The 496,024-nt window shown below is 42.7% G+C and overlaps 7 protein-coding genes, 1 long non-coding RNA gene and 1 other non-coding gene across 15 annotated transcripts; 4 read left to right on the top strand and 5 right to left on the bottom strand.

Moving 5' to 3' along the window:
* Window positions 1-16,577: 16,577 nt before the first annotated feature.
* LOC120901466 (discoidin domain-containing receptor tyrosine kinase B) lies at window positions 16,578-262,130 on the bottom strand. Of its 3 annotated transcripts, none has more exons than XM_040309438.1 (19): window positions 261,895-262,130; window positions 259,079-259,656; window positions 156,311-156,868; window positions 125,922-126,027; window positions 98,935-99,166; window positions 96,922-97,069; window positions 82,318-82,497; window positions 67,800-67,939; window positions 62,242-62,449; window positions 53,642-53,782; window positions 51,520-51,737; window positions 50,550-50,688; window positions 45,588-45,966; window positions 42,788-43,033; window positions 40,188-40,280; window positions 26,608-26,767; window positions 26,358-26,507; window positions 19,547-19,677; window positions 16,578-18,527 (listed from the first exon to the last, which is right to left on the bottom strand). In XM_040309438.1, exons 3-19 carry the CDS (start codon window positions 156,429-156,431, stop codon window positions 18,506-18,508), a joined length of 2,814 nt encoding a protein of 937 aa, XP_040165372.1. In that variant the 5' UTR covers window positions 156,432-156,868; window positions 259,079-259,656; window positions 261,895-262,130; the 3' UTR covers window positions 16,578-18,505. The 3 variants fall into 3 exon arrangements, with proteins under 3 accessions (XP_040165372.1, XP_040165370.1, XP_040165371.1); XM_040309436.1 differs by having other exon boundaries at window positions 16,578-18,326; window positions 19,548-19,677; XM_040309437.1 differs by having other exon boundaries at window positions 16,578-18,326; window positions 19,548-19,677; window positions 262,014-262,128.
* Window positions 262,131-328,017: 65,887 nt separating this feature from the next.
* On the top strand, window positions 328,018-328,535 carry LOC120902427. The gene is made up of 2 exons (XR_005739412.1): window positions 328,018-328,172; window positions 328,248-328,535. It is a non-coding gene; the product is annotated as an uncharacterized LOC120902427 (long non-coding RNA).
* Window positions 328,536-386,201: 57,666 nt separating this feature from the next.
* Window positions 386,202-388,228, bottom strand: LOC120904460 (BTB/POZ domain-containing protein 9-like). The gene is made up of 2 exons (XM_040314466.1): window positions 387,268-388,228; window positions 386,202-387,207 (listed from the first exon to the last, which is right to left on the bottom strand). Exons 1-2 carry the CDS (start codon window positions 388,064-388,066, stop codon window positions 386,828-386,830), a joined length of 1,179 nt encoding a protein of 392 aa, XP_040170400.1. The 5' UTR covers window positions 388,067-388,228; the 3' UTR covers window positions 386,202-386,827.
* A 2,513-nt stretch (window positions 388,229-390,741) lies between these two features.
* LOC120905274 lies at window positions 390,742-390,907 on the top strand. The gene has a single exon (XR_005739908.1). It is a non-coding gene; the product is annotated as a U1 spliceosomal RNA (small nuclear RNA).
* Window positions 390,908-398,912: 8,005 nt separating this feature from the next.
* Window positions 398,913-402,893, bottom strand: LOC120903523 (protein cup-like). Its single transcript, XM_040313004.1, has 3 exons — window positions 402,014-402,893; window positions 401,186-401,636; window positions 398,913-401,117 (listed from the first exon to the last, which is right to left on the bottom strand). The coding sequence occupies exons 1-3, from the start codon at window positions 402,102-402,104 to the stop codon at window positions 399,665-399,667; spliced, it is 1,995 nt and encodes a 664-aa protein (XP_040168938.1). The 5' UTR covers window positions 402,105-402,893; the 3' UTR covers window positions 398,913-399,664.
* Window positions 402,894-404,056: 1,163 nt separating this feature from the next.
* Window positions 404,057-465,465, bottom strand: LOC120904434 (cytohesin-1). 4 transcript variants are annotated; one of them, XM_040314399.1, is made up of 11 exons: window positions 464,998-465,465; window positions 461,769-461,842; window positions 419,406-419,538; window positions 416,871-416,969; window positions 412,860-412,959; window positions 412,597-412,771; window positions 411,018-411,104; window positions 410,808-410,926; window positions 410,619-410,730; window positions 410,271-410,520; window positions 404,057-404,279 (listed from the first exon to the last, which is right to left on the bottom strand). In XM_040314399.1, exons 1-11 carry the CDS (start codon window positions 465,071-465,073, stop codon window positions 404,167-404,169), a joined length of 1,338 nt encoding a protein of 445 aa, XP_040170333.1. In that variant the 5' UTR covers window positions 465,074-465,465; the 3' UTR covers window positions 404,057-404,166. The 4 variants fall into 4 exon arrangements, with proteins under 4 accessions (XP_040170333.1, XP_040170330.1, XP_040170331.1 ...); XM_040314396.1 differs by lacking the exons at window positions 461,769-461,842; window positions 464,998-465,465 and adding exons at window positions 419,689-421,285; window positions 451,581-451,882; XM_040314397.1 differs by lacking the exons at window positions 461,769-461,842; window positions 464,998-465,465 and adding exons at window positions 419,689-421,285; window positions 451,699-451,882.
* Window positions 465,466-465,584: 119 nt separating this feature from the next.
* LOC120904435 (SUN domain-containing protein 3) lies at window positions 465,585-467,580 on the bottom strand. Its single transcript, XM_040314400.1, has 5 exons — window positions 467,351-467,580; window positions 466,992-467,279; window positions 466,767-466,928; window positions 466,124-466,302; window positions 465,585-466,060 (listed from the first exon to the last, which is right to left on the bottom strand). The coding sequence occupies exons 1-5, from the start codon at window positions 467,483-467,485 to the stop codon at window positions 466,030-466,032; spliced, it is 795 nt and encodes a 264-aa protein (XP_040170334.1). The 5' UTR covers window positions 467,486-467,580; the 3' UTR covers window positions 465,585-466,029.
* A 108-nt stretch (window positions 467,581-467,688) lies between these two features.
* Window positions 467,689-471,574, top strand: LOC120904433. Its single transcript, XM_040314395.1, has 6 exons — window positions 467,689-468,715; window positions 468,839-470,535; window positions 470,610-470,678; window positions 470,748-470,942; window positions 471,014-471,149; window positions 471,231-471,574. Exons 1-6 carry the CDS (start codon window positions 468,421-468,423, stop codon window positions 471,353-471,355), a joined length of 2,517 nt encoding a protein of 838 aa, XP_040170329.1. The 5' UTR covers window positions 467,689-468,420; the 3' UTR covers window positions 471,356-471,574.
* Window positions 471,575-474,567: 2,993 nt separating this feature from the next.
* On the top strand, window positions 474,568-476,135 carry LOC120904317 (testis-specific serine/threonine-protein kinase 3-like). Of its 2 annotated transcripts, none has more exons than XM_040314231.1 (4): window positions 474,568-474,999; window positions 475,073-475,242; window positions 475,312-475,714; window positions 475,870-476,135. In XM_040314231.1, exons 1-4 carry the CDS (start codon window positions 474,865-474,867, stop codon window positions 476,113-476,115), a joined length of 954 nt encoding a protein of 317 aa, XP_040170165.1. In that variant the 5' UTR covers window positions 474,568-474,864; the 3' UTR covers window positions 476,116-476,135. The 2 variants fall into 2 exon arrangements, with proteins under 2 accessions (XP_040170165.1, XP_040170164.1); XM_040314230.1 differs by having other exon boundaries at window positions 474,569-474,999; window positions 475,312-475,732.
* Window positions 476,136-496,024: the final 19,889 nt, after the last annotated feature.

Below are 496,024 nucleotides of genomic sequence, written 5' to 3'. Positions count from 1 at the left end.
GTGTTGGTGGCGATGGCGGCCAAAATCCTTGCAAGAAATCCCGGCCAAAGGTAGCGCAAGATCAAGCTTCGGCCCCGCAACCACGCAAAAGCCGGTCTCCGGTACCGGTTTTGGCTGTAATCAATTTCAATTTGGTGGTTGGTTCATCTTTGTGGTGTGGTCGCCGTTCCGCATCTGGAAAAATCTTACTTGCGGTGGAATGTGGAAAGGAATCGCGTCGAAAGGGAATGGCGAAGATCATCGCAAATCCTCCCAAGATTTACTCGACATCTTGGCCCGGGTGCTTTGGGGCGGGTGAAATGTGGCCCGGGGGCTTCTTGATGTGATGGCGATTCATCATCGCCATCGGGTCCGGGTGTGCTTGCTGTGTGTGTGAGTGGCCGTAAATGGGGGAAATTTTTACGTTGGCAAACATAAACGCGTCCAGGTATCACACTCCGGAAGGAAATGAAAAATAACCGTCCGAAAATTCACTAACCGAGGGTTGTGGCCAATGTTTTGAGACTTTGTTTTGCATTGCTTTTGCGTTGGTTTATGGTTTTCTTTGGCCCGTTTTTTGGGCATTTTTAATGCTTCCAAGATTCGGTCGGTCGGTGTGCTTTTTTAATCTTTTACCAACGGTAACACATTTTCATGGAATCGAGGGGGAAAAAAATCCTGCCAACGAAACAATAGCGACAATAGAAGGGAAACCGGTGCGATCGGGAGGAAAGCCCAGAAAGAAGGCCGGAAATAATTATTCGCTTTCCTTACTGTTTTGATGAAGATTAACTGCTTATCGATCATTGTCGACCGGTCCGGGGGAAAGATGGCGTAGTGCGAACAAAGCGAACGTTGAAGGTGAAGAAGGTGGAGCGATGGTGGAGCTGTCGGCAGTGGTGCGATGAGAAGTGGGGAACCAAAGTTTCCTCTTCATTTCCTGTCCCATCATTACGAGGAGGATATTCATCTGTAAAAGGATTCGAGTTTCGAGCTCTTTGCCTTTTGGCTTGATTCGATCCACATCCGGACATGAGAGTAGCGGTGGATTGATCACTCGGTTCGATGATTTGTTTTATCTTGGGAACAAATTAGGAGAGGGTAAGAAAGCATTTCTTCTTTTGTAATCAAATGGCATTGATAATGTTTTGATATTACTCTAGATAAGAGTGATACTGAAACAGTATAATGTTTATTTGCTTGAAAGTGATGTGTAAAATGACTTATTGGAATGAATTGAACTAAAGGAATGAACAAAACTGTAGCATATATTGAACTATCAGAACAATTAATCAGCTCCAGTTTGAGTAGTCAAAAGCCTTCATCTGTTTATCATGAACATCATGACACTTGAGCGGACATTTTATAGGGAGGATAGGAATTAACCCTAGCTTGCTGTAGAGAGTGTATTTTAATAGCTAAGAGGGGGGGGGGTTGACGGCCATCGGAGGTCTCTCTACGGGGAAGTCCCTAAAGTGACAGGGCCTCAGGCGACCACCGTTAGATTCGGCGCTGGCAGAATCTAAAGCATTATTGAAATATCGGGCAGCTAAAGCTGTTTCCTGCTTATTGAAGAACCGTTTAGGACTTCTCTTTAGGAAATTACTCCAATCCACAACCACAGCAAGTTAGGTTAGGCCATTTTTCACCTAGTCAAAATTCAAATTTTTTATCTTTGTGATTCGATAAAATCTGCTACATATTCCTGATTGATGTCGTATCAATGCCCCTTCTTATTGTTGATAAAATTAGTCCAAGTCGTGGAAAGATATTGGATTTCGTGAAGTGCATCACATCAGCGTGGTGCGTCAAACAGCATAATGTTTAGCTTCTGTTATGCCAAAAATCATCTCAAATGTGATGTTTTATTTTCAGTGTGGATGCTGCATTGATGAACTATTCGGATATTACTTTTATCATCTATTTATGAGCAGTGACCCGCAGTGTCTGTTTTTACCTACCTGCTCCATATTATTTAAGATATTTAAAAAAAAAACAGAAAAACCTTTGGCCAGATTTAATTTGTGAACTGAACGCTGTTTACAACGTTCCAGTTTAGTTGCTAAAGTTGTGTAAGGTCTTTACCACATGCGCTATCCTGCAATGATAACCATCCAGTAGACATCCTCACGATTTACTACATCAAAGTAAACATGGCTGGTCGCAAAGCTAGGAGCCATTGCCTTCTCACTATCAGAAGAAAACACATCTAAAGGTACATTGCAGTAAACGGGAAGGTATGGGGGGAAGAAACCCACCGTTCCCCTCAGTAATCCGACCAAAGTTTCGACCAAAAACAACAAAACCAATAGCAAATGCTGCACACAGACATCCCTTTACTATCATTTATTCGGTCACCGGCTTTTATCTTCATTCAATGGGATTTGAAACCCGACCGAAGAGGCGGCCTGCCATATTGACGTGTGGGCCCACACTTTCCAAACCCCTCCGTATGCAAGAGGAAGTAAACTCCAGAACAGCACAGCTGATAACAAATCGGTGGAACGTGAAAATTCCTTTATCTCGATGTTTGTATCTGGTAGGAAAACAAACGACAAAGAAACGTGAAGGTGTGAGTGGTGAGGTGGGTGGAACGCAGGGTGGAAATAAATCCCAGCAAATTCCCGTTTTCGCCTTTTGCGCTCGCGTCGCAGCAGGCTGTATGCAGCTCGCCGGAAGCACCGAACACAAGCGCACAAGAGTAGGCGGTGGGTTTTCGTCTTCATCTTCGATCTTCCGGAACGCTGCGTGCAGCAGCGTGAGTTTTGGTGTTGTAAGAAATTAATCGCGATGGATAACGTGGAAGCACTCGCCCTGAAGTGAAAATGGGGCGGGAGGGACCGTTTCCGGGAGGGTTGTGCAAGACGCACGGGAAAGATAAACTTCGTGCAAGATATTCTTAAGCAATCGGGCGCACGTTTGTCACATGGCCATGGATGGATGGGTCGATGGAAGCACGAAGGAGCAAGATGGAAGATTTCACTTCACACTTTGAGGTAATCCTTCGAGTGGAACGATTTCCACGTAGCGGGCTCCGATCATCCAAAAGGACAGTATGGTGGATTTTCTCGCGGGAGGGAAGACACCGAACACGGAGTTTAGCTGTTCCTCTGTCTTCCGGATTGCTTGCTGCCTTACACGGAGGGAAAGGAACGCGTGGAAAGAAGAAAAAAAAGCTTAGCTACCAGCTTAGCTATCCAACACCGCCGGGCGGACTGTGATTGTTGTCAAAGCATTTCGGGATTAAAATTTTAATCATCCCTGCAAGGGAGCGTGATGCATGAAGCTGGCAAAATGCTCCTTGGGTGATTAAAATCATGTTTTGCAGACGATTTTTGCTGGGTGCTACTGTCGGTGAAGTACAAAATATGAGAGATTAAGCTTCGAGTCATCGGTGCACTGTAGGCATCAGGTTATAGTAAATTTTAAGCTTTTTCAATAATTGTAAAAATGTACCTAAACTTGATTCAAAATAATGATTATTTCAAACATTTGATTGATTTCATATGAAAGTGCACGGAAGAAAATAAGTAAAATTAATGAAAGTAATAAAGATCAATATATATAGTCAGATCTTTACAAATAATGGAATATTAAGAAAACTGTTTTAATTTATGTGCCAAATGCTCTTCAAATTAATAGCTAATGAAATGGCGTATTTTATAGATTGATTGCTCTGATATGGATTCTAGAACTTATCTCGATCTCAAACCAGTTATGAAGCTACTTAACCAATACCGACCCTACATGTCGTCCAAAAGCTATACTGAACCTGCAAGTGATGCTGAACTTATGCTGATTTTACTAATAATCACCATGTATTGGTACTGGGGTAGGTCCTCAACTCACTCCAATCATTCCAGAATTAAAAGTAATTCTGTATTGGTGCTCAAACAACTCACTTTTTTAATGCGGTCTAAAACTTGCATCTGTTAAGTCTAAGTGGATTTTCCGATATAGTGTCTGCCTCTAAAAATGTTGAACGAACCATTTCCGGTAAAAGTTTCTTGAAACATTCAGTTAAGATATTATGATGCCACAACGTGTAACTGCTCCTTTAGACGCGTTACGTATATAACACACATAACGCATCGTGAGTAACACTTATACACAATAAAACTAATGTTTAGAAATGATTGCATTACTACTAGCAGTGAGGATTACATTAAATGTTAAAATAAATTATCATTATTCGAGTCCATCAAGCCAACAACAACAAGCTTTCAGAGACAGTTCATTGCGCATACCCGAAAGTATCCATATGTAGCGAGAGTTAACCGCATCATAGTAACAAGAACAACAAGTGTATTATCCAGTTTTGTTTTTTATTCATTTATTACTGCCCCAAGGGCGTTAACACTGAATTAAACTTAAATTTTCCATTTCATGTGAATCTAGCAACTACGTGCTGCTCTAGCGATCGCTAAGTTCTGCACTGATCATTGACATTTGTTGTTGTTATTGCTGGTGGTGTTGCTGGTTGCATACCTTTTGGCGCAGGCTAGTCATCCCAATCGCCGACAACAAGTGGAGAGCAGTAACAAAACTGAACATTTATCTAGACTAAAGTTTGTATAGCGGAAGGATGCATTTTGTACTTACCGTTTCATGTCCTTCTACTTGTCACCACGTGATATAATACGAATAGTAATGATACACACGATCTGTTATATTAATTCAATAGTATTTCTTTTTGGTTTTTATTTTTTCAATAGAAGCTTACACAGGGTTCGGTTTACCTTTTCTCCCGCCTCTTGAGCCCTCGTCCATCGCCCCATTTCTCCCACATTGGCTACCGTGTACGCCGCCTTACCAATACATCTCTTCCTACCTTACACCAGGGAAAATGAGTAGCGGGGAAAACAACAACCGAAACAAAAGAAAGTATGGATACATTTGTTTTGTTTTCAGCTGGTTTTGCTTTCGTTTTTTACGGTTCATAATGTATTTTGAACATTTTCATTTGTTTCTTTTTTTCTTTTGCTTTCTCTTTCTGTGGGAGTTTCATAGTTGCTCTTGATTTTTCCTTCTATAGTGATTTTGTTCATTTTTCACATTTGTAACCATGTAAAGTCTTCTTTTCGCTAGTACCGTTTAACAAGTAATGGTTCATTCTTTCTTTTGCGGTGCGTTTTGTCGAACTTTGTGAAAGATGTATGAGCACTTAAACGTATGTATGCTTTTGTATGTGTGGTTGGGTGTTACTTGACTCTTATCGGATAGTGTGAAATCTTAGCTAGGGAGGAGGGTTGTACGATAATCCTTCGTGTCGGTAATGTTTGTTTTTGTATAAGTTTCAAATGTGCTTCCAGTCGAGCTCCAGTATCAGTGTTAGTGGAGAAGAAAATTGCTTTTCTATTGATTTGTTTTCATTCTCTGTCTCTGTTCATGTATTCTTGTACGTTTTATTACTCTATACCGTGGGTGAATGTATTTTTATCGGTTTTCTTTGTGTTTTCTTTTTTTGTAACGAATTGTGCATGAGATAATGGCATTGGTTGTCTTTTTTGTAGTTATAATAACCATTTTTCCATGTGAACATCATATTTTCTGTTTTTTTCATATCTTGCCTGCTTCCTTATTGATTATTGTATCGGGTTTTAAAACATAAATGCAAATATGTTACACTGATGGCTAGCTCTTTCTTCCAGCAGCCTGCTGGCACTAGAACACATGCACCACACTGTACACTGTATGCTTGTTGCAATAACCTCTATAGCGAGAAATAATGTTCCATTGTGTTTTCCGGTTTGTTGTCTTTGTGAAACGCACATGATAGTTTTTTCCCTCTGTATTTGTATGTTTCTTACCTCACACACACACACAGCTTCTCTCCTACGATAGTGTGTAATTTATTTGTTCTTCTAAAATGATATTATTTAATTTATTATACGCTTCTAAAATTGATTTCCATAGCCATCACTTCTTAGCCCTTAACTCACGCATTCGTTGCTTCATTGCTCACGCACTCGTCGTGAGGCGTGAAACAGGTTGCTCACCCTTTGCTCATGCAGTGAGCCTTCCGCTTTTCGCTTCCCATTTTCATTCTACAGCTATGTTTATGCTACCTTTAATCAGATTTGTCATCATCGCTCTTCCTCGCACAAAACCGGGGTTACACCCAGCCCGCTGCACCCCCGGTACGGTTTGACAGTTGGCTCGCGAGGAACGAACAATTGAATGGGTTGGTCCTTTTAACAGCGTGTTAGCGTTGTGTGTTTGTGTGAATGTGTGTTGAGAGTTGATTTGTTTGTGTCCGTTTTTTCGAGCTTTCATTTCGAGATTAGACAGTGTTTTTTTCTGTTTTTTCCTTTTTCAGTTTCCTTTTGTCAATAGTTTCAATTCTACCGTAGCTTTAATTAGGGTTTTAAACATTTCCTTTTTTACTTTATGCCGATTTATTTAATAACTTTTACTTACTTACTTCCTTACTGCATCCAGTTGGATTTTAATAATATGCCTACTCGTGAGGGAGATATGAATACCATCTTGTATCAGTGTGTGTGTTTATTCTTTTTTTTGTTGCTTTACTTTCTTCACTCTTTTCGTTTCGTTCATTTCTCTTAGCTTTATACTATTTATGTATGTTTTTTTTGTTTATTTTCTCTCTCTCTCTCTTTCTCCTTTGTAAATTTTCAATAGCTTTCCTTTAACTTCATGCTCTACCTTTGTGTTGGTTTTTGTATAAGTTACGACATAGTAACAACAGTTTCCCTTATCGAACTGGACAGTTTTGTTTCGTAGATTTTTGCGTTTCGATTTTCCTCTATCCAAAGGGATTTGAAAGCGTAGGATATAGGGCGGCCGGTTAGAGTATTGGTATTAACAAGGCTCCGAATCCTTTCCAACACCCAACACTGTTCAATTTGGTAAGAGAGGTCCGTTCGACTGCTTCTAAAGGATGTCTATACTATGTGTGAGCGTGTGTGTGTGTATGTGTATATATCGAACTACAAGCTAAGGTTCATCTACAGTAGATGCGAGCTCACTCTCACTGAGTGCTTTGTGTGTGTGTGTGTGTGTTTTATATAAAAATTGATTATCAAGTCGGGGTTTAGAGCGCGGCTCTAAGGTTGGGTTTTCCTCGCTTAGGATGTATCTTTACTTATTTCTAACAGCTACCGTGAGGCTACGGAGCGATTTTTTACATTAGCGTTTTATTTAATCGTTTTGCCTTTTTTAACATATCGCTTAGCGGTGAAGCTTTCGTTTGAACAACACAAAATATAATTTTTTTTACTATATCATGAATTTAACATTTAAATGATTGAAATTAGAATAAAATTAATCAATAGTTTTTCTGTTTTACACATTTTTTGAAATTAGATATGGTTTTCTAAATCAGTTTATATTTAAAAAATCAAATCAAACTAAAACTGCGGTAATTATATCCAGCCTAAATGGACAAACTTTAACCTTTTGTAATCATCAATGAGCTTGTGATTTTTTTGTTAAAAAAAAATAACCCAAAAACAGTTCAAAAGCATTTTATACATTGATTTCTAATTATACATAATACACAGTATCTTACACTTTGCGGATTGTAGTTTCGCGATTGTATTTTTTTTCTCCATTCCCTCATCTCTTGTGTGCAACATGCAACCATGTGCAGTGCACACGCAGGGAATGATTTTTCTTACATAGCTCATTAATTTCACTATCTATTGCATGTACACAATCATCATCGGCCTTTCTCAGCTTAGTGAGCGCTCTTCATTCTTTATAAAAAAAATGGTCTCCCCCTTGTCAGCCCGCCCCTGTAGCTAGGTTCCGCACTAAAGTAAACTAATTCCCTCAATCGGCAAGCATAATGCGGTTTGAAGCTCTACTTGATTTCTAGATTGTTTTTTTCTCATTAATTTGTTTTGGTTTTACACAGACACAACGCAGCCGGCATGGTGAGAGCGATCGCGATCGTGTATCGATCGTGAAGCCCTTCGCCGACCGGTTGTGCCTTTTAGCTCGTCAATTCTCGGGTCCTTTTTCTTTGCTTCGGTGCGTACTTTAGTACGCACTCCTTTTCTCTCTATCTCCTTCACATTGTTTTTATTATTTCTATCTCTTTCTCTGTACAAGGGAACGTGCTTGATCATTTAAAGGGCGTTTCAGAGGGGTAGGGTGGGGTCTATCAATGCGTTGCTTACTAAAACCTACTTAATCCTACCTTAATCAGCCTTCCGCCGTCGCCGCCGCACTCCGTGCACGTTCGTGATCGGTGTTGTTCGGGTTTTTGTGTGATCGCATTAACTGCCTTCATCGTCCGAACACCGATCCGCACGGTTCACTGTGGCGTCACGGTGCGTCAATGAGTGTCATTTTGCTTCCAATACACATTTATTTTATTTACAGAGATACGCTACTACTACTACTACGTCTCCAACCCGCTGCTCGATCGAACGCTCCAACACCTCCCAACTGTTGCATTCGCGAGACAATAGGTGAGGAGGGGTTTAGATGCGGTGAATTGTGCTCACTTTTCTTAACATTACGTTAACAATTTGTACAAAACGAGACAGAAAAACCATGAAAGTGGAAGATGGGATAGATGGGGATTTAGTTTCTGTCCTTTCCTGACCACCCAGCTGACACATTGTTGCCACATAGAAGGTTGAAGGGCATGGTGATGCAAGGGCATTGGCAAGTGTGTTTTTGAGGGGGAAAGGTATTATTGTGGCGATATCGGTCGCCAAGTGTCGGTGAAGAGTGTGATTAAAAAGGCACGAGGAAATTTCTTGTTAAGTGTAGTTTTAGTGATTTGTCGATGGTGGTAGCGTGTTATGTTGGAGTAAAGTCAATGTGAGGAACGTTCTAGAAGCTCTACGCGTGGTTGTGTTGCCCGTAGTGTTTAGTTTTTGTTGTTGTGAGCTCTTTCGAACTAATAATTTCTAATCAGCAGCGTTAAGTAAGCAATTGTTACGATCAAGCCAATCTAGAGAGTTAAAACAGGAATAAATAGAAAATTCACATAAATTAAGTATTAAAAGGAACAATGTTTTACTCTTAATGGGTATAATTTGGATGAATATTGAAAAGCATGCCCAGGAAATCGCTTGTTATAATGATTGACCCACTAAGGGGTATGAAGTACTCAAAAAAAAAAAAATGAATGATGGCCACAAAATAAAATAGAAATGCCAACAGGTCCAGTCTTAGCTGCTTAAAGGAACACTATTTCTCAAAATGAACCCACAAACTTTGAATTTACACAGGCACTACTATCTCAAGGGCCGAAACAATAGTAACCTCCTCGTTCCTGTAAACTAGCACATTTCTCTTAATCGGCAAAATCAATTCTATGCGATTTGATTTTTCCTCTAAAAGCTAAAAAACATTACAGAGCACGTAAAGAAGCGCTTGCTTTCGATGCCGATCGATACAGATCCACCACCGGGGGGCATCTGTTGCGCTGCTTATTAGCTTTCGCACATCATTATGCTTTCCCGCGAACACGGGGCGGTGAGTTTGAGCCTGCTCGAGGCGCTTTTCTTTTCACGAATGGTGGGGAACGTACCTTTTGTCCTGCGGTGACACAGCTGTTCGATCGTGTCGAAGGTTCATTAATAATGCTTGCCGTGTCAGCAAGTGGATTGATTTTTAGTAGTCTTATCCGGTGGTGGCTATTTGAAATGTGAGGCTTTTGTGCTTTTTTTTTCAATTGATTTTGCAATTTTTAAAATCGTTCAATTTAACGGTTTTGTCATTCGATGTACAATCTCTGCAATACAGAATGCACTTGCTGAGCGCCTGTGTGTATGCAATGCTTTAAGGTTACGAATAGAGAAAGAACATATCATTTGCATACATTTAGGCGTTTTTATTTCGAAATTCAACTGAGCCCGCATTTTCACGTGAAAAGATGCTCTGATTAACATACGAAATACAAATTGAAGCTATAGTAATGGATATTACACTCTTGAAGGGATCTCTTTAAACTATGTAGTTATATTTAATGAATCATTTGACGAACAGTATAAAACATTACCCCACAAATTCTGCACAATCTGCAGAATGAGCTTTGAAATAAAAATCCAGCTCTGAATCAATGCATCAACAAGCTCATGTATTGATGCATTGTGCACGGGAAGCAAGTTATGAGCCAACATAATTACTAGCATACCGATACAATCTTAAAGTGAAACAGCTCCTCCTCGGAAGCTGTCCAAGCACCGAACGCAACTGGCCGACCGATGGCGTGGTAAATTAAATTATCTTAAGACCCGGAGAGAGTGTGTGTGTGTGCCTTGGTCGCGCGAACACTCAGTCGGTCCTTTATCGATGTATCGATTTGAAAGCCCCCGGTGTGCTCACCGACACTTAGCTTAGCTTCACAGCAGAAGCAACTCGCCAACTAATCCCCACCTCAGCAGCACCAGCAGGGGCAAAATTGAGTGGTCTGCGTGTTTGTGTCTGTGCGTGCGTTTCAGGAAAATGGAGAACATTACCCACCCCGGACACCGACGTTGCTCGTTGATATGGAGCGATGGCTCTAAAATGATTACGATGTGATTATTCGCTGCGTTGCGCTGGACAGCATCCTGGCGGAGGCCTGGGTGCATGGGTGCAAAAGTTCATAATTGAATTCTTGATTACTATTGACGCTCGTTCGCTGGCTTCATTTAGGAAGAGGGTGAGACCAAACGCATCAAAATCATCATCAGCAACACTGGACTATCGATCAGCGGCAGGGTTCCGTCATAAGCGAGCGGGTATACTTTGGCGAACATAGGCGCGTGGTTTGAAAAATGATCACCAACAAATCCTGTCCATCCTTCGGGAATCAAATTATTAAATCTTCCATCAACATCGCCATTTTGCAGCTTCCCGACCCGAAGTGCCGGGTCAAGGTTTACTCATTCACGGGGATGAGAATAGTGCATCAAACTGTGGGGTTTCCTTCACACGCGAACCCGTGGGAATATACGTGGGTAAAAGCCCATCGTGCTGTATGAGTTTATGTGTTAATTGGTTGACCCGATTGTGCTGGGTCACTCTCTAGCAGCGATGGCTCCTGGGTGGCTGGAAATCAATTACCCGTTCGTGTATGAAGTGGATGGAATCAGATGTAGTGCAGTTTTTTTCCTCATGTTGTTTTCACACCAGCAATAGCGATGGCATTGTATTGCAGCACAGTGTAGGGTGCATTCTGATGAATCAATCTTGTTACATGGCAAAAATATTGCAAAACACAACTGAGATAAGTGTGTATAGTTGATTGCAGCATAATTACTGAACACTAGGTTTAATATCTTGGACATGATTTCAACGTTGCTGCTGCTTAAGATCAAACGGCATCTTCTCCGCGTTGTCGTCAAAGAAAAGTTGAAAAGATTCTCTTAAGCTGCTTACAATCAGCTGTAGAAATGGTAATTTTTTTGTTGTTGCTATCATTGAGCATTGTGATTAAGCACTAGTGGAAGCGGATGGGAATATTGCGAACGAAGAAAATATTATCACAATTTCCTTTCACGAGAGAGAAGTCTTTCGTCTTTCATTTGGATGAAACTTTAAGCTTTAAGTAATAAAAAAAGACCTGGTACTTATGTTGCTTCTTACAAATCCTGCACCTTTACTAAGTATAACAAATTAAGAGTAAAATAACATATTGCATACCTTTAGGCGCTAAGGAAGACCATATCAGTAATAATGTTATGAGCTTCGCTTTTTAAAAATTTTTTAGCTATAAAAATAAAGAATAAATTTGAAAATGTCTTCAAATGCAGTTTTTAAACGTGATGTTTCTTTTTTAAAGTAACCGTTATATTGATTTTTTGTCTACATGTATACAAAATTAGTAAGTTATTTGTTGAATGTGGAGCGCCTAAATGCACACACTACATGTTTTATTTGATGGTGAACAATGTTTTATTTTTTGTTATCAAAATGTTTATATTTCAAATACAAATATACATTTATATTTCAAATGATTTGATGACTTTTTTTCAGTAGAATTTAATATTTGACGTAGAGCCAAAATTCGGCAATGCTGTTTGTCAAACCAAATTCTTGCCTCTTCTTAGATAGCATCGCTTCAAAAGGCATCCCAGAGAAAATACAAAAGAGATAAAATAATCACCACAAAATGGTCTAAATATTAAATTAAACAAAATTAGAATATCTTATGCCATTTCCGCATTTTCAGAAGAAAACTCAGAAAAGCCTTCAAGGTCCCCTTCTTTTTGGCATCACAAACCATTTCATCGTTCCCTTCACCGCCCTGTGCAAGCGTTCTTACTCTGGAGTGTTTTTTTGCTGTGGTTAATTCCTCTCGTCCAAATGTTCTTATCATTGTGGTGTAGTAAAAAAAAATGGTGAAAATATTCGGTTTCGCTTTCCTAATTCTGCCACGTCAAAGTCTTTCACCGCCGTGCACGCGCGTACACAAATGGAGAACAAACAAAACTGATGTGCGGGAAATGGACGGAAGCTAGCTTAATGCTAAAATAAAGCTAGCTCAAAGATCTGTCCACGTCAGCAGAAAAGCAGAAGCGCAAAAGAAAAATGGAAATAAAAGCAGCTCTGGGCAAGCAAGGAAAGCAACTCACCACCACCACCGGGCACTTCCCTTTCTCAGGGGAACTATCGTGGCAGCAGCGAAACCACGGTTTGTCCACTTTGAGGGGAGAGTTTGCTTGGGCAGCTAAGCAGCTAGAGCAACAGGAAGGAGCTCGAAAAAAAAATAACGAATATGAAAGCACGGGCCCTGATGTCTTTATCTTGGAATTAGGGCATGGAATTAAATTACAACTCCACCCCCTCCATGCGGTGTGATCTTTTCTTGGCGCGAGTACGTTGATTTGGTGTGCGGAGCTGCGAGTGATAAGATTAAAAGCGCGTCCCGATGAATTTTCACTTTTCTGTTTCCCATCGGGCCGAGGAGGATTGTATTGTCCCAGTGCCGTTATCATTATTACTGCTTAAAGCATGGTAAGAAAATGCTTTAATTCAGAATAAGGTAGATGGAATGAAAAACAGGTGTATTTCTGATTGAAAATTTCAAATGAATAAGTTTTATTTTACTTTGTAGAGCGAATTAATTGACATGTTCAAATGACCATTTTTGAAATAAAAATAGCAAAAAATGTATATTTTCAATAACCAAAATCAAACAAATTTCTAGCCTACATTTAGGCGTATATTACTGTTACTGGTCTGAAAGCGCCCGAAGATATGCAAAAAACAATCATTCTTTCATTGTTGAACAAATTTAGCTTAAAAGCTGCATATTTATAAAAAATAGTTTGATAAACGAAAATGTGCTGATATTGTACGAAATAACTAAAGGAAAATGATTAAAATAAATCGTTTGAAGTGTTTCATTTCCGGGGCTGTATCTTCAACTGAACAAGAGGAATGGTTTAATTCATCCTGAGCTTTAAAATACAATCATTTTCTAGCGAAGAAATACCTCTTTTTCCTGTTAATTTGTTTTGGCGAATAACAATCAACCACATAATTTTCCATCGAATTTTTGAAGCCAACTAAGTCTAACTCCACTAAATTCGGAATTAAACAGTAATCTGAAACTCTTTTGGAATTGAAACCTGCAATTAAATAGATATACCCCTTCATTTTCCGTGCACACTTCCACCCCAAAACACATTACCAATTATTTTTCCAGTGTTACGGTTCAGTTGGTAGTAGGAAAATAGTTACAAACATTGTACCAGCTCGCACTAGTAAGAAACCGGTTTGCTTCGGGGCAAAACAACTCACTGCGAGGACTTTTCAATAACAAGCTAAATTGATGCAACAGCAGTTGTGGACGGGCCCGAGGGTTGGAACGCACGCAGCAAGTGAAAACTTTAACGAAAAATAGCAAAGTGGATGGTGCGACGGGAAAGGAGCGGGTAGTTCGCGTGCTCCATCATTGAATTGCCACGGGTGCCTGATGCCATTAATTAAAAAGTTTATTTTATAATTCCGCATTTATGCTACTCCACCGTCGGTGGAGCGTGGCCACAGTCACAATGATGGATAGGCGAATGGTTCCAGCGAAAAACGGGATCGCTCGGACGGGTATGTATAAAATGTATCACGAACGATCTGGAGCAACTGCTACACCCTGACACAGCGAGGGGACCGGCGCACTGCAGCACTGAGCTAACAGAAAGGATTGCGTTTCTTTTGCAATTGGAATCGCTTCTTTGCTTTCATTCAAAAGTTGGTCGGGTGAGGCACGTCTTGCACGTTGCATGCTGCTCCAGCTCAACAATATCTCATCAGTATTTCTGTGCCGGCGTCCGCTGCGTTCGGGTTTAGCATAAAGGGAGGAATTATTTTTCCGTCTTTCCTGCCCGAGCTTAGTTTGGTTGTTATGTGTTTCCAAGGTTGCCCACGCCGGACCACCGTTTCAAGGGTTGTATCGCTGTATCGCACCATGTTTGCCGTCCATTGAACCGTTAAGCGTAATGCCAAATCGGGCATGATCGTGGGAAAGAACCAAAAACAATCTCAAAATCAATGCAAATCATACCGGTGCACCGATACTTGGCGTGGCTGGCTGGCGCTGGTGGAACCAACGTTTGTTGAAGGATTGAAAAATGTTGTGAAAATTCCAAAAAAATGGAAATATTAAAAAATGCAACCACTAAAGTGCTGTTTGTGTTGGGCTATTATTGTTCCTTCCTGCTTCTCAAATGTCCGAGCTTGAAGGGCATACCGGCCTAGCAGTTTCGAAACCCCTTAGCGCTACTTGCTCATGCATGAGGCAAACGTTTCGGTGAATATTTTTCCGGTGAAATGGAAAAACCGAAAAATGCAGATCAAATTTCCACCACACTACTGGACCGTTTTGGGCTGAAGTAGTGGCGTGAATCGAGCAAAGCTAAGAGGTGTAGGATGCTTTTTTTTTGACTCGGTGTGGAGTGCGCACATACCAGGAAGGATGGTGTATCCCGCCCAACTTTAGGCTCACATGCTCACATAGAAGTAGCTCATACTGTTCCGCCCATACATTATTAGTTCCTCTTCGATGAGCAAACAATATTGTTCGCCCACTAAGGGCTTTCTATCATGCGCGAAAAATCATAAACGGTAAAAGAAATTCATAATTTGGCTTTTCCAGCTCTTGTTGAATATTTGAGTGGAAAGAAAGAGCATATATTGGATTTTTTTTCTTCTTTGCGTAACTCTTTTGGCTTGATCGTACATTAGCGGTTTAATCAAAAGAATGTTTAAGTGTTATAAACTATAAGATTGTTACAAAGTAAAAACAGTCCAATACTTCCTCACTTCCAGCCAGTTACATACTTTCTACTACTGACCTTGCATTTTCTATTCCACCAATCTTAAAGCTGATTAACACGTCCATTACTGCTGCGGACTTAGTAGAGCACGGGTTTTCATCGCAAGGGTAGGCAAAAATATACACAATTTGTTGTGAGAAGACAGTGGCTTAAAGGTCGAGAGATACTCGTGTGCTTCGATTGTATGGGACAGGTCTCACTTCAAGTACGCAACTTCAAAGTATAAACATTCACTTCTCGCTTTTCGCTCCTTCTTTTTTGTCCTTTCACCGTTTCAGTTCATTGCGCTTCTCTTAGAATGAAATCTTGATAGAGTAGTCATAAGAAAAATATAGACTTTTTAATAGTTCACTTTCTGTTTCCTTGCGGTATTCCATCTGCTTTCATTTTCCGTTTTGTGTTTGCCACTTTCAAATACTCTGTTTTTACTTTACTTGTTCTGTTGTCCCTGCTGTTTCCGGGTCCGGCTAATAATGGATCTAGCACCGTGAGCGCGGATCTCTCACGGCAATTCATTCGTATCGTATGTTATACTTATTGTCACGAAAGTGTCGCCACGAAGAAATAGAAACAGAAGATAGCACCGTTTTGTTTTGTTTAGTTTTCGCGTGAAATTGTTAGAGGAAATGTGATTCAAACATGAGAGTGAATAGTTGGTAGTAGAATTTTTAACTCGTTTCGCTTGAACAAACCGTCTAGAAACAGAAAAGAAAGGCTATAAAGTTATGTGTAAAAGCTGCCAATTGCTAACCAATGTACATTCGTTTATTTGTTTTCTCCTAAAAATTTTAGCTTTTTTTGTCTAATGCAAAATGTTACAAACAAAACTCTCTCTACACTACATTCGGATTGGTTAAGCGATCTAATCTGTTTGCTTTGCTTTGTTTTAAATCTGTTTTTAAATGTACATTGTTTTTCGTTTTTTTTTGTTCAGCGGGAAGACAAGGTTCACTTATACATATAATCGTAGGTGCGATCGTAGTTCGATAGGTTACTTTCTCACCTGCGTACTCACTCCAATGTTTTGTGGGTTTTTTTTTGTGTTGTTGTTGCTTGTTTTGGTTTCTTTCCCATTTAATGCTAATGCTTTAATGATGTTTGCCTAATTTCCTTCGAAAGTTTCTTAAAGCATGCTTGATAGAGAAGATAAGAACGAAAGAAAATAAAGTAAATCATGTTATACTTACGCATCACGAAATACAAACAAAATGAATAAATAATACAAATAAATGAACAAAACAGTAAATCTAACAAAAATTAGCAAAAATTTGAAAACATAAGAAGAAAAACGAAATTAAAGCGAACAAAACAACAGATTTCGGCATAAAAAAAACAAACAATTCTTTAACGGAGTTTTGTGTTTTATGTGTTTATTTGTATGCAAACTTTTTCTCCCTTTATTTTACGAGACCTTAGTTTTTGCCTTTCCTTTTCACTTGTATAATAATAATAATAATAAGAGAAAAAGAGAAAAGTGTTCCTTATGGGGTTTTAGTAATCGCGTTCGATCCACTTACCTACAGCGTTGACCTTACTTAATGATTTCGTTAAATAATGATTTAATTCAAATGACTTCTGGCCTTCCTTTTGCTCCTATCCGATGAAATGATTCGAATGATGATATAGAATACTTTAAACTCGCTATCAATTTGTGACTAATTTTGCTTGTAGTTATTTTTGTTTAGCAAATAGCAAACTGAGCTTGATTGTACAATGTAAAAGGGGAAAAACAACCAAGAGATGATACAAATTTTGCGGAAAAGATTTAAAAGAAATTACAATACGGCATTGCCTACCTTTAGGGGCATTTCATGATGTCGTTACAAAGACACGGCCTAACTTTAGGGGCAAACTGATGTCCTTGCGATTGAATGTGTATGTTTATACTTGTGTTTGTGTATGTATAGATAAACAATACAGTTGGAAACATCTTGGAAACATAAGAACAAAAAATAAAAACAGTTTAAAGGAACACAGTAGAAGGTTTTCCTGTCACGGGCGTCTCTGCGCGGCGTCTCCTCTCAATTCCTATTCGCTCTTCAATATACACAAGGAATAATGTTTCTTTACAGTGCTACTTACATTTCGTTAGTGTGTATTGTGTGTGTTCTTACTGATAATACCTACTCTACATGAATGTGTAGATGTATCTCTGGGGGTGTGTGTTTTTATGAGTTTCAATTCACTTCATTACTACACATGGCATTTGTTTCATTTGGTTTTTCTCCTTTTCCGTTCCGGCCCTAGTGAAAGCAATTATACTGCTTGCGCAGCATTTCTCTAATCGTGTTGTGTATGTTTCGAGTTTTAAACTAAAACTTGTTCAATAAAGTAACCGATAAAGCAATGAATAATACCGAATAATCCAGTTCGTTTGCAATTTCTTATGCGATTAATAGAAACGAATGTACTAAACGCACATACCTTCATGCAGGATGCTCGATCAGCCGAGGGGAATCGTCCACGTTTTTGTCGTGCGAATTTCGTGTGCTCCCAATTTCAAATTTACGTTTTAGGTGGGATCAATAGTTGTTCCTCCTGGCACCCTTAAAACATATTCACAATGTTCCCGCGCTTGCTACTACCACCTTGCTACCTCCACCACTTGCACGCTTCTTCGAGTTCGAGTGTGCCGCGCGTTGCGTTCGATATGATTTGTTTCCCTGTTCGACATTATTATTATGCTCGATGTGATTTCAGCCTAAAGCACACAACACTACTACAGCAGATTATCACTAGTGTTGAGCCATCCATCGTTTACCGTATGCTTTTGCTTCCTCTGGCCCACACACTGGCCACGCGTGGTCGTATCAAAATCACATTTCTTCGTCGTTTGAATCCGTTCGTGTGTGTGTGTGTTTGTGTCTTGAGTGTTGTTACACCGTGTACACCGTGTGTCTGTGTGAGCATCGCGACTTTGCACCAGGTAGCTGGCCCCTTGCTTGCCGACCCCGGGGGAACGGGGGTTAAAGATTTTGAAAGACTTTCACTCAAACAGCTGGGGCTTTATTCCGAACCGGTTGCACTAATTTCGGCTCAGCGTTTTCGTTCGCTTGGCCGTCATCAGCCGGACTGGATCAGCTAGAACGGTGTGCGGTTGGGCTGCGTGGATTTCGTGGAATTGTTTGTGTGTTTTGGAATTTGGAAGGTGCAATGTATGGTATGGTGCAGTGAGTCGAGGGGGTAGTGTCATTTCGTGTTCATCACGAAAGGAATAGAAAAAAAGAGCATTGTTTTACTTTCGATTGCTCGATCGCAATTTTTTGTTTCAAAATCCAATTTTACAGGTGGTGAAAGTACTCACTGCAAATGAAAGGGAAGAGAGAAAGAGAAGAGAGAAAGTATGTTAGCAATAGAAATGGCGGCTGATTGATTCTCTTTTTAATTATCAAAGTGTTTCGGGAGATGTATTTGAAAGTGCTTGTTTTGTGTTACCTCAAATGCACCGAGCAAACAGGAATGAAACAGTCCAAAGCAAACAAATAAACAAATTGAAAAAGGTGTAAAATGTTGTACAAAAAAGGGAGGAAACAATGGGAAAACAAAACAAAAATAATTACGAAAATACTAATTGAATGTGTTTCCGATGAAATAAAAAATTGGAAACACTGTAAAAAAGAAAAATAAAGAATGTAAAATAACACCCATAACTATTCAATACAACAAAAGAAAAAATGGTGCCAAAATCAACACACACACACACAGACAAACACTCGATAGACAAAAATGGTAAAACAAACACACGAACGAATTAAGGTGATGAAAAAATGTAGTGTAGGAACGAAGAACACTTTTGAAAGAGGTGCACAACTAAATTAAATGATAGAAAAGTGAAAGTAATAACATAGTACACTAACGAAGTGAAGTTTCAGCTATGCAAAATGGGGACCAAAATTGCACATGCGTCAATTTGGTGGGAATGCAAAACGAAAGGTAACAAAAAACAAAACAATCAAGCTCCATGCTTTGTGCAACTTCCATCGTTCGTTTCTCTTCTGTGTGTTGGCGGTTTCGTTTTTTTTTTGTTTTTTTTTATCACTTGTTTTTAAACATTCTCGTACGGTGGTCGGTTCGTTAGTTCATTCATTTCTGTTTTCACTAGTTGCTTTGTCTTGTTCAAATTGTTTTACGTCAAACTAACAAAACGGATACGTGCGAGGTGTGTTAACGTTATTCGTTGTAGGTTTTGTTTGTTGTTGCGTTGTTGAGTGTATTATGGTTGCTGTTCTGTTCTTTTCATATCGATCTTCGTATGAGAAAGTGTTTGTTTTGAAGGTGTAAAATAAAGGGGCTGAGTTTAAAGAGAAGCATTCGGTTTGTACCCTAGATTTTTCCGCTGCAGGAACAGATGAATTTCGCGGAAGTTTGGCCGGCTCGCCTCGTTACGCTGCCAGCATTCGCACATCAGATCGAAGATTTCTCGCGGGCAGCCGACAGGAATTGGAAGCAGAATCTGGAATAAAAGGAGAAGATAGCAAATAGAGAATTAATTATGCGTTGAATGTATTATTTTAATACAAGATTGCGCTATTATATTTTGAAATTAATCTCTTCCGCAAGACATAAAAACTCCTCCCGCAATCAAAGGCAACTCTCAAGCGCCATAGAAAAAAAGTGTAGTTAAAACTCTTCAAAAACGTTACTGCGCTGACCGCTAACTACTGAGGTAGCAGGGGTTGTTAAAACATTCCTAAACTCTGCTCAAGCACTGAAACTTCCACTCGAGACAGCTTGAGCTTGAGGTGGTGACTACTTGAGATGCCAGTTTTTTTCCTCCCTTCTGTTTGGGAGTTTGAACGGGTTCCTTTTTCTTTTTTTTTAGTCGCCCATCTCTTCAGAAAACTCCTGTTCCGGGGGACAGAAGCGTACAACCGTGGAGCACTTCATCGTTTTAATTTAGCAAAAAACTGACTACCCGCTGGCCTGGTCAGGGAATGTGTGTCGGAAAGGTGGCAAAAGGTGGAGAAACGTGCTGCTGCTGTTAGGTTGTGTTACTGTAAAGTGACATTTAACAATTGTTGTAATGTTCATTAGAGTTGAAGAGTTGGTGATGAAGTGGTTTGTTGAGATGTTGATGAACGTATTTTCCGAAGCGTGATGATTTTAAAAATATACGTGGAATGAAAAATGGGATAAAAGAAGGGACTCAAAACGAGAAGGATATTTGTATACCATCCATTTCATGCTTGAAAGGAATGAATTTCAATTTTTTACCATTAACAAGGAGAAAAAAAGAACCAACACATTGTAAAAAATGATTTTTTTACTTCCCACACACACATAACACGTGTATTCGTTGCAGGAATCTAATCTTGCAATAACGCTTAAGTGCCGCCGGAAGCGATTGGAAACGAAAGTTACACTTGCCTTCATTTCAATGCATGACGGAAGCTCGTTTTGTTTTTCCTCGTCGGTCTAGGAAAGTGGGCAAAAGCACCTGTTTTTTTGTTTTTCTTCAAAATCTGCCACTATTTTCAATCGACACAGCGGCAGCGCATGGAATGACGCATAACAAGCACACCTTAGCAACCGGCGTCTGTCTCCAAACCGAACGAAGACCTGGACCATGGTTGTTGGGTAAGGATGGAGAGCGGTTTTTTTCTCCTTTCCCGGTAAAATTCAAGAGCCTCTTGTAAAACGAAGCAATGTGAACTTCACTTGCTTTCGGCGTCAATCAAATGGAATTCGATTCGACACACACTCACGGACGGACGGTGGCTAAGTACAGAGCGAGAGAGAGAGAGAGTGTGTGTGCGTTACTGCACTTTTGCACATCATTCATGTTAAGACCGGAAACTCGGGAAACGGGTCCTATCCAGCCGGAGGTAGATGGAACACGTCCTTATTGACGGTTGAGTGACTGGTTGACTGGAAAGCTTGATGGTTTGGGGGAAGTTGTTTTCATGCCTTGTTTCGCCTTTTTTTACATTCTTTTCGTTCCTGCAATTTCCCACACCCGAAGCTTGCGTAGCGGAGGCCATCAATTTGAATTATCACTGATGAAGAAAGACACTTTCGATGGGTTTTCCAGGCGAATAGGTGTGGTTTTGCGTTGCGTTGGAATCATTTAAAATGGAGCAATCGTAGCGATGCTGCTACATGCGAACTGTATAAATTTAATAACTAGGAAGCAATTCTGCTGTTTATATTCGATTCAGAATCTGTTCGTAGAGATCTATTATTTAATGGAATTTTATTATTTGGTGGTACATTTCTTGTTTTTTCTTTGATATCAATCGATTTAAATTGAAGGCGACTTGAAGGATATTTGGTTCTTAGTTATGTACTAAACTTGGGAAAAATCAGAATTAAAATATACGGTAAAAAGATGAATGTAATTGTGAGGTTTTAAGAAATTGACCAGCTGTTTAATATGAAGTTTGGTACTTGATTGCAGAAAAAAAGTCAACACTCAATACAAAACTACACGCCAAACTTAGATTCTCAGCTTACAATATATCAACCAAAAATATTATGATGAACAAAGATCATAAGCCAACAAAGATCATACGTTGCGAGCACGATCAGATTAGCTCAGGATTGATTTATTTTTAAAATTAAATATTTTGCCAAGAAAGGTAAGAAACAATTTGAAACAATGTGAAGTTAATTTTGTTCGATATGTCACGTCGGTTTGTCGGTGGTTAAGCTCTCGTTAAAACATAAAAAAATATAAACTCCGACTAAAACGCTTTGGAGCGATCAGTACATAGCGATACTGATGCAATGCTTGTAACTATCATTTGCCAAAGCTGCCAATACTCTATAAGGTATTGATCGATAATTCATCTTCTATAGCCCTATCATCATCATTTGATTTCTAAAATATACGATTTTACAAACCACCTCTTACTAACCATAACTGTATCGTTAATCTACATCCAATAAAGGACTCCATCAAGTTAAAACATCATTTCAATGTTTTACAGCGACTTCATTGTCAGCTTGCCATAACGCTCGAACAACCTATATAACATAATAAAAATCCCTTCAATGGTACATATCCTCTCCCTGCGCTTCAAATGACTGGAAAATTGATCCCTAACGTAGAATCCCCCTGCAAAAAAGGATCACATCCAATGATGTGACGCTTGAGCACAAACTCTCATCAGCTAAGTGCAACAGAGCGGCACCTAATGCGCATGCATAATTAACCCCGTGTGCCCCGTGTGTATGTGTGCTTATTGGAGCAAATTAATAAGTTCACTTTTTCGCCTACAACAGCCTCCATCGATTCGGAGAACGTCACCGACTGCGGCGTCCCGCAGCAAGTGTTAAAGGTGACTTTACATTAAACATGCATCGTTTGCTTGCATGTAAAGGACGTGTGTTTACAGTGAGAATAATTGATGGGTAAACCCAACGGAAGAATTCCACGGAATTTGGTGATTGAAGCAAGCAAACATATGCAAGGTTTAATTTGTACTTGGCTTTGTACAGTACAGATGAAATTCTCGACCGTGGTGGGCATGTGTTTCCCACCCAAGACGCTTTTGCCGGTGTGAATTGCAGCCCAGGGAATTTCGGTATGCAATCGGGTACAAGTAATTAAGATCGAACGGTTTTGGTGCGTTTGGTGCCTAAGAAAGCCACCGGAAGTTGTGCAAAAGCCTCTTACACCTAATCACCCAGCCAGCTGGTAGCGAAATCGTGCCCGACCTCCTGGCTAAGACGACGACACGGCGGCTAATCATTATTCATAGTGTAATTTAATATTTATTACAAACGCCAGATTGTGCGTACGAGCCCCGCGGCCTGTCCTCGCCGTGCAGCTGAAGGAACGGGGGGGTGGAAAATTACACACACATGCACACGTTCGCGGTACGCTTATAAAATCGCTTATCCCTTCTCCGAAGCGAAGGAATTAAACTAAAACCTCAGCTCAGCTGTCACGGCCATCGTCGCTCCAGAAAGCAACACTCCGGAAAGCGAAAACGCCCCAGCTCAGTTGAACGGGCGATGGAAAAGCCCGGCATCGGTGGGGCATTAATGTGTGGCACATATATGTATATGATTGACGTGACTAGAGCCGGCTGGCTTCATGGGGAAGACATCACCATTGATCCTTGTGTGGAAGGGAAGCATTTGAATTTTAAGTCACCACATCCTGGCAGCTGGCAGCTGCCCTGAATGCCTTCACGGCGAGCACTGACGTGACATGGGACGCGACATTAGTCATTAATATTAATTACCTGATTAAAGTTTCAAACGGTTCCGGGTGTGTGGCGAAGACGGTGCACAGGAAATGCTTTCAGCCCCGATTTTCACCCACACGGTGAAAAAAGGTGAATGAAATTCGGACAAGATTCACTAAGCAATTAAACGCTGACACCGGTGACGGCAGTCTGTGCCACCGTGCTGCCAGCTGATGATACCCAGATTGGCATTCTTTTATCGCGAAGAAAGTAATGCCTCACATTTAGACAATTTTTGGCAACGCGTCAATCATGGCCACAACGTCTCGTTTTCACCGGTTTTAATTCCCTACCGTTGCGCCATAAATATGACGCCATTAGCAAAGGAATGGCATCGTTTTAATGGGCACAGTAACGAACACAAACATGCCTATGGGAAAAAAAGGGAAAGTAAGGGCAGATTCCCCGCCGCATGAATTTCATTAGAGTCAGCAACCTAATAAACGTGATTATTTCACACTCCTTTCTTGGGATGCACAGAGGGAGGACGGTGTTTGAACAAATGATGAATTTAATTATTTTTACACTTGCAAACCCACACACACACGCGCAGGGTTAAAATACGTCACACAGAAACACCCCCCCAAGCCATCTGACACAATTGGAGACTGGTGCGGTCTCTGTTGATTCCCGTTTTTCATTAGGCGCCCCTTTTTCATGCTTAGCTTGGTCCCTGCTACCTACACCGGGAGCTGTTTTTGATTCAGAAAAAGGGTTCTACGTTGCCCCGTGTTGTTACACTTCCCGGTGGCATTTTACAGAGCCGGGCGGCTTTTGTGTCTTGGCAACAGAGCGCAGGACTTCATGGATTATGCAAAGGTTCATCATTCATGCAGTGGCAGCGTAAGAAGCCACAAACCCTAAGGGCGCTCATTTCAAAATAGAACCTAAATTACACACATTTGACTGATGGGTGGGTGGTAGTCGCCGTCTGTATCGTCGTCTGTATCTGCATGGTGGCCGGCGAGTGAAAGGGGAGCGATTATTTGTACATTTGAAACACCTAAATACAGCCCGCCTGGGTTGCCGTTACTGCCGTATGATGTCGGAGCACGGGATGGCTTATGAATTATATATATGTGTATGGTGAAATTATAAATAGCTCATAGAGGAGGATGCTTTCGGGTTTTGTTGGATATAATGTCCCAATGGAGCAGTGTTTAACACGGGTAGGCTACCATTGACACTTTAGGGTAGGTCCCAAAACGGGTCAAAATTTGGTTGATAAACAATAATTAAATCAGCGGTGTGATGATGTCCATCATTTTGATCGTAATTTTAGAGAAAGGCTAAGCTAAAAAATCAAAGCCCAGCGGTCAATTAAATAGTCTATTCGGCTCATATTAGTCAAATAATGCGGAATAAAGCAGAAAATTTGCAAAATTTTTGGCTAGCTATTCAAGGTTGAAACGTTATCATATCTCATACATTTTTCTTCTTCTTCTTCTTCTTCTTCTTCTATTTGGCGTAACGTCCTACGCGGATATGCCCGGCCTGTACACAGGCTGGCTTTCAAGACTTAATGCATTACCACGCACAGCCTGATAGTCAAATCCTTGCTACGGGGGGACGGCCCATTCTGGGCTTGAACCCATGACGGGCATGTTATTGAGTCGTTCGAGTTGACAACTGTACCACAGGACCGCCCAATATTTCATACAATATCTGCAAATAACATTTGCACAACAAAAAGTTAACCTGTTTTGCTGCATGTCAATCCTATTGCCAAGTGATGGTAAGATTTTTATAAATTATTAGTCTCTACAATGCTTTAAAAATCAACACAACTCCGCCTCAGATTTTGAAGCTATTCTGATGTTGTTGTTTGCTGTATGTTATTCTTTTTTCTTTGCCGTCTGTTTTACCAAAAGTTGAAACTGTCAAAAAAATAAAAAATCTACATTTTGAATTCACTCAAAGCCTGGGAGCTTTAAGTTTGAAAGTGATTGAAGCTTGTGCACATTACCATAAAGAAGTGTAACTTCGCTCATAAGTAGAATGATAACTCTGGCACGCTACAGCACATTGTCAACGACGTGGCCAAGGATTTCGACGTGCTTGAGTAAGTTTTACGCTTACCATTTTCCATTACCACCGATTCATACTGTGCACCAGGGGGAAAATGGCTTTGAAATAAAATAAAATACACACATCGTTGTGAAGCATTACAGCGCAAAAAAAAGAAATAGCAGCGAAAGCGAATCATTCAACGCAGGATATTGCCAGCTGCCAGTGACAATATTCGTTCAAGTGCGCTTCACCAAAACCATGCAGTAAGAAGAACCCTGTGTGCGAACTAATGCACCAACAAAAAAAGAAAGAAAGAAGGGACGATGAAACAAAGAAAGCAAAGCTTTACAGACAGACAGACACTGTTCTGAAATGTATCTCCTGAAGCCATTATTCGATCGCACGAAGCAGGGAAACACATTTTGCACCAGTTTCGAGACGTGTTTCAAATGAAATGATAGGGATCACGGTCGGTAAAATGGTTGATGCATTGTTGCTGCTCCCACTTTGCTCTTCCCGGTTCGGGGGAGATTTCTTTGCTTTTTTCTTTGTTTTTCATCCTTTATCTTGGTACATTACAGCTACAGTTCCATTCAATTTGTCATGAATGTGTACATTAGGGCTAGTAAAAACTGTTCAACTGTTATTTTCCACGAGCGGAACATGGTGTTGTAAGATTTGCAAGGTTTGCAAACTGAAACAAGAAATTTAATTTAAAATACAGAAAATGTAACAAGAAATGAGAACGAAATTTTAAGACATAAAAATATCGTAGCTCACAAAAGAAAGGAACAAACCAGACTTGGAAAGAGAGTGCACCAAAACTTGCTTCTACTCCAGCCACATAACTAAACACAGCTTTTGGCCTGCACGATCCATCTTCGTGATTTATCTCACCCTTATCTAATCAATTTATTACACCACTTACGTGTTTCTTGTTGTCCTGGTACATGTGACCGATGTTCTCGATCACCTTGTCGTCGCTCAGATTCTCGAACGGTTGCTCCCGGGCGAAGGTCAAAATTTCCCACAGCGTTACAGCGAACGACCAAACGTCCGACTTGGAGGTGAACTTGCCCTGTTAATGGGGTGTAAAGCGAAAAGTAACAGTAAGCAAACGAATAATATGGAAGAAGAATTGTCTTGCCGGGACACAGTGTTATTCTGCCGCTACCTACCATCAGTACGCTTTCCCAGGCCATCCACCGAATCGGCATTGGTTGTGATTGTCTTCCGGCACCTTCGAGGTGGCAGTAGTCAGCAGGATATGCTATGCGATTTATCACAGTTCCTAGTGTGCAGATTTTGATCTCCAGCTGTGGTCCAACTAAGCAACTCCTGTTGAATGAAAAGGTGTGGAAGAAAAAACAAAACATAGAAGTTAGTAAGTTAACTAAGAGCGCACTGCAATAAGCCCAATTAGAAGTCATCTCCATTCAATTTAAATATTGCATGATAGTGCTCAGTGTGGTTTGGTAAAATATTTGATTGCTTTTCAATCGGCCCTGACTCTCCAGCGTAAGAGGGTTCATTTTAGCATGGAACCACTTTTCCCCATCCCATTCTAAATCCACAAAACCGACTGCAGCTTATGCATGCAATGTATGAGCGCGCGCGAATGCGCTCTAATCGGAATTTTTACGGCTCAATCGTAAATACTTTGTGGCTGTGGCCTGCCAATTGCAACTTGTATGGTTGGGCATTTTTCACCTGCCTTCTTCGAGCTAGCCCGATCGATCGAAACGCACAACTCCAGTCGCGAAATACGAATGACCAGCAGATACCAGTGAATCCCTTTCCCCGTTTTGCAAATGCCCAAGCCTGCTTATAAATCAACTGCACTCGAGATTAATTATTCAACGCTGCCGACCACCATACCACATAACTCATTCCCAAGGAAGTGTAAGCGTATCAATTTCCGTACGTCCATACTCATCCTGAGAATGGACCTGTTCTGTGCCGGTACTGTAACCGACACGAGTACGATGAGCTTTGCAAAGCAGTCCAGCGTTAAAGGCCCCCCCCCCCTCTCACCATTCGTTCATTTGCTTCCAGGCCAGAATCTGGCTCCGGGCTCGATTACGTTCCGAAAATGGTACAAATTTTATGCCCCTATCAGGCCGGTATCGTTCATCACCTACCCCAAATCGATTCCGTGTATCGCTTGCCGTGCTCATCATCATTCACACGCGTGAACCATTTTGTGGAGTTTAGCAGACACACACACACACACACACACACACGTGAAGATGCCTGTGCTCGCTTTTACAATTTGCCCAAAACTCACCTAATAACCACTCGAGCAGAACGACGAGCGAGCGACCAATGAACAGACCGTTTATATAATAAATTAAATCCTAAATAAATAAACGCACTTATTTCGAGTTACCTCTACTCCCCCCCCATCCCAAACACACACACACCCGGGCTTTTCGGTTTGCCAATGCCAATGTGAAGTGACCGTTACCCTGAGAGCATAAGTGTAATGGTACGGTAAATATGAACGAAATTACTGAAACCCTTTTACGAACGGGTAGAAAAGGCTTCATCCAGATCGTGTGTGTGAAGCAAAGGGAAGCATGTGGGGGAGAGGCTTAATTTTAACCCAAAAATGCAACATCGTACAGTACAACTTGGAGGAGAGGCTGGCCGGTGGATGGAACGGTTTACATTTATAAATTATTGACCACTTCGGTTCGAGATCTCCGTTCCACTGCGGATCGAGCTGGGCGACTCCACCGATGCCGTGACCAGGATGCTCATTCCAATATACATATTGTACCTGGTTTGTGTGCACACACGTTACTGCAGAGGTACTGGTATAAGTGATCGGCCAAAGTTGCACTTATTGAATGTGTGCAAATGGGCGCGGAAATATAATTTCCGACAATCCGACGGTTCTGCTGCTTCCATGGGAAGAGCAGACGCTCTCTTCTCTCCCTCGTTACCGGGTGCGACGAGTGGATGCGTTATTTAATTTAGCCACGGTAAGTATGATGTATGACGCAGCAGCCGATGGTCGTTGCCGTGATCGGTTGCTGTGCTACGATTTTGGGCTTTTGGTACGGTATGGAGGGTTTGATAAAGTGAACGGGTCAAGATAATTCTACTGCTTATGGAGCAGCAGGATATGCAACATTGCATATGAAGTGCGTGGTTATTCCAGCTCGGTGTGGGGCGTAAAATTTCTTTTTTTTTAGTTTACAGAATGATATTGTGCAAACTTTTCAAAACTGAAATGTTTCTCAAACGTTGTGAACAATTCATTTCATTCATTTTAAAGCCAGAGCGCCAAAGGTATGTAACATGCGATGGTTGTTATATTATATGATATTTTTTTTATTTGTAAAAAAGTTTAAATCTTGTGCAAGCTAGGTTAATGTCTCATGGAATGCAATATTGTATCGTAGTATATTGTATTTTGTCTGCTTGTCAAAAAAAAAAAATTAATTCGATGAGTCATTGCACCTCAATAAAATTGCATAATCGCCAGAAAGTATGCAATATCGATACTATTTTACCTTTTAAATAGCTTCGCGAAACTAATTGAATCGAAAATGTAAAAATATCATATTTAAAAGAAGATACAAGATCATTTAGAAAAGAAAAACACTACAGTTAATGGTATTTTGGCCATTACTGAGCCAGATGTAAGTAAAATGTTCACTCTTTAGCATTTATTTCCACAACACTTCATAACTGGTTCTTCCAGTTGCAAATACACATTAAAGAATTGTCAACAAGTTCGCTAAAATGGGATGAAGATATCTATTTTCAAACTAAGAAATAAATTATAAACAAATCGGCAATTGGTACAATTTATTCCCTTGGCTAAAGTGTGTCCATACACAAACCCAAAAAAACCCAAACCATGCCGATGCTATGCTCCCCACCGACCACAACACGATTGCACTGTGGCGCAGGCCATTTCGGGTCTTTTTAATGGTCAAATGCATCATCACCCCCTGGAACGGACATTCCCTTTTTCCTCAAACAAAACCGTCCATCTGTCCATCCATCCAGCTTCGGTCGGACTAAAAGAAACGACTGGTCCATATACCCTCTCTCTCTCTCTCTCTCTCTCTCTCTCTCTCTCTCTCTCTCTCTCTCTATCTCTCTCTCTCTCTCCCTCTCTCTCTCTCTGTGTCGGCTCATTCTGTTTGCATTTAATTTCGCCACTAACGATGGGTTTGGCGTGATGGCACGTCCCTTTCCGCGTGCTGCATTCTGCTTAACTGCACCGTGCAGTAAAAGCGTCGACCCCGGGGGTGACCAGAAACCGTTCCGGCGATGGTGCAATATTCTTGATTGGATATTTTATTATGGCAATCTACAAGCCCCGGACAGAGCGGGAGCACACGGCACGCGCTGTGGTGGTGATGGGGGGGGGGGGGGAGTGGCTTGAGATGATCCCCAAACAACGTGGAATTTCGTGTTTTTTTCCCTCTCCTTTCATTCCTAGCCCCTGCCACACCACTTGATTGTTGCTGCACATCGTCGTACCATCTTTCGATCTCAACTTCCCGATGATAATGTGTCCATATGGCTTCGACCCGATTATCGATCCGGAATGGGGGGGATGAATTCAAATAAATGGGAAGAAATGGGATACACATAAAAGTGGCCCGGCTCCGGTCCCGGCCTGGGCGCTATTATTCGCCTTGGCAAATTAAACCTCGCCCGCTTTGCCTTGCCGCGGGCCAATTTGTTGCCGTAGCGCGGTGTGTGTGTGTGTGTGTGTGTGTGTGCCCTTGTTGGCTGGATTGTGCCTTCGGCATGAATTATTAAAATAAATTATCGTAAGGTTTACGCGCGCGCGCGTACAATGTAGATTATTGAAAGTAATCAAAACAAATGATGCAAATGGTGTGTGGACGTGTGATAGGACCTGTTTTTTGTTGTTGTTGCGCTGCTGTGGGATTTTTGGAGCGTTTCGATATTGATGGTTCATTGTTTAGCCTCTGACCTTTGAAATTAAGCGCTGTGGGACCGTAAATTAATTCCACAAATAAAGGAATTTATGGTACATTCATCCCAAATAAAACATAAAATGAAGTAAATAAAAATATGATAAATTAAACAAATATTTAAAGGTAGTTACATTTACTGCAAAAAATAAAATTGTACTAGTAACTTAATAAGCAAAACAGTAAGTAATGTAAAATGGTACTTCCAATTGGAATTGAACATAATAAAACTGGCATAATCCAAGCAGAAAAAGGAAACGTTTCAACACACTTTTTTCCTTTTTTTTTTTTTGGTGACTGTGGCAGGATGCAATAAAATTACAAGCTACATTGCATTCATAATCACAAGTTCCGCTGTCATGCGAACGGACATACTGAAGCTCTGGCCCCGTGGTGTTGGTGGTTAATTGTCTGTGTGTTCGCGCAGAATTGTCACACGTCAGTCAGTGGTGTGCTGGACCACTTCCTCTCTTCCCACTTGCAGCCAAAACCATGCCGGAAGCAGCAGGTTGAAAAAACGGAGCAAAAGAGAGGACACCAACGCCGCCCTGTAAATCCTTCACAAATAAAACAGTAAAGTAAATTTTCGAACGGCGCGAAATGACATTTGTCAAAATTACGTTGCAAAAAAACAACAACAATCAAACGAGGTAAAAAGCTACCGTGTGGAAGGAAATTGTAGTATACAATTGAGGGCTAAAAAGGAAAAGCAAATGGAGTCACATTTGCACCCATCCATCGCCCGGGACGGCCCGATTCGACGAGAAAAAGCCTTTGTCATGTTGCAAATAAATAAATTATTCAAAACCATCACTCGCTGGTGCTGGGGGAGTGTGCAGCGGTGTGGTGTCTGGTGACATGGTGGCCAGTTTGAACAACATGCAGGTTTTCCACAAAAGAAAGCAGTAAAAAAAGAGTTTTTCCTCTTTTCCTCATACGGACACACACATACAAAGAGGAAAAGCTCCGACAAGTGGAACAGGGACAATGTGAGCAAGCGGCGTTTGGCGATTGGAAAGTGAGCGCGATAGGATATGGACGGCGGTGTGTTGAAAGGCGACCAAGTAGTGTCCGTCACCCGGGCTTGCCTGTTGGACTGTTTTTTTCTCTCTCTTCTATCCTTGCAGCTTTAGTGCCATAGGATTCAGCGCGTGTATGAATGTGTGGTTTGAATAATGGATGAAATTGTGTAACCCGTTCAAGCGCTGCAACGAAGGCAACAGAAGAGTGTGTGGCATTTCCTACATGTCTGGAGGTGGGAAGGAACCTTGCACAAAACCACCAAGTGTGATGCACCGGGGAGGGTGTGGCAGGTTGCATGATTTACTGATCAGGTTGCCGTGTAGCAGAGCGGAATTCTCATCGGTAGCATTGGGTAGACCGTATTCTAACGTTGTGTAAGCTCGTTCGAATGTTATGCAATAGCGTAATAGGCCAAATGCTACTTTCAATCATTGTTTGGAATGTGTTTGCAATTATGAGGAGCTTTGTGTGTGTTTTCTTTTCCATTTTCCACTAGTTGTCGAGAAAAGTGGCTTGCTTATGAGAAGCCAATTTGATTTTACATAATGACGAGTTGATCCAAATCTAATTGCTTATTTAACCAAACTGTTCTGGTAAAAATGATTAAAAATGCAAGAACAAACGTTTGCATCCTTTAAAAATGTTTTGATTCAAACTCATTCTCCTGATCGAGCTGCTTTAAGCAACATGCATTCCAAAATAGCTTTTCAAAACAAAACAAACTAGATTTTACTACAATAAAGTAACTTTTTCTTAACAGAATTTGGTACGATTTTCTATCAAGTTTATATTGCTCATACCCATTTGAAGACTATCTGGAAAAGTTTTTAGAATAAAGTTACTCAGAATGAATCATTGCACTCAAATAATACTTAATTTATTCTTAATCATGTCAACCACAAGAGCCTTAAAGCTACCATGATATTATGTATTTCAATGTATTTCAGAGACATGTTGTAATATATCAAAATGAAAATATAATCATATTAAAAATCCAACGTTTATAGTAATTAAAAATAGCAAACAAAGTTTTGCAGAATGATGATTTTTTTCTGGTTTTTTGTTTGAAACAGTTCCTATTGAGCCATTTAATATTATGGTGATGTTTAAAATACTGTCAGTGAGAAAATTAAAATGTTTGGCCTGCTCCTGTAACACGTTCATCAAACATTCAAAACTGGAATGTGTTGTCCGTCACTAATTGACGAATGTTTTTCAGTGTTTTTAGTTTTATTTTTACTGCTGAATGGGAGGTCAACAGACATTTAAATATGGAAATATAGAAAAAGCTATCATGTGTGTCATATTTGAGTGTGCAATGCTGATGTAATTAAACTCAATTTTCACAAAACTAATTCGGAAAAAATGTAACTTACCATGCATATATCAACAAACGAATCATAATTCACCTGAGAATACACAAATACAAGCTATTGACGTGACAATAGTATAAATGCAAGTTTAAAACAAAACAATAACATTGTTTTAAGCTGAAATATCGTGACCGAAACACACATTTTCCACTAACAAAGCCCTCAACAAATAACGACAAAACCATCATTCATCTATCGCCATCGCATCAACAGGTAGAGTAGCACAATATACACACACAGTTCAAGAGTGGAATTAAAAAAAAAATGCATTTTTCATACGAAATTCAACCCCGCTCAAGTGGTGTGGTGCGCTTGCACCATATTCGGTTGCTGGAGAGCTACCACAGCAGCAGCAACAACAACAGCCACTCTCTCTCCCCTTTCGCGCAACAATGTACCACACTTCAAACAAAACTGTCCGGGAAAATGGAACAAGGGGGAACCTGTTGCATAATTTAACCATTAATTTGTGCAACTTTTCAAGAGTAGCCCGATAGGATTACTACCAGCCAGCGGACGGTTTGATGAGAATCGAACGGTTTTATTATTTCACCGTCGAGTAGTCGACTCCGGGGGCGGTTGGACCGGCGATGAAGGTAAATATTCACCAATCACTCACAGTCACACCGCCCCAGCGATTGGGAGGGGGCGACCCCGCAGGCGACCAAATTAGCTCCATACGGTAGAATGGAACGCGAAGCGTAAATTAAATATAAAAGCCGATAGCTAAATAATAACGACACGGAGTGTGAGTGTGGAAAGCGTTTCCCAAATGTGGCGAACTGATTGATCAGTGCGTGTGGATTGGACTTCCAAGGGGGACAGGATTTTTCGGTAAACAGGTTTCTCACTTTCCACTCTTCGGTCCACTCGGACGGACAGCGGAAAATTGAGTTACGTGAAAATCGCTGGCAATCCAGCGCAACTTGATCGTGTGTGTGTTCGCTGGATGTGTTAAACTGTCCCTGACAGGGCAGTGACACATAAACGCACACAAACTCTCGCACTGCCTGACAGTGATGGATGAAGTGGGCGAATGATGCTGCCTTGTGCGAATGCCGTTTCGCAGCACTTTTAATTCGCACTTGCAGGCCACTACCACTACCGCTTGTGGAAGCGTTTGGGAGGCTGGTGTAATTGATCGGAAAATGGCATATACTGACCGACTGATGCCCCAGAGTGCTGCCGGATGCTGTCAGTGGCAACACCTGAGCTTACGCTCACAAACGCTGTTGTGCTCGGGTAGCTTAATTTATGGACAACATAAAACCATCCCTTCCCGCATCCATTCCATCCTTGTGCAATCCCTGTGCACGGCTTTGTACTATTTGTTGCGTTTCTTTATCTCCGTGTGAGTACAACACCGATTGGCAAGAAGATGGCACATGGAAGATGGCTCGCGGGGAGCACAAAACCACGAGTTGCCCCAGCCGGACACGGTGTCATAAATTTGAGGCTTTACGTCTTCGCAACTAATCTGCGCCGTACAAAGCCTGGTACACACATTGGCGAAGGATTTGTCAAGGGCATCGCCGTTAAGCCGTGTTGTTGTTGGTGGTGGTGGTCGTGGTGGGTAGCAAAGAATTATCGCAAAGCATTATCGTAAGCAGAGGCGCATTATGGTTGGTCACTTATGGGCATTAAAGGTGCGATTTGCTATCGATACTAACCGACAGGCGCGCGTAATCGCTTGCTTGTGTAGGCCGGAGCAGAGGAAGAGCAGTGAACATGCTTTTTTAACGATTGTGCGGGGCATAGGTGAGTGGTCATTGTGTGGAATTATTAACGCGAATTTAGCTTATTGCTCGTTTAAAGGAACGGTACAGCGCACTGTGCTTCAATTGATGTTTGAATTATTTACATAAAAAAATGAAATATACAATCCCCCAAAATCCTTAAATTATTGCACATAAATAAATTTAATACTCTTTTATAGGGTTTTTCACAAAAAAAGCCAAACTCAGCCCTGCCCAGAATCGCTTCTCGTACGACCGTTTTACAAAAGCATACCGCGCGTGCATGCGTAATAGTGATTACACCCGATCAAACTTACCAAAAAACCCACCAACCCACACTTGGTTATTTACACCCGTCATTACAACCTTCATGACCGTGTGTGCGTCCCCTTGAAATGGTCATCTCGTGAGCACTTCAACTCAATTATTCTATTGCAATGGAACAGTGGAGCAACCGAAAAGAATACTGTTATTAGCTATCGTTTATTGTGTAGTGGTGCCTTTCCCCCAGGAAAGGGATAAAACGAATAGAGGGAAACACCTACCACAGGTAAGCTGGGGGGAACGAGGACGCTTGAAATATTCATCTCGGAAGTTGGTAGGTTTGTTGGACCCATTAATGAGTTCCCCGGGGTTGGGGGTATGGTTTAGGATTTAATTTATACACGCCGTTTGCCGTACGCAAGACAATTCGTAGGAATGTTAAATTTCATGTAATTGTGTTGAATTGTGCAACGATATGGCGAACGTTTTCTGCACACGTTTGAGCTGCCTAAAATGTAATCTCTTTCGTGGGGTTTGGTATGGGGTAAATCAGAATTATGTATATTATCGACCCTCCCTAGCAGTATTAAACACCACCCTTGGACCCTGCGTGGAGGTAAAATGGGCGTCAAATTTGAATTTTATTGCAACGAACCATGGCAAACGGATCAAAACGGTGGCAGAGGGCTAAATATGTAGCGTATTTTTATGTGTTGGAGGTGGTTGAATTTTGCTGAATCGCGGTGAAATCAGAAACAGTTTTCATCCAACTCTGGGTCGTTTTTGGCGCAGGGCAAAGGGGGCACTGGGCCCAAGGATAAACCATTTCGTTGGCTGGATGATTTTTATTTGTTTAAGGATTTATGAACGCTTGACACGAAATGTTACACGATCGACCCACGAACCCCTCCTCTTCGCAAACCCTCTACTGCAGGTAGAGTTGGTTGGTTTGCTTTCAGTGAGCGATAGCGAGTGGAAGATAAAACTATGTGGTATGACGAAAAATGTATGCACGGAGAGAGCGGCGCGGAGGGACGATTAGGCCGCAGCAGCTAGACGAGCCGGTTAATGAATAATGCCCGTCTAGCTGTGGCTGACAGCACTTGGCGCAGAAACTGTCAACAATTATGCTTTGTGGTTTATTTCTAGTCTCGAGTGCAGAGAATGTGCTAAATTACCCCGGTTTTGATTGTACGCCGAACTCTGTTGATGAGCTGCGGAGTGGGTTGGTTTAGGCGGGTTTGGTAGTTTATTTGGTGGATTTACAAAACAGTCACCCATTATTCAATTGTCAAATGAGTTGAAAAGTTTTGCATAATAAACAGCCTTGGAATTTAGTTCCAACGACAGTGCAGGTTTAGTTAAATGTAATACTTGACATCAGTGCCAATTAATTGGATTGCTCAATGTAATGGGAAAATACGTTGGACACGCAGTAATTAGTATATTGAATATTAAGTTTACTTACATCATACAACAGATCCAATTAGATTCGTCGAAAAATACGGATTGAATTATTAACGGATTAGAATAAACTTGAGGTCTTATTATACGGTTATTGGACCTCAAGTTCAAACAAGTTTGAAAGTTAGCTCTTTTGATCAACTCTGTCTATGGTAAAAAAGTGTATTTAACTGCATTGCTACAATCTATCTATCCACCGAGTACCTTACACTATTTTAGTGCTCTAATCAACTAAACGAAAATAACACAAAATATCTAAAGCCATTTCTTCAGATTTAAACTATTTATATAAAGAACATTACAGGGGTTTCCAGGAGCTCTCATAGCTGTGGGACACTTTATTGACTCTTTGTTGCGTGAAATGAACTTAATGTAATGGGAATTGGACTCTATAGCACTCTTGCTGGACAAATCCAATAGGAATTTCCAAGCAGCCTGTACAAAAAGGGTGCCAAAAGTCCAATTTCCATAAAAATATCATTTCCAATAAGATAGAGTCAAGGAAATGTCCCGCAACTATGAGAACTCCTGGAAAACCCTGTTAATAAGTATCAATCATTTTCCCAAACTCGATCGAAATGGGAACGATTGAAGCGATTGATAAAAAATATTAAATGGTGGTGTCCTTGGATGTTTGTAGGACAATTGTTCGTATTAATCAGCAGGAAGTTTTAAATTAAAATTAAGGAATTTAAGTAAATTAATGCAACTGTGGTATCTAGGCAACTGCAACTGTCGGTCCTCCTCGATCGAGTTTGGGAAAGTGACTGAAAGACTTGAAATGCTGAATCCTTGGAGGAGAAACAAAAGACGCTTTAATCATAACTTTTATTTTTTGTGCTGAAAGTAATTTTTGAGGCGTTATTGCTGCACTTTTGACAAGATAACACACGTGACCAAAAAGGATTTAATATTTTAAATCGAATTAAAACGTGGAAGCTTCAAATTAAGGTTTATCGTAAACTTCGTGGTTTCTTATTTGAAATTTAAAACTAATGTTTTTCAAATGTTCTGCATCTTTCGAATGAAAGTTTTGGTGTCAGGTGTAAATGTTTTTTTTCCAAACAGAACAGATTCAATTAAATAAAGATAATTTTTTTTGAATTATCTACTTTAACAAAGTAAAATATTCTCTTATTGTTAGGAAACGCAATTTCTTGCTTTACGCCAGTTCCCTATGCTCTTAAAACTTCTTCCATCAAATGCATAAAAAAATGATTCAATGATTTTCACTTTCAATCCTACCTGCTAACATATTCACTTTCAAATGCTATTGAAACATTTTTCTACATTTCCTAACACGCCCACCACCCTCACGAACAATGGCTGAGGGTGTTTTCTCTGTTTCCATCGTTATTTCCCTTTAACTTTTTTATCCCTTTTTTTTGGTCTACATCTCACTTTTGATTTATCACGCCACTGAAAGCAACATTCATTTCGTCTGTCGGCGGAAGTTTTTTCTGCTTCCCCCTCCCCCCGCCCCGGACTATGCCACAGCCACCCCCGCCGAGAATTATGATTATTTTCCGACTGTCACCCAGGGCGGGCGCTGTAAAACTCGCTACGCTACGGGATCTTTCTACCGGGCCACTTGGCGGGATTTTATTCTTTTTTCGGGCGTTGTTTTTTTGCACCCTCCGCCCATCCCGCTAAGAGCCGTGCCAAGGTGTTGTCAGGTGACGAGATGAATGGACCTCATTATGTGAGCATCCATTTCCTTTTTTTTTACGTCGGGGTGCGAGGTGCTTGGCCATCATTATGCAATCTGTTGACTTGGTGTGCGAGAAGAATGGCGAAGAAGTGAAGCGGAAAAAAGGCAAACCATCCCTTGAAATCCTTTGCAGTGATGGGGTCCACCAGCGTTCTGGGTGGATGGTTTTAGTTGATTCTGTTTTTTTCTTACACTTTTGTTTGCTGCCATTTCGTCCATTTACACGAGGTGTTGGAATGGATATTCGTTTTGGAGGGGGGTTTCAGCGCGTTTTTTGTGTGTTTGTGTGTACGACCCACTCTAGATGGAAAGCGCTTTCCACACCTGTTCTGCGATGGGAACGGGAGGACGGCTAAAGTCACTAGCTTGGAGCGTTGGCAAAAGTAGATAATATTTGCTTTATTTTTACCGCCACAGCCACCAGCGCCACGCCACAGTCCACAATGGGTGGCTTCATCATTCCGAGAAGAGAGCTTTTACCGCCGACGGTAATGATTATGATAGTGATTTATTTCCGTGACTCAGTTTCAGCCACCGCTGTCGCTAGCTCTTTCGCCCTCTCTCTCTCTGTTGTCCATACGCTTCCCTCCGCCGGTTGTTCATTTATCAGCGCCGGTAGGTGGTAAATAAAATTGGAAAATTTTCCTCCCTACTCCGGTGCTAAATCCGTGATGATCATCTTGCCACTTTACCCATGGAAAGTCTATCGTACTATCTTCTTTTCTCTCCCTGTATCTCTCCTTCTCTCGATCTGTGTAGACGCTTTTCCCTGTGGGGAACCGTATCGGAAAAAGCTGGCCACCGTGGCCGCTTCTTTGCAAGAAGCCGCGATTGATAACCGGTAGTGTGGCACCGAACCAGAAGCTCTGCTCGCACCAAGCACGCTATGCTCGCTATCTCGCTGGTCTCGGGGTGTGAAAAGTGCATTAGCAAATCATTTGAATAAATAATAGAGTTTGTGCAAAGCGGAATCCATTAGCTCCCGGGCGGGGCGGGATGGATGATGGGGGAGAAGCTTACGAGCGAGTGTTTGATGCAAAACGCCCAAACATCGAGAAGATTACTCGACCCAGACACCTTCCAATCCTGCTCGCACTCCTGCTTCCGGAAGCACGGACCATTCCAACCTTTTGCGGCCCTTTTAAGTTGATTTCCATGGAACGGGGAGAAGTGTTCCGAGTCAGGGAGGATGGACGCGCGGAAACAGTTTAGTAAATCGACACGGAACGCAAAGAGTATGCAAAAGACACAGAAAAACGGTTGGTTTGAAGGCGGAAGCTTGCCGAATCCTTTTTTCCGAGTCCCAAAGCGATGTGTTTGTTCTTTTGGCGAGTCGAAAGCAAGCCAATCAAGGAAAGGGAGGAAACAACACACAGATCCCGTCCTCCTTAACGGCGCCCTAAATGAATGCCACTTAGTAGTGGGAAAGCTGTACGCGATTTGTGCATTATAACTCGTTGCGCAAGAAGCTATAGTTCTGGTGCACTTCGTCGAAGGTTGACGCTTTCGCTCGTGGAGAACGCGATACGATTCCAATTAGACGTAATTCAATCCCGAGATAAACAATCACTGTCGTTTTCTCGTTGGAGAGTTACTCTCTTGCAGAGCAGCTATTAGTCCGAGACGGATTTTGCCAGCATGCGTTTGCACCGGTTGGGATTCCGAAGAATCGCTAAGAGATATCGAGACGCCTGAAGGTATGCAAAGTGCTCTTCAAAATAACTTGCTTAGTGAATTAAAGTTAAAAATGTATGTGTGACCTTCACACTCACTTGACCAGTTCAATGTCATTTACCCAATTCATCACAGTTTTATTTAAAATTCCTTGTTTTCCCATTCAGGCTTTAAAAACGGTTGATTATCCATCATTTGATTCACAGCCTGTTGTAGCAATGATTTTTTGTACAGACGGACGGGCCACATGCGAACATAATTCAGTTTAACAAATTATGAATCTTTTGAATGAAAAATGTCAGTAAAACTATCTCTTGTATCATTAAACTATTGAATCGACTAATTATTACATGGAAAATAATAATTAGATTGCATACCTGTAGGCGTAAAACGCTCTGGGCAGTTTTATTTTCTTAAAAGTCTACAAATCAACTTCAATTTGACATTTTGCTAGGATATCAATCAAACGTTAATGATATTTCCGGTTAAACATTAAAACATTAAGCCCCCAACTGTAATATGAAAATAATATACAATCTAACTTACCTTGTTGCTAAGTCACGGTGCACTACATTCATCTGTTCTAGGTATTTCATTCCGGAGGCTATCTGAGTGGCAATGTAAATTAAACACCCGTAGCTAGAAAATCGAAAGAAATGAAAAATAATTAGTTAAGCTTTGACATTTGCATACTTTTCGGCGTATACTGTTAAATAAATAAACAAATGTACGAAAATAGCATATGTTTAGGCGTAAAATACAATTGAAGGTAATGAAGGAGTTTTTTTAATTGCATTAATTGAATTAACCTTCATAATAGAAATACGTCTAAACAAAAACCTTGTGAAGTCTAATTCAGCTAAAATTATCCCGTTGTCCCATTCAAACAAGCAATGGAACAAATAATTCGTGCGAGCAAAAGCTACTATTGCTCGGCGTATCGCTTGTTCGGCGAACCGTGTGGCTTATATTGTGTTAATGCCATTGAGAAGCCATTTTAAACTACTTTATCACACGTTGAACATTACCAACAAGCGTGTTGAAAAAGCGAAAAAAAGAAGGTGAAAAAACATAAACATATCTCACAGTTTTGCTCAAAGCCGTTCTCCCGCTGCCCCGCGGGAACTATCCATTGTCATAACAACTTCGGCCGCCACCCGATGGAAGGCTGCCGGTTGGGTGGCAGAACGGAAAAAGTGGCATTGTAAATTACTTAAAGCAGTTAGCTTTCCACGAGCGCTGTGGTGCACGAATGCATATAAAAAAAAACACACACACATATATATAAACAGCAAAAGCCATTCTCGACATAGTTTTCCTCTCGCTCGCTCCCTGAAGTGGCCATTAAGCTGGTCGCGGTTGCAGTTTGCAGCATGGCACCACACACACCGTGGTACGAAAATCCTTAAATTTATAAACTTAATTTCTCTCGCCTGGTTGTACAGGAAGCGCTCTTGCGAGGGGAGGTGAAAAAGTGGAGCAAAAGCTGGCAATAGTGCTTCGAAATGTTTCACTCGACGTTGAGCTTATCGAACGTGTGTGGGGCAGTGGGTGTGGCGCTTACTGCTCGCCGTGCCTGTTGGAAGGCAACACAACAACCGTGGCCTAAAGAAATCGCTTCCATTCGAATGCACCAGAGAGTGGTCGTCCTGAAACGCTGTCCGGGCGTTTTGGAGAGCGCTGGTGTTGAAGCGAAGCCGTGAGCCCGGTCACGGACAAACAAACTCACACAGCTCGCAACCAGGCGAAGGTATCGTGCACATGTATCGGGTACGGTGGACCTTGAAACGGGTCACTATGCTCGTATCGTCGTGCAACACACCATTCCTAGGGGTAGGTCACTCCCGCCAGCTCGGTTGCAGCGTGGATAAGCCTGGCTCCAGGGGGAATCGGAAAGTCAGCAACGTGTTGGGAGCGCGCGGCAGCGGAGATGGGATAAAATTTTGTGTCAACCCAGCATCGTTGCCTCGTGTAATATTATAATACCACCACCCCACCCGCCTTGCTCTCGGGCGCTCTCGTTCGGTTGCAATCAAATTCCCAACCACCGCCCGAAGAATGCGGTTTGGTAGCATATTCTTCCTTATCTGCTGACGAATCCCAAAACGGAATGGCAGTTAAAAAGCGGTGAAATGGGGGGGGAAAGGAGAGTTTGTACAAGGATCAACACAACCATACTGCACCGGACAGGTCCGCTGTCTGACCGCGCTGTACATCTGTAGCCGCCTGACTGCACTGTTGCACTGCTGCTGCTGCTGCTGCCGCTGTTCGCCTTTGCGGTGTAGCTATCAATTATTAATCTTACAAAGATAATGCACAATGCCACCAGCTACGACAACGATGATGATGATGATGATGATGCTACTGATGCTGGTGACGGGGTTTTGTCTCGACTCAAGCGATGCCATGCACACAGTTTTATAACGAAATAAGTCACGCAGCCAGTGCTGGGGAAGAATGAAGCGGCCTGAGAGTGTCACCAGGGCGATAAGACGTGACAAACAGACGGTCGGAAGGGGGTGGACACACGGTTACATCCAGAAGGTTTGAGATGGAGCTTTCGCGTTTGCGGTTTGCCAGAGGCTTGCCCCGTCAACGTGGAGCGACGTGCAACGAGATCAGGACGTTACCGTGGACATGTCTATCAGGTTTGTACCGTGCTGGACCGAGATCCCAGGCGGACCGACTCGGACGGACGGTGGTTGAGGCGGATCAGCGATAATAACCCCAGCTCCTATCGCATAGAAATTGCACCGAAAGCAATCGGTTTGATTAAGTAACCGAGCGAGAGAGACACACAGTAAATGTCGTTCGATGACCACACAAGGCAGTGAACGGTGGTTTTGATGCTGGTGGTCGGAATATTCCGGATATTCGCTTTGAGATGGTCGGGCAAAGGTGGATAACGGGCCATTGTCTTTGATTTTCCCTAATCGAGCACGAAGGAGGATACATATTCAAGTGAATTGGAATACACAATCAAGACAAATATGGATGCAATGTGTTTGTTTGCTTAAGGTGAATGTAGAAATCAGTAAAGGGACTAAAGAAGCTGTGGTGTTTCTGCAGCTAAGTTATAATGCAGTATATTGTTATCCTCAAATAAACGGAAATAATCGAAACAATACTGCAAAGTGTGGACTCACCTCAAGGAATTGTGCTGCACCAGCGAGCCCGTTTCCGCCGTGTGCTCCTGCAGGAACTGGTTCAGATCGGTGCTGAACTTGTAGTCGAGCACGATGCAGATCGGTTCGTCCTTCAGGCAGGCCCCGAGCAGCTTCACAATGTTCGGATCGTTCAGTCGGCTGAGCTGCTTCGCCTTCGAGCGGAACTCCTTCTTCATGTGATCGGATGCACCTGGCCGCAGCGTCGAGACGGCCACCAGATTCGTGCTGCAGTTGGGTGATACGAGCAGAAGGAGAAATTCAATATATTTGTGGTTGAAATAGGTAGGGTAAAAGGAATAGGTAAATTTGAAGATAAATGTTCCTGTTAACAGTATTTTCTGCTCAAGAGATGTTTCTAACAAATGAATAAATCTCCATTTTGCTCAAAACTCTGCGAAAAAAGCTCCAATAAAAAGAACGAAAAGCTATCACAAAAAACACAAAACTACACAAAACTTTCTACTTGTGTCCCTCCAGACGTGTAGTGGCGATTTTACAGCCAAGTGAATCTTCCAAACCCTTCTCTTCCAACCGGAACTGTTCCAATATTCAACTCGATTTGACCGACGCCAACGGCGCTCGGGACTCGCGACAGCTAAAGTTCAGTTTATTCCGTCCGGTGGTACGCCAAAAGCAACGACACAGCAACGACAAAACACAGCCAAGTAAAAAACTTGGTCAGCCCCGCCAAACGGTTTCGATTTGAATTCTTAAGCTTACTTCCGGGCAAAACGAAAATTCTCGTTGTGTCGTGCTGAACTGGAGGCTATCAAAAAGTTGGCGCCTGTACCGTTTGCGCACAACCGTTTGGCTCAGTGTGCCGTTGGTAAAACAGAGCTCATAATTGTTGGAGGAGTTCCGGTACATACACACACACCAACACAGCCCAACCAGAAGCTTCAAGTGCCCCAGACCCCGTCCACAGCAAAACGCAGGATGAGAAATTGAACACCATAAGCTGGAGGACAGTTGTATTCCTTTTTTTTGCCGGCTCATGGGTGCTTTTCGTATGCTCCAAAGCTTCACCAATATGGCAAAGACACAAAGGGCAGAAGCAAGAATATGGTGCATGTCAACATGCGGGATGCAACGCCCCAGAAATAAAATGTAACAATTTGCCCTATCCACCGTCTGCGGTCGAAGCTTATCCTTCTAATCTCGATTTAAATATTTTAATAACAAGTAGAAGAAGAAGAGGAAAAAAAAGTAATCATCGCACAAGCAATGAAATTTAAATGACATACTGTGTGGGTGTGTGTGTGTGTGTGTGTGTGTAAAACCCGGAGCCAACGAAACCAGCTGGTGAATATTCCTTTTTCACCGTCCAAAGACCGCACCGAAGTTGTCGCAGAATGCACTCCGGGTGGGAGAGAGGAGTTTTGTTTGGAGGACACCCATCACCCACCACCCAAACGGACGGGCCACGGGCTCATTGTGGTACTCCGTTCGAGGTCGATCTGCCCAGAACCGTTGTAAACAAGTCGAGAGTTGATATTTAAAATGCAGAACTCGGTCCTTCCCCTACGGCCCAGTTGCTTCTTCTTCTAGCTCCGTTGGGGTACTCGGTAAGCTCGAGTAGTTCATGTCCGGTTTTAACCCTACCACTTCCCTCAATGTCCGACAAAGCACAGGCACGGTGAGTCCGTGAGGTACGGTGAGAGTGAACGGTGCCAAATCCTTCCAATGCAGGACATTCATTCCAACCCAGGAAGAACCCAGCCACAGCAAACCGGAGGTCCAGCTCGTGGCGTTGTTTTCGTGCAGAGCCGGCACACTCCAGCAAGCCGGAGTCAGTCCCGGACGGACGTTCGGCAAAGTTTCGTGCAGCTCTTTTATTCATCAGCGCTGGAGTAGTGCATTGTACGCGGGGACAAGAATGTTCCCCCGAAGCAGCTCGAAAGGGATGGTGTATGCCGTGTAGTTGCCCTCGCCCGATTTGCGCACCGAGTTTGACGCTCCACTGTGTCTCCCGCAAGGACACACGCAGTACAGTGCCGGGATATCGTTCCGTACCCGGTTTGGCACACCACTGCAAAATGCAAACGACCAACTTCACTCGGCTGCAACCTAGAAGTTCTCTTAGAAGGGTGTTGGAGGAGATTTAGGAGAAGAAAAAAAACACGTCACATGGATAACTTCCACTAGGAGAAAGTTTCACTCGAGCGCACGGTTCACTCGGCTCTACCTCTCTTGCTCTGCCACGTCTGTACGTACTGCTGTAGTTGAATGGTTTTAAATATTTATTTAATTTACTTGTTATAACGACGAAACGCAACCCGGCCCAGAATGTTTGCGCTTCGTTTTGGCGCGTGAATCTCTTCCGCCATGGAACTCCGTTCCCGAAGCGCTGGATTCGATTTCGAGACTGGGGAGGGCACAAGATTGAGCTTATTTTAATGCAAGCTCCACTCAAAACACCCGGCCAAAGTTTGCGTACAGCTCGGTTTAGTTAATTCCCCTCCAATGGCTCGCACTGCACTATGTGGCATACATCGATGACGGGACGTGCAGTTTTGAATTACACATGTACACTCGTACGGAAGCGGGCCCGGGATAATCGAGCAATAATTTGCAACAAAACCGCGAGCAAAGCACAAACCCTCCAGGATCCTTTGTTTCGTGCGAGCACACACTAACACAACCTCACTGTAGTGTGCGTTGCGGAATGGAGCAAAACTTTCCAATTAATCGCCTCCAATTCGGCGCTGAGAAAAGCGCCTAAAGTTAGACTAGCCGGTTTATGATGCGAAGCGCGCACAATGCGTTGCAAGACACTCACCTGTATCCTTTCGTTTCGCAAAGGTGCAGCTCGCCGAACGCACCGCAGCCGAGCTTCTCCACTATCACCAGCTTGTCGCGCGGGTACTCGCTCAGCTGCAGATCGTCATCGGACACGCCAAGATCGAGGTCGCTGTAGGCGTTCAGTTGCTGCTGCTGCTGCTGCTGGTTCGACGGTGTCGTTGGGGTGGTGGACGATTTGCAGATGGCCGTCGCGGCGTAGTACTTCTCGGGCGGGGGCGGCACGGGCGGCGGCTTCGGGAAGATGTTGTTCAGCGTCGGTGGCGTCAGCCGTACGCTCACGTACCCGCCGGGTATCTTCGGTATGAGGTCCTGCATGTGCGGCACGGCATACTCCTGGCACACGATGTCGGGAACGTCTGTGGTGAAAAGAGTGGTGCGGGGCATGAGTGAGGGTGTGTGTAAAATATGTTTCACTCGAAAGTGCATCCTTCCCGTCGGGACACCGGCTGGTGTAAGGATAAACATTAATCTGGCTCACTGCTCTTCTCTCTCTCTGTCTCGTGCTTTCTCTCTCGCTGCTGCACCTGGTTATTAGACACAATTTTACATCCCATCCCTAATAGGCTGGTGCAACTTTCCACGACAGGGTGAACACTTCCGATCCAGTGCGGTGCTTCTGCACGTGGCCCACAGTGGGCTTGCCTTGTAGCTGTCCCCGCAGCTGTCGGTGTGGATAAGCATTACCGAACGCAAGGACAGCACAGCAATCGAGCGTGCTGGTCAGCTTAAACTAGTTTTCGCTCCAAAAGCCACATGATGCCTGACCATTAGGCGGCAGCAGGCAAGGGTGGCACTGCTGGGTTTAAAAACAAAAAAAAAAAAAACAACGAGAGCTTCTGTTCGTAGTGCAGGCAGCCCATGCGGAACCGTTCGGTAAATAGAAACGTTAAAATATTAAATGGTATTATCATAAATTTCTATTAATATCATTCTTTTCCTTTTCCCTCCCTTGCTGGTCAGCGGCCATTTCGATGGCCATTTGTGGTTCACACTTTGTCTTTCCCCCAGCTTAATGGTGGACGCATGGATAAAAAAGACTCTTTCCTTATTGCTTTCCCCCATCGAGGACACATCGAAGACGCTCCACACTGCAACCCAAGCGATGGGGTTGAGGTGTGTTGTGGAATTCAATTTTCCTCAAGAAGAAAAATATGTTTGTGTGTTTTAAAAAGAACGAAAGGACAAACCAATCAGTTTGCTTCCCCCATCTGAGGTGTGTTTCCAACTGTGAGCCGGGTGGATTAAAATTGAAAAAAGAAAAATTGAACCAATTGGCCTTCGCAGTGGTTAGGTTTTGCTTGAGAAGTAACCAACGAAGAGCTTCAGGTATTTGTGGGTTTGCGGGAAAATAAACGTCAGATAGGTGGGGAAAACTTCCATCGTTGTAAGAGTAACGCAAGCACACACATACACACACCACGTCACGATGGAAGCAAAACAGTTTGTACCATTATTGCGCGCAATTGCAATAAAATTTTATGTGCATGTTGTCATTTCCAATTTCTGCATCAGGAGTGGCTTCAGGGGGACAGGCCTTCCCGAGGTGCCTTCCTTTTCGAAGGGATGGTGTAGGTGTGTGAAAAGGAGAGCGCATAAGCGATGTGTTTCGCGGAAGCACAACGAAAGAGCGTTCAGACATGAAAGGGTTAATGCAAACTCAGCAGCAGCAGTAGCAGAAGCATGTTGCAGTGGGTTTGTTTTCCCATCATCTATACGCTTTCCATGTAAGCTGCACACACACCCACACACATACACACGAAGAGACACATTGATGTGGAACAAACAGTCTTCGCGGTTCACCTGGGAAACGGGAAGCGCGTGACCGCGACGCGATCAGCAAGGACTTCAGCAAGGAGATGGAAATGCAATCGATCGGAAAGTACATAACGTGTAGGGTCGCTTGATTTGGATTTGCTTTGTCGAGCGAGCAAAGTGAGTACGGGTTTTGCGTGCGCTATTCAATCGGATTCCCTTCGGTGGCCCTGTGATGTATTGCGGTGCGCTTCGGTGGGCGCGAACGGTTGCATGCAAAACAGCACGGAGATAAGGGAAATGTTGCTGCGGTTTGATGCTATAGTTGGTTCCTGCGTTCTGTGTGGTTGAAATGTAATACTTGGATTATTTCAATATGACCTACGTAAGTGTGACAACCAAGATAGTGCAGGGAAATATTATTAAAGGGGATGTAAAACCATTTAGCATAAGAAAATAAAACTAAAAAAGAAACGATTTTCGGTTTGGAAAGAGTCTGAAAATTTCTACTCTTAGATAGTTATTAGAATTGACACGTTTTGTTTACGTACGTAGGAAGATACTTGATAAGATTGAAAAATAATTGATTTTGTCAAATGAATGCTAAACTTTAATCATTTATTAATATTGTTTAAATCTGTAGCAATCATGACTATTTTGCATTAAATTGTTGTTTCATTTGATTTTTACTGTGTTTTTTTTACACCTTGATTTTACTAATTATAGTATTTGCTTCTTGCAATACTTTTTCACATTGTTTGAGACATTTTAAAAACACTAAATAATTATTTCATGTTTATTTTAACAATTCCATATTCTTTCTTCGTTGAATTTTAGTAAAATTATAGTATAGGAACATATAATACAAAATTTCTAAGTAATAATATTCCCTTGCGATGGTTTTGACTATTTGCCAATTAAGTTACAATTATGACTCATTGAACATTGTTATCTTAAACGGCAAATGACTACTAACAGGAAATAAAACAATGGCAAATGTCATACAAAGACTATAAAACATCAAACGCAATTGCATCAATTTGTGCAAAACACCTTTACCATTCTTCGCTCTGCCATCTGCTCCCCTCAAACGGAACCATATCCCAACAATATTGCATCCTGCAGACGCCGCCATAAAAGAAAACCACCCTACTGCGTCCTCATCCTGTCAGAACGCAAAAGCTCCTAGGCCGGACATCATGTTTGACCCCGCTTGAACGCCCTCTTTTGGCCCAATTTGTTCCACTTCTCTCCGTACGGGGGTCAGAAATATTCAGCCGCAGAAAACATCGGAAATAAATGTTCCCTCAATTGACACACCGGCACACGGACACACACGTGCTAAGTGGTTCTAAATGATTTCAGCCGTAAAGCGGCGGGAAAATGGGACCAAAAAACACGCCGCACACCGACACGGCCCGACTGTCGACGAAGTGTCGATTTCGGGTGGGTGGTGTTAGTGGCTCTTTTTTTATCGCTCCGGATAACAACATCTTTATGATGCAGTTTTTCTTCCGGAGGTGTGTGTGTGTGCGTTCCCACTCCGGCACCGCATCATTGGTCGATTATGTGGGTGAGAGTGTGTGGGTCGGTTTCATCATCACACGGTCATGGCCTGCTAGCCATTTTCTCAGCCACTGGAGAGAGGTGAGTGAAAGGGAATTACATGGTTTTTTTTACGCTCTCTTCCCTTCCAGATAGGTGGAGCTTCAGTAAGCCAAACTGGTTCACTTTAAGCATTCCAGGCACAAGGATGACTTTGGGCGGCCTGTTGTTCACTTCTCTTTCAGTTTTGGGTGTGTGTGTTTTTTTTATTGACGAATCAATTTTCCATCCTTTTTCTGTCTGCCGGAGGGCGGGTGAGTCTTTCAGAAAGCGATAAAGACTTTGAGGTCGGATGTGTCCTTTTCTCAAGGACTTTAACACAAGGCACAAGGCGGCGAAGCAGAGAGCGGGAAATGTAAGTATACCTCAACCCCCGGCAAAAAGGTGGGCGACAGATATTCCGTCATAAATATGCATAAGGGGTGAAAACAATTTATCGACCACCCGTCCTCTCCGCCTGTCTGTCGGAACCCGTTGAAAGCGTGGCAAAAGACGATGTCGATAATGTCGACGACTTTTGATCCGCTACTGAAGGTTCATAAATTCGGGTGAGCTGCACACTGCTCAGCTTCCTTCTTCGTTCTCTGTGCTCGATGGTCGTTTTTTTTACTGCTGCTCACGATGTAACATTTATCTTTTTATGCTACTTGTAGGTAATGGCCTCGGGAGATGATCGGCGCGACGAGCTGGTGGCACTTTGTCGCGGATCGATAAGAGATAAGAGATGTGCAGAAGGCAGAGGACGATGTCGTTGTTACTGCTGCTGCTGATGATGATGATGATGATGATGATGGCGATGATGTAGCACGATAGCACAAGTATACGATCGTCGACAGGCAATGAATAAATTAGTTCTGCACGTCGTCTTTCTTGCAGCGGATACGGACAGGAAACGATGTAAGCAAGTCCACAAACCAAGCGTATACAGGGGGATCTGTCCTGTTGACGGTCATGTGTTGTAGACGCTTTTTCATTAATTTTATCATCGCGAACAAAGTATTTACGAGCAATCGAGCAGATTATCGACGCGCTTGTAACAGCACTTTGCACCCCTGTTGCATTGCGATCGCGGGGGGAGAGCCAAATCATAACGAGATGATGCTCCCCTGCTACAGAAATCAAAACGCAACGCATGGAAACGTGTTGAAGATGGCGTGTAATTAAACACGCACGCACGCATTCCGTACTGTTTTGTGGGGATCAGAAGGCGGGTCGGCAAATTAAGCGCAGCCCATTTGCCCCACGCCCAGCTCCACGCACGGTGACCGTTGTGACGCGTGGAACGTGCCTTACTTTGTAGCTTAATTTAATTTAAGCTTCCCTGGTTACCACCCCACTTCAGCACGGTAGTATGCCGTCCAGCAGCTTCATTGGTGCAAGCATTTGCTAGCACTTTGCAAGTGTTTTGCTGCATATCAAGTGTAATTATGGAAAGCACTGAAGGGACTGCAGCGATGCACAGAGAGTGAGAGAGAGCTAGAGATTGGAAGAGATCCAGTAAACCGCAGGGACTAATTCCCTGCTGCCAATCCTGCCGACGGTATCGAGACCGACGGGTGACTACGGATAGAGCGAACCTTACCTGTATAGTCCGGTGTGATGTGATGGCGCTGCATGTCGCTCATCGAGCATCCGCTGGCGGCACTGGTGTACATATTTACATTGAACGGTTCGTGGTAGAGGCTGCTCTTATCAATCGATTCATTATCGTCTATCGATACCTGCAACGTAGAGCGGGAAAGAGAACGGGGAAAAGAACGGGTTAGCATCGGGGCTTGTTCTGTGTGCCGCATTTCGAACGGGAAAGTTTTAAACTCCCTCCCCCGGGGGGATTTCGCCCCACACTGGCGTCGGTGCACTTGAAGTAAATGTGCAGAGCTTCGATCAAGCTTCGATCGAGTGTCCCAATGGATGTAGAGGAAGGGAGGGAGAGTACGCATCCCAATCAGCTCCAACCAAAAAGGCACAACTTTGCCAAGAACTACGAGAGCGAGGACGAGTGGTGAAGGTTGCTATTGGAAAAGTTGGAAGACGACGCACACACGTTGATGCTCCTGGCAAATTTAGCTCAATCAACTACTCACACACACCAGACCAATGATTGTTTGGAGCAGTTAGGGTCGGTGCAAATCGAGCAAACGTTGATGCGGAATCCGGAACGCATGGGAAAGTCGTATCGCGTAATTTGGCGCTGATAAGCAGATTGGATCCAGGATGATGGATTGATTGATGGAACTGTTTCTCGCTATTTAGACACCGATGAGTGTTAAATGATGCTTCAATGTGTTGGCTGATTTTGCATGAATTGGTGTTGAAAGATCATATTATTACTGTTTGCAAACTGATTTTAATAGTTATGGAAGCAAATAAATGATTTAAATTTAATTTGAGCTACTTCAGAAGACACTAATGGTAACAAATGATACCAGATACTTCGTGTCCATTTTGCTCCTCAAATGCTCACCACCTCATTATCATTAGCGTACCACTTAGCCGAGCCATTAACAACTCTTCACCTGTTCGACATAGCAAAAAAAGCCACCGATAATTACCTTAAAATTGCTGTTCAGACGCTTATCGATGCCCAAACTGTCCGTATGCAAATTGTGCTGCAGCGCGTCGAGCACGGCCGCGGTCCGGGTGCGCTTGTTCTTCGCCACGATGAACATGATGATGACGATCAGCAGCAGGATGATGGTGGTCAGGGCCGCTATCACCACACCGACAAAGTGTGGCTCCGGTTCCTGATCGATCGGTTTCGGTGAGATAACTGTGGAGTTGATGCAAAAAAGGAATGAAGAAAGTGTTGTAAGTTGTAAGATGGAAATGAAAAGTCTTTGCAGAAAACTGGACCTGTCAGGGGAGCTAATGGACGAATCAATTCCACCGTTATTTGCATCCCGCGCGTTGCCATTGGCAATTGACTGTCTTTCTGGTGGTTCTAGCCCTTCAGAGCCCAAGCCGAGTCTTCTACAAGCGATTGGGAACGAGCGGCCGACGACGGACGGTCCAGTGCGTGCTGGCAGTCGGTGAGCCATTTAACGGTTGGAAATTAATTTAAATTGTAAATGTCTCCTTCTTATTTTTATTTAATCGCCAGTAAGAGCCGATCGTGCCTCATTTTGCGACAGGTAAGTGGTAAGTATTACAAGTGGGCCGTAATGAGAGAACACGCGCGGCAAGCACTAATCGATGACAACTGGGCTGACAGGACTGGTTTCTTTTTGGTGACCCCCCTTAAACTGGCGCTTGTTGTCACGAATAGGGATTACATCTTAAGTTAAGGAGGGCGCTGGTGCAACGAGACGCCGCTTAAGTCATCCCCGGCACGAGCTGTGGACGTGCAAGAAGCAATGCAGGAGAAATCCCACACCCAACACGGTGTGCAGGCCCGATCAAACAGGTGTTCGATTTTTGCATGCATAACGAACTGTGGAGAGGTTGTAAAGTTCGTACATTAAATCGATCGATCGAAGGCGATGGAGGCAGGTGATAAATAAATCAAGCGTACAAAATATGTGCACGAACATCCAACCTGCAATGTGTCCTCTGTAGTACATATCTCCAGGCCAGTACCAGCCGTGCGTTCACAATCGTTTGATTCGCTGATGGCTTGCATTTGCTGTGATAAAACCCGGTTATGTGTCCCGGGTACGGGGGCGAGCTGCAGGACCGGTAGAGATAAATTCATTCTTCACTCTTGGCCGACCCACTCACCGCCGCCGCCGCCGCCGAGCAGGGAGAGTGGGCGAACGCAGGAAGCGCAGCCGGCCGTTTATCATCGCTCATCTTTTCATCATGGGCCGGGGCAATGAATACTACAAACAGCGGCAGGCCAGCATGAGAAGACATTATGCCGCCGCAGGACACTCGCAATGACCGGCGAGCCAAGCCGAATAACGCCGCAGCCGCACAACGATGCAGATGAGGCCCGATGATGAAGCCACTGCAGCGCTGCTCGTTGTGTCATCAAAGGGAATTGATCGGACTGGACTGGCTGCCGCTCCGGACGGCTGCTTGCTGTCTCCGGGGCGCATCATCGCATGCACAGCGGAAGATCAAACTGTGCCGGGGCCCGGCCAGCACGCACGGCCCAACAAACAACTAGTTCACGCCGGGGCAAAGTATGTGATAATTTGAATAATTGATGAGTCACATTAGCAATGCAAATTGGTGGAAGATATTTGATCGCACTGGTAATGTTGAACGAGCGAGCCACCATCCCTCGAGGGGAGGAGTGGGATAGAATTAAACGCCGGACGATGACGGCAAACGCAAGGTAAGTCTCTTATCCCGTCCAAAGACATTGCTTCCGTTCTGGTTCTGGAGCTAATGGTAGCCTTATTTCTTGATTCGTGGAGTGCCCGCATCAAGCACAAGCTGCCCGGGCCCGGCCAACGCTTGATTGTAGTTAATTTGCAATTATTTTATGCTAAATATTAAGTAATTTCTATGATGAATATTTGATTTGATATTGATTGGACTGCACCGTGCAAAATGGGCACAAACAATGCGGGCCCTACTGCTTTGCGGTGGCGTTCTACGGCCGCTAGCCCGATGCGCGGGGTAATAAGCACTGGAAAGCAAATTGGCCTGAGAATCTGGCTAGCTGTCCGTCACCTGGTTGGCGTTTTGTTATTTGCTGCGGTTGTTGAACGGGGGTGGTACACTTACTTTGCGTCACGTGGTTCCGTTCGCCCTTGTTGACGATGTTTATGCCGGATTCGTCGCGCTGCAGCGGATACTCGATGGAGTTTTCCTGCGAGATCGAGTTCCCGTTGACTTCTTCGTCGGAGAAGTTGCCCGTCACTGGTGCTGGGGGGAGAAAGGAAAAGAAAAAACATCGGTAGTTTTGTTAGTGAGCGGTTGTGGTAATGAATGGTTTATGATTTTGCTGAGCGTAATGGTAAGCATAATAGCTTCATTTGGATGTAATATATGTACCATTTGTTACTGATAACAAACTTACAGAAAAAATTGCACCAAGAACATACTAGTTTGAATAAAGAAGATAAAATTTAAATCAAATCCTTCTAATAATGAACAGGTGCCCTTTAAATTCTAGTCCTTTTCGAGCCAATAATGGGCTCGACGAACAATAACTTGACGGACATTCATTCCAAATTGAACCCGATAAGCCTGACTTGATGACAGTATCAATGAGACACCTGAATTCGTCTAATCCATTTATTATTCCATAAAATATTTGTGATTCATTGGTGCAAATGATAGATAGGAACAGGTTCATTCATTATTGATACACTGAAATCGCCATAAGAAGGATTGTAAGGGGTCCTGCAATATTATCGATTATGAAGTTCCTCTCATGATGTTGTTATACTATTCAGGTTTTAGAGAATTCAAACAGTCATCCTAACTTAAAAATTAATGGGCCCCTTTCGGTTTCTAGATCGTAGACTGAAATTTTAGCCTATAAGCTGTTTTATATCAGTTGATCAGAATTGTATATCAGTTTTAGAGCAGCTATCAAAGTGGGTATAATATACAGGTGGGTTTAGCGCAAGGTGTATGTTTATCGCTTCTGCTTCTGAATCAAGATTTTAAGAATGTTTTGTATATTCGTCAAGCTACCAGAAAGCCTGTTTGAGCAAGCCTGGATTAAATACACTTTGATTCTAGGTTCCATAACCTGATCTCTTTAATGCATCTTGGGATAAGTGAAAACATCACCTTGTTTTGTCATTTTTCGAGCAGATACTCGAACCTAATTCTAGCTTTGAGGGTAGAATAATCTAGACTGAATATTGCAGGCTAATTTTGTGTGTGGTTTTGTATGTAGTGTTTACGAGATTTCAGCCTTCAACTGTCAAATTCTCTATAAAAAGCTGATTAGAATCGTGAAGGGCCCCGATTTCAGAAAATGAGGTTCTGCATTGATTCACGGTCATATAGCTGCTCAAGTGAGAATAATTACCAGTTAAAGAGGTGCAAAAATCTTTAATACAGTTTTCTTTAACATATTGATTTGAACTAGCTTAATCATAATATACTTTATTGAAGAGTTGCTCTTATCCATCATCGAGTTCTTGATTGCACAATGATTGTGACATTGGTAAGGAGATCATGTTCTTGTTCATAAAAGAGCACAAACTCCTGCAATCATCTCACATTCCAAAATCACTTCTTGATAATGTAAACAACAGTTCGTTTTCGCTCTTTATCATCTAATTTTACGTCGCATGAAGAATCTGTCGCATCCCCCAACAAGATCATGCCCCAAATCGTTCGAGGTCAAGCTCCTCCAACCGTCCCGCTTCTTAAGCAAAACTTTCCACTCATGAGTGCGGGCATGGCATGTGACAGGGCAGCCAAACATTCCAGAAATGGAATGGAAAACAAAATCAACGCTTCACTCATTCACACGACAGTGCGTTGCCCGCTCGCGCAAGAAAGAGGAGGCAATTAATTGCCCTCCAGCGACGTGTGTGTCGCACTCGTCAACGATCCACCAAACGCACCACCACGGCCGCGCGCAGCACAAAAAGTATAAAACGGAAAGCCATAAAAGCCAAACACGCAAATTAGCAGAAATGTGCGCTGAAATACAAACCTCGCCCCGCCGCTCTCGTCGAGCGGGAGGCTGTGAAGAGTGCATTTGGCATATCCCGCACCGGCGGTCCTTTGAAGACGCACGGAGGCGAACGTTTTCGAAGCTCGGGTAATGAAGATTGGCTCAATAATCATTCCACATGTGGGGCTGATGTTGGTCTGCAAAAATCTTGCCATTAATGTGCATGTGTCTAATGCAGCGGCAAACGCTGGCAATGGGGGGTTCGTACTTAACCCCTCTAGTTCTCAGCTAGCCTCATTGGGGAGAGGGCCTTTGGCATCTTTTAAGCAGGATTAAATTTATTATCTTCCGCAAGCCGATGCCGCGGCGGACCGTGGTGGTCAACTGGGGCCATTGCTTTCATCCGTGTCCTGCTGCCGATTGGCGAGGAGGCACTGGAAATTAATCAAAAATACAGTTGCATCGGAAGCAAACGCCCGGCGCACGGTCCTGCCGGGCCGAAGAACGCCGGCTGGAATTAATAACATAATTTGATATCAAAGCCACGGGAAAATAAACATAAATTAGCTTCAAATCCGTATAATACATGTGCGTGGCAGCCGTTGACTCGCCCGCTCGGTAGGGGCGATGCTCCCGAAGGGCGGAGGAGTTGGGAGCGGGTTAAGGGTTTCGGATTTTGATAAATTACCCTCGCTCCAGGTCGGGCGGGTGTGTTGGGATGCGGTGGCCCACGGAAGGATTGATGTAAGAGGATGCAGGAATGATTAACTGCTTCACGAACCACTGGCAGTACCTTGGACTGAGGGTGAAACCGGGGACGCGTGTGTGACGTCTTTAACCGACCATGCATTTCTTTGCGCCCACCACACACCTCGTTAGGAAAGGGTCGCGGGAGTGAGATCGGGTTGTTTGATTTATTAAATTTAATGACTTGCTGCTTTTGCTGAGCGGATCAGGGAGCGCGCGCGCGCCACCGAGCTAACTGCTGGCCGCTGGTGACATTTAGTGGCGTGAAGACGCATGTTTTCTTCCGAAAGTAAAAGTGCATCACGGCGTTCTGGCGCACCAATTACCTAGTAATGTTGAAGGCGTTGGAGATTTCTTTTCACTTTGAAGAGTTTTGCTAAACCGCCGTTCTTGAAATGTTTGCCCACCTCCCATTATCGTCTCTCCCCTTTTCTGCACATCTTTGTGATGAGAGAGGCGGTAGTTGGGTAGCCGGAAATTAGGCAAGATCCCTTGCTAAATGGGGTTTGAGTGCTAAATTTAGCATTCCATGAACGTTTGCCGGGACCGCTTCTGCTGCCGTTGACAGCAATTTATGATAGCGCTCGATTGGAATGGGACAAAGTAGAGCAGAGGGGGCGCTCGGGTCGAATGGCATGCGGAGTTGCTGTGCGAAATCGGGCTACGGGTTAATAGGGATGCATTTTCTTTCCCAGCGGCACATTGGGGAGGAGACTCTGTTTACTCTGTTCTGAACCATTTGCTGCTAAACAGAAGGCATGCATGACGTGATTTGGAAAAGGAAACAATTGAAATTGGAAGTAAGGCAGAACAGGCAGTTCTTAACATTATTCCGTTAGAGGAATGTGGTGGTTTTCTAGTCGTGGAGCTATACTTTTTTATAGGACAACTAATTGTTTTTGATTGTGCATCGTTAGCATCACATTTTTCATTAATTTGCAAACACTAAAACCCATATCTTTGAAGTAATTTACCGCGGACCCCTTGGTGTAGTGGATGTTAATCATGTTGTGGAACTTAACAAAGAGCTGGATAATAGCTTGAGTCCATCAATTGCCTATGATAGTCCTCGACAGGTAACTGCGCCAGAAAAGAAGTTTTATTAACACTTTATAGTACAAAATTACAAACTTTTGAAAAAGGTAATGTTTCAATACCTTTCAAAATAAAGGTTTCAGTACTAGTCCAGGAACCTATCATGAACCCATATTGTGGCTGGAACCTATCATGAACTCATACCAGTCCTGAGACTTATCATGAACTCGTTCCGGTCCTGGAACCGATCATGAACCCATACCGGCCCTGGAACTTATCATGAACCCATACTGGATCTGGAACTGATACTGAACCCATACTGGTCCTGGAACTGATCATGAGTCCATACCGGTCCTAGAACCTATCATGAACTTATACCGGTCCTGCAACTGGTACTGATTCCTTACCGGACTGTAAACTGAAACTGAACCCATACCGGTGCTGGAACTACCCATGAATTCATATAAGTCCTAAAACTGAAAGTAAACCCATAAAGGATTCGGAACTGATACTGAACCCATCCCAGTCCTGGAATCGATCATGAACCCATACTCAACCAGAAATAGCTTCCGATTTCATTTATTTTCAAGAACTATACCTGTAACCGTCCCTGAATCGGATTCGGAACGTTGCTTGGACCTGGTTTTGGTATGTACCCGATACAATTCCACTTCTAGTTGACAAGCCATATCCGGTAGTAAATGTGTAGCGGAGGAATTAGCGTAAGAAAGAGAGTAGGAATTCAGCTTAGGAATTAGCTTAGTAAATTTGGTAGAATTTGTACAGTGATAAAATCGATGTTAATTTGTTCCTTACACTGTATCTTACACAGGATTGAAGAAAATCAGCTTTACATCGGTAAGAATGTAGTGCATAATCTATTCAGATTGGATGTATCTCAAATACTTTTAAATCCTCTTTTAATAATCACACACATTTATAGATCTACCATCAGGCATTCAATTAAGCATACGTACTGCTTCATACTTAAGCAATGAGGCAGAGAAAACATATTACCAAATCAAAACCATGAATCAAACGTGCTTAATCCCACCGCTAATGCTTCGATCAATAACAATCTACGGCGCTGCTACGGGCCTTATAAACGAGCAATAAAAAATAATAAATAATTGCTCGTTTAGCATACATTTTTCATCCCGATACGTTATTATCTAATTAATTTGCACACATACGTTGCCCTGCACGCTGGCAAAGCTCTCTCACGGGCAGCAAGAACGGCGAAACACCTTTCGAACAACTTCAACACTGCAAGGGCAAACACACACACATTTCAAACCGAATGGAAAAAGAAAAATAGTTTCCACTTTTCGTGCTTTGTGCCGGTACGTGAAGAGGCACAACTTGCAATAACTTATCCACCGTTGGTGATAAACGGCTCTCTCTCTCAAAAGCGTTCGCTCGTGTGTGTGTGTGTGTGTGTGTGTGTGTGTGTGTGTGTGTGTGTGTGTGTGTGTGTGTGTGTGTGTGTGTGTGTTTATTGGTGCGCAAGTATGAGCATGAATCTTAGCACATTTTTACACAGCTTTGAAGGTAGAGTTAAACCATCAACACGACCACCTTACACCCGCGGTACACAATTTACACCACCAGACCGCATGCTGCTACTACCACTGTACTTGTCCGCCAGCCAGCTGTAATGGGTCACAAACCGTCTTGACCGTCTTGGCTAGGACCCAGGGGGGGTGGGGGGGGGGCGGTGGGCTGATTGTATTTCTTCACGCGTTCAAGATGGTTTGCTTCATCACGCGCGCAGAAAGAACTGGCTGGCGCTGCGTAAACAGTGGTAAGAAAGTGTTCGCTGCATCTGGATGCACGCGGAAGGTATCGGGTACGGGGGGGTTTGCCCAACACAAACAGCGTCTTCAACAAATGGCCACCGATTCACACTCGAGATTGACCATCATAAATATCCGCTTTGTTATAGATCAGTTACTTAAACAACTTGGCACCACCGGTTTTACCCCCACCTGCACCGTTGCAACGGGCGCAAGCACAAATGGCGCAGCAATGACCACAGACGTACAATTCGCGAAATGCATTCCGTCGCACGGCTGGATCCCAGAGCCATGGTGCCATGGTGGTAAATGGTTGCCACAAACAAAACAGCTCCAGAGCGGAACGGAACGGGTTCATCGTCATCCTCATGAAGCGGGACACTCTCGCTGGGGTGCGGTTTTGCGTAAAACTGGCACACGGCAGCGCCCGGACAAACTACCAGGTTTGTGTGTTTGTGTCGCAGTTGGGACTGGCAACAAGACACGAGCGCAACCATCAACCGGAGTATGACAAACAGTCGAGGATCAAACACAAATAAATAGCCGGGCCGAGTGTTATTTATGCGATCTTTTGAATAATTTCACCCTATTTATTACCATCCCGGCCCAGTGAACGGAGGCCGGAGATCGTTGCAATGGTTGTCGGTGCGCTCTATTGCTGCGTTTGCTGAGGTTAGGATACGCCTGGGTAATAGATTCCGCAAAAGACTGTTTCTATCAACTCTTCGAGAGCGCGCGCGGGCTCAAACTGGTTGCGAAATCATTCACCGAAAGGACAAACATTTCCCCTCCTGTGTGCCGCGCTGCTGCATTGTTACAGAAATAAAACCTGCATCCTCCTCTTCAAACACACACAAACAATGCGCAATAGAAAAAGAGAGAGTGAAAGGGAGCGCTAAATTTATCACTGCAACCGAGTGAACGGAGGTTTGCAAAGATCGCTCGCGCAACGGCAACCAGACCGCGGAAGAAACATAACTTCCGTTCATTAAAATCTTGTTAAACCAACAGCACATCATTCATAGTTGGAGCCCCGTTGGGGATGGGATGGTCCTTTTTTCTCCCCTCTCCCCTCCGTGCACTGAAATGCACTCGCACACGCCGGTTGCCTACGCGCGGTTGCATGGGGCGCGTAATGTTTGCGCAAATGCGTTCGGTACCGCGCTAACGATGTGGGAAAACATTACCAGCGCGCCCGGGAGGTGAAATTGGTTTCGTTAGGTTTGTTTTCACAACGACGCAGGGGGAGGGTTTCAGCAAGAACGGCACGAGAGAGAGAGATTGCTTTTGTTGCATCTTTTTCTATTCTTTTTGGGTTGCAAGATTGCACACGCAGTAGTTAAAAGTGTATTTATGCTGTCGCACTTATGCTTGTTGAGCTGTGTGATTGAGTTAGTTAGTGCAAGTTGGAAGGAATTGCTAGCGTAAAATTCCCCTCTGGTGGAATACAGTATTGTTTTTATTGACTTTTTGATAGAAATATGTGTCCAAATTGTGTCCAAAATTCATAGCTTTTTACTTTCATTTTAGCTAACTTGATTGTTAATCACATCAATAAAGTTGTGTAAGAAATAAGTAATAAGCATATTACAATCTTAAACATCTGATTATCCTTTATTTGTTGAATTTCATTTTTTTCTATTGAGCCTAGAATGTAATTCATGAAAAGACTCATACTTTTTTTGCCCTTGTTTGGCTATTTATATATTTTATTTTTAAGTTTTCAATTGATTATTTTAGTTGAAGATGCTTTATGTCGAAGGATTCAATTAAATTTTTCAATAAGTTTCAAATTGGTTTTCAATTATTCCATTTTTTCTTCAGTTATTTTGGTTGGAGCTCAATTTGGATTGATAGCAGATGTTTTTCTGATTGGAAAAACAAAAACTTTTTGCCATATCTATGTGTTATCTGTGTAGTTTGAGCGATGTTTTTAGTAGCCTTCAAAGGCTACCAAAACATGTTTTTGTAATACGCTCGATTTATCAAAATAATGATGTTCAATATCTTAAACAAATAGTTTTAAAATTTACTATTTCAACCAGAAACAAGCCATAATGTATTTGAAGAAAACTCTGTATTTAAAGGTACATTGAACGATAAAAATGTATTTCCTAATACTTAAATCTTCTTCTTTGGAACAACAACCATTGAAGGTCAAAAACCAGCCTGAACCAGCCAAGTTGCTTTGGTTTTCAGTGAATTATTTATTACAATATTAGTATTGTCAGTTCTATGCATGTGGCCACGGCCTTTTCGGGGCTTGAACCCATGACGAGTATGTTGTATGAGTCGTTCGATTTGACTACTGTATCACAAGAATGGCCTCAATGCTTGATTATTATTTTAAATTGCACTTTTGAAAAGATACTCTAACAAATTTCATTTTTAACACTCATATTCAACAAATGATAAACAAACTGTAAACGATCTATGCCAACCGTGGTAGTATTGTCTATCAAAAATCTTCCTTAGCACCAGTGACTCTTGCACGCAGCATGCGACTGCCTCTCTTTCGCATTTGCTATGACAACATTGTTGGCTGAATACGCCCCAGTATGCGGTAGGATTTGCTGCACCGTACAGTTAATTTGATTATTTCGCTACAAATTGGTCACCAGCGTCGTCGTGTGCATGCGACCGAATCGGTGTCAGTTCTGTGGTGCAAGTTGCAACAACAAAAAAACACTTGTTAAAAAAGAAACAAATTGCAAACAGCTCTTTAAGGACGCACAGCCAGCAACAACACCACCTCGTTAGTTGGTAGCTGCGACGCATCGCACGAATGAACACATTCACGCTTTCGTGCATCTTTCGCGTCTCGCCAATCGTGTCCGTCAAGGCGTACTGGAAATGATGAGCTGAGTTGGGCGAGTTTTGATTTGCTTATCAACTGCACTGCCCAGTGTATAGTGCATTAAATTCTAATAAAAAGATAACGATAACGACGTTCCAATAAGTTTGACGAGCAGAGTAGCGGAAAGCAAAAAACGGCAGCATGTTCAGATTCTAATTAGAGTGTAGAATTGTTGATGCGGAAAGGGCAATAAACATGTTTTTTTTTAAATAACAACACTGTTATCTGCTTGACTTTTAGACAGTGTTGCAAATGGCTTGAAGTGCCTCATAAAATCATAAAATATATATTTTTTTAATACACTTACCAGAGTTGAACGATATTTCACTCAGCATGATCCAGCGCAGCGCGAAGTAGAGATGGATCTGCACGTACCGACCTACCCGGTGGTGTAGCTTGATCGTGACGTCACGTGCATTTTCCATGACCGTGTCCGGCATGTAGGAAAACTGGACCGGCTCACCGGTAAAGTGCTGTCCACCGATGCTGAAGAACACTTTCGCGTGCACAAAAACCTGTCAAAGAGAGAGAGAGAGATAGAGTAAAAAATAGAATTAGAATTAAGTGTTTTAAGCAGCAACAATCTTAAAAAAGATGTTCTTGATATAATGCAACAACTAAAGACTTAAGCAACGAGTTTTTTTTGTACTTTTGCAGGAAACGTCTCATTAAAACAGCTCCGTAATGTCAATTAATCGTAAAGTGAAAGTAATTTCACGCCATGCCCTTTTAATGATGGATTTGCAGACGTCCCTATCTGGGCAAGGTGGTAATGCGAAACAGCTATCGGATTGTTTCGATCGCACAGAAGAACACACACACACACACAAACCTCAACACTGAGAAGCTACTTCTTTGCAACGATTGCTCGCTAAAAACTAATTAGTGTGCACTTGTTCGTCTTGCAGTCGGGGCGATTTAAACTTCGCTCATGACATGGATGCTTTGGGAGGAGGGTGGGAATTTATTAAAAAGAAACAGAACATTGAGAGCAAAAAAAAGAAATCAACAGCTTCTCTAGTATTGCCAGAGCCCCCCGTTTCAGCCATTTCCGCCTTACGCGCGCACGGATGACGTATCGATGGCAATAAGCAGCTTATGAAACTGGAGCCGGCGTGTCATTTTCCTTAATGGCACCGGACCCGGGTCTCGGGAAATAGGGGTTCTCGGGCGTCTCGGGGCAATAAAATGGTGGCAGAAAACGCAGCACTCCAATTGGCAGGAGCGGTGGAAGCGGAGAGCAGGAGATGGTGGAGAGAAAAAATCCTCGACGATCCTTTTAATTCCAATCGCTTCTCGAGCGACGTTTATTAGCACAATAAGCGTCAGCCGCGACTGAGGGAAGGAGCGAAAGAGAGAGAGAGAGCAAGTGGACGATAAAAACCTAACGTTGCCAATCGAATCGGAGCACTCCGATAAGGCTCCGAGCGAGGGGGGTGGGCACCGTGACGTCCTGTCAGGAGGATATAAAATTGACAGAATCCAGCAGGAGCACTGATGGCGACAGTGTTGGAGGAAAAAAAAAACACACACACAGAGGGAAAATCTAGCATTGAGGGGATGAAAATTCCTCGTTGAAAATTAGCACATCCAGTGTTAGATTGTGTGCCGTTCCCTTTACTCTGCGAGTGGCCCAGCGGAGCAGCTATTTAACGACTTTTTCTAGGAAGTCGCCGGCAGATGGAAGATGGAAATGTCATTGCCGTTGCTGTTGCTGTTGGCACTATTGCTTGCAGCAAGTATCGTTCGCTGTGCATGAGAGCTCTGGATGCAGGGACATTTTTATTTTATTAGTTTGCGACATAAAGTGGAGAATCTGTTAGAGTGTGCGCCTTTTTATTTACATTGTCACTTCATTAGCTGGAATGAAACGATCGCGCATGAGTTGGGTTTGGGGAGAAGCAATTGGGTTCACGATGGGATGATGGGGTGGGCAAGTTTGATTGAAAAGCGATTTACGGATGAAGATACCAACCAAGCCAAGCTGATGAAGGTTTCAACGAATCTACGATGCAATTAACTTACACAAAGCTCTTATTCGGTATCGATAGTTTATTGGATCTTTTATGGAGAGAATGGATTCGTCACAGGACCTTCTCCCCACAATAAGCTAAAAAAACTAAAACTAAAATAATGTTTGTGACATCAGCGAAGCAAGTGTAAAAAAAGGTCTCCTGGTAGACCTCCAATTCTGACCCTTGTTATTGTTAGTCCTATTCCGATTCCAACTAAAACGGGACTACTAGTTCCACCCAGAATCGGAGTCGTCGGGAGTAGAAGTTGTACAGAGCCCAAGTCAGATTCAGAGTTGTCCAGAGTTGGAGTCGTCCAGAGTTGGAAAGCAGGAGTCTTCCAGTGCCAGAGAGTCGGCCGGAGTCAACCGGAATCAAAGTCATACTAGTGTTCGAGGTGGCTGGATTTACCCGGAGTCGGTCAGTGTTGGGTCGGCATTTAATTCCGTTTTTTTTTGCCTTTTGCTTTGTGAGTGTACTTTGTAAATAGTGCTTTATTTGACTCCGTCTGTTGACGAATCCGCACGACTCCAGACGGCTCCAAATAATGCTGGTTACACCTACTTTCCTAAGTTGGTTCCAAAATTTACGGATTTGGGTCGGAGTCTACCCCGAATTTTGCACAAAAAACATCTAAAAAAACGTGCCACATAGTCCAGACTCAAATTGTCAATGGATGTAACAAACAATTTTTACGATGAGCAGCAAACATTAAACCGAAAATCATCAACCATTAACTAGGGGGATGTTACGAACTCCAATAACCATATCATTCTTTCATTCGGTTTGAGTATTTTCATCCCCTTTTTGAGGACGTTTTGTCTTCACCTAATTAAATTGACTTTCGCTCTTTTTTCAACCTCATTGAGCATGATTCAAACGACGGTAACGGTGGTTTTGCTTTCAATTGCAACCCAGTTTTGGGGATCTGTTATAAGCTGCTTGGTGATGGGTTTTGGTGCACAGAAAGGAGTAGATATTTATTTTCCGTACAACTCCCAAAAAACATTGCAATTTAAGCACCCTTTGAAATGAGCCCTTTAAAGCCATTCGACCTTTTCTTCCTGACCGCTTGAAAGGATTAGTTTTTCCTCCACTTTAAACATCTTTTATGCCCGCGCGTTTGCGTTTCAATCCGTACTAAAAATAATGCTTTTCGTGTCTTGTGTGTATTTTTCAAACGCGAATGCAGGACTAGGACTTGTGCTTTTCGTCCCGCAAGCGACCGCGCCCGTGTCTCCTGTACGCCCGTTTCGTTAATTATATTTTGCCGAAAATTTATTTTAACGTCTCGAACAATTAACGAGGAACTAAGTTTTATCATGAATTTTCGGCGTACCTCACAGGACGAAGGACACGAACCCGGCACTGCGCCCGGCGAGCTGCAGGAAACTTTGCCATACTTTTTTGGCGTTTGTGTTTGCGACTCTTGAGAAGCGACCTCCAAAGCGATGTGTATGTGTTAGTTTGGGGTATGCGTTTCTTTTTCTTTTTGTAGCTCTCCTCTGTTCCATTCGACCAGGTTGCAGGTTGATTTCTTGCTTGATTTTTTGCCTTCCGGCAGGGCAAATCTTCGAGCCAACCAGCGCGCACACAAAAGTCATGAATTGGGAAGTGAACGAAAAATGGTAGTACGGTGGTGGTTTTTCTTGGAAAACAACTTTTTAACAGGCTACTGGGAAACTGGAACTGCAGCAGGCATAATGAAAACAACCAACAACGCAAACTGGAAGAAAAAGAGGTGAAAACCCTCGAAAATGGTACGCGAGGGCAAGGAAACGTGGGCAAAAATTTACGAGCCGAGTCCAATTATTGATACTTAGCATGTTGGCGCTAACCGGGAAAAGGTCGGTGGTTGGTTGAATGGGTGAAAACAGGACGTCCACAGTAAGCGGGAAAATGGTGCGCACGCTCTCGCTTCTGTTTCGGCACTGATAGTCGTCCCGGGACGGGTTTCTGCCATTGAAAAGAACAACCAACCAACCAACCTCCATCAACAACAAAAATAAGTAAACAAAGAAAAAGAAAAACCCCTCCAGAGCACCAAAATTTCAGTTAAGAAGATTTACCCTTCATTAGGCTGACTGCTTTATGCTCGTCCTCGCTTCGCCGCTCAGTGCGCCATGGGTAATGAGCAATCGAAAATGATGTTGGGACCAAAAGGCGACTCTTCTAACGAGCCGTGTGGGAAAGGTGCAGCAGCAGCAGCAGCAGCCGGCGATAAGAGGTTTTGCGCCAGCAGTTATGCGTTTTGATAATTGTTTATTGATATTTCGACTGCAAAAACGGTGCTGTGCTGTGATTGCTCCGTTGGAAGCGGCTGGGGCTCATTACTTTTGCGGGTTGCCGCGGTTTTGTGGAAATAAATCATACCCAAAAATGGGGCAGAATCACGCTCACGACTGCAAATGTTTTCCTTATCAAAATGCCATCAAAGCGATATGGGACAAGGGCAGGCGGCTAGGGAAAAGGAGGTGAGGTTTGACGACAGCCAGGCCGGGAAAAATAATGACTGCTAAGGGTGGTTGAGTTCGGGCGGGTGGTTTATTTTCTCGCATTAAAATTGCTCGATTTTTTGTAAGGAAAAGATGGAAAATTCAGCGTCAATTTGAAGAAGGAGTGCGTCTGTTTCCCGCCCTCCCATGTCGATTGGGACAATTTGTTTGATTTGATGTGGTGCGTTTAATGTTTCGCTTTGTAAGGGCAGGACATTCGCAGGACTTAAAAACCGTCATTAGAACTGCCATCGGAAGGATTTTCTATTGATAGTAAATTTTAAGAAAATGGGACCCATTTTCATATTTTCCCTTCATTAATTTTGGGAACAGATGCTTAATGTATGATAAAAAAGAGTAAAAAATAATTGATAGGACATTCATGAGAACTGTACGAGATGCTAAAATGCTAAGCCATACAGGGTTTTTCATAATTGCGAGACACTTTATAGATTCTTTCTTAACGGAAGTGAACTTTATATAACGAGTATTGGACGGGTATTGTAAATTTCTATTGGATTCTAAATAAGGTTTTCCACAATGGGTGCCGTAGAGTCCAATTCCCATAACTACTTTACTTTCCTTAAAAAAGAGTCGAGGAAGAGACCCGAGGAAGTGTGAAAATCTGTTTTGGGAACAACTATCAAAGTATCACAATGATTATCAATTGCATGTAATTAATTTTTATTAATCAGGTTCAATTTATTGGAGGATTTGATTCTACTTTTTTTTTATTTTATAGATTTCTCTCTGTTAAAAAGCAACGACTAGGATGTCAATAACAGTTGAACTACTATTAAAACAGTTCAATACAATCAATCATTCAAGAAAATATGAATGACTATTTGTAAGCAACATGTCACGGCAGCAATCTGAATCAAAAGAAGAATTAAAAAAAAACTTTTCTTTGTTTTTTTTTTTAGAAAGAATGACAATTTAAACCCGTTTCAAAACGTTTTATTGATAAACAGCCTGCTTACCGTAAGGAGTAAGGACCACATTTATTTGAAAACTTTCAGTAATATTGAAATGATTTGAAACGACACACCAAGACATTCTAATGCAAAATGAATTATTTCACCTTATTTTTACCCATCTCAAGGATTGTAAAACATGCCTGTGCACCGGGTGTACTGCGTGCCATAGCAACAGCCATACCCAGCAGCAGCAATACATGTTAGACGCTGGAATTTAACCACACCTGGGCGACAAACGGGCCCGAACCGAACACTTAATGCGATCCTTCAATATACCACACCCGGGATGGCCGGGCACAAACCAGCAGTGGAAGCAGCAAAGCATTAGAAAACTGTAGAAACACACACACACAGACACAGACTCAAACGCTTTCACCTTACCTGTACATCCTTGCTGAACATGTTGTTGGTGTGCAGCACCATGGAGCTAAAGTTACGGACCGAGTCAAACTCGAACACCATCTCGACCGGTTTGCCGGCCCAGCCGAGTGAATCATTACGCCAACCGACCCAGTCGTATCCTGCAAGTGAAGAAATGGGAAAACAGAGAAGGGGGGGTTAGTGGAATCTACATAAAAAAGGGTTTGTGGGAGGGAGGAAGTAGAGAGAGAGGAACACAGAGAGAGAGAGAGAGAGAGAGAGAGAGAGAGAGAGAGAGAGAGTCAGCGGAGGGTTTCTGGTGAGCATATTAAAATTTATGTTCCTACAACATGTGATACTTTCCAGGTATTTGCCGGCTGCCAGGGTGGAAGTAAGCGAAGAATAAGAGACACAAACAAAAAAAAACCTCCACCCTTTTGGCAAAAGAATTCCACAGCGGGGTGGCGAATGAAAACGAATAAAATCTTCAACCGGAACAAGCGGGCTTTCGTGCTGGGGTAGGGTTAGAACCGTAATGTTCCTTGGAGCATTCCCGGAATGCTAACCGTGTTGGAAGCGACACACACGCTGCTGCTGGCTCGAGAGGTGCAACACTCTTTACTGCACTTGCACGAATGCAATTGGATGCTTTACTGTGTATGTGTTTTCCCATCTTCCCCCCAAACAGGCAAATACACACACATAGACACAAGGGAAAGCATCAAATCTAGTAAGCACTTCGCTCGGTTCTTCGGGAAAGCGGGGACTGGAAAACATCCGGGGTCGCTGTGTCAGACACCGACAATCGGATCCGGTCCCAACGATTGCTGCCGGAGTCAAGTGGGCTGCAGGGTTTGCTGCACCAGAGTGGGGGGAGAAAAAAAACTGCATCATGCACTCAAGAGAAGAACAAAGGTCGGTGAGAATTGCTGTAGGTATTCTGATACCTTCCCGTGCACCGAAGCGCTTTTGATAACAATCATCCCGCACGGCGGCAAAGCGATGGATGATAATGGTGATAATGATGATGGAGTTGACGGTGATGGTCATGAATTTACATCCGCTTTCCGCTCACAATCTAATACACTGTCAGCAGGAGGAAGTGTTCAGTTTGCTTTACAGCGACTGAAACAAAGAAAAAACCGTAGCCACTCTTTCTGTGCCGCTGATGCTGACAGACGGTGTGCGCACCAAGTGTGGTCAAGTGAAGTAAACACGTTTGATCGATTGCAATTTGACTGCACTTTGGAGAGCGGGGAATGGCAAAGGATACTTTCCTAACGATTGCAATACCCAATTCCCAATTCCCATGTAGTGCAGGAGAGCTTGTTTCCAATGTCGGAAAATCTCACCAACCTCAACGCCGTCCTGAAGCAACCGGCGACCGGCGGGAAAGGATCATCGTCCCGACACAAGGGAAAGCCATTCTTGTAACCAGCATCAGAAGTATCGGTACCCGGACAGCATGGCAAACCGGCTTTATTTTGTCATTTTTCATCTCGGGGAAACCTTTGGGATCTTTGACCTTTTCCCCCCTCCTCTTGCTGCTTGCGATCCGAACGGATCAGCTCTCGACCGATGACCTCGGAAGTCGGAAGGGGACTTAGCTTCCACAGTGCCTTGAGACGCCACAAGGACTTAACGCTGACCATACGCTTGAAACCCCGGAACCCCATGTGCACTCGATGGAATGTGGCCCAAGTTTTTTTTTAATCATGCTTTCTTCCCTTCTTTCACTGTTCAATAGCCCGTGTTTTTTATCCCTTTTTTGGAGGGCGAACAGAACGAATCCTTTCCGGTGTGCACTTTGTAGCGAACGAGCGAGAAAGAGCAGAAAAGTTGCTCCTATAGCTCGTGAAGTGAAGGTTGAAAACCGGGACCCGGACGAACGAAAGCGTACGAAATTCTTTACCAAATACCAAATCCCTCATGCTGTACAGCTGCAACAGCTCCGTTTGGCTTAATGCAGGAACCCGAACTTGATGGTGAAATAGCAGCCCGGTGAGTTTGAGGTGAGAATTAAAGCAATGGTCCGCAAAAGGAAACAGAAGCTTTTGAAGCTGAAATCTAAATGTTTGAGAGGATTGGAGTTAAAGGTGAGGTGTTGGAGCTTGGGAACTAAGACACTTTAAGGTTTTGTGTCTGGAGGGAGAGTTCAGTTTTTTGTTAAATGGAACCATACATTCAACATCTTCTTTTGGATGGAAAGCTTTCGAATGTTTTTTTTTCGCTCAAGCGCCTCCAAAAGTTACAATAAATGAAAACCAAACTAATTACGGTGAAACAATAAACAGCCGCCATATTAAAACGGGAGCTCTCAACCGTTGTACTGCGCACTCCCCTCAAACGGAGCTGGATAGGTTGTATACTCCAATGTAAAAGCGCGTGCTTGAATAATCATTTGTTTTTACAGTAGCTCCAATCTGCCATACATTGTTTCGCGGGACCATAACGAGACCTTCATTCACGAGCCGACACGATTTCTAATGCACGGTTTTTGTACCCACTCACACAGTTGTTTTTATTTCATTTTCCATGCTCACAGCAATACACACACATTTGTCACAACACAACGCAGAACAGAACGTTGGGTAGAGCGCAAGGAAACCTCGCGCACCGTACTCGGGAAGCACGACTGCGGATCATCCTCAATTTCATGTGCCGAAATTTCCCACGGGAGGGAGCATGTGTGTGTGTGCGAATCAAAAGCCCATACCAGCGCTGGGTGGCTTTGGTAAGCGGGCCGGTTGCCAGCAACCTCGCACGTGCGATGATGCGTGCGTTGCTATGGTGTGTTTGGTTAAGATCACAGACACGCGCTTTGCGCCAGCGAATGTATGGCGACCATTGCAGCTACCCCGTCTAGGAGGCGGTGAGTGTGTGTGCGTGCGTGAGTAAATTATGTTAGGATAGGCTTTGGCGGTAAAAATGTGCCCGAAATCACGGCATTTTCTATTGCGCAGCAAATATTTACCTTTCTTTCGAGATGAGATTTTATGTGTATGTTTCTTCTGGCAAGTGTTTTTACTATGGTTTTATGTTTTTTTTTGTGGTTGGTGCCGGGCTATTACTGACCTTAGATTAGAAATAATATTATCTCAAGCATTGGAAGATAAATACCTCTCATGTTGTTTATTTGGAATTTGTAATTGATTTTTAAACGATTCGTTTTTGGAGGAAAAACACGAAAGATGATTTAATGATTTGGCAAAAAGTGTTCCATTTTCGCACAAAAAATTGCTTCCATTTAATTCCACCTTGAAAAAACACCACTTTTTTCAAGAAGAATGCAAGAAAGATAATGTGGGCAAACGTTATAAAAAATGCGCTCCTTACCGCGTGCCATCGAAATTAGAGCAATGTAAGAAAGCGCACGTGAAGATCTCCACCCGACAAGAAAACACTCCTTAACCAGAAATAACTCAAGCGAACGTACACGGTGTGCACACGACGTTCGAATACCTCCCTCTCGAGTGGTAGGGAAACCGGGAGAGGCAGAGAGAGAGAACGAGCCAACAGAGTTTAGTGATGCGGAAGGTACGGTGTGTTTGTTTTTCATTAAATTTATCTCCGGGAAATATTTTTAATTCAGTGCAAACATAAGTGGGTTAGCAGTGTGGCTTGGAGCTTGGAGCAAATGGTGTAAGCGCTTTGGCTGGCGAAGGCTAACACGGTGGTACGAGGGAGAGAGAGAGAGAGGAAACGAGCACAAAGAATGGCACATTTTCCTTTTGTCATTTCCATCGCGGGGAATGTTGAAAAAACGATGGAAAGCTTGTACCTCATCCCTGTAGTCTTGTTGGAATTGTGTTGGAAAGCTGTGGCCGTAGATATGGGTGAGTGCTGGATTTAAAGGTATTTTTTCGCGTGCTTTCTTTGTAAATATGCAAAACACTTCAATAAGAATAATGTGCAAAAAATCGTTTATTATTTTGTGGGAAGTTGAACTATGTTAAGTAATTGTTGAATCATTTATCGATGAATTAAGGATTTTTTTAAACAAAATAGTCAAATTAGAATCTCGCTAGACTAGGCTCGCTGCAATAAGAAAATGGCTAATAGTTTCATGTGTAGCTTAAACGCATAGTAAAACAACCATAACAACAATACCCTTTATTACGAAATATTCTAAAAAGCATAAAGCAGTAGTACAAGATTGATCATTTTCGAAGTAGACTCATAAAAGTATCCGTCACTTTTTTCGCTAGCACCACTTTCTGCCTAATGAACGGTACTGTTTGCAGTGCTTTTCATCAAACATTGCGCTGTTGGTTCACCATCTTTCAACCGGTCCTACCACTTTGAAGCCAAAAAAACATGGTCGCTATATACCTTCCCAACACATCGCGGAAAGTTTCGCAAATCGAATGGAAAACTGTACCCAGCACTTTCATAAAAAAAGATAATTTCATTTCCCTTCTATCGCTCGACGGCTACAAAACAGTTGCAATGATTCAAACTATCTCGCTTTCCTAGCGAAAGACAACAGGAACTCAAAGTGCCTAAGCGCGTACGGACGTTGAACGAGTTGATATTGGTGTGTGTGTGTGTGTTTTTTTTTGTTACCTAGAGCAATCAGAAATGGTTCGGAAGTGAGTAATGGTACCAAACGGTAGTATCGATGGCCGAGCGATGATACTGTAGAGCAATCTTGTGCCAAATGACGTAGAGGCTTTTGGAAAAGATTGAAAAGGCCCAGCAGTACTGAACGCTAAAAACCAAAACGCATTTACTGCAGAGGAATTGATTTTTATTTAAAATTTTGAAAATTCGATAGTTTATTTTTCATTTTTTATTCTTATGACATGTGACAGATTTTAATTATAATTTCACAAATCTAAAATGATTTAAATATTTTAAAACATTCAAAATACTTTATTTACGTCAGTGCAAAAGTACGATAACATTTAATAAATTTAAATGGTAAATGTAAAACCTTCAAATTCATCTAACTTGAGCCCTGCTGAACGAAACGGTCAAGCCTCACTTTGAATCGAATGCAAAAAAAAGGACACACGAAACAACATTTTCCAACAAATACCGGAAGCATCGCTAGTGCCGATGAAATGATCATCCATCCCCGGGTTCCGAAATTCTCCCCGAGCAACCGTGGTGTGTCCGTTGCGTTTGGAAAAGCATTTCCGCGTGTGCTTTTATTTGTTGGCCCCCGTGTGCGTGTAGAATGTGTTCCGGAAAATATCCTGCGGCCAAGCATATGCGTACATCCATACACACAAATACACACACTCACGGTGTGTCCATCCGTGACATAGACCGCGACATACGATGACACACCGCGAGCGCGCACACCGAACGTGCCGGAGATCCGTTCCGGCGGAAATGTTCAACAGATTTTCCAAGCCCAGCGTAGTAGTGCCCAGTGCCGGCACATGAACCGATGTTGCCGGTTGAACGGGTTTTTGGGCCAGCAACCAGGCGTTACACGGCAATGTTGTAACGTTGTTGCGAGCGAAGTGTGTAGTGTGTGTCTATGTGTGTAGGGTAGAGTTGATCCTGCCCGGCAGCAGCACCACCGTTGTGTGTTGCACTTTATGCAACGCGATTAGGTGCATCGATCCGGAACTATTCATTCATGATCTGTAGTTTGGAGATTCGGCGTTTGGGGCGAAAGCAAAGGGGGAAATGGGACGCTTAGAAATGGGATTGGCTGCCGTTGCTTCGACCGGAAATGGTGCGACTGCAATCGAGTGAATTGAATCCAGACCCGAGTGGGGCCAGTGGAACTTTGGAGGTTTTGTTGAACGATTTTCGGAAATTGAAATTCGTACCCACTGTAGTGTGCATGTGTTATCGGCACACGCGAGTGGCCACTTGCGGAGGCTTTACATTTGCTTCAACATAATGGAAAAGAAAGGTACAAAAAACTGTGATACGAAAGGAGGCAAAATCGATTTTACTGCTCCGAATGTGGGGACACTTTAAAATGCCACTCTCTTTAAGGATAATAACTTACACTCGTCCTGGGGCACGGTAAGAGGCTAGTGGGGTAAACTGTCCACAGGATGCTCCACACGGAACCGCAGCACCAGCACCGGATTGGCTAGATTAGAAGTCGCTCTGTTGGCTCAATATAATGATGTCCTTCGGGCCGTGTGTCGTCCAACAGCAGCTTCCCTTGCCGCCCGCAGCCGATTGAGTATTCGCTTCTCTTCCCTACACTACTTTTATTTATTTTATGTACATGGACTAGGACACCGGAGGCGAAAAAAAAGAAAGCAGATAAGGACATCGAAACCACATCCGCAGATTGTTACATGATAAGGCAAACGACCAGCGCCCTCCGCTTCTCGTTAATGGCCGGTTCCATCTTCCGGTTCCGTTTCCGGCGCGTCACAGAAATCGTTTGCACCCTTTTGTGTTCCGTGGCTTCGAAGTTGCTTCGGGGGGAGTGTTTCTCTCTCTCTCTTCTTTTATGTTTTTTTTTGGTTTGGCCCTCTCGCTATCTCTCTCCCACTCTCTCTATTCAAATTCAAAACTACCTTCGTTGGCATGCTAACGAGCCATCCTACAACAAAGGGAAAGCCACTGAGTGTGTGTAGGAGAGCCATGAAAAACGGACACCAATTTAAAGGAGCTCCACACAATCCGTACATCCGTCACTATTTATTTCTTTTCCATGTGTAAGGGAAGGAATAAAAAAAAGAAAAATACACTATATCCTTTTGTGGCTCAAGTGGGCTGAATGGGTCACACAGTCCGCCCCCTCCTTTTACGGGTTGCCATCGCCGTGGATACAAAAACGTGGAAACCACCTGCACACACAGACGCGTGGGGCTTATTGCTAAGGTGGAATAAATTTCCCAGAAATTCCCCCAAGAACGTGTCCCTATTTTCTTGAAGCAATCAACTAAACGGCACCAGCCCGGAATGGTTTTTAACATTTTTGCCACCGCACGGTACATTATGGAAACACGTTTTTCAATCAGTTTCGGGTTCGTTTGCAGCAACACAGACGTGCAGCAATGTTCAATGCGGAAGTAGAAGAAAGATAACGATTTGTACCGCAACTAAAGCACTTCTTCCTCCCGCTGCTGCTAGAAGAAAAAAGCGAAAGCGTTCCGGTTTTACGGCGCACCGCTCAAGATGCGATGTTTTGATATAATATTTTAATTCGTTACCTTCCTTACCAGCTGGGAGCGCGAGCGTCGACAAAACGACGCGTCGCAACATTGCCGCATTGTCTGAACCTCCCCCCCTCCCCCTCCCACAATTTTCTTGGGGCAAGTTTTCAACGACTTTGAATTACAAACGACGTTGCGGTACGGGATGGAAAATCGTTCTTTGATAGGTTTTAAAATGGCTTTTTCGTCTGTTGATGGTGGTGGTGCTGTTGAAAGGGAAACCTTACGACAAACTAACGAGCATTCCATGTTCTGGTGGTTTTTTGAGCGTGATAGGGAGTGCGGGAGGAAGGAAAACTCTTCCTCTGTGGAGTATTTCTTCGATCCTTTCCGGTAGATAGTATCGATTGTGTAGAAGGGATAAGATATCGATGGTGCTTTAAGGTGACGTTGAAGAATAGAAACACATTTCTTGGGCGGGGGTTCTGCGACTTACAGTGGTGGAAGGATATTTAATGGTATAAGCAAGTTTTCCTGTCCATGAATTTTGATGCAATGATTTGGAATAAAATAAATTGAATTTAAATTGTTTTCTTATAATTCAATGTATGGGAAAATAGATAAAATCCATAAAAAGCTAGGGATAAAACATTGCTTGAAAATGACACTCAAGAGTTTATAATCAGAAGAAACCGTAGTTTTCCTCAAATATGGTATAATATTTATTTGACAAGCCTTTTCTATATTCAATTCATGTTTCATTCTAAGTGTTAATCGTTTTTGGATTAAAGTTACATAAGAAAATTAGAAAATTGTTTGGAAATATAATAATTTTTCACGTTATTGATAATTTTCGTTATTAAATCTGTCTTAAATATTACAAGGAGAGAGGGATTGTGAGTGAAAGTTTGTTAATTATTTGTAACTTTCATATGATTTAAAATCAAAACAAAAACGCATCCATTTTTACATGATCGGACGACAATAATTTCCCATTCTTTAAATTCCCCTAAATGCAAAAACTGTCCTTCCACGAAGGCAAAGACTACAGTATTTGGTATAACTAGAGCCACACTCTGTTATCACACATCCACATTGCAGATTAGTTGCATATGCAGATTGCTCCTACCGAACCCACTAGCTCGCACACATTATATCACAACACCCGGTAAACGGTGATCTCATTTTAAATTCATTTAAGCAACCAGTTTGCCCGGCCCTTCCCCCGTTCGATCCGGTTTAACTCCTTCTCTGCACACAAACCATGAGCCATGACACGATAAAACGGTGCGGGAAAATCAATAAATTTGCTTACCAAAATAAATTTTCCAACCAGCCCAAACCCTCCTATCCCAACTCCGTTCAAGCCAAACGCGTCCTCAACGCCTTAAGGGTTCGCACGCTCGCTCGTGCAATGTCTTAGCGGTGTGTCCTTAGCCTTCCTCCTACCAAGCCTGCACCATGTACCATCCATTCCCACCGCACTGCTAGAAACCGATCATCTTTTCACGGTAATTGTGAGGGATTAAAACGGCACCGACACCCGAAAACGGTTTAACGGAGGCAGCAAACGTTCCTCGAAACCGTTTTCGGGGTTGAAGCTGGGGACACGCGTCCCCAGTGCTCAAAGTCGCTTCTTTATGGCTTTGTCACCATGGTTCAAGGTTTAGCGTGATGCAGAAAGGAATGGGAGAATGAGAGTGAGGAAACGGAGACGCTTCCGTAGGGAAAATGAATGCAAAAGAAGATGGGGAAGGAGTCCTTTTGCGCGCAAATTTGTTACCGAACGGCAAAACTGGGACCGAAGATGAAGACGATGAACGGTTTTGCTACCACAATTCATACCTCCGCACCCGTTCGGAACAAGCGAACTCCTTTCAGTAAGCCTTGAGGCGTTTTCGCACAAGCACAAGGGCAGAGGGAGTTGCTCTTTGACATCGTCGTTTGTCCCGAAAGTCTCGTCTTCATACTAGCTCCCCCACAGCCGGTCGATACGACACGAGTAATGATTTCCATTATTAGATTTTTCCGCCCGTCTTCTGGTTCTGCGGGTTCACACACTGTTCAATAGCGCCCTGCCAGCCGTTGCGAAGGTTTTCGAGCAAGTTTTCGACTTTGGAGATTTTGAAAAAGAAACTCCACCATTTCACCAACTCCTGCAGGGTTGTACACACGTTTCCGTTCAGTCGGGAAAATCGTAGATTCTAATGCACGTATCCATCGAAACGCTTATGATAGACGACAAAGCAAAGGCAGGCAAGCATCGCCATTCATCGCCACAGCTCGTTATCGGTGGCTGGGTTGGGAAAGAAGCGTTGCAAAGGCAGTCGTTCGCAGTCACCGAAATTCGGTGAAGACGCCTGGTGGTGGTGGTGATGGCAGCCGGAAAAACATTCAAGCACTGCAAGCGGCAAAACGTGCGCTGAAGTTTATTGATTTAGATGATGGTATTGATTTCATTTTTGTTGATTTCGGAACGACTGCCGAAGCACAAATCGGGGATGAATAATATCGTCTCGGTTTATATCGATATCGGTGTGCTAGGGGTAGGGGATAAAGAGGCGGAGGGAGGAAAAGGGAATTAATTATCCCTGCATAGCCATGCTGGCAGCTTGACGGTGGTGCGGTTCAGTTTCGCACAAATATTTGCGGGTTCATTGGTGCCGTTCTTTTGGATGCAGAATGGGGTAGACGAAGTTTGCGAGTTTGAACTGGTAAAGGGAAATTATGATTATCGAAAACAGAACTTGTTTGCTTTAAGTTGTTGGGCAAAGTGGTGGAGCCCTTTTTTGATTTCAGAACGCACGGAGGAATAATTAAGAGTTTTATTTTTTCCGCAGAGTAGATTGGCTGCGATTTGTTTATGTTTTTCATTTGTTCTTTTCCGGGCAAAGTCGATAGAATTGAATGTGTAATGTACAATTTCAGAAAATGTTGCAAAACTCAGTTTTTATACAACTTATAGACTGAATTCATTCAATGTTTCATATAAATAAATCAAAATCAAATTTAATAATTTTGGACATATCACTCAGGGTGACTTATTCGTTGCACTTAGCCGCGATTGAAAAGTTATGAACATCACGAGATATTCACCAACGAAAACAATGAACATATCCGAGGTAGCTTGTTGCTCATTGCTGATACTCAATGAAAGTGCGTCATAACATGCTTAACACGACATCCGCGTGCTTTGGTTAACGCGATACTTAGACTGACAAGATGAGCTTATCGCTGGTGCAAGCATAATTATGATTTTTTTTCTGGCTGTAAACATATTTTGGATATTTTGCAGCACTGGTAACAAGTTCCTAAATCTAAATCCAAACATGTAATTGGGCCCGTCAATGGCTACGGAAAAGTGGTACGGATGAGAGTCTAACTCATCAAACCTTATAGGGATTAGTGCAGAAAGTTTCTTTCAAGAAACCTTTCAAGTCTTTACTTGTTAAATCCAACGTTGCCAATGGATGACATAAAAATATATTATGTTATGTTATATTATGTTTTGTTGGAAATCAAAGAACATTTTTGAACAAATTTAATGCATTTTAACATGAAAATAGTCCATAAATCGTTAGCCGATACTAAAAATTTGTAAAAAAAAACTGCCAAAAATCGTATTAAAAACGTAAGAAATAAAAAAAAACATTCAATTCGCCTTTGAATGGGATATATAATACAAAATAGTGCAATTTGATCTTACTTCGATCTTTTCGAAAACCCTATAAAAAGTTAATATGCATGTCGTAGGTTTTTTATCCTCATTCTGGACCTTTGTACGCTTGAAGGAAAAAGCCTCTTTAACACATTTTTAACGAATGCACTACTTCATGCAGTAAGTTAAAAGTGTATGCATTAGTTTAATCTAAAAACACTTGACCCACCTTTTGCCGCTGCAGGTAAGAGAGTCGAGCAATTTATCCAAACCCCTGGTCGAACAACACATGTGGCAAAAAACCACAGGCAAAGCAACGCAGCAAGTCCGAACGACAAGGCCAACTGCCACCCCAAAACCGAATGCCCGATAGCGATGATAGAAAATGGAAAATATGGTTTTGAATTGCAGATCACACCGGTCATTTTATATTCATTTAATCGAAAATTATTGTCACAATGGTTTTAAATGTTACTGCGGGCCGGGTGCAGGAGTCGACATTCTGGTCTCCTGCACTCTGCGTCGCTAGTGGCCCTGGCGATGGTGATGGTGGTGGTCAGGGCATTTCGTCTTTTGCGTGTTTCGAACAGCTTGTCCGTCCCCTGGAGGGACCGGAGACAGATTAAGAGCAAAGGATAAACCACAAAGCAAGAGAACGCCCGGCGATCGGGGTCATATATGTGTGGCCTGTGGGTGGGTTGGGGTTCGGGGGTGGAGAAAGCATCGAGAAAGTAACCACACATGCAGATTCTCACTGCACAGAGGGAAGAGAGCGGGAAGGGAGAGCAGGTGAAAGCGGATTTGAGAAAGCCGGACAACCAACCTGAGCGGTTTTTCTATTTTACCGACAGCGTTAGGCAATGGCATTAGTGATGATGCATTCTTACAGACCGGTGTGGTAGACGATCACACACACACATACAGTCACAAGCAGGACAGGTTGTGTTTTCCCGGGCAACCGTACTGCTACTCGATTTCGATTCCACAAAACCTCAATCATCCTGGAGCCGGGAACGCCAGAAAGCAGGAAGCGCTTCCTGCTTTGCATGTGGATTGTGGAACGCTTGCACACATACGGTTTGAGTGTGTGTGTGTGTATGTGTCTGTGTGCTTGTGTTGCTGGTCGATAGTGTCCCCTTCTCTATATCTTTTGCTCTGGCGAGGCGAAAATTATGTATAGCACACACATGCACCCTCCCCACATGGTGTCCTCCGCCCGTGTTGTGGTGAAGCCGGATTATTAAGCTTTATTGATTATGTAGATTGTAGTTGACGGCTGTCTTTCACGTTCACGTCGATGTAAAATGCAATTCCAATTCGTGTTGAGTTATACACCGTGTGTCTTGCCACACCACCTTTTGCACCTTGGTGGAAGCTTTCCGAATGAAAATTGAACTCAATATTTCCCGGCCTGAAAGCTCTTCTGCTAAATCTAGTGCAAAAGACCTTTACCAGCAGCAGAGCAAGCGGAGGCGCACAGTCTGCTTTTTGCGTAGAGAAAAGCAATCATAAGTTTAATCTGTTCCAGTGACCATTACGAAGAAAGGGACGATGGAATTGAGCGAGAGAAAGGGGCAGCTTCTGGGCGCTGATTAAAACCAGCTTTCTCCGACCCATGCCACGGGACATGCTGTGGGCTTGAGAAATGACGCTTTCGAACGGCCAGACGGTTCGAACTCGGCACAATATTGCACAGAAATAATATGTTTCCTTCCTTATTTTTTTTACAAAGAACCAACACACACAGAAGGACCCGGTTGTTGTGAATCGTACTCACCCGTAGGCTCCTTCCCGAGGTGATCGCTCACACTGCAAGGTAAAGCGCGCGCGCGCCGGGGCGAATGCTGCAAGCATCATTAAGCAAAATGGTGGAAATTACTTGGAAAACTTTTTCCCACTACTTGCTCCCCCAGACCACACTTCTCCGTGAAGGCGATGTGGCTTCGTAAAGCACGAAGGAGCAGTAGCAAGTCGGCAGAGCACCCTAACCACCACCAGAAGTTGTTGTAAAATTTATCAACTAGAAGGTAATTAATAGGAACAACATTTCAACACCAGTGGCTGACAGAGCCAGTTGGTATTTCTCTTAGTGCACCCACACACCCACACACACACACCCCTAGAGCAGAGTGTCGACTGACGTGACCGGATGGTCTTTGACCCTTTGTTGCTTCCTCCCGGTGCTATTTACTTCCCGGTACAATCCACACAGCAAGTCATCGTGTGGACGGTTTGATCGAGAAAGCAGTTCTCGAACTCAAACTTTCCGAAGCTCGCCTCACTCCCTCCCCCCATTCCTGGTTGGGAGGGGGTATTTTATGGTTTTCATAAACAATTCTGCATTCGTTCCGTACGTTTCCAAGGGCGGGCTAGTTGCAGCCCGGGCAGGGTTGCCGGGGTAAAACAAAACTGCAAACTCACATACTTGAGCGTGTCAGTTGCAGAAGACGCCACCATTCTTCCGTCCTGCTACCGGGTTCGCCTTCGGGCAGGAATGTTGCCATCCATGAAACAATTAACTTTGCGAAACAAATAGAGCCAAACATGCGTTGCGTTTTGCCCGTACAAAGGTTGGGAACGTGGGGGGTTCGGTAGCGCAAAGGCGCCAGAGTCAAGCGAGCTTGTGTTATGTGACTCTGGGAGAGGACTTGGGCTGCTTTCTTCTTCGCACACAATTATTTGCATAAACTTGCACCCTGTATGTGTGTGTGTGTGTGTGTGTGTGTGTGTGTGTGTGTGTGTGTGTGTGTGTGTGTGTGTGTGTGTGTGTGTGTGTGTGTTTGTGTGTGTGTGCTTTTGAGAGGTGGAAAAACCAATCGTTTGTTGCTCCGAACGGCAACCGTTAGAACGGCAAACCCATTAGCCAAACAGGTTCCACTCGAACGGGCATCGAAGGTGTCGTGGGGGAGAAGAAAAATTAAACGCCTAGCGCCATAGCTCATTTCCAAGAATTTGCTAAACGATCTTGAACGGAACCGTATGCTACATTTTTTTACTGCATTCTTGGTAGTGTGTATTTTTTGTGTGTTTATGCATACAAACAATCATGCACACCACCTTCTGATCTTATTATTTGCTGATGAGGAGAAACAAAAAGCAGATACCCCAGATACTCGACAAGCAAAAGCCGGAACGTGATATGTTTGCACATAGTTCCGGAGAAAAAGCTCTCCGGTTTCTTCAGTGCGGGATGGGTTGTAGCTTTTGAAACAGCCACTCACTCTCTCTCACACACATACACAATCGAAAGTATTTAATGCGAACGCAAATACTTCTGGCGCTGCAAAAACACGCCGAAGCGTTCTCGAAGCTTGAAGTGTTTGAGCATTTGCTGAAGCATTATTTGCCCGATTGCCCGTTCGATAATATGCTTCCACACCGGGGGTGAAGAAGGAGACTGGTACACACACTCCTGCTTCTGCCCTGCTGCGGATCAAAGGCACGATTTTCTTTTTAGCCTACACACACACAAACACACTTACATAAAACGATTGGGTGTCATTTGGATTTGAATTATTGCAACTTCGAGCAGGCTGTTCTTTGGAATGGCCCTACTCTTTGCTCTCTCAAACAACGAACACTGAGCATGGCTGCAAGGGGCTTTTCAAGGAATGACAAAAGTAAGAATTTCGATTGGGTTCCTGAAAGATGTTCACTTCCATTCATGTTTCCAATGAAAACACGCAAACAAAAATAGAAGCGCTCAAATCGATTGGAATTCCTGGAAGATTCCTTTGCCTTAAAGCTTAAATTAAGATCGAATTTAATAGGGTTGCTGTTGCACCTTTCCGTAACTCACCTTTACCGAAGCCGTGGATATCGATGCGAAAGTTGTCCGCACCTTTCTGACCGTCCACCAGCTGGCCGAGCCCGTGGACAAGCCGATCGCCTTCGCCCTCGCCGTCGTACGTGCGGTCGGAGAGGTCCACCTCCACGCCTCGAATGACACCTTTCGGGATGCTGTACGAGATGAGACCCTCTGGAAAGAAAGAAGAGGCCACAATTGTTTGTTAATCTATTTCCAATTAGAAAGTAGAATCGATCCATCTATATTAAAAACTACAGTTTATGTTTTTTTTTCTGATATCAGTTCAAAAGGTTATGTTGATTATTAACTATGCTGCTTCAAAATCTACAAAAAAACAGTGTTCCTTCTTGATGCAACGAAACGCTATGCTCATCTAAACCGTAATTGTGACAAACATAAAAGCAAGGTTTTCTCTCTCGATCACCACGCGATGTCCAGCTGATCGTACGGCCATCAGCAAACCGCCAATCGACTGCGCCATATTAACAACTTTTCCTGATGACTTTATTGAAGCAAAATTACAAACAAATACCGTAATGGCGAACTTGTTCAATGGCGAGCGAATTGGCGCTGCAATCAACTCTCGGGCGAGCTTGAACCTTCGAGCCAGCGCCCGGAGAGAAAGAAGGAGAGATGGTGAGCTGCCAGAAGCGCCAATCTAATTTGCCACAGCAATAAGCCGCCTGGGTGGTAGGGCGAACGTAGAAGCACAATTTCCCGTCAACTCACACCCTCCCATACCCCTCAGCTGACTGCTGGAAAGTGTTCATGGGAAGAGTGTAGTTTGCACCGCTGACACCGAGTAAGTCTTCGTGTGCGCGTCTTCTTCGAGTGTGCCCGGGAGGCAACTGGCGTCCCATCGATCCCAGGAGTCATTATCAACTTTTATTGTATTTTCTCCCGAGCAGTGACAATTTCCACTCAACCGCTCGGACAGCTCGGACAGCCCGGGACGTTGTCTTGCCGGCTGGGTGCGATCGCGCGTCACCACGGTGGACAGGGTTTCATTGCCTATTTGCGCCATCCCCAGCTAGCGGGCTGGGTAAGCGTTGGGAATTGTAATTTCACCATTAGAGCCAGCCGGACGGACACACACGCCACGCCATCATCACTTCCGTCAGCCGCGAAGCTCAACATATTGTTGTTCTCATAAGAATCGCACAGCAACAACCTCGAGCTCTGTGAGTCGAAATGTTGCAAGCATTAAAAAAAAAAACAGTCCACTTGCTAGGTGACAAATGTGCAGCCAGTACTGGACTGGAAGGATCTTTCCACTCGCTCTCTCGGGGGACGCAACACCCGAGATTAGTTTTGAAATGACATACGAGGGGAACAGCTAGCCGACAACAGGAGCGCAAAGCCAATCGGTGAAAGGGAGCAGCAGCTGAAGATGAGCACTGGCTACAGGATACACACACACACACAAACTCACACACAGCTCACATGATTGAAAGCTACTCAGCTGGCGAGACAGTCGTATAATGTGTGTTTGCGTATGTCTGGGTCGGCCGTTGGGGTTTGAAATTGCTCCACCGTCTCTAATAATCCGAGCATTGTTCTGCTTGCCAGTGCGGCCCAGGCGACGGATGATGCGCAACCACACAAAAGAAGCGCGTCATATTAGGCTTCATTTTGTCCCAAGTGGAATTATGTTGGGTCAGTGAATGGATCGGACAGTGAGCGACAAAATGGAACGAGATTTTTGTATGATAAATATGGTATTTTGAGACAGTTTTTGGAGCAAATTACTGCAAAAGAAAGGTAATGGCAGAGCATTTCTAGAGATTTCTGGATTTCATCTTTGCGTCTATATTGTTGAAATCCGTTTTTTTAGATTCGCGTTGTTTCCACTTAGTACGAATTCCCATTCGTTTCTCATTGTAAATTATCCCATTACCATTGTAAATTTCTCAAATCTCAAATCAATTCATCCCATTCCCATTGTAAATTTACACGGTTTTCCCGTTGAACCTTTAATCATAGACCAATGTTCCAGCTTTAAATATTTATTCATATTTATTTAATATTTCAATATTTATTCAAAGTAAGTTTAAACTGAAAAATAAGTGTCAAAATGAACTGCTTACGCACAAACTCGTTGTTAATGCTGATTCTTGCAATTCAATTGCCCGACAAAAAATCTCAAATATTAAAATTGTATGACAATTGCAAACGCCAAAAGGTCAATGATTCATATTTGAAAAAATGCGATTACTTTACATTACATTACTCCCGGCAACATCAAAGGAAGTCTCGCACTCAAATACTACAGCTCACAAATGATATGCAGCTTCTTTCGCCCACCCCTCCCTTCCTTTCTGCTTTGATGTGCCGTAGGAAATAAAAGATGACCCCTCCCCTCCCGATTAAAACATCCATATCCAGACTACCTTAAAGACAGTGAGAAAAAAAAGAAAGGAAAACCAACCCACTGCTAAAGCCGTCCAGTCCAATGAACTTTGTCTGGTACTCTCCTTTTCCTGGAATCTTGCATCTTAAGCGACGCAAAAGAAGCAGAATTTAATTACGTCTCGTTTTCCACCCGGCAGGGCTAGTTGCTGCACACTGACACAACTCTTCAAAGATTTCCTGCAGGCAGTGAATTTAAATTATTCGTACAGCACTCATAACCATTGCCGGAGAGGTGGAAGCCCTTCGAGCGTTTGTATACACGAAGGAGAAGCGCTTGCAATCGCTTGCCTAGGGATTGAATTGTTTGTCAATAAGGAAATCATTCGTTAAGCTCGCAGCAACACTGCTGCATTTGCGCTCCACCACCCCACCCCACCGCTACAGCAATGAGGTGTGAATAGAGAAATGGTTTGGCGGTGGAAAGAAACCTAATCCAACATCAAAGGCTATCAGAAGTAATAAGCAAACGGAATGCCGACACACGCTATGCTAAAGGGGGCACGAGCGGGAAGGCTGTTAATAAAGTTGTCAACGAACCCGACGCTGGAGCGCAGTGAATGGCGCCAACCCGTTTTGGTCCGGACGTTATTGAGTCGGATCGCATGGAAAATTGGGCGGCAAATATGAGCTCGGCGAACGTGTGCACGATACAGCACATACAGGACACACTGGTGCTTCGTGCTACCCGAAACGCCACCGGACATCACAGGCACACACACGCACATAATCAGGCAGTTGAGCTCCATCAATTGTTGAATTAAACACAAAAAATAACTGAACATAAAAGCAAAGCGCAGATACTGAACAAATGGTTTATCGCACGAATGGGTCGTGCAGTGTTGCTGGCTGTCTTGTAGGAGAAATCCTACGCAGCGCAAGCAGCGTTGCGTGTCTTTATCGAATAGCGAGGGGTAGGGGGAGAACGTATGAATAAAGTATGTCGGCTCGGTATGGTAAAACGTTAATGTCAATTGCGTGCAATCATTAGTATTATTTCGTTAATGCACCGGCCATCATTACGGTCGTCGGTGGTAATTATTGATTTCGTTTTCGACCGTCGTACAGTCCCACACAAACACACACACAGAATGGCTATTAATGGGCACTATTAGTTCGATTCATATGATCGTCAAGGTGATGCGACCAAGACCCATCCATTAGGAGACTACTAGGTGGGCGATGGAACGGTTAGTTGTCGCGCTAAGTGAATCAATAGGCAGTAATTGCTTAGGGAAGATGTATGGAAATGGTGTAATGACCGCAAGAAATGGTTTCTAGCATTGTATGGTTGTAGGATGAGAGGGCTACCCCCCGAAAACGTCAAAAAATGACAGCTAGGTAGCGAGGGCATGACAGCAGGCGATGAGCGACACAATCTTACCGCGAGCGTCACCGTGAACAGAAGCAAGAATATACGAATTTCCTTTAATCACCTACACCGCTCGTTTCCTTATTTCTTACATGGGGGCTCGTCCGGGAACGGGCTAAGTACGGTGATAAAGTGAAACGACGAAAAACCAAGAGTGAATAATGACGACAATCGAAGAGCTGTGCGAAAACCTTACGAAGATCGGCCTCGCACGCAAGTGCCAGCAGCTTGGTTTGGCGACGTCCGGCGGTAAGCAGGAGATGGCCAAAAGGATTATTAACCATACGACGATGGCCACAAACGACGAGAACGACGGTGATCATCAGAATCGTGAAATTCGTGAAGCCGTGAACGCTAGAGAGCAGAACGCCGTGCTGCAAAACGACGACGGTGTGAGTGAGAACGACGACTTACACACACACAACGACGACAACGACGATCGAGAAGATGGCGGCGCGCGTGCAAAATGTTCACGCAACGACGACGACGAACGATACGAGGATGATGGTGTTGGTGACAACGACGACGGCGGCAACGATGATTACAACGATGATGACGACGATGAAGACAACGATGATGACGATGATGACGACGCACTATTGTTCCAAACGGCGATCAGAACTTCGACCCCAGCGGCAAGGAAGGAACGGAAATTTCATGGAACATCGATGGTTTATTCTTTCCGCGACATGGAAGAAAGCATCGACACTTTTGGTGCTGATGAAGGTGAGGACGTACGATTATGGCTAAAACAACTTGAAATGATTTCTAGGTCGGCACGATGGAATAATGAGCAAATGCTGATTATGTGTAGAAAAAAACTGACAGGTACGGCGAGACGTTTTGTGTTTTCCTTACGCGATGCTAGCAGTTATAGTGTTGTGAAGAAAGCGCTAATCAAAGAGTTCGCTCCTTTTGTTCGAGCAACTGACGTGCATAGGGCATTAGCTAATCGGAAGAAGAAGCCAACGGAGACGATGCGTGATTACGTGTATGAAATGCAGCGCATTGCTTTACCTATTGAGTTAGATGAACCTAGTTTATGTGAGTATATTGTGGATGGCGTTACTGACGACGAATTTTATCGCTCCACATTATATGAAGCCAATACGGTACAAAGGCTGAAAGAGAAACTAAGCATTTTTCAGAAGGCAACCAAGAATACCAAGGTAGCTAAGAAGAATCGACACGATGACAATGCTGACGTTAAGAAAGAAAGGCAACGCTTTGAAGGGAAGTGTAAAGGTGAAGTGAAACGTAAATGTTTCAATTGCGGCGGTACCACACATGTTGCTTCAGAGTGTCCGAAGAAAAACGATGGTCCGAAGTGCTTTAGATGCAACGATTTTGGACATCTTTCCAAAGAGTGTCCCAAAACACAAAAGACGAACAAGAAAGACAATGACGCACGAATCAATGTAGTGAAAGCGGCTGTTAATGAAAAACTCAGCGTATCAGTGGAATTGTTTGGACAGAAAATCAAAGCAGTTGTGGATACAGGTAGCGATATTTCTCTAATGAGATTTGATCTTTTTGAAGAATTGAAAAGTAACCACATTCAGATGCATGAATCGAACTTGAAGTTACGAGGATACGGTGGCGGCGTAAGCTCAGTACGTGGTAAAACGACGATATCTGCAACAATCGACGAAGAGATTTTTGATATTCAATTCTATGTCGTTCCATGTGAAGCTATTGATTCACCGATGTTGATCGGAATGGAATTTCTTAGTTCAGTTGACTATTCTATCACTCCAGAAGGAGTAACGATAAAGAAATATCGAACAGACGAGACAGTTGGTATAGAGACGAAATGGATTCGGCGTATTGCAGGATACATTGATGAAAATGAATTATTGGTTCCAACCAAGTATCGCGAAGAAGTAATGACGCTAATTGAAGACTATAAGCCACAAAAGAATATGACTGATAGAAATCAGCTGACGATTACTTTATCAGATTTGAATGTTGTTTGTGAGAACCCTCGACGATTGGCTCTGTTGGAGAAAGAGGTAGTTAGAAAGCAAATCGATGAATGGCTTGACGAAGGAATCATACAACCATCGCAAAGTGAATATGCAAGTCCTATTGTCGTTGTGCCAAAGAAGGATGGTTCATACCGCGTTTGTGTTGACTACCGTGAATTAAATAAGAAGATTGAGCGTGACAAATTTCCGATGCCAAATGTTGAAGAGCAAGTCGATCAGCTCGCTGAAGCTCGAGTTTACACCACTCTCGACTTAAAGAATTCCTATTTTCACGTACCAGTTGATGAAAGTAGCAGGAAATATACGGCATTCGTGGCGGATATTGGTCAGTATGAATTTTTAAGAGCACCATTTGGACTGTGCATTAGTGGAAGCGGTTTTGGTAGATTTATTAACGATGTGCTTCGAGAATTTATTCGAGATGGAACAGTTTTGGCGTTCGTTGACGACATAATCATTCCTTCCAAAACTGAAGAAGATGGGCTGAACGCGATGAAACGAGTATTTGAAGTAGCAGCGAAGGCTGGATTGACATTTAACTGGAAAAAATGCGTATTTCTACAACGACGGGTAGAGTACTTGGGGTACACAATTTACGATGGAAAAATAGAACCAGCACCCGCGAAGATCGAAAAGTTGAAGCAGTTTCCACAACCGACGACCGTGAAGCAACTGCAACGATTCTATGGGTTAGCAAGCTATTTTCGAAAGTTTGTCCCATCATTTGCTGGTATCGCACGACCGTTATCGGAATTATTGAAGAAAGATCGTTTTACTGAATTGAACGACGAAGCAATGAATTCTTTCCTATGTTTAAAGGATATACTTGCAGCTTATCCAGTACTACGCATTTTTAGAGCTGACGGAGATGTAGAATTGCATACAGATGCTAGTAAAACAACGATAGCAGGCATTTTAATGCAACGAGCAGAAGACGATGGTAAATTTCATCCGTGTTATTACTTTAGTCGACTCACAAGTAGCGCTGAGAAGAATTATCATTCGTTCGAGTTGGAGGCATTAGCTGTAGTAGAGTCAGTACGGAAGTTCAGATGCTATTTGCTTGGACGTACATTTAAGATCGTGACTGATTGCATGGCATTCAAGGACTCAGTTAAGAAGAAGAAGTTGAACGCAAGAATTGCCAAGTGCGTATTAGCTCTTTCTGAATTCGATTACGTGATGGAACATCGACCAGGAGAAAAGATGCCGCACGTTGACGCATTGTCAAGAGCTAATGTGATGATCATTTCAACAACCATCTTATCGAAGATACGAATGGCTCAGAATAAGGATGACCGAGCTAAGGCTATTATAGCAACATTGGAACGAGGAGATACGGTTGACAAATTTATTTTGAACAATGGTGTTATTTACGAAAACGATGGCGATAAACGACGACTTTACGTTCCAAAATCAATGGATATAGACATCATAAGGTCTGCTCATGAACAAGGACATTTTGGCGTACGCAAAACAAAAGAACGCATTAACGCAGATTATTTTATTGTTAGATTAGACGAAAAAATTAAGAGTTGCATTGACACGTGTGTTCCATGTATCATCGGCGAAAAGAAAAGAGGTAAACCAGAAGGTGAACTACAACCGATACCTAAAGGAGACGTACCATTGGATACGTTACACGTTGACCACTTAGGACCGATGCCGTCGACGAAGAAGTCATATGGATATATTCTTACAGTCATAGACGCTTTCACAAAGTTTGTCTGGTTGTTTACGACTAAATCAACAACTGCAGAAGAGGTCGTAAAGAAGCTTCAGGTGATCACGAGTACGTTTGGCAACCCACGACGAATTATCAGTGATCGAGGTTCTGCCTTCACGTCAGGACATTTCACCAGGTTTTGTGAAAACGAAGGCATTGAGCATCACACGATAGCAACAGGAGTTCCGCGAGGAAATGGACAAGTTGAGCGTGTCCATCGTATCATCATCCCAATGCTTACGAAGTTGTCCATGGAGAAACCGGAGGAATGGTTTAAGCACGTAGCGCGAGTTCAAAAGTGTTTGAACAATAGCTGGCAGAGAACAATCAACATGACACCATTTGAGCTAATGACCGGTATCAAGATGCGTACGAAGGAAGATGCTGTACTACATGAACTACTATCACGCGAGATACAGAATGATTTCACTGAAGGAAGAGATGAGTTGCGCAGGACAGCGAAGCTTAATATTGAAAAAATGCAAGAGGAGAATTGTAAGTACTACAATCTGCGTAGAAGACCCTCACGACAGTTTAAGATCGGAGATCTTGTGGCTATACCGAAGACGCAGTATGGAGTAGGGCAAAAGTTTAAACCGCGCTTTTATGGTCCGTATGAAATCACGCGTATTTTAGATAACGATCGATATGAAGTAAAGAAGTTAGATGAGGAGACAGAAGGGCCTAAGAAAACATTAACAGCAGGAAGTTGTATTAAGACGTGGATACTTCCGGGGCGGAAGTAATGTCAGGAAAGGCCGTGTAGGATGAGAGGGCTACCCCCCGAAAACGTCAAAAAATGACAGCTAGGTAGCGAGGGCATGACAGCAGGCGATGAGCGACACAATCTTACCGCGAGCGTCACCGTGAACAGAAGCAAGAATATACGAATTTCCTTTAATCACCTACACCGCTCGTTTCCTTATTTCTTACATGGTGCTCATACTGTTTTGTGGATTTAGGTTCATATAATGTCGGAGCATTTGAAATTTCAACGATTTTTTTCAACGATCGCGGCTTTACATTAAACATAAGAATACTTTCTTTCAGTTTACTTTCCTTATTCCATGTTATACATTAAAGAGAAAATAAAAAATAATATTTTTTACAAATCCATTTGGAACAATTCTCGAAATATTAATTTTTGGTTTGAAATTAACACATAAATATGATAAAAGGTTTATTTAAAATAATCAGAAATATCTAATGTTGTTACGAGCATAACATATTTAAAAATGTTCAAATTAATCATATTTTATTATTCAAGTGGTGAATACATTCTAATAAGTATTTTTCCCTTGATGTCTTCCAATACGTTTAATCTAATCGGTCGTATAATCTAATAAGCAATTGAACTATGAAAGAGACTTTCATTAACCGCTGAAACAGAATTGACAATAAAAATTGTATTTCCATAAAATATTTATCTACACAAAATGCCATTTTCAAGATGAGCAAATAACCAATCGGCGACATTTATGCGTCCACATATTTTTACGACCCAATCCTATACCTTTCCCGCATGCCGACCGCGTATGTATCAATACTTCTTTTTACGACCAGCAGTAAACAGAAATTTGCATTACCATGAGAAAAACTATCCCGCTCGTCTATTACCGTCCATCGATTGGCGCACCAATTGGCAGCCCGTCAATTTATTGAAGCTTTACGATGGGTTCAAAACTGGCCCAGTCATTTCCCCCCACCGTGTCTCCCACTATTCGTCTCGAACGTGTCACTCAATCTTCTCCAGCTGTGACCATTAAAATAATTATCAACTACGGCGCGACGATGCCCCGATGCTAGCACCCGAGTCGGGCAAATAAAATAAGAAAATCAATTCGCAATCGTAAAAACGCAACCGACTGCCGTTTTCTCTCCATTTGACACAGCTGCACCGCCATCTGGATGCAATCTGCAAAGACCGCGTCCGCGTTTTGTATGAGACCGAGGGCCAATTAGACGAAATCGGTCGTTAGCTCGAACGGACGGGTTCTGAAGAAGACTGCTCGCGCGCACGGGGCAAAAAATGCTACACCATCACCGTGATGGTGCCAGTTGGCTGTAACGTTGTAGCGAGAAGAGGAAATATGGAACATAAAAACGGAGACGATGCTAGGCATAAAGCACAAGAAGCTGAACAGAAGAGCATTTAACAGCGCGTTGGCTGCTGTTGATACGTTTCGATGGCCAATTTCAAATCTGTTAGAGTGCGATATTAAACAGATTATTAATTGGAATAATGTGCGTGTGTCTCGTGAGCGCCCTATGTAAACACACCAACCGACTAACACCCGGACGGTGCGTCTGCATGCAACTGGTGCCGCTGAGAAAGAACAAACCAAGCGCCGTGTAAAAAAGTCATTCCATAGAAAAAAGGGTCAACCCCATCGCGCCTTCCACGAACCATATGCTACTGCTGCTTCCGAGGGATAATCTCGCTCTTTAGCAACTCGAAACAACAGACACTTCTGAGACGAAGAACGCCCAAAAGCAATAGCAGTCACAACACAGCAGAAAAGGCAAGAGCACACACACACACACACTTCAGCATTAGTGTAAACAAACACTCAAATAACAAACAAGCCTCTTCCGATCCACGCGATTGGGAGGGAATTCTTTTTTTTCTGTTTGGTCTGGCTAGACATGGGAAAAATCTGTTCCCTGCTTTTGGCCCATGTTTGAACATATTTCGAATCGTTTTCTCCCCTCACCCTTCTTGTCTGGGGCTCACCGTAGGAGTCTTTTCGGGTGTTTTCCAGGGCGTATCCTCTCAAATTCCACATGATCTATCTTGTTGTAGGGCCTTTTTTCTTGTGTCTCTAGCAAAATGATATCAAAAACAAAGCGCACGTGGGTGTCTTACAGCATTGTTTTATGCTTGTTGCGCCTTACGGAAACCCGTGTGTGTGTGAGAAGATGAATGTTTTATCGGTTTTTTAAAACACGAAAGAGGGTCAAATGCTAAAATAAGGAGAAACACTTTTTCGGCTTTTCTCCTCGGCCCCTGCTGCCACGGACTCACGATTACGAATGATCGACCTGGAGGTAATAAATCACTTATGAAAACATAAAATATGGTACCGGCCCCGCTCGGTAGTCTATATCGTGCTGTATTTGATGGTAAGGCAAAGGGAACCGACGGCGGGAGCTAAGCTCCACACACCAAAAAAAAGAAAGACACACACGAAGAACATATTCCACAATAATTGGGTGCCATTAATCAATCGAAACAGGCAGCGTTGGTGGGTGGCTTGCCATATTATGTGGAATAATATTATGCCGTGGAATGGAGAACTACAATGTTATCCTTTATGTGTAAACAATCAAACAGGGGGAGGAGGAAGGCTTTTCTACGAACAATTGCTTCTCTATTAGGGCAACAAAGCATTTTTATATAATCTGATTATCGCATCAAAAATGTTCCGCTGAACCAACAAGCCACTATCAAAAAAGGCTTAAATAATCATGCCGGGAAAAGTTTAACAAGTTCCGGTTTGGGTTTCTCTGTCGCAACAAACAAACACATTAACAACTAATTGTGGGTGACATGGGGATGAATGAAAAGCGCACTTTATAGCTTGCCATTTGTTAAAATTCACCCACTACCCACCGCCTCAAGCTTGCGTCAGATAATATCGATCCAACCTGTCAAACGATTCGATGTACAGCGAGAGCATCGAGACTAATAATAAACCCATCGATCAAAGCGTGATGGATTGGAGCTGACTCGAACAAACAGTGGAAGGATTTTAGGCTGTTAAGAAAATGAAAAAAAAAATTACAATACGTTTAATAATTATTTAAAGAATTTATTTTCTGTTATTTTGTTAGAGATTTGAGTTTCATTAAATTTGACATAATTTGATAAAAAAAAACTAAATAAATTTCAGCACCAATTTCCATCACATTTTCGCGCCAGGAGAAAAAGGGTAACAACATCAACAGACCACACACACACACAAGAATACAAAAAAAGCACATTTTCCACATTGTACACCCCCCGGGACAGGTGTCAAACGGGTGGGGAAGGCACAACGAACATCCAATAATGTTTGTGCAAAATCTCACCTCACTCGGTCCACCCTTTACCTGTAGGCGCTTGTGGAATAATCCTCCACCCGGTGTGCACTTTCGCTGCTAGTTTTCGTTTCATTTCATCATTTCAATGCTCCCCCTCGTCAACAATACCTTTTTATCCGTGTCAACCGAGCCAAAACAAAACCACAGACAGGCAGACGGCCATCAAACAGCAACAACAGCACCCCGAGCGCCACGGCGGTTTAAGTTCCAACAGCGGACTGGAATAATGTGTTGCCATTTATCCGCTCCCGGTCTCACCGGTATTGCATCCTTTCCCCCTTCGTTGCAGGCGAGAGGACAATCAAATTTGCATTCGATGCGGTTTGGCCCGGATTGTGTGTGTGTCTGGATTGTGTGTCTGGTCGGTTAGTTTTAGGCAGTCGGCAGCCGAACAATTGAAAGTGAAAAATTATGAGACAGACGGTACACCGTGTGCCACGCCGAGGCCAGTCAGCAGGCGGCTTGATTCACTGACGTTCGATAAATGAATTTGCATATTACAATGCGACGTGAGGGGTGATTTTCATTTTTTCTATCGTGTACATCCCTTGCAGGCAATTCGCAAGGAGACTACTATTTTGCATTCAATTGCACATTCACTGTAAAGGGGTGGGAAAATACATCTTACCCACTGGCTGTCTGTCTGTCTGTCAGGTTTTTAAGTGCAGAAGCTTGAAGGCATTTTCCCGCGAAGTGGATCGATTTGTTTGATAACGATAGCCTTTCCCCACATCTTATCGCATCGGTCTGAGCTACCCTTTTCCTCTCTATCTCTATCTGTCTCTTTCAAGCACAGCGGATGAGGTACACCAGTGAACGTAATTTGTTTAATGCAATTTTAAATAAATTACCAATCAGCTGCTCTTTTTTTTCTATTTTCAACTCGTACCATGTCTTCCATGCTGATACTTTTTTATTTGTTTTTTCCTCCATTTTTTTATAAATAAAAGTTACCTTTTTTGCTTTCTCGATGAACTATCACTAATGGGGTCACCTCCATCGCACCCAAACCTTCTGTCCGACGCGAGCAGACACGCTCGCAAGCAAAGGCAGGAAAAGGGCGGCAGACTACCGCTTCGCCTCGAGGGTTGGCCAAGCCTTTCGACATGAAATGATGGATGGCTGGATGGAGATGTTGATGGGTAATTTATTATCCTTTCCGGTGCGCGGGGACGCAACAGCAGCCGGTCCGGCGCTCGTCATCGGTTTATAGCCGAGAACCTCAACGACGGCCACATCGGACATCGCGGGGACTGGCACAGACGGTTCGGTTGACGGTCGATGGACACACAGCACTCGGAACGGAAATATTTTAATGGCTAATTTACAACCCATCAGAAAGCTTGCGACAGAAAAAAGCGTTTACTCGCCTCGATGAAGCATCCTCGCGTTGGCGATTCGTTTTTGCCCGGTAGATCCCTGCAGCCAATCAACTGGTAGCCTGGTTTGTGTGCTTCAAAGCGGCACTTTGGCTTGCTTGATGGTTCGTCGTCGCCTGTGGTGGTGTACTGATCCTGGTACACAGTTTCAGTGAATTACTTAATTGAATCGCAGTCAAAACCCGACAGCAACAAGATTAGGAAAGGCCGGTTTAAACGGCCCCGTATTGATTGAGCTATGAAATTTCATAGAAATTATGCTCGGATGGTTAGAAAGAAGGTTTTGTGGTGCTGATTAGCAAAGCTCGGCTAAATCTGGCTCTCCCGGCTGAACAGTTGATTGCGCATTCAGGTCTTACGGTTCGGCTACGGCTTGCTTCTACTTTAATTGCCAAAACCCTTTCGCAAACAACAATCAACCGATTGAGGAGAACCTGATTGTGGGAAGCGAATCTTTGATGCTTCCATTCGATTGCACGGATTGCAGTTAATGAACCGTACCAGGAAGGAAAGCTGCAGATTTGGGTGGTTATTGCTGGGGGATTTGCGATGGTGCATTTATCTCACGTGAACATTATTTGGGAAGTTGTTTTTAAATTATGAACCTTTGGATTGAATTATTAAATTAATTCATCTCCAATGAACTTTTACGGAAAAGTAAAGTATGTAAGAAACGTACAAAATTTAATTTCAATACCAAGTCAAACGAGAACTCAACCAATTCTTATTTTTTTATATTCAATTTTTTTTTAAATTAACACAAATGCAACAATAAAAAGAGGTTTTGATTCAGTTTTCATAACGTTAGGCGTCAATGCATTTTGTGATGCAAGTTGCATAACTTTAGGAGTATATAGACGAAAAGAACGTCCCAAATGATGTCGTACTCAATCGATATTGTATGAATTCATTCCTTTTCTCTATGTGAACACTAAATCCCAAAGATTTGATGCGTCTTTTTCATGTTTGGTACATTTTTCCTAAACATATTCTTAAACATGGTCTTGTACCGCACATTTGCACACACAGACACGCCTCAACACTTTGGTATGCATTTTAACCCCTGCTTTTCCATGTCAGACAAAGAAACATAAGTCACGATTGATGTACAAATACACGAAACAAACGAACGTTGGACGAAAGCTTACTGAACCTCAAGCATTGTGTCATTGTAGACGATTTGAAAACGGCGGGTCCTTGACGCAAAACTCGCAACAGCAAAATGGGGGAAGCCATTCACTTCTACGAACTTCGGGAGTGCCTGTGTTGGTGTGTTGGTGTAAGGTTATTTCACCATTTCGAGTCACCGAACGACACCCAAAGGTGAACGACTTGCAGAAAGGATATGTTTCTCTGTCATTTTCCACACCACCTCTCTCGCTCTGCTCTCATCTCCATCACGGCATCATCATCGTCATCCGTGCCGTAACGTGACATCACTCGGTGTGGAAAGAAACAACAAAAACCTCACCAAACATCATGCCTGCCGTAAGGGGTTAGGGTTTGACTTTCCTTCCTTCTTTTCATTTTGTAACTCGTTGCTCGCCCTTTCCACGCAAGCTCGCCACTTTTGCACGGGGACATCACACTTCAAGCCGACAGGATAATACGGCTCGTTAGGCGGAATTCACTACTCACCTTCCCACTCGCATCCGATGATTTCGGCGCGCAGACAAACCGTCCGATCGTACTGGCTGTACGGGTAGATGCGAATTTTCGAGGCGAATATAATTGGTTGCAGCGCCTGCTCGACCTCGCTGTAGGTGTTGATGTTGCCCGAAAGGATCTGCAAAGAGAGAGAGAGAGAGGAGGTGACACGCATGAGACGCCGGTTTTGAATACAACAATTATGGCTGATTGGTAGGAAATATGTAAAGCACGCAGTTTGGGCTGTAACGCTGCAAATGATAGAAATTACAATCACTAAGGCTTTTTGACTGTTGATTGTTCCTGGCATTTATTGGGGTGTTTTCAACTCGTTTCTATTTGTAAAAGTAGACAAAATATTCCAACGAAAACGTAGCTTGGTAATGTAAAAATGTTATAATATTAAATGCTCATAGTGGTGGCTTAAAGTAACTCAAAACATTGCCAACCAAAACCAAAAGGAAATCGAAAGCCCATTCCCTTTGCAGCTAACGAATAAAAACCATCTCTTTAAAAGAAAACTTTATCCCCCTAAACAAAGGAAAACTGAGTGCCCGTCAAAAACATCTACTAATTAAATTCAGGTAATTTGAATTTCACTTGTTAATTTATGACAAATTCACCGCTTCCTGCTCCAACCGCCCCGGGCAGTCCGCCAACTTCCGCCCAGGGAGATGTTTTCTTTGTGCATGTTAGCTAGATGCCGTAGTGCTTCGGCAACGGGGCAATCCCCCCGGAAAATGCCAGGGCAGGAAGCACAACAAACGAATGAAACTGTGCCGTAGGCTTAAAGGACAATTTTCCTCTGTTTACTTTCAGTTTTTTGGTGTGTGAGTGTGCTTTGTTTTCCAACTTCCTATTCATTAACTACGCCACCACCGCCTAGGTGGGGTATGACTTTTTCTTCCTGCAGCGTTTGCTTATCGTTTGCAGGATGCTTTTCGTAAGTTTTTGCACTTTGGTGAGCTTTGTGTATGTTTTTTTGGGGTTTCACTTTCTTTCGCTGCAAGCTATTGAAGGACGGGGAGTGGGTTTGGTTTGGAAAACACCTGTTTTGTGCTGTTTTTACGCTTGTTTTTGTAGCACCTTATCCCGTAAATCCATTAATATTTTATCTGTCTTTGTGCACCTACAAACAAAGGTTTGCAATTGCTTTTTAGGGGAAAGAGAAAACAAGACAGTAATTAAGTTATTCTAATTTTAATTTTGCTGTTAGCTGAAAGTTTGCGTCCCAAAATATCTCAAATTACGTATTATGAAAACGTTTTTAAATGTAAGAGTGCCACTGTAGGTAAAGCTTTCAATGCTAAAGTAAAATCCAATTCAGTAAAATTGTCTGTTGTTTTAATAAATTGAAGTTTTTACTTATAAAGATCATGCTTAAAACTCGAATAAAATCAATTTTAAATCTAATAGCAAACCAAATTTTTTTCTCTTTTTCTTTGAAAATTATTTCCCTATTTAGCTCTCTCAACGTTTCCGTACAACTGCAACGTTCGCCAGCTTTGCGCCGGTAGCAGAGCGAACCGTACGAATGCATGCCCTTTAAAAGTTTGCTAAAGCAGATTTGAATGCCACAGAGAACTGGGTCAATGCTTTGAAGTGGTTGCATCCAGGTTAGCAGTATACAATTTCAAATGAGTTGCCCTGCACAGCACCAGATGCACAACGGATGCCGACCAAAACGCAGCCAACCCTTGCGGCCCTTATCGTCGAGGGGAAAAATTCTGCTTTTTTATATGCTTCATGCTCATTCATTGCATATATTCATTGCGGAATGATTGTGCACCACAGTTTTGTGGTTTGAAAATGCAAGCTAAGGGAGTTTTATTTTGAAAAGAAAGACTTCTGCCCCGATTGAAGAAAAAGGGTTGATAGTAATAAAAGTAAAATGAGATGATGCTTTTTAAATAAAATTATAAAACTGTTTACAACCACTGAATACGTTGCATTCGTGAGTAAAGTTTAAAGTTCAAAAGGGAAAGGCTCAAAACAACATCTTACCTCATTGTCGCGCGTGTTTTTCCACCGCTTCCACTTGGTGAAGCCCGGTCGCCAGTACTCGAGCGCGTACGCTTCCGTGTACTCTCGGCCCTGACCCTTCCCGAACCGGCCCTGCGTTTTGATCGCCGTGATGACGTGCATTTTCAGCAGATCAATCTGCAGATACTCCTTCAGGCCGCGGGACACCATGTGCTTTGGACACCAGGCGCCTCCATTGTTGTCCACTTTTAATCTGCGAAGAAAATGGGTAGCAAAAAGGAAGACGAATGTTATAAATAGACCGTGAGTAAAAGAGAGATTACAAAGATGAAGAGGACCATTTTAGTCGGTATCTGTGTGACAAGCGTTGTAAGTAAATTAATAAAACAATCATAGACATTTTGTTGCTTTTTCAATTTCATGGAAACTGAAAGAAAAGCTTCAAATTTTACATATTTCCCGAATTTTTCATAAAGTGACACTCTTCTATCGTAACTCAGTATGATTTCTTCTTCAACAGAAGCAAAACAATTTTATATTATCTGGAGCCTATCGAGAAGGAATTTATCGTGAAGCTTTTTAGCATCTGAAAAAAGTAAAACGATTTTCCTCCCTATTTGTTTTTACGTTTCATTAATTTTAAAAACAAACTTATTGAGCACTGCTTACATAGTACTTTGAGCAGAAGAACAATACAGAACAATGGACAGAAAATGGAGTATGAACATAATGTATCGTTCCGTCATTGGCTATTGTTCATCCACCTGTTTCGTTCTGTTTCGTTCACTTTATATTCTGCCGAGTAAAAGTTGCTTGTTATTGTAACGAAAACTTTTACACGAACGAGTTTTGGATGTGAAAGTAAAATAAAGCAGAGCAAAAGTTAATATAGCCACTAACGGATGTGAATTAAACGACGATGAGAGTTCAAAATAAGGTATGAATACTTTAAATTAAAATGTCTCAAAATTGATTTCATGCTTTTAAATATAATTAATATTCCAAATCAATCAACACAAAAGCTCAATTTGCTAAACACAACCAATCAGAATGAATTGACAACCACATTGACACCTCATCGATGTACAGCGTAGCCATTTATTTGCAGAAAACATCGTCGTTATCATTTGTCACGATAAGCAAAAACGGACACAGCACTGCAGAGCAACAATATATTATGATTGCGATTATTTTTCAAGTTCATAAAACTGCCTCTCCCGGTTTGACATTCAACAGCGTGAGCACAAATTGTTCTGTCTACCGCTGAGTTCCGTTGCGTCGGAGCATGTCGGTAGAGACACCCCGCTGATGGCCGCCCGTCGTACACAAAGCTTAATTCGTAATCGAAAACAGTTGAAAAAGTGTGTCTAAGAGTGGGTGAATGTGTGTGTGTGTGCGCGCACCATCTAAAGCAATGGCAAAGCAATATCATGTCGTCAATTGTGTGGGAATGTCTCCCGCTGCTGCTGCTGCTTCAAGGGAATGTGTTTTTCTTCGACGAGACTTTGAGCGCGAGCCTCTCACCGGGGTGGCAGCCTTATGGTTCGATCCACTTTCTCACAATCATGCCCAAAATTGATCGTCCTTTTTCCCGGGAAAAACTTCCACTTGCTTTTTTGCACTTTAAGCCTGCCACCACTTTTTCCCTTCGTTCGGTAGGCTTTTCCAGTCACGGTGTGGTGTGATTTAAGGAAGCAGAAACAAAATGAAAGCCAAACCGGGGGGAGGAAAAAGTTATCGCACCTGAAAATCGAATGCCGCAAGCGGTGGCAGGCAGGATAGAGCCAGGACAAACCGCGCCTAGTGAGAAGTAGGGAAGAAAATCCCTACAACCCTGTTCGTGGTGCAGCTGATAAGGAAAACAGACGACACGCGTTCGACGGGAAAATTTGTTTGCCACACTCTGCCACACACAAGCAGCGTTGAGAGTTGATCTCGCTCTGCCGTGTGCTTTAATGTGCACAAATTTATATGCCCGATGCTTACAACAATAATTACTTTCCCGCCAGGTAAAACAAAGTTGGCAACAAGTTTGCTGCCTACCGAAAGTTTGTGGCACTTTCCGATTAATACTGGGGCGTGGTGTGTGTGTTTTTTGCGCGCAAAGGAATTGGTAGAAAGACACGGCCAGCAATGCAAAAACAAAAGCCCCGTAAGGCACGTCGTTGTGAGTGAATTGTCTCGCTGGAAAAGTTGTGGCGGTGTGGCTGAGGGAACGCTTTTACCTGTTCACTTGCTTTCTTGGCCTTGCGCGCTCAGCCACCCCGGGCGGCGTGCTATACGCTATTATGCGAAACAAACTTTTGCAGTGTCGTGGCGACAGTCATGGTGGCTTGATTGAACGCACAAAGGCCGCAGAGAAGAACACAACAGAGAGCGAGAGAGAGCGAGAGGGGCCATATACATGTATTTTCATCATCACCGCCCGTGCCCAAGCCTCGCGCGGGCCCATTCGTGGGAAATGTTTATTGAAACCATTTTTCCGTTTCGGCTTTTCTATAATGCACGACCGGCAGCGGCAACACTCCGTAAAAATCGGGAAAACTCATGGAAAAGTGGCAACATTGGCAGGGCCTGCCGGGTACCGGTTTGCAGGGAGAGCTTGATAATACCGGAAAATGGAAAAACACACGCTCAAACGGCTCCCCCGCGCAACCGTTTCTTCTTACGGGCGTGACTCCCGGAATGAGAACACATACAAAAGCACACACAATCATACTCACAAGATGGCAAAAGTTTGCGCACAATTTATGCACGTTGGTTTTGCCGTCGCCAGCATAACCAGGTAAAGCAACGGGAGGCGAGTGTACACAGGGAAGGAAAACATCGTGACAGACGGAACAGCGAAAAACCAACGCATACACAAAACATTGTTCCTCAACCGATTTTACACCTTGTGCCTTTTTGTTTAAAAGTTACCAAAAACAAAAACCCCCCCGAAAAAGAAAACAAAATTTTCAACGAAATGGGAAAAATCGTTCGGTCACCCCATACCTTGTGGGGGCTGTGAAAAGGGAAATCAGCCCTTTTCCCATCGGCATGTGGGTACTACTGGGCCGGGTGGTTCAACGATTTACGCGACTTTTGAAAATGGTTGGTGGTTGTTTGTGAAGAAAAACGGAGCAAACTTTCTTTTCGCCGAATAGCTGTTTGTTTCCTCGCCGGGTGGGAGGTTTGCTGGTGCAACCTTTTACGGTTCAATAATTTTTCAATTATTCATAACGTATACAGTAAGGCCGTTGACGGGACAGGGACTTATGCACGCACACGTACACACGTCTTCCGCAGGCTATACGGGTGTATGATTTTAATTTATCATCATTCTCAGGTATCAACGGTGTTATTAAAAGTTGTTTTTTTGGTTTATTGGCAACAGAAACAACCTTTGAAAGGGCTGAAAACTTTTGGGGTCTTAATCAGAATGATTTGCATAATTAAACTAATCAATTAATTACATTTTCTTTTATGCAGTGCGTTGGAAAACATATTTTTTTTGAAAGAAAACCCCACAAATTGTATCAAGAAAAATGATAAAATACGATTTGTTTTAACCATACTTTATTTTTTCACTTTTCTGCCATTCAAACCTATAAAAATATAAGAAATTGAAATTTTTATTTAAATAATAAAATTACTTAAACTAAAAGAAACTAAACTGAATTACTAAAACTTAAACAAATAATATAAAAAAAACAACCAAGAAAAGAGCTTAATATCTCATTAGTCTGTATTTCTTATTTCTGTAGGTACTTATAATTAAATTTTAAAAAATGACAAAAATTAGTTTGAATATCACTTTTAAATTAATTCATAACAGCTTAATTGAACTAAATTTTACATTGAAAATGGAGTTTCTGCTGCTTAATTTCATCTTTAAATAAATAATACATAAACCAACATATCGGACAAAAAACAAAATCTAGCAGTCACTAAACAACCGCCTACTACTTCCACTTAATATGAAATAAAAGACATTAAACAAAACTTATCGCTGGCTAAAGGAAACTGTTTGTATGCTTATGAAAACCCCTGTAATCGAAAGAATTGCTCAAAGAAGCCAACATTACTCCAGCAGCTAAATGCCCGTAAGCAAAGAACGCTTTTCCATCAATCGAGCGCATTAAAAGATACAACCCAACAGTGAGCCAAACCCTGGCGCGTCCTGATCAAAGACATTCCAATCGCAGATGTTTTCGTTTTCTCCCCCATTTGCTGCCGCTCTAATGTAAAAGAAATTCCTCTTTATCGCACATACCCAACGAAATTTGCCAACATTCCAGCTAATGGATTTTCGCACTGCAACGTGTGCGTGTGTGTGTGGGTTTGTTGAGAAGCGGAGAAAACCCCGTCGATTGAAACGTGCGATAAACGTCTTCGTAGAATATGTGTGTAAGGATCTGCTGTACTATCTGCCACATAACGTGCGAAAGTGAAGCTGAAAATCGAATGTCTCAAAAAACGACATCACAATAATGCTAGCAGCACACGTTTGCATTGTTTAGCAAGCGCCAGTTCGGGCAAGTAAGCGGAACAAGCGGAGCGAGCTTTGTGCCGTCAGAAAACGGCCAATCGCGCTCTGTTTGTCGTTCACAGCACATTTCCCGAGCGTGCTTCCAATTGGAAAAGAAACTGGATCAATGCACACTGGACGCTATTGATAGTGGTGATAGTGTGTCGTGGGTGCTGTGTTTGCCACCAACCCCGGGAGCTCTTTTATGGCATCACATCACATAATACGCGCGCGTGCAATGTTGCAGAATCGCGATTGCAATCTTTATGCTGCAAGTGGTGGGCATGATGGTGAGGGAAGGTATTCTTTTATGTTTTAATTTGTCGCCATTCAGTCCGGTGCGATTTCGTGCTACCGAACGTGCCCGATCAGCATTTTTGCGTTTATCTTTCAAACGTTTGTTTTTGTCGTGTCCTTTTTTCCCTTGGTGCTTCGGTGTTCCACACCGGGAGATGCATGAAATCGTAATGAGGTGCACACGCGAGCAAAGGCTCTGCATGGGGATATGATATGGAAGAGCATAAAAATGAATATGCTGCCGAATGAGGCAGAATTGTCGGATGATCATGGTGGTTTTTGTGCAATTGACGGCTTTCGATGCCGTTTGACACGCGACAGCGGCCAGATTATGGCTCATAGAGATTGCTGATGATTGCTGATGCTGATGTAAGCCAACACACAAACACATATGTGGGCGCCAAAAATGTGGAAAATAATGTTGAAGCTTATTTTCTTTTTCCGTCGTATATTTACATCCGTTTAGAAACAAAGTAAAATGAAACGAAACTGTACTCCAAAGTTCATGGTTAGAAGTTTTGTTTCCGTTTCTTGTCCCTCTTCCTTAATCGCGAAAATTCATCGCACCGTAAAAGAAACCGATCGGAACGATTAATTTTCTGTGACTGAGCCACGGCGACGCTTACAACTTCCGATGCTCCTCGCTTTGCTTACAATCCAAAATGCACGCTTTCCAGACGGCGGCACTAACCAACCAACCAACCGCTCAGCCGGGCAATGTTTTTCCCTTCACACCGCACCCGAAAGCGGAAGAAAAACTACTTCCTGCCAGCGACATCGCCAGCCGACAAAAAACTTGAACCCACCGGCCTCGGCTCAACACAAACAAATATGTCGCCTTTTCGATGGCGATGGTGGAAAAATCGTCATCACCATCCCTGCTCTCCTCCACTTCCGCCTGGTAGTGAAGTTGGAGATGCGAAATGCGGCAGAACTTTTGATTATTTTCTGATTACTTTCCTCAATAAATCAGCAAGTGAACCGTGATTTTTGCCATTACCATGGTTCGTTTGTTTAACGAGCGGGGTACAGTTAGCTCGGGGGTTTTCGCTGGGTCTTGGAAATTCCTTGACCAGTGTTTGTAACGATTTGATTTAAGATGGAACATTACGTCGCTTTTTTTTAAACATTAAACCGTTGGATTAGTTTTGTGTTAAAACACACTGGTAGTGTCTGGAACAAGTATCAATAATTTGTTAAATTATGTTTGCTTAACATTTGTTTGGCACAACGTATAGCATGGTTGGATGTCTTGAATCAAACTGAAACGACGAGCAACGGTTAAAGCAGTCGTTTGATAAACACAAATAACAATAGCATTGAAATCACTGCTTCTACTTTTCTTTAAAACACCTTCACTATTTGTTAATTTGTAGCTGTAAAACGCGACAGCGGTTCAAAAATGAAGATTTGGGAAGAATGTATTGTACAGTTCTTTTTTACCGCAAAACAAATATGTAAGCATCATTGGGTTAATAATATTGTTTTGATTGGTCGTATGATCACCGCTAGTCTTTTTGGATGCTTTATCTATTATCTTAAATAGATCTTAAGAGGTGTCTCAAGTTGGCAAAGCCGTTTTCGCAACATTATGCAACGAATTGGTGATAGGAAGCAGCAGCTCTTAGCATGTTTTCTTGAAGCACAGATTTTGCAACCTGTTCAGCTTATTTTGGATTTTAAAGGTAGTTTTTGCACTGCAGATAATCGTTTTATGAACCTTATGTTTGAAGTAAATGCTGATGAAAAGCCAAAATGTTCCTCTCGGTTTCATAAAGCTAATTTACATTGATATTAAATTGACATTGACATTGACGGGTTAACAGCAAGATAAAACGTTTTATTGATTAGCATAACATTGAATAACATATCACAACATTTAAGACCTAATAGTACTCAGGAATGGAAGCGAATGAAACCACAAATTGCTAATAAATGTGTCATTAAATGTTTACTTTTATTTAAGTTATTTATTATTTTAATAGTAAAAGCTACAGTGGAGTACCATTTATCCGGGCTCATCTGGAATGGTCCTTGCCTAGATACTCGAGAAACACGGATGAGTCGAAGGATATATTTTATCAAAAATCCATGATTTTTTTTAATTTATATAATATTTTGGTAGACCGTATTCAGTTTTTTATGAAATTCATGTTTTCCAATGAGAATATTTAAAATGTGCCATGAATTATAGATTTTTTTTTCTTACGACAATATGCTCTACGATAACCGTTATTTCAAATTTCCTCCTCTGCACGCAATGTCATCTTTGTTTTGAACTGTCATTGGAATGAAATGGAATGGAATGGAATGAATGAAACTAGGAAAACAATTATTTCAATTTAACATACAACAAATTTCCAAACTATAAATGTATCAAAAGTTTTTTGATTGTATCTAATGCGACTTATTTAATCCAGTCTATCAACTTGGTGCGTCTTCCTTCTCAAAAATGCAGTTCAGTAGCTTACATTACATAGGTATTGGTATTGGTACATAAACGTAACCAACAAACGAAATCCCATCACATTGATACCAAAAACTCACACCCACAAACAAAAACGAACCATTTGCAGCTTAAAGCTGGAGCTAGCAGCACCGATAAACAATTTTTATAGATCACATTTAGCAGCCTCACCCTCCCTCCCCAACGACATTGATGCGAATCGATTTTCACGACTATCGTTTCCCGTTAATGCACGAACGGGCATTCGCACAAACTGACTGGCTATTAAAATTTGAACTTTATAGACACACACAGCACCGGGAACCCCCTGGCTGGTCCCCTTGCCATCTGCCGCGAGATATCGCAGAGCGTTCACGCTTTCCCACTACAGATGTGCGGATGGCATTTTGGGGAAAATCTGTACCAAGTTAAATGAGCCCGAAATTATGACGCCATTCCAGACCGGGCGAGAGCACTGGGGGAATTGGGAAATTTATTCGAATCGCGTTCGAACTTTTCTCTTAATGTATTTCCGCCCGATTTTTCTTCTTCTTTCACCGCCGCCACCGTCGTCTTGCGATGACTGTTGCTTGTTTGGGGCGCTGGGACGAAGAAGTTCGATTTTACGCACAGCGTTCATAGGGCACCCGATCGAGTGGCATTTTCTCCTTCTGGCCAGCCGTTTGCCGTTTTAACGACACACAATCCAGCCAAAAAGCTGAAGAAGAAAATAGATTCCATGGACCGTCGGTGTGTTTTTCGCTTTCTTTTTCCATCCTCCTTCTCTGCCGTTGTTGCTCTTTTCCACTCCGCTACTAATTCCAATTGGACGGAATAAAATCCCTTCGCCGCGGCGAACTGGATTACCTTAAAGAGGGAGATTTGTTTTTCCGCCGAACCCACGGTGGAGCCTGCGAGGGAAAGCCCGAAGGATTCCGCTTTTCACCGGAAGCAGCTTAGCGCAAATTCAGGGCAAGCAACGAACTCGACCAAAAATCTGGACTCGCCTTTTTGTTTAGCTTTTGCTTTGATTTGGCACACGTAGCAGGAGCAGGATTTGTTCTCCCTTGCCCATCTGGTTTTGCTTCCCCCAGGTGGTGATGGTGGACACGATTCGTGTGTGTGTGTGTGTGTGTGTGTGTGTGAGGAGGGAAGAGGAAAGAGGAAATCTCGCTACATTACGTCCCACGGCGGATGATTAAGAGAAACAGTATTACGCTAATCTTTCGCCATATTTCCGTGCCTTTCTTCCGACCCTCCCAGCGCCCGCGATTACCCAGAAGTTTCATGCGACCGAGGCGAGTGTGCGTGGCTAATTTTTGGAGGAGGAGAAGGGCATCTCATTCCACCCGTTTGGTGTTGTCGAGCAGAACAGTTGCCTGGTAGTGAAAGCAAGAGTGCCGAATTGCTGTGCTGGTTGCATACATTCACGTAGTCGGTTGCCTTATCGGTGTTGTGGAGGCCGGACTGGAGGTTCTAGGACTAGCCGATGGTCGTTTCTGCTCATTCGAATATTACTCATTGCCGAGGGCCACACACACAGGAGTACGAAACACTCCCAAAATGGATGTCGTTTAATTTCCTTTCCTTCGTCATGGCAGCCGCGTCGCTCCCTTTTTCGGCCATTTATGGCACTGACTATTTGTGTGTTTGTGTGTTGGAATGGGTACATTCCCGTAAAACTATTATAGCTCACAACACATACAGCTAGTTCTCTAATGTCCCGTGAGCGTCCCTTTCATTTGATAACTGTATAAATATGTATGAAGAAGTAGCGCCGCGACCACGCCGAGCTGAGTGGGTCCATCCAGTCTGGCCACCGGCCAGATCGGTAAGCGGAAAACACTGACCGGATGTCCGTTCATTCTGCTTACGGGCAGGGGGAGTTTCACTGCCCGTTGAATCGCTCGCTTTCTCCCCCTTCTCTCAACTAGTCCTTTCCATGCTGACTCGCCTGCCTACTCGAGCAGGGAAGGGGGGAGTAAACATTGCGACAAAGTGATTTGTTTCCTTGATCTTTTACCATTTTTGTTTCATTCTTCGGGGGCGATGGTGCGAGTGAGGGTCGTGCTTTTTTTCGTCGACACGGGTAGATGGGGAATAAAAAGAAGATGTATTGGCCAGCGTTGCCATTCCGAACCGTGCCGTGCAAGGGGAGGTGGGAAATCATTCGCAGGCACGCACTCGCGCAGCCCATGCTTCGTTTTGGTTGGGGCGGAAGTATCGCTTCTAATAAAAATGTTGACTTATTGTTGTATGGTCCTTTGGTACCGCAGCAAAAGTACGTAGCTGATAGTGAGAGTGTAATTTATGTGTGTGTGTGTGCAGAGTTTGGAAGGTTTGGTGCGTCCTTTCAGTAAAAGTATCGCAGTTCTGTATTTTGTTTCCTTAAATAATTATATCTGTAGCCAAATCAAGGATCAACGTTATAGAATACAAGACTAAATTGAAGAATGAATTTACAGTATTACATTTTTTACTTGTCATTGTGTGTTTTCTGTTAACATTCATCGGACTGAATGTGAAATTTACAATTACATTTACTAGGAAAAACGTTTACTTATCGATTATGTATATAATAAATCAGGAACAATTTGAACAAGTAAGTTCATCTTTCCATTTACTTGTTATATTATCTTTTAGTTGTTTTTCCCCTTCTGTGTTTGATCCTTTCTTTTTTCATGTTTCTTGTTTGTCTTTAACACTTGTTCTTTCATTCCTAATTTCTTACATTCTGTAACACTTTAGACCATTTTCCAATAAATTTTCCTACAACGGACCAACATAACGTTCTACTCATTTAGGCCAAAATGGTTTTTTTTTTCAAATAGTTGTCCAAAAATCTATAGTTAAAAATCAATTTCTTCTACAATTTGCTTTACGGCATTCCTCAATTGTTTCATAGCCTAAGTGTTCTTCTACGAGGAAACTAAATGGTCATCTTGACCTTAAAAAGATTATCTTATTGTTACCGAACTAGCCAACTCGAACTCTATAGCTGATCTCTATCTTGAGGCTGTTTAACAAATAATCGATCCGATGTAGTACTTTGTGACTGATTAAGAGATAGACGGTACTATGTGGTTTTAATGCATGAAATCGGTACAAGGTGGCTCTTGTCAAAGTGTCAAAGACTGGTGCCGTCAAACATCTCATTGCTGCTGTACAAGTTAGATAAGTTATTATTATTATTATTATTATTATTATTATTATTATTATTATTGTTATTATTATTATGTAAAAATCGTAATAATCACATAAAAACACACATCGTTTTGTTGATTTCATTGATGATTCCTTGCTTGAAATTAAAACGCAAAGCAAATAAATCTCTGGTAACCTGGCATAAGGAAGCTGCTTAAGGGCTATTTGAAAGACCCACCTGGAACTATGATGCTGTTTATCTACTGCAAAAGGCGAATTCAAGCATCAAAATTAGCTGCTTGAGCAATTTTGGCTGTTTGGATAGACTCTGCTAATAAAAGACTGTCAAAATAGCAATTGATTCTCTTTGGTAACCAACGCGCCTACAATTTGATCACATGAGTTCGTCATTAATGATTCAGCCATAAATGCTTCAAATTTAAAGACATAACTTTATAGTAACTGTTTCCAATCCTTATCGCATTGCATTGTCTTCCAAATTCTCTAACATAAAAGCATACCTTCTGCAAGCTACCATGTTCGCCAACTCAAAAACAAAATTCTTTAAGCTAAGTTAAGCATCCCTTCCTTTTCCGATTCAACCGTTGCTGCCAAATGCTTCCGCTTTCTAATTAAAGAACTGTCTATGCAAATCGAACAAAGAAAGCGTAAACTATCCGAAAGCTACTGCGGGGATTTAAAAATAGATTCGAATAAAAACAAACCCCAACCCACTCCCGGTGCGTGCCAACGCTGCCAACACTAAAAGCTTTCTCGCAAAAACCAAAAAAAAAAAAACAAAAAAAAAAGAACTCATAGAACGTGTCGGGATGGCACGGCTTTGGCAGCCCGAAACGCAAATCGATTGTTGAGTTCTTCAAATGGGCAGCTAATGGGTTGGAAGGCACCAATTGTACCACCGTAAGGGGCAAAGAACGGACTAAGTACACAAACATCACAATGGTGCCGTGTGCGGGCTAAAGGAATCGCAGTGGCAATGGGAAGAAACTAATGCACCCTGCAATTGAATATTCATAAGCCCCCGAGCCGCCGTAGCGGGGAGTTTGGTTCGGTGTTCGCGACGTCCAACAGTGGCAAAACGCATCAAGGGGAAGTGCTGTGAGGCTTCGGTGCTGTCACCCAGAAATCAATTACTAAAGTTGTGCGTACGTGAAGCGTTTGGGACGTAGCCTGGGCTACGGTTTGCCCTCGAGCCACTGCAACTGTAATGGAAGCAAAAAGTTCAGCCTCGAACCGTCCCGTAACGACTACACTCCCCCTTTTGGGCAAAGTTCACGTAACGAAGTTCGAATAAATGACAGCATAATCAGTGCAATAAAATTAAATCGTTGAACTTTGCACCCCGGCTAGACGAGAGCTTCGGGGCAGAAGGCAAAACAAAAAACAAACGTCTCGCAAACACATCATCATGCGGGGGGAGGTTGTATGTTGCAGATGACCTCTTCAACACCCTGAAGCTAGAGGGCCGTTGCTAGAGGATGAGGAAATGAAGTATGGCAATGCTTGCCGGTTGGAATGAAGCTCTCTCCCTCGACTTGTGAGAAACATTTGTTTCTGTAGTTGTCCAAAAGCCTGGCCAATCGAAATGGGAAGATAAGACGAACGCTTCATCTTCCTGCGCTCTGAAAACGGGTGTTATTGGGGGGTGGGTGGAAGCCAAAGACGACTTCTTGAACCATTAGACATGCAGTGGTCACACAATACGCTATCCCACCACACTATACTGTCCCATACTTTAGCCCCCTCCAACTCGGATGACACTTGTCTTTCTGACACTAGCATTCTGCACAAACATCCCCAAACGGCGAAGGAGCCAGGGAGGTGGCTCAACGCTGAGTAGCATCAATTTGTAGACAGCCTTCGCCGGGAGATCTTTTGAATTGGGTTGAAAGCTCACAAGCTCTCTCTCTCTCTCTGCCGCCACGCCCGGGGGGCAACTCATCTTGCTTTTGCCGTGGTCGCTTTTGCCTTCCAAGGCACTTAAAGGTGCTGACGCTGGTGAGTGATCTGGGTTGTCTGGGTCTGGGCCGGTGTCCGGGGTGACCCCGGTCACCGTGTGCCGAAAAGAATGCTCGCAGGCAGGGACACGGGTTCCCGCAGACGGATAGACACCACACCACCACAGAGCATTATGCTACACGATTACAATAAATTCCAGGTCCAGGGAACGATTTTGGAGTGCAGCCAAAGGGCAACAAACGCACACACACACCGACTGCTGCTCACGACAGAGAAGGATCCGTTTTTCTTAAGGTTTTGTCGCGTACCAGGGACGCACACAAAAAGGACGCACGAGGGCAGACTCTGGTGGATTCTTCTAGCGAACCGTAAACGCCCCGAAGGGGCATGGATGTCGTGACGGCACGTTTGTTTTCTGTGCCATTCGTGGTCGTCGGGCTTTTGGATGGATGGCTTTTGTGTGTGTGTTTTTTTTTACAGTTTTTGGTTTTGTTTTTCGTCACCACGATGGTGGCAGGATCGTTTGTTGACGTTTGCGTTTGCATAATGGCGGTAATGAGGTGTGGAAAGAATAATTGTACAACCATGACGACGTGGTGGCGCAGGACACGAATTTAATTTACAGCTTGAAGCCCGTGGACAATCAAGCTGTGCTTGCCGGGGTGTTGGGCATAACGTTACGAAAATGTGATTGTAAGATGTATTGGGCATGGTTAGGGAAAAGTGTAAATATTAACATAATGAAATGTTTTCTTCTTTTATTAATTTCTGACAAAACAGCTTGCATTCACTGTTACCTAAGACTTAAGATATTTGTTTTATAGGGAAATAAGAGTTATGTTTATATTTGTATTGATGTACAAATAATATTGTTCATCGTATATCTTGTATCTCCTATTGTTAGTGTACTTTACTTCATTCTGATTCGTTTTGAATATGAATTGATCATTAAGTTTAGAGTTAGTAGTGCCAAATATACAACTGACTTAAATATAAAATTCAATTTTCAATATCATCATTCGTATAATCATCATTCAGAGAGAACGAAAGGCAGCAGGACATGTATACAAGATGGTACACACACACTTAACTCATAAATTATAACTAAAAATTCAAATGAATTCTAATTTTGCGGTCCCATGGTACAGTCGTCAACTAGTACGACTCAATAACATGCCCGTCATGGGTTCAAATCTAGAATGGACGTCTCTCCGTAGCAAGGATTGACTATCCGACTACGTGGTAATGAATTAAGTCTCCAAAGCCTGTATAGGCCAGCATGTCCGCGTAGTACATTACGCCAAAGAGAAGAAGAATTCGAATGAAATCAAACCGGTATGCGTACATGAAACATTGGTAAGATTATTCCATATTTTTTATATCATCAACAGCGTCAATCATTAGTTAAACCAACAAAATCAACATTTGAAAGGTTTCAATTGCATACAATTAAAGCAACTGATACAACATTTTACAGGAATACGAAAGGATCAAAAACGTCCAATTGACAAGTTTCAACTTTTGCCACAAGGTCCTGGGAAAACCCTAGAACATCTTGATGACAAATTAATAATTTCGGTTATAATTTGCGCATGTATGCAATGCACGTTGCACAAACATTGCGCCTGATATACCGTCATAGCAGACACAATATAAAAATCAACACAACTCCCACAAAGTTTATTAAAAAAGCACAATAACAGTACGTGACTGTACGGCACCTGCCGATGTATGTCGATCAACACTATCAACCCACAGCCGTACGTGCTGCATGCGTGGAGGCATATGCTATGTTGAGCTCGAAGGGGAAAAATTTGCATCCTAACGAACCACCACCATCACCATCAACACATACAAATCAGTCTATTTATAAATCCCACATAAAGCAGTGCGCCTGTTTTATGATGACGGTGACACGTGACCTTCCGCTGATAGTGCGCGTCATTATCACCGACTGCGGTGACTTGGCTGGAGAAAAAAAAGGTGCCAAGTGGCAAGATAAACACACGGCTTTACCTCCATCCGTTTTCGTTCGATTTTTCATACCCCTCGCCTACCCACGGACAGACAGAGACAGATTGAATTGGGATGAAAAATCGAAAACCAAAAAAACACACACAGGTTTTATGCCCTATCGAACGGGAGCAGCCACCTGAAGTCGGCGCGGAGACGAATCAGCCTCGATGGTTTATCGTACAAATTTCCCACTCAATGTCACAATTTATTCAACCTTTTTTTTGAGGGGAGAACAAGAACGAAAAGAAGAAAGTTCAAGCGACGGAGGGTTAGAGGGGTATCCATTGGCTTTCTCCAAGGAATTCGCTGGATGTATGGTAGGAAGGTGAAGCGATAGAGAGAGGTAAATATCAACTCCCAGTCCACTCCAGCAAGAAGTTCGTTTTCGTACAAAATAGTCAATATTGAATATTCTCACTCTTATCAGCAGACTCGTGCGCCCCGTAGCAAAAGACCGGTGCGGTGTCTCGCCACCCAGTTTATGATCCCTGTTAACGGGGAGGGATGTTTCATCTTCAACCCCTCGACACGACACGAGGGAAAGCTAAAGAACTTTCATGCCCTGATAAATAAATGATCTCATCTCCTTATAGCTGGCAAACCACTCCAGCCGGGAAGGAACATGTCGAAGGATGTAAATATAACCACTACGGGGCACACACATTTGCACAAACTAGCTCTGATCCTTTCACGCTTCAGTGTGCGGCGATGTAGCCATGTGAGGGAATGTGTCATCCTGTCGCATTATAGTTTCCCTATTTTGCTGCTGCATACACACAGGCGCATCGTAAACTAGGGGCTGGGCGGGGTTTTTTCCTCCTTCTGCAGGCTCCTTCTCGAACAGAGCGTGAAAGAAAAACGCACGGTGAATGCACAGGAAGTTCAGGACTGAGCACACACACAAACACACAAAAACGGGACAGGAAGTGGTCCGGGCCCGGCCTTTTTTCCCAGCCTCCGGAGCACAGTGACGGCGGGCACGGTCGTCTGACGGACGACCCATCCTTGATGCTTCCTTTCCTTTTGCTCCTCTACTTAGCTGTATCTCTATTCTCCTTTCAGCCCATTCACTTTCATCCGGCGAAGCGAAACTCTCGGGGGGGAAATTGGCCAACGGCACGGCAAATACACGGAGTGCACGTGGGTGCAGTGGGCCAAACCCCCGGGGAGGGAAGGAAAAGCGGAAGATGCACAAGAGCGGGCAGCGTTTCCTTCTTATCGTGAATGGCTTTTATTAGCTCAGGCGCCCACGTGCACTCTCGAAAGCGAGCTGAGTTTAGCGGCGGTGAGTGGGTGGGGAGGGGGCAACGAGAGGCACATTTTTCATCGGAACTTATTGACATTTTTAACTTAAAAAGGCATTTTGAAACTCTCGAACGAATTTCGTCACTCCCGACACCGGGGAGGGGTGCCGTGTGATGGGAAACGGAAGTTGCTTGAAAGACTGAATGGAGAAAAAACGCGACGTATCATCCCTTTTTGAAACTTGAGCATCACCCGGCTAGACGCCAACAAGGCTGGCAACAAGCAAAAGAAAAAAAATGGCCTCAAAAGTACACGCAAATTTGGCCCATTGGGGGAATGTTAATAATGGTGAGGGCAGCATGTCTGGCAGCAGCAGCAGCTTAAAATGTGTAAAACGACACCAGACAATGTGTCGGCAATTTATGGTTCTGAGGTGGGGATGGGAAGGGGAGGGGAAAGGAAAATTCCATACCTTGTTACGTTGGTCGGCGACACAATCGGGACAACACACGACTCGCGGGACTCGGTGTGTAAGGTATTTAAAGAAAGGGAACGGTTAGCGATAAAATAAAGTGCTCTTTTTAAAGTCACGTGCGCGTGTGTTTTACCGCTTGAGGGAGGAATCAATATGCGCCAAGGATAATGTCTCATCGGGGAGAGTTTTCGTTGCTTTTCGATGCCTTCTTTTCACAGAAAATCCAAATATTTTTGAAGAATTTTACATGCATTAGGAATATGTTGTGTTCTTGACATGTTTCTACTTCTCTCAGTATCAAATTCACCCCAAAAAGTCATGTTTTTGCAATGCTCTTATTCCCTTTAAAACGTGCCCGGCTCAGCATTTTCCGCAAAATATTTGTCTTTTCCTCTCAAAAAAGCACCCCCCTGCCAAAACCGCCGGCCCCGAAAGGTAAACAGACATTTGCTCTAATTTATTACAAATTCTTTTTCACTTATCACAACCACATGCGTTCCACCCGTCGGCCCTCGGCCGGAGCGCTGTCATAATGTCGGTGCCATCTCGGCAATTTTATGAACACACCTTGGCCTCTGCCTGGCAGGAAAAACTTGGCTGGCAATCGGCCTTGGGGTAGAACCGCTCCGCTCCGAACCGCTCAACATCCCTTAAGCACATCCCATAGCATAATGTGGTGTGCGCTCTTATACGGTATAACGGTTATTGCCGCTGAAAAAGGCGCCCAAATGTCCGTTGGGAAGTTTTTTTTAAGGGAAGCCAAAAGAAGAAGCCGAAGAGTGAACAAAAAAAAAGAAGAAGTAATGTGTCTCAGCTCATCATGCCGCTGGCAAAGATAACGCACACAAACTTCTTTAGGGAAAATGGGTGGAAAAACACACACTCCCGCCGACCGTGAGCGTGTGTGTGTGTGTTTGCCAAAGAGCTAAGCTAACATCTTACCAACTTCCGGTGCTGGTTGGCAGTGGCCACCGCCTAAGGCCACCACCGATAAACGCAGTTCTTTTCGCTTTCGCTGCTATCGCCCACCATCCACAGCCCCGAACGTGTGCCACCGAACGCATATTCAATGATGCAATTTAGAGCAGCTCTTGTCATCTTGTCGGGGGCCACTCCCGCTCTCCCCCCCCCCCTTCCTTGCCAGAGTTTGAAGCGTTACACTTCCTGGATTCATTTTTAACTTGGCTGCTACACCGCCCTGGAATGGCCATTTTTGTTTTCAATGGCTCCGTTGAGGAAGGAAGTTTCAACTTCGAGATGGGGTGGTGCTTGGTTGCCTCTTTCCCTGATGATGGACACTTTGCAGACACAGCTCAACAGGAAGGCGAGTCCCATCACGGCATCCCTTTGATAAGGCACAAACACACACTTTCCGTGCATGTTTGTGTCCGTGTTTGTGTGTCTGTGTTTGTTAGCAATGGAGATTGAAGGTCCTTTTTTGCAACTTCCGTTTTGATGACCCACGATTTTCTCGTCCTAAGGTGGGTGCTGTTGGTCTTGCAATGTAAAAAGGTGAGACTGCCAAATGACAAACACCGTTGACAAAGTGGTCTATACAAAAGGAGCACATGCATAGACACACGTACACATGTGTTGCCATTCTGACGCTTCCACTCATGGTGGGTGGAACCGTATTAACAGTCCTAGAGCGCACCCTTTGGCTAAACGGCACTGTCATCACCATCAACAGCAGGAATCACTCGCCATCGCGCAGACAGCGCAGAGAGCAAAGAAATGGGAAAATGAAAGGTAAATGTATGTAAAAAAACCTTTCCTAGTAATTTTGTATGTGATTTCTTTCTTTTTTATCTTGTTTAACTTATCCATTATACACTCTTTCCTGCTTTCACGGTGGATTTACAACGTTGTGTTTGCAGTAAAAGGCATTAGTACTTTTCTTTAGTTTTCCTTTCTACCGCTTTCTACAAACTGTGCGGTTTACCTTTAGGTTTTGTTTCACTATTTTCACTCTTCGTTTTACTGCTTATGTGAATTCATTTTCACTTTTTGCTTTTTTGGTTCATGTTTATGTTAAGCTTCAAAATACTTCAAAGCTAAGAAATAGCTAAAATAAAAGCTTTATGTGCACTTTAGGACACATTTCTTGCTTAAAAGGATGGATATGAAATGATTAAAAATATGGAGAGGTAAGAAAGTTTGGTAAGAATTGTTGATTGTAAAACAAAAAAAAAAGCATTTAATAAAATATAATAGCCTGAAGTAACTACAATATCCCCAAAACCAGGTAATTCTGAAAAAAACCAATATGAATTGTTTTGTAACAAACAAAAAAACCCATTCAGTTTCATTCCCAATTTCGAAGAAGGACGCACACCCACAAAAGAACAACTAATTATGTGCCATTTTTCCACAGAATCACAGCTACAATTGAGTTAAAAACAGAAGAACTTCAAAATAAAAGCACACCCCCGATTTGACCAACGACGCGCAAAGCTTCCGCTACCTTCAGCTACGTTGCTGCTGGCCCAGGGTTTGCTCTCTGGGCTGCTGGTCCAGCAACGGAGCAACAAAGGCAATGGCGAACAAAAAATAACCGACGACCAACCAGCGTCAACACAGTGACTAATGGCGTTCCAGTGAAAATGGCGGTCGGCCGCGAACAGGAAACGGAGAACGAAAGGTTAACCACAATGTCGCCTCTCCCGGAACGGAGTTTTCGCCGAATGATCCCTGCGACAACAATAACGATGATGGGAGGTCATTACTGAAAATGAAAATGTAATATTAATGTAGCGCTGGCGGACCAGCCGGAAATGATGCACGGGATTGAAACCGCGTCCACAAGCCCGAGGACGGAAAGCCCCGAACGGAGTGGGGAGCGAACAACAACAGAGCACAGTGCGGAAAGCAAAAACAAAACCCTCCTGTGGTACCAGCTTTATCCAACGGCTACGGTCAAGGATGTTGGTCTTTGGCAGGTGAATGGTGCGTTACAGTGCGTTGGTATTCCGGGTGGGTGGTGGGTCTCACATCGCACAACAACAACAACAAAACCAAAAAAAGAAATGCACAGCGGTGGAAGGGTGCAGGGGAAGAGCAAACAAGCCAAACGGCAAATGATGGAGCATTAATTCCGGAAAAGAGCATATTTCTTCCATTAGTCCTTGGCGGCATGGAAATAAAAGTGACCAGCCCGGAGTTGTTTATCATTTTCCGAGGAATTTTACCATTCAGGTTGGTCAATCGGCTGATGGGGGGTGGTGATTTGTGCGAATGTATTGCTTGATGCAATGTGTATGCCGGTTTGGTGACGAGCATCAGGTATGATGATGCCCAGCACAATGGTTAATGTGGGTTTAATGCAATGATCTTTATAATAGAGTTCTGAAATATGAAAATTGCTTATGCATTTTAAGTATTTAATAGAAAATACAAAAGTGAATCATAAATTGAACATTTCATTTATGTAACTTCCGGAAAGGTTATATAAATATGAAAACAAGAAAATTAACAAATGAAATGAAAAACAATTAAAAATAAAGAATCTGAAGTAACTATTTAATCAATAAACAGAGAAAAACAACAAACTAAAAACACAATAATATTATTTATATTCTGAAAAAGTAGTCAAATGAAAACAGATAACAGTTTCGCATAAGAATAAATATTGTCTGGATTGAAATTTTGTCAATTTAAATTCATCGCACATAATTAATCAACAGCTAGCATAAAAATCAAAGAAATAATTCTTAAAGTGAAATAAAGCGAATGAAATTCTATAGTATATCAAATAAACCTATAATAAATCTATAAAAAATAAAGAATAACAAATTTAAAAGAAAAACCGTGTAATTACTAATGATAATAATAAGTAAAATAATATGAGAAAATATTCTTTTCTGTTATACAAGTTGATCGATAACTACAACATCAGAGCTAACAATTTATTGTCTTGAGATACTTGAAACTTTCAGTTATCGAACTCAAGTAAACGTTGGTCGTCTGATAAATCTATTTTAAAAATGTTTCAAATCTTTCGTGCGAAAGCGATGAATCTTTTAACACGTTTTGAACAACATTATCAAACCATACAATATGTTTCATTTACCGATTTAATCATTCTTAGCTCTTCTGTATTACCCCTGCTCGGCTTCATTTAATATTCAACCACACCCAAAAACATCCCACCAACCATTCCCTTGAAGGACTTAAATCGCTACCATCTCGACCCACATTGATAAGAAAGGTTCAATGTGTCCATATTTTACCACTCTTTATTTTTCCGGCAGTTACCTGTTCAGCTAGCCCACATCATCACCATCATTATCATCGTCGTCACCATCCAGCTCCAACCAACAGCGGGTTCCCCGCTCCATGGAAATGGGGCTTATCCGGGACCACCGACCATTACATCATTTCGCTTCATTTCCCTCGCCTCACTGCGTGCGAAGGGTAGCAAAACAATGACTCTAAATGTTTTTAATGGCGGCTAGGATTTGAAATATTAGATTTTATTAGAACGGCTATCGCACAAAACCGCAAAAGGATCTCCCCGAAGGAGGCACACCAGTGGACGCGAAGCCGGCAGCCACTCAGGGGCGCTCTTTGTCCGTCTAACTTTAGCTCGCCATTGTCGCCGGGTGTCATTAGAAAAATCAACATCAGGTTCAGAGCTCGACCCGCATCACCTCGGCTGCCTGTCGGTGTAAACGTCAGTTCAAACAGGGAGTGTCCCTTTTGTGATTTCCAGGGCAGCAGCACCCCGAAAGCAACACCCGAGATTGAAGGGACTCAAGTGGCAGGCTTTGGCCGAACCAGGGTAACGGCGAGCGAGGGGCAGATGGTGGTGTTAATTTACGACGACGGATTTTTCTTTTTATTGTTTTTAATTATATTTAATGGCAAGTGGCGGTGGGTTCTGCGCTGCGGTACGCTGAAGGAGCAGAAACGCTCGTCTTTCGAAACGTTCCCGCTTCAAAAGCTTCAACCCAGTGAAAACAGGAACGCAAGGGCAGGGAAGGGTAAAACATCATTTTTTGGTGGCAGGAAGGAAGGAGCAGTGCGGGAAGTTCTGTGTATGGGATGGAGATTAATTTTCGCTTTTTACGACGAACACGGTGAACCATAAAGTTATGAGTTCCGCCGTCGCCGCCACCGCCATTGCGATCCGCGCGGTGAATGGGGGTTAATGACGGCTCGCTATGCCAACGCTGCCACCAGCAACAACAACAATGGTGGTCGACAGGCGAGTTATGGCGAGGCCCATTCATAGCTATGGGAAGATTTATTGAAGAACGGTTTCACACACAGAGCCTCGGGGACAACGCACGAGAGAACACCTTCTTCCCGTCCGACCGTGCTGGGAAGATGTTTGAGATCGCTAAATTAACATGTCAAACGTTCCCGACCGCACAACGCTGACTGGTTATTTGCACATTCCCAATGCAGTCACAATGCAGTGCATTGATTTGTGCAAAGTGCAGTTTTTAATGCTCTCGAGCAACTCCATTCTTGCATTCCTCATTTCCGGCAATTATTCTTACAGCAATTGTAAACTTCAGTCCGAAAAGTGCGGCGCAAAATTCGCACCCTTCCTTCGAATGCAGGAATGTTTCAAAGGGAGCCTTGCCCTAACCTCCCACACATTAATCATCAACACCGAACACCGAATAAAAGCTTCCGAAAATGCTAACGATGCATGAAATGCAAACGATCGGTCGATGGAATATTCCACCTTCAAGTGGTTTTGAGGCAGCAAATTATGAGCACTCCGGTGCTGTGCCGATTCGCCGAAAGACAGCTTGTGAAGGTGAATCGGAACGTCCGGAATAGACAGATGGGTCAAGAGACTCTCTCTCTCTCTCTCTCTTTAATGTTCTCTCCGCTTCGTACCTTTCGAGCACCAGCCAACTTGCATGAAGTGTGCGGGCGCAGCCTCGGACCGGTACTATTTCACTGTCTGCCTCATAATGAAGTCATTCCACCAGTCGAGCGCGGTAGAATCTTCACCTCAATGAGGCCCTTTAGGGAAATATTGCTTCCACTGTCGCTCAACGCCTTCGCCTTCACCACGCGCACCAAGTGGCCCCACAGTTGAACCCGAAAGCCCCCCGGACAGACACCGAACAGCGTTTTGCAAGCGCAAAGTTGCATTAAAATAAAGTCAAAAGCTATGACCAACGAGCAGCGCCAACCAAAAAAAAAAGGGGTATTGGGGGTAAAAAGCTGAGAGAAAACCCCCCTGGCCGCTTGTAGATGATTGAACCGACGCTGACCTAAGCTATCGATCGAGACTTATGGCGCTTGGTAGTACGGTGGGATTTGGGACGTGTGCTACTCGTTGTTGGTGATGCAGCAGCAACAGCAGCATAAAACAAAAAATCCCAACCGTCCGGACGATGGTTTCCAACATTGATCAGCGTCGTGTGTGCCAATCTTCATAGAATGTGCACACATACACACTCAAAAAAGTGAGCTTCGTTCCTTCGTGCAAACAAATTACGACATGGCAAGTCCGCTGCACACAAACGGATGTGGACGTACATGCACAGAAAGAAAGAGAGACCATATTGATTTATGAAGTACGTCGCCAGTCAGCTGCGCGTCGTTGGAAAGAAATTGACTGGTCTCTGGTCTGGTACCTCTTGAACGGAGTTTCCCTATCTCTCCCTCTCACTCTCTTTCCCCTTTTCCTCGGTTGATGTGGGACTCCGTTTTTGCATGCTCACGTCCCCGTGATCGCTTTTTGCCATTCCGTCCACGAGCGGTGTACCTCCTCCTCGTTGCAATCATCGTGAACGTCAATCTGTTGCTAGTTTTATGACCCACTCCAACAACTAGCATCACACACAGAGTGACACAGTGTGTAGCGTTTGTTGCGAAGCGTATTTCTGCATGCCGTGAGTCGTGAGTGAGTTTTAAATATTTCAACTTGAACGTCAAGATGTGTCCTAGTGATATTAGCCTGTTTTTAATCAATTTTATGTTCGGAACTTGTGCCTTTTTTTTTTCAACACAAAGATTTACCTCGAACACTTGCTTTCAATGGCTGAAACAAAGCAAGCAAGAAGCACAGCAACACAGTTTTGCTCCCATTAAACAGCGAAGTCGTTACAGTACAGTTCAATCATGCAAACGTCGATTAGAAAGCCAACGAAATAAAGACATAAACGTCAAAGCTGACACAGTGAGCGGGGGGAAAAACAGCAAGCACTGGACTGCCAGTCTGCGTGAGCGTGTTTGTACAGCGTCAATAGTACTGGAAATGGAGCTGAAATTGGCCACCCTCGGCGTCTCGTGTACCGCAAAACAGGACTCTCCATCTTTTGATTTCTCTTCCAGTCATGCAACACAAACCGAATGTCCTTCGTGTCGGACCGAGTAAGGGGAGAGGGGGGGGGTAAAGAAGAATTGCTTTATAGCTTCAATTCCCTCTGCCCAGTTACCAAGGACACTCTCTCTCCACACACACACACCGAGCTGATTGGAAAAACTGAAGCGATAACCGGACGACTTACTACCACCGGCTACACAACACGGTGCAATCATAAATGGTTGATGAAAAGGAAAACAACAGTGACGGATCACTGGGTTCTAGGGCCGGTAAGGAAGGAAAAACAACAATAAACCTTCAACCTAGCAGCCACGTATCGTCCAACCGAAGCCAACACCGTAACGAACTGGGGCTATGGGGCCACAACATAGCAAACACACACACACACTGCGAGTCGCTTTGGAGAGACGTAAGGAGAGACGTATGGAATGGAAGTAACAAAAAACGGAAACAAAAACAAAAGCCCCAACATAAATCCTTCATATCACGACAAAATGGAAAATGCTCGTTCTTGGGAGCTGCCTGCGTGTTCGTGTGTTTCTCCCAAGATGCCCCAGCCGTCCCTGTGCCGTTATAGCGCACTAAAAATCGACCAACATTTATTGATTATGCATTGGGCAGAGCGTGATTGGTTAGGCAGGAAGGCAGGCAGGTGACGTTTTATGATTTCATGATTTTCCTCCTCGCTCCCTTTGCAAAAAAAAAAACAAGAAATAATGCCATTGTACGACGTAGTGTTGCACACAATCGCAGGGCCAAAAGAACAAAGAACGTTTCACGCCATTTCAATTGCGATGCGGTTAAAGACTTTAACCCGAGGTCGTTAATATTTGAATGCTCGTTTAGGGAGATATTTTACGGTAAAACTGGATTCCATTTTATTTAACATGACCATTCCCGCGATGATCGATCCTGTCGTTATTGATAAATGGAGAGGTTAAAAAACGAAGGGATGGCGAAAATCAATAAGGGGTGAATTTTGTATGCGCATGTAAGGTTATTGAATGGGTTTCCCTCAAACTTGTGGTTCCTGTACAATGTCGATGATAAGGCTCTTCTCTTAAAAATGTTTCTTTACTGCTGTTAGATTTATTTGTTGATTCAGGTTGCTTTTGTAAGCCAAACATACTAATAATTCAAATTCTCTTCGACAAACGGTTTTAACTGAACCAAAGCCTTGATAACATACTCTCTCTCTCTCTCGCTCTCTCTCTCTTTTGGCTCAACATTTGTTGTCAACAATTGGCTCAACAAGGCCTGCCTCTGTAACACTACTTGTGGGCTTGGCTTTCAGTCACTTATTGATTCCTCCCATAGCAAGATAGTCCGGTCCTACGTATGACAGCACGGTCCTTTAGTGGCTTGAACCTACGACGAGCATGTTGTTAAATTGTTCGAGTTGACGACTGTACCACGAGACCGGCACATACACTCAGAACAAAAAAGAGAAACTCAGATATAAGTTCTTTGAAAACAAATAATTAAATTAAAATTGAAGTTATTCTAACAAAAAATCTAATGAAATACATGAACAGATAAGTCAAATATACGGAGATGGTAGATATTTTATCAATTTCAACGTGATTTGATCTAGTTTTCGCCATATATTTGGCATAGTTATAAAGCACTTCAAAACTTCATTATTTACAATTATTACAGTACATCAATTCAGAATAACCAAATTTACCAATTTAAAAAAAATGGTTTTACCAATGACATCAACAAACATTTAATAAACTTGCCAAATTAGAATAAAAAAAAAGAATATTATATATAATAATCATAAGGTAACAGTGCAAACTACCATGTTTTATTCAATCAAAAATGAATGTAATTGTAAAGGAAAGAATTTCTAACTGTTTCACACACACTCATCACTACACTTCAAATACAAAGAAAGGTGCAAAAGCAAATGCATACTGCTCTCCCACCAGCAACAACAGCTGCCAAAATGAACATCCCAACCCAATGGCTGACAAAAAGGTAAACGATGCAACACGCCACCCCAATGCACCTTGCGGAGAAGAATGGCAAACCGACGACAAACGGCAACGACTTCGTGTTAATCCTGTTGTCATCTACCAAGTCACGGTATTCCGTCACCCGGCACGTTTCGAATTCGGGGCCAACATAATCATCCTCCCTACCGAGCATCAGTGGGTGCTGAATGTGTACGGGAGGGTGTGTCAGTTCGGAACTCACTGAATGGTGCCACCCAAAACAGCAGCAAAAAAAAAAAAACAACGGAAGAGTAAACTTGTGATCCATTTGCAGATTTTCTACACCTGAAGCAATCGGGCAAAAGAACACGAGAATGAAAAACAAGCGAGAAGGAGCGAGGCTCATCTCCTCTCCAAACCCACAGGATGGTTTGAAAATGAAAAATAATTTTCTTCCCATTGTGCAGCCGAAATGGCACGGCGGCAGAAACGTGTCAGCAGTCGTATGAAGATGGAACGGTGCACGAAAGGAAGCCTATGTTTCTTGATAGAAAATGGTTTGGCAATGACTGCGGGCCGGTGGGCCGTACTCCCGTCCCGTGCAGCATTGCAGAAACTGCAGAACAAGAGCCAGCAGAGAGTGGAATTTTCTTCAGCATTGTCTTTCCATTCCTGTCTGTCTTTGTATGTGTGTCTGTGTGTGTGCCAAATCTTCTTCCAGTGCCTTTAGATGGGTGCCACAGAACGGAAGCAAGGCTACCCCTTTTCCCCACCGGTGTGCAACCCGAACCCCTCCGAGCGCTGTGTCTGTTCGTGGCAGTGGTCTGGCAAGCAGAAAAGAAAATACAAATAGTGATTTTTCATTTTAAATGAGAGCAATTTGTTATCCCTGATGAGGATAATGTAGATTTGTTATCCTGCTTCATCCGTGAGCAATGCCCGTATAACAAATTCAGGCGTACATGCACACGAGCCCAGCCACACATCACCACCAGGCAGAGCACAAAACAACACAACACAACACAAGCAGTCAGCCATTTGTTGCTGGCATATCCTTTCGGTTGGCCCATTATTGTACGGACATGCTGCTGCGAGAGCTCCATGCTGAAACACACAGCAATGGTTTCCCCGGTACACCCAGTTCGTAATCTCACCTTGCACAAAACGGCAGGGCGAAGAGTGAAAAACGGGGGCAAAAAACAAGCGAAAAGAAAACGAGCCTCCTTCCAAGTGGGAGTGCCGTTGGGCGGGATCGAAAGGTGCGCTGCAGAAGTGGTGGCAGGCGCACAACACACAAACACACACATGGTGGAGGGCGAGAGCAAAACTGATCCCGTGAAGATTAAACAACGAATGAAACAAAACCACACACACGCACACACATACATCCCTGTGGAAGTCCTGTTAGGCAGTACAAAAAGGGAAAAAAGTTGGGAGAAATTTTCCTTCCGTCAAACCCTATCCCGTACGCTGTCGGGAGCTTTCAAGAAAAGCTTCACGCCTCGTGCATTCATACACTTTTTTTTTGTGTTTTTGTGATGTGAGTGTGGGCCAGGAAGTTGCGTTTGAACTCTTCCCATCGGTAGACTTGTAATGAAAGAATCTTGTACACTGTTTTACCCATTGGTAGGGAAGGAACTTGCTTGAGTTCGCTTGCTTACCTGGCATGCTGTGGTCCTACGTTGCCGATGTCGTGCGCCGAGCTGGCCGTTATTTGTGAGTCATTAATCGCGAACGATTCCATGCCTAATGGGTTTTTGCATTTTTCTGTAATTAAAGAGCGAACGATGAATGTGTTAGTGTGCGGGAGTTTGGTTAGAACTGGGTCAATTAGTATTTGGTGCTGAGGAGGGAACAGTTTTTTGGGTTCGGTTTTTTGTGGAACAGGGCCAGTAGGTTGTCATGAATTAAGTGTTGCTTCATATTGGTGCAAAGAGTATGTCTTCTTGTTTTGTAATTTTGCTGTACTTTACAAAAAAACTTTACAAGGTGCACTAAGAGGATAACAGTAATACTAGACAAGACTAGGATTTTACACAATAATGATACGAGAAGAAGATAAACTTCAATACGATAAACAATTTCAGCTTTTGAATGAAGATACAGATGGTTTTCGACTGTATGTATACTCTCTCATTGACCGTGAAATTGTTGAAAATCATCTTCAAAAAACAACATATTGCGAAGTTAAACTGTAATTCGATACGAGAGAACTGATTTGTCAGTTTACAATTAATGATCTAATTCTCCAAAATCGAATTATATGGAATTTTGATGTGTTTTACTTGGTATCTTAATCTTTTTTTTTTTTTAATTCAGTGAAAGGATTTTGGCTTATCCTTGTTTTAATGTACATTATTTCGCGAATTGTGTGAACATTAAGCAACCCAATATTGTATCAAGAACAGAACAAACAATAAAAAAATTGTGTCAGAGTTTTCTAAATAAGATACAATCATCAAGATAGTAACTGAACATCGTTATGCGCTACCCATCAGCCCCAATCATTGACGATTGAACATCTTGACGTTTCATGCCCAACAAGTGTGCTGCTGCTAGATGCAGAAAGCTGTAAAAAGTCACGTCATGCTGCTCCGTACAATTCAAACTCGTAAGAACTCTTGAGCGTATTTATAAATACAATTTTTCGCTAACAATTACGCACCGACGATCTTCAGATCGACCTCTAACCATCGGCACCGCTGCAACGGCAGCAGCATCGGCACGTCATCGCACGTTCGACGGGGCTGGCGAATAATTGTTGCTCCCGTAATCAAGTTACTAAAGCTGTACCTTAACGTATTCATTAAAATATTATTTCTTCCCGCACTGTGCTCGACCGTCCATCATCGTTCGCTCAAGTGCTGGAATGCTGCTTGGTGCTGCAATCACATTCAAGCCGTTTCTCGTCCGTGCTCCGCAAGAAGCTGAAGCTCGACGTGGGGAGGAAACGCAAGAAATTGATGAAATGAAAAGCGCAACCCGATTGCATCGTCATAACCTGCGCACGACAACCCCAAGTGGTGCTGGGTCGGTTGGCCGTTTGCTGTCTGCTCGAAATAAAACGACCGAACGCAAAAGGGCCTGCGCCTTGTCAGCCGTTCTAAGGGGCAGCGTTTGAGCGGGCTGCATTTTCAAGAGTATAATTATGGCAGGAGAGCTATGGAGACTTGATGATGATGATGGTGGTGGTAGTGGTGGTGGTGGTAGTGATGAAGAAACACCTTCACCGGGCAGGTCGAAATTGAAGGGGCTAAATTGCATCTGCTCTCGACCTGCTTTTTCCAGCCGCTCCATAATTCTTGGATGCACACAATTCCACGAAGTTAAATCCCCGGCCACCGGCACTGTGAAACGTATCTTTGTGTGTGTGTGGGGGATACGCCTTCCGTGGTCGTCATAAATTTAAGACCACTTTTCCCTCCATTCCGGAGATGAAGTGAAGGTCTGAAGTTCACTCACAGCGGTGCCCAATGCTCGGTGCGCGCCTCAAGTGCCGTGTAAGGGAAATCCTTTCGACGAATCTTGATTTCAGTCCAGGCAAGGACGCATTTTACGCCCATCTTCTATCACGTGTGAGTGTGTTCGCGGTTTCATTTCACTAGATTGTACGCTGAACTGATCCAACCGGAAACTCCGAAGCCGGGCAAGTGCAAAAGATAATGAGAAATATTCGAACAGTTTTGGTCGCCCTCCCGGGACCGCAGATCGGATCCCAGAAATGCTTACAAATTACTATACATATCGGTGTGTGTGTGTGTGTGTGTACGACTGTATGGCTTAGTCGACCAATCCCACCAAGAAATGTTCTAACTCAGCGCACAATTAATCGCCATGAAGTGGAAAGCAAAAGTTTCGCCTCATCATCATCGTCCCTCGCTTTTCGGGAGAATTGCGGAATGTGCCCCAAGACACCGCCGTGATGACCGTGACCTCCTTACGGGTATCTCTTCCTACTTGTCTTTGCTCCTGTTTGTGATTTAACTTTGGCAAAACTCCTTTTTGTCTGTCCCGACACGCCATCATCGTTATCATTCGATCGGAAAACTTAGGTCAAACGCGTTGCTAATTCTAGTCTGCTTCTCCCCTGTGGTGATGGTGAATAGATTTGCTTCTCAATTTGCTCGATGCTCGTAACGAATCTCATGCACGAAGAAGGGAAAAAAGCGCGCCTAGGAACTTTGGGTTTTTTTTTCGCACTCTCTCTCTCTCTCTCTATCTTACTCTAGGAACAGCGGAAGCAGAGACAATAATGGCAGTAGAACTTTCGGTAAACCAAAACTTTTCTAATCACTAATTGATTGGATGCGAGAAAGGATGGTCCATCGGGAATGACCGGCACTCCTAGTGCTTAGGACGCGGGGGGTAATGCAGTACAAATTGTTCACGGAAATACTTAAGCGTAATTGAGTGGTGGTATTTTGTGGACCAAGAATGTCATCTTGAGGACTATAAGCTACAAGAAGTTTAATCATAGTCAAAATTAACCAAGAACTTCGTTATATTCCAAGCAATTACTGGAACAAGAAAACCAATCACGGCCTCAAGAAACATGGATTTGAAAGAAAGTCATGTCACAAATAAGATATTCCTAAGGTCCTTCCAAAGTGTTGAAGAATGTGTTATAAATAATCTTAAACTGATATACACATTCTGAAAAACGTTACAACCCTTCCTAAAATCCAACAACTTCCACATCATTTAATGATCTCTATAGCCATCTCTTCAAAGTTCTTCAAACGACCGTCACAAAAAGAACTCCATCAAGACACTAATTGTCATGCACAGGGGTCTAGTGGAAGCTCCGATTTCTTCCGCGTCGAAATTGGACACCACCCCAATGCGTTGCGCTTAACCCTTAAAGAACCGCGCATCGATTAGCCTTTGATTATGGGCCATTTTATGCTCTCCAAAGCCAGAGCCCGTTGCTTCACCCTCATGTAAACTGACAGCCGATTCTAATTATCCATTCTTATTCTAGGCCCAGGCATTTTTTTGTTGTCTAGCCGCGAAATATGAACCTTTTCCCTCGGTTTTAAATGCGTCCGCGTTGATGGAGGAACCTCGGGGTACCTCGGTACAGTGCTTGCTTGCTTCATCAACATTGATTGGTGGTTGGGTAAAACCGTGCCTGCACAAACAGACCCTAACGAAACAGGGAAAAAGGCGTACGGTAAGGAAGCGTATGTGTGGAGTGAAATCAAATTTCACCCACAGAATGACATTTAAATGTCACTCAGTGCTCGATTCGTCATCATTAAAATCGAATATTCTGGTTGTGTGTGTGAGAGGGCTAGTATCTTCGTCGCGCTTGAGCTGATGGCAGAACGGGGCAAAGTCTGTCTGGCTCGAGAGTTTTGATTTCAAAATGATGCGCCAGCGATACGGTTTTCAATGCTCAAAATGATTGTTGGAGTTATTACACTAGTGGTTGTTGAACCGGGCGTTGAGGATGCTACATAGCAAACCAAACCCCATTGATATCACGTCCCAAACTACACAAAGTATGAAACAATGAGAGCTCTTTGTGGTGGTGATGCTGTTTTGAATGCACAATATCCACACGCCCGTTGCCCAGGGGGGCACAATATCCGTGCCCTCGGCGCGACCTCTTCCTTGATTGAGTAGGGAAATGTTTTCAGATTCTAGGCAGGGTGGCGCCTCGCTGCAGTTCAAATCATTGAACGTCAATATTGAAGGATTCGTCCGCCGTGCGATGCAATGTCTACAGCGCACAATGGAAACAGCGCGCCTGGCACACTTCCAAGAATTAGCCCCGTTGCAGTGCATGAGATCGGGTTTCACCCAAACAAAAGCGTCTACCCCTACCATTTCAATAGGGAGGCTTATCAGATTAAAATACTATTCAATTCTACACAGAGGACAATACACGGGCAAGCTGTGGGAACTGTGGGAACTGAAGATGAATTCTTCAAAACTAATCAGATATAGTACGCAAGCACACAAACAAACGAACGAAGTCATCCAAAATGGAAGCCCTTTCCAGGTAAATGCCGCTCATCTTCCGCAGCAACTTCATCATCCTTTATTGCGATGCCAAAACATCACCGACTCCTCGGGCACACCTTCAATCATTCGTCGCTTTATGACTCCCATTTGCTTCGTAAAAAGGTGGATGAAAACAATTTTTCCAGTTTGCAGGCCCACCAAAATGATGCCCCGGGTGATGTATAGGCGACACCATTTGCGCTGGTACTAAATGAATACTTAATGGTACAATTTCCATGTAGCAGCAGCAGCATAAAGTGAAGTTGCATTACGATTTCTTCTGTTTTGCGTTCTGCGAACGTTGAATGCTTCTCAGCCTTTGATGTCGGGTGGGAGGTGGTGGTTATATCTACGGCAGGACCACATAAAACGGAACTATTGCAACACGGAAGGCGGAAGCGATTGTTCTTCAGCTCCTTCAGGAGTGATCGGGTAAGGCGAGGATTTCGAGACGAGAAGGTTTTCGTGTATTCTTCAGCTCAAATCACCCCACCGTGCAGCAATAACGTCAGTGACGTATTTTTCCCTTTTTGCCAAAATGGACTCACAGTCCCAAACACTACGCCAAGCAAACGGGTCGGGTTTGCCCTTTACTGACGAACGGTATAAATTTGTAAATAAGTAATCGCGTGCCTAAATAAAATATGTATTTTTATTATTCCCGGCTCACTGGGCCCTTGCCTTTGTTCCCCGTCCGGAAAGGATCTCGTGTTTTTCGCGTTTCACCTGTACATGTGTGTGTGTGTGTGTGTGTGTGGGTATGTTGTAGGGAAGAAAATGTGAACCTCTGTGCCGGTTTATTTGCCTCACCGATGGTAGCTTCAATGGAAACGTTTTGGTCGTTCCTACCGGCTGGGGTGATGGGTTCAGCGAAAAGCGGCCACTGAACCATGTAATCGAGAGCACAAAACCAAGACACGGCCAGGCAGTAAACAAAAGACCGCCGGGGAAACCGTCGGGCAGCAGCAAAGCAGGCACTCCGCCCGCAAAAACGGTTTTATGCGCCCCGTTCATCATGGTCGCGCGTCCGGGGCGTCGTACACGGTGGAAAAAGATTTGAGCAAACGACCGGACGAGACGTTTCCGTTCGGAAGAACTCCCCCATTTCCGAATGGGGAGGGGTAGAACATGGAGTCCAATTCCTATACCTGCCGAGTGGGGCTGGTTTGGGGAACTTTTTCATCAATAATAAATTGATTTTCTGCCCCAGCACAATTCAGCAATACGTTCGGGATGGCGCCATTTTGGTTTGGTGCGGTGGACTGTTGCGCTTTTTCTCCGTCGTCAAGCGAGACTCATTGGGCATTGGGTATGGACATCAGAGAGGACTTCTTACGACACACGATTCGGCAGAATAACAACAACATCTTCCACCAGCGAGAGCCAGGATAAATTATTCACCCAATGTACTCCGAAAACCCAGGCACGACTATGTCCGTCCAGACGATGACCATCAAAGGGAAGGGATTTGGAGGGACGGCGAGAGGTCTAGCGTCTTGGGCAATCTTGTGCGGACATGTCGATCTTACCTGGTGGACGTGTGGTGTGTGTTGATCCATCCTACACAACCCGCCCGTGTTTTGGGTGTAAATCCAACGGAATGGGTTTGCATGGCGCATGGCTTTATTGGTCCTTCGAGCCGCCGGAAGATGGGAAGGTTGGAAAAACTTGGACAACGCAAACGGAAAAAAACACGTCCCGAGCACGGACAGTCGTCATAAAATTGCATGACAACGGGTTTTTCTATTGCCGTTGCTGCTGTTGTTGTTTGTTTCCTTCCGGGAATTAGTAGTAAGGTTCAACAAAAGTTAAGGATGATCCCATGACGGAAATGGGGACATAAGTGTGTCTGTGTGTGGAACACAAATAACCGTCCCCTCTCCGCTTCAAACAAATTCCATCCATTTTGGGGATGAGATGAGGTGAGTTTGGGGTTTATGTTTTTCCTTTTTTTCGGATCGGTCTGTCAAGTCTCCATCACCATGGTCGAATGCCGACCGCCACTACTGCCCGGAATGGACCTCAGTTTATTGAACCACCATAAAAAAGGGAGCGAGTCGAGTATAACCCAACTCGGTTGGCGAGAGGAAGCAAATAAAAATATTAAATTATCTACCAATGGGAGTCTAGGCGGCCCAGCTAGGGCAGAATGGGCTCTCTCATCAATCCGGGACAGAGAGAGACAAACCCTCAAGTCTAAACCTAGGTGGACGCCGCGTGGGACAGTGTTGTTCGGAAATGTTTACGGATATGAATTTTATAGCAGATTAATTCCTTTAACATCCCAATAGCTTGACCGGCACGGCACGGAGCAGCAAAGGTAGGTGGGCTTCGGTCGACCGGTCAGGGTCGGCACATGGGTTGAACGCTCATAAACAACTTTTGCTCCTGGTGTTGTCCTTTGCTCGGACGACCGGTTGGCAATCAAATTGTGACCCTTTTTTATGCTATTGCTTGGGGAAGTCGATCAACAGCCCGAAGGCTCCTAGGCTAGACTATTGGGGGGGCTGTACGCACGATTTGTCTGAAATGTATGTGCAAATTTGACAATCGACTGAAATGTGTTTGATTGTTTAGGGACTGATGGTGTGATTTTGCGTAAGTCGTGTTTTTTTTTGTCGAATAAGTATTTTTCAGGCCGCTGCCGTCCCGCTGTGAGCTGATTAAAGGTTATTGGTGGGCGCAATGGGATCAAGGGGTTTTAAGGATTAGAGTAATGGTACTTAATTAAGTTGAAATAGCTGTTGGTTATTGAGCCAGCAATGAAGAAGTCAGCAAAGAACGTAAATGTTATAGCTGGTTATTTTCTTTTTATTTTTAATTCTTTTGAATCATTTAAGTACCTTAGTAATAACTTAGTAAAAATAACTAGAAAGTGAGGACTAGAAACTAGACAAGGAAACTAGAAAGTGACATTGAGCAGAAGTAGAACTGTTATCAATCTCTATTTAACAAAAATAATGCATAAAGTATAAAAAAGTCAATTAAACCCAAACTATAAAAACGACTACTTTTCCCCAAATATCACACAAAAAGTAGATGTCAGGAAATAGTTGTGATGATTGTGATGGAAGTCGTTATAGAAAAAAAAACACAACTAATGATTGACATTAATAGCTTACAAATTGCGATAACAATGTACTTGAACCTAAATATAAGACGGCCACAATGTATAACGTTTCTCACAAGGACTCATGACTTAAATTTAAATATCCCACACCACTATAAAATACAGTATGATCATCCTCCAGGTAAAATCAACTGCTAACACACACACACAGCACCGTTTATCCGGCCATGATCCCGTCAGAAAATCCCATCCCGTCAACACAAATGATGCATTGTCCTGGAAACGGATCCATTGCCCATCCCGCACTGTCCCTGTTCCGGCAAATTTAAGCCCCAATGACAACAATTGCGGTTGGCCATGTTTTTCCTCCGTATGGTGACCGTTCAGAGAGTAAAATGGAGATGGCAAAGGATTCAGGCCCGTACCCAGTGTTAAAAATTACGTAAATAATCCCATCACTGCAACGGACGGCCGGCCGAACGCAAACAGCATTCCAATTACTGCCATTGTTTCAGTAATTTGCACAAACTTTGCTCCCGCCAGCCTGGCCCACCAGGGTGTTCCCTGGTTTGTCAAAGTGCAGGCGAAACAATCATCATCTTTTTCTCCTCGCCCGATACACGGGCGAAGTTCAATTATGGGATGCGGCGACGGGTAGAAAGCAGTGGACCACGTAGCGATGTCTTTGTTCCTGTGCTCCTGTGAGTTCCCGACACAAACCAAACGATGGACAACTTAAGCTTCCTGGGTGTGCATGTACGATGCTGCCGTCGGACCGATTCGACACACCTCATCATACTTTCTGTTTCTGCTTGTGCTGAACGTACCAACTCTGTGTAGCAAATGTCTCGATCGTGTGGTCAGGGGTTGGTAGTTGCACAACTGGCGCTACTTTTCCTGATTTGTTCCCATGCATTTGCGGCAGGTGCAGGGCGCGTGGTGTGCGTGGGCGAACCGGGTGCACCTGCCAGTATTATTGCAACGTTGCAAACGCGTGACGGTTCGGTACGTGCGAAGCAGTCAACTGGTATGTAAAGAAATATTTGACATGTTTATAAGTCGGTAAGGGAAAACATTATCTTGCCTGTGCCACTCCACATAAACACTCACAGCTCACAGCTCACCGGTCATCGTAAGGATCTTATTTGATGCTGGCACCATGTTTGCAACCTCCGTTCTTGCTCCCTGCTCGCTTATGTTGGGCGACCATGGCTTACCATGGTAACAAACAACTTTTGCGCCAAAAATGCATTCCAACCTGGTGCAGCATGGGTGCAAATTTTTGCACTGCACGGAGCTGCATACTATGATGCACGGGATGGAAAATTTCAATCACACCCCACACTGGTGTGGATGAGTTGCTGGTAAAAGGGGGAAATTTCTCAGCCAACGCTGAAAACAACGAACACACAGCGTCTGTGGTTTTGGAGGTTTGAGGCTAGAGGTCCAGCGAGTGAGTTGGTTCGCGGGATGTGGTTTTCGGTGTGCAACAAAGTGAAGTTGGTGGCGTGTGTGTTTGTGTTGCTGCTGCTTGCTGCTACAATTTTCGCCTAAAACCGTAGCCAAACCGGACAGAAAACCACCTTGCTGGAAAAAGGTAAAATTGCAAGCTTTTTCAAACCGGCACTGCACTCAGAAATGTACACCGAAACATGGGTTTTTATTCGTGTGTGTGGCCACATAAGACTGTGCTGCTGTTGGTGGGACGAGAGGGTACCACGCTGTCCGACATGTGTAGCTACAACGTTCTAAATTTCGGACAGTTCACGTATGAAGCGTGATGAGCACAGTAAAATACAAACATTTTCAACTGAGGAGAAATGAAGGATTACAGTTCGCCGTATGCCAATCAAGCAATTATGGTTTTAATTGTGTTTGTAAACCTTGAAAACTATAACAAAAAAAAAAGTAAAATACATGCTAATAAGGTTGCCTTGAATTGAAATATTCGTAGCATTGAGAAATGTTGTTTACTAAAAAAATATATAAAAAAAAGGAAATGAGGAAAACCAAATCTTTCATTTCTTGCGGTACTAATCTAGATCAAAAGTAAATATTAAGTTGAATAATCAAGTTCACAATTTAATAAAAACTAAACTATTTAAAGCTAATCAAACTAACATCTTAAACCTGTAAGGGTGTGTTGACCCTCACAGGTTATTCCAGACAAGATTCCACGAAGGATTGAAAACATTATAATGAGTTACAATACACCGTTCATAACTATATATAAGATGAAGTATTCATTTTCATTTAGGGTAAATATACCAATAGTGGTGCAATTTGTAGTGGTGCCGATGTGTTTTAATGGATTTAAAGTGTCAGGAAAGACAATTTCTGAATATTTTAACACATACCAATTGGAATATGTTTTATCTACGCAATCCCAACCATTTTTATCATGAAATACATCAAATTTACGGAAAAATACATATTTTTGTGACTGCTTCGTTGTATCTATAATGGTGGTATGGTTCCTATAGTCGTCGTATTGTGTTCATATAGTCGTGGTAAACAAGGATGCCTCAAAATAATGTATAATATCAATATAACTTAGTTTCGAAGCTGTTTTCGTATGAATAGCATGGATTACTGCCATAATAATGATATCTTTCGTAATTTGATCGTGAAAAATGTATGAATTTGGTTGATGAAAATTTTGACTGAAGTACTGAATAACACCTGTCGTCAACCCATACTCAGAAGAGTTTGCTTGATTTGAAGTCGATTTTTCATTCAGCCATATAAGCGAATTTTGGCCTGTTTTTGGTAAATTACCTACATAAAACTCATTTCTATTGCTTATTTTAGTGAAAACAGTACGACATGTCAAAATTATCCTCGAAAAAATCTAAATCGACCTGTTTTTATTCATTTTATAATTATAACCACTATAGGAACATGCCTGTTTTGTGTACCTATAATGGCACTATGGTAAAAAAAAACACTCAAAAATGCATAAATATGGTCAAAAGGCAAATAATTTTAGTAAAACAATAACATTTCATAACAGTTATGTTGAAAAACTAGTAATTGCGTGGTTATGTGGTCATTTAGAACGTTAACAGAAAAATGAGTTTCGTTATGAAATCCTAAGGATTTTGGATAAATGTTGACACATTTCACAAAATAATGGATTTTTCGGTCACTAAGTAACGGAATGGCTCCATTTAACTTTTACACCCTTTGTAAAAGGCTAAAAAACATTTCACACTAGCGTAAATAACTTAATTACTTGTAATTTGCCGTATGAACCGCATTTTAGTGCAATACCACCACTATTGGTTCTACCACCACTATAGGTACATTTACCCTAATCTTTTTTAAAGAAATCAACCACGAAAATATGAATCACTTAAAAAGAATAAGAGACTGTTAATGAAAGTATGTGAACTCCTAAGATTAATCTTCAATAGAACTCATATCCATTGTAAACAGTATTCTTCATGCTTTGTGAAGTATTTTTCACACTTTCTCGAGTTTTTATGAGATAGATTAAGAGCAATAACTAAGGCTGAATATGCAAAATAATATTTCATTTATTTAAAAATGGTTATAGTCTGAAAAAGTGGATTTTTTAACACAATATTGTAATAAAACTTAATAATAACCATTTACTTTTCCAGATTATCTATGCTCCAATCACGATGCTAGTCCAAGATTACACGGCTATAACATCGCAATTGCTCCAACACAGCTCATCGGGTCCAATTTACCGCAAGAGATTAATGGGATTTGCAACAGTAGCATAACCACCATATAGGTCAATCATCCGTAAAATAAAGAAACCAGATTTTGTCCCAATTTCACCAACCCACAGTAGCAGCACCCACAACCAATCCCACACACACTCGCACACACAAGAAAGGAAACAATGGCGGAAATTAAGTACGGAGTTTTTGTTGCGTGGGTCTGTGCATTCGTTTTTGCAAAAAACCACTCCAAATACCACAAAACAAGCGGTACTGGTTAGGTCGGTTGGGGTCAAATAATAATGGCACACCGGCCAACAATGGCACCCGCATCACCCGCACGGGGGTGATGAAATTCACCCGAGAGAATCCCAGACCTCCTATGGTATGGTTTGGTACAAACAACCTCCACCGTTTCCCAGATACTGTCCCCCGGCACGCACACAGAACCAGCCAGCCAATTGGACAGCCGGTACCACCAGAAAGGAGGAGAGAGCGCGCGCGCGTGTTGCAGCAAATTGTGGTCAAATTTATTGATTAATATTTTTCCCATCTCCCGGTCCCGGTTTTGGGATAATAGATTGTTGTTCAGGAGCGCTCATCCATCCAGAGCTGGATGCACAGCACACACACACACCCGGGCGGTGGGTTGATTGGTAGTTGCGTACAATTGATTGTTTTGTGCGGCGGGACCAAAAACGAGCCAAGGAGTTTGCGTTTAATTTCTGGGTCAATTTGTTTTCCTTTCCCGCAAACGATTCCTGCAGGACAGGAAATTAATCGGATGTCGTGCAATATTGGTTCCCGACGAGCGAGACCACCGACCCGTACAAACCGATAGTGAAGAAGTGTTGTGGCCAATGTATTGGTAGATGGTTTGCGTTGTTTTAGGACCGTGGAAATGGTTTGTTTTCGCGATGATGATGATGAAGAAAAGCTTTTTTTAGATTTTGTAAAAAATCATTTATAACCAACACAAGCTTAATATGAAAACAGAAGAGATTATTTTGCAAAGTAAACTATTTATAAGTATTTTCCTTAAGCTAAGAATCTCTTCTCGGAGCAGCTAACTTCATCCGTACCATCCATCATATCCTTAGGCGGGTGCACATCAAAGCCAAATGCACTATGCCTCTCGCTTCTTCCCGCAACATGAAAAGTGCAATAAAAGGCATCATCAAAGAGTTCCACTCCGATGCATCGCCAAAACCTGTTACAACGAAGCCAAAATTTAGCCTCACAAAACTCACCGTTGAAGGCAAGCATTCTCGGCAAGATAGCATAGCTGGATAAACTTACTTTCTAGCAATAGTACCACAGTGCTACCCAGTAACGAAAAGGGCAAGATGAAACTTTCCGCCCGTTATTTCGAGCGCGCTTTGTCTTACCGGACAAAGATTCATCGCAAGCAGCTTTAAAAGCTCACAAAATCACAGCAGCACCTGGATGGGGTGCTGGTGATGTTGGGTAAGATTATCATGTGCTCTGCTGCTACTTGGTATGAAGGAAGCAGAAATTCACTTAGTCTGCGAGGAAAGTTGACTGAGGTTCGTGTATTTTTGGAGCGAAACAGGAAGTTTTCCTTTCAACTTCTTTAACAGTTTGAGCGTTGGGCGAGGTAAATTGATTCTCTTCCGTGCGAGAGTCGTGTTTCCTTCGCGCAGGTGGTGTCCTGCGCGGTTCTGCCCGTTTCAGGTGACTGGCCGCCGAAGAAACAGCTTATAATTATGCAAATCAGGCGCTCGAGATTTTCCAACACAAAAATACTTGCCTCAATGTTTAAAGTTTGATTGATTTGTGTGTGCCAGCTTCCGGCAAGGTCTGTGCGATAGAAAATGATCCACTTGCTTGTGTGCTATCGATACCGGGGAGTAAAGTGGAACTGTACGCTTATTTTGCTTCCCGTTGCGATATCAAAACATTTTGAAAGCGATGAAAAACCATTAGCAAGCGTCGCAAAAATAGAAGAAGTACAAAAGAATCAACCTCAAACACATCCTCTTCCCCCGAAGCAGAAAACTTCTATTTTATGCCTCGAAAAACAATTGACTTTAAGCGTGTCTTTTTCCCATCCCGCATATTTTTTTTCCTTTTTTGTGTTTGTGTGGCTCAACTCTCTTTGCAAACCTGACTCCCAGCACAGATTGTCCCATCGAAGGCGCGCGCGGAGTGTTGGGTTGTTTGAGCCGGTTTGTTTTTTTTTTGCGTGGAGAAAAGTGGGACGGATAAACATAAGCGTATTATGAAACCGCAATTTGCATACATAATTGCTCCCGCACTCATTTGCATAACCATCCAACGTACAAAAAAGAAGAAGAAGAATTCGTTTTTTCCCTTTGCTTTTTAGTCCCACCAAAGAAAAAACGCCACCACCGTGAAAGCATAATGCAAAACCGGCACCGGAAAAAGGCACCGTAAAATCATAAAAAAAATAACAACAGCAACAGCACAATCAAACCATAGGCAGGCAAGCGGTTTAGATTAAACACAACACAAAATAGCAAGGCGTGCCTATGATTATGATGATGATGATGATGAGCATCGTCAACGTTCACGCCGGTCTTAATTTAATAACATTCTTCGTCGTGGGCAATTTTCTTCTTCGGCACGAGGGTGTGTGTGTGAGTTCGTTGAGAGGAGGGAAGTTGGCATGTTAATTTGACGTTCGGTTCGATGGAAGAGTTGCAACATTGTTTGAGCATAAAATGGATCTTTTCTCGTATCATTGTGTGCATTTGCATTTCATTTTTGCTGTTTTGTCAAACAATTTTTCATCTTCCGTCAACCATCTTCGAGAAATGACACTCCCAAAGCATGCCACTTCCCACACAAGCGAACGCAAGCGGCGATCGAGACGACCAACCACCGAAAGTTTAACCCGATTAGTGTTCACATGGTCATAAACGTCCGCTTATGAATGTAATCCCTAATTAGCTCAAAATTTATGCCACTACTGCCACCGTTCGTGGGAGCGAAAGAGAAACGAGAGAAGACAACGCGGTTCGGCGATGATGGTGATGATGGCGAACGTTCGTTTCGAGCGCGGCAGATTCGCACCAGCAGATTTCGACCGCAAAATGCAAATGCTGCGATAGAGTATGATGCTCTACTGGACGGATCGGTCGAACGGGCGTGTGAGTGTATGTGCCATTCTTTATGTCGGCTTTCCAATTAGCGAAAAAACGTTCCCAGTGGTCCAAAGAGTGGAGAAAGATAGCGCAAAAGCAAACACCCTTTAGTTCCTAAATTCGTGAATCGGGTCATTTCTGTTGATCATTAGCAAATCGGCAATCGGGTGAACTCTGGTCCAGAAAAAAACGCCGTTAAACGCTGATACGCTTCCACATTGAAATGCTCGGGTGCGATTGATTTAGGCAAACCGATTGCGAACGTTAAAGGGTATGTTTGCTGTCAGCGAGTGAGAAAGAAAGAAGAAAAAAGAGCAACAAACGTACCCGCCAGAAATTAACATAACTTTATCCATTAACAGCCGGTCGGCTGGCCGGGCAAGGTCACCATTTCCGTTCTATTCCTGGGATTTTTATCGCCCGATTTTGTTGTTGTTGTTGTTGGGCCAGTTGGTTTTGCTTTAACCCATTATTTTATGTTGCCGAGTTGAGGAAATCGGTATCGGTTGCTGGTTTTATTTCTTATTCGATTGTGTTGGACACCCCCGGGAGGGTTGGCGTTTGCAAGAAGAACGGAGGATTTGGTTTGTAACGAAAGCGAGCGCGCTTGTGCGTCAAAAGGCAGCTACTGTTGTGTTCAATGTATCCAGTGGTTGCCACATGACCTATATTTTTTTTAATTTTAATTATAGAAAAAGATCGGTTAAACTACTCCATGTAATTTGGATGGGTAAAGATTGGAACATTAGCGCAAGTGGGATATTTAAATGTATTTTTTTTTTGTGTTGCTATATGTGAATGTGAATTAATTAAATATATTTTTTGCTATTTTTATGATATTTTTATCGAATATTGTTACAATAAGCTCTATCAAGTCAAAAAATCAATGCTAAAATAATGTTTTTGTGTCGTTCAATCTTTTTAAAGTGCATAAAGTTCAAAGCTCTGTGACAATGAACTTGTTGGAAAGTGCCAATTAACATGAAAAGCAAACCATCAATTGAGACATTCAAATTGTCCAGCAAAAAGAAACAAAAAACCAATAAAACTCATTAAGAAACCCTGCAGGTTTCGTTCTGCCAGCTCATTGCCGCATCATAATTTAAAGTAAAACCCACGCCAAAACCGTAAACCACCGGCCGCGGCAACGTTTTGTTTAAACTTTTTTGCTTAAAAAAGGGCACCAGACCAGGAGAGAGAGAGAAAGAAAGAGAATGAGCAAAAGAGAGGCGAACCAAAACGGCACCCCCGCGGCACACCAAAAACCTAAACAAACACATTGCCATTCTTGACCAGTGAAGCGCAGAAAACCAATTTTACCCCAAAATTACCCTCCTTACTCCATATTTCACTACACCCTCACCCCCCAACTGGTGGTTTGCTTAGCGCGCCCATTAAAAAGCACCCTCCCCCCCCCTCCCGGACCCGTCGTTTATTAAATTACACTAAATCGATTCCTTTATCGACGATTTTATCATCATTCCGGTTCCGTCGGTTGACCATCGGTAAACCCCACCCTCCTGCACACACACCCTGTGGGGCGGGTGTGGGGACTTGGGGTGAGAAAAGTTGCTGATGTGGTGGGCAAATAAATTTCGCACACACACACACACACACACACACACACACACACACACACTCAAACACCCAAACACATTTCGGGGGCCAGCGCCAGCCGTGTCTCGTTTATCTCGCGTTTTCATATTCACTTCCTTTGGCGCGAGCGACGCGAGATGATGTATAGTTATTGCAATTTCGTGCCGTTTCTCCCCCTTTTCCACTGCCCTCTTTCCCTTAAGCTGCAAGCAAGATCAGGTGGTAGGTGATAGTGAGAGTGCAATAGTTTAGTGGCCCCAGTATATCACGCCACTTAGGGGGCACTCGGTGCAGTCGGTGGACTATAACTATAAAGCTGGTGGAGTATAATGATTTGACGCGACCCATTTTTTCCCCAATCTAACTCGCCCGTTAGCTAAAGAGAAAGAGAGAGAGAGACGGATGGTGTGAATTTTGTCGCACCATAAGAAGACGGACACTTTCATTCCGAACGCCACCCTCCCCCCAAAACGAAGTGCGCTGTATACTTTCCAAAAACGCCAGCGGAACTTTTATTGAACGCAGTGTGATTTATTATTCTTCCACACAACATGAATTATAGACAGCGGGTCGGCGACTCATACAAGACAGGACTTGGCGCTTGAGACTACTGTACTACCCAAGACGCTTTTCTTGAGCACAGCACAAACTACTGGAAAGAAAACTAAGCGCCTTCAACTCGCACGGTCAACTCTTCAAACACCCGGTCGGCGAACCCGACCGGCCGGGCTTATCCTTTCCTTTCTGTTTTTTAGGATGGGAAAAATGGGGAAAAGTTATAGTAAGGGGGGAAGTCTCTTGGATCATTCTAGTCTGGTGGAAGTTCATTTTGGAGCAAAGTTTGTTCTGTTCGGGGTTAGTTGTTTATTTTCTTCGTTACCGCTTTCCCGACCGGACATGGACACTACGTTCGCAGAAGCTTGACGAGGAGCAGCAGCTTCAAGCATGCACTGTATGTGCAGCAGTTGCTGGCAAGGCAGCTGCAGTGAATATGCAGTGAAGGTGTGCATATGAAGGATATTAAAATTGGGTAGTTTGAAAAGAGACTCTTTGCGCGACAGAGGCGTTTTGAAAACGATTTCCTATAATTTTTAATGCTTGCAAAATAGGGAAACACATAATAAAGACGCATACAATATCCAAAACAAGGTGCAGAAATCCATTTTAATAAATTTTAATGGATATTTCATGTTCTCTCTTCGAGCTTAAAAGTTGCAACCGCTTTGCCCACTTACTTGAAGCACGTACTATCACAACAAGCTTCATAAATCCCCCTCACTTTCCCAATACACTGTATGTTTATCACTCGAAGCGGGGTTGGAAATTTATGCTGTTTTTAAATTGAATTTTACCACTCCATGGATAGGAGTTATGAATTTTAAAATTCAATCGAACTATTTATCTTACGGGGAGATATTCTGTGAAGCGGCTTGCAAGTAGCGCAAAATCATCTCCCTATGAATCATGCCATCGGTTTTAATCCAGCCAAGCCATCCGAAACCTCCAACTGAACATCCTAGGCGTGAACAAAAACAGCGGCTTAATGCCAATGGCGTTCGCTTTAAAAGAAACGCCCCCCGCCTGGAGGGTACGAGATAAGCGTCTACTACCGGCAAGTAAATGTTGCCTTTTCCTGCGAAGGGAAACTAGGACAAACGTTCTATTGAGAAAAGAGTTGTACTGCCATTTGTCAGCGCTGTGTTCGGTCGGTGGCGCTCATCCTCATCCTGTTCGTGGATAGGATTTTTTGACGACACTCCCCATGCCTTTAAGCGGAAAACACTGTCTCTTTAACAAAGCAGAGGCACAAATATCAATGTCGCTAACGGCGACAGTAAAGCTGAAGGCGTTTTCCCCCATCAGCCGCTGTCATCAATCACAAGGAACTACACCCCGCCACCCTTCAACCGAGTTATTGAAAATCGAATATCAAACTCGTGATGGAAATGAAACAATTCACCTGTAGGGTGGTAACGGTGCCTTCCGGTGATTTCAGGGTGCCTTCGTCCGTACGTATCCCGTTCCCTTTCCAGCATTGGCAACGGTTTGGGATAAGGATTTCTGCTTGTGAAAATATTCCCCGCAAGACTAAGCACTACAGCAATGTATCGTCTAGGGTGGGTGACGTTTATGGCATCTCTCTCTCTTTCTCTCTTGGTAAGACAGAAGAGACAGCACACAACACAAACACAATGGAAAAATGGATACACTCCGTTACACACAGCGCACGGTTGTTGGAATTTCCCCTCCGCACGGAAAAGGAATCTCGGTACAGTGGGTGACGGTATGGGAATGTTATGAAGAAAATCCTATCGATACCGGTATTTACGTGTGTATGTGTGTGTGTATATGTTTTACTACATCGGAAGGGAAAGATAGTGGAACAATATCAGGAAGGTTTTGTTATTGTTTTATCTTCCTTTTTTGTTTCTTAACCGAAATTGGAATACATTACTGGAAAAGCGTTCGATATTCTGTCCAGGTGACGTCGCGCTGGGTGTGTGTGTTGTCTTTTGGATTGTTTGTGGTGCCATGGTAACAAAACTGGGGCTGTTCTGAGTTAAATATGTACTTGTTTGGAGAGCCTATCCATTCTTAAAGTAGCTTAGATTTAGTTTTTTGATATTAAGTATAAACAAAAATATACTAAAATAGTATAGAGGAGGGATATGTTACGGTTTGTTAGTAATTTTCATTTAATTGATTATTGGTTAGAGGGTGCCGATCAGTTTAAATGCTAAAATTGATCACAATGAATATTCTATTCATGTATGCAACTAAAATAGGTTATAAAAGCCAAATTCTCTGAATTTCATACCTTCACTATGCATCTTGCATATTTCCGTTTAACAGAATTTAGACAAATGTTTTAAGGAAATCAATCAGAAGAAATTAAAAATACTAAGAAAAATTTATTTCAATTGATTTAGCAATAGAAGTAATTATTACAATAGTGTTGCAAATCTATTTAAAAATCATATGACTTAGTCTAAAGTTTTTCCTCGTGCTGCTCGGAATTTCCGGATCGCTTTTACACCCAAATATGCAGTGAATGTGAACACACGGAAGCAGGAAAAACAATCTTATCCCTCCAGGTAAGGTCGATTGCGTCCATTTTGCAACCCTCAGAAGAATGCCCACCGACCCAAACGATCATGTTTTGCTCTCCTTGTTGCTTGCATGTTCCAACACAAAAAATTGCAGGTTTGCATACTTCTGTAAAACTAAAAAAAAACCCAAGCGCTACTTGCACCCCTCAAAGAGGTATTTTTACTTTTACAAACACTCTGCCTCATCCGGGACCATCTATACAAAGGGGGGAGCACACCGAGCGAGGGTTTAGGCAAACATAAAAATTTAATAAGAATTTCTTTGGTCGAGTCACGCAGTTTGGGGCAGATTTCTCTCCACTTTTTTTTTTGGAGAGAAAAAGCGGTTCTTACGAAGGGTGGAAATATTTTTGGTGAAAGAATTTTAATATTTCCCCTCTCGTGGGCTCCAAGCGGGTTCTCTTCTTTCTTCACCAAACCAACGTGTACACCTGGCGGCAGGTAATAAGGTGGATGAGTGAAGGTACAGGGATTATATCCTTCTAATTCTTTGGAATATTTACCCGCAAAAAAAAGAGAAAAATGCTCGGTAGAAAATAAATTTTCAATTCAAGCAATATTATCTTCCAAGAAGTAGGGTACACGGGTGTTAGCAAAAGTGCCTAAATAACCTACAAATAACACTACCGACCAATTATGAGCAGTGCTAAAATAGGGATAAAATTCATGTGAAATTTATTCTCCAGCTTCATATTTACTGTCCCTAATTTCAACACACACACAAATGCAGACCTACAACCGTCCGGATGGCTCCATATACGGTGTGACACGGTGTTGTGCAACTGGGTCACTGCAGTTGTGCTGAATGATTCATTGGCTGCAATATGCAAATTGTCCCGACCCGAACCTACCCCGCGTGTGTGTGTGTGTGTGTGTGCAGTGTTCCCGTATCGTATCGCGTTGCATCCAAAATTTCGTCAAATTTGTTAGAGAATTTTCGATTCCAAATCCCCCATCACCGGAGTTCTCGCTGAATTCACACACATGCACACACTCACACACACACACCCTAGCTGTGTTGATTCTCCCTGGAGCATACCGAAAGGCCGGCGACAGAAAAGGTCAGCTCGTGACATAAAATATTGATTTTGCCTGACAGCGGACCCGGCTGACTGACGCGGACGCGGAAAACGTGGACACATCCGGCCGTGATTGAATTGGCTGTGCAGTAAGGGAAAAGGAACGCGCGCAGGGAAAGAGGTGTAAGGTTGAAATGTCATTGGAGCAGCAGCAGCAGCAGCGAGCGGCATGCATTTTGGGAGTTGTTGGGTGGCGCAGTAATCGCAGGACGCCATACCACCCGAAGCCGTCGCTCATCGATAGCATCAGTAAGCCGTCACGATTTTCACACGAATTGGGAGACCGGGTTTTGCAATGCCTGATGCCTTCTTTTCACTCCAAAAAAAAAAGGGCCAACTAATAAAAATCGATGTTGGGCTTGCGCGTGAATGTTGCGCTTTCCCGTTTTTATGAAGCTTTCATTTTGTGATCAACAGAAAAACAACACAATCAACACCGCGAGTAAGTGTTTGGAGCACTGGAAATTGGTGCACAGCAGTGTACGAAGCAAATTGAATGCGCGGAGCAGCTGCCATATAATGCCACTTCGTACGCGTATTCCTACTGCTGCTGTTGGCTAAAATGGAGCGTTTTAGCCAGGCCTAACTACCGACTTCACATTATTGATGGACTCAAGTGCGCCACACGCACACACACAAGCTATAAAACACACCTTTTAGCTTTTCGTTGCTGTGCACAGCGAGGGAAGGAAAATGTGCAACTTGGTAAATGAAAATGGTTCTCAGGATTTTATGAGCCCCTTAAAAAAATGATTGCCAGGAGCCGGGGAGTGGGCATTACGCAAAAAAAAATATATGGAAGTGATCAGTTTTAGTGTACACGATTCACTTCAATTGCAAGTGTGTTTGAAAGCGAAAAATACAATTGCTCCAAACCGCACCGGTCCTTCATCATACCCTGGCGTGGAGGCGTGTTAAAGCCAGCAATGCTATACGGATGACTACTATAAAAATATTATAAACGTGAGCATTTTACTGAACCCAAGCCCAAGCGTCCGACCGTGCATTTGGCGCGTGTACTTGTGTGCCGGGTGGGTCGTTCATTGAAATTCATCTCGCATCGATGAGTAAAAAGCATTTCCATCATGCTTTCATTTCCTGCCCGATTCAACCTAACAACCTGAAAGGGGGAGAGAGTAGGAGGGGACAATGGGTCTTACATTTTATTAAAAAAAAAAATGGATGCCTTTTTTTGATGCACTACTCAGTACGGTACACTGCAAAAATAATAAGTGAAAGGATAGATTCTGTTAGTTAAAACAGGGTAAGTACTGAAGAAGGATCTCGATTGGGATGTAAAAATTGAAGACAAAACCGATGATTTTTTCCAATAATAAAAAGTAAAAAAAAAGATTATAAAAATCGATGAAAATTGGTTACAAAAGAAACAACTGGTGGTAACGAAATTTTTCAGAGGAAAAACTTCCTCCCAATGGATTGTACCGCACTCGATACTCAAGAAAAACAACCAATTGAATATAAGCAAGTGGAAAACTCGGTACGAAATCGATACGTTCGAGCAAGTGAAACACACTCCTTTCTTGAAATCCATCCCCAACGATTCTTTCCTATTCCTCAGTAGTGGTTTTACCTTCGCTGTCGACCTTTTCGTCCCGTTTCCGGGCAGCCACGTCCACAAGTGCGAACGCTCACGTAAGAAGGCTCGCTGCTACGCGCCTTGGGAATCGAAGGGGAAATTGAAATAAATGATTCATATTAGATGACACTTGACCGGTCGGGAACATAATTCAAGCGAGTGGAGGGTTTGGCGCACCCGCAAAAACCAAAACGCGACGTTCTAAGGCGCGCTAGAAGCAGGTCCACCTTCCGCCCCGCAACGACGAAAAGGCCTACCGAAAAGGGGAATGAAGAAAGAATGGCTGTGGAGGCTATTTTTATGCGGTTTGGAATTCCTTTATTCCCATTTGTCAATTACGTGATTTATCGGGACGCCATTGAAAGTTTCGAGCCGTGGTTCCGTTGGTGAAAGCATTCGCAAGTTCGATCGATAAAGCACTGGCGCAGGGCTTTAGAATGTTTGTGTAACGTACGTGCGGAGACGAAGTGCTGTTGCGTAGAGGTTTAGTGTTTTGAGAAGATTTGTTCTGTTTTAACACTTCTTCTCCTTTTTTTTTTGGTAGGTACAATTACTATTGACCATTCCGAAGTTGTTTGCGATTAAAGTCATATAAGCCATTGAATACAATTGGAATAATTTCTAAGAAATGTCAAACCAAATATTACCAAATAAACAACCAAATATTATTGAAAAATCTGCGAAAAAACATTGATTTTCAATTCCCTTTTCTGTTGAAGTTTGTTCTATTTCCTACAAGAAAACGAGGTGTATGTTCCGTTTGTCGGTTTTCCGTACCAAATGATTTGGTTTGGCGCAATTTGTTTGAAACCATAAATGTTCTCCAGATTAATAAAACAAAACTGGAATAATGACTAAACGTCGACAAGTGCATACCAATAAAGGGTTTAAGTTAATTAAAGCAGCTATCAAATTATCGTTCCTTAGAGTTTCAAAGTGGCAGCTTATTGTAGTACACATGAAACAAATTTACTACAAGCAATTTGAGAATCTTTTCACGATTTGCAAATCGCTTTCCCAGGGTTTACAACGCATCAAGAATGCATCCGAATTTATAGAACAAAATCCCCCCGTATTCAAGCCGCCTTTTACGCAGCAATGCACATTAAACCGTAAATCCGACTTGCAAACAAATCCACTTGCTTGCTTGCTGCGTTCGGTTGTACACAGCTGTAGTGCGCGAGCCGGGTTTTAAACGTTTCCCACACATTTCAAGTCGTTCAGTCATCAGTTGCCCCGAAACGCACTGACCGCCATAAAGTGTTTGCATTATTTCATCGCGATGCGGATCCTGCTCTCGATCACAAATTTCATTACATTTATGATGTATTTTGATGGCGGGGAACCGAGAAATAAAAGAGAACGGAAACGCACCGCTCAAAAAGCCCGATGAGAAACTGTTTTTTTTTCGCAAACAACGTAAGCCTAACGATTATGTAGCGCGGCCACAAGCGGTTTTGTGCGGAATGAGGTTCAATGTTGCAGGTTCAAGGGAGAGATGGAACAAGAACCTCTCAGCTAACCATAATAAAAGAGTCCAACTTAGTCCAGTGCCTCACAACATCACTCGGTAACGGATGGAGCGGACAAAAGACGGCGTGCTTCCTTCCCTTCACTTTCGGCCACCACTCACGCAGCAGTTTGAGCAGCACCGGATTTACGAGGCCCGATACCGGGCTGCATCTGTCTCATTAAGTTGCCAATTTATTGCTCCCCCTCTAAACCTCGCGGCTGGGGTTGAGAATCAAGACCTTTGCGTCTCGGGGTCCGCTGCCACTGCCGTCGACTATCTTGTGCTGGGAATCTTTGCGCGAAGCACACGGGGAGGATGGATGCCGATTTGTGGCAAGAAATATTGCACCCAAAGCCAAACCGTCGAAAGGGTCCATCGATCCGGCGATTGGCAAGCCGAACAACAACAAAAAACCAACTCACCGAGGTAAATCTATAGATGCCCGAAGCTGCCCCGCTTCGTCGAGGGCGACGAAGGTTACGTTAGCAGTTTCCAGCGTCGAACTGTTGTTTTCGGCGAGGAAGAAAAGAGGAGACGGAAACGGAATTGGACAAAGCGAGCCCCAATTTTTCGGCGCAGAACCGATTATGTTTGCTCGCTCGGAGGATCTTCACGAAATGTAATCAACCGCAGCAAAAGGCACTAACAGCAGCACACCTTCTGCGAAGACGCGCTGCCGCCCGGACACCGTTGTTCGGTGCGTTCGGGTATGGCGAAACCGCCCTAATCCGATTGTTGCTTGCGATGCGAAGCGCGCCCTCGCCGTGGAATGAATTGCCGGGCAAGATGGGAAATTAAAAATAAAATTATAACAAGATACCAGCCGTCCGAGGCGGAGGCGCGAACTGGCGCAGGAGTGCGTACGATGAAACGACTAGCAAAATATCCAATCGGATCCAACGATACACTGCACTCGCAAAAGGCGCACGAAACCCGGTCGGTCGAGTCAAGTAGGCAGGAAGAAGAAGTCCGAAAGCGTTACAGATTTTAATCAAATTTTTCATCAAACTTTACCCCGTTCGCGAAATGGGTGTACGGGGCGCAGCTAACGAATTCGGCGAATGGTGCCCTTGTTAACGCCCTTTTATGGATGTTGGAAGAGGCGAATCTTGTGCGAAAACGGACAAATGCACCAAATTAGAGACATATGGCAAGAGAAGGCTTTCTTGATTTGACCAGCGGAGATTAAATTAAAGCGACGAGTTTAAAAAAATTAATCATTTATGGAATAAACTTCAATTTAAATTATAAATGTAAAATGAAAAATAACTATTTTATTAAGTTGTGCTGTTGCCTTTGAAGGCTCAAAGAAGTTGAAATCTTCTTCAACAAAAGATGTTTCTCACAAAAATCGCTAGTTTTGATCCTAACGAGGCTATTTAAAGGCTTTAAAAAATGTAAAAAAGATTGAAATCATTAACTGAACCAAGTCCTTTGCTGCTAAGATCAATTCAATATCATTGATTTTAGGCATTTTACAAAGTACTTTTTAGTCTAAGAGATAACTTTACAGTCATTTTAAGTGATAAAAAATTAAAAAAAAATCAGATAACATTGCTTTAAAATGTAAAAATGTCGATGAAATTATAATTTGTGACATTTGGGACACTTTCATTGGATATTTATAATATTTGAATTGTTTCACATAAACTACTTAGTCTGCCAAACATTATTTAATAATCTCACGGACACATTAAACCCTCAGTAGTGTGTATAATACACATTTGAAACATGTTCAATAAACGTTACGAAGAACTCTTTACACAGCAGTATTGATTATCAGTTTACCAGAAAGCTCACTAGCAACCATCCATCGATCTTGGATAGCTTTTACATTGAATGGTTTCGGTTGGATCAATACACGATACGTTACCGGCAAACCGAAACTTCTCCCAAAAAAGGCATAAACAAAAACGTTAAAAATAATTTTTACACTCTAACGCATAAACAGCAACCACCAACCAGCATATGATGAAGTCGCAAATATTTCGCAACTTAGAAACCATAAAGAAAATTACACAGCACGAGAACGGAAAGCGAACGCGATTCCCGGCAAAACCCCCACCACCATCATACGTCGTCGTCCCCTCGCAGCGAACGGGGAGCAGCGACCTCACAATGATAAATGGTTACCAATTTTGCGGGGCCGAAAAAGTTTAGACAGCATCTGTTGTAAATTATTCACTCATTTCTTTGCGGTCGAGTGTAATCGAGCTGTTTCGGCGCGAGCGCAGCCACGTTACAGTGCTGCCGGGGCAGCATAACGGCAGCCAGGCAGCAAGCCAGCCAGCCAGCAGGGTTATTAAAACATATTTTATCCCTTCAATAATTACATCTCGAAAGACTGTGTAATGATCAATTAGCAGCGGTGGTAGCAAATAAATAATAAAAAGCGCTCACCATTTTTCCATGAGCTAAGAGCACGGGAGAGGCAAATGTAAGGGTGAAGCAAAATCAAACAGAGTCAAACATTCTTTTGCCGCGTCGGCATCAGAGAGAAAACGTTCAGCGCAAAAGTTCGAATCCTTGCGGGGTCAAATGGGTCAACGGTTGAGCTAGGGTGGACTAGCGAATTAAAAGTCCCGGCTCAACTTTACGACCAATTTGTGGCTTTGCAGGTTGGTCGAGCAAATTGGTTTGGTGAGCGCAGTCGGGGGAGTTCGTCGCTTACTTGCTGAGCGGGTGTGATACAGTGGGGAGGGTCAGCCTGAACTACTGCTAGATAGTGTCTTCTTGGCAGGAGAGCAGGAAGCAGTCAGCCTGATCCGTGGCGTACTATACAGCCCGGACATGACGGACGGTAACGTCCAGCAGGGATCCGAAAGTCAAACTTATCTCCTTACTCGACACACACACACACGCTCCGTACCGGTCAAGCAAAGTGCCGATGTAGGCAGGGAACTTTATTTGCATATTTTACCGACCGCAAATAGCCGGCCCAGTTCATCTAAGGCTTCCTTCTTCTCTCGCAGCAGCAGCTACAAACCAAAAAGGCAAGTATGCTCCTCTCCCAAACTTTGTGTGTCTGTCTGTTGGTTTGTACGGATGAGAAATCGTGACTTTTCTCGTAAAAGCAACTGTTGAGGAGCTGTGCTGGGGGAGGGAGATGAAGCAACATTTACAAAACCCTTCCACTCTCATTTTCCAGTGCCCCCTTCCCGAATGCAAATAGACCGACCGACCGACCCAAGGGGTCACAGCAGGACGGTGCAAATATTGTGTTGAAATTGAAATTATGTGCCACCCAGCCGCCTGCCCCAGCCATTGTGTGTGTGTGTGTGTGTGTGTGTGAGGACACAGGGATCCACGATCAGGCTTCGTCCAACAGGTCATCATCATGCTTCCACACGCGGGCGCGTTGGAGGCACGCTCGACGAACTGTATCTTTTCGATCCCCTTTGCAGCGCAACTGCAACTCAGCAGCAACGATGGTGAGGCGTTCTGATTCATGGCAAAAATTTAAAATGAAATGAAAAGTGATAACTTTCGTACCGGGTTGCACCTCCCTCTCACGAACAACTTTACACCCCAACTCAGGGGGGAAGCAGACAGATACTCGCACACATTCATTCCACACTAGCATGGCAGCATATTTCCGCTGCGTACAGCGTGAGAGGGCCCACAGAGATCGACAATGTCTGGAGATCGTTAAATGAAGATGTTCGCCAGCTGGGTCCCGATCGGGAGGGTGGGAAGCCATCCTCAGGCACCTCCCCGTTCACCCGTTCGGGTTGCAATTAGTAATGGGGAAATATGAGAAGAGTTCTGGGTCGGCCTGTGATACCTTTGAGGCATACGCTCGGCGAACGAGCCCGGGGTCGGGATGACTTTCAGCAAACAGATGGAAAAATATGCGCATCGTACCGTACTGCAGCGCCCCTTCCCCGGGAGGGCCCGTAGTAATCGCCTTCCCAGGGGGGAAGGTGGAAAGTTAAACGGAAAACTTTGGGTAAATAAATAAAATCAATATCGCAGCTCGGGTTTTTCGGATGCTGCCCGGGGATGGATGGAAGAGCTAGCGGAAAGGAAGTGCCCAAGGTATGATGATTGGTTGGAAAAAGTTGCCTCGTTCGCATCCATTTTCGTGCACCCAGGGCCATCGTACTCGAGCTGTGCAGTGTACCGTGCCGTAGCGAACCATTTCTGCTACATACCGAGTGCGTTTCGATTGCAGCTCACCTCCCGGGAGAAGGTGAAATAAACTCCTATTACCACTGCAGCACCCCTTTTGCGCTCGCAGGAGGAAAAGGCACAGGATTTTCTAGCTGAGATGTAATCGATTGCCAAACAGTTGGTAGGTAAATTTTTCATCTATCTCCCAGCAGCAGATTGTGATGCATCGTTTTGGTGGTGTGTGCGTCTCAAACTTCTTCTATCGATCGAATGCAAAACAGAATACGAGATTCATTTGCGAATGTTTGCAGATTACGAGCTCGATTTAGCTAAAAACCTATGCCTCCCGTTCTTTGGAGATGAATTCTATACCAAATGAGGTATAAATGAAAGCTATCAAAACTGTTTGTGGTTTATATGGGGCGCAAGGATTGGATGGAAGAAGCTCTAATGGACTGCATTTAAAGGTGTTCTATTTTTCATTTCAGATTCTTGTAAGAGTGGAGTGTTGTAAGGAATGATATGGAGATTGCTTGTTTTCGAAAATCGATAACAAGCCACAACAAAGCCACTGATACATCAACTGATAAGCATCCAAAGTTATTTGGTGTTGTGGTGCTTAATGACCTTTGAAGTTCTGTTGTCGATCTCACGCTAAGGTTCATACACAATAGTTGAATATTTAGTATAAATAGCTTTGTTACATGATTGATAGTATTTATAGATAGATATCCTGAGTAAGACCTGTCCAGATATAATTCTAATACAGGAATTGATAAGTTCTTCAACCTTTGTAGGTTCAGGATCAGCTCCCGTACCTATAATGAGTGATTTTGGAAGCAGTTTCAGGTCTGGTGTGAATCTAGATATCATTGCAGGTCCCGACGGGATCAGAATTAGTTCCAACGTTGATGTGAGTTGAGGATATGCATGAATTTAATACTAGATTCAGATCCAACAGTTCAGCCTTTGCCAATGTGGGTTCAGGATCAAATACAGCACCGGTAAGCCCTTGGAGGCAGTTCTAAGAGCTTTTTTGTAACCTTTTTTACAGAGACTTTGAGCCCAATCTTAGCCTCATTCGCCTCTTGTAATCAAGAATTCACTTTAATCACAAAATTTTACATTTTTCTGTGCAAGTGATTTGCTGCTTGCAGTTACTTTAGGTAGTTTCAAGTGCTGTATGGGTTCTAGATCAGTTCCATAACGACTATGAACCTATCAAATGCTACATGATCGATATTGTTTGAGTATCGGTTCCTGCACAGCAAATTAATATTATATTTTCATGGAAAATTTGGAGCAGATTCAGATTCCAAGATGACGTTCAGAATTTTCCCTTTTAATATATCAATGTTTCAACCTGCTTTCAGGCACAATACATTTATTTAACATTACAAAATACTTCGCGACCCATATTCACCATCTGCCCACAGTCATACAAACACATTATACAGCGGACAACAGTAAAATAACTACATTTTAAGTCATTAACTTTGTCTCCGGCATGCACTACCGAAGCACCACCCACCGTCCCCCCAAAATCACAGTTTCGATGCCGGTTTGTACCAGTGGCACAATCCCACCTACCCTCTCTCCCCAAACCCCAAAAAGTATGCCACAAACTGCTGCATACAAACCGGGGTGAGTGCGCGCACATATTTCGCTGAACCGTGCAGAAAGTTTTGAGCCTCGAACTCGAAACTCTCACTCGCTCGCCACCGGGCGGATGGTTGGGTTTGCAAAATGTACCGCATGAAGCTTCCGGTTGTAGGTGTGTGTGTGCAGGACGTCGTCGCCCTCCATCACCATCCCTCAGTTGGAAGGTAAATTACAAATTCCGGACGTTAAAATTTGCTTGCTAAATTTCTCACCGAGCGAGAATGCAGCGAGAACCCACCAACGCTGGGTGCATCACTCCTTCCCCGAAGGACACTACCACAAGCACATCAAAAGCGATGGCAGAAGCGGGTGGCGGTGTTGGTTGCACACATATGAAATGCGCTCCGCGGGGGAGGGGGGTTGCTCTGCGGTTGGAAGCTCATTTTCGCTGACGGGAAATTTTACGCCCACAAACCACCCATTTTCCCATCCAACACCCAGAAAATCCCCCCCCCCCGCCCTTTAACGTTTGGAAGGGTGAATGAATCGATTGGAGGAAATGAACGACTGACTACACCCGATGTCCTTCCTGCTGCTAAACGGAGAAGTAATTTGTGCGCGCTTCGTCAATGTGGTGGAAAGTTTGAGATGAGGTTGGTTTTGAAATAATTGTGCATGTCTTTTACAATAATGAGACCGATGCGAAAGGGCCCGAAGCGCTGAGGCGGACGGAAATTTGCAATCAATTGAAGTTGGCTGAGGTTTCCCGTCGTGTCTGAGGAATGGCTTTCGATCTAATAAGTCAAGAGTGTTCGTGGGCACACCCTGGCGGAAGCTTTCGCAGGTCATTTAATTAAATAATGAGGTCAAATTTGTGTAAATTGCAGGAAAAATGTGTATATCTAAGTAATTTTACATTACAATTTTAAAATTTCCTATATTTTCCATATTTTGACACAGTTATGGCACCTTGCAGATGAATCGGTATCTCCCTTTTTGTTGTGTGCGATTCTCACGAATCAACCTGTTCCGTTCGTTTTGCACACTTCGTTACCAAACATCTCGGTTGTTGATGGTGCCTGTTTCACTGATTGATTAGGTTGTTTGGCTAAATTATTAGCGACTTGTGTCCTCCGGTGGCGTTTCGATCCGAAAAACTTCAAAAAGCGAACCATCGGTATCGCCCCACACAGGAAGAACCGTTGAATGAAAAGAGTTTTTATCTCGGTAGATTATTTTTGTTTCTTTTGTATACTTTCCACTCACTCGTTGAACTGACGCACCGACGACAACGTGCGACTCATCGCTGTGTGCAAAAAAAAGGCTGCGACACAACCCACCAACGAACGTCACAGCCATGATAAACGCAACCGATTATTACCGCCGGAGCCTTATAATGAATCGCTTGTCTCCCGCGTTTCGATGCAGACAGTGGAAGACTGTTGGGAAGTAAATTTCATCAACCCACCGTAAAAAGCCCCAAAAGGAGGAAGGATGAGGAGGCAAATAAGAGGATGAAGAGGGAAATCAATCGTACTCACCTAGATCGAGCGTTTGGACGCCGTGCAATGTTTGCTGCATTAGCAGCAGCACCAGCGCGAACCGTGTCCACCACGTCGTGCAGGCATTTACCAGCACTTCCGGCGACCGTACCGCTGCCATGTTCGCATTCAAAAGTCGTGAAAAAAAACACAGGCCGAACCGTTGCCCGGGTGGCCAGGGGGAATGGATGCTCCTCCTGAAATCACACGCGCTCGTTTTTTTGTGGCTACGTTGCTTTGCACTCTCGTTTCACCGTTTCTTTCGATTCGGATTCACTCCGCTCGTGATGGAGCTGAATCGATGCCGATGATAGACACAATACCATGCACTTACACTGCCATCTAATCACACACGCACACTCTCACACACACACCCACTCTATCTACTTCCGGTAGCACACTGAATGCACGGGGCAGAGGAGACGACTGAATATGACGATGTCCGAAGCGATCAATTACGTTCAGGCAGGCAGGCAGTGGTCCTTCCGCGCTCTTTCTAGCTGGTGGATGCGTATGAAGAGCTCAGTTTCGGGACGATGATACCGGAACTAGTCATTTCTGTGATGGAGAAGATAAAAAAACGTATGTAGAACATGATCAGTTTGTGTACATAAATCAATGCCAGGGGTTTTGTCATAGAGGGGAGAGGGAATTTCCCTGAAAGGGGGTAGCTAATTGTGAGCAAAGAGTTGAATGCTTGATTGGAATTAATTCGAACAAATAGACAACTATACAATTGAAATTTATTTTTCAATTTAATTCTGCCGTACAGATTTAAGCTTCGTACAATATTTTTAAGGCTAGATATTTAAACAAAATAAAACTGAAGAATCATAAAAATGGTAGGGAATAATCTCATTTTGCCCCTTTTTTTACTTCAAACATCATCAACAGCGCTGCGGTTAGAACCATAAACCTTGCGGCGGGCGAGCCTTAACCTAACTTGGCGAGAGGCGGAGTAAGAAAAAGAAATCAAGCGGAAATTGTGAGCCAAACATAACTGGGTTGTTTTTCAGCGTTGCAGAGATCCGCGCAAACAGTGCGCACCCGGGGCGTGTATGTGAGCGAGCGTGTTTTAATTACGACGGGTAAATGATAGCATAAATTTTAATTAAAATCATCTTTACGATCAGCTTTTGCACGTGGCAGGCGATTTAAGTACTGGACTGAGCAAATGAAGCAACGGAACGTTCTATGCCGTGTGGAGTAGTACATCAAGAAGTAGTTGCGATAGTAAGAGACTAAGAAGTTTTTGAAAGAGTTGTTTGGAATAATTGTTTCAAAAAGGGAAACTTTGAAAATAAAACATTTAATTGAAGGTTATGGAATGATATTTAATACGACGACAGAAACGAACGATGAAAGAGAACATGGTTGAAATTGGATACTTCAAAATAACAACTGAGCACTCTTCAACGACTCAACTCGTGTAGAAGATTATGAAAATCAATCAGTTACCAGTGCTCAACTGAGCTCTTTCTTCCATAATTACACTCTTTCGTATAACACTGACATCATCCACAGTCCCTTATTCTAAGGTCAAGGGTATCATCATCGCAACCCGGGCATGAACTGCTCCAAATGTGAGGCAGCTGGCGGCAAACGCAAAACCGCCGAGCAGCTTCACTTTAATTGAATCCAGCCGGTAGCGTGACGATGCCTGGAACTGTCACTTCTGCGTTGACGGATGAGCACCGGATCGTGACTTCAATTTACGGCCCTCCCGTTCGAGCTAAAAGTGTGATCCCTTTTCTACCACATCCCAGCCGACTGCAGTACGTGTATGCAGATGCTGGCCAGCACACGGGGCAAATAAAAGAGTAACGCTCGCTGGACCACAAGTGGACCAGATTATTACCGCTCGTTTAGCCACTTTCGAACAGGAACGTAATCACGTTCAATGGCGCAACGCAACACTGCATTCAGCCGACAACAGATGTTGGCCGATATCCTTACGCCAACGGGGTGCGTGCCACGGTTTCATCAAAGTTCTGACCGTGCGGCAGCAATGGAATGGAATTGTGTATGGCACACAAAAGCTGATGAACCACAATGATGGGTTTTTGGCGAGCCAATTGGACACACATTGTTGAAGATGATACATTTGCAACGGTATCGGGTGGAATGTACGTGATTTGGAGGTTTTGGATCATAAACATCGGAAGCAGTCATATTTATTACACTGCTTTTACCGCTTCCAAACGTGATGAGAGAGAAGAAAAGGACATTTAAAATGTGAATATCAATAAACTAAACAATAAAGAACAATCATTAGGAAAAAAATCCTGGTCACGGCACCAATAATGTTTCCCACATTTTACGCCATAAATCAAACAGCATTCCTTATTCAAAATCAAACGCATCGGTTTAACATTTAACTTTAAAAGTGTACTCTATTTAAACGTGTTCCACCATAAATAACGTTCTCAAGGGAAACTGTGTTCATCCACCGACACATTTCGCCATTTTTAACGAAAACCACCGCTCATCGCTTCGGTCCAAAACTGGCTATCGTTGCGCTTAAAGAGCTCCCCCCCCATCCCCACGACTCATGACTCATTTCCCAACCGTGACAGCGAGCACTGCACAAACCAGAGCACTGCGCAACGAAACAACAAAGCTGCAAGAAATTAAACTCATGACTTTCGCTCGTGCATAAATTGATCCCATTAAAATCCATTACCCGCACAGCACCATCTTCGTCGCCGCTTTGCACGATGATGGGGCCGCGCGGATCGATCGTGCGCACACGCACGCATTAGCCAAGGGAAGAAGCGAACGACCGAAAAGTACAACCACACAAACAAAAAAAACCAGGAACAGGGTCCAAATTCTCCCATAGAGGTGTACAACAGCAATCCTGTTCGTCGGGGTCCGATCGGGGTCATAATTTCCTGACCCGGTCCCAGATCGCGACCAACAAAAAAAAAAAAAAAAAAACGCCCGGACACGGTGCACGGCACAAAATCGCGAGTTTACCTTCATCCCCCATCGTGGACCGTAATCGCGTGGAAGCCTAATAAATTACCGTAACACCGTGTACGTGACGGATATTGTGCTGATCGGTTTTTGGGGCGGACCGGTAGGGCGAAGTGCATCCGATGAATGGCTGTTGGAAAGGGAACCTTCGTAGGATCATAGACCACGTCATTTCGGGTGTGTGGGGGGATGAAACCGACGGCTCCCGGTGATGTGCGGCTGTGTATAATGTTGTCTCGCTGTCACGACCATTCAACTCCGCGCGGCAAGATGGGTCGGCGAGAGCTCGGCAAGACACTATCCAGGCTGGCCGGTCTGTGGGATGCAATTAATAAATAACAATCGCCCAAATGCAGCCGTACGGAGTATAGGGAACCATGCTTCCGTGTCGATACCGTGGCACATGTTGCATGCACAGCCTCTGCACGGTGGGTCCCGGGGTAATTCGATTGTGCATGTGCGAGTCTTGTCGCTCACAACACATTACGCCTGAACGGAAAGGAAACCACACGCAGATGGTGTAACGTGTCGTGTTGGTACAACAATTCAAGCAAGGGCGGGGGCAAGGGGCCGAGGCTATTCAATTAAATGGCTGACCTGTTGTTACATCGCGATCGCATCGCGGGGAAAGGGGCTTTATCGCAGCCGGAGACGCTGTATTATGGAATGCTAGAGATAGCCGGCCGGGTGAACTGGCGTTGAAGTTTCCAAGAAGCGGCGATAAATCATTGGAAATCTTTAAATCGGCAAAGAATAAAGGATCTCCGGGCAGTTTGTGGTTTGTGTGATTTTTTTGCTTTATGAATGCGAAATTAATCTTAGAATCTTAGAAACCAGCGACAACAATGAGGAGGGTGAGATTTTGATGGGTGTCTGCGAAAGGTACATTATTCATTCACCGATTTGTGCGAATCGAAGAATGACAATGCATTGGCACACAACTCTTGCAGTTTGGGCACGTACAGTCGTTGGCACCTTACTGTTGAACGCAATGCTTCAAGGTTAGACGCACGCGAAGAGGCGGTAAAAGATAAATAAACTGAATTCCAAGAAGCGGAGATTTGTTGCTCGATTTTGCATTTCGATGAGATTGGCGGTGAGTTTATAAGCGACTTTTTGTGAATATTATTCAAAATTTTAGGTTCGTCTTTATGCAGTCATGTTGGTTTTTTTTTTAAATATTGTATGATATAAGCTCCAACGACATTTATAGCTGGGCCTTTGATACTCAAATAAGTTTAATTTAGATTAGGTTACTTAAGTAGACATAGTTTTGTTCGTGTATTAAAATCGTACAATAATTTTGACTTATTTGAGATAGAAGTTCACAAATTAAGTGACGTTATCTTTTTTGTATGATGTTTTGTTATTATTTATTTCATTAAATATATTTCTTATATTTTGTTATTACAACTTTTATTCAATTTAAAAGCACATGACAAATCATTACATATGAAACAAACTTTTTGCTTACTAAATTAGATAAAACGTCCTTAAATCCAAACAAACTACCAGAACAGTTGCTTTGACACAAAACCAAAATAATTAATTTTCCTTTTGAAAATAAAAGTTCAATTTATTCTTTATTTATGTACACTATAAAACAATAGAGACACAAGGATACTACACCATCATGTGTGAATAAAATACAATTAGACAAGAAAGGTGTATCAAAAAAATTATTAGCTTATATCAAGGTTTGCTGTTTGTTAATGATACGGACATTTAAATAGACAATTTATACAAATTATCAACTGTATTTTCAAAACTCTCACATCATATGAATATAATCCTGAGGTACATAATCCACAAAACGGTAACGCTCAATTATTGTCCTTCTTCTTGCTAACCACTGCGATAACTAACTTCCCTAACAACCGCACCCATCCTCCAGTACAACCATTACCATCAACCACCAAATAGCCATCGTAAAAATGCACGCGAATGCTGCCCTTAAGCATCATAAAGTATGCTTACTTTACGCCATGGAAAATAAAGCACTTCTGCTACACAAACGCAGCAAGGCCAAACGGTCATGGCCAAACAGGAACATGAAAAACTCTGAACTTTTGCAATATTCGATGGCAAATCATAAAATAAAGCGAAACAAAAAAAAACATAAGCAAACACAAACATGCCAGAAAAGCAATGTTCATGATGATGATGATGATCGCTCGGAAATATAAAAAAAACCCTGATCTCATAACGCAGCGAAAAGGGAAATCGAGATGGTAAGCACTTTTTGGAAACGTGTGCAATATTTTCGGGAAAATGGGTGGGATTCGTACGCGCCCGGATACTGCACAGCCGGAAAGATAAATAAACGCAGCAATAAGGTAATAAAACAATAATACACACGCACTCCCATTTAAATCGATTGCTGTGGATTCGACCGGTGGTTTTGCCAGTGAATTGACGTAGACGCAAGTACGCGAATTACAAATTTAGAGAATGAGTGGAGTTTTAAGATAATATGCTTTTTTACATACATTTTACTTTTTGATACATATATCTTTTACTCATGAATATCCTAAGCAGACACTCGAATAGAAATTGTGATTCAGTAATCTAAATTGACAGCATTTAAGAAGATTACACCAAACAACCAATAATGTACGCTACGCTGGACGGTAATCTTTCAATTGATTAGTTCCTTCAATTCGAAACTCAAACATCAACCGAAGCGATTACGCCCGATCAGGTGGAACGAATAATGCTGCTCGGGTAAATCGGTGCTACAAAACACCGTCAAGCACACTTCACCCCGGGGAGAGCGCTATCCTGGAAGTGTTTAATAAGGATAATGTTTTTTTCTCTCTTTCTTCTCTCCCTCCTTATGTGCCACTCCCGTTCACTAGTTACACCGTCGCTAGGATTAGTGTGAAAAGCAAAATAATTCCCACTTTCCCCAACCCAACTTACTTCGGCCTTCGGCAAGAGGATAAATCTCCCTCGTGTAGTGCACTCTCCTTCAGGTCGGCGTTTCGTGTTCAGTGATGTGACGGAACCACCACACCTTTCGAGCGTGAACAGATACAAACCACCAGGGGGAAGCAGCCATTTTGAGGTGCAAAATCAAACGTCACTCGACCGGTGGGTCGTTCCATGCCACTAGCGCGGTGCCTCGTATGTCATGTTTGCGGCGTCTTGTGACGCTTTCCCGCACTACCACCGGGGCAGTGCTCGTTAACCGCACATGCACGTAATTAACGAACCCGGCGTGCACATTATCATGTACTGCCCCTCTCATCGGCCACTCCATCCATCTAAGGGAGCAGCAGCAATTGCTACTGCACGAAACGCCAACGCGGGAGAGGCGCACAATGGTGGGGAAGGTTTAGTATTGATTAATTAAAAAAGCATGCAACCTTCTTCTTCAACCTTTGCGCCCAGGTGTGCAGATTGCGTGTTAAAGGAAGCGAGACGGAGACCTACTTTGAGCGACACCTTGTGCGCTTTCCAGCCGAGTTGGTAAAATCTCCCCCCGGTGGGACATTCTCAGATCCACCTTCCCCTGTGTTTGCCGCTTCATTTCATTGGGTGGCGTATATTCCGGAAGATGGATGAAAGTATGGCGGCTTCCGTCAGGACGATGATTTTCCATCCACCACGACGCCGTATGCACGAAAGGAAACATTTGTGCATGCTACACCGACATAAAGCAGCGGCCCGTTTTCGCCCACCCCAAGTCAAAGTCCTGGCAGTGGTGCAGTGGATAGGAGGTGCAGTTACGGCGTGCGTGCTAATGACGGTTTCTTTGGGGGTTGTTCTTGTTATGCACCTTTTATCCTGTATCATGGTGGGTGTGGTTGAGTGTATAACAGCGAAAAAAATGGAGTATCCGTGTACCTAGTTTCCCCATTCAACAGGGAAGCCGGTAAGCGAGTGTCCTCGAGAGCTGGCAAATTATATTCTGAAGTGTTTCGCCTTCTCCTTTGCCGAGTGGAGCGTATATAAAGTGTAGGTCAAACGATTTCCATTGCGCTAGAAGTTGGAAACTATTCCACAGAAAACATTACCATAAACGCTAATAAATTCTAACTTATTCCCATCTGCATATCGGTGCATTGTATCGTTGGAAAGGGGTATATGGATCAACCTGTGTTCATAATATCGTTTAAAGCCTTCAATGCTAGAAGAAGTCCAATAAAGGCTCTTAAAATCCAATTTTTATTACAATTTACTGGTTTTACAATATACAATACAAACAACATATATATGTTTTTTCGCTATTTCTATCGAAGGTAACCTCTAATACCAAGTAAATAGATAATGGTACAATAACCTTCCCTAATCCACGATTACACGGCCGTAATATGACGCCTTCAATGTGGCATTTACATGGAGACAGGACACGATCTAACACAGAAACCCATCAAACACGACATTCCAAAGAACCACCGAAGCGAACCTATCTCCGCGAGACACATGACGATGGTGAGATCATCCTTGTTCGCCCCAGGAAATCCCCAAAATTCCACCGAAATGGATGCTATCATTCACTCTCGCCCCAGCAAATATTCATGGTTAATAACTACGCTTCCCTCTCCTCCTGCACAAGACGTTTGCTTTCCCATTCTTCTCCAAACGCCCCAAACCCATCCCAAAACTCGACTCCAGAACCGTCTCGAATAGAATAGAAAGATCCCGGCATATTAACTCATCCGATTAGCAGCAGCAACCGCGCCACTTCCGATACGCTTCAGTGCATCCGTATGCCAGCTTAAATGCGAGCAAAATAAAGATGATGATGAATCTTCCCGCGTCAGATTTTTCGGCAGCTCTCGGCAGCGTGTGTATGGGTTTCGTTGTAGGCCCGCGCTTGATGCGCGGCTTTTCCCACGTCACTCAATGTTGCCACCGTCGGGGATAGGCTGAGCTGGGGAGGGGGCGTCGTTCTGGCTTATTGTAATTCCAGCACATCGCCTCCTAGAACATCTGTGAGCCAAGGGAGCCAGCAAAAGATTGGCAAAGATATGCCCCTGCAAAGTCCGCTCCCGAATCCCATGACACGCCTTCGCTTCCTTGGGGAGGCCGCCGCCTCCGGCTATCGTTCACTTTCACTCTCGCTCGCTGGTCTCGATCGATTTTGGCTCATATTTCGTATCGAGACGGGTTTGGAATCTTTCTGACGAGATTCCGAAAATACACACCAACTCCTCCATGGTGGAGGCGCTTTGGTGTCAGAGTGGAAGCGGGAAGCGAGATCTTCATGCCGTGCGTCGCGAAATTCGAAACGTTTGCCCCGTTCGCCCCGCTGCATGCGGGATTGGGGATAACACGCGTGCGTTCGCGCATTATTTTTGGTCCGCCCGTCCGTACGTCGCGCGTTGGAATGTAAATAAACATAACGCGGGGAAAATGTTTGACTTTCCAAGCCGCGCCGCCGCCAACCGGTCGGGTGAGTCGGGATGTCGTACAGTTGCGGATGGATCGACAAGATGAGGTAGAGGTGTCCCGTGATGTGTTTGTGTGTGTGTCTTCCAGCACACGGTGAGAGTGAGTTTTGACGAAGGATGAGCTCGTGAAAGATTTGCGACATTTGAGACGGTTCGTTGTTCGCATTGAGCGGGTTTTTTTTTTTTGTACATTATCCCGTCGATGCGGGAGTTTATCTTTCGACAGGAATCGTTCATCAACCCGAGGGAAGAGGTGTGTTGTTGTGTGATGAAGGGTTTATGAGCAGTGAGTGATTGGTTGCTATTGGTAAAGTGAATTTGAGAATCGCGTTTTCCAATTGGATCTTGAGGACAGGGTTTGTTATGAGTAAGAACATTCAATATGACTCAATAACATACACATTACGACTTCCAAAAGAACAATGAGCCAGGAATGCTCTTCTGAGTGACTAACAGTTTCTATCACCTTCTCCAAGACATGATGCAAATCAGAATCATCCTTTTGCGTCCAATAATAGATCTTTATCGTATCCAGTTACTCGACCTCGTAGGCATCCCCCTATTTCGGACCTAGTATCCGCCGTCCATCTTTCACTCGCCCACACTCGTGTCTCACTACCTCCAAACCTTTAAAAGGCACCGAAAACACCCGAAACACTGACCATACGTACACACCGGTACACCAACCTGTTACCAAACCCCGTTGCCCGGGTGGAATATTTAATGAAATCAATCGCATTCCGTTTGGGTCACCCCGCGCGATCGACGTGGATCGCTGGCGACGGAACAATCTTCCACGAAAACGTGCGCGAAATGTGCCGTGACCGGACGGTGGGATCGATGACATCGATTGAAAAGATCGGAAGAGGGTAGATATACGATGCGATGTGTTGAGGGGGATATACACACAGCACGCCAGGGCGCATCTCACCTGCAACCGCAGGAAGCGGAACCATGTTCTCCGGCGTGGCTCGGAATGATTAATGGGCTCGGCGAAGAGGATTCCGGTGTTTCGTCATTGAGCGTTGCTGCCGGTCGTTTGGCGAAGAACTCGAAGCGGGCAATAGAATGTTTATAGCCATGTACTGTAACACGGACTGTGGCGTGGACGATCGGGGAGAGAGTAAATCGTACCTGAATCGATTCCATAATGAGCTGCTCTTTTCGCAGAGGATTAAGAGCGGTTCCGCGTCGGGTTGGTAGTGATCCTGGAAATCAATGCGTGACTTCTATGTTTTTGTATGTGCCTTTGGATAGACCAGTTGATACCGATTTTTATAGATTAGGTGCATCAGGCTTTGTAGGATTGACTTTTGCCAGATTTATATTCAATTTAATTTATTGCTCAAGAAGATATGTTTTCGACATTACTTTTAAACATTATTGCATTCTATTACTATAAAAACATTCAAAGTAAAGCTAAGAATGAATAAATTCCACTTAATGCTTATTACTTTGAACCAGTTTCAAAAACCCTATTCTACTCTATTCCTCTCATGTCAGACGACATCAAAAACGATTAATTTACTTCTCAACACAAAGCGCTCATTTTACTCTCTGCCACCGATAAACCGTTGGCCCATCAACTGGGACAACACTTTTTGTCGATGTTTTGTGTATTACTTCCCACCCAATGGCGGCACAAATTGACTGCAACTACTTTGCATTCCAGTGTCAGCAGACGCAACAGAAGGCCCGACCATTCATGGAGATGATCAACCCAGAGAGCAGCCTTGGCAGTAAAACCTCGTAACACTTTCACCGTGACCAATGCTAGGGGACCAATTTCAAACAACACTCCCTGTAAAGGGACACTGGCCACACGCGCTCGCACACACACTTCATTCCGAGAAAAAGGGCTGCAAATAGCCACCAAAGGCTGGGCAAAAAAAAACACATATACCAGAGACCCACCCAACCCCAACGCCTGCAGTTGGAAACTGATCTGCATCGCTTGACAAGTGTGTCGACAAGCGTGTGATGGACAGGACACGTCCCCGGGCAGCACACTCGGTCTCGGCTGATGGATGTGGTCAATAAAAACTCTAATTAATTACCAGCAACATCCATCATATCATTTTAAATGAATCAAAGGAGGTTATTTAATTAGTGTGCCCATGAGTTCGGTTCAGCTTTGCCTTTGCACCGTGACGTTCAACCGTACGCTCTCCTCCTTCCTTTGGGTAATATCTGTGGGGTGTTGTACTTTGGAGCATGTTTTTAACGAAACGTCTGCTACACGATTGCTCCAATGAGGAACGAACAGTTGCTGGGTGGGTTAGAGAGCGGTTTGAATTTAGTTCACGCTCAACTAGGTTTTTTGTTGCTCAGTGAGTGTGTGTGTGTGTGTGTGTGTGTGTGTGTGTGTGTGTGTGAATGGCCTTTTTTAATATGCTATTACCTCAAACACTTTGCCCATGGGGGGGTTGCGAGCGGGATGAGTTGCTTGGGGGATACGGATGGCGAACCTACCCAGAAGCAATAAAGCTTTATTGCAACCTTTCTTCTTTTTTATGCACATGACACACACACACACACACACACACACACACACACACACACACACACACACACAGGACGTTCAACCATCTTGTGCTCCGAAAATTCTAATGCCCTCTGCGCCGCCCTTCTTGTAACGTGCCTGCGCCCAACCCAACCACTCGACTCACTTGCTTTTGATGTAATTTTCGGCAGGCAGCGCCTTTTAAGCAACCACATGTGAAAGATGTGAGGCAAACGCTACTACTACTACTGTTACTGCCATGATGCGACGTGTGCTAGGCAGGCGCCATCGCGGGAAGGATATGAGCTCATGAGCGTTTTGAATCATGCAACGATGTTTTACGAAGTTCGGGCGTGTTTTACTTTTTTTTTGCTTGCCCTTCCTAGCTAAACGTTCTTAACCGACCTAGTAGTAGCGGAAGAAAGCGAATAACGTCCTTGCCGTGACGTGCGGTACTGTGCAGGATGGGTAGAGGGCCGTTTCGTACACGGTGTCATGTGAGCCGTTTTTGTTTTGCACACCGAGGAACAGTTTAAATCAGCATTTGTCGTCTTTTTTTTCTGCGTTCGTGAAGGTTCCGACAGCAGTCAAAGTCATCATCATAACCAGCATTGATGCAAGATCTAGTCTACGAGATTGTTAAAAGGGATCGTTAGTTGAGGTCATTACGCTTATGTGCACGGTTTTATCGATTGGACGGATCGATCGATTGGAGTGAAGGCGGGGCGAGAAAGAGCATATGACAAGCAGAAAATGTATTTAAATTTGTTTTACATTTAGTGTTGATTTGTACTACTTTTTCACTACCAAACTAAGTTGAAATCAAAATTTTTTGTTGTTTTTTAATATAATTTTTCGTTCAATTTCTTATTTCTTTAGTGGTTTATCATTTCAATTTTTTTTCATGTTTTACACTATTATATTGCATTTTGCAAGTAATTTTAGTAACTCGAGGTTTGGAATACTTTATCAATCTTTTAATCACTTTTCTACACATGTTGCTGAAATGTTGCCCATTTGTGTTATTATATTAGTTTCTTAATATTTCACTCTTATGTTATACTCTTTTAATTTGAAAATTATTTATGTTTTTAATCAGTTTACTCAAGTGTTACCATAATAAAACAAATGTCCTGAGCTCAACAATAAAAATGAACTTTTTTTCATCAATTGTGTTCTGGCAATCGATAAAATCAAACCATTCACAAGAAAGGTCACACACTTATTGCAAAAGCGAACTTCGGTTTATCACATTTTGATAAATTGCATTGTGCTTCCCAGTACCCAATCCATCCTCACTTTGCATAATGGTGTGACAGCACACATACACAGAGCCTTGACTTTCGATCGGGTATGATTGCAACCAAACCGAAAAGGGGGAAGGGTGGTAACGGTGGAAGCGAAATGTGAAGCAAAACCCTTTACGAAAGCGAAATTGAAATTGCACAAAGTCTGACATGAAAAGCATTAGCAATGCCACTGTGTGGAGTGGCATCAGAAAATAAGGGCGGAAAAATACAAAAGTAGAAAACACAGTTCCACAAACTATAAGAGAAAGAAAAACTTTTCACAGCTTCACAGCAGTTTCAACAGCACATCGTGGTACAGCGGGAATTCGCTACTACCATGTGCGAACAACGGTCTCATTTTCACATATACACACCGTGTTCTGACATCGCCCTGTGCTCGCACCTTCCGAATCTTGGGTGTGTCCCGATTTGCATCACCCAAATGCCGGAACTCGATAATGGGAATGCAGTTTTCTCACCGACAAATCTTCGACCGGAAGTGGTGGTTCGTGCTGTTTCTCCGTTTCGTTTTCTCCTTTTTCCCGGGGAGACACACGCTCGAGAGCACTGCTCTCGGCTGTAGGGCGTTTGGAAAGCTTCCTTGTTTTCACACTGCACGTATGCACAGAAAATGGCAGAGAAAATACGGACGGACACACCGCTCAGGTCGCACCCGGGGGTTGAAGAAGCCCGCCGTACCAGCGGAGACCACAAAACTATTCGATCGCTTTTGGTTTCTAAATTATAAACCCGGCGACCTATGTCACGGGCAGGAAACGGACCGTGTGCGAAAGTCTTTGGCACCCGTAAGTCTTCCCTGTTTGCGGCATCGTGCGGCTTCTCTAGCTCTGAGTTCTTTTCAATTTCATTCTGGCACCTGGAAAACTGGGGAGGGAAAAGTTTTCTTTCCACCGGGCAAAAAGTGCACCAGGAGTGCAAGGCTCCGGAGAAGAAACAAAACTTTGAGCTCCATTTAGCTTTACGGAGGATGACGGCAACTGCTGCCCCACTGCCTGGCTGTGGAGCAGAGGTAAAGTGCAGCTAAAAAGGAAATCACCAAACACATAGAGAACGAGGGGCATTCAGCATGGAACAAGATTTTGACACACTGATGCTTCTTTATATGGTGTGTGAGTGGGAGATTTTTTCCAAGTTCTCCACTGCCAACACACATCTTCAATTCGTGATGCATTTCTATCGAACGGCAGAAAGCGTTGAAGGAAAAGGGCTTAAGGTGAACATATTTCAACCCTTCTCTCAAACTCACCCTTTGGACCAGCATCCTTTCTTTGAATGCCTCTGTGTGATTTTCTTTTCTTTTCTATGGTGCTGAAAGATGACGGTTGTATAAGGAATAAATGCACTTGTTTTTATGTTCGAGTCGTTCTAGGTAGTTGAGAGTTTCTCGTCTCTTTGGAACATCGAATGAATTTTTTTTAATTAATGATCAAATTTTGTAATCAAAGTTTTCTTACACAAAAAATACTTCAACCAAATTAATAAGGGAAAATTAATGAGTAGAGTTTTCATAATGTTTTAATATTACAGAGGCTGTTTGATTGTAGTTTTTCCTTCCAAAACTATTCAGAAAATAAATCAGTTTAAGTATGTATACAAGACATTTTGACAATTTATCATATTTTTGATGTCATTTGCCATATCATGAACCTCTTTTAAGCCATAAAACCATACAACAAAATTAAACTAAACAATCGTTTAAAAAAAGACAATTTTAGGATGTTAATCCAGGTTTAGAAGGACGCAGATAGAACTGTGGGCCGAGCAAGATAAAATATATAGAAAAATAGTATCAAATACACAACTTTCTCGACAGAACAAACAGATCCAGCAACAAATCAAACATGTTCTAAGTAATAACATATTTAAATCTAAACAATCGGGCCTTTTTTAACGTTAGTAATTAACCTACTCTCCTAATACCTTCATGCTTTGATGACTTTTTAGCGTGAAGTATCAATCCCACTTAATCTGTTCCCCGGAAAAATCCAATCTTACATCATCATCCTACTTCTAGCAGGCAAGAAAAGGCTTGAATTTCACGTTCCCCAAGACGATCGTCGATCGATTCAACCGCTTCTGGGAAAATTTTCAATCCAGCACCCGCTTTTGCAAGATCGCATCTCGCAAGTGTTTGCAAGTGTGTTTGTGAGTGTGTGTGGACGAGCCAGAACCGACGCGAGAGTTACACCCTAACTCCCCCTTTCCCCTTCCCCACGGAGGCAGTGTTACGGCTCTCTGGTTCGATTGAATTATAGCGAGCATTAGTGTAAATGTTTACGACTATTTGTTGTTCTTCCGCTTGCCGCACAGAATTCTGCCAAACGGAGCAGCAGCTTCGAAGAAACATTTGCATCCCGGACCACCACCACCACCACCACCACTCCACAACCGGACTCGTGCACGATGATGTAGTGTGCTTTGCAGCGTGGAGCAGCAATCGAACGGGTTGTACTGCCATCACCGGGGGAATCATTGCGCAATGGTGCAAGAGCAGCAGTTAGTTCGGGGTGCGTCCAAAAACACATCTTAAAGCAGGCAGCACAACTCCACCAGATACGCACACACGCCAGCTCATCGAGAAATCTTGAACCAGGGGGGAGGTTCATAAATTGTTTCCAATAATAGAGGAAGCCAACTTTGAGACATAAATTTTACGCCCCGACTGAATCTGCAGTACCGAAAGCGAGCGCGGGTTGCGCTTTGATCTTCTTTCCCGTTGGCTGTGTTGGTTTGTTATCTTAAAACGCGGCACTGATTGCGTACATTTTACTAAAAGCTTTTCCTTTTTTTTTGCTGGAAGATTGTGCAACAAACAATAAAGCGTATCGAAATCGATTATTGTTTCTAAAAATTCTGAAACGATGATGCATGATTCGCTTCCTTCATCAGCACCGGCTAATACCGGCATGTCCGCTTGGACTGATCGCGTTTCTCCGGACCACGCGTCATGACGATGCAAGTAATGTCTTCAAATTGATATAATTAATTTTTCACAACTTTTCCATCGCTGCACTACCGACATCGGGGGTAGCATATCCGACCAGATGCATCAGTGCATTTCGTGACTCACAGCAATATCTATATATTTAGCAACAGCCGTCAAACCCATCCCCCTCAAACCCACACACAGAGACCGATCGAGCGAACACGCGAGATTCGATTTTCCCCAGCAAGATGAAATCAATTTTCCGCCCTTCCCCATTCGGCCGGCCAGAAACCATCGCGTCGTGTACAAACGAAACAAAATAAATATGAAAACCCCTTTCAAAAACAGACAGCATCAGCACATCACGGCAGCAAATCATTCACGGAAACCCCCGCGGAAGCAGCACACACACAAACAAACACAACACTGCACAGCACAGTGGATGATGCTGTAGGCAAGCTGTACATTTGAAACATGCGAAAATTGTACTTTTCACCGTTCACAGCGAGTGTGTGTGTGTGAAGGTAAAGTTTTCCACACACCAGTCGGCATCGGGTCCGGTCGGTCGGTCGGTCGCTCGGTCGGGTTCGCTTTGGTCGCATTTTCCATATGTTTTTTGGCTGGGTGGCGGCCACCGCGTGCATTCGCTTTTTTTGTTTTGTCTTGCACTGCTCTATGTTGGCAGATGAAATAAAAATGAACCCGAAGCTAAACACCGGTGGCAAGGAGTGGGTGGGCCAGGATGGCGGAATTCAAAAGCGGGAAAAGCGGAAGTGAAAAACGAAAACGCGCACACGCTCGCGATGATTAATAGCTTCAGCTCAGTGAGCGAATTAGGGAAGCGATATCTGCACTTGCTGTACAATTCGGTGTTATAGCAGCGGGAAACTTGTGTTTGGAAATGGTAAAACACGGGAAAAAAGTGTGCACAGAGCAGCTGAAACAAAACGGTGTGTCAGGGTGTGTGTGTGTGAATGGAATTGCTTCAATTAAGGAATCTATAACTTCCGTGCAAAATACACACTCGAATGCATTCCCACACACGTAAAGTAGGGGATAAAAATGGTCATTTTTTTACTTAATGGGTAAAAGTCCAAGAGTTTGAATAATTCAAACTATGTTACAAGAAAAAGCAAAATATGTTTGTTTTAACGCATTTTTTATGAATTTAATTTATTTCATTTTAAGATACATAAAAAAAGCTAAGGTTTGTTGTATTCAAAGTAGTTCCTAAATCAGAATTGGCTCCGTGATCAGAATCAGTTCCGGAATCGGAATCGAGCTGGGAATTGCAATTTGTTCTGGTAACGGAATCAGTATTGACTCCAGAATTGGAATTAGTTCCGGATTGAGAATCAGTTCTTGAATTGAAATAAGAAGATTTCAGAAGTCCGGGACTCTCCATAAGAATGGATCGTTTACAAGTAGATTATGATTCTTAGCGTCTATCAATACGTATCATCATTGGACTCAAATGCCTATTCTTATCGGATATGCCGGAACTTACTCCGATTTCGAATCCGATTCCTTAGCCGATTTCAATTCCGGATCCAATTCTGATTCCGAATCCAATTTCGATTCCGGGGCCAAATTCGATTCTGCATCCGATTTCGGAACCAATTCTGGAGCCGATTATGGAATCGATTCCACTAACTGATTCCGAAATTACTATCCGGAATCGATTCCAAAAAAACTTCGGAGCTAGCCGGAATCGATTCCGATGAAAATTCAGCTATTCCCATCACTAATTTAAAGCTATTTTACCAAACGATACTAATGACTACCAAACGATACTACTAATGCGTCAAATATACTAACAAATTTGTTGTGTGAACGAACCTATTTATAGAAATTTCTCCATATATTAACTGCTGGCATTTGTAGGCAACATTTTAGGTATTTTTAGACAAAAAAGTTATATTTTTGTATCATTTTATGAACCTTTAGTTTCCTTTTAAATAATAAGTGTATAAAAATGTTTAAATGATGGTATTTACATGAATTTGTTATTCAAGAAATCGGAGACATTTGATTTATGTTACCTATTTAGTCAAATTTCACCATCCCATAGACATGACACATATTTAATTGCTCAAACCTCAAACCTTATCTTCGTTTCATTTACACGAACAAAGCAAACCCACAATCGAAACTTCTCAAAACGTACGAAGTTCAAAGCAATCAACCGAATGAGTTGTAAGTTGTACCTCTCACCCATGGTACTTCCCCGGCCTGTAAATGGTCAGGAAGTTGGAGTTGCTCAGTGCGCTTCTTGGATAAGCATTGCAACAAATATGCCCAAACATCCGACACAACGCCCAAAAACCCCAACCGACTACACCGAAGATTTCATGTCTTTGCACTGATCAAACAAACATCTGCACCGACCTCCGTCTCCGCTCCGTGGTTGGACAAACCTGTCGGCATCACAAACTCTCGGTATCGTTGTACCGGGTCGATAAATACACTTAACCTCAAAAGTCAGGCACGTGGGTATACGGGGTAGGAAGAGTTAAAAGCATCTTCCGCTCCAAGTTCAAGAGGATGCGGTACAAAACAACAACCGTCAAAGATGGATTGTTGCGTAAAAGTTTGGCCAAATTACGGGCCAGCGCCGCAGAGCCGTACCCTGGTTCGTATCACTCGCGCGTTTAACGTTACAAGACTTGTTATTGGCGTTTTAACTTCATACCAAAGATAGATAACGTAAAGACGATTTGGAAGATGAATATATACACTTATGATTTAAGTTTGATTGATTAATCATACACTCCATTGTTATTCTAATAATTAATGTTACTTTAAGTATCTCTAAGCTCTTTAATTTCCCCAAGAAACACGTGTAAGGTTATAGAGCACAAACAGAAAAGCAATTCCTCTGACGTCAGCGCACAAGATGAATCTGTTCCGACCCAAATCCGTGACCGTGCTTTGGGGTGGATTTTTCAAAATCATTCCCTTGATCCCTTCACCAACCAGCCGTCGGTGTGGTGCTGCTGCTACTAATCAGGATACTAATGCTTTACCTAGTTCCTTAGTAGCACACCCTTACGTTTTACCCCTTCTTGCTCCAATCCCACTTCACTGCAGGACTTATCTTACCAGCAGGATCAGCATTCCAATTTTCTACCCAGAGTTTGCCTCCCAGCCCTTCCCTACCAAAACCCACCCGTCCAATTGTATCTCCTTCCCAGCTGAAACCACTCCACCGCCGACCGGAAGCTGCGGGCATACCAGTTGAACACAAAGACAAACACAAATGCGCGCGCGAGAGCGTACGCTCGCTCGTACTGTTTCAATTTGCTTCTAATTAGTTGTAATTTTAGGATTATTATTTCTTTTCCGATTCCTTCCGGCAGTAGGAGTACTAGCAGCAGCAGTAGCAGCATTGCCACCATCGTTCCGGTCAGCGCTAGTCGTCGGAATGCTTTCGCGCTACAGCAACCACCGGTAAAAGCGCTACTGCGCTGGCTACTTTCTCGTTTCTCCTTCCTTCTCGCAAGCCCGCATGTTCTGTTTGTGTGCGTGTGTGTGTAATTCTTTGTGGTCCTGAGCCGGAAGCTCGGCACGGGTACACGGTTGGAATATTTCTACTCCTTGCTCCGGCATGTTACGTCTCATTTCCACGGATGAAAGTGGAGCGTCGGGAGGGAGCGAATGGGAAGGGTAAAACAAGGCTCAGTGTAGTGCTCATTTATGCTGCTTTCATTTTATTTTCTTCTCCACCCTTTCCCCCCCCCCCCCTACTGGTTGTGCCTGATGGTGGAGACGGTTCGGTGGAACTGGTTCGTTGCCGTCAAGGATTCACACCAAACAAAAAAAAAAAGCAAAACAAACCCCGGAAAAACTTCTAACTATGCGGCAATCTCCACTGCGGGTCCCGCGGCCGTTGCCAGAAGAAATGTACTTGCTGCTGCTGCTGCTGCTGCTGCTCAGCATGTACCGTCGGGCAGAGTGGGAGGATGAAGAGATTTCCCACCCACAGATTTGGCCCTCCTTTTTTCCACGGGAAGATCAGTGCCAGTGTCCAACCATACAAACCATGAGAAGAGCCATTCCTGGACATCATGCTCCGGAGCGTTGGACAGGCAAGCTTCTGTTTTCCCTCGCCTTCCTCGGGTGAAAACATTATCTCGATGGAGAAAAAACTTTCCCGCAGCTGCTTTGAATCTCGCCCAATGAAAAGCGGTGCGGCAAGCCGCCCCACACAAACTCACACACACTTTGTTGAAATGTTTGGAAAATGGAGCAAATTCTTGCGCTGGCAGAATTTTACGAAACAATTCCCGCGCCGAAGGGGATGTGAGATGAGCGCAGAGATTGTGCCCAGTAGTAGTAGTAGTAGTAGTAGTAGTAGTAGTATTTATAGTAGGGAACAGCGCACAAACTGGATCACAGCATTCCAAAGCACGATTTAGTGGCCTGAACCATTCGGTAAGTTACTCACCAACTCGTTATGGACTGTTCGATTCTTCCGGCGTGGGTGTTTATTTTGTGCAATTTTGTGCAACATTCCCTTCAACAACAACAACAAACAAGCGAAACCTCAAAGATCACACCTCCAATGGAATCGATTTTTCGCCACATCCTTACCAGCGGCAGCACCAGCTGGTCGTAAAAATACACTTTTCCCAAAACCGTGTGAAGGCAAAAGTGCCACTCTAATCAACGCAAGGAAGCTGCTCTGCGGCACTGGAAGAAGCCGCAGGGTGAAATAATATAACATCATTTTTTGACACTAATCTGCCCCGACGATGTCTGCTGCAGGACGTTTCGTGTACCCGTACGCGCGCCACCAGAGCCATCCGCAACCAGCCTCATCGACACACCGGTCGGTTGCGCTTCGATACAAGCGACCGTGGCTCACGTCATTCATGTCGCTTTCCGTGGCGTCGCTTCGAACGACAGGTAGGTACTGTCACGTGGAAAAACCCCGGGACAGTGCGGCACCAGATGGCATTTTCTCCCACGACGGCAAGACGCTCACGTTCGCTTGACTGTCAGGAAACGCGCAGCAGCCTCAAGCTCCTTTCGGTGGTTCCGTCCGGACTTCGTCTTATCGGGGCAACACACATACACACACACACACGCTTTAAGGCACCAAAGTGAACGATTTCCGGTGTCTTTCACAACGCTACTTGCCACCAGTATGGGGTGTAGGGGTAGCAAGCAAAGTCGCACCTAAAACTTTCGGTGAGTAAGAAACGGTCTTATGTAACGCCACACGGGTGACTTTGGGCGACCGGAACACCGTCAAGTGGGAAGAAAAACGGGGCGGTGTGGAGTGGAGGAAAATATATAAATATAAATTCTGTTATACTTTGTCCCGCAAACCCTTCTCGGTGGGCTTGGCCAGGAGCGTCACATGGAAGTCTTTAAGAACAGGTAAAAACACACACAGACACACATCTCCCAGAAGTAGTAAAGTCCAGCCTCACAAGAAATACTTCCTCTCGTTCGTGCGTTCGTTCTTGCACCATTGGAGTGGAAACGAGTCACCCCGCGATACCCTCACCATCCGTGAAAGCCCTGGGAGCTCTCCAACAAAAAAAGCTTTCCCCTTAAAACTTATGCTTTTCGCAACGGTGTCAAACCAACCACCGTTCGAGGATGAACTTCCCACATGCCACCCCTCCGGCCACATGGGGAGCCCACAAAAAGCCGGGCAAAAATATAGATGGAATAACTTTTTAGCAGATTATGGTGCTTAAAGTATTCCCGCCGGACCGGCCTGGGCACTCGAAACGGTTCTCTGGGTGCTTTCGGGCTGCTCACTTCCCATCTGCTGCTTGATGACATCTCACTCTGCTGCCGAGGGGTGACAATGTTGGTAATGGTGATAAGAAAAAGTTGCTGCAAGTTGTAGTAAAAGCAGTGAGAGAGAGTAACATTGTCCAATGAGCGTTATCGGATGGCTAAAATGGAACTAAAAACTTTGCTCCCTGTATAGAGCTTAACCGTGTTTGATCGATTAAAATGTCACCTCTCGAATGATCAATCGACAGGCAGGTACTCCCCAAGCGTGATATGTTTTGTGTCAATACAATTGTAGGCGTTGCTACAGAACGCATAATCCTTTTTTTCCCCCTTAAGCACACCCTAGAGCTAGACAAAGAGAGAGAGAGAGAGGGATCTCACATTACCAATCAACTGTCAAATGAAAGGTGACAGCAGCATTTGCTGTCGAAAGGGTTAATGCGCATCGCCAACGGGCGCTGATGGTGGCGCTACCTTCACACGGAGCGGGCGGGAGAATTAGCAGACCCGCGAGACTTTGCCACCCTGTGGAGCATTGCCACTCGCAACGTTGTTCGACTACATGTTGATGAGGGGGGGGGGGGTTTGGGAGCTCCAAATGGAGAGAACAGGGAGGGTGGCTAACCAATTATTTCATTCACGGGAAGAAATCAATTGCATCGCGCCCCAGGAGGGAACAACCCAAACACCATTCCGGTCGATTAATCCACCGGGAGAGTCGGTGGCGCACAACACACACACACGATTTGATTCGGCACCAGCACTTCCGAGCCGAGTTGGCACGCCCGACCACGGTTGGAGCAAAGAGCATGAAATCGGTTTTCCTGTCTCGATAAATCATGCAACCCTGGTGTGGAGTGCCGCTGTGTGCTCAACGAGCTTACCCCGTTCGCTTTGTGGGGTGAGAGGTTAGTTTGGAAAAGAAAATAAAAACACTAACTCTAACCTACGAGAGAGAGAGAGCGACACAGAGCCGTGCACTTGGGTTGGAAATTACACATTAATCTAGTGGACTCTAGCACTGTGCTGCCATCGATTAGATTGGTAAAGGCAAATTTTCCAACTCCCCGGACGGAAATGAACAGTCGGTGAGGCGCAAGATTTATTTTTCCAAGCGCAACCCATCGCTTGCCCATGCAGACAGCCAACAGAAATAAACTTCAATTTTCCATGCAGACACATACACGCGTTGAGTGGATTAGCTTTGCACTCTAAAGTGCACCTACAACGATCTACATACACAGACTTCAGTGTCCCGGTAATGGGAGGAAATTGGAACATAATTAATTCACTCCCGTTTTTTTCCCGTACAGCCCCCTCCTTGGCTGTGTTTGTTTGGCTATCTTGTAATGTAACCTCCGCTTGTGTTTTTGTTTGCTCAAGGGAAGACACACAGACACACACACAAAAAACTATTACTTTAAATTAATCGTCCAGCAGTCAAACGAGACAGTTAATTAATTGATTGGTTTACGCGGTGGAAGTTGTTCATGCGATGAAACTTTCTTCAAGGACTTCTCGAGGAAACCACAAGATTAGAACATCTTGCATCGTTTTCGTAAGAGCTAGTATAACCACAGCACAAAGAAAGAAAAAAGAAACATTCAAGATAATGGGACGTGAAATGGGCGTACTTGTTATTTACTTTTCTTTCTCTCGCTCTCTGCATATGATTAATCATGTTCCTGAGCTGCTGCTCCTTTTACTGATGAAGAAGGACGCTTCCCTGCCTTCGTCGATACGATAACAAATTGTGTGAAATTAATGAACAAAAACTCGATCAACCGATGGTCAGGCCCTAAGTTCGTCCCCTGTTTCTGCAGGAAGCTAACCCGGACTAGGGATTTCGGTAGGTGATCATCAATTTTCTGGCCCGGAATTGAATCCGCCCCACGTCCAAGACGTCCCAGCGCTTCTGCTTCGGACTTGGGTCCTCCCCCACGGTGGTAGGCTCGTTAGGAAGGGATTAATTTACGATTGCCACCAGTGCAAGATTGCGAAAATCCTCCCCGTACGCTGGGGACCACTAAGGATAGCTACGCGTTAATGGTTTGAGCTAAGCACCGGGCTAAGCTCACCCGGCAGAGCTCAAGAGCTTGGGCACAACTTCGTCTTACCCGAGCGAAGAAGACGCTTGCCTACGGAGAGCAGATGTCATTTTTTATACCACACCGAGAGTGCCACCATCTGTTGATGCTGGTGGATGCTGGAGACAACATTTCAGCGCAAAAGTCATTCATCACGGCAAGATTGTCGTACAAGGGAGAATGGGAACGGGACTCGTCTGGGCAAGTTTGTTTAGCTCGGCTCACGCTCGATAAGGATTTATGCTCTTTGACCGATGATGTACTACTGTGGGCAACAGTTTGAGAAATTGTGTGGTAATTGGTAATTTTAACCCGGTTCTTAATGATAGTGTACTCCAGACGGCTTACAAGTTGATGTTAGTGTCAAATGGTGAAAAGTCTGATAAGACACAGTAAATTTCGTACTCCTGTCCAAGCAGAATGTCAACTCCACGAGCAAGTAATTCTACCATGCATGGAAGAAGTGAACCATCGCTTGCAACCCATTCGAATTGCAATGATTCATAGCGAACACACTCAAAAAGTGCAACAGAACGTGTCGCAAAGAATAAAAGTCATTATTTATAACCGTCATATTTTGTCCCCTTGCTGGACGCTCTCTCGCACCACAACCAGAGCTCACTATGTCCATGCCACACACACACACGTACGGCGTTTCGGGATGCATCCATCGTGTCCCGTGCGGCTGCATTACTTTCAATTCATCGAAACAGTTCTGTCAAATCCATAAAAATGGACAATAAATTCTCTCCCTCCACGTTTTTTCGTAAGATCTTGAACGAGAGGAAGTAGTTGGTGACGTTGAGCGCAACATTCTCCTTGAAGGTTTTGGTTCGTTATGTTGCTGCTGCTGCTGCACGTTGAAATCCAACTCCTTTTGCGCGGTCAGTGTGTTTCGTGAGCGCAGCGTGTGGTCTTACGAAGTTGGCTCATATTTTGCCCCGACTTATCGCTCGCCACAGATCGCAGCTTTAGTGCGGCCGTGTGCATAACTAACCGCGAATGGGTGACCCGAGACACTGGCAAGAAGTTGGCAGGAGATGGGGAGATGACTCCATTCAAGGGATTTATTTCGTTACTGCCCCTTGCTTGGGTAAGATTTGATTGGGTCACCTTTCCAGCCAGCATAACACTTATATCAATCGATGTCACACAGGATCGGGAATGGATTGCCACCGGTAGCGGTTGAAAGGTAGCGGAGACTGATGACACACCTTCTTTTGCTGATCCTAATCGAGACCGGTCGCAGACAAGGCCGGTGCGCGTTTCGCTTTTCAATTTCATCTCGTTTATATCTTGGATTGCAGGCCTCCCGTTGGACCTTTCTGAGTATATTTCACAATTAATGTTCTTCTGTTGGATATTACAACGATCTCTATCTGGACGTCTTACTGTTTCTTTCGGCTTTCTTCTTCTCTCAATGTCCTTCCAACAAAATCCACGCATGCTCATCGCACGAGCCAATGCGATGATCACGAGCGATTCGGATTTGTTGCTGGTGACGGTTATCTTAATTCGATTGACACATGTCCTCGCGGCGACCGAAATCACGAGCAACGTCGAGCAATCACAGGAACAATGGTGCCGCCTCGCCTGAGCCGCCCAAAGCTCAAACTCCCACGCGCGTGACACCGAGAGGGGGACACACACCTCCTTCTAGTTTCCCTCTAACGCACCAGTGCCACCCAGATTCCGAGATAAGCACACACGCTCACTCAGATTTGAATGCTCATCAAGATTGATGGTGTGAAACTGAAACTTTGCCGACTACCGTGTGGGCAGGAGCTTTTTCCCGTTTTCCGTGGCGACATGCGACGTGCCGAGCAGGAAAGAAGCCAGTGACAGCTCAACATACGTAATGCGAACTCCCTCGGGGATTCATCGCGAGCTACCCCATTCCCCGCTCAGCACCAGTGCGGAGCGAAGGTTCAAAACCATCTGCTACAACTCCCAGCCCATGCTCCGCCAACCTCGCTCTGAAGTGCGCGACACACGGCGTCAAATGCGCCGTGTGACTCCCCCTAATTGGAAACATGACTACGATTTTGCACACCAACAACAAGAAGAGTGAAGTAACACCAAGCTGGCAGAATAAGAAAAAAATTTGTATCCCCCATTTGCCACACGACGGGACGGGGTTTTGTGTCGAGCGCGCAACTTGAAGCAGCGCGAAGGAACCGGAAACGGTCGCGTCACGATCCCTTTTTCACGCAAAGGTTGGCGGGAGAGAAGAGCGTGACGGCGAATGTGCGTGTCGTTGTTTTCCTTCCTTCCGTATTTTTTGTTGTCGTTGTTGCTCGACCCCGCACACTCCAAACGACTTGTTTCTTTTACATATTTTCTTTTCATGTTTTATTCCATTTGTTCAATGTGCGCACTTTATCGGAAAATCGATCAAACTTCTGTACTTGAACGCTTTTGGCGCTCGCCCGCCCGCCCGTTACAGCGACACAGTTGTCTGTCCCAGCACCAAAGGGAAGGCGATTGGAAGGAAAAGGAAAAAGGAAAAAAGCCAATCCTAAGCACGCTGCGCCATGCTACAATTTCATGCCTTTTTCCACCGAAAAAGGCCAGCCAAGCAGCGCTGGGGCTGGCTGCGTCTGTTGAGCGGGGACCGCCAAGTGACAAAATTCCCATCACGAGCGACCGCGCGGGGCGTAAGCGTTGTGTCGGAGTTTTCCAGCGTGCAACTGTTTTGCTCGGTTGAGGGAGGGGGGAGGAAGTGGAAGGCAGGCAAAGCCTTGTCTTCAGTTCGCCTTTGTTGCCCGCAGTTGCTTCGTTCGCACCGTGTGTAACATAAAACTCCAACTCAGAAAACCCATTGGCGAAGAGTCCATTAATATTTCGTTTAGATAAACGATATTTATAATCTGCTTTACTGTCCCTTCGGTTTCCGCTGCTACTCGGCAGTGGCAGTATGTATCTGTGTGGCTGTGTGTAAGGGCGAGTAAGTGAGAAACTGTTTCCACGCCAGGAGTTCCATTGTCCAGAACCGGTGGAGTTCGCTCTCTATTTCATCTTTTTGCAAAAACCGTGCAGTCCTTAATTCTTGCCGCTCGCTCCCTGCTATCGCTTGCTTGCGGAAGGAAGGAAGCGGAAGTAGCAGTAGTAGCAGAAGCGCACCGGTGAAATCTATATTTATGAAGGTATAGCCCAACGCACCCAACTTCCCTCCTTCTTCTTTGATGTATGTGTGTGTGTTTCTGTTCCCGCGGCAGGAGCAACAAAACAAAGCAATGAAATCTTAAGCCGACAGCAGCTGCAACGATTGAAACGGTCAGATAGTCGCGGGTGGAACAGTCCGGCCGGCTGGAAAGTGGAGCAGCGCCGGCGTAGGTCCAATCGTACGCGGACAATGGATTAATCTCCGGTGCTTGCAATAGGGAGTGAGTGGAAGCAACAGTGGACGAGCAGCCACGAAGCTTCCCCTTCATCATGTGGTCTTGGAGATTTTATTCACTCTCTTTACACCGCCCGCAAACGGATTATTTTAGCAGGGGGAGATTGAAGAAATTTAAAACAATTTGTAACATTTCTAAAATAGGGAGAGCGACCAAAATAATCACATTTTTTTCAGATTCAGCGTCAAACAAATTGTTTATTTTTTTTGTGTTTTTTCAATGAATTACAGCGTAAATTAATCATTAGTTTATTAATTGCTCTATTTTATATTTACCGTTTTTAAATGCAAAGTATTTCACTCAAATAAATGTCTGAAACATGAAAGTGAAAAGACGTCTATAAAGGTGTGGTTTAGCATCGATACATACCTGGAAAAGAAGAAAAAAAGGATGGTTATGAGTAAACAGCAAACAAGGAATCATCAAAAGCTTTAAATTATCAATATAAAAATTGAAGTAAAATGAATAAAAAGGCAAATATTTTGAATAACTTGTTATCCTTCGGTTACATATGAGAAATTGAATTAAATAATAAATATAAAGCATTATATGTTAGAACTTTCCAGGCAAACAACAAGTTTTATAAATCTGTAGAACACTTTCAACAAAGCCATAAGCTTGGGTTTCTGCTTAATTCTAAAAAATATTAACCTTTGTTAAGAGTTTAACTTTATTTCAAATTTTCTTGCACGAAAATGACGACAAATCAATGGTTTTTCATAAAATTGTCAGTAACTGATAGCATTATATGCGAAGCTGTCATTATAATTCTCATGATTAATTAAAGAAACCATTTTTTCTTGCCAATTGTGTTATCTGCTTTTAGTGCAACAACCTACACTGTCGTATAGACAGTCTATTCAGTTTAGAAAGAGTAGAACATCCAACATGTATTGTTTTATTTATCTTTTAGATTTATTTAATTTTTCTTGCAGATTCATTGAATTATGTATTTGGTATACAATTTAAATTACGGATGCTTTCAGCATGTTGTTTGATGTTCTACTGTTCTACTGTTCTAATTGTGTTCTATTTATTTATTCTAATGAAGGATATGTTGATGCAATTTTTGAAATGTTTTGCTGGGGTGGATTGGTTTGGTTTTATTGAACTTTATTTGTTTTATTTTCTAGTACTACTCTCATATTATTTACCCTATTTATCCTTTGCTAATTACCAAACACATCTCCGCAAGAACTTTGATTTACAATATTGGGGCCCTTCACGATTCTACTCAGCTTTTTTGTATGGAGTTTGATCCCAAAGTGCATTAAAGAGATCTGGTGATGGAATCCAGAATCAAAGTGTATATGGTCTCCAGGTGGTCTTATAGCATGTTTTTTATAACCAAGTTTGAATATCACTTTTTGACAAGATGGGTGAACACTTTTGTTCAAACAAGCTTTCTTGAGGCTTGACGAATACTCAAAACACTGTTAAAATCCTCATTCAGAAGCAGAAGCGATAAAAATAAGCCTTCTAAATTCATACACCTTGGGATAAGCCCACCTGTATATTATACCCACTTAGATAGCTGCTCGAAAACTGATATACAATGCAAACAGCTGACAGGCAGAAATTTCAGCCTACGAACTTAAAACGGAAAGAGCCCCATTGTTGAAATTAAAAATTTATTTACAATATTTGTATTTAATGCACATCTTTCTAAAAGTTTTTAAAATAACTGTTAATTTCGTTTTTGTTGACATCTAAGCTTTTTTACACTACATTAAACACTGTGTTTCATTGTACCCTATCGCATTACGCTGAACCAAAACAATTTGCTCTCCGCAGCACGTTACATCATAAATTATGCACGCCCGTTATCTCGTGCAGATAGTTTTCTGTCACCCGTTTTACTGAGGAAAAGAAAAACAGCAAAAAAAAACCCCATCCACCTTGCGCGCGTCAAAAATTCCAATCAATTTTTGGCGCAAAGTCGTTTAGTTTTCCCGCATCATTCGGCACCAGCACGGCACCAGCACGGCATGCACACACTCAACCACGGCGATATGACACGTTTTCCTGGGCACGAATTATGGGCGCCATAAGCGAAAAGCACCACCACGCCTTGTGTGTATGTGTTGGGGACGCTTTAACCGGGCAAAGAGCCGGTCGGATTTAATGGGGTGCTTCTGAAAATTAAATTACAGCCCAAAGAAAACACTTCGACGGCGCGAGAGCGTACCGTACGGGCCCATCCGGGTTGCTCTCCCCGTAATGAGTACGGTGTGGTGGTGGATGCCACCAAGCAAGGTGTGTTTTTGTGACGCTTGCACAAGTGATTAAAAAGTTGCTCGCCACGTCTCTGTTGCCCACTCGTCCCCTCGAGGACGACTCACCCTCCCACAGCAGGTTCGGGTTTTAATGGACCGTGGGTGCCTTGAAGGCTTGTGCTTTGCTAGGCATTGACGTGTCTTATCACCTTCCAGTAAGAACCATACACCAGTTCATCGACACTCCTGCATAGGCGGCAGGTTATAGGTATGGGAGAGAAAACTTTTAATCTCCAGTTCAGTTCGTTCCTTGTTCCACCCCTCCATCGTACGAAGTCGGCACTGTCCAGCCAGGGGAGAAGGTTCAATGGACACTGGCAAGGTGTCGAAAGATGGACAACTTTTCGCCCGGTGCTCTCCGGATTGGGTAAACACCACGTGAAGTTACTCCAGCGTGATAAGACAGGCTGTGGATGAGTTTTCCCCATATGCAAACAGGTACAAGGGAAAGAAGGATACGATGAGAACCGTTGGGGAGAAATTGTTACGTCAAACAACGTCGACAGCGACATCGTTGCCAACCGAACCAGGCGCGCTAAATTGCCCCGAATAATATGCTCAGCGTGCTCGTCCGAAGATTGACTTAGCTGCCGTTGTCGCTTCAGCCTTCATTCCCTAAGCCTTTACATCCAAACGCTCACTCACACAGGCATTCATTAACTTAACACACCGAAGCAAAGCACCAACAAAACCTTGCCCAAAATTCTAGTCCACACACACTGGAAGAAATTTAAATTAGAGAACAAACTACTTAATTGCCGTCGGTTATTTCTTTGGTAAGCTTTTGCCCGTGCACCAGCGCGTACGAGCATCAGTGTGCCGGTGAGTTGACACACAAGAGAAGAGTGAACTTCACCCAAAACCCATCCTGAACGGGCGATAGTTCGCGCACTGTATCACACGAGCGCACGAGCGCAAAAAGGGAAGAAGTTATGCATTCTTACCCGAAAACGTTCGTTTCTGAGAGATGTGTGTGTGTGTTGTGTGCACGTAGTTGGAACAAATCCTTTTGGGATTTACATAACACAATTATAAAACGGTAAGAGACACAACGAAAGAGCTCTACAGACTGATGCCTGTTATACGCAAAGAGCGAAGAGTTACATCCAACATACTGTCAATGCTCTTAATTGGGATTACGCAAACAGAGATTCGTCAAAAACTACCGTCTCTTGATTCCAGTGTAGGATTTTCAGGACATTTTGCATACACCATTACTTAACCTTACATTACAACCGAACCTCCGCGCCAGAGAAGGGAGTGAGCTAATGGAATAGTGTTGAAATATGGAACGAATAAAGTTGCCCATTAGGCAGCAACGCTGGTCCCGATCGTAATGATATGTTCTTCCTTCTTACGCACCTCCGAGCATGGCTCCCAATGGTCCCATGATTCCTCGAGCACACCACAACACCATCACCTCACCCCTCTGAAGCGGCATTATGTCACCCATTAGGGCGTCTCAAAATACGCAACAATATGAGCGATAGGCGCAACGGCATTAATACGCCTTCGTGCAATTCCTGCCCGTCGTTAACAGGCGTGTCCTGAGAATCCTTTGCCTTTGAGGTTCGAGCTGTGCCAATAAAATTGTACACTGAAGCACACACACACGCACACATTTTAAAAATCATCTTCCCTTTTGGGGAATCAAAACGGGCAACCCGCAGCAAGACATTAAAGTCACATCAAGGAAACTGTGCAGGAAGAACACCCGATCGTCGACAACTCCGACGAGAACATCAAAACAAAATTTACTTTGCCATGCTGCTGCCGTGTGCGTGTGTGTGGTTTTTCATTTTTGGTTGGGAGAAAATTCATGAGAGCGAAAATCTTTACCACTCCCACCGGACGGAACATGTGCGCGCCAGGGAGGGGGGGAGAACAGTACTCACCCGCCTGCTTCCCGCCCGCTGGTTCTGGTAAGGCGCTAATGGAAAAGTCACGTCATCCCTGTACGCACTCTCGGTTGCGGTTATATCTGAAAATCTTTCCTCTTGTGCCCGTAGGAGCCCCGGAGAAGTTTCCACTCTAAAGGCCCGAAATATGTCCCTTTATATGCGCAAGGATAGGAGGAATAGCATTATAAGGACGTGTGGAGAGAGAATTGTAGGCCGTTTTCTTCTGCTCAAGGTTATCGAGCCCCTGAGAGGCGCAATGGGTGTTGGAGAAGGTGATGCTTGGAGTTGTAAAATTTACATGCCCATTTCAAACGCCCATTTCAAACCAAAGCACTGTAAAGCTCGCACACAGTGTTCGAGAGGATTACGGCGGGGATTTGGGGGATTTCCAAACAGCACACCACCCGAGCGGGTTGGTCCAATGGACACATAAAGATGAAGGATTACCAGAAAAGCATGTTTTACCGTGTACGGAAAGAAGAACCTAGATGTCCATAAAAAACGGAAATAAAGCCATATTATGCAAAGGACACAGTGTTGTTTATGTCTTGTTTTTATAACAACAACCAAAAAACACGTTTGTTTGACCAGAAAAAAGAGGACGCAATTGCCTTAAGGTGCCAATAATAGCAAAAAAGGTCAGCAAAACTACGCAAACGACAGTTCAGCTTCAAGCAAGCGGAACTGTTTGCGCTGTAACTTCGTCGATAAATACACCGTCCTTTAATGTAGACGTCAAAAGACGCAAACTGTCGGTTAGATTAAATTCACAGTCGGAGAACGTCGTTGCTCTTCCGGGGAGCAGGAGACCACAGACGCGCCCGAGGCTTCAATTACGCCCGTCAAGGACGATATTTGCGTAACCAGGGCAACAGCAGCAGCAGCAGCAGCAAGCAGTAGCATTATTTCATTGAAACTGCTTTAAAACGTAATTATAATCCAAAACAAATTACTGTCATTGAATGCTAATATATATGTTTACTTCCCAAACCATCCCCTCCCTGACTGTAGGCCATTTACACGCGGCGAGTGTAGCGCCACACCGCGGAGGGACGAAAAAGCAATCAGAACTTTTTCTCCCATTCAACACCCCCCTGGTAGAGTTCCCATGGTTACGCTCGAGCGGCACCCGAACCCTGGGGTAGGGCAGGGGCTGATGGTTAAAGAGTGTGTTTATCAGGGAAGTTGCTCGAGGAGGCGAGTAGAGATTTGCACGCGCCCAACAATCCCGAGGCCCCGGCCCGCTGCTGTGATGCAGATTTAATTTTATTCCGCCCCCTTCAAAAATCACTGGTGCCTGACGCGGGGTGGTGTCCTGGTGCTGCCACTGCTGCTGCTGCTGAACAAACAACAGGCGGGGCCGGCTTTTCTGTGGAGAGGAGTTTGGAAAAATTGCTGGGGTCGTGTCGAGAGGGTTTTTTGGGATTTCTTATTTTCCGAAAAAAAAAGTCTCGCACACTCCTCTATCTTTTGAAAGTGAAAGTTATCAAATCGGGGTGTATGTATGAGAGTGTATGAGAGAGAGTTTATGGTGGTAATGGGGGCGAAGAAGCACCCTAGAGTGTCTTGTGCGTTTTTTTTGGAAGGAGATGGAGGAGGATAAAAATCAACCACTTTGCCTCGCACCAGAGGGAATTTGAGTATATTTATTCTTTTTCCAGTTTCTGTTCCAAAATACCCCAAACCAGAAGAACGGAAGAAAGTTTCCACTTTCCGGCCCAACCAGATTTGCCCCTGAGGGTGCGAGCAACAGGCCCGTAAAAAGTAATATACCGATGACAATTGAATTCTTCTCGTGCTTTGCGTTGGTGGTGGTAAAGTACATCCCGCTATAAAATGTGGCGTACTGTGGCCGAGTGCGTGAGAACCGTTGCAACGAGGATGGTAACGTGTCGCTGTGGGCGGGAAAACACAGGCCGACACGCGTTGGTCGACGGTTGGGTAAGCAAAGGGCTTGACAGAAATGTTACTACTACTAGGCTACAATTATTAAGTCATCGTCAGGAACTGATTTGATTCGAATGGGATAGTGAATGTGAAGGCTCTTCTTTTGTGGCAGGGTAATTGATGATGTTAGGAATGCGAAAGTTGCGCTTTCACACAGGGAAAACCCCTTTTTGGGTGAAGATTTAAAATTCAATCAAATGATCTGCATTTAAATGCATGTGAAAATAGATTGTAAATTTCGTTATGTGATGATGAATGGACGTGGAAAGTGTGGGAAAATTTTAAAATCATAAATTGAGGCATTCAGTAATACAATAAATTTTACAGTTTAGGAATCATTTGGGTAATACAGGGTTGTCCACGATTTATTAGTCAGTTCCCACGATTTTTTTATCGTATCCCGTAGATTTTTGGTTCGTTCTTATAATTTATTGGTATTTTCCAATTGGATATCAATACAATTGGACCGAAAAATTCCGGGAAAAGGTTAAAAAATCGTGGGAACGCACCAAAAAATATAGCAACCCACCAACAATTGATGGGAATCAACCAATAAATCGTGGGAAACCCTGTAAACTACAAAATGTTTTGAGGTGATTTATCGTGACATGTTCTGCTCAAGAGTTGTCTAAATTAATTTGGGGAACATGTTGTTACTTAGACTATTATTTTATTGCTTGGTTTCATCACAAATTTGCACTGGTTTACATTATTTTAACAAAATGTCATACATTACTTGAAAATTTCAAAATACGAGCAAATAATCTCTTATCACTTTGGAACTCTGAATCACTTTGGAAGTTATAAATTTTCATGAAAGCAACATAAATAATGGAATTGTACAAACATTACTTTAAATATTAACAAAAAATACAATATACATTTTTATGCATGAATATCTCTCAATCGTGATTTTGTTTTATCAAAAACAGTAATATTGCAATATTACATACGATTACATATTCATACATTAATGGCATATTATGGCTCAAACCCATTTTCCCATTTTCCTTATTTGAACCTCTCCACTGCTTAAAAGCAAAAGTTAATGCCGCATATCCCTTTTTCGGTAACCTATCGCTATCATTTATAGGCATCTAAAACAACACTTTTATAATTACATCCAACACGAGAGCCCGAACGCTTTGTGCATCTATCTATCCCTCACACATCGTTATCGGCGCGGCAGCATCTAAGCCACCGTGCGACCAGCGATACAGCTACCCACATTAGCCTTATCGGATGAAGCAGGACTTCCGATAAATGAGCGTAATTTCATTACATCTCCAACACCCGGGCCAAGGCTAATGATTGGAATAATGCCATCTGGCTGTCATAACAGCAACACCATGCCCCATGTAGGGCGTTGCTTACCCAAAACAATGGAGGAAAAATTTTGCAGCATCCACCACCACCACCATTAACAGCGTCCTGAACTCTTCTCTGCTCGGGGTATCATCACAAAGCACCAAGCCTCCGGAAAATTCTGTGACCAGCGTTACCAATACCCGAGCCCAAAATGCTAGCTTTTGCTCGCTTTGTTAACCAAGCTGCCGATGTTCGGGAAATTCTTTTCCCCCGTTCCGCGTCCGCGCCCCTCCAGGCAGTTGGCTATTTGGAGTCTAGCTCCTCTCGATGCCCAATCTAGTTAGGATGCAGCATAAAAGCGTTTGTGGTGCAGAGTGTTCGGATTTTAATTAAGTCAGTCACATTGAGGGTGAGTCGAACACATATTTATTCAATGATCTCGCCTTCCTCTAGCCCCTACTCCCGCCTCATATCGATCCCACAGGCCCCCAGGGGGGGTAAGTGGGTTCCATCGGACATTTGGACCATCCTCCCATTCATTGAGATGTTTGAAAAACTTGAACCCGTTTTGTGAACATCGAACTGAGGTTTTGGAACATTCCTGGCGGTTGTTTGGAGCGCATAGTTGCTCGAATTGAGGTTTTGAAATCTGGCAACGCTCAATTTAAAACTCTTCGAATCGATACCCACAACTGAATGGGGAGTTTAGTGACTAACTTTGCAGTAAGAATTAAGATGTTTATGGTTAATGGGTACGGATTGTACTAGAAATGTTGTTCATCAAACATATCGGGCTAATTCATCAGAATCATGTGCAACGAAATCTCCCGAATATTATGAACTCAATGAGACAGCAGGAAAAACGTGTGACATGAAGTCAATTTGAATCAATTCCACTTGAGAGCAATTCTAAGAAAACAAATCGTGTGGAAGAGCGATTAAATGTTGATTGAGGAAACGATTTGTCAATCTCGATTAGCATTTGGTGTGCAAAGCCGAGAAACTATTGCTTGAGAACTCATCCATGTACAATTGAATATACGAGATTGCTTCACTGACTATCATTATTTTATAAAAGCTTTTGGTTAAAAAGCAAAATCATAACATTCACAAAATAGCAAAAACTTATGTTGCTACAGTACACAACACAACAAGAAATGGAAGGTGAACGAACCCATGCATCGGTTAATTTAATTACAATCAAGCATCTCCATTGCCGATTAACATTCAACTACACTCTCTTATCCATCCTGTCAGTTGCATCCCATCCCTTTTCACTGTTACAGGTCGTTTGCTCTTCACCTTCCTTTGCAGACCAGCCATATACACACAGATGCGATGTGCCAAAAACACCGAAACTTTGTCCTGTGACCTCATTCATTCATCATTACGATAAGGATCGGTCGTTTCGCCATCCGCCACAGCTGAACAAAACGGATAAAACCGGATAGCAGGGAAGGAGCAGAAAAAAACACACACACTCACCATTTGTTGGGTCATAAATCCCGGGGTTAATAAATTTCCAACCTTCCTCCCCTCGAGCTTCGGAGGATAGATAGGAGCTGATGAAATATACAGCCAAACACACGCGCAGTGCAAAAGCGTGGAAAACGGAAAATCATCATCCATCTGCTTATCTGCAAAAAAGGATCAGTAATCAAGCCGCGCGGGGTTAAACCCTCTGTGTCTCGCTTTTTGTGCCTCCTTGTTTTTTCTTCCATCCTCCCATTCGGCACGATTGATATCGACACGTACCCACCGACACAAACTCGTATGTGAGTATGTGAGAAAAAGGGCAAACCTCTTCTCCGACACTGGGGATGGGTTTTATGTCGCTTGTTGCTTGTTGCTACCGCTCATCATCATCAGCATCATCATCAAGCTAGAAACAAAACCGAACCACTGAACGTCCTCTTAACCTTTTTATTTGTGTGTGCGCTTTGGTTCGCGTGATCCTTCCCCGGTCGCGCTAACCGTCACAATCAGTGACCGTATAATGCTGATCCCACCAATCAAACCACCAAACCAAACCGTCGCATCCTCCTGCTACTGGGATGGAATTAATATTGGAGTCTACGCTACTGGATAACCTTCCTTTCTATCCTTTCCACAGTCTGCTTTTTCTTGCCACCATCAAAGGACAACACACCGTACTCTGGTGTCTTGGGAAGCTCACGTACAGGGTTTCCTTTTTGCTCCGCATTTACCCATTTCTTCATTACACATCACTTACAGAACCGATTCTTCGCTTTTCGTCCGCGCTTGGGAGTTTTCCAGTTTCATAACATTCAACCAACAGCACATACACACTCATAGACGCTGTGTTTTCGGTAGCATTTCAAGCGAAGCATGCTGAAGATGCTGAACCTGTCCCTCTTATCAGAACCCACGAAACCCTCGCCTGCTGAAGACGCCCTCTGCATCGTGCTCTGCTTGCGCACGGACGAAGAAGTGTATTATCTTCATCTCATACATGTGACAAGTGAAAGTAAAGCTAATTAAATTAACATGTCTGTCATGGCGAGCGGATGCGACGTGCGGATAATTCCATTTCTCTCTCCCCGTCCTTGCAATCCGGTTGTTATTGTCACCCGTGTTTTATTAAGCCTGCATAGCCCTCTTCTTCGCCCATGCCTCAGTGCCCTCTGTGCGCTCAATGCGGCAACGGTTGACAATACTTGGGAAGGAGATTCTTTGCGGCACATTCGATACGTCAGGAAATCGACCTCAAAATTGCCCACCCAAACAGGTGGGGAGGGCAGGATGCTGCCAGGACGAGAGCGTTGGAGACAAGATGTTGATGATTTTCGATTCCCCTTCGGCAACGGCAGTAACGACGCAACGAGCCGGAACATGAATGCGAGACGGGGTCGTGTGCTTGCGTGCTGTCATTGCTTTGTCTTGGAGATTATTGCGTTCCACGTGTGTGTGTGTGTTGTGTCATATAAGGGAGCCATCTTCCTTTTTTCGGGGGGCAACCTGGGTTTGCACATACAATGAGCCTTATAGAACACATACATACACATTGTGTGGAAAGGTGTTCTTTCGAAAGCAAAGACTCGTGGCGAAGACTCTACCGGGACAGGTTAGATCTCCATGAAACAATGAAATTATCCTGTTATGCAGGACTTAGCTTGCTTGCGCTGCGCATTGATCCTGGACGACGGATAAAACCGAGTCCCTCCCAGCATTTAGGCTCCAACCATTCCCTGTTTTGTAAGCTCTCCCATACCTGTAAGGATTAGAGCCTGTTCCGCTCGTTACAACGACTTTTGAAGCGGCACCGTAAGGAAGTGCTGCAGTTATCCCGTGGAGCCCGTGAGACGGTGGCGCGTGATTAAGGATGTCAATCATTCTGACGGCGGTTTAATGAGGTTTGTGGGTGGGTTTGGTACGGGCAACCAAACCAAAGAGGCTTCCTTACTTGCAGCAAAATATTCTACTGCAGGCTAGTTCATAAAACGGTTCCTCAATCCACACAACGCATTGCAAGCGGAAGCGGCTTCGTTCAAACAAAGGCACTGGAAGGCGCAAATTCGATCATCGCCAGAGACATTCAGCCGGTCCGGCTCAATCATGGAGCTTCGTGGATTTCACTCGCAAGTCTACTACACCTTTCCCGCCCGAACAGAGTGCAATCAGCGGGAGTTCCCTCTTTAACCACACACATACACCTGCGAGTAGTGCTTCTTCACGTTGTGCTGGATGGCCGCCACATTCCAATATTCCAAAATTGCAATTCCCTAAGCCTCTCGCCCGGCTGAAACACGCTCTGCACTGGGTGAAGGAAATTGCATCGCATCGACTTCAAAGTGAATCGCCACTTCAGGGCTAACCGACGGACCCGCCACCGCCACGGAGAACGCACTCTACCGAACGGCTAACAACCTCACGGTCCACTTCTATCTAGCCTTTGAACGGTGACAGAAGGAGGAGGAAAAAAAACCTGATGGAGGAACCACTTCACTCACCGTTGGATTACTTTTTGACTTTCTTGCTTCAGCAAAGCTCTACCAAAAACCGGGTGGCGGCACAAGAAGCATCCTGTGACCGACTCCGGATGAAGAAAAGCTAATCTATGCCGCAACCGTACTCGAATGTCCTCCGCCTCTGGAATGAGTGTACAAAAGATACTTCAAAAGAGGGAGCGAGAGAGAGAGAAAGAGCATCAACCAAAACTTCAATCTTGCCATTTCGCTGTGCAATCAAACCAACGGCACTGAGTGTCCCTGCTGGGGTACTGGCGTTCGATGCGGCGGGAGGAGGAAGTTTCCAAATTTCCGGATTCATATCCGTACTGGAGCTGAATGAGGTGTATCTCACTCTGCGAAAGGTATGGTCCTACCAGCAAATTGAGGAAGAAGTATCACGAAAAGCTTGAACCACTGACACACACACACACACGGAGGCACTGGTGAAGTGGAAAGAAAGTTGGCTTCATTTCTCGTTTCGTAGATCATTTATTTCGGAGAAGCGTTCTTGCGCCTCCGCGCAGTCCGAAAGGCGAGTGCAAACACACAGGGACAACGCAGAACGCAGGGATAAGGCAGGGAAAATGTCAAGCACACGTTTTGCACGTACGGATGGGAGTTTTCTTACTTGACAAGCCCTTATTTTGGGCAGAGCAAAAGTTTTATTTTGATTACTGATGCCTTGTTCCGGTGAGAATAAGAGCATAACGAGGTCATCAGCGACAAAAAACGAGGTGAGAAAAATATGTTGTTTTTCAGTCAATTTTCGAACATTCAACATAAATTCAATTTGCCTATTATGGTACCAAATCTAAGGACACAACATTAGTGTGTTGCCTTATTTGTTCTTATTTTCTTAACCTAATTTCTTCTCTTCATTGAAGTGTTCTCCTGTAAAAGGACCGTAAGTTTTACCACTTTTAGCAACACGTGTAGGAACTTTCTTGTACAAATGTTACAAAACTCTGTACCAAAAGCCAGGAAAAGGATGAGATATGATAGAAAAATGGCAAAGAAACTGCACTAGCTCCGATGTTAAGATCCAGCAAAATGGAAACACAGTTCCGCAATTTCAACTACTTTGGATCATAATTACATCTGCGATATTGTTATGTCGCTTAAATACCTTTAAAATCAAAACCACAGGGTTTACTAGTCATTTTAACGCATCAAAAATATTAATGGTATCTAGAACTAGCATTCATTGATTACTTGACCATCATTCAACACACAATTGATAATGTTCAAACAGGGAATTTTCGGATTCGAAACTAAACCTACAATGCGAAGCTACCTAAAAAGCCCAAGACTTCAATATTTACACGAAAACATTTTGAAGCGTCCGGTCACATGTTTAAAAGATCGGTTTGCAATGGCTCTAATTTAACATATTAACAAAAAAAGTAAAATTAGTAAAAAAACGCCGCTACTCCTCCACCCAATAGACTTTGCAATCATCCGGCAAACCGACAAGATATTCATAAACTGCAGGAATGCCACCAGATTACATGGTTACGCTTCAACGCACCTAGCTGTAGCACCGTGTCACGGTATTCCGCTTCACAAGCCTCGTATGAGAACTAAACGACACCCAGCCACACAAAACCCTCCACCGGAAGCCATGCCATGCTCAAACATGCGTGGCCTGACGTTTAAATCGCAGTGTTTATGTTGTTTGTGGGAGCGCTTTTTGCTGGATTTTGCAAACAAAAAAAAAAAAAGGTCCTCCCCACCTACACTTGTAGATGGGAAAGGATTTTCTTTCGTTTCCTTCAGGCCATAGCCATCCCCTCCCACGAACAGCAAACGGTTCGATTTCCGTGCGTTAAGGGCGGATGTCTTGTCGTGCGTAAGCTGCCCCGTCGCCTACGCTCACATGTTGCATACACGTTGATTATGCGTTATGAATGATAAATCGACGTCGCTCCCTGGGACGGTTTGTGCCACAGAGAGAATGACTACGATGATCCACCAGAATGCGCAACAATGTGCGCTTTTCGCAAACACCACCAGCATAGGATGGCAGCCTACGCTTTTGCTGATTTTTGAGCTTTCCATTGCCCACAGTTTCTTTGCGTACAGCTTCCGGTTTGATAGAGAAAGAGAGAAACAACACCATGACTAACACAAACGACCACGTACGACCGTCGCGGAGTGGATTTTCGCTTCGCCCGTGCGTCATCACGCACCTTATTTCGCGTCCTAACGCAAAACATCAGCAATTGCCTGCCAGGGTGTTGCAGGTGAAATTACCATCGCAGAGAATAATGAAAGCATCCCCCCGCCACCACATCAAAACCATCCGCGTGCGCACACACACACACCTTACAACATCGGAGAGCTCAACAACAACAGCAGCAAGGCACACCATGACAGGCAGCGAGCTGGAAAATGGATCCTGTGAAAAATTGATAAAGCATATTTTAGCATCACCCTCACACCTCTTCCCGGGGCTTTTCCTTCTTCCCCCCTCCCCACGAGGAACCCAAAAATCGACCTGTTGACGATGGGCGGAAAATCGCTAAGAACGGGGATCCACATCAACACATCAAAGCGCCACCGATCTCCCGTTTTTGCGCCCTGCGCGATCAAAAACGGCCGTGGAGAAGTAACACCGCCGCTAAGCTTGCGTTACAGCACGGGAGGCGGCTTTAGCTACCGCTCACGCCGAAACGCCGAAGAAAAACATCAAAAACCGCGCGTCGGCCTCTGTTTTGTACGGCACAACGCTGAGGCATCATTATTTCGGAGAAAGCCAAAACTCACAGGACGCGTGAGGCAGAGTGAGGTTGAGTGGAACAACAAGGCACCATAAAAAATATACACACACAGCCACAGAGAAAGACGCAACGATAGCCCTGCATCCCGCCCCGCAGGACCGGTTGGTGGAATTTCGTAAGCAATTTTAATGATAGAATGATTAAATTATGCTAATTATTCGTGGCATCCCGCCTGATCGCTGTCGTTCGATAGCATCGTTATCGACAGCCGCTGCCAACGACGACAGCACAGCACCGAGCGGCGGAGGCACACAACAGTGGCAGACGCTCGCGCACACAGTATGCTGATTTTCTATTAAGATAAATTTCGACCCATCCGTCCCATCGCGGCAAAGCTGGCAGGAAAAATACGCGGAGGCTGGCGTATTATCACTGATGAAAACTTGGCCCTTGCGCTGGCCCTGGCAGGCTGCGGTAGTAATGGACGGGCGGACGGGCGGCGTGTAATGGGCCGACGCGTGAGACGAACGGCGAAAAAACACTTAACGAAGTGTTGTGTTGGTGATTTTTCACCCACTTTCTGGCCTGCGGCGGGCGAGTTGTTGCTGAGCTTGGTCTATGGGAGGGAGAGAAGTCTTTGAAACGAATTTATAATTCGCGAAAAAAGCTTTTTGCTGAACGGCTTCTAAACAGTGATGTTATTTATTTTACTTTAATTATCAAGTTATGGTTAATTTATTCTAAATCATGTACCCCATTTCCTTAATGATTTTTTGTTTGTTCGTCTTTTTTATTTTCTCTTCTTTCTTCTACGTCTATCTATGCAACGTCCCTTGCTTGTTCTATAATAGAAAACTTAATAGGTTAAGCTCTTCCAAATGTTATATGGCTACCTAATAACTTATTTTCTCTAATCGTATTGTATTATTATGATTTATTGAGCGCTCTGGCTTTTGTTTCTTTTTTTATCTGACAGAAAATTACATCTTAGAGTTAGAGGTTTGAGCTGTTTTACAGAAGCAGGCAAATAATCTCTTTTTTCATCAAATTGAGAGTTGAACACCATTGAAATGATGATGGTATGATTTGAGTTTAAGTATTAATTAAACTACTACATGAAATATTCAAATTTAATTACTACTTCAACGTGAAATCAGCAATAAGGAAAATATAAGTTCTTATTCATTTATTTTAAATAAATAATATATATTAAAATTCATTCCCTTCAGTTACCTTTGTATGTTTACTCTTACATCGAATGCTCAAATCTATAAGGAACGGTGCGGAACTTTTATCCAACGCTTTTGTACAACTCAAACGTATTGTTTTTTTCCTCCAAACTAAACTACATCACGTGGCCCTGTTAGAAACTTCTCAACTTATCGCTTCAATACACCCACCGAGATGCATTAGTGACTTATTATTGCAATCGATTGTTTCCGAAATTGGAACACAGCTTATCGCACCCGATATCGTACACCATCGAGCACGATAAGACTCCAAACTCGCAGTAGCGATGGAGTTTAGCTGGCTATTCGCTCTGGTCGTGATGCAATCGTGCTTAAAAAAAAAAAGGTTCACCTTAAACAAACTGCACATCAAAACAGCCAGCGTAAAGTGTATACAAACCACTCAATCCTCATCAAACCCCCTAACCCCGATACGATCTCATCCATCACGGACCATTCCGGGTAAGTTTATCGCCGTACCACAGATTTGACTGACATCGATTTCCTTATGCCCCTCGAGTCGCGTCAAGTGTAGGTAATCGATTGGACCTGCTCGTTCGCCTTAGCTCCGCTCCAGAAAAAAACCCCAACACAACGCATCATTAAAGAAAACCCACAAGAAGACTCAAGCTGGAAGGTTTGGATACCCCATTTCAAGCGAGCGTGCGAGCAGTCGTGGACAAAAGTCGTGTCCAATCGGCGGGCGCGTGATCGAAAGTGGTCGAGAGCTGTCAGATTAGCGAGATAAAGGAAACAAATTAGTCGCCGGGCCGGGTTAGGTCCGCACTTGTTCACTGCCGGGAATACACACCACAATGTGTGTCGGAAATGCTCCCGAAACAGGAAAGCATCCCCATTTCGGGAGGGCTGCCCGTGCGGTCGGTGCAGAAAAAAGACCTTAAAAAGAGAGAGTGAGGAAGAGGAAGAGAGCGCTGGCTTAGAGGTGACAGTAATAGAGAAGGGGGGAAAAAAGGCCATCGATAGCCGTACTACAGTGCGCTGCAAACCATTAGCAATGGGGATTCTTTTTTGGTGGGCCTATATTTGCCCAATGCGTTCACACAATTTGACAGGCGCAACATGTTACTCACCCACAGCTTACAAGCCCGAACACTGAACACTCTCCTCCACGCCGGGGACACATCGGTGAGCAAACGCACGATAAGCGGCTCCAATCTGTCAATTCCGGAAAAGGGATTAGCGCTGACAGAAAGGGAGGACTGTCCCCGGGTCGCTTCATTACACACTAGCGCACGCACACATGGGCCGTAAGCTACTAGTCCAGTTCCACTGGTGGTAACTAAATTATCTCAACGTTTGTTAGGTTTTTTTCCCTTCTTTAGATGACCCAATCGAACCATGCCGTTTGCCTTTTGATAGCGTGAGAGGATAGTTGTGTCGTTTAGGGGCTCCAAAAAAGAAAGCCATTCCAAAAAGCAAATACACGGGTTCATTTGTTTTCTGTGGAAGAAACTATTCTATGGTGAGACTATTTGAATTGAATTAGTCTTTTATTCTGATGCACTGACACACTCACACGTTGCAAAGGAAACTGTCAATCCTGATACAACGAGGGTAACAGCTGAGGGTAAAGTTGTACCCAATTGATATCAATTACAACAGAGATCAGAACAATTTCCCTGAATCCAAGAGCGTGTGTTCTAAGTGCTTCTAGTTTTAATGGGCTTTTATTGAAATTGACAGCAATTGTGATGTTACCCAAACTTATTTAAGAAAAAAAAATCGTATTATTCATAAAGCATTATTTCTACAAAACAAACCAAAAATGGTATGAAAGCCTGCAAAATATGGGCAAGTCATTTTGATAGCACGACAACAGTGTCACGACGATTTTTGGTCCAATAAACGTCTTGAATGAGTACCTTCGCAATGTGAATATTATCTTCTTCATTTCGATTACATGATCGAACTTGTTTAACTCTAGCAACAGATTGTTCGTTTTCATCCACATGATTTTCAACAAATTCAACATGAGAATCTGCACGTATAAACACACAGCGATACGTTCAAATATCACAACTAAAATATAAATTAATAAAATAATATTAAAAACGTGTTGAAAGTCATCTTGATGAAAGTAAATTATCATCTTTCGCTTAGTTAACTTAGATATTACTTCCTATGCAAGGCAATGAAGGACTGAGAATGAAAAATGCTTCCCAAACCCCTGCATTGTCTCGTACATTGATTCGCTAATCCAACATTTATCCTTCATAGTTCTATTGTACACTATCCTCCATTTTTTGCAATAAAAAAGAGGGACTCTTCTCTTCAAAATAAACCAACATCGAAGGTAAGCATAACAAACAAAAATCCTCAACTACGTCGCAATCATGTCCATAACTTCCTGAACCATCCCATGCGTCATTCCTTCGTCATCCGTCAATTGAACCGTTTTCGTGTGCGTGTGACTCATGTTTTTTTTTTCCTTTGCCTTTCTATTCTGGCCACTTACCACGACCACGAAAAAAGAAAGTAAATAAATAAGCAAATAGGTGGTGGTTTTACCAAGGAAAATCGTTGACAATTCAAAGGGACGGTGAACACACATCCGCACAAGCGGAGCGCGCGAACGCTGGCGAAGAGGTTATGTCAATCAGTGTCGAACGGTTGACACGTGTGTCGTCTACACGGCCGCCACTTTTGTTGTGTGGCACGTCATCCTTTAAGAACGGGCGCACTTCCGCGACTGCAGCAAAACCCCTGAGGACTGACTGACGAGTGCCATTTGCTCAGCGCACCGTGACAAACGTGAAGAGGGATCTTTTCTTATTATTGTATTATCGCTTTATGTTGTGTGTGTGTATGTGTGTATGTTTTTTTTTAAACGGTCTCATTTTTAATGCTTCGATTGAGTGCAATTTAGAGAAAGAAATCAAATGGGAAAAACCTTTTTATTTACACCCGTTTATAACAACCGAAAACATTAACACGCTTTTGCGACGAAATAAATCAAACAGTGGACGGTGCTCTCTTGCATGATTCTCTTCCACACACACACGTCATTTCTAATTCGAGTAATGGAAAATGCGCCTGCAGCCCTTCAAAGTGGATAAAATAAATGACCACATCATGACCAACATCATCCACACCCTATCTATTGCCCTCGCAACACAGCAAGTGGAGAGAAAAAAACGCACACACTTTCACAAAATAATATCGATAATGCAAAGTCACCCAAATACACCCGCGGACAACGGCAGCGGGCACATATGGTTGGGATTTTTGGCCGTCCTCGTGCCGCCACCGGCTGCCGACGACTGTGACAGTTTCAGCCAGCTGTACACTCTATTAAAAGTATTAAATTTACTCACCGCCACTGCAGTAGTAGCACATCTCTTGGGTGGAAAAGAGCATTTTCTTTTGTTCGAGGAGCATTGAAAGGACGCTCAAACACACAAGGCATTCAATTACACTGCACTTTCTTTTTTTCGGGAGATTTTCGATGTCTTGCAGCAACTCACCGTAGGGTGCTATAAGGAAAGCAAACGCAACCTGCACCTGATATTCCGTTTTTCTTTTCTTCAAATCAACCACACTCCTCCTCACTGTTTGCAATATATCATTAAATCGAATGGGAAAACTTCACAAGGAAGGGGATGTTTTGTGGTTTTAGGAAAAATGACTGCATCCCCAGCCTGGCTCTAGCTGACACTCGATCGTTTTTGGTGTGTGTTTTTCCTATGTCACTCGCTCAATTTTCTCTTGCACAACTTTCAACCATTATTTCCCCCTTTTGCAGTTGGTATTTGTTTAGAGTGTAGTTTTCATAGGGAAAATTAAGAACTTCTTTCCGAGGGAAGTGTTAGGTGTTGAAAGGAGAGGAAAAGCGCAAACTAACGCAGCAAACGGTTCATCAGCTGGAAATGTAATATTTCAAGAAAGACAAAAACATGTGAAAAATCAATGCGATAATATGCTGCAAGCGCACGATTTGGCGTTTTTCACAGACAGACGAAAAACTTCATTTCTTTATGCTATAGTATCTTTGGGTCCTGTTGGGGGGAAAACTTGTTTCGTTTTTCCTGCTTTTTGGCAATCATAAACAAACGTGCTGTGCTTTGTGCGCCGTTTTGTGACGACAGCGTTGGTAGATTTCTGCAACTCTAACCACGAAAGCGTCTCTATTTCGAGCTGAAAGAGCACACAACAACGAGAAACAACAACCAGCAATCTCATTATGGCACCGCACTTGATTTTTCAAGTGCAGAAATCAAGAGCAAAAAATGGAAAACAATCCTCGTACGCACACCATCTTGGTGTTTTTTTTCAAAAAGGTCTTACAAAGACTTTATGCAATGATATAGCGCACTGTCTGTAAATTGTTCCAAGGAAGCTCCACAAAGCGCCGTGGCCGTGGGCTGACCAAACGGTTTTGAGTTGGCCGTTTGCTGAGGCTTCCCGGCTTTACTTTCCTGCGCTATGCCTGTGTGAATGTGCTGGAAAACGTAGCATTTCGCGCTCACTTGCACAGAGCGTTCGGCTAGGCACCGTACACCGCCGCCGTGTCTCAGTTACTGAACCCTCTTCGACCTGCTTAAAGCGGCATTCCTTCGGATGGCCTTTGGCTTCGGTGTGTCACAAAGTCGTAGGCTGCAGGAAAAAACAACAACACGCAAGCAGACGCTGCTACTGCTGGTGCTACTACACCAAGGAGAAATTATGTGCCTTTTTAGCGACAATGGAGTGAGTTTGGCGCGCTTCCTCTCCTGTTTCTCTCTAACGAAGGCGCTCCTAATCAGAGACAATTTTGACGTAATTTAATATTCCACAAGCAAACGGAAGCCGTTGGAAAGTGGGCGACGGTGCGTGGAGAGAAGAGTGTTGAACAATTTTCCGACAAACGATTCTGGTTTTGCAGCGGACGGACTCGGACGGACGCGGGCGTTGTTGTGTTGCGGTTGACGTAGTATCATCTAAACTTGTTAGCTAAGAACAATTATAAATTATGAGCAGGTTTTGCTTTTCTGCGGACGTTCATAACGTTATTAGCCGACCGGCGTTATTTCTTACGGCACCCTGTATCGTGATCCATGCTAGCTGTCGTTGTGGTAATAAACAATTTTTAATCCTTTTATGCAACGCCATTTCAAGGACGGCCGTGCTTCTCCACCTCTATTTACAACTGTTTGAAAACAATGTAAGCACAACAGAAGCCTTAAGGTTGTTAGTGTTTGTGTTGAAAACCCTCATTTTTCATACCGCTTCTGCTGCTGCGCCAGTGGAGCCAGTAATCCACACGAGTTTGAGATAAAAATATACACCAAAAAAATAGCGGACAGGAAATCTAAAAATTATTGCCACTTAGCCAAACGCTACTCTAACGCCCCCTGTGCGTGTGCTGGTGTGGCCATTAGTTAGACGGCTCCCGCTCGACTGGATTAACCAAATTTTTAAAACTTAGCTAAATCACTAGTCACCATCCCGCTACGGAGGGCCCCACCAGTGGGGTTGCTAACGAGGACCCTCAACCATTAAATGAGTCCATCACCATCTGCTGTGTGGCTGTGCGACTGCTTCCACATCCCCATGCTCCCTCTTGTCGGGTCGGGACTTGTGAGTGAAAGTATCGATGTGCGTGTGAGTGGGAAGTGAAAAATCTTTAACTATCGAGGCGCAAACGAGGGGGAAAGATATAATATGGATCAATGTGGTCAATTTATTGGTAGCTAAACGACCCACCGCCCTTCCCCCCTAAAGCCATCCATCCGGTCGGTGCATCGTCGGTGCATTGGGAAGAAGTTAAGCAATAAGCGCTTGAAGGGGGGACCTTTTTCCGTACGCTCAGAGGTCGATCTAAGTGGTCACACTCACCCACGCCTTTCGTGCGAGATCGGTGGGGCATTTTAAGGGGGTGGGGGGGGACGAAACTACCAGAAACTTGTTTAAGGTGGTTGTGAATGGAAGATTAAGAGCAACACATTGAAAAAGAAATTTTGTTTTACAAATATTCAAATTTGAATCCAGTTGTACATTTGAATCCAGTTGTTTGTAAAAGTTAGCTCAAGGTTTTTATTTTTTTTGTGTTGTGATTGTGTTGTTGATTATGATATATGTTTAAATATGAACCTTATGTGAGTCTGCAATACATTTTATGAACAATTCTGCAATGGATTTATTGCTTTTTTAATTACAGAAAGGCACTAAAAAATTATAAAAAGGACTACATTCCTCAAAATATGTGACATGTGCTGTGACAATGTAACAAAATTACAAACAAATGATTGTGCTTGTAAAGTAAAACTTTATGAAAAATTGAAATGCCACAATTACAGAAACAAATAGCGAAAATACGAATCACACCGCCTAGCGGATTCCAATGTTATTTTACAATATTAAATGTATTTCTTATTTTACTAAACCAACTCTTGAAGATGAAATTAACTAACAGAGACTATTTGGTTTACAAAAAACACATTTTAATATTTACTAAAAACTTTCTCTATCCCTTCCATTCTTAATTAATCCGATTTGACTCGTGTATCGGTAGCTTCACGCCATCCCAACACGCATCATCAGCAACGACGACGCTTTTTTACACGCTTCATCCTTCTCCTCACCCAACGCAAGCAAATGAGACACCACCGACACGACAACATGTCCGTGTGTGTGTGCGCGCGAACGCCCCTTAATAATTCAGGAAAATTAACTCGATTGGAAATTATTATGTTTGCTTGTTTTAAACGCGTGATTTACGATTTTTTTCTTTACCGGAACGTCGCAACGTGATAGTGAGCGAACCGCAGGACGCCATCGCCAGACGGATGCGTCAGAATGTGTTCCGTTCGTTCCGATGTTCTTGCATTGGCGCCCCGGAATGAAACCAACACACAAAAAAGCAACAACATTGAAAAGAACAAGAATAGAGACCAATTAAGAAAGTGAATAGATGGTGCGGAAGGAGAAGGAGAACCGAAAGCATAAATGAGCTCCACAGCCGCTTGATGAGTGTACGCGAGACGATCCCCGGTTTTGCTGCGAGGGATAAATGGAGGAAAAGATGCAAAAGATGCATTCGTAACACAAAAGAACCACCATCATCACGGCACCGTTCCGTTCGTTTGGTTTGGTGACGCTTTGGTTAAACAATTTAGCCGTTTGCAGTCGATTTTTCGTGCCTGAAGGGAGCGCGTTTGTCACGGGACCGTCAGTAAGGAACATTTGTAAAAAAAAAAAAAAAAAAAACAAAACAAAACACACCATAATGCACTGACGAAAGATGGAGCCACATTATTTCCTCCATGCTCTCCTCCGTCCTGTGAGTCATTAAAAACGACCGAAAAAACCCCGATAAATAAATTTGAATGCAAAACGGGCGTCGCGAAGGATTGGCTTTAATTGAACATGACAGTGACAATGTCGGCATGATTGGGTCAGCTTGTAAGCCCTCCCTGTCTCGGTTTAGGGCGCGAAAGAGTTGTTAAATGAACATGATGCATTTACTTCATCAAAAAAACTAACCCAAAAAACAAAAGATTTACAGCAAAAAAAGCTATCCAAATAGTTTATGAACTGTGCTATGGGTGGGCTAGAAATTAAATTATCCCGTCCCAATTGGCGTTTAATCGCTGTTACAGTATCCGATTATCTTCCCGCACAAAACCCATTTCGTTACGCGCTTTATCTACCGTAACCCACCCGCTGATGGATGTTTGGAGGATGGAATAGGATGCAAACGTTGTTGCAGGAAATAATTACTCCGATTTCGACGCTTCTCACATGCATTGGCCCACACCCCAAACGAACCCTGGCTCTTCACTTTCTATCCCATTCTACATGGTCCCTCTGTTTTGAGCGTTATCCATTTATCGTTGTTAAATGTACAATTTTTTATACTTCTCTCGCTATCTCTCTCTCTTGTCATTTTTACCACTTTTTACGCAACGCACAGCGTGTTTTATGTTTTCCAGTTTATTGCACTGGCGATATTTTTTGCCTACCTGCCTTTATTTATTTGTGAAGCCCCAGTTTTCCTACTCGCTTGCTCCCACCACCGCTCGTTTTGTGCGGGTTTTAACACGCACCCGGCAGTGTTTGCCAAATGGATGGATGCGAGCTATTTGTGTTTGTTTTAAAAATGCACACACACACACCCATATGTCGGTGTAGGTACCGTGCAGGACAAGCGAAGGACACAGACACACTGTTGCAACATATTGGGGGCAACAACGTTCAAGGACCAAACCTACCACCTACTTTATTTCGCTGGCCATTCCCGTGTGCAGGGCTGGACGTGTTTGTGTATTTACATGTTGGAGCCTAGCACTACTTTGTTTGCCCGCAGCCCGAGTTTCGCTCGCAAGTTGAAGTCAAATATTTGAATATTTAAAATTATTTTTCTTCCACGTTCTGGGCTCGCTTACAACTAAATGGGCCTTTTGAATTCGCCTTTGATGCCTTAAATAATTTGCTTAAAAATGATGCTTTATATGATCCAAAAAGTTCTTCTTTTATAATTAAAAGTAAAGCAACGTCAGACTACATTTAAAGAGAACTAACGGCAAAGAAGCTTTTATTCAAGCCACATAATAATAAAAAATATTAAAAAGGGCATTTAACACACCCAATAATTTAGATCATTATGATAGATGAAAAAGCAAATAAATAAAAACCTCGAACAAAATGAACGGAATAACGTTTGCTTATTGAAATATTCCATCAACAAACGCTCGATTCTTATCTCCTGTTATTGCATTACAACTCAAAATAAATCAATCCTGCGTAGCCCCTATACATGAAAGCACCACCACCATCAGGAGTGTCCTCCTGGCCAAACCAATGAACCGTGTACCATGTCGCCCACCTACCCCCGACACGCATGTATGCTGCTGCCTACCACCACTCCGGAAAGCTCCACGCGCGAACCACAATCAAACCAACGCAAACATCGTCCTGAGCTCGCAAGCAGAAGTTGGTTGAGCTGTCAAACTCGATCACGAATCCCTTATCCAAGGAGCGTGTGTGTGTGTGTGCATAAGCTTCATCGGTGCATGTTTCGCATTCCGCATGTGCACCATGCACTGCCGACCATTCCGCATAGTGCACCCAATGACCACCCGAACGGTCAAACATGCCAAAGTTCCAGTGCATTTACAATGTTTCGGTTTTCGTTTTCCAGCGGGAGGTTTTTTTTTTGTTCGCAACCCGATTGCTTCTTGAACGTCGATTGGCGGTCCAGGGTTGTCTGTTTGTATGTTTTTTTTTTTATATCCCTAACTCCCAGACCACCTTCAGACTCGTTGCTGTCAGCGCTACACAACATTAATGCTTAATGCAGCCCACACACCGGCTCCGGAAAGCTGAAGGACGTACCCTGGTGCTGGTGGTGCCAGCGATGAAAGTATTTCACTTTCTTGCAAGGGAGTTTTCTTTGTGTTAAATTCTTTTTTAAAGCTGATTGAAAGAATTAGTTCAATGTTATACAGAAAAAAAAAACAAGAGAAATGCTACCATTTATTGCCGATTCTTTTCCAAACAGGCTTCAAAGCATTCTATCACGCATCCACTGCAGCTTTCAGAGCCACAACTTATTTTATCGTGTTGCGTGTTGGGAAGCAAAAAATGATAAACAAAAACCATTGAAAATAAAAACAGCAACACGAAGCTTCATAAATATTGTTAGCACCGAAGCATTTGTTCGCTGGCGCGAATAAATCAACCCAAGGCCAGGGACGGCGCGCGCGCAAGCAAAACCGTTTCAAGTGAGCTTTATCTGCGAGCATGATAAATAAACTGCCGAAACTTCGCTTTATCATCGAAATCTGACGTTTGTTTTACATATTCGATCCAACAGAACAAAAAGTGGAGTCGAGTGGCCATTCTTATCCTTTCCGGATCTATTTTGTTGAATGCTTTGAAGGGCGGTTTGGGTCGAGCTTTCCATCTAGGATGGTTATTGATCCATTTTATATGCACAAGATGAGCAAAACTATATTTATTATTATCACAATGCAAAATCAAATATGATTTTTATTTTCCAAGAATTCAAAAATATCATGTATGTATGCCACGTCTGACCAGATATGTGAAGGCAAGCTTTAGAAATAGCTATTTTTAAAAGCAAATAGTCTTATATTAAAATGTCCGCATCATTTGCTCCACTCCGACACAAAAACTCCATAAATGGATTTTACTTTCCGCAAACAACGAACGTTAAAGGTTCCCTCGCTAGCTTTACAATAATACCTACAAGGCACGTATTGACATTCTCTAATATGTAAATCGATCAAAACAGTAATGTTTACACACATACTCGTTTCACCCTCTTGCAAACGAGCAACTATTTTATTTGCTTCCGACTCCACAACCGATAGAACTTCCCATTTCGACGGAGCTGCCTCTCACAACAAGAAACTGCCCCCGAAACTCGAAAGCAAATAGTGCTTATCCCATTTTCCAATCCCTGGTATTGGACTTGGGCACCAAGAAAAAGGGATCTTCACAGTGCGCCGAAAAAAAAGGTAAAAACCCTTCGTTTGGAAGGCACGTATATTCTCAAACAAACTTATTTTCCGAAAATCAATTTCACCTTGCTGCAAGAAAAGAACCTTCAAACGCCGGGTACACCAGGGCAGTGAAAAGGTAGCACAAATTTACATTTGCTGTTTGTGTGGAGCGAGGGTGGCAGTGTGTGTGTGTGTGGGAGGGACAGTATCGGTATTGAGATGGTAAAATATTGGTAGCAATATGTATCCTTCCAGTTGCTCTGCTTGGGATTGGCCATTTTATTACCGGGTTTTGTTGGAATTTGATGGCCATTTCACGGTGCAAAGCAGATTGGCTGACACTGGGGGGCATCCTTTCCCTTCCGTTTTTAGGCCATTTTCTGCATCATAAAGCATGGCAGTATTTAAAATTTATTGAGACGGACAATCACCTGCAATGAAACAAAGAGAAAGCGTTAGATGATCAGTTTTTATTAAGATTGGCACAAATTAAACAACGACAAAAAGCCTTCAATTTACGTGCCCTACTAAACATGCACTTTGCACTGCTATCGTGTACTCTACCAAACGAACTTAATGCCTTTCACCTCATTCTAAAAAAAACCGGGCCCGAAGCGAAGCTTTCCCAGCACTGCACACGTTTTCCGATTAATTGAAATTGAAACGAACGCAACAAACATCATTTTACTTCGCCCATCAGTGTGCGCAACCGGAGGTTCACAGAATACGAACTCCTCCAACTCGAGCGCAAAACAACAATCGAATGCACCCAGTAGAGGGAGAGAGGGAAAGGTAAATGCGAGTCGGGGAAAAAAAGTTCGTTTCAATTTACCAACCAGACCAGGGGAAGTAAAGTTTTTCCACGTCCTTGCCACCTTGAGAATTAAAAGCGGAGCGTTACAATAACAACGCAATCGAGGGAGGAGTTCGAGAAAGGGAAAGGGAGCTAGATGGCTCTGTTACCTTCCCCCTTCCCTCCTCTCATTCTCCCACTTCCTGCCTATCTCAACATGCCATCATCGAGGTCATTTCCTGTATCGATTTTCATTTCGGAGTTCCTCCCGGTTTCAGGCTTTCATGTTACAAAAAGGAGGGCCAAGAACCGTGGAGCTTGCGGAGGGAAAGTCGCGGGTAATACAATCTCCGGTACTCATTCTCTGCTCCCTCCCCCTCCCTCCCCTAGACCCTATCGTAAGCTTCTTCATTGTACGCACGCTATCGATTTATGCTGTAGCAGGCTTAATGCTTTTAGCATTTTTTTTCTCTCGCCTGCTTCCGGATTTTCCCGAGCTCCCGTTTTTCCCGCGTCCCACCGTGGTTCCGCGTTGAACCGCTTTCCGTTAATTGATTTTATTTTACGAGGCTACAAAATAATTGTACTTTCATAAAGCAACATTTTATTATGTCCGCTACGGGGGTTGCGTTTCATCCCGCCCACTTCCTGTCTGGGGGGGAGGTCCTTGGAAGGACTCATAACCTTTGTACCCTCCCGGTGGAATGTACCGTGGAAATAAAGCCGGAAATGGCAGGCAAAATGCCAACGGTAGGCACCGCAACCGCTCTTCCTTGTGACAAGCATTCCGTTACGTAGCATCGCTGCCAAAAGCGGGAAAGGGACAACATAACAACAACAAAAAACCCAGAACAAGTGAAATTGGCTGCACAAATTCCTCACCAGCAGATTTGTCTGGCTGTGTGTGTGTACCCTGATGTGGACGACTTCCGCACTATGCTGCTATGGTATGGGGAAAATCCGACATGCCGGACGCTTCAAATGGCCCAGCAAATTGTTAATTCTTGCAGTTCCTTTTCTTGGGCCCGCCGAGCTCCATCCTCCTCCTTAATGACCAAATGGGCCTCGGAAAATGGGGGCCAGACCAAACAGACAAAAAAGGAAATCTTCCGGAAACAGTGAACACTGCCCATAGCATTCCTGTTGAGGCCGGCGAAACGGGACCCGAGAACGAAACAACGGCCTGAAATCTGGTGCGATTCATTCCATTAGGCAGCGCAGTAGAAAGATCATCAGGATACCTCGTCGAACGCATCAAACTTTACGACGGTGTACTCGCTCTCGAACACGACGAGCGGAGGATACGGCAGGCCAAAGCGCCTCAAAAGGATGTTGTAAGCCGTCTCTCTCTCTACCGTCCCACCCATTCCATGACGGCAATTAATTCTAAATCTTCACTGAAACGTTCACGCCCATGTCCTTTGCTGTCCACTGGGCTTTTCTTTAGCAATCCGAGAGATCCGGAGATGCTGTCCGGAAACAAAATGAGCTGTGAATGTGAACCCTCGACTCATCGCAAACAGCAACAACAACAACAAGATGCCATGACCTTCCAGCAAACTTCCTGCACATTTACAAGAAAACGGATCACAAACGCGGAACAAAACAAGCACGTAAGCACACGGAACCTTTTGCTGGTCCGACTGAGGGTAAGGGATGTTGAGAGGGGTTTATGGACACACTTTGCACGGTAATTAACATAATCAAAAAGGATTTAAGGTTGTTGGACCAGGAGTGGTGTGGGAAACTGGTGCTGATGCCTTATAAAAGCGGTGTCCCGGCGATTGGTTCAATTGTGTTTTGGTTTCGGGGTTGCTTTGGAGCTGGGTTAGTACACACCAAAGTCATGATTTGATTTCATGATTGCAACGAAAACAAAATCATTACAAATAGTGACAGGTTTGGACAGGAAGCTCTAGCACTGGCTGCGTTTTGGTTGATGCTTTAAAGTGATTAAATCTGTGCCCGGTACTAAACTAAGGGAGTGCTAAAATGGTCGGTAGTAAAGTGACAAGATTAACTGACATGATTTCAAAATTTCATTCCGTTTTATGGATGTGATTCATGACTCCTTGCAGGACGTTAGGATCTTAAAGAGATTGATTGCATATCTTGACAAGATTCTACTATAGTTCAGTGCTTTTGGTTCAAATGATTGAGATTGTTAAGAAAATGTATTATTTCGTAGAAAAAGTGAAGATATAAGTCATCGTAATTCAGAGAAATGCAATCACCTCTGCCCAATTCATTTTGATCTTATATAACAGCATATTACAACACCATTTTTCCAGACAAGTCAGTATTTCATGCTGCAATACTCGCTTTCTAAGCTCTTGTTGAAAGCATTATTTATATGCATTAAGGTGGATTATTTTCTGCTATTTTTTATTAAAGAAAAGTAATTAGTTGAAAACAAATCATCCGGTGGTAGTAAACTATGCTCTTTTGCCCATATTAACTATCTAGAACAGGGGTCTCAACATAGTTATTTGCGAAGCAATACGGCTCGCGAGCAGAATAGTTTGAAGTCCTCTGAAGATGAAGATCTAATAGGATAGAATTCAGCAAACATTATTTATTTATTTTTTATCATCCAAATGTTTACATTGATTTCTTTATTCTTGTTACATATGTAAGATGTATGAAGTATTGCCAAACCTAGAGATCTGAATTCAGATTTACAGAACCTATTCTTGAATCTTTACTTGGATTGTTATGCCATATGCATCACAAACATATTCGGAAAATATAATTAATGGCACTGAACAAATTTTTTCCAAAGATAACATATGGAGAACGTTAAATTACGCAGCATATGCACTTGATAACATATTAATTAAACTTTACGCAGATTTTGTATTGCAGAAAACTGTCTGACAATTTATTTCAATATCGCTCATTCTGTTTCTCCCATTTTTTTTTTGAATTCCTGTTGTGAATAAATCCATTAAAGCTTTTGAAACGTTTCGAATTTTCCCCGAACCTTACAATAAAAGCCAAAACACGTACTCCATCGTCCATTTCGACTGTCATCTCAGTTCCATCTCCATCTCCCAGGATTGATCGTCTCTCACAAACAACTGAATAATTTCTTCTCCCCATCCTGACAGCCAGATGGAATGCAAGAAGTAGCAAAAACACACACAAAAAAAACAAATCAAATACCACGCACTGGCAAATTCCATCGGAAGTACAGAATCGTGTCGTAGAAGTGCATTTGCGATGGCTTAACTCGTGCGAACACAAACAACCCGTTAGTAAAGAACCTTTCGCGGACTGGATTCCACACTCCGATCAACTTCCAATGAATTCCTAAGTGCTTGAAAGTACTGAAGGCAACCAACAAACCAAAAAAACTGTGTGCAAAAGCAACAAACTAAACCGGGCAGAGAGGTACATCGGATAGTTTTTCCATTGCCATTTCCAGTGCTGTATCACTCCCGTGCGTTATCCTTCTCAGTTATTTATATACAAACCAACACAGAGTGTGGACCACTGTATGCGTCTCTGTGTGTGTACCGCCTGTTGTTTTGTTTTTCCAATCCTGCCCTCAACCTGGCTAGCTCACCGACACCTTATCTGTTGGTGAGGACTAGCAGCTCCCAACCGAAAAAGGTCATCCTTGCCAACAGTCAGCTTTCTCTACTTCACTCTCCCATCGAGGGTCTTTAAAAGGAGTTATGCTGATAACACCACCAGAGGTTCAACACTATTTTGTTTCCCGACTTTGCTGTTCTGTTTTTTTTTTTTTTGTTTTTGTGCACTCACATAGCCTTTGCTGCATCTTTCTATCACATTTAACTTGCCCTTCATTGAAACAGGAACCAAACTCCGTTGCAAGCGAGCGAACGAGACAGTGGAGCAGCAGTTCAGCAGTTTTTCACGTCGCTATCTGGTGGCTATAGGTGGCTTTTGTTTTCCACTTCACTGCCGGTGAAAATCGAATGTCGGTGTGCTTCCTTTTTTTAAGGTTTTGTTTCGGGGGGTTGAGGCAGCGTTTTCAAGAGAGGACTCAACTTTCGGCGCCGTTGCGAAGGCGGGCAGCAGACGCAGTTTTACATTGCAGCAAGCCAGTGAGAGGTCGTGCAGATGATGAAACATGAAGCAAGAGAGATTAGGCACGTATCGGGTCGTGCTGGCGGTACAACACCGTGTCTTGGTGGTGCAAAAAACCCGACCTGAACCGGATCCGGATGAGTTTCGTTTCATTTTTTGGGATTATTTGTATGGAAAGCAACACGCAAGCTCACGATGTAACACAGTAGTTTTAAGAGATGGAAAAAGCTATTTTGGTAAAGCAATAGCAAACAATCCACTTTAATTTAGTAATGTTTTAACACATAAGAAACACTTTTTTAAATTCAAATTTACATTTCTAATATAAAAGATACTATTTATGAATTATGATTCAAACCAAACAAAGTGTCATTTAACAGCAAAAAACATCATTCATTTGTTCCTTTAAGCGCAAAACTCTATCAGTATTCACCACCTGCAGTAACCTCGGCAAATGTACGTACAATTTTATCATTCCCTGCACTGCACAGCTAGCATCCCATCCCCAGAAAGGGTTGCAAACACGTCACACACAACAACAAAAAAGCATCCTGTGCCAAAGCTGCACACATTACGATCACGTCCATTCTCTGTTGCCGTTTTTTGTTTTGCGCTACATCCCGTGCTGCTCGATGAGCATGCAACACAACAAAACATGATTTTCTTTCAAAATCCTACTTCCACCCATCTATTTTTTTGTACACCACCACCGTGCGGTGTCGAAGTGTGAGAAATTGGTCGGTCCAGCGGCGCGAGTCCATCTTCCGGGGATCGGGCCTAAACGGATGTCCAGCACGCTGGTGGTGGTGCTGGTGTGCATGCAAAAGTAAGCCGTTTAGCAAGTGCCAAGATAAAAGTATGTTTTATTGCGATCATGCACCATCATCGCTGTCGCCAGTGGGGCACCGCCGGCGTGGTCCGGTAGCGCTTTTGCTCGCCTACGTACACACACACGCCCGCCCTGGCGCAAATGTGTCCCGTGGACGACCCCGAAGTGCATCGATATCGACCCGCTAGCAATATGCAAATTCGGCGTGTTGGGCGGGGAAAGGTGCAATCGATGCGCAAGAGCAGCATGAGCACTGTGTATGGAGTATTATAGCAAAAAAAGACTACTTCCAAAACGGACTCGTACAGATTGCAAAAGTAAATAACGAAAGAGTGCGGCGTGATGGTAGAGAAGAGAGCAACAAAAAAAACAACACCCACCCTGTGCAGCTTGTGGGAATGGTTTTGGAAAACAACAACGCAAAACACGATACATTTTACCACCAACCAACCTGCCCTCCCCCCGGCTGGTAGTGCATGCAAACTGTTTGCGAAAGCGAACGCAATCACTTTGGGGCCGCGCTCTGGTGGTTGTGTGTTGCATGTGTGGTGCAGAGCAGTGTGTGTTGCATCCGACACGCATTCAGTAAACCACGCACGTTCGTCTGTAAAATCAATAACCCATTAAGAATATTGATAGAATGTTCGTTTCCAGTTCGGTTGGCACTGGGCAGGAAGATGCAGGCCGCTGCACAGGACACAGGCGCGAAACGCGGTAGGGATTGGGGTTTGCAATACCATAAAGTTTCGGTGGGGTGGGAGAGCTTTTTTTTGTTCGCCCGCGCGATGTGCGTGTTTTTTTCTTCACCCTTCTTTCTTCTGTTCTGGTGGCCCGTTCTTTCTTTCCGTTCACGCACCAATGTGTTTCGGTTGCATACGAGCATAAACAACGCGCGATAAGTAACGATACATGCGGTGATAAATATGGCAGTACGGTACGGGTAAAATATTGACCACCGGTTTTGCTGTAAATAAACTTTCATTTATTTGGCTGGATAGTGTTAGCGTAGTGCAACAAGATGAACTGTTGAGGGCGTTTAATTTGAGCTGTTTTCATAATTAAAAATAGATTTTATGTTTTAGCAAATTTTTAATATCAAATGCATAAAAACATAAGGAATATTATCAAAATATGAAGCTAGTAACTTTTTTTTATTTTTTTTTAATGAAAAGCAAGCAAGCAAAACCTGGATAGTAAAACCTTATAAATTAAAACTGTGTTTAATATTTTTATTAACATAGTTTTCAAATGTCCCACGTTTGAATGTTATAAATCAGCTGAGGTATATTTGAAGTTAAACTGGATTTATATTAGAAAGTTGCTTGATTTTTAACAACTTTAAGATCATTTAAGCAGCATTTTGCAAAACTTTCCACAAATCTCAAACAATTTTTTACAATTAAAAATTAAAAATTAATTAAAAGAATTATTCTTTCAAATATTTAAATGTTGAAATATGCCAGTAATTTCATAACATTCTTCACAGCATTTTAAGTTTAAAGTACTCGTAAACACTGAAGTTACCAAACATTGATTGAAATTAGGTTAAATTAATCTTTTTCTAGGAGAGTCATTTTTGTTCAACCTCTTCGAAAGTCAAAAACGAAAACAGATCAATTTTGATCAATATAATCCTGTTTAGTCTTTTCATGTTGATTAGCTAAGGTTTTTTTTTTGTTAGTTCATTTGACCTGTGATAACCAACCTTAAAACGTCCAGAACATAACGGGACATTTAATGTTATTCATTAATTGTTTAAACAGATATTTAACAAGGAACCAGATTTTGAATTTTTGTTTAGAAATGAAATAAAAAACAAACTAAATCGTCATCATTAAATCAAAGTGCATCGCATTGAACGAGCTAAACATTCCCTTACCATTTTGCCTAATGAGCAAGATAAGAAGACGATTCGACTCATTAAGCAAGTAAATTAATAGGCAAATTCCCTTTATAATTGTTTGCTACCGTACCCTGTTGCCGAGCTTGATGACGGTACAACCCGTACATTAATTCAATTTTCTCCCAAAAACAAACCAGTTCCCATGCATGCACCTCTGCTGGCACCTCTTAAACGAACGAATCATAAATCGTGTAAATTATCAAATTACCATAATGGCCAATGGCGTCGCTCCGCAGTGTGAATTCAATTTTCCTAAATCCTCCCTCCATTCCACCGCACCCCAATCGATAAGCTTTGTGTGTGTATGTGTGTTTGGAGAAGCTAAGGAAATGCAACTTATTCAGCGCGTTTCGATTGAGCAGGCGATCAAATTCACGATAGATCGCAGGCCCCCCCTCGAGGCTGGACATCAACATAAACGATTACCGCTGGCACAAAAGCACACCGTCCTCCGCAGAACGGGAACTGATGGGAAATAGAAAATAATACACCAAAAGCGCACAGGAATTCAAACGATTTCCTACCACAAATACCCCGTCCGTCAGACCGCCGAAAACTCTAATGACGTGCGCGATCGACGTGCCGCCAAGGCGCGCGAGGCGTGAGTGCCAGGTGGTGGAGTAGGTAGGATGAAAGAAAGAAAGAAGCAAAAAAAGCTGACGACCTCTCTAACCTTGTCCCTCACGCGTGAGAGCATAATTATCATATCGGAACGGTTCCCATTCCGAAGCTTCAATCGGGAGCGAGGGAACAGCTTGAGGTCAGTGTGGTCGAAACGATGTTTGGGCGCAGGAGGGTGGCGATCGTTTTCGTAGCATAAAATTACCATCTAAACGGGCCGAGCGGGGCCCAAGGGGATGGGAAATTATCGTGCCTGGCACCGGGCTTTCGCATCACGCTGTTCACACAGATGGAAGGGCAGTAAAGTTAGAGATTAGGCGACGATATGCAGGCAAATCGAAGCATCGAGGGTGCAGCAATCGATTCGGCAGCGGGATGAGGGGTGGGGTGGAGAGTCGGTTCAACTTTATCCGGATATCGGTTCGGCCGCTTAGCTTCAGGGTGCGCTTCATTGGGATAAGTCTCGACAGCCGAGCCAAGGTTTTATCAATTTAAGCTGCCAGCTTAACAAGCACTTAATTATTTTAATCCTTTTAAGAGTGTGAAAGCTGTGACTTGGGCTGTCTAACAGCTTCTCAACAAATATTGATAATAATAATTTAAAAAAAAACTTGAATAAATAAACGGAATTTTAAAGGCATAATTCGGATAACAAATAGTTTTTAAGCAACCAATTGAATTAAAATGCATTTAAGATATGAAAATCCATTTGTGAGTCACATTTTCGGCAGCATATAATGAGCAACAACCCCGCCAAAGCACAACCAACAACGGACAAACATGAACTATCATCTTTCACGAGCCACTACGCGACAAACTGTCAACAACCAGCACGGCCAATAAAGGCCCATCCGTGGCCCAAACGTGGCAACAGAGTTGGGCCACGATTTCTCAACGTGACGTATGGATAGGGATAAACATTTACCCTTTCCGAGGGCAGATGCGAGCACAACGACTTTGTCGGGCGTTGGAGGCAAAAACTCATTAGTCCCCAGTACTCGAGGATACGGCCTCCAAACCACCATCTGGTAAATGGCAAAAATTACCCATGCTCCCTCCATTCTAACCCATGCCCGGAAAAGGAAAAGCTCGACCGGTCGTGCAAATAGTCACACCACCCTCACCACGCGCCGGAGAAAAGGAGCATGAAAGCTCCATTTCACGACCACTTTCCTTGTAGGTTGCTCACTGCGGTGTCGTCAAACTGCAGGCGACAACGCGCTTCACCGTATCCTTTTTTGTTCCTTCTTCTTCACGGAGAAGGGCGGGTTGTTGCACTGTTTATAGTTGGGGCCCGGTTGGAAAACTTCATCCCACCAAAAACTTGCCCCACGTTTGTTAGCGGGTTGACGGTTGACGCTCTCCGCCTCTCGGTTTGCGCTGAAATGCTAAGTCGCTGCTCTTATGTTCACATAAATTAGGTGGGTCTATGTTTTGGCGCAACCCAGCACACTGATGGGGTGTTGAGAAGTGTGCTTAAGCATCAAAGTGCAACATTGACGTAAAGAAAGCAACACCCTGGGAAGGAGCTCGTTGGAGGTTGGTGTTGCTCTAAGGGGAGTGATGCTCTTTTTTGTGGGAGAATAGCTTTCGAGAAACTCGGTTTTAGGATCTTGTGGATATTTGTAAGCATAAGAAATGGTTTTAAGATACGAAAATTGATTAATAGTATTATTTAAGGTGTAAGATGTCATACTTCAATATGCATTCTTTGATATCGTCATTATCGCAGAGATTAATTAATTTCCATTGTAATTATTAGGAAAACTCGTTAATCAAGTGCAAGATTAATCGATAAATATGTGTTCCTTTTTATTTAAAGAGTTTCCATGGCTTTTCGGGGTTGAAATGACACTGGAACTGACCAACAGCTAAAGTTTAAACTAAAGCTTCTGTCGCATTCATGATACTGTGGATGACGTTTAGTCTAATTTAATCTATTTTAATGAAGCCATGTCGCACGGATGACGTACAATTGAGCGCTTTAATGTCTATTGGAAGTGTCTGCATGTCCCAAAGTCAACATGGTACATCCATGTCGAGGAAAATCATCCTTCCATTCACCTTTTGGAGATAAAACCGTAGGCTAAGTTGCTTGTGATATCAACTACAGGTCCAGAAAATGTAGTCAAAGGAGTTTAATTATCGAAGCTGTTCAAGAATCTCATGCAAAGTGATCAACATGAGCATCGGACAAGAGTACAACAAATCTATGTTTAGATCTAGGCGTGTATGCTTATTCTAATGTATCCTACCAGCAACTTTAAATAAATGGCCTTAGACAATCTGAATCTTAAACAGGGCCTTTTGGCCAAGTTGGGATTAGCTTTTTTCACTACGTTATATTCATTCATAACAATTTGCATCTTCTAGGGTCTTCCACAAAATTGTATTATTATTATAAATTATCTGAAACTTTCAAACGTCTACCCTAACTAAATATCGACATCACTCCATATTGCTATCGTACGTCATTATTCAATACTTGGTCAGTCTACTCATACATTTTACAAGAGATATGGTCTTCTAATCGAAGCACCTTCAAGCTTAAAATACGACTTAAAATACAAGCAAACAAGACGTACTTCATCAATAACACAGTTCCTTACAATAACCTTTAAGACTCGGGTATGATGATGGACATGATAACGATCTGTATCATGTTAACCTGAAGACGTTGAAGATCGAGTCTCCAATAGTGAAGAAAGTATGCAAAAGCCTCAGATAAAATACAAAATCATTGAAGCTTTTTGTATCTCCTCTTCAATTATTGTAATATCATCTCCTATTCAATTATTTTCACCAAATTTTCAACCTTTAAAATATCTCTTGCGATATTTCAGATCAACAACATTTCATATGGAATCGTATTATAAAATAAACATATGCAAAGTAATCATTACCATTCGTGCTCCGAGAACAGGGCACAAAATATTCATTTCGCTGCTCCATACTGTGCAAGCCAACCTCTGCCATACCTTTCACCAACACCAGCCCAAACACAAACTTAACTGTCTCCCGGCGCTAAACGGTGCTGTTTATTGGTTCAATTTATTTAATACGCCATTTACAGTGCGCTCCCGCTGGTGAGCAGGTCCTTTAAATTCAGCGTGCATTTTCCACATATGCAGCTTACAACATTCATGTATCCCCCCGCCCCCCCCTCTTAACACGCCCTATTGCTTGAGTTTTTCCTCGCCGGCGTTAGCCATTGTGTTCGATACCCCGAAAAACCCCCCCTTGTCGTCGACCTTGCAACCAAGCAAAATGCCATCAAATTTGTCCGACCGGATCGATTTCCGATCGGAACAGCGGGAAAATGCGGGGAAACCGTTTAAAACCCGGGCACACGTCACGTTTACAATGGTAAACGAACCACACCGAACAGCACGAAGGTGGGTGGGTGAGTGTGCTTGGCATAGGAACTGCAGTCTGGATGTCTGTGGGCCAGAGAGCATTCGTGTGCACGGACGGAGCAGCAAAATGGACAAATATTGATATTGCACTCGTCGCACAACGATGCGGACTGTGTGAGACACAGTGCGCCGAGGTGGCCGTGGCCTCTACCCATTACAAATGTAGCCGCTCTTCGTATATTCCTACAAATCCTCGCTTGTTTCGCCTCTGTTACTTCCCTCCTCGTCAAAACACACTCCAGCAAAAGGACGTGACACACGCAACTGGTGGAACGAAAAAGGGATCATATCATAACAACGAGGGCGAAACGGGCTCTCTGTGTGTGAGCCATGTATTACGTGCCATATGGGTGCTTCCCATTCACAGCACAATGCAAGCCGATCGAATGGGAGAAATGGAAGAGAAAATGGTCATAAAGAGAGGGGCCAAAAGCAGTAACAACACACACAAAAAAAAACATTCGCCTTTCTTTCAAGTGCACCGAAAATCACTCCAAATGTGCACGAACACACATACACACACAGTGCATTTTATCACATCGCTTCACGCTTTTCTGCAACTGCACAATAACTCGGAGCGCACCCTTAGCAGGCTTCCGTTTTCGGGACAGGCTTGTGTACATCCCCCTTAGAAGCTATATGGAAGAATCGAAACACGAAAAAGACTGGCCTCGCATGACCCCTTTTCCTTTCTGGCCATATTTACGGAAAGCATTAGCAGACGACCCAGTGAAAGAGCAGATCTATTCCCATTTTCTGCTGGCGCGTTACAAGCGTTATAGGCTCGCTTTTTTGTTATTGCTTTCCTACGTCGTTCCTTTCCACCTGGTTCCCTCTGTAGACAAACACAGCCCACAGGACGACCCCGTGCTGTGCAGCATGACGCAGCGGGACAAGCAGGCTTTTGAAATTCCGGGTTTTTTTCGTCATTCTCTCTTCGGTGTGCTGTTGTTTGGAAAAAGATTACACTAAACTAATTATCACAAAACGTGCTAAATCGTTCAGCAGAAATAGGGAGGATAAAGGCCCCGCTTTGGAACATATGACCGGGCCGGGCGGTGATTTCAGCCGAGCGTTCGGTGAGTGTGAGTTTAGATGCATTGAGGAAATGAGAGAACATAAATTACCACATCAAAGGGGAAGCGGTAGACGGTAGACGACCCCCGGTGTATCGGCGTACACTAGCACAGATACGAGGACGTAACGCCGAGACCGAGACGGAAAGAACAAAAGGATTCCGATTCAAAGGTGAAAGTGAAAACGCATCATCGGGGAGGGTGTTTTTTGCTGTTCGTGCTGTTGGTGTGTACACACACCGGTGCCGAATGAGTAATAGGAACCAGTCACGGTGGCGCCGGTTTACCGGTGGAAAATAGAGAATAAAGAAAGAGAGGGGACAAAACCACACACACAAACAGAGAAAGACAGCAAAACCAGACGAGGAAATGGCCGGTGTGTCTCTCAACCTTGCTGAAATGTAGCAACAAAAACACATGCCCAACCGGTTATCATTGCCACGGTATAGCTTCCCAGCCATTGGCCAGCTATCTTTCGGGGCCGCCAACCAAAACCGGCACCGGAACCAGAATGGGCGAAAAATGAGAAAGTATCGCGTCGCGTCTGGCTGGGTCGGGTGGCGTAAAATATGCTCCGGTGATAAATGTGACTTTTGAGTACGGAAATTGAGAGAAATATTCACCAAACACACATGGTGCAGGGCGCCTCGTGGCCGCCGGAGCTGTGTTGGGTGTGTTGGGCAAGCGTAATAATCGGGGAGGAACATCCTGCTAGTTCCTTTTTTTTGTGTGTGTCTGTTGAAACGATGCACATTCGGTCTGGTTCGGGACCCTGAAATGGTTATGGTCGAGTACGGTTTGCAACTACTTCCGATCGCTGGTAAAGCATTTCTACCTTACCTCACCCTTCTCGTCGAGGAGGGTTTATTTTTTCTCGTTCTTGTGTATTGTGTGGAGCAGGTGAGGTGCATGTTAAGCAAATAACACTCATCTCTTTAATGGTTGTTTTAAATGTGATATTTTATAAAAGGATCGGTGTTTTTTTAAAGAATTTTCTTCAGGACATTTGGAAAGGGTTGCACTTCATATTACAATCCCACATTACAAATACAACCACAGACAGGTCAAAGGTAATAATGTTCATCCTTATGTTGAATATACAACAATTTATTTGATTAATTCTTGTAGGAATCTCGAAAGCTGGCATGTCCTCGCAAGACGTTACGCCAAATAGAAGAAAAATCCTTGTAGAACTAAAAGCGAAATTGTAATGATTTGCCTAAGAACTACATTTTTGATAACTTTTAATCATTTAAAGACCGGGGGACACCGTCCGTACTCGCTAGTTTTTTTGTTGGTCAACGTATGATCATGCCGGATCTCAAAATTAAGTAGTTTTTTCATCGTTTTTTTGTCATGAAAATGGATGCAATGCGTGCAGGACATTTGCATCTACCTATTACAAACTTTTCTCGTTCAAATTAAGTAAAAAACATGGAAAATAACATATTTTCTGAAGCGATTCCGAATTGTTTGCCAAAATGCTACGGTCAGCCGCCGCCAGATGTGCAAGTGAACATTGAAATTACACTAGCGAGTACGGACAGTGTCCCCCGGTCTTAAGACATTAACTGACGATCGAATTCGTTTATTTATTAATTATAACGCGTGTGTAGTGACTTGATCACTTGATATATTTCATTTATAACCTACCATGAAATAAATTTACCGAACAGTTATTGTGTGTTTTCAAAGGAAGCACACTGTATTTGTGATAAGCTAATTATTTTTTGTGTTATTAGGCATGATCTTGCGCGAACATTTCAACATATAATTCATGGAATGGCTTGTAGGACCTGACAGGTCAGCTTAAAAGGGGTTATCATTCATTTTTATAAACTAGTGGTTTTGACTAGATTTTTGTGTAAAAGCTACTCAACAGAAAATACAACCAAAAACCCCGACGTATTATAACATCACGCATATACCAGCACACATTAAATTAGTTTCAAATCATGCATGTAATGGACTCCCCATCTTTCCAAACAAAACGCTCCTCCCTCGCTAGGTGTGTCCCTGTGCGAGGATGGTCCTGCTCGGTGTCTTCAAGCCCATTACCTCGTTTGCACCATTATCTCTAGGGCGCTCACGATGTGGAGAATTTTCCCCCATTTTTTTTGTTGAAAAGCAAAAATAACGAAAACAATTCTCGCTCCCCTTCGCTTGTTTCTCGCCAACAGCAGAGGAAAGGACAGTGCGGGATAGTTTGAGGTCAGCACATCAACCACACGTTGTACACACCACCACCACCACCATGTATTTGTAATCCACCCATCCGGACGGGACAGGACAGGAAGCTAGCCGGAAGAGCTTCTATTTTTACGACCTTTCCTTTGGGGCGGCCCTCCCGGACGTGTGGCGCGCTGGCGCCAAAGTGTCCGTTTCGGGGGTTTGCTCGTTCGGTGTTTGCTGGCGTGCCGGAAAAAGTAAGCAGTAACGCCACAAAACGAGCCCTTCGCGAAACTCCCATCGTCTGTTATAGAACCTATCGCAGGTTCTATTTTAACCTCGGATATGTACGTATGCATTTCAGGGGGAGAAAGGACGAATAGTGCTTCATAGTTTCACGACATCGGCTCAATTTACGAGCAGTGCTTTATTGGTTGCCGCATGAAAGTGGCCGTTTTTTAATCGAAATGTGCTCTTAAAATGCTACTCTCAAGAAAAAAACAGTAAGTGATATTTCAAAACACTCACATCTTGCTGGTCTTACAAGAGGCACAGAAAACGGCAATGAAATATTATTCAAAAACACGTTATAATTATGTTTCACTGCTTAGAAGTTTTTTTTTCTTCATTATTTTATTTCCACGTTTGCATCTGCTAAACAAAACAAAAAAAGCAAAGAAGCAAGCTCTCCAAATTCTTTCCAACTTTGATAAACATTACATTCTAGCAAGCGTCCGCGTGTGCCGTCGAAACTCCCGTGAGTCATGCAATCCTTTGATGGGGTCGTTTGCTACCGAAGAACAACATGATTTACTACGGCCACTAAACAAACACCCAAGTGACCCAGCCCAGCCCAAAATCGGTGGCGGGCACAGGTCACTCACGAACTTGCTTGGCCAGGCGGCGGCGCCGGAACTTGCTCACACATTATCATACCAGCTCAGGGGCGATAAGGGGTTGTCGGGTGGACAGAAAGGGTTCGCGGTGATATGGACGCGGGCGTCACATTTCCATCCCGATTAATCCCAAACCAGCACCTTTTCGCACTCTCTCGCTCTCTCTCTCTCTTTCTCGCTCTCTCTTTCTTTCAACACACGAATGCACGCAAATATTTTCAACAAAATCGAAACATAAAAAAGCGACCACAAAAGAGCCATGGCCGCAAAGGGGTCGCTCCAGTGTGTGTGCTGCTGCTGCTGCTGCTCCGCCGGCCGTTCGGCCTGATTATACACTAACGACAAGAATTAAGCTTTGGATAGCGCTCATTAACTTGCGAAATCATGAATAATGTAACCCCTTATCGCCATTTGGCACGTTTTCAGCATAAGACCGAAGCGTGCTTTACACACACACACACGCTCTCTCTGCAAAGCAGAGAATTTCCAACCAACTGGCGCAGTTAGCAGTTAATAGAATGAATACCCTTCCCCTCCGGTAAAACACGACGTGCCTCCCCACATGTGTTTTTTTCGCCTCTTTCTCCTCAAAGGTGAAACAAAACTAGCAAAAAAATACTCTACACCGGGTTGCTTTAGACCAGTGTGAGTGCGTTTTTTTTTCTTTCTTTTCCTTCTGCTCATTTCAATACAAAAGTGGGACAAAACGGCGATACAGGAGAGTAAAAATGAAATGTAAAAAGGCAAAAAAAGACGCTTCACAGCAATTATGAAGCGGAAAGGCTGTGGAGGCGCTTAATGGTGCAATCATCGGAGAGTTTGACATTTTTATGGTGATTTTTACGGACTTTGTCGAACAGAACGGTAGAGCACGGTAGAACAACTGTTTGTGCGTGGCGAAGTATGGTTGATTAATATTGTTTAAAGGTTCAAGGACTTCTGCTCTGTGATTAATGATGGTGGCGAGAAGAGTTGCAAGGACAAAACAAGGATTTTCACGCATTGTAAAAAAATCCTTATTGTATGTTAAAGATGTTTAAATTTCGTTTAAAAATGGGTTTGCCCATCAAAAGCTTTAAACGATGAATTGGTGTTAAGTTAAGCATGTATGAAAATGAGTTATTTAGACACCACAAACTGTATGAAATTAAATAAAAGGTCCTTGACTTAGAATTTTGATGGCAAAGTCTCACAAAGTGTTGAAACATAACAATTCTACTCAAAATCTCTGTGCAATGTAATCACGAAAGTTACGGGACTGTGATATTTGAGTGTACGTTTGATTTAAAAAGCGTACACCTTAATCGCCGGACTGTTTGCCACTGTGTATTCATTTGTCCCATAATTCATTACATAATTCATTACAAAGTTCATTCGCGTTGTTCGAGCAGTCCATTTCGAGCAGTCCAAAATAGTCAAGTAGTTTTATCTATATCCTAGAGTTCAGTTCATTTTAATTCATGTGTATTTTCTATTTGAATTCATTTTCGCAATATTAAAGGTAAAAACCCAAAATTCTACAATCTCTAAAAGCGCAATTTACTACTTCTTGTGCATTAAATACAGTGTAATATCCACGAAGAAATTCGGTCCATTTGGTTTTTACTTTGCTTGAACTACACTAACATAATCTCAGAAGCTCATTCGTCGCGCCGGATTAGTAAGTTTAACACATATAATCTACCAAATATTCTACACTTTCTGCCCATGTTTTGTGAATTATTCAAGATAACTTCTAAAGAACTATTTCACATACAATTCAATTAAACCCTTCGTACGGTTTCGCCTTTCAACGCAAGGAAAGTCATAAAAAACCCAATTGAAATTAATCAAACAACGCAAACAGCTTAATTACGATGCGTTCGTTTGCGTTTATTCAAGTACCTCATCGCATGTACCAAATTCGTTACTCCATAATTCAACTAACGTCATAGAGTGAAGCAGGAAAAAGTACCCCTTCTCCAAATAAGACCTCAAAAGAGAGGGGAACATTAGGCACACCTCAATGGGTTGCCCTCGACAAAATCCGCTTCAAGAGCACCGGTATCAAAAATCACTGCCAGCGAGAAAGGATTCGGAGCACAGGACACATTTGTGTTGGCCCTATTATCCCGAGGTCCCTTTTCACATCCAACCGGAGAAAGCGATGCGTCATGGTTTGCTCGACTGTTTGGCCGTCCAGGAAAAGGGAAACCTAGCCGTGCCGGGCGCCCAGCGGTGTGTGTCGATCCTGTTTTTCCTTCAATTGAAAACTTAATTTAAGCTACCGTTTATACAGCTAATCCACCGGAACCCCGGTTTTTCGGGGTTGGCAGGCGAACCAACTGAATCGAAAGCGAAATCACCACTTCAACATCACGGCCACAAACAACACCAACACACCACCATGGGACCCCGGGGAGGTAAGCTTTCGTCGTTGGCTTGGTTTTTGTCACTAAAGGGTCGATTTTTTTTTGCCGCTCTACAGAGAGACAGGCGGCGCCCAGCCGGGCTGCCGTGAAGCTGCAAAGCTAATCCCCGCCTTTCACAGCGCAGCTGAGCTCACCAACTCACCACTAAGGTCAGCCCAATAATCGAAAAGGACACGTGAATAATCGAAATGAATTCCCGCGTGTACGAGCGCGCGCAGACACACATACAGAGTCACTCTAAATCATGACAAAACATGAGCACTAAACATCCTTCACGTGCCACTCTTGCCATTAGCCTGGGCGCCTGGGCGTAGGCAAATTTCGCTGTAGAGCGGCGAAAAACAGCAACACCTCCAGGGGTCTTCTGACGCTGCATAAACACACACACACACACACACACACACATACATGCCGAAAACCGGGGAGGCACCGCATAAGGTCACACCAATCCCAAAAGGGGTTAAAATGGTGAAACACTGGCACCCCGTGCACATTTCCGCTTGCCCTCCGTGAGCGCAGCCCGTGAAGCCACTTGAATTAAATCAAGAGCCTATGAAAGCGTATCCTTCCGCAACTCAACCATGCACTCCAGCCCCTTTCTATGTGTGTGTGTGTGTGTTAGGATGAAATTAGCTAATAATTCAATCGTCTCGTACACGCCCACCCTTCAGTTCGCGACCTCCTCGGGTGCCTTTGGGGTTTGGGCCAAAAAAGGGGCAAACACACACACACACAGACAACCACCACCACCAAAAGGGTCAAAAGAAACATGCAGAGGACGGAGCAAGGGTGGTTTTGAAATTATTTGCACCAATATATAGGTACGCTGTAGAAAGGCTACGGTCGCCAAAAACAGCCGAAAAGCCCCTCCTGCTGGGGGGCACGTCAGGTGGGCGCCGGATTCTTCGCAAAAGGCACCCGGAACCCGATCCCAAATTAATGTGCTATGTTGTTTCTACCGCCCCGTTTCCCCCACCGCCGCTTCTAATCCTTCTTCAACCCCACCATCCAGTGCACAAATGTCCCGCTGCAGGGTGAACAGCAATAAGCGAAATTCCCTCATCAGACAGCGCCGGAAAGGGTCTCGCTTGGGCGAGCGAGTCTGCCGGTGATAGGGTATAAATTAAAACGGATCACTTCCTGCCCACTTTTCGTCCTGTGCGCGCGCGTGTGTGTGTGTGTGAGGCCACTACTTGTGTACATGACAGATTTCCAGCCGAGAGGACAAAGAAACGATTTTAAAGGAAAACTGTTAATCACGAACCTGGGCCACACACTTCAGGCTAAGGGATCAAACGTCTCCAAATTTCCACCGGCTTCAAGCGGGGGTTTCCACCTGGTTTCGGGGAAAACAGGGATGAATCCTTCCTAATCACTACCTCCGTCCCTTCCACCCGATCGATGCGGCAATTTATCATAATCTTTCGGTTCGGCTTTTTGGAAGAAAAACACACTGCAACACAGCACTTCAGAAACAGCTTGTCGGGGATTGGGTGTGGAGTAAGTGTGTGTGTGTGTTAATCACTATCGATAGCGTAGATAGCGATTTCATCAATTTAATGTATTTTCAAACAACAGCACAGAACACGGGGAACGATTAATCGAATAACGGGGGACGGACACTCACTTTAGCTTCTGGAAAAACAATGAAGTAAAATGTTAAGCACCCTCCTTAAATACTGTTTCTAATGATTGGAAGTGTTAATAGTGAGGACACATTCCAGCAACCCCCGTACCGTAGCGTTGCTGAAAAAGCATCGATTATCTACAACTGCTTAGCGTTTGATGTTATCAAGATGTTAATCAAGATGATTGAAATGGAGGAAAATTGGGTGCTTCCCGGAAAACTTTCCCCTTCAGGATGTACACAACTAAACGGTTTCGATGGAAGTTTGATGTTTGCTTCACACTTACATCATTAAGCCGATGATCTGTGTTTCGGGGAAGCGTTGAGATAACGACACTGGGCAGTTGCATCAGATGATACTGCGGAAAAAATGTAATTAAACCAGAGTGAACTAAAATTACAGCTTTATTGCACTGTTCTGTTGTCAACTTTAAATTCAAAGTTGTAGTCATGGGATGTCAAAGAAACAAGACGCTCTTTGCTCAGCAGATGAAATTCATGTTACTATGTTACAGTAGGTGTGAGTAGTCTCGCCGAGAAGTACTTAGAGGAAAACAATTAAAAGATTTATGACTAAATTTCAAAATTAAGGCACTCTTACTCAAACAATAGTGCCTCAATGCCGTGACCAAGCAAAAAAAAAAGTCTTGACAAGACTTAAAGCCAAATCACACCATTGCAACACATTCATTATAACACACTCAGCAAATCAGATCATACCATAGCAACGCAACCAGAAGAATTCAGGCCACACCGTTCATATAAAAACAATTGTGACACACTTAACAGAACCAACCGAAACGTACAACATAAGCAGGAACAGTTTATGTATTATAACCCAAAGCAGGAACAGTATAAGCATTAAACCCAAGACAGGAACTTAGTGATAAAAACCATTGGTTTGTGGTGCGAAACCTTTAACATCTTTTGAGTATAAATAAAACCAACTCCGATTATTGCAGGTCAGATTCGTTCGGACTGTCAGAATAGGACTATGCCCATCCTACATCTATCGACTTCTCATTGAAAGAGTTTAGTTATGTCCCCCTGCCCAAGGTAAGGCCACTAAACTTCAACGTTTTCAGTTAGGGAAACCTCCTAAAGGTTTCTATGATCGTCTGGACGATCAAGTGTCGACAGTCCGCTTCGAAACAGTATCCACCTCAGTTCTGCTTAATTCGGCAAACGATGACGAAGGCCCTGGCCAACGCGAGTTCAAAGTTACTACATGGCAACCGTCCCAAAATCGAACATACCGTGACTACTTCAAAACATACCACAGCTGAAGATATCCCAATGTCAAATATGTTAAAAAGCATTGACTAAAAGAACAATCGTATTAAACGAGATAACTAATCCTGTGATTGATCCCAAACGTCAAATTATCCTAATCAGGACCTTGAAACAAAGCCTTATTAAAACTAAACCCGAAAGAAATGAATGTATTGTATCTTTGGGCATACAGTTTGGCCTAGACTTGATCACGAGATATTGCAGAAAAATCACCTTAGTGTTCAGAATAATCCCTCAAAAAGGGAAGCCTACTGCGTGGAACATGAACCAGGAAAGAACATGATAATGAGCTAGTGTGCTTATTTAATATAAAAATAAATTTCTAATCAACTCATTATCAGACACAACACCATCCACTCACTCATTAGGCAGAAGCCCCAAAATTATAATTTCTCATAAAATAATCAGTCCCTCACAAACAAATGTTCCCTTTCTGCTCTCGTTAGACCGCCTTCTGTGAATTGAATTCACCTCCGAAAACACGGCAAACACAATCCCGGTTTTGCATTTTCGGAAACATATTGAAATGGTCCGGTCCGGGCTCCAGCCGGGCACGGTTGCAAACGATCATGTTATCACCGTGTTAAGGGCACACCTAGCAAGCTGGGGCAGCTGGCCGACTGCCAACAGCATCCCAGCCCAGTCCCGGCAGCCGGCAATAAGTGTTGCCAGACTTTGTGGCAAAGCGTCCGTCGCGCCTCGCGTGTGTTCGGCTCGAGCTAGCAGCACGAGCGGGGTAAATGATTTAAGCCATTTAAATAAACCGTAGAACTATCAGCCGGCAGTCTCTCCGGTAGTGGTGCACACGGTGCGCGGCTGCTGGCGTTGATTAATGTTGAATTTTCCTTCCAAAAAGGCAAATGGAGCAAGGATCGATTTTATCCTTACGCCTCTGTGCACGGCTACTGCTTTCAAGGCCCACAAATTCAAGCATTCCTCCCAAACCCTTGCGATGGGAACGAGTCCATATGTGGCTAGGAAAGAAAGTCCAGCTGAATACGGGAAAAAAGGAAGGCCATTTCTACTGACGAGCGTAAACGCACGCTCCGGGGGAAAAGCGACAATGGTCCAGGAGGCACACAGTACATCACGCCCTTTGCCACAAATATGCTTCTCTACCAAAACCGTTTCAAGGGTGAGAATAAAAATTTAATTTCCCCAGTTTGATTTATTATTATTACTTTTGATATGAAGAGTGGCCCGACCCGATTCGGACACAAACTCTCTGGACTGGCCTTCGGATCCCGATTGCGGTGTCCTTCCGTTTTCCCCCCGCGCGTCCAAAGCAGCATAAATACAACATAAATACACACCACCCCCCGGCGATGGTTGCTGTTGTTTTTGCCGGGGCGCGATAAATTCATTTAATAAATCATGATTATTGTTGTTTTTATTCATAACAATTTACAAACACATCAAGCGCGAGAGGGTGGTGTGAGATCAGGCTGTGAGGACACACCCGTGTGGCGGTTGGAAAAGCACCGGAAAACTGGGAAGCCCGAGGCGCAAATGCAAACTGGAAAAATTGAAAATCATCACCCTGTCCCCGGTTTTAACGCCATTGCCAACTGAGAGTGGACTGAGGGATTGTTGGGACTGCGTTGTGCCCTGAAGTTGTAAGTGAAAATGGATGTCATGTTGCGTCGGTTTTGATACGCATCATACGCATCGCACAGAGAAAGCAAGAGCGAGAGCGGGCGAGATGCTGGAAGTTTAAATTCAAAATAATCCCAGTGTTCCGGTGCCGAGGGACGGTTTTAATTTCTTGCAAGCATCACCACGGACAGCGAGGGAGAGAATATTATTAATGAAGTTACGGGAATCGAAATGGGAATGACGAGATGACTTGTCAGAGTAACTATGTGAGTTACTATGCAATAGTGTGAGGAGGGGATTTTTTTCATCACAAATCTCAATGCTAAAATCATTCCTAAAGCCGCTGAATGAAGTTTCCAACGTTTTGTAAATATTTGAACGAGACTGGTGCATGACGGGGATGAACTCAATTTGCTCGTGTTTTTTTTTTCTCTCGTTTTAATTCATCAAAAAATTTATAAAGCTTCATCATCGCTGACCGAATAGAGACTCACTGCTCACTCTAAACCAGCCCGACCAAAGCACACCATTGGCGCAAAAGGTTTCATCGGAATAGATTAGAACAATGTGCGTCCGCGGGCTCAAACTGTCGAATTGCGAGAGGCCTTCTTCCCTTCGTCCAAACATTGAAATGCAAAACCCCTTTCACTCGCTTCCGCCCGTATTATGGGCTACAGTTTTGCATAAAAACAAAGCTGCCATGCTGGTGGCCGGTAGGATTCGTAAAGCAAAACAACACACCCGCCTCGCTCGGGCTAAATCGGAAATGGAGGAATTTTTTAATTAAATTTTCATATTCGCTTAATATGCGCGTTGCGTTGCTTGATGAACTTTTTCCATTCCTTTTTTTTTGCTTTTGTTCCTCCCTGTTTGTTTAACTACAATCTCCCAATCTTCCCCATCATCTCGGCCGCCACACACTGCGCGCGTGTGCTTTGTGTAACCGTTTTTTCGTTCGAAATGTTTGCCATTTTCGGTCCCGGTACGATTGTACGAGTTTTCACCACCTTCAATGGCGGTCGGTCGGTGGTTGAAAAGAACAGTTGAAAAACTAGGGATTCGTGTACGAGCGCGTACTCACATACCGCGCAACTCTCTGGTCAGGAAAGGAATCTAGTCCTTGCTGAAACTTAATATTAAAATATTTGTGCAATTTTTCTTTTTTTACCCCACCCGAGCTGTACTGTAATCTTCCCTCTGGGCGGGCATCCAAAAGGGAACTTACACGCGATTTGGGAACCACCAAAACCAACGCCCGGAAACGGTTATGCACCGGCCAACACAGTGTGTGAGACGCAACAGGAGATAGCGAAAGCACGAAAGAAACGGTTGGTCTTCGTTTGGACCGGTGAAACTAAAAAGTCCCATTTCCGGGTAAAGGGGCTGCACTGGGCGCGATACGTATACGACCAAATATTCCTACATTCGCATTCTGTGCTGTAAAGCTGAACAGGATGAATGGAAAACCCGTGCTAGACGCAGAACAAAACAACACAAAAAAGAAAAGCTATGCTTTGATAAATAACCCTTTCCGGAGATGGCAGTGTATGGTGCGATGCCAGCAAAGAGAAACCGGGCGGTGGTGGAAGTGAAGCCCGTTTTCTTCCATTTTTCACTGCAACGAGTGAAAAGTGGTAGAAATCGAGAGGAACAACCACGCAAAATTGAGTGATTAATTACTTCGGACCACGACCACGAATGGACCCTTCCTCGAAGAGGAGGGCGAAGGATAAACTGTTTTCCCTGCCTCCCACCATTCCCCGAGATTGCATTTGGCGAAGCGAGAGTAATGGGTTTGCTAAGAATGTTTAAAGGAGAAGGGAGTTTTGTTGTTGCTTTTTTTGTGCAATTTAGAGACGAGCAGCCACATTACAGAGATGCATGAAGCGTGTAACTGTTGGGGTAAGGTATGCTGATATACCAAGTTGATGTGTTTATGTAGGACAGCTCTGGTGACAAATGTGTTTACTAAACACTTTAATGGGAGGAAAGAACTCAAATATTTGGTAAAATATTATAAATTAAATGTGAAGTCAGACATAGCAAGTATATTTCTGTAGGCAAATAATGCTTTAATTTATTCCAATACTTGAAAAGACAAGAGTTAATTTCACAAAGGTTTCACTTATTAGACCACTTATCAGATAAACCAACCATTGTAATATGAAATTTAAAGCAATGCATATCAAACTTATAGGAATCACATGGCTAGAATGCGTAGACTTCAGTACTCTAAGACATAGTTTAGAGTAATAGTGATATTTTGAATTATAATCGTGATATCAACTAATAACGTAACGTGAATCTTCTGTTGAAATAATTCACGCTTTTGTTCTATAGTGTGTTATATGTATAGACTAGTTTTGGGTGAATCTGATTCAGATTCATGAATCTGAATGAATCTTTGAAATGACTCAATGATTCTGAATCTTGATTTCAAAGATTCATGAATCTGAAAGAATCACCATCTCAAGGATTAATGATTCTCCAAAGATACTAAGATCTCGGAAGATGTATATATCTGGAAAGATTTATAAATGATGAAATTCAAGGGATTCATAAATCTCCATTGATTTATAGAACTCTTCATTATTCTTCTTCTTGAAGTAATAACCTTCGTGATCATGCCAACCTATACAGGCTTTCGAGACTTATACCATTACCACGCCGCCGGATAGTTTGTTTTGCTACGGGGAGATGGTCAATGCGAGGCTTGAACCCACGACAGGCATGTTGTTTGACGAGATCACGCAAATTCAATATTTTGATAGATTGTGGATTTTGATGGATTTATGAATCTAAAGATTCATGAATCTTGGAAGATTCAGAAATCTTTCGAGATACATGAATCCTTGGTGATTCATGAATCCTTGGAGATTCATGAATCTTTAGAGATTCATGAATTTTCAGAGAACTCAACACTAGTATGGACAGAAGCGTTGTTTTGCCAAGAAATTCTAATTTAAAACCGTACAACTGCAAATAAATCGATTCCAAATATCAATAATGTAGAAGAAATACTTTAGGACATTGCTTGCAAACACTTACAGCAATCTTCAAACTCTGAAGCACATCGATAGCTTGTTTAAAATCTATAAACAAACTCAAAAATGAAACAACAAGACAAACTTAAAGGGTTCTTTCCATTGGCACTCATACAGCGAAAAAGAATAACAGAAAATCATATCATCCACTCTACAGCTCCTGCCGGGACAATAACCATTTTCTTCTGTTATTATTTTGTTCAAATCTCTTGAGTGGATTTTCCCTCTCATCCTTTATTGCGCACGTGTGTGTGTGTGTATGTTAAAGAAACAAACAATCAAAGATGTGTGCAAACCATTGTCCACATTCGCATAATCCCCAAGCTTCCACATAAACACACTCACACACAAACTTCCTATTGAGAATGGAGTTGGAAAAGAAAAGTTTGATGCAGAAAAAAACACTACAAAACGGACACAACAGCAAAAAAAAACAGCTTTGCATTATTTTCCCACTCTTGGAAGGAAGTTTTGATCTTCGTTTTTGTGTGTTGTTTTCCCTCCGGAAAAAAGGGTAAATAAAAAAACCCAGAGAATATCCCACAGGTGGGCCTCCACGCGAAAAAAAGGGTCCACAGGCAGCAGAACAATAAAACCTTAAGGTGAGCCCCAAAAATGGTGCAGGAATACGGTTTGATGGGTTTATAGAAATTTTTGACTGATTTTGCTGCACCTTTAGGACAACTCTCGTCTTCCAGAAATTGGTTTACGAAACAGGAAATGTCGGGCATCCTCCTCGAAGCCCCCTTAAAGCATCTCTTTTTATACTTTCCAACCAGCCCAGGCCGCCCGGGCTTGAGTTTGATCCAGAAAAATTGGATCAACCCCCATGGTGACGATGCTGTTGCTGATGATGATGCGCTTATGATGTATCCCCACCATACATAACAAACACACAGCGAAATACAACAACAACAGCAAAACGGCTGGACGACCTGGCACCCGACCAGGTTGATAAATAGGAAGAAAAGTTTCGAGATTTATGGCACACGGGAGGCGCAAAGCGTTCCCGACCTGCTGCGTTCCATGCAGGGGCAGCACTTGAAAACAGAAGAAGAAAAGCGGTGGCGAGCTCGTGCAAGGAACAAACAAAAGCCGTCCAAACAGGCTTAGAAACGAGCCGGGCGCAAAGGATGAAAAGAAAAACGTCCCTAAATGAGCCCAACATTAGGCGTTCGGGAAATGCGTGCGTTCGGGGAAACTGGGACGCGAGTATATTTCATATACACACGCACATCCGATTTTTCACCCAGCAAAAAAGGCCAAACTCTCGATGGCAAATGGACCGCGGAGCGTGCATGGTCGTAGAATGGCGTTTTTGCCTCTCTCAAAAAAGGGGTGCATATTGAATAAATTATTTGCGATGATTAGACAACCGTATTCATGATTATTAGTTAAGTTAGCGTCCGCGCGCTCAGAAAAGGGTGCCGCTTTTCGCTTTTTTTGCGCCATATCATTTTTTTTTTCTTCGCGTTTTACTCTTCCGCAAATAACGTACTGTTATTCCCCCTTTTTGAAAAATGGAATATGCTTTTCCCATTCATCCCCTTTCATTTATCAAAATCCTGTTGGAAAGAGACCCAACCCAAAACCTTTTCGCGTTAAAAGGATTTCTACCTTTGTATTCGCGCCGCACTGATCGCGAATTCAATTACCGGATCCTGAATATGATTGCATAATTTCGGTCACATTTGTGACGGCCGCTCCATCCGGGTGCGATGGGCCGGTCCTGTAGATACGGCGTTTTATTTGTGCGTACCAGCTGCTGCTCCGGGTTGAATTTGCCCCTCCCGCCCGGCGATGTATCGTAGCGCTGCCTCCCTCCCGCCGTGTGTGATCGTGCTAATTTGTTTCCAATACGTACCTGCGAAAGAAAACAAGGAAAAAGGGGAAAGAATGGTTACATCCGATTAGCAAACGCAGCAAGAGCTTAAGCAAAGAAAAAACAGCGGGAAGCGAGTGGCCATATGTTTGTGCAGGTTACAATATGTCGTTGACATGAAATAGCCGAAACGATTGTAAGAAAAAAAAAATGATCATAATCAGCTTTTAAAACATAATCAGCTTTTAAACATAACCAGCTTTTAAAAAGTATAGCAAAAAAAACTATTTATTTTAATCTGTATTCACTTATTTGTACATATTACATTGTTGTGTATCGAAAAAAATCATTTGCATTATATTAAAAGTTCAATTGGATATGTTTCTTTTTGTATTAAAGAAAAACTTTAAATTCCATCATGTTTTCTAGTCTTGCTTCAAAAGTTCTTTAAAAAAATATTTATATAAAGAATATTCAAACAGTTATCAAAATATCCAAAGCAACGAAATTGAGATTTAAAAAGACAAAAAGTTGAATTACATGAATTTCATTAAATGATATGAATTTCAAAGAACATAAAATTCATTAGTTTGTATACAAAATGAAACAATAAGTATAAACAAACTGTAAAATGAATGAATAAAGAAAAAAGAAAACAACACGAACATTAAACCAAACAAAAAACATGAAAATAACAACACGACTATTAAATAACGTCATACACAAAATTGAATGAAAAAGAAAAAAATTTCATTGTATTTTATGAGATCTACTCGAAAAAAAGGAAGTACAGCAATAATGAATAATGAGCAATAATCAATGAGCAATAATGAATAAAAATGAATAAAATGATTACATTTTACATCAAAAGCAAAAAAACCAAATAGAAAAACAGACCAGAACAATTATCTCATCATGATTGACTCCACACCACAACTGACTAGTTCCACAACCGCATTCACTTCAAACAGTTAAATGAAACGCTCCGCTATGAAACACTTCCTGTCAAATTAAAGTGTCACTCAAATCGCTCATGTTGCAAAGCGATGCTGCAAAAAACCCAACTCTCACCACAACCACAGCGCAGCTACAGATATTATAATCAGCTGAACCACACTCTGCTTGTGTGATGCGCTTAAACGCCACTGGTGTTCTATTCTCGCCCGAGTGTGTTTCCACATTTGCCAAACTCACCAAAGCCCATAAGCCCTTGTTCGCCCTTGTATCGTCATCGTTGCGGTACAAACCCATCCATCTATTCACTAGGCCCAACCAACAAAACCCATCCCATATCTCATACCAGTAAGTCATACCAAGCCGTCCAAACAAACATTTCCCATCTGGAACCCGCCGCTGAGCGTTCTTCTCTCTCTCGTGCGCTCAAAATGATTTACTTCCACACAGCACGAGCACGAGAATCAGCACGGCCTGGCCACGCCGAAAATCCTCGGCCTGTAATTAATACCGAAAAACCAGCATCCGCGTCAGCACCATCATATGGTCCTTCCGCTTCCATCATCATCAAAAGCCAACAACAAGCAGCCCGTCTCACGCGAGACATCTTCAATGCAGAATGCCCGCGCGCGCCTTTTGTCTGCGATGAAAAGTATCGCATTTCCTCGAGATCAATCAGAAAGGAAACACAAACTGAACGGGGCGAAGGAACCGCCAGACAGCCATGCCCGCTACACAGCATCAGTTTACCCGCAGCAGCCTCCTCGTTGCGTTTGTGAGCGTGCTGGTGGTTGGCTCACGGTTTGAAAAATAACTATATTTTCCCACCGCTCCGGATGCTCCAACCCGCCACGCGAACGGAACACACCCCCCACCCCGGGCCGCATGCAATCATAAACTCATTAAGGGAAAACACATTGTGAGGTTAAACGCAGCCAGGCAGGGACCGTCCTGGGCGACCGTGTGCCAACACACAAACACATTCGCAGCGTGTATGGTGTCGTGCTTCAAAAAACTCATCCTTCTACAGTAGCTGTGTCCTTCAGCCCTGAGCGAGCGTCTTGTAAGGCACGAGACCGACCAACGAAGCACCACGAGGAGCACCAGGAGGATAAACTTTTCGGGTGATGAATATATACGAAACATACGTTGTTTTTGGTGGCAAGTTCTTTGCCAGTTTGTTCCACTGCAGTGGCAGCCCGGCAGCAGCCCGGCTGAACGATGATGCCGTGTGTGTGACTTCTTCAACCCTGCCGGCTTTGAGAAATGGCTACGGAAACGACTCGTTACGACGCTCAACCCATCGACATGTGCCACTCGCTGCTCGTTGGAAGAGATGCGCTTTAGTGCACGTGTAGCGTGTGTGTTTATGTGTGTGTGTGTGTCTCATGATTCATTGTGCTCGGTGCAAGGACAAAGTGAAAGGTGCAGTACATGAGAACACGTCGAACGTGGTCGTAATGTTTTCCGGACATACGGTGTTGTCCTTATTTGACAACTTATTCCGCACGGGATGCAGCCAACTAGTGGCGCAGAGAAGTTTTAACATGGAGTGCATGGAGTGGGGACGAATAACTAACAAGGTAATAAATAACGTCTTACTAGTAAATGAAAGTTGCAGCAAACGGTACGGAGTGGGCTGTGTGTGAGCGCTTTAGCAGTGAGGAGTAAATTTAATTAGTCGAGTATGGTTTTTGGGAAGTTTTAAACCTCAATGTGCACCCGGAAATACTCTTAATTGGAAGAATTGTTAATTATGATAATAAAGTTGCCTAAAAAATTACCTTCCAAAGCGTTGCTTTGCGTTAATTTGATCTGCTTTCTTAAAGATTATGCTTGTAATGAGGCTCACGCAAAGACACACTAATTACAGGACCAGAATAAGGGGAAAAATAGTATCAAATAAATCAAAACAATGTAATTTCACATACATATTGTGACATACATAGTAAAACATAAAAACTTAGATTGCAATTATAGCTCTAATTCATTTATTTTAATAAACCAACAAAATATCTTAGCTTAAATATCAGTTCATCAAAATCGAAAATTGAACAAAAGAACTCAAAAACTAAATAAATGCAATACAATTTAATGTGAAAAAGCCGAAGTCATAGAGATCTCCATTGTATAAAAAAAGATACAGTATTGAAAAAAGAATAAGAAATGAATAAAACAGACAAAATAAATAGAAACCTACAGCGTAACTATTCCATAAAGCATATTTGTTACGCCGACATTCATTAGTAATTTATCGGCAAAAATCATTCACACGAAAAAAAGAACACAAATAAATATAATTATTTCTTAAGCCCCTCCAAGCATTCGACGCAGCCAAGCAATCATAGAACACCAATCCAATAAAAGCATATCACAATTTCATACCAATTTATCACAAACGCCACCCTCCAAGAGCAGCCCACAATTGCACCGCCCAGTGCACTTGCATCATCATCACATATAAATATTCGAGTAGCGAAGAGAATCGATTTCACGATCAAACAAATCGAAATCTGTCCGTGCCAAATCTTCGTGCCATCCAAAGTGTCGGCGGCCGCTGCCTTCATGTCTCTTGTTTCGATCGCCATTCGGCATGGATCATAAATATGATGTCCCCGGGAGCGCGGCAGATGTTTTCCATCACCATCTCTGTGGCACCTCAAGGGCGATGCGTTTTCTGCACGCCCTGGGCGTGAGATGGTGCACAGGATCCGCCCCATTTCAGCAACTGGGTTTGTTACGCGTCGCTGACAAGTTAGTCATGGTGCTGCAGTGTCAACCTTTGAGCGAGCGTTCGTCATCCAGTGCGTCATGTGAGCCCCATCCCATACACAGGTTAAAAAGCCAGCTTTCTCAAACAGCAGGTTCAAGCTAAAGGGTGATGGTACTTTTCTGCCGCAATCTACCGCTCCATAACTTATGCTGCAGTATCGGGGAGTGCTAGAACATTGTAACCAAAAATTAGGCAGACCGACAAAACCGACAAAAACGTCTCAACCATCAACACAACCACGCAAACAAATATAACCGTTGGGTGCGTTCTCATCTTAATCTTATCTTCGCTCACAACACTGCCTATTTGATTTGTATCGTTCGGCTGCCCGCCTCGACCGTGGTTGGTGTTCAGTGATTAAAGCGACCAACCTACCACTACCGCCGTGCATTTCTCCGAGTGTGAAAGTGCACACGACTCGCTCGGCTTCCCTCATAAGCCGCACATACATATCGATAATTTATTGCTCGATGTCAATCACTGACAACAGTGTTATCTTATCGCAGACTTAGTACGCTCCGCAATGCAAACACAGCGCGAACGAAACACGAAAAAGCGGTGATTGGAGGTTTTTTTTGCTTTCTTTCTTTCTTTTTTTTCGAGGAATTAAGGCCTCAGTCTTCTATTGAGAGCTAGAGACCTGAGCAGTGTGCACTTTGGGAGTGTGGAAGGAAACGACGAAAAAACAGGCGAGCAGCTATGTTTGATGTACGAAAGTATAACCAAATAGATTGACCACATTGATCGAGCGGAACGGCGGCGTGGAAATGGCGTGGAAAAACGCCACAAACCACCAAGCTGACACACCAAGCCCGTGCCCAAACGGTCTGCTCAACTCAAACTCAAGCTCAGTAACGGTCGGACGGACAGACGGATGGACGGAACGGCTAAAGTAAAAGACAACAAAAAGCATACAAATAACGGAAAAGTGGTCCTTAACACGATTAGAGACGTGAAGACGGTAGACGTAGGAAGGGGGGAGAGAAAAAACATGAGAAAAAACTGTATCGAAGAGCGCACTCGTAGTAGCGCACAATGTGCGGCCACAGCCAATTCCACGATGAAGCCACCATTTGGTCGAAAATCGGTCGTTGGTTTTGTTTGCTTTTCGGATTTCTAGTTCACCGACTAACATACACACACAAATAAGCTTCACGAGAAAGGGGACGGGGGACGAGGAATGTATGTTTGAGAAATGGTTTTCCATGCTTTTCCGACGTGGATGGAACGCGACGTGCCGTCAACTCCAGGACCCTGTTCCCCAGCGTTTGGTCCGATTAGGGTCGTGGCGGAAGAACCAAAAAGAAAAGATAGCCCGGCCCCATATCAAGTCATCGATCGGATGCGGCGTGATTTCGGTTGCCTTACAAACACCGCCAGTAGTGGTGTACTAATCCTGCGTGCAAACATGCCAGCCTACGGACGAGGTGTGGTGTGGTGTGGTGGAGTGATAGAAGAATGCGATTGATCGAGTGGTTCCCAATTAGAGCGTCATTTCCGGGAGAGAGAGACCTTTGCCGGGACTGGAGAACATCACAACATTTTGATCGATTTTGGATGTGTCGTTCAATATTAATCTGTGCTGCTTAACGGTTTCTGACAGCATGATCAAGCCTTGTAGCATCAGGTTTTCGTATGTTTAAGATAATAAGCTGAGTAAAGATTGAGCTATTTCAGCAGCTCAAGCGAGATCCACAAAGAATGATTCTTATTTAGAAGCCAGAAAAAGAATACCTTCCACGCCAAAACCCTAGCACAAGATTGTCGTTTAAAATCTCGTATTTTTAGATACTCCACATCCCTTTCCACAGCCAGCAAAATCACGCAAAAACAAAGCTTCAAAATTTCCAATTAGGCCGAATTAAAGCGGCCTGGTTAATGCGTGTCCCTTAGCGTAAATGGTCCACCGTCAGCCTGCCTCTCACGGATGAAAGATAAATAACACAGCAGCTGTCTCAAACAACTTCGTCGAAAGCAAGCGGAAAGCATCTTCCGTACGTCCTTAGCGTCCTCGTTCTAAACTTCCCAGACTGTGATACTGATGCCACAAAACGCGCCAATGCCTTATCAGGCTATACGGCTTTCATGCTTTCATCAACCCAGGGAAAAAGACTTCCGCAGCTGACGCAGAGTGTAGTTAAAGTCAGAGTTCTATATTTAAATAATTACATGTACACACAAACACACACACATTCAAAACCGGTGTGGAACGCTGTGACTAACGACAGCTTTCTAAGCGATTTCTTCGACTTCTTCCGGTGTCCAAAGCAAAGATCCGGTATTTCCTCCGCCACTCCAGGCTTTACGATAAAGGTGGATTCGGTTGAGTTTATTTACCCCACCATCATGGGTCTAATCGTTGCTGAGAACTCGCAAAAAGTTCAAGATGTCAGCGACACACACACACACCAGCCGCAAAAGAAGGATGGAAAAGGCAACTTTTTCCAGAGCTAAATGTACACGGGTAATGTCCATTTCTGCCCGCTGTGTGTCTTCTTGTTCGGGGCAATCTCACTCACTCAATCAACTCCACTGGGTAGGATATATCTTTCACCATGTTTTAGGGGCCAGGGTTTCTTTTAGAAGCAAACCACTCCCGGAAAACCCGAATCACACCTCCACCACTCCCGAAAGTATCCTTTCCTTTTTCCACCCCAAAAGGTGCCGAAAACTTGCCGCCACCGTAGTAGAGCGAAAACTCGGTAACAAATCGTTGACCGTGACCTTAACGGATGCGACATTCGATGGATCGTTACTTGACCTTTTTTCTCCACTACCCTGCCCAGAGCCTCCATCTTCCGTTTTCTGTCCCTTCAATCACCCTTGCCCTGTTTCGCAACTTTTCACTCGAGTGACTGGTACTGCGGGGTTGACTTGCTCGGGGCGGACGAGCAAATGAAGTGTCTAAACCGGTTCCTGCCGAAGGCTCATCAATGAGAGCCCCCAAAACAACACTAGATGAACTGATCCGGAGGTGGATGTTTCAGCGAATTTTACACGAGAAGAGTTCCGCACGCTGACCACCTCCAGCTGTAGCGTACAAAAGATAAATATACTCAAGGTTAATGGAGTCACCATCATTGGAAATGTTTTCTACAGGAGAAGGAAGAAGGACATCTCCAAAAGTCGGCATCTTCCTACCATCAAGAAATTCCACAGCAACTCCAAATTATAGCCCACGCACGAGACAACAAACCTCATAGACAAGACATTGGAAAAACAATTTCTTGCTCTTATCCTTCCTTCGCCCGCAAGAGGAAATTGCTGCAGCAGTATTGGGAAGAACGAGGTACCCCGTTCGCCCGAGTTTACCAGCGAAATGTGAACCAGATGTTCACCGTGCTAGATCATTATGAATAATGAATGAGAGCGCAAGTCCCCACAAAAAAAGGTCGTTGCGTCCCGAACGCAGTAGTGACAGTGGCGTATTGTTTGCAATTTTCCTCCCAGCGAGGGAAAAAAAAGCACGATGACCAACTGTAGTGAGGGTTTTTTATTTTATTTTACGACTTTTCCATTTTCCACCAACGAGCATTCTTGTTTCTTCTTGCGCTTGATAGCTGCCAGAGTGTGCCCCAAGAGAGAAAGAAAGATAGTTAACACACATACACACCCACTGCGAAAAAAAACACACTTAAATTTGTCCTTGGCACCCTCGTTTCGGGCACCCGGTCTCGTGCACTAAAACCTTCCCAGGAGGTTAGAAATGTCTTTTTCTTTTGCCTTTTACCACTTCCTCCGCATCAAGCGTGTGTCCTCTTTTATATGCCGCAACACCGCAACGCCATAATGTTGTTGCCGCCCGCAACAAGCGATCAAAAACCGTGTCCCGCCGCTGCAGTGGTCCACATGTGGTCCTCCCCACGCTCGTCCGTGAAGATCGTGAAGGAGAGCAATCAGGAAAATTGAAAATAAAAACCGGGGGGGACAAAAAACACACACCAACCTGCTGTGCACTTGCCTCACAGCAGCCACCGAAACCCGCGTGTGTTGTGTGGACGGTTGCCGACACTGAGCTGGTGGAAATGGAGCTTTTTTTTGTTCTTCTTCTTCTGCCAGTGCAATTGTGGCAGCCACAACCGAATCGAAAGTATAAGTTATTGGCTTTACGACTTTTATGGCGTTGTAATTCGGTTCCTCGGTACCTTTATCGGTGAAGTGATAAAAGTCGTTGGAATATGTTATTCCCTCAAAACGTTGCCATCAGCAAGGAGGAGCAGCCGATGGAGAGATCTTGTTTTTGTGGCATGATTATTTTAACAGCCAGTGCCTGGGACCGGAGAACTTTCGAAATTGAATAAAGCAATTTTCTTTTCTACAGAAGAACTGAAAACTAAGTCATCCTCGGGAAGAAATGTTGGACATATTAATAAAATATGACGAATCAAGCGTATTAATAAAACACAAAACGTACTTCTACCGGTTGGGGTGAAGCCCTGCTAAGGATCTACTACTATGGTAACCATCCTCTTCGTTGCTGAACGTATGATTTATTGAATTTTCCACTTTCAAGCCTGACTTCGCGTCCCAAAATAATGGCCACACCGTACGAACGAACAAACCGACGAATCCGAAATCAAACAAAAGTAAATTTCTTTCCACTCACGAAAATACATTTTCAAATAATTTACATACCATTAAAGTGCACGTCTCCTTCTTACCGCCTCTTTATTCCCTCTTATTAGGCTCATACAAACACAGACAAAAAAAACTCCCTACAAAGCCCGAACTAGACCTCCTGTGGAGCGTTTGTGGCTCATGCAGCATAATAACCCCCAATGGAACTAATTTCACGATGACAGCGGATCGTGAAGGGCGCCCGCCACAGTCCGAAGTGGGACAGGGCAGGAGCAGCAGAAACATCAGTACAGAAACGGACAAAAATGTGCCAATAAAGCATCGCACCGCACCAGGATGGCCGTACGGAATGTGTCGTATGCCAACGGGGCGGCAGAAACAGAATAATCAAGCAGAAAGCGAACAGCAACAACATCAACAACGACGATGTCTGCAACAAAAATCCCCCGTGTTCCATTCCATCCGCGTGGATGCCCCATCGATACGTGGGCACATAATGTCCGTGCAAAGACCACCACCACCACCATCAGCGGCACCACTGTTGGCGGAGGTTGTTGGGAGGGGTTGTTCTGTGTCACTTGCGCGCACTTCGGTTGATCACATTTCGCTTTGAAGTGTTAATTCCCGTCGCGCGAGACCCGGGCGGGCGGGTGGGCGAGCGGTCTGGCTGGCTGGGCATCACAACCGACGGTTTGTGAATCATTGCTATTTACATTTCACCTTTCATTGCATTGTTTTTCCTCCCGATTTGATCCCATCGGGTGGTGGTGGTTGGTGGTCGCACTCCCAGTGCCAGTGAAGGTGAGGGATGAAAATATTTCCATTTTCTCCAATTACTCCTCCTCGGCAGCGCTGTGTAGTGTCGCATCAGTGCTGTTTGTGGTGCAAAGGGAGACTGGCAGGGGGAGGCTGGACAAAAAATGGACGCCCCAAAGCAAACACTTTGACAACGTTGGTCACAGCGGCAGCAGTAGCGGCAGCACGGGGACGATGATGGTTGCCTGACACAAGCGTCGGGGAAGTAGTATTAGGTACCAGAGCTTGCCTGGGCGGTACCGGGTACTGTGTAGAATTTCCACACCGTCGGCATAATCTGAGCTGGTGATGGGAGGTGGAAGCAGGCGGAACTAACACCGGGCGGGTGGGAATGTACATTGGTTCTAGTCTCAAAGACACACTTTTCTAGTTTGTTGCAACTCAATAATAGAGTTTGAGAACAATTTAAAATATAATTTTTCAGTGAAACTCAAGTACATATTAACAAGTAGATAGATTCGAACATTTATTCAGACCTTATCCTGCTGAAACATCAAATCAAAGTCATTTGAATCGTTTCAAATCGAATCGCAAAATATTAGGTAAACAGAACATCACATACAATAATGCTAAAAATTAGGACATAATCAGAAATTCAATTATTATCGACATAAAACAATATTGAAGCTGTATGAAAAATTCGGGTTTGAAGTTTTAAGCAAACAAATGAAAGGACAGTACTGTCAGTGTCATTGCAATGTTTTATTATCGTTGTTATGTCTTAGGTATTTAAAGCAAATCAGATCAAACTAGTTCATTATGCTTTAAAATGCTTTAAATTGCTAAATATATTTTAAAACTCTTTTACTCCAAATGCCATATGCCTTTAGAACCTGTCGGAATAGTTAAGAATAAAACAAAACAAAATCATAACACACTGGATTAATTCATTTGCTCCAAAAATTTATATCATTTGCACAATGCAAGAAAACCAAACAGAAAGATTGTTCTTCTCGTAGCAAAGAAGTAATTATACTCAGGAGTTAATTATTTTAATAACATTAGACAAAATATCCACTCGTTTCATCTAACTTTATGTTCATTTGCACAGTCAGTATGCTCTCTACTCACAGGAAAATTCACAATCTAGGAAAACATACTCATAAAAAGCAGCTCCCAGGCTACGAAAAAACCATGCCGTTTGTGGCCGTTTACTTCGACGTAGAATATTGCCCTGAAACATGCGAAACTTTTCACCAAACCGAGCAGCACTCCAAGGATGAAATTGAAATGAATAATGGAAAAAAAACAAACCATCCTACATCCCTACAAAGCCACAGAGTAATCACACAACACCCAACAACATCCGACTTGTGGCGTTTGCTGCACCGTGCAATCAGGCACAGCCAAAACGATCCAACTAAAACAGAAAACATTACAACAGAGAAAAATATGCACCAAACTGCAAAAAAAACGCACTCAAAAAAAGGAAAGGTTCACCAGCTCGCACACAAACACAAAAAAGCAAGTAAGAGAAATGCATTTCCACACAAAACCACCACGAACCCCCATATGTCACAGCGAGAGCGAGATGATAAGTGTTTAAGGCTGCATAACCATAAATGAATAAATGAATGAATGTCATTATTTCCGAAAACCGTACTACATGCTACACTCCCCGCACCACCGAAGGCTGCCGCTTGCCGGATGCTATTTGTTGCTCGTGCCCAACAATCATTACTCTTGTGCTGTGTGCTGTGTGTGTGCTTCCTTCTGTGCTTCTGCATCGTCCCAACCATCACACGCCAGCCAGCCAGTTAAGAGTGGCGCGCGGCAAACGTTAATGTGCCACTTGAAATTCATGAAAGTCGCAAATGAAATATACGACACAAGTCGGTGGAGCAGGGGAGAGTGTACGCAAGAAGGAAATGCATCAAAACGATCTACAGGGCAAGCAAAAACAATTCCCCCTGCAGGGCACCTGTGAGCGTACGTGTGGTGCCATTTATTCTTCCATTGTTTTTGCTTATGATTTTTCTTTGGTGTGCTTTAATCGTTATTATTATCACTCGTGTTGTAGATCGATAATGTCTACTCGCTCCTTTGATACACGATGGTGAAGTGGTGCCCTCCAGCCCTTCAAAGCCGCTGGTAAATCTGTGCGTGTGCATCGTAAAATCAAAAGACACTGTCAAACACTTTACAAGTTGTTAGAATGCATGTCCTTCAGTGCCTTTCCGCCGCACCTTTTACGACTTTAGCTTTAATGAAGATAACAACTTGATCGAACGACAACGGCGACAGCACAGTGTGACACCCCCTCCTGGACAAACCCTTCATCTTCAACCCTTCCAATGCGCACGCACAAACACACTTGCCAGACATTCCGAAACAACAATCAATCCTCGCGGGAGAAAACAATCTGCCCGACACACATAAATAATAATCTTCCAGCCGACACTTAAGCCGCGCTTGACTTTTTAACGACGCTCGGAATGTTCGGGCGAGAAAGAGCCGCAGCAGCAGCAGTGCCATCATTGAATGATTTTGATTGGACTCTGGCGGCGAAGTGCTGTAGTTTTGTGACCACCGTACCACACTGCCTGTCTCTGTCTGTGCACCCGTGTGTGCATACCTCCAAAGCATAAACATCACTCTCCCGGGCTACCACCGCAAACAGGGCGACAACCGACAAACCGAAACAATAAAGCATCATAAGCACAAGCACCATCTACTACAAACCCGCTCGCACCCGCAACCCGCGTGTGCGTGTGGTATGTTTTTCCAAGCCGGTGCTGTTCCAGGCAAGGGTAGTGGCCGACGTGGTACAGCCGGGAGGGATTATGCTTTAACTCCCGAAAGATGACGAATCATGCCGTCAGCGGGGGAATTAGATGGCACGAAGCAAACGAAGGATGGCATTCGAATGACACGACATCGGGGACAGTGTGAGGGTCTTGTTTTACAGTGCAGTTCAAAGATTGTAAAGGGAAATTGGAATAGTATATTTAATTAAAATATTAAAGTATTGAGATGCAGATTATAAGATATGATATTGTAATTATATACAATAGAACGTCGATTATCGGACCGAGCCTATGCCGGTTAATCGATTTCTACGGATAATGGACGAAAAAGTGTCCAAATCATAAAAAAAAAAGTAAAATTCACTGGTTTTACGAAAAATTCACCTTAAATCAATCGATTAATCACAAATATAATATTTTTTTAATCAAAAACAATATATTTAACAATTGTTCTTTATCAAAAATAAAGTAAAAAAGAGTATTCATGTCATTCGCATAGCTTTCAAAATACTGTACAAAACAAACTATTCTTCAAGCTGATACAGAGATGTTTTGTTTATTAAATGTACCTAAATTAAGGATTCTAGACATTCAAATTCATTTGGTAAAGATCTATGATCCAGATCCAGGTTTTTCTTTTTATTCCTTTCAAAATTAAAATTTAAATTAAGTCGTACAACAAAAATCCTTAAGCTGTACATTGCAGCTGTATTTAAAAAAATAATCAAAAAATAAACAGTCAGGCGACGTCGTTTATTTTTGTTTTTATTTAGCTATTTTTATAGAGACTTTGAGCCGATTGGCCTCATTCGTCTCTTAACGTCGCTAAATCACATAGCAACGTCTGTCCAATACTCTATCACGCCGTATGCCAAACATTTGACACACACTGTCCATCCAACCATCCATTGGGGGACCCGTCACGATCCGAGGGCCGAGCCGTGTACGTTCAAATAAAATTATTCAATTAATTTATGATTTGTTCATGTCGCTGCTGCCGGGCCGGAAAACAATGCGCACGGGAGAGATGGGGATACATACCATTTCGCAGCCTCGCCTCTCCACCAAAAAACCACCAACCAAACGAGGAGTGAGGAGAACTTCTTCTTTCCATCTCTCCATCCACAACAAAGAGCTCGCTAGTTTACCTTCTCCGTAATACACACACAAGACCCAAGCCCCCTCCAATTCATCGCCAGCAGTAGCAGCCGATCTTTTGACAGTGACTAGCAGAATTCGATTGCCCTAATCGTATTAGACAGGTTATCTTGTTAGCGCTGGTGGCTGGAGGAATCATGATGCTCTTAGCTCCGTGCGTGAAGAGGCATGAGTTGCCTTAATCCACTGGGAGATGCGGATGGAAAAGAAAGCAGACAACAGTACACGAGAGCACAAAGAAGCTGTGTAATAGCAGCCTGCAATCGTTTGTTTGCAAACATTTTCTTATAAAACACAGCGTGAGTGATACGATTAAAAGGATTTGAATACACGTCCAGAAACAGTGCTGGTTAAGGGGTTATAATTTTGCAATGCAGCTGAACATAACAGGGAAGTTGTTATCTAACACAATAGGAACATGGTACCATGTACTCCAATTCGCTCAGTTTCCTCCCGCATGCTGAGGGTGCTATATCCACCCTGTCCGGTGCAGTTGTTTTAGCACTCCACAGAAAGCAAAAGATTACATTCTCAAGCCCCTAACGAGCAGGATTCATGTTAACATACTGTAGTACTTCAAACGTGCCCGCAGCACCGTGCCGCCGACAACTTCCTGGCTAACACGTTCCTGTGGGTCCACTTCACATCCGTCAGTCAGCTCGTCAGCTCTCACTCGTCGTCCTCGTCGTCGTCGTCGTGCTTCGTCATCAGCAGCAGGTTTAAACTACCACCTCAAACACAATCTATTCGACGACGAAATCTTTCGTCATTATGCTAAAAGCATTCTCGCTCGCAAACACACACACTCACACGCATGCACTCGGAATGCGGGAGGACGCCCTCGATCAATCAAATCCCGCTTTTTCCCCCGAAACTGGCACTTTCCACCACATTTTTCCACCAACTTGTCGGCAACATTTCTTCCGTCAGGCACACACACGCGCTCTGCCTGGAATCTCCGGAAGCAGCTCGTTTTTCCACACCTTTTCCTTTCGGTAGACGGTTGCTGCAGGTAGCATCTTCCTGCTTTCCGGTTTGCGTAGGGTTTTTTTGTTCGCTTACCATTTGCAAGCAAGTGTATGTGTGACTTACACCTCGAGTGTTTCCATTAGTAGAAATTGATACGCTCTGCCGCCCGTTTCTTCTTTCGGCTCGAGGCTCGAGGCGCTTCAAAACGCAAAAAACACACTACCGGCCTGGAACGGATTCCCTTGCAACGCAGGTTTAGGCGGCGCCCGAAATCAATCATTTTTCATACCGGTTTTGCCTTTTTTAATCATTCAAATAACCCACCAAGTGCCAAGGCATTACTTTCAACTTTTGGGGCCCGGGCCACAACCGGGAAGCAAATCATTCACACCAAGGGCCGGTGTTGTATGTGGCAGTTGTGAAGTGAACGAACGAACGTGCGTTCAATCTATGCGGATAAAGAGAGAGTGATGCAGTGGGGAAGACTTTTTTCGTCATAACTCGCTTGGGTGTCACTTACGCAAATGAAAGTAAACAGTCGAGTTTTTTTTAAAAAAGCGAGTAATGACATTTTGAAGCAATGATTTCAAAATCAAACATCATTAAAATAAACAAAATATAGCATAAAAACACAAACGTATGGAAAGAAAAAAAAGGATAAAATCATTAAATCTATACAACAGATTTGAACTTAAACACATTATTGAGAAATAATATCAAATAATGATTATAAATCCTAATAAGAGCTAAATTATAACGAGCAATGAAATGAACAGTTTATTAGATAAAAACACTTAAAAAACCATCTATGCGCTTCAATAAAAAGTTTAAATTGAATAATAATCTATCAATGGCGTTTTTGAGCAACAAAACGCCAAAATCATAATCCTATCAACATCCAAAACAAAACGATAGCTTCTCTGATAAAGCAACCCACTCACGTATGAGCTTATGGCAGAAACAAAAGCGACCAGCACACTCGATCGTAAACTAAGCTTACGCACGACATCAACAGAGCTTCAAAACAAATAAAAAATTTGAATCGATAAAACAAAAAACACAACAATCCGATCGGAAATGAATTCAGTCACACCGGGAGAAGGAAGCTTTGTTAAAATTTTATTGAATTTCCATTTTCATGCTGCGATATATGTCGTACATATGTTTACCCATAGCATAGCGGCACATACTTCCCCACGAGAGTGTGTACTAACGACAACAACTACAAAAAAATCGACTTCGTCCAATCCAAAATGTCAGCCCCAAAACAACCGAAACGCACGCACGATCGCACGAAGCATTAAATTCAATTGTATCGAAACAAAAACAAAGCAAACGGAGAGAACAAAAGCTGAAAAGAGAATAGAAAAACAAGAATAACACACTCGAACGCACCAGAACATACCAAAGCCCAAAAACTAACCAAAACAAAAAACGGCCGGAACCAAATCGGAAGCAACTCGTTGGTTAATATTCACTTGGCGCGACACACGGCCCACAAGCGGACAGGCGGAAGTGCGCACACATTCGGGCTCATACACACGTACGCGGTATGATTCATGCGGTACTTCTCCAGCCAAATCCCCAAGCCACCACCCCAAATGCCAAAGCTGCTGCACAAAAATGTCACGAACGTCTTTCTACGCCCGTTCGCCCAAAAGGCACGAACAGGATCTAATGCTCGCCAAAGCAAGAGGACACAATAGAGAGAGAGAGGGAGCACAGGCAGGGACGGGCCAGCCAAAGCACGAACGTAAGATGCTGAACGAATCGAAACAAAACGGGGAAACAGGAAAGTAAACGCGATGAAACGCACATAAATATGATCAAATTTACGATCCACCCCAAAGCGTTCGAAGTCGATTCCCCCGGCCCGGCGTTCACGTTCATATCCGTTTGGTTTGGTTCGGCAAATCTCTTGGTAAGGAATCGTTAATGTTACTTCGCTAACACACTTCACTTTGGCCAGCTCCTTCGCCCCAATGGTTTTGTTTGGAGTTGTGTTGTTGGAGTCAATAAAAAGCAAAATCCCTCCAAATGGCTCAAACCATCAACTGTGCCAGAGCATTGCCTCAAGATTGTACCGAAACGAGCAATTAGACTTACCCACTGGGCACTTGACCGATTGCTGGGCGACAGAATGCAATCGTCGCTCGTTGTGGTGATAAGGAGCTGGGCAACTGGTGCCGGATAAGAGTGAGAAAATAACCCGAGCCAGCTCCGCTCTCTCCAACAAGTGACAAGACGAGTTGAGAACCCCGTCTAAAGGCAGCTTTTACGACACACTTCCATTAAGCTGCGAATTGTATCGTGAATTGGTGTGCTGAACACCATTGCTGTGTGCGAGAATGTTGAGAATAATGGGTGACGATAATGAACGATGCAATTCACCATAGCAACATCAAACCTTTGCGAGATGAATTGCACAATTTCTTGAATTAGGATCAATGTTGTTGAAGATTCTTGATGAAATGTCAAAACTGTTGGCATACGAGACGCTTTCAAGCATTCTTTTATGACACATTTTGGACTTTGGAAACCAATCCAACCCCTTTGTTTCCATTGGCGCTCGTATTATACCATCAAAATAAATTGATTTTTCATGAAACCCTTCACATGCATTGGATATAGAGTGGAGCTTCCCTACCAAAAAAATGCAAACGAAATCAATCGGCAAAGATGAAAAGAACGCACCAGGGCGGCCGTTGCAGAGCATAAATTATCACCCGGCATGATACCACCACCACCGGCGGCACACTGGGAAAGGTTTGTCGTTGCAAGAGGGGGGTTTTTGATAAAAAAAAGACACATCCCCACCATTCACCCATTCTACCATCCGCGCCCGACTGGCGGTTGTTTGATATTTCTTTGATTGCGGGCGCCAAATAGGAGCAGCAGCAACAAGCCCTCATTTCATCCACCGTGCGAGCTACAAAGGAGAGGCATGAAGCGAAAGGGTATACGTGTGTGTGTTGGGGGCAGGTGGATGTGATTTTTGGCTTTTCGGCGGCCAAATAAACCCTTACCCCCTGCCGATGTTCAATAAATGGTTCCGGGAAATGCACCAGCCGTGCGGTGTAAACATTCGGCGTTTAATCACAGCCCCATCCCCTCGACGACAGGAAAGATAAAGTTCACGCCATTGATGGTTTAATTTTAGGTTGTTTGTGATTATGGATGAGAAGGATCAATATATTTAAAATAAATCTTTAATTTGTGGTTATATTGTATTTATTTACAGCTTTGTAACTGGTTTCTGTTAAAAATTGAATGATTTTTGTTCTTTTTGTTAAATCTTTTGTTGAATCTTTTTTGAAATATTCTTTTGCTGTGGTTATATCTGCTGTTTCAAAACTCAAATCTGAACATTTGCTCTCTTTATTTCTTTACCTTCTTATTTAATTCCAAAAATTGTCTTATTTGTTTGTTTGACATGAAATTTCATGCAACGTTTATGAAACGTTTGATTGTATTTTATAATTATTTCTTGACAGATCGATTGAAAGCAAAAATACATATTCAGCGACCCAACATTACTTTGGTGTACCAATCAACATCTTAGGAACCTTTGCAAATAGCATTGTAAGAATGAACTTCACAAGATCAAGATTGACAAGATAAGGCAATATTTCAATTGGTTCCAAATAGTATGCATGCGCGCTTGAGAATAAAAATTACTCTTTAATTCTGCCGAATATTTTTGCACTGTATTCCAAACAATAATTATTCTTTTCTAGGAACATTTAGTCCGAAATTCCAATTTCCCCTTAATATGTTACTTTGATTTACATTCATCACCAGATTTCAATCGCAAACTAATGCGATCACTTAATCTTACCAGCACGACACATTTACAAACGAAGTCACTAACCACACTCATTCATACATCTCATCTCCTTCTGCGTTCTGGTAACAACAAAACGGTATCAAAAGGGGGTTAATGCTTACATACGCGCGACAAGCATTCCAACATGACACAAATGTCACCCACCGAACAGTGAACAGAGCACAAACGGGAAGGGACACACACAACGCCACACAGCAATTAAACGTTCTGCCGCGACAAGAAATTAAGACCTCGCGCACCGAGCAAGGTACATAGCCCCGTACTCATTCCAAGATGCAGCACTCCTCCCCCCCCCCCCCCCCCCCCCCGAAGTACTTCAACCAAACCGATGAGATCATGTTTCCATATCCATTTTTAAAACAAATGTAAATAAAAGCCCCACTACCACCGTCCGTCGCCAGTGAGACGGAGACAGGAAAGGCAAACACCCGCGACGCCCGAAGATGCGGAAAACTGGCTCGCCATCGAACGCTGCAGCGCGCAACCCCGGGCTGCATCCAGCGCCGCGCTGCTGTTTCTAATTATCAACGCATGCACCCGGACTGATTAGTTCCACCGAGTGTGCGTTGTACTTTGCTTTGTGTTTGAAGAAGTTTCCATCGAGCCGCGGCCCATGCTAGAACACAGTCGAGCTGGTCGATATCGCTAGTTGGAAATGGGAATGTGCAGAGCGTCGGCGATGCATTCCTAGTGCAACTAAACACTTACACAGGAAGCGCAAGCTCAAACAACACACCACAACAAACAATGCGTTGTTGCGCGCGAATAAAAAAGAGGGAAAATATGTTTCGCATTCGATTCATTCTTAGTTTTTCTCGCCTTTTTTCCCCCGCTTTCAGTGCCTGACTCAACGCACATCAATGGAGAAGAAGCAGCAACCGCAAAGGGGAAGCAAAAGAAGAAGCAAAAAACCCAACCTTTCTCACCAGTCGACACACCACACCACCCATCGCGATCGCTAATTTACTTCGTCACGGGTGCGCACGATGGGCGTTTCGATGAGTTCATTAGCATGGCGAGGAGGCGACACGGCAACACCACCAACGGCGCGCGACCAGACCCAACGGCCCTGGTGGAAGAAAGTGTTGTGCGGTCGCGTCCTGTGCTGGAAAGGTTATGAGATATCGATTTTCCAAGCACGATGGATGCGCCTTGAGCACAACAGGGAAAAGAAAGCATAACTTTAATGGGCCCCTTCGACGCGGACGCGTTGTTTGCTTTCCTAATTAGCTCGCGTTTTGAGACGGTGCTGGTCGATGACGACACCATGATTGCCAGTCTTCCAGGTCTCCCATTCGATGATCATATTCTATTCGTGCGATGATGCGGTTATGAAAAAGAACCTCCTGCGACAAAGCCACATTGGGCGGCCGGTAATCTCGGCTTTTCGGTCGCGAGAAGCTGCCCGTAAAAGGACAACAATGGGTCTAATTCATGCCGCGCCATCCTCTTGGCGTGCGCGCGCGCGCGCGTTTGTTTTGTGCGACTTCTTAGCGCCTTCGCGAACCATCGCCCCCGTTGGCGACAGCTGGTCGCGATCTCTTGCCACCCTTCCCACACCTCCGCAGTCGACTGATACAGAACACGGTGACACTCGCTTCGCGCCCTTTCATGGGACATCGTGCGCGGGCGGCTTATACGCTTCCGAGTCATCCTGAAGTCAGTCAAACACTTTTTTTTCTCTCCTGTTGCTTCGTTCCGGGGTGGGATTCGTTATCGTTACGGGACGCGCCTTTGCGGGAGCGTTTGATAAGCAAATTTGTTTTTGCCTTCCAGTTGCTAAAGTCTGCATCGGGGACAGACGATGACGACTCGCAGGGATTTTTCTACACAACACGGTAGACAAACTCTAGTACACGTGCACACAGATCGAGCGGAAAGAATGTCTAACCCTCCCCGAAGGAAGTGAAGCACGACGATAAAGAATGCACCTTTATCGCCCGCACACGCAGAACGTTATCGCACCAGCTGCACCTTCTTTTTTTATGTGAAACTGATCACGCAGAAGTCTATCGGAGGCAGGCAAATATGGGAGTTAATTCCTGCATCAACAGTGCCAGCGGGGATGAAATGTTTAGTTTTGTGTGTTTGGTTTAAGGTAAAACGGGTCATAGAGGGGATAATAATAGCCTGTAGTGCCTAATATTTGGAATTTTAAATATAGAAGTGCTGCAAGCGATATCTTATCAACGGATACGGTGTTTGTTTGTAACAATGCTTTGACTATGTGGCAGGATAAACAAAATACTATACAACATAAAGGAGTTCTTCTTATAAACTCATGTTACTTTCCTTGATGGTGATCCCCTGGACATACAGTATAATCCAACATACTTGAATTAGAGTTGGGTTTCATGAATCTTTCGTTGAGATTCAATCATATGAGATTCTTCAGTGATGAGTGATTTGAATCTCGAGTCGAATCTTCAAAGATTCATGAATCTCTTCAAGAATCCCCAAGGATTCATGCTTCTCTCAAGATTTCAGAAGAGAATCCATTAAAATTCATATATCTCCAGCGATGCATCAATCTTTGGAGATGCATGAATCCTTGGAGATACATAAATCTTTCGAGATTCATAAATCTTTCGAGATTCATGAATCTTTTTAACCAAGATTCAGTTTAATTGAATCATTCCAAAGATTCATTCAAAGTCATGAATCAGAATCAGATTTACCCAGTACTAACTTCAATGCGTGTCCTTTTAAAATTTTGGTCTACGTTTCATTAACATAATTCCAATAACTATTTCAGATTTAAGGATTTTGAAATTTGTGCAAATTGAACCTTTTGTACCATAAACAGGCTTTCGATAACCTCTGATCTACACACATTGGCGAAATTGGCGTTAAATTTAAATAATATTTTATTCACAGGATCCAGTATCTCAGGGACACATTTCTGCATCATCGTCATCAGTTTTGGTATCGAAGACACCGATATTTGACTATAAGGCAATCATCAAAGTGCAAGTCAAGGAAAAACAGTCGCAAAGTATAATTTCCAAAGATAAGACAAATGGCAGCTAGTATAAGTTCAAAATTTACTTTATTGCTGTACGCATTAAAAGCTTTATCAGCCATCGTTTGTTTATCAAGGATTTCTTTGAGCCATATGGATGTTCTTTAAGTCTAGGAGATCCAAGATATCTTATATTTAAATAAACTTTATTCCAGCTGTTGACTGCCGCATTGAGCGTTATAGTCGATCCACATTCTGACATCTAAATGCCATCATACAAACCCTTCAAAAACCATTCCACTCCGATACAAACAGTCAAATAAACGTTTATCTATCAATTTCAAACACCCGCTTTAAGCACTCCCTAACCATCCACAATCAGCGTCCCCTGGGTGACCTGCACACACGACGACGTACGACTTATTGACATATCTCGTCGATCAAAGCGATGACCTACAAATTCCATCCTAAATATACACACACACACACACATACGAATGCCAACGCTGCCAAATGACTCAGCGGAGACGAAACCGGCGTGCGAGCGAACCTGGCCAGCCCACCCCGAAAACTGATGCAGCTGCAGCTGCAACGTTTACTTAGCTGGCGTGTGTTTTTATAACCGAACCGAAGCGGGATGAACCGTCTCCACACTTCGATATTCAAATCGAGTTGAGGAAGGTTCACGGGTTTGGCTGGAGCCGAGCGCGCTTTTCGGTGTCGGTGTTTTCTTGCGGGGAAGTTTCGTTTTATGTGTAAAACTCCGTGCTTCTTACTGTTGCGTTTTGATTCCCCATCTTTTTTTATCATCGGGGGAAATATCTAACCTCTGAAGTGTATATCAAAACAGCAAGAGGGAAGGTGAAGAGGCTTCTCCGACTTCGAGAGTGATACGAATCAACGGGGGAAAGAAAATAAAAAAAAAAAACCTCACCATCGATGATGTCTGTCTCAATTCGTCAAGACATTGCGCTTCGCAGAAGCTCGGAAGATCGCAAGAAAGCCACGCGAGCCAGACGGACGGGTGCGTTTGAAATCAAATAAACATTCAATCATAATTCCACCACCAGTCCCAAGGGGGCGGCGTGAGGGGAAGGGCAAGAAAACCAATAACTGCCACGACTCTCATTCACATTCCTGCGGGAAGCGCAACAGCAACGGGAAAGAGAGGAAGCAAGCGAACGAGCTCTTCAGCTGCAAGCGAGAATTGTGCTCTAGCGTAGGGGATAGTTGCCAGAACTCTTGAAGTTGCCAGAACAGAAGACGCGAACGAAGAAAAGGCAACAGCAAGGCGCTCCCTCGCGTACTCCTCTCGATTGTCATCATTAGAAGGCGGGAAATCTTAATCAATCAATCGTAAGAATGGAACACTCGACCGTCTCGTCCACGTACCGACCCGTGCAAGGTCGTACCGAACTACCCCACCCAAAGACAAACAGAATGTAACAGGCGAAAGAGATGGCGTTGACGATTGCGCTGCTGACGACGGGTCCCGTCCCGGGTCGCACCAATTGCACCGATTTTACAGCATCATTTCGACCGCTTGCCGGGCTGGTCGAGCTTTTAAAAACGCATTAGAACGCGCCAAGTTGCCCGCTCCAAGATGACATTTATTCTTCTGGTAGGGGATTGTGGCACTGTGAAGCTCAACGAACCTGAACCAGAGAACCTGACAAATTGCTCACGTTGTCCTGTGTCCACCACCACCATCACCAACATTTCAATGCGTTTCGTGGGAACTGTAGGAGATTGAGCTGTACCAAGGGTACCAGTGGTTGTTGCCGCCAGTCCAGGAAGGAGAAGAGACAACCCGTACAACCAAACTCTTTCGTGTAGATTTCGATGATAAATGTGACCTGATGCTTACATCATCGGCCGCCACATCCAAACCAGGGAAATAGAGAAAGTCAACGGAGGGCAACACAACTTGTAGCAGAGTGTGTGAATGGGCCATCCTGTACCTCATCCATAGTAGGGATGAAAGATGTTGTTTTTATGTGTTTTTTTTTCTTCGTTCACCTCTCTCCTTATGGCACATTATGACCATATCTCGATATGCGCTCGTTGTCAGAGGGAAATAAATTATGCCCCCTCTAATTCGTCTCCATTAACAGTCTCACGAGCTAATTAATCAGATTTTCAGAGCAGACTGGGGGTACAATTTTGTATTGTTTGTGGTTGAAGCTTATCAAGAGAGAGAGATAGAGATAAAAAAGGACAACGATGCCTTACCTTAACGTTGGATGCGAATGGTTGATGCTGGCTGACCGATGGTTGTGCTATTTTTGTATGATGAATTGTTTAATAATTCCCACTACAGCAAGGATACACAGCTACACTTTTTTCACGTTTCAGGTTGTTTTAAGCTTTTCAATTATTTTATGTAATTTTTGCACATTCACAATACACGAATGGACTTTAATTAATCATTCACAAGCACTTAGTATTTTTGTATAATGAAGCAAATATACAGATTTTGCTGGAAATTAGATTTGAAAAATTCACCACTTTGCCACTATATTACACTCTTTTCCAAATATCTTTCACTGCTTTGAATGGAATCTTTCTTATTATTGATGATTTTTCGATATTTATTAACTTTTCAACTTTTTATTTTATTTTAATTAAATCATTTCACTGTATGCACAACACTTAAAGCCAGCTTACATTCACATACCTCCACCTTTACCACCCTTCTCACTCACCAGGGGTGCATTTTGCACTGGGCAGAAGGGAGGGGTTGTCACAAAACACACACATCCAAACCATTAAGTAGCACACTATGCAGTATCGTATTTCTTACAATCAACCTGAAGAGAGCAAAAAAAATCGGAAATTCGAAATTACCACAATTAATTCATTGTAAACCACCGGGCCGCCGTCCACCCCACGGTTTACAAAGACACGCACAGCAAGTCAAGAAATGAAGTGTCGGTTTCCATCGGAAAGGTTTTGGACAATGGGCAATGGGGTAAATGGGGAGTCATACACACACACACACACACGACGGGAAGTACCAATTTAGTTTCCGATAGTTTGTGGTCGCGAAACCGTACGCTGGTGGTCATGCTTACCCCAAACATACACACACATACACACACACTTTAAGTCGAACCGTGCTGCGAACCTCCCTTTCTCGGTCAGGTTAACCGCAAATCATTTGCATAAACCACACGCAATCTCGCAACACTGGGCGGCCCAAAGCTTGGGTTGGGTGACCACCACCACCATCAACCCCCAAAAACCAAGCCACCCACCCTTTACACACAAAACCGACACCAACCAATCAAGCTGCCAATCCATCAAAGTGTGGTCGCGGGCGCGAAAATGTGTCCAACCCCAGGAGCCGCCTGAGCCCTGCACCCTCCAACACTGCACCTCAAACCGCGCACAAAGCTTTTGCAGCGAGCACAAACTGCAATCGAAGGATGCACATGCACCTTACCTCCCAACGTTGTCCCGGGGGGAGTAATTATGGTAATTTGAACTGATTATTAGTGACATCGGCAAACACTCAGACACACAGACAAAAGGACACACAGGAGACACAGAATTTCTTCGAAGTTTGAACCGTGTTAGTCTCTGGTGACGCAACATTTAATCAAATCCATTCTCATCATTCACTGCTGACGGTGTGTCTGGCTGTGTGTTCACAATTTCCGAAATCAATATTCGCACAAACTACTCTCACGCACTCACCGCACTCAAACCCCTGCGTTCTTATCGATTTGGCTGTGACCTCCAAAAAAAAAACGGACACCTTTTTTGCACCTCTGGTAGCTTTTTGTGACGCGCTTTTCCATTTCCCCCCCTGTCTTCGGGGGTAAAATGCCGGAAAATTCCAAACACCTTTCCTTGGTGGATCCTTGAGCCCAGGCACACAGACACAGGTACGCGCTCACATTAACACAAAATGTCATACACAGGCCCCCGAACAGCTCGTACAAGGAATGCGGTCTACTAGACGTCACCACAACGTCCCCCCCACCTCACACACACATAGAAACACACACACACACAGGGAAAAACACACATAGAAACACAATCGTAGCAAGCGAAACTGTTTTCTGCCGGCTTTTCTTGGACGAAACGGGCGGCGCGCTATGGCGTGTGATGAGCCCATAAAACAATGCTGTGGGGTGTTTCTCTTAGCCGCCACTATGTTGCCCGGTCACTATGGAAGGGACGGTAAGGATATTCCTGGTAGGGTAGACCCGACCGACCGGTTGGAGCAAAAATTCCTTCCACAAACCGGACCGGCAACACTTCCGGCCCGGGCTAGCGTGAAAATGGCGTAAGACACACAATTGGGGCTGCAGCTGAGGGAAGGGAAAGGGTCGTGAAGAAAGGTGTCTTCAAGGGACTAACACACACACACACACACACACACACATACACCGTGAAGTCAGCTTTTTCGACAGGAGAAATGGTACAGCCCAGGGGTGGTTGGGTTTTATTTTTGCTGCCCGTTCCGTTGCTGCTGTCGTTCAGGCAGGCGCGCGGGCGGTTTTAATTTATGCAAATTAAAAAATAATAATCAACCATGAAGCACCACCAAGCTCTCTTGCTCTCTCTGTACCCGAAAGAGACCGGTGTGTGTCGGTGTGTTTGTTGGAAGCGCCGTGAGGTCCAGCAAGAGGCCACCCCGAGGACCCCCGAGAGGACGACAAGAAGTTCGCACAACACAGTGTCGCCGCGAGACGGTTTGTTTTGTCATTTGCCGTGACGCGGTGGTACCACCACCGAATTACATGTTCAAACTTGCACAATGTTTGCACTAGGCCCCAGCGATTGACAGGGCTCGCCGTTCAGCGTGTGCGGTTGAGCTTGAGTGACAGGATCGAACACGAATTTTGGAACCGTTTCCTCGTTGCTGTCCCAAAGCAATTCCATGGAAAACGGTGGGACTACAGCAACGCCACATACACACTACAATGCTGGTACTGGTGGGCTGGAATTTTCTTCCACACGAGCTACTAATCCAAGTAAAGGACACGTTTGTTCTAATTCCTTGTACAATTCCCCTTAAAAACACCTCAATTACGCACCGTTTTTTCACGATCTGCACACGTTTTTTTCACTTTCCTTCACTGGCCCAACAACGGAGAAGGCACGGGCCACTTTTACGGGACCCCGAAAAGCATTTGAGAAACACACGCACACGTACCGTGCCGTCGTCGTCAGTGAACAGTGGTGGTGCCGCACACACAGCGAGAGCGAGAGCAGCGAACGTCACCCGTACACCGGTGTGAACCGCGCGAAACATAAGCCGAAACTGAGCAGGCCACGACGAACTTCTGCCAGCGAGCCAAGCCAGCCAGCCAGCGACGATGGATCGTTCGTAGCACACATTCACGTACGAGTACGCATGCTCTCTCTCGCGCGTTCTTGTTCTATATCGTTCGTGTTCGGGCGCCCCGTGCGTGCTCGGTCGATGCGGTGTTCATCCGCGGGACCAGCGAACGCGTGAACGGGTTACAAAAACAGAGTCGTCCGCGGACGGTTGGTAATAAATGTAACGATGAATGAATTAAGGCTTTATCGGGTTTTTTTCTCTTACTCTCGTCGGTTTTCGCGGATTGTTATTTTTTAAATTTCTTTACATTTAACAGTAAATAATTATTGGCGTTTGTTCATTGTATCTTTCATCTAAAAATCATTTAAAAAACCATGCAAAACAACACCTTATTGCAACGAAAAAAGCAACGGAGCCCTTCCGAAACCGCACCAACAAATCAACAAATGCTAACAACACAGCTCATTGTTAACGACAATAAATTAAACATTTGTCTTTTTGTACTCTTGCAGAATGCATCTTCGTGCTGCATTCTGCCGGAGAGGACTGCTGCAGCTGATGGTGAGAGACGACTGGAAATTCTCTTTCATTCTTCCACTCTCTCGTGATGCTTCGGTTTTATGTTTTGTATGCTGCTGATGGATGAATGGGTCATGCTGTACAACGCACAGTGAATGGAATCTGTTTGTTAGATTGGCCAAATTAAGACCAGTGCGGTTTGAAGATGATGTTTACGGATAAAAACTGGAATGCATTGGATTAGCTTTTGTTGTGTAAAATTTTGCAGAATTTTGTGAGCATTACACATGTTGAAAAATCTTTTCTTTTTAATTTATTATTTCATTGAAGTGTTTTGGCAATTAAGTTAAATTTTTGTTTTTTTTTAATGTGAATAGATTATTTTAATACGCTTCAATTAAAAAATAAGAAGTTTGCATACTGTATTCACCGTATTCAAATATATATATATATATATATATATATATATATATATATATATATATATATATATATATATATATATATATATATATATATTTCCATTTCCATTCATCGTATCATTGTGGTTAATCGTGGTGAGGCTAAAATTTGTTCGGCATTGTAGTCGAAAGTTCACGAGCGAAAACAGCATGAACCGTTCATTCGCCTGCTTCGGTGCGTTACATCTATGTGAGCTCCTTCGCTCACAACATAACATTTATGCTACGATGGTGTGTTCACGCGGTGCAATCAGTAGAGAAGAGCGAATTCGCCCCGCATTTATGCTGCGAGAGCGAACAATGAACTAATGATGTTGTTATTGGATTTGATTAGAAAATCGTATGAATCAATCGAGTGCATGCAGCTCTTGTGATGAGATTATGAGATTAGGAAAGAGAAGCGTAGCACTAGAATTTTTAAGTAAGGAATTTGTTTTTTGGTGGAATGAACTTTCATGTTTTTATTTTTGTCTTGATTAATCATATAATCATTAATCGTTACAAATAATATAATTAAGTAAATAAAAAAAGTAAAAAGGCAAAATGTTTTAAATGTCTATTTTTCGTTGCGTCAAAACACATTTATTTAAACACTTTTTAAAACTATGTAACAGGAACAAACAACAGCAATCCCAGTCACGAATTGCAGCTTCTAATTACTCAGCGTACGTAACTGTTCCTTCATCCCTTAAACTGAACCATTTCCGCTACGGCCGTGCTTCCTTCATCATTATACGGTAGCCGCTCCGTGCTTCTAACCGTTCCGGAGGTGTGAAAATTGGGGACCATTGCTCACGCTACACAAAACGCAACGTGCAAGAACAACAGCAACATACACAGACCCACAAAAAAAAGACTCTCCCGTGTGCAGCGACTCTTTGTCAGCAAACGAAAGGCAACAGCAAAAAAAACTCCCAACTTGACGATTGCCGTTGCGTCAAAAGTGCTCGTTTGTTTTGTTTACGGTAGCTATTTTCTTCCCTCTTTGCACCTTGGTTCCGTTCCTCTCTCACACACACACACACCCGGAGGACTAAATCCCGTCTGCTTTGGCTCATGCAACACTCGGTGATGCTACTGCTGCTGCTGCCGTTGATGCTGTGGCGTGTGCTTTCGAGGGAGGAAGGGAAACGGTTTATGCATCGCTATGCTGCGCTGTACGTTTGCTTGCCCCGAGGCAGCGAGCGTACAGCGGCGATGAAATGGGTGTGCCGGGGCAGGGGGAAAGAAAACACAATCTTTGGCCTGTATCACTTTCCATTTCGCTTCCCGGTACGCGCGGCAGAAGGGCAAACACAGACGCCACTTGTCAGTTGTTGTATCGTTCTTGCTGCCCCGTTCCTGATCCCGACCCGACCCCCTGTTTGGCCGGGTGCGTTTTTGACTCCGATACGGTTGCGTGGCTCCTTCCCGCGCGCGCATGGCATTGCGTACTCTCACTCTCGATGGCGACAGTTTTCCCGGTGTGTTTGTGTATGTGCAGCAGATGACCTTCGGTGTGCGGGGATGTGATGGGTGGTATCAAAATTGCTGCAGGCAATGTTGCAATGCGAGCTGTTAATTCCGAAAGCATCACCGTGGAGGGATTTCGGATTGGAAATTGATATATATATATGTAAGATTGGCATTTTGATGCCTTCCAAAAAAAATATTTTTTAAGTTCAACAGACCAGTAAGGATTTCAGTAAGGATAAGCATAATAATAATCCTGTATGGATAATCATGAATGAATGGTACTTTATGTTTGAAGACATTTTTTAGATCTTATTTGAAAAGGTTAGGGGAAGAGTACGGAAACAAGACCTGAAATGGTTGGGGTTACAGTATGGAAACAAGTTTTGTTTAAGATTTTTAGATGATTTCAAGCATTGACTGGTCTACAGCCTTCACAATAAACCTATTCAGTAAGACATGTTCAACTTGTGTGCCTATTAGTCGTGTTTAATTTGTGAAAGGAAAATATGAAAACATCTTGTAATTGAGCTTTGCTTCGTTACTGATTAGTTTTTTTTATGAAATTTTCAAAATAATGAACAAATTTTTATAAGCCAATTAAATCATACTAGAAAATTATTCAACAAAGAGTCTATTAAACCATTAGACAAGCACTACAACTAACTACTAACACTTATCTAAATTTATATACAAAAGCAGAACATGGAATTGAATAGCATTACATCAAGCTAGTAAGATATGAACACAGAAATAAAGCATAGATACAAATAAATCATAAATGGATAAAATAGAAAAAAATTAAAACAAATCCAATAGAATAAAAAAACATAAAAGGGCAGCAAATACCACACACTAACAAGAAAGAAAAAAAAGTAAATTAAAAGACAAAAAGATTAATATGAAATTACAAAGACAAACAGCCGATACGGAAAGAAGGTCAAGAGACGTATCAAATAAAGCGATGGAATACATTTTTGAGTATACCAAAGATAATAATCCCAATACTTCTAAAATATAACACTACAAAACATTATAAAAATGGTTTCCAATTAGGGTAAATGTACCAATAGTGGTGCAATTTGTAGTGGTGACGATGTGTTTTAATGGATTTAAAGTGACAGGAACGACAATTTCTGAATATTTTAACACATAGCAATTGGAATATGTTTTATCTTCGCAATCACAACCATTTTTACCATGAAATACATCAAATTTACGAAAAAATACATATTTTTGTGACTGCTTCGTTGTACCCATAATGGTGGTATGGTTCCTATAGTCGTCGTATTGTGTTCCTATAGTGGTGGTAAACAAAGATGCATCAAAAACGGTGTACAATATCAATGAAACTTAGTTTTGAAGCTGTTTTCGTATGAATAGCAAGGATTACTGCCATAATATAGGTTTCTTGCGTAATTTGATCGTAAAAAAATGTATAAATTTGATCAATGAAACTATTGACTAAAGTACTGCATCACACCTGTCATCAACCTACACCCGGAAGAGTGTGCTTGATTTGAAGTCAATTTTTCATTCAGCCATATAAGCGAATTTTGGCCTGTTTTTGGTAAATTACCTACATAAAACTCATTTCTATTGCTTATTTTAGTGAAAACAGTACGACATGTCAAAATTATCCTCGAAAAAATCTAAATCGACCTGTTTTTATTGATTTTAGAACTATAACCACTATAGGAACATGCCTGTTTTGTGTACATATAATGGCACTATGGTAAAAAAAAAAACACTTAAAAATGCATAAATATGGTCAAAAGGCAAATAATTTTAGTAAAACAATAACATTACATAGCAGTTATGTTGAAAAACTAATAATTGCGTGGTTATATGGTCGTTTAGAACGTTAACAGAAAAATGAGTTTCGTTATGAAATCCTAAGGATTTTGGAAAAATGTTGACACATTTCACAAAATAATGGATTTTTCGGTCACTAAGTAACGGAATGGCCCCATTTAACTTTTAAACCCTTTGTAAAATGCTAAAGAACATTTAACACTAACGTAAATAACTTAATTGCTTTTAATTTGCCCTATGAACCGCATTTTAGAGCAATAGCACCGCTATTGGTACTACCACCACTATAGGTACATTTACCCTAATTGTAGAATTATGCGATTATGCTCAAGAACATCTCATATATTATGATGGGAACTGCCATTTAAGTCCTCCAGATGGATGATATGTGACGGCTACTGAAAGGCCCACCCATTGAGCCCGCGTCCTATACCGGTGGTCAACAACATTTCAACTACTCATACCTTTCACTGATCCACTCAAGCAATAAATAACTTCATCGATAAACGGAACAGATCGTCAGCGAGCGAACACCGCATCAGTGGCGCACACCAAGTTTTCGATTCCTCTTTCCATGCCCGTTTTTTGTGGTAATCGTGTAATATTGTTTCAATATTTCATTGACAAAAAAAAGATACACTCCAGGCAATACACATAAACTGTTTCATCCGACTACCGGGCGTACCGTCCGTTTGACTGTGTGACATTTTGTCCAGTACCTTCCCAAGTACCCTCGTAGCCGCATCGCCCGGTGAATTATTATATTTTCCCATTATTTGGACATAATTTAACTCAACACGAAATTTATTGCACTTCAAAATCGAACCACCCATCGGAACATCGAAGCATTGGAGGAATTACGACGGGAATCGTTCCCTCGTCAGCGCGGTCTTTCAAATTCTCCCCGGTAACCGGTTCGGGCCACGGGTCGATATCGGACGAGAATGTCTTGGTAAAAACACCGACCGCCCGTTTTAAAAATGGTAAATATATTTGTTGCCGATCAAGATCAAGATCAAGCCGCGACCACGGAATCTCTTTCAACTGATCTTGTCCACACGCTCCGTCGGCATTTCTGGCTTGCTGGCGCTGTTTCTAGCACTGAGCGAGCTTCGCGGTGTGCATATAATTTTAATATTTATGACTCCTGGCTTACCAAATGGCTGGCAGACGTGCCGAAGGAATCTCAATGGTGCAGTGTGGTGCGTTTTTATCTTATCCGAACGTCCCCTCTCTCTTCTTGGCTGGCTCATCTTGGGGTTTGGTGCATTGATGGTGGGAAAGTCATCGAATCTCAGGCGCACGCTGCAGTTCGATTTTATCGGACCCATAATGAACGAAGTTGATTAGGGGTGGGACTAGAAGACCTGTTGCATCTTCTTCTGCGGAGGTTCACTGTTGTGATTTTTTACTCTAGCGTAGGAAATGGTTATTACGACGAATCAGGGGCTGGTCAATTTAAAGTTCAAATCGATGTTGCAAATGAATTATGATGGAAGTGAAGTCGTGGGCGAATTACTTAACACAAATACAAGTGTAAATCAGTCTTTCCTTGCAATACTGGCAGTATCATAAGTGTATCTTATCTTGATTTGTTCAATTTATTCGATTTGATAGAGGAAACCAATTGAAAAATTATCCAAACTGAAATGATGTACAATAAACAAGTCAAGCAAGCGTCACATGTTAAACTGGTTTGCAATAGCTACACAAAAACGTAAAGGTAAAACCAACAACTTATGAAAAAACGCTTAATTTCTAACTTGAAAAAAGCTTAAAGTCCAATCCAGTCAAATAATATCAAAAATTTGCTATTAACTTTTAGCATATTTCTAAATGTCTATGAAACGTCGAGAAGATCGTAATATGTGAAAAAGTTGTAAAATTGTGAAAAAAAAAATCTAAATAACATTCCAACATGACTATAATGAAAAATATTTTGAAACAAAATATAAAAAAAAATATAAATAAAAAAAATAATTTTGTTTGATGATCAAACTTTAGTTATTAGCATTAATTAAAAAAAGATACTAAAAACACATAAAAAACTTCACAAATTTATTAAATTCATATTTGAAATTAAATGAAATACAAAAATTTAGAATTGTATGGTTAAAATAATGAATTATCTAATTTTGTGTTTTAAAATTACGTTTATATTTGGAAAAACATTTGGAAAAATGGAGCAAGAATGTAAATTCTTAGCTCTCAATAATAAAATTTTCTCAAATAAAAAAGGGCCGTTGGCTGCAAAAGTACAATTTAAAACTTATTTGTTTAAATGTTAACATTCTTATTTATATATAAAAAACATTAATTATTTAGATTGAATGATCTTCCTTCCATACACTTTAATTTTAACGTAATAAACAGCCCAGCTTATCATGCACCGACACACCTTCAATGCATATTTGCAACGATGTCATGCAAAATGAATATCCAATGGAGATTGATTGCTTCTGGGCATTCGCGTCCTTCTGCATTGTTTCGTTTACCTTAATTATTCTGGGTGCGAATCGTAGCCCTAAGCAGGTTGATAAGGCCAGACACTCTGCTTGTAACATTTTTAACAGTTCCAAAATGCAACATAATTGATGATGTTGGCAGCAAGTTAGACACGGTGCCAAAAAGAGAAACAAAACGTATCAAAACGATGTTATGCTTAGATGAGCTGATAGGATCAGAAACTGGAACCATGCTGTACATGTTGCGTTGACAGGGGCGAACTGGTTCGTATTTATTTTATTTCTCGCACTCTCTTTATCAAACCCCTTTCTTTGGCTTTTATTTTTGCAACTGGATGCACTCTCCAGCCGACCCCGGCCTTTTTCGTGTGCACTTTTCGTCAGTCCACGCACGACAAAAGCAAACCAATTCGCGTTATCCGCTGGCTTCCAGCTCACTTCAGCCGAAATGTTCATATGTTTGTTTAGCTGTTCAACGCCCTCGAACGGTTCTCCAGTTGCCCCTGTTATCCTCGGTCGTTTCGTTTTCACTTGTTCGATCACTTCAGCGCTCTGTATTTTGCTTTGCTGCCCTCTGTAAAAAAAAAAACCCTTCCCTCCGTAAAGGTTAATCCCACGAACCGTTTGCTTGCCGCGTTGACCGTATGGCATATTCCTTCTGCTCGTAAAACATAACACGCGCAAACGAAACCAAATGGACGACAGCATAACCTACAGACCTTATTCAAAGAGATGATTTCTTCGGAAACGAGACGCACGCAAGCCGCAAGGATCGGGGTGCTACGTCTTGTATTGTTTAAGTTATTGATTGTTTATAAGCTGGTTTCGGGCGATTCGAGTGTTTGACTTGTTCTGGGTCGTGTTGTTTTTCTTTTCCTCTAACGTGTAAGGTTTTTGAAGCATCTTCTTGAAACGGATACTTGTTGCACGGAACACGCACTTAAAAGTGTATTTCGTAGAATTACAACACATTCTGCTAGACGATATGATATACGATTCGATACACCCTAACAATCACTCCAACATATATTTATGCATTTTAGTATGATGTTATTCTAATATTCTTATAATATGCTCAGGGAGAATGCTTCCGTTCCTTGGTAACTCTTTTCGGGTTTGCTTCTAATTTTAACATTTTCTCAATGAAAACAGTGTCACGTGTCAATCGTGTAAAACAACTAATTAAATGCACCATTTAATAAACAATAAAAACAAACCACCCTTCTCTTTTAAGTCGAAACAAAAAAAAACCTTTTAAAACTGGTCCGCCCAACAGCTAACGCCCCATCGAGACCATCTGTCACCGGCGACTCATGACCGGTGACTGCCGCCGTCGACGGCGTCCGTTGCAGCGTTGTGCAGCGAATGTGCATTTGACAGCAGTGCAGCGTGCATGCAGAAACGCACCATAATGCACATTTCCCTGTTGTTTTCTTTACTCCATCCCTCTCCAGTAAGGAGGGAAACTTCAAGGACTCGGGAAAGTTTGTTTGCGACACACTGCAAAGTGGTGTGAAAACGACCATCGCCAGTCGGAGCGTATGCATTTCACACCTTTTCAATAGCGACGAAGTTGATAAAGCCAGTACAGTCAGGCAGTTCTAGTGATGGTTGTGGTGGTGGTGGTGTTGATGGCGGTAGTGCAGTTGCATCGATGAGTTTTTCCTCCCCTTTTTTTAGTGACGAAAGATTTGGCGTTTGATTTCTTTGAAGTGAACCGGGGGTGGCTTCGAGCTTTCAACAAAGCAGAAAATTTTGTTTCGCTTTCTGTTTCAGGGGGAGGTTTTAGGCATTAATACGTATGAAAAAAAATTGGTTTAGGGAAAAATATAATTAATTTCAGTTATTAAAATGCCTGGACAGACAGGGCGTTACTGAAATTTTAAATTAACTGCGCTATTATAAAAATACTTTTAAACTGTTGCGCTACATCAAAAATACTGAAACTTATTGTTAATTTTATTAAAAGATCAAATCTAATTTAAAGCACAATAATATTTATTACACTTTTCATAAAGTATTTCGAGAGAATACTTGTTCAAATGTATTTATCTTAGTTCTGTTTAACTTCATTAAAGTCATTCATGTTGGTTTGTAGGGACTCATCGTTATTTTTTTGCATTTAACTAGTTAATTTGGCTAGGTTACAGGGTTATGCAACTAATTTTCAAAGATTCACTTAACTGTAAAGAATATGCTGAAAATAATGTTCTCGACACTCAATTCGAATGAGGCACTAATGAAGGGGCCGTCCTTCATAAGTACCTTCACGTATCATGAACTCATATCGGCGCTAGAACCGATCATGATCTCATACCAGTCCTGGAGCCGATTATGATCCCATACCGGTACTGGAAATGAAACTGAACCCATACGGAGCGGATAAAACAGTTCATTATATGATTCGAAACCCTGTAATGAACCCATACCGGTCCAGAAATAGCCTGCGATTCCATTTACTTTCTAGAACAGTACCTACAACTGTTCCGGCTTCGGATTTGGAACGATACTTGAACACTTGGTCCGGGTTTGGAACTGATGCAGCTCCAGTTCCAATCGACAAACCATACCCGGTATTACATGTGCAACGTAGAAATAGTGTAGGAATAAGCGTAGGAAATAGCGTAGTAATTACTAGTTGTGGATCTCAGAATTGATCCTTTTTTTATTCAGTTGCGATGGCTTTGCCGTATTACTTATCATCAGTAATTCTTCGTACTGATACTGGAGCTGATTTTGACCTATTGAAAGTAAAAGTAATAGTAATTCTACACCAGTCCTAGAACTGATCCTGAACCCATACCCATCTTGTAACAGTAAGCCAAATCTATAACGGCTCTGTAACTGCTTCCCATTTTGTCCAGGTTTTGAACGTGTACCTGATGCGATTTACCGACTACGCTAACAGGCTGGTAGTATGGTGCAATGTAGAAATTAAGAGAAAATGTGTTCATTTTGTATCGAAAATGCTTTAGTATGCTCGATAGCCTGCTATAGCTTTGGCTAAACCTTTAAAAGGATAGATCGATGAAAAACTATTCTGATAGATTTTTAATTATTTATCTAAATTTAACTATTATCTTCTGTTTGATTTTCTACTCCATATTTCACTATATAACTGCCCATTATACACAATCCACACCAACTCCAAGCCCTTTTTATCGCATGGCAAAAAAAAACTAAAACACTTGTCAGAAATTTGGCAAGCGGATTAAACACTCCAGCAATCGATAAACTCACCCATATCGGACGTATCCTTCTGTTCGCTTCCCGGCACCTGGTATGCAAACCAAAAACAGCAAAAAACACACTCCAAGAATCACAATACCGTACCACCGTACCAATCGAATCGAACCGAAACCGGAAATAGAAACAATCCGGTCAGGGCGAACCCCTATTTAAGCCACCACCCGCCCAGCCCACGACGTCCAGTTCCAGGCGTGTCCCTGCCACTCGCTCCCTCCGGTGCACGTCTGAACTGGCGCTAGTGGCGAACGGGTGAGAAGTGGATAATGTGTTTAATTGAAAATGAAATAAGGGTAATTTTAATGACATCTGTTTGCGAATTTCCCCGTTGGCGACGAATATGGCGGCCAACGCCGGCAACCGCGTCGAACACTGCGCCCGTGTCCATCGAAATCCGCCAAATTCCCCATCGGATTGTTGCACTTTTGCACCAACACCGCCACACACACACGAAGGGAGTCTCGCGCATCATAATCACCCACTCGAGGGGTGCGTTTTTGTGTTTGTGCGCTGCTTAAAAAGAGAACGAGCGAGAGCGAGATAGGTTAAAAATTTTGCTCTCGTTGCCAGAAAAACTGCCCACAGTGGACAAGGCCGTAAAAGGGGGTGCGCTTGTCGATAGGATCGAGGTGCAAAGGGTCAGAGGTAAAAGCCCCACCCGGGACCGTGACGATGGCTTGCACATGCACCGGTCGAGTACGGTGCTTCCGGTGCAGTGGCGGTTGGTGCGCTTCGGTTCGAAAACTTTTCATTGTTTCCGTCAACTGATTTTTCGCCCGCTGTGTGTGCGTCCTTGCAACCACGTCACCTCGCGTTCCGCCCGACGTTATGTTCTACCTAATGATACGTTTCCGGTGCATGGGAGGGTTGCGGCAACACGAAGTTTGCGTGTGCATGTGTGCACGGTGTTCGCAAGCGTGCGTATGCTTGTTGTTGCATAATTCTATGATTGCACTATTTTCAATTACGAGTTCAACTTGGAAGCTAAGCGTATGAAAAATAACATGTAAAAAGTATTGATTCAAAATTATTGTAGGTTCTTTTAACATTTTGATACGTGCGATACTTCTTTGCTTAATTTAAAGTTTTCTGTGTCCAATTATGTACACCGGCAACATGGGTTTATAACTTATATTTTTAAAATAACTCAAAAATTATTAATAAAACTATGTTATTTAACTTAATTACAGTCAATTATATAGGACGCAAACAATTTCTTTGTAGCTCTAAGATTACGAAACAATAAAACTCTAGACAACTCCGAGTACGTCGGATTCAAACTTGACGACGAATGTTTCATACTTAACGAGATCAGAATAGAGTTGAATGTGTCCAATGGAGGGTTTACGACGCAAAAGTCACACTAGACGAAAATCGGTTACTATTTTACAATATCGAATTGGCTATGAAAACCCAGTATGCAAGCTAACTATTGCCCAACCATTTAGTTTGGAATGTGCTGGCCGTTAATTTCAGACCAGATAGCGGGAGTCTGAGAGCCTTGCTGCGCTTATCGACAGGTGGAGTAAGTGAGGTAGTGTCTTCAGTTTAATTGCTCCGTTTCTTTCCTTCCTATTTGACAATATTGGACACTCTCTTCGGGTTTGACCGTGCAAGTGACAGGACGTGGATTTTAGTGTGTAATGTACCTCCCTACGAAGTGTGTGTTTCACAAGAGTGAGGTGTACTCATAGGTGTGTTTTTGCATGCATTCTTGATCTACCTGCTCATGAAGGCGAGAATATCGATACTATGAACTGATCAATCGATTACTGTTGCCACTTGGAGGTGTTCCGTATGGTTTTGATCCCTATATAGTGTTTCTCTAGCCAGCTTAACACTGTAACAGCTTCATTACGAAACTGTTAAATACCTATTCAACATTGTCAAATGAATGTCGTGATCATTCGAGTTTCCTTTGTTATTATTGAAGTTTATTTTCTTCTTCTTCTTTTGGCTCAACAACCGTTGTCTGTCAAGGCCTGCCTGTAAGGGAAAGCGGGGTGGGGGGGGGGGGGCAAAATGGGCATGTTAAGCAGATTACTGAATATTTCTTTGAATATGCCACAAAACACAATTTTTCTTTCATTATTGTATGCCTCCACCATAGGATATTTTACGAGAAGCTATTTTGACATGCGGAGTAAAATGGGCATAGCCCTGGGGCAAAATGGGCATATGTAAACAAACTGTGAAACGTCAAAACACTGGGGCAAAATGGGCCACAACAACTGCGTTTAGGTAACGGTCTATGCTTTTGCGCACGTTTCGTGAAATGTATTTTTCGTTCTATCTTTTGATTTGCTGGTCAGAAAAGCGCTTAAAATTCTTCCTAAAACATGTTTATTTATTTATTTATTTATTTATTTATTTATTAAGTATCTTGCAAAGATTTGCTGGGACACGTACTTATATAATAAATCCTAAATTCATCTACAAAACTTAACTACAGCGCTATCAATAAGGAAACGAGAGACAATTGGTTTTAAACTGAGCTGTACTAATATTGAAGTCGAAGAATCTTTGGTATTTGTTGAAGCTATGTATCATTTGGTTAATAGGCGCATTGCAGGAATGTGCAGATCTTGAGAACGTAGGTCTTAACAGCTCACGTATCCTGAGAGGTCGTTCAGGAGCATAAAGATTCAACTTTTCAAGCAGGTAGGGAGAGTCTATGTCCCCACTGATTAACTTCGCGACAAAAGTAGCTTGCAATGCCCGACGTCTATGTTCTAAGGTTTGCAGACCAAGAAGCATGCACCGTGACAGGTAATCTAAATGTTGTGATGAAGCCCATTGTAATCGGTGTATTGCTATTCTGGAGAATCTTTTTTGTATGCTTTCTATCCTAGCCGTCCACACGTGACAGTATGGGGAGAAAAGAACTGAATTAGACTCTAGGATGGAACGTACTAATGCGGTATATAATGCTTTCAGACACATTGGATCTTTTATCTCAAGAGTTTGCCTGATTACAAATCCTAACATCCTATTGGCCTTGCTAATAATAGAGTGGTAATGCTCGCGAAAGGATAGTGATGAATCAAGGATCACACCAAGATCCCTAACTGATGACACGCGAGACAAATTGTAATTGTGCAATGAGTAACAAAAGTTTAAAGGGTTTCGTTTCCTGCTGAATGTAATCGCGCTGCATTTATCCACACAGAGGCTTAGTTGGTTTGCCACACACCAATTGCTGAATAGGTTGAGATTGTTCTGGAGCGCGAAACAGTCATCGATTGACCTGATAACTGAAAAAAGTTTAATATCATCAGCATAAAGCAGTACAGAATGTTTTGGGAGAATAAGAGTCACGTCGTTTATGTAGAGTGTAAATAATAGCGGCCCCAAGTTGCTGCCTTGGGGAACTCCCGAAGTATTTGTGAACGGTTGCGAAAAGATGTTATCTATTCTTACAGAATACATTCTGTCCGTCAGATATGATTTTAACCAATCGATGACAAGAGGTGAAATACCAAGCTGTGCGAGTTTTGCTAGAAGGATGTTGTGATTGATGCTATCAAACGCAGCTTGGAAATCAGTGTACACTGTATCCATTTGATATTCCGATTCAAACGATGTATGACATTCCGAAACGAACTGAGCTAAGTTGGTAGTTACGGATCGTTTAGGTACGAAACCATGTTGATTAACAGATATGTAATTGATACATGACATAACTAAGACGTCGTAGATCATTATTTCCAAGATTTTTGCAAACGTGCATAGAGATGTTATACCACGATAGTTTTTTGCATCATTCTTAGGTTCTCTTTTAAGGATAGGTGTCATCCATGAAAATTTCCACGGCTCAGGAAAAATTCCCATTTTAAGCGATGCAGTAAAAACAGTCTCTAGAGGAGCGCGCAAAGCATCAGCGCACTTTTTCGCTACGATGGTCGGTATCCCATCGGGCCCCGGATTATATGAAGTTTTCAGTCGATCGATGGCTTTACAGATGATATCACCGTTAATCTCGAAATCATTTAGCGAAACACAGAAAGCGTCAGAAGGTGTGTATTCCAAAGCAGCCTCAAGCAGCGATGAAGTAGTAGTATCATCAGAATAAACGCTTTTGAATTTTTCAGCGAATAGTTGACATATGTCGTAGCGATTATCTGCATGTTTATCGTTCCAAACAAGATGATTAGGTGCGCCGCTGTCCCTTCGTTTATTGTGCATGAATTGCCAGAATAATGTTGGACAATCGATGAACTGTGATTGTAGATTTTGTATGTAATCATTGTAGAGCAGTTTGTTCACTTGTCTAAAATGGCTGGTAATGGTATTTAGCCAGAGCTTGTCTGATGGCAAACGGGTGCGTTTATATCGGCGCTTGGCTCTATTTTTAGACCGTCTTATATTATTTAATATCCTGTTACTCCATGGAGGTCCACGTTTTCTTGATGCTGTCTTTAAGGGACAACATTCAGCGAATATACTTATTAGTTTATCAGTGAAGGAACGAATAGCGGTATTCAGATCATAGTTGGTGGTGCAGTCGGGATTGCAGAAGGACCAATCTACATCGCGCAGCATAGCATCCATTTTAGCGAAGTCGGCTTTGCGGAAATTAAAGCTCATGAGTGTATTTATCAAAATTAAAACAGTTTTTACACGTTTAAATCTACAAAATCTAATCTTTTAAATCTGTGCCTGTTATCATTATTTATGCGACTAATACAACACTATAGCCTCACCAAGCGCCGTATGTCAAAAGCATCTACCCATTTTGCCCCACGTAAAGCATTTTTATATTTTTTGTGATATATGTAAAAATACGCGATTGAATGCCTTGCTTTCTTTAGACAAATTGTAAAGAAATATCATATATTTTAAAATATATCATGAATAACTTCAACGCATCCCTGCAACACTGGTTTAAGCTTATTTTCGAAGTGGCAAAAATTACATCAATATGGTGCTAAACCTTATTTTGCATTTTTCTTGGTTTTTTGTCATGTAAGGGTTATGAAACTTACATGGTGTTCATAGGACACTCTAATGAATATATTTTGAGCATTGGAAAGTATCTTTGTAGTCAAATAATGCTTAAATAGAGGGTGTCCATTTTGCCCCACATGCCCATTTTGCCTCGCTTTCCCTGCTTGATTACCCCCCCATACCACGAGACCGCCTTAAATATGTTGAAATGTAGTGTAATTTACGGGACTGAATTGTTCGCTTCCGATGTTGAGCTGGCTAGAGAAACCCTGTATACCTGTACTTTTCTTGGCGTGGAACCAATTATTTCACTCTGCATACAAATTGTATGAACAAGAGTCTCCTGCATAACCATTTTTTGCAAAACAAGTGAGTCATTCGAATGGATTAAACTCGTTATGAAGGGTTCCTCTGTAATTAAACATTATAACAACTGACAATCGTTAGCTTAAAAAAAATTGTTTAAAGTGTGAGCGTCAATCATTCGAAGTGTTGGAGAGATCATTTGAGAAGATGCTACAGCTAGTCGCCGTTCTTGAGTTTGCATTCGGGGTGAACGAAAGGATCTATCGAAGAATACAGGAGCAAGTGAGCCATAGGGGCCAAAACCTCTTCAAATTGTGATAACAACCACACTGATTCCGGGAACCAAAAAGTTCTTACGCGACCATCACGATCACGAAGTTTTCGTCGTCTCTACATGGCAAATCGTTTTTAGGTTTTCTCTTATAAATTGTTAATTGGCTGAAAAAGTAGTTTGTTTGTTAATTTTATGTTTAGCTGGCAGAACGTTGTCCCATGTTGCTACAGTTAGTGTATACTGAAGTATAATCTATACCGGTTTACCAACATCACCAACAAACTCATCACGTACTTACATCTAAAAATCAACAGGCAAAACAAAAATGAACCCTAATGCTTCAAAAAAATTAACGAACATCTCTCCGAAAACAAGCTCATAGACAATCATATAAATTAAAGACAAATATTTGTGTCGTTTTCGATTGACACGCATTAGAGGTACCCAGTATTTGAAAATAAAAACAAAATCCGCCTACACATAAACATGGACTAATCCAGTTCGCTTCATCCATTTTTACCTACTAACGGAATTTCCTCCCTCATTTCAAAGCAAGCCTTCGAACAACCACTATAATTCAATATTCCCAAACAATTGACTCGCCCCAAACGAACACCCGCACACAAATCATGCATAATTTATAGCCATCGGTGGTAATTAAATCATAATGGCAAGAAATTAAGCGCTACTGCGAGCGGGAAGATTACCCACAAAACGAGGTCAATAAAAAAGGCCGAGAAAATCAAATCGGAAGCCCCATTTTAACTGTGCTCGAGCCAGCTCTGGGCCGAACTTAAAGCTTTGCACCGTTATGGCAAAGACGAAGCTGCTAGCTTGCCCAGAATCATCGTTTACGACGCACATTAGAAAGTGTCGTATATCATCAGCCGGCCGGTAGCCTGGCCATCGATCAACTCGAAAGCCTCTCCCAAGCCCGATATATATCTTCCGCTTAAGTATTGCACCGCATTAAAGTTGTGCATCGGTTCGTGCTGGAACGGTGGGAGGAATATTCGACTGCAGGGCAAAGAAAGCGAAACATGAATCCGATATGAGGGCTATACACGGCTATAAAAAGCTCCTCGGCCCCGGCTCCTTTCAAATAATGCTTCATCCACTGTCCACTGCTGGGTTACATTTGCATAAGTCGCATTAGAATAGTCGTCCGGCCGCCTTGCATTCTAGGAATCGGGGGGTTTGGGAGAGTGTCATTAGAGACAACCGGGCACGGTGATTGACAGCTGACACCGTTTCCGAATGGCTGGATGGGATGGGCAGGAGGCGTTGTCCAATTAATTCGTCGTTCTCTAATGAGAAATCGATGCTTAGAATGTGTTTCAAATTATCTAATGGTGGTAAGACGATTGCGAGAGAGAAAAAAACCCCGCATTTCCATAATATATTGTACGGAGCCCGGTGGGCAGTAATGGATATTTCATATTTAGCGCTATTGCGCTGATGTCCGCGTTGACAAGTGGCAGCCGCCAGAAGTGTATAATGCAAATTGGCATCATATTGCACACATACACACTTTTTGTTGCACACTCTTCGACTGCAACATTGACGTGTAATGTTGCAGCGGGTGTTATTCTATTTACATCGCAAGCATTCTATTTGTTTTATGTGAAAGTTCCAAAATATTGCAAGAAATAGATAACATTATTTTGACATTAACAAAAGCTCAACAAGTGTGATAACCATTTTGACATTCTTAAACATTGGAAGGCTAAATTGTCTTTTAAAAAATAATAATAAACTAATTTATGGGAAATCCATAACCCATTTTTAATGTTTTATGATTTTCTCCCCGCTTTGGAAAATCAATCTCATTACAAAAGTTGTAAATAACTTCGTAGAAGCCTCATTTCGCTTACCGAAGACGAATACTTCAAGCGCCCGAAAATTACATTAGAATATGTTTAATTATTCGCGAAAGAAAAGCAGGCTTAATTACTTATTAACGAGTTCATTAGGTGGACTAGCAATCGTTCAAGCGCTTCAGCCGCAAGCCAGGGCTGAGCAAAACCGTGGTGCAGAGTGTCTTGAGAATTGCTTCCACCTTTGGCAGTTGCCGGAATGTGCTCGAAGGTGTTAAAGGTGATAAAGGGGTGTACGCTTTGCAGTGCGATTTAGTGGGACAGTTTATCGGAAAATTTGGGTTTGTATAGTTGATTGCTGTCTGCGGATATATGTTTATAAAAGAAAAGTATGAAAAAAAAATGAAATAAAACATATTAAATGCATTACACGCTTAATAACCGAGTTTATGAACAAAAATATTTAAAAGATAACTAATTATTCTATCAGTTGTACTTTTCCATAATCAAACAAATCATTTTAAGGAAATAATCCAATACATTTTCTTTGAATTGAGCTTGTTAGCCGGATTTGCAGTTAAACATTTTCCCAAAAACTCCACCCAGCCGATACAACAGCAGCGACCTCCAGCGAATTAATAAACTCTTTCCTAACAATCTCAAACGAGCCGGCACAATTTCTCACCAATAAAGCGAACCAACAAGAAACAACGGCGCACACCTCTTGCCGTGAACAGTGGAGCCACAAAATAAACCTTACCATCGTGGTTCATCTGTACGAAAATGGCCAACGGATACGCAAAGGAGAAAGTAGCAAGTTGGGCCACAGTGCAACAACCAACCAAATAGAAGACAGAAGCGACGCAACCTCCTCGTCAGGCTCGTGTCAGAAAAGCCAACTAAAATGAAGCAAAAAATCTCCAACGCTTCTCCCAACGGTAGCGAGGACCAAAACTGGACGAAAGGGAACGTTACACACACACAGCTACAACAACAACAAAAAAAACTTTCCCCCACCAGTAGCGCACTTAACTTCTTTCGCAGCAAAATGAGATTAGTCTCGTTTGGGGTTAGTTAAATATTGATAAACTTCGCGATTCGACAGCCAGTTTGACGTAGGCTGCTGCTGCTGCTGCTGCTGCTTCTCCATCATCTCCCTACCATCTACCCGGAAGCGGCTGACCGGTCGGAAGTGAGATTACACGATAAGATTAAGACTTTGGCCGGGGAGAAAGCGCCAGCAACTAACGGCAAAGACTACAGGTGCAGCTGATAGCATTAGGTAAAAACCGTCCCTGCGTCCTATCCCGGTTTCGGGTTGGCAGTTTGCAAAGGGGAGGTGTTGTTGGAAGATTTGCTGCGAAAAGAAATTAGAACAACACACCGACACGGAGCTTGCCTTAACTCTCCATCTCCACCCCGCAATTAACATTGTCCATTGGGTGATGCGAGTGTGAGGATCGTCCTGCTGCTGCAACGGTGGTCCATTTTGTTGATGAAAAATCGCAGCTTTTGCTAGCCGCTGCTGCCGCTGCTGCTGCTATTTGGAAGAATGGGCATGCTTAATCAAAAAGCATTATAGGAGGCCCCCTTGTTTTCGCGGGTTCTGATGCACGTTGGTTAGCAAGTGGACACGGGGCCTTCAGGCTTGTAAAGTTTGTTGAGGCTGTGTTGGAAGCAAACAAAAAAATGACCCACTGCTCGTTACGAGATTACCAGCATTGGTTGTAGACTACATCTTGCATCATTAAAATGTGAATCACGGGAGATTTCTGCTGGGAGTTGAGGCGTGTTTAGAGCTATGATGAGTATCAAGTACACATCTTTTTGTATGGTTATTAGGATTGATGAATATGTTATGAGTTCAAGATTGTAGACTCAGTTTTATCACAAAAACTCACGAAAAATGTATCTTTTACATTCTCCATTTCTTCAACATTCAATTATTATAACTCCAGTTTTTATTCAATGATTTTGTGCAATGTTTAAATAGTAGTGTCCAACATTCTGTTAATAATGTAGAATTTTGTAGATTTTCATAATTGTATATGTTGCGTTAAGCACCAGATCAAAACACGATCAAGTTCAGATAAAGGAATCGTACCTATAGTGGTGGTAGTACCTATAGTGGTGGTAGTACCTATAGTGGTGGTATTGCACCAAAATGCGTTCCATACGATAATTTGCAAGTAATTAAGTTATTAGTTTATAATTTAGTTATTTAGTAATTTAGTTATTAAGTTATAAGTTAGTAGTGTGAAATGTCCTCTGGTATTTTACAAAGGGTGTTACGAACCGAGCTTCTCCGGCAGGCCACGCGAAGGTTTGGCCCTCAGCAAGAGTTGCAGGGTTGTAACGGAGGAGAAACAAACAGCAGCAGAGTGGACAGAGTATTTGATACTTCGCCTACTAACCAGTCCTTCCCGCTAGTTGCTTCTGATCCAAGGTTGGGAAGCCTATGCAGACGGAAGGGGGTGTTTGGCTCGGAAATCCAGGGGCTCTGTCCTATTTCGGATATTTAGAATTAAACCTCTTTACTCCAAGAGCTTCTGCGTTTGAATCCTGCTTTATTTAAAATATGGCCTACTTTTATACTAAATTTATCCTCACAAGTTTACCCGAACATCCGTTCGGACGGGATAATTCGTGTTTCCAGAAACATCTTATTTTCACGTGGATGGATAAATAATGGTTACTATGATCAGATTGGTAAAAAAAGAAAATTAGAATCACGTGCGTAACAAAGGATATAAATTGAGTCATTCTGTTGACTAAGGACCTAAAAATCCATTCTTTTGTTGAAATTATCAACATTTTTCCAAAAATCCTTAGGATTTCATAACTCTTATTTTTGTTAACGTTCTAAATGACCACATAACAACACATTTTTTAGTTTTTTTTAACATCACTGTTATGACATGTTATAAATTTACTAAAATTCATTGCCTTTTGACCATATGTATGCATTTTTTTAGTGTTTTTTGACCATTTAGGTACACAAAACAGGCATGTTTCTATAATGGTCATGGTCATAAAACTAGTAAAAATAGGACATTTTAGATTTTTTTCGAGGATGTTTTTGACATATTCAGCCGTACCGGCGAACTCGTTCGTTCCTGGGAACGTTCGCCGCGATGCTCATTTTCACTCATTTCATAGCCGATTAATCAGCCGTACCGGCGAGCTCGTTCGTCGAGCAACATTCGTCGCTCATGAGTGGACAGTGTTGTACCACTAGGTCAGGCAGTACAAAATCTATACGGTTATCTAATTTTTGATCTAGAGGGCTATGAAAATTTTTTCGCGGGTAACATCCTTAAGTGCATGTGCCAAAGTTTTCGAGCTTTTTATTTATGGACCCCTCTTAGCATCGGCCTGCAACTACATCAGCATAAATCAATACGGCTTTGTACCTAAAAGATCCATTACAACAAACCTAGCCCAATTTATGAGCACTTGCCATAGATCCATTGATAACGGCTTCCAGGTGGACACCATCGATACGGATATTAAGGCGGCTTTTGACTGTGTTTCCCACAGTATCCTTCTTGCGAAGCTTGACAGACTTGGTTTACCAGCTTCCCTGGTATTGTGATATAAATATTATCTCGCCGATCGATGCTACACGTTTAGACTTGGTCAACATCTGTCCAGACATATCCGCGCTTCTTCCGGTGTGCCACAAGGCAGTAACCTGAGTTCCCTACTGTTCTTGTTCTACATTAACGACGTGACCTCGGTACTGGCCGACTCCAACTGCCATTTATACGCAGATGATGCAAAAATCTACCATGAGATCCGGAATCCCGAAGACCATCAGCGTCTTCAAGCATCCTTGAATTGAGTTCGACTCCTAGTGCAAGTGGAACGCTTTAACTATCAGCATCAAGAAGTGTGCTGCTATCCATTCAGCAGATCGCGTACGCCTGCACATTACACCTATATGCTATATGGACTAAGTCTTGAAAGAGTGTTTTGTGCCAAAGACCTCGGTGTCTATCTAGACGCTAGACTCTCCTTCGATGCACAGCTCGACGACGTTGACGACTGCCCCTGGCTAAGTCATATGCTAGGACTAATTGGAAACATGACGCGTGCTCTCTGTGACCCCCTGTGCATCAAGACGCATTACTGTGCTCTTGTTCGACCGTTGCTGGATTACTCATGCATTGTGTGGTGGCCTTCATCTACTCAGGCTATGGCACGGCTACAGTCAATTCAGCGGAGGGCACGCAGACCGTATTCAGCATATCTGGTTGACATTCATCACCGGGCTTCTTAACGGAAGTATCGACTGTCCTGTGCTGCTCTCGTGGGTTCAGCTATATGTGCCAGTCAGATCATTTCGAGTCCGGTCAATGCTGGCTATTGCGACACCCCGGAAAGACTTCTTTTGGTGTCCGCGAACCCATGATCTGCATGACCCGTTTGCTAAACTCTATTAGACATTTACATTTACGACATTACGACATTTACGAGCCCGGTAGGCTGTGGAACTAGCTACCCGTATCCGTACAACAAATCACTAACTTGCGTGTCCTGTATTTATATGTATATGTATGCGCAGAAGAGCAGTTTCGAGTGGGCTATGCAGTCCCTTGACAATACAATGCACATTCAACATTAAATATTTAAATATATCATCCTGGCTTTTTGAGCGTCACAAATGTTAGCTTGTTGGTTGTGCTCCAGAGTGAATGCATCATGCCTGATGCATTCGCCATACAATTGTTCCAACTCCGTTTCCCATGAACAGTCAACCGGGTTTCCCATCATCGACAGACGTGTGACATTTGGAGAGGTGTTGTTCACATCGAAACTTGAAATCAGATTAAAATTTACTGATACCATTAACGATCGGACCGGTATAAAAGACAAATCGAGCGTGCTGAGATAATTTTGATCAATAATAAGGAATTCAAGATTTTTAGGAAAGTGCACACTGCTCAACACAATATCGGTAACGGCACGATAAAGATAACCTGGTTAGATTGTTCCATCCCGCTACACTTTCGATACTGATATTCGTTAACTTATTATGCTGCAGTAAAAGCGTTGAAACACTCGTCCAATTATTTAAGCATTCCGGTAGTGTTGTAAGATCGTTTGAGGCAAATACAACCGTATCCATTAAAGGCACATCCCAACCGCACAGGTCTACATGTTCGAGCTTATTACTATCGACCCCAAATTCTTCCAAAAAGCGAGCCACCAACCGACCTGATAGTGATGTAATTGTATTCATTTGTAAATCTAAAGATCTCAAATTGACAAACACATTGAACAGCTCCACATTTACAGTGGTAAGCATATTTTGCGACATCATCAGCCGAGTCAAGGAATTGTAGAAAGTACAGTTGTTCTTCGTCGTGTTCACAATGTACCGTATCTTATTGCTGTCCAACTGCAGTTCACTCAAGTAAGCATGATTACAAAATGTGGCCAAATCAATCTTACGCAAGCCACACTCACGCAGTCTCAAGTACTGCAGCTTTGGTGCATTTTTAATAGCAGGCGGAACTTTCATTAGTTTGTCACTGCTAAAAATATGGAATATGCTTAATGAGCTGTTGGCAGCTATATCAATCCTTCTCAAACCGCTGATTCGGATATGTAAGTTGCGCAGTGCTTGCGGAACACTGATCCATTTCAGTTTGTTGGAGTTTCCTATCTTTAGTGTATCTACAAACGGTGGCAATCGTTCCAGGATCCACTGACGAACGCGCTTCATCAACACATTTTGCAAGTTCACCACATGAAAGTTATTTGAGATGTGTTGAAACGCGAATATGTCTCCCTTCGATTGAAAGTTATAAATGTAGCACTCATAAAAGCAAGACATTCCGAGTTTAGCGGGACTGCTTACGGTGTTTGCAACGATCAGTAACCTATTGCATGAAGAGTAACGACACGTTGTTTATTTTTTTCAAATTACAATTGGTACACCTTGAATGTGCTAAATACACACCACACAATCCATCGAAACATCGGAACACTTGTGCTGAAATATGCAATATGTAATCTCGAAGTAGTAGGATCACTCACAGTTTTACCTGGCACGGGCAGCGTTGCGCCGAGTTATATACTCGAAACTTGTAAACTAAAACAGTTCTTTTTTATGGTCATCAAATAGTGATTAAATAAGAATTGTCGGGTCAGAAATCTTAATCGAGCGAATTAAATATACAATGGATGTAATGAACCTTTTTTTACTAGTGCTGATGTTTTGGTTATATTGAAGGTTTTTTTTCGATGAAATTGTGTAGTGCTAATGAGTTCAGTCTACATTTTCAATCTCAGTTTTCAGCAAGTAATTTATACTGTTGTTGCAAGTACTGTAATTCAAATAAAGTGTTGTTATTTCAATTTTGTCATTGAAAATCCAAATGAGCAGTAATGCTTGATTTGACGGCAGAAAAGCTTTATATGAGTGGTAGGAACTCCAACAATAGACTAGAACCATAATACAGTAAGACCTCACTGGTTGAGTTCTTTTTAGTTGGATTGTCAACTAACCAACGAGGTAGCTTTGACAGAAAGAAACACCGGCATTGTGTACCATTGAGCTGATAAGCGTAGCCCTTCTGGTGAATTTCAGTTAACACTTTGAGTACCAAACCATTTTTGTTTCCCTGGGTGTCAAGCACTTTTTGTATACATTTTCAATGGCTATCATATATGATAGCAATGGCCTCCAGGGAAGTGTTACCGAATATAAACAAACTAAAAGATGATGCGAATAACGATTTTCAATATAATTTTCGATGATTTATTGTTATATTATCATTATTTTGATTTGTTTGGATCATTTATTTGCAAAACAACAGTATAAGGTTAAGTATAGATCTTTTTCTCGTACGTACACGTACGACGTACGTACACAACGTATGTTGACATTTAGATAATATTTTAACTAATAGCTGTGTACTTTAGACGGTATGAAAACCCACATTATAAAATAATATATATATATATATGTGGCTGCACTATATTGATCGAACAAATTGTTATTTTGCATTTACATATATTCTCGACGGCCACGAGCTCGCGTCTGAGCACAAGTTTTGAATGCTTGAGGAACTTAAATGAGTGCTTGAGAATGTTTTCTCAGCTTGAGAAAGCCCCATGGCCCCGCAACCTTATAGTTATTTACCAAGGCGATGTAGGATCGGGCACATGGAATGTGTTGTCATCCATAGGATTCTGAGTGAGCGCCGTACGTTCCCGCTATGGACAGATTCAATGACACCATCCAATATGTAGTGGAAAAGCAAAGGTAAATAGTTTGTTTTCTATTGCAATTTAGCCAGAAAATTATCCTATTCTTTTATTTTGCTAATAAATGTTCGTATAATAATTGTACATTTATGGTAAAGAAGAGGCAATTCGTCTTTTATTTTTTACTTGACAAAATTTCCGTTGTCAGTTAAAGCTTTTCAGTCAAGCCACTCACAGCATGTAGTCGGACATAATTATTTATCAGAAAAAAAATGTTGACTGTACTACGAGATCAACCTAACGTTAAATTTATTTAATGAAGTATAGGTTCAACGAATGTTTATCAAAAATTTAGTCAATAATAAAAAAAACATAAAATTTACATAAAAATTCGTCGTGATTTTAACTTATCTACTATGACCCTTGAATTCGATGAATTCGAATCATGAATAAGCAGTATTTATTCCATCTTGCCTGATACTTTATAGTGAAATTTCAACTAAAAACTCCTACAATGAACAATAGCTGCCACCACATGGCATGGTACTTTTAGAAGGTATTTGAACAAACAATACCTAAACCTTCGCCAACCTACCCTACAGGACCTTTCATACGCTTCACAAGTGAACGCACCAGAACGCATCTTTGCAAGGCTCAAATATAAACAAACATGGAATTTGCACTGCATCTCCACCGAGCAAAAGTCAAAATGCGACATGAATTTAGAGAAGCACCTACCACTGCATCGGTAATGCAACCCACGTGTGTGTGTGTGTGCACACGCGCATCCCAACTGTACTTACAAATTCAAATTCCAGGTAGTCGCCCGTGCCTGATGCTGCTACCCATTAATGCCCTTCTGCCCCATTGCTGGCTGACCGGTCGGGCCCAGCATAATAATGCTACGTTATGTTGACCTCCCGTTCCATTGTTACTAATTTGTATCGACATTGTTCTCACTCCGCGTACCGCGTACAAATAGTGGCGTTGTAAAACCGGGCGAGCTAAAAAGTTGCCTCAGCTACATGCCTCGCACAGCCAGCGCCGAGCGCCAGTGGCCGGGAGGATGCATTTAGAAATTATGCAACTGCACCCGGGTGCATGTTGCCGGTCATGTTGTGTGTGCTGTTCGATTCCGATCATGATGGTGTTGGTGGTGATGGTTTTTCTTTCTGCTCCACCCTGCCCTAACCTCTGCCATCACCAAGCAGCGGTCAACAGGATTCGTTGCATTCGGTGCACCGTTTTCCGTGCCGCAATCGTAATGGCCATCTCGATGGACCTTTTGGAGCACAGTGAGCTTTTGGCTTGCACTGTGTGCTATATGTGTGTGGTGTGCACGCGTCAGCATAAAACCACGGATCGCGGACCCAATGGCACTCCTTCCGGTCGGGACTGGGTGGACAGAGTTCGATACATCATCGGGTTCATCGGGCCCAAGCCAAATTGTACGTCAACATTCGGCCGTACCGGCGTGGATGATGATGATTGCGCTAATGTTATTGATGATGAAAACGATGATGATGCCTTTCTGTCAAATTGCCACCGTTGATCCATGTAGCTGGTTTTGCAACACATTGTAAGAAATGGAGCATCATAATTGAAAACACTTCTGTTTTTAACAGCATAGGAAGGCATTACTCATGGTGCTATAATTACAGAGACGGGGAAATGAAATGAAATTACCTTTACTATTTGCGATCGATCAAGCACTTCAACAGTTAAGCACTAATTAAAATTATCAATTAAAATGTCAGTTGAATAATTAAGCTTTTAGCGCACTAAAATTCAATAAAAAACACAATATTAAAATATATTATTGTCCTTTCGCTGTTCAACTAAATTCATTCATTTCATCTCCCATTCAAATGATATTTAAATGTAATTTCAAAGCTTGAATAATAGCCTTCAGGCTTATAGCATTCATCATCCTCACCACCAACGCCTCCGTTTAGATCTACCAATTGAAAAGGATTTTTCACGAACTAAAAAACATTTATCGATCCTCGATGACGATAATGATTACGGCGCGTCGTATCATTACCCGATGTCATTGACAATTGTTTGCCCCGTACCTCTTGGTTAGCCGTTCCCTTCCGTATGAGCTTGGCGCACTATTGGGTTCAATGTTTATGAAATAACGTTTGCACAATAATTAAACATGATCCTGACTGACCGATTGTACGGCAATCTTCGTTCCTTGGAGCTGGGAATTGTAAGAGTGCATCGAACGGAGGAACTGGGGATAGAAACCTTTGAACAAAAAAATTGAAACTGGTAAAGAGGAAAACGTTGAAAACACGAACCACATCGATTGCATTTGAATCATTCATCATGTTCAGTGCCACTAGAAGAAGCAGTGATGGGCAATTCAATGCTCTACGTACGAGAGGGAGATACATTGTGTATGGTTATTGCTGCCACTTCGGCTATTTGAGCATTCGCATTACTTTTAAATACAAAATATACACACTTAAAAATATTTCACGACCTCGGTTAAAAAAACTGCCGAAATTCGTCGGCTCTTTCGATTCTTGCTGATATGTCAGTTGAAAATTTCCCATTGCCGATAATCAGTACCATTTAAAACCGAAATATCAGTTAAAAAAATATTTTAACCGAACCTCGGCAACACAACATGCCGATTACGTACGTTAACACTGCTGTCACCGAGGTCATCCGTCAAAATAACCGAAATTTCGGCTATGTTATTTGAGTTAGCCGAGGCTCGGTTTTCTATCTGTCATTCATCATTTTGTCGATGCAGATACCTTTCGGAGTGATTTTGTGTTAAAAAATTAATAGTGTGAAAAATAAATGAAAATATGATACCCAGCGTGAAGAGACCGATCAGTAGCGTACGATCGGACACGGGTGGGCTAGGAAGCTCTGTCAACGCACGTAGCCAGTGCACATAAGATCGTCGCTCGAAGCAGTCCTTATCCAAGGATTACCGGATGCTAGTCCGATTGGACCAACCTTTGCCGGACCGTTTGGACTTCCAGGTTTCATTTCCAGTTACCTTCACGAGGTAAATATCCAAATACTCGACCACGTGACTTCCAATCAAGGTTCACTCAGGCTTGTTTCACTCTGCCCGCTTTACAGAACCGTGTCTGTACCGGTGCCCGCTCTATGCCCGGCCCATCTTCCTGCACCTTTAATACATCCAGACGCTGTACACCATATGGTGTTGTACCGGCGGCCGTCCCTGCGCTTCCCATCCCACCACAACTCTCATTATTTGGGGGTGGGGAGGTGACTTCCTGCCGTTCAACTACAGATACGATGTAAAAAATGTAAAAAAAAAAAAATGTACATCGACAATCAGCATCGGGTCTGGCTGTTATGGATGTGGCTCAATAAATAATTGTGTTTGTTTTTATAACTCAAACTAACTTTTTACGCAAATAAAACCACTAAAATTAAAAAAAGATTGTTTTTATAATTAGCTGAAATCTCGGATTGCTCTAACCGAAAATCTCGGTTAAACGTAAACGTCAAAACAAAATGTCAATTGCATTTTTAACCGATATTTCGGCAACAGAAATTTAACCGAGATCTTTGCCGAGATCTCAGTTGTGCAGATCTCGGCAAAAATTAACCGAGATTCGGCAAACATTTTTAAGTGTGTAACGCCTGCAGTCAAAAAGCTAGGCCAGCGGTCGGCAAAGTTCTTTCCCGCAAAAATATTGAATTTGAAGACTGGTTTTGAAAGATAGGAAGAGTCTATTTGTAAATAACTGAACCTATTTTAGAATGACATCATATCGTCGAACTCTTTTAAATTTGACTATAGTAACAAGGATTGACGGTCTAATAAATGTGGTCAAACTCGAGGTTTACATTTCCCGCATATGCCACTAACAATGCTTCTGAATCGTACTAGTTGACGACTGTACCTCAGGATTGCCGGTAAGATATTGGTATTTTTTGTAATTTACTGGAACCATCAGAATAATGAAGGTTTCATAAAGCTTCAATGCAAATCTTTATAAAAATTCACACAAATTATAGGAAACTTTCGTTGCACAAGAAAGACTACCTTCATCCAGCCACAGTCGTTAACTTGTGATGTTTAAATTGTTACTGCAGCATTTACTACAAGAATGTACCAGTACGCATTTCCGTACCAGCGTAGGGACAACATCGGTCCCAACACGATTCTAGTCTCTTTTGTCAACACAGCCTAGGTTCATACTCACACACATACACCAATTCAACTCAACGAAACGCAAATGGACTGAACAACACAGCGACTGACCTGACTTCGGCCTCCGTACCAAATACGTGCGTGCATATTGATGAATGATCGAAAAGGTGCCAACGGACACCGGGCAGTGTCCAGCATGGAGTGACAGAAAACGTGCATTGACGAATGAAAATGTACCCAATACAGGTATGTAGTGTTGATAAGAGCAACGATAAAAAAACGCGTCCGCTGTACAACACCGAAGTACGATCGAGGTCGATGAACAGAGGGAGCAGAAATGCTACGGTTCGTGGTCAGAAAAGGGTCAGCTGGGAATAGACGAATTGTATCCCCGTCACGCATCGTACAACGCGTCCCGGCGAGCATGTTTCACGTTCCGTCGATCGACAATATTGCACAACAAAAATGGGCAAAGAATGCATGTGTGCGACGCTAGTACGGTGTGTGTGTGTTTGGACTGTGGACATTATTGATTTTGCTCGCTCCGGAATCGTTCCCGTTCTCCTTCTTCCCACACACAGTCTGATAGGGTTCGACGCGAAAAACAGAAATCGGTAATGTGTAAATGGAATACGCCAACCGAATGCTTAATCACACCGTGGTAATGCCCGAACGACGATCGAATCGTCCTTCTAGCCCCTTTTCCTCCCATTACGCTGGCGGGGGGTCCTAATTTGGCATTTCTAACTGTCTGCCATCGCTTATCCCTCTCTCCACTTCCCCGAAAAGTGCACTCAAAACTCAACGATTCCTCCCGTTGGCCCCGTAGGATGGCGTGAAAAACTGGCGTGATTATCGGTATGCAATCATGTGCTTTTTTTTTGCTCATTTTTGCGCTACGTTGGTCGCACGCAATTGGTGTGCGAATTTACAGCGGCTCACTTTATAATGAGGAACACGACCCTCTGCCCGGATCGTGTCTCCTCGACAAGACGCCTCCTCGAAGCGTTCCACAGCGCGCTGCATACATAGCATAATGTATGCGGCGATGCTTTCCGCGCAGCACGCTTGCCGTCGTTACACACGGCTTTTGCTGATTGCGAAAAAAGGTCACGGAATGTTGGCAGGTTTTTGGGAGGATTTGTTTTTTTTTTCTTTCTTTTATCACAGGTACGGAGAAGTCACTTTCGGTGCTGGGAAAATGCTGGCACATAAAGCATACATGAGGGTGTGAATAAGGGAGAAAGGAGGCATCGTGAGCGATGGAGGAGGTTCGTGTGCGTGTCATCATCAACATCGTCATATTTGTGGAGACTTTTTATTTTGGCAAAGTTTGTGTTGAGCCGGCAGCAAAGAGCAATCGTTGCTTGTTTGACAGTTTTAGATTAGATGTGGGACTGAGCAAATGGAATGGAATTAGACCTTTTAAAAAGGTGAGCAAGAATGAACAACGGAAAATGATAAATTGAAAATGATGAATGTTAGCTGTTGGCTAGCTAAATTCGATGTAAGTATTATAGAAAAATGCAAGCACAGCACTAAATCAGGCAGCCTAGTTTTTGTGAATTACTGAACAGTTTTTGTGATAAAACATTGATAAAAAGGCATGACATTGCAGAATTGGTAAAATCTTTTGTTGATTCAATTATGGATGATTTTGATTCAATAATTCGATCTTGAAAATCTGAGCTTTACACCATAAAGTATGTTGCGAAATGATACACTTTCTTTGAACGGATTATGCTTCTTCACCATAACTCTCATGCGTGGCTATAGCATGCCTTAAGATGTTTGTTATGTTGTTTTCTGATATATTTTGAGAATTGAATGATCCATGACAAGCCAACGCGAAAATGGATGAGTATTACCCGTATTCTTAACCTCATCGAATTAAACAGGCATTGGAAGATAGAAAAGCCTGAGAGCCATTATTTCAAATGACATAGAGAACGACTGTAGTATTCCTCATTTTTTTTTTAACAGAATTAACTTCCAAAAACACTTTTAAATTTTATATTATTTAAGGAAACGTGTTTTAAGCTGCATGTTGTTCAATGGGAAATGCTTCAAAAAATAAAAAAATGGAATTGATTATTTTTTCTTGTTACTTAAGCTAAGTAAGAAAAACAAGGAAAAAAACATTGCTTTATATGAATTATAAGCGATATTATCTAGCGAAGTGAGAGAAGATAGAGAGATAGATGGGAAGAAAGAGAAAAAAACGAGATAATACATGATCCGAGATGTTACAGAAGAGTCAATGTAAATTATACGAGAATGATCGGGACTAGTGTTGGGTAAATCTGATTCAGATTCATGAATCTGAATGAATCTTTGTAACGATTCAATGAATCTGAATCTCTAATGGAAATATTTTTTTTTTTGAGAATCTTTAGCAATTCATGAATCTTTGAAGATTTGTTTCGAGATTCGAATCACTCATCACTGAAGATTCATATGAATGAATCTCAACGAAAGATTCATGAAACCCAACCCTAATCGGGACCAGGTAATGATCAAGGTTACAATATGAAGACATATGTACGTTATCACACTCATTTAACATTGCATTTAACACTGCAATACTAAAACCCATTCACTAAAATTATTTCTTGAACAATAAAGTTACCGGTTAATTGAACAAATTCTGTTTTATACACATTATTCAGGTTCTGTTTTATACACAAATTCAGCATAAAATCGTACAACCAAATCAATTGCTTTCATACATTGTTTAAAGCTTTCACTGGAGAATTTTCCACGAAACTACCTTTTTAAAAGGTCACAATATGATGAGTCAAGATGCTTTTCTCTTTTTGGCTTTTTTTGTTACTGTTGCTTTTTCCCAAGAATGTTGCATTGAATCAACTCCTAGAAACTCAAACTCGTATCAATTTACATTGTCACACACATTGCTATCTCTCGCGTGCATTCAAAAATACCAACTTGCCAACTTTCCACCGTAACATGCCAATTATTGCTGATTGGAACCATTATGATTGCTCTAATGAATTCGGCAAAACGGAACTTTGCACTATGTTGCCCCATTCTCAAATTACACAACATCACAGCCTAACCGAGAGCTTTAACCTGACGTCAAACCAACGCATCGCAACTCCGAATGAATGAAAACCATCTATTCTGCCCGCACCGCCATCGCTCGGCGAACAGCGAAATGCCATTACAAGAATGCTGAAATGGAAGGTGGGAAGGTCGTATTGTATGCATAAAAATAATCTTTACCGTCTGCAGGGATTTATTTCTTTAGTACACGTGGGACAGATGAATGACACTCCGGGTTTTTTCTTCTTCGTCGTTGGGTCGTGTGTGAGTTGCTTTTGCGAGGGAGCCTGCTACGGCTTCTTGTTCGTTCATTCGTTCGTTCTGGATCCTTCGGCAGCTTATTCGTGGAAATAAATGAGCGTACCCCAAAACGGTAGTCCCCGTTGCGAAACGCACCAGACGGCCAAAGTGAAGGCCAAAGTTCCAGGTGGTAGTAACGATCTGATTAACAATTTATTTTCATTACTTTTGCTACCTTACGGGTGGAAGATTTGCGCAAGAAAATAAATACCCCAGGAATAGGTAACACTCCTCTAACCTTTTTTTTCTTCTTTTGCTCTCCGACGCAACACTTCCATACAGAAGGTCACACGAAAGAGCTCGGAGTTACTAATTCGGCAAAGTTTCCACTCCAAGCACATCGTCTTTCTGGCCAAACTGTCTCAGAAACTGTGTCAAAAATAAATATCCTTTCCATACTTACCTGTGCATCGCCGACACTGCTTGCATATTGATTCGTTTCTCTAACGGGCGTAAAACACTCCAATACGCAGCAATAGTTTTCCCACCTCAAATCGAACCATCTACCGCTTCGTACATTCACCTTTGTTGGAAGTCCTCTTTGAGCGTACCATTCCCAAAAACGAAGCTCAGGTGAGCAAATGAAGCAGCAGTTGCTAGCCTAGCCTTGCATCGTATTGCACCACACCTTGCGCTCCCTAAAACTGGGCTGCATTATATTTGTTGTTACTAAATGAACCTCAAAAACTTTCACACCGTATCACACACTCGGTCCTGCCGGTCTATTCGTCAACTTTTTCGATACCGAAAACTTTCCGCAAGCTTGCAAAACTTGCCATCATTCGCTTTTCTTCTCCAAAATTGTAGTTGGTTTACTTTTGGGAAAAGCTAAAGTGAACCTCAACTTTTTAGAGCGCATCGATCGAAAAGCTGGTCGAACTGCCTCTTTACAAGTCCCAGGTCCAACGGACCCTGCTCCACTTGGACACTAAAGGAAAGGATGGCGCCCTCGAGCAGGTCGATAGCGAGCCAGCGTATCGACAAACTTTGCATTTATCGAAACACGAGAAAGTTCCAGCTTACTTACTTACTTACTGCCCTGCAGGATGGAACCGATCTCCTGCCTGGCTTGGTGAGTGTGTATGAGAGGGAAAGAGCATTATGGGACGACTATCATCCCCGGCACGGGACAGATGATGGAGCGTCAGGGATAAAAGGGAGCGCTGGACCGCTGATGATGATGATGATGATGATGGGAACGAGCCCTTCCTGTCACCATGGGAGATACTTTAATTCAATCCCTTGGCCGTAGGCGGCCCATAGCTTTCCCCCCATTCCAGTGGGCCCCCTTTTACCTTTTTGGGTTGGCCATTCCCCATTTTTACCCCCCATATCCTTCCCAAAGCACTCCCTCAAAGCTTGCTGAAAGATCAGTTCAGGCCAGAGGAATAGAGGAATACAGTAGGGCAAGGGATAATCCTGGAGAGTTCTAGGAAGCCTGGGAGGGGCAGAGTGGCCTGGCGACGGGGAAAACCACTCGCCGGGATCGTAATCTACCTACCGTGCTGCTGTCGGGCAAGTTAGCGATAGTGATAACCGATGAAACTTTGCCGATGGAAAGTTATCTCATGATGAGGTGAGAACAAAGTGGTTCGTTTTCCAGAACGAGACAACCCTTGTACGACAGCGGGAGCAGCAAACGGCACCGTGGTCCGTGGTGCGGTGTTTTTCCAACCTGGTTTGGATGGCAAATGCAAAAAGTGTGTATCGCTAGCGCTATGATTATTATGCGAAGCAGAACGTTTGCCTTCCGTTTGGGACGAACAAAAGGGACAGGAGAAGCGTGGCGCCGGGCGGGCCGACTACAAACAGAAATGATGATTGAGTCGGAGTTTGCTCTGTTCGGCCAAGTTATGATCGAAGATAAGTGGTTATCGTGTACAATCGTGTGTTGGCAAAGTTCAATCTCGAAGCCTTCCTGCTGGGGGTTGTGGCACCAACACAGGTAACGTTTGCCACACGAACAGCCAGACCGCACTGATGACACCTTTCCGCAACGGTAAGTACTCATGAACGATTTAATTAGATTCAATGTTGCTACCGAATCCGGATCAACATTGTTGGGCTATAAGAAAAATGAACATAATATACAAAGTTTGGTTTATGTATATTTTGGCATGAGCTTCTATTAATGTTCAAGGTTCTTGTTCGAGGAACTAAAATTTCAAATTCCCTCAAAGTTTTTCAGATATTAAAGCCATCACAGTATAAAACCACCATAGCATATATGATCAAAACACTAATTGCCTTATCTTTTTTAATAGTTTTCCTCATGTTGTGAAAACATTGTTACGAAACTGCGCTTGTTGATGAACAACCTTGGACACCCTAATCAAAAATACCCCAAGATGAACTGCTCAAACCGAGAGGTTGAATATGGCCTAACCTATGCGACAAATTCTTTGGATCTTGTAAGAAATGTTAATGGTGTACCACAAACTTACACTGCTATATGAATCCTGATGATGGCAAAGACATCCTGATGATGGCAAAAACGAGCAATATAATATACCTGGATCATGTGATATGGATTTCTAGGAATTTCAAGTTCCATAATTACATTAGTCAGTGAAACGTTCGCAGCAAGGACTTGTAAAATAGTATTTATAACGAAGTTATTGTGAAGATCAGTTGTGGATGGCTCAATAATTTATTACATATAATTTCAGCGAGCTTTACTCAGCAGCTTTATAAAATATGTATTATACGTCTTCAACAGAACACATTAATGTGAATCAGAAGGCAACACCGTCAGGCTATGCTCTGAAATGGTTCTTAAAAGCCAAAGGGATGAAAACAAATTTGTAATGAAACACTGACCAAATCCAAAAAAGAAATCTAAGTAACTGGAAGAAAATTGAAGTGATTGGAAGATTGATGCAGAATTCTCAAAGACATAAACTAAAATAATTCAAAAAATCAGGACAATTGTTTGAATAGAACCATTGAGCAGATTGAACCCTTCTTAATGACGAGCTAGGACGTAAATCAGCAAAACATTCTCCAAGCTTCAAGTCAATCGTTATCAAGTATCAAGCATTTTTAACCAATGTGATTATGGTTACACTACGAAATTTGTAATTTGTAGTGATTCTCGACAATTTTGAACAATTTCACAAAACACATGTGAACAACCTCCGTTACTTCACTCAACGATTGTAAGTAACCAGCAAAACTATCGTCCTTTAAATTCAGAACTTCTAAAGCACTATAATCCTTCACAAAATGGTAACAATCTCAACTGATAGCGAATTGAAAATAATCATACGACACTGTCCAAAAACAAACACACACAGCATTCTCCAGTCCATCTCAGGAAACTAAAAACAAAACAGATTTTACACTTTCCACGTTCCATTTTGCTTTGTTTTTGCTCGGGTTCCACCAATAAGCTGGCTTATTTACCCTCGCTTGGCAAATAATATGGGGAAAGTTTAATTAAAAAGTCGTATCACTAACCCCAGCCTCTCTCACTCTCTCTCTTTTTCTGTTTTTTCTCTCTTTCTTCCAAATCTATCCACAAACGACCACCCCAAAGATTGGGCCCAGTTGCATCTGCAAACAGTTGGGCTTCACAGCATCATTTTCCAGCATTACTCAATTACAGCATAGTAGATTTTTTGCTCCCCTTCTTTGCTGTTGCTTTTTTTTACTTTCTCCCACACTTTCTACTACAATTTCAAGACCCCAAATCAAAGCAGGACTCGTCCAGAGCACAACCAAACCCGAACCCGAACCTAACCCCGAACGACGACGCTCATTAGCAAGATGATCTGTTGTGCTGTTGCTGTGTGGTGTTGAACTCCGTCAACGGGTGGGTTTGTCATGTTTCGACTCTTTTTTTATTCGCATCTATTGTTTGCACCCGGTATCGGTGACCGTAACAATAGGAAAAGCCGGTTATACTATCTGCAAAAGAAGCTCTTCTGCGTGGCTGTGTCCTTCCTTCTCCCTCATGACTGCCGTTTGCCAAGAACGCTCTCACGGTTTGCAAACGGAGAAAAACGTAGTAAAACAGTTGGATAGGAAAGGAAAAACAATGTGCTGTGTGCTGTGGTACAGTTGACAGAAGTTCCTTGTCAGAACAACTCACAACGCACGACTTGGGTTGAGGCACCGCTTGACTTCATGTGCTTCCTCCCCGGGCTCATGGTTGTGATTTCAACTCATCAGATAACGGTTCCCTCAACCCAACAAAAACGACGGTCATGACGCATTATTTGCTTTACTTTTATTTTCAATTAGTATCCTTTTTCTCGCCCGCAAACAAAAGGCTTCTTGGGAGTTTGGGGAGCAGCAAAATTTGGCCAACACAGTACGGGAAGGCCGGTAGGGGTCAACCTTCCATTGAATTCATCGGGAGCAGACGTACGGTCGTGGCAGAAGCTCCCGACGGTAGCAGGATCGTTCTGCGACAAAAGGACACTGGTGTTTGGTTTTCGGGCGATAAGTTCCCCTTTTTGTGTTTGCAATCGTTTTCTTCGGGAGTGGTTTTTTCCTTCAAAAGGTCGGAGAAAAGGTGAAAAAGGTTTGCAGGCAGGAACACACTGTTCTTGCAGTGAAGGAAAAGATGCAGGACCGTTTAAGAACTGCGATGTTGGTTTCTCTTTGTTTTATTGTGTTTTATACTCTCTTCACACTTTTCTGTACTGATGAGTTTTAGTTTTTCCTGTTTTTAGTCTTATCATATGCAATTATTTCGCTTCAATTTATCTCATTGAACTCCATTATTTTCTTTATAAAATTACTTCTTACACGATTTTAAATCTTTCTAATTTCCTTACATTTGAAAAACATAGTTTTCCAATCCGACCTCCCCGCAATAAATAACAATTATCACATTCAAATCAATATTATTCAACTCAACTTGATGGGGAAAACTTATTACACCCCTACAGCTCAACATCATTCTGAACATCATAGGAAAACCCTTACCTCGAAACTCCCTCTGGGTAGACGAGTGCACCCCCATAGCTCCGTTACTTTCGGCTGTCGAATTCAATTTCCAGTATCAACAATCATTAACCAAGTTTTAGAACAAAACCAGATAAAACAGATAGCGAAGAGCTGCGGACGAATCGACTTTCAACCCCTGAAGCGCGGGACCCCATAATCATTGACTGCGAATATCAAAGCAAACGCGGCCAGTTCTCGGGCCGGAGCGGTGGAGCAATACGGTAGAAACAAAAGAGAGAGAGAGAGAGAAAAAACAAGAAGTACAACAAACCTGCAGGCAATGGAAAACCAACCAGCCAACATGAAGAAACCCATGGCTGCCCTTGATGATTGTGGGGAACCGCTCGGAGCGGAGAAAATGGAGATTGAAAAATGATCAGTTATTTCCAGCAAAAAGGAAAAGCGTTTCAACGATGGGGGGGGGGGGGGGTGGGCTGAGGTTTGTGTGGAAATGAACGAAAGGCTAAAACCTCATGCTCGTTGTAAATGTGGCGCTTGTTCGTGAGCCATTTGTGGTTTGTCTGATAAGGACAAGTGAAAGCGTGTGCTTTTTTATATTGCTCGTTTTGTTCTGCTTCAGGTGTTCTGGTGAGCAGAGCGGAGGAAGATCAGATAGTATGCAGACAATTGAAAAAGTTGATTTTTTTTTGTGGAACAGGGCGTGACATTTTTTTACAAAACTATAGGGTGACTTACTTTAGTTGAGGTTACTGAAAACAGTTTATATAATATTGTAAGTTACATTTTATAAGCTAATGTACTTTTGAATATTTATTTATACTAAAAATGAAATTTAATAACAAAATAATTGAATATATAAAACTTGGAACATTGGAAAATGGAAACTTTTACAAGCTGCTCGTTCTTGTATGACACACACATTTTAAATCAGCATTGAAGTCACATTTCAGCAATTATATTTAACAATATGTTCCACGTACGCTCATGATCTGTAATTTAAAATCTTACAGGGTTTCAAATCATATAATGGACTACTTGATCCACTCGGTGGAATGTTTCAAATGGTTAGGGGATGTATGCAACGTTGCTATGGAGGTTTGCAAGCATATAGGGGAATATGTCAAACGCTTAGGAGAAGTGTGCAAAACAGCTATGGAGTTTTGCATCCAGCTATGGAGCGCTCGGATGTAGCGCTGTAGAAATTAATCCTAGAATTTTTTAAAAAGCACCGCGTGATGATTTAAATGTTTGAGGTGATTTAACACATGTTTTTGGTATTGTCAAGCAACATAATAATTTATTTTTAAATTGAATTTGCTATTTGAACAATATTCTTTGTAAAATTCTCTACTCTACTATTTTTTCTTTGCGGCAACATTTTTCCTCATATTTAAACACGCATATTCAAATAATGTTCATCATAGTCCTCCTGCCTAGTAATCAAATTACCCCCCTTCTTTAATCACCCGTGTTAAATTTAGAACCAACTAAGAACTAGCCTGAAATTCCAGAAAATAGTAAAGCATATCTCAAACGATTTCTTTTAAAACTTTGACAATACCCTCAAGAATTATCATGTTTAAATACGAGTGAAAGTGTTGATGATGTAAAGAAATAGTAGAATAGGATGCTGAATCGGATAGGACGTAGTGAAAGTTTAGTCCGAATTAATATTATTACGGATTAACCATTATTTCCTTCTGATGATCCTAAAACAAGTGTTTAATCACCCCAAACATTTAAATCATCACGCGGTGCATTTTAAAAAAATTCTAGGATTAATTTCTACAGCGTTACATCCGAGCGCTCCATAGCTGGATGCAAAACTCCATAGCTGTTTTGCACACGTCTCCTAAGCGTTTGACAAATTCCCCTATATGCTTGCAAACCTCCATAGCAACGTTGCATACATCCCCTAACCATTTGAAACATTCCACCGAGTGGATCAAGTAGTCCATTATATGATTCGAAACCCTGTATTGCGTAGCTTTGATGACTTAAGTTAAATGTAGCTTGATGATATGGTAAAGAATCTTAATCTCCCTGATTATCCTTCTGACGCTCATTAGGAAATGTTCTAACATCAAAATTCTAGGAACATTTCCTTTTGAATTAATAGTTCTTTCAATAAAATGTCTATATTATAGTCTTTGCCCCTAATCCATTGAATTTGAATTCGAAGAGATAACCCTTTAAACCTGCCCTCCTATGTCTAGAAAATCTGCATGGTTACATAGGTTCGTATACCACAGAAGAAGTTTATTGTGTTGTAAAGATGAGTATGTATATCCATATCTGTATGCATAATAAGATATGTATATCATATCAGACTTAACTCAGCATCTCTTGGGCTGGGCTATAATTTATTACAGTGCAGTGTCATGTACTATACTGTGCTGTTGCCAGTAATGATAGGAAAAATGTTGTTTCGATCGGAGTCGATTTCTACAAACACTGAATTTTTCTCGAATCGATTCCGGATAGTAGGCCTGGAATCAGTTTTCGCAATCGGCTCCAGAATCGGAATCAACTTCGGGATTGGAATCAGCACCTGAATCGGAATTAGTTCTAGTTTCAGAATCAGTTCCACTATCGAAATCTGTCCCGGAATTAAAATTGGATCCGGAATCGAAATCGGCTCTGGAATCGGAATCGGCTCTGAAATCTGAATAGGCTACTTAATTGGAGCCGGCGGTATTAATTGCCGTAAAGAAACCTAATTTACTAATAAACGATCTATTTTCATGGAGATTTCAAGACTGATTCTGATTCCTGAGCCTATTCTGGTTCCGGAGCCAATTCAGCAGCCGATTCCGATTCCGGTATCAATTGTGGAAACGAAATCGGCTCCAGGTTGATTACGGAATTGGCCCTGGAATCGGATCCGTAATCGTAACCGGTTCTGGAATTGATTCCCAACACGAAATCGGAATTGGGTTGTAGTGATTCTGAGCTACCGCAACTAAAGTGAAATCCATGACAAGAATATCTTGGTTCGGTTGATTGTTTTATGAGAGATCAAAGCTTTAGGGAGTTGATGAAAAGGTAAATACAAACTTTGTCTCATTGACCGTTTCGTTAAAACTACACGAAAACAAATCTGTATATACAACAGATTGACACATCCTCATAAATTCCATGATTAACCAAAAGTATTTAAAGATCTTTAAAACATACGGTCGGTTTATGCCGGTTGCATTCATTAATCCGCATTTAAAAGAAATGTCTGTACACATCAAAAGCATTTTATGTCGAAGCAATCCCTCCTCAATAAATAAAAAAAGTTTTTTATACACAATTTACTTCTGAAGGCAATTTAGAACACAAGTTTAAATATGAAATCATGAGTAAAAATAAATAAAAAAACTAAACACGAAAACCATCACATACAACAAAACAACAAATAACAGAATACATGCTGTCTAAAGCTAACCCTTCAAACAAAACCGTTTTACTGGCAGCCGACAAACCGATTTTCAGAAAGAGTTACAAAATATGCTTCCTGTTGTTCCTCCGGCAAACCCCCGTGACATGTATTAAATCCTGTATTTATCCTGTCTGCATATGGAAAAAAACAAAGGGAGAACCCAACCTGCCACGAACCAAACGGAACGGCATTTGCGAATGGTGGAATTGAGCACCGCATGGTATCATCCGATCACCCTCTGCCCTGCCCACAAACCGGAAATGAGAATGTTTGGCAGCGAGACGTCAAGTGCGTTTCACTGGTTCACCCTCTCGCGTTTGTCTGATCGAAAAGTGAAACTGATTCTGAACGCATTTAACCATGCGGGGTGAAACGAATTTTGCACATCCACACAACATAACTCACTCGCAGGCAAATGTAGCAGTGGCAGTTTATTGATAAAATGATATTATAGACACACTGTACAAAAAATTACACGTCAAATTGAAACATTTAACCACTGTCAAAAAGGGGAGAGCTCCAATTTTGATATCCATCATGGTGGAGCAATTAAAAAACAGAGTTCATAATCAATTTGCACTCGTCAGTTGCACACTGGATTATGAAGAGTATACTTTTTGTGTGTGTGTGAGTGTGTTTTTTTTACTCATTTATCCATCACACTAATCCTTTGTGCTCATTTGCACCCACCCTGATGAGCACTTGGTCATGTACGAAAGGGTTCCTTTCTGTCGCTGCCAAAACAATGTTTCATTTTGAAAATTAAACAATTTTTTGTTGCCCATTTCATGGTAGCCTTCGGTCTGTTTTACCTTCAATTACCTATTTATCTGCTGCTTTCACTTACTTCGAGCGGAAAAGGGGGTTTACAACAACACAAAAAAAAAACAATGAAAGGTTAAGTCTTCTCATTCGGTTTCAGTTAGTACTACAAGCCTCCATTTTCGCTCCAGGCACACGGCCACGGCCACATCAAACCAGCATAATTAGCCGCTCGATCAAAAACCCCTTTTTTACACGACCGGGGAGACTGCTACACCTCCCCGAAACCCCGAAGGACGCGCAACAACAACCCTGCCCAAGATGCGTCAATCTTTAGCACTCGATCCGGACGGACCAAAAGTGGAAGATTCTTTGAAATTTTCAGCTCACAGAACAATCTTTCCTATTTTCCCCAGTGCTGTATAAAACAAAAGCCCGCTTCTTTTCGGGGCGGCAGGCTTTGTTTCAGCACTGTTTCAGTACCGTGCACACCCTGCCAAGGCTGACCGTGGACACGTGGCCGTACCGCAGCACCATTTGCGCTTGTTAAGGAATGGCGCATTTGTTTGTTTAGGACATCTCAGGATGAGCTGAGGCGCTTTATCAAGATGAAAGACTGGTCGGCCGGCCGGGACCGGTGTGCTTGCCGGTGTGGCGCCAACTTTTCCCTGCTGTCGAACGGCAAAACCCGAACAGCAGCATTCCACCAGAAACCAAAACAGAAGCATCAGTTCCTATTCGCAGGGCAACCAACACATTCTTGGTGCAAGATTTATGCTGGAGTCCCGGTTTCGATGGGGCCTAAGGGAGGGGGGGAGGCGCACAATAGCACAAGTTGAATAAGTAAACAGCTCGTTTCCTTTCCTTTAAAAAGCAACATTCCTGCGTTATTTATCATTTAAATTTAGAGAAACCGTTCCCGTCTACCCGTTCCCGAAGGCGTACCATCGTTTCCATGGTCAATTGACAGAACACTGGAAACTGATGGTGGGAGACCTCCTGTGATGTGTTTTAACTGTGGGCAGGGATAAATTCCATTCCCGGGTCCAGTTTCGGAATGAGAAATGTTCGCCCTACCTGTTTGCTTCTGGCCAATATTCCCTCCGAGAGATTCGGAAAAACGGGTTCGGTAAAAGGATAACTTGCGCTAGCCCAACTTGTCACTTGTCTTGCGCGGGAGCGCGGGTTACACAGCTGCGCGGGCTGCAACGGTGCGGACGAAACCCCAAAAACAAGGGACCACATACTTTGCCAAGTTTGATGAGCGTGCTCAAGAAAAGGAAACTTTGCAAAAGTACGTAAAAATGCTGGTGATGGTGAAAGTGGGTTAGAAAGTATGTATCCTGCCCATTACGGTAGAAGGTACGAGCTGGGTAGAAGTGAGTATGTGCTAAGGGAGTCACTTTATCTATGTCCGAAGCTCGTTACCTCGAAACAAGAAGATAAGACGGAGCTGATGAGTTTGGGCAGAAAGGAAGGTATTGGGTTTTGATGGTTTATGAAATATAGATCAACCGCTTTCTTTAACATATTGTTTCGTCCACCCCCAGCGGAGAGGATTGCCCACAACAGCGGAAGGAGTCAATGTTTTCTCGTACTTTGTACAGTGCTTCCGTTGAAGAAATCATCAAAAAGCTGTAACAAACCATAGACGTGATAAACTATCGAAGAACAAAGGCAGTGATGTTAAAAGCGTTATAAACGCATGAGATAAAGTACTCATAATAAACCATTCTTGAGTTGATTACGTTACAGCGCAGGATGCAATCCAAGATTCTATGGTGTAATATTTGCAGTTTAGCATATATTAGGCCGTAGGTACGAAATCCACCTGAACTGCTTTGTGCTTAGATTTGGTAATCATGTACTGGTTTCCTTAGTGTAGGGGAAGGTAGGTAAAAACGGAGACCTTAAGGAAAATGTTAAAAATCCTGGAATATATTAACACAACGACCTTGAAAATGTGCATACATTATGAAAAACTCTGATTTTATCCCAGAATGTATTGAAACTTTTCCATCGCTTTTTATGTTTTTTTCCTTAAATTAAGAACATGGTTTTTTTTTTGCTTGTACCTGATATGGGAATAATGGACACCATGAAGGGTAAGATGGACACCTTTGGAAGACGTTGGAAATTTAAGAGTTTTATAGTATTTTAACATATCCTATTGCTTTCCACGTCCTAGTACGTATATAAACCAATTCTAGACCAATTGCAACGGCGTTTCATTCATTCGTTAATTTCGGAATAGTAAGCGACGCTTGTAATACATTGTAGAATGCGGAATCTAAAGCATTATTGAAATATCGGGCGCTAACAGCTGACGTTCGACCAGCTTACAAACCACCAGTCTGAAACTTCTCTCTCATCTATTCCTGAACGATTTCATATCAGTGCTCCCTCTTGTTGTGGATTAAAGTTGTCCAAATCGTGACAAGATATTGGGTTTTGTTCCTCACCAGCGCCGAGCGAATAATAGCAAAACGCATGACTGCTATTTTGATCGGTGTTTCATTTCTCATTAATTTCAATACTTTCTTACTAGTCGCTGGGAGGTTTATATCTTCGAAATACACTTATTAAAGATGTTTGATTAAATATATTCATCACCAATTGATATAGCAAGTAAAATAAATCAACAAATTCGGTGTCCATCTTTGCCTACGACAGAACGTCTTTCCCGCTTTGGTGTCAGAATGTTCAAACCACCAGAAAACATTTCTTTTTTTCATATTCGTTCTTTTGCCAGTTTTTTACTGAATAAACAAAATTTATTTGAAAGCACGCAGTCGTCAATCACTTGTAATGCACTGGACATAAAACATAATCTATAATATTTGGTTTACAATAACAAAACATAATAAAAAAATAATTCTGATGTAAAACAAAATATAGTACAGAACACTTTGTAGTAGTTAAGTTACGGGTGAACCAAGTTCAGATAGGCATCAGTACTTCAATTGGGCGTCAATTTTGTATTTAGACTAAGATTTCAACACTGTTCACCATCGTGGCAGGTTTTATTTTATTAGAACTGCTTTTTTAGGTCATTGAAAGACCGTATAGCAGCCAAAATCCTTGCGGGCAACTTAGCTTCCATGTTGCTGACGGTGATGACCTTTGACCCAAAATAGGCCAAAACCTGGACTTGGACGTCAAAAGTGCATTCACCTAACCATTCCCCAATATCTCCCTCGTTTATCTGCAATCAATGGATTTCTGCAGCTTGATGTTCCTATCATCAACGTATACCAGGATCTTTGAGTCACTTAATGTGTTTGAATTGTTGTTTTTATTTTATGCTTTTATATGTTGCACTTTCTCAAATTGTATACCTTTTATGACTTATCATTTTCACGTTCATTTTTTACCATATTATTTATTATTTTACAATGTTTTTCTAAATTGAAACACTAATGAAATGCAAGTATCTTCTTTTCTAATATTAAAAAACTAACGTCTCAATTTTCTCAATATTCGTACTCATCCTCTATCCACCGCTTTAATATTTATCCAAAAAATATCACTCCCAACGGCCGCAAATCGCCCCCCGGCGGGACCATTGAAACGTAAAATTAGTTTTCCACAGCTTTTCACCCCAAAACGCTCACCGTGGACAATTATTGCCTTAGTCAGAAGCTTCATTTACCGTTTGACAGCTTTACTATCTCAATAGCCAGCGCGAAACGCTGGCAAGTCCTTCCATCCACCTCACCTGGTGGGGCGCACAATCGACCGGCTAGAACCAGCGACCATCTCTTGAAACTGTCAAACCAGAGAAGTTCGTTATTTAATTAAGAGGAAGGTATTGTCGATTGACCTAGGTGGGTGATAGCATTTTTTGTGTGTGTTCTGATTGTTTGTGACTCCGCGCGTATGAGCTTCATCCTGCAACTTACAGGGTTTCCCACGATTTATTGGTTGGTTCCCATCAATTTTTGGTGGGTTCCCATATTTTTTTGGTGCGTTCCCACGATTTTTTGGTCGTTTCCCAGAATTTGTTGGTCCAATTGTATTGATATCCAATTGGAAAATACCAATAAAATATGGGAACCCACCAAAAATTGATGGGAACCAACCAATAAATCGTGGGAACGCACCAATAAATCATGGGAACTGACCAATAAATCGTGGGAAACCCTGTATGACTGTAAAGGTGAAAGGTGTCTGATTGGTCCGGGGGAAAATTAGGTCACAAATCAGGTCCGTGCACACTATTATAGGCAAGTGCCATTCTTCTTCATCCCTTTAGCAATGGCACTTCAGGGCAAGCTTAACAGCCGTAAATTGCGTTCCAAACGGTCACCTCCTTGGTGTGATCCCTGGAGGATTCCGAAGCTGGCAAGATTTCATTATCCCAACGCAAATAACATTTTGAAAAGCCAAGCTTTCGGTTACTATTTCGTACGAAAATTTCATTTCTCTAACTGCTGATATACATTTGATAAGCTTAAAAGTTTGCTCTCTGGGTCGTTCTGCTATAAAGGAAGGGGTGTATTTTCTTTCCACCCACCAGCAAAACTGATCCTTAGCCCCTTTTTAGCCCTATTACCGTTTGCCCCTCGTCGGGGTAAAATCTGTCAGCTTTATTTGAGGGGGGGGGGGGGGGGAAGAAGAAAGTTTCCTTTTTCTTAACGAGCCTACCATTAACCCAGTTCGCAATGCTCGAGCGCTTGCGTGGCTTACCACAGTGAGCCAAAGCAGATGAAAATTCTGGCAAAATGTCGCAATAAAGAAAGCCAACGCAAACTGCAATGATAAAAGCATGCCCATCCCTTTCCTCCGTGTCGGAAGGCAAACTCTTGACGCAGCGATGGCATGACAGAGCATTCCGTTTCTCGTCCCTAGTGACCTTGAAGCGAAATGGGGTTTACCGCTTTTTCGAACAGAAATAAAATTAACTACCCTACTAATGCGATACAATCTTCAATGGGGAGACGGGGGGTTTTGGTCGTCTTCGATGATGCAGTTTCAAACTATTGAAATTAATTCTCGTCGCTGTCGCATTTTAAAGTTTTCTTTTACATTTCCTTTTCCACGGTAAGCTACAGTAAAGATAGAGTTGATAAACAATTTTAATGATTTTTCGTATAAAATGTGCTTGCAACAAAATTTCTATAAGCTGTCCTGTAAGCGCGAGCGGCAGGAAGTGATAGTTTCTTCACTCGCGTAACAAAAAAGTCTCGTCGTCATAAAAGTATGACAAAATGTTTCCTTTCATCAACAACAACGCAACAACGCACTGATTAAAATGTTCATAATTTTGTTTTTTTTGGTACTACCATCCACAAACAACACCGAACTCAGCCTGTAACCTTAAACGAGTCCAGTTTGTAAGCATGTGGTTTTTGTCTTTCGCAACGTTCGCCCGGGGTTTTTTTCTTCTAACCATTTCTGAAACTATCCAAAGTAAACAAACATTATGCTGTTACGACCAGCCACAGGAAAATGGTCGGAAAATCCAATAGTTGTCACCGGTGCTTCGGTGTTGACCGCAGTTCGGGAACCAAAACAACAAAAAAAAACTCGCCAGGAAGTTGCGCCAGTTTTTCCACCAACTGTTGGTTAGAGTTGGAGAAAGGATGAATAAAACAAAAAACAAACCCGGAGGGGAAGCGCCCACAAAACAACAACCATCGCGAGGGAACGTCTTCTTTTGGTTCGCTTCCAGTTACGCCACCGCAATCTGGACGAGAATTTTCAGGACAGAATTTTTCCGCCTCTGTGTCTGCTGTGGGTTTTTCTTCCCGCGCGCTTTCGCTCTCTCTATACGTTACATCGCTTGGCTGGCCTGTTTGGTGTCGCGTGTGCTGCGTCGTTAACTTGTGTGTGCCTATTTTCTTTTATATACCTTGCGACCTAGTACACTGGGTCGTTACGAGGTTTATTGTTGGGTGTACTTGTTATTTTTATTTTTTGTGCCTTTGCTACCCTTACTGTGCGGTGACCGTATTTTGCCTTTACACTGGCACCACCGACCTACCAGTTACGTCAAACCCTTTTCACAGATGAGATAGTGAGAGCACACACACACACCCACAACAACAAAAAGCCAAACAAGATGGATTAAGGCTGAGGCAGAGTAGATGTCGAAAAAAATTAAAATAAAGAAGAAAAACCTGTCTACGAAGAACATTAAACGACGTTATGCCTTTACGCTGTTGACGGAAGAGTGAAGTTCACGTTCGGACGCGCATCGAGGCTTCCGTGTTGCACCACAAAAGGCAGGCATAAGGCGGTGGCGCTTTCCTTTGAAGCGTTGGCAGCTTTCCTTGTGCGTGGTGCACAAAAAGAAAAGGCGAACGAAATCAAACGCCTGCCTACATGTATCCCGGTCGCCGGTGCGGTCGCGGAATGTGGTCGAAATCGTTGGTCCTTTGGTCGGTGGAACGCTGGAAGCCTAAGCAGCACAAACCGCAAAGCTGGGAAAGGTATGCGCCCATTTTTCGGACAGGAATAAATAAAAGTCCTGTGAATAGCTGAGTTTTTTGTTTCTGGGAAGGTTTTACAGGAATTCAGTGGAATAGTTGCGTAGTATTAGTTTTTTTTCTTTGCCTATCAACTTGAGGTCACTGTTTGATGACGTCGCTTCGTGCAAAGCATATCGCGGATTAAAAAAAAAAAGGCCTAGCTGCGACACCTGAGACAAAAATGCCGAACATTCATGTAGTGTAAGTAATATGTTAAGAGTAGTAAAAATGTTTATTCATTGAAGAGATATTTTAAATAAACAACATTTATACTGCCTTAACATTCAAATTGCTAAGGATGCTTCACGACAAAAATGTGACATTGTTTTTTGAAGACTACCTTTTGTTTCTTAGGCGCTAGAAAAATATTTATAAATAATTATATGTTTCTTGTTCAAATTTAATATTGCAGCTTTATTTCAAACATATGAAAAACAATAATTAAATTAAATTTACAATTATTTTTACGTAAGGTTTTTATACGTATCATATAATCTGCATTTGCCCATTTGGATTGTTTCTGATAGGAGTGATGGGCTGAACCAGTACTAGCAGATACAAGCTATACCCTGGCATAACCAAAAACAGAAACCCGAAACGAGACGAAAATATATTACGAAAGGTCTCGATGGCAGCAGCAGTAACCAGAACCAACATGCAATCAGATGATCAGCCTTGTACTAGAAATTCGGAATCAGAAATTGAGCAACAGGAATAGTTATAACTAGTTCGTGGAACATAATAAATGAACATAAACATCAATCGTGAATTGGTTCTAATGAATCACTTTCCCAATAACTGTGACTAGTAGGTGAGCAAAAGCCTTTTCATTTTTTATGACATCTTAGGTTCGCTTAGTTAAAAAAATTTAGGTAGTTAGTTAGTTATCCGGCGCTACAACCGCTTTGCGGTCTTGGCCTGCCTCAGGAGTGTCCGAAACCGCTCACGGTCTCCTCTGTCCTTGTGGACGGCCTAAAAAGACTTTACGGGCTGGGTCGTCCGTTTCCATGCGTACAACATGGCCAGCCCACCGGAGCCTGGCGAGCTTAATACGCTATACGACAGTGAGGTCGCCGTACATTTCGTATAGCTCGTCATTATAGCGGCTCCTCCATTGTCCTTCCACACATACGGGGCCCAAAGTATTCTACTGAGCATCTTCCTCTCGAACGCGGCTAAGAGGGTTTCGTCAGATTTGGACAGTGTTCATGTCTCAGAAGGGTATGTGAGTACCGGTACTATATAGGTACTATATAGTCCAAGCTTCGTCCGTCGCGACAGGTTCTTTGAGGTGCTCTGATTTTTCAGGCTGTAGAAGGACCGGTTGGTAGCCAGGATCCTTGCATCCGTAACTCAGCTTCCATGCTATTGTCATTGCTGACCTTTGACCCAAGATGGGTGAATTCTGGGACTACTTCAAAAGTGCGTTCACCTATCTGTACGTCACGCCTACGTAGATTCTGAAAGAATTTTACCTACAGGATATTTTACCAAAAATTAGATCTAACATGGAATGTTTCTTGGTATATAAAATTGTATGTACCTAGTTATAATACATCACATCACATATCAACAAATTGAAATCCGTTTATCAAAAGCCTAGTCGATTTAGTATCTGCTCATGACATCGACCATCATCACAAAGGGAACTAACACAACTGACATTGTCACGTAAACAATCTCCATGTGCCAATAACTGCATACAAATAAGCCTAAACTCTCCGATTGAGCCTCTCTATTTTCTCCAATGGAGAGTGTAGGAGTCATTCGGACAATCAATCGATCAATCAATTCTTCCTGACAAGGCTACGCAAGTCACCATTTGCGACCGATGTACTTGTGATCGCAAAAGCTCTCATTGGTAGATGTTAAACTATTGATACAAGCTGCATAATTGAATGAAAATTCACACAAATATTCTATTCTACGGTTAAAGGACATTTTCACACTTATTATGATACTAACACGTTCTATGTTGTAAGTCTCCGCAAGATACACCATAGGGTGACTACACTACATAAATTAATTCAATGTAACACGTCCCCTTTTGATGTTTCAATCTAGAAGTAAAATTGAACAAAAAAGTAGGAATCAAGCTATATTGCCCTGAAAAAAATGCTGTTGGTTCTCGGTATACTGCCATTCTTTTCAACAAGAACCATACCAAATAGAGTATGAATAATTTGATATTAATTACTACCCCTACTGGCAATACAATATAAGCTACAGTCTGTGGATAATTTATCCACAGTACCGTGATCGTTTCAAGATGAAGCCCGTAATTAACTTCAACGCTTACACAGCTTCGGGCGCAAAATAATACCCACCGCAATAACATCAGCATGACACCCCCGGGACACCCAGACTGACCGGCCGGACGCAGATCAAAGTGTGAAAAGCGACTTAATATTCATAGCATCTTTGAAGCAGGAAAGCTCCGTGAATAAGCTTCCCCGGCAGCTTCCTTCCAACCCATCCTTCCGCTGTAAACGGATGATCGCAAACCGTTACTAGCACCGACACCAAGCTCATGCATGCAGTGATGCGTTTGATGCATTTTGTAGTACGTCTTCTAGCTTGATTGGCCCAACATCTCCAACTACCGGATGCGAAAGGGTGATAAAATGTGTTTCAAATTATTAACGAACGAGCTAGAATGTGTGGGGCAAAGGATTTATAGCCATCGACACGGTCACACACGTACCCAAAAGTGCATGTCTTCGATTGATTGGGAATGTAAAGGGCTTTTTTACTTCTCTCTCTCTCTCTCTTTTGAATGCAACATTCAACGTATGAAAGGAAGGTTCTAGCTTGACACTGATTTCATTTCAATATTACTCAAACTTGTTGACATATCCGTAAGCAGACAAGCGCCAAGAGCGTTCCTCCGGAACGTTCGATTGCATTTCCTACAAAAACATAGCAATAAAAGAGAATCTAGTGCAAAGGAGACACTTTCTCCCTCTCTACGCCGCCTCTAGTCACAACGTTGATTCGGTAGCTCCTTCCTAAATGCTTCCGCCAGCTTCCGTTGGTACCTGTTGTCTCGCCCAAGCACCGTGGAGAATGCACACCAGCTCCAGTTCCGGTTGAGCAGTCGAGCGCGAACGAACGAATGAACGGGGCAACGGTGGAACAGCAAAACGTCAAAGTGCATAATTTAAACATCAACATAATATGGCACTTATATCCGATTTCCATGACAAACAGTCAATTCTTGCACTCATTCGCTCAGTCGATCCTGGAGCCGGCGGTACTCGGTACGTTCCACAGCACCGAAGGTCTTGTACCACTTAAGCATACAGCGAGGTAGGTAGGAGTCGAAGAAGACACTACCGGAAAGGAAGCGAAACGTCACTTTTTTATGTTGTTTATTTCATTCATATCAAAGAGCAAAAGCGTAAGCAAACTTGAAGCAGCCAAGAATGCTTTCCGCATGGCTGTGAGGCCGTAGGACGACGACGACTACGTTGGCATGGATAAAGCGTAAACAGTTCTCATCCTTCATGCATGGCTTCCCGAGGTGGTTCGACGCTTCCCGGCGCACGTCGTACCGCGTCGTAGTCTAGGCATTGATTTTTAATCAATATTCCACCGCACTTACACAAACACACACACACATTCATACAAGCACACGGGACTGGTAAGCTTTCCTTGCCAGTAGTACGGAGTCCGGATGCTCGGGGTATGAGAAAAGAATAAATAAAAACTCGTCTGCATCGTCGTCTCGTCTGCATGCCCTTCTGCTCAAGTGAGCCAATATTGCAGCAATTGACTGAGCTTCCTTTTTTCTTTATCGTTCCGATGGGAGCACCGTACTCGATACGCATGATACGGTATGGTCGAAGGATTGGTTCGACTGTACGTTCGTTTGATCGTCATATTTTTACTACCCAAGATGACATCGACTGGTTTGTGCGAAGGGGGAAAAAACACTCCGCTGGGGTCTTTGGGACGTTGGACGAAGCACTTCAGTGCATACGCACGCCAGGACAAACATACGTCAGATGATGAGGGTTTTTTTGAATGTTTGTGTGTGTGCGGATTTACGATTTGAATGGTGCTTGCGCTGTACTGATAGAAAGCTTAAGTCGAGAAATGAAATTGAGTAATTTAGTTACGGCAACTTTGATGCAGGGGAAAACATATGTTGCATTTTCTGAGCAAAATTTTAGGTTAAACGATATTCATTTTAAATAAGCATAATTTTGATCAACAGAATAATTGTTTACCATAATAAAGAGGCTCATTGGGGGACACCTAGAATGGCCTGTCTTCCCGTAGCAAGGATTTGAGTTGTTTTCGTATGGCATTCAGATGTACGCATGATCAACAAAGTAAATCCTGCCGTGGAGGCATAATTAAACATGATACTTAAATAAAATTTACGAAAATGTTTTGGGGTATTCACATCGGCACACACAGTCTGACAGCCACTTCACAGAATGCTTGGAAAATTCCACAATTCGGTAGCAACACTTCATCATAGGATTGCAAAGCTCCATGTAATGCTTGTACGATTCTACTACCGGTTCGAACATTCTCTTAACTAATTGTCCTATTCCATTATATGACTCGAAACCCTGTAAGTATCAAAATACTGCATAGGCCGTTATGTCCGCGTAGGACGTTACGCCTAGTAGAAGTAAAAGAATAACTACTAAAGTAAGGCTACCGTGCATATGAAAAACATGAAAAAGAACATAACTCCTAAGAGCATGATAGATACAATTAAAACGCTTGATGGATTTTTTTAAATGTTTATGTACTGGAAATTAAATTCATTTGCTTATAAACTTATTTTTATACAGGGTTTCCCATGAATTATGATAGTTTCGTATATTTTGTCGGGATCACGAATTATTCATCATTTCCCATGTGTTACCATTTTTCAATTTTTCTCATGATTTATTTTCACAGCCACAGAAAAAATAAAAAAAAATGATCGGAGGCATCCGAAAAGTTTATTAAATAACAAAAATTACAATTAATTCTAATTTTCATAATCGACTGTAAAAATAAGATCTCAAAACTATATTATTCTATCTACTACTTTAATTACCATCAAATTAAAGAAGACAAAATAATATTGTATTTGAATTACTTATTTCTTTTAACTAAGCCTCACACATTCCCTTCAAAAATTGTTCTACCTTTCTCGTGCATAGTTCGCCAAACATGAGCAACCGGAAAAATGCTGCTCCATTCTGCTGTCGCATTTTTCCCCCACTTACCCATCTCATTTTGCATACCAGTGCCCGTTGACGTGCGATCTTCCGGTCCATGGCCAAAGCCTAACCATGCGTAACAGAGGCTGCAATCTTCTTTCCTGAAGCGGGAGGTTTTTTTGTTTTGTTTCCATTTCCATTTTCTTGGAAGGCAATATTTTTGGCAAAATATTACTGCCCCAGCGCCAAATAAAATCGTCCTCCGTCAAACGCTCCGCTAGGTCATAGCGCGAAGCTATTTTCGAAGGCATCAATTCCTCCTGTGTATTGATTTAAAGCGATAGCAAAAACAAAACAAAAAAACAGTCGGTTTCCTTTTTGAATTTTGTCCAGCAAGTAACAAAGTAGCTATAGCGCAAAAGCGATGAAGCACAACTGACGGGATCCTGTCAAAAGCGGTCGGTGGTGATAATTTTCCTCCAAAGCGTATCGTTTTTCACGGTCGTTCGCCAGCGTTCAGGATGGTTCATTTACACCGTCAAATGGTAGTATCGACATCGTTTGTAATCTAACACTCAAATTCCCCTATTGCTCCATTATAGAGCCAACCACAACCACCACCACCAAGCCAACCAATGCTCACACCGTAATAATCATCGACACCGTTTCCCCAGCCGAGGTCCAAGCGAGGGCAAAATTTACTACCGAAACTACCTACACACACACATTCGGACAAAGTAAGGGCAACATCGCTTTATTTTTGTACAGTCCCCGGCTTGACGGTGGCAAAAGGGAGCTAAATTGAATTACAACTCCTACTCCCGCCTAATTCAGCGTTCAGCGGAACCGGAAGCTTTTAGCAAGATGGACAGCAAGAGTGTGCACAAACGGTAACATACCACCAACAACAAAAAATCCCTCCTGCCACCATTGAAGGATCCCCTTGAGCCCTTGAGCGGAGGCAGTCTTGTGCTGCTGTCCGGTGCAATAATATTAATGAAAAATTATTTATTTATTGCTTCCAAGGTAAATGAAGCAGTGCCGCCGGTACCGGGCGGGTCCGGTTGGGCCAGAACTCCATGCCACCGTCGTCCAGGAAACCCCGTACACACACACTCTATCCACATACTCCACTTGTTACAGTATTACGTCCCTTCCATCCATCCTCCATCGAGCAGCAGCCACCGTTTCGCGTTGCATCTAGCTCGGGCCAGCGGAAACCGATGACCACTTTCCGCACGAACGGATGGACGGTTTGTCCTTTCCAGATCATCCGGTGCACGACCGGATTCCGAGGCAGGAAGTTTCGTTTTACTTCTACGGGTGTGTTTTTGCTGTTGTTTTGTTTCGTTTTGCTACCAACTCCCAAAAGTGTCCCGTAGGAGCAAGCCCTGCGCGAACCCACGGGGACGACGACAAGCGTAATGGACGAAATTTACGCTGGTCATTTATAACTCCCGGAAGGTTTTTTTTCCACCCCTTGTTTCCCCTTTGTTGCTTGGCACACCGGTGCACTGCGCCCAACCATTATACGGCGGTAGGACATCTGCAGCTGATTGGCCATTGCTAAACTGCAGGGGCGGCCAGGGCGGTAAAATGAATCGAGCAAAAAAGAGCACAGAATTTATCATCCCGTGAGGGCAAGTGCTTAAGACGTGGGGCGCTTTTTTATGCTGTGTGGGAGTTTTCTTAAGTAACTTTAGAACAGGATTTAACAGATTGTTTGCACTGGAGGTGAATAAATGGAGATGTTGTTTAGAAGTGGATCGGAGTTTTTATTTGGAATTTAACAGTTTTCTATTTCTGCCTCTCCCTGTGTAGATTGTCGATCCACAAGTAGCTTCATTTTTCTATATCAAAAGATGCACCTCACATCTAAGCCAAACGTGACATTTTCTTAGTACTTTAAAGTGTTTTCGAAACTTCCTCAATTTTGATTTTGGACGCTGGCTTTTATATCCTAACGCACCTAAGACGGCAAATAATACTGCTCGATGATGCTTGTCCAATCTAGGCTATCCTGTAGGATTAGTTGATTCTTTTTTACACGCTTTTTGATTTTGTGTGTAATTTTAAAGCTTTTGCTAGCTTCAACGAAATGCAGAGATTTTTTAAAAATTAATATTTGTTTCAGGAACGCTTCTGACGGAAGAAAGCATTTAAATCATTTGTTTGTTATTTCCAAACGGTAAAAATATAGAAAAATAACTTTCAAAGCTAAAATCCCTTTTCCCTCAACATGACAACTGTAACACAGCATATTAAAGTCTTATGGGCTAACAATAATATAGGGTAAATGTACCTATAGTGGTGGTAGTACCAATAGTGGTGGTATTGCACTAAAATGCGGTTCATACGGCAAATTACAAGTAATTAAGTTATTTAAGTTAGTGTGAAATGTTCTTTAGCCTTTTACAAAGGGTGTAAAAGTTAAATGGAGCCATTCCGTTACTTAGTGACCGAAAAATCCATTATTTTGTGAAATGTGTCAACATTTATCCAAAATCCTTAGGATTTCATAACGAAACTCATTTTTCTGTTAACGTTCTAAACGACCATATAACCACGCAATTATTAGTTTTTCAACATAACTGCTATGTAATGTTATTGTTTTACTAAAATTATTTGCCTTTTGACCATATTTATGCATTTTTAAGTGTTTTTTTTTACCATAGTGCCATTATAGGTACACAAAACAGTCATGTTCCTATAGTGGTTATAGTTATAAAATCAATAAAAACAGGTCGTTTTAGATTTTTTCGAGGATAATTTTGACATGTTGTACTGTTTTCACTAAAATAAGCAACAGAAATGAGTTTTATGTAGGTAATTTACCAAAAACAGGCCAAAATTCGCTTATATGGCTGAATGAAAAATTGACTTCAAATCAAGCACACTCTTCCGGGTGTAGGTTGATGACAGGTGTGATGCAGTACTTTAGTCAATAGTTTCATTTATCAAATTTATACATTTTTTTACGATCAAATTACGCAAGAAACCTATATTATGGCAGTAATCCTTGCTATTCATACGAAAACAGCTTCAAAACTAAGTTTCATTGATATTGTACACCGTTTTTGATGCATCTTTGTTTACCACCACTATAGGAACCCAATACGACGACTATAGGAACCATACCACCATTATAGGTAGAACGAAGCAGTCACAAAAATATGTATTTTTTCGTAAATTTGATGTATTTCATGATAAAAATGGTTGTGATTGCGTAGTTAAAACATATTCCAATTGCTATGTGTTAAAATATTCAGAAATTATCCTTCCTCACACATTAAATCCATTAAAACACATCGGTACCACTACAAATTGCACCACTATTGGTACATTTACCCTATGTATGAAAGGGAACGATTTGGCCAGAAAATCCTCAAATCTAAGTCAAATTATTTTACTCATTAGACTGCAGACACATACATGATCAGTGATTTGTTTTATCAAATGAAAGGAACAAATTAATTTCACTTTAGCCACATATTGCATATTCCCAAAAAGATTTATTTTAAATTTATCTTTGACTCTAAAAAAACATATTTAAAAACCACGTAATATCAAAAGATACGACGGCTCAATTGGCAAACAGTTACTTCTTGATACTATTTCATTAGTCACAAAATGTAATTATGTTATCTACGTAAGGACGAACATTGAACTAATTATGACGAAAACGGGACCAAATGGCAGTTAAACACCGCAAACATTCGCTGCTGTTTCTCCAAAATCCAGAAAAAGATTACTTGAGCACTGGCAGCTTTGCTTCAACTGTATCAAAACTCAATTGAATGCCACAAAAAAATCCTGACCTTTTCACTGATACTAGTTCCGTTCTCCCGAAACGGAAACATTGCATGATACCAATGAATTTATTCGACATGCCCTGAAAACCATCAGATGATTCATGGCCGAAACAATACTTTGCACTCTGTATCTACTCCCCAACATACAGCGTTCCAGATAAATCTCTTCGCATGCGTGTGAAAGGTGAAATAAAAGCGAAATAAAGCATCGATCAGTCGCAAGCTCGGTCCAATACTGCCCAACCGCTACCGCGACCACCACCGACAACAACTCCCAGATTGAATTGTACGACGAATAAAAATCCAATCCACTTTCATTCAATTACGATATCAAATCGAATCGGGCCGATATCATTTGCACCCAATTCGCGCAACAGCCTATCCCCGAGCCCCGCTCCAGAGGGTCCTGTCCGAGGCGGAGAGCTTTCTAAGGAAGCGAGCGAAAACAATCGCGTGCATCCCGTGCCTTTGAGATAAAGCCCCAAGCTCGCCTGCTCCCAGCCACCGCGGTCGGGGCGAAACGTGGACGCGCCATCTCGCACGCTCCCAACGCCCAGCAGCGCCGGGACCAAGTTGATTCAATTAAATTTATTAATATTAACTTTTTATCTTCATCTTCAGCTTCGACGCAGCACGCCGGCCAAGGGTTCGGGTTTATCGCTTTTAATTAAAAATTATTTATATGTTTTTGCTCAGTCCTTCCGTGGGTTAAGTGGGTTCGCCGATTGACTCGAGTGTTCTGGCCGCTACGTGCACTGGGTTGCCAGTGCGCGGTTGTGCCATTCCCGATGTGGTGGAGGATAAGTGAGACCCACTCTTAAGAGTCACATACTCCGCCGGTTGCACCTTCTCCCTTCGTGGCATCCTGTGGCACAACATACACGAGACGACACATGGCGCACATATTGAATGGACAATGTGAGAGGCTTATCGGCTAACCGTTCACCTTCAACCGGCGGCGCCTTCGGCTCGCAATGCATTAGGAGTTTGGATTTGGTGGATTAAGCGCGGTAAATGTACACTCTCGCCGGGAAAGATTATCGGCCGCGTTAATTACCAACAAATTATGTTAATTTAATTCAGACATCTTGCACAGTATTTTATCACAAACCGCTTCCGAGTTGTTCATATAGGTTCAAAAGGTGCTACTACGACCTTATTTACACCTTTTGAAAGGCGTATTTAGCAGGCTCGTATTTTGCTGGGTTTATTTTAAGAATTTTAATAATCTTATGAACATTTTATTTCTTAAATACATGGTTTTTTTCTTAAAATATTGGAATGATTTAGCATAATCATCATTAATGCACTTCAAGGAGGGATCGATAACTTTAAACCCTCTATTCCTTCCATTCCTACCTATAGTATCAACACGTCGAGCATCGTTTCTGACCTCTACAGGATAAAAGAAAAGCTTAACCTTGTACCGGCAGCAACATAAACCTGGATACAAACCTTAAGGAATAGCAAAAAAACAAGAAGACGAAGAAACGAAGAAACGTGTAACAGATGCAACTGACGGCGATGGCGGTAGTAGCGCCCATCGCCAGCCAGCTACACGTAACTGTTTTAAGATTTTATCTGTTTAGCAAAGATTTGAAGTTATTAAATTATATTACAACGGGAGCAAGCACGCACACACACATACACCTATGAAATTTCATTCCATAAAACGTGACTTTGCCAGCAACTTTGCAAAAACCCGACTTTCTTGCCCGTGCCTGTGACCGAGTTGCCCGTGCAGCAAGCAGCGGATGCAGCCATGGCCATCCTTTGGCGAAGTCTTTTCGTACCGGCGCCACTCCCGGCGGGAAGGGGAAGGAAGCGATGGAGGGTTAAGTTAGCTACCGCCACTTATTTCAGTGCGCTGCTACGTGCACGGAAGGAGATAAAGTCCTGTTAAGGTAGCCGGCATCGTATGAGGATTTATACAACCACATACACATACACACACAGCATCAGGAAAGGGGAAAGTAAAAACGGTGCGTTGGTTGGTTTGCACGTTCGTTTCCGCTTAGATCGAGAGTTTTTCTCGCTACGTCTTACGGTGGCGTGTGGTAGAGTGGAGAGGGGCTATATTTTATAGAGGTAAATATGTTTACCTCAGCGCTAACGCTATAAAGTTGGAGCTAAATGCCCACCAATAGTGCAACGTATGGTTGGCACATTTTACAATCAAATTGATATTGTGTTCGGAGAATGGAATTGATTAGCATAAATAGATCCGCCACGAATAGTGTGAAATGGTAAAGCGTGGGACTAGGTAGATCAATTTTCTGTATAAAATCTGTAGGATGGTCTGTTCATAATTACATTCCTTATGCAAGAAACTAATGAGAAAACGTTATGATTCGTAGTACCTATTTCACAGCATATAAGCCAGGACGGGCATAAAGGAAAGCCTAAGACCGGCAGTTCCAGACATGACAAGTTGTTAATAATTATTAACAAACTAAACCTCAGTATGTTACACACTTTCGCCTAAACTTGTTCCTTAAGTTGGTTAAGCAAATTAAAGGAACGCCTAAAACTACAGGACCAATTCTAACTTCTATACATACCAATGCTGAATGCTTTAAAAAAGCGATGTATTTAGGATATACATGAAGAGTTAAAAAAAAGAAATGGGCTTTATAATGGAGTTTGTAAAGGTCTTAAAAATAAGTGTACTCATAAAAACAGTAAAAATAAATATAAATAAGCCAATCTGATCTATGTCCTCGCTTTCTAAATATGATTTAAATTGATTAATTGAAGTCGAGATACATAGCTTGACGAATAAGATGACGAGACATAGAATTGATAGGGCCGTGAAGTGCGTAACAACTTGAGTTTTGAAGATCTTCTATTGTTACGTTCGCGATTATTAATTCCGTAACAAAACGCGTCAAACTGTAAATTCGCGAGGTGCGCGATCACCTTAAACTAGAAACCGGGTACGCTGCGTGTAAAAGCGTAATAAATATGCTTCACAAATACTAACATGCGAAATTCACGCGTATGTACACTTATGTACTATTTATCTTCGGAAAGGATACACTAACACCCTAAAATTGTATGGGCTTCCGGGCGTATAAAAGGGACCAGAAAATTGAATAAAGAAATCATTCAGTTATTGCAACTCTAAGAAGCCTCGTCTTTTTTAATTTTGCATACTCGGATCACGAAATAAATCTCTATTCCCTTCTCAACCCCTTCTTCGGCATAGGCTCCTCAAATTACTTGAGAGAGCAACTAGCGGGAAGGTTAATGATTGGTGTCGAACGGTTGAGAAGATCACTGTTACCCGAGCGGGTTTGACTCACAAGGCCGCATCCTTTGCGTGGCCCACAGATCCGTTCGTCATCGTAACATCTATACAGTTTGGATAGTGTAAGAGCATTACTTGGATGAGACATGTGTTGGAGTTACCTACTAACTTACTCATCACTAAATCCTTAACAAGTTATAATATTCTAAAAAACTTCTCCTTGGTATTGTGTCAGTTGATACATTTGCATGTAATTGTTATTTCTACCAGTTCCGATCAATTTTCCTTGTTCTTAAATACAGGAACGTTTTTAGATCACTAATATTTAGCTGCAATAGCTGTCTGTACTTACCGGGATTAAAGTCACGAATGATCTAAATGTTTATCTTCCAGGCCAAATGCCAAACTCTATCGTTGATTCCATCCCAGTTCCAATCAGCAAATAATTACATATCTTTAAACAATTATAAAGCGTTTAAAACAATAATGAAATCAATGACAATCATAAGGATCTAACATTCTAGATTTAATAAACTATTAAAACCCCGATCTAAATGTAGCCATAAAACGTTATACTAAAGATAAATTTACTAAATGCATTTGAGGAAGGAATCCGTAGTCCATCAACGCATTTGCTATATTCTGTGAAAAACTAGATTCATGGACTTTTTTCATACCTTCATCTAAGCAAATTTATCTGCAAAATGTTGCTCTTGTTAATATTAATGCAACTAACCTAGTTCATTCTAAAAATTGTCTATTTCCACGGGCATATCAAACCCATAAAACATTCAAATCAAGCAGGCGCATATCTCGAACAACATTCCCAGTCGTTTATCAAAACACGCTGCAACTGAGTTGACCAAATCCGCTTACACAAGCGTCACGAGATGCACACAAGAGCTTTGCGTTACAAAATAATTGATTATCTAAGCCGGGAAAACACCAACAGGCAGCTTTTTGATCTGTTCTTGGATTCGCAATAGGGAAAAAACATGCATACACACACAATCAGAAAACACAGTTACAAATCCAACGCAAAGCACATCAAATTCCCATTTCCCGGCCGTGATCGGAGATTATAAAATTTTACTAGTGAATAACTTATGCCGCTCGGATAAGAGCGGCTCTTAGACCGACCGACGGACACAAATGGACATGGAAATTCCATTTGCCTGGCCAGGACACACCATGGTCTATCAACGTCCTTCCTGTCTTCTCCCCACGGCTCGGCCTTACCCTGCCACGAATCTTTCTTAATTAGGATGCGACAAGGATTGGCTCGAATTCTATCACGATGAAACCTGAAAAATTCTCCAACGAACGGCAGAGTGAGAGAGAGAGAGGGAGCGTGCGAAATTCATACGCTTCTACTAAACGAGACAAACAAGACATACTGCCAGCCAACTGGCCAAATTGACAGTTGACGGTCAGTTTCTTCCACTTTTTTCTGCTCTTTACCGTCGCTACTTATTTTGACCTGTCAGTCGCCGGTTATGCTGCAAATTGAGTCTGGAACTTTTTCCTCGCTCTCACTCTTTTGCGTTCTTTTTTTTTTATTTTCCCCACCACGCTCAAATGCCACTGCATCGGCTACCAGCCAATGTGGACAGTTTCAATTGTAGAACGATTGAGAAAAAATAACACAATCAAACCCGGGCACACAGCAACGGACGAAAGCCAAAACGTTCTCCGATTTGTAGACGAAAGTCCTTCCCTTAAGTGCAGGAAGGAAAGTGAACGGTATCTCCTCTTCCCAGCCTCAGCCGAGGACTATTTTGTTGACTTATTTTTTTCCACCCATTCCATTCCCCAGCTGACGTACTTCTCCTTCCCGTGCATGAAAGCATTCCCAACCCACTTGGGAACAATTATTTTGACATGAATTTAAATTTATTTGTTTACGTATGCGAAACGTACACCACCGCCGCGGCGGTTCGCGGGGAAGTGGGGAGGCAAAAACGTTCATATGCGCGACCCCTGCAAATGGGGGAAAGTTGTAGAAAGTCGTCGCGCGACAACCAGCGTCTTCTAGCCAGCCATCCGTCATGCTAATCCGACAGGATCGTGTACGAGAGCGCAGAGTGAAATAAATATATACAAAAAAACCTCCATGCAAAACGAAATGTATACATTTTTTTCGGGGTTTTGAAATAAAAAAAAGAAACCATTAGCCGTACCATAATGGAATGCAATCAAACTTGAATTAGGGAGTATTAGTTTCAGGATTTTCGATATGTGTATTTCGACCCATCCCCCATGGGAGAGGCAGGATGGCTGGCACTCTCAACTTTATAACGATGGATCCTCGATTCGGCTTTACCTAGCAACGAGCGCAACCAGAACTGCTGCTAGCCGGGGGTGTTGAAGGTCTTGAAAATTGGACCGATATGATAAATATACACACTGCACGCTTCGCCACATGCACAGCGCGCGGGCGAACTTATGGCCGAGTGCCACGGAAGAAACACACAAAACATCATCAACATCGCCGCAACACCGCATTCCGGCTACCGGGTGGGGAAAGATCTGTGTTATTGAATTTTTGTGCTTGATATATTGATTGCCAAAAACAAAAATACAGCCACACCGTAGCGACTGAGCACATTGCAACACACCTTCGGTCGTGCGGTAATGCGGGCTCGATTGTTTACCATTAGTATACCTTACGCGTGGTGCACCGTGCAGGGTAAGCATCGGGGAGCAGCCGGGGCTGCGAAAACAATTGGAACGCATCCGTCGTTTTTTTGTTGTGTGTGTGGGTTGAGTTGTTTTGTTGCAATAATATTTAGATTAGGTATTGATTTTACCCAAGATAGTAGATTGGTATTATCTATGGCGCTGAGTCGGTTTTTTGCTGAGTAAGAGAGCGATATCGTAGAAAACCAATGTAAGCAAGAAAGGATATTACAGAAGCCTCGATATGGAACTAACGATTGAAAGACGGATAGAACGAAATCCACACTGCTGGAAGAAGTTATTTAGCGATCATGCTGAAGACATTTTCTTTTTGGATTGAAATATTAAAAAATGTTTAACATTATTTAGATATTTTTCTGCAACTTAAAAAGGGTTAAATTATTGTTCCTAATGTTTCTGATAATATATCTAGGCGTTTGAACATGATTTTTGCTTACGAGTAAGCTTTGCAAGATAACTATCTCTAATCTGTAAATATTTTGATGAGGAAAACCCGTTTCGTCAACTATTTTTGTATTTTCTTTTATTCTACTTTTGTTCATCTAACTGAGAAAACCGTAAAATTTCGCAGTCTTCTTTTCCGAATCTGAATATGTTACATATTCTATATTTATTGTGTACTTTTCTTTGCTAAATTACATTCTCAAAATTATTGAAATACAGATCTTTTTATGTTAAGTCTACTAATACGACTGATCGTGCAAACCTCATACGTTGTATTTTTATATTAGATAAACTGCAGTTTATTTTAAGAAACTCTTATGGGATTTAACGTGCGCTGTTTTATTCCATGGCTCCTCATCGTGTGGCTACAAATTTTTTGTATAATTTTATTCCCGCTAATAGACTCTACTAAAACATTCACACAATCACATATCTGTCAATTACCTCATAGTTCGGAGCAACGCAGGATGAAACACAAGTGAAACTTTTCATAGATAGCGGTGGGTCTTGGCTCTTCATGTTAAGTTTATGTTTTTGTGGTCCAAAGTCCTAGTTCTTGGAACATCTGTACGCACGGAACATTCCTTGCAGCCTTGAAACATTGTTCTCCGTACTAGAATATGACTCTTCATTGTATTGATCCCTGTTTAAATCCAATTACACATTCCAAATGTGACTTCCTGCAGTCCATGGATTTAGTAATACCTAGTTTCTCTAAATTATTGTAGTATGTTCGATTTTCGGATGGTCGCCAAGTAGTAACTTTGAACTCGCGTTGGCCAAGGTGGCCTTCAAACATCGTTAAGGAAGGTCATCGTTTGCCGACATAGGCAAAACTGAAGTGGATACTGTTTTGAAGCCGACTTTCGACACTTGATCGTCCAGGCGATCATAGAAACCTTAAGGAGGTTTCTCTTACTGAAATAGTTGGAGTTTACAAACCTTTCCTTGCATAGGAGGACATAACTAAACTCTTTAAAAGAGAAGTCTATAGATGTTAGACGTCCTATCCTGACAGTCCGAAAGAATGTAACCTCTCATGATCGGAGTTGGTTTTATGTATACTCAACAGAAATTAAGGGCGTTGCACATTTGGTTCCGGATTCCAAAATTTTGTTAGAAATTGCAGATGTTTTTGTTTGTCATTTTTTTAAGTATTCGTGCTACTCAAATTCTCTTATAAAAAGAGGTTTTTGCATCGCTACAATGTAAAAAAAAATATATTCTTTTACGTGTACACTTGCCAGATTCCGCAAGGCTGGACTTGAATGTTCCGCTCAAAACAAGGACTAATGTTCCAAGTATAATTTCTATAATAATAAAATAATTAATTCCAACATCAGTGCCAGCAAGACAACACAATTTTGCTTCGTAGCTCAAAACAGACAATGTTTTTGTTCTTCAAAAAACAAAATATCCTTGAGCTAACAACCAATTCTTTACTTGCCTCACCCAAGACATCGCTCCCCAGCCCAGGTCTAGTGCAAAACGCACAAAAGAGACTCCAATTCTTCGATCGCAAGTGAACCAATTCTTAGCCAGAACATAAATCATCATACACCATTCGGACATTGTATTCGCAATCCGAGAGGCCGGGGCGAGACGCACACGATTGGCACAAACTAAACCAACAATGGGCAATAAAATTCCAATTGACTAATTTCATAACTTATTGCCTCGGTTTCAGCACACAAACACACAAACAGAGAAAAGGATGCGCTGTGCCGGTAAAGAAACGGTAAGACCCGGTCCGGTTAGCATGCAGATTTTGAGTGCCGTACCGATCCATGCGAGCCGGAGGAGTCACTATTGTCACAGGGAAGCTGTTGCGGCTCGAAACGATGCCGTGGCGTGCACCGTATCGTATCGGTTCTGTGATTGTGATGCAAACATCCATTATGCCAAAAGACCGACACGATGATGCAACTACTCACGGCCCGAGACGGGGCGAGATCATTGGGGTCACCTCGAAATGATGCTGCATCGGCATTCCGGCAGAAAGAAGCAAAACAACACTCCCCGCCAAACCGTTACCGTCATAGCCGGGTACCGGGTCCCGGAGGAAAAAATAACCGACTCGCCCGACCGACCGGCCGAGGTCAGTACCGGACCCGGGCGAAATGCACATACAAAAGCGTGCATGCATACAAACAATGTTTTAACGAAATCACGATCAGGCCACGATCTCAAACGAGATCTCTGTACCGACACCGTGTCTGGGCTGGCGCTTTCTTGTCGTCAAACGCCGACAACGACGACGACGAGCGCGAACCCTCCCGCGTGGACGGATCGATGCTTCGGGCGCTGATTTTATGCTTCATAAATGGTTCCTCCTTCGCGGGTCCGCCAGTTGGTTCCGCTGGTTGATGAAGGCGACGAGGTCAATCGTGTGGCGGCCGTTGACGTGTCTCTTCTTGTGCCGGGCAGTACCGAGTGTGTGTGCATTCGGTCGGTTCCCATGCGCCAAATTTTACGACCGTCCTCCTCTGCTCCCATACCGCCCGAGCAGAGACGTAGGACATTACCCAACGGTCAAAAGCCGAAGATTTTATATTGACCTTTCACTTTTTCTATCTGTCTCTCGCTCTAATTTGAGCGCCCAACGGTCAAAAGCCGAAGATTTTATATTGACCTTTCACTTTTTCTATCTGTCTCTCGCTCTAATTTGAGCGATTTTCCCCTGATGAGTGTCCCCGAGCCTCCTCGTGTGGTTGTTGTTGTTGGAAGTTGAAACCGAACCCCCTTCGTGCGCTGCCAAAATCAGCGAAGAACGAATCGAGCAAATACACACATGCATACACTTGGCGACACACGCTCTGCTGTGCGGTGAGATTTGTGTTCTGTGTCCAGTGGTGTAAATATACACACACACGCACTTGGCTACACACGCAGTACGGCGCTGTTGGCTTGGCAGAAGCGCATACACACATTCACGCAGTAGGCTTTACTTTCAGTCCAGTGAGGTTGGTGCTTGTGTGGTGTTGCAGCTCTTGGTGGTCAGCGGATAAACCCCGTAAAAATGGAGATCATTCTAATTTAAGGTAAGTAAAAGTGATTAAAATTATCAACCAACATCCCCCCTTCTAATTAATATCATTTTTCTTCCATTTCATGAGTGTTTCACGGCGAACGGAGACAACAAAGCCTGTGGCTGTGTCGTAGTGTTCGAAATGGTGGCCCGTACAGTGTAGCGAAAGGAACTAGGCGCAACAGCGAGGAAGAGCTGAAAGTGTTGTGACGATTTTGTGATTTTATTCACTGTGCGAGTGTGGAATGTGTGTGTTGAATTAATGTGCGTTAATGTGAAATTAAGTTCAGTGTTCGTAGTGCATGTGTTTTTGATTTTTGTGAAACTTGTTAGATTAATGGTATTAAATTCAATAAATAGAATTGTTGTGATATAATTCTGTGCACTGTATCATTTTGGAAAGAAATCCTGGCAAAAAAGGGGGAGGGGGCTATTAAAACGAAGGTTCGTGCAGACCCCCGTTCGGGTTTTGCTTCGGCTTCGGGTTTGCTTCGGCTTCGGGACCCGACGGATCACTTGAATAATTTCGCCAACTCAAGTTCTTTTTCAAGCTCGTATTCAAGCGATCTCTGAGTGCTGGTGCCCGGTGGGTATTTATTCCGGCACGATCCCGCGAAAAGAGACACACAGAAACACAACCGCGCGCGACCGTTCCCGGTGCATCCATTCTCATCGATCCCGAAAACGACGGGACCGTTCGACGTGGAATGTATCGCTCCGAGTGGTACGAAAACAGTACCCCTTCTGGGGCCCTGGAGGTCATCGGCGCCGTCTATTGCACATTCGGCGGACGATTCACTTTCGCGAAACGAATGCACACTTCCCGCGGGTAAGGAATTCCACGAATTTTTAAATTGACATGGAACCTGAAAAATGACTCCGACGGGTAGCCGCTTATGCGGTGATGGTGTGGCTGTTGGGGCGTAAACGTACCGAATCGGTACGCGCATACAATGGCCCCTCTCACAACACAGACCAGTAACACACACTCATCATTCGATTTGGCAGACAAGTTATGGCTTATTCGCTGGATGCACCGTTGGCATTGCGGTGCATAAACGGATGGCATCTGCAAATAGAGTTAGACCAGACCAGACCATTCGGCGGTTCGGGATTCGGCGTAGTAAATCTTCATCTCGGACACTTACTTACGGGATATTGAGATAAGATGCTTAAGTCATGGTGATAATTTATGGGACTTCTTTAATACGATTGAATTCTGAAGATGAAGCAGAAATACTGTAAGACTTCAGTTCATAAAATTGAAATTGATGTTTTTCATGAAAAAGATCCAAATTTTGATTCATAAAATGAAAAGAGAGTTGGGTCGTCCATAAATTACGTAAAGTTCTAATCGGTTCTAATTAAACTGATATTCAATTAATTTGATATTTCGTTCATAGATCTACGTATATTTGGTAAAGCGACTGAAAATAGTATGAATTTTTTTATATTTTGATATCTAGTTAACAAATAAGTTAACCTGAAAAATTGAAGGACTAGGAGGAGCATAATCTATTCAAATTAATCTAGGAAGAGGTGGTTAGCTTCCTTCGTTAACACTCGTTTGCAAATATGGGGCCTTTCACGATGCTAGACAGCTTATTAATATGGAGTTTGAGAGTTGGAGGCTCAAATCATGTAAACACTCCATACAAAACTATACACAAAACTATCCTGCGATTTTCAGCTTAGATTATTTCTGTCTCAAAGTTAGAATCAGATTCGAGTACCTGCTCGAAAAAATGTCAAAACAAGGTCGTGTTTTCGTTTATCCCAAGGTAGGTTGAACAGATCAGGTGATGGATTATAGGATCAAAGTGTATGTAGACCAGGTAGTCTCGTCGCATTACTTTGATAACTAATTTCTGAAAAAAATTGATAACTAATGAATAAAAAAAAGCTTCATTTGTCAGAACGGGTGAAATGGTGTTCCATAGGAATGGGTATTTCACGTGTAAGAAGAACTTTTAGTTAATAAAATGAAAAGTTAATAAAATGTTTTGTGTATTCGTCAAGTTACCGGAAAAACTGTACGAGCAAAAGTGGTCACCCCTCCTATCAATAAGTGACATTCTAATTTTGTTATTAAAAACAGGTTAGGAGATCACCTGGCACATACACTTTGGAATTTTCTCTTTTTTTCTTTGGGAAATTCTCTCACAATTTTGCCCAGAAGAAGCGATAAAAATTAACCTTCTAAATACATACACCTTAGAAAAAGCCCACTTGTATAGTATACCCACTTTGATAGCTGCTCGAAAATTGCTATACAATGCAAACAGCTGACAGGTAGAAATTTCAGTCTACGATCTTAAAACGGAGAAGGGCTCTTTGTTGGAATATTCCTCTCTTTACCGTTTCGTAGTTCATGGATAACCCCTTTCTGGATCGGTATTTCTTCGTATTGGGAAATCAAATCAGGATTTAGTCCCATATTGACCAACACAAACGCTTTTCCTCTTCGGAGAACAAAAACTAACTTATCGTTACCTCCCGTCAGCTTGCCATTTGTAAAGTCAAACCTCATGCCAAGAAATTACTCCTGAACGCAACGCATTGCCATCACCGTACCACACCCCACACATTCATGGGCCGATTGCAATCACTTACAGGAATTTGCACTGTTTTAATTTAAATTTAGTTCCTTCGAATGCGGCACCGGTTCAACGAAACCATACACAACGTGCCCAAAAATCCATACACCATTCACCCACCCACCACTATACTATCGGCACAGGAAGGGGGCCCTTACACAGTGTCTCAACGAACACATCGGATCGAAAGGGTGGAAAGAATTCGTGTTCCCTTCCCGGCCCAGAGACGGTTGACGAAATGCATGCCGGGAATGGCCCGAAGGCAAACGGGGAGAAATTGCCAAGCAATTTTGGACCATGTTCAAACAGTCTGGGACCCTTGTGCATGGGACGGGTGGAATACCAGACTGAAGGTGCGGTTTGTAACATCGGCCCAGGATACTAGGGGAGTGTCGAAAATGCATCCCATGAGCGCACAAACTGCCAAATAAAGTCGGCAAGCTTCGGGGATGGACAGAAATATGCTCACGCGGCACACGGCACACATCCACCCACAGGGACTCGGTATTGGTATGGACACCAACGCCAGCCGTTTCCGATACGGGGTGGCCGGGTACACCGGAAATAATAATTCCACACAGCGGAATCCGTAAATACCTGAAATAAGTTTTCAATCTTCTTATCTTCCCTTCCTGTTCCCCCACGGCACACAGGACGCGTTCCTTGCAAGCCGGAACCGGTGCCAATGTGTCGTACGTTCTTCTGCTTACTGTGAGTGTGTGTGTGTACTTACAGCCGGCAAACTTTGGCGTCCGTATGACGAAGAATTCTTCGGATCTGGCGGGAGAATTTGCTGGTAAAGTTGCTGCAACATCGCAACAGTAACAACATCCCATTTGACCTATTCGAAAGACGGAGAGCGCAGAGTGGGTGTATCACTACAGGGACAGGGAGTTCCTCGTCGTTGTTGTGGTAAAACGGTAACGTTACATTGAATCATACTTACGGACACATACGGTGAAAGATTAGATACCCACATCCAGAAGGACACGCAGCATGATAGGATGATAGGTGTGCAGTGGTCGAAAAACGTAAACTGTAGCCAATAGACAGATAGTCACACGGGGATAATAAAAAGCTCGAACTCCAATAAACGTAACCGGGCTCGTTCTTCAATAAATTGTCGTACATTTACACCGGAATGGTTTGGTAGGAAGGATGCTCCTGTAGGTGTAAGAAGTTCATCGCATTTCACGTCCGTTTTGCTGCTGGAACGATGGACATCCGCCGTTCGATTGCACACATTGTACATTTAAGATCTTAAGTATGGTTTTGTCTGAAGGGAGATCAATAGCAGCTCTGGAGGAGGAACATCTGACAGGTGATTTGGTTCCTACTTGTACTATGTAAAAGGTAAGAAAACGAACGCTTTTCAACTCGCATGAAGAACTCTGCACAACTTCCAAGGAGTTATTTCCGTATCCGCGTTCAAGGTGCCCAAATAAACAAATATCCAAAACAGGGCAGTAAAACTCTCCAATCCGGTAGTGTTTCTTAAGGGCAACAAAACACACAGCAGCTCCCACTCGAAAAACTAATACCCGCACCACCCAAAAACAAGTTACTATTCTCGGCCCACCGGATAAAGCAAACTCCCCCGACTGCCGCACCAAACAAGGCCATCATGGCTGGCTGATTCGGGCACGGCTGAAAGTATTAAACTTAAAACATAAATTTAATATTTATTTGAAAACTTTGCCGGCCATTTTCATAGCCCACCGAACAACCTGCCCCGTTACGCTTATCCTTTTTCGGAGAAACGCCCAACATATGCTGAAATCCAAACGAACGGAAAGGAAAGCATCATAAGTGAGCTTTTTTGGAAATTATGGTATTTTGTAAAGAAAAGGCTATTTTTTAGAGAACTCTGTTCTTTGGGTAAACAGTTAAAGGCGGATGCTTTCCAGAGAAAAGCACAATAAGTGTTGGGTGTCAAAGCTCAACCAAAAGAAAGAAAGACAGCCCCAAACCCTTATCACCGTTGTTCATTTTCTTTGGCAGATTGCACCGAGCAAAAGTGCCACAAAATTGCTTATGCCAGCGGGCAAACAAACAAAGAATCCCACCACCACCAACGCCACCAAAATATACACTCGATTACGCTTATTTCCAATCACCCAAAAACGGACGCCCTCAAACAGTTCGTTGTCAGTTGCACCAAAAGCCCGGACGCATTCCGGGGAGCGAAGCAGCAACAGCGTAAGAAGCTTTGCCAACTCACGACACTACTACAGCTTGGTAAGACTTTGCGCCCTGGGTGTACTTTATCCATCCAAGCAGTCTTTGCAGGCTCTGCCAACGAAGCTCCAGTAGCTTCACTGCTCGATGTACCGTTTGCTTGAAATCCCTTTTTCCCTTGAAAACAGCTCATGTCTGTGGCACTACTGTACGAGTGAGTGTGTGTGTGTGTGTGTGCATTAACTGTGATAAATGTTCTAATTTCGCATTCTGGTCACAACGTTGAAAGCTATTTTAATTTCACTTCAGAGTCTAAAAAGTAACTAAACAGATACAAAACACTCCCTCGGTCGCTCTCGCTCTCTCCCCGCACTGAAGGGCAGCTTCCCCGCCCACTGATCGACGACAGGGGTTAGACGTGCCATTGGGCTAGTTGATACCGGCGTCCTGGAAAGCACCTTCTGCTCTCCTTACAGTGCACACTAGCAGGCGTTGAAATCGTTGCGTTGAAGTATTGGTTCCTTTCACTAGGAATTTCCCTTCGACTTTACCTCGTTTTCTTTCTGCTTTATGTGGTGGCAGTGGAGGAAAAGAAACCGTGGAAAGTGGAGGTAGAAAAGTATCCTTTTTTTTTACTTTCTGCACACCAACCACACACCCTTGAGTGCTGAATGCAACTCACCCAACCTGGTTTGTAGTCGGGCGAGTAGGAAGGAGCTCGAGAGCTATAAATTCCTGGCAAAGCTTTAACGCCTCCGATTGAACGTGGTAGCTGTGCGGGGGGGGGCAGAGGAAGTGGCACATGTTTCGTCCACCCAACTTTGTGCGTACAGTGTGGCATGCGAAAAGCGTACGAACCAGGGGACACATATAATGTTTGAATTATGTATGCCATTTTCTTGGTGCCGTCAGTGTGAGGCAGCATTTAAATATTGAACATGGGCGCATTATATTAGATGCAAAAAATGTGCTTTTAGAGCACTTTTTAAAGGGTGTTTTGAATATGAAAAGGATGCTTTATTGTTGTATTGATTATGTGCAGCACATGGTTAGCAGTGGTACGTGATCAACATAGAAATCAATGAGCCTCCAGTGAATAGGGATTATTTTTGGAAATAAATACAATTTTAATATAATTTGTTATGTAGCTTTGCTGAACAATCGCCTAATGGAGTTGCATCTGGATAAAATGAAACATTAAAATAGCAGATACGTTTGAAGTTTACATACGTTTGAAGGAAGAATAAAGGTTACATTCATTCTTCTTCTTCTTTTGGCTCAACAACCGTTGTCGGTCAAGGCCTGTCTTGTCTGGACCACAATTGGGCTTGGCCTTTCAGTGTCCTATTGATTTACCCTTAGCAGGATATTCAGACCTACATATCCCATTCGGGACTTGAACCCATGACGGGCATGTTGTTATGTCGTACGAGTTGACGACTGCACCACGAGACCGACTCACAGGTTACAGGTTAGTTTAATCCAAATTAATTCTAAACTATATGTCTACTGTTCTAAACTAATTCAAACTCTTTTTCACACCAGAACTTTACCAGAACCTTTAGTTTTAATCTTAAAATAACTTACAAAACCTTAAAAAAGTTGACATACACTTTTTAAAAATACGCAAAAAAAAAAATCTGTTACACCGTTCTAGAATATTTTATCTATATTTTTTGTATCTATATTTTTATCTATCTCTTACGGATAGATAATCGCAAATTACACAAATCGCAAAAAAATGACTAGCCATATAGTTGTGGTAGGAGCTGCATCAACAAAACTCGTGGCCCCATTGATGCGTGTTAAACGTCAATTTGTCCATGGCAATATACATTAAACGACATGTTCAATTGATCATTTTATTCCGGTATCTTGGATTTTGATAATTGTGTACAGTCTTTCCCCGAGTTACGCTAATGCGAGTTTAACGAATTTTCAATTTTGAAAATTTATGTCAAATCAGTACAATTTTCTCCAACCATTGTCTGATGCCATGATTTTGGATTATTCGCTTTTCAACCCCATTTAATTAACCGTTTCTGATCCTAATGTCCTACTATTTTGCCTCTATATCTAAACATCCCTAAACGTTTAGATATAGAGGCAAAATAGTAAGACATTACGATCAGAAACGGTCAATTAAATGGGGTTGAAAAGCGAATAATTTACTACTGAAAAGAATGTCAAAAGCGGCTCAATACGATTGCAAAAAGTAATGAGCAACTATTATTATTGAACACTGTTTGGTCAAATGCACCATATGCAGTTGTTGTGTAGGTAACTGTTTCTCGGGCCACTTCCAAGAAGCTCATTCAGTTAAAGTTTCCAGAAAACTTTAGCTGTATCATTTCTAAGCACCACCACCATCAACACAGTTACTGGTCTTCGGAATGTGTTGCTTCCTAGCGAGTGCTTCTCGATCCTTAGCAACAAGCATGCCCTTCAAATTCAACGGAAAGACATTTATCCAGTTTGGCTATTCCATTTTTGCCGTAGCTAAGGCAGACGGAGTTTGGGCTAAAATTGATGATCACAACCCGGACCGGGAAGTATCCCCGTACCGGCCCGTATCATCCAAGAGACTCACCAGCACTACCCAAATGAAGTTGACCTAGTCGAAGAAAGTACACACACCAGGCAGACGATACGACGTGTTGTGTGCGAGTTAACTGAAGCAGTTTTACGGCCCTCGCCGTGAAATAGACGAGCGGTACCCCGGGATGGAAAGAACCGAACCGGAGTAGAAACCCAGATGATCCATCCCCGGACACTGAGTGGATGGACCGCACTACCCTCTCGAATGGTGTCTAATAGCTTCGGTGTGGTTTTCAATCAGCTTCCTACCGATCCGATGCCGAACCTCTTCCATCCATGGGCTATGCTACAGTAACAGTGGAGGGAATGAGATTGGACACTGTAAATGGTGTACTTCCGTACTGCCAAACACTCCCGGCGTGTCTCCCTTGGAATGCTTCCCTTGTGTGGCACTAGAACCCCAAAACGGCGAACCAGCGCCGTGCGGTGTTTGCGTACGTTAAAGTCGACACACACACACAACAAGTGGAAATACGTTTACGTACGTTAAAACGAAAAGTCAGCAAAAATTATTGGCTTCATTCAGCGGAAATTCTCACCCATCTGCCGGTTCGGGGCTTTTCTTCAAAACCGCTCCGAGCTCTGCGAAAAACAACACGATAAGGCTTACATACACACACACATCGTACGAGACAAGAATGTCTAATGGATTTCAAATATGTGTCCAAATGTACATACTGCCAGCAGGTTGCATCTCCCCTCCGATCACTCACCGCCAAGGCTCTCCTTCGAGTAGTAGTAGAACCCTATCAGGAACCCAAGTGTGTATGTATGTGTGCTCAGCAATACTCGGTGCGGTTGTGTGATTGTTTGCCTTTGTGGCACGATGTTTGGTTGGGAAAGGGGGGAAAGGGATAACAAATTTGGATCGATGGCTTGATTTAAATCACCGTTTCGGCACGATCCACCACGAGCCAGCGGAGGGTTTGCTTTCAATTTGCACAGAGCAATAAATTAAATCCTTTTATTTTAAACCACCGGGAAAGCACCACCGCCGAGCAAAGCGAAGCACTTTCAGCACGGCTTTTATTTTGTCTCGGATGGCCACAAAAAAAGGGATGAAATGGATCGAGCAAGTGCTGTAAGGTTTGGGGATAGACCCCGTTGGGAAGAACCGTAGCGGGGACATGTGTTTTGTGTAAAAATTGACATATTTTATATTTTATTGAAGTTTGACTCCACAGTCCTCCAAATTCCTCCGTGCCGAGATTGGTCTTTGCGGAGCCAATAAATGAACTTGCTTTGGGGTGTTGTCCTGGGAAGGATATCGATCATTCCCGCTGCTCGAGGTTCGATGATGCTCCCTGGTGAGTTTTACTCCCCCAGACACACACACACATACCATGATTTATTGTTCCAAAGGGCACCGAAGGAACTGCACCGAGTTCCAGCATTCTAGCCGGGACCCTTCTCAAAACAATGACCATAACATAAACTATTCATAAGATACTGCCAGAGAGAAGAGACACCGTCCGTCCGTCCAGCAATCGTTTTCCAAAGATCAAAAATTGTAATGAAATGAACACCTACCGCACAACAGGGAGGACCGGACCAAACCGGACCATCGGCTACTGGGAAAACAGGGAACGGACTAATAAAATTAGCACCCCAGTGCTGATGCTCCCCAGCGTCCAAGTGATCTGTCCGAAACCACCACCTGCAACACCACACTCCACACGATTCACTCACACTAGCTAATTGGTAACATTCTTGTCGTGTGGACTTCTTGCTAAAATCTCCCCCAAACACCATGAACGCATGGTCACCGGCCCAAACAAAGGAAGGAAAGAATACACCTAGTTCCGTTGCGAGAAAGCGTTGGAAAAACTGGACTAGTCTAAGGCAAAAAGCAGTCGCATACATTCCGTACTCCGAAAGTTTGCTCGCATTTGACACGGCTACAGCAGTGCAACTCCTTTCACGGCGGGGGCAGTATCACTATTGTTTTGTCATTTCGGTGCAACAGGCAATGGCGGGAGTACGTGTGGAGCAGACGTGTTTGGTGTCTTTCCGAACTGGATGGTAAAATTAATTAAATCATTTCATAGTTTCATGATCGTTATTTATGGTCCCTGTACTTGGATACCCCGGGTGTCTGGGGTCAGCTGATGGATAGGGACTTGTGGTCTGTAACGGGCTTGCAAACGGTGCAACCATGCTGTGGAAGTGCGTTTGATGCATTCCTATTTGAGTCCATCTTTTCGGTGTAGTTTATGGTTTTCGTTGTGTGTGAACTGAAAATTTGATGGGCTCAATGAAAAACTCAACAAAATTCCTGTTTTTAAGTGTCTTTTTCTTCTTTATTTTTTGTATGCAATCTGCTTTGAAATTGACTTTGATGTATCCTAGGTACGGAATGAAGTCGAATAAAGCTGAGTTATAAAAGCAGCTTTAATGTTTTTGCACTTAATAAAAATGAAGAATAATGTAAAGTGATAAGTTTATGTTACTATCTCGATTAAAAATAATGGTCTAGTGCATTGTTGATGTAAACTGTGAAATATCTTTGGAATTAAACCTTAGAGTGTTTATCACTTTTACTATCATTGACACAAATTTACCTTTATTTTATTTTACAAAGCTTGCTGTTTAATTAGTAATTATCAAAATTATTGGTCCTGCATCTCCTCCTGCAATTGGTCCTGCATCTTGAAACTCACACTATCACCGAAAGACCTGAAACTCATACTATACTAGAAACTGATATTGATCCCATGGAGACCCTAGAACTGTTCCTGACCCCATACTGATCTTGGCACTAATCCACAAGCCTTGTCAGTCCAGAAGCTGATCACAATCTCGTACAGGTCCTCAAACATATGCATCGAATGGAATCAATGTCGGTCCTGGGATCGGACAAGCCCCATACTGATCTCTGAGCTAATGCTAAACTCATACCAATCCTAGAACTGATCCCCAACCCATAGTGGTCTTGGTTCTTATACAGAACCTCAGCAGTAGGGCAATAAGTGTGATGCGCCATAACAACATGTATAACATTGAAGTCAACTGATAACAAAACACAGTGCAACACATGTAGCTTTAGTTGTCGACATTGAAAACTAAATTTCAAAACCTCATAACCTTGATCTTGAACCAAAAACTTAAGGAAATATCATGTTAATGTACAAAAAAGCTTTCTACTGCCACACCTAAGAGTTCATTTCTCTTTTTCATTCCATCATTTTATCATTCTTATCATATTTGATATACAGGGTTTCCCACGATTTATTGGTCAGTTCCCATGATTTATTGGTGCGTTCCCACGATTTTTTGGTCGTATCCTATAGATTTTTGGTTCGTTCCCATATTTTATTGGTATTTTCCAATTGGATATCAATACAATTGGACCAACAAATTCTGGGAAACGACCAAAAAATCGTGGGAACGCACCAAAAAAATATGGGAACCCACCAAAAATTGATGGGAACCAACCAATAAATCGTGGGAAACCCTGTAAGATGTATTCGCATGTTGAATGATGGATCGGTTTTACATTATTTGGGCAAGTAACTGGTATCGCTGAACCCTATACCTAAACAACATACGAAGCGAATCCTAACATAACACAATAGGCAAAAAAGGGGATCCCATCAGTCTCCACTGTCTGACAGCAAGTGGGAGACAAATAGTCAAGCTCAGCCCCTCACGCGAGCCTCCATATGGAGCGGATCCCCTCTTCAGGGAACGAATGAGACAGACATTTTTCAGTTCCGACAGAGTATCCTGTCACTCAATACACAAATACACACACATGCATGCATGCATGCAAACTACAACCCACCACTCTGTAGTGTGGTTACAGTCGTCAGCTAGGACAAAACCGTTCCTTTCGTTGTTTTCGACCGTCCGACGCGTAATAGGATTAGGGTAATGTGTTATATTACGGTGCATGCATGATCTTTCCATTGGGCCACATCCAACTACCTGCACACGGCCGTCACGCTCGCCATACTCCTTCGTGCGCGAAAATTACTCGCTCCAAATCCCTCTCTCTCTCGCTCTCTATTTCTGTGTGTTCGTTTCGTCCCACCGTATGAGGATCGTCTTTCCTGCGGTGTGGCCGTTTGTGGCGCACGTTGTAATCCAATGCCTTGCACAAGGACGATGGGTGCCCTGCATTTTTCGCCCATACGTGGCTCCTGAGGTGCACGTCAACGCTAAATTACAACGCACGGATGCAGCTGCACTACGTGTGTCTGTGGGTGTGTGCGTGCACTCGCATGCAGAAGGGACAGCGTGGGTCACATCTCCTAGAGGCATGGGACGAAATAACGAAAAGATTGTCATGGTCGAATAATTAAGATGGTGCGGTGCAATTACACTCGTCGCTGGGATGAGTTATGAGTTCAAGAACAGCAAGGCAGCGAGCATTCATTAAGCGGAGTAGGACAAGTTCGGTTACGATACAGTGTAATTTTGTCATCAAGCTTACTAAAAAACACAAACTATAAGGATGAGTTATCACGAAGGTCAGGAGATGATCATTGGCTATGTCATTTTGAAGGCAAAAATGCATGCGTCATTCGACAGTAAGATGTTTTAATTGAACTTAATTAATTGGCATGATGAGCCAAATCATAGCAGATTTATAAAAACTTTGTGTTTATTTTTTTACAATCATTCAACAATGTAAATCCCGTTTTTAGTCATAAGCATGAGCCAATGACATCATTGGTTAAACACGATGATGTACGATTTAATAATAGTGTTATTTAAACCCTTTTAATTCCCTGTTTTGAGTTCTTTATGAGTCAGGAGAAGTTAGGAAGACAACGACTCAACGCTTAACAATGATATGGATTGTTAAAAACTAAGCTTAACCTGTGCTATCAAAGCAGTAGGAAGTAGGCGGAAATGAAAGGATAATAAGGAGTGACTAAAATTAAAGCCGTGGGATAATGTGTGGCCTTACAGATAACACACAGCAAATGAGCGTCATATTCCGCAAACGAGAACGAAGAGCCCTAGAAGGAAAATATAAGATGATCAACTAGAGTATAACAGTGCATCGACACCGTAGAAAAGCAGCGACGGAGTGAAGAAGGTTTGGGCAATGGATGAATGACATTGAAGGAATAGCAAGCCACAACCGGCATCAATCCTCGTAACAAGGAAGTGCAGAGTAACTAACCCTAAGTAACTAAGATTTTGCAGTCAGTAAACATGATAAAACGTCCTCTGTACTCTCTCGACACGATTGATGTTAATATTGTCCGACGAAGATCAACCTGTCAACCAAAAGCGAGTACACCAACCAGCGACCTGACCGGTCCACACACACTGCGGAGAGTAGAATGCGATCCTGAAATTACAGACAACATTCACGAGGGGTTTCTATATGGTTGGTGAAGGTGAGATCTACATCTATCCAAATACCGAGGTCGTAGGCGACATAGACTTGGATGACTGAGACCTGGTCGATGGTACAAGGATAAGAGATATGAGTCCCATCAATGTCAATGATCAATCAATATCCTGCTGACATCCATCCTAGATCCTTAGTGTGAACGGTGCTCAAATAATATGTATGAATATCTCTGTAATAGTTTTAATGTCTGTATAACGTCGCTACAAACAGTTTTTTTTAACGAAAATACAATAATTATTCAGTAATAACTATCAGTAAGTGCTGGTATGGTCACATACATACATGATCCCGACATTGAGGAAGCAATCCCCGAAAAAATCAGAAAGAGTTTAAGGAAGATGTAGGAAGATGTTAGTTTGACAGATTCCTAAGATGAAGTACGACTTAAGTTACATGTTCTGAATGCTAAATAATCTTTATCATCCTAAAAGAAAAATATAATCCCGCCCGTAAATCTAACCTTTCATATGTTCAATTAATCATTCGCAGCTCAATCAAATGCTAACTCCTTCGCAATTTTTAATACCAAACGCTACATACAGACACTCCAATACATCATTGTAGCAATTCGCAGCAAAAAAAGGCGTGAACAAATAAAAACCTCCCAGTGCTGCTGATGCATCCATTGCTGAATGCATTTTAATTTCAATCATTGCCACATTCCAACCCATGCAACCCGTCCCGAATTCCTGCCAGGCACGGACGTTATATTGCACGCTTCGGGTGCGTACGCGCTGCAATCTTGCGCTCGTAGCGCAATTTCTCTGCACAGCATAATCGAGTTACACACAGCTTCCAGGGGTTCCAGTAACCTCGTTTTCTTCACTCGACGTGCTGTTGCTGCTGTTGCTAAGGATCGTGTTTTTTTCAACGTTATCCCTTTTACTCCCCAAGCAAACTATCTTCACGTACCACCGAACGGATTGTACACGTGTGCATGTATAGAGATATATTTATGAACTCCAGCCACCACTCTCCCCCAAGAGACCCATTCGGTATCCTTTCATAGATAGAAGGGGGGTTTTTCCCACACGTACACTGCACGCGTATGGCAACGCGTTCGACGCAGCATGTTGTTCTCTTCCCTTGCCCTGTAACGGCAAAAGAGCGTTCGCACGGAGGCAGTGGTGTTGCGAACGTCGCTGCGTCCATTTCCCTTTATCCGGGTGAAGGTTTGATCGTGCAGTGCCCAAGCAAGCACCTCAATTTGGCCTTCCGCAATTTGCACGAAATTCAATTTGAAGCATAACGCCGTCGTTCACCATCCTCCAGCCGCCAAAATGCCGCGGAATGGTTCATTTTTCCGCCCAAATCCCGATAGTGCAGTTGAAGCAATAAATATTGCTGGAATAGAGTTATCATGCCCATGCGCTCGCGCGCGCAACTGTGCACATTGGCAAGGGCAGTGTGCGTTGTATTACTGGGGGGTGAGCCGTTTTTTTTGTCTCTACCCCTAGCATCACCAATCAGTCCAGCAACGGAGTCCTTTTCTTCCTTCAAGACATACACCGTGCGGTCGCGTTGCAGATCTAGGCTTAGCTGCAGCTGCCCGGGCAAAGGAAGGCAAGCAGCCCTACCAAGTTGACGGATCACGGTGCGTACGATGGTCCTAGCTTTGGTCCTGATTTACACAAGTTCCCACCACGATGTGCAATAGAGGAGACTTGGAACGCACAACAAAAAACAACCTCGACCCATTTTACTGCCACGAAACGAACGGGCGGGACTGGCTGCCCTCTCGACCGTATGCGCATCGCGTATCTCCCAAGGGCAAACGCATTCAGCTGCCCTGCCCGCCGGCATCCCACTGCCTTAAGATTATTACGTCGGTTCACCAATAAACTACGCGGCTAGGATTTGGTGTTTTTGTTTTTCCTGTGGTCGTTGTTTTTTTTTCCTTTTTTATACTCTCAGGCCACCAATACCCGTGGGGAGTTGAGAATGAAAAAATACAACCGTACGCATCGCACGCTCACAGCAGCCGCCGCCCTTCAATCCGCAGGTTTGCGCAATAAGTAGACTCCAGTAGGAGTGTAGAGTGTGCACAAAAGTGAGAGTGAAAATTGAGCAACTTCATTCCAGACGCAAATAGTAATATACGTAGTCGTTAGATAGGGAAAACAATTTCGAAATGTCTGTGTAATGGGTTTTTTTTTTTGCATTCCTATTTTTTCCTTCCATCGCAAGAAAAGTTTCACTGTATTCGAGGCTTTGAGGAGGAAAAATGTAAGCTATAAGCATTTTCCTTACTCCTATTCACGGCTTATGTGGTAAGCACCTTTGAGGTGATAGAAATGTAAAGCTTTTTTGTATTTGTCGATTTTTTGAATATCATATCCACCATTCACCACTCAGGGTAAATTTCGATCGTGGCTTAAGTCTGGTCATGTGTTTACGACCATTTTATTGCCAAAGGGACAATATGCTCATGGTAAGATGATCGTTTGCACTTGAATCCTATGTGAACTTGAACTGAAAAACTAAACACTATAACTAAAATAGTTCATAATTATGGAAAATGTCAATAAGTTTGGATGTAGCAATAAGAAAATATTTCAATATGAAGCCATTTCGAGATGTCCAAATATAATGCAAGTAAATCAACTTCCGTTTATCATCTCTGTATTTGCAATCCTACATCATTGTGTCGATTGATATTCGGCACAATGATATATGTCAACAGAGAATTATGTCTCATATTCCCATTATGGTTTAATTAATCAAACTAAACAAATATACAACAGGAACATCTTGTTTACAATTCTTTTGAAAAAACGCTATCCTCTGAGGTCTTATGACATTTTGTTAGTTGATTTTTATTCACATTGGAATTTGCCGTTTGGAAAGAGCAGGAATTTTCATACTTCTTAAAAGGATAACAAGAATATATATTTTTTTTAACCCTCACATGCAAACTTATAAATTTGACTGTAATTGTGTTCCACGACTTCCAGAAAGAGCTACTCAGCTGATGTATTGTCAATGCAGCTTTACTAGATACGATACCGTCACTTTATTTCATTTCGCAAGAATATTATCGTTTGAAATAAGAGTAACACATGATTACAGAAATTCATCAGTTGTTTTCGGAATGCGATTCAATTTAGGACAACTAATTTCCTTGATATCGCAATAACCAGTAATACTCGTTCACGTTGATTTAGATAAAAAAGTAAACGTTTAACAAACCCTTCAAAATGAATTTTTTACAAAGAATATTCAACAAAACCGTAATGTAATAAGAGTTGCTTAATTCATCATTTGAAATATCTGAAAGCCTGTGACAAGAAAAATTAAAACATTCTGAGTAGTTAATCTAACCTGCAGCTCGTAAGGTTTTGTTGTTGAACTCATCATAACGAGACATAGTTTTAACGCTTAGCGCAGGTTAGAGAGTATTTTATTGTAGAGAGGTGTGTTTTATCGATAAACTGATCAAATGAAAACGAACGATGTTTTGAGGTACGGTTGCTCCTCAGATTTATTCATTATTGAAATTTAATGTAAGCTATAAAATACATCAATTAATATGTTTTGTTATTATTTTCTATTTTGTTTCACTTTGTACCTATTTTGTATTATCAAAAAACCAGAATGATGACAAGCCCGTGGAACAGCCAACATAATCAATAATACTCTGCATAGTTTTGTGCTAAATTTAGCTTTATATTGTAGAAATGATGAGAAGTTAAGAGAATGTTAACTGTATTGCATTGTCAATTTAATTAAAGTAAACAAAAGAAAGGCGTTAAGGGATACGCAGCTAAACACAATAAAATCAATCTATTCTACATGTTGTTTTTCATTATACAAAATTGTGTAACTTTTTTAAATGTCACACATAAACGGTACCAAAAATATTTTTCCCACTGTACCACTGCAAAGTTATTCCCATTTGGCACAACCATTCCCCAACCAGTGTGTGACATCATTCTGCTGATCATGCTAAACCGCAAAAAAGCGATGCAAACACCATCAAAAGCACACTAAAAAAGCAGCAAACTCAAGCACACCACTCCCGCGAAAACGGCCGCAAATATTGTTGGACAAATTTTTATTACACATTCAATGGGCGCAGTTTTTTTTTTGGTATTTTTTTATTTTGCACTTCTTCTCAGGCTCAGTTGATATTGAAAGTGCGAAATAAAAAGACTGTCCCAGTACACGCTGTACCATTTCACACCCGAGCTGCTCGTATTTAATAATTTTGGGATTATTTCCATAATAATGTCTCGCAAGCATTCCGCGATACTGTCGTCATTGCGGGGACACACACTGTACACAACCACACACACACACTCGCATACACAAACCAAAGGGCACTTATCAAATACACGGAAACGATTTTCCTCCAAAAACGCGCGTATCGTTCGTTTTCCCGCAGGAATGCGTACCGGCGTATTACCATTTCGGGTATTGGTGGGTCGTAAGGTTGCTTTCTTATTTCGATCTTTCCTGCTTCTTGCCTACGTACATATGTCCGCAGCCACCACCGCCCAGCGCCGAGGCATCGAGGTGAAGATTCATGTAACGAGAAAAAATGACTGTAATTGCGCCAGGAGTGTTTTCCCACTTTATTTCCGCCTTCAGTGTTTTTTTTTTTTATTTTCAAGAGGGAAACAGGTTTTACGGTGTGTGCTACGAACGGCGGTTAATGCTTGAATTGTCGTCCCCTGTGTGTTTCAGCGCGTGTTTTCAAATGAGGTGGAAGAAGCGCATCGTCTGTAGGATACACCACCACCATTGCCATGCAGCGAGCTGGCAACGCTGACAGACGTTCGAGGAGGACATTAGACCTGCGTGGGAAATTGATCACTGCGAGATGGCTTCCACGCTTGTCTGCCTCCACTGCCACCGGGTTCTGTTTCCTGATGGGGTGCCGTGTAATAAATGATTTCCTAATTTGAGGAAGATTACACAGCGTGCGGGACGATGGGGCGAGAGAAGCAATACGCGGGTCATTTTTCGATTCGGTTCAAGGGGAAGCCTGAAGAGATTGCTTGCGCGGTTGCTCTCTTTTTCATGTTATAGCTTGTCTTGTTGTTGTTGAAACATTCTAATGAAAATTTAATAGAGTGAAGAGAAAAGGTAGAACGGTGCCGGAAGAGTACAGACGGAAAGAAAACATTCAGAAACGGTAATGGATCAAGATGGACACTTTACGCTGGAACGGCTCTACAAGCGCTGGCACTGGTTTTTACAAACATTTTCAGCTTTCAAATCCCTTCATTGAGACAACCACAAACGACCACAATTTGCATCTGACAGGCCTTGGGAACATTAAAATTTTGTTTTGATATCACAAAGCCCAACTCGTTCCAACTCGACCGTAGTTTGTTATGAATTCTAACTGTCACGCTCCATCCACGCACGAACGGTGAAACAAACACGCGACACGCACCGGCAAAGAATTTCATTTGGAAAAGTTTGAAACAGTGACAAAACATTCGGTTGCTTTCTAAACCCTCATCACCATCGCCGCCCAAGCGGATGCAGCGGACGTGTATCGCCACTGGTTTGTATCGTTTCGTTGCCTGCCGGAACCGCGCCCTTGCGCGGGTTGGTGTAAATTATTGACAGTTTACACAAATCCTGTGCAAAGCGACGAGGTGCAGCATGTGTAGGACAAGTTGGTTTTTTGTTCGGTGGGATTTAGTAAGTTTTGTTGAGAGGGATAAGCGGATGGCAAACAAAATGATGTGGTCGCAGAAGCTGTTGCTGTTATATTTTGGATGGATGAGCTGAAGGAGCACGAGTGAAGTAATGTGATAATAGTAATGATTGAGCAATTTTTGGCTGTTTTGACTTCTTGTGTTAACATCATTTCAAGATTGTTAATTTGTAAATAAAAAATGGAGAAAAAAAATCAAAATTAACTTCTCAGCAAAGATTGTAAAAAACGACGTTCCTGCTTTAACTTCAAAGTATAAAGAATATGAAATTAAATTAATTCCTTACTCATAGACAGTATCTAAAGACTGTCGTGTGAATCACGTCAGTATAGACGACGAAAGTTATACCAAATCTCCACGAAACAAAATCCAATTCTTACGGAGAATAGTAAGGATTCTCGCAGCAGCCAGCGGCAAGTATATGCAAAGTTCAGAAGAATTGTGCCTTCTACGGGCTGAGCAGTCTGTTGAGATACAGAAGATAACAAGAGCACACGAAATTTGAGAATTGTTGCACATGGCATATGGAAGAACAGGCACGAACCTTGACCTTGTTGAGCTGTACGAATGTGGGAAATGCCAGAATGATACGATTGATGGGGCATATTTCGAAGGATACCATAGAACAGCACAAGTTGCCAAGGAGCACAGCGAGGGTGGTGCTTGAATTAGATGAGCCTATGATATACCATTTACAGACATGGACAAAATAGGCGAAAACCCTTGCGATTGATTTTATACAAAACATTGAAATGTTTCATTTTGCAAGCAACTTTTTCATTACTTGCTGCCATCGTAGGGACTCATAAAACAAGGTTACATTTTTGATCATTTTACAATGTAATTTTGATATGACATCATGGTGCTATTGTTATTTTGCTCTTCCTTTATTTAATAGAATTTAATGTGTTCAACCCAGTTCGTACTTTTTATCTGCATTTCAAGCGACACTCATAAACATCAGGTTTTAATCACAGTCAGTGTACCTATCTTACTCCTATTAGCCAAAAATGGATCATCTTACTTATTTAATTACTATTATTAAATTTTATCAAGCTTTTTAAGTTCCGTACATATATATAAATATATAGAAATTTTGGAAGTCAACAATTGCGCAAAATAAATCAATAATATCGAATAATTAAATATAATTGAGCAATATTTAGACAAATCCATTACCTTAAAAATCCTAATGAGCATCCCGCATTTAAACAAAAATCTTAAATAAGATTTTAATTGCTTGGTTTCATTGTATCCACATCTCATGGTAAGAGCTTTAGTAATTTTGTGACATCTTCATTTGTTATTTATTGCCATTTTTGTATGTTTACCTATGAAAATTTATTTATTTTTATTATTTGTAGATTATCAAATCTCGATAAACACAGCTTAAATTCCTACATAATTATTTTATAATTGTCTCACACTATTACACAACACTCGCTATGGTTGCTCAATGTTAAATGTTTTAAAACGTGTCATCAGCGTTAAACCCGCCCGTTAAACCAAACACCAAATAGGAACAACACACTACCTCCACTGGCCACAGTAAATTATCTGCATCGTTTGCATCCCTTCCAACAGTACACACGTCTGGCTCGATAGTCAGGTTGTCTTCCAAAATTTCCACTACCACGCGACCAGCTATACCGAGGAAGAAAAATTAGCCTTCGTTAATCTCTATCGCTGCGCGACAGTGTGTTTACCGAACTTTCCCCCAAAAACCGGAAAAACAAACCATTTTCACGAACTCGTTTCGAGATTCGGGAACCCTCCCGCCTTTCGGGAGCATGTGCCCACCGACAGTACACAACCAACCAACCAACCACCCAAGAAAAAAAAACGAAGATAAAGCTACTTCACACGCCCGTCGAACGGTTTAAGAAATGCTCGAAGACAACCCAAGGAGACAAATGAACACGATAAGTGTAATTAATTAGAATAATTATGTTTCCGCTGCTTATAGCACCGCACAAACACACGCTCACACTTCGCTTCCCTTCAAATGAGCCACTAAATTATGCTGTGTAAACATGTGTGCTGGAAAATTGGTAAACACCGGGAGCGAGCGGACGGGAGAGTTTGGTTCGAGCTGAACAGATCTGCGTGCGTGCGTGCGTGTGCCATCCACGGGTTCCTTCCATTTGACATTCTGGAAGGATTTATTTTTAACTTTTCCAAAATTGGTCGATGCGTTTTTGTTGGAGGACACTTTTTTTTACACATTTTCCCTTTACCTAGTTAGAAGGTAGTGGGAACACGTGCCGGCATTAAGGGGTAGCAAGTTTGTCGTTGGAAGTGTTTTTTTTTGTCTTTCGTTTCCTAGCTTGGCTGTGAGGTAATTAATTTTAAATTAATCTTCATCATTGCTGTTCTTCGATGAGCTGGAGCAGTTTAAAAAAAGGTGTGTTGATTTTTTTAGAAATACATTGTGGAACCATTTCCAAATTGTGGTTTTTTGTGAATTATTTTGTGAATATTGTTGTGAATTTAAATTATTATTAAGGTGAGAACGACTAATATCTATCTTTAAAATGTTACATATTTCACAGACTTTACGTTTAAAAAAACGTTCTATTTGTATTTTAGCACCATTCAGTTCTCTCCAAAAAGATTCTGCACTATTCCTCATAAATTTGTTGAATAATTTGCAATAACTTATTGAAATGTAGCAATAACGCTCGTCTGTCAAGACAGATTCAACAGATTCATCCCACCGTGAACAAGCAAAGAAGCGATACCGATTTACATCAGAAATATAATTGATCAAGTAAAATCCCGCCAATTATATTTAGCTTGAAACGAACACTTAAATTAACTTATCGGATTAGTCAATTATCACAGCATTCTGTCTTCAAATGCCGATGTGCTGATATTGTAATCATGAAGAGTTTGTTGGATTAAACATCGTAGAAATTCGTAGAAACATCGTAGAAAAAAGGGCATCGTAGAAATTTGAAGTTTTCAAATGCATATAACGTGATCATAGCGTTTCTCAGATTTTTTTTTGTAATTTATTTAAACCCGGCGGATGTAGTCTTAATAGGAAGCATCGCTTTTGTTATATTTTTGAAATCCGACTGAGGAAGGTTAAGAAAAGGTAAGCTACTTAATCTGGGATAAATCGATTCTAGTTTGCAAATCCCATGCTTCCGAGCAAACTGCAGTTAGAACACTGAGCACATCTGATTGTTGACTACTTTATGTTAACTTAAATAGAAATTGTTTTAATTGTAAATATTAAGGTTACAATATATTCTCAAGTATCATAAAACCAAACTTTGTACAGCTTTTAGTGATATATTATATTATGATACTATATTATATTTTATGATACTATTTATGATACAGAAACTATTTTAATTTTATTTGTAACACAACTTTCACCGCAATTCATCTTTACCACTCTCTCTCTCTCTCGCTCTCTTGTTGGCCTGCTCGCGATAGAGTACGTCGATGTGACATGGCCCGGTCAACAATTATTCTCCAGGATGCTCGGTCCCTGGCTGCAGCCTCCCATCCATGCAGACACCCGATCTCCGTCAGGTCTCGCTTAACCTGGTCCAACCATCGAGTTCGCTGTGCTCCCGTTGGTGGGGCATGAGTCAGGCATCCTCATGACATGCCCCAACCATCGTATAGTGTCAGCCTTCACCACCGTCAGGATGCTCGGTTTGCCGTACAGCTCAGCAAGCTCGTAGTTCATCTTTACAAACGCAGTGTAAAAAGTGACTTTAGGAAATGATTATACACATAGCTTGATAGTCACTATTGGTCGTGACCAATAACCGGGATGATCAAATATTTTACTACAGAAAAAATGTGAACTGCCTCTTGTTCTATTTGTACAGTGTGTACAGAGTGCAGAAATTGTATTCATAAATCTATCACTAAAACATACAAATCAATAATAATTAAAGTCAACTGCATCAAATTTTCATGTAAAAATTGCATAAAATGTAAAGTATTTTTTTTTCGAATTTATTACCTTTATTGGTCTAGTGATTTTTAAGCTAACGACTGTGTTTATTGGAAATGAAAAAGCTAGACATAAAACAAAACCAGTCACTCCCACAGGCGGAACGAATTGTTAGTTCGCTGTTGGAAGCTTTTAATATTGCATTGAATGCAAGCTGTGCTGTGCATGGAAGTTTTCAGCGGTATTAATCAAATGCTATTGACAATAAACTAATGGAATTCTCAGATGAAAGAAAATTACCGAGAATTGTTCTATTTAATTCAATTTCATACGTCATGAATCAATTCCTGTGCTTAGATGATTTAAGTTTTTTTTTAAATAAATTCCGTTGCTCATAATTCTATCCATATTGTAATAAAAACTAAACCATATGCAACCACGTCTCACTAGCATCATGCCCTACGGCACAACTTTTTACCATTCACGATATTCACACGGGCTGTTATTCGGTGCGTTGTCGCGAACTTTTGCTAATCCATTTGAGCGTGCGAATTAAATTAAAACACCAAAAACTTACTCCAACACACGTCCCAGACGAGTGCTGCGCAGTGCCACAAATCATTCCAATTAACGACTACACCCCTCCACTGACCTGGATGCGCTTCCTTCCCCAAGGCACGCACGCCCATGCATGCAGCGAGTTCGTTTCCGGCCGCGAAAAGAAGGGCTTTTAAAAAAACTTTCGCACATTTTCTTAGCATACCTCTTCCGCCAGCTCAAGAAGGGGATAGGCACTTTCAACGAAAGGAGAAGAAGAACATACCACGACATTGCGAATTCCGCTCATAAATCTGCAATCTCCATCGGATAGCATTCTTGCAGGTGCTGCCGCTGCTGCTCCACCCGGTCCGGGCGAGTGTCGGTAGCAGAGTGTTGGTTCTGCATTTTAATTGAATGTACATTCTCCCCCACCCATCCCGTCGCCGAACGGATCTTACCCCATAGCCACTCCGCAAGCAGCGTTGAGATGGCGCTTACAATCTTCCGCCGTCGCTGAAAGGAATCGTTACCAGCACGAAACGACCGACTGCAGCACCGGCTTTGCCTTCCGATTACACCGCACTGGAAACGGAGAGCGGTGAATTTACGCACCAAACGCACGTCTACACAGTCAGCCAGTATCTTTAGCGCGGCTCATTCATTTTCAAATCCATTCACATCGCGAGCTACCGCGCTAAAACACTAGTCAAATGGGGGTGGACTACACGGGTTTTACGGGCGTGGTGTGTCGTCGTTACACGCCACGACGCATCGACACGGGGACAGGTTTCGCCCGGTCCGGCTGGCTGCATTGCCTGTCTGCTCGGTGTAAATTTTATTTATGGTAATAAATATTACTAATAACTGCGTAGCTGCACTATGGTATCGAATGGTTTGGTGAAAGGAACAGCAAGGAAGGTTAATATAAGAATATGGTGCTCTTTCGGGACAGTGTGTCATCAAAGTCGCTGCCAAACATGTGTCGATATTTACTGAAAATAATTAGTTTGCAAGGGTAATCCACAGGAAGGACATTTACTCGACTATCGAAGCAAAACCCGACCATTAAATTCAATAAACTCGGCTCGGAAAAGTGGCTTTTACCAGGACTTCACAATCATGCGTTTGCGATAGCGTTTGACAAGTTTGTGGAGCTGAAAAAATTCTCGAAAAATTGGAAATGTCCGCTAAATCAGCATTAATGCGTCCCAGTTTCGAGCATTTCCGCAATAATTGTCTGGCATAGGTGTACGAAAGCGTTGCTCGCCCATCATTTATTTATTTATATAAAGAACGAAGCTCTTGCCATTAATGAAGAATTCAAATTTTTTAAATTGACCATGTTTGTTCTACTTGTACCGATTTTTCCGCGAACGCTTCTGATAACTGATCGATTCTTAATGTTGTACAACATTCTATGGTTCCTATTTTTTGAAAAAAAAAACAGAAAAAAATAATTGAAAAAAAAATAAAATTTTATAAAATTAAATTGAAAAGAAAAAAATGAAAACGTACAAAAAAACAGCAGATGACGAACAAGCTAAACATAAACAAACTCATTGTAATGAATTGAGATAAAACCAAAAAAATAATTAAAATAAATATTTTCGAACATTAAATAACAAAAAGAGGTTGTTGGATTCAACTATAGGCAAAAATAATAAGTTAATTTAAAACTGGGATCTGCAAAACCTCTTAATCAAACAATATGCCAGGAAAGTAATGGTACTATTTCAATCATCCTTCGAGCATAACAGCATTCTTTAACAAAAAAAAACGAACCCATCACAACCCATAGTGCAACCTGTTGGCGACGTGCCCGCCGTTGCGCCGAAAATTGCCCCGAACGAATATCACAAACATGCGCGGGAATGAAATGTGCACCGGAAAAATTATTCAAAACAAAACGCGCCGCCCCGCCGAAATCACGCCAACATCTTATTAGCCGTTGCCGTTGCGAGCGACTATTTGCATAAGAATGGTTTTTACGCGCCCGCGACAAACGACACGTTGCGCCCGCGGGGGGCCATGAAGCTTGCACACGGGGGAACAGGGGAGAACCCCGAGCGAAAACCTTCACCTTCTCCTTCAATCGCGCTTCACAACACAACCGCTGATGACGCTGATGATGTCCTTTGTTTTACTTGAGCAGCTTCTCCGGCACCACCACGGAGCGTTGTTACACGCAGGAATGCCGCGAAAAGAAACCCAAGAAAGTGGAAAAGAAAAACAAGATGCTCCTTCACGCGCGCTCCTCCCAAAAGCGTCATTCTCGATGTCATCATCGTCAACGTTGAAGAAAATGGGTAGCGTTTCACAGCGGTGAAGGACATACTAGGGCTAACTTTTTCATAAATTATCCTGCCCTTCCGCTTGCTTTGGAGCGAGTTTGCTGGCGAAACAAAACGAACGTAAGCAGAAGGATGTACTCAAGGAACGCTTGGTAGACGCACAGGCTCTGTCCCCGCGCAGAAGGCGAAAGACGTTTGCGGTTTGCGTGTTGTTGCGTCCGTTGTTTTAGGCTGCCGTTTCGGAAGACTGGGGCGAAGCTGGGAATGGAGAAGGTGGGTAGCCAGAGCAAATAGAATCCGACACTTGTCAAAACCAATGCCATTCACATGTTTAATTTATACAATTTTGAAATGCCATCTTTCCCAGGCGTGCGCGCGCGGGCGTCTTGCTGCACCTTCCCACACGCGCCAGGCGTGCCATGCGCCAGGCTATTGTTTAAACGTGTTACTCCCCCCGTCCGCGGGTGGTTAGACCCGGCGAACGGAGTAGCACGCAACTGGCACGGTGGATGGTTTTATTTCCCTCGGAGCGCAAACCAGCTTAGCGAACGTGGAAAAGCGAAAGTGGAATCGGAAACAGCCGCCCGCCAGCGTTTTGGGGGGAGGAGCGCAAAAACAAAAACCGCTGCCGTGTACAATATGCAGGTTAGTGTAAAGGAAAAATTGGCATTTTAAATTGTCGTTTTGTTTGACGTTTGTTTTTATTTTGCTTAAATTGAAAAGGACTAAAGCGACGGTACATGAATCAAATAATAAAGCATGGCAAGGAAATAAAAATATATAGAGAAATAAAAGGATACCCCTTAAGGGCCTTACAAGGTGTGTAATTCCATAACTTTTATAAAAAAGTGTGTAATTCCATAACTTTTATAATAATTTGACTATAAACTCACTTATATTATTAACTCATATACTAACTTATTCAAATTTCAGTACATTTTCAGTACATCTGTTCTCCAGTCGTTCGAACAACGGCCCATCAATGCCTAACCTTAACTAGACACGGCGATTACTCCCCCTTCTGATACGCACAATTGCATACTAGCAGGTGTAATTATCGCTCTGCCAAAGGCTCCTGTAGCTTTGATAGGCTTGTCACTGAATTCATTGGCAGATGTAGCAGACCTTATCTAGACTCTCTTATTTCAAAATTTCAATTTACGGATTGCAAACTGATTCTTTGACACCCTTTCGCGAATGCTACATCGGGAATAAGTTTAAACGTAAGTGATATGTATAGAAGGTATGCCATTGGTTAAATACACATTGGAGTTCCAGAGTCTTATTATAAAATGTGAGACCTTCTATTAGGCTACAATCGTATGCTACTATATCTATCATATTTCCTTCAGATTCAAGCTTAATCTGGTCCATCTTTAATTTAATCCCAGTCGAATACAAGTTGAAAGTAACGATACTATTGCAGTTGGTAGATCCGTAGTTCCACAGTTAATTATTACAACAAGAATAATACCAGGAATTATATTTAACTTGAACTTGATAATCGTTAAGTCATCGAATCGCACGAACTAACAACAAAACTATCATGGGCTCAAATCTATTGTTAATCAAGCATACTCAAGCATCAGACTTATGGAATGTACTGCCAAGGATACACCAATAAGTGACAGAAATCTTAGTCCACGAGTGGCTAGTGGTGCAAGCTTGACATCGACTGCGGTAGCAGGGTTAACTGTGAACCTAGAAACATACAGGGTTTTAAAGGAATTCTCATAGCTGTGGGACACTTTCTTGATTCCTTCTTACGTGAAATGAACTTAATGTAATGGAAATTGGACTCTACAGCACCCTTGTTGGACAAATCCAGTAGGAATTTCCAATAGGGGCTGTCCAAAAAGGGTCCCGTAGAGTCCAATTTCGATCAAATGAGGTTTACTTCCCATAAGAAAAATTCAAGGAAGTGTCCCACAACTATGAGAACCCCTGGAAAACCGTGTATTATCTGTTAAATCTAACAGACGTTAAGATAGTATCTCCACACTTTCGTCGTCAGGTTTTATTAAAATTACTCATAATGTTTTTAAGGCATTATCAACGGTGCTTTTCAGGCTTTTTTCTCTAAGTAAAAAATGCATTGAATTAAATTGAACACGGTAACTATCATTAAGCGATATTGCAGAGCATTTCCCATCATTGGATTATAGAACAAATGTAAATGAATATTTGCTTGTGAAATGCTCTCTGATTAATCATTGTTTGTAACTTCAGCAGCAAGCAGAAGGAAATAAGTAGCTTCCCTGCACATACATACATGACAGAATACACTGGAAATGTATTACCGATAGATGACCACTACAGCTTAAAAAATTTAAAAGAACAACACATTATAAATCGTATTATTTTGATTTTTCCTCTTCATAGAGAAACGATTGAAGTTCAGTTACTTGTAGTGAGTTGGAAAGATTCTTGATTTCTTAATTATCCTAGTATAACACATCTCTAAAAATTCATTCAAACAATATTTGTTTATTTGTTTAAAAGTTTACCCATAATATTTACACTAGACTAAACTATTATGAGCTCAAATTTCGAAAAGACCACGTCTTCCTTGACTGTAGCATGACTGACTAACCTAGTCCAATCAATGACCATGACCCTCAAAGGACGAATATATGACCAGTTCCCTATTAATCCTAAGACTGATGTAGTATAATTTCTCAAATCTAAATCATGGTTATTCTTAGAATGTTGCAATTTAATTGATTTAAGAAAAAACAGCCAAATACATAATCTTCTCTGAGTTATTGTATATTGCTGGTATAATTCTGCTCTCCCTGCTTTTTTCCACTACTTGCCAACGAGTTGTAAATAATCGTTACAACGTACTCATTCTTACAACCAACCACGTACAATGTGTACACTGTTGAGAAATTCATTCCAAGACTATTTGCCTACAACTACGCGAAGTTGTCACCTGCACGACGCAGAACCAATGCAAAATTCGACAGCGAACAGCGAAGCCTCGTTAGCCTTCCCAACAAACATCCTCTCACACGGGCCGTAATGTCGTCGTAACCGGCGCTGACGCTGATGTCCTTTCCGGTCGGCCAAAAGGGGTTGTCATCCCTCGACTTTCCTTGGCAGTCAGTTTGCCAATGGCTTCAAATTTGCTGTAGTAATAAATTTAAATTGGTTATGAATTTTTAACCTTCTCCCTCCGTGCGAACTCCGTGTTCCATGCGCAGCGGGAAGAGCGACACGTGTGCCTCCAACATCGCGTAAAACCGTGCACCCAAGTGCACGCGCTACCGAGCAGCCGAGCGGGGCCAAAAGTTGCGAATCCGGCAAGCATTCCCCGACCTGAGCTCCCTCGCTCTCTCTCTATCGCTCTCTCTATCGCTCGCGCATGACTTCATCAAAGCTCCCACCGTATTGGTTCCGCCGCGTTCAATATGGGCTGCATGTTTGGTAAGGACACACACAGTGGAGAAGCGTTCACACACACACACCCGCAGACAAAAAACGGAGAAGTTGGAATTCGAGCGCCCGTCGTTGTTGTACTTTGCCACAGCGCCTGCACAAAGCCAAAAAATCCTCGGGGGAAATTTTTAAGCGCATACCTTCACAATCTTTACATCCTCCCTTAAGTGTGTTGCTTTATAGACTTTTGCATTTTCAATTTCCTTCCTCGGCAGCGTTTGGAAAAAGCAAGCTCAAAAAAAGGGGTGAACGGACCATAGCCATAGCCAGTGCTGTGCTGGCGCCTTGCAGAGGCTCGGCTGAGGAAAGGATAAGATCCAGATTCCTGTAGCAACATCGAGTGTAGCACACAAAAAAATAGAAGCCCCCAAGAACCAAAATGTCACGGCTCACGATCGAACCTTTATGTGTGTGTATTTCCAACGAGAGTAAAATGGAAAAAATTCACTACGAAAGATTTTACTCCCTCGTTTTTGTGTGTAGTTCTCGGCGCATTTTACTTCCACGAGCTATGCACATCCTCCTAACTTCGGCACAGAGGTTTCAGGGCGAAAGGAATGCTTTTTTACATTCTATGTAAGGAATCTGTGCCTTTTTTATTTTTCGTTTCCTTCTTTCGCTCCGTTCCGGTTCCGGCCGGACCCGGCAGGCATTCCAAAGTCAGCGCACCAATCCACGGGCCCACAGTATTACGTTGCACGAAGAAAGGAAAATGGGCCCATTTCGTGCACCGGTGTACTGCAATAGTGGAGTATCGTTCCTTCCTACTGTACCCCACCCTCCATTCTGGGCACACTACCATGAATTCAAGACCTTAACGTACGAGCACACGGCTACGGTTTTGGCTGTCCCTTTTTATCAAATAAAGCTGTACAGCACTGTAACGACCGGTGATGTTCAGGGGGAGGCCATCTGGCTCAAAAAAACGGCGATGGAAGATTTGCGATTGTAAACGTGTCACTTCATCGGCCGGCTGCATGGAGCAAAACTGTTCATAAACTTTACCTTTTGTAGTGCCAGTGCCTTCCCCAGAGGGTGAAAAATTGAATGCATAATGTAGTATAATTGTTGCACTACCGTACGATTCGTTTGCGCCTAAATGCATGCAAGGAAGAGTCTGGGAGTTGTGTAGCGAAATCGAACAGACGGACTTTTTGACAGGGGAAACATTCGTGCAACATTTCTACTGAAGTCTACTATGAGTAAAGATACCTTGAGAAAAGATAGTTTTTGTTATTAAAATGGCCAAATGGTATAAGTAACTGTTGGACCATTTGATGGTCTTATTCAAGCCCCTGAAGGTATGTTGTATTTGACATATTATGACAAAAGAGCAGTTTTATCCACTAAATCGTTTGTTAAGGGCCCAATGATACGCAACGAAGTTCGTGATACGATCTTTATATTATTATTTTTTTACTTATCAGCATTACTCTTACTCTTACTGATAAACATTTCAAACTATTTACGTTGAAGAATTGAAACGTCAGGCAAGGGTAAACCTTTACATATGACTTTAAAATTTATTAAAAGTAATTACTTAAACCAAAAGGCACATAAAAACATGTTAAAATTAATTAGTGACTTTGAGTGTCCGTCTAATTGACTATGTTTGCGACATTTAAATAGTATAAATGCTCCAACACATGAATTAATTGTTGCATACATTTAGGCGTACAGCATGAGCGAGCGAAAGGATCTTTCCAGATACTTCACCATGAACAAATCAAACATTCACACACAATTCGTTATTCTCGTTGCTCGTTAAAAATATGAATGTTAGCCCCTCAACTTATAGCACATTGCGATAGGCAGGATAATAAACAATCCATCCGAACTTCCCCTTCCAATCTAACCAAAACTTTCATTGGTACAGTGCGTGTAAACACAATCCAAACATTATACGGCCATCCAGCAACTGGTCGTTGTTCGTAGAAATCGAAAGGCACTTTTGGAAAGTTTCCCACAATGGGCCAAAAACAAATAAACCTTTCCCTAAATTTGACTCAATTCTGGGAAAAGAAAAGCACAACCAAACTTCCCGCACCGTTTTGTCTTACCACCGAATGCTTCCTGACCCTGGCAGAACGTTTTCTCGCACACGCTAAGCATATCAAAGGCTAGTACAACAACAAAAAATCCACAAGCCCCACTCAACATCCCTTCACCACGAATGCCTCCCTCCCCCCAGGGGGACACAAAATTCTTGTGCATTCTGTTGCGGAAGGAAAAATTCCACGACGTTCGCGGGGTTCGTTTGGCCGTGGATTGCTCGGTTTAGTGGAAAATAAAAATGTCACAAACTTTTCCATCGGCTGTGACCCGTCGCGAGCAGCAGCAACGACAGCAAGGGGGAGAGGGAGTGTGGCTGTCCGAAATACCATCAAAAAGGGGACGGAATTGAAAATGCCTCCCTGTTGCCCACCTGTGCCCCATCGCGCGCACAGCGACATGTATATTCTAGAAATTGTTTAATTTTTGCTCCCTCTCCGACATGGCGAACTTTTTTGATGTGCAGAATAAATCTATGGCACGGTTTTTTGGTGCTTCAGCAGGGCCGCATGTATGGATCGAGCGAAAAGAATGTTGTAATTAAATAATGCGAGATAAAAAATTATTACAAAAGGTTTTAAAATTGCTCACAAGTGAAGATTGTGGAAAAGCTTTGACATTTTCTAGCCTTTTTTACCATAGTTGCTTTTAGCATAGTTTTGAGCAGACGAAGCAATTAATCAAATTGTTATGCACTAGACAAGAAAGACGGTCGATGCAGAAAATTGGAGCGCCTAAAAGTATGCAATCATTTAAATGTTACATTTAGGCATCCACACAATCCAGGGGTACAAAATTGAAATTGCACATAAAATGAACATCGTATTGAAAAGAGCTTTAAAAAAAAGCTGCAACAGACTCATCCAATCAATAGTCTGCTCCATTGGGCTCATCCAAAACACACATACCATTATTCTCGTACGTTGCATCTGCCCAAGACATAGTAACAGCCACATGAATATCAAACAAACATTTTCCCACCCCCGTAGCGTGCACATCCCAAACACAATAGATCATCATGAAATGCTCCCAGGCACTTGCATCGTCTTATACACTCCCCCTCACCCCTCCCCCTCCCCCGAGCACTAGTACATTTACACAATTTTGTTAATATTTTCCAGCTCGATTGCTGCCTTCGGTTTTGTGGGCTGTGCCAGTTTGCATGTGTGCCTGACACAACTTCAAAGAGCCGAGAGCGAGTGCAAATGATTTCGTTTGAAGTCGAAAAGGCTCTTAAATTTTGATTAAAATCTGCACCACAGCATACCACACCTTGCAAAAAGGCAAAAGACAAAAGGGCAAAAGCAAAGAAGGGGAGAGAGGGCGATACCTAGGGTATCGAGTGCATCCAAAAAATTGCTACCAAACATCATCTTCAAACACTATCACAGCACTCTTTGTACAAACATCGGATCGTTCTCGAGAACATTTGCACCGGAGGAGGCGCACGTTTTGTGTCTGGTGCGCTGCTGACCTGCTTTTGTGCGCACGGGCGAAGGCTGGAAATAAGTGTATTACATTAGGGATACACCACCATACACCATACCTGTGTCTGCAACGGATGGTCAGCAAAGCGGTCTATTACCGAACGGTTCTCAAGGTTCTTGCTTAGTGCTACATCCCTCTGAAAGCGAACATCCGTTTTGCTTCGAGAAGAATTTCCCCTTTCATTGCACCACGCAGCCACGTGTGCTAACTCCTCAGCAACAAAATATTAACAGTCTTCAAGCCCAGATTAGATAAGCCAGCCCACGTTGCTGAAGCCTTTCTTCTGCCTATCGCTCAAGCAAGCAAGGATGATGGAGCCGCCCAGTTCCCTTCAAACCAAGCGACCCAGTAGGACGCTGTGGGTGTGTGTGTGTGTGTGTCTGTGATGGATTTCAGAAAATATCGTTATTCAATTATTTCTCTAAACACTATCCATGGCCAATATAATGGTTGACCAAGAAAGGCAGGTTGACAGGGGAGCAAAAGAAAAATTAAAAAGAGCAAAGCCCAACGTGTCACTTCTATGCAAATGACAAAAAAGATAGATGACACCTAACGTTTATCCGAGACACAATGATAGTGCATTCATTGTGTCTATGTTTGTGTGTGTGTTTCGGGAAAGGAAAGCTATAGGAGTAGAAGACCAGAACCGAGGGAGGATAAGTATCGCCTACGGGCACTGGTACTAGCAGTATTGGGAACAACTTCACACTCGATCCTTTCAATGCTTGAGGATGATTCATACACGAACAACGGCGCACAAAAAGGGACAAAACCCTGATGAATTATGAATGCATAAGAGTGCATGATACAATATTTGCCGTTTAAGGCAAGAACTTTATTTATGTTGATCTAGTTACCCATTCTTACGGGTGTATTACTATCATTGGATCTGTTTTGCATTGCTCATTGCAGCTCTCGAAAATAGCTTTAATTTTTGCATTTCATCCTGTTAGATCAAATTGTTTTTTATTTTATTTTATTTTTCTTTGTAAGGAAAGATTTATATTTTTTGTGTATTTTGAGTCTGAGTTTTATATTAGTATTTTATTTTCATGGTTTATTGTTTGTTTATTACTTCTGATTTATGTGTTCTAATATTATTTCCATATCATTTTTGGTTCATTTACTCTATTCCTCTTAACTTTTTTCTCAGGACTTTATAAAAGATGCATTTCCATAATATTTCTTTTTCTGTGTTTTAAGTGTTACGCACTATTTTGCACATTTTCCTATAATCAAATTTATCACTTTTGTTAATGATTATTAACGGTCGATACGCTGGCAACGCGTTAATTCCTGCAATTTCCAAAAGAGGGCGACACATGAAAAAGTTTAGTGTGATCAGCGTCTACCACTGATCGGGCCGACCATTTCCGAAGGATCCCGATCGAGGCTAAGTGAGAGATAAAAGGTCACTCTCTCAACAAAAGCCCACGACTAGTGACGATTGCTTTTAGCGCCATATATAATAAAAACGACTGCTTAAAAAAACACTTGCAATAGTTTGATTTTCGGTGCCTTTGGGCAAAAAAAAGAGTCCTGTTGCCAATGTCGTAACAATTTTTATAAAAAAAGAAAAAAGGATGGAATTAGTTCTGGTTTTCTTTAATATAAAGTGATATTTAAGGCTTTTAAAACAAATTCCATGAGATGATATTTATGGCGAAAGAAATTCAATTTATTCTAAATAATTCAATATCTTTTTTAATCTTAAAAAACAAACCAAATGTCATCTAATTGGTTTCACTTTTCACTTCTCTACAGTATTGCTCTACTACCTTGTTTGTTTTGGATTTAACTTAGTGATTTTCAATTGAATATTTGCCTGTAATATGGTATCGAAATGAGGTATAATACTAATATTTTATTGCTGTAAAATACTCAGGTTTAAGAATTTTGCAAAGAACTAGTTAAAAGCCTTTCTTAGCATTTCTTGCATTACAACAACCATTATTTTATGCGACACTGTGCCACAGCCGATTACGGGGAGAGATATACATTTTTTCCACCACATCAGTACCCACACAGCTACATGGCCCATACACACACTCATACATCCACCTAGCATCATCAAAACGGTGCACGAGGCAGGGTGGTCTTGAGTCGCCGTAGGCGATTGTTGGCGCATTGACACAGGCCTGTCCGCCCCGTGCCCGAATGGGGTCATGCTGTCATGCAATATTTATGTCGCTCGATGTTTGAAATTTGACAGCCAACGGAACCACGATAAATAATCGATCCCATACGGGAGGGGGCCACCGACACAAACAGACACACACACACACTTTATTGTGGTTAAAAAATGTGTGACAGAAACAAAGAGAACTCGGGCTGAAGCTTCGCCGTGTGGAATTTAAACTCCTGAATTCCCCTCCCATGCAAGATCTCCGGGCCCCGTTGCATGGGTAATGTAAAACCAAAAATTTAATTCAATTTCCCTGCCCCGCTCGGTAACCGAAGCCTCTCGCCCCGTACACAGCGTGTGGTCCCCGATACTGCCAGTAGAGTTTGCGACCACAGCGAGCACACAATGCATACCTGTGCGAATTCGACCAGGTATACGTGCGGCACGCTGCATGTAGTTTTGCTTTTCCATTTCTCCGTGCGGGAAGGGCTTGGGAAAAGGTTAAATTCTCCACAACGAATAGGCGGCGAACCTGGCGAGAGAGTACACGCTGTCTGTCATTTGCAGACGAGCATCATGTAATGGGATTTGGTGGCATGTTTGATGCGAAGGCACGGCCACCGGCGCACGGTATTATTACAGTAGCTGATGGAAAAAGAAAAACTTCGAACAACATGAATATGTAATCAAATTTCCGTTTCGTTAGTCTCGTGGAAATAGGCAGTTTTGTTAAATCACAAAAATTGAAAGCACCAAAAGCAAGCGGGCAAGGATGGTGGCGGACGAAATAGAAAATTGATCTGGAATGGAGTTTTGCGTAGATAGCAAGTGTCAACCTCACCATGTATTGGAAAAAACAAAGCAATATTCAACAAGTTGAAGTATAGTACATAGAATACATGTTTGGGTGTGTCTGTCTAATGCTGACTAATAAAGCACTTTTGTGATTAACTCCTGTCAACTCATTTTTCAACTTTTTGGCCTTATAGTCACACATTTAACACCTAAACCTGATATTATTATGTAGTATGAAGGATTCTGACACGAGAATGTATTAATTGAAAATGATAATCGTGACAAACGTTATTGCTGCATAAATGTTATAAAACGATAATATGTACAAAATGCAGGCAATTAAATATAGCAAAAGTACTCAATATTGTGATAAAATATGCATAACAATAGTAAGTTGAAACACGAACGCTTACGCTAAGCCGACCGACAAACAGTAAATAAAATAAGTGAATCAAACTGATTTTATTGGATATCAGGGATTTTTGAGGAGCAAATAGTGCTAAATAATGTCTTAATATTTAACAGCCTTTTAAGGAATCACAATCAAAGTAAAAGCTTAAAATAAAACCAAACAACTGATATGCCCAAAACCACCTACAACTGCAGATGCAGATGCTTTTTTACAAATAAACAAATTAAAAACAAAAACACACATTTTAAACACAAGAGGTTTAATCACTAAGGTGTAATCAAAAACTAATACAATAAAGCATTCGAAAAACGCAAACTAAAGCATTGCAATAAATGGAAAATACATAACAAAAACTACAAAAATGATTAAGAAAACTATTAACTTGAATAAATGCAGTAGAAACACTTAAAAAACCAAGTCAAAGATCAAACAAAACACAAAATAACAAAGAAAAAAGAACATATATTGTGATAATTAAAAGCACGGTATTGAATAAAACAACAAATAAGTCAGAAACCATTAAAAATAACATGATAAAAAAGGAAAATCATATATTTTCTAAGAGTTAAATTTTTTTTTTCCAGGAATAAAAAGAACTCAAAATGCACTATATCAAATATTAGCGTTTAACACATTTTACTAATTTATGGAGGTTTTTTTTACTGAAACACCGTACCAAGCACGACCGGGTCGTCCATTTTGTTTCCTTGTTTTCCTAATGGAGTCCGATTTCCTTTACAATTTTCCCCACCTAGACATAGCACACGAGACACGATCAATCATCATCCCCACCGGTGGAGCCAAATTTCAACCCTTACACAATTTAACCGCACGCTTCATGCAACCGGCCTTTCTGTCTTATGCCCGCCCAACAGCCTACCTACCCATCGGGATGGATTTGTCCATAGCAGCACACACCCACAAAGCACATCGTCTGACGATGGCACGAAGTGCTGCTGCTGCTACTGCTGTCCCGCGTGCGTTGTGTGCTTGTTATGAAAATTAATTCAATTTTTCCAAATCGCAAAATATGTTTGCACCGCCATGGGCGCATGTCTATCATCTCTCCGTCATGCCCGTCAACCGTCCGTGCTCACGAGCTGGTCGTGGTGCTGGTGCTGTTTGGTGCTGTTGTCCTCATTCCGACAAACATCGTTCCATCAGCCAACTCCATCATCAGACACGGTGCACGGTTGCTACAAAACCACCGCCAGTTTCGGGGAACAGGTCCACCGGGCGTTAGCCGGCAACTCTCACCTGAGCAACCGAGAGTGCTGCTGCTGCTGCTGCTGCCTACTATGTCTCACTCCCTCAGCAACTACACACCATACGGTCATTGTTTCCTTCATCTTCAGGTGGATCTACCTCGCACTAATCTACACTGCAGAGGGAAGGAAATTCGAAACGCATTCTCAGCTCCGGCACGCCCGATCGGTGGTTACCGAATGGCACACAGACACAGGATGACTTCGTTATCCTTCCCGTCACTCGACGCTGGTATGGACGCTGGTTGAACTTTTTATTTTTTTTTATTTTGTTGTTGTCTGACCGCGCCTCAAATCCATTTCACCCCGTACCCACTGCATAACCAGGTCTGCTTTTTTGTCACCCATCGCAAGGGTGAAAATCATCAACGCAACGAATTGAGTTTTACCCTCTCTGGGCATATTTTGCCGGTCGGCCTACACGCCAGTAGGGTGGGAATGGCCCGGACGGAGTCAATTGGATGGAAGGAAATTAGAATGTTTGCTGGAGGAAATTTTTAATCAAAGTATTTCTGCCAAAACCATACCATACAACCGCCCGGATGAGGGCATGCACACTGGCCGATAGAAGCGGGATGGTGTAGCGGGTATTGCTTGTTGCAAACGGTCAAACGTGGGGCATGAGCGCAAAAAACGGAACGATAAAACAGGGGTGTCTGAAATCATGGGGAATGAAAACTACAGTGGCGTAATTTAGCTTTCCGAACGAACAGGCCCACCTGCTGCGATGGGAACAGGGGGAAATGGGAAGAACATGAATATAATCAATCCACGGTACACGGGAGATGGGTACACGATGATGATTGGTTAACAAGAGAGAGGTTCCTTTTTAACCTTTCCAGCGTGATATGCCAAACATTGTGAACCGATCACGACCATGATAACGCGGGAGGAGTTTTGTTAATCGAGAAGGTTCATCAAATATCAGCATTAATGGTTACAATAACAGCATTTAGTACTATAATTCTGTATAGTTAAAAGATTGAGGAACTATTGGGCAAAAATAATTTATTTTCGATGTGACCTTCAGAGGGTGATTTCAGTATGTTAAAGTTATTTTCATCAAATGTTAAGTGATGCAGTAGTACATAACAATAGAAAATTTAAAAAAGCTTACAATCAATCCTGTTTTGCGTGTGTAAAAGGCAATAAATTGACAAATCCCATTCGACAACAGTTAAACAGTGTATTTCACGATAACTCAGGTTATCCTCAGATATAAGTGTTCTAACATATCAAGCAACACAATAAGCACTAAAACCATTGAAATTGATTATAACTTTCAGATCTTACAAAGGATTCAGTCTTCGCTTTCTATGAAAAGACGCCTAAAAAGAGTGTAGCCTTGTTTAGTTACTAGTTTACAGTGTTATTTCGTAGATCAGTTATTTATTTTAAGTATCTCTGGCGCTGGCCGGTCTCGTGATACAGTCGTCAACTCATACGACTTAACAACATGCCCGTCATGGGTTCAAGCCCCAAATGGAACGTACCGCCATACGTAGGACTGACTATCCTACTTAAGGAGGTAGCCTGTAAGTCACTGAAAGCCGATCCTGCAAGTGGTAAAGGCAGGCCTTGAGCCAAATAAGAAGAATTTATTTTAAACATAAATGCTTTTAAAGTGCATATCCACATGTTCCATCCTTGTTTTCGAGATGTTATAGCAAAGTTACAGTAATGTTGTTTGGTTTCGATTGCCGATTATTTAGAGCTAAATTTGTTTACAATGGAAGGTCTCATCATCCGAAATAAATAAGAGAAAGATACAGACACCTCTCAGCATTCCATCAATAAACCATTTTATCATTACGTTTCCATATGTCCCATATCCTTCTTGAAAGCCATTACGATGCTATAAAGATAAGAATTTAAGATGATGTTTTTTTTCCAGAAGTCTTAGGATAAAACTATAAATATTCTGGTTTTTGCTTAGAATCTCTTATACATGGTCCCAAACTCTGGATACACTTAAGTATTTGGGATTCTATTTTAATAGCTAGAAAACATTAATTAAAGAACAGAAAAGCGAAAAGAGTTAACCAACTTTCTAACTATTAGAAAAAAAATAAAACAGCAACATGTTCCTTTCATTTCTGTTAAGCTGTCCCGGAACACAAGCTTTCATATAGTTGCCTTGTTGTACAACACACAATTAATAATCAAAAACATAACACATAGCACAATGCTTCTATCCTTCAATGAGCAACCTCACCACCAAGCACCATGATGCAGGCACAGCTCAAAATCTCTTATGCACGACAACACGACGGTGCTTTACAAATTCATTCCAATGCACCCTCCCCACACGCAGCGTTCCCTGCAAACCCCATGGCACAATAACGTAACAAACAAGCAGCAGTGGCAGCAGAAGGTCTTTTCTTTTCGCCTTTTCACTGCACCAACCCATTGTGCAGGCAGGCCCTCTCCCGTGCGCTAAAGTACACCCAAAGCACCCCCGCCCCCAAAGAAAAGCACATTCAATCAAACGATCCAAAAGCCACAACAAATCGTTTTTGCCCGGCTAGAAGCATGGTGGAGGTGGATGAATGTACACAGAAGAAAGAACGAACCATGCAGCTACAAAGAATGACAAGGCTACAAAAGTGCAGCAAATCCGATCCGACGGCGACGTGCAGTGCCGCGCACCACACGGCAACCAGAAGGTAAACACGTCCGTACGACACAATGTGAGTACAAAAACACACACACACACATACGTATGACCCGGTCCCGTGAAATGAGCAATCTTGGGCTCGTACAACAAGTTCCGTCACCCTTCGATATCGGAAAGGAGCTGAAAATGATGTGAAAGAAAATATTTAATCACACACATACACACTCAAGCACTGTTAGCAGTTTAGCTGAGTAAGAAAGGCGATTCAAAAGTGAGCAAAAAAAGAGGCAACACAAACACCATCGACGGGGAAAAGCGTTTCCCGCTTGAACGTAGACCAAAACCTGACAGCGAAAAGGCGAGCGCTTTCTTTGCATCGCACTGTGCGAGCGACTCGCGCCCAGCACCGTCTCAACACAGACCGGAAAAATGGAGTTTGGGGCTGAATGGTCAAACAACAAACGGGGACAGAAAATTATCAAACAAAAAGTAATTAATTTCTTTTCCACTTACTAACCCTTCCACCAGGCTACCCCCATCGGGGCAAATGACGATCAAAAAGGGAGCACGACATGGCGATTGAAAGGACATCCTCTGGCCACGGAAAGGATGGCTTGCCGTAAAGAAAAAACTGTAGTTTATTTCTTCCCTCGTTTGCAAAGGCAGCAAGCAGCGGAAAACTGGTGCATCGAGTGAAGGAGTGATTCTACCGGCGCTTACCAGCTGTGACCATGCCAAAGTCGATTGGAGTAAATATAATCATGCGAAGATGTCATAACCATAAGGATGTTACGACCCATGATGGTAGAGCAAGGAGAGAAGGGTTGACGCTGGAAGGTGGCCACGATCGCTTGGGAGTAAATTGAATTTGGCACTTGTTGCAGTTAGCGGAGGTTAGCGAGGGTTGAGGTTGAAATATGTGTTGTGCAGGAAATTCATATCGTACTTTATCGTGCATCCTGACGGTTTAGAATATATGTCAGCGGAAAGTTTTCTTTGAAATTTTTCTGTTACTTGGCTTTTTATGTATACAATTTGAAGCTCTTTTTTCATTGAGGCTTTTTACAGGGTTTGCCACGATTTATTGGTTGGTATGCGTAATTGTTTGGCTTCGTCATACGATTTATTCATCGTTTCCCATTTACATATTTCGTTCCCACAATTTATTGCTATTGTCCCATTGTCCGAACAACTAAGGAAAACAACCAACAAAATTCGGGAATCCAACCAAAAAACCTCGGGTAACTCTGTAACAACTCAGCCCACCCAACAACACAATATTATTGTGCTATTAACTAATGATGACTAAGTTATAGTAAAATAAAGTTAGTATAACAAAGTAACGTAAAGTATAAAAGTCAGCAATTAAAACACCCCACCGTAACCGTAAGTCCGATACGAAATGAAAGGCAGAAGAAGTAATGCAAACCAAAAATAAAAAAAAAGATAATAACCATGCTTGACCTAGTACTATACGCCTAAAGGTATGCAATATAAAGTGCATCAAATATTAGTTGAGCCCCGTTTATCCGGGTATCTTTTATCCGGCTGTCCGTTTATCCGTGCTGTTGAGAAACGACAATTCAGTACAATGGTGACATTGCGTTATGAGGAGGATATTTGAAACAGCGGTCACAAGAGCACATTGTCATTACAAGAGACACGATAATTCAAGGCAAATTTCAAATTTCTTATGAAAAAAAAAACATAAAAACTGGGTTATTTTTTTTTCAAAAAATAAGATAATTTCTAAAAAAATATTCAGGAATTGGTGATTAAATATATCATTTGACTAATTATCCGTGTTATTCGCATATCCGGGTGAGGTCAAGTGCCCGAGAAGCCCGGATAAACGGCGCTTAACTGTAATTAAAGGGGCTTTCTAAACAAAACCTCCAGTTCAAACCCATTGTTAAAAAGGAAATAATTATTATTATGATGACTTCAATGAGGCACTTTGTAAGTGTCATATATATGAATAAAAGAGGAAACAACACTGCTAGAGGGAAGTTCTTCTAAAATAGCTGTTTTTTCACGCTAAAGTTGCTACTTTACTACATGAAAAAAGTACAACACCACAAGCGCATTCTGCCGAGGTCAGTAGAAAACAAACTTTCGCTTGTTTTTCTATCACTTTCTTTGCTTTCAACGAAGTGGAAAGTTGAAGCAAGCTCTATTGTAACAGCTGTTATTTTCAAGATCAGTTGAAAATCGTTGGTTAAAGTACTGTTGCATCGGGATTGTGTACACACGTATGAACTGCTTAAGAAAGTTCTCAATAGTTTTGTTGTGGTGATGGCTTTAGCTGAATGAACTTAAGCTAAAGAAATCACACCAAAGTGCTCAAGGTAGACTACCGGCATAATTTCCTTAAGGCGGGTTTCATCGTCGAAGACATCAGATGAGCTGAGCTGGGATGTTAATAGTGATTCATGTTTGTATATAGGTTCTAGGATTGACTGTAATTTAATTATAGGTCTTCTAATCGTTACACTCTGTAACATGTTAATATTTGATCACCAAAATCTCATCTCAATGTATTTACAATCGAATTGCTGTGAAACGGGGTGGAATTTGGTTTTAATAATAGGAATGAATAAATTTTAATTACATGAATTTTCACAGAAAACATCACATTTGAGTAAAGTTGAGTTAGCTGCAATAACAAATATATAATCCCATCTCCTCATCTCCGTACTAGCTAAAGTACATTCATATCATAACAACAATGAATCTAGTAAATCGCATAATGATGCAACATATCTTCATAACCACCTCATCTTGAGTTGATTAATTACTCCAAAGTTGCCCGTTTTCACCACCTCACTAGAGGCATAAAGGGCAGCACCAATGGACAGTGCCCAATGGTTCCACTCCCTTCCCACATGGCCAAGTAACGCTTCACGCTGCAGAACTATTTCCCGTCACACATATGAAGTGGGTCCCATGCACGCATTTGTCTTTGAGCTTACTTAATTAAGTGATGCTTTCGGAGTTCCAAAGCCATACCAGATCGTTCTATTTTGCTGCCTCACCGTAGTTACTAGCTGCTAGCCCCCGAGGTCCTGCCTGTCATCTTTCATCCTATTCCCAGCCAAAGTAGCAAATTGACAATCATTACTTTATGCATCTCTCTCTCTTCATCTATTGCAATTAGCTGGTGGATTAAGACGAAAGCTTCATTATGGCAGCAACTTGAGACATTTTGTATGAACATAAAGAGTGAGCAAAAAGAAACACACACACACACACACACACACACACACACACACACATTACCATTACCCAAGGAACACATCGAACAAAAAACGATACGATTCGCTAGCTGAAGGAAGAAAAGGAAGGGCAGGAAAGTAATGTAAATTACAATTTGTATCTATCAACTCCAGCACCAACCTCTGGCCAGTCACTGCTGCTCTAGCTATAAACGAGCAGAAAGATCATTGAAGATCCTGAGGGCGTTTAAACGATTTTGCCTTGCAGAAGAGGAAGGAGTAGCATCATGAGCAAAAAAAGAGTCCGACCAAACGATAAGATAGCGCTGTAAAGTTGGTATGGAAATTAATAAAGTACCATCTTTATCATTGTCTTTAATCGTGATTCGAGTGGGAGGGCGGAATAAATGGTAATAGCTATTACCGAGAGAAAGAGAGAGAGAGAGATAGGGTGCAACATAAGGAAAAAAGAAGCAACGAATGCGCAATTAAACAATGTAATCGTTTGAATTGATACAAATATTCATAAAAAATGGCAAACTGTAAGACCAACCTCAGCCCTTTTTTATGCAAATAGTTATAGGAATTAAGTTTAAAACAAAAATAGTTCTTCAATTTAATTCGAATTCAACTCCTGCAACGCTTTAATCCACGCCAATTGCTTTATTTTTACTATTCTTGTCTAACCATAATTTAATATAACTTCCCGATCAAGCAAAAACTGAATGATTCTTTTTTTATAACAGCCTTCTTCCCACGTTAAGTAATCAAATAATCAACACAAAAAAATGTTACAAAAAATGATGCAATATTTTATCATTTTCTATTTTTACAACCACAAACCTTGCCATTTTACCACGACATATCTGAAGAAATCGTGCAAACTCGTAAAAAAACGCTCTCTCCGGAGAAAACTCTTTCCTAACACGAGGTAAGGACATAGACGAAGAGCGACGCGTACAGTGGCGAAGAAACAACGATGGCTACAAAAACGACCACACAGGGCACACCGCAAAAAAAAATCCCTCCCCTCTCCCCCAGCAATCTGCTCGTCTTCGACCTAACCTCACCCGCAAAAAGAGCCACCGACTCGATACGCGCGCAAAACCTAGACACAGATGCGATCGGTAGAGTTTTAATCCCGGCCCCGGATTACTGCATTATTTATTAACAGCTTCGGTGTCCTCTTGGTCGCCGCAGCCGCCATCCCACAGGACACCGATTTGACCGGGACAGCAAAAGAGGAAGAAATAGAAGAAAGGTCTACGACAACCAAGCTACTACAAAGCCCAACGGTGCGAACAATGCTGAATGTGCAAACCTGCCGGGCGAAGCAGTACACCACCCACAAAGATAATGCTATTTCTAGGGACACACATCACGCGACAGAAAGAGAGAGAGAGAGAGAGATGGGTACGAAAAAAAATGGAAACCGATCCCCAAACGATGGGTAAAACACCCCCACTCCAGCAGAAGAAGCGGCGCGATCCAACCGCGAACCTTACCGCGGGGTATTCATTTTACCAGGCTTTATGGCTTTATTATCCCCACAAGTAACTTCGCGAATGTCACTGCACTTTATTAAAAAGAATCCGCCACGGATCGACGAACGCGACCGCGGCGCTTGTTGCCGTGGATCCTAGAGAAGGGTCCCTCTTCCCTGCCTTCCGAATATTCAATGCTCCATTCGCGTTCTCCCTCCACCACACCACGCCAATCCAATGCTTCATTACGGCTAATGGTGGATAATAGGGTCTCTAAAATATGTACACGACCCGTGCGCGACCCGTACTACGCCTTCTTCACGCCGCGAACCTGTCACACTACCTCCTTGAGTCCTGAGGAGCAGTAAGGCAAGAGTGTGCGGAGTACGCACTGGTGGGCACTTTTGTCTCTTATCGATGGATAAAGGCTGGCTTTTCTTGCGAATCGTTCGTAACGGGCAGACCGTTATCCTTGTATCAGCATTTCTACATCTGCGTGCATGCGTCGATGCGGGGTTCCTCCGTCCAATGGGGAGTGGGCACAAAATGTGAAACATTGGCACTGGGGAGATCATTATTTATAATAAGGTAAACGGCTTGGGTAAATATTTTTGACAATGTGAGTCTTTTTTTACCTCATTGCGCCTCTCTGCGCGGAGTCATGCAAAGAGATGGGTTTGATGTAGTTACAAATTTCGATTGAAATATCAAAAAGCTTTGGAAGCTCCGGAGATTAGTGTGTTTGTGGCTAATCGAACAAACAGCTATTGCTGTTCATTAAATTAAATATAAGTGCAATCAAAAATAGAGTGAAAAGATCACCTTTGAATACAGATCGTGCATAAAATCACTAAAATCATTAGATAAGTTATTATCGATTCTTACAAATCAATTTATTTAATTCTAATTATATTTTATTATCGTTCTAACAAATCTATTTTGACTTAAAACGACACATTAAACAACATACAATGGCAGGATACACATTTTTGAAACAGTTTATAAGTCAGCGTGATATTGAAAGTGAACTTTTCTTGTTGGTTCCATTACTTCTACAACATGCTGAAGTTTAAAGTTTAACACCCCAAAATTCTTCTATCGATGTTCCATTCCAATGGTTTCGTTTACTCGTTGTGACACCAATGATTATCATTCTGTTAGCTTACTGTTGGTTGATTATTGAATCGTTTTATTTTTTAGATTTTATCAGCATCTTTATCATCTTTTTGTAACCGCATCTTGTTTTCTTTTTCTAGATTTTTAATTTTTCCTTAGCTTATTTATTGATAGTTTTTCTTGTTTTTCCTTATTAGTTCTCACTGATTTATCCAGGATAGTAGTATTGCATTTCTTTCTTTTGTATGTCTTGTTATTTTCTTATTTTCTTATTTATTTTCTTTTTCTTCATCAGTTTGAAGGCTATGCTACTTGTAATAAATATTCAGATTTATTTTCATATTATGTTCTTATACTTGGTTTTAGCGTTTATTATTACAATACTTACATTATTCGTTGTTTAGTCATCGATGCAGAGAAATGCGCTAACTTTCTTTTGAAACAAAGAAATACCTTCTAATTATTTTTTCTATTTTGTTTTGTTTCTTCTTCGATTTTTCTGCTACTGCGTTAGGATAGCTGTGACATTCAGCTCATTATTGAACTATCGATGTCGATAGTAGATGAAAGAAAGATATGATAATTGTCAACCTCTGTGCAATGTGCAATAATATCACTATGATGTTGAGAACCTTTAATGTAAGAGCCTTTAATTTAACCTAGAAACCTTTAATGTAAGAGCTTTATCTAGTGAATGTAGTAAATTTAAAAAAACTGAAAACCTGTTGTTGACAATGTAAACAATATTATGAACAATATATGAATTTCACTACAAAAAAATTCTCGCTTTGGCATTTTTCAACTATTCATACCTATTGTTTCCTCCCGAATCAAAAAACCTATGTTTTGCTGCTGCATAATAATACAAAGGTGTTCCATAAATAGCCAGTTTCAAAGAATCTAATTCAATTTTAAAGAAAAGTAAAACAGAAAGAGAATAAACTGAAAATGAATAAAGTTTACATAATCTTAAAATTTGAAATAAAATTTTCAAAAATCATGCAAAAACCATTTCAGCTTTAAAGTTTTGTCATCAACCGGACAGGTTTAAAACTATTTTGCCGAAGCACCGAAACGAACCAAACAAACGAACAACAACCATAACCATTTCGCGCATCCTGCATGGACGAATTATATCGTCTGCTTCAAAACACACGTGTTTGCTGTTTTTTTTTCTTACTCTCTCGTTTGTGCTAGCGTAAAAGTATCACCTTCCTACGAGCGAAACATAAAAGTATTCTTTTTCATTCCTACCAAAGCTGGCGTTCGAATCGCATTCGGAATCCCAGAAAAGGGAACGCCACACCACCAAAACATGGGAAAATCGTGTAAAACCTGACTACACAACAACGCCCAAATTGCAAGGGGTTTCCACGGGATAGTGAGCGTATGGGGTAGAGTGAAGTGCGGTGCTCGTGAAATGCTCCCTCTTCCTGCTTCGCGGTAAGAAAATGCCATTTCGTGGCATTGCTTGCCAAAATACCATAACCCAGCGGACTGACGTGTGTGTGTGTAGTGCCTGTTATTAAGCTGAGCCTGCCGCCTTGGTGGGTGTTCGTTTGCGCGCGTACTGCCGCTGAACATTGTATAAAATGACATCACACCATCGAGTGGGATCGCGCGAAATAAAACCCCAGATGGTGTAGGTGCCGCCGTTTCTATGGCGATGCTGTGCTTTTTTATGCTAAACACACACACACACACACACACACACACACACACGAACGAATGTAAAGCCACGGAAGTGAGGCGAAATTTACGTGTACGTGTACGCTATTGCATAAAGATTCGATATATTGATTATATGCTGTAGGAAATTTCACATTAAATTCATGACAAGGGCTTAAAATGCGCATTGTGGTACATTGAAATTTATATTTAGTATTTTTGAACACTTATAGAGCACATACTTTAAAACGTATTACCATGTCAACTGTAATGAATGGCAATTGCGGGTTTTTTTGCGGACAAATACAACGTATCAAGCTTTTTTTCTTCATAATGAAATTCTTGATTTTTCACGTAAAACTTACATTCAATACAATAAAACAAACGTAAGTATGTCGTCTTGATCGTCCTTGATAAACGCCTCAAAGTATGCAATGAGGTGAAGTCACTCATTGATGGTCTTTTTAAGCTCCTTAAGGTATGCAAGAAGATCTATTTGTAAATTTTTAATCTGCGATAACTTGTTTTGATAACATTAACAACTTTAATATGAAGTAACTGTTTAGAATTTCAACAATTAATCATATTAAATCATATTTCAATGAGAAGCAATAAGTTAACAAAAAGGTGCACCAGTTACTAAGCAAAATATGGATTAAAAAAGCTTATAGAGCGCTCCAAATCCTCAGCATAGCCAACACTATTTTGCCCAATATTACATAAATGTTGACCAGTAGTTCGAACAGATGCTCGAACAACTTCTCTAACCCACTACATTTTTCCGTTACTTTCGCTTCAGGCATTATTTATTTTAATACTGTTCGTGTCTGTTATGGCACAACAAACCAGAAAAAAACTTCCTCAATAAGCCCTCTGTCACCCGTAATCCACCGCACAGTACAGCCTACCGTCACGATAGAGCCATGGAATTGGATAAGAAATCTTCGTTATATTTTACCCGTAAACCGTAATGAGCCATAAAGGCAGAGTCGTCCTGTCCTGGGCGACACCGGGACAACACTTCCAATCGTTACGCAGCGCCTGTTCCGATTGTCCCCTTTATGCTGGCTGGCTGGCTGGGTTCGGTTTGCCGCCGTGCCGTTCACATTTTAATAAAATGCAATCCATCTACCCTGAAGCCCGTACTTACGCGGTAAGCCGGCGGTATGTCCTTTTACACACCTGGAAACACCTGGCCACCGTCATTAGACGGTGCAGCAACAGCACCATGGCAGCAGTTCGAACGATACTGTTATTACTGCAACGATGATCAGGTGTAGTCGTACTTTGAATGGGCAAAATAAATGTGGTTCATTTATTTTAAAAAAGTAGTTTCATTTTTAAGTGGTTTTTCTTCTGAAAAGTACATAAAAAATTGCTGCATTTGCAATTTTCGTACAAAGTACTAAATGGAAGCAAAGAAAGCTCTCTGTAATTGAATATGTTTAAGCATGTTTTTGTGTATCAAACTACGATAAACTCTCGATAACTTACTTTTCCCATCACTCTATTGTGCGTTTTCTACTTCTTAAGCTAGTAAGATCCAGAGGATTAGGCAACAAACATTGCACAACGAACAGAAAGGCACGAAGAATGCTATTCCTTCCGTCTTTCACCTATTCCGAAAGAATCCCATCACCGTAAATGGGACATATTTGGGGTTTATCGTTCTGTGCACCCGAAGAACTTCCACACCCATCCGCCGGCCATCTTGCACATCCCTATGGCCGTGTATCCGAAGGTGAAATGGTCATTCCAAAGGGAGAGCTAGTGGTGGTGGACAGTGAAATAAAAGAAATACCATTTCACACATTCAAATCCCTCAACCGAAACCGAAACTCCCCGTACGCAGGTGAACACGACCAACCGGGACCAACCCCATGCAGACACGTTGGGGGGGGGATATGTTGCTGTGGCCTCCCTTGGCCAATAAATACATGTTCGTCTTGTTCGACCTGGTTCAAACAAGGGGTTCCCTGTCGTTTACCATTCGGTCCCAACTTTATGTCCCAAATGCCACACACACATAAACAGCATCTCTCAAGAGTCACATAAATCCCACTGTATGGAACTAATGCTACAAACAACACGCGTGCGGTGACAAACATACACACACACACACATGTCTCCTTCGTGTATCCGTGTAATGACGTAGTGGTGGGGATTTATGAAACCTGATATCACACACCATCATAGCTATATCATCGGCGTAATGTGACGGTGTTTTGCCAAATAACTTCCAACCGAGTTTGGTGATAGGAATGAGCAAATGGTGCAAGGTGATGGAACTCAAACCAACGCCGTAAGAGTTGTTTCCCATCCTGAGGGACTCCCCGGGACTGATATATCCTTCATGCGGGTATGTCAAGGGTATGGGAACGCTCCGAGACGGTCTTAAGACGGTCTTTGGAGTGGAAGGTGGAGCGCGGTCGACGCCGAACGCACCGTGAGCAATTTATAATAATTTATTATTTTAATATCATTTATTACTCACGCGCTGCTGTGGTAGCGGTGTGAGCCGTCTCACTCACTGCCGGTGGAAGTTAAAGACGAGAATATTGATTTTATGTTGTTTTTTTCTTCTTTCGTACAGGAGGGTGCATTTTGAAGGTGTCTATCAAGCTTTAATGTGATAAATTAATAGGGTCGTTTAGTTTATGCGATGCTTAAATGATGGCCACGAAGAAAATTTCTCCAAAAAATTGCATGAATTAATTTCAGCAAAATTATAACACTCACGTTGACTTTAAATAAACTGTTACATTCTAGGAGGTATGTGTAGTACCGTAGTATCGCAACTTAACAATCGGTGTATTTGATCGATCGAGGCCTTTCTTCTGGCATGATAATTATCGCAATGATTACGAACAACATTCGTAAAAAATGAAATGCTGATAGAAATACTAGGATGGTGTACAATTTATAAGAACACTTACATAACTAGTTACTAAATAACAAACAGTTCCTTACGAGATATTTATTGGATCATCATCATCAAAGCTAATGCATGTAAAGAAATTTCCAATAAGTTACTTAGTTTTCTACAATGGTTCTAAATTCACAGTGGCACAAGACGATTAGATGGCTAACAAAACAACAAAATAATTTTCCAGTCATAACAATGACCTTTAGCTCGAATTTACTGGTTGCTTCGTGAAGCAACTCATAAATATGCCTACTTAAGCTGTATAACGTCTTTCAGATCGATCGAAGTCATTCATCCATAGAAGATCCATCCATAGAAGTTCGCATATTAGTTATATTCAGAACTCTTCCAAGTAGGAGTACATTGATTGGTAGGGAGCAGGGGCAGATTAAACAGTACGCCAACTAGCGGCCGCGTGGTGACCGCAAGATCTCAAAGGACCCCGAGAAAAAGAACTACTAGTAAATATTTCTTGCGATCATATTAATAATATTTGTTACAAAAAGGAAAAGTAAAAAAACACATAAATGAAATAAGGATTTATGTTTAAATGCCTCTTCACACAAGATGTGCACATACATTAGAGGAATATTGACAGGAAATTGCATGAGTCTTTAGTATAAAACTCTTGTGAACCAGAGAGCCTACATCACAAATTGCTTCATCGACTTACGCTGTAATGTCAAATAAGATATGGAAATGTAAAGTCGCTTTCATTGCGTTAATTGCTTCTCTGAGTCATTAAGTTTGCTTTATAGTTTTGTTATATAATTTGAAACAAACATCGAACCGTTCCGTTTTAATGTTGTATTGCTTCAAAGATTATTTGGGCCACTACTTGACTTTAATGACTTTTAGTCCCAAAATAATACAGTTGAAACTAAAGGCCATTGAAGCTTTGATATCAGAACGATAGAAACAATATTTTTTTAACTAAATCCTATATATTCAAACACATAACATATGTCACTGATAAAATATAGTCTATTGGTGATCTTAATAAAGGATCTTAATAACATTACTACCCTCGAGCTATTATTGGCAACAATATCTCATGAGAAAGAAAAAAAAACACCAAGCCAAAAGATTAACAAAACCGATCAACCGACCATTTCGAACGTGTCAATTTTAAGTGAAAATAAAAGCCTACACTGCACTACGGCAATAGGTTTTTAAGCCCAACGCAAACGAGCAGTTCCCGCGCGGTAGCAAAATTCCATCATCCAAGGGATTTTGCATGAATTTATATCACCCCAGTCGTCAGTGGTCGTCCAGCACCGGTCATCGGTCAATATTGTACGTCTATCTGGGTACCCTGAATCCGGTAAGCCGTAATCACCATCACCGTAAAGGTAGAAAGGACAGCTAGGAAGAACAAAAATATCATATTGTACCGAACAAATTGCAAAATGACCAATTCAGGGAAAAAGGAGCCTACCCCCACTGCACCATGATATAAAGTGGATCAATGGTACGATAAAAATCTAAATCCATCAAAATCCATTCCGCAAGACGAGTGTAAAATTGGAAAAAGGTACCACAAAGTTGGGCCGAACTTTGTGTGCTAGGCAGAAAAACAGCAGCTTAACCACAAATGTTATACAAACTTTCGCTCGGTACATAGCAGTACTACAAGCGCAGGGCCCTACACTTTCACCCTAACACACAATGTTTATTTACGAATCCATGCAACTGTTCGATGTTTTCGTTCCTCGAAAAACTAGCACATGAAATTTGAGCGAATTGATTCCGGGTTGGCTTCCCCGGTTAGATGCTTGCACCCAAAAACCCATTATCCATTTCGCCCCTCGAGGTACCTCGGGAGGAAAGCACAGATGATGCATTCGAATGTGTTTGCTGCTCGTCAAACATATCTGTGTTCTGTTTCGAATCCTATCCCTCACCGTTGTACATTCTAATCCATAGGGTGCATCCTGAGCGTGTTGTTTTCTTTTTATTAATCACCAGTAATTTTCCGAATATTCTCTGAACCAGGGGAGAGGAACACATTTGCCCGTGCACGGCCAACCGAGGCAGCAAACACCCCTTTTTTATTATTTTTTGGGACATCCATTTTCCTAGCAGCACCCATAATCCTTCCTCTGTGCGCTGGTAATGGGCATTAGATTTCCCTGCCCGATGATACGATGCCTTGCGGGATTTAACATTGGGTGCGGAGTGGAAAATATGACCCCGTCTTCGAATGTCTGTCATAATTAATGATGATGATGGGGAAAAGAGTCTTACGGTTCATGTCCATTTTGGTTGCAGCCACAGGCGCATGTTTTGAGTTTTGTTGGTTTTTTATTACAACCTCGGGCGTTTAAAGTGAACGCATAAGGGGGAGGGAGGTTAGGCTGGTTCGATAGCTGACCAAATATTTACATTTCCTGGTCCAGTGTCCTTTTTCATATGTTTGAGAAGGTTGAAATCAGTTTGAAGGAGGGAAACCCTTGCATGTTTAGTTGGATGATCGGATCAAGTGCATCTGGTTTGATTCGTTTTTATTTTTTTTCGGAGAAGAGAGAAGCATAATTTATGAACCCTCATGTCGTCGTTCTACCCTTTGAAAGATAATGAGTTGGGCCTTTTTGTATGACTTCTAACCAGTTGATGTAAATGAAGGACATTTCAGCAAAGCAAACCTTTAAACTAGCGAAGAAAACGGGAATTTGATGACCAAACTCTGTACACAACATGTTGCGCGGACATTAACCACGTAAAGATTGATTTGGATTAGCCACAACATCCACCATGACACTGTCTGTGTTCGATTGAAGCAAAATGTGGCTATCTGATATTGAATGCATGCTCTCAAGACTGGTGGGAAAAAGCAAAAGCAGTTTAGAGCTCCTGGTTCTGATAGCAGTCTTAAGACGGTCTTAGGGCATGGGTGCAGGACCGTGCCAAGCAATACCTAGTACAACCGATTTCCTATCAGATTGATAGGGTGGAGCACCTGGTTCAGCGGCGAAAAAAGTATCTAAATAATATAAACATTACTATCCATAATCATCAGTTGCGAATATGTTACTTGTGTACGAGAACTACAAGAATAGTATCAACAAGTCAATCTGTTTAAATGACACGATGACACGAAAATCCTTTAGAACAAATTCAAAAAATACATTTTCATCAAATGAAATTGAAGCACATCTCAATGTATTGGTTGTACAAAACCGTCTCAGAATTTTTACTCAATTAAGCAAACAAGCGTATTTTTTATTTCAAATTGTTTACGGCACAGGTTATAATGAGCCACGGGTTCCCTCAAATTTAAATTTAGACTTAGTAACAATGCCATGGTTCCGGGTTACGCAGACACTCGGGAATAAATGCCAGCCAAAAGGTTAATCTATTTTCCTAATCTATTTTTATTGACATTTACTATTAATTTATACTTTTATCTGATTAAAAACAATTATTTTTAGTTCCGATTTTCTAGATTCTTCTATATGTTTCAGTAACTGCTCGGGATCCTCTGAATGATTGAGTTCTTGTTCGTGATGATTGGGATTGTTCTATTCCATGTTTCAATTACTATTCTGGACAGTTTAGTTACCGGATCCAAAACTTGTTTTTTAACTACCCATATGTAATGTTTCAGATTCTTTATTCCATAAGTTGTTCATAAGCTGGATTGTATAATATTAGCTCTGATTCATCATAATCTGTCAGTGTCACTATCATTGTTTAAGACCTTAGCTATCGACCTATCCATCCACCTTACATGAAATCATTACTATATAGGATACAGAAGAGGCGCAACCTGTACTTCAAAGCATCTTTATTAGCAACGTGACTAAAAAGATTTCGTAAAGTTTCTAGTGGATATTTACCTCAGAAGCGTAAACGAGTACTGAAACCACTATTTACCATATGTTTCAAAAGTATGTTTAAAAGAAGACTGACTGACATGCAACATCTTTACACACATCTCAACTTCCTTGTAGTTGTCAGTGCTGATTCACGACCCGAATTAAGTTATAAATCGTCTAAGTTGCAATTACTGTTTATACTGGTTTAAATAAGTTAATGTTCAATAGCTACTATATCCCATTAACTGTCATTGTATGTGAATATTAGTTTCGTTGTAATCCGGTCCAAGTTTTCAATATATTTTGAGTTATTCTGAACGGTTACCTTACTGATATAATTTTCTGATAGTACAAAGCATCGTGATGGGTCATGGGAAAAATGTATTGATCATTATTTCATATGAAAATATTCAAACGTTCTTCTATTGCGCTTTTCATTCAAGCATGTGTAATTGTTTCGCTCCCTTCCCTATCAGATTGTGGCCGAATTTCAAGCGCAGTTTCGCCAATCAGCTTGCATTCCCGTTTCGCGGAAAAGCGTATTTGTTCGAAATAATGAGCAGTGTGCTGCGCTGAGGTTCCCATATGAAACCTTTTTTGTGTAAGTTTACATGTCATTAAATTAGCGATAATGCGGATCACTGACGGCCTGTCCAATTTCGCAACCTACCCTCTTCACGATTGATTTGCGCTACACAGAAACAATAGTGTCCCCCGTTCTTTTATTCACTTTTCAAAGGAATGATGGGAATGTTGGTTCTGAGCATCTTTACACAGCTGCAGCAGCTGCTCTATAAATAAAGATAAAAAATAAGTAAAATTAAATACGAACTGCTAAAATGTTATTGGATCTTTTAACAGTATGAAATAACTCAAATTCAAGAACAATAATTATAAAATTTGAGTAAGTTGCAAAAGTTTAGTTCCATTTTTAATGCATCATAATTAGCAAACATGTTGCAAAATGCTTAAACATACTTTTGACACGCGTTACAACCCTTTAAAAAGCGTAACAAAACCCCATCCGTTCTGGGTAAAAGTGTAATTGTAAAAGTGATGTATTTTTGACAGCCTTTATGGTAACTGCTCTCTTTCTTCTACACTCCGCTGCAACGAAACGGACCGGGTAAAGTAACCCTTCCCTACGCTCTATTGGTATACCACCTCCCTAATTGAACCATCGCTAAAGAACCCAAACCCCGAGATAAATCTGTACATTCACTCGAACCGTTTCAAGTGGATCTGCACGTGCGATGCACGTAAGTAGGGATTCCCTTTTTTAAAAAATATTGATCCCACACAGCACAAAAGCCCCTCGATGCAGAGTATGATGCGTTGCTCTCACGACGGACGCTGTTTTGACAGTTTATCATGCGTTAAAAGTAAGCAGCAAGGTAAACGGTGATGGAAAGCTGGCCCAAGGTGGCAAGGGAAACGACGACGGTTCGATCGGACCGATGCAGCAGCAGCAGCAGACCGATGCTGATTGCACACGTGCAGCGGAAGAAGCGGTTCGAGATGATGACACGGGATGTGCCTTAAAGTGGAGTAGTTACGATGAGGTGAGCGGGTTTTGGGAACCGTTTATTTTTGCCGTTGGGGGTTTTCTTTCATAAAACCCTTTTTCAATGTTGTTCCATCCTATTAGGATATCTTTTGTTAGGGAAAATGTTGAAAAGTTGTTGAGAAAAATGGTAACGAAGCGTTTTTCCCACCAACCAATTAGGTGGTTTTAATCCCATACAAAAAAAAAAAACAAACTCTCATCCGCATGATCGTTTACCATTTAATCAGAATATCCGGCTTAGGTATCACTTGTGACATGTATCCGGCATAAAGCTACATTGCTCGTGAAACCAACATGTTCAGTGTGCATTGTATGGTTTCATGTTCCCAATTTAATAATTACCTCAGAAATTGAACATTGTGTTGGCTAATTATGTTAATAATACGATCCCCACAAGAGTATGAATGATTGTAAGAAGAGCTATGCAGCTTCTTAAATGCTACAATGAATTGGATTGCAGTAGACAGTAATGAAAAGAACTATGAGATTAAACTTGCCAGTCCAGTCGGTCTAGTTATTTCTATGAAACCAAAATACAAAGTACGGCAATTGTTTTTACACATCATAACCAAAATTACAGAAAATATTATAGGCTTCAACTAAGTGACAATGCGCTCCGTGCGAAGTTCGCACGTCTAGATACAGCAATCCGAACCAGGCTGAACAGACCAAGTTGACGAAAAATCGGGACACATAGTAAAAAAAGGGGAAATCGGATTTAGAAGACAAACAATAAGGAAGCACTCTCCTTTACTTTTATTACAATACAATATTACTTGGACGTTACATGTTCTTTTTCTACGCTTGTTGACTAGTGGTGTGCCAAATGAACCAGAACCGTATGGTTCATTCAGTTCGTGTGAAAAAATGAATGAACCGGTTCACAAGAAATGGTTTCTTTGGATATATTAGGCCGCAAATACACGACGCGCGTTTCCGCGTATAAAGGCCGGGCTACATTGGTCGTACTCGCAAGTGTAATTTTTATTTTCACTAGCGCATCTGGCGACGACCAGCGCAAGCTAGATGTCGGTATAATTTATGTGTCAAAATTATTCATACTTGGTGTCTCATCATGTTTCGAGCAGGCTACTTGTATGCCGTATGAAATGTTTATAAACGTCCATAAATTGCAACAAAATAGGCCGTTAATTGTTGTTGATGGATAAATCGTCATTCATACAAAGCGCTAGGCAACATTTTTCCCCATCTTCCAACATCTTTCCATCATTGGGTAAAATTATAGCCTCCTGGACCCAAAACACTTTTTGACAGATAAATTATACCAGCCTCTAGCTTCGACCCGCCGCCGCTAGATGGCGTACGCGTTCACAAAAATTACACTCAGGAGTACGATCAATGTAGCCCGGCCTTAACAATCTAGCCATAGAAATGAAATGTCATTCGAACGCGCTACCGCGGAAACGCAGAGATGCTCATGCAGGATATCTCTGCGGAACTGTTATACGCGTTTGAACGCGCCCGCGGAAACGCGCGTCGTGTATTTGCGGCCTTAGGCTGGAAATAGACGAACCGAGATCATCACGGTACCGCGAAAATCGCGTATGACTTGAGCTGTCAAATCTGTTATAAAATCTGACAGATAGGCGAGATAATCGCGGTTCGTGTATGGAACCATCCGAGGTCTGGTGACGATTGAATGTGCCAAGAAGAAATATTTTTCTATCAATTTGCGAATCAAATTATTTATTTCACATAGTGTATGCAAAATAAAATACAAAACTCATTTCTCGACACGAGTTTTCACACAAATCCGCCAGAAAATGTAAAAATAATCGGTTCGCGCTACCGCGAAAATCTCAGCAATACCGCTGAGCAGTTGGGTATCTCTGCGAAACAGCAGGCGCGATTGGAGGCGCGGAAGATTTGACAGCTCTACTGTTATACAACTGTTATAAACAAGGCGCGTATTTCGCGGTACCGCGACGATCTCGGTTCGTCTATTTCCAGGCTTAAAATAAACAAAAATCACGAAACTGAGTGCAAACATTAATGATCATTTTTAAATAAATAACATAAAAACCTTCCAACATTCGCAAATTTAGAGTAAATACAAGAAATGGCCAATTTTAAACTGATTGTGTGAATCGCTTTCTAGTGTCAAATGATTGATTGTTAATATTGGTTTGCTTTTCATGCAATCAGACCAACAGATTAATCTGTAGTTCTACCGATTTTCGAATAGTGTACCGATTCACAGACTTTACATGTATTGCTGTTTGAAAAAAAAACAAAAGAACCAAAATCACGTTCACGTTCAAAGCAATAAAGGACTCGGTTCATTCACGTTCTACTAAATGAACTGAAATGCCCACCTCTGTTGCCCACTATCCACTAAACATCAAAGTGCAATTCTTTCTATGTTTATTCTGAACACCTTTTCTCAATTGTTTCAGTGCTGTCAGAAAGGCATAAAACATATTATATAATGTTCATTAACTCACAGTACTCTAGCGACTTGTTTTTCTTTTCCCTAGGCACACGCCTCAAACAATCTGTATCTAAAACGAATTCAACGTTCCGTTAAATACGGAACGCCTGGTCAGCCTTGCTCAAAAGGTGCCGCGAATGTTTACCAGCACAAGAAGCAGTGCTTTAAACTAATCCCTATATCAACGACTATTATCACCGAAATTGAATAGTAATAGGAGGCTCGACTTATACGAAATCAGTCGAGAGATTAAAATCAAAATGATCAAAATTATGCTTCCAAGACTATTGCTTTCAAAACTTTTGCGACCAAGACTGTTGCGACCAAAGAGTTTGAGACCAGGATTTTTGCAAACCAAGAGTTTTGCAAACCATATTTTTACGACCATGATTTTTGCGAACTGAGAATAAGAAACTTACACCTTTGAAATCATTCAATTCAATTCGATTAATTTATTTTATATGGCTACCAGTAAAAGCTTTACGTACGCTTAAGCAAAACGGTGATTATGGATTGCAACAGTGCCGGATGTGGAGTGTTCGGTTCGGTTGGGAAAGGAAATAAGGGTAGGGATTTGTCATGGTTTGTTAGCATATCTGTCATGGACCTTGGGGAAAGCCATAGCGCTGAACGTGTTAATAGATAAAAAGTAAATCCGTAAAAGAATGATCCTCGCTACTTACTTGAAGAAGAATGATACTACGCTACTATGGAAAGAAATTGTAGTTTTAAGATAATTTAATTTTTCGTTACTTAATGAATTGATTGTGATGTTTCAAACAAAGAAAGTACTGCAGAAATCGCATTGAATCTAGTAAAATTCTTGCAAAACCCATTTGTTTCTGATATTTCATCACACATGATCCAGTCATGGTTTTTTTTTGTATGTCAATGTATTAGATTGCCAGACGGGCACATATGGATTAGCAAGCAAAGCGATTAGCTGTCTAAAAAGCGTTCAATTTTAAAAGGAGTTAATTGTCAAAAGTTCACTGAACCTATTTATCATGCGCATCTTTAACTATCAGAACTATCTCCTACACTAATATAAGATTGTATTACATTTTGCCACTTTGCTCACCAGTCTTGCAGCCACAGTTGGGTTTATAAAATATAGCTTTAATTACTCCAACTTCAGACACATCTTTAACATGCTGAATGCGAATATAACGAACAATACTTATTTCAAAATGGGCTACGGTTAAATATGGTGAGTGCGCTTCACATGTGACGCCTTTGGTCCAACGCTCTTTATCGACGGACACTCTTACGGTATAGTTTGTTTGGTGATAGAATTTCCTTCCCTTCCTCCTTCTATCCACTTGGATACCGTTGACTTTGAAGTAATTACCCAAATCGATTTCACCATGTCGGCTACATGAGCCTGAAGATGAGTTAGACCACTTAATTTTATTCCAGTCTATAATCAGCTCTGGCACTGCAAAGAAAAAGGATAGGTCAAGTACAGATAAACTACTGTTTCACAATTTATGCTTACAACAGGATACAGCACGATATGGTAATACGGTTAGCTTTTCTTTCTCAGCCAATATGTCCAGCAAACGATTGGGGCTCAGTACATTCGCACTCCGCACCACATTCAACAATTCATGCTGAGACATCAGCGTAAACCGTACCAGGTTATAGAGCTTTTCAGCTCGGTTTGTCTGCATTGCTTTACTCGGTTTGTCTGCATTGTATAGATACCAATCACGAACGGCGTTGAAAATATCGAATTCATCAGCGGCGAAAGTATCCCGCTGCAATAAACCGAACAGGGCCTCGTAGGAGATGCGACGGAAGTTATACGACTGAATGATACTGTTCGCATTCTCGTCCATAAACGTGTAGCACGTGGAAGACAGTTCGGTAAGGTCTAGTAAACGAGCCGTTTCTAAAATAACGCACACATTGTTCATGCCAATAACATTGCCCAGGTGATTTGCTATAGCCGTCTGTAGGTCGATGAACCCATATTGATGAGCTAACTCAAGTGTATCTAGAATGTCACGAATCTTCATCTGTTTCAGTGACAAACTGCCGGTGTAGATGTACTTCATCAGGTACTTGAACGCGTCGACCGAAACATGCAGTGTAATCTCATTCTGCTTTGACTCCTTCAGCGCACCAAATAATAAGGCCCGGAAATATTCACTTCTGGTCGCCAGGATGATCCGATGCGCTGGCAGATGTTGACCCTTCACTGTAAAGGTGACGTCCGCATTGTCGGCGTTCATGCACAACTGAGCAAGCTGTTCTACCAACACTGCTGTTTGCTCTATTTCCGTCGAAGACATGCTGCTACTTATGTTCAGTCAATTTGCAAATAAAACTTTTAATCACAATTTTTCCATTGGCGTGTGTGTGAACCTAACTGTAATGGCGTGAACGTATCACCTTGTACACAAACGATGTGATCAAGCGGATTATCAGGGACGATCTCTAGGCAACGATCACTACCCGCTGGACAATGCATGGTTTCGTGCGATATTGTTTGATCAACACTCACCGTGCGCCCAGACATTCCGCGAAATAGCGTCGCGCTGTGAAGCGTGAAACAAAAATCTCATGACATTCGATGATTCGAAGAAGTCTATACATTTACCATCTGGTTCACGCAAGGTGCATTAAAGGGATCAGAGTGTGGTGGAGAAACGCCTTTAGTGCGATTTGAGGTATTTTGTGGAAATGTATTTTATTGTGATTCTCATCTTTGTTCTCGGTGAAAAATAATATTCATCAAGGAGTTACATGGAAATGCAATTAATTCATCATTGTAACATGTTTTATTGTCTTAATAGTTGAAAAGTTGAATTTCCTTTCTTTTGATGTAAGATACCATTTTTACGTTCATTTTTACTCAAACTTTAACCGAGACTAAAGGTCGCATTACAGTCGAACGTGAACGTGAAATCGCCTGGTGAATCGTTGACAATTTATTTTTTACAGGCGGTCCCCGAGATACACGGTACCTCTTATAGGTGGATTCGGAGATACGCGGTTTTCTAAATTTGACAGTTATTGGTGCAAATTGTACTGATTTGACACATCAATTGTAAATTGCCAAATAATTTCCGTTTCGATTGAATGTTAAAAACTATTTCAAAAGGTTTAAAACTGTTATATTCAGTCAGAATCATATCAAATAATTCATAAAGTGACTAAAACCGCCCCCTACTTGCAAAATTATACGAAAATTAGTGATATTTTCACGGAAATCACGAGATTCGACTTACGCAGAAATTCGAGATACGCGGTATTTTGCGGCCGTTTTCGGTCCCCATTAACCGTGTATCTCGGGGACCGCCTGTACAATAAAATGTGCCGAATCCAGTCGCTCTGTCGGTGAGAAATTTAAGCTTAAATCAAAACAAACAATACAGGAATTCAAACAAGACCCGTTAGGACCATATTGCCCATACGTAAGGATCTGGAAGATCATTTAAATTCGTTTCCATTTAACTTTCATTTAGTTTTTGTTATTTAAAAATGTATTAGTGGAATGCAGATAAACGATATTAATTTATTTTATTTAAATGAATTGAACGAATAATATGTTAACTACTAATATTAAATTGTATAGTACCACATATTTAAATCTTGTTATTCAGTTTATATTAATTTGCTTAAAAATAATTTAAAAATTCTATCGTTGAACCATATGGTTTTAAGCCGTTGACATTTTTCACGATGAAATATTTTGCCGAAAATACAGAACATTCGGAAAGTGAAACGGCGAGTTTAAAATTTTTCGTCCAATCGGTAAGATTGAACAGCTTCAATAATTTGACATGCATTTTGCTCCACTCAGAATTTTACGCTTTGCTCACGGTGAAAAATATTGGTCAGCGGCGAACAAGAAAATACATTTAATTCACTATTTAAGCATGCTTTATAGCCTCAATAGTAGCGAAATTGAATTTCCTTTGTATTGGTGTACGATGAGCAATATGTAATGGTTAATGTGTAATGACAAATATCGAAAAACAAAATTTCACGTTCACTTTCACGCAAAGTCTAAAGCTGCCTTAAAGTTATGTATTCCACATCCTGATCTCCTGAACTGTTGTCTCAATGACCATTGCAATTTACCGACATACTCGCAGGTATCTCATACATTTGGTACGGGATGTTGTACATTTTCATATTGAAACTTCAATAACTTTTGTTGTATTGATAATTTAAATAAAATTTAATTTAGTACAAAGGTGTGGACATTAGGCTTATTTATTTTGGTAAAGAAATGGACATTTTAATGATTAATTTCCTTTTTTTGTAATATTTTGTGATATATGACAACCGGTTTTTTGTAACAAGCAGCCTTCAATGCCAAGCACACTAGTGTGTGGTACAGGTTGGCCTTGACCGACATCGGTTGTTGAGACAAAGAAAACAAAAAAAACCTTCATTGCGGCACCATATTAAATAAATACGTAGTTTTGTACTTCTTGAATAATTCTGATAAATTAGCTAAAATGCTAACAATAAAACTGATACAGGGTTTCACACGATTTATTGGTCGATTCTCATAATTTTTTTATTCAATTGTAGTGATATCCAATTAGACGATGTCAATGGGAATGAACCAAAAATCGATCGGATACGATGAGTAAATCGTGAGACGAGCCCAAACAATTATGGAAACCGACCAATAAATCGTAGGGGTAGCCCTGTAAGCGCAGGCTGGTTCTCTTAACAACGAAAAGAATCTTGCTCGCACATAAAGCATGCTTCCTACTCACACAAGGGCAGACAACAGAGACTGTCACACTGCGCGCGGTACAAAAGGATACGGGTACCAAAGGATAAAGCAATCCCTTCGCAAAGAAGAGGCGAATGAAGCCGAAAGGCTCAAAGTCTCTATAAAAATCAATAAAAAAAAAAAAAATCCCTTCGCAAAGGGAATGTTTATGCATCGCTAGCGTAGCATGTTGCCGGTGAATCGGGTGGTTCGTTGCGACCGGCAGAAAGCATACTTACCTGGCACAGGGGTTACCGTGATCACAAAGGCGGTTCCCCCAGGGCGAGGCCTAGCCATTGCACACTTAGGCTTGGTTGACCCCTGCGATTATCCCTCATGTGGATAACTCGTGTGCGCTATTTTTGGTAGCCGGGAAGTGCGTACGCGCACATCCCGAACTAATTACTGAAACAAAATCTTTGTTTAATATCTGATAAGTTGAAAAATAATCGTGTGAGGATAATAATCAGACACACAACTATTCTGGGAGAGATAATTGACCAAATACAGGAAATCGTATCTTTACCCACTAGGCAAGATTATAAAACGAGTGGCTCTAACCGAACGGCCACACAAGGGTGAAATATACAGCAAAATGATCTATTTGAAAGATTTAATATCGAACAGGAAAAGCTAATCGGTTATGGGCAAGGTCTGTGTAGCAACGAGGTCAAATATCGGTTTGGTCATCTTGGATGCCATTTGACAGGAGAAAGCCCTTGAAAATTCATCATACCCTCAAACAATTATGATAGCAAGAGGCAAAACATAAATTTGTTGTAAAATTCAACAACTAATCAACATTCTTCTTGTGATGGCCAGATCTATTCATCATTATAATACCATTAAAAATGTTAATCTAAATGGTTTTTCAGATGTCAAACGGCCTGTATCGAACTATTGGCCATTTGTTAAATCGTTCTACATTACGGGAGCTACAACATCCGCTTTCGATAATCACTCTAAAAGAGTACAGGTAGTCCCCGAGATACACGGGTACCTCTTATACGCGGTTTTTAAAATTCAACAGTTATTTTTCAATTGTCAAATGCCAAATGATTTCCCTATTGTTCGAATGTTGCAAACCTTTTCAAACAGTTTAATACTGTTAAATTCAGTCTGAATCGTATCAAATAATTGATTAAGTGGCTAAAACTACCCCCTACTTGCAAAATTACACGAAAATTAGTGATATTTTGGCTGTAAATTCGAGATACTCGGTATGTTGTGGCCGTTTTCGGTCCCCATTCACTGTGTATCTCGAGGAGCTTCTGTATTTCAATTTTCAGAGCGTTTCTACATACACCGAGAATGCAGCTGAGAAAATAACTGACAGCATACTTTGACAGCGACAAACAGCATTTTCGGTGAGAGAAATCTCCTCAGCATGCAAAGAACGATGGAGCTGAGAAAAAATTGAATTGGCAGTTTATAGCGATCGATCAATTATAGTTTGCATTTTTGCCGTCTTATAATCGTAGAAATATTATTAAAAAGTAAAAGAAACTTTTTTGACTTCATTTTAGCGATTAAAATGGATTTTTTCAACATCATTTTAAAAGTCTCATCTCGGTGTATGTAGAAACGCTCTCATGTCATACACTCGCTGGCATCGGTCTTGGCAGAGAGATTCCAATTCCACCTACCCACTGTAGTATGTCCTTTAAACGGAATATTCACAAATTGGAAGAAATGATGGACTAAACTATAAAACTTATTAGAATAATTAATTAAATGCATACTCTTGATATTCTCGCCTTTTTCACTCTAATTGCATTTAATTAATTATTTTTACATATTTTAGAGTTTAACAGAATAAAAAAAAGAGGAAGAAGAAGAAAATAAATAAATGGCGGGCAAAGGAATTGACATAAAAGTGACTTACAATATAATTTCGAAACAAATATCATAAAAATTGCTAAAAATAATGCAATAATGCAATTTTTAGTTTTAAATTATGCAGTAATAAATGTCAAAATAGCGCAATTTATGTTAATTAATTGAACATTAAAATTAAACATTAAAATAATATAGTACCAAACACAATTTTGGAATACCAGTTTAAGTAATACCCACTTAACACTTAACAGTCCAATAGCACATGACCTAGCAGTCCTCTTGTACCGATCATCTGAAACACAACACAGCACACTACTCTCCCAGTATTTGCAAACAAAAAAACCAACACGACTTTCCCACACTCACTAAATGCTTAATCAAAAAGCTAAGCACACTCTCTCACACAAAACGGTGCAAAACAAAAGCTTGTCACCAAAACCGATGACACCGATGAAATTGGCACAAATGAAAATTCAAACACCAGCCGCCAATTTCACCATCCACGCGCATACCACACGTACCATCATCATCATGAGTAGAGCCGAAGGGTGCAATCCTCTCCCTGCGGTGGTCCGGGATCCGGTATGTCCCGATCAGCTCACCAGCTCGCTCGATAGTTGGCCAAACCGAAACGAAACCCACCGATAAGCTGCTTCCGGTAGGGCGCGTTGCCGAATCTAGCGCATAGAATGTATGCCAACTAGTTGGGTGCTCCTCGCTACCCAGCACATTTGCGCAAGTGCCCTGCCTGTTGGGCAAGTATTTTCGACTAAACTGCAGCCCAGCGGCATCCCCGAAATGGAAACAGCTTGTCATTGCGAGAAACTACTGCCGCCCACTGACACTGCGAGAAAAGGCACCACTTGCATCCGTCAATTGCAGCGCTTCAATTGCGAGTTCGAGGGGGGGGGGGGGGCACCACCAAAAAGTCATCAAGCAGGACTACTACACCCTGAAGGGTAAACATGGCGGAGGAACAGTGTCGACACAACGCTCACCAAACTCAGCGTCAATGAGGGCGAGCAAGTTGTTGTTTTTGAGCCTCCCTGAGGGCTACCTAACCCAAAAAAAAAACGAATTCAAACACAAAAGCCTCGCTGGCAAATAATTGAAATTCGCTGGCCAATAGAATGGTGGATCCCCTTTCATACATCACCTGGCCACGATTGGCCGGCAGCACAAAACGGAACGAGAGGGAAGCAATTCTGCAACAAAATTTGAATGATTCCGCCGCTAGAAAGGAATTGCACGGGTGTTTGTGTGGGTCATCAGACAAAACCTCACCGGAAACCCTGTCCCGTGTGTTCCTGTGCGCACCACCACCACCCGAATGAAACATTGTGCAACATATACGATGAAGCTCATAACCGATGATGATCACAAGCAAACAAACCAACAAACGAACGAACGATCAAAGTGACCGTTAAATCGCAATCCTTACTCCCCCACACACACCTTTTTTTTATTCCCCAGGGTGACCCCAAAGTGTGTCACTGTTATCCGAGAGAAGGTCCGACAACTGCCTCCCGGGCTAGAGATTAACGTGCTTCCTCTGTGGCGTGTGGAATACTAGTATAGTGGGATAGAATATTTAAATATACGAGGATTTAATAACTTTGTCGAAACATGTATGTATACTTTCTAAACGGACTTTGACAGGATGATCGATGACAGGAAGTGAATGATAATTGTGTTCTAAGGATTAATCACCAAATCAAATAAAATAGAGTGATATGCATGGTATGAAAAGTTCCATATTATTTTTTTGACATTGTTATTGTATCTGAAGGTTTAAACAATATTTAGAACTTCTTCTTCTTAGGGCTCAACAACCGTTGTCGGGCAAGGCCTGCCTGTACCAGTTGTGGGGTTGGCTTTCAATGACTTAGCAGGATAGTCAGTCCTACGTATGGCTGCACGGTCCATTTGGGGCTTGAACCCATGACGGGCATGTTGTTAAGTCGTACTAAATTAGTGATGGGCAAAACGGCTCCGGAGCCCGGAACTCCGAACGGAGCGTCTTTTTGAAACTTCGATTTTCCGTTGTTTTATCATTCACATTATCAAACTGTACAAAGTTTCGTAGCAAACTAAACTAGCAAAAAAAGTGTAAAGAGAGAGAGAGACAGAGAGATAGAGAGAAAGAGAATGAGAGAGAGAGAGAGAGAGAGAGAGAGAGAGAGAGAGAGAACGAGAGAGAGAGAGAGAGAGAGAGAGAGAGAGAATATAAAAACATGAATTTATTTGTTGCACTTACCAAGATTTATATGTTTAATAGAGTTTATTTAAAGGATAACATAAAAGTTAAAACTAGACAATTGAAGGAGACTTTCTTATAATGCGTGTTAAAACTAAATACTAAGAGAAAAGATGTATCTGCTAAGAAAATTAGAACGGAAAAGGATAACGGATTATGTGTTTGGAGTAGGCTTGGGCAATTCGGTTCATTTCCATGAACGTGAACGTACTAGTTCTTTTATTTACATGAGCAGAACGTTAATCGCGATTCATTAGTTCATTTCAGTTTATGAAAATATGGTAAATGGTTTCGTTTCGCAAGAAGAATAACTTTATTACATCTTGAAAATTATTTGAGCCGACCAGGACCATCTGTATTTCGACGGGTAGGCAGTGGCGGATTTAACGGTGCGCGGAGTGAGCGGCCGCGGGGGGCCCCGTCAATGTAGGGGCCCAGTGTAAGGAAGTCAAGCATATAGAACAATGTGTACAGTAGTCTCAACAAGAGCTTCTGTGCTTGTTAGGAGCCCCATGGATTAAGGGGCTCATAAACTATAGGGGCCCAGTACAGGGATTCTGAGCACACCCCTCCCCCCCGCCAGCAAACCATTGAAGTATGTTTGATTCAAAACCTAATACGGACGTCACACGAAGCGTAAACTTTGGCGTAAACTGGATTTCAGCCATACAACCCTGAAATCTTTTGACAGGAAGTTTACGCTCTCCCATACAAATCAAGCGTAAACTTTTTGAGTTTACGCCTCGTGTGACGTCCGTATAATGCAACAATATGCCCCCCCCCCCCCCCTCGCTCGACACCGCTCGACAACACCATAAATCCGCCACCGCGGGTAGGACGTTCTTTTTATGAACGTCCTCGTATTACGGTTCACGTTCATATTTGTATGGGAGGAAATGAACGACCTGGCGTACTAAGACGTTCTTTATTTTCACGGGTAGGACGTAATTGTCATGACCAACTCAGTACATTATGATTTATAAAGAATCGATGAACGGAGATAACGATGAACGTAGGTCGTTCGTTCTTTAGGATGAATTGAATGAATCGTACAATTCTAGTTCTTGAGGCACAACTCTTGTTGAGAGTTATCGGTTTTTGTTAATAAAGCTGTTGTGTTTGACACTTTTGCTTTTATTAAAACACTTATAAACGAACATATATAAATAAAAGACACAATGAACAAACAATTAACACTTTAAAACCGCAAGTGCGGTGGCCGCGCACCAGCCGCACCGAGCGCCCCTGCCGAGAGCTCCTGCTCGATCGGCTCGCTAACACACTCTGCCTGTATGGCGCTCGGCACACACTAAGCCTTGCGCTGCTTAGTGTGTGCGACAGTGTGCGTGTACACTGTCGTCCTCCTGGACGTTGACCGGTGGCAGCGCAACTGCCACGGCAAGTCCAGGGGTCGGCACGGCTGCCCACAACATCTCCCCCTTTTAATACCGAAGGGCTCGAACCGACGCGGGGGTATTCCACTAAGGGAATACCGGCGTGGTGAACCCTTCCGGCCGATGCTGCCAAGATGTGGGGACCCCGATGTTGGCGCGCTGAGCAGCGCTTGCTGCTGCTCTCGGGCCACACCGCGATGGCGCTAACGCGGCGGTGATGCTGCTGCTGTGCCGCTCCCTGGGACGGCGGCGATGGTGTGACGGCGATGATGATGACGATGATGCTAACGATGATGATGATGATGATGATGCCGCGATGATGAAGGTGCCGCGATGATGATGATGCCGCGATGATGATGATGATGATGGTGATGATCCTTGCCCCAGGGCAGCAGCGATGTATTTTTTTTCCGATGACGGGCGGCAGAGATGAAAATACTCGGGCGGCATGGTTCCTCGCCCTCCTACGATGCTTTGGCTCATCGCCCTTCTTTTGTACTGTGGCTGCAGTCGGGGCGCAATTGGCGACGCCCGTTCGACTGCAGCCGGGACGGTATGCTACCTCGTCCCCTCTAGACACTGTGGCTGTAGCCGAGGCGCAATTGGCGACGCCTGTTCAACTACAGCCAGCGCGAAATATGATTTCGCCCTTCCGGACACTGTGCGGCAGCCAGGGTGACATATGTCCTTACCCATCTGGAAACGGTGGCTGCAGCTGGGGCGGCATGGCACCTCGCCCGTCCGGTTGCTGTGCTGCTACTGCTGCAGCTGGCGGAATGCGTTCGCGCCGATGTGGGGCTGCTGTGATGCAGCCGATGCAACTTTTGCGTTGCCGATCCATATTGTGCTGCCGAGGCGGAATGTTACGTCGCCGTGATTAGAGGCAGGGATCGAGCCGCGGCGGAATTGCTGCCTCGCCGATGATGTGCTGAGCTCGAGCCGGCGGTATTGCTCGTCGCCGATGGATCCTTGCACTGCTGCTGGGCGGAATGTGTCCTCGCCCGATGAAGCTGCGGGCTGCAGCCTGGATGGAATGACCCTCATCCGATGTTCCAGCAGCAAGGCGGAAAGCTGCCTCGCCTGTGGTGCTGCTGGCGTTGCTGGGGCTGCAGCCCGACGACCTTCCATGTCGCCGAGAGTGTGTGTTCGGCTGCCCCTGTGGTCGCCAATGATGGGACGGCAGCCGGGGCCTCGGTGTTGGCGGCGGTGGCGGCCCGATGTTCCGCGGTATCCCAAAAGCACAGGGAACCGTGCCATCGCGATGGCCGCTGCGATGATGCAGCAAAAACGAGATGGGCCCGATCGCGATGGCGTCCGCGGGTTCTCGTTGGGATCCCCCTTACGCAGGAGGATCCCATCCTCGTCGCCACTGTTGTGTTTGACACTTTTGCTTTTATTAAAACACTTATAAACGAACATATATAAATAAAAGACACAATGAACAAACAATTAACACTTTAAAACCGCAAGTGCGGTGGCCGCGCACCAGCCGCACCGAGCGCCCCTGCCGAGAGCTCCTGCTCGATCGGCTCGCTAACACACTCTGCCTGTATGGCGCTCGGCACACACTAAGCCTTGCGCTGCTTAGTGTGTGCGACAGTGTGCGTGTACACTGTCGTCCTCCTGGACGTTGACCGGTGGCAGCGCAACTGCCACGGCAAGTCCAGGGGTCGGCACGGCTGCCCACAACAAAAGCAATGTCGTGGTCATCCATATTTACATTATAATACATGTCATTAAGCTTCCTTCAATAATTTGAATTTCAGCTGTTTTTTTTTTTTTTGTTCAAATATTGATCAATTTCAATGAACCAATCAGACAAGTTTCTCAACAAAATATTCACCTTGAAGGTTATCTTGCAGGGATTCCCAAGGTGTTTTGATTGATTCTCAACATTTTTTAGGTGCTTCCCATAGTTTTTTTCCAAGGGTTTTTTTTTGTTAAATTGTACAGGATTGGTAATCAGGTATATACGACATAATCGATTTACGCTATTTTAAAAACTATTATTAAAGTTACAAAAGTGTTATCCTTAGTTGGAATCAGATCAGATAGCTAATTTAGTGGCTAAGCTGGTAATTTCACTGAAAATCTTGATATCCGATATATGCGATTTGCCTTCGATACGCATTAATAGCGTATATCGGGGAATACTTGTATTGATATCCAATTGAATGATTCCAACAATTTGTAATCCAGAAATATATGACAAAGGATGAATAAATCGTTAGACCCAACAAATTACGAGAACGGGACAAAAAATCCTGAGAAATACCCTGTAAATATATTTGGACAATTTCATAGAACTGTTTTAATAAATTATTAAATGAATACATGTACAAAATCGATTAAAAGCATTACCACTAACCAGAAGAGTTTCTTCCACCGAATTTGACAAATCGCATACAATGCCTAATTTGAGTCGATTTTCGAACGATATTTTGTTTAGATCGAAATCGAATCGTGCTTTCTTATGTGATATACTCATTGATTCACGTCGGAGATTCTTTCCAGATTCATGAGCCGTAATCGGAATTAGCCATCTTTAGTGGCAAGCTACTCATTTTTAACAAAAATTTAAGGATTTTTTTAAAGGAATGACGGATTATGATTCTTATGCTCTTACCTCTAAATGTATTTTTACACTCCGCATTCATCTTCTTTTGTCTCTGATAAAATAAACCTTTCTTCAGAATTTCTAAACGATTAACGGGTAACGACATTCTATATTAATCATCAACACAATGAGTCAATTTTATTTTAATAAGAGAAAAAACATTTAAAATAATAATAAAAACTACAGAAAAAAACCCCAAAACACTACACTTTAACTAAGAGAATAGACACAACAATACACAACGTACATTTCTCAGTTTGCACACAGAAAAAAATTTAAAAAAAAATCATCCGAATGCGATTAAAGGAAGGAACAATAATGGATTCTATATATTGACAGGGGGTTCTCTGCCTAACCAGCAGCCGGTTGCCCGAACCGAATGTCGAAGAATAGAAATAATAGGTAAGACAGTGAAAAATAATACATTAAAATATTGCACCCGGAACCCGGTGGTAGGCGATCGATAAGCGGGACCCCGGCCCACGCACTGGGCGACGACATTTGTAGCGTGTTTTGTTTGTAACAAAGGCGCGTCTCGGTTATCATATATAAATTGTTTAACTGGCTGGGTCACAATAGTTTCCTCGTTTTCCCTTGCACTCTTAATAATTATCGGACAACTCGGCGAAATTAGTCCTTATGCAATGCACGAAGCAATACTTAAGCAACCGGAGCTGTTTTCCTCCACAAAACATGGTGGGAAACGGCGTGAAAACGTGATCTTTTTTCCCCAGACTGGGTTTCAGTACATACACACACAAATCACACTGCACCCAACACACACACACAATACAAAGGACAAGCAATGTGAGAGGAGTAAATGAAGTATTATACTGCATAAAAGAAGCATTAATTCAACGATCGAAAAATTAAATGAAATAGCATGTATGCCTTTTGCTTGAATGTGCGTGTTAGTGTGTCTGTGTGAAGGAAATGAAATGAAATCGAATGAAAATGATATAAAATTCAAATGCAAAATATCTCTTCCCGAGCAGGAAAGAGGATAGGAAAAACCATTTGCAAAACACACGCCACACGCTAAGAACGTTAGAAACGTCTGTGGGGGGCTCTCATCGGTGCCCGATTGCCGCCTGCATAAACAGCGCCACCACCAACTGCCCCCGGATCGCTTCTACCACCACCAGCAGCAGCGGCCTGATGTTCGACCGCTCCAGTGCCATGCTGCCCGGATCCGCTGCCCGCCGCCAGCACGGACAGGCTGCGCTGCACATTCGGGCAGATCGATTGTATCAGCTGCTGTACAGCCGGGATCGGTTCCTGCCCGTTCTGCTGCTGCTGCTCCAGCAGGTACCGGCTCTGCTCGGCAATCTTCTTGCGCAGCAGCGCCTGCTTCATGATCGATTGCGTGTGCTGCTGCAGCTCGGCCTGCGTCGGTATGCGCTGCTGTCCCGCATTGTCGAGCGTACACTTCTTCATCAGCATCTGGCGCAGCGTTTCCGTCTCCTGGCAGTTTTGCAGCAGCTGCAGCAGGTACTGCTGCTGGTGCTGTTGGTTCATGCGCTGGTTCTGGGCGGCCAGCATTTCCAGCAGCCGCTGGAAGGACTTTGCATCGCCAGCGTTCGGTGCGGTGGATGACGCGCCACCCGGGAAGAACGGTTCGCCCGTCCCGGCGGGTGGATGCTGGAGGGCCGACAGCGGTAAACGACCCGAACCGGCCTGCCGGTGCTGCTGCTGCTGATGTCCGTTGTTGTAGTGATGGGTGTTCCGTTCCAGTGCGAAACGAACGTGATGATGCTGCTGCTGCTGCTGCTGCTGCTGTCCGGGATAGTGATGCTGGTAGTGATGTCCTCCCGCACCGGACGATCCGGCCGAAACGCCGCTTCCTCGGCGATAGTATTTGCTGAACCGGGAGCTGCTGTTCGAGTCGCCCGAATCGCCCAGGATCGAGTCGAACTTCATCAGCTCCTCAAAGTTGGAAACGTTCACACCGGAGGAGGAACATCCTGCTGCACCGCTGCTGCCGCCCCCGGATGCCTTCCGGCCGTGGGCACCATGTCCCACCATGCTGTTGTTGTTCATATCACCCTTCGTCGGTGTGCTGCGTGCCGGCGGTGGTGACCCATTGTTCGAGTGCGATACGACACTCTCCCCGTCACCCGGACCGCCGGACAGATCGTGCTTGGCACCGCCGCCGTGCTTCGGATGCACGTGTTCGTAGTGCAGCAGCTCGTCGAAGAAGGCGCCGCGCGTCTTCACACCGACCGGCGACGTCTTGAGCGATTCCGCCACGTTGCGGCTCATGTCCTCGTCGAACCCGCGCAGCTCGATCGTATCGAGACGGGAGGTGGGACCGGCCGCCACCCATTCCGGTTCCTCCTCGATGATCGTGTCCTGCAGACGCATCGCACCACCAACACCACCACCACCACCGCCCAGCGGATGGCCTCCACCGGTGCAGGGATCGCCCCCCGCAGCGCCACTGTAGCTCTTCACGATCACGTGATGGTTCCGGTTGCTAAACTCATGATTACGTCGAAATCTGGCAATTATTGGAAGCGTGAATTAGAGTGGAAGAAACAGACATTTATCACACGTACAACACCTTACCTTGGCGGATTGTAGCCATTGTCGCGTTGACGATCGTTCCCTTTCCGACCGTACGCACCGCTCAGATCCTCGTCGCCGCCGCCGCCACCACCACCCCCGCTTACCCGGCGCACCCGGTCCGGCTGGTGGTTAAAGCCGGTACGGCTCCAGATCGGATATTGGGCCGTGCGCGGCTCATCGATAGCGGCCGGGCGCCGATGCGCGAACGGACTCTTCCGGAGCGCCAGCAGATGGGCCACCGTGTAGCGGATCACGTTCGCGCCGGCACCAACAGTGGCGAACGAGGCCATCAGCGACGGCCGCATCGTCCTTCTCGTCGTCATCGTCGTTGTTGTCGTTGTTGGCACAGCCACCGCCGACGCTGATGCCGCCGAATCCTCCGCGTTCAGTACGATGGCGGGCAGGCCGCAGCTCAGGATAGCCGGATCCAGCTCTTCGAGCGATGTCATATCTAGGGGAATTGGATATGCCCCAATGGGCAAAAAAACAAGAATGCGCTGTGGTTAAAATGGCGGCCCTTTTTTTGCTGGGACAGGTAACGCGCGTCCCGTGTACTTACACGCAAAAAGGGAAAGAAATCGCAGCATCTCACTACTACTGCCACCACGCATACTACTATACCCGTCTTCTTCTACACTCATTGTACCGTTTCACCAACATGCTCTTTCTTTTTCTCGCTCATACATACACAAACAGCATACAAGGTAGGACAGAGTAGACGCACACAATACAATCAAACAATACAGATGTGTGGGGGGGACATTAGAGTAAAGACGACACATCACAGCAGCCAAGGACAGAAAAAACAACAAAAAAAAAACAACTAACCTGGTTCGATAAGCATCTCTGAACAATTTTCATATTGTTCACCGTGCCGCAACGACTTGGTCGTCGTGTCCGAATTTACGAATTTCATCATACCCGTGTTGCGTGTATGTATAGGGCGCGCTTTGTGTCCACTTGATGTGCCTTCTGTTGCTGTAGTAGTGGTGTGGGGTAGAGCGTACCTTGTAATGGGCAGCAAGTCTTCCTTCTAATACTCGTTGCCCTACGCAACTCCAAACACGTACACACACACGCGCGCGCGCTTTGTACTGGGGCGCAGGAGTAGAGCAAGTTGAACGAACTCTGCGCGTGCTGCGATCGCAATTTTTAATACAAAATGGCGCAACTCCGAAATATGGCTTCTTGTTGCCCTGTGTTTTAGTTCTTTTTCAACTCTCTTTTCTCTTTCGCTATACTACTTCTTTACGAGATTATTAAAAAAACAGTTTAAAATCTGGTCCTTTTTTATAACACACCGCCGAAAGAAAGCGAAAGGCGTGTGCTGCTGCTGCTGCTTTCTGGCTCACAACACCACACTCTCACCACACACTCTTCTTTCGATGTGAAAAAAAACGCAAGATGAAGCGCACGTCCCGTGAGAACGTGCAAATCGGTTTTGGTAAAAAATTATCTGCACCGTTTTAGGAGGACTTTTCAGGTGTTTTGGCGCGTTCACAGGAAAGCGAAAGCTTTTTAAATATGGGTGGGTGTGGGAAGGAAAAAAATACGGGAAGAAAAGGGTCGGGAAAACACTTTAGCGCGACGTCGCGGAAATTGAAAAACGTGCTGCTTTCTTGGGCAGGCGTAACTTTAACTTAAACACAACTTTAAATATCAACTACTCCTGAGGAAGGCTACTGACAGAATTGGCAGCGTTCGGGTGGCGCAACAACATTATCAAATTGGCTTTTTTGGCGATGTTTTTAGCCCGTCGGAGAGAGAGAGAAAGAAATTGAGAGAGAAGATGGGAGAGAGGTGATCTGCTCCAAAGCAGTGATGGTGCGAACGGATCGAATGCGATCCAAGGATGTGGGGATGTGCGGATAAACTCGGAACTATTGGAATCGCGTTTCTTATTGGATTTGGTTCAACAGGTTCATACTGTGATTTGATTTCAGGTTTATCCTTCAAACGAATTCTAACGCTATTATGATCAAATCTCTTTTGAAACATTGAATTACGTTGGAAATGCTTGAAAAAAGTTATGAAGTTATAAAAAAACAATTTTGAACAAAAAAGTTATTTGCTAATGGTAGTTAATTTAGACTTGCTACAACTCTACATATGACAATAGCTCCTGAGAGCCAGCATTTTTTTTAATACAACACGATTCTTAGGTGCCTATTAATTCTGAGAAGCGCTCAAGAGAAACAGATGCAGATCCCTTTCAAGTACTGGAAATTATTTTAAACCTATGAAATCCTTTGAATTGGTCCTGATGCTACATCACTCCAGTTGCACATTCAACCTATCCATAAGCCATACCAAATCTGAAACTGATCAAGAACTCATATTGATCCGGATCTCATGCAGGTCTTGAAATTTATTTGAAACCATATCGGCCTTGGATCTTATCCTGAACCCATACCAATTTTGGAACTAATGCTAAACCCAACCCGATTCTGGAATACATTATGAACCCTTAAGGGTCTTGTAACTGATCCCGAACACTTATCGGTCCCAAGATTGACCACAAATCCACACCATATCTGAAACTGATTGCAAACCCACACCGTTTCTGGAACCAATCCCGAACAGTCCTAGAACTGCTCAAAAATCCATGCCAGTTCTGAATATGAATAAAAATGCATCAGGATTCATCTCAATCATGGCACGGATCACAGTACATACAGTCAGAATTCAATAGTTGAACGCCTTTTAATAGGTATACTTTTTAGTTGAACGCTCGATAAATGGCTTATAGTTCAATTAAAAAGCATGCGTTTGTAACACTGCAATACTGATAACAAATCATGTCATCAAATATTATTACACAAACTTACCTTTCGCATGTCAAAACCATTCGGAACAATACGCACAAATCAGTTTTTATTTTAAATGCTAATATGTATTGTCTTTATTCGGTTTTTATCACAATTTTTGTTGGCCCCGTCTGGATTAAAGCCGCTTGGCGTTGTGTGAAAACACGAATCACACTAAACCGGCATCAGCTGATACTCGTTGACGGTCGTGTGCTGACGTTGAAGCGTTCCACTACCGGCACAGAACAGTCCACAGCTGAACCACTCAATAAAGGTAGCGAACGAGTCTGAAGGGGTGGAAAAAAACGGAGGAAATTAACATGTTGAACTCCTCAGCACGGCACCAGAATTCAACACAAAGTCAATGTCACACTTTAGAGTAATTTCAGGGAATTGCGCTTGATGAAGCTAAAAGCTACTAAATGAGTGTTTGATCGGCTGTTGTTTTTTATTAGCAATTTTATGAATTGTAAATCAAATCAAATAAAAAAGCCAATACAATTGATGCTATTTCAAAGAACTTCACACAACATACTTCAAACTGAAATTGGAATCTGCAAATTGGAATGTTTATCGTTCACTCATGCAGCAAAATTAATCAAGCAGCAAAACAGCCGATGATACCCTTTGAGAGCTTTGATCATCATTAAACCAACGATATGCACTAACTATATCAGTGCAGGTACAATCTATCCCCCTTCACTAATCGTATTACAACAGCCAGCAGCAACAGGTGGGTCTGATTTTGGACGTTTGGGCATACTTCAATTCAACAAGCACAAAGGCAACAAACCACCTCGGCCAACATGTGCCCGGAAATGATACACTATTATTATGTTGTTGTTAGGTGACAAACACAAACACGGAAATGAGCATGGCGTTGCCAGTGAGTTAGTTTGAATTATTGATTTTTAAGCCACATTTCACGAAGCGCAATTTCAGAACCGCAAATGTTTGATTTGTATTAGTCAACGGAAAATAACGGATAAATGATTCGATTCGGGATTAAAACCTGTGATACAAAACAATGAAACACACAAACAGTAGTTCCGATTATTGGTACAAAATTTCCACGGGTTATGGTGTTTATCATATGCCTTTTTCTTTCTTGTTTTTTTCTCCACAATTTTACACTTGCACTTCAAAATAACAAGTACACAATAGTATCATAGAAATGCACAGTACTGGTCCTATAGTGGAGGGTACATCTCTACCTTTGCTTTAAGTAGTGGAGTAGTGGTAGTATACGGTGGAGTAGGTGGTGTACTATGCTCGTTTGATTATGAGATGGCAGTATATGCTGTATGGTGGAAAAGTAATAATATGTAACTCCTCTGTTTGGCTTTTTTCATCTTATTTTAAAACAACTTTAATCCCTACTCATCTCATCTTCCTTTCATTTGCAACTCAAGTTTACATGTTGTGATTGAGGTTTTGGTGTACTGTCAGCATTCCCCTTAGTAAAATGATCACAACTTACAAACTTACATTGAAAATATAAGCTTTTTCTGTAAATTATTCTATTATTTCTTTAAATCATTGCACTTTAAAACCATTTTTCTTACTTTTAACTTGTTTAGCTTATTCCTTTCCTTTTCTACATTCGTTGGTACTTTCAATTGTTTGTTTTCCTGTCTATTTTTTATGTTTAATTGTTGCATCTTGTCTCGTTTTTCGTTTTATACTTTCCTTTTCTAGTCTGTTTTACTTCTTTCCATAAGGAACAATATGCTTTATTAACAACGTGATTTAAAAAACCTGCGAACTTTTAACTATTGTTCGGAGATCTTTATTCGGAAGGTAATTTATTTTGAAATTAATTGCTTCTAAACTATTTTGAATACTCAATGTTGTGTGAACTTTACAAATTTCCATTAAAAAAATATGCTAATCATGATGAGAAACACTAACAACATAGCACCATTCATGTCGTTGTTATTGCCTACAAGCTGATCCGGCCTAACAGTTTCAAATAAAATAAATACGATGAAGCTTATTTTTATTACACTCTCCACAGCTCAACTCATCTTTCTCTCTAAATCTCTTGCATAAATATATATGAAATGCAATAAAACGATAGACAAATTGTGCAATCTGACTAGAAGTAACAAACCAAACGCTACAACACAAAAAGAAAATAGAAGTGAAATAATCACTACCAGTAGTAACTCGAACATGAACTACAATCACACTCAAAAACAAAACCAGTGTTTTAATTGTGTGCAGCACTCACAACACAACACGCCCATAACTCATGGCGATAAAATAAAGCCGAGTTTCATCTCCGTTTTACTCTATGATTTACACAAACTACACGCCATACACTAATTGTACCGCTGCGTAAACTAACTGCGCAAAAAAATGGCGAAAAAAGAGCTGGCCCAAAGTTTGGATGACAAATAGAGAGAATCCGAAAGTCCAACTCGCACGCACTCCCGAACTGGGTCAATAGTATCGTATCGTATCGCTGCTGCTGCAAGGCGACGACACCCTGAGCACCCCCCAATCCAAAAGCAAAAGCGTTTGATTGTTTGGGACAAAAAAGAGGACACAGAGAGACAGAGAGAGTTAACCGAGTGGATGGTTTTATCGTGCAGAAAAGCAAAATAAATAATAAAATGAGTAACAGATACATATTGGTAAAGTGCGATGAAAAGGGGAGCCGGATCCGCTTCTCTGCATACGAGAACCGATAGCCAGCCATGCCATGCCATGCCAGTAACGATCGGGGAACCGTGTGTGAGATTTGCGAAAATCGAATCGACACAAAACCAGATGAAAATCAATTTAAATTGAATTAATTCATATACAGCCACCGCTTGGCCACTACCACCACCAACTACTGCTCTGCCACGCTGCGGGGCAGGAGACGGTTTTAAATATCATTTTAATTGTGCCACGGGCAGTGTGAGCCTCACTAGTGTGGCCGCCGTTGGGGGTATAGTACACCGGAAAAAGGGGAAATTTTATTTCGTTATTATAGTTTTTCCCCGAGTGAAGAAAACACACACAAAAAAGCCGAAACTAACAGGCCAGACCTCATCAGCAGGATTTGCGCCACACAGTGCACAATCGATGCAACACGCTTTGGTCCACCATCGCGACCCATCCCGTTAACGATTCCGAAGCGCTGAGAGAGAGCGAGCAGTTTTTGTAGTCATTATTTATGCTTCCGCCCGTGTTTTTTTTTATTATCGAATTTCAATCATCATTATCAAGCGATCGAACCCTCATCGCTCCTATTTATTATCGTATTATTCGACTTTTTTTCACTCATTCTCTCTCCCGTCCAACTGCTGCTGTTAAGGGAGCGGATGGATACATTGGAATGCTTCCAATTTTCATCAGCTGACGTGTGAAATGATTTTTTCATGCATGGGGTCCGAGATGATTCCGGAAGTGGGAAAAAGAAAAAAGGAAACAGAACAAATAGAGTATAACAGGAGCACACCGTCAGCGGAATTGCAATTGATGAGATTCGTAACACCGAATCCCCATCAGTCGGGGGTTGTGCAAATTAACTTTCACAGTTTCGACGAATTAACATGAGCTTTTGAAAAGCCCTCTAAAAACAAAAATAAAAGAATGCCACCGGTATTAAAGCCTAGTGGCTGTACAGTTTCAGCTGAAATACGCCCATGCGAATGAACCTCCCAAAGCTACGGCAAAAATGTCATGTTCTTTCTCTAGTGGTTGCACTTACTTATAAACAAAATATACGGCAACCACCACTATTTTACAACAATTATTTTAAAAAAATACAAACAAAAACACGCACTTATTCTTTTACACTCCATTCTTCTTGTTTCCAAACCTTATTATAATGTGTGTTCAGTACCATGATTACAACTACAGGCGCGCTATATAAATTTAGCCTACAACACCACACACCGTCCGCATTATCATCATCAGTTAGTATCGTCCTCCCTAAAATCACTTTCCTTTTTTTAGCTTTGTTTTTATCCTCATTGTCCCCTGTTCCATATTAACTCTTCCCTATTTTATCCCTACCTTTCGGTCCTTTTCCCGTACAATTATAATGGTGATTGCGTATGTAGTATAAAGGAAGCTCTCCCGCTTCCTCTTGTGGTGCTGCTTTATAAAGCTCAATGCCGCCAAGAGAGGCCAGAGCAGTTGACACAAACAGGGCGGTTGTACAGTGTTTGTATGAGTGGAAGAGAGTATGCGCGAGTTAAATAGGGATAGTTACAATTACACACCACGAGGAGGAAAGGGAGCTTTACGGGGGGTGCAGCAGTGTCTCGGTGGGAGGACTGGGAGGACTATGCGTGTGTTCACTGGTCGGTGGAGGCGTCGGTGTCTATAAATAAGGAAACGCGGTAACGCGAAAGTGGGCAAAAGGTGCGTGTGAAAAAAGGGGGAACAACGTGCCAGAGAGAACCGAGGCGTTGTTGAGGAGGTGTGGGATTGTAAAATACTGCCTTGCAGGCAATCCTTACTTATGATGCTGTGGTTGCGGCACTCCTTTCTACCTTATAGTTTTATATATTACACACCTACATCACACACACGTTTGGGGTTCATTGTTTCATTGGGCATCATCAGCATAGATGCTTTGTGTTGTTCTGCCACGCACGATTTATGTTCGAAATTTAAGGAGTAAATTAGCAATCAACTTAACACTCAACACCAGTGAAAGGGGACAAGATCTGGTTGGAGACAATGGAACTAAACAAATTGACCCCTCCAAAGCTCAACCACTCAAAAAAGCTCATTTCAATAACGGTTAGCTAGCTGACTGTATATGTATATTTACAATGTAGTAGAGTGGTTTTGTCCATGCATTGTTCCTATATTGCGCAAAAAGAAGCATTTTCACGTGGCTCGCTCTCTCTCTCTCTTTCTAACGCTATCCATTCATGATCACAGTTACGATCCAACGGTTGGATCACTGTCGCCGTTTACCTAAACATACTACGCATTTTCCGCTTATTTTCTCCTATCCTTCACCTGCTGCTTTAACAACCTCCAACGATCGACTGACTGTGAGAATGGAGGCAGCAGCAAAGCAACGGGATTGCCACCACGAGGACACGGCAGCGGAAATACTGACCTAACACAAATTAAAACACACATTCCACCGGGCTGGGAATGCACCGTTGCAAAAAGGCTCATACGAACAGTTGTGGGGGGGGAGCATTCATTTCCCTGCCTCCCCAAGCGCCCACGAACCGAAGCCGCCACACCAAACGAAATGGGGGAGCGAATTAATCTAAACAGAACGCAACGGCAGCAACGACAATGGAATCTAAACGTGGGACGGCGTGTGGACCCCTAGTATCTTCTCCCTTCACTTACATCAAAAGCGCACTTGAACCGGAATTTAACTAACTTTTTCATCGAACTAACTTAACCTAACGCTCGAAACGAACAAACAATTAATCAAAACAGATAGGAACCATCCCATCCCACCGCACACGCACACCAGTTGTGCTGGTCCCACACAGGGAACCAGCTTACAGAGGTTACAGCAGCACAGAGCGGTAGCACACGTACGCACGCACACACACACACATGGCCACAAATGATGTCGGGGTATTATCACTCGCTAGCCACACACAAAACGCAACATAAACACACGAACAAGCAGATGATTTGGCTTTCTCCCCCATCATGGGCCGCATTTGGGGAGCAGGAGCAGTATAAGCAGTTAATGGAAAGAAAAGCACGATCGTATGCGCAGCCGATGCATGTTGGATGGTTGCCTGAACGGGGTTTTTTTTTCGTTTGATTTTTTTTCTCTATCTCTCTCTCTCTTTTTCCTAATTTTCTTCATATGCCGTCCGTGAGAATGAATTGTTAGTTTAAATTTAACGCTTTTGGCGGTATGGAACAATGTTAACATCTTCCACGGGACCATCAGTTTGATCTCTACAACGCATTTAGAGAGTTTTCGTTGGCTGACGATCGGTTTCTGAAGAAGAAACCCTATTTCAATCTACCCCTTTCTCTCTGATTGCTTGTTTTTTTACATTAAATTTTGCCTCTTCGATCGCAACTTAATGGAACAGTGGCGGATGAGAACATTTGCGGGCATTGTTTTGTGTTTGTTTTTAGATTGATTTCACAATTCGTTTTCTATGCCTTTAAATGTGTGTGTGTTTAGCGCCTGCATTCTGATTGATTTTGAAGATTGGGGTGGGACGGGAAGTGAAGGAGTGGAGGGAGTGGTTTTTGTTTTCATTTTCATTCGGGTATTGGGGGCATTTGTTGTTGTTGTTTGTTTTAGTTCTTCAAACAGGACAGTGCTAACTAACTTTTGGCCAGGGCTTTCTTTTTCCTTTGTACTAGAATGTCGTGGAACGGGTTGTGGCTGATCGACTGGTTCAGGCGGGTGATCCACTCCTGCTGCTCCTCCTCGGTCGCGGCCGACATCCGGTAGACGGTGTGCTTACCTTCCACCACCTTACCCTCGCTGTCGGTTTTGCACGCCTTGATGATGTCGGCCCCGCCGCTGGCGTGCAGCTCGAAGCAGTGCGGTTTGCTCCGGTCCGTTACCTCGCGCACCTGCAGCGTTTTGGAGAAAGGAATAGGAAATAGAGTACATGGGGGGGGTTTAATTAATAGGATGAGCAAGTGTGAAATGTTGGATTGTGTTGACCTACCGCAATGTTTTCCAATGGAATGATCCCTCTCGGCTCCTTGTCGGTGGTGTACTCGAAGTAGTACAGACAGTTATCGTTCAGGATAAACCATCTTCGTTTCCACGATTTGTATCTGTGGCGGGGCAAGGAGAAAAATTTAGAGGGCATTAGTAAACGATGGTTCAATTATATGACCGTTAATTGCATTACCTTCCGCCCTGCTTCCACAGCCAGCCCTCCTTGTCCGGGTTGAAGAAGGTGTGCATCAGATCGTTCCCATCGTCCTGAGGTATTTTAAACGGTTCAGCTCGTATCGACTCGTACAGGGACTAATGCAACGGGCGAAAAGGAGATAACAAAAAAAAAAAAATAAACAATTGAAAACCATTGATCCAGTATACAGTGTACTGCTGTACCAACCTCTAACAGTTCGCGCGGCAAATCGCCTCCATTGTTGATACCACGGTTCATGGAAATGAACTGTTCAACCGTGGGCTTCTCTTTTACCTGCAAAAATACAAAAAGAGAGGACAAATCAATAAAAAGCGAAGCAAAAGGCATTCCACGACTCATTTCATTCGCGGCACACGCATCGAACGAAAGTATGCAATTGCACGGGGACTGTTGCGTTGAAGGCGAAACCACACTGCGCGCATTCCAGCACACACACATGGTTCACAAATTACATCGACCCTTTCCCCCCAATATACACATCAAAGGATGAGTTTCATTTGAAGTCGATATCCTACGCTGCATCTGGCTCGCTGACCTCCATTATGCAACCCCCTCCCACCTGCAACCATCACCGTTGCAATCTGATTAGTTGATACGCGATGCAATCGAGCGATGATGATAGCATTGATTAGCTTACACGTGCGACTGACAAACTCATTGAGCAATGTGCTGTAATTTAGCTAAACGGCTTCTACACCGTGTTTTTGGTCAAATTCAGCCAGCTCTACAAAACAAAAAACAACCTATACTACACCTGCTGCAATTCCTCTTTGATCTTGCCTACCGACCGGGCAGTGGATTGCGTGATAAACGACCTAGTAACAACGATCTGGCAGCTGCAGCAGCAGCAACTGCACCAAGTAACGCGCGCGGGGAGCCGGTTTTAAATCAGTTCCGAATCGGCAGATCGGAAATAATTACCAGCGAAACGAGCGAACTCATCCCAAAGCAGGGCAATACAGCAAGCAAAGGTAATAAGTGCGCAGTAGGTCACGCGGAGCAATTCCGCAATCGAAAGCACGCGAGGATCACGATAGGGTATTATGTCCTTTTTCGAGCTGCTGAGTACGTTATAAACCACACACAGAGAGTGCAGATTTTAACGCCCGGTTCGATTAGCCGTTGCCGTTGCTGCCCAGGAAGCACCAGCAAGTGGCATTAATTTACGCGTGTGTCGCCGTAGCGTACAACAATCTCACTTGCGCTAATAAGCCAGGTGAAATGTTACATTAAATTTAAAAGCGTGTCCAAAAACGGATAAAGAACCAATATCCCTAGTGTTAATCATTATAAGAGAGAGAGAGAGCAGGAGAGAGAGGAAGTAATTCTAATCCGTATCCCCATACCAGACACAAGGGTGCAAACCGTGTGTGTGTGCATCGATGCAGATGCAAATAGGTAATTGTGCAGCCGGATAGAGATAATGCAACATTTTCCAACCCACCGACCGGAACCGCATCATCATCGCCCCGTAGACCTAGCCTGAAATGACCACGCTCAGCGAAAAAGCTGCCCTGCTCGTGTTTTTTATCGGTAAAGAAGCAGCTTTGCTGAATGATAATTAAATTCCAACCCGCTGCGCACTATGCTATATAAAGCGCTTCTTTGCATTTCACGCCAGTGCCAGTAACAATAATGGCACAAAACACGTTGATCAACCCTATTTACTGTTGGGGTGTTGGGGAAAAATATGTTGCGACCCGAGTAAGAGGGACCCGTTTCTGTTCGAGATATGTCGCGTTATGGTGGGCCAACGCCAACGTACCGATGGATTGTGGAGCGAGGTGTTGAGCATAATGATGGCAAAGCTCAACACGTAGCACGTGTCCGTGTTGGTGAAGATGTCCGGATTGAGCTGGCAGTACCGCTGGGCAAAGCATTCCATCATGCGATCGATCTTCTGCGCCTCGCCGGGCAGTCTGAATGACCAGAGGAATTGTCTGCAAAATGGAGCGAGAGAATGGAGAGAAAAAGTCTTTATTAGAAACAGTGTCCAGCGGGTATTGGCTTCATAAGCGCGCAACTTACCTTAAAGCTTGCACCAGTATAAGATTCGTAAAATCGTGTAACTCTACAAAGGCCTTCAACACCTGCTCGTTAAAGTCGTTCTTTTCGCCCAGATAATCGCCTGAAATGCAGTGGAAGAGAGAGCGAAAAAAATGCATTATTGAAACGGTTTTATTGAAATTAAAATTAAACACAAACGGTAAACGAATCGCATTAATGTGTGCTACCTCTTCGGACACTCACACAGTGAGCTTCATTTTTATATATCGTTTTTGGAGCACAAAAAAAGGACACAGTAATATTTATTGCCATCATTCGAATGATTTAAAATGGCAACACTATTTAAGCTTCCCTCCAATACTACATTTCCCCCATGCTCAGTTTGGGCGTCCGGGTTCGCTTGTTCGATGATTGTTCATCTCGTCGGCTGGGGAGGAAAATTATCACATTCGCGAAAATTAATGTGTTTCACTGCTCCGTATTTTTCTTCTTTTTTGTTTGCCTTCCCTCTGTATGTGTGTGTGTGATGATACCGGTACAGAATGGTTTCGTGATTACGCACAGGACACCATTGTGCCTTCCTTCGTTGGTGTTGTCCTCGCTGTACCCGTATCAGGTGCAACACATGGGGGCGAGCAATGGGCCCACAACATAACAAACTACCCATTCTGTGACCGCAAAACAACGCATCACACACACACACACACGATGGGAGAAGGTTGGGGTTGTGGTGCATCATCCATGGGGGCTACCGGAATTGAAATGCGGAAGCACCTACCATTTCTCCCTCCCACTGTGTGTCCCCTTTTAGTTCTTTAAACATCTTTCAATCATCGGTCAGCGTCAGCGCGACCCAGAAAAGGGCACCGGGACACGTTCCACGCGGAACCACAGAATCCGGAACCACAACCACAACCCCGGCGCTGCACCATTGGACATGTCCCGAACGCCCCGAAAATCAAACGACACCAGCAAACGTTCTGCGTGTGTGTGTGTGTGTGTGTGTGTGTGTGTGTGTGTGTGTGTGTGTGTGTGTGTGTGTGTGTGTGTAACAAAATAAGCGAACCCTCACCACATACACATAACAATTGGGCACTGTGTTTTAATCGCATTTTATCAACACGATATTAATTATTTTTGTTTACCTTTTATCGGGCTGCGCTGCCATTATCAGGCCCCTATTGGAGCTCCCGTTGGGTAGTGTCGCAAAGTTAAAAATCGAATACCACAACTCAAAACCCCTCCCCTTGTGTACGGTTATTTGTGTAAAATAACATTGTGCGGTTATTATTAATTACTCATCCCCATCACCTTGCAAAAGGCGCAATGATAATAATAATAATAATAATAGGGAATAACAATTTTGGAAGGTTTCGTGCCATCAATCGCCCGCTTTTTTCATGGGTCTATGATGCGTGGTTTATCATTGTTCCAGGACGACACTCAAAGGTATGTAACACGTACGTGCGTGTGTAATAATCGAAAAAAGTTGTAAAATTGCATTCCAACGCAACAGCAAACTATTCGATGCGTATTTTTTAGTGTTTTTGAAATAAAGTTTTTGTCGGAATCGATCAAGGGTAGCTCCGAAGTTTTGCTGGAATCGATACCGGATAGTAGATTCGGAATCAGTTTCTGAAATCGATTCCGGAATCAGCTCAGGAATTGGTTCCAGAATCGGTTCCGGAATTGGTTCCGGAATCGGCTCCGGAATTGGTTTCGGAATTGGCTCCAGAATTGGTTCCGGTATCTGCTCCGGAATTGGCTCCAGAGTTGGTTCCGGAATCGGAATCGGCTCCAGAATCGGAATCGACTCCGGAATTGGAATCGGCTCCGAAATCACAATCGGCTTCAAAACGGAGTCGGTCCATAAGAATAGGCGTTTGGGTCAAATGATGCTACGTATTGATAGCCGCGTAGAATCAAAATTTACCAGTACAAGGTCCATTTTCATGAAGATTCGCGTATTGATTTCGCTTCTGAAACATCTGATTTCAATTCAGTAACTGATGCTCATTTCGGAGGTAATTCCAATTCTGGAGTCAATTTGGATTCCGGGGCTAATTGCGATTCCCAGATCAATTTCGTTTCCGGAACCGATTCTGATCGCGGAATCGGCTCCGGAGTCAACTACGGCATTGACTCCGCAATCGGAATCGATTCCAGCATCGGAATCGGCCCCGGAATTGATTCCAAACACGGAATAAGTTAGGTCCGATTCCGATCTCCCACCACTAGTATTTTTCCTCTCACATTGTATTGGGAGAGGCGTTTGGAATGATTGTATGAGTAATTTTGAATGCATAAGCCGATGGATACTGGAGTTGAACACAGAACGAGACAGAAACACGGCCTTATCAGTGTGACCAAGTTTTGTGAGCAGTTTGAATGACGAATTTACGACCACATTTGCACAACGAAAAATCCCCATTTGCATTGAATGCACTCACCATCCCCTGTACCCAAAATGGCTACATTTAGTGATCAGCAAAGGCTGATAACGACTGTTTAACGGTAGTGTGACTCTTTTTTTTTTTGTTTCGTTATGTTTACTGCTCGTGTCATGTCACGTGCCCATATCGAGAAAGGGGAAGAGAGGGACTGTATTTTAATTAATATGCCATTACATTGCCCATATCTATCCGATGCGATCGAGTGTATTTGGAGTGTTAAGTGGGCGGGGAGGGGGTGGGGGGAGGGGGAAGGTGGACAGTAAAACAGCGCACGATAAATCTTCCCTGTTGCCATCAAACTTTGCTACGATTAAAATCATTAGCGTATGAAATAAGTATGATCCTCCCAATCCCAATCCCTCCCGTATGAGGCTTTTCAGCATGGTGGGGAGGACAAAAAGTGCAGTTTGTTGTAACAAAAAAAAAGGGCTCCATCACGTGTTTTTTTCTTTTTTCTGTGTTTTTGCAATACTGTACGAACTCGAGCGCATAATTTGTGAATTAAAGTTTAACAATTGATGTGTGTGCGCGGGGGTTGGTCCCGTAATTCATCCCTTTTGCGTTGAGCTACCGAGTGTTCGCGGCATGATGGTGGGTGTGTAAGCGGGTGCGGGGACAGGGAGCAAATTGAAAAAGGCAATTATTTTATCTGAGCTCATCATCGGGTAAAGCTTACCCCAGACACGTACTCTCTCCGCCCAATGTACTCCCTTGCTTTTATTACGGTATCGAAAACGAATGGAGTGTCCGATCCGGTGCGCTGAATCCAATTCCAAAAAGTATGCACTTCCCTTCCCAATTTACTACTGCTACTTGCACGCAGGAACAGGATGACTCTCCTCGCAGTCTGATATGATATCGATATTACAAGGATCGTCGATTAATCGTACACACGTGGGAGATGTGTCAGAATGAAGAGCAAAAAAAAAACACTCTCATTTGACATTAGCCCGGTAATGAATAAAACACCGCGCAAGGGACAAAAAGAAGGGGGAAGATAGGAAGGAATGCAAAAATACGCGCATACACAGATCCGAATGCATTAAATTGCATTCGTTGCGATTAACGAGTTACACACGCACGCACACGATGGCAATAAAGATCGCTTACTTCCCGGTAACACAACACCGGGTCCGAGCACAGTACGAGAAGAGGCAAAAAACATGTATGTATGTATATATTTATACCCAAGCGCCATAAACATATCCTGGCGCACATGGACATCGGTACATGGAGCACACACACACACACGCCCCATCTCCTCCCTGCATGACTTCACCTAGGCGAATTCGAATAAATCCTTCCAATTTATGGCATTCGTCGTGTTGTATCGCGCGGCTGGTGAAATTGTCGCGCTGGCACCAGCTTTCCTGTCCGCCAAGCATTCTTGCCTGGCCTGGAATGTATAACCCTGCCTGCCTGGTAGGCATATACATTATTTATCGGACCCGGTTTGTCTGCAGATGGTGCGCGCCGTTTGATGGATGATTTCTAGCATTCGATTCTGTTTCGGAGTTGCAAAAGCACGCACACACACAAACACACAGCAACCGACAACAGAGATGTTGTAAGCACATACCGATGGCCGTTTTGTTGAGACCTTCTCCCTTGTATAGGAACTGTGCCACGTCCTGCGGATCCGTCCTTAGCAGCTGGTTTTCGTATAAAAATTCTATTCCTGTAATGGCAAAAAGAGAAAAAAGAGAGAAAATAGAAAAGTTAGTATAAGTTTATCAAATTGAATATTTCATTTCAACATGGAGTACAACATTGCAGGCAAAAAAGAGTTTAGTGCAAGAAGGAATAAGCGTATAAAGCTACTGGTTATTTTAACCAAACTTAAATTATAATTATTGCCCGTTATCGGTTCAAGCCTAGGATGGACCATCCCCCCGTACCATGGATTTAACTATCCAGCTGCGTTGCGTGGTAATGAATTAAGTCTCTAAAGCCTTATAAGGCCGAACATGTCCGCGTTGGATTATAATTGAAATTATAAATTATAAATTATAATTTGAATCTTTAACAAAGATTAGAACAGCAAAAAAAATGAAAATTTGATGTAAATACTCTAAAAGCGATACTGAATGATCCTGATCATGATGAAGTAATAATTAAAACGCTCAATTGTACAGTATAAGTACAACGCTTATTGGTACAGTCAGTGCCGCAAAATGTCACTGTCAATGTCATAAAAAATCTGACTGTAACAAAATCCATGTCAGCGTCACGCACTCAATTCTGATAATCAGAAATGATACTCAAAACGATTGGTGTGATCAATGCATGCTTCGTGACATTATTGGGACCAATGCTTGGTCAGTCACTATGTCATGACTTTTTTTACTGTGATCAGCTTTGTAAAATGTCTAACATAGTCATGACAAATTCTGGCTGAAACAAAATAATGTCAGTGTCACGCGTTCTACTGTGATGATCAGAGGTGAGACTCAAGGAGTTGGTGTGATCATCTCAGGCTTAGTGACATTTTGTGCAACCAACTCTTCGTCAGTCATTTAGTCGCGACATTTTAAGTCGGTCAGTAGGACCCCTTTTAATTGTATTTCAACATTTCAAAACCTTAATAAAATGATCATGACGTTTTTTTTTTTAAATAATATGTCAGGACAATCAGGATATTAAAAAAAACTGTAAAAGTAACAAATTATTCTAAAACAATGCTATCACCAATAGAATGTATTGAATAGGAAGTCATTCTAAAATGACGTAAAATATCAATTTGTTCAACCACTGTACATACACAAAGCATGTTCAACAAAGACAATGTGGCACTAGTTAGCGAATCTCTTCAGAAGCTCTTAAGAAGAATCCCGTCAGAAGAACGTCATTTGTAAGAATTGGCTTGCGACAAACCGGCTTGGCTTACCACTCGATGCAATAATACACACCACCACCCTCTCGCGGCCGGCGCGACATCAAGATACTTCTTCCGACACTGACAGCTAACACAAGCATACCACCAGTGGGCGAAATGATGAATGGTTTTTTAATTTTAAAAAGCACTTCAAACCTGCTGGCGGGAAGGAACCGAGTGGTTCTTCAAGGTCGTGTACACGCGCCAAACATATCTCCCCTCCACATCTCAGGTCCAGCGGAGAATGAGAGAGAGCGGAGTGGCAAAACTAGTCGAACAACTCTTCCTGACAACTTCTCCAGAACGCAACGCACCCATCACGACCGGTGTGTACGGTGGTACCCAGCACACTCCTTCTTCGACAGGTTTGAATCGATCCGAAACTATTCGTCTATAGTGTCCGCCGTACCATGTTCCGTGCCGTACAAGCTTAATTGCTCCATTTAGGAGCAACAGGTTCGAATGTCGCTTTGTTCAACCTGAACTGAGGGAAAGGAACCTGAACCATCATCCTCCACCATCGAAACGGATGCGGACAATTTAATTAAACGAATAAAGACAATCATTCATCGATGGTGTTGGATGGGTAAGGGCAGGGCCACTTCTTGCCAAAGGGATAATGGTTTCTGTGTGCGCCCCGGAAGTAGCCTTGGATACCACCACCACCACCGGGGAATCTTCTTCTGGTGGGGAATCTGAAACGCCCAACAGGGAGCGCGCATATATCACACCAACTACTTCTACATGGAGGGTTGAGATACAACACGCAGCGCGCAATGATTAATGCTTCCGATGGGTGTTGCAGGAGCGGCAGAAGAAGAGTTGTGTGTGATGGTACCACTTAATTGTTTCGTAATTGGAAATGGAAGATGATATTGGTTTAATAATGATATATGATAGCGTCCTGGGGATTTCTGGAGAGGTTTGTGAGACAGCAAGCTCGAAAGTGCTCCAAATGTTTCACAATTTGAACGATTTAAGGTTCAACATATCAACCAAAATATTTAAAATTTATAAAAAATGGGAAAAACGATGAATTTACGACGCATAACTCCCGAGGAACCTTAGAAATTCTTCACTCGAAAAACTCGCACCAAAGTCCTTGAGCGCTCTCTCTCCCTCTAAAACACCTCAACAACGCCAACCACCTGGGGCGAAAGTTTTCGCACAAAAACAAAAGCGGAAACACGCCCAAACAAAAGCTTCCAACGCTCGGCGTACAAAACTTTCCATCCATACCTTTCTTTGGATCCATGTTGAACTTTTTCCGCCCCAGCGCCATCTGTTTGTCTTTGTTGGAATGTTTGTTCTCTTCCTTGCTTTCGTGGGCTTTCATCTCCGACTCGACCTCGTTCAGCTCATCGTTGATTTGCTGTGGAAAAGGAAAACAAATGCATTATTATTTGGAAAAGAAACGTAGAATGAAATGAAATATTTATAGCAAAGCTTCCCTATTCCCAGACGTCAATTGTTGATGTATTCCCCTATTTCCCCTCCGTATTTAATGGACATTGCCAATTACCTTACGATGGGGCTGGGAGCAGCTTCGCTGGTAGACTAGATTACTTCTATTTTTACAGTTGTTGCACATACGCAACACTTTGGTAATGGGGAACGTCGAAGCTGCTCCCGCCGATGTTGCCGCTGCGACCAGTGACCTTGGTTCTAGCCCGACCGATGATGCCGACACCGGCGGCGGCTGATGCGGGTAGTTGCGGTTGAACAGATCGGCACTGTCATCGATGAAGTCAAAGTTGCTGTCGTCCAGTATGCTAAACTGCTGCTGCAACTCCGGACGTCTGGCAGCTTCCTTTAACCGTTCGTTGTTGTTAGCTTCGTTGGCCGGTTCTTGCGCTAACCGGGGCGGTGGTGGAATGGCAGAACCATCCTCCATCGGACCACCGTTCTCGAGCGCGTTCAGGAAGTTGCGCTTACTTTCCTCCACCAGCTGTCGCAGGTCGAGGTTACTGTTCAGCAGCTCTCCATTATCACTGAAGATCAGCCCCACCCGGTACGTCCGCTGACGGTTCAGTACGGTCGTCTTCGTGACGGTTGTGACCGTTTTCGCACCGTACACGACCTGCTGATCCTTGCGGCGTCGCAAACTGTTCGTCGCGTACGGTTGCAGCCCGTTGGCAGCACCCTCCAACGGAGAGGAGGCAGCAGAGCTTAAGGCAAGATTGCTGTCGGACGAGGCAGATTCGAGCAGTTTGTCGGCGTGCTGGTGGTGCCGGGACACGGTCTTCGTGATGGTGGCCGTCGTGGAGATGCTGCCCGTCGTTTCCGGTGGTTCGAACACCTGCACGTACTCGCACGTACAGGCGGGTGAGGGACGCTCGATGGTGGAACTGCTGGTGGACACCACCTCATCGAGTCGGGTTGGCAACGTTCCGAACGGACCGGGGGAGCCCCCGTTCGTAGTGGCGGACGGTAGATCGACGCAGCTCTTTTGCAGTGGTTTGTCCGGCTCGAGGATCGCCTTTTTCGGCTTCGGCTGGCGGCGCAACGACCAGAACCAATTGCTGGGACCTTTCTTGACGTTGCCGACTACGACATCGCCGCCGGTGGCGCTCGGTGGCAATGAGGAGAACATGTTGCCTCCGATTCACTGAGAGACTAGCGCAGGCACTTGTTGGCTTAGTTCGTCCTTGGAGGGCGAGTTGTCACTGTTGCACACTGTGTAATTACCCTAAACACTAAATAACACGCTATATCTCTCTGCGCGGCCCTCTGATTGGTTGATTAGCTGACGGGGACCGCGGTGAGTGGCAAAAATTACACTGGGGCGTCTAGCAGCGAGGCAATAAGACGCGAACCTCGGCTGGGCTGCTGGGTTTTGGGCAAGGCTGCAGCACTTCACGATCGAACTCGCATCTGATCGCCGCTGGGCAGCAGGAATGCGGCGCCCGCCGATGGCGGCACAGTCGTCACGACAAGCAAACGCTTTGTCCTTTCACTTGGAGTTTTCATTTGATTTGTGTTCCACCGCTGCTGCTGCTGCTTCCCTGCTGGTCACTGAACACTGAACGAATTTCGGGGCGGTTCTTTGAACTGTCATAAACAATCTCACTTACTAATGCACTGTTGTTGAGGTATATTTTGTTGCAATTAAAGCGTCACTAAGGAATGGATTTATGTTAGCATTTGATTAACGTTGTTGCACTTTTGGATTAATATTAATGAATTTACGGTAAGTAGCTGTAGGAACAGGAACACAGCAACAGCAACTTTAGCAGCAAGTCTTCAACAGCTTTGATCAAGATTTTTGACATTTTTTTACAGAATTATTTGTTTCACAGTGACCATTATATTCCATTCCCTCAATTTCGTTAATCCTAACCATAAAAACGACTCAATTTAATTGTTGATTGGTTGTAGTTTTGCTAATTGAGTCGTTCGAGTCCGTTTGAGCCGTTGAATATTTATAGAAAAAACATCCAAAACAAGACTCTCACAAATTTGAGAAAAATCCCTGTAACAGACGCCTTAGGCCGGAGTTTTAGAAAAAAAAACCATTTATAATGGACTGTTTTTTTTCTATCTTGGCGCTTTTAATAAAGTTGATCTCACACAACTCCACTATTCCAGGTGTTTCGAGCCACTGGTCGAGTCGGATATGGAATAACAATTTGGACCTAATGTCACATGGGTACTGATTAAGGTTTATAATATTTCTCTATCTATGCAGTAGTCGATCAAAATTGTATTTTATACAACATACAACACATTTAAATACAGCAGACAATCCGAACCCCTCTTTGAAGAATCAACTTTGAAGAATCGACAAAGCAACATCGGCTGCAACGTTTGGCCCACATTCACACAAACCGACCGTATAATAAAGTGGAAAGAAAGGCTTTACGTGTCGAGCAATCGGTGATCCAATTTTCCACCAAAACAGCGAAAAAAAAACGGTGTTCAGTTCCAGATCCAAATCGACCCCCGCATTTGTGATTTGTCTGTCCATTTGTCTGCCCGTTGTGTTCCCGTGCACGAGATGACAGAGCCAAACACTTCCACTTTCCGTGCATTGGCAGAATGCCAAACGTTTGACTGCACAGACAGACAGAGACATAGGGAAGGGAAATCACGATACCAGTCCGTGATGATTGGAAGCGGACACGCACGGGAAGGTGGTGTTGTGGCGCATTACACACGCGTCTTTGATCGACAGTAATTATTTTGGTTCCGTTTGGGCCCTGGTAGTTGGATTATGGTGTGTGTTAGTGGCACAATTGTACATCCCAGCAGCAAGCAGCACAAGGAAAACACACAGGAAAAGGGGCATATTTGATTGAATGGTATTGGTCCTTTGATTGTGTTACTGTTCCTATTTTACTTGCTTGGAGTTAAGGAATTACCCAGGAAGCGAAACAGTGAAAATGAATCGATACAAAAATCCTTGGAGTCTGCAGGGAGTGGGGATTAAATAGTTAAAACAAGACTAATATACCCACTAATATAATAACCAGCCACTTAGGTTCTTGTCGTTCGCCACAAGACACCAATAAAGCGTAACCTTTCTTCGCTTTACTCTAAATCTAATAAACTTGCCACTAGCGGGATCCATTTCCTACATCTCATCCCCATACGCCGTTGCGAACTTCCTAGTCACCTCTTAAGCCGCTGGGGCAAAACCAATGACGGTGTGTACGATGTGAGTGTCATAAATTTCACTTCATCACTTACACGCCATCATGATACCGCCGCCAACATCATGAACCCCGAAAGGCCACTGGGAGAGCTGCAAAATGCCAACACTTCTTCTGTCGATGACGCCGCGCGACGTGTTAGATTAAGCGTAGTAGCGCGCACCCAACCAGGCTAATATTTGGCTCGTGTGTGTCATACAGGGAAGTTCGATTCAACTGCTCCAAAGACGGCCGTCCGGCAGTCGGGAGTAGAGGAAAGATTTAATTCAATTTATAACAATCATCATCCATTCCCGCACGGATGACGTTCGTGGAAACAAGAAGTAGTAACGTTCCACTGTAGGGCTAGATTATCGGTCGGTTTAAGTGTAAAACGGGCCCGTGGAATCATTGTGATGATGATGGTCCAATGTCGATGCGAAATGTCGTTCAACGTTGACGGTTTGGAGTAGTGATGGGTAAAGTAGGCAAAATTCTGGAGTGGACTCCGATCCGATTCCGATAATTTCAACTCCGGCCGACTACGAATGACTCCGACTTCTGTCAACTTCTGTCGACTTCTGTAGAATCAGGACGACTTAAGACGACTCCAGACGACTCCAGACGACTCCGGACAACTCCAGAAGACTTCGGACAACTCCAGAAGACTCCGGACAACTCCAGAAGACTCCGGACGACTCCGGACGACTCCGGACGACTCCAGACTACTTTAGACGACTTCAGACGACTTCGGACAACTCCAGAAGACTCCGGACAACTCCAGAAGACTCCGGACGACTCCGGACGACTCCGGACGACTCCAGAAGACTTTAGACGACTCCAGAAGACTCCGGACAACTCCAGAAGTCTCCGGACGACTCCGGACGACTTCGGACGACTCCGGACGACTCCAGAAGACTCCGGATGACTCCGGACGACTCTGGACGACTCCGGACGACTCAGGACGACTCCGGACGACTCCAGACTACTTTAGACGACTTCAGACGACTCCGGACAACTCCAGAAGACTCCGGACGACTCCGGACGACTCCGGACGACTCCAGACGACTTTAGACGACGCCAGACGACTCCGGACAACTCCAGAAGTCTCCGGACGACTCCGGACGACTCTGGATGACTCCAGACGACTCCAGACGACTCCGGACGACTAGTGGTTTTGAAGGAATTGGAATCGAACTAACAATAGCCGGAGTCGCGTCGAAGTCGTGAATACCCTCTAGAGAGCACATCACTAGTTTGGAGGCAACGCATAAACACACACACTACACGTGCCCAACGCGCCAAGTGGAGTGGTTGGCAAGGGCCAAAAGGCAGCAAGTGGGCTTTTGTAACGGCGACAATAGAAGCCAATTTGTTGTGTGCGGTTGTTAGAATTGATTTTACATCACAAAGGAAAGGCGAGCCGCTGACGTCACTGGAGCGTCATTGTTGTTTTGCGGGATATTTTTGGACACTTTTGTTAATTTGAAATTTGGAAATAAAAATAAACCATCATATTGCGGTTACTGTCAATGGTTTCGTTTACGGCTAAACTGTGCAATATGGAGCGAGAGAGAGAGAGAATGGCGATGCTATAATTAGACTCCTTTTATTTACAATTTCAACGCAATACAATTCACCTTAAAATAACATTTCTCACTTTAAAATGCAGCAATAAAATCGATTTTATGTTACAAACGGTCCCAATTTGCAATCAATATTACCAACCAATCATCCCACACCGCCACCAACTGGGCCGTGGGCGAGATGTGTTAATCCCCTCCCCCAGTCTGGGCCGAGCTTTAGTACGTAAGGGGACCCATCCGTTGGTGAAGATCTTCTGCCGACACGGTGGTAATTGAATAAATTATGTGCAGTAAAAATTAATTTTACGAATTATGAATTATTAATCCGATAAATATCGACGGGCTGCAAAACGGGCTGCCCCGTCAGCGGCCCAATCCGTCCCCATATACCTCTAATCCCTCCCACAGGTAGGTGTTGAGGTTTCAGAATACATTTCCCACCCACACACTACCTGTTCCAGTATTGTTCGTTGAGTACGGGAGTTCGCATATTTAACATTAAAACAGCATAACCAAAAAGAATGCCGAAACAAATTGCCCAATCGAGTATTAACGGGGTGCTGGTGCTGTGTGGTGATGATGGCCATTGGATGCAGTTTGAATGCAGCAAAGAATAAAGAGAAACACATCAACAAGTGGCATGTTGGGCGGTTACTCAAAAAGACGGGACTCGTGAGCCGTGTCAGCTTTCATCGTTTGAATTATAATCCCATCGCGTTGTTCGGTTTTATTCACAACATTCTCCACAACGAACCATGCGTCTCCACCACCATCGGGAAATTGGTTGGCTTTTCTTTATTGGCGAAAGAATGCTCCACAATTTGTTGTTGGTGACATTCATGTACACGGCAACATTCCGGTACGTTCATTTCACGTTGTGTACAGGAAAATTCCAATGTCCTTTATTACCATCATTTTGCTGTAGATGGGTGGTTGGGTTTGTTGCAAGCATTTTCTCTTCAATTCTTGTAATTAATTAATTTATCAGAATACACAAACACACACACATTCTTTTTGTTAGGCTGTAATAAGGCCTTATTTCCCACGCCCGAAATGGGCGGCATCGTTTGAGCTGCAAAATTCCTGTTCTTTTGACATAAAGTGTCAAGTGGTTTTTTTTTTTGTTGCTTTGCGGCGTGTGTGAGCAAATAATTAAAAATAAAAACTGGAAAATTAAATTCCCACACACTGATGGACGGGTGTGAATCGATAAAACGAACATGTGAAATTGAGAGAATGAGTACTGTAATCAAAAATATAAAACATATTAATTTTTCGATTTTATTACAAATTTCTTCTTCTTTTTACTATTTTAATTGCACCAATCATTCGGGCAAGGGTTTTTTTTTGGAGCGTTCTGTTTCGCGCGCTCAAAAACATACGCAACAAAAACCACAACATTTTGACAGCAATTCAAAGACCACTGATAAAAGCGCTTATTTTCAGCATGAAAACCACACGTGTCCCTCTCCCTGGGCGGGGTTTTCATTGCATTGCTGTAATGAGAAAATTCTTTCCCATTTTTGACAATAAATTGCATTCACCACGGGTAGTTGTAATTGATCAAAGTCAATCGTGAGTCACAAACACACACGCACACAACTATTTGGGCGTCAAAATGTATTGACTCCAGTAGCGAACACCGCAATAATTTCAATCTTTTTTTATTATTAATAATTCATCAACAAAATACCTGACACACACACATTCCCTTTTTGTGTTGTGATTTTCATTTCAAAAATATTTCAGCGTTGACAGAGCAATGTATGCTTCCAAATAAGGCCAACAATTCACAAACCTATTTCACGGTATTACACAACAGGGGCAAAGGAAGCACGCAAGCAATGAAAAGCTTTGGGAGGGATTTTCGGAAAAAAGCCTCTTCGAACAAAAAAGTCCCTCAAACGCTGAGATAACTCAATCTAGGGCAGGAGTTTCCACTAATCAATTGAGTTCTAAATCCCATCCCGAAAATCTAAGGCTCAATACAAAAGCCCGGTGATTGGAAAGATTGCTTCTAGCTTTTCCCCCTGGTAGTTGAATGGTTGAAGCAACGCTAGCATGGAACGATTTAAGTTGTTTCGTTTCACGACTGAACTACTTTACAGTTTCACTGTGTTTTCCGCGTTCCATTCGCGTGCATCGATCTATCCCCGCTTTTTGTAGCACAAAAAGCAAACGCTCTAACAATATAGCTAGCTAAAACCTTCCAACAAAAACATCTCTTTAAGGTAAAATCTTCGAATCTTCGGCTCTGAAGATGCTTCTTCCCCCCTAACTACTATGGGGCTACAGTGGTGATGGTTTTGGCAACGCAGCGGCTAAGCTCTTAAGCATTGGTATAATAGCTCCACTGGGAAAATTGCTTCCTCCGCTTCTCCTCTTCTTTCAAAATTCCAGATACCATTACTAGTGTTGTTAAGGCGCGCGACTGTGGTGTGTTGAAGGCATTAATTTATGGCCCAAATTTTTCCCGCGAAGCAAACCTCGGAACAGAGCGTGTTAAGTGAAGGTATCTTCAAATGTGTGCTAGTGCTCGCGCTCTGCTAAACCAACCAAGCAAGGCAATGGGCAAAGTAAGTTGTTTTCCGTGTTATAATAAGGGCAGCTGGTATGGAAATGAACCGGGGACAATATATCTTACGCACTACGAGAGAGAGGAGACGGTGTTTAGCCTGCTACCCCGCTGGTCTGAGGGAGATGTCCGGGAAAATGGTAAGCAAAACACCATGCGTTTACTTTTTAATAAAGCGTTCGCAAACGCATAAACATTAACGCCAAAGTCGATGATAGAGGCGCGGCGGGAGACATGACTTGTTGGCGAATTGTTCTGACAGAATAATATTATTTAAAGCGGATAGATTGTGTGTCAGTGATATTATTGTTTCTTCGTTATAAATTACTTTGCTGAATAAATAGAATCATAATGAGAGTTTTAAATGTGAAAACTTCGAGCTAGATATGAAGACATTTCTATCTTAATGTGCAGATTGGATTTGAAAGCCATCTTCAAAGCGATTTCATTTTTTTATATTTAGATATAGAAAGAGAATAATTTAAGAAGAGGTTCTACAACCCTGTATCAAATTATGAAGGTATGTTTAAAGGGTCATAGAAGTTTAATGAGTAGGTTGTTTGTTTTCTAATATACTCTAACACATGTACAACTATCTTTAAATACACATAAAGCATTAACATTTTAATTAGGCACGAAAACTTGTGACAAGTTCCCAAAAATAAAGCAAAAAACCAACATTCAATACATTTATTGTCGTTTTATTTTATCCCCTTTCCTTTTCTACACTTTCCAAAAAGTGCCTATTGACAAATGTCAATTTAAATTGCAATTTAGAAATCCACAACACCACAATTGGCTTCCCCGTTGCAGTGCTTTGACGGGGGTTTCAGTTTTCCAGGCACGAAAAAACCAATCTTCATTCATTTCCGATCGGAAAAAAATGTATGAAAAAAACATCTGTCCACAGTGCCGCACGCAATGAAGCTATCGAATTCGATCGGCTGACGACCGCCAAATCGACCATAAACGCCTCGAAAATGACTCACATCATCACCACACTGTCCACAATCGATCGAACTCGACCAACTTTCCTTCTGCATCCAATGCCATTAAGGTGTGAAAGGGAAGGGGAAGACCAGACCCGAAGTTCCGATAAATGATAGCGCATTAAATGGTCGCGAAAAACGCGAGAAAACCAAAACTTCATGGCGTGTAAAAGATCGATAAAGAAAGGTGAAGGAGAGAGAGAAAAAAAACAGGTTACAGAAACAGAAAGTGCACAAACACATTTGTAAAACAAGAGTGAAAAACAAAACAAAAACACATACAAATATGAAAGCGAAATGGAAAACACCGAGTTGCTGCCGCAGATGCGTTCCGCAGAATGCCGTTCCGCGCGTGGCCAGCGGCCAAAACCAAACCGGCGTCGTGTGAATGCCATTTTCCTCTAGTTCAATGTCAGCACAATGTCTCGGGGTAAAACAACGACCGAAACCAACGACCAGAACTACTATTGCTGCTGTTGGTGTGTCCTCCACAAACACACCTCGGGACGCGTGGAAAAGTGCTGAAATGACAAAATATGACAACGCACAACACCAAAAAAATGAATCTACTTGTATGTGAACGTATCAATATGCGTTCACCGTTTGGAGGGTCGAATTCGTGCCGAGCCGGTTCGAGTGGTGCTATAAATCGTCCAACAAACGCAATCGCATACACCAAGGCCGTTCAAGCGTCTTTGAATGAATTTAAAAAGAAAAGGAAAAATTGCTCTCAACTAAACTCCCCTCCCCTACTGATCGAATCGTCTAAATAGGCTGGAAACTATTCGTACGTCGCGCGCTGTGGCAGTGGCACCAAAATAGCTTTAGTCATTTTTGATTGCACGCAAACTGAGGCAGTGGTCTGACTAACATCGAACAAAATAATTAGCTCGATCATAGTGTTAGCGAACAAACAAGACAAACAACGTCTCGATTATTTGTGTTCAATTTGTCGTATTAGTTCAGTGTCCAAATATGCTCACATAGGCGTTGGTGTAAATAGTAGAGCACCCTTTGAATCAATTTTAGCGTTTTGTACGAGGTCTTTTCTTTTTCAAGTGAGAGCTCTGAGCTCACTACATGATTGCATTTATACAAAGGTCTCTGCAAATGATTTATCAGTACAAAAGAAACCAAATCAGAAAGCGTAGCAAGTTATGGACAATATATGAAATATGTAACCTTGAAAAGCCGTGTTAAGGCATGTAATTTTGCGAATACTAACCAAAAAACGTAAATTAGCAATATTGAGTTGCCTGAGCTACATTGAGCGACATGGAGCTGCAATGAGTTTACAGCGCCAAAACTGAGCTTGCGGAACTAATTTAAGGATACAGAGCTACATTGAGCATACAGAGCTACATGGAACGTATTGAGCTCGATCGCGAGTGCAGAGTTACAATGAGCGCGAGGAGATATATTGGGTTTATAGAGCTCCATAGAGAGTAAGAATTTCTGCAATGAGTGTGCAGAGCTAAATTAAGCCTTCAGAGCTCCATAGAGTTGCAGAGCTAAAAGACCATTAGCGTACAGAGCATACAGAGCTACATGGAACGAGTTGAGCTCGATCGAGAGTGCAGAGTACCATTGAGTGCGAGGAGGTATATTGGGTTTATAGAGCTCCATAGAGAGTAAGAATTTCTGCAATGAGTGTGCAGAGCTAAAGAGAGCCTTCAGAGCTCCATAGAGAGTTGCAGAGCTAGAAGAGCATTGGCCTTTCTATTCAATTGAGTAGCCGTTGCATTTTTTCTAATAGCGTTGTGAAAGCAATGGCTGCCAAAGCAATGCCTAAGCATCAAGACCGATACAATTTACAATCACACACAGACCAAACCCTAAACGTTGCCAGTTTATCCAAAATTCGAAATATTTGATCGAATATCGATCAGGTGTGTGAGTGTGTGTGTGTCTGTGCACCTGATTCATTTTTTGCCCTATTATTTCAGCCAATGTAAACAGTTCTGGCCGTTGCTTTTTGGACGAGCCCTGTGTTTAGTCAAGTTGCGCCCCGCATTAATGCCACCTCAACGAGTGCGAGTGGGAGTGAAGGAAAAATTTGGCATCAGCAGACATCATCATTGGGGCCGGGTACACATATTGATTGGTATCATAAATCGTGGAAAATCGATTTTCACCAAACTGGCTGGGGGTGTGTTTTATGTTTATGCAATCGAAGAAGAAGAAAAAAATACGGATGGAAACAACATTTTTGATTATGTTGTACTGCTCTGGCAATGGGGTGATGTTTGGGGTGAATAAATAAAGAGCAGGGGACGAGCTGCCTTTTTCAACGAATTTCCATTTTATGTTCTTAGAATTTCCGTATGCTTCCATCGTTTTATAATCATTTCCTCACAGCGACTCCAACAGTTCAAGTTCATGGTACACGATGGGGAGCGTTGTAATATCTTTTCCTACCTCGTGACCTTTTAAACGGCAGACAAAGCCGCTTTACACCCCGCTGGTAAGAGCAAACGGGCCTCTTCCTTTTCCCGTACTCGCAACAGCGGCACTAAACACGCGAGAAATCAATCAACCATGGTGAGGAAACAGTCGTCCTCGATTAGAAGTCGAGCAGCAGCAGTGCGCGTTTTATGATCCCTTTTTGAAACGGATTGCTGCTGCTGCTGTTGCTGCTGCAAAAATCAGACGATCGAGACGGCACGCTAAGCAGGTACAACGCTTCGTTTACAAACAATTTGTTCGCGTTACGCTCTGGCGGCGGCAGCAGGACACGAGTACACTAAGGTACAAACAACCCGGGCTCTTTATGCGCGATCGGTCGCGATGGGAGCATTTGATTGCAAAAATTGCAAACACGCAACAACCCCTTATGCTGGGAGGGTGTACACGATTTGTGCTTGCGGTGGGTGCGGTGGTTACCCCGAGCGACTGGACACACAAACAGTTTAAATCTGGCAAACTGGCGCACATGGGGGAGCGTAACACCGACCAGACACGCACACTTCATACGTATGAGGTTCGAATAATTTCGCCGTTCGCTTCAAAACTTGTCCCTTCTTGTCCCCGCTAAAATAGCACAAATGTTCCTCCTATTAGTTTGTTTGAAAATGGGGGGTGTGCGTAACTATGCTGCAAGACAGCCACACACACATACACACAGGCATAGATAATAGAAAGGGGCCATATAAACAGTGGGGTCTCCCCCGTTTGTCTAGTTTGCGTGCGAGAGTGTCTGCCGAGAGTGCGTATCAATTGAGCACAAGGTCAACGTGAGCGCAATTTATTGTGATGGGTTGAAACCGTGGTTCGAACGGAAAAACGCAGCAGAGATTTGTTGCCCCCGTGCGTAAAACGTATGATTGACGAGCGGGTTGTGATCGGTACACGGTAGCAGTCGTATGCAGGTCGTAGCTTCGAAATTAGATTTTGCTCCATAAAATAGATTGATCGGTGATGAAATTGAGAGTGTTTCAATAGGTGAATCATTGCTTGGTCATTGCTTTTTTGCGTCGGAAAGGAATAAAAAATGGACCAAACCAGCCTAATGCTTAATTAAATAGGTGAATGCACTAAACAAATGTCAAATGCATTATTTCGTAACCAAGTGATCTATGTTTATGTAATTTTGGCCTTTCATCATAACCACATTTAAAACTTTAAAATGTTATTATTAATAAAAGGAATTAAAATTTACAATTAAAATTCATTATAAATTGAATTGGATGTACTGTACTACGGTAACTAGACTTGACACGACACAACGAATTAAAAATGTGTAGAATTTTATCATTTTTTGTCGTTTTTTGGTGTGTGAAAACGCTGATTCAACTGCATTTTAACATGCATTTTGACAAAACGTGTACAAAAATCATAAAACATAAATCTTTAGCTTTATTTCTTGAAAAGGTTATAATACATTTTTAGATATTAAAATATTCTTTTAAAACGGTTGCTTTTGATAAAATAAATGTATGTGTGTACAGACATAGTAACATATTATTAATATTTTAAACATTTCGAGTACAAAACGAATTTACATGTGTTGACAGTCTTGTTACAGCAACTTACCCTTGGAAATGCCAATTATCAACTAACCCCCAATAAAATCGGTTCATGACCTCTGCGCTGCAGGCCAATTCAAAACAACCCTAGAACGGCATATAGCTGCTCTTCTTCTGCACCCATTATCAGCTAAATTAAACAGGCACAAGCAGAACAACAACAAGAAAAAACCCACCTTCAATTCGCTTTCGCGCATTCGCAAACCGTTGAACTCGCCGCGCAAAGGAAATGACCTCTCCCTCGCCGTCGGGGTGGCATCATAAATTAACGCGAACATTTTTTCCTCCTCTTCGAGCCCGCCGTCCTAGCCCACCAACAGAACCCCCAGGGCCTTCCTGGGGGCTGGACACGCGGTACAGACGGTGGCAAGAAACTGCATAAGATGTCGCATCGCGCATCCATTCATTCAGGATGCGTGTGCACACACATACAACTCACACATTCACCTCAGAATTACTATTCTGGCTTATGATGATGATGTTTTGTCCCGCCGCTGAGCATGTTACGCTTCTGATTAGCGCGACAAAACTGCAGTAGCAGCGGCGATGTGTGGCGGTGGTGCTACGTGGTGCGAATAAGTAAAACCAACGAGATAGCAACGCGAAACGAGGGGTTCGTTCTGCGCTAATAAATAGCCGATCGGTGCATATTTGCATACGAGCAAACATTCTGCTGGCGCGCGGTGCGAGCGTCCTTCTAACCGGACGCCGGATTGCAGCAACAGCAGCAAGGTGAGGTTGCCCATTTGCCAGCCCGCCCCCCAGAAGCTCACACAAACACACAACGGTGAAGTTCAACGCCTCCTGCGGGACACGGTGATCTGGGCAAATGTATGATCGGTCGTGTTGTCATTCTGTGAGCAGGTTGTTGCTGTGCCCCGACCAGCAACAAGATTCACGATCACACACAAGGCTTTTGGTGAGTGAAGAATAAATAAACAGCGCCTGCGGATAAGGTGAGAACGGACACGGCTCTTGGTCCTATTTTGCGCAGCCAACACGCGAAGGGTCGCACACTTTTCGGGTGCGGTTTTCAAGACGAAATTCTTGAGATTATGTGCCACAGATTTGAATGATGTATGGCAGCAGTAGCAGCAGCAGCAGCTTACAGGCCGACGAAAACGCAGTACATTCAGGTCAGGGATGGGGCTTAAAGGTAAAGCACCTTTTGAAGGAGTGTAACAGGAATAATTCTAGCGATTTTAGAAATTGGAGAAGGGCTACAAGTTGAAATCCTAATATTTATTAGCTGACATAGCGAAATCTTTTAAATATATGTTTGGACAAATATTGAGCCTCTTATAAGCTATTTATTGAGTAATAAAAAGAGTAACAAAAATGTTCCCAATACAATCAACCATTACAAAGTCTGGACTCTTTTACATATCTTTCACACTCAGGCGTAAGTAACTACACAGTCCTCGCAGGTAACGATGAGTTGTTAGGCGTAAGGTATGCGACGAAGATAACGCTTTAAAACGATTGTATAAATCATACACAGCTGCTCTGTCATCGTCGATTGCAGCTGATAAGCTTAACGAATACGAAAAGAGACCTCAATACTTTTCAAACCTACACTACATACACCCTCTGCTCTACAGACTCTCACGCAACATCTAACAAAAAAGCACTTATAGATCATTTAATTGAGCGTTAATGCGTTAACAGCTAAAAGAATCAATTTTCGACATTAAACCTTCACCCAGAGCCCTGCTCCAAAAAAACGATAATCATTTCCAGGGCAAAACTTCTAAAGCGACAATCACAAACGCAAACAATATCATGTGAAATCAATTAAAAACGATCAAGATCACTCACAAGATACTTCCAGATGAACAAGATCTTCTCTTCAAACCACAAAAAACCCCAACCAGTTTAAAGTTGAAACAAGATACGCATGAGAAATTTTGGTTCCATTCTCCACAATCAACCGATCCCTGGGTTTGTCGCTTTCATAACCCGCCAAACATTTGCTTAGCATTATTTAGACCGATCACAAGTGTATGCCCGTCTGTCTGTCTGTCTGTCTGTCTTGGGGTGTGAATTAGCGCCAGCGACAAACGGCGACACGTCAATGTTGCAACCGCTGTGGTGTGAACATCGATGACGCAGACGATCAGTTCTCCCTCCGTCGAGCAAGCCCATATCATTACTACGTGAGTTATTTGTTGCCATCGTCCCCTATCCGGTCAGAGTATAATAACAGCAGAAGCAGCAGCACCAGGCAGTAGGCGCACAAGATTGCTATCACTCAAATTGCGATGAGTCATCTCACCTCGCCACTTCTGTGAACACACATTACAGCGCTTTAAAGTACATTCGCTTTGCCTCGTCATTCTAGCGCCACCAGTTATCCAGAGGGTACTGCAGGTTGACCCCCAGGTGTGTGTGTGTTTTCACTCAATCCACACGTACAGCGGCCCCACGTACGAAGCAAAATCACCTGCATTATTAACAAAGAAGATGAGCGAAATGGAACACCACTTAGACTTCATACTGATGGCCTTGCCCTAGCGTGCGCGATCGAGCCTTGTAAAACTATTTCTTTTTCTGCCGGATCATCAGATGCCAAGATCATCGTGTCTGCTCGCCCCGTGATGACGGTATGCCCTTCAAAGAAGCAAACGATAGGTGATTGAAGGGGGACAGAGTGCATGGGTTTAGGGCTTTAACGGGCTGGTGGCGCGCATTAGCTGCTGCTCTCTGTCAAGGTCCTAAAAATAGGACCACAAAAATACACCCATCAATCCCCACAGGGCGCGCACGTCTGGGAACGAGTTGTCATTAGTGTGTCGTTTTGTTGTGTTGTTGTTTTTCCCTGTTGTCTCCATATTTCTTCGCCGGATGACGATGCGAAGACACCAAGAATGACACACGAAGGAGGTGTGTGTTTTGTTCAACATTTCTTTCGCTGTCTAGATAGCCAATTATGAGGTTTTTTTTCTCGAACCGACTTCAGCATGGTTTATCATCACCCCTTCCCGGTTTAGAATGACATTGGAGATCCCCTTAGGTTGTTCCTCCCTAGATGGCGCTCTTCATGCTTATGACGGTGCTAATAATTTGAGCCATTCTCGTTCTATTTATGACGACGATAGCGCAGTTCTTTTTTTTTCGCTTCAACCTAGTAACGACGACAATCGGAAGCTCCCATGTACACACACGCCGTCGCTAGATGCGAATTTTCTCAACCTACTAAATGATCTTTTTCAACCCACCGCCCGTTTTCACACCTTTTTACCCTTCCTTCCTCAACGTCGGGTCCTCTCGTCGAACGGTGGCGCACACGAGAGACAGAGAGCTGTGATCGTAGAAAGATCAGCTTACATGTTTCTGTTTTCCTTTCTTTTTTGCACAGCAAATGGTGACATTTTAAATAAAGAAACTCGGCACCGGTTGCCGCTGCGGCTGTTGCCAACCGGGAAGACATGGTGTGCGCTGGTTTTCTGGGCAGCCTGGGTGGTGGGTGAAAGCGAAATTTATATCACTCTTGGCAAGCAAGAAAACAAAAAAAGGAAGGAGGGAAATCCCAGGGAAAAGCAACCCAGAAGATAGGGGGAATGGGGGTTATACATTACACATTAATTGCTTGAATCTAATTTGAATTCTTGTGAGTGTTAAAACAAACCCGTCGTGACTTTTTTGAGTCTGTTTCCTGTAACTGACCCTTACACTACTACTACTGCAGGGCGACGGGCAATATTTAAAACGTTATTTTTTCGGCGCTCTTTCGCGCTTCTTTTGTGATTTTTGTGCTCGAATGTTCAACCGAGTTCGCAAGTCTTTGGATTTGTGGTTGCAAAAAAAATCCGGGATGATTTCAACAACAAAAAGAACAATTGGCTAAACGGTACCAAGAATATCGTAAAGGATTTCCCCGAGCAATTGCTTTGTCTGGCGGACGCAATGGTGGGAGTTTCGGTGCTGATGGCACCGTCTAAATAAGGTTTCCGACTTAATCATCAGAGGGCGACATCTTTTCCCGGGCATGATAAGATGGCGGAGAGGAATGTGGTAAAATATACATAATTGATCGTTTGTGTTTTGATGATTTGGAACGGTAAAAAATGACTGCAAAATTATTTTTTGTTATCTTTTACTTCACAAGGCAATTACTTGACTCTTTCTTACGGGAAGTGAACTTTATATGATGGAAATTGTTGAACTAGTCTAATAGGAATTTCAAGGAGATAGTCCAAAATGGAAGCCATGGAGTCCAATTTCCATCTTATGAAGTTCACTTCCCATAAGACAGAGTCAATAATATGACCCACAGCTCCTCCTGGAAAGAACTCCTGGAAATCCCTGTAAAAGATATCAAGGAAAAATAAATAAAGCAATTGTGTGCTGCATTATGAATATTCCATTTCATCATAGAATGACACAAAAAGTTTTACTTATAATACAAACAAAGATTGATGCAACAAGTTTGAAGGAAACTCCCGTCAATTGCAACATTTGGCGCCGATAGTAAAACCGTACCAGCGCGCTTCTTACTTGCGCGGGACCTTGCTTCCGCGGGTTTGTTTATCGTTTCCGGCCGATGCGTTGTAGTTTCGCACCCACAAACGTGAAGCAACAGAGGGAGGGGAAGAAAACCCATCGCCATCCCTTCAAATAAATGCTCCCTTGTATCGTGTAAAACAGTGCAAGAACTGAACCACATACGCTAGCGAAGGGCAGTGCCGGAGTATATGTACGCAGTTTGTCCAGGGTTTTGCTATCTGTGTTTGTTTATACAAACCGAACCGACACCACGCTGCGCCAATATGTTCATCCACTGATGAAGGGAAACGGTGGCTGCTCTTGCTTCATAAACCTTCACATCCTTCCCGTAGTACAACATGGGTGGCAACGTCGGTGGCCAGTGATGTCTGTGGCTCATTCATGGCCGCAATAGTACCGCCAAACTATGCCCAACCTCTCAATCAACAAACCACGAGAATGTCATTGGAAGGGCACACGTGAGCAGTCGATCACAAGTGAATGGAAAATCAATCACTAAACGATCGAGTGGTTCTCTCTCTCTCTCTCACGCCCCGGATGTTTCGTACCGGATCCAATCTTCCGGATCCGAGCGTGTGTTTCTCGTAGTGAAAGTACAACACGAAGAGACGCAATAAATGCATTTATTAGAGCACATTTCCGCTCAATTGCAACAACGCGGGTGTATTGTACTGCACAAAGAACTCAACTGTTTCTGATAAGGGGGACGTTATGCGCGGCTTCTTTACAAGACTAACATCAAACAAACGTCAGTAAGACTAATCGAAAAAAAACGGTTGCAACAGTACGGGGACTAGTGAATGAGCGAGCGTAAATAAATAAGCAACTAGACGGGCTGTGTTTGTTATTTGCGCGTGTAGACCTCGGGGATGAATTTATTTATTGCTCCAAACACGCTAATCGATTGCGTTTCATTTGCTAGAAGTTCAGCGGCGAGTGTAAGATTAACTTCCTCGTGAGGCGTATTCACAAATTGATGATTGTGTGTGCAATAAACAAATAAAATCCTCAATTCTGCATCAGGCATAGACGTCGCAAGCGATCTGCATCACGCTTATGTCATCTTGCACCTAACTCTTGCACGAGACACACGATACAAACGTTCACCGATCGAATGGATCAACGATTCATGGTATCACGGGGGAAAAACAATCATCTCCAATGTCTTGAAACCATTCGAGTGTGAGGGTTATGGAAATCCATAAATTTCAAACCCACACGCGCATATCGCATGGCTGACTGGCGGCGAATCCAAACACCCAAAACGCAACGCGATCTCATCTTGTATAAATCATATTACTACTAGTAGCACCACCGCCAACACACACACCGGCTTCCCTCCTTTCACCGATGATCAAGCCGGAAAAATTCACGCATCACGGACCAAAACAACGCACCTACTGCTTGCCGTGTTACCGGTGTATCTATTTTTAGGTCTTGAGTTCCTCTTGAATGGAGAACTTTTTTGTTGTGCGCATTGAAACAAAAAAAAAACCCCAACGAACGACATCAACCGCTCCAACTGGTAGATTTGCTGGGGACAACCTAGAACCTCCCAAAACAAATTAGAGGAAGAAACGAACGCACCGAAGCGTGACGTCACTTCGCTAAAAGAAGAATGATGATCATCACCACACTCTGGCTTTTGCATATTCTGATGCTGTCCACCCATTTTACAAGTGACCAGCCGGTGCTGAATAGAACTATGCAGGGAAAAAAAATACTAATAAAAGCACAAACGGAAATGTATATATCCCTGGGAGCGGTCATCTGCGATCTCAGGCATGCAAGAAAAGGGCAGAAGCGCGGAATGCGCTTATTATCTCATCATATTTTCTCCAATTTCCGAAACGATGAAGACATATTGGTCGGCTCGGCAGCGGTCCACAGGCGCGGGTTCAGCAAGACCCTCTGCCCACTCCCCCTGGAAGACAAACGAGGGGATGATGATGATGATGACGATGATATCATCATCTCTCCGTCAACGAAACCGAAAAAACAACGCTAAACGAATTCATCCACACCACCTCCACACCATATGGGCGAGAAGCCGAGTGGTACGAATTTATGCGTGTGGGTTTTTTTTCGCTTCTCCTTGTGTTTTGATGTCATGTAGAAAGCGGCTAAGGACGAGGCCAAGGTTGTGGATGGCAGTAGTAGTAGACACTTGCCACCTCCTCTCGTACAGTGTGTGTGTCTGTCCATCGACGTGAAATAACGACGTAGTAGATGATGATGGTGGCAAAAGGGGTTTTAGCAGCTCTCCAATAACCGTTTTCCAACTGGTTAGCAATTGGGGAAGTTGATGTAATATGTTGATATCAAAGGAAGAGGAAGAGACTGTGCAGCGCGCAAACGGAAGGGCCAAAACTTTGCTTAATCGACCGAACATAACGGGAAGCCGGGAGTTATGTTCTAATCCCGCCGGGAATGGCGGCGCCCAAGCAAAATATGTTTGCGCGTACGAGAAAGAGCGTAATACGATTTGCCTCTTCGGCGGTATCCTTCTCCAAAACTTCCCGCCTGGAGGAAGGAGGCGAAAAAGGGATAATCAGTTTTATTGAGGACCAGTAGAAACACTTCTTTTCGGTCCTCCTGGCTCTTATATCTTCGCATCTGGAAACTTTGTGTTGTTGCTCCCCATCGAGAGAGAAAAAAAACGGGATAACACGTTCCCTTGAATGATCCTCTTTTTCGCGTTTATCTCTGGATGGCAGTAACTTGCCTCGCGGGCTCACATATTATGGTGGGCACGTTCTGCTACTTCTCCTTTGACCTCATAAAAAGTCGAACCAGCGACCAACAAATAGGATAACTACAACAAGATCAACGCACATCTTGGATCAGCCGGAGGAGCTTTGAAAGCGACAAGATACCGAGCAAAACATCCAAAACCCCCAAAAAGCCAGGCGTCTCTATCCTCGGGAAGTTAGGAAGGGTAAGCGCACGCACTGAAGTTGGAGCAAAACCCCAAGTCCCTCCGGGAGAAGGGCCAGTGTGGCAAACCGAAATCGAAAGCGATAAAATCGCATCCCCATAATAAAAGAAGGGAGTTCAAAGTTTTACGTCTTCTTCTGCAATATAGCAAGTTCCCAGGGGAAGATTGTCACACTCGTTCTTACCGTTTTCATTTTTGTTATTCTGAACCACGACGTCCAAAACAAAACTGGGTCAAACACGGGCACACACATAGGGCAACCTCACGAATTTGCAACCGATCGTTTTGCGAACGGGACTGAGATGGAATACATTTTACAATTCCAGTGTGGTTTATTCCTACTACGGCCGAGAACAGATGGGTCCATGTCTGTCCGTTCGTTTAGCACGAAAATTCAATACCGGAAGAGAGATCTCTAAAAGAAACAGAAGGGGCAATTGTAATTGTTTACAATCACTCTCGGTGGGAAGAGTTCAATTGCAAGATGAACCCAAAACGGGGAAGGATGGTAAGCATACATAAAATTGTTTACAACATAATCCAATGTTTAAGCGTTTCTGGAATAAGTAATCCTTATTCCCGAAATAAAATATAAACCACACCCGTTCTCTGCGGTTTGTTTGTGTACCGTTTAAACCGAAGGAGTTCTTCTCCAAGATCTTCTCCAAGATCTTCTCCAAGAAGGGTTATTGCCCGCAAGCAACGGCTGGTAGAACGAATTCATATCCCCTTTATTCTGAAGAGCTATTCGATTCACCCTAAAAATACTAAACTAATTATAATATGCTCCGTGTGGTAGCGGCTTTTCTTCATCCTTTCAAACCTTTGAAAGGAAAATCCACCTTAAATCAACTTATTCCAAAAAAACCCCATCCAAAAGCTTTAATATAAACGCACACAAACGCACCGCGACATTTACATCCGCGGGAGCATTAACGGATTAACCTGAATCGCTCTTCCGGAAACGCATATTTCGTTATCGATTGGTGTTATCGTGCACTACTACCCTCTGGATAGTGTTTTAGTAAAGTTCGCCGAGTGGTCCGCCGATCCGATAATCTACGGATACAAAACGTCGACCCAGTGGTTCAGTAATAAAGCTGAACTTCGGTTCGGGACCCCGCTTTTTCTCCATTGATAGCATCGCTAAAGGTACAACTTTATTCCAGAGTTCTGTGTTTTATGGCAACAATACCTTTTCATTTGATTAATTAGCAAGATGGAATAAGAATGAAGGGACGAAAAATGTCGGTAAAAGGCAAAGGATGGAGCGGTTTTGAAGGGGAGGACAGGAATATTACCGATAAGCATTGCTGTTTGGGACTGTAAATGAAGAAAGGCACGAAGGAGGTTCGGGAAAACATTATGAAATGAGAAACAAATTTATAGCCACTTCAGGTGAGGGCTCTGACATTGTTAAATATGTCGATTTACAGGAAAAAAATCATTCAAAATATACTTTACAAACTTATTTGCTTAACCATATATACCAAAAGTTCGACGAGATATTATACTAATTCCAAACTAAGCGACAAGAGAGTTGACGCTCAAATAGCCGATGGCGATCACGTTCGATCTTATACAACGCAGGTCATGGGTTCAAGTCTAATATAGGACAATCTTTTCAAATAAGTTTAAAGCTATAAAAAAGACTTCTGAGGTGTGTAAAAACACATTTAAGTCAAAATACGACATTTAGAATACATAAAACAAAATAAAATCCCGTCTCAGCAACATTTTTCATTTTTACCTTCATTCCACAGCTCTTTTAAAGTGACCACAAAGGGGGAGACAGTTAGAACTGATTTTAACACCCGATAAATGACAGATTCCTGCCACAAACACGTCCATTGCACATGGTTTTTATATGTAAATAGGGGGTACATAGTGGTGGTATCAGCAGCAGCAAACGAGAGGTTGCTGCAATTGACGTACTGTGTAGAAACGCGCAGTTCGTTTGGCAGAAGCAATCAATTATTATTGCCAGAGCCTGTCACTCTTACCTGTACACACTACCCTCTTCCCCGTTTAGAGGTGTTTGCGCGGTGCAAATTTAGCACGCGCTTTACGTCACCACTGTGTTCTTCCTGCTGCACCTCTCTCAGCTGTGTCCTGCACCCGCGATCACGTTTCCGTTGCAGCTGCATATTTCTTTTGTTTATTTATTTATTTTTTTACAAACACAACTACGAATAAAAAAAACTGATAAACGCACACAACTGCTGGCTCTTCAAACTGTGCTGACCCGCTAAACGCGACAGTGCGTCACTCAACGACACCCAGGACCGAGTCCGAGCCATGCTGTTCCAATGTGTGATGGAGGGGTGTATCCCAGCCCATTACACTGAAAGCTTCTGGTTGCCAGATGGTGCCCACTCCCGATTGGCTATAGCCACGAACGGGCGGGAAAGATGCTATCCGAGTCAACGCGGTGTAACTGGACCGGAACTGGGACACATAAACTTACCGGCACACCAGCAAAAAGTCAATCCTTCGATAAAGTCCTCTCCATCGGTGACTGCGATGTGTGCTTGTCGGCATCGGCAACACACGGAGAGCGATGTGCTGCTATGCATGTGTGTGCTAACGAAAATCGATGAGCAGACACATTTTATTGGTTCTTTCAGGGTTTTTTCTTCTTCTGCTTTCTCGCTTCTCTCGCATTTCTGCATGCTTCTAGAACCTTACCCGAAAAGACCGGGCCGCAGGAGTCTCTGTTTATGATAATTTATGCAAGAACAGCAACGCACACAGATATATCGATCTGAGGTGGTAGAGGGAAGGTTCATGCAGAATGTATTACAGAAACTGGCAAAAACGCCAAAAAAGAGAAACATGCTTTCGGTTCTTCCAAACGACAGATACACACACACGCAGCATCATCGCATTAACCGCAGCCCAGGCATATCAATATGTGGGGTAAACCATTTCGGGTGTCGTAGGTACTCAATCTCAAACAACAACCAAGCAAAACGTACACCTCTATATGCCCCTACCGAGGGGTAGTTCAATGAACCAAGAATCCAGCCAAAATACTCAAAGTTAAGCTGTCTTTACGCAGTCAGGCCGGCCAGGTATAGGGCGCCGGATGGTGCTTCGGAATGCGACGGGGTGTGTTGTTTGCTCTGCTTTAATTCCTGTTCTCCCCGGTGCCGGCAGGGTGTAACGGTGGATGACAAGCTTCACTCCAGAGTGTCACATCAATATTCATCGGAAATCGCAGCGCACCATCTAGCGAGTGCCGTTCGAAGGAATGTCAAACTCGCCATGCTACTGCTGTCGCTGATCTACCCATCGAGAGATGGAAGACCTTTCCGTACACACACCTCGCTACAGACACATTAGGTGCGGATTTAATATAGCAAATCCTACCTACCCCCACGGCACACACAGACACATTCCATCCGACACAGGCAAGAAGCGAACGCACGCCTTAAACAAACTAATTTCCACGCTCGTTTTAATAGTTTTCCTCTTGCGCGGTGCAGTGTGGTACGTCTTACGGGAAGGCGAAAAGCGAATATCTCCGCTGCCAACGTTCGCTGCCGGGGCGAACAAGGTAGAAGAAGGGAGACATTCTTGCCTCACATCCTCATCCGCACCCGCATACGATTAATGGTAACGACAATTGTGAGGTACACACAGATGGCATCAGGAGAACTGTTGGGAACGGGCGGGAGTGTTGTCACATATGCTACGCACATATTTGTGCTCTTGCTTTGGTGTCGATGTTGAAGGCACTTCAGTTTTTTTTTTACCCAATGTTGAGTCGGGGTTTTGTTTGCCACTGGATCATCCATTGATACGTTGTAGATGCCTTCAAATGTTCGTTCTACCATCCACGGTTCGTTTCTTCTCACTCGTAACTCCAAAAAAAAATCATAGACACACAGTAACAAAAAACCACGTGCAGCGCGCGAGTGACCTTCTCGGAACAGAACAATTCCCATTCTACGCAACTGAGAAACTAGGTGCGCTCAACGCGCGTGCCAAGAATCCTTGTCAGGGCTCTTTTTTTTCTTTGTCCATTTTCGGGACCGTTCGGAAACCTTTCTCCTTTTTAGCATATTTTTAAAATCCAGTTTAGCTTCTTCGCTTTTTTTTTTTTGAAGCAGGACTAGAGCGGGATTTGAAGCAATTGAAGCGGCTGTGTGCGCTACACCGCGGCAGTGACTGCGCCTCGTAGTTAGCATAGAGCGCTAAACCATGTTAAGCATTCCACGACAGTACTTCTTCGACCGACCCGAGAGGTAGAAGAAGCCGCAAGAAGGAAGAGAGAAGTAAAGTACAGTTAGTTAAGTTAAATCGAATCAAACGACCAAAAACCCAAAAGGGGTTTGGCACGGTGGTGCTATTTACGAGCGATGCAGCAGAAGGAGCAACATTGCCACTTCCGCCGAGCGAGGACACGGCGCGCTCAGATGCTCATTCCAAATCCACAGGATCCTGGAGAAGTTTGTAATTATTTTAATGTATTCAAGAAAAGAGGGGAAGGGGAAGAAAATACAAAAAATTAAGCGGTTCTTACTCATGTAAATTCATGTACCGTGGAATAAAATTGCCAGCAAGGGTTTTTTTTTTTCTTAAGGAAAGGATTTAGTAATAAAAGAAAAGATTTTAATATGCTTTTCTTAATCAAGGGGATGTGGAGAAGTTCATGCAACGTGGACGATTAAGTTAAGGTCCAAGAAAGTTATGAACGTAACCAATCTGAGCCTAAACATTCACCCTGGATTGGTCTCCTTCATATATACAAGATTCACATTTTCACCTCTGGGTAGCATTGAATGCACCAACTGGGTTATAGAAAGAAGTTAGAATAGTTATATCATATTCAATCAGTAAATAGAGTTAGATTGGCTACTAATGCGGGTATTTTTCAACAAAAAAATTGAATTCAAAGAATTGTTACCAGAAACTTGAAATAAAGAGTCAGACAAATTTGGAGTTCTTGACATATAATAACCTGCAATAGACTTTGGCCGTAGTTGAGCGTTGTAAACTTCGGCAGCCATCAGCTAAACAAGGTACAGAAGAACATACAGATAGTTGAATTTTCTAAGGAATAAGTATAATTTCTTTTTTTAATAATCTATATTGTAATTTCTGGATAAATTCACGCCAACGATCGTTTTAAGATTTGACATGAAATTGTATTTATAGAGAAGGTGAATGCACGGTCATCTTGTTTAGTAAGCTTTGTATTTCACATTATTTTTTAATAATTATAACCAAAACTTTGAGAAAAATAACAGACAAGCATTAAATTATGTATCGAATTGTTCAATATCCCTTTCATTCTCATACGCCTTTAAAGACTCTCCGATGGTTCAAACAATACACCATCTAAAGGAGATCGACACTCCTGCATATCGACCACATGCCTTACAGGTACCTTTTAATCATGTATAATGCTAACCTAATCGGTTTCACGACAACTCCACACAGTTGCTTGAAAGTACTTGCGCAGCATAAAGCGAACAATCAGCCACCTGCCGTAGGACAGAAGAAGCAGCCGCCACTTGCAGGGTCATCACTTCTTTACACCAACAAACTGACACACCAAATCAAGTCCTAGTAGCTATCAATTTACGGTATTAATCGTTCCCGTTTTTTGTACATTTGTTTCGGTCTAGCAGGTTCAGCAGGTCCTACTACAAAGTTCATTGAACCGTATCCACATCGAAGCCAGGTAGCAACATGGAACGGAACACACACATACACTACACCTGATAGCCGTTTTCGGTTTCGTTATCTTCGGTTGAAATTTCTTCCACCATCTCCCTGCTTTCCCACTTTCCACCCACAGAGTAGGGACAGTGTCAGCTTTAGCAGAAGCATTACTTGCGTCCGGTGCAACCAAAATGCACATCCAGTATGCACGGTTCGTAGAGCGTTTGTAGCGGTGAGGCGATACTCGGCTGTGAGTGAACGTGTCTTTGCGGCGTTAGCAAAACAGCCAAACGGAATGCAAATGCGCAGCAACAGTGTGCAGGCGGCAGGCATCGTGTGTCATATTAATTTTCCTCCCTTGGAAGATATCCTGGCTGGAAAGTGCTTCCACTAAGGCATTCCACCCGAGGAGGGAGAGGTTGGATGTGCTGTGGATGAATGGGACGTGTCAAAACCCCTTTGCGAAGAAGCTTTACTTCTTCGTGTCAATCAGAGATTGAGAAAGCGCCTCATTTATATGTTTTACCATCACCACTAGACACTTTCGCCGCAATTGAGACTTTTGCATTGATTTTCTATATCCTCAATGACTTCATCGTCGATGACGGGGAGCGAATTGCTTTGCATTGTTCGCATGTTTAACAGACAGAAAAAAAAGTCATCAAACAAATTATGTAACGCGTAACGATATCTGCTACCGAACGATCGGCGACACCTCTTCTCGCGTGCTGTTTCAACATTTTATCTAATCGTGTCAATCTTGTGTCACGCTTTTTTCCCCTGTCGGCAGCAGGAGCACCCTTTAGCTGCTACCGTGCTAGGGAGAAAAGGCTGAGATTTCTTTATTTCGAAGGTCATTAGTAACGTTGTAGGGCGAACAATAGATTGTATGGGAACGAACGAATCTCTTACCACCATGCTCATGTTAGACCCAAGTTAGGCCGTCTTTCAGTTCAGGCTAACACAGTTCGACTTATCTAATCTTTTGGCGCATATGGTGGGTATGAGTGTACGACACACCATTATCTTCAACCACAAGCCCAGTTGTAAGGGGATGTGTTTGTATTCCTTTCCTCGCTTGCATTCCTTTTTCGATAATAATAATAACCACCACCACCAGCGAGTAACACATTGCGATAAGAGACGGCGGCCTAAGAAAGGACGGCAAATTATTATGCCCTGCATACAATAAGAGATTGGCAGCAAGCAGCAAAGCCACCGCAAATGAAGGTCTTTTTTTCCTGTTGTCGTTCCAATATTGCAAAGTGAGAGTGAGATTGCAGTTTTTGTGTGATGATAGTTTTTTTTTCTTCGTGCTGCTGTTGCTTACTTGCTCTTGCATATATGCACTCTCCAACGACAGCCAAGTCATTAAAAATATGTCACCCACAAACGACGGGGGGAGAACGGACGGACGGACATTCAGCCAGCCACTGCTGCTCATTATCATAATGAATACCTAGCAAAGCATTATAAAACTGACACGTCGTGTGCGATGTAGAATCATGTGCAAAAGTGCCAGAAAACGAAACCCTACATTAATATTTGCTACCGTGGCGAAACTATTCACACATGAAGGCACATGCATGGGAGCTCCTAGCACTACTACTATTTTTGAGATTAAATCCACCCAGTCAGCCCCCCTGTTTTTCTCCCCCGCTAGCAAAAGCGAAGGACACAGAGAAGCCGTGTGCGGGTGATTTTGTTTTTTCTGCAACGAATCAACTCCCAAACGATAGAGAAAGAACTCATAAAGCATTGCAATCACACTGGCACCACACCACGCGTGCGCTTCGTCCAGAGATAAGATCAGAGGACGGAAATGGTCAGCAGCAGCATAACACAGACCACAGGAAGTTCTGACTAACAAACCTATTTTATTTTATTCATCTCACTTTCTTATCACTTTCTTATCACACTTTTCTTATCACACTGCACAACACACGAGCAAATCAAGCGCCCGTTTTTCTCGATCGTAAATCTTCTGCCGCCCGTCAACGCTTCGATGGAAACGCGGGCTGCGACCGTTTTAAGCAACTATCAGCAGCGCGAAAGTACGCGAGAAGAACAAAGAGAAAGTTAAAACCAAACCCGGCAGGACGTGTGAAAAATGTGCGATGCGCGTAATCATTCACCGAAAAAGACGAACGTTATAAGTACACAAACAGAAGACAAAGGGGCCCCGAGCGGCGTTAGTTTACGATGAAATAAAAGCCTTCAAGCAAACAAGTTGCTACGACTTATTGCGCACCCACCAGCACCATATTGTGGGGGTCCGTTTGCGAAAAAAAAAAGACGCGGGTCCGTTGTTTCCTAATGGCTTACTTATCGAGAAACAAAGAAACGGAGCAGTATACACTCCGTAGTTGCTGCTTGCAAAAGCGATATGGTTTTATGTTCTTCAAGCCCATGCATTCATGCGTGTTTGGGTTGTTCTCGGGCTCTCACAACTGTGAAATGTACATTCATGCAACGCACTCACACACAGTTTGAAGAACACGCACGCTCTGCCGTTGTCCTAATCTATGCTCGGCAAGCGTAAATAAACAAAGCGAACCACCAGATGATTCACACCAAGTTGCTGCCGTTTTGCTAGCGGAAGGGTTACATGGTATGACATGAATAACCGTGTGGGTTTTTTGCTCTTATCGAGAATCACAAAAGAAGACACGATGGTTTACCCATGGATACTAAATCCATCCGAAAGGATAGATCGAACTTAAGGGGGTTCTTGAACGAAAAAGAAATGGAATAAAGAATGATTGAATTGTTGGAAACGTTTTCCGCTTTTGCTCATGTCATAGCCATCTCAAGGATTTGGGATATTCGATTCCAAGACAAATTGCGCCGTATGATAGATTGCTACAAGTTCTTTGGAAAAGCTCCTACAGCTCGTTTGTGAGCTGCAGGAGGTCCTGTTGTGGCGCTCTCAGTGTTTGATGTGTGTTCAACATTCTTGCCATAATGGAAATAGAAGCTAGTCGAAGAAGAAAAAATACAAATCTTCATGGGTCCACGATGATGGTTTAAGATTGGAATTGAACAGATTTGACCGGAAATTTGAATTGAAAATCTAGAAATGGATACTCTAAGCCAGAGATGTACAGAGTGTCCCCACACTTGTCCAAATAAAAGCCACATTTAGTACACAAACATCCCCAAACGCTGGAATGTTCTGTACCAACTCGCCAAGTTATCAAACCCTTCGATGTGATGGAAACAACGCCATAGCACAACCACACGCAAGGGAATTGCACGCACAATTGAGCTTTTTTGTTGTTGCAAAGTATGGCCTGCACAGTAGTAGTGCACATTTGCGCCAACATACAATGAGTCATCCGGGCAGGCGAAACTCGTGTGTTGTGACATTCCTTTTTTGCCCTCACTTACTGTTGCAGTTGCGCGCGTTTGTTTACTGCATTTGCCACGAACGACGACGACGACGACAACGACGAAGGGAAGTAAGTTGTTATTCTGTGCAAATGGGAATCGAGAATTAAAAGTGACCCCTTTTGGAATGGCCCGGGAGAGGAAGAAAAAAAAAACGGCCGCTCAGTGAAACAGTAAGAACGAACCGCGGTGGCTCGTTCTACTTGATTGCACAAATTCTGCATCGCACCAATGCACATTCGGTGCGACAGGCGGTGCAGAGCGGTCACAAATTCCGGTCGTTGTTTTGGAAAACCAAACATTCACGAAGTGCTGGACCTTCGTCCAGTAACACATGGGAGACATATTTTAGCTGGAACTATTATGGATAGGGGAACAGCCGGCCGGCTACCGTACCATATGCGGGTATGAGCGGGCAGTTGAGTCGTTGTGGCTGTTGTTTCAAAATTATAGACGTTTACAGGAACGCGTGGTGCGTCTGTTTTGGCTTTCGTAAGTCGAGCGACTTTCACCAAGAAGATAATGAGAAGTATATTTTAAGAAACTTTTGAATAATTCCACCAAAGTCATATTTTCTCAAAAAAGGAATATATAAGGGTTCAATGTTAAAAAAAAAAACATAACTTTAGTGTCTTCTTCATTATTTTCCTTATGAAACTAATTATGTGGTGGTAGTGGCCACAACACATAATTACTAAAATCCTCACGTAAAGTAAAATCCATTCAAGTAAACTCAGATAGAAAAATCTTCAATCGTGGCACAGACAAGATTCTAACCCACAACCCGTTGTACACAATACCTACACGCTCTGAACGGCACCATTCCGGAACTCGTATTCCACGACACTAATACGCCAATAAGAATCGCCAAAGTGCCATTAAATACTATCCCATTTCTAGCTAATAAAATGTATTTCAATTCATAATCATTCAACGGACTTAGATATGGGTAAAAAAAAATGCACGAAGAGGTCACTCCACCTTCTGCTTTAAGAGGTTTTTTTTCCCCCATTACACTTTCCGACTTTCGATTGATGCTGAAATACGACCATTCTCAGCCTTAAAGAATAACTATTGTCGTTCCCTCCACTTTAAGCGACAGCAAATTCTCGAGAAATCTTCCATCTTCCGCATTACGCATCTTGCCTTAGCTTCATACTTCGTGCTTCGTTGCGTACGAAATGCCAAACCTGCTAAGTGGTCATAATTCGACCGCCCAGTACAAAATGCCAGCACATTTTGCTGAATTTCTCAGAAACTCCCACTTGACTTGGGGAAACAGCACAAAAAAATACCCTCCAATCGAGAGATGACGGTTGCGACGAAGGCTTTATCATTGCAAGGCCGTGTCGTTGTTGTTTTTTTTCTTTTCCGTTTTTAATTTAAGATACGCTCAGCCTGAAAAGATAATCGACGTCGTGGGGCTGTGGCGCGTTGATCATGTGACTCATGCGTGTGTGGTGCAGCAAATAGCGGCAAACACAAACACAATTCGGGCCCAACTCTTCCCAAACACGTTACGTTTGTAGGCAGGGTGGTGTACAAAGGAATTATTCGCAACAGGTCGATGAAGCAAACCGTTTGTTGCTGCAGTAGGGAAAGAAGCTTTTTTTTGTGTGTGCTACGCTAAGCGAATAAAACGCAAACTTTGCGCGTTAATTTGCTGCCTCCGACACGCGGCAAAGTTTTGTGTCGCACCAGTTTGTGTATGTGTGTGTGTCGTTGATTAATTAATCGAAAGGCTAAAGACAGAAAAAACGATCTTTGGAGACTTCAAGACAAAGTTCCAGAACGGCAGAAGGAAGGAACTAATGGTCAATTTTGGGGAACGCAATTGGCACTGGACGCTGACTCCTCTGACTGCTGCTGACTGTTGCTGTCGTTTTCTTCGGGCGTTTTTTTCTGTTTTGTGTGGCTTCCGTTCCGTTCCAGAAGAGTAACCATCACGTCCAGTGCCGGAATTGAATGTTTTAATTTGATATTCCCTGCCAGATATTGCTTTACCCGTGTGCTGTTGCTGTTGTTGCTGTTGCTGCTGTTCCTGTTACACTGATGCTGCCTCTACCGTAGAATGACGATATTTTGCGCATGTATGAGTTTGATTTGTGCCTGCTTCTTCCTCCTAATCTCATCTCATGTCACATCTCACAACACTTGTGGGGCTGCTGTTGCTGCTGCGCCACGACACCACAACTGTCACTTTTTCCTCGTGATCAATTGCCACAGGAGGAGAAACAGGAAATAGTAAAAAAAAAAAATGGCCACCAAAACGGAGGGGTGCTAAAGTGCAGCTACTAACTGCAGCCAGGCGACGTGCAATTGTCGTTAATAGTAGCAATAATAGTAATAGACACGTTCGTTTCACAGCAATCGAATGACACATACACAGAGAGAGAGAGAGAGCACACATAAACTGCAAAACTGATCGTAAATCAAGAAACGGAGATGAGACAACGGAAGATTTCGCTCTCTTTCTTCTCTCTTCAATCACACGCACACACAACACACTCGATCGCACACAGGGTAATTAGACACTTGAGCGATACCTTAAAGGCAAACACACAAAACACACAGATGGCTTCACACCGCCTTCTTGGATTGCACACGATTGCATTATTGGCCCCCTTTGGCCCTCTTTTTTTTGCCACTCCACTTTGCTAATAGTTGCGCCAGCAGCCCCACACACACCACTTCCCTCACTGATCGCGCCCTCTATTCCCCCCCCGTTCCAAAAAAGGACATTCCATGGTGCGGTGCTCCATTTAGTGCTCCGGCTGGGCAAGCGACGCAAGTGGCTTTCCGGAGTATTGCTTTCTATGTCGAGTGGATTCCATTGGCGCTGGCCAATCCCCAGACGGCAAAAGAATGCACTTCACTTTTGCACCGTGTTTTCCGGAGACCGAAACTGACTTAAACAACGCACGCTCTCTCTCTCTCTTTTTAAGCCGATCGAAGCTTTAGGCGGGTTGAGGAATTTTCATTATCCAAATCCAAAACTAATGGCTGCACACTCACTTAAATAACCGTTTTTTGGTACGTTTGCTGCACTACAAACAACACACAAATCGGGCGCTTGGCTTTGCGGAAAACAACACACTTACGAGAATCTGGCACACGGTTAAATTTCGCTGTGAACTTTCGACATCCCCCGATGCAAATAGACCGCTTCCCCGCTCCGCCGTTAGCGCACAAACCTTCCTCCTCCCTTCCTACTACTACCGTATGTTTCTGTCAATCAAAACAACGCGGGCCCCGCCGAAACAGCACAGCCGGAAGAAACACAAATCGTAGCGCGGCACATTCGCGGTCCAATACACACACGCGCGCTGGTGCTGCTGCTGCTGCTGGGTTTGCCTGGCGTGTGCGGCCGGCTACAAAACTCTGATCGTACTGACACGAGCGAGCGCGTTGGAACACTGTCGTAGAGCCGAAACACGAGGGAAACAAATCGTGTACGCGCGCGGGTAGAGTAGGGAAAAGCAAAACATAGAAGAAGAGAAAAAAAAAACCCTAACCGACACAGTACAAGAGAATAACAAACTCCCACCAATCACCCTTCAGCGCAGGGCCGCTGTCGTCGTCATCTTTGGACCCAGCTGCCAGAAGCGACGCAATACAAACGCGGAACAAGAAAAAATACACACGCATACACAAACAGGCAGCTGGGCCCAAGAAACTCGCAACACACTTGAAGGAGAAGTATCGCAGTTTTGCTCTTTTTGAAAGGGTTTGTTGGGGTGAATTTTTATGTTATGACAACATTATTTGAAATATTATATTTAAGTCACCACAGCAAATAAACGAATAAACACGAGTTAGTAAATTTGTGTAATCTTCTACATAAATTTTAATGGGACTCTCACTTAAATTGAAAACCTTTAGAACATGCCAGTAATGTAAGTTGAAAAATAGAAAGCAAATACGACAACATATTTGAGGAAATTATATAATACAATAGACAATTTGTATGATATCCATTTATAAAATTTCTCTCTTAAATATCTTCCAATATCAATATGTTACGTTAATTACTTGTTTAACAATATTTTATAAGGTTATTCAGTTGTGAGTTTGAGCCGATCTCGTAGTACAGTCGTCAACTCGTACGACTTAACAACATGCCCGTCATGGGTTCAATCCCCAAATAGACCACGCCGCCATACGTAGGACTGACTATCCTGCTATGGGGGGGAATCAATCAGTCACTGAAAGCCAAGCCCACAAGTGGGTACAGGCAGGCCTTGACCGACATCGGTTGTTGAGCCAAAGAAGAAGAAGATTCAGTTGTGATGTAGAAGTGCTAGTCTATTTCTATAGTCTCTATAAAAGAGCAAACTCTATTTGATATTATAGTACCAAATATTTAGTAAATACGGGTAACAACTTCATTAAACAATGCTTATAGATGATTTAACAAGATACAGATGGCAGATGGTATAAATCGTTTATAAAAATATATAAAAATGCTAACGCTTGAATCTGAACACTTACATCTGATCTGATCTTTTCGTGACATAAAATACAACAAAAAATATATAAACAAATTTAATCTGCTTTACACTCTTGGCCGAAAACGTCCTACAAACGTTATTTTTTTTATTTATTATTTTATTATTTTTATTTATTATTTGTTATTATTTATTTATTTTTATTTTTTTTAAGAGACTTTTAGCCAATTGGTTTCATAAGCCTTTTTTATTTTCAATCCTTAGTATAAAACGATAATCATCCTATCGGTCGGCAACGAACCCTGTAAGACAGCCGGCGGGAGAGCGAAGCGCAAAAAGAGAGCGAAAAAATGTTAAGCGAGAGTGGCTCAAGTTTGAACGGCCGTCAATGAAATACGAGGTGTGTGTGAGCTTTAAAAGTGTATTAGAGAAGTAGGGGAAAACCACCCCTTATTCTAAGCAGCCGTGTGTGAGTGTAATCGAACGTGCCGCGGTCGAGCTGAGGCGGTGGTCTTAACTTAAAAAGCCACGTTTTGCTGCGGTGCTGGGCAAATATTTCTTGTGAATAAAATAATAGCATTATGTTATTACTTTTTTGTGAGTAAAAGGATTTCAATTTAATCAAGGAAGTTGGTGGATCTTGAATTAGAAAGCAAAACTTGTATAAAATTTCGTTTTTGATTGATTTTTTTCTATCTTTTCAATCAATGACATCGTATGACGTCCGAACGAGAAATATGGAGTACGTAAATACTTTACTAAATTGCAAATATTCTAAATATTATAATGCACTAACTCTGCCTTAAAGTATCAAACAAAAGAATCTAACCAAATCTGGAGCAGGATAGACAATATTTAAACCTTTCCATATCCTAAAATCATTCTCATAAAACAATCCATTTGTGTGATCGAAATTCAAAACAAAACGCAGTAGATATTCCAACGACATCCGCAATATTGCGCTTATCAGTAATCTCCATATACTTATCAATGTGTTGCCGGATAAGCGGCCGCCGAAGCACACAGTCCCGGGAAAGGCAGCAGCAAAACATTTATTTGCATTAGATATATTAGACGACTACAGCCACCCCACAGGCCCTCATCTTCCTCCTTCTCCAAAAGAAGATTCCCCTGGTTCACAAAACAGGTTCAACGAACAACGTAGCGCGCGGTTGCTTAGAAACGCCACACCACCGATGACGATGATTATGATCGGAAGAACGACGTGAAGTGACTTTAAATGAAGCCGCTCCGCAGAAGCTGGCAGAGAGTTAGCCGTCGTTCGCAGAGCAGCACAACACGCGCGTCACAATCTCTGCCTTATATACTTCGCTAAAAGGTTACCTTTAATATATTTGTACACGGCGCCAGGACACACAAAACAACTCAATAGTGTGCGGTGCCCCGAGAGCAGCGAACAACCCCCGGAAAACACAACACAAGCCCAATATAAAGCTAGTGTGATTTGCTTGAGCGCTCACACCGAAAGCTCACCCCGCATGGCACACACGGTGGTGCGTTTGTGTCAACCTGCGTGGTGCGGACCATTTATTGTACCATCTTAACGACCCTTCGAAGGAACGTCATTTGAGGACGCAACGCAGCACAGCACCAGCACACGAACACTCACACGGATTTCGTCATCGATTGGGAAGGTTTTAAAAACCCGGATAGGTGGCAATCTTTACGAGCCTATAAGCGCGGATTTTTGATGACGTTTCCGGCGATGTTATCTGTCGCACGCACCTTCTTCCTCTGGGATACAATAAACCGTGGACGGTACACAGATCGAATGGGCTCTGCTGGGGGAGGGGTGGAGACACACCGGAAGACGTTTTTGTTTTTATATCGATAAACTAACCGACATGCTGAGAGGGGTTTCGTATATATGCGGGCACTATGATACTATCGGTATACAACCAGGAGTGTCAAACTTACTGAAAATGAGTTTATATTTGAATTTAATAAAGCTTTCGAGAGTTAAATTAATTAAACATAATATTTTATAAGTTTTTTAAGTTAAAAGTTTTATATATTACTTATATAAAAGTATATTAAGAGTCCACTAAACTTTGTTAAGTGGTTTTCGACCACCCCAGTGTTAACAGTCATGCTTTAACAGCTTTAAAGGCGATACGCATTTCAAGCTCATAAAAAAATTAAAAAAATATACTTGAATTTTCAAGTTTTACGAAATATTTCACTAAAAATTATCGCAAGCCTTGTTCACACATCTTGTTTGTATGTAAACGTACCTATTGACAAAGTTGCAAAAGGATTTTACGGATATGAATACGAAAAAATCGACAACCGTTGTCGATCAAGGCCTGCCTGTACCCACTAGTGAAGTGTGAGCTTGACTTCCAGTGACTTGCAGGGTTTTCCAGATCAGTTACGAATGTAAACATTGTTATTCACCGCATCCAAGATGTTTTTCAACAGCTGTCAAATGGTGTATTTGCTTCGAAATTAAATTTCAATTTTAACCCATGATTTTCAACACATAACAAAGAACTGTCAAACTCAATACAGCTTAAGTCGTGTTGAAAATCATGCTGAAGAAAATAAAAATTATAATACTAGAAATGAAAAGTCAGATTGATGTGGATTAACATCTTCTTACACGCGGTGAATAACAATGTTTACATTTGAAAGTGACTTGGAACTGACTGATAGTGTTTGGCACGGTCAATTCGGGATTTGAACAAATGACGGGGATGTTGTGAAGTCGTACGAATTGATGACTGTACAACCAGACCGACCCTGCCGTGTACAACCGAAAACGATTAAATGGCTTGGATAAAACACATTATTTTTGTGTTAAATGGTTATTAGCATTAAAAATATGTTGATAATAATATTTAGCTATATTTTTTTAACTGTTTAGATGTTGGATTTGATATTTCCAATATTATATTTTGTTTGGATAAGATGATACTAGAAAATTATTGGCCTTCGTTCGATCTTTTTGCACATAGATAGCAAAAAGTCTCCTTTTTTTGTATTCTATTTTTTTATGTAATGCTCTCTTGATTTGATTTTAAGTGACTTTATACTTATTGAATTTTGTGTATTTTTTCTTGGTAATTTTTGAGCCTTTTTATGATGTTTATTGCTAATACGTAATTAAATTGATATAAACGACTGAATATGTTTACGATCTGAATCAAAAGCTCTTTTTACAGAAAATTAGACTCTATTTGCAACGTAAGACAAGATAAACTCCGACATGAATAAGTTGGCATTGTGATAAAAGAGCATTAAGTCCGACGGGAATAAATCAACTTAAATAAATAGCAGCATAATCGAGCATTCTATTTGTTTAGAATTCATTAAATTACAATAAAAGCAACCCCTCGAGCTTTTAGTGTGTTTTAGTACAAACGGCATAAAAAGAATACACTTGCATCTTCCTCCTTCAAGACATCCTTTCACAAACAAAAGCTCCACTGCCTCCATTTGGGGACACTTGCACTCACTAACGATCCCACCAGCAAAGCACGAGATTTTGATGATCTGGCTTAACCTGTTCGCGTCGTCATCCCTTTGCGAAAACTGCACGTTTTCCACCAAAGCACCAAACCAAAACCGAAACAACGCGTCACACCACTAGAGCACGTGCTGTTTCTTTGCAACACTTTAACCCCATCGAAACACGACTGCCAAGAGGAAAAGCGGAAACCCACCACACACACACACACACATCCTTCTTGCTGCACCATTGCCCTTGCACTGTTGTGATTGTGATGCTTCAGCTTCATCGACCAAACCGAACCAAACCCGCACCGGAGGAAGAGTGCTCGTTTCCCCTTCAGGCGTTTTACTGCAGTGTGTCTCGCACGGCAGCTTCTTGCTGCAGGGGCTGCAAGGACGGCGAAAACCCGTCCCGAAATCCCGGCATCGGGGTGTTGGCCGGGACAGCACCACTGAGCATCCGAGACACGAGAGCGTGCGTGTGATCGACCTTCGCCGTGAGCGAAAGAGCGTAAAAAATAGGGAGAAAGTCCCCAGGAAGTGAACCCCAACAGAACGAAACGGGCCGGGAGAGTCAGCTGAGGTCGACGCGGGGTTGATTGAAACAATATTGACCTATCAGTTTGTTTAGATGTAAAGAATAGCATCTGCCCACACCCTTCAGCGTATTGCAGGAATTACAAATACTTTTGTACACTTCTGTAAACTTCCTTATATCAATCCTAAACCAACAGGAAGAGAAAAAAACCCTCGTAAGAAAAGCTCTACAAAGACCGACGCCGTTTCGCGATCGATCGAGAAAGTCCAACGAACTCCAAAAACATACCAGCGGAACATAAAAGGGCGGGAAAAGCTTACGCACACACTACGCCTCGAGCGACACGAGAGCGCATTTTCGGTGGCCAGGCGGAAGAGAAGCTGAAGCGGCAATTGGTCCGAAAGCACTGCGCACCATTCAATGATGCCGGAAGTGCCAGAAGCAGCTTTCCTTCTGGGTGTGTGTAGGAAAATGTGGAAACGTTTTCTCGTGTGTGTGTGAGTGATGAGAGAAGAAGCTCCCAGCAGTCCCATCCTAGCGAGTACTATTCCTGTTCCATTATTTTGCCATTTCCTCGAGAGGAGAGCACAGCAGGGAAGGTTTTGTTGTTTTAGCACTAAACATAACTAGCTTCCCCTTCGTTCTCGGGAGAAAGCAAGCTGCTTTTTACTTCTGGCGCAAGTAAGAGAGAGAGAGAGAGATAGAGAGAGAGAGAGAGAGAGAGAGAGAGAGAGAGAGAGAGCAGAGCATGGTCCTTTGAGTATCCTGGCGCGTAGGTAAATAGATATAATAGCATCAGCACAGGGCCCAGGCAGCGCCAGAGCGTGCCAGCGTAAAGCTTCTTCAAGCTCGGGAAAGTCTCAAAATCCGAAAAAATAAGGGAGAAAGGAAGTTTGTTTGTTTTGGTGACGGGATGGAAAGCTCCACTAGTGGGAGTAGGTTTGATGCTGTGTTACGGTGTGCCGGTTATGTACACGGACATACCGGGTAAATGGCGTTTAATCTAAAGCACGTGAAAAGGATATTCAACTGAGACGGTGGGGAATGGACCATAAATAAATGTGAGTTTAATTTTTCAAGGAAAAGCTGCAACGTGTTACTGTATATTTCCGTATAAAATATTTATAAAGTTATAAAGGGTCACTTTGCTTTCCTTTTGACGTCACAGTTCATGCAAAACTGGTTAGGGGTAATAACTAAATTATAATAATAATTGAATAAGTGTCATTATTCATTTAATATTAAAATTTAGTTATTAAACCATAACCAGCTTTACATGGACCTATGAAGTCAAAAGTTGTAATTACATCATAAAATAAATTATAACAAAACTAATTTAGAAAGTCAGAACTAATATTCTAGTTGTACATAATACAGTCATGAATAAATGCATAAGATATAAGAAAACAGTTATAAAAAAATATGTTAAAAACAGTAAGGTAAAACATAAAACACATAAATAAATTAATTAAATGTATAATGAGTGATGTAAAGAATAATAACAAAAGCAATAAAATTATAAAAATATTAACAATTATGAAAATAGTAAAAATAATAAGGATGATAAACATTATAATAAAAGATAATAAAAATAGAAATAATAATAATAATTATAACAATAATAATAATAATAATAATAATAATAATTATTATTATTATTATTATTATTATTTTATTATTATTATTATTATTATTATTATTATTATAATAAATAATAATAATAATAATGAAAGGAATAAAAAGAGTAAAAAGGGAAAAAGCAGCTAAAAGAAATCTTCAAAAATACATCTCATTACGCATCAATTGCATCGCGTTGTACTGAACAAGCAACCAATTAAAGTAAAAAAAAAAATGGAAAGAAATCAAATGATTGACGATAAATCGCATGGAAATGCACCAAAGAGCGATGGCGGTAGTGAACGGTAAATCTAAAAGAGAGAAAAAAAAACATCTCAAGTGCCCTTACCCAACCGAAGGAAGAGCATTTCAATCACGAAACCTTTTCCTCCACAAAATTGATGTGAAAAGGAAGGATAGAAAAGATGCAGCAAAAAAAAACGCAAAACGTGTCTTGCCAATAAAGAAAAAGCTTTTTCCCGAGGTGCATTAATGCAATCAATCTTGCGCCCAGAGTGGTGCTCCATACCGGGGTTCGCGAGAGTTCAAACCCATGCGCACATACACAAACGCACACACACAAGCACCGTGGTGAAAAGTTCCTTCCGATCTATGTGCAAGACAACAAAGAGGATAAAGGACTGGGTACTACTCTATGCTCTGTCTGCAGGATGATAACCTTCCCCTCTTGGGTTGCAGTGAAAGGACCATCGAGAGATGCGGGAAGTGGCCAGTTAGCTTATCATTCTTCTAGGTGAGCCACAACACATCAAACGGAAGAGCCCAGGGTTCCCATTGGCCCTTTGCAAAATAACCACTATTTATAGGCCCCGATACGTCGTCCGAAAGCCGGCCCCATTTGGTTGGTTATTATTGCATGATTAGCTACAAAACAAGCGCTTGCACAATGAGGTCCCTCTCTGTCGCATGCCATTTTCTGCGGGTGCCCGTTGCCAGCGCACTGATTAAGAACAGCACAACGATAGGAACCCCCCGCTCCCTGATGACCAGAGAGCGTGTTTTTTCCACCGGGAAACCGGAAGGAAATGTGTTCCGGTTTTATGAACGTTTCGTGTAAAGCTTTACATGTTGCCTTCGCGTGTATTTATTGTATTTTGTGACGATATAAAAAATGGGGCGCAAAATTAAACCAAAATTTTATTATCACTGCCTACGCTACAAATGAGCGAAGGGCGTAAAATCAGAACATTTTTACACACCGGCACGCGTGTCTTTTTTAAAAAGATTTTACCGCTTTTATTTCGCGGCACACGAAGGGACGCATGTTTAACAACGGAATAAAGTCATAAAAATGTACAACGGCTACAAAAATACGACAGCGTGTAGGGGGTTATTCCTGTGAAAAACAAAGTGTGTCATCCTTAGGGGGTCGGTCTCCACCAAAGGGGGATTATGTTTAATTCTGGGAAATATATTTAAAACCCACCCCAAAAATGTCGTTCAATTTGGGGGGCAAATATCACCAAAATACTGGTATGCTTGGTGGACCACCGCCGGAAAGCCTGAACCTGAAGGCCGCACACGACAAAAATCCATTATCCGTAATGAAACATAAACGATTGCGGGTTAGGTTGGTTGCTATCGATTACCGACCAGGGGGGGGGGCTTTTGTTTGCAGCTGCAATGCCAAAAACCAACACTCACCGGAATCGTTGATAGGGGCAGACGGTTTGCTATTTTCAGCAAGCCTTCGAAGGTCGTCACCGATTGCGAATTTACCAACTAGCCCCGTTGGATTGTGCCCTTGATCTAGTTAGAATAATTTGGTCATTTATGCTCGAAGGATAGAAGAAGCGATTGTTTGCTTCGCCACGAATGACAGAATTTCCTATTAGCTTTGTTTGGATGTCTACGAGGTGGTACCTTCAACTATTACAAAATCGTGACGAGCTAATAAGGCACCCATCGCACCCAAACCACGACAACAGTAATCATGCATGGATAACCATCATGATGCGTGTCAACATTAGCACCTCCCCCGAAGGGAAATGAAACAAACTAAAGCTACTGATTAGTTAATTCTTACAAAGAAAAACGTAACAAATTAGCCTGCACCATTCTCTCTCTAATGCTCTTTCGCCGGACCATTGATGGTCTGGCTAATACCAGCATGACCCGAATCCAAAAATCAAACCACACGACAGCACAGCGTAGCGGGATATCAAAAATTGGGCTTGGCCTTCTGGCCTTTGGCTGCTATCAGTGGGCAGAGGAACCGAATTCGCGTGTCCTTGCCACTGAGGAAAGGGAGGCCTCCGACACGATCGAAAAGGCTTAGGGCGCTGAACAAACGCTATTAGTTCGTCAACGCGACAAGCAGGACGAACAGCAGAAGTGTCAGAGGTCACAAAATGGCAAAACGAACCGCTTCTTCTCGCGGCCGTGGTCGCGGTAAATCAACGAGCAGCAGCAGCATACCACCAATGTTCGGGCCGCCTGGGAGTGGTCCTTTCTGGAGGCTTCCGTTTCTGTAACCGCTGGGTGGCTTCCTTCAGTCCGCGATTGGACGGCAAGAAAGGTGTACCACCGCAGAGTTGTGTGAATAGTCCGGCAGCCATCGCAAGCGATTGGAGCGTAACGGCAGGTAAGCAAAGTTTGATTAGTACTCATAAACGTCACACAATTTAAATCGGTGACTCTGTGAATCACTCCCAGCGTGTGATCGGTGCCGATGTGTGAAGCACAAAACGGGGTGGCAAATATGGTGTCACGTATGCGCACGAATGAGTCAACGACGTCAGCACGTGTGGGAACTTCCGAGAAGAGATCCAAATCGGGGTAGCGTCTTGGAATGTGAGCCGCGGATCGTATTCAAATCAAGGAGCTTCGTTTTCAAACCTGCGATGGTATGCGCGTGTGGCAAATATACTCGCGTCGTGTGTTATCATTGGCGGCGTTATTAAACCGGTTCCGTGTCTGTTCAGCTTGTTTCGGTTTCGTGCGAGTAACGTATTTCCGTGACGTCATTATTAAAAGCAGCTTTCAAGACGTGCGTGCTTTGCGGGTGAAACAGATTCCTTCGTACGTTGGATGAAATATTCGGCTGGTGCAATTTGTGTTAACTCTTGTAATCGATTGACAGTATTATTCACGTACGGAAATTTACATTTACATCAACAATTGGACGTCAGATTAGCCTAAAAATAGCAAGAAAAACCCCCCACGGGACGTTCCACCGCTCAAAAACTCACCTGTATCTCGAGTAAAATCTCCTGTTTCTTCCTTCGCAGCTCTATCAACAGTTTCTGCTGCTCTGGTGTTAGCTCTAAAATGAAAAAAAAAATGAAGATAACAGTGTATGGATTAGTATTCAACGATTATTTTTCTGCAGTTTGATTGCAACAAATTACGTCTTGGTGCTGTAATGCTGCGGCTTTGCCCAAATGTATGCACCGACTGCAATACAATTGCACAGGGAAGAAGACACAAACACGTACACAAAAACCCGGCGGCGATGTAAAATTAGAACTGCAATCCCGGCCAATCTAATGATCGTCCGGATAGGAGCAAATGCGCCGCCAGCCCGACTGACCGCCGACCGAAGAATACTCAAGGCGACCGCCGCTTGACAGGGTCAATTTCACTCTAAACGAACTCTTTCCGCTGCACGGGCACGGTGCGGTGGCATGATATGTACCACTTGCTTTCCCCCGTCTCCTCGTCCCTCTGCCATAAGGGGAAAAACGAAGAAGGTACTGTGCCTGGTTCTGTTCTCCCGGAGGGGGAGGAGTGATTAGCATGAGCTCTTCTGGGTCGGGGGGGTGGGAGGGGCATTGCTTGCTTCAATTGTGTCTGCGGTTACAAAGACACACTCGCCACGCGTATGGCCTATTTTATACCATTGATACGAGGGAGGGGGGAAGAGGGAAGTGCGGGCACTTGAGAAACAGAAGGCCTGCCCTGCCCAAACACTCCCGTTAGCTGGTGGCGCAGTTGTTCCAGGCAACATTCGTTCAAATGACTTCTATTTTCGGTAATCCATCGAACGTGCGCACCCCATAATCCCGGATACCCCGGCTGTTTGTGTGTGTGTGTGTGTTGGGTGTTTTGAAGAGTTGCCGGGAAAATTTAAAGAAAACATTGTGCAACACACAGAGAGTGAAAGAGCAAGCATAAACAGACGCGGACAGGGCGAATGAAGTAGGACGACACAGAACGGTGGTCGTAGAGGAGTCGTCGGGAGGCCGGATGATAATGTCGACGGATCCAAAACAGGTGTACTGTTACCGTGTTTGGACTAGGCAATGGGAGGAGGGGGAAGGGGTGTACATTAATTGATTGTTGATGCAAGGAAAAGCGTGTCGATAAGTTTGTGGTGTTTTGTTTCTTATCAAAACTTTGTGTGAGCTGGTGTGTATGTTTTTCTTCTAATGTTAGCTGAGAAGTTTCTTTTCCGCGTTTAAATAACACAACAAATTCACAGTGATGTGCTCTTAGGAGCGCACCCAAGATTCCGATCCGACTCCGGCTACTAGTTTCGCCCGGAGTAGGAGTCGTCTGGAGTCGTCCGGAGTCGGAGACATTTGGAGTCGTCCAGATTCGATCGGAGTCGACCGGAATCGGAATCGATCAGAGACAACCAGTAATGCAAAATGTCACTGTCAATGTCATAAAAATTCTAACTGCAACAAAATCCATGTCAGCGTCACGTATTCAATTCTGATGTTCAGAGTTGATACTCAAAACGATTGGTGTGACCAATAAATGCTTCGCGACATTTTTGTGACCATCGTTTGGTCAGTCATTACGTCATGACTTCTTTATACTGTGATCAGCTCTGTAAAATGCCACTAACATAGTCATGACAAATTCGAGCTGAAACAAAAAAATGTCAATGTCACGAGCTCTAGTGTGATGATCAGAGGTGAGACTCAAACAGTTGTTGCGACCGGCGCATGCTTGATGACATTTTATGCAACCAACTCTTGGTCAGTCACTTGGTCGCGACATTTTCAGTCGGTGATCATCACGATAGTCATGGGAGATGTGTGGTGCGTGTGAGTGGTTCCAAAAAACAAAATGAGCATAGTTTCTCACTCTGTTTGATCCGACAGACAATCAACAGATCGACAAAAAATGTCGTGACCAGGTGAGTGATTAAGAGTTGGGTACTAAACAAAATGTCACCAAGCATGTGATTGATCTTCCAACTGTTAGAGTCTCACCTCTAATCAGCTCAGTTGTTTACGTGAGCTGATTTGAGCTTCGTTTCAGGCATGAGTGTTGGTGACTGAAACAGTGGCATTTGCCAGCACTGTTCACAGCCAGATTGTGCTTGTGACAGCATTAAGCTTAGCTTGTCAGTCAGAGTATCGTGTTTGACTCAAGCACTCGCATGTCGTTTTGCGCATATCATGACACTCTTTCATTGAGCATCAGCAATGAGCATTAAGCTACCATGGATATGTTCATTGATTTTGTTGGTGAACATCTCGTGATGCTCATGACATTTTGCAACACTCAAGGCAATAGGAGCCGTCCGGGTGCTATGTGCTTGTGATCAGACATTTCATTTCGTTATGTTTTTTTATCTTTCACTTGCGCGTGTACTTGGTATACAGGCCTTTGTTTCGAAGGGTGCCTCCGGACGACACCCACCGCAACCGACATCGGACGACTCCAGACGACTCCGGGCGACTCCGGATGACTCCGAACGACTCCGCATAATGCTAGGCGAACCTACTTTCCGGCGTTGGTTCCTAAATTATCTGAGTCGGATCGATGTCGACTCCGGATTTTTGTCAACAACCCATCACTACAACAAATCTTCCAAAAATGACGGTTAATACATGATTCCACCGTTGTTGTCATGGCAACACCCCGGGTGGTTCTGAAGTAGCTTTTGCTGGGCCGATCCTACAACATCAATGACGCATATGAGAAAATTGCCTGTTGTTTTTTTTTCAACCACCAACTCGTTCTAATGCAACATTGTGCCAACCGTCAAAGCGAGGGGACAATTGTTTGAGGGGTGCACACAGAAGAAAAAAGTGAAATGCTCGCCACCGGGGCTACGTAACACACCGAGCGGCGCATACTTCGCAATGTCGGTCGCAAGGTAAGCAAGCTGTGGCCCACACGACCAACGGGTAACGGGCCACAATTGTACCGGAGAGCCGTCCGGTAGGGCAATTACCGCTGTCATTAATTACGGGGGCCATTGGACGGCCTATGGCGGCACATACCACTCCGTGTTTCACCCTCTTCCAGCCTTCCTGCGGGGCATAATGACATACACAGACAGCTGGCATACACCAGCAAACACACACACACCAACGGCCAACTAATGCGCTTCCACACCCTATGTACGGCGGAGCAACAACAAAAAAACAGACGAAAAGGGAAAAAAGGGTGCCCCACCGGCCACCAGCAACGCGCACCCTTCGGCCGATGCCGACGCGGAACGAGGTCGCGACGTACCTGGCAGTGGGAAGTTTTCTGTGTGCTGCGAAATGTTTGACATCGTTGCGTACGAGCTTTCCATTGTGTTGACCATAGTTCTCTCCTTCGCTGGTGTTGTCGTGGTCGCGGATGCGCTTTTCCAAATTTTCCAACCAACAACTACAACTGCTACTGCTGCTGCTGGGATGAATCATGCACGCACGTATTTCCCCACAAACAAACACACGCACGCACACACAATGTGAATCGAGCTAATTTTTACACGACCAATTTTTCTTCACCGAGAATCGCAAACACACACACGCGCGGGGGGGGGGGGGGGCGATTTACACAACACCACAACAACAAAAAAGGGTACAGAAAATCAATTAAGCAACAGACGATTTTCACGCGCAACGGGAAAGAACAACAACACAGCCAACGCTCACACACACACGGGAAGGCGCTTATTGGACGCGGGACGGTGGTTTTCCAGACTTGGTTTTTCTCCTCTTGCCAAACGCACGATCTTCGCTGAATGCTCCTTTGGCTGGTTGGAATGTGCGTAAACTAAACAAATACGGTACGCTTTACATTTTCACACAAAAACAGACACACACACGCACTTCTGGCACAAGAGGGAAATTCTTTTCGCGTCTTTATTGTAGCTGTTTTTTTTACTTTTCTTTCCTCCTCCTGGACTCGCGTTTCGCTACAAAACATCCATCTTTCGTTGAGGACAGCTGTCAAACGCGCTACGAATTAACGAACGCTGTCAACGTGTTTTAACGAAGCTGGTTTGTTTAGCCGCACAGTGGGAAGCCTTTCGGACACAATCTTTTTTAAAAAGTCGGTTAAAATGCAACGTGTGTAGCTGTAATTTTTGGCCCAGGTTTTGTGTGTGCCTAGTTCGCAAAAACTACAAAAATACAGTTATTTCTGATGAATGAAGGATTTTGAGCAAATATTTTTTGCATTGTGAGGAAGCATATTTTGATATTTTACATGTTAAAATATTTTGAGGATGACATTTTCGTCATTTACAAGATTCCTCTAACAATTCAAGTAGAATCATTCTTCCGGTGTTCCATGTACACGAATCCTACCAAGATTAAGATGTGGAGATGATGAACGTACAATCAAAAATTAAATTACTTCGTCTTACCGATAAATGCAGGTAAACTTTTCCCCATGATTGGAATGGATATCAACTCTCACAAAACGAACACCAGACACTGGTTGATCCAGATCGAGTTCAAACGTTTCTAAAAACGTGGTCATATAATCAAAGGTGTAGGTCCCGAAGTAAATTTCCTTCCCGGTGCTCTCTGGATTGTTGATGCCCTGCAGGATAATCGAATTATTGAAAAAGGAAATCAATTCAATAATAGTGTCCCCAAGCGTCACAGATTAAGCGAAAACGACTGTAAAAATTAATATTCATAGAAAAAAAAAACGAATGCTCCATAGCTTTTCTGGTTTGCTCAATAGATGGCGTATTATAAATTATCATTATGTTGCTGTCCTTTTTCATATTCATATTCATATGAATATGAAATACAGAGAACACGCAACAATACAGAGGGTGTGAGAAAACAATCAAAGCGAAGAAAGCCCCGTTGTGTGGCTATGCCACCAACAGATGGCGCCAAAAGCTTTTTTTGCTATTTTTAGAATGCACCAGTCGTTCACCGCTTGCTAAAGGAAGTGTTTTTAGATTCCTTTTAGGAGCAGAGCTTGAGCCGTTTAGAACCCGTTTAGTGGTCGTTTAGTGGATTTGTGGCACTTGGGAAGGGTAAAGTACTTACCCACACAGAAAACTCTTTCAAAGCACTGTAAACATCCGTCCTAACTGGTAGCGCTGATTTTGGAATGTGTTCAATCGTAATTGCGTTCAAAGCGACACTCTTCACCAGTTTAATCACTATCGATCCGGAACTTCCCTCGAGTGCAAAGCATGTACCACAGTCCTTGAGAAAGAAAGTACATTAATACCTCCACCACAATGCCCACAGTGCCTTTCCATCCCGTACCTGTATAATGCACTGCATCTGATAGTAGTTGTCGTACATCGAAGAAAACGCCGTACGAACACGACTCAGAAGGGAGCCACGATGCCGCGATGTTGGAACGACCGAAACGACCTCTCCACCGAAGACCCGCGCCGCATAGTCGGTCGGTCCCAGCTTGTCGAAGTTGAGCTGCTCCAACAGAGAAAGTCTATCGTTGAGGATTTCCATCTCTTCAAAACATTGTACTTTGGAATCAGTTTGTCCACCAGTTACTTTGTACTGTCCCACATCTTTGCTTTGTTCCGAATTCTGAAAAATGAAGCAAATGATTAGGAACTGGTGGATACGGATGGATGCGCTTGCATACGGGCGTTCGTTACCTCCTCTAGAAATTTCCGGTCTTGTATTTGCTGTGTGGTGTTGTTTTCGCTCACATATATCTGAAACACGGTGAGAGCAGCCAGCAAAACGCACAACATGTACACGGCCAAATTCTTCTGTTGATGTTCCGGCATTTTGTAACGCGCACGCTTACTTTTTCCATCAACCACCACAGCACAGCATACTAAGACGGAAACGTTCAACGTGCCGTGTGCACCGTTCAAAACCCCTGTAGCCAAAACACCCCATAGAGGGCGCTTGCACCACAAAAGAGACAACAGTGGGCTATGCAAAACAAGCCGCAACTGTCAGAATGACACTCGGAACAAAACAAAGGCGAAGAAAAAAAACGACGGGAAAGAGAAAGAACAACAATAAATTTCGTCGCAAACATTTTCTCGCTTGCGGCGCACGGTGCTGGTGATCTGCAAAATTGTGTAGTGCGGCTTCCCACTTTCTTTTTGTTTTGGGTTCTCATTGCTGTTTGTACATCTTCACGCAATTGTACGTGCGTGCGTCACTGACGGTTTACGGAATTTGCTGCAACCAACCAGAACGGGCGGGCATCCTGGCGCAACAATAGTTGCATCCCCAGACCTGGTAGAGAGACAGGCCATCAGCACAAACATTAAATGCAGTGCGAAATGAATGGCTAGCTTAGTGCTGCGATCAGCAACGCCCGGCAGTACCAGCAGAACCACCGGAAAGGGCAGCTCCCGGGAGCGGAAGCGTCCGTCGATCGGGAAGTGAAGAGTGTGTGTGCTTGTGTATGTGTGTGTGTGGGCCGAACGGCACGGCGGCTCCTCACCCTACTCCGGGCAGCTGCAAACAATGCCGAAGCTGCCCCGACGCGTAGTAGCCGATGCCCCTTAAAAATAAACAATATTACATCATTTTGTAACGTGAAGCGCGATACGACCGGGCAGCAAGAGTGTGGTGTCAATCCCCTCCCCCACCAAATGGTTCGTAAATAGCGTTCTTTGTGTTTGTTGGACGTAAGCTGCTCCTCCGGCTCCTCTGAACACGGGCTGAACACGGGGAGCGGGCGATTTCTGTCACCATCCGGGCGATGGATAGCAACAAGAACCAGGAGTGCTGCTACGGCAACGGAGGCGGCGGTGGTGGTGTCGGCCTCACGGTGGTCATCGGGGCGGACCGCATCGCGAAGGCGGTGTCGGCGGTGAAGTATCAGAACCAGTTCAACAACAACAACCTGATCGAGCAGGAAAATCTAATGCCACCGGTGCAGGGTCGCGTGGTTGGGATAGTGCCGGACGACGGGTCGCCCTCGACCAACGGCCAGCAAAATGGGGTGACGGCGAACGAGTCGCCGGGGAAGGAAAAGGTTCACCTGGCCGAGAATGGTAAGGAAAGGGGGTTGCCATTCGCGGGAAATGCGCCTGATTTGGATTTAAAAAGTATTTTTTTTTCAAATATTATATTTTAAATTGACCAATTGATTGAAATGATCCTTCTTTCACTTTCAGGATCCACCCGCCACCTCGCATCGTCCATTTTCACGCAATCGTCCTCCCCGGCCGCCTCTGCGGGCAGTGACGCGCTGCCGGACCGGTTGCATCCGACCCTTCCGGAATGTTTCCTCACCGGCAGTACCAACAACATCACCAACAGCTTTAATCCCCCCACAAACGGCGCAAGCCCTGTGTCCTCATCCACCGGGTACACTATACAACCGCCCGTTACGTCCTTCGACGTGGCCGCTACCAGCAACGGCACAGTGGTTGATTTTACCAACAACTCCAACGCACCAGAAGCGGACCATCCGTCTCTGGTCGTAAACAACGACGATACGGTTGACCCGGCGGACGAGGGCGACTTTTCCGACAACAATTCCCTCGGCAACCTGTCGTATGCTAGCGAGAACGGGCTGGTGGAGGAAATCATACTGCTGCCGAGCAACGCCTACTCCGACGATGACAATGCGTCCACGTCGGATGACTGTATCTATGCGTACCGGGGTGGTGAGCCGGCGGGGGCGGCAGGGCAACTGCTAGACCTGCAGGGCGATCTGCCACCGGACGACGAGACGGACTTTCTCGAGATGGACTTCGATCCGGAGCCGAGCTCGGAGATGGAAACCTTTAACCGCCAGCAGGACGGGTTTCTGCTTGGGTTGGACGGTGAGCAGTATGGTGCGGCGGCAGCGCGACCACCGGAAGGCCAGCATGGGCCAGAACTTGACGGTGGTGGTGGTTCACGATCACCGACGAACGGAGCGGGGCAGGCTTCGCCGGTACAAATCGCCGCGACAACAGTAGCGGAACAGCACGAACCGAAGGGCAATGAAACGGGTTTATATCATCAAGCGGCCGAAGTGGGTGAAGCACGAGCACTCTTCGCTGGTCCTTTACCGGCAGTGGCACAACCAGAGGACACGCAATCGAACGCTCAGCAAGAAAGTAGAGAGCAAAATGCCACGGTAAGCAAAAGTCCCGAACCGGCCGTGAACCGAACGGAGGCTCACAAAACGGGTGCCATTCCGAAGAACTTACCAATCCCGGTGGATCGACCCCCAACCTTATCCTCCAACTCGAAGAACCTTCGGCTCGACCTAACGGTGCATTCGGACGAACCGGATTTTGTCGAGACGCACCGATATCAGGATTGCTCGCTGTACTACTATCAACCGGCCGAGTTTTCTGCCAGCACTAGCAAGCGATCGAAAGGCTTGCAGCAGCAGCAGCAGGAAAATGAAGCAGAAGAAATGCACTGTTTGGACTGTGCAGAGCAAGAGTTCCTAATGCGCACGAAGCAGGACCACCCTACCAGGCAGCGGTACTGTAACAGTTGCAATGCGACGAAAGGAGAAGGCAGGATGCGATCTTCCGCATTGAAAGCTACAGATCATCGCTCGGTGCGATCGTACGCTGGGCCAAACCGAACGGCGGAAGCGTTCTATTCCCGTGCAACGGAACCACGAATGGACGACGAGCACGGTACGGTGGACGATGATGAGCTGCTCGATCTGCGTGCGGAACAGATCGTGTTTGAGACGTTGCACAAAATTAACACACTGAAGGAAACGCCACCAACAACGGCTGGGCCGAAGGCCGAGTGTGTGCAAAGCATGGCAAAGGTATCGCTCATGCCTGTGTTGGAGAAGGATGATGGTGCGGCCAAAGCACAGTACGATCAGATAGTACCGCTCGTCACCCATCCAATGGTGCGTGTTGTAAGCACCGTTGATCGATGATCGCGATCGTTTATTAAACCTTTTACCTCTTCCCTTTTTTCCAGACACAACCCAAGCAGAGTGTAACGCTGTACACGGTGAACTGCAACGAAGCGACAATAACGGAAGCTTTTGTAAGTCGGCAACCGGACGGCAAACCGTTGAAGTGTTTCGCTCTATAGCTATTTTCTTGTTTTTTGCAGATGCACCTTGGCCTTTTACCGAAGGAGAGCGTACTGCGGCAGTACGCAACGGAGCGGCTCGAGGCGGACAATGCCAAAATGACCATACCGCAGTATCTGCTGCACATGTCGAAGCGCGACTGCAACTACCGGAAGCTGATCGACGTCATCAAATCCTGCTGTGATATGGAACCGCTGGACGTTCAATACTATCCGGTTAGTAGTAGTGGTAGGACCGATTGTCATGGATGCAACTAACCTTTCGATGCAAACTCATCTCTTTTCAGATCGATCCATTCATGGACGGGCCCGAAATTGTGCAGATCTGTTCGAGCGAGATAGCGAAACACTGGAACGCCAACACGAACCTGCGCCAGATTATTCACTTCAAGCACAAACACTTTCACACGTTGAATGTTCTCGGTAAAGTTTGGGTTTGGAGCACTTTTTTGTGTGCTTTAATGTAAGTTTGTAAGTTAATGTTTATTTTCTACTTGTTTGTAGGTAAAATAGTGAACATCCTTCGGCAGCCTTCCCGCGGCCGGGACACCAACTACATGATCAGTATACCACAGTACTACAAGAGTGGAATCATCAAGATAATGCGGATAGCACCACCCAGCTGGTGATAATTGGACAAAACGGCACCAATGAGCTAGTCAGATCAGTCGCTGCGGGTGGTGAAAAGGACCGGGGGGGGGGGGGGGGATCCAATGGGGGCAATCCCATAGATTAAGCCAGTGATTTTGTTTAGCAGACAGACGTACATACCGACGTAAGTAATGTGTATGTTGATGTGATGATGGTGATGAGGCAAAGAGAATCAGTGTTTTTCTTTTCTTTTTAAAGTAAGTTTGTACTGTTATTTACGCTTAAAACACACAGAAACACAGAAACACATACACACAGATATACAAACGCTACAAGGTTTTGATTTTGGGGCAGGTTTTAAATTGCGCGCACCGCAAAGAGTACTATCAATAGCCGCGCCGAAAGTTGACTGCAGTGGTACCCGGTGACCAGTTAGGAAGGGGCTAGGAACGGGGTAGCTGAGCCCCCGGGCTTTATGTACATATTAGATAGAAACCTATTTATTCTACGGTACCGTGCGCAAACAGGCTGCGCTACGCAGATGGAGAGCAAAACCCCCAAACCCACGTGGCGATGGAGAACGCGTTTGTGAAAGTTTGCATAAAAAGGTTCAGTTGCGCAAAATTTGTTTCGACATCCGTTTTATCCGTTGCAACCCCTTGTTCGCGTTATCGCATGTGCATAATATTAAAAAAAAGGCCATAAAATTTTATTTTCGAGGCTCGCCAAAAACCCCAACCCCAACTACATACTGTGATGCGCTTTACTTATGTTGTGTATTGTTGCTCCGCATATTGGCTTGTATTTGTGTTTGCTATTAGTGTTGATAGGGATTTGAGTTTAAGCGTGTTTATCGTAACCAAACGCTAAAAAGGGGGGAATAGGATACTTGGTGCTGTGTCAGCCGGTCGCAGATATTTAAAGGGCAAAGAATGTAACCTCTTCATTACTCACTCAGCTGCATATCTTCCATGCTGTGGCACGCAGTAACACGCAACAGGACTAAAGGAAGCGACGCTTTAAGGACTCTGCACCCAAGCTTATCACGATAGAGATCACGCTAGAGGAAATAGGCGGCGCAAATCCTATCCACAATTGTTAACACAACGGGAACGGGGCAGGACGGTGCGTGGAAAGCTTTCTTGTGGTTTGGGATGAGGGAAAACTTCCCACTTTTTTGAGGATCGTATTATATACATACACACCAATACTTACAACATCTATACACGCATCCTTTACACGAAACACTATTGCTGCGCGAGTGGGTCAATGTTCATTGCCGTGCCTGCGTGGTCATTTGGAATGCTTACCACACAAGAAAACCGACTACCGAACGTGTTTTTATCACACATTTCGTTATGCAAACAGTGCAAATCAACCAATCAACGCAACACTAACGCCTGGTGTGGACTGCGAGCATCATTTAAAAATGATAATAAAAGTATAACAAATCATATAAAAAAAAACCTCAAAGTGTTACTTCTTGCTTACTTGTTTGCTATTGTTTAGAGCGTCTGAAACCGGTTGCTTATAATCCTCACCAACCCATGGAGTGTGGTGGTAGGTAGGTAGCATATAAGTCACGGATATAGCCATGACATCAGATCATCCGATGAACAGACCGGATCTAATATTCATCATAAGATAAATCCTGAAAAAGTTTACAGGACAAACTGTGGCTCGGGAGGGAAATATTAAGCCCCATCTTTTGCGATTTCCGTTACGAACCAGATCCTAGCACGAGAGCGGATGATATAGACATCATTAACGATTGTCCTATGTACTAGGAGCCCATCAAACGAACTCCTAGACTAAAGACCAAATTAAATGAGGACCCTTTAACCCTACAGTACCAGTCGCCACTGAGACTTGGATCTTACTGGCTTTGTGGTCTTAGACTGCGGCTTCGTCTGCCAATCCGTTATCCCTGCTTTAAGCGAGAACCACTCAACGACATCTTACCACTTCTGTTCCTTCCGTCCTTTTGGACGACCTAACAGAGATTTACATGCTGGGTTTCATCCAGGTCCTTGCAAATTACATGAACAACCGGAGCCTGGCGTGGTTGATGCGCTGCACTACTGTGAGATTGCCGTTGTAAGGGCTTCTCCATTGTCACATTGCTACATTGTCAAGCTTCTTCCTCACGAATGTGACTAAGAGGATTTAGAGGGTTATATAATGCATTGATGCTGCCCCGTTTTAACAGGACCTTCATTAGGGTTGCTGAAACTACAAACATCCATTAAGCAGTAGAGTGATCTTGGAATCTAGATGAAGAATTATTACGATTTCTAACAAAAAAATCCTGCTTGGTGTAGATACTACTGGTACTACTGGATTACTGGTGCTGATGACTAGTAGTAATGGCTTGCTTGTGTCCTTTTCCTGTTAGTAATGGCTATTGTTAGTCCGATTCCCACTCTGGCAAAATCCGAACCACTAGTTCTGCGCGGAGTAGGAGTCGTCCGGAGTCGTCCAGAGATGTTCGGAGTCGCCCGAAGTTGTTTGGTGTCGGAGTCGTCCGGAGTCGACCGGAGTCGGAGTCAACCGGAATCGTCGGAGTCGACCGGAGTCGGAGTCAGCCGGAATCGTCGGAGCCAACAGGAGCCGTCCGGTGCAATGTGCAATGATTCCGAACGACTTCGGACGACTCCGGACAACTCCGAATGACTCTGGACGATTCCGGGCGATTCCGGACGATTCCGAATGTCTCCGGATAATGCTGGGCGGACCTACCTTCCGTAGTCGGTTCCGACATTATCGGAATCAGATCGGAGTTGACTCCGAATCTTTGCCAACTATACTCTAAGTTCCATCACTAAGCTTTCACTGCCTTGCACAGGGACAAGCTGGCCATTTCGTTCAAATGGCATCCGATGATTCCCAAAGGAAAGAACAAGCGAGCTAGGCAGATGACGTACAAACTTCCTCAATATGAGACCCTGGAGCGATTCCAGCAATGCCCTGCAGCAGGTTATGGTTATGTAATCACCTTGATCTGTCCCCAAGTATCCTTTGAAGTAAGTGCCACGTTTGTTTTTTAGAAAGATGCCACAAAATCTATAAGAAATACATTAAAGTGAAAGGGATATACGTTGAAAATAAATACCTGGATATATTGCTGAAATTGTTGTTACTTTATTATTTTCTACGCTCCAAAACAATCACCAAAACTAGACAGTGTGAAAAATGAAATGTCTCTCCTTGCACTAACACACCGTCACGCAGTAGAAATAGCCGCGTGTAGTAGTGCCGCTAGCTCAGCAGGCCATGCAATTTGCAAACAAACGTTTGACATTTGTACCTTTTCCTCCTCTTCGTTCTCTCCCATACATGGAGCATTAGTGTTTGGCAACAAAGCAGGGGGGACAGGACATCCGAAATTTTGCTCCACAAAATCGTGCGATTGTCCAAATTACACCACCAGCGTTACCAGCGCTAGTCCGCGAGCAAAAACGTTCAGTGTGCAGCGTGTTGTTGTGTGTGTGTGGTAATTGTGAACATTGTGCTGGTAACCATTGGCTTTCCCGGCGAAAGGACGACGATGAGTGCGCAGACGCGGCTGAATGAAGCCCTGCCGGAAAGCCAGCAGCGCCTCTCGCACCAGGCAACGACGCTAGCCACACACGGCTACATCGTCGGCGATGTGATCGGCCAGGGAACGTACGCGGTCGTGAAGGTAAGGCGCGCAGGGGTTACGCCCTTTGGTCAGGTGGTTTCTGGTTGCACTCACCACAACCCTTCCGTTGCAGAAAGCGTACTGGACGAAGTTTAAGCGAACGGTGGCGATAAAGATTATGTCGAAAACGAACGCCGGCGAAACGTTCCTGCAAAAGTGTTTGCCGCGCGAGCTGGATGCGATCCGCAATCTGCGCCACGAAAACATTATCCACTACTACGAAGTGATCGAAACGACGATGAGGTGTGCATGACCCACTGTGATCCTTCCGTTACTACCGCTCACTCTCTCTCTCTTCTCCTCCCTCGTTAGGGTCTACATTTCCATGCGGTACGCCGAGCACGGTACGCTGCTAAGCTTGATACGCAAGCAGGGCCACCTGCCGGAAGTGCGCGCCCGCCGGTACTACCGCCAGCTGCTGGCCGCCCTCGAGTACATACACACGGCCGGGTACGCCCACCGGGACATCAAGCTCGAAAACATGGTGCTCGACGGGAACGACCGGCTGAAGCTGATCGATTTCGGGTTCGCCTGTCGGGCGCGGGTCGCCGATGTGCCGGTCCTGTCCAAAACGTTCTGCGGCAGCCACGCGTACGCCAGCCCGGAGCTGCTGCGGTTCAAACCGTACGATCCCGTCCACGCCGACATCTGGGCGTCCGGCGTGGTGCTGTACTCGCTGCTTTACGGAAAGCTACCGTTTTCCAACGAAAAACAGGTGAACCTGCTGCTCCAGGTATGGAAACACTGTGTAGTACTAACTTTTTTTTTCTCTCCTGTTGTTGTTTTTTTTGTTTTAATCATCATTTTATCATCGTTCATCAACTGTGTTAACTCCACCCCCACCCTCGACCCATCTCTGCACTAATGTAGAAAATCAACCGCGGTGTTATATTCCCGTCCAACATAACCGTTACCAGGGAGGTGCAGTGCTTGATGAAGCAACTGTTTTTGCCGGTAGAGAAACGCATTACCTGGCCGGAGCTGGGACGATCGCTGTGGTTCTTTATTGAGCTGGAGGAAGAGTCGCCCGGACAGGCGGAATGGTCCCAGCCCGCACCGGACGGTGTGGCCGAACCATCCGCTGCCAAGCGTAGCAAGCTGGACAATAAAGCTTAGGTGATAGAGTTGTGCCATGACCTTGCCGTGCTCGCGTTGATTCGCACTGGAATGTGGGGTGATTTATTTGTGATTAAAAAAAAAAATAGAAACAGCACCAACCATTCTTCAGCAGGGCAGCAACACCACTCTAAACTTGGCACTGCATCGCATCTTCCCCAACATGGTAATGGCCCCCAAAAAAGTACCCGCCACACCACTCCCCTGGGGGGAGTTTGGTACTGCCAAGTCGCCACGTTTTGATGTGCCTGGCGGGAGAAATTAACGCGCGCAGTAATGGAATTATTCATGAAACAAACTACGGGCACCGCGCACCCGCGTGGCAAACTTTATTTATAGTGTCACAACATAATGCGCTCATCGTCGAATGTGGGGTAATGTTTTACGGTAAACGAATGTCCCGGACAGGCAGCCGGGAGGGGCTGGCAGAAACATCATCCCGCCATTGACGCTACGCTCGTAATGGACCTTTTCTCCTTGTTTGTTGCGCAAAGCAATTGGTAGCAGAATGTGGTGTAAATTTAAATTACTATCTAATAATAGTATGCCTTTTGCGGAGTATAGTATTTTAAATAATAAGAACGATTTTATAATATTAATAATTTAAAACTGCTTTTTGTTTTATTGCTAGGACATATTTCTCGCTGATTGTTATCGATTTATTAGAACCACTGTAGGACAAATTGTAGGGAAATTCCTCGCCGGCGACACATCCGAAGCGGCTCCTTTCGCTCCAGCAACGCAATATTGCTCAATAAATCGGCTGGGAACGAAGTTGCGACCGAACCGAAATGGATCAAATGCATCATTCGCTTATCCACTGTGTGGCGGCTGCTGCTACTTCTGTACTGTACTGGCGGCCCCGTAACGCGTACAGCTTTTTGCCAAACCATCCGTCTTTACTGTTCAATTTCAAGCTCGTGATTTACAGTCGACAATATAACTGCGGGTAACTCCCCGCAAATGGGGTGGGCGCGGAGGGGTGGGTTTTGTTGCGTTCGTTTTATTTCTTTTCAGGTTGTCACTGCCCGTTCCCTTTATGTGCTCTTACGCGCACCAGAAAGCGGAATAGTTATGCGGGATTTGTTCCGACCAAAACGTTCCGTTTGGGCTTGGCAGCGGCGAATGTGTGCAGCAGCAGCAGCAGCACGTGAGTGCAGCGTGGTGTGGTGGAACATAAATCTTGCCCGCTGATAAGTTGACTTTCACGGTCCGATCCGTTTGACCGCTCGGCCTGTGTGTGTGTGTGTGTGTGTGGGTACGATCAGAACGAAAGGACACAGTTTGTGTTCCTGTACTGTACACTATCCGGGTCCGGTGCTGGTAGCATTGTCCGGCTTGCCACAAGCTCGATGTCAAAGTTTCTCGTCGTACTTTGTGTGTTTTTACCCGCTGCAACCGGGTTCCGGGTCTCTTGGTATGGTGAGAACTTTGTGTTAGTCTGTGCATATTACTCCAGGGAAGGGGAACGTTGGTGTTGGAGTACCACACACACACGCACACACATACGGGGTCAATCAAAAAGTCGACCGTACGTCAGCGTCTTGCAGCGGTATGCCCGGTTGCATGTTGACATCAATGTCCCGGTTGCAGTGGGCAACTTTACCTGGCTGGTGCGGGCACGGGTACGGCATAGGCTACGGACACGATGACGCCAGCGGTCAGTCAAGCGGTAGGTTGAGACATTCATCTCGTAAGCGGTTTGTTGGTTGGATTGATTTTGTGAATGGGGAAAAGCGTTCGCTCGGTGGGTTATCGTTACAATTTAAACACTTTTGGTAGCTCATGGGGGAACCAGAGAGCGATCTATCTTTCGTGCTGTGCGTGCGTGATGCGTCATCTAAACAGAGATAGTCTTTGCGGTACAATGTGCGGGACGCTCCGTTGCACAGTGTTTTTATCTTTCCCGTGATCTTTACAGCTATTAATCTTAAAATTGTAAAGCATGTTCGCAGTATTTCAATACGATAACAAATCTTCAACATTTCTATTTGTTTTTCTTTTAATACTCTCGATGGTTTATGGCTATTTCGTTAAACGGCCAAATTCAAACTGAAATGGTCAGTATTTGATCTTTTTGATATTAGTTAAAATGTATGTAAATTGAATTGACTATTGTTGTGAGTTTCATTAAAAGTTTTTTTTACAGATTTACGTCTGCTTGACTTTTAACAATTAATACTTTAAAACATTTCTCAGCTTCAGTTTTTTTTATCGAATTCGCAACTATAATAGAAAAACTATACAGACAAATCATTGACATAGTATAATAAAAATATTACAAGATTTGAATAAAAAGAAAACATCAATTTTTGGCAAATACATAAACTTTACCCAACTGACAAAATTTCACTGCCATTAAATCGTAAACATTTGAATTAAAATCACTTGATATTGATATTTGCTAATTGTGTTTTGTTTATTATATGGAGTTGAAATCAACAAAGTATTTTAATAATTTATTTTGAAAACATGTAACTTATCTCGTACAAGTTTCCATTTGTTTCCAGCTTTGCAAGAGGTTTGATTTTATTGAAAGATTATTCTTTCTTATCTTTAAACGAAACCTTGGCAACATAACGTGTAACCCTTGAAATAGCAAAAATGACAGAATAGAATATGATTAAATTTAAATAAATGAAAATAAATTTATGTATTATGTTTATTATTAGGGCCTTGTCATATTGTCGCACTATTTCCGACCTTCGTACATTTTCAAATGAGTGGCATTTCCCCCCTTATTCCTGCCTTATTCCGGGCATACTCGGTTATGTGACATTTAGTCCAATACGATCGGACTATTTTTTCGCTGGCTGGTATTACTCGTCATTATCCTTTACGAGGATCCTTTTGCATCTTGTGCAGGCTTCTAGTTTTGTAGAGTTGGAGTTTTGGAGCTCGTCGATGTCCTATGATGGTAGGATTATGTTTCCTCTGCCAGGAATTCCTACATAGCAAACATCTTATCCCTCTTAACGGGTTTGGTTTAATATGCTATTACCGAGTGTTCATACTACATATAACATTCACTTAGTTACGCCATTTACTATACGTTTACGTAAGTACATCTAGACATTAATACTACTACAACATTTAAATATTCGGTAGTTCTGGCGAAGTAATACATGATTTTCGGTAGTCTATATCCTTGACGGCCAGAATGTCTCTTATCGGAACTCCTATTTCGGCTTTCCTTAAGCTTCTACCACTTCACAAAAGCGATGCTCTTGGATCATTGAACTATTCTCACGACCACAGAAGGTGATCAATGTCGTGGTGTCCAACGATGCATCTGCATACCTTTGTCCCGGGTAGCTTTATACGTTTATACATGGTTTATACATGAGTGTGGACATCATTTTGATGAAGTCCTGCTCCACCTGTCAAACCAGGGCCTTAAAGATATATTTGGAGCTATCGAATAAAGGTGCCTCCCAAGTTCGTCTGAATCCCTCTGTTCGACGAGCGAGGCAACATTCTCGAGGAAGCCTTATGAACTCGTCACTGAGAATGTGTCTTTCATATAACCCGTTCTATATGATTTTCCACTCATTTTACTCTTCCGCCGTCAGTTCATTGATGCAAAACATACACGTCAGAATGAGTTAAACTCCTTTCATAAATTGTAATGGATCGCTGGGTAGAACATTATGGGTGAAACACGGCCACATCCTCCGTCCAGGTCCCGACACTTACTTCCCGATTAAGAGTGACATTTGACACGTGACCTCCTTTCGATTGAGGTTCAATAGTTTGACGGACAATGAGTCTCGTTAGCTATGTTTTAAACACTGCAACGTGTAATGACCCTTATGCGATTAGGTTACTGAAGCTGCAAAATTGAAACATTGAAACGATCTAAATTGGAAAAGCGATTGATACATATAGTGGTGAGGTTATCGAATGATCTTACAAAGCCGAACCTGCTTTATTACCCTTTCTCGGTAAAGATTTACTGAATTCAAAGGAAAAACGAAAATTAAAACCTAGAACCATGATGATTACATATTCAAAGTAGCTATACATATGTGAAAGGCCACGAAATCTAAATATTGGTGAAATGCAAGAGCAAACAAAAAGCAAACCTTACTCAAAGAAGCCCATTAGTGGGCACGTGCCACGACTTGCACCGCTAAAAATGCCACACCATAAATCGTACAATTATCGAACTCTCTCTCTCTCTCTCTCTCTCTCTCGGTCCCGCTGCCCTCAGGCCATCGTTTAAAAAGTCCGGGTTTCGTTTCGTTTCCGGCCGATGGTAAACACAGAGCTGTGTCAGAGCTTCCCCAGAATGCAGCGGAAACCACCGCCAGCATCCTTTGCTCTGTCGATCGGTGAATGCCGGGCTAAAGTAAACATGGCATTCAAGAAGTATTTAATTAAGTATAGCACTTAGCACTTCTGTCGGCCGCTGGTAAATAAATGGGAGGACCAAGACGGAACCAAGACAGAGCGATCTACTCTCCTCCCCCTCACGGTCCACTGCTGTGTTATGCCGTAACGTCGATCGTACGCAGATCGCTACCGGGGCTGATCGTGCGCTGTACCGTGTCTGCGTGTGCGTGTGTGTGTGGTAAGTTATTTTCTTCCCTTCAGGAAAAGGTCATCCGAAGGCGCGGGTGAAAATTGGTTCGTTTTCCCGGTGCATTTTAACGTCTCACCCGGAAGAAATGTAAACATCGCTGGTGCGAGCCTATTAATGACTGCCGGGCGTTGGTTTTGGGAGTGGATGTGTGTGTGTGTGTTGGAAGGAATGGCAGAACCGAGAACCATCAATCGCACCATGGTGGATGAATTTATTTTCCTTCCCCAATGTCTCCGGAGGTTATTTTCTCTTGCCCGGTGGTGGCCCGTTTTGGAGCGCGTGTGATGCTCGATGGCGTGGCGGTGGTTCGAGTATTGCCTGGTTGGTTAACAAATTATCACGTCTTAAGATGGCATGTGAAGAGAAATTTACAGTATTTTAATGAGCTTACGGATGACGATTTTTAGCTGTGCCTATTTGAATGTGTCGCGCTTGTCGTGCGCAATGTGTGAATTTTATAGTTGTTCTGTCTTCGATTACGGTGTCACTGAGTTGGTTGATTATGCGGAATGTGTGGCCGTGTTCATGCAGACCATAAACCTCTTTCCTTAATTGCACTGAATAGCTCTCGTGTTCCAGTTAGAATTAAGTTAAATCCTTGATTAATTTTAAATGTCTACAGTTTTTTATTTTATCCTTCACGTATTATTCAATTGTATGTTATTTTATGTTCTACTATTTCTAAGTGTAAGTATTTACTTTTTGAGCAGTCTATTGTTTCTTTGGTGTTATAGTTTTTTCTTATATGTTCTCAATTATATTTCTTTATTTTTCATATTTTTGTTTATATTTCATTTCAACATAATCAATTCGTTTATTTTCTATTGTTTTCTGTTATTTTCTTGCGTAAAATACCCACATTCTACCTATTGCATTGTTTCATATTCTGTTCTATTTGCATATTCTTACATTTTATTCCATCATATTATAGAATATATATTACAATATAATATTTGTATCTATTTTATCACATTTTAATAACTTCGTATTATTGAACCATCTTTTTATTCATCATTGAACATAACTTTTTAATACATTACCATTATTCATATTTTAGAGGCAGCTGACTATAAAGCTAACGCATAGCCTCTATAAAACACAATACAAGTTATTATACATGAATTGTATTGATAATGTGATATTGATATTATAGTAAAGAAACCTTAAAAAATTGTTATAGATAACATGAATAAAATATTTGCTAAATACAATACATTTTAAAGAGGAAAACATTTAATACGAAGGAATGTTTCCTCTTTAAGAATTAAAATTAAAATAACGAAGGAAATTGAAATAATTTTGAACACTTGATTTCATTTATTTAACTTGATTAATGATAAACTAAATTAGATTCTCTTTAACAAAGAGTATACACTACATCCCTACCATGTTACTCAGTTTGGGAAACTTCAATTCTAAAAGATTTTTTTGGGTTTTCTCCTCAAGGACCATGTTGAACTTTCCTATTGGTTGTGCAACATTGTCCAACACAGTAATTCTAATGTTTGTAACTATTTAATACAACCACGTACGTACAAATTCTGTTGCAACATTGTATAGTGTGCTCCAATACCTTCAAATAACTTTGAAAAAGTTCCATATAGCTCCTCTGGTGATGCTATTAAACATTAAACTAGGTGACCGAATTCTATCTGAACAGTTCTTTAGCATCGAATAGCTCAGGTTCATAAGTATTTCCACAATTTTATCAAACTTTTAAAAGTACCTAAACGAAAGCCTTGAAAGCTCTATAATCGTACAAACTTTGAACATACTAATACGAGATAATGAACAAGCCATGTTTTGCTGACGACTCCACTCTTCAGTAGACTTGCAAACAACCTCGTAAAATTTGTGCATCATTGAACAATGTGCTGCTGCTGCTGCTGTATACATGATCAAAACACTCGTCTAAACGACCGTAATGCGTGGTCGTTGCGTTTTCCCGCAATTAAGTGTGATGTTTATGATGGTTGTTAGACCCATTACGATTCAAACTATTTATGCATGTGCACATGGAGAGGCAGTTACAAATCAGAAACGAATAGTTGGTTCTACATTAAAATTGAAAACGACGAAAACTACAATTCAATAAAAATGAAGCGCCAGTCATATAGATGCTGTTGCTACTATAATCTTAAAATAGGCAAAAAGAAGGCAAACACGATTATCAATCAAACGTATGACTCCATTCAACAATTTCCACACACTAAAACAACCACCCATTTCGTAGATGGGTGTTACGGTGTGTTTGTAAATATTAGCAGTCGGTTTCCCGATCTACTTCAATATCCCTTTCCGTTGTTGCTCCGAATGGGTAAGCAAATTAATCCTTCCGCTCGCCATCCGCACAGGCAACAGGCAAAGTCGGCAATAAATTAGTAGGGTTCCATACCAGTGGAGCAAACAACTTCTTAACACAACGCTCGCTGGCACGGTTGTTTCCAAACATGGCACCGCGGAAACCCTGGCCCGCGGGTTGAGTTACTATCCGCCGGGCAAACCGTCGATTTCGGTGTTGTAAAAATTATAAACAAATAAAACCGAACCCAAAATCGTTTTATGAATTTACAGTTCCAGCAATAATTTTCCCCACTAACACGCTTTCGGAACACGTTTGAATGAGTGTACTTGCGTTTGGAAATCTGAGGGAGAAAAAAAGCAACAAAACCTACTACTACTACTGCTACTGCTGCTACTACCGCCATCACCGCGAGGGGTTTGCTGTTGTGCCGTCTCTGGGGGAAAATCGACCGAAACCGGGGCCCGCCATAAAGGAACGGCCGCCCCGTCAATAAATTTAAACTGTTTAAAACCGTCTAAAGTAGCAGATGTTTACGACTTTGGTCCCGTACCCACGGTTCGCCACGGCACCCGACGCTCTGACGCTATGATGAAGGCCTATGCCATGCGAGCCACTTAAAGGTGTTTCCACTTTTTTATCCTCTCTTGTCGTCTATTCGTCGTGGCGCGCACACACACCACAACCAGGAGGGTGTGTTGAAGGTTGTTTTTTCAAAGAAAGCATACATTTTCCTAGATTTTTCCCGCATTTCCACACTTCCCGGTACGACTTTAATCATACACGAAAACGGGGTAATATTAATCGGTTCTTCGACAGATTTCAGTCAATTGGGTGGGTGGAGAGGGCTTAACTCATCTTCAAAAGTGGGTCCAAGGCAGCCCCAGAAGTGTGGCAATAAAAGATAATACTCTTTTTTAAAACGCCGACAGATGTGCTCAAGCGCGGGATACCGCCTAATTGACAGGTTCATAGGTAATTGGGAAAATGGGAAAATAACACTACGTTTTTTGGTTGGGTATGAATCGTTTAATATACGACACCGTTCTAGCTCGGTAGTATGACACCAAAAAAAATCAAAGCAATACACTTCATTTGCTCTGGCTATCATAAATCTGTACGTCTGTCCCTCCGTGATATACAGTGATCGGGAAAATTAAGTGCCCTCTTGTTATTTTTCAAAAGATCTTTTGTTTTAAAAGTGATTGAAACAACTGATTTATTTTGTAGAAAAAAGTTCATTATGGATTCTTCAATTTATTGATTAATGATCATATCATCATGATTAAATATAACATGCTTTTGATATTTTATGTACATTCTGACTTTTGACCTTTAGGACGTAATCTAATCGCATTAATATGTTTTTTTATAAAATATTTTTGATATCATCCATCTCAGTTAGTACCAGGTTTGTTCCAGACATGGTTCGGGCTCTTGTTTAAAGACCGGAATGGTTTCAGGATTAGTTTCAGGAACGGTATTGGTTTTGGGATCAGTTCCAAGGCTTGTACGATGTAAGAAGAGTTACAACAAGGGTAAGGGTACTAACATGGGTACAAGACCAGGTCCAGGGTAGGTAAAGGTTCAGGATCGGTTCATGATCCGGAATGAATTAAAAATCTGTTCCAAGACCTGTATGAGTTCTGGATATAATACAGGATCGGTATGGGCTCAGAATCAATTCCAGGACCAGTGTGAGTTGGTGATCATTACCAGAACCGGTATGCTTTGAATATAGGTTCCAAGATTCGTATGAGTTGAATGATCAGTCCCAAGACTCGTTTAGGATTTATTCTAGAACCAGTATCAGTTCCAGAGCCGGTAGGAGTTCAGTATCAATTCCAGAACCGGTATGGGTTGAATATAAATTCCAATGGGTATGGGTGCAGGATTTATTTCAGAACCAATACCAATTCCAGGTATGGGAATCAGTTTATATTGTAATACACATACCCTTTTACTGAACTATTATTTAAAATAATATAGCAGTACGTTTACTTCATTTCTAACGAATCATATTTAAAATGCAAGAGGTGTGCGCTTTATTTCGATGGCCACTGTACCTTAAAGCTTTATTTATTTATTTTGTTGGCTAGGCCCATTTCATCGAATGGAAACTACCTATACCGATATTGGCAGTTTCGGTGTTGTTATCCCCAAATCCGATCTGTTTTGGAGCGAACACACACAAAAAAGCACCATCTTTCGCCCGAATCGACTCCCCAAAATGCGTAGAGAACAACCAACAACCACGGTGACACACGGAAGCACTTAGAAAGCGACGACCTTTACGTCCCATACATGTGTACCACCCATACGCCGGCACCTACCAAACAGCGACCCGCCAGTGACAGATGTACTACCTATTAAATTGATATTTCGGTACGATATTTCGGTGAAAAATGGTGTCCCATTGTTGTTGACATAAATTGTGCGATGTGTGTGTGTGTGTGTGTGTGTAGCTAGTGGAAGTTAGTTGTGGCGCGGGAACGCGCGTAGTACACAACAACGGCCATACCCATAAATGTCACCGCATTTGTCTCGCGCGCGTTCGGTTGTCGGCGGGAAAATCGCCTGGCAGCTCGTCAACTAAAATGCACGCGGCAGTGCGGCAGGGGAAGGTTGGACATGACGAGTTGGTTGGTTGGCGGTCGTTTTTTCGGTTTTGTCATATTAGGGGCGGGTTTTAAACGTGGGGCAGGTTTTTCTTTTCCCTACGCACGCTTTCGCTTCCGCGTGCGTTTTTGTGCGTAATGTTCAAACGGTTGCGGTCTCCCTTGAGAGAAGACTTTCTGACATGTTCCGGCAGGTTGGATATTTGTCAAACGCACCTTGTGCTGCGTGCCGTGACGTAGTTGCTCTCTCGTAGGTGCTGGAAATACGCACCACAGCACACATCTTACCTTACACCTTGCCTAATCAAAATCGTCAAGTGTTCGGTTTTTTGTTGTTGTTGTTGGATGGGATGAAAGTTGCAGAACCTTTCACGAGATGATTGAAACTACTTAAGGGATCGAAAATGATATCCTTCAATTTAAGTGCTTTTCTGTATGGTGGAGAAGGTACAGGGTGCAAATGGAATAAATACACACGCTTGTTGTGCGGGAATACAAAGGTCCTTCAAACGTAGTTAAACCATGAAATTGAAAAGTCTTTTTTGGAGATTTTCAGTCACAATTTTGTTTTTAAATATAACTTAATTTAAGAATAAATGAAAAATTGTCTACCGAACTCATTGATATAATAAGGAGAAGCATTAAGTGAAATATGGTTACTATTGCCTTGCCTAAGATAGTATAACTCTAATAAGCGAAACTAAAAACCAGCTTAAATCAGTATTATTTTGCATCAAAATTCACTCCTTTGGTGAAATACATTACACTCTGCGGTCTTATTGTATATTACAAATTTTTACCTTTGTTTGTACATCTTATTCTTCTTAATTTTTATTCTTGCTTCTACATCTACTTCTTATTCTAATGATTCTATTTCTACATCAATTTTTACTTTTTTTCTCCTATTTCTTCTTATTCTGTTTTATTTAAATCCACATTATATCCTTTCTTTTTGTACTGTTATTTCTACGCGTACTTATATTTCTTTCATTTCTTCTTAAACTATTAGCTCTTCTTCTATTTTTATTTTATATTATATTTCTTCTATTCTTACAAATGCTTCTAAATCTTCTGTTATATATTTTTTTCTCTTCTTTGCTTTTTCATCTCTTCTTCTTTTATTCTGTTCTTATTTTGCTTTCTCTATTATTCTTCTACTTCTATTCATTGGCAAGGTTTCACTTCAGACACTTTAAATTATTTATTTCCATTTTATGTTTAAGTTTTTCTTGTTCATCTAACGATTTAACAAAAAATTGTCACGAACCTAACCTATCCTATACTGAAGGAAAACAATTGCACAAGGGAAGACATACAGGCTTATTCTATTCTGATTTAGATTCAATTTGAATTGATGAAATGAACTCCAAATTAATTATTTCCATACAAATTAATAGAAACAAATTCAGCAACTCGACTACAAGATTGCTAAATTTCAAGAATTCAATCTAAACTATCGTTCGTCCGAGGCCTGGATCCTAACAAAAACACCAACAAAATGTTTCTCGTAAATTCTCAACATCGAAAATAATTCTAATGCATTACTTTAATATGCCAAAATAAATAAATTATTCGGGTTTAAAAGTGTACCTTTACTATGACTAAAAGGAGGAACTTTGTCAAGCATATAAACAGAGACGGTGGTGGCAGATGACAAAGGAATAAATCCCGCACATAATACTTTACCCACAACGGAGCAAATAATAGGGATAAGGATTAGCCTTGTCAGACAGTTAGAGCATGATATAAGTTTTTCTATAATTTCTTATTTTTTTATCATAATAAGAGTCTTACGCTTCTTACTCACTCAAAAACTCCCGTATGGAACCCAATTTCCAGTAAATAGTATTTTACTCATAACCAGCTGTGCTGTGCCTTATTTTATTGCACAACCTATACACCACAAGAAGCCGTTGTGCCGTTGTGCCTTTCTGCTTTACCTCCATTCTTATTTTCATGGAAGCTGTAATAAACTCCTCCAAGGTGAAGGTACGTTAAACTTCCGTTCGTTTCCCAGCCGCCCAGCTGCGCAGAACATCGTCAATCAGTCACCATTGCTTCTGCTGCTACTGCTACCATTGCTGCAGTGCGTGCCATTCGATACTGTTTTTTTTCCATTGAACCGTAACCTATTTTGGGTGCGTGTGCCCAGAAGGAAAAACAATTCAATCATCATATCCTTCCGCGCGCCGTTCGAATCCCATTCGATCCTTCCGCACGTCTTTCCGTCTTCGATTGCGCTAAAGGTGATTGTTTTACGCGTGGTGGGGGGCCACCTGGTGAAGGGGAGGAGGGGAGCTTTTGCGCGTCGGCTTTTGGCCGGTTGACTATTTGATACGACACCTCGGTATAATGGTTTCGAAAATCTGTTGATTTAGGACACCACTGTCAGGGCCGGCAAAGGTGCGGTTTCGTTTTCTTGCGCTTTTCATTCTTTGTTGTTCTTCGATTCTCTCCCTATTTCCCATAGAATAGCACCGTTATATTTCATGGCCAAAAACGGGGGAGACAAAAAAAAGGGAGGACAAAAAGTTTCGAAACGAAAAACAACTTCAAACACGTCCATCATCCGAAAACGGACACTTCTTGTTAGGTTAATATACTGTTTGCATCGATTGACCTTTCGGTGCGGTATCGCATGATTTGTTGATGCCATATCAATGGGTGTGACGTGTTTCTTAAGCTGCCAAAATAATAACGAATTGTTGGCGTTAATAAACTGTCACCTCTTTTTGACACACGAGAAAGGAAAACGAATGGATTTAGTTCCATTCCACGCAGCGGTGTGGTACAAACTTTTACCCAGCGCTTCAACGCAATTGCGACTTGCTGAAAAGGAAACTGTAATTTAATTATCCCACACACACTGTCGATTTTTTTCCAAGAATCATTATTTTCCCACCACTCGACCGGGGGTGGAAACCTCTTCCGACTCATTATATTCCAACCGACCAACGATCGACGCGTTCGTCTATTTGATTTGTTTCGGTTCGCTGGCAGTTCAATGTGCCGCACATGGCTTTGGGGCGAGCTGTAACGTACCGTACACGACGACAAATGATCGCCGCGGGGCTTTTGTCTATTTTTGGATGGGTTGTTTTGCTTTTCTTCCTTCTTTCATTCCCGGGATGTGGATGTAAAGGGAAAAAAGTGTTGGAGAAACCTTGGAAACAATTTGTCAAATGTAAAGATGCTTTACCAATGAATCGTAAGGCATGTAAAGCAACGGAATGAATATAGTAAATGGGGAAATGATGTAAAAGTAGTAAAATGTTTACATTACATGACATAGCTATTTTTGGCATACTTTGGAGCTTTTAAAGCTTATTTTGGCCGTATGGATATTGCTATTATTGGTTGCACCTTTTACACGTATGAAGTATTCGTGAAATCGTACATTCGTTTTCGGCGCTGGAAGTGTTTTGTCGAGCAAATGATTTAAAAATAGATAAAGAAAAAGGAAATGAGAAAAATATAAATAAGTAATTTAAAAATAATTGTGACATCTGTTGACACCAATGATAAAACCGTAAACGCAATTGCAAATAAAAATACAGTGTGTGACAAAAAGTATCAGCGACAGATTCAACCATTAAATAATCCTTATACACAAACTACGATAATAGATCAATGACAATGAGACTCGCATTGATGAAAAAGTACTTTAATAGTTTCCGTTAAAGCACTCATCGTGCTCTTGGTAATTGTAAATTTGTCAGTTGTTGGACAGAAAATCCATGAATTGGTCTTAACAATGCAGTCACAAAACTGAGCTGGTATCTTTAAGAATTATTATTATTAATTTTATATTTGCTTTAATAAACTTATTTAGTTTCTATTTTTGTTAAAAGGTGATACTTTCATCAAATACAGTAACAACAAAAAATCAAACGTTTAAGAAATTATGAACTAGATGACGTTAGTGTATGAATGTGCAAGAAGTCCTTTATTTGTTTACTTATGTATTTGTTTATTTATTCACTTATTTTTTTGTTTATTTATTTGTTTTTTGTTTATTTATTTAATTATTTAATTATTTATTTATTCATTTGTTTATTTACTTTATTTATTTTTCAATTACTTATTAATTAATTAATTAATTAATTTATGTATTTGTTTATTTATTATTGTTTTTTTATTTTTGTATTAATTAATTAATTATTTCATTTATTTATATATTTATTTATTTATTTATTTATTTATTTATTTATTTATTTATTTATTTATTTATTTATTTATTTATTTATTTATTTATTTATTTATTTATTTATTTATGTATTTATTTATTTATTTATTTATTTATTTATTTATTTATTTATTTATTTATTTATTTATTTATTTATTTATTTATTTATTATTTTGTAAAGTACATTCTTTAGTTTTTTTTCTTCCTGTAAGTCCTTGGTAGATTTTCAAAATATTATTTCAAATGGCAGTTTTAGTCGGTCTCTGTTGAAAAACTAATTCACCATGGTTATGAAGACTTGTCACATTTCTCGCAAACAACTCGCTGAAATCATTATCAAATTTGTTTTACAGGGCTTTTCATATGAACTGATAAAGTTGGCATACTTTCTGGATTGTATGTGACATTAAGTGATACAGTCATGCCTTGTTTGGGATTTGACAGATGACAGTTAACATATCGTCACAAGGGATCCAAGGGAGATAGACAAACCTCTCATTATGCCATGAAAGCAACATAGGAGGGCTACACTAACGCCTTAAAAAAGAAGAAGAAAGAATCTAGCTAATTTGTTGACATTATCAGAACCGCTAAAGTACCCTATAATGTTGTTTTTTATCATCGAAACGGATTTATATTTATCTGTAAGATTTGAAACTATTACCTTTTTTTATTATTTATGTTTATGTACAACACTATCTATTATACTATTATTGTTTAATATATGAATATTAATCGATTAAGTACTACAGGCATTTTCTGCATATTATTTTGTTCATCACTGTATCTGCAGTCCAATGTCGTTGCCGAACAACGTTGTTGCTTGGATTTACATTGCTAACCCTTTCCGACCAAGCTTCTTCTCGACGCAAACAGCGCAAAACACATTAACGCAACAGCGCACCAGTGATACAGCTTTTCAACTGGTTTTCGGTGAAAGTGAATTAGCTCGTTAGGTGAATTAATGCAAAAGTTATGCACAAACCTTAGAATAAATACAGTCACGCGTAAGAAAATGCTTCTTTTCTGTGTGCTCTCTCGAGAAGAGTGAAGAAAACGGAGATGAAAGTAAAAGCGTCATATCTTTGTTGGGGCACAAACACACGCTTGCTTATCGTTCGCTTTCGCACAAATGGGCACCTCTCTTAATGTGGTTGGAAAGTTTTCTTCTCGTCCTTGGCAGAGGCGGCAGAGTGCTGTAGTGGGCATATCACCGGTAGCAATTATTACAGCGGCTCAGCGGTACTGTGTGTGCAACGTGTACAGCCGCACAGGCGGGCGCCAAGACAAATAGCCAAATTATGAGCCTGGTATCAAACTTCAAGCCAAACAAACGAACACCAACTGGGGCGACACTGGGCTTAATACTAAAGCATAACACGAGACACAAAAAAAGAAAATGAAAAGAACAACACCCTCACTTCCTCCTACATAGTATCGATTGCAGATTACTGTGTTTGTGCAATCCAATCGCAGCGTTGGTCGTTTGCTGCATAAATCGATACGCGGGTACCATTTGTTTTGCTCTCGCTCTTCATTTTTTTTGGGGTAAAAGTTTTGTAAAGCCAATTAAATTAAACCCTCGGTGTGTCAGCGGGGTCGGCGGCCCATCGGCTGCTGCTGCTGTTGCCGCTGTTGTTCTCACAGTCCTTTCAAACCGTGGTAGGGTGTCGTTTTGTCCTCCGTGTCTCTTTTATGTGTGTGTGTGTTTGTTTTCACCGCAATTCCTTTGCAAATACGATACTTCAGCGCTCATTCTCCCGCAAGGTGCAAGGTGGAAAATTCGGTTCAACTTCATCAGTAAAGGGAGGTACAATTTCTGCCGAGCTTCCGATTTCCAATCTCATCTAACCGCACGCGAGGCGCTGGAAGGTATCAAACTTTAATGACATTATTGCAAATACCTGGTGTCCTGGCCCGGTGCGGGGGGGATATTCAAATATCAAATTTCCGAAACGTTCCGAAGCAACAAAGATGATGTAGAAGTGCGACTGTATGAATGGTATTTGGTGGGATTTAATAACAAAACGACACGCTATTGTTCGATTTGGTTGGGTGTGTAGATAAATGAAGCTAAAAAAAAAGGGTGCTTTTGTTGAGATTGGGAGGGTAAATAGGTAAAATGAGGATTGTAAATGGGAGTTTAAGTGCAAAGAGTTAAAGCAGTCAATGCACCGTCGTTAACTGTTGTGGACAATTTTGAATGAAATGAAATTCAATTGAACTAACAGCAAACAATGCATACATATTGCTTTACTCTTTGAAGGAATTTTGAACCCGAATTTTTTTAAGGACAGATGCAAACAGCATTGGGAGATTGAACCCCCCAACTGTCGATGAGATCAGTACGCTTAATGTTATTCATTGATTATTCCACTGTCGTTTTTGCTGGTAGTTGGTGAGAAAATTAAACAGTTGACAACAAATTATTCATTTTTAGTTTCGAAATAACTCCATATTGTTGCATTGCAATTTTTTGCATCTTAGTGCAATAAATTGGAGACCATTTTAGTGGAATGGAGACCCATACTGGAATCGAGTAGTTGTTGGTTTGGTTGGTTTGGTTGTAGGAATTTAGTTTTAGTTTCACGAATTATTTGGTATGAGTTCAGGATTAGTTTCATGATCAATATGTCAGCCTATCCAGCCATTCTCAGTCTCAGTTAGGATACATTCCAGCACCTGTGTAAATTCAGAAGCCTTCCCAGGACTGGTAAGAGTCCTGTGCATACACAGTACGAGGACCTGTATGGGATCAGCATCCGTTCTAACACTTTTATGAGTTCAGGATCAGTTCCAGGATAATTTTGCGGCTAGAATATGTTCCAACATCTGTGTTTATGCGTTCGGAATCAGTTCTACGACCGATTTCAAATCGGGATCAGTTCCAGGACCGTTATGAGTTCAGCTCATTCGTCATGAGTTCGAGATCAATTCCAGCGTCAGTATGGTATCAAATTAACTAGCAACAATGATAAAAAGTTTAGAAACATATAATATAACATAAAATTAAAAAAGCATCGAAATAAAAAATAGAATTATCCTGATAAGTAAAACAAGTAAAAGCATAAATACAGGGTTTATGCAAAATTTATTAACCGTATCCCATTATTTTTGGATCATTCTAAAACAATTTATTGGTATCGTCCGATTGGAAATCAACTCGAATGGACCAAAAACAACTGGATTACGCCCAATAAACCTTGGGAACTTTAAAAAAAAGTGTGGAAGCAACCAAAAAACCTTAGGAAACCCTGTAATTACAACGTAAACTACAACTGCCAGTTCAAACGGCCCAGTTGTTATCCTAGTCACAGTCACCCATGTTGCCAAGTGAATCAACGGCTTACGGTATGCTTAGATAGGCTATGGCTTTTGCACCATATAATAATAAGAAGAAACAAATAGAAATACCCACAAGAAAAATCTACAATCTCACCGAAACAAAGCTCATCAGATGTAGCAAAACAATAAAAGCCAGTACATATTCATCGCCTGTCGAGAGAGCTCAATGACTCGCATTGCTTGTTAACTTAACATAAATCCATCGTTTGTTCCGTGCTTCTGCTGTATTTCAGTGGTTTGGTATCCGTCGTAAACTCGTGTCGAAAAGAAGCTGTCCTAAAAAGAGTTACACGTCCCTGTCTTATACTTCCCTCTCGAGGTGTAAAGTAACCTCTCGTCCATCGTACTCCTACTAGTTGTTTGTTGCTTGGTCTAGATCAGCGGTTTTCAACCGGCGGAGAATTCCTCCTAGAGGGGAAAATTTGAACTTTTTTGGGGGGAATTTTTTGATCAAAATTTCGCTAAATATCATTGGTTTTCATGCTCACCACCCGCTAATGAACTTGTTAGTAAGCAATGAAATCCTATATGCACCCTACAAGGAGGGAAAAGCTGCAAAAAGGTTGAAAACCGCTGGTCTTGGTTCACTTGCTAGTAGTAGACGTGATAATGCCCAATCCATCTTCATGTACAAGCTTCTCAGTGGTGAGTTAGATTCTTCTGAACGAATTGGCAATGAAGTCAATATAAATCTCTCTTCTAGAGGGTTCCATGACTTCAGACAAGTAAATAAGAACTAACATTAAAAGACGTGCGTATAGCGAGGAAGAGCCTATGATAGTCGGCAAATTTGATCGGCGTGATATGTTATTTATCTTGCTTAATCATATCCTACTACTTTTCTACAAGCTTTTTTTATTTGCGTTTAATATACTTTGTCTCTATGTATTGAAGTTTAGCTTAATAGTTTGTTTGTCGTCAATTCGCACGATTTAACAACATGCCCGTCGTGGATTCAAGCCTCAAAACGGACCGTCCCCACCGTAGCAAGGACTGACTATCCGGCTGCGTGGTACTGAATTAAGTCTCGAAATGCTGTATAAGCCGACATGCCCTCGTATGACGTTACAACAAGTGAAAACCGAGTCTCCCGGAAGCCGGAGCGAGAGCAACGCGGACCTTCAATCAGTTAAAATAAGAGTAATGAGTCTACGTTTTGTGTCTCTAGTATAATTCATCGCAAACTGACTGAAGTATTTGAACTGATTTGGGACAACAAATGTGCTACATTAGCACAGAATTTAATTAGGTCTATAATTGAATTATTAAATGCCCAAAAAACTTCATATGTATCAAATGTCCATGTAAATTGCTAATTTAAATTTATCTTCACAACACTTTCCTCAAAGCACAATCATAAGATAAACCTCATCAACAAGCAACAGCGCACACAAAATAGCTTATCATCATTATCTGCCTGTGTACACCAGCTCGGGAGGGAGGGCAAAGGTCACCTATACCTATTTGACCCAGCAAAAAAAGGGGCAGGTCAGCTAAAAACTTGACAAGCGTCGTCGCTACCTGGCTCACCTGTCTGTATCAAAGGTCCACGTAGGCCAAAGGGCGGGCAGTAAATATCCATCCTCTAAAGCTTAAATAATTAAGTCGATAGCGAATTTCCACGAAAAGCCCCTTGTAAATACCACCGGAAATCGTACCTTCCGCGAATTCAGCGCATGCACGCAGCTGGAACGGAAAGCCTGGGGCCGGCCCCTTGTGATTGCCAAGCAGATATTTTGTACATCGGGTTTGTTTCGAGGCAATGCTCGGCCAATTGATACGATACGGTACGATGTAATCTGTTGGCGGTGTTTGGTGCCGAAATTAGCCACCGGCACTCATTCATGGATTATTTTTTTTTGCATTGCTTTGATTTATTTTTGATGTTTTTTGGCGTAGCACGAACCTTGAAATTCCAGTGCTGATGGTAAATTGGGCACACGAGCGATGCCCTGGAACGTGTTGATTGATGTGGAAGTTGGTACGGAAGCTTTGCCTAATGAGAATATCATTATGGGTTGTACAAATTCCCATACGAAAATTCAAGTTTTTAAATCTAATTTTGAATTGATAATATTAAAGAAGTAGATATCAAATACAATACAAGGATCCAACGGCTAGGAAAACACACCGGCTCTTTCAGGCAGCTCCGGCACTACGGAAACTTAATACCACGAAGGAACTCTCTCGAACGGTCCAGACACCGCCACAGGGCCCCTTGACCACTGCACAAATTTAAAGGACTTTTGCTGGCAAACGAAATGGAAAGTGTCCGAGTTGTCGAAACAGCTGGCCTCTTTGGCGTGTTGTCGTCGTCGTCCCCACCGTGTGTTTGGTGCAGGACAACAGCGACAACACACACAACAACAACAACAAAAAACAGATTTCTTTTCAGTTTGTCTTCATCTTCTGCCTTCTGCCGACCGGAAATTAATAATTCATGAGCAGAGGGAGCCTGCCGATGGCGTGAGGCGCTAGGCGTTGATCGGTTGGCCGCCCAACTGAAAACCGAGTCTCCCGGAAGCTGGAGCGGGAGACGTGTTTCGGAAGGAGCGGACCCACCGTCGTGCGGGATTGTTTGTTTTATGCTACCTCCGACAAAAAAAAAAACATGCCAAGAGCTGGAACGATGCCAGAGCGGCCCCATCCCGTATCCTGCTGGGGTCCAGAGAGACAGGGAGAAGATAGGGAGAAAAGGAAAAGCAATTCCTCGAAAAAGGATGGCACAAAATGCCATCCCACCACTATCTGCAGCACACGAGTTGGCGAGCATCCGGTACGGGTCGGAAGAGGCTTTGGGAAGGATAAGGATGTCCTCCCTGTTTTACGGTACGGTATTGTTGGGGAGGACTCGCCAGTCAGTTTAATGGCCG

Source organism: Anopheles arabiensis, chromosome 3, assembly GCF_016920715.1.
Source record: "Anopheles arabiensis isolate DONGOLA chromosome 3, AaraD3, whole genome shotgun sequence".
NCBI lineage: Eukaryota > Metazoa > Arthropoda > Insecta > Diptera > Culicidae > Anopheles > Anopheles arabiensis.
The sequence above is the reverse complement of the archived record's forward strand: the minus strand, read 5'-3'. Positions and strand labels throughout refer to the sequence as shown.

Bases quoted from the DNA above. Each gene is read 5' to 3' on its own strand.
- LOC120901466 (XM_040309436.1), bottom strand. From the start codon at position 156,431: ATGGCAGCGGTACGGTCGCCGGAAGTGCTGGTAAATGCCTGCACGACG. The intron at 97,070-98,934 runs GTAAGATGTTGT...CTCTCTTTGCAG, and splicing joins AAAACACGCGCGACAATGAG to ATCCTTTCGGGCAACATCAA. The intron at 18,327-19,547 runs GGTACAAACCGA...AAATCCACGCAG, and splicing joins CCTGCAGCGGAAAAATCTAG to CCCAACCGCACACCGTTCTA.
- LOC120904460 (XM_040314466.1), bottom strand. From the start codon at position 388,066: ATGTCTTCGACGGAAATAGAGCAAACAGCAGTGTTGGTAGAACAGCTT. The intron at 387,208-387,267 runs GTAAGCATAAAT...TTTTCTTTGCAG, and splicing joins ATATCGTGCTGTATCCTGTT to TGCCAGAGCTGATTATAGAC.
- LOC120903523 (XM_040313004.1), bottom strand. From the start codon at position 402,104: ATGATGAAATTCGTAAATTCGGACACGACGACCAAGTCGTTGCGGCAC. The intron at 401,637-402,013 runs GTTAGTTGTTTT...CAATTCCCCTAG, and splicing joins AGAGATGCTTATCGAACCAG to ATATGACATCGCTCGAAGAG. The intron at 401,118-401,185 runs GTAAGGTGTTGT...AATAATTGCCAG, and splicing joins AATGGCTACAATCCGCCAAG to ATTTCGACGTAATCATGAGT.
- LOC120904434 (XM_040314396.1), bottom strand. From the start codon at position 420,759: ATGTTCTCCTCATTGCCACCGAGCGCCACCGGCGGCGATGTCGTAGTC. The intron at 410,927-411,017 runs GTTGGTACAGCA...CCGTTGCATTAG, and splicing joins TGCCGCGCGAACTGTTAGAG to TCCCTGTACGAGTCGATACG. The intron at 404,280-410,270 runs GTTAGTTAGCAC...CCACCCCTTCAG, and splicing joins AAAGAAAGCCCTGGCCAAAA to ACTCGTTCGCTACCTTTATT.
- LOC120904435 (XM_040314400.1), bottom strand. From the start codon at position 467,485: ATGCCGGAACATCAACAGAAGAATTTGGCCGTGTACATGTTGTGCGTT. The intron at 466,303-466,766 runs GTAAGTACTTTA...ATTATCCTGCAG, and splicing joins TGAAAGAGTTTTCTGTGTGG to GGCATCAACAATCCAGAGAG. The intron at 466,061-466,123 runs GTAAGACGAAGT...TAATCTTGGTAG, and splicing joins AAGTTTACCTGCATTTATCG to GATTCGTGTACATGGAACAC.
- LOC120904433 (XM_040314395.1), top strand. From the start codon at position 468,421: ATGGATAGCAACAAGAACCAGGAGTGCTGCTACGGCAACGGAGGCGGC. The intron at 468,716-468,838 runs GTAAGGAAAGGG...TTTCACTTTCAG, and splicing joins GGTTCACCTGGCCGAGAATG to GATCCACCCGCCACCTCGCA. The intron at 470,679-470,747 runs GTAAGTCGGCAA...TGTTTTTTGCAG, and splicing joins CGACAATAACGGAAGCTTTT to ATGCACCTTGGCCTTTTACC.
- LOC120904317 (XM_040314230.1), top strand. From the start codon at position 474,865: ATGAGTGCGCAGACGCGGCTGAATGAAGCCCTGCCGGAAAGCCAGCAG. The intron at 475,000-475,072 runs GTAAGGCGCGCA...CTTCCGTTGCAG, and splicing joins GAACGTACGCGGTCGTGAAG to AAAGCGTACTGGACGAAGTT. The intron at 475,243-475,311 runs GTGTGCATGACC...CTCCCTCGTTAG, and splicing joins GTGATCGAAACGACGATGAG to GGTCTACATTTCCATGCGGT.